The 520,898-nt window shown below is 40.7% G+C and overlaps 5 protein-coding genes, 1 long non-coding RNA gene and 1 other non-coding gene across 26 annotated transcripts; 4 read left to right on the plus strand and 3 right to left on the minus strand.

The window, feature by feature from the left end:
- Positions 1-11,026: 11,026 nt before the first annotated feature.
- Positions 11,027-58,969, minus strand: LOC129398056 (uncharacterized). Its single transcript, XR_008625790.2, has 6 exons — positions 58,830-58,969; positions 49,859-49,980; positions 42,166-42,237; positions 35,743-35,884; positions 22,556-22,742; positions 11,027-13,310 (listed from the first exon to the last, which is right to left on the minus strand). It is a non-coding gene; the product is annotated as an uncharacterized LOC129398056 (long non-coding RNA).
- A 326-nt stretch (positions 58,970-59,295) lies between these two features.
- CCDC28A (coiled-coil domain containing 28A) lies at positions 59,296-78,610 on the plus strand. 5 transcript variants are annotated; one of them, XM_003827706.5, is made up of 6 exons: positions 59,296-59,523; positions 61,690-61,889; positions 65,447-65,610; positions 70,511-70,665; positions 73,653-73,675; positions 78,043-78,610. In XM_003827706.5, exons 1-6 carry the CDS (start codon positions 59,296-59,298, stop codon positions 78,095-78,097), a joined length of 825 nt encoding a protein of 274 aa, XP_003827754.1. In that variant the 3' UTR covers positions 78,098-78,610. The 5 variants fall into 5 exon arrangements, 3 of the variants coding, with proteins under 3 accessions (XP_003827754.1, XP_034818831.1, XP_034818834.1); XR_008625788.3 differs by lacking the exons at positions 73,653-73,675; positions 78,043-78,610 and adding an exon at positions 66,381-67,903 and having other exon boundaries at positions 70,511-70,553; XR_008625789.3 differs by lacking the exons at positions 73,653-73,675; positions 78,043-78,610 and adding an exon at positions 66,381-66,455 and having other exon boundaries at positions 67,961-70,553.
- A 2,718-nt stretch (positions 78,611-81,328) lies between these two features.
- ECT2L (epithelial cell transforming 2 like) lies at positions 81,329-187,308 on the plus strand. 2 transcript variants are annotated; one of them, XM_003827709.6, is made up of 21 exons: positions 81,329-81,488; positions 98,481-98,649; positions 99,800-99,912; positions 121,749-121,911; positions 126,380-126,632; positions 127,816-127,984; positions 129,947-130,085; positions 132,647-132,812; positions 137,378-137,506; positions 145,978-146,070; positions 148,300-148,482; positions 151,407-151,510; positions 159,762-159,848; positions 164,222-164,433; positions 165,989-166,136; positions 168,766-168,839; positions 168,934-169,090; positions 170,117-170,182; positions 172,212-172,300; positions 184,235-184,407; positions 185,787-187,308. In XM_003827709.6, exons 2-21 carry the CDS (start codon positions 98,584-98,586, stop codon positions 185,912-185,914), a joined length of 2,712 nt encoding a protein of 903 aa, XP_003827757.4. In that variant the 5' UTR covers positions 81,329-81,488; positions 98,481-98,583; the 3' UTR covers positions 185,915-187,308. The 2 variants fall into 2 exon arrangements, with proteins under 2 accessions (XP_003827757.4, XP_054970134.2); XM_055114159.2 differs by lacking the exon at positions 81,329-81,488 and adding an exon at positions 93,544-95,371.
- LOC112440168 (U6 spliceosomal RNA) lies at positions 142,383-142,489 on the minus strand. Its single transcript, XR_003028356.1, has one exon. It is a non-coding gene; the product is annotated as a U6 spliceosomal RNA (small nuclear RNA).
- Positions 187,309-188,148: 840 nt separating the features above from the next.
- REPS1 (RALBP1 associated Eps domain containing 1) lies at positions 188,149-273,450 on the minus strand. Of its 13 annotated transcripts, none has more exons than XM_034962949.3 (20): positions 273,298-273,450; positions 230,713-230,836; positions 228,445-228,641; positions 228,163-228,316; positions 227,505-227,566; positions 226,797-226,959; positions 226,457-226,520; positions 224,279-224,433; positions 212,919-213,040; positions 209,339-209,419; positions 203,973-204,060; positions 203,160-203,261; positions 200,513-200,585; positions 198,824-198,942; positions 197,661-197,725; positions 195,729-195,914; positions 194,238-194,333; positions 191,631-191,779; positions 190,458-190,563; positions 188,149-188,414 (listed from the first exon to the last, which is right to left on the minus strand). In XM_034962949.3, exons 1-20 carry the CDS (start codon positions 273,448-273,450, stop codon positions 188,346-188,348), a joined length of 2,328 nt encoding a protein of 775 aa, XP_034818840.3. In that variant the 3' UTR covers positions 188,149-188,345. The 13 variants fall into 13 exon arrangements, with proteins under 13 accessions (XP_034818840.3, XP_054970135.2, XP_034818838.3 ...); XM_055114160.2 differs by having other exon boundaries at positions 200,513-200,582; positions 209,339-209,416; positions 227,442-227,566; XM_034962947.3 differs by having other exon boundaries at positions 209,339-209,416; positions 227,442-227,566.
- Positions 273,451-315,182: 41,732 nt separating this feature from the next.
- On the plus strand, positions 315,183-330,028 carry ABRACL (ABRA C-terminal like). 3 transcript variants are annotated; one of them, XM_063605476.1, is made up of 4 exons: positions 315,183-315,293; positions 315,484-315,610; positions 320,881-320,947; positions 329,452-330,028. In XM_063605476.1, exons 3-4 carry the CDS (start codon positions 320,887-320,889, stop codon positions 329,634-329,636), a joined length of 246 nt encoding a protein of 81 aa, XP_063461546.1. In that variant the 5' UTR covers positions 315,183-315,293; positions 315,484-315,610; positions 320,881-320,886; the 3' UTR covers positions 329,637-330,028. The 3 variants fall into 3 exon arrangements, with proteins under 3 accessions (XP_063461546.1, XP_003827759.1, XP_063461547.1); XM_003827711.6 differs by lacking the exon at positions 315,183-315,293 and having other exon boundaries at positions 315,408-315,610; XM_063605477.1 differs by lacking the exons at positions 315,183-315,293; positions 315,484-315,610 and adding an exon at positions 315,923-316,047.
- Positions 330,029-422,636: 92,608 nt separating this feature from the next.
- HECA (hdc homolog, cell cycle regulator) lies at positions 422,637-468,348 on the plus strand. The gene is made up of 4 exons (XM_034962955.4): positions 422,637-424,349; positions 453,839-454,879; positions 461,926-462,080; positions 464,485-468,348. The coding sequence occupies exons 1-4, from the start codon at positions 424,079-424,081 to the stop codon at positions 464,647-464,649; spliced, it is 1,632 nt and encodes a 543-aa protein (XP_034818846.1). The 5' UTR covers positions 422,637-424,078; the 3' UTR covers positions 464,650-468,348.
- The last annotated feature ends 52,550 nt before the right edge of the window (positions 468,349-520,898 follow it).

Genomic DNA, 520,898 nt, shown 5'->3' on the forward strand with positions numbered 1-520,898 from the left:
AGAGTAGAAAGCTGACCATAACAGAAAGGGCCCATATTTTTGAGTTACGACACTGATTTCCTGCCTTAAAAATGACTGACATTTTCAAGGCACCTACCATTTACTGGGGATTATGCCAAGGGCTTTTTATGCCTCATCTCATTTTATATCTACAAACAGGCGATTTTATTAGTCCTGTTATTTTGCAGGTAAGGAAACAGATTCAGAGGGGAAGCATAGCAGCAAACGGCTAGTACCTGAGGGAAAGACCCTGGATTTAAACTTAGCCTGCTGGCCTCAAGAACTTGGACTCAAGAGCTGGGAAACATCATGCCAATGTTTCCCAAAGTTTGAAACAGAATCTCTGGCAGTCTGTGACAGGATTTTATTTGGTGCACAGATGCTTCATTAAATTTTGAGAAAGTTATTTTCTTTGAAGTTCTTTCAATTTTTCTTTTAAATCTAAGTTTCCATTTCAGGTCATCTCTTTGCTCATGCGTATGAGTATATACTGTTAGAAGCAACCAGGCCACATCTTGAATGCTTTGCTACTTAGAAATTTCTTCTGCCAGATACTCTAAGTCATCTCTCTCAAGTTCAAAGTTCCAAAGATCCCTAGAGCTGCCAGTCTCTTTGCTAAAGCATAGCAAGAGCAACCTTTACTTCAGATCCCAATAAGTTCTACATCTCTGTCTGAGACCACCTCAGCCTGGACTTCACTGTTTATATTACTATCAGCATTTGTTCACAACAATTTAACAAGTCTCTAGGAAGTTCCAAACTTCCCCTCATCTTCCTGTCTTCTTCTGAGCTCTCCAAATTGTTCCAACCTCTGCCCATTACCCAGTTCCAATGATGCTTCCACATTTTCAGGTATCTTTACAGCAATGCCCCACTTCCCGGTACCAATTTTCTGTATCAGTTCATTCTCTTATTGCTATAAGGAACTACCTGAGACTGGATAATTTATGAAGAAAAGAGGTTTAATTGACTCACAATTCTGCAGGCTGTACAGGAAGCATGGCTGGGGAGGCCTCAGGAAACTTACAATCATGGTGGAAGGTGAAGGGGAAGCAGGCACATCTTCACATGACAGAGCTTGTGAAGAAAGAGGGAAGGGGGAAATGCTACATACTTTTAAACAAGCAGATCTCGTGAGAACTCACTATCATGAGAACAGCAAGGAGGAAGTCCACCCCCATGATCCAATTACCTCCCACCAGGCCCCTCCTCCAACACTAGGGATTACAACTCAATATGAGATTTAGGCGGGGACACAGACCCAAACCATATCAAGACCTGAATGGCCAAAACAACTTTGAAAAAGCAAAACAAAGTTGGAGAGCTAACTCTACCTGATTTCAATGCTTCCTATAAAGATATAGTGTTCAAGACAGTGTGAGATAGAAGTAAAGGTAGACAAATAAATCAGTGAAACAGAAAAGAGAGTGGAGAAACATGCCCACACATAAATGGAAAACTGATTTTCAACAAAGGTGCAAAGGCAATTCAGTGGAGAAGGGATCATCTTTTCAAAAAATGGTGCTGGAATAATAAAACATCCATATGCAATAATAATAACCTTTTATCCATGTCATGCACCATATACAAAAATTAGCCCCAAATTGATCATTGACCTAAATGTAAAACCTAAAGCTAAAAATCTTCTAGATGCTAACATAGGAGAAAATCTTTGTGGCCATGGGTTAGGCAATAATTTCTTAGATACAACACCAAAATGATGATCCATTTTTTAAAAACTAATATATTGGACTTAATCAAAATTTTAAAATGCTCTTTGATGGATACTGTTAAGAGAAATAGAAGACAGACCATAGATTGGGAGAAAATACTTGCAAAGCACATATCTAATAAAGGACTTGTATTAGAATACAAAGAACTCTTAAAATAAAGAAGTTGCCCTGCAGTAAAAGAGTGAAATTGAGAAGCAAAATGAGTCCTGGCAGCATTGCCTAAATGTTGCTAGACTGGGGCTAGATGTAGCTAGACTGGGGCTTTCCCACAGTTTGATTACATGAGCCCATGAATTACCCTTTCTGTCTGGTTCACGTAAGGTTTCTATTACTTGTCACCAAAAATACATCCTCATTTAGAGGAATGGAAGTATGAGAGAGAGGATCCAAAAGATGGAACATAAAAATGATTTTTCTATAAGAGTAACTGTTGAGAAACAAAAGATTTAGTGTGATCACAAGGAACTGGTGGCTAACTTGATCATACACTTGGCTATGAGTTTAGTTTGTTTTGTTTGTTTGTTTGCTTGCTTGTTTGTTTTTGAGACAGAGTCTCTATCACCCAGGCTGGAGTGCAGTGGCATGATCTTAGCTCACTGTAACCTCCACCTCCCAGGTTCAAGTGATTCTCCTGCCTCAGTCTCCTGAGTAGCTTGGATTACAGGCATGTGTCACCCACACCCGGCTAACTTTTGTTTTTTCAGTAGAGACGGGGTTTCGCCATGTTGACCAGGCTGGTCTCAAACTCCTGACCTCAAGTGATCCACCCGCCTCGGCCTCCCAGAGTGCTGGGATTACAGGCATGAGCCACTGTGCCCGGCCAGGTTCATTTTTTTACTGAGTATGTATTATATTTTTAAAAAATAATTTCAACTTTTATTTTAGATTTGGGGGTACATGTGCAGGTCTGCCACATGGAAACGCTGTATGACGCTAAGGTTTGGGGTATGGATGATCCCATTACCCAGGCAGTGAGCACAACACCCAACAGGCAGTCCCTCAGCCCTCAGCCCCCTCCCTTCCTCCTCCCTAAAATTTTTAAAGCACACATATTTCAATCCAAAAAAAATTAACTGCTGGATATTTACCCTAGATAAACCTGTGCACCAAGAGAAATGTGTAAAGATATTTGCTACAGCTTCATTGTAATAATAACACAATTACAAACAACTGAGTTGTCCATCAAAAAAAGACCAGTTATGCAATCCATTGTAGATTCACATCGTAGCTGGGCTAGGTGGCTCATGCCTGTAATCCCAGCACTTCCGGAGGCCAATGCAGGAGGATTGCTTGAGGCCAGGAGTTCAAGACCAGCCTGGACAACATAATACCCCTATCTCTACAAAAAAAAAAAAAAAAAAACTACACACACCAGTAGTCCCAGCTACTCAAGAGGCTGAGGTGGAGCTTGAGCGCAGGAGTTCGAGGCTGCAGTGAGCCATGATTGTGCCACTTGCACTCCAGCCTGGATGACAGAGCAGGACTCTGTCTCATAAATACATACATACATACATAAAGATTCATATCATGCAATGCCTGGCAATAGTTAAAAAGAATGAGATGGATCTGTTTGCACTGACATGGAAAGAACTACAAGACATTGCTATGTAAAATAAGCAAAGCAAATCAAATCATTAGCATATTTAGTGTTTAAAATAAAATACACCAAAACCCCTCTATATTTCTATATGGGAACATGCACATGTAGGTAAATGTATACAAAAGAACTGGAAGTTTCCACCTCCAACTGTTAATTGGGTTTACCTCTGCGGGGATGGGGATTGGAAGCAGTTAAAAGGAGCCCTTCACTACATCTGTTTTGTTTGAATTGTTTGCACATAAATAAATTCACTAGAACTTGTTTAACTAAAACAAATGAAAGAGTATTAATAATTTTACTGAGTGCAAATGGTGTACTAGCTATTATGTAAAATAGATAAGGTCTCTGCCGAATGGAAATGGCTACATGTACACAGTTTTAGAGTCAATATATTAGGGACTTATGCTCATAACTTCCAATAATAAAGTGATCAAGTGTACTAAAAAAAGAGACTTTTTTTAGAAGGTCAATTAGGATAGGATATAAGGAACAGACAATGTTTTATATTTATGAATAGAATATCTGACTAACGAATGGTTTTTCAGAAGCTCATCTATAGGTTCCTTGTTGGAAACTCAATGCATTTTCCCACAGAAAGGATGTTTAGGTTTCCAAGTCACAAAATCTGTTGTATCAGTATTCTGTAATAGGACACATCAGAAACACTCCAGAAATTAAGGCAAAAATTTGTTGAATGCTACAGAGGAGCTCACAGAATCTAGGGATACACGAAATTTCAGCCCTTAGGAAGAACAAGGACCAACGTAACTCTCAGATATAGGCTGCTAATGGACAGATGGGTTATCAGTCTTTTCTGAAAATCAGAATCTTCAATCAAGTGATATAAGAAAAATATTGGTAAACCCTTGTATCTGTCTACTTCAGCTTCCTAGATTCTTGAAACTGGCAGGTCCTCAAAATGTTGAAGTTTTGAAGACTTTCTAAGTTCACATCCAGCTGTGCTACTTGCCATGTGACTTTGAACAAATTACTTAATTGTAACTATCTTCATCTGTAAATATGGGGACAAAACCATACCTAGCTCCTAGACTTTTTGAGAGGATTAAGTTAAATGTTAAATTATTGGCATAGAATATATATTCAATTAATAATAACTCTGATTATTTTCTTTTCATAAACAAAAATACATCAAAATGTTAAGTATTCATAATAGAGCATGTATAAAAGGATAGTCTCTCATCATTTACAATAAGATTCTCTAATAAGAGCATTTTATTCTAATTGTAAAGAGAAATATTTTTAAAGGTCTGAGTTGCAATAATCTGATGACTAGAATTACAGTACGATCTGCTACTCAAATTAGACATTTTTATGATCAGTCAACAATGTTCAGATGTCTTTAGTAGAGTTTAAGAACTACAACTAAGGAAATTTTACCCTTTTAAGTTAATACAATTTTTGCTTCCAAAGAAAAAGATAATAGAGTTCTTTAATTGGAACTGACTTAGTTCAACAGATCCAAGTGAGTTTCAAAAATGTATATTTCATGCTGTGGTTCTTTTTTTGTATATTCATTATTCATGATGGTTCTGTCTTGGTCTTGAACAAATAAACACCAGAATATTTCAAAATACTGAACTGTCTGTCCTGGCAAGAAATAGATCCCAAATGACTAAAACCAAAAAGGTCACAAGATGTTTCCCTTCATTTTGTCATTTGATCTTAGATAGGCTGCTCTCAAAACACAAGCTACAATAAGTAGCTATTTCAAGACAAGACAGCCCAAATCTATCATTTAAAAGAGGAAATAAGTGGTGAGGACATTGCATTCCTAAACTAGAACTTCTGAACTGAAAACTTTTTGTTTGTTTAAAGTAATTCCACATGACAAGAAATCAGTAAGAGAAGAATCCCACATTAGTGATGGCATATTAAGAGCTGGCTTTCTGACCACCCACTTCACTGCCTTTCAACCAGCCTCCTCTACACATATGCAGGTTGCAAAGTGAGACACTTGCTTTCCTACACTCCATGTGATGGAGGTAGAATAGCCATATGGCCCAGTTCTGCCCAATGAAGTATAAACAGAAGTCTCTGCTTGAGGCTTCTTAGCAATGCTATTTTAAAGGCTGGGCAGGCTGGGCCCCGTGGCTCACACGTGTAATCTCAGCACTTTGAGAGGCCGAGGCAGGAGGATCACATGAACACAGGAGTTTAAGACCAGCCTAGGCAACATAGGGAGAACCCATCTCTACAAAAACATTTAAAAGTTAGCCGGGCATGCTGGTGCAAGCCTATGGTCCCAGCTACTTGAAAGGCTGAGGTGAGAGGATTGTGAGAGCCTGGGAGGTCAAGGCTGCAGTGAGCCATGACAGCACCACTGCACTCCAGCCTGAGTGACAGAACAAGACCCTGTCTTCAAAACAAAACAAAACAAAACAAAACAAAACAAAACATCAAATAAAGGTTGGGCTGGCAACTTCTACCACACTTTGCACCTGCTTCTTCCTCTTTCTTCCCACTTGGGACACTGACAAGATGCCTGAAGTGAAACTATTTTTCACACAAATGAGAGCCACATGAAGACATGGTTGAGCCACCATCTCAGGCCTGGAAACTTGTCTCTAGATATCTTTGTCACTTGAGGCAAATAAACTCCTTACTTATTTAAACCTACCTTTCTGGCCAGGCGCAGTAGCTCAAGCCTGTAATTCCAGCACTTTGGGAGGCCGAGGTGGGTGGATCACCTGAGGTCAGGAGTTTGAGACCAGCCTGGCCAACATGATGAAACCCCATCTCTACTAAAAATACAAAAATTAGCTGGGCGTGGTGGCAGGCACCCATAATCCCAGCTACTCGGGAGGCTGAGGCAGGAGAATCACTTGAACCTGGGAGGCGGAGGTTGCAGTGAGCCGAGGTTGCAGTGAGCCAAGATTGCACCATTGCACTCCAGCCTGGGTGACAAGAGCAAGACTCCATCTCAGAAAATAAAATAAAATAAAATAAAAATAAATAAACCTACCTTTCTTGGGTCTTCAGTTGCTTGCAGGCAAACACATTTATAACTGATAAAAGTAGGCTGGGCACAGTGGCTCATACCTGCAAATCCCAGAGCTTTGGAAGGCCGAGGTTGGAGGATCACTTGAAGACAGGAGACTAAGCCTGGGCAACATAATGGCAACTTGTCTCTAAAAAAAAAAAATTAGTCGGTGTGGTGGCATGAGCCTAGCTACTCAGGAGGCTGAGGCAGTGGGATCACTTGAGCCCAGGAAGTCAAGACTGCAGTAAGCTATGATTGCACCACTGCACTCCCAGCCTGGGTGACAGAGCAATAACCTGTCACTAAAAAAAGTAGCAATTTATTTTTCCAGAGACTATAAAGCACCTTAAAGAAAGATGTTTTCATCAGATTGCACTAGGAATGCCTGAGAAACTTGATTTACATGGTGTGAAATGTGAATTTTTCTTTCCTGTACTTATTACCAAAATCAACTCTCCTGAAAAAACAAAGCTAACAGTTTGGAAATTTTTTATTGACATGTAGAATGAATACAGTCATCCTTCAGTACCTGTGGAAGATTTGTCCTAGGACCCCCCCACTGATATCTAAATTCAGGGATGCTCAAGACCCTAATATAAAATGGCATAGTATTATCTGCAAATAACCTACACACATCCTCCCCATGTACTTTAAATCATCTTATAATACCATAACTTATAATACCTAATACAATGGAAATTCTATGTAAATAGTCATTATACTGAACTGTTTAGGGAATAATGACAAGGAAAAAAGTCTGTTATATGTTCAGTACAGAGGTAATTTTAAAAGTTTTTTTATCTGCAGTTGATTGAATCCACGGGTGTAGAACTCATGAATACAGAAGGCTGATGTATATAATTTTAAGAGAATATCAATGAAATTGTAATGTGGATACATAATATCTTTTCAGTTTTCTTTTCCTAAAGAAGGTAAAAAACATTCTTCACTACTAAGTTGAAATATCACAGCATAACAATTACATAATGTTTTTCTTTTTGTTTGTTTTTTTTTTTTGAGACAGTTTGACTCTGTTGCCCAGGCTGGAGTGCAATAACACGATCTTGGCTCACTGCAACCTCTGCGACCAGGGTTCAAGTGATTCTCCTGCCTCAGCCTCCCGAGTAGCTGGGATTACTGGTGTGCACCACCATGCCCAGCTAATATTTGTATTTTTTGTAGAGATGGGGTTTCACCATGTTGGCCAGGTTGGTCTTGAACTCCTAACCTCAAGTTATCCACCCGCCTCAGCCTCCCAAAGTGCTGGATTACAGGCGTGAGCCACCGTGCTTGGCCCTACAATTACACAATGTTTTTCACACTGGGGGTGCGGTAGATGAAGTAAATAAATATGTGCATCTCTTAGAACCAAATATGGGGATTTTCCAAGCTCTACCACTCCCTGCCCCACCCCTTTCCTCCTGAATTTACAACGTACATTTTGGAGACAGTTCTAGATTATTTCTAATTTTTGTAATTAAAATTACTTAATGGTATTATAAACTACAGAAAAGTTACTACTATCTTTATTCAACTGATTTCCTCAAAATAGAAGAGACTTTTGAACTACAGGCAGGGTTTACCTGCCATGAAAGGGCCCAATATCCATCTGTGGGTATTTTAAGGCCTCTGTACACCTGCCAGATCAAAGTTCTCATGCCCCTGGGATTAAGTTAGTAGTTGGTCATCACACGTAGAATTGCATAATTTAGGGCATAGGGTGGGGTCACCCAGGGGCTAACTCAGGGGAAAAAAAACCCCACAGATATGGAAGGAAAAAAGACCTCATAGAGCCATCATGCAGTTATATTTAAGGGACTTTGGAGTAAGATTTCACTGCAGCAAGTTTATACTGATTTTCTTTTAAAAATTAATAACTGGATTAAGATACATCCTACTGCCAGTTATAAATGCAAATATATGACTTGGGAGGGGCAACACATTTATTCAGCAACATCCCCATACACTTTAAAGTTTACTTGGATTAGTAAATTAGAACAGTGGAGCAAACGAACTATTCATTTGACTTTCAGGTTGCTAATTCTTTAATTGCATTAATTAAAAACTAGTACAACCATGAACTTACATTCACTTCCCCAAAAGTATTTAATCAATCAGTCACGTAATAGTTTCATAAATGTGGGCAAATTAACTCATCTAGTTTGTAAAAATAAAGTTACTACCTCACCAGGTGATTGTTCACATGAACATGTGTGAACCACGTAGCAACACAGAAAGTCTCAGATCCCAGGTATCCTGAGCACCAAGGTCTGCTAACTTATTCTAGGGCAGTAGAACAATAATCTGGTATTTTTCCAAATTCTGCTATTAGCTCTGTTGAAGGCCTCTGGGGTTCTCTCAACTCTCACGGCTATACTGACTGCAACCATCTCGGAGACATGTAACAGGTCTGTTGACTTCAAACCCCAAGCCCTTAGTCATTTACCATTGCTATACTGTCTTGGCATAGCATAAAAGTCTCTAGAGAGATATGACGCAGAGCCCTTTCCAGGGAAAGGCACATTTATTATTCCTAGGACCAAAGTTTCTGCCAGATATTCATCTACTCTGTGAGCTGGGCTAGACAAGGTAGAAACCACAAGTATGTCTTCCCTTTAGGCTCAGAGCAAAGTCAGGGCATCTTTTCTCATAAGCTTGGGGCTTAGAGAGTAAAGTCACAGTCCAAAGAAAAAACAAACCCTCTTAAAGCTCTGCAGGGAACTTTATGAGAGGGAAGATGACTCAGCACAAGAGAAAGAGTGTGTTGATGCCTTTGTTCCTCCAGAATGATGGCCTCATTGTGTTCCTGTGTTCCTGACATCTTTGATGTGTCCTTTAATGCTGGCCAGTGCAAGATGTTAGATTATGGGGACACGGTGGTGGGGAGGGTGCTGTGGTCAACATATGCTTTCAAGGCTCCATCTACTTTCAACTTCCTCAGTACATGTTCATCTTTCCCTCCTATGAAGTCTTTTTTTTTTTTTTTTTTTTTGAGACAGAGTCTTGCTTTGTTGCTCAGGCTAGAATGCAGTGGCACGATCTTGGCTTATTGCAACCTCCACCTCCCGGGTTCAAGCGATTCTCCTGTCTCAGCCTTCCGAGTAGCTGGGATTACAGGTGCCCGCCACCATGCCTGGCTAATTTTTATATTTTTAGTAGAGATGGGGTTTCACCATGTTGGCCAGGCTGCTGTGACCTCAGGTGATCCACCTGCCTCAGCCTCCCAAAGTGTTGGAATTACAGGTGTGAGCCACCGCGCCTGGCCCCTCCTGTGAAGTCTTGTAACACAACTTATTCTTATGTTCAGATCTCATTATTTTTATGGGAATAGCTTTTCTCCTTAGGTCGATTATAAATTATTTGAGGACAGGATGCACAGATTAGAAGTAGACTGTGAAGGCAACAAATACTTGCTAAATGTTTGTCATTGATAAGATAAGGGAAAAGTGTATTTGATAAAAGAGGTAACTCCTACCTGGTGTAGGAGTTTGGAAGCATTCTTACAAATCAAGAAATGTTGAAGAAAAATGTCTAGAGGTGTCACTAGACTAGGAAAGTGGGTCAGGAAGCATGAGAAAAACAAGATATTCACTAGAAGAGGAAGTGGATTTTGAGGCCAGGAATAAGGTCAGTGCTGCAGACACTGCAGGAATAACCACAAGAGAAATTCCAGCCAGGAGGGGCCGCCCATGCCTGGGGAGCATTTAGCGGGTAGATCCACATTTGAACTGCTCCTCAGGGCCTCTTCTGTGGCATTGGAGAATATCACTGTAGGACTTTGGACTATTGTGATTTGTCTATTGCAAAACATATGCATAGAGTCGTTTGTTTATCTCTAAACAAAGCTTGATTTTACTACACTGCAATTATTGAACTTGCAAGGGGAGTTCATACCAGTTTACTACACTATCCCATGGACAGTTTTCTCAGGTTTTGGCTTATGCCAAAGCACATGATTTTGGAGTAAAAAAAGACTCTGTCATTTCAACTTTCTACGCCTAGTTTTCGCTCTTCCAAAATGGGAATATTTCTCATCTCAACAAGGTGTTGCTTTTAACACCTTACCAGAGATACATAATAGACCCTTCATGAGTATTAGTTTCCTTCCTGTCTTTATGCCATAAATATATCTGGCAAGATGATTATAACTTGAAACATTAGTGCATATTTAAGCCATAATAAATGTTTCCTAGAAGAAAGCAAAGGAAATAGCCTGAAACTTCAGAATCATTGAAGGAAGCCCAAGAAGGCATTTAGTTACTTTAGTATTGCTCTTCTAAACAGATGACCTATGACACAAAGCAAACTATCTTTCAATTAAGTTATTTTTGTTTTATGATGCATTCAGTTTTCATAAAATCAACTCTAGGAATTAGTTTATTTCCTTCCATGAAGAAAACAATTTTTTGATTTCTATAAAAAAATTATATCTTTTATATCTATATCATAAATAATTTTAATTTTAAATGCTGTTTAAAAGTAATTTTAACTGGCATTTTCATTGGCTGATACTTACAATCTTGAAAATTTGATTTTGCTTATATTGACACATATTTCTAACTATCCATTTAGATATTCTCCTAAGGTCTCTTACCACATCAAAAGGATATATAAACAAGTATTGTTTTAAAACAAAACTGAGAATATAGTAATCATGTTACTATCTATGTGTATCTCATAACATGATGTTGATGTTGTAAAACTCAAATACACACAGTAAAATTTATTTTTAAAAAAACCAAAACTGAGAAAACAGCAACCAATAATTTTTTCTTGGTCCTAAAAAGAGCAAACACAAACATATCATTTTTCTATGCATGCATAATAAACACCTTTACTTTTTTCGACGTGGTTAACAGTCACTAATAAAGTCAGAGGATATTGATGATATATATATGCACATATATATAATTATATTAAAAAAGGAAATGTCTATTTCAGGCCCAAATTATTATCTGTTAATAATAATCATTAGTAAATAAGAAAAGGTACTTCAATCAACAAATACTTACTGAGCTTCTATTATATACCCAGCACATAGCGCTGGCTTCTATAAATCTGGGTGTGAATGAGACCCCTTATTTCTTACTAGTTATATTGTATATTTACAAATGATTGAATCATATATGCTTTATTTTTTACTGCATTAAAACACATGTACTTCTTAAAGCTTAATATTTAAAAACATGAATTTTATCAGAAAAATAAATCAACGAAGAAGCCAGAGGGTTGGGTCAAAATGTTTCTCAGCTGTAAGAGCTCCTAGATTGATAGCCAATAAGCTATCTGGAAGTCATTCTCTTCCTTTAAAATTCAGCCTAGTTATAGAAAGCCCTCTCGCTCCCACAGGGCATATTAGCAATAGCAGTTGAGATCAGAGGGTTGGAGGAGTAGAGATAGGGTTCATACAAATTGAAGCCATATGTACTAGACGAGATTATTGTCCAAAATTCTTCCCTCCATCCCTCAGTCATGTAAACCTAAGGCTCACTGAAGTGGGTGGGGTGTATTTCTCCCCTCTATTCATGATCCACCCATGTAGCTGGCTCTGGACATGGAATGTCACTGAACATGACACACGCAAAAGACTTAAATGTGCTTGCGTCCTTCAGCTCCGCCTCTCGCACCCCTGTGATTGCCATGAAGACAGCATGCACCAGCTAGCTGCTATCCCTTCAGTCTGGGCCCCAGAATGAGACACACAGTCTTATGTTTAACCTGAAGTCTGCCAAGCCAAGATGACCCACAGCCTGAAGCAGAGTTATCCCAGCTCACCCACAGACCTGTAAGCAAAAAAAAAAAGCTTCATGTTGTAAACTACTGAGTGTTTTTGAGATTTGGGAGATAAGGAGATAAATAGCTAACTAAAACACCACTGCTGGTTAAAATAAACAGCACATTTTTTCACTTGTTCACATTGGTACGTCCAGATTGTAACATTCTAATAGTATGAAGACTATGTATTTTACATAAAGAGACTCTAACGAGTTGCACAATTAGTTTAAGATCCCTATGAGAAGTAATAAACCATACCAATGTAGAGAATTATGAAACACAGGTGGGAGTCAGTAGAAAGTGAAGAAACACCGCCACAAATGAGTAAAGCAGGTCTAGTAGGCTTGTCTGTTGAGTTACTGAGTACTGGCATGTCCCAATGGCATTGACACAACCATCACACTTGAATTCTTTTCCTGTTAATAACACAAAGCTTCTCTTTTCCATTCATAATTGAAACATACTTTCATAGGTCAAAGACTTTGGCTTCAGAAATTTAATAAAATGAGACTTTAATTTGATATCAAATCTAATTTGAAAGGCAAGCACAGTGAGTGATGGTCTTCTTTGTTTAAGTTACTGAGGAAAGTACAGAGGCGACTATTATGTAAATTACACACTTGTACCAAGACAAGGTTGAATGCTGTCACAGTGAGCTCTGTGAATGGAGGTGAGGCAACCATGCAAGCTGAGAAAAATAATGAAGAAACGATTCATTACACAGCACACATCCTATATGTAGGACACAAAGGCAAGCAGAATCAACATGCAACATGTTGGCCAACACCATACTCACATTGGGAGGAGAAATGTAGTTTCAATAAAACATTATCCATAACTTGTTGATTTGAACTTTTCTGCTTGGTAGTTGTGTTGAAATCTAATTTTAGATGTTGTTTCTGTTTTATGGGTGTAACATGTGTAAGAGGTAGGAAGTGTTGCCTCAGTTAGTATCCAGTTGTTGTGAGTGATACAGAAGCCAGCACAAACCCACTTTAACGGGAAAGAAAAAGTACTTATTCATGTAGCGGAAAAGCCTCAGTGTCATGAACTGCTTGACCCAGGAACTCCAAAAATGTAATCAAAATTTGTTTTCTTTCAGTTCCTTGGCACTGCCTTTTGCTGTGTCAGCTTCATTTTTAACATTCATGTGGTAGCTTCTGTATCTCCAGGCTCACATCTTCCTTATCACCACAGGTTCCTGTGGAAAAAGAAAAACGAGGCAGGGTGTGTGGTGGCTCAGCCTGTCATCTCAGCACTTTGGGAGGGCAAGGCAGTTGGATCGCTTAAGCCCAGGAATTTGAGACGAGCCTGGGCAACCTAGAGAGACCTTATCTCTACCCAAAATTTTAAAAATTAGCCATGTATGGTGGCATGTGTCTGTGGTCCCAGCTGCTCGGGAGGCTGAGGTGGGAGGATTGCTTGAGCTTTGGAGGTCGAGGCTACAGTGAGCTATGATCTCACCACTGCACTCCAGCCCGGGTGACAGAGAAAGACGCTGTCTCAAAAAAGAAAAAGTAGACCCCATGCAACTGTAATATTCACTCAGATGGAACCAATCACTGTAGCCAGGGCCTCATGCTTCTGTGGCGTTACTGGAAGTGTGCATACTGATCATTTTCAATGACAGGTGGGGCTAGGAGAAAGGTTCCCAGAAGGAAATCAGGGTCCTCTCAGGAAAATAAGATTTATTTTTGGTGAACAAGCATCAGCAACTCTCTTCTACAGCAGGAGTTGGCAAACTATGGCCCACGGGCCAAACTTATCCTACTGCCTGTTCTTATACAACCCACTATTTTCAGGCTCAAATTACTATCTGTTAATCAGTAATAATAATTACTAAAGAAGAAAATAATGTATGTCAATCAATAAATATTTATTGTAATAAATTAAATTATTTATTGTAAGGAAGCCAGTTGGTTAGCAGAAAGAGATGCAATAAAGATTGGGTTTTAGGCTGGGTGCAGTGGCTCACACCTATAATCCCAGCACATTGGGAGGCCGAAGCAGGAGGACTGCTTGAGCCCAGGAGTTCAAGACCAGCCTGGGCAACATAGTGAGATTCCATCTCTACAAAAAAATACAAAAATAAGCCGGGTGTCATGGCATGTGCCTATAGTCCCAGCTACTCGGGAGGCTGAGGTGGGAGGATTGCCTGAGCCCAGAAGGTCGAGGCTGCAGTGAGCCGTGATCTCGCCATTGCATTCCAGCCTGGGTGACAGAGTGAGACTGTCTCAAAACAAACAAACAAAACAAAACAAAAAATCCCCACATTATTTCAAATAAGGTCACATTCTGAGGTTCCCAGTGGACATGAATATTGGAGGGAGAGACATTTAACCCACTAGAGCTGGGTTCAATAAAATCATACTCTCAGGAATTTGAAATGGGGTAACTAATAGTGGGAGTTGAAGTTTAAAAGATATCCTAGAAGAAGGGAAGGGGCAGGAGGAGCCTGGAGCAAACCAAACTTATGAGCAAGATAAAAGTACAAAAAATCATAAATCGTAGTTACAGCAGAAGCTTTGAGGAAGGGAAATGGTGTGGAATAAACCACAAGGAAGTCAGCTGGTAGCAGAAAGGGAAGCAAAAGGACACTAAGAGGAGCAGAGATCAAGAGTATCAGAGTCATGTTAATAATACCACAGCACTCAAATGACAAGGATAATGCACTGTCCCTTAGCTGCCGTGGAATCAATACAGATTCTGAAGATATCTGTTGGTCTTTAGTTTCTTTGAGATTCTGTGTCTCTTTTTGCCAAATATATATTTATAATAATCACCATTGCTACATCTTGCTGAAGGATGTCTCTTTTACTTACAATCTGAAGAGCTTAACAGCTTGACTATATATATGGGTGTGTGTGTGTTTGAGATGGAGTTTCACTCTCGTTGCCCAGGCTAGAGTGCAATGGTGTGATCTCAGCTCACCGCAACCTCTATGTCCTGGGTTCAAACAGTTCTCCTGCCTCAGCCTCCTGAGTAGCTGGGATGCACCACCACACCTGGCTAATTTTGTATTTTTAGTAGAGATGGGGTTTCTCCATGTTGGTCAGGCTGATCTCAAACTCCAGACCTCAGATCTGCCTGCCTCGGCCTCCCAAAGTGCTGGGATTACAGGCGTGAGCCACCGCGCCTGGCCAGCTTGACTATATTTAAGATAACTGTTGAGTAAAATTTATGTGCTGTATGCCCATTGAGGTCTCAGTTATTCTAATTAATCTTTTCTTGCCATATTTATAAAAAGTATTGAGTTAAAGAACTGTGTTGGGTTATTATAAAAGATAGCTATGTCAGCCAGATTGAGCCAAATGATAATGGCAGTCAAAATGTGACTGTCAACAGTGAGCATGCCAGGTGTCCTCATCAGCCTTTACTAGGAAGGCTGCAGTAACAACCCCCAAATCACCATGGTTTAAAACAATGAAGGATTATATCTCATTCATGTTGCTCATTAGCCATGGGTTGATGGCAATTCTTCTGCTCCATGTGTCTTCTTCAATATCTGAGATGTGAAATTCTCAGGGCACAGGGAAAAGAGGATAGAGTTGGCAAAAACACACAAGAATGATCAACACTTTTACTTCAATATAATGTAAGTCACATCCACTCATCTGCCATTGGCCAAAACAAGCCACATGTCGAAGACCAACATCAATGGAGCAGGAATGTGTACTTTTTCCATAGAAGGTTGTATTAGCCCCTTTTCACGCTGCTGATAAAGACCCCCCGACCATGATTCCAATTATCTCCCACCGGGTCCCTCCCACAACATGTGGGAATTATGGGAGTACAATTCAAGATGAGATTTGGGTGGGGACACAGCCAAACCATATCATTCCACCCCTGGCCCCTCCAAATCTCATGTTCTCACATTTCAAAACCAATCATACCTTCCCAACAGTCCGTCAAAGTCTTAACTCATTTCAGCATTAACCCAAAAGTCCACAGTCCAAAGTCTCATCAGAGACAAGGCAAGTCCCTTTCGCCTATGAGCCTGTAAAATCAAAAGCAAGCTAGTTACTTTCTAGATACAATGGGTGTACTGGTATTGGGTAAATACAGCCATTCCAAATGGGAGAAATTGGACAAAACAAAGGGGTTACAGGGCCCGTGCAAATCCGAAATCCAGTGGCAGTCAAATTTTAAAGTTCCAAAATGATCTCCTTTGACTCCAGGTCTCACATCCAAATCACGCTGATGCAAGACGTGGGTTCCCATGGTCTTGGGCAGCTCCACCCCTGTGGCTTTGCAGGGTACAGCCTCCCTTCCTCCAGTTGCTTTCACAGGCTGGTATTGAGTGTCTGTGGCTTTTCCAGGCGCACAGTGCAAGCTGATGGATCTACCATTCTGGGGTCTAGAGGACGGTGGCCCTCTTCTCAAGGCTCCACTAGGTGGTGCCCCAGTAGGGACTCTATGTGGGGGCTCTGACCCCACATTTCCCTTCTGCACTGTCCTAGCAGAGGTTCTCCATGAGGGCAACGCCCCTGCAGCAAACTTCTGCCTGGGCATCCAGGTGTTTCCATACATTTTCTGAAATCGACACGGAGGTTCCCAAACCCCAATTCTTGACTTGCAGACTCAACACCACATGGAAGCTGCCAAGGCTTGGGGCTTGCACCCTCTGAAGCCACGGCCCAAACTCTATGTTGGCCCCTTTCAGCCACAGCTGGAGCAGCTGGGACACAGGGCACCAAGTCCCTGGGCTACACACAGCACAGGGACCCGGGCCTGGTCAACAAAACCATTTTCTCCTAGGCCTCTAGGCCTGTGATAGGAGGGGATGCCGTGAAGACCTCCAACATGCCCTGGAGACATTTTCTCCATTGTCTTGGGGCTTAACATTCAGTTCCTCCTTACTTGTGCAAATTTCTGCAGCCAGCTTGAATTTCTCCTCAGAAAATGGGTTTTTCTTTTCTATCACATTGTCAGGCTGCAAATTTTCCAAACGTTTATGCTCTGCTTCCCTTATAAAACTGAATGCCTTTAACAGCACTCAAGTCACCTCTTGAATAATGCTTTGCTGCTTAGAAATTTCTTCCTCCGCCAGTGTGGTGGCTCATGCCTGTAATACCAGCACTTTGGGAGGCTGAGGCAGGAGGATCACCTGATGTCAGGGGCTCGAGACCAGCCTGGCCAACATGGTGAAACCCCATCTCTATTAAAAATACAAAAATTAGCTGGGTGTGATGGCACACACCCGTAATCCCAGCTACTCTGGAGGCTGAGGTAGGAGAATTGCTTAAACCCGGCAGGCGGAGGTTGCAGTGAGCTGAGATCGCGCCACTGCACTCCAGCCTCAGTGACAGAGCAAGACTCCATCTCGGAAAAAAAAAAAAAGAAAGAAATTTCTTCCTCCAGATACCCTAAATCATCTCTCTCAAGTTTAAAGTTCCTCAAATCTCTAAGGCAGGGGCAAAATGCCACCAGTCTCTTTGCTAAAACATAACAAGAGTCATCTTTACTCCAGTTCCCAACAAATTCCTCATCTCCATCTGAGACCACCTCAGCCTGGACCTTATTGTCCACACTGCTTCAGGCTTTCGGTCAAAGCCATTCAACAAGTCTCTAGGAAGTTCCAAACTTTCCCACATTTTCCTGTCTTCTTCTGAGCCCTCCAAACTGTTCCAACCTCTGCCTGTTACCCAGTTCCAAAGTTGCTTCCACATTTTCAGGTATCTTTTCAGCAATGCCCCACTCTACTGGTACCAATTTACTGTATTAGTCCTTTTTCATGCTGCTGATAAAGACATGCCTGAGATTGGGAAGAAAAAGAGGTTTAATTGGACTTACAGTTTGGCTGGGGAGGCCTCAGAGTCATGGCAGAAGGTGAAAGGCACTTCTTACATGGCGATGGCAAGAGAAAATGAGGAAGATGCAAAAGCATCAGAAACCCCTGATAAAACCATCAGATCTCATGAGACTTATTCACTACCACGAGAACAGCATGGGGGAAGCCACCCCCATGATTCAAATTATCTCCCACCTGGTCCCTCCCACAACACATGGGAATTATGGGAGTACAATTCAAGATGAGATTTGGGTGGGGACACAGCCAGACCATATCAAAGGCACTGTGAGTTATTATGGGCAGAGATATGTGTAATCCTCTCTCAGGAAGGGAAATTACTTAAAACAATAATAAAAGATAACTGGTTACCATGGAAACTATCATACAGAAACATGTATCAATATATTGATATAAATCTTTTCCTGATGATATGCAATTTATGAAAGCTATAAAGTAATATATATCTTAAATTTAATCATGTGTATATATTCTTATATATAAACTGTAATTGTTATCATTATCTAGTATGCATAAGAAACTGCTAGATTATATGTATGTATGTATGTGTGTGTGTGTGTGTGTGTGTGTGTGTAATCAGTTGTTCCTCTAAAGGAATTGTTTTTATTTTTTTAAGACAGGATCTTGCTTTGTCACCCAGGCTGGAGTGCAGTGGCATGATCATAGCTCACTGCAGCCTTGACTTCCCAGGCTCAAGCAAGCAGCTGGGACTACAGGTGTGCCACCACGCCCAACTAAGTTTTGTATTTTTTATAAAGACAAGGTTTCGCCATGTTGCCCAGGCTGGTCTCGAACTCCTGAGCTCAAGGGATCCTCCTGCCTCAATTTCCCAAAGTGCTGGGATTACAGGTGTGAGCCTCAGTGTCCGGCCCTCTAAAGAAATTTAAAACCAGTGGGAGTTATTTGTTTTCAAGCTAGTTATGAAGCATTACATATATATTTAAAACAGTAATGAACCAAGCAAGGAAAAGATCAGAAGCAGTACTACATACACACTGCCATGTGCATGCATGTGTGTATACGTATATATATATATATAAGAATTTGGTATATTAAAAAATTTGGGATTTTAAATCAGTGGGAAGAGAATGAATTACTAAATAATCGGTGGTGAGATAACTAATCATATTTTCAAAAGCTGGGTCCTTATTGCATAATTTGTACCTAAATAGATTCCAGGTGGATTAAATATTTAAATTTTAAAAATCATAAAAATATTAGAAGGCTGGGCACAGTGGCTCATGCCTGTAATCCCAACACTTTGGGAGGGTGATGCATGAGGATGACTTGAGACTAGCCTGGGCAACATAGCAAGACCCTGTCTCTACAAAAAACGATTTAAAAAAATAGCCTGGTGTGGTGGTGGGTGCCTGAAATCCTAGCTACTCAGGAGGCAGAAGCAGGAAGATCACTTGAGCCTAGGAGCTTGAGGTTGCAGTGAGCCATGATCATCCCACTGCACTCCAGCCTGGGCGACAGAGCAAGATGCTGTCTCAAAAAAAAAATTAATTAATTAAATAAACATATATATGAAGAAAATGTAAAAGGAATGTTTATACAATCATGGGGTAGAGTAAGACTTTCTCAGCATTACACCAAAGATAGAAATAATAAGATTTTGATGAGCTTGGTTAATGTAGTAGATACCTTAAAAGGCAAATCCCCTCCAAAACGGAGTTAGCTCAGGAGACAAAAACTCTGCCCTATACCCAATCCATAGAACTGGATTCTTAGCAACTGTGTTAGAACGACATGATTCTACTCCACTAGCCCTTGATACTGGACCCAACCTGAAGCAATCAGATTTCCTTTACAGGGTATTTGGACTTGGAACAAAGAGCTCTGGTTCAGTCCAGCTGCTCTATTCAGTAGGAAACAGGTAAACACAAAAGAGATGAAATGGTCGTTTTCCACCCATCTTGTACCTGTGAAGCAAAGAAAGCTGTATTGTCGAGAGATAAAAGTGAAGCAGATGCACAGAGAAATGCAGATGTGGAGAGAGCACATTATGGCATTTCAGGTACTTGACTTCAGTACCTGGCTGCATTGTTGTCCTTGGGTGTAAGGAGCTACATGTATCAATACATGCATTGGAAAGCTTTTGCGCGCCTCTCCTTTCTCACATCTGGTTGTGATGCAAATGATTCCACATAGACTTTTACTCTTTTTCTCTCTCGGTATCTCACCTCAGGAGTGGGCAGGCCGGGCGCGTTGGCTCACGCCTGTAATCCCAGCACTTTGGGAGACCGAGGCGGGCAGATCACCTGGGGTCAGGAGTTCCACACCAGCCTGGTCAACATGGCGAAACCCCATCTCTACTAAAAACACAAAAACTAGCCAGGCTTGGTGGTGGGTGCCTGTAGTCTCAGTTACTCAGGAGGCCGAGGCACGAGAATCGCCTGAATCCAGGAATCCAGAGGCAGAGACTGCAGTGAACCAAGATTGCGCCATTGCACTCCAAATTGGGTGACACAGCACGACTGAATCTCAAAAAAAAAAAAAAGAGAGAGAGAGTGGGTCACACTCTCTTGATTCCTGCCCATGGTCTTTAGTGGTGCCTTGGTGTAGGACAACGCAGGAGCCCACTGGGACTGACTGAGGCACCCAGAAGTGTTCACCACCAGTGGAGAGAATGCTTTCTCTTTTGTCCCTCAGATAGAGATCTGCAGGTGTCAGCAGAAATAAACACCAATCTCCTGCAACAGGGCCAACCCAATAATGCAGTCTAGCATTGCCTTTTTCTCCTTCCTGACTTCACTTTCCTTGGCCCCTCACTCCTGCTCCCTGGAATCGCATACCAAATCAAGCACCTGCATGCAGCCCTAGGCCCAGGCTCTGCTTTGGGGGAAACCCAGAAGAAGCAAGTGTGGCCACAGAAGTGGCCATAGAAAGAATGCCCTCGAGACAGGATTCTAAACCTGGATTACCCACTGGTCAGGCAGCAAAAAGAAATCCATCACTGGTAACAGGTGAGAGGGCTATACTCTCTGGTAGCTTCACAAAATGGCTTCCCTGATTGCCACTGTCTACATTTGATTGGAACGTGGTGGAGGCAGAAGGCAAAGAATACGTGGTATTCTAGCACTGGAAGAGGTTGCAACAGTCATCATAAAAATTATTTTTAAAATGAATTATAGAATGGCTTGGCTTTGGTTAGCTGCTTTTAAACTCTTGATAAAAGAAATCAACATACTCAGCCGGGTGCGGTGGCTCACGCCTATAATCCTAGCACTTTGGGAGGCCGAGGCAGGTGGATCACGAAGTCAGGAAATCAAGACTAGCCTGGCCAACATGGTGAAACCCCATCTCTACTAAAAATACAAAAATTAGCTGGAGATGGTGGTGCGCACCTGTAGTCCCAGCTACTCAGGAGGCTAAGGCAGGAGAATAGCTTGAACCCGGGAGGCAGAGGTTGCAGTGAGCCAAGATTGTGCCACTGCTGCACTCCAGCATGGGGACAGAGTGAGACTCTGTCTCAAAAAAAAAAAAAAAAAAAAAAAAAAAGAAATCAACATACTCATGTTATGTAGCTTCCCACTATAAAAATAAGAGTCCTCCATGGCAGTGGATACTCCGAGGCCTGGCATAGTGGTTCACACAGCACTTTGGGAGGCCAAGGCAGGCAGATCACCTGAGGTAAGGAGTTCGAGACCATCCTGGCCAACATGGCAAAACCCCATCTCTACTGAAAATACAAAAATTAGCCGGGCATGGTGGTGCTTGCCTGTAGTCACAGCTACTCGGGAGGTTGAGGCAGGAGAATCGCTTGAACCTGGGAGGCAGAGGTTGCAGTGAGCCGAGATCATGCCACTGTACTCCAGTCTGGGTGAAAAAACGAGACTCCATCTCAAATAATAATAATAATAATAATAATAAAAGACACTTCCAAATAAAAGACAGTCTTTTTGATAATTGGTGCTGGATAGCCATGTGAAAAAAACAAGCTTTGACCTCTACTTCACACGACACCCCCAAATTAATTCTAGATGGATCATGGACATAAATGTAGAGGGTAAAAAAATTAAGCTTCTAGGAGAAAACACAGATCCTATTTATGACCTTGGGATTAAATGGAACAGAGGGCACTAGCTGTAAGAGAAGGTTAAGTTGGACTTCATTAGGAACTTCTGTTCCTCAAAAGACACTACTGGGAGAGTTAAAAAGCAAGCCAAAAACTTGGAACATAGTTCAACACAATACTTAGATCTACAGTATAAAAAAATTCCTACAAATCACTAAGAAAAAAACCCCACATTGCCCAATTTTAAAAAACTGTACCCAAAACTCTTTTCACAATGAAGATAAACGAAGGGCAAAATGCATAGGAAAAGGCAATTAAGTCATTATTCATCAAGGAAACGCACAAACTATAATCTGATACTATTACACTCCCATGAGAATGACTTAAATTCAAAGGACTGTCAACACAAAGTAAGTACTCGATGATGTGGAGCATCTGGAACATTTTATGTTGTGGTGGGGGAGTTTAAGTCAGTACAACCAGTTTGGAAAACCGGCAGTTTTTATCTAAAATTATATGCACATGACTCAGCAAATTCTACTCCTGAAAAATTCTACTCCCAGAACAAATGAGCATTTATATACACCAGAAGTTGTATATAAGAATTTTCACCAACCTGGGCAACACGGTGAAACCCTGTCTCTACTAAAAAGTACAAAAAGTAGCCGAGTGTGGTGGCGAGCACCTGTAGTCCCGGTTACTCAGGAGGCTGAAGTGAGATAATTGCTTGAACCTGGGAGGCAGACGTTGCGATGAGCCGAGATCACGCCACTGCACTCTAGCCTGGTCGATAGAGTGAGACCCTGTCTCAGAAAAAGAAAAAAGAAGAATTTTCATAGTCGTTTTATCATAATAGCACAAACTGAAAATAGCCCAAATACCCATCGATAGGAGAAGAAATAAATAAGTCGTAATATACTGTGTAATGCTAAACAGCAACTAACGAGTACTGCTGCTTTGGGCCAGGCATAGTGGCTCATGCCTCTAATCCCAGCTCTTTGGGAGGCCGAGGTGAGTGGATCACTTGAGATCAGGAGTTCGAGACTAGCCTGGTCAACATGGTGAAACCCCGTCTCTACTAAAAATACAAAAATTAGCCGGGTATGGTGGCGCATGCCTGTCGTCCCAGCTACTCAGGAGCCTGATGCAGGAGAATCACTTGAACCCAGGAGGCGAAGGTTGCAGTGGGCCGAGATCGCACCACTGCACTCCAGCCTGAGTGACAAAGTGAGACTCTGTCTCAGAAAAAAAAAAAAGAACTACTGCTTTGCACAACATGCACGTATCTCCCAGACATCATGATCACAAGCCATGAATCCATTTAGGTAAGGTTAAATAGGGAAAATGAATTTCTGGTGAAAGAAGTAAAATAGTGATACCATTGTGGGGGAAATGCTGATTGTGGGAAGGCATGAAGAAGCCTTCTGAAATGCTAGAAATGGTCTGCAACTTGATTGAGCAGTAGTTACAAGGGTGTATAAGTATGTCATAAACATATATCAAGCTCTACGTTTAGATGTGTTTACTTTGCTGCATGTGAGTTATACTTTGGGGGAAAAACTAAATAAACAAAAAAAGCGGGGTAAATGAAAAGAAAACAATCCTCATTTCCTGTAGCTGTAGAGAAATATATGCTGAAAAATCAGGCCCAGGATTCAACGGTAAGAGCAGCAAAACTGCAAAGGAGACTGAAAGCACAGCCTCAAAAAGTCTATGCCGGGCTGGGCACGGTGGCTCATGCCTGTAATCTCAGCACTTTGGGAAGCCACGGCAGGCGGATCATGAGGTCAGGAGATCAAGACTATCCTGGCTAACACGGTGAAACCCCATCTCTAGTAAAAATACAAAAAAATTAGCCAGGTGTGGTGGCACGCACCTGTAGCCCCAGCTACTCAGGAGGCTGAGGCAGGAGAATTGCTTGAACTCGGGAGGCAGAGGTTGCAGTGAGCCAAGATCGTGCCACTGCACTCCAGCCTGGGTGAAAGAGCGAGACTCCATCTAAAAAAAAAAAAAAATTCTATGCCAAAGCTGAGGACTTGATAGGAAAAGTGATTTCCTGAAAGCTGGCATAGTGACATTTGGGTAGATAACCTCAGCATCTGGAACCCACAAATTCCCCCGAATCTTCTGCCAGAAGAAGCCGTACTCTCCTTCTTGCTAGAGAGGAAAATTCCACAATCCCTGGAAGCTTTGCAGAAACCTCACCTGAGTCAGGTGTCTTGGAGGACAATGCTTTTTTTCTGTCCAAGATCTGCCACCACATCCTTCACTGCCTTAGGAATAGCAAGGGTCTAGAGGGAAAATGCATTTCCTACTCTAGAAGGAAATGGCTTACACAATCAAAACAATTACAGGACCAAAATAAGAAGTACTAGCAAGAATGGATGAACATGTATGAGAGTGAATCTCAAGGGTATTGAACCAGGAGAGTGATGAGGGGATAAAATATAAATCTGTGCAGTGGCCAGGTGTGGTGGCTCACACCTGTAATCCAGCATTTTGGGAGGCTGAGGCAGGAGGATCATTTGATGTGAGGAGTTCGAGACTGGTCTGGTCAACATGGTGAAATTCTGTCTCTACTAAAAATACAAAAAAGAAAAAAATGAGCTGGGTGTGGTGGTGGGCACCTGTAATCCCAGCTCCTCAGGATGCTGAGGCATGAGAATCACTTGAACCTGGGAGGCAGAGGTTGTAGTGAGCTGAGATTGTGTTACTGCACTCCAGCCTAGCGACAGAGTGAGATTCCATCTCAAAAAAAAAAAAAAAAAAAAAACAGTGAAAAGCTTGTTGACACTGGAGCACTCTCCTATGACTTGGGGTTTAGCCTCCTGGAAAAAAAATATGGAGTCATACTTTTTTATTTTTCTTTTTATTTTTTTGAGACAGGGTCTCACCCTGTCACCCAGGCTGGAGTGCAGAGGCGTGATCATGGCTCACTTCAACCTCCATCTCCTGGGCTCAAGCCACCCTCCTGCCTCAGCCCCCCAAGTAGCTGGGACCACAGGAGTGTACCACCATACCCAGCTAAACATTTTCTTATTTTTTGTGGAGACGGGATCTTGCCATGTTGCACAAGCTGGTCTTGAACTCCTGGACTCAAGCAATCCTCCTGGAATTATAGGTGTGAGCCACTGCATCCCACCAGAGTTACTCTAATATGCTGCTCTTGATGCTTGGCCATGTTGATGTCCTATGTAAATGAGGTGGAGAAGCCAGAACTACTTTGGCAGAATATTGAGGAGGGAGTAATAAGGCACATGGCAGTGAAAATGTTAAAACAAAAACATATGTATTACACTTATTAAATATGATCAGAAAACCCACTATCTGATTATATTTCCCAGGAATCCCTGAAAGATATTTGCTTCACTAAAGCAGTAAGAAATGCACCAAGGAAGTTTGTACTGGGATCTTTCAGAAACTCAATGACACATTTCTTCTATACGTTGAAGAGATGCAGTCTTGAAACTGGCCTTCTAGTATCAATGGACATAATAAGATTCTGGAATGGCAGAGGCCAGGGAGTGGCACCTAACAGAGGCAATACGGACATCACTGCTATAATAGATAGCAAGGCTGGAATGGCGATCAGAGTGGCTTGACCTACAGACATCTGTGGTGATGGTTAATAGATCATGCTGTTCCTAGGAGCAAGACAGATGGATACCCAATCAATCAGGATGTTACTTATTCACCTTATAAAATAAAACACAAAACAATTGAAGAGAAGACTGACATCGGCTGCAAAGTGGAAAAATATTGTGGTCTCTCACCCAGTTTTTAGCCAGTTCATAGGTGACAGCCTGTGATCAAAGAGGAGTATATGTCTCCTTGAGGAAGGACCATCTAAAACCTGCTCAAGTATGTACGATAAACATTCCCCCAATTATTCCCCAAAAGCTCTTGCAGCCATTTACTAAAAAAACTGTACACTGGGGAAAGGCATTTTCCAGGCATTTTGAGGACTATTACATAACAGGGTCTGAACTGCCACCAAAACAAGCAAACATAAAATGCCATCATAGACCACTGGGTAGAGAAAGGACGTATGGAGGCCAGGTAATAAATGCAGTTCTGGCCCTAGTCCTCGTTACCGTGCGTATTAGTCCGTTTTCACGCTGCTGCTGAAGATGTACCCAAGACTGGGCAATTTACAAAAGAAAGAGATTTAATGACTTACAGTTCCACATGGCTGGGGAGGCCTCCCAATCATGGCGGAAGGCAAGAAGGAGCAAGTCACATTCCCCGTGGATGGCGGCAGGCAGAGAGAGAGACTGGGCAGGGAAACTCCCCCTTATAATACCGAAGAATCTCATGAGACTTATTCGCTATCACGAGAACAGCATGGGAAAGACCTGCCCCCGTGATTCAATTACCTCCCACCGAGTCCCTCCCACAACACGTGGGAATTCAAGATGAGATTTGGGTGGGGACACAGAGAAGCCATATCACTGTGAGTCCAAAAATTCTACAAAATAGAATCCTGAAGAATAGGAAATAACCTATTCTGTGGCTATATCCCCAGTTCTCATATGTGAAGTTTGAATGGACACACTTAACAGCTGGCCAAATTTTTACAGCCCCTGACCTATTGTCAAAAGTTATTGACCTATTACCAAAAGTTATTATGGTAAGAGTAGCTAGAAAATAACCCTGAAAAACGCCTCCTGCCACCAAAGTGCCAAGATAGCAAATCAGAAACACATCCCAAGAGGAATTCTGGGAATAAGCACAACTCAGATATTTAAAGGATGCAGACGTGTTGGTTTCCATCACATCCCTGTTTAATTTACCTATATGACTCCTGCAAATACCAGATAGATCATGATGGCTAATAGTGACATATTTTTTTCATTTTCATTTTAGCCACCCTCAGTCCCCCAACCAGGGTCCCCATCTTCCCTCCCCATCCCTGCTTAACCTCACTCAGAGCAGCCAAGCCCTCAGTCCCCAGCCCCAACTCTCAGCTTTCCTCCCTCATGACTTTGGGATCTGCATGGCTGTCCTTTCACACATCCCAGCAGCTTTTGATGCCAAGAACTCCATCACTGCTCCTTGATGCTTCTCCCTTTTCCACCGCTAGGACACCACCCTTACCTGGTTCACCTCCTACTTGGGCATCCAGAGTATTTGTCACTTTCTTGTGTTCTCTGCCATCTTTGAGATGTTAGGAGCCCCAGGGCTCAGTCTCAGGCCTTGTTCTCCACTGTGTTCTGGGAAGACGTCATCCTCTCTCCCAGCTTCAGTGCCTCCATCCCCCACCACACACTGATGCTTCCTGGACCATCTTTGTCTTTAGCCCATAAGATGCTTCTAGGTCCCTGCCCCCAGGGTCCAGCCCCCTCAGAGTGAACATGTCCCAAACCTCCCTTTGTACCTTCCCTGTGTATCTGCTCCTCCTAGTTGCCTAGACTTGAGCCCCATTCTCTACGGCCTGGACCATGCCCATCCTCCTTCGAGGCCTCCCCACCCTCAGTCTTCCCCTCTGGTCCAGCCCTCTCGCCAGCCCCTAAGGAATATTCCAGATACACAGATCTGTCTGACACCCTCCTTACTGGCACTTGGAGGTCTTCACAGTCCCACATTTTCCTTTCCCTAATCTCACCCATGCATGGGAGGCTTCGTGGGACACAGCACAGTTTTGCAAGGTTCAGCTCTAAGACCATCTCCTCCAAGGAGCCTTCCCTTTCTCCTCCCAGGTGAGTACCCCTCCCCACTTCCTCATTCCACCAGGTCCTGACCATACCCTCCTGGCAGTGTCTGTACCCCGCTCTGTCACTCCCACACCTCCTCTGATGCTTGGCCAGCCGTGTGGAACAGGTGGTAGGGACAGATGAATGAATGAATGAATGAATGAATGGAGTGAATGATGGAAAGTGGTCCGGAGGCAGGGGCTCAGAGCAAGGAGAGGGATAGACCAGTCTTCAGAGGAGCTCCCCTAGCCCTTGAAGTCCCTGCCGCCACCTGAAGTAATGGTGATATATTAAATTTAACCACCTGGTAGCTTCAACTGCAGTTGAGGGGCTGAATGTAGCATCTTGAATAAAAAAAATCAACACAAGCTCTAGCACATGGTGTATAGCTCTTGATCTTACAAACATGTTCTTTTCAATATCTCACTATAAAGATCAAAAAACTTTACTTTTACATGAGAAAGTCAGAAGTACATTTTACTATCTTGACCCAGGGTCAATAAACTCTTCGGCTTTCTTCATAATATGGTCCACAAAATTCTTGATGATCTCAATATTTTCTAGGAAATCAAGCGGGTCCACTATGATATCATACTACATTGACTTGGTGAATAAAAAGGGACAAGTTAGCCGGGCATGGTTGTGTGCACCTGTAATCTCAGCTACTTGGGAGGCTGAGGTGAGAGGTCACTTGAGCCTGGGAGACTGAGGCTGCAGTGAGCCACGATCGTGCTACAGCACTGCAGCCTGGGAGACAGAGCAAGACCCTGTCTCAAAAAAAAAAAAAAAAAAAAAGAAAGTGACAAGTACTCTGGATGCCCAAGTAGAACCCATGTATGCCAGAGGATGGCAGATAAATACTATAAAGGTTTTGGAGGTCCAATATTCTGAGAAGTCATGGATAGTCCTAAGGAACAGGAAAACTTGTTGCACCTTACACATCTACCACTAAGAAAGAGTCACAGAGCTTGGCAGGCCTGTTTAGATTTCGGCATATACTGAATTTGGGAATATTGTTCCAACCCATTTATTAAGTGATTCAGAAGGCTGCCAGCTTTGAGTGGGTCCAAAAGGAAGAGAAGACACATCAGCAGTTTTAGGCCACTTGGGTCATATGCTAACTGTGAATCGATGTTAGAGGCATCCTTGATATTTAATAATTTAAGCATATTGTAGGTTGCTGGCAAACTTTAATAGAAGAGTTACAATCCAGATTCTGACAGAATGTGATCCTTCCGGGGGCAGAGAAGGTGATGTTTGTCATTTGGAAAGCAACTTCAGCGTGCTACTAGGCCCTAAGAGAGACTAAGCTTCTGACATGGGACACCAAATGACTGTGTGACCAGAGCTACCCATCATGGATATAACAGCCATTAAACTATATATTCAGATGAGTGAAGCAGCAATTCCTTATAAAATGTAAATGGTGCACACAAAATAAAGTCCAGCACGTCCATGGACCACAAGCAAATTACATAAGCAGGTGACCCAAGCTCCATTGTCTCTTATTTCTTTTTCTTTTCTTTTTTTTTTTTTTTTTTAAACTGAGTTTCACTCTGTTGCCCAGGCCAGATCATGCAATGGTGCAATCTCGGCTCACTGCAACCTCTGCCTCCTGGGTTCAGGCGATTCTTCTGCCTCAGCCTCCTAAGTAGCTGGGATTATGGGAGCCCACCACCATGCCCAGCTAATTTTTGTATTTTTATTAGAGATGGGGTTTCACCATGTTGGCCAGGCTGGTCTCGAACTCCTGACCTCAGGTGATCCACCCGCCCCAGCCTCCCAAAGTGCTAGGATTACAGGCATGAGCCACCGCGCCCAGGCCCATGTCTCCTATTTCTACTGCAACAATGCCTCACTTTGCACCTATGACCAACTGATGGGGGAAGATATGACTTAGGCTTGGTTGTCAGATGGGTTCACTCAGGATATTGTTGTGAGCCACGAACGGACTGCTGGAACACACAACTCTACCCAAGAATGGTGCAAAAGGAGAGCAGTAAGGGAAAAATCCTTCCAGAGGCACAGCTATGTGTGCTAATGAAATTTAGCATTTTCTTTAATTATATAGGTAGACAATAAACCACAGTAATACTGACATTGTGATGAACAGAAATCATAAATATTTTCATTTTACATTATTACTTATGGCTATCACTATTTTGAAACTGTCATAGTGATGATATCTTGTTATTTAATTCATTAATAAGGTAAACATTTACTGTATATTAATATAAGTTGTTTCTTTTATAATTCTATATATTTTATCTTATGCCTTTAAGAATGTTATTTTGAGAGAGTTTTACTAAATAGTTATATTTAACAGAAAAGATCAATACAAGCTCTGGCACACAATGTATAACTTGATCTTCCAAACATTCTTTTTGGCCAGGCGTGGTGGCTCATGCCTGTTATCCCAGCACTTTGGGAGGCCGAGGCAGGTGGATCACCTGAGGTCGGGAGTTCAAGACCAGCCTGACCAACACGGTGAAACCCTGTCTCTACTAAAAAGAAAATACAAAGTTAGCCAGGAGTGGTGGTGTATGCCTGTAATCCCAGCTACTCAGGAGGCTAAGGCAGGAGAATCACTTGAACCTGGGAGGCGGAGGTTACAGTGAGCCAAGATCAAGCCACTGCACTCCAGCCTGAGCAACAAGAGTGAAACTGCATCTCAAAGAAACAAAAAACAAAAACAAAACCATGTTCTTTTTGATATCAATTATAAAGAGGGTTCACTAAGTGGTTAAGTTTAATATATCACCATTAGCCATCAAGATCCATCTGGTTTTTGCAGACTGCTAAAGGAGTCATAGCACAAACATAGTTGAGAACCCTGTCCCAAAGAAACTCACACAGAGGTGCCTAGGCATATGCAGGGATGTTTAGGCCAATGTTGTCTATCACTGACGGGAGTTGGTGGTAAACTATGTGTTCATCATTAGAATGAATAAGTTAAATGCTGAAGTTTATCCCACATTATGAAATACTATACATGTACATCTAAAACGTGAATTCATCTTAAAATGATACCATCGACTAAAAACAAAAAGAATACAGCAAGATCTATAGCACGGTGTACTTCATGACTATGTAAAACTTGCACATATAAAACACTATCTACATATATTTTATATGTATATATTTAAAAAATATATACATGTTCAAGGATATGTTATTAATGGCATCGCATTCTAGAGCAGGAGCCCAAGACTGGGAGTAGGTATAGGACAACAGAACTGGAAGAGGATATTGGAAAATACAAAAAAAAAAAAAAAATTATAACATATCAGCAGCGCCTTAAATGAAACAGTGATAATAGTGTGTCACAAACCAAGAAGTATGTGTAGTCCAACTCTCTGATCCAAGGCCAAACAAATAAACCAAAAAACTCTACCATGAACAGAATGCAAAGGCAATTCTTTTTTTTTTTTGAGACGGGGTCTCACTCCATTGCCCAGGCTAGAGTGCAGTGGCGAGATCACAGCTCACTGCAGCCTCAACCTTCTGGGGTTCAAGCGATCCTCCTGCCTCAGCCTCCCTCCCAAGTAGCTGGGATCACAGGTGCACACCACCACCTCCAGCTATTTTTTTTGTTTTTATTTAGTAGAGATGAGGACGCATTATGTTGCCCAGACTAATCTCAAACTCCTGGACTCAAGTGATCCTCCTGCCTCAGCCTCCCAAACTGCTTGGATTACAGGCATGAGCCACCACACCTGGCCACAAAGGCAAATTTAAAACTATGGAAAATATTTAAAAAACAAAAACAAAACAAACGGGCCAGGCCCGGTGGCTCAGACCTATAATTCCAGCACTTTGGGAAGCCGAGGCAGACAGATGGCTTGAGTTCACAAGTTTGAGACAAGCCTGGATGACGTAGGGAAACCTTGTCTCTACTAAAAATACAAAAATTAGCCAGGCGTGGTGGCACACACCTTTAGTCCCAGCTACTTGGGAGGCTGAAGCAGGAGGATCATTTGAGCCCAGGAGATTGAGGTTGCAGTAAGCTGAGATCACACCACTGCACTCCAGCCTGGATGACAGAGAGAAACCCTGTCTCAAAAAAAAAAAAAAGTGTCGGGGGGGACTATTATCTTTAATATACAAGATTTTATCAATTAATAAGAAAAATAAATATTTTAAAGTAAAAAACTCAAAGCAGGTAATTAATAAGACATGAATACCTGATAAGAAAATGTTTAGATGCACAGGTAAAAATAAAATATCAGGTATTATCAAGGGAGAGGAAAATCTAACCTCTTAAACACTGCTAGTGGGAAAAAAATGTGGTACAAACTTTCTGGAAGAGAATTTAGCATACATTAAAAATGCCATAAAAATCTGCTCTAAAAACCTACAAATCTTTGGCACAGCATTTTCAGGTCTAGAAATAGATCTTAAGGAAATTTTAAAAGTACACAGATATTTAGTTACAAGGATGTTATGGTGAAATTGTTTCTCACAACTTAAATGTGGGGCAAAAGTGATTAGATATTGGCAAAGGAAATTGTGACATATTCGTATAAAACAGGATAGTATCACTGAAGTAGTATAATAAGATGGGAATGTGTTTAAAATATAGCAAAGTGGGCCAGGCATGATGGCTCACGCCTGTAATCCTAGCACTTTGGGAGGCCAAGGTGGGCGGATCACAAGGTCAGGAGACTGAGACCATCCTGGCTAACATGGTGAAACCCTGTCTCTACTAAAAATACAAAAAAGTAGCCGGGTGTGGTGGCGGGCACCTGTAGTCCCAGCTACTCAGGAGGCTGAGGCAGAATAGTGTGAACCCAGGAGGCGGAGCTTGCAGTGAGCTGAGATAGCACCACTGCACTCCAGCCTGGGCGACAGGGTGAGACTCTGCCTCAAAAAAAAAATAAATAAATAAATAATAAAAAATAAAAATAAAAAATATAGCAAAGTGGAAAACAAAATTTACAAAGTATGACTCATTTTGTGATTTAACACTTTAATAGCATTTTTCTTTTCTTTTCTTTTTCTTTTTTGAGACTGAGCCTCGCTTTGTTGCCTAGGCTGGAGTCCAGTGACGCGACCACAGCTAACAGCAGCCTCCACCTCCCTGGTTCAAGCAATCCTACCACTTCAGCTTCCTGAGTAGCTGGGACTACAGGTGCATACCACCACACCCGGATAATTTTTGTATTTTTTGTAGAGAAGAGGTTTCCTTATGTTGCCCAGGCTGGTCTCAAATTCCTGGGCTCAAGCGATCCATCCACCTTGGTCTCCCAAAGTACTGGGATTACAGGTGTGAGCCAGTGAGCCACCATTCCCAGCCCTTTCCTAGCATTTTTAATCATAAAAGTTTCACATTCATTTAAAAAATCTGGATAAGAAAGGTCAAAGAACACAAAAGTCACCCACAATTTCACCAACCAGATAAATAATGTATTTTATATAAATGAGAATCTAATGTTAACAAATGGAATAAAACATACTCTTTGGGAACCCAAATGTCAAATTTAATTTCTAATCCAAATGTTCACAAAGGAGTAGTTTTTGAAAAGAGCAAATTATGCAGAAAAGCATAGAGATGTAAGGTGGGTAAATTTTCCAAATTCTGATCAGGAAACAAATCTGACTAGAAAGAGGTGGGAACAAGAGCCACCTATGCTGAACATTTGTTGACCTTTTACTAAACACTACAAGGCCTGAGGCATAAAATTTTGATAACATTTATGATAAACTGCTAGGAGAGCACAAGTTAAAATTCAAAGCTGGGGTTCTGAAGACAGGCTGCCTGGGGATGAATCACTGCTCCACTACTCACAAGCTCTATGTGACTGGGCAATTTAATCTGTCTCTCAGGTTCCTCAGAATGGGGATGATACAACCCTACCTTTTGGGATGTAATGCACATCAAGCACTCTGAACCATACTTGGTTCTTAATAAGCATGCAGTAAATGTTAGATATGGGCCTTGCAAACATCAGTGCAGCAATGGCACCACATCCTTAAAGAGCAATCTGAAGCCCTGCACATCAATGTGGATTGAATAAAGGACAGAATGAAGCTGCACACATGCCACATGCCTTTCCTTCAGCTTTGGTTCAGCAGTCTTGTGTAATACAAGTACAAATCCTTATGGCTACTATTAGAACCATTAGAACTGAGAATGACTGCCCTCCTGGGTAGCTTGTGTGTGCAGACATAACATTTAAAAATCAGTATACAATCAAACTCTTAAGGGGTTAACACTCACCTCTCCTTCCGGATTCTTAGAATCAGATTGCAACATTTGTTATGCTCAGTACACTGTTAGGATATTGGCCTATAAAGATATGTAAGGCTTGGTATCCATCTTCTCAGAATTTAAAATCACTTAAGAGGATAATGTCAAAATACCTAAGATAACTAGGTGATTCTAGTATATTAGTTTTCTATTGCTTCTGTTAACAAAATAACCACAAATTTAGTGACTTAAACAAAATACACTTATTATCTTATAGTTTGGGAGGTTAGGAGTCTGAAATGAAACTCACTGGGTAAAAATCAAGGAAGCAGCAGGGCTGAATATGTTCTGGAGGCTTGGAAGGTATCTGTTTCCTTGCCTCTTTTTTTTTTTTTTTTTTTTTTGAGATGGAGTTTCACTCTTGGCACCCAGGCTGGAGTGCAATGGCACGATCTCAGCTCACTGCAACCCCTGCCTCCAAGGTTCAAGTGATTCTCCTGCCTCAGCCTCCAAAGTAGCTGAGATTACAGGCACATGCCACCATGCCCAGTGAATTTTTGTATTTTTAGTAGAGATGGGGTTTCACCACATTGGCCAGGCTGGTCTTGAACTCCTGACCTCAGGCGATCCTGCCCGCCTCTGCCTCCCGAAGTGCTGGGATTACAGGCGTGAGCCACCGCGCCCAGCCTTTCCTTGCCTTTTGCAGCTTCTACAGGCCACCCACATTCCTTGGCTTGTGGCCCCCTTCAAAGCCAGCAATGTTGTGCTGAGTGCCCCCCATGCTGCATCTTTCTGATTCTGTCTTCTGCCTCCCTCTTAAGTTTTAAGAACTCTTGTGACTACATTAGGGAGCTTGGATAATTCAGGATAATCTCCCTACCTTAAGATCAGCTGATTAGCAACTCTGGCTTGATCTGCAACCTTAATTTCTCTTTACCATGTAAGCTAACATATGCACAGGTTCTGGGAAACAGGAGGTGGACATCTTTGGGGACTGCTATAGACTGAATGTTTCTATCCCCCAAAATCCATATATTTATCAAAACCTAACCCCCCAATGTGATGGTATTAGGAGGTGGAGCCTTTGGGAGGTGATTAGGTCATGAGGGCAAAGCTCTCATGAATGGGATAAAAAGGGAGCCAGAGAGCTCCCTTGTTCCTTCTGTCATATGAGGACACAGTAAGAAGATGCCTATGAAACAGAAGGTGTGCACTCATCACTGGCTGAATCTGCCAGTGCCTTGATGTTGGACTTCCCAGCTTCCAGAACCGCAAGAAAGAAATTTCTGTTTACAATCCACTCAGTCTATACTATTTTTGTTATGACAGCCCAAATAAACTATGATCAGCCATCACTCTGCATACCTCACCTAGTAAATTACAAAGACCAAGTAAGATAAATAAACGGTACACGAAGATTCCACGGAGTTTAATGTCACTGCAGCTGAGGATGGTCAGGAAAGGCTGAAAGAAAAAGGTAGATTTACTCTGGCCGTTAAAGGAGAGATTCAGTTTTAAAAGTTGAACACGGGGGGAGAAGGAGTATTCGGGTGAGAGAAGGGGTAAGGACAACGCCTGGAAAATGTAAGGCGTGCAGTGGGGACAAAGAGTAGAATATTTTGGCTGAAGAATAGGTTCACAAAAGAAGGAAGAAGTGTGAACGGGAGCCAGAATAAGAAGGGCTGGGGAGTTTGATCTCTATTCTTTTTCAAAACTAACTGACCCCAGAATGGTTTGAAACTTTATAATGTATTTATTGGAAGACCATTAGAAATTAAAAGCTTTGGCCGGGTGTGGTGGCTCACGCCTGTAATCCCAGCACTTTGAGAGGCTGAGGCGGGTGGATCACGAGGTCAGGAGATTGAGACCATCCTGGCTAACACAGTGAAACCCCATCTCTACTAAAAATACAAAAATTACCTGGGCATGGTGGTGCGCGCCTGTCGTCCCAGCTACTCAGGAGGTTGAAGCAGGAGAATCGCTTAAATCCGGGAGGCAGAGGTTGCAGTGAGCTGAGATTGCACCACTGCACTCCAGCCTGGGTGACAGAGTGAGATTCCATCTCAGAAAAAAAAAAAAAAGGAAATTAAAAGCTTTTGAATATAACATCTTGATGAAACACCATCAGAAGATCAATAGATACGGTGCCTGCCTGGATTAAAGCAAGCAGCCAAAAATGTCCCCTCAGATAAATGATCAAAATTTGTTTTTTCTCCAGTTTTAACACACCTAACCCACAGAAAAATCAAAACACTTTAGTAAGAACAAATTAAAGATAATGCTAAATCTCACCCATTTCACACTTTTATTATACAAAACAACATGCAAAAACATTTTTATATGAGGAGGGGATCTCTTTCCCCATAATGTGACCACCTGATATTAACAGTAATGTTGAGGGTCAGGTTCTTATATCAGGCACTACCTCAGGTCTACTCCTTCATTTTGCTTTCACTACTGTATAGTATAAAAATTGCATTTCACAAGGTTCATTGTAGCAAAGGGAAAAAGCAAAAAGCATATTTTGCAATATTTAAGTACTTTTGAAATAGGCTGTTCCAAAAATTACTGTAATATTTTCAATAGCTCATTTCCAGAATGTTAATTTGAGTTTATATTACTTTTTTTTAAAAAAATGTATTGTGTATAATAGTAAACAAAACAGACAAACAAAAAACCCTAAATGTCTAATTGTACAAAAAGGAAAAGCGTAAACAGCAAGTTTCCCTTTCTCCTACCCCTGAGCTATAATATCTTAGTTCACCTCCCCAGAGACCTGCTGCTCTCTGTGTCTCAGGTGTCCTTGCAGAGAGACTATCTTTACACTCAAATGGGAGCACACACCATAAACACCACTCTGGGCCTTGTTTCTGTCACTTTCTTCCCAGCTCTTTATAAACTACTGGTGCCATTGTTCAGCTTCACTTTAAAGTATTCAGAGCTCTGCATTTGGATTCAGGCACAATGTAAGAAACCCAAGAAGGATTTTCTTTGAAAATTGGCTTCTTTCAGCCACAAATTCATGGGGAATGAGTGTGGCTACAAAAGTTTAATTTATAATAGAAATAGAATAACATCATAAACGTGTGGTAGAAGGAAGAGGAAAACACTACTGCCACCAAATCAGGAAAAAAGAACTAGTGAGTTAAAACAATCTAATCAAGTTTGAAGCTTATGCCCAGATAACAGATTCCACAGAAGGAGGTGCTTAAAAGGAGGGGTACAAACAAGCCATCTTAACATTCTTCTATGAAGAACAGTGAAAGTATTCAGCAGGGACTCTCTTTCTGTAACGGCCTAAGTCTTTTTTTTTTTTTTTTTTTTTTCTGAGACGGAGTCTCACTCTGTCACCCAGGCTGGAGTGCAGTGGCGTGATCTCGGCTCATTGCAGCCTCCACCTCCCAGGTTCAAGCAATTCTCCCGCCTCAGCCTCCTGAGTAGCTGGGATTACAGGTGCCTGCCACCACACCTGGCTAATTTTTGTATTTTTAGTAGAGATGGAGTTTGACCATGTTGGCCAGGATGGTCTTGATCTCCTGACCTCATGATCTGCCCGCTTCAGCCTCCCAAAGTGCTGGGATTACAGGCGTGAGCCACTGTGCCCGGCCAACGGCCTAAGTTAATTTGCCTTCTCTTTTGACGCTCAAGAGAAAGTCTGATGTGGTGAAATTCCTTTGTGAAATTGCTCCAGCTCTTCATCAAGGAAATTTGCATAGGCCTGTACAGCCTGCTGGGCTAGTGTTGGAGAGATGGAAAACATAAGGAGGCCAGGGAAAAGAAGGACTGTCCCCCCTCATCTATTCCAAGATTCCCAAGAAGAAGGTGCTATGGTTTGACTGTCGCCTATAAAATTCTTGTTGACGTTTCACCGCCATTGTGATGGTGTCAAGAAGTGATTAGGGGATGAATGGATTCATGCTGTCAGCACCAGAGTGGGCTCCTAATAAAAAGCTAGTTCATCCCCCTCTGCTCTTGCTCTGTTGCGCACTCTTGCTCTTCTACTTCCCACCATGGGGGGAGACAGCACAAAGGCTTTCACCAGATGCTGGCACCAGGCTGCTAGATTTCCCAGCCTCCAGAACTACGAGCCAAATAAATTTCTGTACATCATAAATTACCAAGACTGTGGTAATGTGTTGTAGCAACATAAGACAGACTAAGACAGAAGGGTACCCAAACAGTGGAGAGGGCCAGTAGGTGACCCCAGGCATAGCCTGGAATGGTAGGAAAGACAAACGGCATAGGGGGAACACTCCAGAGAGAACAAATGCAAGAGGCAGCTCCCCAGTAACTAACAGATTTGCCTATAGAGTCAGTTGCATTTGAATCAGCACACCACGGTATACTGATCTGGAATGAGTTACTCTCTCTGTGACTCAGTTTCCTCATCTATGATATGAGGCTAAATACTGCCTCCCTAAGAAGACTATAAGCATTAAATGAAAAAATATGGGCCAGGTGCAGTGGCTCATGGCTGTAATCCCAGTACTTTGGGAGGCTGAGGGGAGCAGATCACCTGAGGTCACAAGTTCAAGACCAGCCTAGCCAACCTGGTGAAACCCCATCTCTACTAAAAACACAAAAATCAGCTGGGCATGGTGACACATGCCTGTAGTCCCAGCTACTCGGGAGGCTGAAGCAGGAGAATCGCTTGAATCTGGGAGGCAAAGGCTGCAGTGAAAAAAAAAAAAAAGAAAAGAAAAAATATGTATTAAGAAAAAGCTTAGAATGGTGCCTGGCATATTGTGAGTACTCAATAAATGTTTGCCCCATGGATTACAGCAGCGGTCTTCAAAATGGGCTAAGGCCTACCTGGCTCTAGGCACCTGCCCCCTTGCTTTTTCTCAACCATGCCAGGAATCCTCCTGCCTCAAATTCTTTGTATGTGCAGCTTCCTAGGTCCCAAATGCTCTTCCCGTTATCTGCATGGCTGGCTCCCTCACCACTCCAGGTCCTGCTCAGATGTCACCTTCATAGTGGGATCTTCCATTACCACCGAGAAGTACTCTCTCTTCCTCCTTCTGTTTTTTCTTTCTCCATACCACGTCACCATTTTATAAGTCATATTTTTCTTTTTTTGAGACAGGGTCTGGCTCTGTCACCCAGGCTGGAGTGCAGTGGCAAGATCTCAACTCATTGTGGCCTTAACCTCCCAGGTTCCAGTGATTCTCCTACCTCAGCCTCCCAAATAGCTGGGACTACAGGTGCATACCACCACACCTGGCTAATTTTTGTATGTTTTTGGTAGAGATGGGGTCTTGCCATATTGCCCAGGCTGGTCTCCAACTCCTGAGCTCAAGCAATCTACCTGCCTTGGCCTCCCAAAGTGCTAGGATTACAGGCATGAGCCACCGTGGCCAGCCTTAAATTGTCTACCCACCCATCACTCTCTCTTCCCTATCAATAACACATAAGCTCTGCGAGGGCAGGTATTTTATTTACTGATATATTTCTAATACTCAGAGAGCACTAGCATACTGCAGGTGCTCAATAAATATTCATTGAATCAACAAATGACTATTTCACAATATAGCCATTTTCCTGTTTAGGTACATTTAGACATGTATATTGCTTCCAATTTTGGCTGTTACAAACAATGATGTGATGGACATTTTTGTATATATGTCCTTGTGCACATGTGCGTTTATCTAGAAGTGGAACTACTGTATCATGGATTAGGCACATCTTTAATTTACTAGTTATTACCAATCCACTCTCCAAAGTGGTACTTATTTATATTCCCACCTGCAAGGTATGTGACTCCTGTTTCACCTTGACATTACTTAACATTATCAGATTTAATTTTTTGCCAGTGTAAGACATGGTATTTCATTTTAGTTTTAATTTGCATTGACCTAGTTACTAGTGAGTTTGGACATCTTTTGTGTGTTTATTGGTCATTTTGACTTCTTCCCTGTGAATTGCCTGCTCATATTTTTTTGCCAGCATTTTTAATATATTCTGGATATCAATATTTTATCAGTTTTATGTGCAGCACGTATCTTCTACAGTGTTTATCATTGTTTCTTATAACTTTTTTTTTTTGAGATGGAGTCTCACTCTGTCGCCCAGGCTGGGGTGCAGTGGCATGATCTCGGCTCACTGCAACCTCTGCCTCCCGGGCTCAAGCGATTCTCCTGCCTCAGCCTCCCGAGTAGCTGGGATTACAGGCGCGTGCCACTACGCTCAGCTAATTTTTGTATTTTTAGTAGAGACAAGGTTTCACCACGTTGGCCAGGCTGGTCTCAAACTCCTGACCTCAGGTGATCCACCTGCCTTGGCCTCCCAAAGTGCTGGGATTACAGGCGTGAGCCACCATGCCTGGCCAATTGTCTCTTATAACTTTTTAAAAGTGGTTTTTTGATGCACAGAAGTTAGTTTCATTTCTTAAAGACAAATTATCCCATGTTAATTACATCTTAAAGGTGCTTAGAATTTTTCTTACATATATAGATTTAAAAATATATTTTGGAAAAACTACACAGGCATTTATTTTTCAGCAAGATCTGTTACTATCTTATAGAATACATGTCTTCCATGCACAGATTTGGGGACTTCCTTCTCTAAAAAAGAGGGATGGACAGGAGAGTTTTTAGGGTGTTTTTTTGTTTGCTTAAAGTTTATTTTTAGAGACAAGGTCTCACTATATTACCCAGGCTGGCCTCGAACTCCTGGCTCAGGCAATTCTCCCACCTCATCCTCCCAGGTAGGTGGGAGTCCAGGCATATGGCACCACACTGTGGCTCAGGACAGGAGGTTTCTGAGCAGAGTACAGACATGATGGAAGCAGAGTATAGGAGCAGAGAATACTTCTTATTGTTCTCTTAATGTTTTATGTGGGGGATTTTGCCTCCACCATCTTGAGCTTATATAGTTGTTTAAAAAATCTTGACTGATTTACACAACAGTGGAACTTATTCCATTTGAAGGTTTCGTTTTATCCAAACATTAGAGGAGGCTGAAGTCATTCTGCATACTACTCCACCAAGAGCCTAGGAAATCCCTCTACTGAAATACATTACTTCGTATATGAAAGGCTTAATGTTGTTGTAATGTTCTGGTTATTACAAAAGATTTAAGATCTGAAATGAAGTAATGGGATCCAGGCAGATATGTTCATTTTTGTTTACCTAAATGCCTGATGATTGTCAATGGATTATTAAACGCCTAAACTTTAGCATGACATAGTAGGCCATGAGCCCACAGTTCCTTCCCTCAGATTGTCAAGGAAACACTCTAGATTCCTTATCAAGTTTGATCCTTTAAAGATAGGAAAATTAAGAGGCTGCTTCTTGAAACTCAATTCTGATCCTCTTTTTTCCTTCTCAATTACAGTCTCAGGTGGACACGTTGATAATTTAAATGATGTTTAATTTCTTCTCTGATTCCAACCTTTTATTTCTTTTGACTTCTACTTATCTCAACACAATTCTACATCCTAGATTGCTAGAGTTAATAGTAAGGTTGTCTGGGCATTGTTAGCCAAGTAACATAACTTATTCAGATCAACAAAAAATGTGCTATGAGAACATAAACTAATTTAACTTCAATAAAGAATATTACCTTTTCAAATATCATATTATTAATAATGTTTTAATGAAAGAAAGTACTGAATAATTTATAAGTAATCAAACTAAGACAATATGAGAAATTACTCTAATTACTGATATTACTCTAATTACTCTAAATTACTACAAACTAAGGCAATATGAGAGAAAACTAAAGACAATTTTAAAGCATTCTACATAAATGTCTATAATTCCACATGTGTATAAAGGAAAAATAATTTTATGATAAATTACCTGATGAACAATCAGGAACAATGGTTTGTTTCACTAAGAAATGCTTGCTTTAATTTTATCACCGTCCTATAAATGCTCTATTTTATGTAATAAGGTAGCATCAATTATTTCCGTCTGCTAATAGATTTAGCTATTAAGAGATTCATTATAGCCTGGACGCAGTAATTCCAGCACTTTGGAAGGCCAAAGCAGGAGCATTGCTTGAGGCCAGGAGTTCGAGACCAGCCTGTGCAACATAGTGAGACCCTGTCTCTACAAAGAATTAAAAAATTAGCCAGACATGGTGGCAGCACCTATGGTCCCAGCTACTCAGGAGGCTGAAGTGACAGGATCACTTGAGCCTAGGAGGTTGAAGCTGCACTGAGCCGTGATCATGCCACTGCACTCCAGCCTGAACCACTAGCGAGACCTGTCTCTTAAAATAAAAAAAAAGAAAACAAACCAAAGAGTAAGAGTGATGGCCCTAGTGAATAAATACTATGTGTCTTTTTTCACCATATCTAATAATACATCTTTCTAAAACTTGATTGAGACTACTCACCAGAAATTATAAATTGTAAACTTCACTACTGACAGTTGGCAAAGGATACATGGAAGAATTCAATTCTTTTAGCTGCAAAACAAAGAAACAAATTTATTTTTAATTTGTATAAAATAAATATAAATCGACGGTGATCTCACCACTGCACTACAGCCTGGGAGACAGAGTGTGACCCCATCTCAAAAAATATATAAATAGGCCAGGCACGGTGGCTCATGCCTGCAATCCCAGCACTTTGGGAGGCCGAGGCAGGTGGATCATGAGGTCAGGAGTTCGAGACCAGCCTGGCTAAGATGGTGAAACCCATCTCTACTAAAAAATACAAAAATTAGCTGGGCATGGTGGTGGGTGCCTGTAATCCCAGCTACTTGGGAGGCTGAGGCAGGAGAATCACTTGAACCCGGGAGGCAGAGGTTGCAGTGAGCCGAGATCACACCACTGCACTCTAGCCTGGACAACAGAGCAAGACTCTGTCTCAAAATAAATAAATAAATAAAAATAAACAAAAAATAAATAGAGAGATTCATTATAGACCATAAAAAGATGGTAAATTAATTTTAACACTGTAGAACTTCTTACTCCAAAAACATGTCTGGCTCTTCGAATTTCTCTTTATCGTGTGCTAGTGTGTAATATGCTCTCTTTTTTTAAATCATTTTGCTAATTTGTGAAAAAATGTTGTTTTATTTAGCAGGAAACAAATTCTGTCTCACAAGTTGGGGCCTAGTCTCTGTTAGGTCAGACTGGAAGAACAGTAAGGGCACTCCCACATTCCAGGGAGAGAGTAAATGATAACTGGCAGGGATGTGGAATCTCTGTAAAGCACATATGGGAATTCTTAGATAGGAAGTGTACTCTAAACAGAGTCCTCTTGAGAAAATCTCCGACGGAAAATGGAAAAATTTAACAATTACTGAATTACCATCAGCATTCCAAGAACATTTTTCTTTTTTCAGACCCTACTAAATGAATCAACCTTGCAAAACTGGAAAATAAAACTAAAATATTTAATATAAAAATACATATTCCTTTCTTTTCTTTTCTTTTCTTTTTTTTTTTTTTAAGACGGAGTTTCACTCTTGTTGCCCAGGCTGGAGTGCAATGGCGTGATCTCAGCCCACTGCAACCTCCACCCCCTGGGTTCATGCGATTCTCCTGCCTCAGCCTCCCAAGTAGCTGGAATTACAGGCACCCACCACCACACCCAGCTAATTTTTTGTATTTTTAGTAGAGATGGGGTTTCACTGTGTTGGCCAGGCTGGTCTCGAACTCCTGACCTCAGGTGATCTGCCCACCTTGGCCTCCCAAAGTGCTGGGATTACAGGTGTGAGCCACCACGCCTGGCCAAAAACACATATTCCTTTTCTATACTGTTTCAATTTATCATTCTTCCAGTGATAAATTGAAAAAGTAACATTTATCACTTTGTTGGTATAGTAAATTTATAAGTGACATCAAGATTTAGGAAGAGCTTCAAAGCATGTAGAAGAAGAGAAAGTCAAGGTTTTATAAGAAAATGTATAAATAAAATATTGGGGAAGTGTGCAGGGAGAAAACAATAAAATTTTTGGCAGCCGTGACTGAAAATACGCAAGGTGACATACATAAGATGGTACTGACAGGAAGAAGGAAAATAGGAAAAGATCTGAAAATCACAAATGTACCTAATTGTTTCAAAAAGCTGTACTAGAGAATACATGAATGACACTACAGCTTAAAGGGAATGTAGGGTGATCCTCCCTTTCAGAATTGGCCAAACAAATCCCTAGTTATTGTTCTTGCTATATGAGGAAAACACTAAGATCCTGTTTACCTTCTTTTGGTCTAGTGTAGATTTCTCTCCTACCTGGTCTGAAGCTCACACTAGTAGTGCCACCCCTTCAGATTACATAATACATATGGGCCATTGGCCCAGAAGGATACAATTGCACCCAGTGATGGTGAAAACCCTTCCTCTCCTTAGCATGAATTATCTTGTCAGATCACACAATTGCTCTTGGATTCAGGCCCTCCCTCTCTCCCTGCTCCCTCTCTCCCTTCTGCTGAGTGCCTATTTCTTTTAGGCAGTAACTTAGACTCTGTGTATCTAAAAATGAATAGAATATAGTCTTTTTCCTTTAGGAGCTCACTATCTGGAAGAAGATACCAATAGGGAAACAATTAAATACAATGCAACACAATACATTTTTCTACTACAATTGGCAAAGGTTGAAATGAAAAATAATATCCAGTATTAGCTAGAATTTGAGGAAACAGAGCACTGAATAGGTAACAATTTTTCTGGAGGAAAATTTAGTACTATGTACCAAAAGCCCTTTAAAAAATAAAGTGAATGCAGTTTGCTTCAGACACTCTACATCACTAAGAATTATCTAATAAAACAATCAGACAATTGTGACCATCATGGGCAATATAGGAAGACCCCATCTCTACGAAACATATTTTGAAAAGTAGCCAGGCATGGTGGGGTGTACCTGTAGGCCCAACTACTTGGGAGGCTGAGGAGGGAGGATTACTTGAGCCCAGCAGTTCAAGGCCACAGTGGGCTTTGATCACACTAGTGCACTCCAGCCAGGGCGACAAAGTGAGAACCAGTGTCTAAACATAATAATAATTATTGGACAAATTTGCAAAGATGTTCGCACAAATATATCTATTGTAGCATTGGTTGTAATAGTGAAAATGCCACAGTGAATCCCTGAGTGTCCAGTAATAGGTGATTATATGCTACATCCATACAACAGAATACAATTATCACCATCAAGAAGGCTACAGATTTATACGTATCAAGGAAAAAATATGCTTTTGACACATATATGAGCAAAAAAAGGTTACAAAACATAAAATAGATGCGATGAAAATGGCACTTTTCCTCTGTGGTCTTTCTCCCCAAAACCTATCACCCCAGTCTAACTATGGGAAAAACATCAGAAAAGTAAATTCCAATAAAGGGGCATCCTACAATATCCCTGACCAGTACTCTTCAAAATTTCCAAGTTCTCTGTAATTAGTCTGTTTTCACACTGCTATAAAGAAATACCTGAGACTGGGTAATTTATAAAGGAAAGAGGTTTAATGGATTCACAATTCCACACGGCTGGGGAGGCCTCAGGAAACTTACAATCACGGCCGAACGGGAAGCAAGGCACCTTCACAAGGCAGCAGGATGGAGTGAGTGTGAGAGCCCAGGAAAAGCTACCATTTATAAAACTGTCAGATCTCCTGAGAATTCACTCATTATCATGAGAACAGCATGGGGGAAACTGACCCCATAATCCAATCACTTCCCTCCCTCAACACACGGGGATTACAATTCGAGATGAGATTTGGAGGGGGACACGGAGCCAAATCATATCAGTCATCAACACAGGAAACCCTAGAAACTGTCACAACCAAGAGGTCTCTAAGGAGATATGACAACAAAAAGTAATGTGGTATCCTGGATGGGATTCTAAAACAGAAAAACAATATGAGGTAAACACTAAGGAAATCACAATAATCTACAGATTTCAGCTAACAATGCATCAATATTGGCTCATTAATCATAACAAATGTATCATACTAATGTAACATGTTAATAATGTGGTGGAATGAATATGGGACCCCCGTACTGTCTTTGCAATTTTCCTATAAGTCTAGAAGTGCTTTAAAAACTAAAGTATATTTAATGAAAAACAATATAGTGTAAACTATTTTTAGAAGATATATATTTACTGGCCGAGTGCAGCGGCTCACGCCTGTAATCCCAGCACTTTGGGAGGCCAAGATGGGCTGAGGTCAGGAGTTCAAGAACAGTCTGGCTAACATGGTAAAACCCCATCTCTACTAAAAATACAAAAATCAGCCAGGTGTGGTGGTGAGTGCCTGTAATCCCAGCTGCTCGGGAGGCTGAGGTATGAGAATCTCTTGAACCCAGGAGGCAGAGGTTGGAGTGAGCTGAGATCACACCACTGCACTCCAGTCTGGGTGACAGAGTGAGACTCCATCTCTACAAAATAAAAAGATATATATGCATAGGAAAAAGTGTGGAAGTGGAAAGATATATGGCAAGGTGTTAATGTTTTTCAGTCAGGTTTATTGAGTTATAATTTATATATAATAAAATGTACTATTTTTAGTGTACAGTGCTATTAATTTTAATAAAACATATACTCATGTAACTACCACCACAATCAACATATAGGACATTCCCATTAGCCCTGATGCTTTTTGTAGCCCAGATCCTGGCAACCACTGTTTCTTTCCCTATAGTTTTGGCCTTTTCTAGGATATCATATAAATGAAATCATACAGGATGTACCCTATTGATTAAATTGGGGTTTTCCCCTTTAGAATGTGAAATTTTGGATAATAATTTCCTTACTCTTGTTATATTGGTTATTTACATTTTCTAACTCTCTATAATAAACTTTACTTTTGCAATTTAGAAAAATAAAAGTAAAAAAATTATGATGGGTATTGTAATAAGAGAGGCAATAAAACTAACAGATTACATATGAGGACAATTTTTGTTTTTGATATTTAAGTTGCAGAATTACTTTACTAAGGAGTTAAATTTTATTTTTATTTTTATTTTTTTGAGATGGAATTTTGCTCTTGTTGCCCAGGCTGGAGTGCAATGGCACAATCTCAGCTCACCGCAACCTCTGCCTCCTGGGTTCAAATGATTCTCCTGCCTCAGTCTCCTGAGTAGCTGGGATTACAGGCATGCGCCACCACGCCCGCCTAATTTTGTATTTTTAGTAGAGATGGGGTTTTTCCATGTTGGTCAGCCTGGTCTCAAACTCCTGACCTCAGGTGATCTGCCCACCTTGGCCTCCCAAAGTGCTGGAATTACAGGTGTGAGCCACTGCGCCCGGCCTTTTTTTTAGACAGATTCTCGCCCTGTCACCCAGGCTGGAGTGCAGTGGTACAATCTCAGCTCACTGCAACCTCCACCTCCCAGGCTCAAGTGATTCTCCTGCCTCAGCCTCCTGAGTAGCAGGGACTATAGGCATGTACCGCCACGCCTGGCTAATTTTTGTATTTTCAGTAGCGACAGGGTTTTGCCATGTTGGCCAGGCTGGTCTCAAACTCCTGACCTCATGTGGTCTGCCTGCCTCAGCCTACCAAAGTGCTGGGATTACAGGCATGCACCACCATGCTCAGCCCAAGGAATTAATTTTGAGAGACAACAGAAGTTAAGAGGTGAGCTCTAGGATTAGCCACAGCTAGGTAAAAATCCTAGCTGTACTACTGGCTGGTTGTGTGACTTACAAAAGGCTAGTTAGTATATTTTACCTTCAATAATCCTCACTTTCAAATTGGGTTAAATACAGTACTTGTCTTCTAAGGTTTTGAAAAGGCTTAGATGGTAGCCGGGCATGGTGGCAGGCACCTGCAATCCCAGCTACTCAGGAGGCTGAGGCAGAAGAATCGCTTGAACCTGGGACGTGGAGGTTGTGGTGAGCTGAGATCACGCCACTGCACTCCAGCCTGGGCAACAAAGGGAAACTCCGTATCAAAAAAAAAAAAAAAGAAGAAAAACCAAAAAGGCATAGATGAGACTGTGCATGTAAATCACGGGTATTTATTAACTTTAAACTGCTGAAATTATTTGTATTGTTTATTTGGCTATTCTTGCACTCTTGATATTTTTGTTATCTCTGTTGAGCTCTGGAGGTGTTTAGATATGGAAGAGCATTCTACGTCAGGGAACAGAATGTGCAAAAACAGAGTCATGGAAGTGCCTCCAAAGACAGAGAATAGCAAGTGGCGGCAGAGTAAGGGGGTGTGGAGATCACAGAGCCCAGGCATAAAGGACCTGGTGAGCCAGTTTAGCTTCATCCTTAGGCCTGAAGACAGGAACGGTTTTGTTTGGCCAAACAGGTGTATGTGTCTATATATACATATGAACACACACACACACACACACACGTTTCATGTCTCTCATTGAACCTTTGTGCCAGGTTAGTCCCCCCTTCCTCCCCTCCCCTCCCCATGCTACCAAAGCATTTTATTCCTGTCTCCATGACTGCACTTTACCACGTGGTGCATTGTGATCGCTTGTTTACAAACCTGACTCTCCCAATAGACTGTGAACTCCTACAGACTGTCTCCTACCTCACAGCTAACCTCTGAGGAAGGTCTCATTATGACTCCAACTTCACAGGAAAGAAATGGGGTTCTGAGAGTTCAAATTATTTGCCCAAAATTACACAGCTAGAACTAGGATTTGAACCCAGGCAGCCCATCTCTGAACCCAGTTTCCTGGCTAACACTAACATTCTATAGTATACATAGTAGATGGTAAATAAATATCTAGATCCTTCCGTTGTTCAACAGTTACTGGTGGTTAAGGGAGAGAGGCCCCTATCGTGGCCACAGATGAGTATGGATCACAGGAAGGGTCACCCTTGCCCCTCCTGACCCCCCAGTCATGCTTTCTATTCAATGCTCTCACATATAGCACCTCACCTGATGCTTACAACAAAACCATGAAGTGGGTAAAATCATCCGTTTTCGCAGCTTAGGAAAGAGGGGCTCAAAGACTTTAACTCACAAAAGGAGAACTAGTTAGGTAGCAGAGTTGGAACTCTGTTCCCCCAACAATAAGTCCAGGACTCTTTCCCCTTCACTCTCATGACCTCATATCTAATGCTCTGGGAGAGGAAAGAGGGTAGAAGAGGTGTCCAAAGACAACTACTTTGAGGTCGAAATTGGACTCTTTCTTAAGGACATAAGACCATCATCTGGAGTAGGGGCCCCTGGTAAGTCCACTATTGCCATGGTTGTGGTACATGAACCACAGTGGGTTGTCATACATCTGAACAAGTTAGAACAAACCATAATACAGGGCAATATCCCTTCCATTTTCCCCTCCCTTTTCATGTAAATAATTATGTAAAGTCAAATTCTTCCCTGTTTTTTCTTTCCAGGTCTCAGCTCAGTTATTTCCACCCCAGCAATCTCTTTCTCACACCCCACAAGCATGTACTTGTTAATCCTCTTCCACCTTTTATTAACCATTATCCAGTTACTCAAGTAAATCTTTCTCTTTCTGACAGCGTTTGTTCCATTTATAAACTCCAAAACAACTCCATTACAGTTGACAAGCACAAAAGTACTATTCATCATATACCTAAATTAAGGGAAAGACCAGCCATTTACCTCGAACCGTTCTAGACTCAGAGACCACCATGTACCATCCTAGATGGTGATCAGATGTCTCCTTCACAATCTTCTCAGATGGTTCAGGTCCTTCTTTATCCTAAGCTAATGAAACTGTAGTGTACAGTGGTTAATGTGCTTGTGGTTGGTCCAAATCCCAGTTCCACTATTCAGTAGCTGTATAATTTGGAGCAGCTGTTTAACCTTTGCCCCAATTTCCTTATCTGTAAAGAGGGATCATAAAGGAATCTGCCTCTTAGGGTTACACGAACTAAAAGGGTTAATTCATATAAGCACTTAAGAATGGTCAGGAACAAGGCAAGAGCAAAATAAACATAGGTTATATTTTTTCAAACATGAGCATTCAATATTTAAAGAGCTTTTCAATGGGCAGACATGGTGGCTCACACCTGCAATCCCAGCACTTTCGGAGGCTGAGGCAGGTGGATCACTTGAGGTCAGGAGTTCGAGACCAGCCTGGCCAGCATGGTGAACCCTGTCTCTACTAAAAATACAAAAATTAGTCAGGCATGGTGGTGCGCACCTGTAGTCCCAGCTACTTGGGAGGCTGTGGCATGAGAATTGCTTGAATCCAGGAAGTGGAGGTTGCAATGAGCCCAGATGACACCACTGCACTCTAGCTTGGGCGACACAGCAAGAGTCTGTCTGAAAGGAAAAAAAAAAGCTTTTTAAATTTTTACTCTTAAAAAATACAACCATTTTTAAAAAAAAAAAACAACATACTTTTAACTGCAAATACAGTGTTTCAGTCATATAATCAATTAATTATATACCTTTACTAGGTAACCAAAAGACCTGACTGCCACTCATAATATTGTTTCTATGGAAAATTTATTTGAGTTCAGGAATTTATTTACAAATGAAATTTTGAAGCACAGTTTACCTGGAAGACAGAATGTTTATATTAAATATCCAAATGTGTATAAATCTATATCTCATTTGATTTACCAGAAAGTCCTTTACATTTTGAAAGAGAATTTACTTCCTAAGCAATTCATCTGTTTCTGTTATCATAGCTGCTATGGATCAGGTACTCCTGGAAAATATAAATTAGAGGGTGAAGGGGCCTGGGATCTTTTCCATTGTTCACAGGGTCTGGCTTTTGCAACCAGACTCACAGGTGCTGTAAAACACTGCATGTATATAAAATAATTAGGCTTTACCATCTGCACTTGCTAGAGAGCTCAGTTTCCCGAAGATAAGTTACTCAGCTGAGGGGCTTGACTCCAAACTGGTAGAGCACAAAAAGCAATCAAGTTAGACTTACAAGAAAGCTGCCCCTGCCTACTAATTCCTTTTTATCTCTCCAAATAAGGAAACACCATTTTTTGCCTTGCAGACTTGAAGTTCTGTTTTGTTTTATTTATTTGTTTATTTATTTACAGATAGAGTCTCACTCTTATCACCTAGGCTGGAGTGCAATGGCACCACCGTGGTGCACTACCACTTCAAACGCCTGGGCTCAAGCAATCCTCCTGCCTCAGCCTCCCAAATCGCTGTAACTACAGGTGCACACCACTGTGTCAGGCTAAATTTTTTATTTTTGGTAGAAGTGGGGCCTCCCTTAACGTTCTGTTATTTTGGAATTAACAGTAACAACAGAATATTTGTTGGTAAGGTTGCCAGATTTAGCTAAGGAAATTACAGATCTCTCAGTTAAATCTGAATTTCAGAAAAACAAGGAAGACTTTTTTAGTGTATGCACTACATATTGCATGAGACATATGAATAAAGCATTCCTTGTTTATCTGAAACTTAGATTTGACTGGCCATTCTACTTAATCTGGTTACCCTGTTTGTTGAAAGTTAATTACTTCTTTATGAAAAAAAATAGGGTCTCACTGTGTTGCCCAGGTTGGTCTTGAACTCCTGGGCTCAAGCGATGCTTCCATCTCAGCCTCCCAAAATGCTAGGATTACAGGAATGAGCCACCGTGCTTGGCCTGGAAGTGAATTACTTCTAAACATATTACTGCTCTCTGTCTCTTTCTGTCCCTGTGTCTCTCTCTCTCCTCTCTCTCACTCTTTCTCACTCTCTCTCTCTCACAAACACACACACACACAGATTTTCATACTTTGAAGAAATCCATACATTTTGTAAACAAAGCACACCAATTTGTATTTACCTTCAAGGTTTAGGAAACTGGTTGAATTCAGGAACTACCAATAATTCTCATTTATATTGAAATTGGGGAATAAATCTATAATCTCATGTAATCATATTCTATCACTTACTTAGTTCTGTGCAATTATAGAAATGAGCTACAGAATTGAATTTTTATTTTAAATACATTTCTGCTCTCCTTTCTCAAAAAGTAAATGGAATCTGTTGTCCCAAAACAATTTAATATGATAAAATACTGCCACCTGGAGATCAGAGGCAGGTATGACTAAGATGAACCTGATTTCCAATTCTGGAATAAGAAATGTGAGTTATGTTGACACTTGATTTAATAATGCCATTCTGCCACTTGGTATCATATGAATCTAATTTTTCCTCATTTATTCATTCATTTAATGAACATTTGTTAAGTTTCTGTTACATGCCAGACACTATGCTAAGCTTTGAGAATATAAAGATGTATACGACCTACTTCCTTCGAGCGGTTTGTCTTTTTCCCATTCAACTTGGACTTAGTCTAAGCTCCTGCTTCATCTGACACAGTTCAGTTTTTGGATTTCCTTATTGTTACACACATTTCATCTTCAATCTCCATGAAATCTCCCAAAGATGTGGAACACAACCCCTTTTCTTTGATTATCATAATGATTCATTCATGACAAGCTGTGAGCTTATAGAGGACTTATTTTGCTGTCTGGGAGCATGGGGGATGTGTGTGCATGTGTGTGTGTCAGTGTGTGCATTTACAGTAACATTAACAGTTGCAAATTGAATAACAGACTTTCTCTTTTTAAAGTCTTCCTCCTTCCTACCACTGTGACAGGCCTTTCTCCCTCTGCCTCTGACCTCTTTTTTTTTTTTTTGGCTATCTCTTAGCAACAATCCCAACCCCCAAACTCACCCCAGTGAACAATTCTTCCAACTTTATTATACAGAATAATTCAATGTTCTCAATCTCATATCCTTAAACTCAGCCTCCTGCCCACCTGTGCACATCCAACTCTCAGACAACACAATGGCTCTTCTACCTAGAGTCTCATCCCTTCTCTTGCCCCTATATTTAATATTTCCCCACTGACAGGAATTATGCCAATTTCTTAAAATTCAGAGTGGTAGCAGTTTGGGTTTTAAATAAATACTTTAAAATAGAGATATAAACGAAGTGTTATGGAAGCTTTTCCTTTGCTTCCCTTCCTCCTTCCCTCTCTTTCTTCTCCTTCTTTCCTTTCTTCTTTCTCGCCTCCCTTCCTTCCTCTTCCTCTGCTATATTGTAAGCTATCTCTACACATATTTCTTAGCAGCCTTGTGGTTCTCCATGATAATACTGCTGAATTTGGACTAAAATTCAAGAAAAAGAGAGAAAACTGAAGGAAGGGTTGTAATGCACTACTGCCAGTTTGCTTACCCATGATATCCTTTGCTGTCTGGTTAAGTCTGTAACACAAACCTTCTTCTAAAGCTGGAGTGTTCCTGTGGCAAGAACCAAGAAGAACCTGGAGACAGGATACTGGGAGAACGAATCATCTTCCTATCTTGCTGATAACCATCCCCTAATCCTGTTTACTCTTGGCCTTAAAAAGGAAGTCTGAACTTGAAGTTGGATTAAAAGTAAATTTTGTAGAATCATAACCTGAAACCATCCCAAATATTACTTTTTTTTGGTTTTGTTTTGTTTTTTAAAGAACCAATCAGTCAATGATTTCCCTAAGCTTTAGGATGGGTTCCTTCTTCAAACCACTTGGCAGAAAGGCCGGTGTAGCCAGAATTGCTCTGCTAAGAAAAAAAGAGCACTTGCCTGGGCAGTAGTGATGCCATCTGATTAGCATTATGACTGGGCCTACTTTGGTTTAAAGAGGGGTTGCTGGAATCACTTTACTTTCGGAAATAAAATCAGGAAGTTTCATTCATTCCTACCTCATTTATTGAGCACCTACTTTATGTCATGTTCTTTGCAATGTGCTTAGGATACAAAAATCAAATAAAACATATTTGCCCTCAAGGAAGTTAGAGCCTAGTGATGAAGGCAAGTTTATAAAAAACCATATATGTAGGAATGTTGTAAATGTCTATCCGTATAACTTATTTTTTTTTTTTTGAGATGGAGTCTCGCACTGTCACCAGGCTGGAGTGCAATGGCGCAATCTCGGCTCACTGCAACCTCCGCCTCCCATGTTCAAGCGATTCTCCTGCCTCAGCCTCCCGAGTAGCTGGGACTACAGGCATGTGCCACCACACCCAGCTAATTTTTGTATTTTTAGTAGAGACACGGTTTCACCATGTTGGCCAGGATGGTCTCCATCTCTTGACCTTGTGATCCGCCTGCCTCAGCCTCCCAAAGTGCTGGGATTACAGGCATGAGCCACTGCACCTGGCCCATATAACTTTTAAAGTCTGATTTTGCCCCTTGTTTTTCCAAAGCCATTAACAACAACAACAACAACAAAATACTTAAATTGGTAAGGGCCTCTGTGTTCATTTTTGGGCCTCTCACTAATACTTAAGATGTACAGCCTAGAGGCTGGGCACAGTGGCTCATGCCTGTAATCCCAGCACTTTGGGAGGCTGAGGCGGGGGGATCACAAGGTCAGGAGATGGAGACCTTCCTGGCCAACATGGTAAAATCCCATCTTTACTAAAAATACAAAAATTAGCTGGGTGTAGTGGCACCTGCCTGTAATCCCAGATATTCAGGAGGCTGAGGCACGAGAATCGCTTGAACTTGGGAGGCGGAGGTTGCAGTGAGCCAAGATTCTGCCACTGCACTCCAGCCTGGTGACAGAGTGAGACTCTGTCTCAAAAAAAAAAAGTGTACAGCCTGGAGTAGACAAGAGATGGGGTTTCCCCCAACTCCTGGTCTGGTGCACTTTCCATGACACCATACCATGCTCCTCCATAAATGGTGGCTCCCAGCTCTTCACCACGTGGTTCTTCCTTTCACTATTAACAGTTCCCAAAAGGCTTGCTCATCTACAATAGCACAGCTCTCTGAAGGCCTTCAGTGCTGGATAGTTCAGATCCAATCTCTTGGCACCCTTTTTAGAGGGTGTCTCAATGAAGGAATCTTACCAAGTTTTATAATAGTAGTCATAGTACAGCATGGCTTTTGAAATAACTTATTTTTTCAGGTCTGAGCTGTAAAGCAAGCCTATATAACACCTCACTATGGCCCATTTCTCTTAACTGGCCTTCCTGTTTCCATTCTTCTATAGAATAATCTTTTAAAAATGTAACTTAGACCATGTCATGCCTTAAAACTCTCCAATGCCTATTGCTGTGCTTAGGGGAAAAAAATACAGATTTCTTATATTGGTTTAAAAAACCCTTCCTGACCTGACCCTCTGGCAACCTTGGGGACTTCATCTCATACTACTTCTTGTCCCCCTGCACTCCAGACCACTATGCTGGCATTCTTTCAGTTCCGTGAACATGCCAAGCTCATTTCTGCTTTATGACTTCTTATCTTTTTTCTTAGCTGTTTCCTGAGCCAGACATGCAAAGAAGCATTAAGCAGTTACTATCTTGGCCAAGGCATTCTGGCATCAGGGGAAATGGAAGTGGAAGCACACTTAGAAAATGATGGATAGGCTTCTGGGTAAAAACAAACAAAAACAAGAAACAAACAAAAAACATCTCTTCCCTATAAGAACCACAAAGGACAATACAGGAATGACTGTGCTTCAGGCACTGAGAGTATCCATTTGCTTTGAGATACCTGCCTTCCCCTTTAGAGCAGCAGTCCCCAGTCTTTTTTGGCACCAGGGACCAGTTTTGTGGAAGACAATCTTTCCATGGATGGGGCGGGGTGGGGGTTGGGGATGAAACTGAAACTGTTCCACCTGAGATCATCAGGCTTTCGTTAGATTCTCATAAGGACCACCGCCCACCTAGATCCCTTGCATGCGCAGTTCACATTAGGGCTCAGGCTCCTATGAGAATCTCATGCCACTGCTGATCTGACAGTAGGTGGGAGCTCAGGTGGTAGGTAATGCTCCCTCACTGGCCGCTCACCTCCTGCTGTGTGGCCCAGTTCCTAACAGGCCACGGACTAGTTCCAGTCTACAGCTGGAGGCTGGGGACTCCTGCTTTCATAGCGCCCTAACTTTCTGAAGGGAAAGGACAATGCATGTTTGTAGCTCAACTAATGAGGCTGTACAAGAGAGGCTTCCAAACCCATTCATCACCTGAGGACCTTACAGAAAGAGAGGTTCCTGACTCAAGTAAAATGTGAAAAAAGTTATGACACTTCTGATTCGAATGGAAATTTGAATACTTACTGAATATTTAATAACATTAATCATTCATTGCTGCTTAGGAATCATAAAGGCATTGTGGTGAAGTCTTTAAAAGTTTTAATCTTTTAGCAATCTATATTAAAATATTAGGGATTAAATTATATCTGAGATTTACTTCAACATAATACTAGAGACTGAAAAATGTCAGAAGAGGGGCTTTTTTTTTTACAGGTTTCATCTGAATACATATTTATCAGATCAATATTACAGGTTATCACATTATCTACTACATACAGCTTTGCAAGACAGAAATCACAGTTTTCTGGCCAAGGTATGAAATGATTGCATTGTATATACAATGTACAAAGACAATGACAGTTTCTGGGTGATTTACTTCTAGCTGCACTTGTGGGTGCGTTTACATGTGTCCATGTGAATCACCTGAGATTATGATATCAAAAATTTATAAGTATAAATTCGGTTATAATTTTCTTCTCAAATGCCTGTTTCTTTTCTTATCCTCATAGCACCCTAAAAAATAACATAACAAAAATTCCATTCCATAAAGGATCAGGGTCAACATCACTGATAACAGCTATAATCGACATCATTGGCCAGGGGTTAATGGCTGGATGAGGGATTCATTATAGTCTTCTGTCTTCCTCAGTATATGTTTGAAATTTTCCATAAGACAAATTTTTTTTTAAATAGAGATTTCTGGGCCCCCAGCAGATTTTTCTCTCAATGGATCTCCACTGCCACTACTAGGAAATTCGCCAGCAGTATTCCTCCTTACCTACCCATGCTATACAATGTATGAGTACTGGGAGGCAGAGGAAGGGTCTTGTTAATCAAAGCTCCCATCCTCTAAATATAATCCTCAGGAAGAAAGTATATGATTGGAGTAATTTATACAAGGTCTGCATTTAACAGTTAATCCAAAGAATGGATGCTTACAGTTTAAAGGAATTAAAGGAAAATCTAGAAAATCTGAAAGATCATTTCTCTCAGGGAGGAACTCTAGATTTTAGATTAAAGAAATCACACTTGAAATTGTACCTCTACAACAACTCTACCTTGCGTCACTCTGTCCCTAGCCCAGTACAATTCACCACACTAACCCTCTGCTTCCTCAAACATGTTAAAGTTCATTTTGCCTAATGGCCTGCATTTTAGCCGTATGTTCTATTCAAGAATGCTTCTTTTCTTCTCCTTCTCCTTCTTATTTATTTTTTTATTTTTTTGAGACAGGGTCTCATTTTGTAACCCAGGCTGGAGCACAGTGACATGATCATGGCTCACTGCAGCCTTGACCTGCTGGGTTCAGGTGATCCTCCCACCTCAGCCACCCAAGCAGCTGGGACTACAGGCCTGCATCACCATGCCCAGCTAATTTTTGTATTTCTTGTAAAGACAGGGTTTTGCTATGTTGCCCAGGCTGGTCTCCAGCTCTTAGGTTCAAGCTATTTGTCTGCCTCAGCCTCCCAAAGTGCTGGATTACAGGCAAAAGCCACCGTGCCTGGCACTCAAGGACTCATTTTCTTCAGATCATTCCATGGCTGGCTCATGCACTTTATTCATATCTCTACCTCAAAGCTGCATTTTCGGGAAGGCCTTCCCTGATACTTCTCCTTCAGTACAAACTACTTTTGACCTTAAGCTGTTATTTCAGGACTCTCATCTGACTAAATGAAACTATTTTATTTGCATACTAATTTATTGTCAGTCTCTTATATCGGGAATATAAGATCTCTGACTATAAAGCTCTTGTACCTTTTGTTGATAGATGCATCCTGACCTCCTATCACAGGGTGTGGCTAAAATAGGGACTTAAAATAAGTATTCAAAACCTGAATACCTATTTCTGAATACCTGAAACATGTACATTTAGAAGGGTACTTTCCTGTGTCCCTACATCATGTTGGAGGTTGTAAACACAAATGCTACAGGGCTCAGATGGGTACTAAAGACAAAGAAAAACTAGATATTACTTGAACTGAGGTAAAGGAGGCAGATGCTTTCCAGCTTGAACCATTGTTGCCAGGCTACAATGCACATCTAACGTAGTCAGATCTTCCCGTTAATTGATGGGATGCCACATTGTTTTTATTCTTTCAATTTTAGCTGTTAGCAACCAATTTGAAAAAAAAAATTGCATGTGAATCACCAGTTGCAAGCTCTGTTCATACAAATAAGACAATTCGACATTAATTAAAAGGAGAAACTGGGAAAAGATATTGAGCAGACTGTACAGTAGTGTTTGTAATGGTGAAAAATGGGAAACAACCTAAACATCCATCACTATGGGAATTCCCAAATAATTTGTGACAAATCTATTTGATAAAGTCTAGCTATATTTATCAATGTGGATAGCTCTCAAAAACACAGAATTTGGTGAAAAAATCAAGTTGCAGATCAATACACAAAATATAATAGCATTCATGTAAAACTTCAAATGCCCCAAACCATTCTACATATTGTTTATAATACATAGTAATAGTTTAAATATAGAAACCTAGATTGGCAAGATACATATCAAATTCATGATCCTGGTTGCCTCTCTGAGGGTGGTAGTAGAATGGGACTGAGAATAGGGAACACCTTCTTTATCTGTAATGCTCCATTTCTTTCATTCATAAATCTGTTCGTTCTGGATAGTGGGTGCGTTGTTTATTCTGTGCTTTTTTTTTTTTTTAAACATTTCAATAGTTTTTTTTTTTTTTTTTTTTTTTAATGGCGGGTGGCGGAAAAACATCCTATCCTAGAAGCCAAGAGACTGGGGTTGTCTTTGCTCTGCCTTTTCTGGCATGGATACAATCTCTAGATATGGTTTCCCCATTAGCTAATGCGGGGGGTGCTATGTGGTGTTCCTCCAGAGTCCCTTCAATCTAAGGACCTGTGAATCTAAAACCTTCCCACCTCCCACTCCCACACCGGGAAGGCTACCCAGACCAGGCAATGAAACGTGCATTTCTTCCCTCATTTAAGATAGATCTCTTTCTCTCAGCCTGCAATTCCTTCTCCAGAGGCTTTAAGTATAGTGGAAGTAGAACTATCTTTGACGACAGAGAGACACCTGCATCAATTAGCCTTTCTGAGCCTCAAATTCCCCATTTGTAAAACAGAGAGTATAACACCTACCCATAAAATTGTAGAGAGGTTTAGATACACCGTTATGTGTAGGGCCCGAACAGAGTAGCTATTAATAGTGGTAACAGACTCTCAATTAGGGGCTCAACATCATTGTCGCTGAACAGAATCACGGTCGCTGAACAGAATCACACTCTTCACGCCGCCTTGGAGCCAAAGTTAGTTTAGCCGCGAGAAGTCCGGGCAGCCAATCGGAAACAACCAAGGAACAGTTGCATGGCGACACTCTGGTTCCGCCTTCGGGCATGCTCGAACAGCATTCTGGGAATTGTAGTTCGGGGGGGATCTAACACTCACCGAGGGGCGGAGTAGCTTCCGGAAAGGGTACTGCATTTCCCGTTTCTACCTCCACTGCACCCGCTTATTGCGTCTTGCTCCTGGGTCACAGAGCCTAAAACGACACACCCAACACGCCCGCCGGAGTTACAGCTAAAGGAAGGACAGGGGAAGCAATGAAATGCCGAGGGCGGAGCCAAGAGCGACACTGGGGGAGCAGGAAAAGGCGAGGCTTCCGCTTGGGGCATGGAGGCTGTGCCTCTTACGTCACTTCCGTAAACAAACGGAGCTGCGGAGGAGCGGGTCCCGGGATGTGACGGGGGCTCTACTTGTGGCTGCGGCGGTGGCTTCTGAGGCTGTCGGGTCTTTGCGGGTTGCGGAAGGGGGCCCCAATACCCTTCTTCTTCAGGTATGTAGTGGAAGCAAAGGAACCTCCGCAACCTGCCCCTTTAGGCCCTTCCCACCACTCTGGTCACTGCTGGGTACTGGGCGGTGAAGGGTCATCGCTTCGGTAGATTGGGGAAGGGGAATGAGGTGATGTCAGGAGGTATGCCCAGTGGTACTGCTTGGAGGCAAGACCTGGCACTTAAAACCACTGTGTGAATAAGTAACTATGAGCAGTTTACTTATTATGCCTTCTCTAAAACATTATTTGCTGTTTGATATACAGGAAGGGTTTCAGTGCTCTTGTGACAGATGTAATTTTCCAAAAACGAGGAAATCGCGAGTGCTGGCTCCGCAGAATATTGTGGTTTAGACCACCACTGGTTTATTTGCATTGCTTTACTTCCTAGGTTTTTTTTTCTTGTACCACCAAGTGTGTATTAGCATCGTTAAATTTCAGGCCAGCGTGTTTATGCGCATCATACATTTTTACAGATCCTTGCCTCTTCAGAGAACTAATCGTCTCTATTCAGTCATCTTTCAAACTCTCATTTAATTTGTGTTGCATGTTGAAACAACACCAGAATTATTGTTCTGTTACAAAAAATGCTTCTTAAAAGAAAAATTGTTTGCCAAGGTTTAAGTGGATTGACACCCAGTGGTATCTGGGATTAGAGACTGGGCATTGGAGCCTTTCCCAGAAAGCCTCTTCTTTGGCAGTATTGTAGCTCCAGTTGTAATTGTCTAGCGTCAGCCAATTTAAGCTCAGTGGTTTAAATTACAGTGCCAGTGGCACTAAGTCCAGGCAAAAGGAAAAAGAAAAATTTATTGAATTCATCAAATAATTATTTTAAGCGACAGCAATGGGTTTGAATCTTTTTGAATGGTCATGGCATGCCTAAATTAAACACAGCATGCCAAAAACGGCCTAATGTTTCTAGAAGGCAATTTACAACCTGATGAGGTAGATAGCCATATAAATTCATCTTATGATATATGAAATAATGAAGTTAAGAAAAATTTAACACTATGCACAAATAAAGTATGGAAGGGTTTTTTTTGTTTTGTTTTGTTTTGTTTTTGAGATGGAGTCTCGCTCTGTCGCAGTGGCACCATCTCGGCTCAGGGCAAGCTCCGCCTCCCGGGTTCACGCCATTGTCCTGCCTCAGCCTCCTGAGTAGCTGGGACTACAGGCGCCCGCCACCACTCCCGGCTAATTTTTTGTATTTTTAGTAGAGACGGGGTTTCACCGTGTTAGCCAGGATGGTCTCGATCTCCTGACCTCGTGATCCGCCCGCCTTGGCCTTCCAAAGTGCTGGGATTACAGGCGTGAGCCCGGCCGGGACGGTATTTTTTAAATAGATGGATGTTAGAAAATAGAGCGGATTAATAGATAAAGTAAGGGGATTGTGTAGGGATAACTAGGAGGCCTTACACCTATTCCCCATGGAAGGGCCGTCTGTAACTTCACATTGTTAACTTTTTTGATATGGGCAAAACTAAATATATATCATAAAATTCACGTTTGTTTGGAAATGGTTAGAGAAAGTATATTCAAAATAGGCAACGAACAAGTTTGATTTTCTAGAACTTCACTTATCACCAAGCTAGAATCATTATTAGCCCTAGCTAGAAACTGAGTTTCTGTTTAGTAGTTGAAGTAAGGCTTCTAGTTGATTTTTAAAATGCTAGTAAAATCCCTATGACAATTATACATCTGTTTGAATCTACTTGGTTCTTCTTAAGCATACATTTTGGAAGAAAGACCTAAAGGCCACCTGAAGCTTGAATCAGGCTGGGAATATTATGTGGATCATTTGTTTATTGTTTATATATTGTTCCCCTTGTAAAATGTAGGCTTCTTGCAGGCAAACACCTTGTTCAGTGCCGTCTCTCCAGTATCCACAATAGTGTCTGGCTTGTGGAAGAGAATCAGTAAATATTTGTAGGATGAAGAAATAAAGAAAATGGTAAAACAACAACAAAAAAAAAAACTGTCTACCAGACAATTTTGCTAGGGGCTTATGGGTACATAGTAGAGTACATTAAACTTAAGAGACCCATTTTCTAACTTTCTCTTATGCCCTCTGGAATTCTTGATCCTCTTTTGACCTGTGAAATGGGTCTTTGAATTTCTTTCATGTTTGCATATTATAGCATACATATATAATTGCTGTATTTCCTTATTTAGGTCTTAAGAAGCTGGCCGTGGTGCAATAAGGAACTTAAAACAATGGAAGAGCGGAAAGTGAAGAGGAGGAGTCCTAAGTCTTTTAGTGCCCACTGTACTCAGGTTGTCAATGCCAAAAAAAATGCCATTCCAGTGAGTAAAAGCACAGGGTTTTCAAATCCTGCATCACAGTCAACTTCACAGCGACCAAAGTTAAAAAGGTGAATTCTTTTATTTTACATGTTCACAGTAAAATGCCATTAAAGTAAATCCTGACTCAACTTCTTCTTAAACACTTTTTTAGTCTTGGCTTGACTTTTAAAACAGTTGAGGCACCCATTATGCGTGATTTAGAAGAAAAATTTGTGAAAGTTACAGTGTGTAGATATTAGAAAATGCAAAATGAATTATTGGTTTGAAGGCCCTTACTTTGTCTCATATTAAAATATACAAAACAAGAAAAGTTTTTGACTGTGTTGATGAGCTAGTCAGAAATGGGAAAAGTGAAAAAGTGAAAGAAAGAAAGCAGGGTTTTTTGTTCTCTTTCTTTCTTTCTCTCTTTTTTCTCTAAGCTGAGTGTTTGTGCCTTGGTAGTTTTCTTAATTTATTTTATTTTACACACATGTATATATATATTTTTAAATATGGGGTCTCGCTGTGTTGCCCAGGCCGGCCTTGAACCTCTGGGCTCAAGGGATCCTCCTGCCTCAGTCTTCTGACGGGCTGTGACTGTGTGGTATGCCACCATACCCAGCTTGCAGTTTTTATTTCTAAAAAATAATGATGTCATTGTTTTTGTATAAATAATCTGTGTTTTTTATAAAAATTCAAACACAGGAAAAATTCAAAGAAGAAATTCAAAATGCGAAAATTCTACCACCTAGAAATAATCATTATTAATATTTGGTGAACATCATTTGCATTCAGGATATTTAAAGGAAACAGAAGTGACAAGTTTAACTATATTATATGTTACTGTTACATATATGTGAGTATTTTATAGTATTAGATATTTGGAAGGGAAGATTATAGCTTTAGAGGAAAAAAAGTGTTGTATAATGTCAGTCTTCTTTCTAATTATTAAATAAATTTACTCTCACATCCAATCTCACCCTGGCAAGTTAGCTGAGGAAATGCCTGTTGCATTCTGTAGCCGCTGGGTTTACACCTAATAAAAGATGAGATTACTGCCTTGATGATGATCTCTCTTTGTCGAAACAGAAGGGACATAGCCAAAGACAAGAGAAGATTTGGAAGAAGTATTCCAATGAGTACCAAATGATAAACAGCAGTTTTGAGGATTTCCTTCGAATAAATTATCAGAATGGGGTTTTTGTCATGGAGGAGTTTAATTAGGGTCAGATTTTGAATAAGTTTATAGTTGGTGGAAAAAGAAAACCAAGAGATTTTAAAAGTAATCACTCCTTTCTCTATATTTTTAAAAGCAGTTTATTTGTATCATTGTCATTTTTATTGGTGGTTTTATTTCCATACCCTCTTGTAGATGTAGGCTTCTGAGGGCCAGGACTCTCTGCATCATCATTGTGTGCCTGACAGAACTTACAGTGGGGCTTTGCACATAGTATTATTTCACTGTGTGCTTGCTTTATTGTTGAATTATGTTAACATAAAGTGAGAGTGTGACATAACATTGAAGCAGGAATAAAGAGGTTTTTGTTTTATCTTTTGTGTTTGTTTTCTGAGAAGGTTATTAAATGATGAACTGATGTGAAAGTTTACTTGGAGAAAACTTCCAAATTTGAGAGGAAAAAAATATATTTGTCGTGCTGAAACCTTATACTCTGTAATAGTTTATCTCAGATTTTAAATGTGAATATGGATCTCTCGGGGATTTTTTTAGAATACAAATTCCGCAGCAGTGTGGGATGGGGGGCTTCAGATGAGCATTTCTAAGAAGCTCACAAGTGATATTGATTCTATGGGTCCTGGGCAGCACTTTGAGTAACAAGGTATTACATAATGTATATAATACATAAAATGCAGCCCTTGCTTTGGGAAGAACCGTTATTGACCTACTGTCAACAATGTATGTACTCTAAACTTCTTTCATATTATAGTCTCTTTCTTGTATCCCCCCTCACCTACCTTCCCTGGGCATGTATATACTCTATTTATCTTACTGTGGTGAGGACAGCTGTGTTGAAGATGTCTTCATTCAACATTATGTTAAAATTGAGTACTGAATATACTTCCGTGTCAGGATTTGTAGTGTGCATTGGGTAATAAAGATAAATTACTCTTTCTCCCATTTTGCCAATTTAGCCCCTACTTGTTCTTTAAGTCTTTGCTCACTTATCACTTTTAGGAAGCCTTCTCTGGTTGGCCCCACGCTGAACGAACTGCTTCTCTCTCTTCCTATATCGCAGTGTGCATAACATCATCACTCAATTATTTGAGAGCCTGGTATATGCCAGACATGTGTAATAAGGACTAGTTTAGGCTAGGGGTTCCAAAAAGGCCTTCCTGAGGAAATAGCATTTAAACTGAGACTTGAAGATGTGTGGGAGGTAGCATGCCAAAGATGGCAGTAAGTGGAAGGATGCTAATGTAGGCAGAGGATTAGCACGTAAGAAGATAAGATAATGGATTTCTAGGAAACGAAAGAGATTCAGTGGCTAGAGCATAGATGAGGATAGGGTTTCTTAGGGATATTAGATTATATTCAGCAGGCAATGCAAAGCTACTAAAGCTTTTTTTTTTTTTTTTTTTTTTTGACACGGAGTCTCGCTCTGTCACCCAGGCTGAAGTGCAGTGGTACAATCTCAACTCACTGCAACCTCCACCTCCTGGGTTCAAAGGATTCTCCTGCCTCAGCCTCCCGAGTAGCTGGGACTACAGGTGTGCACCACCACACCAGGCTAATTTTTGTATTTTTGGTAGAGACAGGGTTTTGCCATGTTGGCCAGGTTGGTCTTGAACTCTTGACCTCAGGTGATCCTCCTGCCTGGGCCTCCCAAAGTGTTGGAATTATAGGCACGAGCCACCGTGCCCGGCCTACTGAAGCATTTTTAATTAAGCAAATTATATGATCTGATTTTACTTTTTGGAAATGGACTTGGCTGCCTGGTGGGGAGAGAGGGGAGATCAGGGATCACACACAGAGATAGGGAGACTGGTTGGGAAGCTATTTGGTTAAGAGATGGGATGGTGGCATGGGAGAAAGAGAACTGGAGAGATTAGATATTTTGTGGGTATAATTGATAGGACTTCATGACTGCATGTAGGAGCCTTAGGAAGTTAGAGGAGTCAAGGATGATAACAAGTTTTTGTATTCCATTACATGGTGATTATGAATTTAAATATCTTCCCTTCTCTTTAGACTGGGCATTTGTGGATAATGTTGGCTACAGAGTAGGGACTCCATAACCATTTGTAGAACTACTGAGTGTTCAAGGAACAAATAAAGTTTAGAAGGGAAAGGTGTAATATGTTTTACTGAGAAATGAAATGTAAAGCATAGGATAATACAGACTTACAAGTTTTCTTTTCTGCAGTCCAAAGAATTAGCATATTATATAAATGTATTAATCAAACTTTTTATATGCCTTCATAGTTATATTTTATACATTTGAGGTTTTTCACAACCTTTTTTTTCTTTTGGTTTCTGGCTTGGAGTTTCTGGTTTTATTTAGTATTGACTCTATTTGATTTCTTGCTTTTAAGGAAATTCTATTTACTTCACTAAAAAATTAAGCAAAAGCTTAATCTAGAATAGCCTAAAAAGATAGAATTAAAGTTAATTGCATCATCTTTACAGAGCGATGAAAGAAAAGACCAAACCTCAGGGCGGAGAGGGCAAAGGCGCTCAGTCAACTCCTATCCAGCACTCCTTCCTCACTGATGTCTCAGATGTTCAGGAGATGGAGAGAGGGCTGCTCAGTCTTTTGAATGATTTCCACTCTGGAAAACTTCAAGCATTTGGTAAGCAATAGATGTTTCTGTACTATTTTTTTCTCTAAGATGTTTGCATCCTGTTTTCTGTGTGTATTTTACTCTTCTTTTCAAAGTGCCAGTTTCTTTTAAGAAAAAAAGAGCCCACAGGCATAAAGGCAATCATCCCAGATTTTGTCTTAGAATATAATTTGCCTTCTAAAACTTCTGGGAAAAAGTTTTTTTTTAAGAGGGAGGGTTAGTTGAAATGTTGAAGTAGGATTGCCATTATGGAATAAGTATCTTGCAAGTTTAACAAATAAGAGGGACAGTCTTGGTCAGTTAAAATATTTTAGACTTAGTGTCTTCATTTTGAAAGTATCAAGATCATTTTCCCCTACCCTCTTAAGCTTAAACTTGTTTCTTGCCTGGGATTCCTGATTTAAAGTTAGGAATTAAAAGAATCCAGTTTTCGTGTTTTTTCCTGAGGATATAAGAATAGTTAACTGACTGTCCCATTAAAAATTCTGAATAGGTATTTTTTCGTAGTCACAGAGTTCAGAAAAGATAGTCAGATTTTTCATGTGCAGTCTGGAACTTATTTGTAAGCTTTTTCTAATGATAAGATTATTTCCCAATTTTTTTTTTTTTTTTGAGACAGAGTCTGGCTCTGTCGCCCAGGCTAGAGTTCCATGGCACGATCTCGGCTCACTGCAACCTCCACCTCTCAGGTTCAAGTGATTCTCCTGCCTCAACCTCCCCAGTAGCTGAGACTACAGCCATGTGCCACGGCCAGCTAATTTTTTGTATTTTTACTACAGATGGAGTTTCACCGTGTTAGCCAGGATGGGTCTCCATCTCCTGACCTTGTGATCTGCCCGCCTCGGCCTCTCAAGGTGCTGGGATCGCAGGCGTGAGCCACCGCGCCTGGCCTATTTCTCAGTATTTTAAAAAGCAATTTCAATAATATGCATAATATTTTTAAAAAATTTTAACTTCCCCAGTTTTTTAGAAGATGCATAATCTTATGCAAATGCATAAATGTCCACATACATATTGATTTTTTAAAGTATTCTTTCCCTCCCCCATGTTTTTGTTACTTGACTTCCCCATTCCCTCTTATCCCTTCTGCTCCTTCCACTTCCCCTCATCCCAGCCATTTGTTAACAATCCAGGTATATATCTTTTCATATTTTTATTTTCATTATTTAATACAAATGGTATATAAGATATTCTGTATCTTGCTTTCCTGCACTAAAGAATATCTGATGGAAATCTCTCTAATGCACCTAGGATGGCTCTAGTTCATTCTTTTTTAATGGCAACATAATATTCCAAGTTGTGAATATACTCTAGTTTATTCAACCATGTCCCTATTGAGAGGCATTACTTTGTTTCTCATTTTGAGCCACCAAACACAATGGCATAGTCAACATCTTTTTACATAGATCTTTAGGCTGGTGCCTCTATTCTTTTGGGATTGATTCTCATGAATGGGATTGCTGGGTCAAAGCATATGTGTAATTTTAACTTTAATAGAAGTATGCAGATTGCTTTGCAAAAAGAACAATACTGCACTTCTAGGTTCCATAAACAATTTATGAAAAAATGCTTTTCCTTGAATTCCTGCCAAGCAGTAGGTATTATTCGTCTTTTAATTTTTGCCAGTCTCTTGGTGTAAAGTGAGATGTCTTTTATTACAATTGAGTTTGAAGATCCGTGTGTGTTTGGTAGATTGTTTGATAGGTCCTTTTCAGGACCTGTTGTCAGTTTTCTACTTGGTTATTTATCCTTTTGTTGTTGTCACTTGTAAAGAGCCCTTTGTGTTTTAGATACTAACCCTCTGACCTCTATTATGTATTTATTTTTGTTTACCAAATTTGTTGTGTCTGTGCACTTTGTTTATGGTATATTTAACCTTGTAAAAGTTTTTACTTTTTGCATTCTCAAACATGTCTGTATCTTTTCTTTCAATAGTTGTTGGGTTTCCAGTCTTGGTTATGCTAATATTTGAAAAGAAGATATTAAAAGCAGATTATTTATTTCACAAAAATACTTTATTGTACCCCTACCTCCTTGCTTTAGCCCATCCCAGTAAGGTGGTATCTTCAGAGTATTTTCACTTCCCCTCTGTTCCCTTCTTCCCTCCTACCCTTGAGATGTAATCTTTGGACCACTTCCACGTCTTTGCTTTTTCCCAGCACCTTTCCTCCCCTACTCTATGTTGCCTTTGTGTTTTTGGATTGAAGTCCTTTCTTGTCTTTGTCTGTTATCCTACTGATTACTCTTCATAATAAGTGTTGCAGATGAGAATTCCATTGCCAGTCAGAGTCTTTCTTAGCAGGTAATTTATATTTTTCTGTCTCGATGATTAAAAGATGTTTTTCTTTTATCTTTAAAGGTTAGGCATTTTCCAGGATATGCTTAGGACTGTGTCTTTTCTCATCAATCTGCCTGGGAATCAGTGAGCCCTTCATATCTGCTGACTCATCTTTCATCTCACGTAACATATTTTCTATTGTTTATTATTTTTCTTCCATCTCTTCCTTTTTAGCCTCTGAAGCTTCTATTGTTCTCATGGTAGGTCACCTAGATCTGTCCTCTGACTCTCGTCTTTTCCCATATGATTTCTACCTCTTTATATTTTTACTGTACATTTACATACATACACACAAATGTACATACATACACACAAACACATATCTTGAGATATTTCTATTTCTTCCACTTGACCTTCCAGGTTACTAATGTTGAAAAACATGACTAAAATAGAGGAAATATGACATATTTTACTGTGAAGAAAGGACAATTTTGAGAGAGCCATAACTAGCTTCAACATTAGTAGTCCTTAACATAATGTCGTATAGTCCATTTATGAAGATGTTGTAAAGCTGGCTAGAGGAAACTAGCATAATTTACATTAATTCGTATTTATTCAGGATATGTACTTCAACTTTAGCTGAGGTATATTTTACCTGTATAGTACCTTTAGGAAAAACAGAAAGGTTTTTTTTTTTTGAAAAAATTCTACTATCAAGGGATTGCAGAGTCTGTACTTAAACTGAATGAAAAGATAATACGTTATGTGTATAAATTACTTGCTCTGGGCAGATAATGTCACTTCAGAGGACTCTTGGTCAATACGTAATGTAAGACCTGTTCTTTAGCAATTAAGTTGTCTTGACAACTGTGTGTACAATTAAAAATATTACATAGTGTTGCTCATGCTTCATGCCATTTTTCATGCTTCATAAATATTTTTATTTATATTTCTTAAAGGAAGAATACATGATTGGTTGAAAAAATGATTCACATTTGAAGTCGTTATTGAACTTTTTTTTTTTTTTTTTTTTTTGAGATAGAGTCTCTGTCACCCAGGCTGGAGTGCAGTGGTATGATCACAGCTCACTGCAGCCTCGGCCTCCTTGAGCTCAAGCCATCCTCCCACCTCAGCCTCCCAAGTAGCTGGTGCTGCAGGCACACACCACCACACCCAGCTAATTTTTTTTTTTTTTTTGAGACGGAGTGTCGCTCTTTCGCCCAGGCTGGAGTGCAGTGGCGCGATCTCTGCTCACTGAAAGCTCCGCCTCCCAGATTCACGCCATTCTCCTGCCTCAGCCTCCCGAGTAGCTGGGACTACAGGCGCCCGCCACCACGCCTGGCTAATTTTTTGTATTTTTTAGTGGAGACGGGGTTTCACCATGTTAGCCAGGATGGTCTCGATCTCCTGACCTCGTGATCCACCCGCCTTGGCCTCCCAAAGTGCTGGGATTACAGGCGTGAGCCACCGTGCCTGGCCTTGTATTTTTTATAGAGATGAGGTTTCACCATGTTTCACAGATTGGTCTTGAACTCCTGGACTCAAGCAGTTCTCACACCTTGGCCTCTCAAAGTGTGTTAAGATTACAGGCGTGAGCCACCATGCCCAGCCAGAACTCTTTTTTTTCTTTTTTTTTTTTTTGAGACAGGGTCTCGCTCTGTTACTCAGGGTGGAGTGCAGTGGTGTGATCATGGTTCACTGCAGCCTCAACCTCCCCAGGCTTATATGATCCTCCCACCTCAACCTCCCAAGTAGCTGGGATTACAGGCACATGCCACCATGCCTGGCTAATTGGCTGATTTTCTGTATTTTTAGTAGAGACAAGGTTTCGCCATGTTGCCCAGGCTGATGTAGAACTCCTGGGTTCAAGGGATCCGTCAGCCTTGGCCTCCCCAAGTGCTAGGATTACAGGCATGAGCCACTTGGGCCTAGAACTCTGAATTTCACTCAAATTATTACAAAATGTTGGGTCACTCAGTTAAAATGGTAGTTGTCAAACTGGACATGATGAGATGGTGCTGTTTTGCTTCTACATATTATATTACTGTTGAAGAAAATATATTTTCTCTACTTAAGGGATGATTTTCTTTTTTCTCTTTTTTTTTTTTTTTTTTTTTGAGACAGAGTCTCGCTCTATTGCCAGGGTGGAGTGCAGTGGCACGATCTTGGCTCACTGCAACTTCTGTCTCCCGGGTTCAAGCGATTCTCCTGTCTCAGCCTCCCGAATAGCTGGGACTACAGGCACGCACCACCATGCCCAGCTAATTTTTGTATTTTTAGTAGAGACTAGGTTTCACCATGTTGGCCAGGATGGTGTTGATCTCCTGACCTCATGATCCACCAGCTTCAGCCTCCCAAAGTACTGGGATTACAGGCGTGAGCCACCACGCCTGGCCTGAAATATTTCCCATATGATTTTCTTTAGTACCCAAGGTCATTTCTTAAGTGGGTCATTGTTTTCCTGGTCAGAAATTTGATTTGTTATTAAACACATAAAATATTAATGATTATCTAATTTACAGAAGAAAGAAAACCTGTTTCTTTTAGAGCACCTAGAGTTTAAGTGTTTTTACTCAATGCTGTTAGTTTGAACTGTCCTAATCATTATTAATGTTCTGGAATGTTCCCAAGGAAATGAATGTTCCATTGAACAGATGGAACATGTTCGGGGAATGCAGGAGAAATTAGCTCGCTTGAATTTGGAGCTCTATGGGGAGTTAGAGGAACTTCCTGAGGATAAGAGAAAAACAGCCAGTGACTCCAATCTGGATAGGCTTCTGTCAGATGTAAGTGTAATTCTTTTTCTTTGTTCTTTAAAAAAAAATTTTTTGTTGCAAAAAAATGTACCTTTTGAACTATTTTAATGTGTACAATCATGTGGTTGTTAGCATATTCACAGTGTTGTGCAGATATCGCTGTTGAATTGCGGAACACGTTCACCACCCCAGAAAGAAACCCTGGACCTCTCAATTCTCTCCTCATCCCCTAGCAACCCCTAATCTACTTTCTGCCTTTATGGATTTGCCTATTGTGGACATTTCATATCACTGGAATTATACAGTATGTGGACTAAATGGATTATTTTACTTAATGTTCAAGTTTCATCCATGTTGTAAAAACTTTACTCTTTTTTTTCAAGAAATGTATTCCAACGAAGTTATCATATTTACATCTAAGCATGTATTCTCAGAATACAGATGCTGGCAAATCTGAAAGCAAAATATTTGCTTCTGTACAGATATAATAAAATCTTAAGATATAGAAGATAGTGGTCAAAAAGACCTTTCCTGATGTGATTAATACATTTTGTGTTATTTACTCAGGTGGCGGTTACTTGTTTTTAAAGGCAGAACGACATTTGCTATTTCTGCTAATTGAGTACATTGCCATATGTATTACTTTGCCAGGGCTGCCAAAACAAAGTACCACAGACTGGGTGGCTTTAACAACAGAAATTTATTTTCCCACAATTCCGGAGGCTAAAGTTGGAGCTCAGGGTGGCAGGGTTGCTTTTTTCTGAGGCCTCTCAGTTTGTAGTAGCCGTCGTGTTCACATGGCTTCTTCCTCTATGCCAAGTGTCCAACTTTGCTTTTCCTGCCAGTCACGTTGGATGAGGGCCCACCCTGATGACCTCATTGTGACTTAATTACCTCTTTAAAACCCCTGTCTTCAAATCTACTCACATTCTGAGATACTGGGGGTGAGGACTAAGACATGAATTTTGGAGGGTACACTGTTTAGCACATAACACAAAGTATGATTGTTACACTGAGAAATGTTAATGAAATTTGCCTCTTTAAATCCTTTTTGGAACAAAAATAAATAAAAATTGAATTCAACACACGTTAGTTTTAGATTCCCTATTAACTATTGACAAAAAGGGTTAATTTCTACTGTTTTTCTCTCTTTCGAATAAGTAAATGTGAGGGAACTTGTATGCCAATACTTTCACTATTTTGAGTCTATAATCTTTTTATTTCATGTCTGTCTTACTCAGTCTTGCAAGTATTTCCATTTACAGTTCATGGTTTGTTTGTTTTTTTGAGACAGGGTCTCACTTTGTCACCCAGGCTGGAGTGCAGTGGCGCCATCTGGGCTCACTGCAGCCTCAACTTCCTGAACTCGTACGATCCTCCTGCCTCAGCACCCCCAAGTAGCTGGGACTATGGGCACATGCCACCACGCCCAGCTAATTTTTGTATTTTTAGTAGAGATGGGGTTTCACCATGTTGTACAGGCTGGTCTTGAACTCCTGGACTCAAGTGATCCGCCCACCCTGGCCTCCCCAAGTGCTGGGATTACAAGTGTGAGCCACGGTGTCTGGCTTTACCAGTTCATGTTTTACATTTTTTTCCTCTTAACAGATAATAAGTATAACTTGCTATACATTTAGGAGAATAACAGTGGTATAGTGAAAAGAACACCGAATTTGAAACCAGAAAGGCTTCGTTTAGTTCAGCATTTGCATTTGGGTTATAACTGAACAACATTGAGCCATTTAGTTAACATTTTTGTAATTCAAATGTTTCCTTCTGTAAGATAAAAATGCTGTAATCTAAATGTTTATGTCCTCCCCAGAAAGCATATATTGAAATCTTAACTTAGAAGGTGATGGTAGGAGGAGGTGGGGCCTTTGGGAGGTGATTCAGGCAAGATTGTGATTAATGTCCTTATAAAAGAGGCCCAAGAGAAACCTCCTACCCCTTCTACCATGTGAGGACATGGGGAGAAAGCCCTCCTGTTCCATGAACAGGAAGTGGTTCATGCCCTCCCCAGACACCAGATCTGCTGACTCCTTAATTTTGAACTTTCCTACCTGTAGAACTATGAGAGGTAAATTTCTATTGTTTATAAGCCACCAGTTTATGGTGTTTGTTATAGCAGCCCAAACAGACTAAGACAACGGGTGATGAATTCTACCTCATATAGAAAATTGAGTGACGTGAAATCTTTTTGTAATCTATGATGGTTCTAAAGATTTTGATCATTAAAATGGCAATTTTTTTTCTTTTAAAAACTTATTAGAGATGATTGTTATTATGCCTGGTTTTAGGAATACTTATAAAACTCCAGTTTTTATAATCTGGTTTCATTCTGTCCTCATATTCTTTTGATTTTTTTGTAGAGACAGGGTCTTGTTATGTTGCTCAGGCTGGTCTTAAACTCCTGGGCTCAAGCAGTCCTCTCCCCTCAGCCTTCCAAAGTGCTGGGATTACAGGCAAGAGCATGCCTGGCCTCTCTCCTCATATTCTTGTTTCACACATGTTAATGCTACTTAATAATTATTTTTGCAAAAAGGAATTTTTTAGCCTGAAATTTTTTTGAAAGTTTTTTTCTTTAGTACTTTGCTTTTTCATTTACAGAAAGCTTTTTTTTTTTTTTTTTTTTTCCGACACAGCATCTCATTCTGTCACCCAGGCTGGAGTGCAGTGGCACTAACAGAGCTCACTGCAGCCTTAAACTCCTGGGCCCAAACAATCCTCCCACCTCAGCCTCCTAAGTAGTTGGACCTCAGGTGTGCGTCACCACGCCTGTCTAATTTTTTTATTTTTTGTAGAGAGGAGGTCTTACCATGTTGTCCAGGCTAGTCTGGAGCTCCTGGGCTCAAGCAGTTCTCCCGCCTTGGCGTCCCAAAGTGCCAGGATTATAAGCACGGGTCACTGTGACCAGCACAAGAAAGCTTAAATGAAAAATAATTTATTTAAAAAGAAATAGTTAACAACTATTTATATTGATCTTATAAAAATTAAAAATAAATTTGTTTCTTTTACAGTTAGAAGAATTGAATTCTTCCATGTATCCTTTGTCTGCTATCAACAGTGAAAAGTTTACAACTTACAATTTCTGGTGAATAATCTTGATCAAGTTTTAGAAAGATGTGTTATTTAGATATGGTGGAAAAAAGACACGTAGTATTATTCACTAGGGCCATCACTCTTCCTCTTTGGTTTTCTTTTCTTTCTCTTTTTTCTTTTCTTTTTTTTTTTTTTTTTTTTTTTTAGAGACAGGGTCTTGCTCAGTGGCCCAGGCTGGAGTGCAGTGCCACGATCATGGCTCACCACAGTCTCAACCTCCCAGGCTCAAGCGATCTTCCCACTTCAGCCTCCCAAAGTGCTGGGATTACAGGTGTGAGACACCATTCCCTGCCCCCTTTGGGTTCCAAATGGAATTTTCTTGTTATTTTCTATGCTGAAATTTTGTTTCTGGTTTGTTCTGCTTTGCTTTGTACTGTTCTTGAATTTTTAAGACAAATTATTTTTTATCATGATAACTGAGGATTAGGTTAGTTGCTATGTAAATTATTTTGAAGCTTAGATTCTGAGGCTAACTGGCAGTGAGATATTCAGAGATAATATGCTATACTTAATATCATCACATAGGATATTTTAGGTGCATAAAATTGAAAACTAGACATTATTAAAATGCAGGCTTCGAGGGACGCTTACATAGCTTGTGAAATGACATTTCACAATTAAATGTACTTAGTGTATTATAGGATTAGCTTAAAGGAGATCACCAAGACACATGTAGAATATTCAGGTTTTGACATTTCAATTTAGAGCAATTATTTTAAGAACTTTTCAAAATATATTTTTGAACATAACAGGCACAATGGTAAGGTACAAAAGAACAATGAGAAATGATCCTGCCTATAAAATAATTTAATTTGAGAGGTAAGACATCCCCTTTGAACCAGTTATTGACATAGAAAAGATGCTGGTTGTAGAGATTTGATTTTTGAAGTTTGGTTCTACATTTTGATCATGTAACCTTGGGCAAATTGTTTAACGTCTCAGAGTGTTCTCTGTAATACAGGGTAATTGCTACATGTGATGATGCGTATGTGAAAATTTCCAAACTATATATATAAAAATTACTATTATTGCTATAACATTATATTCATACTGTTATTAACTGCTGAATTGTGCAGTAACAACAATTAAGAAATTGGGGCCTGGCATGGTGGCTCATGCCTGTAATCCCAGCACTGTGGGAGGCTGAGGCGGGTGGATCACTTGAGGTCAGGAGTTCAAGACCAGCCTGGCCAACATCGTGAACCCCTCTCTTTACTAAAAATACAAAAATCAGCCAGGTGTGGTGGAGGGCGCCTGTAATCCCAGCTACTCGGGAGGCTGAGGCAGGAGAATTGCTTGAACCTGGGAGGTGGAGGTTGCAGTAAGTAGGGATCCTGCCATTTCCATCCTGGGCAAAAGAAATCGGGAAGTATATCCAAGTCCTGTAATGGCGATTAATAGCTAATCTTCATGAATACTTACTATTTTCCCAGTACTATATAAAGGGGTATGTGCATTATCTTATTTGGCCCTACTTGGAAGTGGGTGGTGTTATGCCCCCCATTTTGCAGATGAAGAAAATAAGGTGCTACATAAACTGTGGGGAGAGATTAATGTAAAATATATTATTGTCAAGAAAGAGTTAAATAAGGGGGTAAGATTTGAGTTAATCAAGGGGCTTTTCCTGCAAGAAGTTCTTTTTACTATATTCCTTCAATGCTTTATATTCTTTCTCTGCCATGACACTTAAGTATTTCCTATCCTTTTGTGTGGTTTTGTTTGTTTGTTTGTTTTGAGATGGGTCTCGCCCTGTCGCCCAGGCTGAAGCAGTAGCGTGATCTCCGCTCACTGCAACCTCCTTCTCTGGGGTTCAAGCAATTCTCCTGCCTCAGCCTCCTGAGTAGCTGGGATTACAGGTACCTGCCACCACGCCCAGCTAATTTTTGTATTTTTAGTAGAGACAGGGTTTCACCATGTTGGCCAGGCTGGTCTTGAACTCCCGACTCAGGTCGTCTGCCCGCCTTGGCCTCCCAAAGTGTTGGGATTACAGGCATTAGCCACCACGCCCGGCCCTTTTTTGTGAGTTTCTGTTAAACATTTAGAGTTTTTGTTTTGTTTTGTTTTACCACTTTCTGTGACTTAACCTGTGGTGGAATTTACCCACCACAAACATAGCAGCATAATACCCTATATAATACAAGAGTGTAGGCTTTGGAATGCTTGGTAGGCAGCCGTGTAACCTTGAACAAAATCTGGCAACCATAGTTTCCTCACCTGTAATAGGTGTTCTCTCAGTACTTAAACTTTCCCCTCCTAATTTCCCTCTTTGTCGGCTGTCTCTGTTAATTCAGTCTCCAAGAATATTTTTAAATGCCTTCAAGGACCATGGCAGACATTGCTAATCAGACATGGCATTCTCTGCCATTGAGCCTGGATCTGGATATGAAGTCTGTTTGCCATCTCTTTATTACAGTTGTCAGGCATCATCAGTATCATCAGTTCTGCTTTTATTCTTCCTTCACTCTCTACATGATAATCCAGGACCTTGTCACCTGATTCCATACCTTTTCAATTTTCTGTTCCAGATCTAGAGTTGCACTGTTCAATATAGTAGCCACTAAGCCATTTCAAAGACTTAATATCCTTAAAAGAACATAAAAGATCTCAATTTTTATAATGATTACATGTTGAAATAATTCTTAAGATATTATATATATATATATTTCTGAGACAGGGCCTTGCTCTGTCACCCAGGCTGGAGTGCAGTGACATGATCATGGCTCACTGCAGCCTCAACTTCCTGGGCTCAGTTGATCTCCCACCTCAGCCTTCTGAGTAGCTGGGACTACAGGTGTACGTTATGCCCAGCTATTTTTTTTTGTTTTTAGATACAGGGTCTTGCTATGTTGCCCAGATTGGTCTCAAACTCCTGGGCTCAAGCAGTCCTCCTGCCTCAGCCTCCCAAAGTGCTGGGATTCCAGGCGTGAGTCACCATGCCCAGCCTGCGTTGTATTTCTATTGGACAGTGTTGCTCTAAACTTTAGGTATTGCTACAAAATTAATATTCTTGAAACATCACTTTCTTCCTGCCATTTCTATTTTTTACCATTTTTTTTAAACCATGTCAACTATTTTAAAGGTTCTTAATAATTTGGTCACAACCTGTATGTACATGCTGTTGTATTTTTCATTCTTTTTCATTCCCCTCAGGCTGGTTTTCTGGATGCCCAAGAAACACATCATGTTCATTCTCATCATAATGCGTTTGTTCAGGTTGTACCTCCTACCTAGAGTTACCCTCACCTCCTTGTTCTCCTTATCACGTTACATTCAAGCTGACCACTTCCATAAAGGATTTCATTTGTACCTTAACCTAGCATTCTGCCTTATATTATTATCTGTTGATTTTTACATGTGTTAAATCTCAGCCTTCCAATTGGACAAGAATGTCTTTGATGGCAGTGCTTATGTCTGTACATTTTTGCAACCTCTGCCATACATGTACTGCAAGCATTTAGTTGCCTTCAGTGTATTCATATCACTGAATTGGGTCTTGAAAAATAAGTAACAGGTGGATAAATATAGGTCAGTGAGAAAAATGAAAGACAGTGATTATAAGAAAGGATGAGTAATTCATGCAAGATTCCCGTCCTATTTCCAGTCTTCTTGAGGAACACTTAAGAGAATTATAGAAAAGATTTTAGAGCTGTAATGATTTTATTTTTGGACTTTTAAACAGAATTGTTTTCCCAAAGATGATAAAGTGGTGTCTTCTCAAAAGATTTTTTTAATCTAGTGTCTTGTCATGTTTGTCTCTAATCAGCTCCTTACTATGAAAATGATTATTGACACATTAAAAATAACTCTGGGCCAGGTGTGGTGGCTCGCACCTGTAATCCCAGCACTTTGGGAGGCCGAGGCAGGAAGGTTGCTTGAGGCCAGGAGTTCAAGACCAGCCTGGGCAACATAGCGAGACTCCTCCCCCATCTCTAACAAAGAATAGAAAAATTAGCCAGGTATGTTGGCACATGCCTTTGGGAGGCTGAGGTGGGAGGATTGCTTGAGCCCAGGAGTTCAAGGCTACAGTGAAGTATGATCGTACTACTGCATTCCAGCCAGGGAAACAAAGTGAGTCCTTATCTCTAAAATTTAAAAAAAAAAAGTCTTCAAATTCTAGACAGAGTATAATTTACTACATTTAAAAGTTGTCTTACCACATCTGAGTGTCTCAGTAGCAACACAAGAGCTTTTCCTTTGAACATATCTCTTTTTTAAATACCGCTTTCTCTTTGCTCCTGAATGTAATTTTCAGAAATGTAAAAGAAGTACCCCTTATAGAATGAAAATCTTCTTAACTGATTAATTCAGACAAAAACTCCATTTGGCAGATGCACAAGATGTTCCAAATACTTCTGCTAGCTAAAATGAAATGTAGTTTGCTTTCTTTTGATTTGAAGAGAAGCAGCAGTCTTTACTTTTCCAGCCAAATCCAGTAGCAGAATCATCTTCCACAAGAAATTAAAGTAATTAAAGTGCAAGTGCAATGATCGTTTTCACTTACTGCTTTTAGTAAATGTGACTCGCTGTAATTTGCCATAACTGGAGGCCTAGGCCTTGTTGAAGGCTTCATCAGGAAATGTGATGCAGAGATTGTGCTGCTGTGCTTCATATTGTTGCCTTATGGGATTATACTTGAAATGCATTGTGCTAATGTTCTTGACAGGGCTGAGGGATTTCTCTTTCCTGAGCTCACCAAACTTGTTCCAGTGTTGATCGCAAGCTGTTGATGCACAGGCGTCTTGTGGCAAGCCCAGCTTCAGTTTACGTTAGACAATCAGTACACACGCTGGTGTGTTTTCCAATGGCCAGTGATAAGAAATTAAATAAGTATTTGTGAGATTTGCTATTTTTTAATAAAGTAATTGTTTTAAATTAATCTCTGTTGTCTGTTTTGAAGAAACCCATATAGTCTTCAATCTGGGAAATACAAGGGTTCAATCCTTAAAAGTAAACTGTGTTTATAAAATTTGAAGTTCTTGAACTCCTTGCAAATTCTGTACCTTGTGTACATTTAAATACTGGTGTGATGAAAGAATGTGAGCTTTAAAGTTACTTACACCTTAATTTGAATCACCGTTCTGCCCCCTTAACTTTGTGTTCATGCACGTTTACTCAGGTTGGATTTTTTTCTTTCTTTCTTTCTTTTTAAATCTAGAAAATGAGGTCAGTAACCAAGTTGGTAGTGGTTGTATGGGGAGTAAGTGAAAAAGCGCGTATAGGATGCTTAGCACAAGCCGGGCGCGGTAGCTCACGCCTATAATCCCAGCACTTTGGGAGGCTGAGGCAGGTGGATCACTTGAGGTCGGGGGTTCAATACCCAGACCGGCCAACATGGTGAAACCCCATCTCCACTAAAAACACATACACACAAATTAGCCGGATGTGGTGGCGGGCTCCTGTAATCCCAACTATCAGGGAGGCTGAGACACAAGAATTGCTTGAACCCAGGAGGCAGAGAGGTTGCAGTGAGCCGAAATTGTGCCACTGCACTCTAGCCTAGGCGACAGAGCAAGACTCTGTCTCAAAAAAAAAAAAAAGAGAGAGATGCCTAGCACAATAGCTGACACCAGTAATGCTCAGTAAACATTAATTTCATCACCCTTTAAAAACAGCTTTATTGAAACAATAATTCATGTCATAAAATGTACCCCTTTATACAATTCAGTGATTGTTAGTAGATTCATAGAGTTATATACCCATCACCGTGATCTATCTAATTCTAGAACATTTTCATCACACTAAAAAGAATCCCATTAACAGTCACTCCTTGTCCCCTAATCCCCTCAGCCTTTGGCAGCCACTAACCTCCTTTCCAGCTCTCTGGATTTTCTATTCTAGACATTTTATATAAATGGAATCATACAATACGTGGCCTTTTGTGACTGGTTTCGTTTACTTAGCATGATGTTTTCAAGGATTGAAGCTTCATCCATGTTATTGCATGTACTTCATTTCTTGTTTTGGCTGATCATATGCCATGGTATGGATAGAACACATTTTGCCTATTTATAACTCAGTTACCTTTGTGTTGCTGAAGATGCTCATGCTTCTGTCTCCTTGTTTCCAGGCCACAGAAATAAGCACCTAATTGGGGGAGGGGAGGAGAGGGACTTACTGAATATATTTCAAATCTTGATTTTAATAATTTTTGGCTTTCAGAATTCAAAGTATTTTGATCAGTAAATTGGTCTTTTTAATACCCCTTTTAAAAATTACAGCATCACGGAGGAAACTTCATTTGGGTTGTGAGAATAGGGATTTAAGGGGAAAAAGTAGTACTCTAGGGTCTGACAGGGCGAAAGGACGCTTTGTCATGTGACATGTTTTTCTTGGATTGGTCCTGAGATAGAGTAAAGCAAAAAGCTGGTTCCTGCGGGTTGTGACAGAGCAGTGGATTGACCTTGTTTATTCACTTGGTTCATTCGCCCTTTGTGTCACAGGGCCCTAAATGGGTCCCAGGTAGCGAAATATTAGCTTATCTAATTTGTATCCTTTCACACTCCTTAAACACATGTTCAAGGAAACAGGAAAAAATGCAGTGCCTGGATTAGAATAAAATTTAAGGCCTGGTTTGGTGACAGGCACCAGTACTTTTAGCTACTCTGGAGGCTGAGGCGGGAGGATTGCTTGAGCCCAGGAGTTCTAGGCTATAGTGTACGATGATGATTTTACTGGCATACAGATGAAAAAGATATTTGAAATAAAAATAAAAATATAGTGCACAATGACCAGGCCTGTGAATAGCCACTGCACTCCAGCCTAGGCAGCATAGCAAGATCACATTTCTCATAAGAAACTTTACTAGAATGAAACTTATGGTTTATTACATAGATGTTGCTTATTCATTGTAGGAAAAATTGAATTACAGATGATTTTTAAAACTACCAGAGCAAACCATTTAACCTATTTGTGTACATACTCCCAGATTTCTTAAACATGTTGCAAAAAAAAAAATAGATCGTACCATTCTGCCGGTTTTCTAAGCTGCTTTTTGTAAGTAACGTATTGTGAGCATCTTTTCGTGGCCATAACTATTACATACAAAAGAAAAAAACAGGCTTCACAATAAATACTTAAAAGACATTTTGACCTGAAACTAATGAGGAAGGGTTTTTTGGTTTTGTTTTTGCGATTTTGTTTTTGTACCTCCTGTATAATGCTGAAATTGGTAATTCTGCAGTAAATATTAACATTTTCTGAGGATCTGCTGAAGATGAATGTGACAAAAAAATAAGAAACTCCACTTTCCTCATCACACAGCCTTAATTAACATCGCTGGCTTTGTTTGAGATCAAGCAAACGTTGGCTTCAGTGTCCAAGTCTCTTCTTGGGGTCCCACGGCCTTCGGTCTGGCACTTCTGCTGGGCACCTCGCAGGGCTTCCGAGACGTGCCGCGACCCACGGGACCTCACGGAAGCTTTCTCCCACCGCAAGCTCCCTGGAGGCAGGGAAAGGAGCCAGGACCCGAGCCTAGCTGGCCTCGAGAGAAGGGCGGTGGCTCGCACGGCGCGGGCGGCTTTGCTCACTGCAGCTGGGGAGAAGCAGGTTGGCCGTCGGGGCGCGGCGGCGGGAGGGGCTGCGGGCCTGTGGGGCGGGGTGGTGGCTCCGTGTTGTTGGATCCCTATGGAGATGACCCTGTCCCTGCCCCACCCCTCTCCGGAGCTGCGGCCCGAGTTGGCGCACTCGATTTTCACTGCGCGGTTCCAAGAGGAGACAGCCGCCACTGTACCGGGCCTCATAGCCACTTCCTAGAGGTAAAGCCCGTGGCTTCTGAGCCGCTAGTCTTTTTCTTGGGGCCGCCCGGGGCACATCGCCTGCGCCGGCTTAGTTTCCCAGCGCAGCCGCCCAGGAAGACCCTAAGTAGCGCTGAGGGGCGCAGGGCCCTCCCTCCGCGACCCTGGAGTCCCTTAGCAGCTCTGGAATTAACCAAGATTCTCAAGAGGCTCTGGGGAGAAACAAAATCCACGCGTAGGGTAGGGTTTGCATCGGGCCGTGCCAAGTAAACTCTTACCTCCTCCAGAGAACTGATTTGGGATCGAAGTAAAGTTCTTGAACACTTTGGAAAACGCTGATTTTCATAGGTTCACACCAACTGCCTTCTTCCTTCTGACAGTTCTCTCCCTCTTTCCTCCTATGGGGTCCAAAAATGTAGGGAGTAGGGTGGGGGCTGGGTTGGGGGAATGAGGGAGGAATACAAAAAATCTACTGTGAATATAGGTCTTGGTTATAAGGATAGCTCTAAGAGTTAATATGCTAAGATTTGATGAACAGGACAAATAAAACAGTGGTACTTTAAAATATCCGTTTAAAAATACCGATGCTGTGCTTATTAATAAACTTTGCATATGTATCAGAACACAATATCCTGACATCATCGGTGTTAAAGTTCACTGAAACCCGTGCAATTGTATCCAAGCCTGTTAAAGTGTGTTCTGCAGGAACTGACATTTGTGCTCCACAGAAACCTCAAAAATCATGCTCTAAAAACACTGATTTCAGTGGGAGGAAGAAGGGTTAAGGACTTGGAAGTTTTATAGCAACAGTTGCATCTTGTTTGTTACAGCTTTAATTTTATAGCTTTAAACTTATAAATCAGTGAGCACATCCACCATTTGAAAATACCAGCACAAGTATGGTATTTTCTATCACCACCTGTACTATCAATAGCCCAGGATTCCTCAAAACACGCCATTATTTTCATTATCCATTGCTTAGTGTGTACTTAATAAAAATTATATACTGGCATGTAGTTTTACATACCCTAAATGTGGGACATTTAACTCAATTGGAATTGTCTTTCATTTCTGTTTTTTCACCAATCACACTTACTTTTCTTCTACTCCTGTTCTTTTGTGCAATCTTTAGAACCAGATACCTTTTTGGAGGCATATTTAAGGAAGTAAATTTTTGATAAATAAAGGAATCATTGCACAATTTGCATGTGTGAATTGCAGAAGTACGCGAATGTAGGTACATACCTCTGCCGAGGAGCAATGTTTTAATTTCTAAGCCACTCTGTCTACTGTAGTGGAGAAGGACCAGACTAACTTGCATTTCTCCAGCTGTATAGCAGATCACCTGTGGAAACACAGTTAGTTGACATCATTGCTCTTCTGTGTGATCCCAGTGAGGATTTAGCTCTCTATATGGGCTGGCAATTGTTCAGCCATTTCATCTTTTAATCTGGCTTTGGTTGTTCTAAGAGGAAAAAAAAACAAAAAACTTTTTTCTCTTTACTCTCACCCACTCAGTACAGCCCTTCACCTCTTGTCACCAAAATGTATGGGAATTTCTTCCCACCGACAACCAATTCTCCAGTGGCCACCAACTCTACATCCTATAATTTAACCCAGTTCTGACACTGTGTACCTGGAGTTAGTGTCAGATCCCATACGTTCAGGGCTCAGTCCCAAAAGACTGCCCCCCACTTCAAATGCCAATCACAAGTCCCAGGTTGTGACTATATGTTGTTTATGATTAACCAACCAGTTACAAATCTGGATTCCCACAAGCCCCTCCTCCGGTTTGATTAATTTGCTAGAGTGACTCACGGAATTCAAGGAAACACTTTACTTATGTTTGCCCATTTATTATAAAGGATATTACAAAGGACAGATGAATAGCCAGATAGAAGAGAGGCCCAGAGAAAGGTATGTGGGCAAGGGTGCGGAACTTCCATGCCTTCTCAGCCCCTCCACATGTTCAGCTATCCCAAAGATCCCTGAATCTTGTCCTTTGGGATTTTAATGGAGGATTCATTCATAGGCACAATTGATGACATCATTGGCCATTGGTGATCACTCAACTTGAGCCCTTCTCTCCTCCCCAGAGGTCAGAGGATGGAGCTGAAAGTTCCAGCTGCATAATCACATGGTTGGTTTCCCTGGTAACCAGCCCCCATCCTGAAGCTATCTAGGGGTCCACCAAGATTCACTTCATCTGAACAAAAGATGCTCCTATCACCCAGGAAATTCCAAGGGATTTCGGAGCTCTGTGTCAGGAACTGGGGTCAAAAACCAAATATTAGAACAAAAGATTCTCCTAGCATCCCTATCTACAAGAGTTTTAGGAGCTGTATGTCAGGAACCAGGGACAAAGATCAAATATATATATTTCTTATTATTCTACCATATCACAGGTTGTCACACAACAGGCCCCATCCTTCTTTTGACTAAGCATGGAAGTGCCAATGTCAATTTCCGAGTTCCTCATCAATATACCAGTTGTAAAGGATAGTCAGCCACGACATAGAAGTGTATTTCCAAATACATCCGTAGCAGTTGTTAAAGCAAACTAAATATGGCCTAAGATGGACTCTGTACTTTTATATTTGAATCCTTGTGGGTGAATTGCAACCTAATTTAATAGGTAGACAAGAATGAAAACCTAACTTAGGAGTATGTGCCTGTAATAATCGCTGAGTCTTGGCCAATCCCAGGAGCCGTACTTCAACCACTCATACACTGCTGAGTGTTCAAACTGTGTTCAAATAAGGCAAATGCTGAGCTGTAACCAATCCAGCTGTTTCTGTACCTAATTTCTGATTTCTGTACATCACTTCATTTTTTTGTGTATAAATTTGTTCTGACCACAAGGCACTCCGGGAGTCTCTCTGAATCTGCTGTGATTCTGGGAGCTGCCTGATTCACGAATCGTCCATTGCTCAATTAAACTCCTTTAAATTTAATTCGGCTGAAGTTTTTCTTTTAATATCCTTTTATATCCAATTCAAATTAAACTTACCCTTCAGGAAAAATCTAGTATAATTTTGAAACTTGATAGCCAATTACTACCTGTGTAACCTTGGATGATTTTCTGATTTTTTTTTTTTTTTTTTTTTTTTTTTTTTTTTTTTGAGATGGAGTCTCTCTCTGTCACCCAGGCTGGAATGCAGTGGCACGATCTCGGTTCACTGCAAGCTCCGCCTCCCGGGTTCACGCCATTCTCCTGCCTCAGCCTCCGGAGTAGCTGGGACTACAGGCTCCCGCCACCATGCCCGGCTAATTTTTTTTGCATTTTTAGTAGAGACGGGGTTTCACTGTGTTAGCCAGGATGGTCTCGATCTCCTGACCTCATGATCCGCCCGCCTTGGCCTCCCAAAGTGCTGGGATTGCAGGCGTGAGCCACCGCGCCCGGCCTCTTTTCTTTTTTTTTGAGTCAGGGTCTCACTGTATCGCCCAGGCTGGAGAGCAGTGGCACAATCTTGGACTTTGGTTCACTGTAACCTCCGCCTCCTGGGCTCAAGGAGTCCTCCCATTCCAGCCTCCCAACTAGCTAGGACTACAGGTGAATGCCGCCACACCTGGCTAATTTTTGTAGAGATGGGGCTTTGCCATATTGGCCAGGCTGATCTGGAACTCCTGAGCTGAAACAATCCACCCACTTTGGCCTCCCAAAATGCCTGGATTACAAGTGTGAGCCACTGCATGACGACTGGATGATTTTCTCTGCCATGTTCTTCTCTTGTATAATCTAACTCCTAGGGTGAATCTGAAGATTCAATGAGCCAGTGTATGGGGGAAGAGATTTTCTAGTGCCATGTCAGTCAGTGTAGACAAACAAAAATTAAGATGTTAAATACAACATTTATTACACGCCCCCCTCCCCATTTTGATCTTGTTACTTAGCATGTTTGTTGGATCCAGTTGCAAATGAGGAGAGACACAGATTGGGGTCTTCTATTTTATTCCTTTCTTGCAACAGACTTTAGAAGCATTTAGGCCCCTGCTTTTCAGAGCGAGATAACAAAGGGGCCTCCAGTTTGCATCACCCACGCTGGAGTTTCAATTGAAAGTAAAAAGCTGGGCTGTGAGACGGCAGCCACAATGTTTTTTCCAGTAGAGACATGCACTTTGTAGAAGAACAAGATCATTCTTAAATGATCAAGGAAAAACTTCATGGCACAGTATTTTAGCTTCTGTAGAAAAGACACACAGAAAGGATGGAAAATGGTTGAGAGTTTGGTTTTATACACTAAGGTTTTGAGCCTCTCTTGGTATATAGAAGATACTGGTGACTGCTGTATTGTAACCAGAATGCACAATAAGTATTCTTGCCCCAGAACGAATTCTTATCTCAAATGAATCCCTTAAAATGCTTCCATTTTTTCTAATTTGCTGATGTCATGAAAGAATAATCTGTCAAATCTACATTTAATTCAATTCTAAGCTTATTTTACCATATGACTCATTTAACATAATGATGGAAATTGCTAGTAAGAAGATCACAGAGTTGATAAATTGTCACAGTTGTGACACAGTTGTCAAATCCTAATAGTGAAGCAATTTGTTTTTTTCTTACTAATAACTTGCTTTTTTAGCCCCTGAATTTGGAAAATTGGCAGATGCATGTCTCTGTTTGTGCTGCTATAATAAAATACCTGAGACTGGGTAATTTATAAAGAATACAAATGTATTTCTCACAGTTCTGGAGGTTGGTAAATCCAAGGTCAAGGTGCTGACAGGTCTGGTTGGTTGGTGAGGGCTGCTCTCTGCTTCCAAGACGATGCCTTGTTGTTGCATTCTCCGCAGGGGAGGAATGCTCTGCCTTCACATGGCAGAAGGTGGAAGGGCAAGTGAGGTGAATGCTGTGTGAAGCCTTGTAAGGGTCTGAATTCCAGTTCACAAGGGAAGGAGCCCTCAATGACCTATCTCTTAAAGGCCCAACCTCTTACTATCATTACGTTGGCCATTAAGGTTCAAAACCTGATATTTGGAGGTGACACATTCAAACCATAGCAATTATGGTTTAAACTGCAATTATACAACTATTATCCATTTACTCATTCAGCAAATACTTGCCAAATACCTATCCTATGGCAGACACTATTGTGGGAGGAAGCTTCTAAAATGGCTCCCAATGACCTCAGCTTCCTGGTCTATATGCCTTATGTGAATCCACTCCCCTTAGATGTGGGTAGACGCCTATAATGCAGGAGTTGACAAACTTTTTCAGTAAAGGCCCAGATAATAAATATTTTTTGCTTTCTGAGCCATATGGTCTTCCTCCCAATTACTTAATTTTGTTGTAGCCAAAAAATCAACCACAGAGGCCAGGTGCGGTGGCCCACACCTGTAATCCCAGCACTTTGGGAGGCTGAAGTGGGCAGATTGCCTGAGGTCAGGAGTCCGAGACCAGTCTGGCCAACATGGTGAAACCCCGTCTCTACTGCAAATACAAAAAACATTAGCCAGGCATGGTGGCATGCACCTGTAATCCCAGCTACTCGGGAGGCTGAGGCAGGGGAATTGCTTGAACCAGGGAGGTGGAAGTTGCAGTGAGCCAAGATCATGCCACTGCACTCCAGTCTGGGTGACAGAGCGAGACTCTGTCTCAAAAAAGAAAAAAAAAATCCTCCAGTAAGTAGATGAAGAAAAATACTGAGTAAATATGGAAACAATAGGAAAACAGGAGACTCATAAATGAAATTTATTAAAGAAAAGCAACCACAGATAATACATAAATGAGATTGTCTGTATCCCAATTACTTTATAAAATCTGATGGTGGGCCAGATGTGGCCTGCTGACTGTGTTTGCTAAACCCCGGTTCTGATGAATCAAAAAATGATGGTGTGTCACTTGTCACTTCTGAGGTTACACCACGCAAGGGCTCCGGCTTCCATCTTGCCTGCCCACTCTTGCTCTCTTGCTCACTCACTTTGGTGGAAGTTTGAGTTGCCATTTTGTGAGCTAAACTATAGAGAGGCCCACATGGGAGGGGAGTCTGTGGCCAACAACCAGCGAAGAACTGAGTCTCTCATTCCAACAGTTTAGGAGGAACTGTATCCCTCCAACAATCAGTTATGTGAGCTTGGAAGTTAATTCTTCCCCAGTCCAGCTGTGGCATCCTCAGCTGACACTTGAATGGTGAGAGACCCTAAGCTGGGGGACCCAGCTAATCTATGTCTACACTTGTCACTCATAGAAACTGTGAGATAATAAGTGTTTGTTATTTTAAGCCACTGAGTTTTGGGACAATTTGTTACACAGCATTAAATAAACAGTATGATAACCCCATTAGATAATCAATACACACTATGATAGTCTCCATATAACAATGAACAAGGGAAAATGCCGGATATTATTTTCCCCTTTTGAAGATTCATTGTGAACATTAAGCATATTAAAACATCCAAAACATCCTACAAAAAAGAAATAAGTTTAATATCTCAATCATTTAATCACAGATCCTGTTTTCTGGGGAAATACTCAATATCTTATGGAACTACTATTTGGAGGAATGTAAAAAGCTAGAATATGAAAAGAAATTATTCCATTAAAGAAGTGGTAATTGCCAGGCTGCCATTTCTCCCTGGGTTGAATAGTCAATGAAATTAATATCTTCACATAATCAAAATAATATGAGGCAGGCAGTGCACAGTGGCTCATGCCTGTAATCCCAGCACTTTGGGAGGCCGAGGTGGGCGGATCACTTGAGGCCAGGAGTTCGAGACAGCCTGGCCAACATGGTGAAACCCCATCTCTACTGAAAATACAAAAATTAGCCAGGCATGGTGGTGTGCACCTGTAATCCCAGCTACTCAGGAAGCTGAGGCAGGAAAATCGCTTGAACTCAGAAGGCAGACATTGCAGTGAGCCGAGATTGCACCACTTGCACTCCAACCTGGGCGACACAGAGAGAGACTGTCTTAAAAAATAATAATAATAATAATGATAATAACCCTGAGCCAGGAGCAGTTGGTTATGCCTGTGGCCCCAGCTACTCGGGAGGCTGAGGCCAGAGAATCACTTGAGGCAGAAGTTTGAGGCTGCAGTAACCATGATTGTGCCAAAGCACTCCAGTCTGAACAACACAGTGAAATCCCAACTCTAAAAAAACAAAAGGAAAGAGAAAAAGAAAATAATCCTGTTCAAATATGTACATATATGCATGTACACACACACACACACACACACACACACAATATACTATATTATGCTCACATATTTAAGCCCACCAGCAGAGACAGCGACTATTCTTTCTGTAATGTTCAGCTCATTATATAACTCAGTAATCCCTTAACACAGAATATAATAACAATTTTGAGAACTTGCTAAATAAAAATCCCATATGTTGGCTCTTGGATTTCACATAACAACAGCTGGGCATCTTAAGAAACTAAGAATTTGTTTTCATTTAGTGTTGATTCAGAAGGAGGTATTTAATTTCCCACATTGCCAAGAGGTTTTCATCTGAACAACACATTATTATAATATAGTTTGCCAAGACACATTACTGTCTGGCTTTACACATGAGGAAACTGAGGCCCAAATACTAAATCACTTGTAAAGCCTCAATTTTGGGGAGTCAAAGCAGAGATCCAAATCTGGTGCTCACTATGCCATGCTGCTCATCTGTAACATTTCTAAAATTGTTCCTAATATGATACATGCCTTTCTAATATATTCATTGAAAAAATGTGCTTCTTCTCTTGAAGTGTAATAAGAGCAGAGGCACTGCAAATGTCTGTCTTATTCTAGAATTATTCTGACTCTTTAATAAAGTTTCTTCAGCTACACCAAGCCACATTGTACTCACTCTTCTTGGAATTTATAGCAACAGAGGGTTGCTTAGAAACTTAGATGTTTGTGATGCTTGAATCCCAGCTAGAAAATCACTGACAAGTGGTTGTCCACCTTGAGTTTTACCAACTCCAGTAATGGACATAATCTCTGGAGACAGCGAGAGCTGTGGAGTGATTTTTTTCCCACTTAGATTGAGCCAAAATCTTCCTCTCTGACATCATCCACTGTTCCTAATTTTGTCTTCTGGGGATTCACAGACCATGCGTAATTGATTTTATACACATGAAAAAATTTTAGATAGTTGATGTGTGTGTATATAGTGTGAGAAAGGGGTCCAATTTCTTTTCTTTTATAAAACAGATAATCCGTTTTCTATAAATGAAACAATCCACCCTTCCCTTTCTGATTTGTCATCTAACAAGTGCCCCTGTATATCTGGGTCTATTTTGGAGTTTCTCTTCTGTTCCACAGGTTTTGTTGTCTGTCCCCAAACTAATACCTTTATTATCTTATTACTACAGCTTTATAGTACGTCTTGGTATCTAGAAACACAGCTCCCTTCCTTGTTTATCAAGACTCCTGGTTTTGGCCCTTTAAAGTTCCATAAATATTTTAGAATCAGCTTTGAAGTTTTACACACACACACACACACACACACACACACACAATATTTCTTGGAATTTGTTACTGAGATTGCATTGAATCTGTAGATCAAGTGGAGGGAGTTAATCTCTTCACTCTACTGAGTCCCCTAATCCATGAATAAGACATATCTCTCCATTTATTTAGGACTTTAAAAGTATTTTTCAATAAAGTTTTATAATTTTCTTCATAAAGTTGGCACTCTTAATTTTTTCCAGGTACTTAGTAGTACTTGATGTTATTGTAAATATCATTTTATAAACTTCTTGATTGAAATACAGGACATAGAAAAACATGCAGATCATGAGTGTAACGTTCAATGAATCACAGCATGCAGGGAAGTCTAGGGCTCCCTCTCTACGTCAGCACCAGCATGCAGAATAACCACTTGTTTCCCCCTCCCAATCATTACCCTCTCTTTCCTCCCCAAAGGTAAACCTTATCTTGACGTCTAACACTACAGGGTAGAACTTTGGTAAATGAACCCGTGCCACATGTATTATTTTATTCGCAGCTTCCTCTGTGTAATGTATTGTGTGATTCATCCTTACTGTTTTGTGTAGCAGCAGGCTGTTCATTTCATTGACGTATAGTATTCTATTGCGTGAATGCATGACAGTAGATTTATCCACTGGACTATTGGTGGATGCTTGGGTTGTCTCCAGTTTGGAGCTATCCAGTGCAGCTGTGCATCTTCTTGGTGATACATTTTAGTCCACATGTATATTTTTTCCAGTTGGGTCAAGTTTGGCATTATTCTAGAAATAATGCCAAATAGTTTTTCAAAGTACATATACCAATTTCCACTTTCACCAGCTGTGTGAGAGCTCTGGATGCTCACCAACACATGGCTTTGTCAGTCTGTTCTGGATAACAAACCATTCCAAAGTTTAGTAGCTTGAAATAGGAAACGTGTTATTTTTCACAATTCTATGGGTTGGCTGGCCTCAGCTGGGCAGTTCTTCTCTTTGTGTGTGGGGGGCTGGGGTGATTCATGTGGTTGCACACGGGAGCTTAGTTGCAACTGAAATATCCAAGATGACTTCATTTGCACATCTGGTGCTTTGACGGGTGTGGCTGAAACAGCTGGGGGCTGGCTCAAGCTCTCTCCATATGGTCTCTTGTCATCCGGTATCCCAGCCCAGGCTTATTTACATGGCAGCTGGATTCCAAGAGTTCAAAAACAGAAGGTATAAGTCTTCTTAAGGTCCATGCCCAGAAGTCACACATCATCACTTCCACAACATCATTGGTTAAAACAAGACAGTGGTAGTGCAGATTGATTCAAGGAGAGGGAGAAGAATAGACTCCACCTCTTGATGGAGAACTGGTATGTGGGTACAGGGATGGGAGCAATTGTTCCTGGCCATGTGCACAGACAATATACTGTGTCCCTCCCTCTGACCACAATTCATAGTTGCAGCACACAGAATACCTTTATTTCATACCAAGACACCACCAAAGGGTCTTCCAATTATGGTATGAGGCTTGAAGCCCAGTCTCTTGTGATCTCCGTCAGGTCCAGTTGCAAATGAGGCTCCTTGTTCATAACTCCTCTCAATCTGGAGACCTGTGAGCTCAAAAGACACGTTATCTGTTTCCCCAGACACCCAGCTGAAAATGGTAGCTCAGAGACTTTTTATTTCAAAATTTCTTGGTCCTTCTTACTTCAAGCTGGCCATGCTTTCATGAGAACAAGCCTCTTGACAATTTTGTGGGCTTTGTATGTATGTAATTGTAATTTATTCTATTAGACAAAAGCTATATCCACAAGTCTCTTTGAGACAGGTCCTTCCCTGCTTTGGGCTATGGATTGGGGTGCTATGGGACAAGGACTTTAAGATTCTTTGAAACTTTTTTACAGTTGACCCTTGACCAATGTGGGAGTTAGGGGCACAGATCCCCTGTGCAGCTGAAAATTCACGCTTTTTTTTTTTTTTTTTTTTTTTTTGAGATGGAGTCACGCTCTGTCCCCCAGGCTGTAGTGCAGGGGTGAAATCTCAACTCACTGCCACCTCCACCTCCCAGGTTCAAGCAATTCTCCTGTCTCAGTCTCTCAAGTAGCTAGGATTACAGGTGCCCACCACCACGCCCAGCTAATTTTTATATTTTTAGTAGAGACGGGGTTTTGCCATGTTGGCCAAGCTGGTCTCAAACTCCTGACCTCAGGTGATCCACCCACCTCGGCCTCCCAAAGTGCTGGGATTACAGTCGTGAGCCACCACACCTGGCCACGCATAGCTTTTGACCTCCCCAAAACTTAACTACTGATAGCCTATTGTTGACTGGAAGCCTTAATGATAACACAGCCGATTAACATTTAATGTATGTTATGTGTATTATATACTGTATTCTCTGAAGAAAGTAAACTAGAGAAAAAAATGTTATTAAGAAAATCATAAGGAAGAGAAAATATATTCACTGTTCATTAAGTGGAAGTGGATCATGACAAAGGTCTTTATCCTCAACATCTTCATGTTGAGTAGGCTGAGGAGGAAGAGAAAGAGGAAGGGTTGGTTTTGCTGTCCCAGGGGTAATTTTTTTTTTTTTAACTCCACTAATGGTTGTATTTTTTTGTAGAGACAGGGTTTTGCCATGTTGCCCAAGCTTGTCTCAAACTCCTGAGCTCAAGCAATTCACCTGTCTGAGCTTCCCAAAGTGCTAGGATTACAGGCATGAGCCACTGCACCCAGCCTAGATATTCTTTATTACTAAAATTTGCCCCAAAACTAAACAGATCTTTTAGGTTAATTCATATCTCTCACCTTGTACAGCTAAAGGAGCCAATCAGCACTTTCTACATCCTACTCAGAATTTCTTTAGCCAGGTCTATAGATTCATTGACACATTTTCTATCCTCCACATTAGTGCAGGTAACAGTGTTACTAACTTTCCACTGCTACATAATGCCGGTCATCTTCTCACTAGCCTTTCTCTAGACTCCACTACACCGTCTCCTCCACACCCTTTTAATTTCCACTTGCTTCCCAGTCCCAAAGCCAGTATCATAGGTTTTCAATTAAATTATGGCAATAATCTACTTCCAGATACCAATCTTTTTTTGTTATTGCTGGATAACAAACCATCCCAAAATTTAATGGCTTTAAACAATAATCATTTATTATTTCTCATGGTTCTGAGGGTGAGCTGGGTCCAGCTGGGCAGTTGTTCTACCCCATGTGTTACTGACTGGAGCCATCCTATCCCACTGCTCTGCAGTGCCACCCTTGTCATAGGTAGAGTGTCCATATGTATGTGAGTCTGTTTCTGAATAATTGCTGTGTTCCACTGGTTTATTTGTTTATTCATGTGCCAATACCTCATGCTGTTATTTACACTAGCTTTATAATAAGTAAGTCCTGATATCAAGTAGAGTAAGTCCAACCACTTTGTTCTTTTTAAAGTTGTCTTTGCTAGTCTTGACCCTTTGCATTTTCATACACATTTTATAATCAGTTTGTCAAACACACACACAGCCATGCACACACACACACCCCCCATACTTGCTGGGTTTTCATGAGACTGTATTGAGTAATAGATTAGAAGAATCAATATCTTCACAGATGTATACTCTTCTTTAGGTCTTTAAAATTTTTATCTGGATAAAATTTTTAGTATTCTATGTGGAATACTTGTCCCACCTTGATTTATATTGGATTTTGTTTTTGTTTTGGTTTTTGTTTTGGAGACAGGATCTCATTTGGTTGCCCAGGCTGGAGTGCAGGGACAAGATAACAGCTTAGTGCAACTTCAACCTCCAGGACTCAAGTGATCCTCCTACCTCAGCCTCCAGAGTAGGTGGGACTACAGGCATGCACCACCATTCCTGGCTAATTTTCTTTAAAAAATTTTGTAGACACATGGTCTTGCTATGTTGCACGGGCTAGTCTCAAACTCTCAGACTCAAGTAATCCTCCTGCCTCTGCCCATATTGGATTTTTAAATGCTGTTATAAATGATATATTGTTGCTTATTAAATGTTATTAGTATACAGAAAAACAATTGATTTCTGTACGTAAGCCTAGTGTGCAGCAACCTTGCCAAGCTTGTGTATTAAATCTGTCAATTTATCTGTAGATTCTTTAATATTTTTCTACATACAATTATGTTAATAATACATAATGACAATTTAATTTTTTCCTTTTTCTTTTTTGAGACAGCGTCTCACCTTGTCACTCAGGCTGGAGTTCAGTGGCGCAATCTCGACTCGCTGCAACCTCCGCCTCCCCGATTCAAGCAATTCTCTTGCCTCAGCTTCCCGAGTAGCTGGGACTACAGGCATGCACCACCATGCCCAGCTACTTTTTCTATTTTTAGTACAGATGGAGTTTTGCTATGTTGGCCAGGCTGGTCTCAAACTCCTGGCCTCAAGCGATCCACCTGCCTTGGCCTCCCAAAGTGTTGGGATTACAGGCATGAGCCACCATGCCTGGCCTATTTTTTCCTTTTAAATTATTATACATTTTATTTTATTGGTTTATCACATTGGAAAGACCCTCCAGAACAATGTTAAACAAAGATAGTGGTAGTGAACAGAGAGAAAGTTTTATCATTTTACCATTAGTGTCATGTCGGCTATAGGTTACTGTATTTGCCCTTATTCAGATTAGGAAATTCCCTTCTAGTCCTGGTTTGCTGAGATCTTTTTGTCATGAAAGGGTATTGAGGTTTATCAAAAACACTTGTTGGGCCAACTGCGGGGCTCATACCTGTAATCCCAGCACTTTGGGAGGCCGAGGCACAGTGGTGCATGCCTGCGGTCCCAGCTGAGGCTGAGGTGGGAGGCTTGCATGAGTCTGGGAGGTTGAGGCTGCAATGAGCTAAGATCAAGCCACTGCACTCCAGCCTGGGCAACAGAGCAAGACCCTGTCTAAACAAACAACAAGAAAACTTTTTGTATATACTGAGATTATCATATAATTTTCTCTTTTTTTTTTTTGTTCATAATGAGAAGTACATTGATTTTGTAATGTCAAACAAAATTTACATAAATCCAACTTGCTGGTGATATATGATCTTTTTTATATATTACTGAGTTTGGTGTTCTCATATTTGGTAGGATTTATGCATCTATATTTATGGTAATATGCTTGTAATATTTCTTTCTTGTAAAGTCCTTGGGTTTTGGTGTTAAGATTATATAAAGGTTATACCAACTTTATAAAAGAACTTGGGAATCATTCTCACTTTTTCTATTCTCTGGAAGATTTTGTGTAAGTGTAGTGTTATTTCTTCCTTGAACGTTTAGTAGATACAGAAATCGGTTCCAGGAGTAGGATGTTGCCATAACAACAGCAACACATTCTATATTATGTGGCATTACCATCCAGTCTGACAGCATGAAATTGTTGTGGAAGACCTGAAAAGATGGCAATCCATGTGATGCAGTGGGAAAAGTTGTAAAACTATAGCCTGGAATAGATTAAAGGGCATATTATATACCTAATGAGCTCGTACTTTATGCAAAGAGGTAGAAAATGAATGTTATGTTATTAGAATAAGTTTATTACTACAGGCCATGTTTGCCAAAGTACTAGAAGAAATAGAGGAGCTCAGGAACTATTTGGCTGGTTTGTAAGCAGGAATATAAAATAATTCAGAGAGAGTCTCAAAACTCAGGGATTTGCACAGTTGGAAGGAATAACTGACTCACATCTTCAACTAGTAAAGAAAAAACTGAGAAAGACTTTGAGCAATAAATGATGCTGAAAACTATGCCTACTGGCAAGGACCAGTCAAAAGTATGGTTGTCACACCATTGTTAGGATCTCCGAATGGAACAAGGTGGTACCCAGCAAATACTTTGAGTTGGAAAAACATCTCAGGGAAGAAAGACGTAGGGTTTGGCTTTTTCTAAGGAAGGCTGATACGCTCAAAATATCTGCAGTTAACTTTACAGCGAGAGAAAAAAATGTCTCTAAACAATTGTGGCACATAGCACTGCTTAGAATCAAATATATAATTTGGGATATATTTTGAGAAGTTGACATTGTCAAGGGAATCCCTGGCATGGTCTAAAATAGAATGTGATTGTTGGAGACAAAATGATCACTGAGCCCCAGCCTTCTGAAACTGCATTTCAGGATCGCTATGAATCCTTTATATGTCATCGTTCTTTAAGAATGGGACTATCTATTGCAGTTATCCTTTCCTTGTTCTACCATGATATATATTATTTACAGAGGCAAGGACCAGATAACTTTTTAGTTCAAAGGTATTTGGATCAAAGGGAGCTATACCTGTATCTATAGAGAGACCCTTGTGAATCGTTCTTAGCTCATGAGCTCTGTGCTAAAAATATTGATGAGATGGAACTTTGGGGTTGTTTTCCTTAAAAATGTGTGAGTGAGTATTCTGCATACGGGAAAGGAAAGGAACTGACCCAAAGGGTAAACTATGATAGGTTGTATTACTATGCATGCTGTCATCTAATCCTCTCCCCTTGAGTGTGGCATGGACCTGGTGACTTGCTTTTAACCAGCAGTATATAGCGAAAGTGATGGGATGTCCCTTCTGAGGTTAGGCTACAAAGAGACTGTGGCTTCCCTCTGGTGTGCCCTCTCTTGCTTTCTCATTTGCTCACTGTGTTGGAAGCCTGCTGCCATGGGAACTGCCCTATGGAGAGAACCATGTAGCAAGGAAGGCAAGGGAGGCCTCCAGCCAACAGCTGGTGAGCACTGCAGTCTTCAGTCCAACAGAGCATGAGGAATGGAATCCTGCCAACAACCACATGAATGAGCTGCAGGGCCTTCAGTGAGACTGCAGTCCCTGCAAACACCTTGACTGTAGCCTTATAAGAGCCTTGACACAGAGATACTGGTTATGAACTGAAATGTATCCCCTTTCCCCATAAATTATATGTTGAAGCCTTCACCCCCATTATTATTGTATTTTCAGATAGTGCCTATAAGGAATAAAGGTTAAACAAGGTCATGGGGCTTTAATCTGAGAGGACTGGTGTCCTTATAAGAGACCAGGTGCAGCTCGCATCTGTAATCCCAGTGTTTAGGGAAGCTGAGATGGGAAGAACCCTTGAGCCCAAAAGTTTAAAGTTACAGCAAGCTATGATTTTTATTGTATTTATTTATTTTTTTGAGATGGACTCTTGCTGTCAGTGATGGATGTCAGTGATGGAGTGCAGTGGCGCGATCATGGCTCACTACAACCGCTGCCTCCCGGTTCAAGCGATTCTCCCGCCTCAGCCTCCCAAGTAGCTGGGATTAGCTGGGATTACAGGTGTGTGCCACTATGCCTGGCCAATTTTTGTATTTTTAGTAGAGACGGGGTTTCATCATGTTGGCCAGGCTGGTCTCAAACTCCTGGCCTCAAGTGATCCACCCACCTCAGCCTCCCAAAGTGCTGGGATTACAGGCGTGAACCACCGCACCCGGCTCAGTGAGCTATGATTGCACCACTGTACTCCAGGCTGAACAACAGAAGCAAGACACTGTCTCAAAAGAAGGAAAAGGAGAAGCAGAAAGAAGAAGAAGAAACACCAGAGATCTCTGTTTCTGCATGCACATGGAAGAAAGTCCACGTGAGGACACAGTGAGAAGACAGCTGCCTACAAGCCAGGAAGAGAAGCCTCCTCAAACCAATGCTACTGACATCTTAATCTTGGAATTATAGCCCCTAGAACTGTGAGAAAATAAATTTCTGTTGTGCAAGTCACCCAGTCTGTGGTAGTTTGTTATGGCAGCCCAGTTAGACTAAGACAGTACCCCCATAAACTCTGCCTGGATTCTTGAACCACAGAAGCTTTGAAATAAGTGTTTGTTGTTTTAAGTTGAAAAATGCTGGAGTAATTTGCTTTGCAGCAATAAATAATACATTAGCCTGTTTTGTTTTTCTTTATATTCTCTTTGACCTCTGTCCTGAAAAGATGGGCAGGTGGAATGTCACCTTCTAGTACTTCAAATTCTTACTGTCAGACAGATGCAGTGGCTCATGCCTGTAATCCCAGCACTTTGAGAGGCTGAGGCGGGCAGATCATTTGAGGTCTGTGAGTTCGAGACCAGCCTGGCCAACATGGTGAAACCGTGTCTCTATTAAAAATACAAAAATTAGCCAGGCATGGTGGTGTGCACCTGTAATCCCAGCTACTCCAGAGACTGAGGCAGGAGAATGGATTGAACCCGGGAGGCGGAGGTTGTAGTGAGCCAAGATCGCTCCACTGCACTCCAGCCTGGACAACAGAGCGAGACTCCATCTTAAAAAAACAAAATAACAAATTCTTATTTTCCAGGTAAAGAAAAAGTCAACCTCCTTGGCTGATGAATCATGTCAGTTTCTAAGTAGCATTTCCTGAAACCTTTTTAATCCTTCCCATTTTCCCAGCAAAGTAAAAAACAACTTTTGTTTAAATTCAGATTTGGGTGAAAGTAGGTAAGAATAGAATAATTGCAATGATTTGAAGTTAATGGGATTTTTGTGTATATTTGTATGGCTTATCATATACACAGATGAATTGTATATATACACATGTACACACATGAATTATAATTCTATCTATATGTTATATGTGAATTTCTATAATTACATAATTCCTATAAGGACATTAACATATTGGATATTTCTAGGTGATCTTAATTGCACACCTATTGAAATAAACCTGTAGTTTCTAGAAGTGGAAGAAAATTTGCTGAGACGTCAGCTGGGGAATCTTCCTGGAGAACTCCAGAAATGGAGAGCTTCCACACCAGATTTAGTGCCTGGACACCTTTTAGCAACAAGTCATTAAATAGACAGGTAAGTTACATACTTTAAAACAGAACAAGTTTAATTCGTAAGGTTAATTTTCCTGTGATATATTGGGTCTCATGTTGCCATATTTTTAAAGAAAAACTCTCTAAAGAATTTAGCTTTTCAGTTTAAACAAAAATAAACTTAGCTTTGTCCCAAAGACAGTCTCTTCTCACCCCAGTTCTCGTCTCCTACCTTAAGGGAGGCTCCAGATGGCCTCCCCTTCCACTCAGTACCTCCAGGAACAAAATAGAGACCTCTAGGACACACAGTTGCTGTAGACAGGGAAGGAGATGAGAAGGTGATTTTGGTGATGGGGGCTGGGAGTGTTCATGCTTGTGTTCCTCTGTATTTGTAATCCTCTCTTCCCTCCTGTGCCAACTGGATGGTTCCATGTGGCCTGGGGATGCCTCTCCTATTTTAAGGTGATTCAGGAAGTCGTCATTTAATGGCCTATGGTGGCTCTGGCAATAGAGAAGGCAAACTGGGTGCTCTTGTGAGTTCAGCCTCATTCACCAGAGGAGGAGACTAGACCAGGCTGGGACTAAAGCCTGACCTATGATAATAACAGTGAGTTTGTTATCTCTATCTGAGCAAAGCTGGACCGAAACCCAGGTTTGGGGGACTCTGGTCCTTAATGTATGTCTTCCCTAGAGACATGTCTCTGTTGGCTATTTAGCGATACTTACTTTCATCTTGGTGGGTGCTATAAAGATCCAGGGTTGTGAGTTAGTGAAGTTATACCTACCTCAAATGGTTCTGTTTTCACAATTAAATGAGTGTAGCCCGTATATGTTTTCAAAATGAAATGTGTGGACTCTGTTTCCCTAGGCCACATTAGCCTAGGTAGAAACAAGATCTAGGAATCATTACCTCTTTGTTTTCCAGAGGCCCTTCTTGGGCCCCTCTATAATTACATCCCTGCCAGTCTTTCCCATCAACCCACCCAACAAGCCTGGGCCTGTCAGTATCCCTGGGTAAAAAGTTTAACCTGAAAGGAGAGACCTTTCTCTATATATGTGAAAGCGCTCTGTGAACTGTAATGCACTCTGCAAATATTAGCTGTGAGGTTGCTGGTAGATTGTCTAAAGATTGCTTAGCAATTAAAAACAATGAACTGTACAGCAAATGTCACTTCCTCCCCTCCCCCTTATAGCTCTTTCAGGAAAGAGTGGCTCTTATAAGTCATTGGTTTGACCTCTGGACTAACAAGCAACGTCAAGAATTCTTATTCGCAATTTTTTTAAGATGCACTAAATCACAATTAAGGTAAATGTAGCCTAATGATGTAATTAACATTGATTCTTAAAGAAAACCGTATATAAATGTTTATATAACCTTTAAGAGATTTTTTATTCCTAGGGAGAAAAAAAAAACAAGGTAATTGATATTTTAAGGTTTATAAACAGACTTTTCCAGTGCCTGCTTTTGCCTTGAGGCTGAAGTGAAGCCGTAGGGAGGATTTAATGCTTTCATACTATGGTGGGACTGTTTCATGTTGGCAAAAACACAATGGCTTCAGTCAGTGAATTTTTAACATTCTCTTAGCATATTAAATTTTCCTTGGAACCATCAGACAGACAATATATTGCAAATGGATGTCTGGGACATAGGTAGGCATAATCATTAAATGAATGGATGGATCTATAAAATATATGACAAGTGACAGTGGTTGAAACATTTAGGAATATGGGCAAGACTTATACAACCCTAGTCAAGGATTACGAAGAGGGTTCTCTTTCTCTTTCTTCCCCTTCCCTCATGTTATGTCTGTAATTTACTTTAAAACACTCAGCACAGACGGTGTGACATCTGTGAGTTGAAGTTATGCCCAGGGTCAGCTCCTGTTCTGGTCAGGAATGAATACCCTAGGGCTCATTAGCCAGCTCTAGATTGGAAGGTCACAATACCTGAGTTATTAGATACTTTACTAATTAGCATAGCAAATATCAGACATTATTCTCAAAACAACCCGTGGCTTGTTAACCAGCCAGATGAATGTTAGAAACGGATTCTCTTTCGTGAAATTCAAGATATGTGTGGACTGACCGAAATATTCTAGAGAGCCCTCCAGCTTGCCTGGGTGTGGTTGAAGAATCCAGCCAGGCTGGTAGCAGGTATGTGGCAGGATGGTTTTCCAGCCCTCAATGCCAAATAAAAAGCCTTATGTTAATCTGGAGGATTTCTGGTAGCCCGAGGCCAACAATGAGGGTAAAAATAATAGAATACTATTTCTGAAACATTGTCCTTTTGAATGAATCTTTTACCCAGAGGAGAAAGAGCTGGGACTTCATCAGTCCTACAGAGGAGACTGTGTGAAGTTGCTTGGGCTTATTTACTAATGTTTGTTTAGAAAAACTCTAGGTATGGCATCATTTGATGTTAGGTACTTTCACTAGAACTTGGTGGTGAGGTTGCAGGAGAGGGTAACCTTCGGATGTCTTAGATACCCAGCAAAAATATCTGAGAGTGGTGCATGATCAAATTGGCATATTTTAGGTGGAGTACTTGCTTCCTGTTCTTTCTTACATGTTTTCCTGCCAGTCTCTTTTGATCAGCCATTTTTTCTCTCCTCCTCACCTGTCAGCTACTCCTGCATCTGTGGGTGCAAAGCAGATTGTTAACGGACTCTCCCCATGGAGTCACGGGAAGGAGACAGGCATCTTCCTGGCTCTGTTGAAAGAGGCTGCAAAGACAGGGCACAGATAAACAGGCCCTTCAGTCAATGTTGAAAAATCAGGGGGAAGACATTTTATGATAGTCATTGGCTATGTTTCTTTTTACTCCAACTTTGCAGCTTTCAAGATAAGAAAATAACAGACCAGACCTCACATTTATAACCACTTTGTGCATCATGTTCTAGGCTCACGTATCATAAACCAGGCAATTTTAGTTGTGACCACTGGAGGTCATTAGAGATCTTATGGTATATTTTGAAGCAGCTTAACTCAGGCCTGACTTTTTGTCACTGGAAATTGCATCCTTTGTCCGGTAACTGAATTCTTTTTTCTGTGAGACAAAAATATAAAACTAACCTGTTCAGTGAAAGTACTTTGTTTTTTTGTTTGTTTGTTTGTTTTTGGATAGCAGCAGCATTTCTTCAGAGAGCAGACTGTATTTCATAGTTCCATGAAAGTTAGTATAAATTTCCTTTAAACATTTTTTTTTTTTTTTTTTGAGATGGAGTCTTGCTGTGTCGCCCAGGCTGGAGTGCAGTGGCGCGATCTCAGCTCACTGCAAGCTCTGCCCCCGGGGTTCATGCCATTCTCCTGCCGCAGCCTCCTGAGTAGCTGGGACTACAGGCGCCCACCACCATGCCCAGCTACTTTTTTTGTATTTTAGTAGAGATGGGGTTTCACTGTGTTAGCCAGGATGGTCTCGATCTCCTGACCTCATGATCTGCCCGCCCCGGCCTCCCAAAGTGCTGGGATTACAGGCATGAGCCGCCGCGCCCGGCCTAATCATCTTTATTGAGATATAATTCACATACAATAAAAATCACCCATTTACGGGTACAATTCAGTGGTTCCGGTACATTCACAGAGTTGTGTGATCATCATCACACGTTAAGTTTAGACCATTTCATCATCCCACAAAGAACCCCCCTACCCGTTAACAGTAACTTCTCATCTCCATCCCTCTAGATCTGGGCAAACACAAATCTGCTTTCTGTCTCTAAAATTTGCCTATTCTGGACTTTTCGTATAAATGGAATTAGACAGTATGTGGTCTTTTGTGACTGGCTTCTTTCACATATTATAGCGTTCTCAAGGTTCATCCATTTTGTTACACATGTCAGTACTTCTTTCCTTTATTGCCAAATATTATCCCATTGTATGGATGTGCCATATTTTATTTATCCACTCCTCAGTTGATTATTGTAAATAATTATTATAAATAGTGCTGCTATGAACATCTGTGTCCAAGTTTTGCATAGGGATGTTTTATTTCTCTTAGCTATACATATAGGAGTGGAATTGCTGGGTCCAATGGTAGTGCAATCAATTTTTAATTATTAAGCATTTCTTTTGGATCATTTATTCCTGTAGTCTTGCTTACCCAATAACTGTAAATAAATAAATGAAAGAAATTAGTATGATTTGAATATCTGAAATGTTTATATGTAAGCTAGGCTATATTTGTGCAATACCTTTCTTTCAAGGTAGAGAGGCCATTGTTTTAGATGGTTTTATAATTTCCAAATAATTTTAATTCAGTTATAAACAGGGTATTGCAATATTGGTGGAAACTGTCAACACAATTTTCTTTTAAAAAATTATTCTTAATCTCTATGAGATATATTCAAATATCTTAGAGTTTTCTTTCCTGTCCTAATAAGTATTCCGTATTAAGTTTTAAGATGATTTCCTAAGTGGAATTTTATGATATTTAAGACATTTTTTAAAGGTTTAGCTTCTTAAACCATCCTTCTGGCAAACTAAAATGTCCCTTCTCCTGGGAAGACTTCTCTGCTTGTCTTTCATGCCTAGCAACTTTATACCTCAAGTGTGGCTTTTCTTGGTATGTTATGGCCCCGTGTTGTCCACATGACTAATGGTTTCCAGTGATGTCTTTCCCCTACCACTTGACTAGGTTGACTTTTCCTGTGACTCCTTAAAGGAAACTGGGCTGCTTGTGTCTGTTACACTCGGAGAAACCCGTGAGGAGTTTGAATCAGTCTCCTTGCCACACTGGTGGAACCGGTTTTGAATTGCCTCTGCTTAGTGCCTGGTAATTCCTCAAACAAAGGCCTTTGGTTCCAGAGCCAGAGCTGCTCAAACTTGCAGCTTTCCTGGGTGGGTGGGGCAGCGTTCATGCAACTGCATTCCCTAGAGGGGGAATGCATTGACCCAGGTGTGTATGTACGTGTGTGTGTGAGATCATAAACAGCCCATGAAGGATTCGCTCTCGTCACTTGTCTCCATCAGAGCAGACTTGAAATGGGGTTGGAGGGCAGAAAAATATCCACCAAGGTGGATTACAAGGTGTATTAAGAGAGAACAGCCCCCTCTCTCACTTCATTACCCCCTCTTCCATTCTTCCCACGCAGCCTGTGAGGGCTCACTTGAGGACGTCTGTCTCAACTGTGATCTGTGAGGCAATCTGGTGTGCAGTTTTTCAGAGACAACATACTCCTAGGTTAATTTTAAATATAGAGCAGCCACGTCACTCTCAGTTACTGAATGTCCATTTAAAAGGAGAGTATTTCTGTGTGGAGATGGTAAAGAGGTTAAAGAAGAAAACATCGAATGAAACTTGCTGAAGACAGTAAGGCGGACGTTACTGAGAACCTTGGAGATAGCTATAGGGACTGCTGCATGGGGTCAGGGGAGAGAGATTGGGCTCAACTTCAAATGCAGCATGGGCGGATAGCCAAGGAGCAGGATGGGGCTCAATGGATGGAAAATTACTCGAGGAAACATCAGGGGTAAGCGGGGATCTGAATACACTGACCCAACAGGACTCTCGCTGATGACAGGCCAGGGTGCTCAGACAACACCTGGGGGAGGATGGAGGATGAGGAACCTGATAAGATATCCGGGGGTGGGGGGTTCTTCCTAAACTGACTTAACAGGGCTCTTTGCTAAAGCAGAATTTTATAAGGAAGTGCACAGGTGGGCCAAGGGGAAGTTTCAGAAGCTTGACTAAAGTTTGGTCAAGCAGAGAATCTTTGTCAGAGAGGAGAGGGGAGTATTCAAAGTGAAAGTGTACACTTGTATCTAAAACGCCTGTTTTCTAAATATCCAAGGCAAGTCTGGAAATCTGAGTCATCTTCACTTCCTTCCCCTTTGCCCAGTATTCTGCACATGTTCCTGCCCTTCTACCTGCATGGGCTGGTTAAGGATAACTGTATGAAATATTAGCATTTGCAATTGGGATGGTTTTTAGAGGTGGATGATGCTTAAAAAAAAAGAAAAAGAAAAAGAAAATCATTGCGTTTTAAAAGGAAGGGAGAAAGCAGAAAGCCAAAGCTCTTTTTTTTGTGTGGATGGAGGGAAGGTTATTGGCCTATATTAGGCAACATCCACTGGCTTGAAGTTCTCACTCCCATTTTGTGAGTGTGTGGAGCTGCTCTCCCCTTTCTCATGTTGAGCTTCTCTGTCTACCGCTTGACACCACCTGACACTATGTGACATGCAGGACTTGTTTATTTGCTGTCTGCCTACCCCATTAGAATGATGGCTCCATGACAGCAAAGACTTTGGTGACTCTTTTCATCTCTAGCACTTAGAGCCATACCAGGCACATAGCAGCCACTCAATAAATGCTTGTTGAATGAATTCAGATATCTAAAGCACTCCTAATTCCAAAAATGACAAAAAGATAATCAGAAAAAAAATTTCATTTGGTAGCTCTCTACAAGGAAGGAGTTTTTCAAAATATTCCAAGTTTTAATTTAAAAAAATTAGCTGGGCGTGGTGGCGGGCACCTCTAATCCCAGCTACTCGGGAGGCTGAGGCAGGAGAATCGCTTGAACCCGGGAGGTGGAGGTTGCAGTGAACTGAGATCGCACCATTGCACTCCAGCCTGGGCTACAGAGCAAGACTTCATGTACCAAAAAAAAAACAAAAAAAAACCAAAAAACCAAGTGTTAGAATATAGGAGATTACTAATACTTTGCATCATTCAAGTTTTCATTACTTAATTCAAGGTGGCTGGAGAAATCTTTCCCCTTGTCTTTCTTCAATTCCTGCTTACCGGGTTAGACACTGTTGATTACTGGCCCAGCCAAGCCATTCCACATTCCTCTCCTTCTTCCTGACAGAAACCCTGATTTCCACCCCCCACAAGGCATTCTATGCTTCAGGGGTGGCTGATAAGTAACCCCCACCCTACCAAGGGTGGGTCAGGGTTGGACTACATTCATCATGATCACTGCCTCCCCTGGATGGTGTCTGCTTTAGGAAAGGGTGTGTAGATATTAATTCTGCCCAGGGAGACATAAGGGTGGAGAGTCTTCTTCTTGCTGAAAGAAACTTAAACAAGATTTGAGGATGAACATCTTCTCTTCCATCCTGCTAGCTGTGGTGACTGTTGTGTGAAGACCAATGCTCACTGCAGTTAGTCATTTGAGAACTATTTTGGGACAAGCCCGAGGACCAAAGTAAATGGTTGAGGATGGCAAAGTGAAAATATAAAAAATCCTTGGCCCTTGATAACATCATTGATTCCTTGAATTTGCTAAATCTGAAGCTGCCGTTAATTGTTTACAGTGAAAGGAAGAAAAATAGGTTGAAAATGGTCCATAACAGTCCATTTATCTAGTAGTCACTTCTCTGGTCATCTCAACTCTCCAAATTTTATCTGAGAACCAGGAAGGAAAAAACAAAAAGCATTTAGCAGTGAAACAGATTCCTTTTACACACAGGAGAAAGGCCTTCAGACTCTCATGCATAGTCTAAGTATTTAATTAGTTTGGGTCTTCAATAAAGTGATTCAGAAATGAGTTATGCATACTTCTAAGACCACGATACACACATTCAGTGCTTTGAATTTGATGTCGGCATTAGCATTAGGATCTGCTATGCTGCTTCCTTCTACCAAAGGAAAGTTCACAGTTGTTAAGGGATGGTCCCTCAGAATCACTTGGAGTTTGTGAAACAGATAATGAGCCTCACCCCTAGAGATTTTGGCTCAACACAATGGAATGGGGTGGAGGAAGCTGTTTTTACAAAGTTCCCCAGGTGATCTGGTGTACAGCCAAGGGTCAGACACAGGCATGGGTGACCTGAAAGCCCCAAGGCTTCTTCCATTTCTTGATTCTACTCCTCCTTGGAGGCAGGAACACAGACCACATGAGCTGTCTCGTCCCTTCTAGTCTCAGTGCAATGAAACAAAATTTGTCCCAGTTCTGTGGGTGCCTTTTTCATTTTGCACTTGTGATGCTACCTACTGGCTTTAGAATGTGTTTCACTCCAGGCAGCCCGAACTTGACGTGAATAATGAAGGAAATTGTTTATTCTCACATCATTGAAAACTCCAGATATGGGTCTTCCTGCAGCTGAAGCTTCTTGCAGTGCTTCCGTCGTGAAACCAATGGCTTCTTTCTTCCTGCGCTTCTGTTCTGCCTCTGTAGCCATGGCTTTCTCCTTCCATTCCCTCAGATGTGTCCAGAAGAAAAAAAAACAACATTTGTTTGGGCTTTACTCTGATTAGACTCGTTTAGGCCCATGCCCACTTCTGGCCACTTGCTGTGGCCAGGGGATTGGCCTGTACCTTGATCATGTGCTTTTCAGAGCTGTGGTGTCAGCTTCTTTAGAATTGTGTGCACCGCCAGATAGAGATTAGGGTTATTTCACCTACATAAGGGTAAGTAAACGAAGCATGACAAAAGCTAGTTTCTTCTTTTAGCATTGAACAAATATTGACTGAGTGCCTACCATGGACCAAGCACAGTTCTGAGTGCATGGGACTCAACAGTGAGCAGAGCGGAAAAGGGCCTGCCCACTGCAGTTTATATTCTAGTAGAATAAAACTAAGATAGAAAAAGGGTGAACCCTGGAAGCAGCCAGACATCAAAGCTTCTAGCTCCTTGATGGGGAGGCCGAAGAGGCTCCACTGCTGGTTTTGAAGACGGAGGAAGAGGACATGAGCCAAGGAAGGCAGGCTGCTGCCAGGAGCAGGAAAAGACACAGGGACTGACTGTAGCCCAGAGAAAATGACTTCAGACTTCTGACCTCCAGAACCGTAAGAAGATCAGTCTGTGCTGCTTTAAGCCACTACATTTGTGGTAGCTTTGTTTACAAATTTGTTAGAGCAGCAACAAGAAACTAATACAAGCAGTGATTTTCTTTTTCTATTTTTCAACATTTATTCTTTTTTCATTTATTATTTTAGTTTATACACATTTATTTAGCCCCAGCCATGCTGCAAGCACTCTGCCAGTTGCCGGGGACAGAGCAGTGAACAAAACAGTAATAGAGACAGACATTACATGGTGAAGGAGGCCGGGCGCAGTGGCTCACGCCTGTAAGCTTAACATTTTGGGAGGCTGAGGTCGGCGGATCACTTGAGCTTAGGAGTTCAAGACCAGCCTGGGCAACATGGTGAAACCCTGTGTCTACTAAAAAATACAAAAATTAGCTGGGTGCTGTGGCGTGTGCCTGTGGTCCCAGCTACTTAGGAGGCTGACGCAGGGGAATTGCTTGAGCCTGGGAGGTGGAGGTTGCAGTGAACCGAGATTATACCATTACAGTCCAGACTGGGCAACAGAGCCAGAGACCCTGTCATAAATAAATAAACAAACAAACAAACAAATAAAAATGGTGGAGTCTGAAAAAGGACTGGGTCAGCAAGAATAAAAACACAAAACAGCGCTTAGATTACACTGTAATGCACATCAAGTGTAAAGGACACAGGTTTCAGCAAAGGTTATGAGATGGCATTAAGCAGGAGTGCTCAGTGTCAGTCAGCCTCCCATAGGGACGTGTTTGGGCAGCAGGAATGGTTGTTGAGGAGATGGGGAGATTCTCGCTGTACCCCAGACATGTCACTGTAAAACTCCACTATCATCACCTGATCTGGTTGCCTGTGTTGTTGCCAAAATAGCTTTCACCAGCCACAGGACTCTAACCCACGATACTGGTTCCAGCTACTTCTGGCTCCACCCCCAGGAACCACATCAACTCATTGGCCCTAAGTTATTATGAACACACAGGAAGTCAAACTGCAATTAGGCAACAACAGTACGTGTGTGTGCATGCATTATGCGTCATTTCCCATGATCCAAGGCTGGCCTGGCCAGCCTGACATAACAAAGAAGTAGCTATGACTGTGAGAAGTGACAAAGGAAAAGTAATGGGACCTCACCTAGGCCAGACGGTCAGGGAAAGCTGCCCTCAGGATGGGATATGTACGCTGGAGTCTGAAGGATGAGTAGGAATCAGACAAGCAAAGACTTAGAGAATGACTGTTCTATCTGGACGGGACAGCCTGTGTAAGAGCCTTGGTTCTTTGCCTGCTCAATACCAATACCAGGCTTTTGTGGAAGCATTAGAAAATACATATAATGCCGAGCGTGGTGGCTCATGCCTGTAATCCCAGCGCTTTGGGAGGCTGAGGCGGGTGGATCACTTGAGGTCAGGAGTTCGAGACCAGCCTGACCAACATGGTGAAACCCTGCTTCTACTAAAAATACAAAAATATTAGCCAGGTGTGGTGGGGGGGCGCCTGTAATCCCAGCTACTGGGGAGGCCGAGGCAGGAGATTCACTTGAACACAGGAGGCGGAGGTCACAGTGAGCTGAGATCGTGCAATTGCACTCCAGCCTGGGCGACAGAGCAGGACTCCGTCTTAAAAAAAAAAGAAAGAAAGAAAAGAAAAGAAAATACAGATAAGCAAAAAGAGGGAAATACCAATCACCAATAATCCACCACCCATATACAGCCTTTTTACACTTCTGTGCATTCGTATGACTATCTATGGATCCGATTAGACCAATTAGCCAGAATTTTTTTTCTTAAAGAAACTTCAGTCACTCTCCTTATTGCTTTACCCATATCTAGTTTTGCTCTCTAGTCCTCTGAAGACTTTAGCACATGCTTCTTCATTTCCTTTATATCCCAAGCCCAGTCATTAGTCTGTGTGACACTGGCATTCATGAGGAAAACCCACTTTACACTCTGAACACCCAGTTGAACTTATCGCCCAAAATGAATTTTTTCTCCCCCTGCCTTAGTCAACGACTCCCACAATAAATGCATTACAGTCAATCCAGAGTCACTGATGGAAGCATTCCCTCTTCGCCCAGTTTGCCTGTTCAGCTATCCCCGTCTTGATCGCCGTTCCACTCACTGACCTTCCAGTCCACAGGCTCCTCTGCTCTCTATCAATCAGCCCTTTCCTTGGTACTTAACTTGCCTGATCACCCCACTTAGAGGCCATGGCCTGCCATGTTAGTAATTCATATTCCAATTCTCTCAGCTCCCTTGCTCTGGATTTTTATCACATTCAACTTCCAAAATCCTAGTCTGAATACCTGAACTTTTAAATTTCTCCCCTACATACATACCAGCCACTAAGAATTACTGGAGAAAGCCAACAGCAAGGTAGATTGTTTACTAGAAATTATTTTTTCTTTATTTTGGGAAAATTCAAGTTTAATTAAAACTATAATGATATAGACCAAGCACGATGGCTCATACCTGAAATTCCAGCGCTTTGGGAGGCTGAGGTAGGAGGTCAAGAGTTGAGACCAGCCTGGCCAACATGGTGAAACCTTGACTCTACTAAAAATACAAAACTCAGCTGGGTGTTGTGGCAGTTGTCTGTAATTTGGGAGGCTGAGGCAGGAGAACCTCTTGAACCCAGGAGGCAGAGATTGCAGTGAGCCGAGATTGCATTATAGCACTCCAGCCTAGGCAACAGACACTCCATCTCAAAAAAAAGAAAACCAAACTACACTGATTGAGTTTGGATATTAGTTCCCACCCAAATCTCATGTTGACTTGTAATCCCCAATACTGAAGGTGAGATCTGGTGGGAGGTGTTTGGGTCACGGGGGCAGATCCCTCATGGTTTGGTGCTGTCTTCGTGATAGTGAGTTCCTGAGAGATCTGGTCATTTAAAAGTGTGTGGCACCTCCACCCATCCCCCACTGTCTCACTCTCTTGCTCCTGCTTTCTTCATGTGATGTGCCTGCTTCCCCTTCACCTTCCACCATGATTGGAAGTTCCCTGAGGCCTCCTGAGAAAACCAAGCAGATGCCAGCACCGTGCTTCCTGTAAAGCCTGCAGAACCATAAGCCAATTAAACCTCTCCTCTTTATAAACTACCAAGTCTCAGCCAGGTGCGGTGGCTCATACCTGTAATCCCAGCACTTTGGGAGGCCGTGGGCGGATCACGAGGTCAGGAGTTCAAGACCAGCCTGGCCAACATGGTGAAACCCTGTCTCTACTAAAGATACAAAAAATTAGCCAGGTGTGGTGGCGCATGCCTGTAATCCCAGCTACTCTGGAGGCTGAGGCAGGAGAATCGCTTGAATCTGGGAGGTGGAGGTTGTAGTGAGCTGAGATCGTGCCATTGCACTCCAACCTGGGCAACAGGGTGAGACTCTGTCTCAAACAAAACAAAACAAAAAACAGAAAAAAAAAAACTACCCAGTCTCAGGTATATCTTTATAGCAACACAAGAAGGGCCTAACACATATACAAACAATATAAGGGACCCCGGTATATTCAGCACCCATTTTTAACAATGATCAGCTCATGGTTCACATTATTTCATCTATTTTCCCAAAGTTGTAACCACCCTTTATACCCTGGGTTATTATTTGTTTTGTTGTTTTTTGAGATGGAGTCTTACTCTGTTCCCCAGGCTGGAGTGCAGCCGCACAATCTTGGCTCACTGCAACCTCCACCTCCCAGGTTCAAGCAGTCCTCCTGCCTCTGAGCCTCCCAAGTAGCTGGGATTACAGGTGCATGCCACCACACCCAGCTAATTTTTATATTTTTAGTAGAGACGGGGTTTCACCATGTTGGCCAGACTGGTTTCAAACTCCTGACCTCAGTGATCCACCAGCCTCGGATTCCCAAAGTGCTAGGATTACAGGCATAAGACACCATGCCCAGCCCCCTGGATTATTTTAAAGCAAACTCTAGATATCATGTCATTTCTTACTTTAATATTCCAGGACATAACTTTTTTATAAAGGACTATTTTTTTTTTATACTTTAAGTTCTAGGGTACATGTGCACAACGTGCAGGTTACATATGTATACATGCGCCATGTTGGTGTGCTGCACCCATTAACTCGTCATTTACATTAGGTATATCTCCTAATGCTATCCCTCCCCCCACTGCATGACAGGCCCTGGTGCGTGATGTTCCCCTTCCTGTGTTATAAAGGACTATTTTTAAAAATATAATCACAACTGCATTATCAGCCTGAAAAAATTAATAATCTCTTATTATCAAATGTTTAGTCAGTAATCAATTTTCCTCAATGACCTCATAACTTCTTACTTTTAAAATAATTTATTTAACTCAGGACCCAATAAGGTTCATACATTGCAATTGATTCATATGACTTCTAGATTTCTTTCAATGTCTAGGTTTTCTCCCCTCACTCTTTTTCTTTTCTCCCTTGTCTTGTAGAGTTTCCCACAGTCTGCATTTTGCTGATTGTAACCTTCTGCCTCCCCTTTTCCTGAAAACTGGTAGTTTGGGGCCTGATGAAGGTCAGGTTTGATTTTTTCATAAGAATACTTCAAAGGTGGTGTTTTATTCTTCCTTCAGAAGCTGGCGAGTTCCAGTGGTTTTTGTGTGTGCTGTTAGCTGCCATTGACAATCTTCCCGTGGGTCCACTGTTTCATTAGGGGTTGCAAAATGTCGACATACTACCTCGTCATTCCTTTTCTGTTTACTAGTTAGCATACTTCTATAAAGAGAAACTTTCCCTCCTTAATGACTTGCTTTCCCGAGGTAGAGTTCATACAGGAAAGACACATGTTGATTTTATTTACCAATTTTCTAACCAATAGCTTGGATTTATGTCATCCTCCAAAATTGATCACTGAGTTCTTTGTAGTATTATAAACTCATGAACTTAAGTATCTTATGTTTCAATCCATTTCAGTTATTTTCTTGTTGGTATTCAAATTGTGTTGTTCCTGGCCAGGGAAGCCTCCTCAAGATAACTCTTGAGTTCTTTTTGACATGTTAATTTCTCTTCTATTTTTATTTTGAGACAGGGTCTCACTCTGTCACTCAGGCTAAGGCGCTGGCTAAGTTTAAAATTTTTTTTTTTTTTTTGTAGAGATGGGAGTCTCACTATGTTGCCCAGCGTGGTCTCGAACTCCTGGCCTCAAATTATCCTCCCACCTTGGCCTACCAAAGTACTGGGATTACAGGGCGTGAGCCACCACACCTGTTAGTTTCTAATAATTTCTTTTCTTTCTGGTGTGAGAAAATCTTCTGCGCTTGTCTTGTCCTTTTCCTGCCTCAGACTTGGGATACCATTTCTCCAAGGAGCCCTGTTTCCTTTTGGTGGGAAATAATATTTGGTATTAGGTATTGCTGTAATAGGGCACTCTTATAAGTATCTTATAAGGTTGTTCATAGTTTCTAGGAATTTTTAGTACACAGAACTAAAAATAACTTTAAAGAAAAGTTACAATGCATCAAGAGTTCAGATCCATACTCTCAATTCAAATTCAAGTCAACAGGATTTGTATTGAACCCTTCTGTATTGCATCCATATCTCTTTCACACAGGAAATTCACATAGGATTTCACATAGGAAATCTTAGTTCCCAATGACGTTATTACTCATTTTCTTTGTTCCATAATAATACATGCACAACATTCCCAAAACAACAAAACCATCACTACCACTCCCTATATCATTACTGAAATCAGTTAAAAATAATTTTTGCAGTTCTTGTTGTCCTTAAGGTATGCCACATTTAGGGACATAGAGTCAAATTTCTGTTTTTTTTGTTTGTTTTTGTTTTTTTTTTGAGACAGAGTCTCACTCTGTTTCCCAGGCTGGAGTGCAGTGGCACGATCTCAGCTCACTGCAACCTCCGCCTCCCGGGTTCCAGTGACTCTCCCACCTCAGCCTCCAGAGTAGCTAGGATTACAGGTGCTCGCCACCATGCCCGGCTAATTTTTTGTATTTTTAGTAGAGATGGGGTTTCACCATGTTAGCCAGGCTGGTCTCAAACTCCTGTCCTGAAGCGATCTGCCCACCTCGGCCTCCCAAAGTGCTGGGATTACAGGCGTGAGCCACCGCGCCCAGCCTAAATTTCTGTGTTTTAGAATGGAATAATCCCAATCTGTATGGCTATTCAACTAATTCAATACACAGTTTGTTTTGTTTTGCTTTTGAATTTTAGGGATTGCTTTTATCAAATCCAATTTTGTTTGATAATTTAATATTAAAAGACATATGGTTACAGAAGTCACATCTAGAAAACAAGGTATATTCAGAAAAATCTAGCTTCTACCACTGTGTTCTGTGCTCTGTTCCCTCCCTCAAAATCTCTCCACAACAGGGGTGGACAAGCTTTTTCTAAACGGCCAGATAGCAACAATCTTAGGCCTTGTGGGCCCTGTCATCCCTGCTTCAACGACTTAGCTTTACCGATGCAGTATGAAGGCCACCACAGGCAATATGTGAGTCAATGGGTGTGGCTGTGTTCCAGTAACATTTTGCAAAAAGGGATGTCAAAAACGAATGGATATAGTCCACAGGCCATATCCCTGCTCTAGAGTCATCTGCAGGGACTGTCCCCAGATCCCCAGTTTCAACTCACTACTCACCCCATCCTAAACTGGTTTTTGCCCTTTTAAGTCCATATGGCTGCCTCCAAAGGACTCTTGGATTTTTTTCGGTTATCTTGCTTGTCCTCTCTGCAGTTTTCAGTACGAACAAGTACTCACTCCTCGAAATGACAATCTTCCTGTGGATGCCATGATAGAAGATTCACCTGGCTTCCTCCTACCTCTCGGTCCTGTCCTTTCCATGTTGTTTAATGACAAATCCTCTACATGTCGTTAAATGTGGGCATTCCTCCAGCCTGTGGGAACTCTGCTTCTCTTTTCACTCTGTGCTCTCTGTGTAGAGCACTTGATCCATACCCAGGCTTTTATTTAATATTTCTCTAACAGTGATCAGGCCATTTTTATCTTTGGCCCAGACATTGCCTTTGAGTTCCTAATTATATATCCAGCTGCTTACTTGATATTTAATTTTGAATGTCTTGAAAACACCCCAAAACCAACATGTCCAAGTATATACAATCGTCGTAGGCACAATGTGACTATATTCTCTATTTTAATGGTACCACCAGCCATCCAGTTTCAAAAGTTAGAAACCCAAGACTCATCTAATCACCACTTATCAATTTACCCCCAATATCTCTCATGTGTTCAATTTTCTACATCTCTATCAATACCAGCTTAGGCCAACCTACCATTATTTCTGGCCTGGGCTATGGCTATGGCCATGGCCTTCTACTTGGTCTCCCCATCATTCTGGACTCTCTCACCCCTCCCTGTGCAGTCAGTGTTGGCTTCTCAAATGGCACTGAGACCATGTCATCATGCCCCTGTTTAAAAGTTTTAGTTTAAAAAATTGTAACCTTTAACATGGCATCGAAGGCCCTGCAGGGATATGGCTCTAACCATCCCTTCTGCTGCCCCTCTTCCCTCTTTCTCCATAGTTCCTGGTGCTTCAGCCCAACTCACCTTCATCCAGCTCCTCAGGGATGCTGCCTTTGCCCTTGACATTGCCATCTACCTAGGAGGCTCTTCTACCTCCACTGCCTTCTTCTCCCAGTTGCCTTTAACCCACTTAGCTCCTGCAGGGAAGCCTTTCCACACATGTACTTTTTCTTCAGAAGATTAACTACAGTTGTAATTTCACCTTTATTTATTAGATTTTTTTAAAAATTGGTGCTGTCCCTTAACCATACTGTAGGCTCCATAAAGGCAGAAATTGTGTCATTTTTCTTTGTCTCATTAAAACCCCAGAATATAAGAAGGGATTCAAAATAATGTTGATTTAATAGGTGAATCAGTGAACTGTACAATCACAGTAAACATACACATACCAATTTAATTAAACAATTTTAGATCATGTATTCCTTTGAGAAGAGATATTCAAATTACACCAAAAACTATAAATCTTCCCCCCAGGAAAGACACATATATGCATAGATACAAAATTTACCAGATATTTCAGGAACTTTGTATGCTGCATGAAACTCTCATATGGATAATAGTGCATGAAACTAAGTGAAATGTCTTCAATTTTTTTTATCATTTTAAATGACTTTATAATATTCAATGGTCTAGATTTTGCTTAAGATTCTCTAGTTTTCCCTCCTTTGGTTTCAAGTTTATTATCCAACTTCCTCAGTTTTCTCTTAATTTCAAAAACTATATATTTTTTACTTCAAATGTCTGGTTTTTTTTTCCAAATGAACATTTCAAACATTCACTCCTATTATTACCTTGATTTCTCTTTGAATATTTTCAGCATGTTTATGTTAAAATCTCTTGGATTATTTCATTATCTTCAGTTCTGGAGATGACGGATCCCTTGTTTGTTTCATTTGCTGGCCTTCCCTCATGGTGTTTTAGTCCGAGGTTATTTTCCAAAGGGAGGATAACTGCCCTGGGTTGTGGAGGCACATGGGATGGTTCACATGTGTATCTTCCTCTCCAGGAACCCCTTGGGTTTCTTATTTTCTCACCAGCATTTATGTTTCTATGGTAGCTCAGGGTCTCTAATGTGCCAGGAGATTTAATATGGACTTAAGCCCATGCAAGGTACAGGCCTGTTCTGATTTCCCCCAGGTCTCCCTTTCCTTTAGCAGCCCAGGAGAAGGTGTGCTTCCTTGCTTCTTCCCTGCAAGGTCTGGACTCCTGTCAGTAGGAAAGCCTAGCACTACTCATCAAGACTGGGCCCAATTCTTCTGTGAATTTCTCAATTTCAGCTCCCATTTAGTGTCCTTGTGTTTTTTGTTTTTTGGGTTTTTTTTTTATTTATAACTTGCTGATTTCTTTTTTCATTACTCTTCTGTTTGAAGAGATTATGCTTTATAATCCCAGCACTTTTAGCTGTTTGAAATTTGTTCATCGCGTGTAAGTCCATTTCACACTGCTATAAAGAACTGCCTGAGACTGGGTAATTTATAAAGATAAAAGCATTAATTGGCTCAGAGTTCTGCATGGGTTGGGGGGGCCTCAGGAAACTTACAATCACGGTGGAAGGGGAAGCAGGCACATCTTACCTGGCGGCAGGCGAGAGAGAGAGAGAAAAGGAGGAACTGTCAAATGCCAATAAGACATTGGATCTCATGAGAACTCACTAGCACAAGAACAGCGTGGGGGAAACCACCTCCATGATCCACTCACCCACCACCAGGTCCCTCCCTTGACATGTGGGGATTATGGAGATTAAAATTCGAGATGAGATATGGGTGGGGACATAAAGCCAAACCATATCACATGATTCCCCTTTCAGCTCAGTCTACTGATTTCTAGGAAGATTAGATTTTATAGATATGCCATAACTTATCTCAGACATTCAACTTGTTTCCCCCAGCTTTTGCTACTAAAAACAACACTTAGAGGAACATCCTTTAGCTAAATCCTTAGACATATCTTTAATCATTGTTTTAGGAAAAACCCCTAGAAGACGAATTGTTGGATCCAAGAGCACATTTGTACGGCCATCGGTATTTGTCACTTGCCAACTTGTCTTCCTTTTCATGCAACTCAGGAGTTGCACAGATGCCTATGGTTCCCCTTGCCCTTGTGTCATCTCCTTTTGGCCCCATTAAAACATGCACCAGAGGATCACCTGAGGTCAGGAGTTTGAGACCAGCCTGGCCAACATGACGAAACCCTGTCTCTACTAAAATACAAAAATTAGCCGGGCTTGGTGGCACGCACCTGTAATCCCAGCTGCTCATGAGGCTGAGACAGGAGAATCACTTGAATCCAGAAGGTGGAGGTTGCAGTGAGCAGAGATCACGCCACAGTACTCCAGCCTGGGTGACAGAGCAAGACTCTATCTCAAAAATAAATAAATAAATAATTTTTTTAAAAAATGCACCAGGGACTGAAACTGGGGTATGAACAGCACCCAGACCCTGACCAAGCCATAAGAGTGTTTGTAAAGAAGCCACCCGACAAGGCTTAGAGGTGCTACCTAGGCAACCAGAAAACAGGGACCTCTGCCAAATCCACTCTCCCCTCCACAGGCCTCTCTCCAAGCTGTTCTCCTAGTCATTTTCATCACAATTTTGGCAGCTTCTACTTCTTATCAGAAATTTAAGAGCAGATAATTAAATTCAAGTCCCACATTACTAAGCTTTGTTATTTTTGCAAAGTACACATTGTACATTCAGTGGCACACTGCAAAGCATTATCATGAATTATTTAAATGACACCATCCTCGTCACAATAAATGAGCAAAACACATTTTTTCACTGTCTCCTTACATGTTGTTATTTCTCTTCACAGATTTCTTACTTTGCAACATTAACTAAAATGTGATGAGCCCTGAAATGTCATTACTACAAACTACCCTACCTTAGTTCTGCTGATCATGTATTTTTTTTTTTAATGTGACGGAAGCATTTTTCTTTCTTCTTAAGATTCATTATACTCAAACATGTCCTTGTAGCAGCATAGAATAGGAACAAATATAAAACATGTATAACCAAGGTTTACTTTTGGAAGTAATTCATATTCAATTCTCCTTTGCTCTGCTGGGATGGAACAATAGATGCTGTGAGGTGGGAAGGTAGTAGACATGAAAATCTAAAGATACTGAGACCCTTCTTTGGAAAGGAGGCTGGAAACATCTCTGTTTTGCCTCTTATTTTATTACTGTATTTTCTAATTCCAAGTAAATGAGAGTAAAACTTATCTCGAAGGCTAGCAAAATGATCCTGAAGTCTAACTCAGGCAATGAGGACAGTAATTCATTAGAGATTAACTGTTCTTGGCATTGTCACAGTCTTGTTCAGCTTGAATGTTAATCTCTAAGGAAATGACAGTTATTACCTGTGCTTTATTGTTGATACTGACAAGATCCTCAAGTGACACTTCTGTCTGTGGATACTACATGCTACCAGTACAGGCCTGGCTCCATTCTTTGCCCCCGTTTACACACACACACACACACACACACACACACACACACACACACATACTCTCTCATTCTCTCTCTCTGTCTCTTTCCTCACAACGGCCTGCCAACAGGTTCATTTTACGCCACTCTGTTTTGTCTCAGGATGTGACAAGGCTACATGGACAGGGATCAAAAAAACAGCAGTGATTTAAGGCCAGGGGAGGAAGAACACAGAAAATAAATCATCAATCATTAAAACTTGGAACTGAAGCAAACTTAAAAAAAAATTTTAGCCACTTAAAAAAAACTTTTCATTTTGCAATAATTTTTAACTTACAGAAAAGTTGCAAGAATAGTACAAATAATGTCTTTATCCCTTTCACCTGGACTTCCTCATTTAGTTAACATTTTAATAGTCATGGCCAGGCGCAGTGGCTCAAGCCTGTAATCCCAGCACTTTGGGAGGCCAAGGCAGGCGGATCGCTTGAGTTTAAGAGTTCAAGACCAACCTGGGCAACATAGTGAAACCACATCTCCATTAAAAATACAAAAAAATTAGCCGGGTATGGTGGTGCATGCCTGGAGTCCCCAGCAATTTGGGAGGCTGAGGTGGGAGGATTGCTTGAGGCCGGGAGGCAGAGGTTGCAGTGAACTGAGATTGCGCCACTGCCCTCCAGCCTGGGTGACAGAGCCAGGCCCTGTCTCAAAAAAAAAAAAAAAAAAAAAAATAGTTAACAGTTTAATAGCTAACATTTTACCATTTTTGCCTTATTATTTAGAATCACTTGAGAGTAAATTACGAACATGATGCCCATTACCTTAAGTGTGTCAATGTGTGTTTCCTAAAACACAAGGACACACTGCTGAAAAATCAAAGTACATCCAGCATTACCAGGAAATCAGCACTGATACAATACTACATCCACCCTGCAGACTCCATTCCCATATTCCTGATTGCTCCAGCAATGTCCTTTATAATCACCCTTTTCCATTTGGTCCAGAATCCAGCCCAGGGTTATGTACTGTATTTAGTTTCCATGTCTCTGGATCTGCCTTCAATGTGGAGCAAATGCTCAGGTTTTCCTTGTCTCTTATGACTTGATACTTTTGAAGAGCACAGGCCTGCTGCTTTGTCGAATGACCCTCGATTTCTGGTTGGGTGATGGTTCCTCAAGATTACGCTCAGGTTATGCCTTCTTGGCAGGAATAGCGCGGAAATGATGCTGTGTTCTCAGTGGATCGCGTCTGGGGGCATAGCATATCAATTTGTCCCATAGCTGGCGATTATATCCCTTGGTTAAGATAGCTAATTAAGTATTTTGTACTTAATTTATATTTAATAAGCAATTTAAAAGTATTTGATTAATTTTAAAGTAATCAAAAACTATTCTATGTAAATATCCTGTTTCTTATCAAGCTTTCACCCACTACTTTTAGCATTCATTAATCTTTTTTTTTTTTTGAGATGGAGTTTTGCTCGTCACCCAGGCTGGAGTGCAGTGGCCCGATCTCGGCTCACTGCAACCTCCACCTCCCATGTTCAAGTGATTCTCCTGCCTCAGCCTCCTGAGTAGCTGGGATTACAAGCGTACACCACCATGCCCGGCTAACTTTTGTATTTTTAGTAGAGACAGGTTTCACCACATTGGCCAGGCTGGTTTCAAACTCCTGACCTCAGGTGATCCACCCACCTCGGCCTCCCAAAGTGCTGGGATTACAGGCGTGAGCCACTCATTGATGATTCTTATCTGAAGCAATTATTACTATGATGGCCTCCAAGTGGTGATTTCCTAATTTCTTAATTCCTTCTGCTTGTACTAATTGGTGTTCTGTTGTGAGGTAGTTTTCCTTCTCCCCTATTTATTTATTTATTCATTCATGGGTATATTTATATCAGTATGGACTCAGGAACGCCTGTTTTATTCAATAGGCTATATTACATTAATTATTTACTTTGATACTCAAATTATTCCATATTTTGCCAGTGGGAGTGATTTTATTAATAAATTAGCTTCTGTATTCTTTTGGTATGTCCATGATTCTTTAAGTACTTCCTTATTTTCTGGTGTCAAGATGTTCCAGACCCATCTTATACTTTCCTTGTCCCTGCCCTGGTATCAGTATACCATTTCTCCAGTAAGCTCTGGTTTATTTTATTAGGAAACGGAATTGAGAAACCAAGATCTGAGTTTATGGTGTGTTCATTGCTTCTGGGATGTTATTGCTTTTAGGTGCTCTAACATGAAATATATGTACACACGTGTACATATACAGCCATCTGTCTCTGTGTATCATTCATTTATATACATATTTTAAAACATGAGATTCTACAGTGATATCTCCAATTTCTCTCCAACTCCATATAGATTAGTCTAGCTTTCCTCCTTTACATATTTGTAGATCCTTTTTCCAAAAGTGAGAAACCTAGCTCCCATAATCTTCATATTTTTCCCAACCCCCTGTAAACAACCAATCTTCCAGCCATTCAGAAGCCATCGTCTCCTTCTCCCCTTCTGCACACGGCTATTGCCCCACTGAGTCTCTCCGCACTCTTCCTGTGGCCACACCAGGCTGAGCAAACCCTGTTACTGACCCGTAACAGCACACTAGTCTCTTCTATACCTGCTACCCATTCAGGAGAAATGATTGGCATTTCAGAATGTGGCCAGCTTTGTGTCAAAAGAAGGATTAAATAAATCGCATAATATAGTGTGTTAGGTCCAGTGGGGAAGAGAATTTGGTCTTATAATACAGGCAGCCACTTAAAAGGAAAAATAAGTTTCTTCTAGAAGCACTGGTCTCAAAAAAAAAAAAAAACAACAACAATTAAAAAAACCCAAAAACGTCCACACACAAGAAAATCTCAGTGAATATATCTTTGCTTTGAATTTCAACTCCATTAAAAATCTTGAGTTGTTTTAAATTGATAGTGAAAAGGTTTTATAGTCTTTTTCTCTTGAAAATCACATCAAACTAGGTTTACTCCAAGACTGTTTTATTCCTGTGAATTTTAGATATTCTTGTTCTTTGTCTTCCTTTTTAGAATGGATAATTCAAAGTGAATACTTTTTTTTTTTTTTTTGAGACAGAGTCTTACTCTGTTGCCCAGGCTGGAGTGCAGTAGCACGGTCTCGGCTCACTGCAACCTCAGTCTCCTGGGTTCAAGTGATTCTCCTGCCTTGGCCTTCCAAGTAGCTGGGATTACAGGCACGCACCACCATACTCAGCTAATTTTTTGTACTTTTAGTAGAGACAGAGTTTTGCCATGTTGGCTAGGCTGGTCTTGAACCCCTAACCTCAAGTGATCCACCCACCTTGGCCTCCCAAAGTGCCGGGATTACAGGCATGAGCCACGGCACGTGGCCTGAAAATTTTTTAAATCTAGATTTATGTTTTGTTAGGATTTATTTTTTATAGGTAGAACATTGGAGGAAGATCAATGACCAATATTTATGCTGACTTTTTAGTAAATTTTAGACATTAGTGTTCTAAACTAAATTTCTCTTTCTTTTTAGGTTTGTCCAAGACTGGTTTTCAGAAAGGATGCAAGTGGCCAAAGTGGACTTCTCTACAGTGTTACCACGCTTCATTTCTCTATATATCTTTTCCTTTTTGAGTCCGAAAGATTTGTGTGCTGCTGCCCAAGTCAGCTGGCCCTGGAAGTTTTTAACTGAACAGGTTTACTATTTGCCACTTCCTAGTAATAGGGCACAAGTACAGCTGTAATCTGTAATGAGGCTACTGGGGTAGCTCCCTTCCCTGAAGACAATAGCTGAGGGTACCTGATCCATCATTAACTTACCCTTGAGAGAAAAAATGGGGATAAGTGAAATACAATAATGTATTTCTATAAATAAGGAATATAGACTAGTCCAATAATTCCTGTTACTTAAAAAATCTTTAAATACTCAGTATAATTGTTTAGAAAACATTTTATCTTGGTTAAAGAAGTTCCTCTTTTTGAGACGGAGTCTCGCTCTGTCGCCCAGGCTGGAGTGCAGTGGCACGATCTCAGCTCACTACAACCTCCTCCGCCTCCTGGGTTCAAGTGACTCTCCCACCTCAGCCTCCTGAGTAGCTGGGATTACAGGCATGCGCCACCATGCCCAGCTAATTTTTGTATTTTTAGTAGAGACGGGGTTTTACCATGTTGGTCAGGCTTGTCTCGAACTCCTGACCTTGTGATCCGCCCACCTTGGCCTCCCAAAGTGCTGGGATTACAGGCATGAGCCACCGCACCCGGCCAAGAAGTTCACTTTTCTTCATGAAAAATGATTTATGCTTTAGATTTTGTATATTATCTCTGATAACTCAGCTCTAGAAACTGCTACACAACCACAGCCTCAACTAATCCCTTATTGTCTTAACATCTGTTAAAGAACATACATTGAGATCTGTTAACAGCAGTTGAAAGCAGTTAACAGCAGCAGCTGTTTAAAATCAACATCTTTTGCCATTAATTCTGCCTCTGGCCTCATTGTCTCTTCATTTTCTTGTAAAATATTTAATAAAATGTAACTATACACATACTTTTTTTTTTTTTTTCCCTGAGACAGGATCTCATTCTGTCACCCAGGCTGGAATACAGTGGTGTGATCTGGCTCATTGCAACCTCTGTCTCCCAGCCTCAAGCGATCCTCTCACCTCAACCTCCCAAGTACCTGGGACTACAGACATGCACTACCACGTCCAGCTAATTTTTGTATTTTTAGCAGAGATGGGGTTTCGCCATGTTGGCCAGGCTGGTCTTGAACTCCTGGGCTCAAGAGATCCACCCACCTCGGCCTCCCATAGTACTGGGATTACAGGCGTGAGCCTCTGTGCCTGGCCTAGTCTGTTTATATTTCTGTAAACACTGATATATTTGTGTTTAATCCATCATTTTACTATTTATTTTTTGTTTGTCCCATTTGTTTTATGTTTTTTTCCCTCTCCCTGTCTTCCTTTGTGCGAATTAAACTTTTTTTCAATTGTTAATTATGGATTCTTTAACAGTTCTTTCATGGTTACCATAGACTACAACATATAGCCTTGAATTAATATTATCTTACCATTTCTAAGACAATGCAGGGAGCTTAAAACACTTTAAATTCATTTACCCTCCTCTCAGTTTCCATGCTTTTTTTGTTAAAGATTTTTATTTTATATATACTAATAATGGCCTACTGTTGACCAGAAGACTTACTGATAATGCTAAGTCGATTAACACACATTTTGTATATGTACTATATACTGTATTCTTCAATATGGCAAGCAAGGGAAAAGAGATTGTTATTTAAAAATTCATGAGAAAATATATTTACTATTAAGTGGAAATGGATCATTGTAAAGATCTTCACCCTCATCATCTTCATGTTGAGTAGGCTGAGGAAGCTGAGGAAGAGGAGGGGTTGGTCTTGCTGTCTTGGGGGTGGCAGAGGTGGAAGAAAGTGCATATAAATGCACCCACGCAGTTCAAACCCAAACATAGATAACACATAAACACATATCTCACAAATCTTTATTACTATTGTTTTATGTAGTCAATATTGATTTATATGTGACCATATTTTTTTCTGTAGTTCATTTTTTTCTGTTCCTGCATCTCTGAGTTTCCATTTGGAATCATTTTCCTTTTGCGTTCTATTTAATATTACCTCTAGTACAGGCGTGCTGCTAAATTTTCTTAGTTTTTGTGCATCTAAAAATATCTATTTCATCTTCATACTTAGAGGATTATTTCAATACGAAATTTAAATTCTAGGTTGGCAGCTAATTTTTTTTATAGAACTTTGAAAATATTTCATTTTTTTTTCTTGAGAAGTCAGAAGTTTTATTGTTGATCCTTTAAAGGTAACATTTCTATCATCTCTAGCTGCTTTTTGGACTTTTTTTCTTTCGTTTTCAGTAATGTTATTGTGATATACCTAGGTGTGTGTTTGTATGTATCTTGTTTTGTAGTGATTTTTGAGTCTGAGACTTAATATCTTTTATCAGTTTTGAAATGTTCTCAGATGTTATTTCTTCATATTGATTCTGCCCCATTCTCTCCCTTTTTCTCCTAGTATTCCAATACTTATAGGTTGGAAAGATTCACCATGTCTCATAACTTTCATATTCTTTTATACACATTTTCCATTTCTGTGACCTTCAGTATTTCAGTCTGGATTTTCTTTGGACCTATCTTTCAGTTTACTAATTGTTTCTTTAGCTAGATTCTAATCTGATCTTAAACCCATCCATTGAGTTCTAAATTTCAGTTATTATATATTTTCAGTTCTAGAATATTGATTTAATTTTTTTGCCAAAATTTTCTACCTAGTCATTTATTTTAGATATATTAATTATAGAGTATTTATTTCTGCAAAGTTCATGTCTGATGATTACAATATTTGGATCACCTGAGGATCTCTCTATAGTTATTAAAAACCAAAAAGAAAAAAGAATTCTTGTCTATTGTGTGTTCTAGTTAATTTTCACTGAGTACCAGATACTGAGTATACAAAATTAATGTGATCCTTTGAGTCTCTGGGTGATGTTTTCTTCCTCCAGAGAGAATTTACTTTTGCTTCTGGCACGTCTAGTGCTAGGAACAAATCCTACAAATCCAGTCAAGGAATGAGATGTTTCAAAGCTGGCTTCGGCCTTTGTGAGAGTTTGCCTAATTAAGTATTATCCTTCCTGAAAAGAATCTTAACTGAAAGCTGGTGTGATTACCAAGGCTCTCCCCTCTTAGTGGGCCCTAAATTTCCATTTGTGTCCTCTCTTCCCTGTGAGAATGCCTAAGATTCTTTTTTAGCATCTAAGTCTTTTAGTCATAACTTTCTGTTCTGTTTCTCAGCCTAACAAGCTTTGCTTTGGAACTGACAAATGCCTTGAAGTAAAAAGTGATGCCAAATATCAGGCTTACCTCTCTGGGTTTCCCTTCTTTCTGGGGTCTTGGTTGAACAAGTCCTTATTGCATTGATAGCTCTATAATATAGCCTTCAAATAATTGTTTGTATAATATTTGGTCTAGGTATTTCATCAGTTCAAACCACATGAAATTTTCTCTTTTCATATGTCAAAATGGCTACATATTGGCAATATCGTACGCTTCAGTCAAAATTATTCTCAATGAGAGGGTTAATCTGAAAGAAACTATTCCACTATTGCTAGAAGCTGAATTCTCAGAATCTAGGGTTAACGTAACCAAATGCTATTGGAACATTGGATAAGTGTCACAAAGATGTCTAATACATACATTCACATATAACGTATATATTCATCAAATAATATTTTTCCTGTGGAACAAGATATGCTTCTTATTTCCAAGTCAAGTTCAGATAGTAAGTCAGTAGTAGCATTTAAAAACGTTGTATCTGGCCAGGTGCAGTGGCTTACACCTGTAATCCCAGCACTTTGGGAGGCTGAAACGGGAGGATCACCTGAAGTCAGGAGTTCCAGACCAGCGTGGCCAACAGGGCAAAACCCCGTCTCTAGTAAAAATACAAAAAAAACTAGGTGGGCATGGTGGCATGCGCCTGTAATCCCAGCTACTCAGGAGGCTGAGGCAAAAGAATTGCTTGAACCCAGAAGGCAGAGGTTGTAGTGAGCTGAGATCGCGCCACTGCACTCCAGCCTGGGCGACAGAGCAGGACTCCATCTCAAAAAAAAAAAAACATAGAAATAAAAATAAAAGTCCAGGTGCGGTGATTCACACCTGTAATCCCAGCACTTTGGGAGGCCAAGGTGGGCGGATCACGAGGTCAGGAGATGGAGACCATCCTGGCTAACACGGTGAAACCACACTCTACTAAAAAAACAAAAAAATTAGCCAGGCGTGGTGGCGGGGGCCTGTAGTCCCAGCTACTCTGGAGGCTGAGGCAGAAGAATGGCATGAACCCGGGAGGCGGAGCTTGCAATGAGCCGAGCTCGCGCTACTGCACTCCAGCCTGGGCAACAGAGTGAGACTCTGTCTCAAAATAAGTAAAATAAAATATAAAAAAATTAAAACCTTCAATTTTATATAAACATTGTAGAAACAAATGGATTTGCATACAAATTCTCAGAGATTTTTGTACCAGAAATCTCAGTGTAATGAAAAAGTATCTGTGTACCTGAAAATATTATTGCTAGAAAACTGTCTGAAAACAATTTGTGACTCATCTTCCTCTTGTTTCTGAAGGATTGCTTATGGATGCCCAAATGCGTTAAGTTCGGATGGTTTCTGCCCTATACTCCAACAGATAATGAGTATGGTGCTTGGAAGCACCATTACATTGCTTGTGTGTCCCACTTAGACTGGCTGACACCTAGGGAGGCTGCTGCTACTTATGGGACGCTGAATGAACCCAAAACAGAAGATGAGGAACTACTGGAGAGACAAAGAGAAAAGTGCCTGAGGAAAAGAATTTGGGAGAAAATTGCACTACGTAAGAGTAAGTAGCATTTTAAACCTTTATATCTTAGGTAAATATTGTAGACACAAATGGATTCACATACGAATTCCCACAGAGGACAGCCCTGTCTTTCGGAATACTCTGAGTGGCAGTCTTAAGTATTTTCCAGATGAGCTTTTTTCCGTATTGTATATTTCAAGTTAATTGATGAGAAAAACAAAGATTTCAGACAAAATACATAAGGTTAAATATCAGTGCTTCCATTGCTATTCTGGCTCCTCTCAGGCTTATAAGACCAAAAACAAAGAGGATAAAGATGTTTGAACATGGGAAAAAAGCAAACAAATAGGTTCAAAACAGAGGAATTGGGAGTGATGAAAAGAGGAGGAGAAATGCAAGTGAAAATGGAAGCAGGGAAAATGGCATTTAAAAAAGGAGAAAGAGGACAGCTCTTTCCGCTCTTTTTAAAGCCTCTTTCAGTTAAGCCCCCTATTTATTTATTTATTTATTTATTTTATTTTTGAGACAGGGTCTCACTGTCACCCAGGCTGTGCAGTAGTATGATCTCTGGCTCACTGCAGCCTCGATTTCTGAGGCTCAAGTGATCCTCCCACCTCAGCCTCCCGAGTAGCTGGGGCCACAGGTGCACACCACCATGCCTTGCTAATTTTTTGTATTTTTGTAGAGATGGGGTTTCTCCATGTTGGCCAGGCTGGTCCCGAATTCCTGGGCTCAAGTGACCCGCCCACCCTGGCCTCCCAAGGTGCTGGGATTACAGGCAGAGCCACGGCGCCCAGCCTCAGCTAGGCCTTATGCTTTATGCAGTGTGTAAAAGAAAACAGCAAAACTGATTAGAGTTCTCCCTTGTTTTCTTCCCACTAACCCTCTGGTGAGATCGTGACAAATAAGAAATTGCTTGAAGGCAAGAAGAAGGGCACAAATGAATGTGACACCTATCAATTGATTAACTGGTCTCCACTAGAAAAGGGTTGCTTGTTTGCTTGTTCTCTGAGCTTTGTTTCTTGACCTGAAATGACTGGTAGCTCACAGCCACAGTGCCAAGAGGATGAGAAATCCAAACCGAGTGCATGAAAATGGCTGTAATTATTGTCATTTGGAACCTTGCCCTGGTACAGCTTTATTTTTGATGCCTTTATCTGTGTGGACTTGGCTGGGAGAAGTATGAAGTAATCAGCCCCGCCTGCTGTTCTTTGTTTTTCAGAGGAGTTATTCAAAGTTCGACCCCCTTGGGTGAGTGGAACTTGCTGCTCTAGCGTGCTAAAGCCCAGATGCCAACCACGCCTCTCCCAGACTGTAAGGGAGCGAGTGGGATTACATGAAGCTTTGGAGAAACAGCTTGTTTTGACATCGTTAGAAACCTTGCCCAAGCGGTAAGCAAAATTCCATCTACTGAAGGCTCAACACCATCCCAATACCAATAATTCACTCTAGAATAAATTTAGCTATCACGCAGAAATCTTGTGTAATTCTGTGGCTCATATCCTATGAAATATCAGTAAAGATAATTAATTTTCTAGAACAGTAGTCAAACATGCCTTCTGAAGAGGTAAACATATAACATACAAAACTTACATTTTAAATGTTCTTTTTTTTTTTTTTTTGAGATGAAGTCTTGCCACATTGCGCAGGCTGGTGTCAAACTTGTGGGCTCAAGCGATCCTCCCGCCATCCTCCCAAATAGCTGCGATTACAGGCATGTGCCACTGAGCCCAGCTTTACATATTCCCAACTCTGCATTGAAGCTATATTGTGGATGTAGTATATTTTCTGTATTAAGTTATTGAACAAAAATAACATTTTTTGTTCGTGTTTTCTACGAAGTAAGAGTATCCAAATGGTATCCAAATATAACTTCCACTTATATTTGTATGTACAAATATAATTCTTTTATAATAGAGAAACATCGGCTGTATTCAGTTACCAAATCATACTATAGAGTGAAATTACCAGAAATTCAATTCTATCTGACATTCATAACCATCACCATTGTGCATCTGCTTAGAATTTCTTTTTAACTTTTAACTTTGGATTTTTTTTTTTTTTTTTTTTTGAGACGGAGTCTCACTCTGTCACCCAGGCTAGAGTGCAGCGGCACAATCTCAGCTTACTGCAAACTCCGCCTCCTGGGTTCAAGCAATTCTTCTGCCTTAGCCTCCAGAGCAGCTGGGACTATAGGTGCGCACTACCATGCCCAGCTAATTTTTGTATTTTGTAGTAGAGACGGGGTTTCACCATATTGGCCAGGCTGGTCTCAAACTCCTGACCTCAGGTGATCCACCGGCCTTGGCCTCCCAAAGTGCTGGGATTACAGACATGAGCCACCATGCCCAGCCAGCTTTGGATTCTTGAGATCATGTAATCTCACTCACCTAAGTTTCAAATGAGGAAACTGGGGCCTAGGAAGGTGACATGACTTACCCACATGTCGAAGTGTCAAACACTAGAACCTAAAATTCTAAAATTCCAGCACTCTTTCAACTTCACCCACTGATGCTACATATGGATCTCTGTGTATCTGAACATTTGTGAATGTGTGCATGTACATTTACTTGTTCAAGGCACAAAAAGAATTTTAAGAGGTCAGGCATGATGGCTCACGCTTATAATCCCAGCACTTTGGGAGGCCGAGGTGGGAGGATCACTTGAATTCAGGAGTTGGAGACCAGCCTAGGCAGCATAGCGAGACCCCATCTTTCCCCCACCCCCAAAAAAAAAAGTCTGGGTGTGATGGCACACACCTGTGGTCCCAGCTACTCAGGAGGCTGAGGTGGGAGGATTGCTTGAGCCTGGGAAGTTGAGGCTGCAGTGAACTGTGATGACACAACTGCACTCCAGCCTGAGTGAGAGAACAAGACCCTGTCACTTAAATTTTTTTTTTTTTATAAAAAGAATTTTAAGAAGCACAGAACAGCCCCTGCTCCTGGTATTGTTGGGGGTGAGGGTGGCTGTGGAGAGAATGAAGACATTATTCAGGAACAATTGAGGCCTAGAAGGAAATTCAAAATCTCTCAGCTACTTCTTTTTAAATATCTTTTTGAACTCCCAAATATGTCATTACATTCATTTAAGTGCCCAATAAGAGCTAAGTAAGTTCCAAGAGACTGTTCCAGAATCCCACATGTGGTGGAGGAGAGGCTCAGAGAACAGATTTGGCCTCACCACACCCAGGAGCTCCATTTGCTACTGTCCTCACAAAACACAGGATGAGGCTAAGGCATGGAGGCCACGTGCCTTGTAGAGTAGAGCTGATGCCCAGAGACATATGCTGTGTACTTACCAAAACTCAAGGTAAGAGAAAATGAAAACTTCTCATATTTCCTTTTACTCCATAGAAGCAATATTTCTGGAAGCCATTCCTACCCTTTATTATCAAAGAAAAATTGGCATGGAGTTCATAAAAATGATGACAGCTCTTCATATGCTCTCCGGCCACACTTCATGTTAATATCATCCCGGATTCCTGCGTATGAGGTAGAGTATGTTGTGAGGCCAGTCCTATCCTGATTGTTTTTTTGTTTTTTTTCATCTAGACTAGAGGGTGTGTGACAAGCTTTTGGCCACCATGTGTATGAAAAATGATTCAACTTCTAAAAGGAAAATCAAGCCAGGTGTGGTGGCACATAACTGTAGTCCCAGCTACTCAGAAGGCTGAGGTGGGAGGATCACTGGAGCCCAGGAGATGGAGGCTGCAGTGAGCTGTGATCACACCACTGCACTCCAGCCTGGGCAACAGAGTGAGACTCTGTTTCTATAAAAAAAATAAAAGGCCGGGTGCAGTGACTCACACCTATAATCCCAGCACTTTGGGAGGTCAAGGTAGGTGGATCACCTGAGGTCAGGAGTTCAAGACCAGCCTGGCAAACATGGCGAAACCCCATCTCTACTAAAAGTAGAAAAAAAATAGCCGGGTGTGGTGGTGTGTGCCGAGTAGTCCCAGCTACTCGGGAGAGTGAGGCATGAGAATTGCTTGAACCCAGGAGATGGACGTTGTAGTGATCTGGACACTGCACTCCAACCTGGGTGACAGAGTAAGACACTGTCTCAAAAAACAAAACAAAACAAAAGAAACAAAAACCCCAGAAGCAATAAAGGTAATCATAAATCAAAATTATTTTGAAAAAGCATTAAAGGCCCAAACTTTTTTTTTTTTTTTTGAGATGGAGTCTCGCGCTGTTGCCCAGGCTGGAGTGCAGTGGCGCAATCTCGGCTCACTGCCAGCTCTGCCTCCTGGGTTCACGCCATTCTCCTGCCTCAGCCTCCTGAGTAGCTGGGACTACAGGCACCTGCCACCACGCCCGGCTAATTTTTTTTTTTTTTTTTTTTGTAAAGATGGGGTTTAGCCGTGTTAGCCAGGATGGTCTCAATCTCCTGACCTTGTGATCCACCTGCCTTGGCCTCCCAAAGTGCTGGGATTACAGGCGTGAGCCACCGCACCCAGCCTAAAGGCCCAAACTTTTAACTGAGGCCTTTTAACTGAGAGGTGATAACTCACTCAAGTCTCAAAGTTGCAAACAATAGAACCTAAAATCCTAAAATTCCAACACTCTTTTAGCTTCACCCATTGATGCTACATGTAGACCTCTGTGTCTGAAGATTTGTGAGCGTGTGTATTAGTCCGTTCTCACACTGCTATAAAAAATACCCAAGATTGGGTAATTTATAAAGGAAAGAGGTTTAATTAACTCACAGTTTCACGTGGCAAGGAGGCCTCAGGAAACTTACAGTCATGGCAGAAGGCTAAGGGGAAGCAAGGACCTTCTTCACATGACAGCAGGAGAGAGAAGAATGAGCAGAGGAAATGCCAGACACTTATGAAGCCATCAGATCTCATGAAAACTCACTCAGTGTCATGAGAACGGCATGCGGGAAACTGCCCCCATGATCCAGTCACCTCCCACTAGGTCCCTCCCTCGACACACAGGGATTATGGGGATTACAATTCAAGATGAGATTTGGGTAGGGACACAAAGCCAAACCATATCAGTATGCATGTCCAATAAATTTTTGTTGAATTGAATTTGTTGCATTTAATCCAAAAAAGGAGCATGCTGATTAAGAATTACTTTAAAACTTCTCTGAAATTCCCAAATAGTATTATGTAACCACCATCTCAAAAAAGAAGAATGTCAGAAATCCTGTTTGGTTTTTCTATAATGAAGTTATAGATTTTAATTTTAATATGAATAATATAAAAATAAAGGAAGCACAAAGACGACCTTTGTATCTATATATGTGAGTGTATATGTATGTATATATGTGTACCTGTATGTATTAATATGCACACATAGGGATATATACTTAGAAAAGTTTCTATTTGTAACAAAATGGCTCCTTTTAAGATATGAACTCACTTCTTCCGGGCATCTAAGAGTCAGCTCTAATCACTGATAACCGGTGAGCTCAGTGGATCCACATGAAAGCAAGATCAGATCCTTGATCTCCATGTGGGCCATAGTTTCCACAGTGTTTAACAATGTATCATGCTGGCCAGGCATGGGGGCTCACACCTATAATCCCAACATTTTAGGAGGCAAAGGCAGGATAATTGCTGGGACTACAGCTACATGCCACCACACCCACCTAATTTTTGTATTTTTTGTAGAGACAGGGGTTTCCTCATGTTGCCCAGGCTGGTCTCTAACTCTTGAGCTCAAGTTATCCGTCAGCCTTGGTCTCCCAGAGTGCTGGGATTACAAGTGTAAGCCACTGTGCTTGGCCACTATTACTTTTTAAAAGTTATTTATATGTCTTTGTGCATGGCGTGCATAAAGATTAAAAGGCTGGAAGAAAGTAATCTAAATTGTTAATAGTATTTATCTCTGAGTAGAATTACATGTGTACTTAATTTTCTCCTCCTATAATTAGAAATAAACTAATTTTAATAGAAACCAAGGAGGAAGCTTATCTTCTTCCATAATCTCTGAAAATTCTTTGGAAATCACGGCATATTTTGTATCCGTTCTATTTCTTTCATTAATAAATATTCTAAAATAGTGGGTCTTGGCTCTTACAGCTTTGGTTTCATTCTCCAGATGGTGGTGGAGAGTGTGAAGGCTGGTGTTGTTTCTGTGGTATATGAACACAGCGTAACCTTGGAAAGCCTTCTGTATCTTATAGAAAAAGCTCTGGATGGGCAGAAGGCACAGAGCATCGGAATATTTAGCGATGGAGACAGCAGAGAAATCAATTTACTCCAAGGTAGGCCTGGGGATTGGCGGATGAACAACCATGGAACTTCGCGCTGTGCAGTTTGTCCACAGTGTGACTTTCGGAGGACTATTTCAGTTCCAAGTTGCTAAGACGTGTTGATTTTTTGGCTTTATGAAAAAAGCGAAGCTTTTTTTTTTTTTAAATTCAGGGTGTCTGTCACCCAGGTTGGAGTGCACTGGTGTGATCATGGCTCACTGCAGCCTGGACTTCCCAGGCTCAAGTGATCTACCCACCTCAGCCTCCTGAGCAGCTGGGACCACAGGTGTGTGCCGCCACGCCCAGCTAATTTTTGTATTTTTTGTAGAGATGGGGTTTCTCCATGTTGCCCATGCTGGTCCCAAACTCTCTCCTGCCTTAGCCTCTCAAAGGGCTGGGATTACAGGGGTGAGCCACCATACCCCAACTGTGAAGCAATTTTTTTGATGACCGTTTTTTCAAATTTCGATTAAAGAAACACGTTACTGTCTTAACCATTTTGAAGTGTGCAGTTCAGTATTGTTTGTTCACATTGTTGTGAAACAGCTCTCCAAAAATTTTCCATCTTGCAAAACTGAAACTCTGTGCCCACTGAAAAAAAACTTCTCTTTTCTCCTCTTCCCAGGCCCTGGCAACCACCATTCAACTTCATTTCTATGAATTTGAGTATTTTAGATACTCTTATAGGAGAGTCACACAGTATTTGTCATTTTGTGACTTTTTTTTTTTTCGAGACAGAGTCTTGCTCTTGTCGCCCAGGCTGGAGTGCAGCGGCACAATCTCAGCTCACTGCAACCTCTCTCTGCCTCCGGGGTTCAAGCGATTCTCCTGCCTCAGCCTCCCAAGTAGTTGTGATTACAGGCGTCCACCACCATGCCTGGCTAATTTTTGTATTTTTAGTAGAGATAGGGTTCCACTATGTTGGCCAGGATGGTCTTGCACTCATGACCTCCAGTGATCCACCTGCCTCGGCCTCCCAAAGTGCTGGGATTACAGGCATGAGCCACTTTGCCCGGCTGTGACTGGCTTATGTCACTTGGTATAATGTCCTGAAAGGTCATCCGTGTTGTATGTGTTCCTTTTAAGGGCATGTATGTATATAGTATGTTTTGTTTATCTGTTCATCCACTGATGGAAATTGGGTTGCTTCCACTTCTATCATGAATAGTGCTGCTATTGTTGAATATGAGTATGCAACCATCTCTTTGAGATCCTGCTTTCAATTTTGGATATATACCCAGAAATGAGATTGATGGATTATATGATAGTTCAATTTTTACCTTTTAAAGAAATCTCCAGCCTGGTGCAGTGGCTCACGCCTATAATCCCAACGCTTTGGGAGGCTGAGGCAGGTGGATCATCCGAGGTCAGGAGTTTGAGACCAGCCTGACCAACATAGAGAAACCCCATCTCTACTAAAAACACAGAATTAGCTGGGCGTGGTAGTACATGCCTGAAATCCCAGCTACTCGGGAGGCTGAGGCAGGAGAATCTCTTGAACCCGGGAGGCGGACGTCACGGTGAGCCGAGATTGCACCTCCAGCCTGGGCAATAAGAGCGAAACTCCATCTCAAAAAAAAAAAAAAAAAGAGAAAGAGAGAAAGAAAAATAAATCTTGAATTCTCGATGCTGTTTTCCATAGCAGTTGCATCATTTCATAATCCCACCAACAGTGCACGACGTTTACAATCTCTACACATCCCACATCTTTGCCAACACTTATTTTCTGTGTGTATCTGTGCTTTTTTTTTGTTTTGTTGGTTTTTTTCTTGGAGACAGAGCCTCGCTCTGTTTCCTAAGGTGAAATGCAGTGGCGTGATCATAGCTTATTGTAGCCTTGAACTCCTAGGCTCAAGTGATCCTTTTTCCTCAGTGTGTCCTAAGTAGCTGATGCACACCATCATATCCAGCTAATTTCTATTTTTATTTTTTAGAGATGGGGTCCCACTACATTGTCCAGGCTGGTCTGGAACCCCTAGCCTCAAGCAATCCTTCCACCTCAGCCCCTAATGTGCTAGAATTACAGGTGTGGGCCACTGTGCCTAGCCTTTTTTTTTTTTTTTAAATAGTAGCCATCCTAATGGATGTAATATCTCATTGTGGTTTTGATTTGCATTTCTCTGATTAGTGATGTCAAGCATCTTTTAATAGGCTTGTTGGCCATTTGGTTATCTTCTTCAGAGAAATGTCTATTCAAGTCCTTTGCACATTTTAAAAAATTGGGTTATTTGATTTTTTTTCACTGTTGAGTTATAGTTCATATATTCCAAATACTATTCCCTTATCAAATATATGATTTGCAAATATTTTCTCCCATTGCATAGATTTCATTTTCACTGTGTTGATTGTACACTTTGATGCACAAAAGTTTTAAATTTGATGAAAGTGCAGCAATTTTAATAGTAAATACCAAGATCTATAAATTGGTGTACACTAACAACATTTATTATATTCCTAGTTGGCTACAGATTTATTATATTCCTAGTTTCCTACAAAGGAAAGGAATGGCTGATATCATCAACTTGTTACAGGGCAGCCGTCAAAAATCTCAGTGGGGTGGAGGATGGTGGCTCATACCTGTAATCCTGGCACTTTGGGAGGCTGAGGTAGGCAGCTCTCTTGAGCCCAGGAGCCCACAGCAGCCTGGGCAACATGGCGACACCCCATCTGTACAAAAAATACAAAAAAATTAGCTGGGTGTGGTGGCACACACCTCTGTAGTCCCAGCTACTCCTTGGGAGGATCCCGGCGGGGCAGAGGTTGAAGTCAGTCATTGAGCCACTGCACTCCAGCCTGGGCTACAGAGCAAGACCCTGTCTTAAAGAAAAACAAAAACAAACCAAAAACCCCCCAGCCCTCTGCCCCTCAAAACAAACCTAAACGGTTACTTTTTTTTTTTTTTTCCGGGAGAAAGAGATGATGAATGTTTTAGAAGTAGACGTCTAGTTTCTATTTTTTTCTTATAGCTTGCATTGTTCCTTGCTTATACTTAAAGTAAAATTGTTTTAAAACTTACTCAAATGAAATCTTCCATTATTGTGGGATGAGGGGAGAGAAGGAATAAGATGATCCCAGATATGGCTGGAGTAAACCAGCAAAATGGCAAAGTGAGTCCCTGAGACACCCGTCAAATTGCCATCTCTGTGGTTGGGACTTCGTGTACTTGGAAAGTTTCAGTGAAATTTATCATTGGCAGAAACGAATTGACGTTTGTTTCACTTTACCTTACTTCTGGTTTTCCTTGTTTAGCTTACCTGTGCCTGGGGCAAGTTGTGTTCCACATCAGTTTTCTATGTCCTCCCAAAGTAAAGCACAGATACTATTTGTTTGGGGTTTAAATTTAAATGACATGGTAACTCTTCTCTAAATGGTGCAGAGATATTGGCAAGTTTATATGATGGGAGTAAGTTTATCTCGTGTGGAATGTCCTGTTAGAGTTTCTTGATCTCAGCCTTTTTGTTCTCCAGGTAAGAAAAGTTTTCAAACTCTGCCTTTTCCTCATTCTGGGTGTTTTTTGTTTGTTTTTTGTTTTTGTTTGAGATGGAGTCTCGCTCTGTCGCCCAGGCTGGAGTACAGCGGCACGATCTTGGCTCACTGCAACCTCCACCTCCTGGGTTCAAGTGATTCTTCTGCCTCAGCCTCCTGAGTACCTGGGACTACAGGTGTGCACCACCACGCCCAGCTGACTTTTGTATTTTTAGTAGAGATGGGGTTTCACCATATTGGCCAGGCTGATCTCAAACTCCTGACCTTGTGATCCACCTGCCTCGGCCTCCCAAAGTGTTGGGCTTACAGGCGTGAGCCACCGCGCCTGGCCCTTATTTTGTTTTTCTTAAGCAACAGTAACAGCAACAAAATACCTCAAAGAACTAGTTTACTGCTATATAATTGTGTTTTCCCAAAAGCTTTTGCTTTAAAAACAACATCAAAACAAAGTCTGCTACCCTGTCACATGAAGAAGTCCTTTCTAGATATTTATAAAATATCTAGACCTCCCAGTGGGAGGGAGTGAAACACCAGAATTCTTTGCCTGTTTTCATTTCATCACTGGAGCCTGGGGATGCGGAGTTTCCAGGACTCCTTTAGAAATGGGTCCAGACCCATGCAGCTTAGTGGAATCATCACACAGAATTGTTGGGAAGTGAGAGAAAAGGAGAGTTTCAGTTGCTGTTTACCATCTCTGGGAGCCTTAACTTCTGCTCTGCACTACTTATTTTTTGATTGACAATCCTGGGAAACATTTCTACTTTGGAACTTGGTTGCAAAATCCCAGGACTTGCTGACCATCCCCCTAAACCCTGCATGCGCCTGATATCTTACCCTGCTGCACAGTGGAGGCAGAAATGCAATGTCGTAAACCTGAGTGCATAGTGTCCAATTTACCCAGGATGTGAAGGAGACCAGGACCATGGAGATGGCCCCAACGTGGTGCGGGAGGAAGCAGAGATGCCTCAGGTGTCTTGGTCTTACAGACAGATGGCATTTTGATTTTGTGCTTACATTTTCACAAGCTGCTAATAATTTCTGTTCAGTATTATGTTACAAGCTAATATGACATTTTGATTTTTTTTCCTCAGGCTATAAAATTGGTGTTAAAAATTTACTGAGGCCTGAAGTGAGAGATTTCTGGGAGAAATTAGGAAGCTATGTGGCCACTGAAGAAGAAGGGGGTCACGTGGACTTCTTCGTGCCCCTTGGAGCATCAGGTTAGCTCAGAACACCTTATAGAGAGACAGTGGCCATGCCACTTCATGGGGATATGTTGTGAATTATTGAAGTGCCCCTGGGTCAAATGATTCAGTCACATTTCACGCTTCAATTTCTTTTTTCTTTATACTTCACATATCCAGGTATTTCAAGAAAGTAGCAGTGAGGGATAGTGATGAAAGTAACCTGTCTCTACAGAAATACGGTCCCTAAATGGCAAGACCCAGGAGCATTATCTATATTTATTGTGGAAAACACAATAACACCAGTATCCAGGATATAAGGGAAAGTGCCTGACCATCATAGGAGCCATAATCATTCAATCCGAGAAAACACCCCCTGCCACCTTCTGAACCTGGAGTAGGCATGAACTTTGGTGACCAAGAACCTGAACTTGAGTCCCGCCAATGTCATTGTTTAGCTTTGTGGCATTAGGCAAACTTGTGGACCTCCATTTCCTCATATGAAATGTAGAACAATGGTACCTTAGTGTATCTTGAGGACTTATGAATCTCAAGATGACATATTTAAATAATAAACACAGTGTAAATTCTTAGATAATATTAAAAACAGTGAGGTGCTTTGTAAAGATGAGTATGGCTAATGATGACTGAGGTTGCTGATATCATTTTAAGTGGCTGCCTGTCTAGAATCAGCAACTGTGATTCAAAGTTGACTTCTATGCTTGAAGAGAAACTTCAGAAGCATTAAGTCAAATTCATTCTTTGGAGATCTGTTCAATAAAAGCTCTGCATTCATGCACAGTGTTTACAAGCAGAGCAGGGGAGAGGGAATGTGAAATTAAATTTTCTCATACTGTTTTTTGTTGTTGTTGTTGTTAGCCATTCCTTGGGTAACTGTGAGTTTTAAAATTCTTTCTACTCCTCAAATTTCACAGGACTGTTCAACATATGCAAAGCAAGCCCCCTGGCAGGCTTCAGTCAGAGGACAGGAAAAAATAAAAAGAATGGGAAATAATTGTTTTAAACATGTAAATTTACAAAGTTATTCCAATTATATTTATATACATATATATATTTATTAAATCTCATTTATGTAGAAAATATGCTGGTCAGGTGTGGTGGCTCACGCCTGTAATCCCAGTACTTTGGGAGGCCAAGGTGGGCAGATCAACTGAGGTCAGGAGTTCGAGACTAGCCTGGCCAACATGGCAAAACCCCATCTCTACTAAAAATAGAAAAAAATAGCTGGGCGTGGTGGCAGACACCTGTAATCCCAGCTACTCAGGAGGCTGAGGCAGGAGAATCACTTGAACCTGGGAGGCAGAGGTTGCAGCGAGCCAAGATCGCACCACTACACTCCAGCCTGGGCGACAGAGTGAGACTCCACCTCAGAAAAAAAAAAAGAAAGAAAGAAAATATGCATAGAAAAATCTAAAAGGAAATATACCAAAATATTAACAGCACCTATTTCTAGATGTGTTTTATAATTTTTCTACTTTTCTACTTTGAAATTAGTTTTAAAAGACTAGGTTACAAAGAGTTGGATGGTGTGATCTCATTGTTTAAAACATGCATATGTGTGAGGTGGTGTATGTATAGAAAAAGATTTGGAAGGATGTATACCAAGGTATTCACACTGGTTGGATATAAGTGAGTTTTCCTTTTTTTCTCCCTTTTAAAAAATGTATTTTGTCTCAATTTCCTGTAATGAACTAATATTACTTTTATAATAGAACAAAGCAAATATTTTAAGTGAAGAAGAAAAAGAAAGGACTTGGGAAAGTATTGAAAGGCAGAGTAAGAATAAAGCGGGAAAAGTGGATTCGGTGACATAAAAATTGTCTCAAGTGAAACTTAATGACACTCAAAAAATAGGCTTTCTATCACCATTCTGGGCCCCGAAATTCTCATCAAATGTAATATCCACCTGGATGCATCAAAGATCATTGACTTCTCAGTCCAAATGTCTCTTTTCCACCACTTCAGGCATCCCTCTTAGGCTTGTCAGCCCAGTGGCTGTATATCACTCCTAAAATCTCGATTTCAAGTATTTGAGAACCATTTTCAAATCATGTACTCAAATACCCCCACCACAGCAATTCTTTTTGTCTCCCCCACCCCACCGCCCGAGATGTCTCGCTCTGTCGCCCAGACTGGAGTGCAGTGGCATGATCTCGGCTCACTGCAACCTTCCGCCTCCCGGGCTCAAGCGATTCTTCTGCCTCAGCCTCCAAGTAGCTGGGACTACAGGCATGTGCTACCACACCCGGCTAATTTTTGTAATTTTAGTAGAGACGGGGTTTCACCATATTGGCCAGGCTGGTCTAGAACTTCTGACCTCATGATCCGCCCACCTCAGCCTCCCAAAGTGCTGGGATTACAGGCATGAGCCACACCTGGCCCAGCAATTCTTTGTCTAAGACCTCCAGCCTACACACTCCAACTTTTTCACTACCACCATGTCTTCATTTTTGCTTCCTTCCTTGTTAAACTTGGATTTAATGGCCCAATTTTATCATCACTCCCTTGCAAAGCATCTGAACTTGTCTCTCTTTTTTGGCTAAATCCCAATTCATTTGGTTAAAACACAACTCTCTGCACACACTATACCTGTGGGTACTAAAGCAGCTTTAAAGACTGTCGGAATAAGTGATATAACCGTTCTGATTGGTCTAACTTTACTTTGGTGACATAACTGTCAAATGGGATTGCAACACTGATGAGCAATTTCCTTGGTAAATTCATTATCACACTCTTTGAGATGACAATTTTATCTCTTCTCTTTAGACAATCTTTCAATAACCCTGTCTCTCAGCTTTGACCTCACCTTTTACTTCGCCAAGAAAACTGAATCATATGGGAACTCCCTAATTTTCCTCCTACCGTCGAATCCACCACCAGCTCCACCTCTTACTTTTTATTCTCTGTCTTCCCTTTGCCCTGATGGAAGAAGCATCCCTCTCAAACAAGATCAGATACTGCACTTGGAATCTAGCCCGTTGCCTTTCATCTTCTCCAGACTTCCACATCCAATCCTCTCCTGTGCCCTCATTTCTCTTTATTGGATTGTTTCTATCAAATCAGAAACACCTGTAGTATCTCCTGCCTTAAAAAAATAAAAGGACAATAAGCTTTCCCTCACCACTTTTTAAATTGACAAGACCAGAGGTTCTCAGACTTGAGCGCGCATCCATATCACCTGGAGGGCTGGTTAAACTACACATTGCTGGGTCCCACCTAGAGTTTCAGACTCAGTTAAGTCTGGGGTGGGGCTGGAGAATTTTCCTTTCTATCAAGTTTCCAGGTGATGGTGATGCTGCTGCCTCTAGGCCCTCCATCCTCACCTCCCACACTCTCCTCAAGCTCCTCCAGTGGGTCTCTGTCTGTACTGGCACTACTTTTGGAGGACTGTAAGTGACTTCCATGTGCTCAAATCCAGTGGTCCCTGCTCCATTCCCACCTCACTTTGACTTTATGGAAGCATCTGATGCAGAGGAACGTCCCTTCTTGAAATACTCCTTCTCTTGGTGTCCCTAATACCACACTCTCCCTGTTCCCTCCCACCTCAGTGCCCTCTTCTCAATCTCCTTTGCAGGCTCTTCTTTCTCTGCAAGATCCTTAAATATTCCCTAGGGCTTGATCCTAGCCTCTCTCCTTTTCCACATACGCACTCTCCTCCCTAGGCAGTCTCACTATTCCTATGTGTATTATTCCATTCTCACGCTGCTATGAATAACTGCCCGAGACTGGGTAATTTATAAAGGAAAGAGGTTTACTTGACTCACAGTTCTGCAGGGCCGGGGAAGCAAACACGTCCTTCTCCACGTGGTGGCAGGAGGAGGAAAAATGAAAACTGAGGAAAAGAGGAAGCCCCTTATAAAACCATCAGATCTCGTGAGAACTCACTCGCTCTCACGAGAAGAGGATGGGGGAGATTGCCCCCTTAATTCAATTATCTCCACCTGGTCCCACCCTTCACACGTGAGGATTATTACAATTCAAGATGAGATTTTGGGTGGGGTCACAGCCAAACCATATCACTATGACTCTAAATGTAATTTATATGCTGAGGACCCCCAAATTTATGTCTCCAGCTCTGAAATCTCTGAGCTGCAGACTCATATCTAATTCCCACTTGGAATCTTCATACTGGATGTTTAATTTTCACATCTAATAGACATCTCAAAGTTAAATCAAACCCTTGATTGCCTCCCCAGCACCAAACCTACCCCTTCCCCAGATTCCTCAGTAAAAATATCATTCAACAGTTACTGCATAAGCCAAAAATCTAAGAATCTGAGACTCATTCTTTTTGGCATTAAAAACATTTTTAAACAGCATTATTGAAATATAATTAATATACAATAAACTGTACATAATAAAAGTGTGCAATTGACTAAATTCTGACATATGTAGGCCTGCCCCATGAAACCATAAGAAAAATCAAGAAAATGAACATATTCATTACCCCCAAAAGTTTCCTCATGCCATTCCATAATTTCTCTCTCCTGCTTCTCCCCACCCCCAACCTGAGGCAACCACTGGTCTTTCTTTCACATATATTAGTTTTCATCTTCTAGAATTTTCCTTTTTTTTTTTTTTTTTTTTTTTTAGACAGGGTCTGCTTTGTTGCCTAGGCTGGAGTGCAGTGGTGAAATCACGGCTCAGTGCAGCCTCAACTTCCCGGGGTCAAGCGATCCTCTCACCTCAGCCTCCTGAGTAGCTGGGACTACAGGCACACAACACCATGCTTGGCTAATTTTTTTTTTTTTTAGTAGAGACAGGGTCTCCCTATGTTTCCCAGGCTCGTCTTGAGCTCCTAGGCTCAAGCAATTCTCCTTCCTCAGCCTGCTGGGATCACAGGTGTGCACCATCCCGCCTGGCCTAGAATTTTCCTTTTCCTTTTCTCTTTTTTAATATGGAACAGCTCAAAAATTTGCAGGTCATCCTTGTGCAGAGGCCACACTAATCTTCTCTGTATTGTTCCAATTTTAGTATATGTGCTGCCAAAGCAAGCACTGGCCTAGAATCTTCTATAAATGGCATCATACAGTATGTATTCTCTGTCTGACTTTCTTCATTCAATCATTATTTTAGATTTACCCATCCGATGCATGTATCAATATCTCCTTTTTACTACTGGGAATTATTACATTGTACACGTATACCACAATTTGTTTATCCATTAATTTGTTGATAGATAAATTTGAGTTCTTCCTGGTTTCTGCTTTTACAAATAAAGCTGCTATGAACTTATGCTTTCATTTCTCTTGGATGAATACCTGGGAGTAGAGTGTCAAGGTTATATGTAGACGTATGTTTAACTTTATGAAAACACCAGCTAAACTGATTTCCAAAGTGACTTTAGCATTTTACATTTCCACAAGCAGTATCTGAGAACTCTAGTTGCCTATCATTTTACCACTTGGTATGGCCAGTCTTTTTGATTTTAGCCATTTGGGTGGGTATGTGGTGGTATCTCATTGCGGTTTTAATTTGCATTTTCCTAATGACGAATGATGCTCAAGATCTTTTCATGTGCTTATTTGCCATTCTTTTGACCATCTTAAAAACTAGGTTGTTTGTTTTCTTATTCAGCTTTAAGAGCTCTTTATACATACTGGATAAAAATATTTTCTACAGTCTGTAGAAAATATTTTTTCCTTCTCTGAACAGTTTCTTTTGAAGCACAGTTCTTTTTTTTTTTCTTCTTTTTTTTGAGACAGAGTTTCACTCTTGTTGCCCAGACTGCAGTGCAATGGCGCGATCTCGGCTCACTGCAACTTCTGCCTCCCAGGTTCAAGCAATTCTCCTGCCTCAGCCTCCTGAGTAGCTGGGATTACAAGATTACAGATGCCCGCCACCATGCCCGGATAATTTTTTAATATTTTTAGTAGAGACAGGGTTTCACCATGTTGGCCAGGCTGGTCTTGAACTCCTGACCTCAGGTGATCTGCCCACCTTGGCCTCCCAAAGTGCTGGGATTACAGGCATGAGCCACCGCGCCCAGCCTGAAGCACAGTTCTTAATTTTGATGACATCAAATATATCAAATGTTCTTGTATAGATCATGCTTTGGCATCATATCTAAAAACGATTTACCTAACCAAAGGCCACTAAGATTTTCTCCTATGTTTTTTCTAAATGATTTATAGTTTTAAGCTTGACTTTTAGGTCTGTGATCCACTTGACTGTTTTTTTAATGTAATATATGAGATATGGATAGAGGTTAATTTTTTTTTTTACATATGGCTAGTTGTTTCATCACCATTCCTTATAACTACTATCCTTTTTCCAATGAATTTCATTTGCACCTTTGTTGAAATCTATTGACTATGTATGTGTACATTGGACTCTCTATTTGATTTCATTGATGAATTTGTCAATAAAAGTGCTGTAGACATCAGTAAGTGAGAGACATCCCAAACTTTCAGCTGCTGTCATCCTGTTTCATGCAGTAATTGAAGCATTTTGGAGTATTTATTTATTCTTGGACCACAAATAGTTAAAATAAATTACCCATTTCATTCCAAGTAATTCAACCTGTATGCTGAATTAAATAATTCAATCTATATGTTGTGCCACTGAAGGGGCTATTTTTTTTTTTTTTACTTTAAGTTCTGGGATACAAGTGCAGTGTGTGTAGCTTTGTTACATGGGTATACATGTGCCATGGTGGTTTGCTGCACTTATCAACCCATCGTCTAGGTTTTAAGCCCTGCATGCATTAGGTATTTGTCCTAATGCTCTCCCTCCCCTTTCCCACCAACCCCCTGACAGGCCCCAGTGTGTGATGTTCCCCTCCCTGCATCATGTGTTCTCATTGTTCAACTTCCACTTACGAGTGAGAACATGGAGTGTTTGGTTTTCTGTTCCTGTGTTAGTTTGCTGGGGATGATGGCTTCCAGTTTCATCCATGTCCCTGCAAAGGACATGAACTCATTCTTTTTTATGGCTGCCTAGTATTCCATGATGTATATGTGCCACATTTTCTTTATCCAGTCTACCATTGATGGACATTTGGGTTGGTTCCAAGTCTTTGCTATTGTAAATAGTGCTGCAATAAACATACATGTTCATGTGTCTTTATACTAGAATGATTTATAATCCTTTGGGTATATACCCAGTAATGGGATTCCTGGGTCAAATGGCATTTCTGGTTCTAGATCCTTGAGGAATCGCCACACTGTCTTCCACAATGGTTGAACTAATTTACACTCCCACCAACAGTGGAAAAGTATTCCTATTTCTCCACAGCCTCGCCAGCATCTGTTGTTTCCTGACTTTTTAATAATCACCATTCTAACTGGCGTGAGATGGTATCTCATTGTGGTTTTGATTTGCATTTCTCTAATGACCAGTGATGATGAGCTTTTTTTCATGTGTTTGACGGCCGCATAAATGTCTTCTTTTGAGAAGTGTCTGTTCACATCCTTTGCCCACATTTTGACGGGGATTTTTTCTTCTTGTAAATTTGTTTAAGTTCCTTGTAGATTCTGGATATTAGCCCTTTGTCAGATGGATAGATTGCAAAAATTTTCTCCCATTCTGTAGGTTGCCTGTTCACCCTGATGATAGTTTCTTTTGCTGTGCAGAAGCTTTTTAGTTTAATTAGATCCCACTTGTCAATTCTGGCTTTTGTTGCAATTGCTTTTGGTGTTTTAGTCATGAAGTCTTTGCCCAGGGAAGGGGCTAAATTTTAACCATCATATTCCATCCTGTGTTTAACTTTTTAAAATCTGTCCTCTTACAATGAGACTTCTCCTTTGAGTCAGACTATTTTAGAAAAAAATATATACATTTTTCTCTTTCTTTGGGCTGGGTATTCCAAATCTGAAAATAAGCCTCAGATCAAACTCCATGCCCTCTTTCCCCATCCTGTAGTTTAGTCCTCAGACTGTTTCAGCTTCAGTATTTAGGGGTGAATGATGAAGTGTTCATGGACTGTTCAATGGAGAGGTTTGAATGGAAGATGAGAACTGCCAGTGGCCTTTTTTGGCCATCTCTTTAGTGCCCCTACGTAATATTTAACTGCTCTGGATTAGTCTGTTCTTGCATTGCTATAAAGAAATACCTGAGGATGGGTAATTTATAAAGAGAAGAGATTTAATTACTTCATGGTTCTCCAGGCTGTATAGGAAGCATGCCACTGGCATCTGCTTGGCATCTGGTGAGGGCCTCAGGGAGCTTATAATCACGGCAGAAGGTGAAGGGGCAGGTGGTGTGTCACATGGCAAGAGCAGGAACAAGAGAGAGGGAGGAGGTGCCACACACTTTTAAACAACCAGATCTTGTGTGAACTCAGAGTGAGAACTCACTCATCACTAAGGGGATGGCACTAGTCATTCATGAGGGATCCGCCCTCATGATCCCTCCTGCCAGGCCCCACCTCCAACGTTGGGGATTAGATTTCAACATGAGATTTGGAGGGAACAAATATCCAAGTTATATGATCTTCCATGGCAAAATATATGAGGAAACTAACGAAAGTGTTTTTGACTATGCAGAGGCAGGAATTGAAGTTCTTTCCCAGCTGTCTCAACTAACTGGCACGTTCTTTACGGCCCCCACTGGGATTGCAACTGGCTCTTACCAGCACAGTAAGTGTTATGGGAGCTGAGCGCCATGTCCAATAACATAAGCCAACTCCAGAATCACCAAAAGACAAAATCCAGTTAATAGTACTGGTATGGCTGATATCCATTACTCTCTTTCCTTCCTCCCTTGAAGGAATGCTATTACTTCCCAAACTAGGTAATCTCCTATCATTCAGTCATTTGCTTAGAAAAGGATTATTTATTGCACATATTTGCCCCAAACCATCATTTACAAAAACTGTTGAAAACATAATCTTTAACAATTAAGCAAAGTTGCTGATCTAGAAAAATAAGAAGTACAAAGAAAAACTTTTCTTAGTAACATATATATAGTCAATATGGTTTTATTTGGAAAAATAAATTGTAGCTACAAAGAGATGGCAAAGAGGCTGGCTTAGTTTCCATTACAGTAGCATTATCTGAGAGGAAAAACAATCAGAGAAAATACACCTGAAAACAAACTTTCATTTAGATACTAAAGCTGCAAATTTAGATTAAAATGTAACACGGGCTGACCAACAACAGAAACAAATTGCTTTGTTACACCGACACCACTCATTTTCCTCTTTAAAACACCCTTGATTCCTATCAAGTAGGGCTGAGAGTGATGCAGAAACTATATAAATCATTGCTTCTCTACTCCTAAATGCCAAGGGCCTTTTAGAACTTGGGAAAACTGGCACAACTGTGAAACTGGTAAGGGAAAAGATTCTTTGTAGATATAACAAAAGTGCATTGACCTAACATAGTTTTGAAGCAGAGGTCACTTGCTAATTTTAGTTAATATAGCAACATCACCAAATGATAGCATATTTGGCTCTGTGGAGAGAGGAACTGGCCTAGCAGAGCACAGCAGGGTATGAACACTGTTGCTGGTAATAGGGAACAGGTTTTCTTTCTTTTTTTTTTGAGACAGAGTCTCACACTGTTGCCAGGCTGGAGTGCAGTGGCACGTTCTCGATCTAGGCTCACTGCAACCTCCGCCTCCTGGGTTCAGGCGATTCTCCTGCCTCAGCCTCCTGAGTAGCTGGGACTACAGGCATGTGCCACCACGCCCGACTAATTTTTGTATTTTTAGTAGAGACGGGGTTTCACCATGTTGGCCTGGATGGTCTTGATCTCCTGACCTTGTGATCTGCCCGCCTCAGCCTCCCAGTGTTGGGATTACAGGCGTGAGCCACCGCATCTGGCCGGGAACAGGTTTTCTTCTTTTTCTCCTCCTCTGCCTTCCTTTCCTCCTGTTCATCCTCCTTTTCCCTCTCTTGTTCTCATTCTCCTTATTTAAAAAAAAAAAAAAAGCATGTTGTGGCCGGGCGCAGTGGCTCACACCTGTAATCCCAGCACTTTGGGAGGCTGAAGCAGGCAGATCACCTGAGGTCAGGAGTTCCAGACCAGCCTGCCCAACATGGTGAAACCCCGTCTCTACTAAAAATACAAAAATAAGCTGGGCAGTAGTGGCACACATCTGTAATCCCAGCTATTCAGGAGGCTGAGGCATGAGAATTGCCTGAACCCAGGAGGCGAAGGTTGCAGTGAGCTGAGGTCGTGCCACCATACTCCAGACTGGGTGACAGAGCAAGACTGTCTCAAACAAAAACAAAAACATGTTGTGAACCTTTTCACATGTCTATCAGTAACAGTAGAGGAAACAAAGCAAATACACTATGTATCCATTCAGGACAGAAAATCAAATTTAACACACCACTGCATCATCCAGTAATTGTTTTTTAAGAAGAGAAACTTTCTTTAAGCACCTGCTACAGTCCTGTAGACAGATTTGTAGAGCGAGGTAGCAGTTTGACATAATTTAAGAAAGATAAGGATTTGGCGATGACAGGGTTGACTTCCAATGGCCTGATGGGGAAGCCGTGTAGCGTGGGATTTCTTGTGTTTTCACTTTTACACTGGAAAGATAAAGCAGTGCATTCTTCCTCAGATGACAGCTCAGCTTCCCAATGCACAATCCAGCAGCTGTTTTTTTTTTTAAACTTTGAATGGAATATGTCAGCCTCAGCTATCAAAGAGTAGACATGCATTTGAAATGATTCATTGAATCCTTTTCGAGTTTCTAATTTTACCTTTGAAAAGAGAGGATGGGTCTTAGTCTTCTAATGAGAAACGATAATAAACTCAATACAAATGCAACTAAGATTCTGTTGTACTTTAAACAAGACGTAGAATTCTTTCATCTGAGCTCAAGCCTGCAATAATAACAGAAGAAAATCATGTCAGTTCTTAGTGATTGGCTGGGATCCCAATGGGGAAAGGCCCCCTCTTCCATCTACTTCTGCGAATCGAAGCTACAGACGTGGTCCAGCTTCACAGACTTCCTAGAAGAAACCTTGAAAACAGTAAGGAAGCAGCTGTATCCTTTCTTCAAGGAACTGCAGAAGAGCATCAGTGGCAGGATGATAGGTAAGCAGTCTTGCTACTTCTGTTGCAGGTTAATTATGAAGTTGCTTTCATATCCCGAGTAAATACAAGTTTAGTTATGGCGCAAGTAAAATTTTACTCTTGAACATCTCCAGTAAAATTTTATCTCCTAGGTTGCTCACACTGCCTTTCAAATACAACGAATAACCACTAAGAACAAATATATTCAGGTTCAAAATGTTGAAGCTCGTTCTTATTTTAACATTTTACCACCTTATTAATTCTTGTTTGTCACTTATTTACCTAGACACAATTTGCTGTTTGCTAAGCCAGAGAGCTGTGCACTTTTCCCACTAGAATTTGCTCTGAAAGTTAAGCACCTCTTATACCCCAGCACCTATTACATAAATTGTTCTACAATTAAAGTTCTATTTATTTTCTGTCTAAAATATATAATTCAGTGATGGGCTCCATGGGCCTTTGCTGAGCCTATTAGACATGGGTGAATGAATTTTTCCATTCACACCCCAGCCCCATGACGGAATGAATGATCACAGCAGAGCCCTTTGAAAACAATTTACTTCCTCAACTTTGCATCTTTACCTAAATTAGTCCATTCTTTAAGTATATTTCACCATCTAGGTAGAGTTTTTCTTTTTCTCATCTGCAACTATTCATATCTATTCAATTTTTCCCCTACTACTTTCCGCCTGACTAAAACACCATATGAATCAAATCACCCTCTATCTATGCCTTTCTTCTTTTCCTCTGCCCAGCTCCATATTTAAGGTCTGTTTACATAGTTACCATCTACACAAGAGCTGTAACACACAAGCGTGCAAGTAGATATCTGTCAATGTATGTCCTATATCTCTTTACATAAATGCTTCCAAAACAGGGATTTGCCTTCCTGCTTATTTGTACTACCTACTCTATCACATTTAGGAGGTGTTCAACCATTATTTTAAAATGGTTATGAAGTTGTAAACAGGGAGAAAGTATTTTTCCTAGTTTGTTTTTTTTTTTTTTTTTTTTTTTGAGACACAGTTTTGCTCTTGTCCCCAGGCTGGAGTGCAATGGTGTGATCTCGGCTCACTGCAACCTCTGCCTCCCAGTTCAAGGGATTCTCCTCCCTCAGCCTCCTGAGTAGCTGGGATTATAGGCATGCACCGCCATGCCTGGCCAATTTTTATTTTATTTTTATTTTTTAGATGGAGTCTTACTCTGTCACCCAGGCTGGGCCTCCCAAGTAGCTGGGATTACAGGTGTGCCTCACCACGCCCAGCTAATTTTTGCATTTTTAGTAGAGATGGGATTTCACCATGTTGGCCAGGCTGGTCTCAAACTCCTGACCTCAAGTGATCTGCCCATCTTGGCCTCCCAAAGTGCTGGGATTACAGGTGTGAGCCACCGTGCCCAGCCTATTTTTTGTATTTTTAGTAGAGATGGGGTTTCACCATGTTGGCCAGGTTGGTCTCGAACTCCTGACCTCAAGTGATAAGAGTATTTATTAAATAATATATGTAGGCAATGAGAAGAAAATGGAAAAACAATTTTTTAAATAACTGCATGGTGTTAAAAATATTTTTAAAATTAAAAGATGTCTGTGTATGTCTGTTTGCATGTTATTTACTTTGGACTTTAAAATATTTATATATTTGAAGCCTGGTGTAGTGGCTCATGCCTGTAATCCCAGCAGTTTGGGAAGCCGAGGCAGGTGGATTGCTTGAGCTCAGGAGTTTGAGACCAGCCTGGGCAACATGGCAAAACACCGTCTCCACAGAAAAATACAAAAGTTAGCTGGGCCTGGTGACGTGTGCCTGTAATCCCAGCTACTTAGGAGGCTGAGGCACGAGAACTGCTTGAGCCAGGGAGGCAGAGGTTTCAGTGAGCTGAGATCGCGTCACTGCACTCCAGCCTGGGCAACAGAATGAGACCCTGTCTCAAAAAACAAAAAAACAAAAAAACAAATGCCTACTTGAGCACAGAGATAAAGGAGAATATAGAGCAACTTCTGGTAGGATCGAGAGTCTTACATTTAAATTTATTGAGCTCCTTTTCACATGCTCTCTCCTTATTGTCCAATTTATACATTTCATTCAATATCAGCTTTGCCGGAGTGGGCACTTTTTATAGACTAGACATTTAAATTAGTTTGGTTCACTTTATATTTTATCATAGTAGAAATCCTCATTGCATAATAGAATTTTTACTGCTATTCTTTGCATTTTTATCCACTAAAAAAACAACTGTGGGTCCAGTACGGTGGCTCATGTCTGTAGTCCCAATTCTTTGGGAGGCTGAGGTGGGCAGATTGCTTGAGGCCAGGAGTTTGAGACCAGCCTGGGAAACATAGCAAGACCCCATCTCTACAAAAAGTTAAAAAATTGGCTGGCTGCAGTGGCTCACGCCTGTAATCCCAGCACTTTGGGAGGCCAAGGCAGGAGGATCACTTGAGGTCAGGAGTTCAAGACCAGCCTGGCCAACATGGTGAAACCCGGTCTCTCCTAAAACTACAAAAAAAAAAAAAAAAATTTAGCTGGGCGTGGTGGCAGGCACCTGTAATCCTAGCTACTCAGGAGGCTGAGGAAGGAGAATTGCTTGAACCCAGGAGGCGGAGGTTGCAGTGAGCCCAGATTGCACCACTGCATTCCAGCCTGGGTGACAAGAGCGAGACTCCATCTCAAAATAAATAAATAAATAAAAGTTAAAAAATGAAGCAGGCATGGTGGTGCATGCCTATAGTCCCAGTTACTTGAGAAGCTGAGGTGGGAGGATCACTTGAGCTCAGGGAATCAAGGCTGCAGTGAGCTATGATTTTGCCACAGCACCCCAGCCTGGGCAACGGAGTAAGATTCTGTCCCAAAAAAAAAAAAAAAGAAAGAAACTGTGAGGACTGAGTTGTTGTTTTTAAATCACATTTCTTACATAAATCAATTACAGGGCATGTGGCCTTGTATTTACAGGGCAGTTTATGTTTGACACCATGGGTATGACCAACATTCTAAACAACCAAGATACTGCGCAAGCTCTGGCAGATGGATTGATGGAGTTGTCAAAAGAAGATTCTGTAAGTGTTTCTTTGAAGAAAGTAAACTATGAAAACCAACATTTAAATAAATTCTGTTTGCAGTTATTATTAATTTTTTTGACCAGATTATCCCTTTCAGAGCACAGTTCCTCAGAGAAATTACATCAGTTTATAAAAATAGCCACTAAGAGATTCTGGGCCCAAGATGTGTTAAGTACACAAAACAGACAAGTAGGAAAATCTTCTAGGTTATTTAAAGTTTATTACATTGTGCCCTGTTTTCTGTCTTGTGCTTAATTTCAGTCAGAAGTGACTTTTTTTTTTTTAATAAAACATGTTAGTGGCTTTATATTTCACATAAACTTTACTCAACAGAGAAACCAATTCCTAGTTTCAGGAGAAATCTGAGAAAGTGTGACCCAGATGTGAAAAGATGAAGGGAAAAGGGGCTAGATGAGAGAGGAAGGGAAAGAGAACACAACGGAACGGAAAGAAGCAAATCAGTAATTCGGCTGGGGATGGGTGTAGGAGAAACCCAAAGAAACAATTTCATCAGACACAGATCCAAGGTTCTCTCTCATTAAGGTCAGTCTACACTTCAGAAAACAGTGAGAAGAAGCCAGTCCACATTTCAGAAAATAGTGAGGAGAGGCCAGTCTCCAGACAGCTCTCCCAGCCCCAAAGAGGACAGCATGGCTATAGGAAAATGCAATGTGGCCAGGCGTGGTGGCTTATGCCTGTAATCCCAGCACTTTGGGAGGCCGAGGCAGGCGGATCATTTGAGATCAGGAGTTGGAGACCAGCCTGGCCAACATGGCAAAACCCCGTCTCTACTAAAAATACAAAAACTAGCCGGGCATGGTGGCGGGCACCTGTAATCCCAGCTGCTCAGGGGGCTGAGGCCAGAGAATTGTTTGAACCTAGGAGGTGAAGGTTGCAGTGAGCTGGGATCGTGCCATTGCACTCCAGCCTGGGTGACAAAGCAAGACTCTGTCTCAAAAAAAGAAAAAAAAGAAAGAAAATGCAACGTGCAGCTCTCCATCTGAGGGGAGTCGGGAATAGAATGGAGATAGGGCTGCTGTTAACATATTCAATAATCTAAATTCTCTAGTTTCCAAGGAATTCTCAAGGAGAGTCTCAAATCTTTCTCTTCCACCATCATAATTCTACTTTTTGGGTGAATTTAACATTGTCTCTGCACACATTCTCTCTCTCCTTATTATTGAGTATCTGCTCCTGTTTCAGTGTGGCTTCCTGGGTCTGCACCAGGCATTTCTGGGCGTAGCTGTCCTGCACTGGGTGGGGGCTGCGAAGCTGCATTAGCTGTAGTTTGTCTCCTGTGAAGTCTCAGCTCTGCAGTGAGGCTCAGGCAGCCCAATGACGAAAGGCCTTTGGCGAGCCTTGCTGATAAAATGAGCAGGGATATTCACAGAGGTGCCCCCTCACTGTCTGCCAAAACACTGAAGGATTACTCAGCATGCTTGCTGTCAGTTCAGTGTACTTATTTCCACCTAATTATTTAAAAAGAACCATGTATGATATAATTTGGATGGTGCTCAAACCTATAGCCTGAGAGGAACCAAATTTGAGAGCCCCAGCATGTTTTCCCAGCAATTCTGCTACTGCAGCCTCTCTCCCAGGCCTTCTTCTTCCCCCTGAAAGACAACAAGATCCTTCCTGTCCCCTTTCCTCATTTGGCCAAGGGGTTGGTGTGGGCCACTTTGGTTCCAAAGATCTTGAGAGACCCTCCCATAAAATTTTGGTGTCTTAACTGGATTGTGACAAATTGTTGAGAACCAAGAGTACATATGGTAACTGGAATATGAGATGAACTAGAAAGTCTCATGTACTGACTCGAATTGAGCACTAGTCATTCTGTTTTCTGGACATGTCAGTTAATTAGGTAGAAAGCTGAAATCCCTGCTAAAAAGTGTGTTCTCTCTTCTGCTGCAGTATTGACATCTGTATTTCAGAAGAATGTTTTAAATGGGCATTTTTCTTGCGGGGGGGTTGGGCATTCTTTAGGACAAACCTCTGGAATTTTTGTCGTATTTTCTGCTGAAGAAATGTGGCAAAAAGATCAAAGATTTTGAAGGAAATGTTATTCCAACAAAATGTGACCCAAAGACAACATTCAGTTTATTCATGAAGGTAAAGTTGCTGCTGAATTTTTATGCCATTGCTTTTCTGTAGAGTTAGGCACATGTGATAAAGAAATTCATAAATCATTATATGAGCTCTACTGGGAAGCTTTAACTTGTCATTTCTCCAAAGAATTTTATTTTCATGAAGTATTATTAAAATAGGGTGTTTTGTAGTTTCATAATATGAGTAACATTTAAGCCGCTTAAAAGCATAAACTGCAACATGTTAACTTGAGTAACACTATTTGGTTGTGGGGAGAAAGGTAGAAATTTGCATTTTGCTTTGCCATTTATGCAATTGAGCCCTGAGAGAACTTAAGGGGAATTTTTTTTTTGAGGGGGGTGAAACTAAGAATAGTTCTTTTTTTTCTTAGTTGAGATTCAAATTCATTAAAGAAAAAAATGGGTTTAAAGCGAGTTCTGGCTGGGCGCGGTGGCTCACGCTTGCAATCCCAGCACTTTGGGAGGCCCAGGCGGGCAGATCATTTGAGGTCAGGAGTTTGAGACCAGCCTGGCCAACATGGTGAAACCCCGTTTCTACTAAAAATACAAAAATTAGCTGGGCATCGTGGCATGCCTATAATCCCAGCTACTCAGGAGGCTGAGGCAGGAGAATCACTTGAACCCAGGGGGGTTCAGTGAGCCAAGGTTTGCTTGAACCCGGGGAGGTTCAGTGAGCAGAGGTTGCAGTGAGCCAAGATCGCACCACTTTACTCCACCCTGGGTGACAGAGTGAGACTCTGTCATAAATAAATAAAACTAGTTCATCAGGCCAAAAAGAATAATTTTGCCAGTACTATATTAGGAATCCAAGCATTCTTGGTTACATGAAATAACCAGGATTCAAGAAATGCTGAGAATTACATTGTCGTTCACATAACTGATTTCTATGTAGGGGAAAATACTGTTTTAGAACCATTTTATGTCCATAGAGAAGTCACCTGTCTTTGATGTTTGAAGGCGTAGGATGGCAGTCCCTAACACAATCTCACCATGGAGGGCTGCTAGGAGTAAGAGACTTGTGAGCACCTCTAGCAGGCAAATCATTTGTTGCCCTATTAACCTGATATTCTGGAAGTATTTGTTAATGCTTCTTTAAAGGACAGTGCAGGGCAAGGCAGGAGCAGACATAGAGAACTGCTGGAGGCAGCATTCCCTCTGCCTGCTGCCCCAAATGAACTCAGCAGCACACGGCCTGCCGTCATTAAGACCCATCCTTGGCCAGGCGCAGTGGCTCACGTCTGTAATCCCAGCCCTTTGGGAGGCAGAGGTGGGTGGATCACTTGAGGCCAGGAATTTGAGACTAGCCTGGCCAACATGTTGAGACCCCCTCTCTACTAAAAATACTAAAATTAGCCAGGCATGATGGGGCACACCTGTAGTTCCAGCTACTTGGGAGGCTGAGGCAGGAGAATCGCTGAACCAGGGAGGTAGAGGTTGTAGTGAGCCAAGATCGCACCATTGCACTCCAGCCTGGGCCATAGAGTGAGACCCTATCTCAAAAAAAAAACAAAACAAAAAAAACAAAACAAACAAACAAAAAAAACCCTACCCTTCTGCTGTTACCATAGCACAACCCTTACTTTAATCCTCCCCTCCCCGACAAAGTGCCCAAGTGGCTTATTCTTCCCAAACACAAGCAACTCCCTGAGACAGGAGTCTTTATTTTATTTTTTAATTTTTTTTTTTGAGATGGGGCCTCGCTCTGTCACCCATGCTGGGGTACAGTGGCACAATTATAGCTCACCATAGCCTTGAACTCCTGGGCTGAAGCCATCCTCCTGTCTCAGCCTCCCAATGTGCTGGGATTACAGGCCTGAGCCACCAGGCCTGGCCATTCCAAGAGGAATCTAAATGCCTTTCCAGGGATCTCTAAGCCCTTTACAGATTGAAGCCCTGCTTGCTGGCTGCCCTGCCCCCAAATCGGTATTTTCAGGAAACTTCTCAGGCAGAGGGCAATTCCTCATCTTTTTAGTTCCATTCTCTAAATATTTGCAGGAGCTAACCACATGCTAGACCTTCTGCTAAATCCTGGGACTAGACAGCAAAGTAAGACAGTTCCTGCCTTTGTGGAGGATGAGGCTGATACACAAAGAGGTGGTGCAGCATGATTAGCACCTGTTAACAGAACGCACGGGCTGGGATGGGAACCCTAGGGTGGGAACGCCAGATGGGCATTTAGTCCAGACTCCTCTTTCTGCTTCTCAGAGGCTGCTGCTTTCATCTCATTATGCCAGCCACCATCTCTTTGAAATTCTTGGAGATTATTCTCCCAAAAGGGTGGACATAGTCTCCATCCATCCTTTAGCCTATGAAAACCTGAAAAACAGCACCCAGACCTCTAATACCACTCATTTTCCCTTGGTTCACTAAAGGGAATGATCAACATATAACCACATTACACAGGTTCCAAATTCTTCCAAAGTCCTTTCAACGTCTGCTGATTCCTGACTCCCTGGAATCCTTATTGGATTCTTTCACCCACCTTTATTCCTAAGGGTGAAGCTATTACCTCGAAACCCAGGCATACAGATCCCAGAAAACCCCCTCTTTGGAGCAAGAAAGCAATAAGGACCAAACTAAGGTGCTTCCTCCTCTGAAGTGCCACTCTCACATGTGAAAGACCTAACTCTTGGTGAGAACCGTTTCTGGGCTCATTGACACCTAAGGGAATGATCACTTGGAGCAGTTCCTCTGAGGCACTTTCTCCTCTAGTTCCTCTGCCAAATAAAATTCAAAATGAATGAAGTCTTTTCAACTGGCTATTGATGCGAACAGCTCATCATGTTCATAAAATAATGCATGAAATTTGGGCTGAAAGTTCCTCATTGCTGGAAATCAGGCCCTCTATTGCTACATTGTCTGCCTGTAATAAAACTGGAAAAATGCAAAACTCCTTAATGCCTGGAAATTTGATTTAAAAAAAATCGAATTAGAAAAAAATACATATTAGATTCTCATTTGATTCTCTACTATTTAACACCAAAGAGCTTGGGCACAAAGCCCACAGAACAAATGCAGAGACCTCTAGGAGGAAGAACCACAGCTAAACGTCAGTGTTGCATTAGGATAAAAATAGAAAAGCTGATTTTCCTTACATTAGGGTTTATTTTTAAAACTGGATATTCATTCAGAAGCCTCAGGAGACAAAGGAGGGGAAAATGAAAGCTTCTCTGAGATAATTGCTTTAAAGACCCTTCCAGCCGGGAGCAGCGGCTCACGCCTATAATCCCGGCACTTTGGGAGGCCGAGGTGGGTGGATCACCTGAGGTCAGGAGTTTGAGACCAGTCTGGCCAACAAGGTGAAACCCCGTCTCTACTAAAAATACAAAAATTAGCTGGGCGTGGTGGTGGGCGCCTGTAATCCCAGCTACTCGGGAGGCTGAGGCAGGAGAATCCCTTGAACCTGGGAGGCAGAGGTTGCAGTGAGCCAAGATTGCAGCACTGCACTCCAGCCTGGGCGACAAGAGCAAGACTTTGTCTCAAAAAAATAAACAAAACAAAAAAAACAAACCCTCCCAGAGAGGCTTGTGTAATACGGATTATCTGTCAAATCCAGGACTCTGTGTGTGTGTGTGTGTGTGTGTGTGTGTCCATCCATGTATCTATCTATCCATCCACCTACCTACCTACCTATCATCCTGCTGCCCAATCATTATTTGCTCCGGTTTTTGTCTGCCTATAATGTTTACACTGATACCATGCAACCATGGTGATGGCTGCCCGCCAGAATTATAGTTGTTCCTGAACTCTACCTGTCATTTTCACAACTATTTCTGGTCCCTTATCCAGGCAGCTGAGTGTTTGCTGGCAGAAGCATCAGCAATGACTAGAATGTCTCTGGAAAATAGTGTCTGCCTATGCTCCATCCTAGAGAAAAATTCCTAACATGTTCTTCATGAGCTTTTTTTTATTGGTCTTCCTTATATGTCCTGCAGAGCCAAGGCAAAGACCCACCAACCCAGAATGATAGTTGTCTTATAAATGTGCAAAGTTTCTGCCATGTTACTTCCTCTGAATTCATCCATAAAAACTAAGTAAAAGATAGCATCGGAATCTAAAATTAAGCTGTAAAAATTCTGGCAATTAAACATATAATATAAAATGAGTGAACTTGCCAATTTTAGGTTCAAACAAAATTACTATGCCAAATCAATGTCCTATCCACAAAGAAAAAATTATATTTAAAAAAGTAAGTTGCTGCTGAGCCGGAATGTGAAATAAAGCCCAGCTGTAAGCGAGCAGGTTCTAAAACAGCCAAGGTGGTCTGGGGGCGGTCCATGATGACACCTGAATTTTAATGCATAAATTTTCATGTGAGCCTGTACAGTCAGGTGATCTCCCAGAGAAAGATGGCTCCCTTATCTGTGAGATCCACAATACAATTGTGTGCTGTTTGGGTTATCTTAATCTTGGCCCAACCTGAGAGTTTTGTTTTTGTTTTTTGAGACAGTCTCACTCCATCACCCACGCTGGAGTGCAAGATACTGGCTGGGCACAGTGGCTCACACCTGTAATCCTATCACTTTGGGATCCCAAGGCAGGAGGATCACTTGAATTTGAGACCAGCCTGGGCAACATAGTGAGACCTTGTCTCTAAAAAAAAATGAACAAAATAAGCCAGGCATGGTGGCACATGCCTGTAGTCCCAGCTACTTGGGAGGTTGAGGTGGGAGATCAATTGAGCTTGGGAGGTCGAGGCTGCAGTGAGCAAATATTGCACCACTGCACTCCAGCATGGGTGAAAGAGTGAGACCCTGTCTCAAAACAAAACAAAAACAAGTAGATCTCCTCCCCGGCCCCAAGCCATAAGTATGGATACATGCCAGGCTGGTATGAGACAGCCACAAGTGCAGAGGACAAAAGAAATCATTAGAAGACTCCCTGGAGCAGACAGGAAGCACTCAGGCTCAGGTGGGACCTCCTGCCATCTGGGACTGAGCTAGCTGGCTGCAGGTTTGCAGACCAGGGTTCTTCTGCAGAGGCTCAGGCTGCCAGAGCAATGTGGCATCTCCAAAATAAAAATTCGCTTTTGCCTCAGTAGAGTAAGGTAAAAGGAGCCTTAGTTACAAATTGAAGTTATTCTTCCAGCCTCATCCCTGGACATCCAAGGGTTGCCATTGGTAGTTTTGTCTTTGATGAGGAAGGCAGCAATAACGACCATTGACCATCATCATCCCTCAACATAAACACAGGACCACTGCTCTGTTGCTAGGGTAGACCCTGGGGTGCTGCAGGCAGCAGGGGTAGGGGTGGAGGGCTTTAAAAAAATGTGCTAAGTTTGAGAGAGGCCACAGCAAGAATAGTTAACAAGGTAAAGTGAAGAAAGAATAAGCCTTATTTAAATGTGCAGGTCTAGAAAGGGTATGTGAACTGTTTATGACACATTTTCACTTGGTGGCGAAAAAAGGAGTGAGTTTTGTGAGCTTTTCCTTCTGGATCTTAAAAATAAAAATAACCTATTTGCCCTCAACTGAGAAGGAACAGAGCAGAGCTGAGGCAAAAACCTGTTACCTGGCCAGGCTTGGTGGCTCATGCCTGTAATCCCAGCACTTTGGGAGGCCGAGGCGGGCAGATTACCTGAGGTCAGGAGTTCCAGACCAGCCTGGCCAACATGGTGAAACCCCATCTCTACTAAAAATACAAAAATTAGTGGGGCGTGGTAGTGGGCCCTGTAAGCCTGCTACTCAGGAGGCTAAGGCAGGAGAATCGCTTGAACCTGGGAGGCGGAGGTTGCAGTGAGCCGAGATTGTGCCATTGCACTCCAGCCTGGGCGAGAGTGAGACTCCATCTCAAGAAAAAGAAAAAAAAAAGAAGCCTGTTACCCAGGAATGTGTGTGAGTCTTTAAGCCTGGGAGGAGCCCCAGCCCAGCATCACTCCCCTGGCTCCCAAGGAAGAGGGAGCTACACTGGATTTAGTTCTCAAGTATTATGTAGTTCAAAAGAAGCAAAGGCTATTTTTAAAAAACATAAAATTGAATGTAAGAGTGGCATCCCATTTGCAAGCACTTAACTCATTGTGTGTAGGGAACACTGTGGTTGGGGCTGAAGGCAGAGGCTTCTGAGGGCCTCCTGCAGGCACAGTACTGAGTTTTCAGAGATGTCAAGACCTGCCTCCAATAACCAAGTTTCCATTCAATCTTCAGGAAAGAAATGTTGTAGAAGACAATTCTTGGGACACAAAGTCCAGGCTCAGCAAAAATGATTTAAATTTTGAAGCACTGATTAATCTGGTAAGCTATTATATAGTGTAACTTTACCATTGGTTTTGCTCCTGATAGTGAAATTTCAGCCTTTATTCTGGTTAGTTCTTCATTTTCCTTGAAAATTTCCCTTTGGGGGATTAAAAAAAAAAAACCTCAAAAATTATTAGAGAGAATTCAGCTGGCACACTTTTTTTTCAAATAAGCCCCGGACTGAAAAGAAGTTGAGCCAGAAGGATAGCAGTGTAACATCTTGGAGCAAAACCAATCTGTATGTTACTCCCTGACTTTCCTTTATGGTACTAGGATGTCTTTTAAAGAAATGGCACATGGACAAAGGCTCACAGTTTCTAATTAATCTACCAACTTACAGTCTGACTTCAAAAGTTGAGTCTAATGAACACAATGTCTAGGGCTCCGTCTTTCTGTGTCAAGGGTAAAGTGTGGAGGAAGCTGCAGCCTCAGCAGGGGCCGGTCTCGCCCTGTGTAACCCACGGCATGGGCACACTGTTTTGTTTTCTTCAACACACAAACACACTTATTATCACCTTTCATTCTCAGAATCCTATAAAGGACACATCCCTAGCCACATTTTACAGATAAAGAACTAGAGTTAAGAAAAGTTACATGGGGGAAAAAAGTCAAATGACTTCCCTAAGGCCAGACAATTGGGCAAGAAAAATCTTAAGTCCTGCAGCCCTGAGCTCAGACCTGGGGCTCTTTCCCAGCCCCAGACACCCTGGCTGCAGACAGTGCAGGCCGTGGAGCCCCAGGACATGGATGCCCACCTGCCCCAAACCCATCCCTAGGAACACCCAGGAGGAGCATGTTCCATAGAGCAGTGGATATGAGGGTATCTCATCTGACTATTGGTAATAATACCTCATAGTGGTTTCAAGATAACAACACAAGGTTTGACAATGAAAACCTTAGTTCAAAATGATTATAAATGTTGGATAACTCCAATATGTAAAAATATATACATACAGAAATACACATATAATATTAAAAAAATAATATGGACTGTAAGCCAACTGCCAAGTAGGATGCAGATGTATTTTTTACCTTATTAGATATGTCTAAATAGGTATTCTAGACAGACCATGTGTTTGGAAAATAAACAAGAAGAGTTTGGCAGCTCATGTTTGTAATCCCAGCACTTTCGGAGGCCAAGGCAGGTGCATCGCTTAAGCAGAGGAGTTTGAGACCAGCCTGGGCAACATAGAAAAACCCTGTCTCTACAAAAAAATTACAAAAATTAGCCTGTTGTGGTGGCTACTCTGGTGGCTGAGGCAGGAGGATTGCTTGAGCCCGGGAGGTCGAGGCTGCAGTGAGCCATGATTGCACTACTGCACTTCAGCCTGGGTGACAGAGGGAGACCCTGTCTCAAAATAAAAAATTTAAAAAAAGAAGAGTGTGTTTATAATATTTCAAATAGTGAGTTCTCTCATTTTTCTCTTAAGTTTTTTTACATTATAATTCCAGTTAATGAAATTATGGTTAACTCATCTTGGTGAAGATCACATAGCATTACACATTTTTTCATTTTAAACAAGGCACTTAAACAACAAGGTGTTTGACTTGAAGGAAAAACTATCTGGTAATCATTTTTATCAACTAATGGATCCTCACTTAAAGACAGATTGCCCTACATATAAGAGGTATGTACGAAAACGTTATAAAATGTGCCCTTTGTGTTACAATGATAAATGAAAAACATGAGAATTCTCCAATTGAACAAGGTATGCAAGGATTTAGATACACACACACACACACACACACACATATACATATATTGCTGTTGTTAAAACAATGAGAGCAAGATAACAGATTGGAATATAAAGGTAACTGCTGAATGAGCATGCCACGAAGGGAGAAAGGAGGTCCTTTTGTTTTTGTTTTTGTTTTTGTTTTTTGAGATGGAGTCTCGCTCTGTTGCCCAGGCTGGAGTGCGGTGGCATGACCTCGGCTCACTGCAACCTCTGCCTCCCAGGTTCCAGTGATTCTACTGCCTCAGCCTCCTGAGTAGCTGGGATTACAGGCATGTGCTACCACACCCAGCTAATTTTTGTATTTTTAGTAGAGACAGAGTTTTGCCGTGTTGGTCAGGCTGGTCTCGAACTCCTGAGCTCAGGTGATCCACCCGCCTCAGCCTCCCAAAGTGCTGGGATTACAGGCATGAGCCACCGCACGTGGCCAAGGAGGTCTTTTCACAGAAGCATTTTTCCCCTTCTCATCTCCATTTGATGTTGATGGTATACCATTAGCCACGAATACATTAGCCATACCATTAGCCACTAATTTTTTAAAAAATACTTGTGCATATTCATCAGTTACCTTATGTACAATAAAGGAATGGGGAAGGAAATGAAAGAATAGAGCAAACTATACTGTAATAGTTAGGATGTAGTGGAACCAGATTGCAGTTTTTTAGTTGAGAATGCGGTCTTGGTCTGTAAGAATAACCTCTGGCGTAAAACAGCAAATTCTCTTTTTACTGGACCCCTCCTGCCTGCTGCTGAAACACATCAATTGTATCTTTAACCTCCATTTCCAACTCTGCAGGTGTGTCTGTTTCATTGATTGGCCATCTGACAAATTGGAATCTGATCCGCCTCATTGACAAGCCTTGCTATTCACAATAGGCTTTCATTAGTTTACTAAGTGGTGTATGCCTGTTAATCTTAAATTGCACCAAGGAACCATCCTGCCCACCACCCTAAAATTAATATGAGCAGTTCTGACCCTTCCTTGAGCTTTCTGTTCACCATGCTGAGTGCTGGAGTCACCTCAGGTCCGCAAGCAGCACAAGTGGCAGAAGCAGTATTGTCATATTTTATTGGGGGCAGTGTGGGGTATACTTAGGGCTGGAGGGAAAATAATAATTCTAGGCTAAAATTGAAGGACATTATGTTTTTGAAATTTAGATATTATAAATTTTCTGGTATAAAGATGCTCATTTTATAGCTTTTGAAATATGCAAATAAAAGAAAAAAATTATCTATTACCAGCAATAAAAATTAATTTCTCTCTCCGTATAAACATAGCACACACAACATCAGGGTATGGAATTTCTTTAGGCCAGTGTATGATTTTCACCTCTGCATTAAAAAATTAAACAAGAGGCTGGGCAAGGTGGCTCATGCCTGTAATCCCAGCACTTTGGGAGGCTGAGGTGGGTGGATCACAAGGTCAAGAGATCGAGAACATTCTGGCCAACATGGTGAAACCCCGTCTCTACCAAAAACACAAAAATTAGCTGGGCATGGTGGCATGCACCTGTAGTCCCAGCTACTCGGGAGGCTGAGGCAAGAGAATTGCTTGAACCCGGGAGGCGGAGGTTGCAGTGAGCTGAGATCACACCACTGCACTCCAGCCTGGACAAGAGAGTAAGACTCCATATCAAAAGAAAAAAATAAAATAAAATAAATAAATACATAAAACAACAGTTGGAAACATAACATAGCACATCTGGCAACCTGGCTAGCCAGGAGAGATGGGCTCATAGCTCCAAGTCTATCCTTCATACCGAAGTTAGATCCTTAATACTGAAAGAAGAGCATATGCTTCAGATTTTTCATATGTCAGCTGGGGAAGCAAATTAGCTAATAATGAAAAGGTGTCTTCACCTGTTCATACTGCTGCAGTAGAATACCTGAGACTGGGTAATTTACAAAGAACAGAAATTCTTTATGGAGGCTGGGAAGTCTAAGATCAAGATGCTAACATCTGTCAAGGGCCTTCTCTTGGAGTGCTCACATGGTGGAAGGCAAGAGAGGACCAACTCCCTCTGCCAAGCCCCTTTCTAAGGGCACCTGATCCCATTCATGAAGGAGGAGTCCTCATGACCCAGCCATGTTTTCATGACTCCACTTCTTAATACTGTCACATTGGCTACACCTGAATTTTGGAGGGGACACATTCAAACTGTAGCAGAGGGCTAGCTCATTTCAGTTCTTCTGTTTGCAAGATAATCAATAAAACACTACTTGGAAAAAGAAATAGGAAAACAAACAAGAGTAGACAAGCCAAAGTCTTCCTCACTAGACTGTAACCTCCATGAAGACAGGACTCTGTCTTGTTCTCATCATTACATGGCCAGCACCAGCATAAGACACCTAATATGGATTTGGATGGACAGATGGATAAAAATAAGTTTCAAACTGCCTTCCTTTAGATCCAAGATTAGTCCCTTCTCTACTTGGCCATCAGGCTGGCCCGATATGAGGGGCTCTTTGATGATACTGGGGACAAGTGATGGACAGCGGGGTCCTCCGTAGCCCCCGTGAAGTCCCCTTCAACCTGAACAGCACAAACCAGCAAGGGGGGTCTCCGTGTAGCTGCCTGACTGCTCAGCACTTCTACTTCTCCATCACTGACTTGAGTTCTTAACTTCTCTACAGGAGAGAATACTCCAGGACTCAGCAGAAAAGCGAGCTAGAGTTGTCAGAGAACTCTTACAGAGTGAGAGAAAATACGTGCAGATACTGGAAATTGTGAGAGATGTTTATGTCGCACCACTGAAAGCAGCATTGTCATCAAACAGAGCGATTCTGAGTGCTGCCAATATCCAGATCATTTTCTGTGACATTCTACAGATTTTAAGTCTCAACAGGTAAACCCTGAATATGTATTTTTTTTAATATTCATTGTGCACTGAGAAGAGCCCATGCTTTATTGTTTCAAAAGCAGTATGGAGGTGCAATGATGCTCTGACCCTCTTAGGGACCCTGATTATAGCAGCGAGATCCTCATCACATTACCTACCGGGCTGCAACCAGTAGTGATTCCCAAGGACACCCCTTCCCCCGTTCATAGCCATGGTGCAAGGAGTGGTGTTCAGGACCTAGGCATTTTGTAACCCAGTGGTCCCCAACCTTTTTGGCACCAGGAACCAGTTTCATGGAAGACAATATTTACACAGACCAGGGGTGGGGGGAATGGTTTCAGGATGATTCAAGTGCATTACAGTTATTGTGCACTTTATTTCTATTATTATATTATAATATATAATAAAATAATTATACAACTCACCATAATGTAAACCAGTGGGAGCCCTGAGCTTGTTTTCCTGCAACTAGATGGTCCCGTCTTGGGATGATGGGAGACAGGGACAGATCATCAGGCATTAGATTCTCATAAGGAGCATGCAACCTAGATCCTTCAAATGTGCAGTTCACCAAAGTGTTTGCACTCCTATGAGAATCTAATGCCACTGCTGATCTGGAGCTCAGGTAGTAATGCAAGCAACAGGGAGCGGTTGTAAATATCAGTGAAGCTTCACTCACTCAACCCCCACTCACCTCCTGCTATGCAGCCTGGTTCCTAATAGGCCACAGACTGGTACCTATCCATGGCCTGGGGGTTGGGAACCCTTGCTGTAACCAATAGACTGTCCATGCAAAAGCTAGCAGGAAGGAGGAGAGTCATACGCTCCTTCCTAATCAGCAATGTTCAGTTAAGCAATGGGAAAAAACCAGAAGGATTTAATGGGATTAAGCCACCAGGACACTTAGCTTAGAAAGCCCAAGGCTGAGGGTCAGTTTAATAACAACATATTTTCAAGTGCATAACATGAGAGAGAAAAGTGATCATTTCTGCCTGTGGTAAAAGGAGGCAACCTGAGTATGTCCTTCCCTGACGCTAACTCTCTAGGTAACTTGGAACAAGTTCTTTCCTGTCAGTGGGCCCCAGCTCCTACAGTGAAGAGGTTGAACTGGGCCTCTTCCACTGTTCAAAGCCTCTGATAGATGAATGAGGGATTTTCTTAGAGCTCTGGGGAACTGGGCTAAGCAGAGGCTATGGCATTCAGCTGTTGAAGACAGTGGAGCACTCTCCTCTACAAACTGTAAGAACTTTCACCCATCTGCCTATCTGGAGGCAAGAGACTAGGACATTAGGCAGCAGCTGTATTGTGGCCATTGTGTGGTTCCTTCACCTCAAGGAACTGAGGTGAAGAGGTGGGATTCCACCCCGGCCAACCTACTCCTTCACGTCCCAGTTCCCTTTCCTGTCAAATCTCCACTTCTCTGTGTTAAGAAGAAATGACTTGACCAAAACCCTACCGTAAAGGACTAGGGTGAAAATGCCCATGCTGATGACAATGGATATTTGGGTTTGTAAGTTATCACAAGTGAATATTTCATGCTTATGCTCTTCTCATACCACAGGCAGTTTCTAGATAACCTGAGAGACAGACTGCAGGAATGGGGCCCAGCTCACTGTGTGGGAGAAATAGTCACGAAGTTTGGAAGCCAGTTAAACACATATACCAATTTCTTCAACAATTACCCTGTCATTCTGAAAACTATTGAGAAGGTAAATGAGTTTCAATTCCATCATTCTATGAGACCTGAGCTAGAAAGGAAGTTACGTATGGAACCCGAAAGACCAGCGTTAATAAGAAAGGCTTCTCCGCTCTTAGCTCCCAGCTGTCTTCCCATACTGTGTGATCTCTGAGGACAGGAACCCTGACTTAGGGGCTAGCACAATATTTGACACCCAGCATTGCCAGGAACTGGTTCTTAAACTGAACTCATCCTCATGCAAATGGCCAGGCTTTCACCTGCCCCAGATACCCTCAGCTTACAGGAAAATGCTCCACAGTTGAGCTTGGAATCCACTCTGCTACTACAATCCTGTGTATCCTTGACAAGTTCACTCTCTCATGTAGAAAATAAATTAATCATCCACATCTTTCTTGGAAGAACAATCAATTTATGAAATGTCACTATCAAGTAAGGAATGTCTTGGTCTTACATTTCCTAGAGAGTAAATTATTAACAGTTTTCCCTGTTGCAATTTCTGCCATTATTTAATCTGAGCAGGAATATCCAATTCCCTCATGTACCACTTGCTGCTCTTGTGGGGATACCTTCTTATGGGAATAACATCCCTCTTTCTTCCCTCCTCAATTGGTATCGAAAGCCTAGAAAAGGCTACCTTGTCACATGGCAGCACACTTCTGCCAGAGTCCACTGTGACCACTCGTCTTCACTGAGGCCCTGCAGGAAAGGCCTGTGGGCTGGGAGGCCTCTGGAGGGCTCCGGCCCTTGGACAGCTTCCTTTGTAGTATTCCTTCTACCCCACCCAGGGAGTCTAGTCCCTGCTGGACAACTTGATGATTCAAAAGTTACATAAATAAGGTAGTTTCATAGAACTGACCTTGGAGACAAGGATTGGAGCAAAGTATCACATGGTATCAGGAACACACTGGTGCCTAAATTTTTTTAGCTATAGATAATGATGCCTAGTTCAATAGCCCAGTGTGTGCACACAAGTAAGTACTTAGCTTAAATGTTAGTTATTTGGTTGTGGGGTTTGTTTTGAGACAGGGTCTCCCTCTGTCACCTAGGCTGGAGTGCAGTGGCATGATTACAGCTCACTGCAGCCTCGACTTCCCCAGGCTCAGGTGATCCTCCCACCTCAGCCTACCAAGTATCTAGGACTACAGGCATGTGCCACCACACCTGGCTAATTTTTTTGTATTTTTTTTAGAGACGGAGTTTCACCATGTTGTCCAGGCTGGTCTTAAACTCCTGGGCTCAAGCAATCTGCCCAACTCTGTCTCCCAAAGTGCTGGGATTACAGGTGTGGGCCACCATGCCAGCCAATGTTAGCTATTAATATGATTGAAATCCATGAATATTTCACTTGGTCTTAGCCGAAAGTCCAGTAATGAAATCAGTGAATATTTGATTTCTGTAAGTTAGCATTGCTGACATCTTTCAGGCATGGAAAGGGAGGTAACTTTACGGGTGCTCTAATAGTGATAAATGAATACATTTTAAAACAGATATTAAGGCTCAGTGCGGTGGCTCACACCTGTAATCCCAGCACTTTGAGAGGCCTAGGCAGGTGGATCATCTGAGGTCAGGAGTTCGAGACCAGCCTGGCCAACATGGTGAAACCCCGTCTCTACTAAAAATACAAAAATTAGCCAGGCATGGTGGTGGGCACCTGTAATCCTAGCTACTTGGGAGGCTGAGGCAGAAGAATCGCTTGAACCTGGGAGGCAGAGGTTGCAGTGAGCCGAGATTATGCCACTCTACTCCAGCCTGGATGACAGAGCAAGACTCTGTCTCAAAAAAACAAAAAACAAAAAAAAATATTAAGTACAGTAGAATACCTGTATAATAAATATTACTATGGAAAATGTAATTAACAGAAGTATTAAAGGTGAATACCATTAATAGTCAAGATCTTACTATACTGAAATAACATTTACTGTGTGACAGCCACTTTATGGATAGGATTGTTTTTTTTCCACATCACAACATTAGAGATGATATCCATGTTACAGATGAGAAAACTGAGGCTCAGAAAAGTTAAGTAATTTGACAAGGTTATATATTCGATTTATTCTAATTCAAATCCAGGCCCACCTGGTTGCAAAGTACATTCTTATTTGTCTATACTGATTAAGTTCAATGAATAGGGTCAGGTCTATGTATAATTAACACATATTCTTTTTTTTTTTTTTTTTTTTTGAGATGGAGTCTCGCTCTGTTGCCCAGGCTGGAGTGCAGTGGCACTATCTTGGATCACTGCAAGCTCCGCCTCACAGGTTCACGCCATTCTTCTGCCTCAGCCTCCTGAGTAGTTAGGACTACAGGTGCCCGCCACCACGCCTGGCTAATTTTTTGTATTTTTAGTAGAGACAGGGTTTCACCATGTTGGCCAGGATGGTTCCATCTCCTGACCTCGTGATCCGCCTGCCTCCGCCTCCCAAAGTGCTGGAATTACAGGCATGAGCCATAGTGCCCAGCCAACACACATTCTTAACATATTAGGAAGACACCAATGGCACTACTAACAGTCTACTAATTGGTTAGACATAGATGTTGCCCTTTTGCTTCAGGCATTCCATAGATCATGCTTGCTCAGTGGAACAGTGGACTTTACAACTATCTCATAAAGTTTTGACAATATAATCCTCACCTTTTAGTGCAGAGAAATGATACCAGCATTCCGAACTTTCCTGAAGAGGCATGATAAGACCATTGTTACCAAACTGCTGAGGTACGTTCTGAGGGAGAGCACAGCAGGGGTCCCCCCAGAGAGGGCATTCCTGGGCCTTCAGAGACCAGAGCTCCCTTCTCTATGCCTCATACAGCCTGCCAGAGCTGCTGCTGTACCCATCCCGAAGATTTGAAGAATACCTTAATCTTCTCTATGCTGTCAGGCTTCATACCCCTGCAGAGCATGTTGACCGTGGGGACTTGACCACTGCAATTGACCAAATCAAAAAATATAAAGGTTATATAGATCAGGTTGGTTGCTGATAAGAATCTGTGTCCTTTAAACATGTTACAATGCCTTTGTGGTACTCCCACTCAAAGATCCTGAGACACCTTATCTTCTTGTGGGGTTCTTCGCTTTAAAGTCTTTCATCCTTTTAATGCTAAATCAATAGTGTGTTCCGTGATTTCCAACACTAAGGGCATCTATTCTAAGCCAAGCAACATGAGACAATGTTTTCAGATATTTGTACAAATATAATGAAATTTTTATGAAAGTTTGAAGAATGAAGTATTTGGACTGATTTTTTACACAACTAAAAGGCAAAAAAAAAGTAAAATCCTTTGTTTCTGAAAGTACTTTCAATGCATTAATTAGCTTTCCTGCCTCAGTGAGTACAATGGTCATCATAATTATTCTCTGAAGAAGTAATTAAGCACCTTGGAGTACAGTACTATCATTCTGAAAATATTATCATTATATTGTGCATACTGTAAACAGGCATCTGGGCTGAATGTAAACTGCTAACACATTTTTCCATGCAGATACTTTTTTGCATTCAGTTTTGTCACTTGCCTTTGTTTTAAAACATTGGGCACAGAAAATTGAAATTTTTTTTTTCTTTTTTGAGACAGGGTCTGGCTCTGTCACCAAGGCTTGAGTGTAGTGGTGTGATCTCGGCTCACTGCAACCTCTGCCTCCCTGATTCAAGCAATCCTCCCACCTCAGCCTCTTGAGTAGCTGGGACCACAGGCAGGCGCCACCATGCTTGGCTCTTTTTTTGGCTTTTTTTAATGTGTGTAGAGATGAGGTTTCACCACTTTGCCCAGGCTGGTCTTGAACTCCTGAGCTCAAGCCATCAGCCCACCTCAGCCTCCCAAATTGCTGGGATTACAGACGAAAGTCACTACACCTGGCCCAGAAATTTGAAACTTTCTATTATAACATATGAAAATACCAAGCCCTGTATCAAGTGCCATAAAATATTTTAATCTATTGCTTTTATGAATAAAAATGTCACAATTTTAGTTTGCCTAAAAGTACTTTTTTTCCCCTAGATGAAGCAAAACATCAATATGAAGGATCATCTGTCAGATATACAGAGAATCATCTGGGGATGCCCTGTATGTATTCTTAGGAACTTGCTGTATCTCATGCTCATGAATACAACCTCCAGTCTTTGGCAAAAGGAGACCTACAGATCCCAAGGCAGCTAGTATTTGTGGAATGCCTGCTACGTGCCAGGCACTGCCATGCTCTCCCATTTCACATCCTTGTTACCTGCAAGGTTGCTCTATAAGAAGGGGCACAAGTGAGCTTGCCCCTATCCCATAACTTTTTGGCAGTCTTTGCTCCTTTATTGGTATTACTGTGATCACAATGCCCTGTGAGGAAAGGGGCCATGTGTTCTACTTGTTTTCTTTTCTTTTTTTTAATTTTTTTTTTTTTTTTTTTTTTGAGACCGAGTCTCACACTGTCGCCCAGGCTGGAGTGCAGTGGCACAATCTCAGCTCACTGCAAGCTCCACCTCCCGGGTTCACACCATTCTCCTTCCCCAGCCTCCCGAGTAGCTGGGACTACAGGTGTCCACCACCACGCCCAGCTAATTTTTTGTATTTTTAGTAGAGATGGGGTTTCACCGTGTTAGCCAGGATAGTCTCATCTCCTGACCTTGTGATCCGCCCGCCTTGGCCTCCCAGTGCTGGGATTACAGGCGTGAGCCACCACGCCCAGCCATGTTCTACTTGTTTTCTATCTCCCTGCATATGATACCTGGTGCAGGATTCTGCACCCTGATGGTATCTGAAAAAGCTTTAGAAGGCCTCTGTTAGCGACCTGTTAACCTATAGAATTTCATCTGGCCCCACCCTCCCTTATCTCTTACAGTTTTCCTGACTTCCTTATAATCATACCACACAGATCCACTCACGATTCTCTAATGTTAACCTCTTTTCACACATTTGTGCTTTGTGCATACTCTTTCTTCTGAAATTGCTTTTCTTTCCTATTTCACTGGATAAACCCCTATTCATTCTATACAAATCTAGTTCAATCATCATATCCTTTGCAAAGTTTCCCCCAGCATTTCCAGCTGTCAGCGGCTTCTTTGTAGGGATTTTGCATCCTGAACATTCCTGTTACATTTTACTGCAATCCTTTATTCATGAAACTGGGAGCTCCATCATGTGTGAGCTATGATTTACTTGCCTTCTCATGTCTGGCACATAAGAGGAGCTCAGGATGTGAGTTACGTTGAATTAAAGTATCAATTGATTAGAAATGTTATTTTTATTCAGTCAAATTGGGGAAGCAAGATGAAGTTGTTTTGTCATAATTTTGGTCTGGACATTTTGTAGGGAAAGATAATTGAGGTTGATTGGTTTGCAAAGATCCAAATTCTTGAAACTCACAGAGTCTACAAAACTCTCTCTGGATCACTGTTCACACCAAGAGCTCATCCCCATGACTAGATCAATATAAAGGCTTGACTTCTTATTCTGTACCAATTCATTCACCTCTTTTTCTTTTCTTTTCTTTTTTTTTTTGAGATGGAGTCTCACTCTGTTGCCCAGGCTGGAGTGCAGTGGCGCGATCTCGGCTCACTGCAACCTCTGCCTCCAGGGTTCAAGCAATTCTCCTGCCTCCCAAGTAGCTAGGACTACCGGCATGCACCACCACACCTGGCTAATTTTTTTGTATTTTTAATAGAGACAGGGTTTCACCATGTTGGCCAGGCTGGTCTCCAACTCCTGACCTCAGGTGATCCACCCACCTCGGCCTTCCAAAGTGCTGGGATTACAGGCATGAGCCACCGCGCCCAGCCTACTTCTTTTTCTTAATAGCTACCTTCTTATCCCCTAACCCCCAACTTTGTTTTTGATATTAGGAAAGCACTTACAAATAAAACTATCATGTCAGCAGTTTTAAAACTTTGACAAAGATTACTTTTTTCCCCTTAAATACAGTTTTCTTTGTCAATACTGTGGTCTTTCTAAGAAAACCTGTTTCATGAACAGTGAAAATATTCACTTTTTCATACTTGAGCTGTGTTTTAGTTAACATTTGCATATTCTGAGATATAAAATGGTTTGCAGTAGTAATTTTATTTAAAAAAATTTATATGTACTTCTAATTTTGTTTTTGATTTTATAGACTCTATCAGAAGTAAACAGATATCTGATTAGGGTACAAGATGTAGCCCAACTTCATTGCTGTGATGAAGAAATAAGTTTCTCTTTAAGGTAAACAAGTTAACTATCCTAAGGCTGTGGACACCTTCCAAGCAGGTGACTGTCTTACTCATCCTGTAGCTCCAGCATTCAGTACAATGTCTGACACAGTAGGTTTGAAATGAATCTATGCATTGGACTGAAAAGTTACAGAGGACTCCCTCTGAGATAGTGTAGGGTATTTTATCACCATGTTCACATTCCAGCCAGCTATTGGATAGAATGGGAGAAATAAATTGTCCCTGCCAGGACCACAAACTCCACATAAGCAGGCATTCTAAAGGTTGGTCACTTTTCTTTTTTCTTTTTCTTTTTTTTTTTTTTGAGATGGAGTCTCACTCACTGCCGCCCAGGCTGGAGTGCAGTGGCGCAATCTCGGCTCACTGCAACCTCCGCCTCCAAGCTATTCTCCTGCGTCAGCCTTCCAAGTAGCTGAGATTACAGGCACCCGCCACCATGCCCAGCTAATTTTTGTATTTTTAGTAGAGGTGGGGTTTCACCATGTTGGCCAGGTTGGTCTCAAACTCTTGATCTCCAGTGGTCCACCTGCCTTGGCCTCCCAAAGTGCTGGGATTACAGGCATGAGCCACTGCACCTGGCCACTTTTCTACTTAGCTAAGCTCCAAGTGTTGTGGGATTTTCACACCAATGATCTGCTCAAATGTAAGAAAGAGAGGACCAATTTATTATCCTCAGATAGTTATTGAGGTCAGTTTTTAAAAAGACCTTACAGTATTTAGTTTGCACAATGCTCAGAGTAGTGTAAGAAAAAAAAGATGGAAGGATGCTAATTTTTATAAATTAGTATCCCCTTTACTCCTTTAGAACAAGGATGGGCAAACTTTTCTGTAAAGGTTCACATAGTAAATATTTCAGATTTTGCTGGCCAAATGATATCTGTGGCAACTACCCAACTTTGCTATTGTAAAACAAAAGCAGCTCTATCAATGACACAACACATAACAAGTAATACACTATTCATAAACAGTACAAGATATAAATGAACAAACATGACTATGTTCCAATTAAACTTCATTTACAAGAACAGGTGTGGGCCATAGTGTGGTGATATCTGCTTTAGAAAACTGTTCATCAAACTATGAATAAAATAGAAATAAAATAACAAAATAATTAATAGAATCAAATAAAATTCTATTCTCAAACATTCTTCCTTTCTTTACATAAGTTTGATTTTCAGTATTAATGACAAAGAGTGATTCAGCAAACAGCAACCAAAGGGAGGGGAATTAACTCCTTTAATTTGTTCAACTCCAATAAATGTAATAAAAATTGATTTGTTATTTCAATGAATATTTCAACAAATGTTCCTCAAAGGCACAGGGTAGCAGGGTAGGTGGAAGAAATCAGTCCCCTCACCTCCATCCTTACCTAGACTAGATCTTAAATGAAAATCAAATCACACAATATGTCACTTTTCTCATTGTCATGACATTTTTGTTTTCTTTGATCTTTTTTTTTTTTTTTTTTTGGTCAGTAGCAATAGAAAACAGCTACAATGATGGAAAGAAACTAGCTACCAAACCAGCAATTCTAAACACACTGGTTTGGTAGAAGACATTCTATGATGATTCCAGTTTTTGATTATTAGATTATTCTACATTTATGTATTCCTTCTCAAACACTCTTCCTTTCTTTACATAAGTTTGATTTTCTATATCATTTTTCTTCTCTCTGCAGAACTTCTTTTAACATTTCTTAATGTTCTACTAGGGTCAATGAATTCTCTCAAATTTTTTGTGTGTAAAAAATTTATTGTTTGAAGGCAATTTTGCTGGATACAGAATTCTAGGTTGGTGGTTTTTTCTTTTAACACTTTCCTTATTTCATTCCACACTCTTCTTACTTACATGGTTTCTGAAGAGAAGTCCAGTGTAATTTTTATCCTTTTTCCTCTATAGGTAATAGAAGCCAACAATAAAATTCTAGGCCTCCCAACCGACTGAATGGACTCCTCCTCTCGGCCAAGGGGATTCCAAAGTAAACCTGAAAAATGAGTTCAGGCCATGATAGGAAGGGGGGATTGGATATGCCTCATTATACTCTCCTCCCTTAAGAATTCAGGCACAACTGACCAAAATTAACATTGAAACAGAGATCTTAAGACTGATAAAATGAACTCCTTGTAGAAGTAAGATACCAAATTCTAACCCAACTCTAGTATAGTATCACATGGCAGATAGCAGACCCTGCAATAAATCATAGTTTACCTCAAAATATATTTATTTGACATGTTTTGAAATGGCCCTGCAAAGTCATCTCTTTTGGGGAAAATCTCCGTTTTGTAGAGAATCTCCTCTTTCCAGGTCTTTTCCTGATCCAGGAGAGATTCAGCTGAGAGTATGTTATCTTTTAAGGTCTGATAAGAGACATTTACCATCTATTCTCCCTGAAGCCTGCTACCTGGAGGCTTCATCTACATAAGAACACTGGTCTCCACAATCTCTTATCTAAAGCCAGATACTCCTTTCTGATTCCAGATCTTTAGATAAACTTAACTCTTTCAACCAATTGCCAATCAAAAAATCTTTTGAATCCCCCCATGACCTGGAAGCCCCTAATTCAAGCTGTCCCATCTTTCTGGATCAAATGAATGTATACCTTACATATATTGATTGATGTTTGCCTGTAACTTCTATCCCCGTAAAATGTATAAAATCAAGCTGTAACCCAACCATCTTGGGCACATTTTCTCAGGACTTCTTGAGACTGTGACTCAGGCCCTGGTCACCCATATTTGGCTCAGAATAAATCTCTTTATTTTACACAGTTTGACTCTTTGTTGACAGTAAGGTGGGTTTTTGTTTTTGTATTCTCTGAAATGACGAAGACTTTCTCTTTTGTTTTCTACATCTGAATGTATTATGCCTAGATGTAGACTTTTTTTTAAATCCTGTTTTGTGTTCTCTGAGCTTCCTGGACCTATGGTTTGCTGTCAATAATTTTGTAAAATCTCCAGTCATTATTACTCCAGATATTTCTTCTGTCTCTCTTCATCTGGTATTCCCATTATGCATATGATTTGCCTTTTGTAACTGTCTCTATTACTTGGATATTCTGTTCTTTCCCCTGGTGGTCCCTACCTGATACCCCTACTTTGTCCCTGGTCTTTTTTCTGCTTTTCAGCTTGGTAAGCTTCTGTTGACATATCTTCAAGCTCACTGATTCTTTCCTCAGCTGTGTCCAGTGTATTAATGACCCCACCAAAGGCATTCATTTCTGTTATATTTATTTCTGGTATTATCTTTTCTTTCTTAGAGTTTTGGTCTCTCTTCTTACATTACCTGTCTGTTCTTGCATGTTGTCTACTTTTTCCATTAAAGCCCTTAACATATTAATCATATTTAAGTTTCTGCTCTGATAATTCCAAAATCTCTACTATATCTGAGCCTAGTTTTGATGCTTGCCCTGTCTCTTCAGTCTGTGTATTTTGCCTCTTAGTACCCCTTATAATTTTTTTGAAACAGAGTGTGTCACTCTGTCACCCAGGCTGGAGTGCAGTGGTGCAATCTAGGCTCACTGCAGCCTCTGCCTCCTGGGTTCCAGCAATTCTCCTGCCTCAGGCTTCTGGGTAGCTGGGATTACAGGCACGTGCCACCACGTCTGGCTAATTTTTGTATTTTTAGTAGAGATGGGATTCACCACATTGGCTAGGCTGGTCTCGAACTCCTGACCTTAGGTGATCTGCCCACCTTGGCTTCTCAAAGTGCTAGGATGAAAGGATTGAGCCACCATGCCCAGCCAGCACCCCTTATAACTTTTTGTTGAATAGCAGACATGATGTGTCAGGTAAAAGGAACTAAACAGGCCTTCAGTGTGAAGTTTTATGTTTATCTGGCTGGGAGTTAGGTCATATTAACTGTTTGTTGCAGCTTGGCATCAGAGGCTACAGTTTTCTCCAGTGTCCTTTTCTCTCCCTATCATCTTTGGGTTTCCTTAGAGACCCCTTCTTAAATAGGGTCTGAGCCTTACAGTTATTTTAGCTGTAATCCCATTATTATACCAGAGCCCTACTGCTGTGGTAGTTAAGATGTCAGAGGAGGAGAAACATTCTATAGTTCTATGATCAATTTTGAGTCTGTTACTTCTGGACTGTGACCTTCGCAAGTGCTTCTCAGTTTTTGGTTTTTCTTTTTTTTTTCCCCCACCTCTAACATGAGACGTAAGGTTAGAGGTGGCTGGAGTTGGGTATTTCCCTTCTCCCAGGTTGATTAGGCACTGGTAAAGTCCCAGTTGGTTAGGTTCTAGTACAAGTTTCCCTTGAGGTCAGGCCTTTGTTAAGAACAAAATATTCTGGGCATATTTCAAAATGGTACTTTTCTCCTCTCCACCATGTAAGAATATATATTTTTTTTTTTATTTTTATTTTTTGTGAGACAAGGTCTCACTCTTTCACCCAGACTGGAATGCAGTGGCCTGAGCTTGGCTCACCACAACCTCTGCCTCTCAGGCTCAAGGGATTCTCCCGCCTCAGCCTCCTGAGTAGCTGGGATTACAGGTGCACGCCGTTACTGCTCGGCTAATTTTTGTATTTTTAGTAGAGACGGGGTTTTACCATGTTGGCCAGGCTGGTCTTGAACTCCTGACCTCAAATGATCCATCTGCCTTGGCCTCCCAAAGTGCTGTGATTACAGGCGTGAGCCACCGCACCCAGCCAGAATAAGGAAATTTTTATTAGCTCTTCATTGCAAGAATCTGGCAGGCTCCTAGAGGCAAAACTCACACCATTGTGCGAGCCCAGAGTTATTAAATGCTAAAGCTAGTCCACACTTTATCTCTAGTAATTAAGCCAATACCCTTCAAGCATCCCTACTCCATACAGGCAATTTCTGTTTCTGATAAGCTTTGATTCTCTGTAGCACCCTATCATTCCAGCTTTTGGGGTGATAACTTCAATTCTATAAAGGATCGGAAAAAAGCTGTTGATTCTGAGTTCTTCAGCTTTTTGTTGTTGTTGTGAGGACTGAATTACCAACTTCCAAGCTCTTTCTTTTTAATTATTATTTTTTTGAGACGGAGTCTCACTCTGTTGCCAGGCTGGAGTGCAGTGGCGCAATCTCAGCTCACTGCAACCTCCGCCTCCCAGGTTCAAGCGATTCTCCTGCCTCAGCCTCCCAAGTAGCTGGGATTACAGGCACACGCCACCACACCCAGCTAAGTTTTGTATTTTTAGTAGAGATGGGGTTTCACCATGTTGGCCAGGATGGTCTCAGTCTCTTGACCTTGTGACCCACCCGCCTCAGCCTCCCAAAGTGCTGGGATTACAGGAGTGAGCCACCACACCCGGCCTACAACTTCCAAGCTCTTTACATGTGGACTGGAAGCTGGAGGTCTAATTATCAGAAATTAGACTTTGGTCTACAGTACTTGGACAAATGAAAATACTTTGAAGATTTAGGATAATCCAAAATCATTTTATGCTCTAATTGTGAGGTACATTTATATTTAAATAGGCACTACTCTGAGCTATGAGGTATGAGGTATGAAAAATTTACCAGGCCCAGAGACATGAGTATGGGACTTCAGTCACACCTCCCCATCCATGCTTGCCTAGGGCAATTGTTCCTGGGCTGCCTCACCCATTATCTTCACATTACTGGAAATTGTAGACAAAGAACAATTATGGTCAATCAATAGCTTGTGCTATTTTAGTATAAAATCTTGGTAACTCTGGAACTGCCTCTTCTTTTTCTTTAAAAATCCACTTGTAAATGCTACTAATTGGGGTGTATATTCCTGGTAACTGAATCTATGCTCCAGGGTTGCAGTCCCCAAGCTTAGCCCAAATAAACTCTACTTATATTGATTTTGCCTCAGCTTCTTCCTTTTAGGTCAACGACACTGTCTCAGTGATTACATTTATATTATTTGCTAATAAATTTAAATGTAATTTCAAATTAATATTTGAAATTGACTGGGTGTGGTGGCTCATTCCTGTAATCCCAGCACTTTGGGAGGCTGAGGTGGGAGGATCACTTGAGGCCAGGAGTTCTAGACCAGCCTAGGCAACATAGTTGGACCCCGTCTCTACAGGGGAAAAAAAAAAACGTTTTGAAATTAGGTAAATGCAAACAGGCTCATATTCCAAAAGATATCACACAATACTTAGCCTGCAACCTTGTTTTCTGTCATTTTAGAAAATCACATAAAACCCAAGGAATGCCATCCCCATAATTTCTACCAGGAATTTTTACTTGGAGGAAACATACTCTGCTTGTATTTATACATACAGTACCAACTCATATAAGGCTTTACTCTTTACCATATATGTTAGCTTCTCTCATTTGATAGATTTAATTACAATTACCTGATGAGGCAGGTAGGACAGGAACCACGTTATGGGTGGGCAATCTGGCTTAAGTTGCCTAAAGACATAGAATAAGTGCTGGTCTGGAATTTAGAACCAGGTCTCCCGGTGCACAGGCAGTGCCGTTTCCAGTGATTGGACCAGAAGGTAGAAAGGTGAACCAAGCCTTCCTCATAATAATCTCACTAACATAGTAACAATTACTAAACATATATATATATTTTTCTTTTTCTGAGACAGAGTCTCGTTCTGTTGCCCAGGCTGGAGTGCAGTGGTGTGATCTCGGCTCACTGCAACCTCTGCCTCCCGGGTTCAAGCGATTCTCGTGCCTCAGCCTCCCAAAACAGCTTGAAGTACAGGGGCGTGCCACCACTCCCAGCTAATTTTTTTGTATTTTTAGTAGAGATGGGTTTCACCATGTTGGCCAGGCTCATCTTGAACTCCTGGCCTCAAGTGATCCACCCATCTTGGCCATGTGTGAGCCACTGCACCTGGCCACAAATAACAAACAATAACTATGACACAAAAAGAACGAGTAAGTGTTTGCATTCTAAATGAAATTTAAAATAGAGATGAAGTCACACAGTTATTTTAAGAGCTGGGAAATTCAGAGGGCAATTTGTTCCTCTGAGGACATGGACCATTATTTTGGGTATGTTAAGCTTTTAGAATATATTTTGTACCTTGGAACTTCTGTATTATCGTTTTTTTCATAAACACTGATTTTCATGTCTGTGATTTTAAACTTGCTGAATTTTTTTTTTTTTTTTTTTTCCTTAATGAGATGGGGTCTTCCCATGCTGGCCAGGCTGGTCTTGAATTCCTTGGCTCAGATGATCCTCCCAACTCAGCCTCCCAAAGTACTGGGATTACAGGTGTGAGCCACTGCACGTGGCCAAAGCTTGCTGATTTTTAAGCATGCTTTTTTTCTTCCAATGGAGTCTTGCCAAAGGTCTATTCACCAGTGCAGGACTGGTGAATAGAGGCCTGGCCTTGTTCATCAAATAGAGCCATCCACTTCCCAGGCCAATTTTCCTTGGGGAAATATCCTATTATACTGCCAAAAAGATATACTGTAAACTTTCCTCTTAGCTTTCCCCAAAGGGATCTACAGTCACTTAGCAGGGTAACTATGCATCAGAGAAAATGTACCCAGGCTTCTCAAGGATACTAGACTTTGGTCCAGAATTGACTCATTTTGGGACCCCAAACGCCACTGTGATCCACCAGGCTAGGTGATAATCAGTTTTGACTCAGGTCAGCTCACAGTGGTGCTGATGACCTGCTGTTGTCCATGTACTGAAACTCTCTTTTTGAGAGTTTCATTCTTGTTGCCCAGGCTGGAGTGCAATGGCGTGATCTCGGCTCACTGCAACCTCCGCCTCCTGGGTTCAAGCGATTCTCCTGCCTCAGCCTCCCAAGTAGCTGGGACTATAGGTGTGCACCACCACACCTGGCTCATTTTTGTATTTTTAGTAGAGACGGGGTTTCGCCATGTTGGCCAGGCTAGTCTCAAACTCCTGACTCTGTGATCTGCCCACCTCGGCCTCCCAAAGTGCTGGGATTACAGGTGTGAGCCACCGCACCTGGCCTAAAACTTTCTTTTGAAGTTTTATGTATTTATATAAGTTGGGTACTTCCTGCCTTTCTCTGTGTCTCTTGTGCTGGCTAATACAGTAGTTTAACAACAATAACAAAACACTTCTAGAATGGAGTTAAGAATGGACATTATAGTAGCTGTGCTCCATTTTGCTGAATCACTGAATCTATCTGTAAATAAGCAAAGAAACTCTATTCAAGTTCAGAACAAAACCCACCATTGGAGTTGGTTCTGAGTGTGAGCAGAGGCAGATTTCTGAAACACTAGGAGCCACTGCAGCTGCTCCATTATGTCAACACTAAAGGTGAAATTACAGCCATATCTGCAGGCCCCACACCCATGGGTTCAACTGAGGATGGAAAACATTAAAAAATAAATAAATACAATTAAAAAAAAATAAAAACCTCATACAGTGTAAGTATTCACATAGTGTTTACATTGTATTAGATATCATAAGTAACCTAGAGAGAATATGCAGATTATATGCAAATACCAAGCATCCTCAGATTTTGGTTTTCGCAGGTGGTCCTGGAACACATTCCCCATGGATATCAAGGGATGACTGTATCTGCTTTTGCGTATTTAGTTTAACCGTATTTACGGTTAAACTTTTAGAGTTTTTGGTGTTTGGTCTGTGGATAAACATTGTTGGAGATCTTGAGGGGCTTAATTTAGTAAATGGCTTTTGAAAAGTTTTTCTAGATAAAAATTATATATAAAATAGCCCTCTCAGAATCAGATTGAAATAATAACCTCATTGTGTGTTTCTTTCCCTCACTCCTGTCCTTGGATTACAAAAGGCTCAATTCTAAGCTCAAGTTAGTGTGGCTGCTCCATCCCTTCCCTGGGCCAACCATCCACCTGGTCCAAGTGGGTCACAAAACTGGAATTCTCTTTCATTCACCTCTAATATCGGCATTGTCCTTTCCAAAGGAAAAAACTGAACATCAATTTACCAAAGCAAGTACCTCTTTGAATGCTGCTTCTTCAAAGCACTCTGTTGGCATATTTCCTGATAATTCGGATACAGCAGTTTTATTACAGATTTAAACAGTTTCTAAACTTCTATGATAGGAGAAATAATTGTTCTTATCATGGATATGGTAAAAAAAAAATATTGCTCCCCTTCTCCCCCAAAAAAGCAAGACCATGGTAGAATTCTTTTGCCTATTCAAAATGGCTACTCACCACAGACTGCCCATCACAGACTTAAAATGCACCTCCTGCCTTTCTTGCTTCCTCTCTCCCTCATCCTTAGTTCTATTCATTCCTTTATTCTCAGAATAACCGATTGACTTGATCTAGAAATATTTTTTGCAAGGTATCAGTAAATGTGAAGCATCCCACTCCTTCCAACCTAAATCATAACCAAAGACAAGAAGAAAATGTTTGAAAGAAAGAGCTAGCTCTAGTGGCTGGGTGACCACTATGTTTCCATTGACCCACACACCTAAAACAACTCCTACTTCCTAACGCTGTCCAAGTAGCTGAACCTGAAACATGGTACTCTTGGACATTTTTAAACTACCTGGTCCAGTCCTTTGCCCAGTTCTTAGGCATAGCTGTAACTAATAAATGACTGAAGTGCCTTGCTCCTTGAAGTGTGGCCTGCAGATCTGTGGACTCAGCATCACCAGGGAGCTTGCCAGAAATGCAGAATTCTCAGGCCACCCTAGCTCTACTCAATCAGAATTTGCATTTTAACAAAATCACCAGGTAAATCAGAAGCAAATTAAAGCCATTACCATATAAAGTGAGTTATAAATATGAATTATAGCAGCTTTTATGAAGAACAACCTGGAGGTCTTTGATAAAAATATACACAGCAGTCCCCCCTTATCCATGAGAATACCTTTCAAGACCCCCAGTAGATGGCTGAAACCTCAGAGTACTGAGCCCTATAACATCACGTTTTTTGATATACATACATACTTATGATAAAGTTTAGTTTAAAAATTAGGTACCATAAGAGATTAACAATATTTAATAAAATAGAACAATTATAATGACATAAAGTGGTAACAGTTATGTAAAGGTTTATCTGAAGAAAGGGAAACCATAAATAAGGGGGGACTATTGTGTAGCCTTTGACCAATCCGTCCTACTCTCAGGAATTGTATCTGACAGAAGAACAAATATTAGGACTTTGTTTCTATGTAAGAAATTGTTCGTTGCAACATTCACAGTGGCAATACAGAAAAAAAAAAATGAAGTAAGAGAGAGAGGGAGGGAAAAAAAGGAGGGGACCCAAGCCTCTAAACAAAGCAAATGTCCATCAAAGGAGAACACCCATCAATAGCAGAAGAGTTGAATAAATGATGGTGCACCCACACCATGAAGTACTAGTCATTAAAAAGAAGGAATAAAAGTCCTATCCATTAACTTGAAGTGATTTCCACTGCTGATTGAGAAAAGCAAGAAAAGAGTAGGGAAAATCTTAGCATTTTTGTAAGATAATGGCAATAACCTTTCCTGTACATAGATTGTGTGTGTGTGTGTGTGTGTGTGTGTGTGTGTGTGTGTGTGTGTGTGTACCTGAGCAAGTACAAAACAGTGGAAGGATACGTACTAGGTTGACAACTTGGGTGACCTGAGTGAAGACAGGGGTGAGGCTGTGCTATGTGGAAAAGTAGAGGGGAAAGAGGTACGCTAAATAAAAGCCAATAGCAGGAATTGATGTCACTTAAGCGTTTTGTAACACTTTATGTTCCGACAATTTAAAAATTAAACAAAAATGGTGAAGAAAAATAAGAGACCTGAACAAGCATAAATATATGGACTCTTCATTGGAGTAACTTCCTGAGGGTTGCTTGATGCTTCTGGAAGGAAAACAATTATGCTCTATTAAAACATTTAGTTTGCTTCACTTAGCCACCCCTGATGGGGAGGGGGAATTGGGGAGTGGGAGGGTGGGGTGGGGTTCCCCAAGCTCCTCCCAGGCTATCACCACTCACTGCTCGGCTAGAACACTCCCACAGGACAGATAACCCACACTAGAGCACAGTGAGGCCTGCCCAACACAGCAATCTCGCTCCAATGACAGAAAAGCAAAGAGGATAACAGATGGGAGGTTGAGGACACCAAATTTTGCCCCTTGATAAATATGCCTACAGTTGACCATGGTAGCAACCTCAGCAAAAACAAAGAACTATTTAATTTTTACCTTTCAAACTGATGAACTATATTAGGTTATCTACTGCTTTCCAATCAAAAGTAAAAATGTTTATATTTACTTCTACATAGTTAAATGCTTTTTTTCTCCTATTAATACACCTCATGCCACATCAGTTCTTGTTCTTGTGTTTCTCTCTACCCCAACTTATTATCTTTTTTTTTTTGAGACGGAGTCTTGCCCTGTCACCCAGGCTGGAGTGCAGTGGTGCAATCTCAACTCATTCCAATCTCTGACTCCCAGGTTCAAGTGATTCTCCTGCCTCAGCCTCCCAAGTAGGTGGGACTACAGGCATGTGCCACCATGCATGGCTAATTTTTGTATTTTTAGTAGAGACGGGGTTTCACTATGTTGGCCAGGCTGGTTTTGGAACTCCTGACCTCATAATCAGCCTGCCTTGGCCTCCGAAGTGCTAGGATTACAGGCGTGAGCCACCGCGCCCAGCCTTGTTATCCTTAAAGGTGAAACAAAACAAAGACTTATTTTCTTCAGATTGCCCAAATACATCAAAATACCTAACAACACAGATACAAAGTAATTCATTTCATAAAGAAGGGAAAGTCAGTGTTCATTTTTCCCACAAGGATTATCAAATACTTGTCCCATGGACAAACTCAAAGCACTCCACCAGGAGCCCTGATGGCCCACAGTACTGACCTGACCTCAGAGACACAGGAGGGGCGAATCACATCAGGAGGAATATTATACTGAGAACTTCAACCAGCCATTCAAAATGTCAGTAGTGGGGTAAAAGCCTTGACTAGTGACTTATCAATTTCAAGATGCTTAACTATGTAACAAAGCATGTATGTTATGTATTAAAACTGTACCTTCTCCATTTTAACACAGGCTCTATGAACACATCCATGATCTCAGCCTTTTCCTCTTCAATGATGCCCTGCTCATTTCTAGTCGGGGCACATCTCATACTCCATTTGAGAGGACTTCAAAAACAACCTACCAGTTCATTGCATCAGTGGCCCTTCATCGGTTACTCATAGAAAATATTCCAGATTCCAAGTGTATGTATTCTTTTCCTTCCAAGAGACAGATACCTTCAAAAAGCTATATAATGTAAAGCTCTTTAATAGAACAGTAGAAAAAGGACTGGAATTATAATTTACCAGGTTGCAAACAATTCCCCCAATATTAGAATTTCATTAAACAATGTAAACTTTCATCTACTTTTGAAATGGTTAAAGACAGGGCTTCTGGCATTCAGACATGAACCTTAGACATTAGGAAAACAGCTTTCAAAAATCACAAAGGGAGGCAAGGCCCCTATTTCCGTTCTTTGAAGCAGTGACTTGAGAGCTGGAGCTCTCAACCACTATTCTATACTGTCTGAAGATGCCACAGTCTTAAAGCATATTTTAAATTTTTATCTATTACTTTCCCATTCTACTAGGACTAAGTGATTATTACATATTTGACACTACCTTTTCTTCCTTAAGTTTTCATCTAAGCTAGGAGTTGTTAAATAAAGGAATCAACAGATATGCAAAGGATGCTTGGTAAATTATTTACACACAGTAATTCCAATAGAAATATCATTTTGTCACGAAAACGAAATCCTACTTAAACCCACTATACATATTTTGTTATTATCCTATACTTTACTTCCCAAGCTTAAAAGGATCTGTATCTTATTCCTATATCTGTTAGGCCAGGCAATCTGAATGTAACATCTCTCATTCCAATGTTTTTCACTGCATGTAAAGACAGGACTTTGGTTAAAGTTGGAACCCAAGACCTTACAGAAGTACCAAACTAAATAAAAGGGCTATTTCCCAGTGGCTTCAGCCCCATTCTAAATCTGAGCCTGAGAAAAGAATGAGTATTTCCACCTAGAATACAAACTCAGGTTAAAAAGGCTTAATTAACTATCATCACTGGGTATGGTTAGTGTATGAAACATGTCTCCTTCAGTTCCCCTCCCACCATGACAATCAGCTGTGACCTATGTCAAAACATTGTTAAGTAACCTAATAGACAGTGGGCATTCAGCTAAGTAGCTGGCTTGATTCTGTCATTGGCTCTCATACTGAGGTCGTCTAGGTCTAGCTCTTAGCATCTTTATTTATAATAACTATCAGTAAAGACTGTTACTGATTCCAGTTCCTTCTGGAGTGATTGAGACAAGGAATTAAAAAACATCACATCATCTATCCGTTAGTCTTTAAAATAATTGCTAATTACAATAACTGTAATATAAAGACATCATTTTACACTGCATTTGAATTATTCAGTAATTTTAGGAAGTTATATTCTACACTGAATATGTATTTCTTTTTAGGTTTTAAAAAATTCTTAAAGATGATGATTTTTGAGTATTAACATTTTTTCTCATTTTGATTGTTATCTGCAAAGATTAATTAGTATACCTCAAATGCTTTTACAGATGTCAAGAATGCATTTATTCTTCAAGGTCCAAAATATAAATGGATTTGTGCTACAGAAATAGAGGATGATAAGTTCCTATGGCTGTCAGTACTTCGAAATGCAATCAAAAGCAGTATGGAGAAGTGAGACCGAACTTGAAAACTTCAGGGGTGCCAATTCTCCCCAGCAAAGACAGACAACATGTATTTTCTGTTCCAAAATATCCAGTAAGAAACAGAATAACTGTCATGGATGATGAGATAAACTAAGATGACCCATAGGATCTTTCCAACTTTTAAACTTTATCACTTGTGCTCACTTATGTAGAATGTATAAGTACATTTTGAGTCCAAAATTTTGAACTACTTCTTTTGGTAGCTGTATTTCATGGATAATATTATTTAGAGTAATTTGATGTGATGAAACCTAAGACAGAGCAAGCACATTGTGTAAAGCTTTGTTTTATGATCTAATGAAAAAAGCAGAATGAAAGTGTTTCTTAAGTGATCAGTCTAGAAAGATATTTTAATTTGTTGGTGATTTACCATTTTTAACATTTTCATGAAACAATTATTGATTTAAAATATGGATAAGAGGGCTGGGCATGATGACTCACGCCTGTAATCCCAGCACTTTGGGAGGCTGAGGTGGCAGATTACCTGAGGTCAGGAGTTTGAGACCAGCCTCACCAACATGGAGAAACCCCCTCTCTACTAAAAATACAAAATTAGCCAGGCATGGTGGCACACGCCTGTAGTCCCTGCTACTTGCGAGGCTGAGGCAGGAGAAGAATCACTTGTACCCGGGAGTCGGAGGTTGTAGTAAGCTGAGATGGCTCCACTGCACTTCAGCCTGGGTGACAAGCTCTGTCTCAAAAAAAAAAGAAAAAAAAAAAAGGACAAGAAATACAAATGGCAATTTACTCAAAAACTTGTCACACTTATCCTTAGTATGAATGTACTCCTCTAGAGAGCATTAAAGATATACCACTACAAAGTACTAAAAAGTTTTCTATAATTTTTAAGTGTTATTTATTGGAAGGCTAAATTCTAAGAAGCTTTAAAAAATATTTTTGACATTGTTAAATTAGAAGGCTATTTTTAAAAAGCAAATTTTAAAAAACAAAACTAAATGGAAACAGCAAAACTTGCTTGTAATGAAATACAGCTGAGTAAAAATGTTTCTTTTAAAACAAAGACACTCAGAAAAATAGGTGTTGAGTAGTTTCCTGGGCCTTTAATGCTTTAAATTTATTATTTAACAACTAAAGCCATGCTGAAAGCCACTTGGAAACTTCAGCTGATGTATATTTTTACCTAGATATTGTCAGGTAAAAATTGTATTAATCTTGGAAGCTTGAGGTTGTCGGTTTCCCTTGTTCTTCAAATTCTTGTTTATAGTAACAAAGTCTATCGGTGCAGTTTAGGACTGTGAATCTATAGTATTTAAACATTTTTTCTTTCAGAAATGAAAATACAAAATCTTCTATTTCTTAAAACTTTAAATCTTGTTAAAAAGATGAACAAAAGTTAAAATATTATGCTGTTTTATTGGTGTAAAACCACACTTCTGATTCTGCCAAGATATATCCATGCAGTTTAACATCTATGATCCTATAGACAGAATAAATCTTAAAGGGAATATCTGCTGTTAGCAATGGATCGAAATGTATATATCATTTAATATTAAACAAAATCTAAAACAGCATATTGTCCTGAATAAGGCATACTCCAGAAACTCATTAATAGGAAAAACTTGTCTGTATAGCAAAAGAATGAGTGACAAGATGGCTAAAGGTAAACTAGAAATCCTAAGGAATTTCCCTTTATTCTGGGAATAACTGATATCCTCAGAAGTTTTAAAACAATACTTAAAAAAATTAAGAAAGGCCATTACTCATACCTATTTCATAAGTTTACATGACTGCTGAATTATTGAATCTCATAAAATAGTTCGAAGTCGCTGATGAAGTTGATCACATTTCCACAAGGAAAATATAAAATCTCACATGTTTGTATTTGTCACAAGTTGACATGTAAAAGAGGCTTCCATGTACCACATGATTTGTGAAGAATGTAGATGGCTGCAGAGAGTAAATTAGCTTATGGTGAAAACCACCTTATCCAATATAATTCTTTAAAATCAAAATTAAATGGGAAACTCTTTCTAAAGATTTTTATAGAATAGATGCTTTATGTAAAATATTAAACATAAAAGGACAAACTGACAATTTATTTCTGAGTCTGTGACTGAGATGTAAATGAGGAGCCCATTCTATAAATTAAATTGGTGTGTGGTATTAGCCATAGAAGCATTGCATATCCCAGATGCTAGGGAACAGAAAAGGTGGGTGTGCCAACAAACACAATCTACCCTCCAGAAAACGTCATCCTGACCTTTTTATTGTCGAAATTAAAAAATAAAAGATACTTAAATACAACGGTGAACATATAGGGCAAAACAGAATCATAAAATTTAATGTTGAGTTAAGCAGTGAGCTGAATGTCTGGGTCTCCAAATTGGCTTTGAACCCAAAACCACTTAAAAACAAGTATGTTCACAGTTAACGGCAATTGGCTTATAGGTGAGAGAATGGTCGAAGTTGTTCCAGTTGAACTTCCAGGGAAATTCTCTCCTCAAGAACATCCTGAAAAAGATGCAAAGGCCAAGTTATGTTTCAAAGTATATAAAAATGAAGAAATATCTAACAACAGCTCTGCTTCAAGAAAACAATTTAAATTTGTCAAGACAACTAAGGGAGAGCTTATTCACATTTTAAAAGTATACTTCACTTTAGAAATGTAGTTTCTTTATATGTTTAATATTAAAATAAGATCCTAGTAATTTCAAACATTTTCTTATTACACAAATCAGGGAAATAGAATGTCTAGTTTTTAGAAAAGTCACTGTTTGCAACAATGGGTATTAACACCTGAATTTTGCAATAAACCCGCCCCCTGGTAGATGAATTTGTTAATGTAGCTTCTTTTCCCTAGTGATGACATCTGGCTATATCAACTCCTAGATCTCATTTTGAGCTTTAGTTTCCCAAAGAATAACTTTGCATTCAGAATTTTTAATCAATGTTGATTTTAGGCAGTCTTTTCAGTTAGCCACCATATTCTAACTTACTTACTTTCCTATTTTTCTCTTTCAAATTGACAGTATTGTGTTTTAACCAGAACTACCTCTATTTTGTACCTTACTTCCCATTTTCTGTTCTCAGAAGTAAGGAAAAAAGTAATTTTTCAAAATAGCTTCTATATACTTGTTTCAATGGTCTTCCCTGGTTCAGAAAAACATGCATTAACAAAATTTTCATCTTCATGGTATTATACTACTAAGCTTGTCTTTAAGTTCATTCTTCCTGTACGATGGACTAAATTAATAATCATATAACTACAAATGTCTTCTCCTCTGATCATAGAGTTATACAACAATATCATTCATTCAATAGATGTTTATCAAATGCCTAAAATATGATCTAGGTTTTGGGGATAGACACAAAGTGGCCATAAGTTTATATCATTCATTCAACAGACATTAACAAATGCCTAACATACTAGGTTTCGAGGAGAGGGACAAGACAGTCATAAGTTTATCTAGGACAATCCCAGTTTATACCCAGTGTCTTGGCCTAAATAATAGTAATACCACCCTCTTTTTTTCCTCTCAAAAGTGTCTCGATTTGGATGGTATATTACGTGGTCTTCCTAAACAGAAATGATTATGATTTACCCTCAATGAGTTCACTGTAGTAGGACAGAGAGACAAATGTGTCACAGATAATAATTCCAGGACAGTGTAATAAATGCTAAATGAGGAGCATGAACAGAATGTTAGGAGAATGAACTAACTGCATTCATTTTTCATTTCCATGGACTCTCATCTCATCTTTGTTCTATTCCAAGTGGGGCCAACAGTGCTCCAGCATCTCCACTGCCTGGAAGCTTAGGAGAAATGCAGAATTCCCAGGTCCCACCTTAGCTCTACAAAAACCAGAATCTTCATTTTAACATGACCCAAGATTACCTGTATATGCCTTAAGGTTTGAGAACCACTGGTTTGTAAGACATGAGTACCTAATAATGTTGGGGAACCATAAGCAATTCTGGGAGTAATTTTTTTTTTGACTCAATAAAGAAGGAGTAAGTAAGAGTAATTTTTATTTCTAGGGATGCAAAGAAATTATAGTTACTAGAAAACAAACACATTCCTCTCAGGTATTAGGTGACAGTATACACACTGCATAAGCAGCATTTCTATTTAAGGCTTGCCTTTTCTCTTTCCACATGCAAGATGACTGAAATTGCTGCCACTTCTCTTCTTCTTTAGACCTGTTTAAGTCCCTTTAATGGAATCTGAGTTGTCTTTGATAAAAGGACAAACTAGGACCTGGGTGCAGTGGCTCACGCCTGTAATCCCAGCTACTCAGGAGGCTGAAGTGGGAGGATAGCTTGAGCCCAGGTTGCCAGGGTGATAGAGCGAGATCGTGTCTCTTTAAAAAAAAAAAAAAAAAGTGTGTGTGTGTGTGTGGCGGGGAGGGGTTAACTAACCACAGTCAAAGCATCTAGAAAATTAGAGAAGAGAACCATATATGTGATCTTGGAGGTATTTGAGGTCACACTCCTTCTCTTTAGGTTTCTTTACTAAGATAAGGAACATTATAAAGATTCAGAAACTATGTTACCTTTAATTGTTGCTGCAATTCGCTATTCAATCTGGCCAAAACGGTGTTGGTTTCCTTATTACGTCTAATTGATGCCTGAATAGCTTTCTTATCTTTCCCAACAGATCTGAGAAGATAAAGAAGGCAAAAAAACCCATAACCTTCATTTCTTATCTTAAATCCTCTCTATTCCTTCCTGATCTATTTCTAAACATGAGAAGCAAAAAGAGCATCTTTTTCCTTACTAGCACAGCTCAACCTCACTTGCTCAGTTGCAGTAGTATATAAGCTTCAGCACTATAGGAAAGGTTAAAAAAAAAAAAGAAATTATTTAAAAAATTCTTCTTCTGTAGAATCACCTGAATTTAAGTAAAAGAGTCTAAAGTAGGTACTGGCAAACCTTTTCTGTAAAAAACCAGATAGTAAATAATTTCAGGCTTTGTGGGCCAAAGAGTTTCTGTCTCATATTCTAGTTTTTTGTTTTCTTTTCTCTTCTATTTTTTCTTCTCTCTTCTACAAAAAAGAAAAAGTCATTCTTAGCTCATGGGCTATAGAAAAACAGGCCATAGGCTGAATTTGGCCCATTAAGACTTAATCTGCTGATTCCTGGTCTAGAACACCATAATTAAAATACCAGTTTTACTATAAACTATCAAGTTTAAAAAATGTACTGCTACGGGGTTTGAAAACGGTGTTAAAATGGCATTGAATTCAACTTAATAATAAAGGGGGAAACATGGGAAGAATACCTACCCGTACATGAGGAGGCTCTGCTCAATTAAAGAACTAGTCTGACCATAATTTACTTCAGTCTGATTATTGTTATTATTATTATTTGTGAGATGGAGTCTTGCTCTGTTGCCCAGGCTGGAGTGCAGCGGTGCCATCTCGGCTCACTTCAACCTCCGCCTCCTGGGTTCAAGCAATTCTCCTACCTCAGCTTCCCAAGTAGCTGGGACTACAGGTGTGTACCACCACACCCGGCTAATTTTTTTGTATTTTTAGCAGAGATGGGGTTTCACCATGTTGGTCAGGCTGGTCTAACTCCTGACCACAAATGATCTGCCCAGCTCAGCCTCCCAAAGTGCTGGGATTACAGGTGTGAGCCACCATGCCTGGGCCAGTTTGATTATTTTTAATTGTCGTGCTTTTTCTTCCTAGTAATTAAATGTGTCTAGGAATAGCTTTGATTACCTGGGAATAGAAGGTTGTGATGCAAGAACAGCAGCTAAGACACCCGTCTTTTGTGTATGTTCATCAACTTCTGGCCTTAATTCATCTTCTGATTTTAATCTTCTTCGAACAGGTTTAGGTGGTGGAGCAAGTGGTGTTGTGCCTTTGCTCTTTAAGACAAGAATTCCATTAATAATAAGCATTTTTGAAGACATTCATAGTTAGCACTTTGCAACACCATTTGCTTTCTTTAAGCCATTTGCTCTTGGAAAATTGAAAGTTACTTGTCCTACTTTAAATCTATATATTTGTGGCAAGAGCTAACTTAAATTACAGTGAGAAAAGATGTTTCTAGTTGACACCACAATCATGAATGTACCTGCAATATAAGTATTTTTAGAGCAACATACTGATGCAAGACTGTAATATTCACAGTTTTAACATAAATATGATACAGAATCAATATATACCTGTTCAACAATAAACAAAGGCAGTCTCCAGAAATATCTATGCATTATCACCACAGGATTTCTTACTCAAAAATACTAACATTCATCTTAATGAATAAAATAACATTATAAAGTAATGGAAAGCTAGGCAACTCTTTAAAAAACCAAAAACATCATTATTAATATGCACAGTAATTATAACTTCTGAAAATGAGTTGACAGTTTGTCGGTGATTATGAATCTGCCCTTGGCAGAATAAAAAACAGCATTTTGGCATTTACCGTAACTTGATTTACCTGTAAATAAATAAAAACAATAGTCAACTGCTATCTCTTTAGTTAAGTGATATTTTTAATTTGTTACTGTGAGTTGACAAAAATAAAGTTCATTACTTAAAAACTCACAGGACTACTAATGTAATAAAACATAGTGATATGGTTTGGCTCGGTGTCCCCAGATCTCACTTCAAATTGTAATCCCCATGTGTCAAGCGAGGGGCCTGGTGGGAGGTGACTGGGTCATGGGGGTGGTCCCCCATGCTGTTCTTATGAGAGTGAGGGAGTTCTCACAAGACCTAATGGTTTTACAGTGAGGCACTTCCTCACTCTTTTTCTATCCTGCCACCTGCTTCCCCTTTGCCTTCCGCCATAAATGTAAATTTCCTGAGGCCTCCCCAGCCATGCAGAGCCGTGAGTCAATTAAATCTCTTTTGTTTATAAATTACCGTCTCAGGTGGTATCTTTATAGCAGTGTGAAAACAGACTAATACACACACAGTGTCCAAAAAGTAGAATTTAAGCACTTCAGAAACACATGCTGTTTTTATAACTATTGGGAATGTCTAGATAACAGAAAAAAAAAGTTACCAAAATTATTCCCTCAAAGGGAAAGTGTGCTGATACTTGTAATCTAAAGTACACTGATATAGTTTAGATATTTGTCCCCTCCAAATCTCATGGTGAAATGTGACCTCTAATGTTGGAGGTGGGCCTAGTGGGAGGTGTTTGGGTCATGTAGATAGATCCCTTGTGAATGGCTTGGTGCCCTTCTCACAGTAATGAATGAGTTCTTACTCTGAGTTCACATGAGAGCTGGCTGTTTAAAGAGCCTGGCATCTCTCCTTGCTCCCTCACTCGCCATGTGACATACCTGCTCCCACTTTGCCTTCTGCCATGATTCTAAGTTTCCTGAGGCTTCACAAGAAGCAGATGCTGGTACCATGCTTCCTGTACAGCATGCAGAACCATGAGGCAAAATAAACCTCTTTTCTTTTTTTGAGACAGGGTCTCACTCTGTCACCCAGGGTGGAGTGTAGGGCACTATCTCAGCTCACAGTAACCTCCACCTCCCAGGCTCAAGCGATCCCCTCACTTCAGCCTGCCAAGTAGCTGGGACTATAGGCGCATACCACCACACACGGCTAATTTTTGTACTTTTTGTAGAGACGGGGTTTCGCCACATTGCCCAGGCTGGTCTCAAACTCCTGAGTTCAAGTGATCCATCTGCCTTGGACTCTCAAAGTGCTGGGATTACTGGTGTGAGCCACTGTGTCCGGCATAACCTCTTTTCTTTACAGATTACCCAGTCTCACATATTCCTTTATAGCAATGCAGACGGACTAACACATACATAAAACATATAAGGATTGACAGATGAACAGATGGCATGGAGAGATATGTAGTAAAGCAAGTATCCTAAAATAATAATGGTATAAAGTAGTGAATTTACTGATGTACAATGAAAAATTGTTTCAATTTTTCTGTATGCTTAAACGTTTTCATAATAAAATGTTGGGGGAAAAAATTATACCTAAAACAGTTAAAGAACAAGTTAAGAGAACAGGGAATAATAACAACCTTAGAGGGCTGATAATTTTTCTTTATTATATTGAAGACTACAATAAAAGAAACTGAATTTCACCTATAAAGAAGTTCTACCTTATATAGTGGGAAGAATGCAATAACCACTTAAATTTTGAGAACCTGTGACACATACTTAACATAGATTACAGAATATCATCTCCATTAAATAGGCAGACTTTGTTCTGAGCTAGACTGACTATACTACAGTTAAAGGCAGAGAAATGGGTTAGATGATTTCTGGCTGACCTTATTTCTAAAAATTATTTCACATTACTTATGATGTACAAAATTATTATTATAAAAGACATTTTGCATACCACATTGGCAGGAGCACTAGCAGCTGTCTTTTCTTCAGTTTTACTATCTGTTTTGGCAACTCGAAGAGAACTTGCAGGATCAGAAGCTTTTTCAGCCTAAAAATGAATATGTTTATCACTATTAATTCTACATAACATGTAATTATGCATAAATATAGAATATGTAACAAACCAGAGTAAAATGTTAAATATTCTGACAAGAAAACTGAGATGATGATAAGAAACTTCAAGGAACTTTATTAAATGAGCCTTCTCTGCTACTGAAAGGCAGATGGGAGAGCAGGTAATAGATGTGTGAGGGAGAGGGGGACAGCGCAAGGATGCAGCTATGTAATCGATGTGTGAGGGAGAGGAGGACAGAGCGAGGATGCAGGTAACAGATGTGTGAGGGAGAGGAGGATGGGGCGAGGATGCAGGTAATAGATGTGTGAGGGAGAGGAGGACGGGGCAAAGATGCAGGTAGTAGATGTGTGAGGGAGAGGAGGATGGGGTGAGGATGCAGGTAGTAGATGTGTGAGGGAGAGGAGGAGGGGACGAGGATGCAGCTATGTAATAGATGTGTGAGGGAGAGGAGGACAGGCGAGGATGCAGGTCATAAATGTGTGAGGGAGAGGAGGACGGGGTGAGGATGCAGCCACTGCACCGAACCTCTAAGTGGTTAGTCTGGGAAGTCTTCGTGGTTGGGAGAAGGGAGGCATCCACCCAGGGGAGTGAGTACGGTACCCTGTGCACACCTCTACATGCCCACTCTGACCCTCCTAGATGCAGCTCAGTCCCCTAATGGGCACGGCAGAAAGTTGTAGGTTTTAAAAGGGAGCTAGTAGGAAATTTTCCATGGCTATGACCTATATGAAAGAGATTGCAGAATTCCTCTGGTCTCTCCAACTCCACATTTATGCTCAGCAATTTAGGTCAGAGATTCCTAGAGAGGTTCTTGCCATTGGAACTACAATAGAATATCCTAGAACACTGTGAATATTAAATTTTGGTATCCTATAGTCTTTGCTTAAAACTAAGGCAACTTACTCTCATACAAATTTTAAATGCTTTAATTAGAAGTTTGGCTGAAATTTGTTTTTAGTTAAAGTTGTAATTAGATCTAAAAGTTACATATAGTGAAATTCCCCTTGGGGAAAAGTTGCAATGAGTGGAGCTATGGTAACCATGGCCTCTTATGACAGGGAAATCTTCACCAAATCACACAGACAGATGCTTAGCATTAAGATGGAAACCCCCAAAGCAGCGTTTTAGCCACGGCCAGGCGGTGGTGTCTTTGCATGTGATATCAATTCCCCACCCCCACCAGACTCTGATACTTAGTAAGCATTACACTGCAACCAGCAGATATTGGAGGCCAATAAAAAAGTTGAGAAGCACTGACCCAGGGAATATTTTACTCACTGATGTCCCCTCTAATATCTGCTCTGTTGATACAACATGGTATGGGAAGTGACTGCCTGCAGAAAATTAGCCAAGCCCTCGAAAACTGACCGGCAGGACTTCTGGATGTTTCTCGGCTTCATCATCTTGTTCGTCGTTTACATTTGATGCAGCAAATACTTCAAACTGGCTGAAATCTGCAAAATTTGGTTGCTCTGGTATCTGCTGAGGTGAGGTACTAGTGTGAGTTATGAGGCCATCGGCATCCACTGGGCGATGCACAGCAGGACCAGGAGCCTGTGCAATGGTTCAGAACAGAGGAACACACATTCTATCAGCCTATCAGTGTCACAGAGTCATATTCTTCTTCTTTGAAAACTTAGTATATAAAGATGACCTGTTTTATTATCTGTAAGTTCAGAGAGGTGTATTATAGTAACATTTAGCTCTAAAGAAATGATTAAACCATAAGTGAAAAGCTAAGACACTAAAAAAAAAATTAAGATGATAAACCTCCAATAAAAAGATATTTTTTTTCAAAAACTGTATTGCAAAGAAAGTACACTGAAGGAGAGGGTAGGTCTGGCCCTACCCCCATTCTCCACTTGCATGTGTTTTTTTCTTAATTGGACTAATGCACAATAGTTTCTTCCTTAAATAAGTTATTTTTTTTAATGTTTCACTGTTTCTTAAAAAGGTTGCTCTTTTTAAAGTGTGAAAACCACTGCTCTATCCTCCCAACATGTCAGGAACACTTCCCTTCAATTCATCTTCCACTCCTTTGCCAGCCAGACCAATGCTGCTCCATCTTCAGTCTAAAAATATGTTTACTGAATATCTACTTGTGAACAAAACAAATGAGGCCCACTTATACCCTAATAAAGCTGACAGTCCGGAGCAGGAGAAGAGAATAAGTAAATAAGAAATTGAGTGTGAGATGTTTTATGACAAAGGAAGTAAAGGATACTAAAGAAAGAAATCTGAAGTCTCTTCCCTTTAAAAATTCTTCATCTCCTCTAAGAAAAAGTCTATCCTTCTTACTACGATATGGACAGCTTCATTTCTCATCACTCCACACATCTACTCCTGTTGTGCTGAACTAACTTGTTTTCCCCTGAGGAATGTGCCAGGCTTAACACAAACCTCCATGGCTTTGTGGATGTCATACCTTCGGTTTGGAATACCTTTTCCCCAATAAATTCCACTTTATCTTTCAAGTCCCTGCTAAGTCTCATTCCTTCATTTCATGTATAATGTGATCCTTAACTTTAGCCACTAAGGCTGTCCCAAAGCATTTTATAAATGTCTACTACAGCACTCTAATTTTGATGTGGAAGGGATGCAGAGGTCATTATACTTCCTTAACTCATGTAGTAAACACATCCAGAGAGATGCAGTGAGGTTATTTAGGGGTATTTTGTTTTGTTTTGAGACAGGGTCTCACTCTGTCATCCAGGCTGGAGTGCAGTGGTGCAATTACAGCTCACTGCAGCCTTGATCTCCCAGGCTCAAGAGATCCTCCCACCACAGCCTCCCAAGTAGCTGGGACTACAGGTGCACACCAGCACGCCCAGCTAATTTTTTTGTTTTGTTTTGTTTTTAGAGATGGGGGTCTCACTATGTTGTCCAGGCTGGTCTGGAACTCCTGGGCTTGAGAAATCCTACTGCCTTAGCCTCCCAAAGTGCTGCAATTACAGGTGTGAACCACTGCACCCAGCCTGGTGAAGTGATTTTGTGAGTCACTGCTAGACCCAGGACATTAATGGATATTTCCTATCTCCCAATCCATTGTTGTTTCCACTAAACTCTTCTCTGTCAAGACATTATCATTTGTTTCACTTTTAAGGCTCTTTCAAAAAATAACTCAGATCATTCTTGAAATGTGCATCTTTCAAAATGAGATTTAGCCTCACTGAATTAAATGCTCATTAAAGATTACCAACAGATCATTCCTGACCTTCCAAATAATTTGAGAATAGAATTAAATACCTAGCAGGCAAAGTGATCATGGAACATTTAGTAATAAATACCTTGGAGAATTACCTGTGAGGGCTGTGGTCTTGGAGGCACTGCAGGAGGATGGGCAACAACTCCAGCCTGTTGTTGTCCTGCATGAATACAAAAGTTCTTCTTTTTAGTAACTGTATAATCACTTTGTTAATAGAAGAAATAGGCTGAATGAATGTGACTACATGATAAAGATTTCTAAGAATGTTTGTTAAGTATTAGAAGGCAAGTACTAACTTGTTACATGGTCTGTATGTAACCTAAAGACCAAATCTCACAGCCTTTCATCAGATCTCACTTTGCTTCTTACCTCTATTAGATGAAGCCCTCCTGGCATACTCCTGCCTGTTCCCATAATAGCAAACAATCTTGATTTTCTTCGTGTATCTCTGACTGCTGTTTAGGTATCAAATGAAAACTTCCAAATTTTCCCTTTCACTTAACACTTCACTTTTCCTCACCATTCTAAACTCATAGTGACTAAAACATAACTTCATCATCCTCTGCCCTAACTTTTCTATTTTAACCAAGGTAACAACAATACTGCCAGTTCTTCAAAAATTAAAAACCTGGGTAAGTTATGACTCTTCTTCTTCATCAGCCAAATTGAGACCTATCAGTTCCCACCCCCCCCCCAACCCCTTAATATCACAACACCGTTCTTTTAAAATTTCCTGTGACATCTCTCAGGTTCCCATCTTCATTATTTGCACTCAAACACACTTTAAGTAGTCATTAAGAAAAAAAATTGCCTCTCATCTGCTGTCTTTTAATCCAAAATTTTCCTTCAGATAATTTTTTTTTTTTTTGGAGACAGGGTCTCACTCTGTCACCCAGGCTGGAGTGCAGTGATGCAATCTTGGCTCACTGCAACCTCTGCTTCCCAGGTTCAAGGGACTCTCCCACCTCAGCCTCCCGAGTAGCTGGGACCACAGACATGCATCACTACATCCGGCTAATTTTTGTATTTTTAGTAGAGATGGGGTTTCACCATGTTGGCCAGGCTGGTCTCGAACTCGTAACCTCAAGTGATCTGCCTGCCCCTCAAAGTGCTGGGATTACAGGCATGAGCAACCACACTCGACCAGATAAATATTTTTAAATGACATATATAATAGAAACAAAAGTAAAATGTGTATGTGTGTTGGATTAACTTTAAAATTAAATGATAATGTATATTATGGTTCTCTAGCCCCTACCTGTGGTGACTGTAAAGGTCCGATTCATATCTAAAGATGATGATCTAGAATGAGAGGGCTGTGGCCTTGGAGGGGGAGGTGGTGGTGCAGTGTTATCAGGCGACGTTCCTGAATGAGACCTGCAAAATGCACCCCATCATAATTGGTCATACTACTGATATCAGAGCTTTTTTCTTTTTAAACATTTACACTTGGCTAAGCAGCAAAGGATCTTATTAGCATGACATTTTCTCAACACTCAAGTATGTAAGTGTTACAATAAATTAAGATAGCACTGTTTATGATGTACCCTAAACAACTGATTATTTTATGTGGCTAACAATTTTTTTAATAAAGTTATTAAGCAAAATTTCTTTTTTTTCTTTTTTTTTTTTTGAGACAGTCTCACTCTGTTGCCCAGGCTGGAGTGCAGTGACACCATTTTGGCTCACTGCAACCTCCGCCTCCTGGGTTCAAGCGATTCTCCTGCTTCAGCCTCCCAAGTAACTGGGATTACAGGCGCATGCTACCACACCCGGCTAATTTTTGTATTTTTAGTAGAGACGGAGTTTCACCATGTTGGCCAGGCTGGTCTCGAACTCCTGACTTCAGGTGATCCGCCCACCTTAGCCTCCCAAAGTGCTACGATTACAGAAGTGCTCGGCCTCAAAAATTTTGAAAAGAAACTTAGTTGTCAACATGATTTCATAATAGACTGCATACTTAGTGTTACACTTTCCCATTCAATTAAAAGTAATAATAGTCTGAAAAAAAATAATTGTATAAAGGAAAGTCTACTTTCAGATATGGTTAGCTTTCAACCTATTAAGTTCTGGATTTTGGTAAGCTGAAGTACCCTTTCATGTGTCCGCAGAGGCCATCTCATTTTAGAGGTGACTATGCTCAAACTCAACTCGCCCTAGAGATTCACTTCTTTGTTACCAAAGTCTTTCATATTCTGAAAAGAGTCTCCAAGGACTCTGGTAATCTGATCTGCATATATGGGAATAAACAGCAGAGCAAAATCCAAGATGACTGAGAATGCTAAGAAACACAGGAAGAACTACATGAAGAATCAGAAAGGAAGACAAGCAGCCTTCTGACTCTAAGCTGCTTGGAGATTCTGCATCCTCACTACATCCACTGGGCACACAGCAAAATGATACTCAACACGTGCAAAAAGTGAGGAGAGAAAGATGCTTCTGTCCTGCACACAGCTTTTAGTGGATGGTAAAGCCCTTGCAGACAAATCTCTAGCCTCCTCCACCCTATCCCACACCTTTCTTGTTTGTGCCTGAAAGGTTATATGTAACGCAGAACTTCAGGGTGGGGAGGTGGCCCACCACTGGGCTGTGCTTTTGGGTGGTGTTTTAAAACACAGAATTCTTTTGGTACTTACCATAAGGCTATACATGTATTACTTGACAGATTCTCGTTGTTTAGGTACAAAAAGGACTTATAAAACTTCTATCGTCAAGAAGTTATCACCTCTTTTTAGAGCTTCCAAAAAATACCATTTAGAAAGTCAGGGTTCTTTTTGTTTTTCTATTCAAGTTGGAAAGGATCAAAATTACTTGTCTTTTACATAAATCAAAAAGTAACCTAACAGCTTTCAGAGAACAAAATCATTTGTGCTTGGTTCTAAATAGTTTTAAACATTAAAACGCAGCAAGATAGTTTAACATGCTTTTCATTGACAGAAATACTGACCTTTGACGAGTTACATTGCTCCCGATCTGTTCTGGGTCAGAAGTAAAAGAGTCTGAACTACTGTAACCATCTGCTGATAAATGGGATATGTCCTATTTAATAATAATCATTTCTTTACTTTTTGCTCTATCTACTCCAAACAAATATAAGTGATATGCTGTTTCAAGCCAGAGATAGTCAAAGATTGGCTAACAGGCTAACAGTTCATCCTAGTGTTATTAACTGTAAAAAATTAACTACAAATAAATCATGGCATATTTACACAGTAGACAAAGCAAGTTATAGTCTAGAAAAAATAATGAATACTTAATGATGCAGAAATATTCAAAATAAGTCACAAAATAGTACATATACAATGTGGCCCTCCAAATCTGTGGTTCTGTATCTGTAGGTTCCACAGCTGAGGATTCAACCAACCGCAAACAGAAAATATTAGAAAATAAAGTAACATTACAACAATAAAAATAACACAAATAAAAAACCATGCAGCATGACCGTTTTTTTAATATAGTTTGCATGCGTGTGTGTGTGTGTGTGTTTGTGTGTGTGCGTGTGTATAATTTTTTGGGGGGTAGAAATGAGGTCTCGCTATATTGTCCAGTCTGGTCTCTAACTCCTGGGTTTAAGCAATCCTCCTGCCTTGATTTCCCAAAGTGCTGGGATTACAGGTGTGAGCCACCGTGCCTGGCCCAATAAAACAACTATTTACATTGTATTAAGTATTATAAGAAATCTAGAGATTATTTAAAGTATACAGGAGGATGTGCATAGGTTACATGCAAATACTACACCATTCTACATATCAGAGAGCTGAGCATTCACAGATTTTGGTACCCATGGGGGTCCTGGAACCAATTCCCTAAACATATTGAGGGATGACTGTATTACAATTTCACATTAGATACAAACATAACTTACATATGTGCAGAATGAGAACTAAAGTTGACAATGAATCTGTTAATCACAGACATTTGTGGAATAGTGAGAATATGAATAATGATTTCATTTTTATCTATTACATTTCTACAATAAATACGTTACTTCTGTAATGGACAAAAAGGTCGCTTTTAAAGAACAAATTAGAAATATTTTAAATAAAAGTAATTTTAAAATTGTTAATGTGAAAATTAAAAATTTGACATGGGAATAAAATGTGCTTATACAATAATAACAATTATGAAATTAGCCAAGGATCCCAGCTTTTTCTGCAGAGGAAACATTTATTTTCAATTTCCTCAAAGTCTCATGAAGCAGAAGAGAATCCCAGAAATAGACTAAGAGTTGTGACAGAAAAAAGAAATTTTAAGATAGAAACTCTAGAGACAATCTGAAGGAATATTACTACATATGTTCAAGAGTCATAAGCTGAAGGGACTGGTTATTTTAGTTGTATTTCAAAATGTATCTCTTTCCTTTTTCTTGTAAATCACAGAATCATCTAGTTGGTACAAGAATGACATTAAAATGAACATATTTCCATCTGGATATTTTAACAGGCACCTCAAGTTTAAAGCATATGAAACTGAACTTGATTCTTTCTCTACAAACCTACAGCTATCAGTTTTCCTCATTTTCCTGTTCTCCAGGCCAAAAACCATGGAACCACCCTTGACTCCTTTCTCTCTTACATCCTATAGCACACAGATAAAAGCAACTCCTGAGGTCTTTTCCTCCACAATGTACACAATATAGCCAGAGTCCAGCCACTTCTCATCACTTCCACTGCTTGCACCCTAGACACCAAGCTCTCACCATCTTCCCTTGCCTGATTACCGCTATCTCCTAAATTGTGTCCTGTTTTGTCTCGCCTTCTTTTGGCCTATTACCATTAGGAGAGCCAGAGTGACCCAGTTAAAAAGCAGGCTCAAATCATGTCACTCCTCCATTCAAACCTTCGATTGGCTTTTCATCTAAGTCAAAGAAAGTCTGACACTGCCTCCTGTTACTATCCTACCACTGCTACCTTTCCCTGCCAAATTTGCTAACTAATTCTATTCCAGGTATTTGCCTGCTATTCTAGTAGAAGCAGGTCCTGCCTTAGGGCTCTACATTTGCTGTTTGCTGTGCCTTAATTTTCCTTCTGGATTTGTACAGCTGAATTCATCTCCTTCAAGTTTTCACTCAAATGACATTTTTTTGGTAAGGCCTTCCTTGACCATCCTATTTAAAATGGCACTCTCTCCACCCTTTCCCAGCTTTATTTTTATTCAAAGTATTAGTTACTTTCTAATATGAGTTATTTTTTATCTCCCTTTTATCTCCCTTACAGAATGTAAACTCTATAGCAGCAAAGACTTTTTTACTGTTCAATCTCCAGTGCCTAGAACAGATCCTGGCATACTGTATCCAATTAACACTGGCTGAATGAAAGTATACACAATTTCTTGTGTGATAGAAAAGGAAGGAACCACTGAGGAAGAGCCATAAGATCAAACCTGGCTACACAGAGAGGGATGGCAAACAGGAAGCCTGCATTGAAGCAGGAGTCAATGGGCAACCTTCACTGATAGGGCAAAGTGTTCGAAAGGGTTCACTCTCCTCTACTTTATCTAGTGAAGACGGTATTAAATGCATACACATCTGAAATAGTCAGACTCTAAATCCAGACTTAGTAAACTTCAAATGGAAGATGTAATACTTCACTTACCTACAGTATTACCAGAAGCGAATTTCACCGATGAATTTATCTTATTTTCTTCTGAAAGGTCAGATGGTTTCACAAGTAATGGGCTAGTGGGATTTGTATGATCTAATAGAGAATTAATAGGTAAAAATAGGTATTTGAACTGATAAACTCATAAAGCTCAGAGTATAAGACTTCATTTAAATATCCAAAGAAGTGGCAGGTAAATCCATAAAATGTAAGACAAAATAATATTTTTAATAAAAACAAATGTAAAACTGTTTATTTATAATTTTATTTTGTGCCATAATAGAAGATAGTTTATAATGAAAAAGTTTATTTGCATGTTCACACTTAATTTTATTCCTGCAGCACACTTAAACACTACATATGTAAACTGTAAAGTAAGTTAATTTATAACGCTGACTTACACAAAAAAAATCTACCTTTGAGAAACCCTGAAACATTTAGTCTAAAATGAGACATTCCAAGAGTTCAAGCAAAATATATAATTTCAAAGCCAAAATTTATTTTAACATACATCTCTTCAGTTAAAGTTTTAACATATTTTAAACGTAAATTTACAAGGGTGAACATAAAAACCCACAGGGTATTAGAAATGTCACATTTTCAAATGTCCTTATTTTAAAACTCCGTAATTTAAAATAAATTCCTTTTAAAAACAGCAACATAAATAAATATGCATGAACATATACATAATTGTAGAAAGTACTAGCTTAAAAAATAAGCGATGAAAGAAATTTGAACCTTGACAGAATAATTACATATTTCAGTTTGATGTAAAACTAAAATACAAACCAGCAACAGCTTCCTTACCGCTGCAAGTTCTTTTAAGTTCCATTTCCTGCATGTGGATTTTGCTTGGAGTCATACGAATGGGAACTGGATGAACAATAGCAGTATCCTAGAGACAAATGGGAGGAAATAAAGAATTTGTATTAAAATGTCAAGCTAATGCCATGCAATAATCAAAACAAACAAAACTAAAAACCAGTGGACAGGCTTTCCCATTTACACTAAGGCAGGCATGAAAATAAGCTTTGTAAGTTAAAAGCTCTAGAATTCTATTTAAAAATCAAGCTCACTATATATGCCTAATATCTGCTTAATTAAAAAAAACATTTTAAGTGGAGTGATTAAAGATTTACATGAAGGCTGGGCACTGAGGCTCACACCTGTAATGCCAGCTCTTTGGGAGGCCAAGGCAGGAGAATCACTTGAGCCCAGAGAATAGCCTAAGCAACATAGTGAAACCCTGTCTCTTCAAAAAATATAAAAACGATCTGGGCATAGCCCATGACTTATAGTCCCAGCTACTCGGGATGCTTAGGTAGGAGGATCCTTTTTTTTTTTTTTTTTGAGATGGAGTCTCACTCTGTTGCCCAGGCTGGAGTACAGTGGCGTGATCTTGGCTCACTGCAACCTTCCGCCTCCCAGGTACAAGTGATTCTCCTGCCTCAGCCTCCCAAGTAGCTGGGATTATAGGCACCTGCCACCATGCCCGGCTAATTTTTATATTTTTAGACAGGGTTTCGCTATGCTGGCCAGGCTGCTCTCGAACTCCTGACCTTGTGATCCGCCCGCCTCGGCCTACAAAAGTGTTGGGATGACAGGCGTAAGCCACTGCGCCCGGCCAGGTAGGAGGATCCTTGAGCCTGGGGAGTGGAACCTGCAGTGAGCTGTGATCATGCCACATCATTTCAGCTTAGGTGACAGAGCTAGACCACATCTCAAAAAGTGTGTGTGTGTGTCTGTGTGTGTGTGTGTATGTGTGAGATTTACATTTAAAAAATGCTCTTATAAAAACACAGTTCAAGACAATATTAAAAAGTGAGGAATGATCTGATAAAATTATGCAAATGTGAGCCTTGAGGTTAAAATAAACTATTTCATGAGAATCCAAAAACTAAGTAACAGACTGAAAACTCATTTTCAGTAAACTGCTCAAGAAAATTTGACACTTTCTTTAACCTATAAAACAAAGTTAATGAGATGCCTATGACATTGCAATAGTAGGCACAATACAAACTTCCTACGGATTAATTCAAAGTGTTTAAATTTGATTGTCTCAAAATTTAGCATGAAACTGCCACAAAGGAATCCATTTTTTTAAGAGGAACAAGACTCCCATTCTAACAAGCTAATACTTTTCTTAAACATTTTTCATTACTGTAATACAGTTGATATTTCTAAACTTCATGAGAGTCTAGTCTAGTTAGAGGACTAAAGGAATTGATAATAAAGACTTCTGACTAGAATGAAAGCACAAAAGAAAGGATGAGAGAATGAAGACAATGGTAGCCTCTCAGAAAAAGAAGAAAAAGAGAGGTGTACCTGGGACACAGTAGGCCTGATCTTAGGGACTGAGACTCCCAGGGCAGAAACCAGAACCAGATCAAGCACCTGGCTTAACAGCAATAGACCAGCTGAGAAACATCACCAAGGGGGCCCAGCTCCTTCTATGAGGGGTCAGTTCACACTCTGTATATGCGGCTGCTAAAGACTGAATTTGAGATCCTAAATTTTGAATATCTAGTAATGAATTAAGTTTATAATTTAGTGTGGAGGATAATGGCCTTTCAGTTTAAGTTGGAAACTGTTTCGGTGAGACAGTACTGTGCTAACACCAAGCCCCTGCTAGAGAAAGCGAAGTTCCAGCATACCCTCTCTTATCTGACATATCTCCTTGCCTTATGTTTATCTCTGAATTCAAACAACTTGTAACAAATTCTTTACATCTATTATACTAACAAATTCATTCAAAGTAATTTCTTGCCCCTACACCACAGAGAATCTGGACAGGGTTCATGTACTTAACCAATCAACCTAACATTTGCCCTACAACTCAAAAATTATAGTTACAAATAATATTAACATTATAGATGGATGAAAGTTTAGATTTGTCTTATAATAATAAGTCATTCTCAGGAAAGTATTTATAAGAATACCTTTAAGATATTAAGTTATATGTTGGTTATAAAAACATGGTTTTAGGAGCAACTCTACTATTTTCTTAATTTACATTTAATACCAGAAATAACTGTTAAGAAAATCAGAATTTACCTTTATAAGGCAAGATCAAAGGAGAAAAAAATGATAGTTCATGAGAAAATAAGTCTTATTTCAAATACAAAGCAAATTAGGAATTTTAAAAAAGAAAAACTTCTTAGATGCTTTAATTCATAACATTCATCTAATCTATATTCGATGTATGTGTATGTGTATATAAAATCAGATTTATAAAGCTTGGAACAGCTGGGAATGTTAACTAGCATTTTCATGTATTTGCAGTGCAATCAATCACAGCAAAGACTAACGCATTACACTTCTCATCCACCTACAATTTTCCTGTGTTTTCATTCATGTATATCCTAGCAGAAGCAGATTCTACCAAAGGCTACTAACTGACAAGCAGTTCAAGAAAAGAGATCAAGTTTCTGGAAACAAGACCATCAGAATCTCAATTTCATCAGAACTATGAAAGCTTAATAACTAACCATCTGGTTTGCAAATGGGGTCACTGCACTGTGTAGTGGTTGTCTCTAAATGCTACAGACCAGTTTGGAACTTTGCACAGACTTTTACTGAGCAAATGGCTAATTATTACAATTTAGTTTCTTTTTAATAGTCTGTTAAATATTTCCAATACTGTAAGAAATGTTAAATTCATAATAGAAGAGTAGAGTTTTTCCCCCCTAGGTGATTCCCTTGTAATCTGAATGTGCCTTATTTACTTACTTATAATCCTTATTTATATAAAGCCTTGCAAAGGATCATGTGGGATTGTGGCTACAGGCTGTAGTGGGTCTGTAGATGGGTAATACTTCAGGTAAGTATCAAATGAAGGTTAAGAAACTTAGACACTGTAGGACACAACTAAGAGAAAGCAGGCTACTCTTCTAACCGAAAATTTAAAGAAAGAATACTGGTTGGGAAACAAAGTTCAGATTTAAGTTTGCCAACATAAAATAAATATTTCTAGGCATTAGATTATAAACATAAATATTTAAGAATGACAATTTTTTAAAATCCAATTCAGAGGTCTAATCTCAAGTTTAAAATGCAAATTAATCACTCTATTTTCCTAGAGCCTCCTGACACACTAGAGATAACAAAGGAAAGTAATGAGCCACATAATTTTAGACACTAGAGCTGCAAATCTGAATATTATTTCCAAGAAATGTCAATAATATCACTGCTACTCAACCAACTATTTCTCTACATTTCCTGTCAGTCGTAGGTCAATTTATTTCGCTTCTGAGTTCTAGATTTTTATACATAATGTTCTTGCCTGGCCTGACAAAGAATCATAATACTATGAGTGATTATTGTCACTATTTTTTAAGGGTTAGAGAATATAATAGTTTCTTTATTGCTACATCTAACCTTCCTTCCCATATAGAGTACTTTCATTAAGTACTTTCATATTAGCTTAACTGTACAATAATGAGACAGGAATAATATAGAGAATCAAAACTTAAAGCTTAAAGGCAAAACTTTAAACTTAAAAAGAAAACAAAGATAAAACTTCTAATTTACAGAACTTGTCAATTCCTAAGAGATCTTAATTATAGCTGCCAATAAGCAGCAAAGTTTTCAATCATTGCCTTGTATTTCTCCTACATTTTTCAGAGACTAAAATAAAAAATAAATGCCTTAAATGTAGCAAGAAATGAGAAGCAAAAGGCAGAGATAATCTACATATCAACTGGTCCTTGAATACTTAATAGACAATAAAATAAACATTTTAAAAATGTACATTATCTGTTTGAATTCAATAAATATAACAGCAGCCTCTAGATTTCATATAAATTCTTTAAAATGATAAAACACATCAGGCCAGGTGTGGTGGCTCACGCCTGTAATCCCAGCACTTTGGGAGGCCGAGGTGGGTGGATCACTGGAGGTCAGGAGTTCAAGATCAGCCTGGCCAACATGGTGAAACCCCGCCTCTACTAAAATACACACACACACACACACACACACACACACACACACACACACAAATTAGCCAGGCGGACACCTGTAGTCCCAGCTACTCCGGAGGCTAAGGTAGGAGAATCGGTTGAACCCAGGAGGCAGAGGTTGCAGTGAGCTGAGATCGCACCACTGCACTCCAGCCTGGGCGAAAGAGCGAGGCTCCAACTCAAAAAACAAAAACAAAAAACAAACCACATCAAAGGCCCATTAACTGCTAACGGTATACTTTATCTTTAAATGCCACTTCTTCAAAATCTCTTTAGATGACAAGACCATTTTTACATTTAATTAATAAATGCTGGCTGTCTTTGATCAGATCATCTAGAAAGAACGACTTATGTCATTTTCTCCATATCTTTCTACTCAGCTCATTTTAAAAATTCTGCCTTTACACATTTCTTCACTTTCTGCTTACTCCCTCTTTTCTTTTTGGAAAGTGCTTATTAGCACATCCTTGTCTTAAAAAAAAAAAAAAAGACAGAGAGAGAAAGAAAAAGAAAAAGCAGAGAAGTGAACAGGGAGAAGAACAATTAACAGCTAAGGTTTTCAAAAAACCCAAGGGACAGGTGTAGCATATATTAAATTAACTCTATGGGGACAGAATTTATTTTTTAAATCAGGATGTGAACTTTGTAGCATTTTCAAAGCAACACAGTAAGCCACAAGAAGACAAGACAGAGGCTCCTTTGCATAAGCAGAATATTTGACCAACATCTTGTATTGCTGAACTTGATTCTCTCTAACAGGACTCAACATACTAATTAAATAAAAGCCATGTCATTTGGCATGTCAAAATAAAAGATGACATTGCATAAATAGTTACATATGTAGGACATATTACATGATGTGTAAGCATACAGATAATACATAAAGAGTCACTACACTGAAATAAACAGTATGTATATAAAATATACACTTAATTAGCAAATGATAAGGTTAACCAAATAGATTGTCACAAAAAATGCTTCTCTAGACACATGTACCAGATTTTAAAAACGTAGTTTTCTCTCAACAAAATAACTAGAAAAAAGGAATGGCAAAAAATGTCTTTCCCACCATTAAGCACACAAAAACCAAAAAGCCTGCCGCCACTTCCCTCTAAGCACTCCACTGAATCATGCATATCAGCTAAAAACGATAATGAATGGAAATTTGGGTTAATAAAATTAATCTCAAACAAGCAAGCTAAGTGATTGACTTACAGGATCAGCTGGTGCAATGTTAGAATCAAATTGGGTCAGAGTTTGTGAGCTTGAAGAGCGTTCACTAAATGTCTCCCACTGCTGAACAGACAGAGGAGAGACAAGTCAGCATGATGAGAAAGATGGAGTAAAAGATCACTGGAGAAGATTTAGCAAAGTAATTCAGAGGTTGCACTGCAAGTTGTGTTTCATAGGTTTAACAAAATTCAGTAATTTCTATTTTTCCATCAACATTTTATATTTATTCTGGGTCATCTTGTAATGTAAGGTGAGGAGCTTCACAATCAAAAGTATAGTAATGATTTATTGCAATCTCTATGGAAGAGATTTAAAGCCTTACAGAGTTAAAATAAAACACAATACAGGAACAAAGTCTAAGTGATATAAATGTCCACCAAGTAAAAATGCTAAAGAGGCATGCCTTGACTAAAGAAAGAAAGAATAACATCGAATCCTTCTTTGAACATTCAAATGTTAATGTACTGATTTTGTGATCCTAATGAATCAAAGTTTTGTTCAAAACAAAGCAAGTCAGTGCGACTTGCCAGTGCGACCCCTGAAAGATGATTCTATTATGTACGTGCACATATTTTACACATATGTATAGATATTTAATAAAATATAATTGAGATAAAATGCAAAGAATTCTGGAATTAATATATGTAGAGCTTATGTCAATCTGTAGCAAGTCAACCCCTGCAATCAGCACTACAAACAGGGCCATGCCAGACCACAAGACAGAACTGCCAATCAGACACCCCCGCTTCCCCACTCCCTACCCCATGCTAGAAAAATCAGAATGCGGCCACAATGAGAGCAAATCAAGCATCTGAGCATGAGTTATATACAGATGTATTTTGATATGAAATACTACTCTTCTAAAAGAGGTACACAAAAAAAATCATACCTCTTAAAACAGGTGGAGTGATAAGTCAATATTAATTACAGTAAATTCCATTTGTTTTGGAGATCTTAGTAATAAAATGGTATAGAATTTTTACATTAAAATTGCATTAAAATTATCATTTAAATCTGATTCTTAAGAATTATCAGTTATCCGCTAAAGAGGAAAAAACATCTACACACATACAATGTATACACACGAATATTTACACAAAGACAAAACTACCCCATAAACCAAAATCCTCTTTGGGAAAGTATATATTTTTATGCTTCAAAGTTCAACTTACTATTTAAAATAGTGACATTTAAGTTGAGAAGATATGTAAAAATTAAATATTAGCAAATGAGCACACTGGTGAAAATTACCTACAAAAGCGGCTAATACAATAATTCAACGACTTTTCCTACAGATTAGTTTTCATATGAAAATTAAGATATTCTGAGAAATACTGATCCAAAGTATTTCATGAATTAAGAATCCCACAATAATTACTTTTATCATGCGGCATCACTTCAGGAAAGTTACTTATCAATATCTGTTAATATAATTAGTTTTTTCCTCAATAATTATTGTTACAGGGACACAGAAGGAAGTTTTAAAATCCGAATTATCTAACTGTGGAGAAAAGTTTACAGAAGATTTTTGCCAAAAAGAAGGTATTTACTTGTGTACCTCATTTGGGTGGCATGAAGTTTAACTTAGTTTCACAAGACTGCATGTAAGTTACCTGGAGGACAAAGGGACTCTCTTATCATCTTCATACTTAATTTTTAAGGGCTCACAGCTGTGGAACCAGACTACTGGAATCCCAGTTACGCTGTGCAAACTTGGGCAAGTTGTATAACTTCTCTGTGCTTCAGTTTCTCCATCTGTAACATATTATCTACCTCATAAGATTGTTCAGAGGACTAAAGGAGTTAATACATATAAAGAGTTTGTTTTTGTATTGTTTTTTAAACAGAACTGACATATCAAAAGTGCTCCATAAAGGTTAGAGATTATTAGGGTCATCTCCTATACTGTCTTATCCGTAACCACAGGTGCTAAATAAATCTATGTTGAAAGATTACTAGTGCTTTCTGGAAGACAATTAAAATGTAATCTGAATTCCATATCCTAACTAGATATTTTTAGAAATATCATTAGATGTCTCAAAATCAATGATTTATTAACATTTTGATTTTTCACATATCAAAAAAAAATTATGACATTCATGACCTCATTACCAAATACTATAAATAAAACTTTATGGGAATATTTAAGTAGGGAAAATGCAAGTACTACTACCTGAATTTAGAAGGGACTTCCATTTCTGTCTCTAATGATCACATACGATTTTATTTAGAATGAACATGGGCTTTAGATTTGAGATGCTTTAGAAAGAATGTTTTTATTTACAAACTGATATCAATGGAATACAAATATTCTTTTAATGTAATACTGGTTTTTAAAAAAGACACAAGATGAATAGATGCAGCAAAAATAGTAGTGTCTCAACAACAATTACCTTACTTTCCATAAACCCTCTCTATTAGCAAATTCTTTCAAGGTGTAATCCCTTCATCTAGAAAAACACTTGTATTAATGGTTTTGCATCCAATAGTAGGATGGATGGTGTGATGTTATAATGTCTCAGACACAAGTATCTTGGCTGCAATTATGTCATAAAGCAGGAAATAGTACAAAACCACCAGTTAGTTCTGTTTTCCAACTGTCCAAAATTATTAATATCTAGCATGCTCTTTAATCCAGCATTTTTCTGGCTTTAAAAGGCATGGAAAGGACAGAAGCTTAAAACTTCTTCCTGAAAGTGAACAAACTTTTGTATTTTTAGCATTTCCTACATGCTACAAAAAGAAAAAAAATAAGAAAAAAACGTAACTTGTTCACAAAGAAAACTGCTCTAATAGGCTACAGCAATGGTTTCCAAATGGAGCTCTCCAGGGCATAAAATTTAACAGAGGGGCCTAAGCAGGTGTTTTAGGGGAGGCAGGGCCTCAGGTCCTCTTCCCTTATTCTGATCAGTGGCCCTTTTGATGCTTTACATAATGGAATTTCAAATAAATTGGGGAACAGTGCATTTGTCCCAAATTCCATTTTGCATACTGTGCTTGGTCATATATGACACATCTTAATGCAGTTAATATGGCTAAACATTCTATATTGAAGAAAACTAATTATACAGAGTTTTCAGGTTGTAAAACATACTTTCTTCATATGGAAACTGAATCAGTCACTTATTTTATCATTTCCAATGCTAAGATCCCAAATGTACTATTACATACCTTGTTTACAGGACTGAGAAGGCAGTGTGACACAGTGGATGTGGCAGTTGACTAGATATCAAAGGACTTACGTTCAAATCCTAGCTCTCGTCCCTCACTGGATATGAGATCTTGGCCAAGTCATTTACCTTTTGATGGTTAAACTTTCTGAATCTGCCTCTCTAAACTCACAAGGTTTTAATGGGGATAAGTGGTGGAAATCAAATGACAGAATATATACTTTGAAAACCTCGAAAAAGTCACATAATTACAAACATTTATCATAGTATATCTGATATGTTCTCTCAATTATGCATGCATGCTGGAAGAGACAGACTGAAATTACCCTCTTTGGAACATCTTACCTTAAAAGAGTTAACTTTTAATGAAAGAAAAGGAAAGGTTTGCTAACCTCACTGCTCTGATTCAGCTCAGGCCATGTCTGGTTTAGTGATGGCATCGATGGTGACTTGCTTGGAGGAGCTTCAGCAGGAGAGCCTGAATAACCTACCTCACCTGGCTGATCCCCAACATCTGCAATTAAAAAATAGAGAAATTCTCTATAAAGACTACATTGTAGTTTATTTTAGGCATATTTACTTATTAAAAAAAAAGCTAACCGATGATTTTCATAAGTAGTAATATACAATCTAAATCTCCTTTCCTCATGTTCTCAGAGTAAGCATTTTAACAGACATTACTTATTCCTGCTACTTATGGTCTACTCAAAACCACAGCTTTTCATGAAAATAAAATCTAGTTAGGAATAAAAAGAAGGTTATACATAATAATATTGCAATAGGTCACATGCTTTAAAATAATTTTCTGATAACAGAAATAAGATTTATACCAGTTTCCCAAAGTGTATTCTATTCCATGGAATACTCATCAGTAAGGTGGCTTTGAAAAATTAGGTTTTCTGCTCAAGTAAGTTTGGGGAAACAATAATTCTCTGTTGGAGCATCCGTATGCACATTTGTATATCAAGACTTGTGATGTCTCAAAGTTTAAAATAAGCTTTGTTTAAATCACTTTTTTTTTTTCCAGACACACATCCTTTTCATCAAATAAAATCCTTCAGTATTCCCTTGGAATATACTTTGGAAACTGCCAATTTATACTAATTCACTCATATATCCTCTACAAATCTCCCCTGTTAACAAAAAAACAGAACATACTTGCAAGGCACACAGCAGAAGGAGAGAGTCCCCAGCCACAGGAAAAAAGCAAAGTCAATAAGCCCTGTCTGAAACTTAACTTTTATTATTAAGCTCACTGGCACTTACAGACTTAACTGAGATAGTTACAAATCCATTATACTATTTCAAAATGGTTTTTAAAGTATTTTGAGGTATCATATTCTACTTTTAAGCATAGTTAAGCTTAATTTAAAATAACTCTAAATTATATTTAAAAACAGAAGGAAATTTCAAAGGTCACTAAACTCTCATTCCGATTCTTCCAAGCTGGCTTTGAATATAACCCCAGTCAACAGGGAGTACCTAATCGGTTTAGAACTCATATCAAAAATATCATTACAATATCATTGTGTCTGACCATGGGCAAGTTGAATGAAACAGCACCTGAGTTTCTCCAGCAGAAAGACAGCTGCCATTAAATGTTAGCACTATACTTCAGATTTCTAAATAGACATCCATATAATATAAGCTAGCAATGTATAGCTTTTAACTTCTCAATCTATTCATTAGTAAATCCTTTAAGTTTTAGTGCCTAACATAGGGCCTAATACATACGGGCACTCAGGTATTTACTGAATCAGTTGCCTTGTGTATTCTTTTTTATTTAACTTCATTCACCTTTACTGCCATTTTCCTAAGACCACAATTAAGTACTGACAGTTGAAAAAGTTCTCCAAATGTCCTTTCTGCTATTGTTACATGCCTCCTCAAAATATGTCCTTTTTACTTACCCAGACGTTATACCTTTATAATTATACCACATTGCAAGTTCTAATCTGCAGTCCAGAATTGTATTCTGATTGATTTTTGTTTTCTAAGATCAGAAATTATTTCTTTCTTAAGTCCTATATCTTCTCAATAGAAGTGTCTGGGTAGTACAGAAGTAGGAAGACTTCACATATTATTCTATGAAGACCTCAACTCAAAGTTCTTAGAGAAGAACTTATGAAAAAATTATTTAGGATAAACAATAGTAGCAAATTCCTCATTGGATAGTTTTCATTGGGAAAAAAAAATTATGAAACTTTATCCCCAGTGATAACAAAGGGAAAGGGAAACGGTAGCTATAAATTTGACAATATACTGAAAGTGAAAGTCTACCAGGAGAATAATAAAGAAGTATCTTCAAGGGATTCCCCAAAGCAGGTGAGTACTGAAGAAAATAAACAGAATTAAAACAGTATTAACTACAAGATGACTAATTTTCGAAAGAATTTATTTAAAGCAAGACTCTATTACTTTATTTTTAAACATCAATCTTAGGGCAATCTGCAAGTCCTGGTTGGGCTTTCAAGACCACAGTTCTCATGATTTCTTCTACTGACAAATTTAGGGCCAAGCTGTACCACACCCCCACCTCAGGGCAGTTATGATTTGGGACAGATTCTGGGAATATTTCTGGTTCACTGGTACAAAGCTGAAGTGGGTCTAGCTACTTGAGGCTGCAAAGTGAAATGCTAGTCACCCAAATAATTATACTTTACCGCTATTTCAATAGAGTTATTTTCCTAGAGTTGTAGACCTCAAACTGTGGACCACAGACCCCTTTCTAAGAGTCCCCAAGACTCTTTTAGAGACCTGAAAGGTGAAAACTATTCTTGTAATAATGCTTTTCCCATGTTGACATTTGCACTGAATCAAGGCAGTGGCGACAAAATATAGTTATTGTATTCTTCACTTACAGTTATTGTATTCCTTACCCCCCCCACATACATAAGCATTAAATATAAATAAATATGCATGCTGATCTCACTTATGAATGTTCATGAAGCAGTACAAATTAATTTTATTAAATCTCAGCCCTAAAAACACATCTTCCTCTATGTGTCAAAATGGGAAATACATACACACAGCATTTCTGCTGCATATGAAAGTACAATGGTTGTCTCAGAGAAAAGTACTTGTGTGATTCAGTTGTAAGCTGAACAAGCCACTTTTTTCGTGGAACACCATTTTTCCTGAAAGAACAGCTGATAATCTATAATAATTCGGACTTGGGTATCGCGCAGGCATTTTTTCAAAAATGAACAAAGTGAGCTTGTCATTTCAAGGAAAGCAATGTTTTCAGTATTTGTTTCCAATGGTTACTAATGACAATGCTGAAGGTTTCAAGGGAAAACTCAAATTTTGGAAAATGTATATCCACGTCCATAATCTCAAGAGCTTCCAGCACTTAAAGGCTTGATATGTTGTGAAATCAGCAAGTGCACTTTTTAAATATTTTATAATGAAAGATGTCAACATCTGAAAGATGTGTGTAACTCAATGAACTGATATTTTACAAATATCCAATGCATTACGGTATAAAATCAAGTTAAAGTACAAAAAAATGCATTAAAGTGGCTTCAGCTTCCACACTGCAAGTAACCTTTAAGAAATACCATTTGTGCTTTGATGTAGTACCAAAGAATAATTACGTTATCTGAAAAAGCCATGAAATAGTCCTTCCTTTTATTGTGTGAGGCTAGATTTAATTTGGAAACTTTTTCTATATTAGGCCAGATAGTAACTATTTTAGGTTTTGTGGCTATAAGGTATCTGTTGCAGCAATTCAGCTCCACCATTATGGTGCAAAGGCAGTCCTAGACAATTCATAAATAAGTGATGAGCACTGCTGTGTTCTAATACAATTTTTATGGACACTGAAATTTGAATTTCATACAATTTTTAACGTGTAATAAAATATTATTCTTTTGATTTCAACAGTTAAAAAGAAAAAATATTCTCAGCTTGTGGGCTAGTCAAAAATGAGCAGTAGGCTGGATCTATCTCACAGGGCTTAGTTTTTAGACCCCTGGTACACCTCAAACAAAACAACATATCCAACAGACAATGTGGAAGCAAATATGACAATTTCGTTGTCTTCTATTAAGACAGATGTAAAAGAAATTTGCAAAAATGTAAAATAATGCCACCCCTTTTACAATTTTTTCTTTAATTTTGGAGAATATGGTTATTTTCCTAAAAATATTTATGCCAATAGGTAATGGATTTGTTATTGCTTTTTTACATAAAGTAAAAACAAAAATTAATCAGTTTTAATTTCTAATAATGTAAGTATTGATAGATTTAACCCATGTAAACAAAGACTCTTGGGGTCCACAAATTTTAAGAATGCCTAAAGGGGTCTTAAGATTTAAAAGTTTGTTCCACATTGAAATAAACAACGACGACAACAACAACAAAAACCAACCAAAGAAAAAAAGATTTAAAAGTTTGAAAAATTGCTGTCCTAGAAAATCCAAAAATTGTTTCTGGGATAAATTAGCAAATTACGCATTGCTTCTTTCCTATGTTCTAGAAACCAAGAGTCTATGGACAACCATTCAGTCTAGAAATAAACTGTACCTCCTTCAACTTTGCTCCAAATAAGTACTCCAACAAAGAGCTTCCTGCCCACCCACAAATGTTAGTCTTTAAGACTGTATTTTTCCGGAGGCAGGGGTGTAGTTTTACTCTTACCTGATGCAGTGTTCCAACCTAGCCTCCTGCTGGAACACTGTGTCAACCCTGCCTCCCTCCTGTGGGTTCTGCTCTGCCCCTGACATCATCAGAGCATCAGGGCTGAAAAAGAAGAGCATGAGCCTAAATTATTCGTTAAAGTTAACCCCAAAAGGGCTGTTATGCAAAAAGTATTTCCACGTACAAAAGTGTGTCTGAAAGAGACAACCCAGTATGATCACACTGACCTACGGCTTATTCTACATTTGTTTTAAGTTTGCAAACACTGGAAGAAGTTTCACCTATCTATCCTTTCAAAGAATCTGGAAAGTTCCCCGATTCAATTCAGTACAGTGTACCTGCTAAACAACCTCTTTCTCAGAGCTTTGTTTTTATTCTAGCTTTGTAACCTACACATCCTAAATTTCTCTTATTTTCTTAGTATTATACTTGATATACTAAAAAATTGTCTCGAAAGTGACTGCTGGCTGTTATTAATCTTACAGAAATATATACACTCCCTTAAAGTCTTACAGTTTAAAACTTATTTTGCTTTCAAGCAGCAAACAAATCTAGAAAGTTATTCAATAATGAAGGTTCAATGTTCCAACCGCATTAATAACTTTATCAAGGCAAAAATAACTTTTATTTGAAGAGTATTATTCTTGTAAGAAAAAAATACGGAAAATGAAAAACAATCGAGTGTTCATGACTTTTACGTCTTCAAGGAAAACTACAAATGTTAACTTTTTCAATCATATTTAAAAGACAGGCATAAGCAACGCATATGTAGAAAGATAAAATTTAAGATGTGCTTTGTTTTTTCTTGAATGATATTATATGCATCAAAAAACTAGTAAGTTCTATTTCCAAAATGAACTCCACTTTTCCCCAACACTTCACAAAATGGAAACTTAGTAAGCAGACCTTATGAGGGTCTATGAAACTTATTCGGTAAGACTACCTTAAAAGGGGGTCTATGTAGAAAACTAATTGTTTTCAATTAAAACCAAAGGTTTAAAAAAATCAAAGTAAAAATGTGTCCAACAAGATTTGAAAAGAAACAAAATATTCACCCAAAATTCTTATTAAACTGAACTTGCTGAGTTTTTACAGTATTTATCAACATTTGACAGTACTGCTCAACATCTGACTCAATTATTATAGTTCAAAGAATATTACCTACAATATATAGGAGGTTCCTATTACCCAAAGATAGCTAAACATGGGAAAAAATCCATTTAAAGTTAATCCATTCAAAATAAATACTAAAATTCCATAAAGAGGAAAACAGTTAATTGGAGCTTTGTCTTAAAAATCTACAGAGGAAATAGTGGAAATGGAGTATAAAGAACAAAGAATGAAAGAAAAAGTGGTGGCTCATGCCTGTAATCCCAACACTTTGGGAATGGAAGACCGAGGCGGGCGCTTCACGAGATCAGAAGCTCGAGACCAGCCTGGCCAACATGGTGAAACCCCGTCTCTACTAAAAATACAAAAATTAGCCAGACATGGTGGCGCATGCCTGTAATCCCAGCTACTCGGGAGGCTGAGGCAGGAGAATTGCTTGAACCTGGGAAGGGGAGGTTGCAGTGAGCCAAGATCACACCACAGCACTCCAGCCTGGGCAACAGAGCAAGACTCCATCTTGGCGGGGGGGGAGGGGGGGTTGGGGGCGGGGGAGTGGTGGCCAGGGAGAAAGATAATGTTACTTTTTTGGGGGGTATAATTTGGTGGCAAAATTAAAAAGCACTAATTGAGTCAGTGAACATTTACTGAGGGCCTATAGGGTTCCAGGCTCTCAAGATCCAGTACTGAACAAGACAAGGGTACCATTCCCATGGAGTTCTCTAACAGAGGAAGACAGAGATGTTCATCTTTCATTCACTTTTGACTTTCATAGCACAATTGCAAAGGAAAAAGGTCACTTCTACAAAAAATAATTATGAGTATCATTAATTACTCCCAAGGACACTTACTAATCCGCTGAATTTGAAATCATAATCTTTTTTTTTAGAGACAGGGTCTCGCTTTGTCACCCAGGCTAAAGTGCAGTGGTGAGATCATAGCTTACTGTAACCTCGAACTCCTAGCCTCAAGTGATCCTCCCACCTTGGCCTACCAAAGCGCTTCTGGGAGCTACTGTGCCTGGCCAAAACCATAATCTTTTAAAGCCCCTGCTATTGCTATCACCCTCATAGAGTTTTTGCCCTTCAAGTATTATCTACCCTTGCTTGTCAATGTCTTTGTCAGGATTTGAGTTCTATTTACTTTGACCAATTTCATTAAATGGTGTATCTTTACTAATATCTGTAATTCAACTGTACTGATTTATCAGCTACAATAACCAAATATCTGGAAAGAAATGACACACGACAGAGAGAGACGGCAGGGTGGGGGGAGACAGACAGGGACAGAGTATGTTTGAGGGGGGTAGGAGTGGGAGGTAATTTCTTAATTAGAAAGCTAATGACAAGCATTAGTGCGTATTTTCATTATTTTTTCCTTTGCAACTAAGGGTACCTGAATAATGAATTTTCAGAAACAAAGATTCTAGGTTATTTGTACAAAACAAAGATATACATATAAGCATGTTCACTGCAGCAGTGTTTTAAAGATAAAGCCAGAAAACAACCCCAAAATCCATCAATAAGAAACTGGTTAAATTAAGGTACATCATATTATGGAATACCTTGAATCATAAATGTGATAGCTCTATATATTATTCTATTAGTCCATTTTCACATTGCTGACAAAGACATACCAAGACTGGGCAATTTACAAAAGAAAGAGGTTTAATGGACTTACAGTTCCACATGGCTGGGGAGGCTTCACAATCATGGTGGAAGGCAAGGAGGAGCAAGTCACATCTTACATGGATGGCAGGAGGCAAAGAGAGAGCTTGTGCAGGGAAACTCCCCTTATAATACCATCAGATCTCATGAGACTATTTACTATCATGAGAAAGCATGGGAAAGACCTGCCCCCATGATTCAATTACTTCCCACTGGGTCCCTCCCACAAACATAAGAATTCAAGATGAGATTTGGGTGGGGACACAGCCAAACCATATCAATTATAAAGTATAAAGATGTCCAAAATTATAAGAAAAAAAAATGAAGGATGTATAGTATGATTGCGTCTGTATAAACACCAATACCTGTGTGTAGGTTTTTATATATATGTTAAAAATTTCTGGATGAATATAAGAGAAACTCTTAACAGTGATTTACTTGCACCAAGGTAGTCTCAAATCTGAATTTATGTGGATTTCTAGTAAACTCTTCATGGAAAGTCTTCATGTGCCTTCTCTTCTCTGGCTTAAAAAAAAAAATTCGTGTTGGAAGTACTTCTCAGAGTTTGTAGATCCATGCAACGCACCCTAACAATGAAACATGTGCCCAAATCTACTGTGTAAAGTAGGGATCATGCAGAAGGAGATGGAGACAGGGAAGCACACATCCCTTTCCTTCTTTCAGCATCTCAGAGACTGCTGAGTTGCACATGTGAGCAGCGTGGTGTAAAGGTAGAAAACAGTTAAAAATCATTGGCTCAGTCATTTAATCATTTCAACAATGTGAATGTCTGTCTATTCCTGTACTCAATTTGCACCTTGCTAGGCACTGAGATATAATGAACAAAAGTGATCCAGTTCCTACCTTCCTAGAAGGCTCTAGTCTAGTTTGAGAGAAAGATATGTATCAATCACAGAAGTACATGTAAAATTGCAACTGTGCTTTGCAAAGGAGAAGATTCTTTAGATATTAAAATGTAGAGTACCTCAACGTGTTTGTAGCAGGTCATCTTAATCTTTTTTTTTTTAAAGAAGACAAACATTCTTAAAAAGCTAAATATTCTTTAATTCAGCTTCAGAAAGCTCTTTCTGCAGATGAATTTGTGTATGCTTTCTTTTGTAAGACAACAAAAATCAAGTCTCCCTTTCTATTTTAGCTGTTAAATTCAGTGCTGATGTTATTAAATATTCTAATTCAGGTCGACAGAAGTACTTCTGCCTATAAACCTTAGTAGTTCTATTTTATCTATGCATACCTGTTCAAGCAATTTTGGAAAAAATGCACATTTACCCCAACCATGTTTGCATGCCTATAGAAAGCCTAGCATGTTACTCCAAGGAGCTGTAACTCAAATGACCACTGCTCACCATCTATTTGCTTCTTAAGAGTTAAACTTTAAGTATAGAATATTTGTGGAACTAATGTTTCAGTATGTTCCAACATCATAAACCTAGGGTAACAAATCGCTGTATTTTCAAAGGTAGAAAAACACCAAGAAAAATATCTTCCTTTGAAAATGGCACACATGTAGAATTCATCCATCCAATATTAGTGCAGTGCCTGGCAAAGTTGTATGTTTTGAGCATACTACAATAAATAGGATACATTTCCCTTGTTTCAAGGAATTCAGAGTACAGTGATAGGGGAAAAAAAAACAAAACAGGATTTAGTGTGGTATGTTTCAGTAATTAGCATGTAGAAAATGCTATGAGAGATCAGAAATGAGAGAAACCACCTCTGCCTATAGTCAGAAAGGCTCCACAGAGGAATATTTACAATAAATTCTAATGTCAGCCGAAAGAAACTATTTGAGTATTACCCTCTTAACCGTGACCTTTTTAAAACACAGCTATTTTTATAATTTTTTTTTTTTTTAGATGGAGCCTCACTCTGTCACCCAGGCTGGAATGCAGTGGCGTGATCTCGGCTCACTGCAACCTCCGCCTCCTGGGTTCAAGCAATTCTCCTGCCTCAGCTTCCTGAGTAGCTGGGACAACAAGTGCACACCACCACACCCTGCTAATTTTTTTTAGAATGATTTTTATGGATACTGACGGACCCACAGTGTCACAAGACAATTTCTGTACTCAAAGGACCTTTTGTCATGTGAATCTCAGGTTTATGATAGGTGGAAGAAAAATGATAAGTTATATTACATCACCCCAGAATCAACAGAATACCAAAATATATCATTTGTAAATATGAAAAGCAGATTTGAATGTAATATAATACAGTGTGATCCAAATGTTTACAACAAATTTGGTCAGAAAACCATATGCTGTGAGGGGGGGAAAAACAATCTGGGTCTGTGATACTTTTAAAATTATATTTAGAGCAACAGTGCACAGATATACACAGGCAATAAAATCAGTCTGTCTTTGTTAAACAGATCTAACAGGTGTAAAATTAGACAAAAAGATAAATGCCCAGAAAAAAATTTCTTCCTGAACCATCAACCTTATAGATCCAATTTACAAAGAACTTTTTTATTTAAATTAAAGGAAAAATTAAATATATGCAAAAGCCAGATTCACTGACAAATATAACAGATGACAGAATCAGACAAGCCTCTACAAAATCACCTACAAGAGATTAAACTTCATTTAAATTAGTTTCTTGTATTATTGTGCTGTCGGTTTTCAAAGGCTTGAAGTCATATAAAAGCTCTAGGTCCAAGTCCAATTTCTAAATCAGTGACACTGAAAGTGTGAAGTTACCACATGTTCTTCTCTTTTGGTTACTATCATAGGTGTTTAACAAAGAAGTTGTTTTTATTTCTTAAGTAGGTAAATTAAAGTACTTTGAATCAAAATTACCTAATAAAGATACTAAGCTTTCAGCTCAAGTCAGAGGCTGACGCTTCACAACTAACTGAAATGATCCCAAAATCCTAGGATTATCATAGAAAAATGTGCTTAAGAAATTAAAATCAATGCCATATTTTTAGAATCAACCTATTCATTGATAAAAGGTCAGTGTACAATTCAGGTCCTGAAATGTGAATGGCATCAAATCCACATTTCAGGTGGAGAAACAGAAGGGAAAAATACAGTAAATGATTAGAACTTGCCCAGGGTCACAGATTAAATTAGCAAAACTAGAAGCACATTCAGATTACTGACTCCAAGGAGACTGTTCTCTTTGTGACAGTAATTTCATGCATCTGATTCCTTCCGCGTAATTTAGACAACTAAGTCAGACCATGTATATTTTTAGGTTAAAGAGATGCTGCCTGATAGATAAATGCCCATTTGAGAGCCAAATTCTATTTGAACTTCCCTTTTAAAAGTATAAAATTCTTTCCATCATCATATCCAAATGAGAGTATAGATGGAAACACTGAAGACAATAATTTATTTTAATTAGGCTCATTAAGAATTAAACATTAGGTTTCCTTTTATTCATTCAGAATTTAAGAAAAATTTACTAATTTTTAGCCCTTGATACTCTTTTTCTTTTTAAAGAAAGGTCCAGGCTGGGCATGGTGGCTCACGCCTGTAATCCCAGCACTTTGGGAGGCCGAGGCGGGCAGATCATGAGGTCAAGAGATAGAGACCATCCTGGCCAACATGGTGAAACCCCATCTCTACTAAAAATACAAAAATTAGCGGGGCATGGTGGTGCGTGCCTGTAGTCCCAACTACTTAGGAGGCTGAGGCAGGAGAATCGCTTGAACCCGGGAGGTGGAGACTGCAGTGAGCCGAGATCGTGCCACTGCACTCCAGCCTGGTGACAGAACGAGACTCCATCTCAAAAAAAAGAAAAAAGAAAAAAAAAAGAAAAGGAAGAAAGAAAGGTCCCAATAAATATGAACATTTAGCATTCTTGTTAACAACACAGCATTCTCTAAAATCATACACAAAAAGTCCAGATTTCTTTAGAGTCTGCAGGAGAGAGCTTGGTATTTTAAAGAAAAATACTTACAACTGTAAAGGTCTAATGATGAACCAAGTAATTTCCCTTCAACAAATTAAGATGTATTAAAGAGAAAAATGTTTATAATGAAGATGGGTTACTCTACCCACTCGAGACAATATATATCACAATTAAAGGATAGCAAAATAACAAGACACTGAAATGCTCTTCAAATCTCGCCAAGTCACAAATACAAAGGTAAAATAGTGGTATATATTACTCATCTTTATTTTTAAAAATAGACTGAATAAGACAAATTCAAGCTTGGCCCATACATCCTATTCTGATGACAAATCTATGTACACTTGATGAAATAGCTAAGCTATTAAGCTAACGTTAACCTCTATCTTGATTTTTCTTTCAGAATCAAGCATTATGTTTATCAAGGCATGCAAACAGCTCTCTTCAGCTCCCAATCTTACCTGCTGAATCTTCCAAATCAATCAGTTTGGGCATTAAGCTTTCAGGAAGTTTTTCTGGTAAATCATAGCCATTCTTCCTAGCAACCACCAGATGAAAAGCAGCACAAAACTCATCCAGTGTCAATGCACCATCTTTATCAAAGTCTGAGAGTTCCCTAGAAGATAAGTTTATTGTGAATATAATCACATTCTGCTTTGGATCCTTTTATTTCTCAAAAAGAAGCAAGAGAAATATTTTCCATGAGAAAGTGCAAGAACTCAGTAATTATAAAAATCCCATACACAGAAAGATGTGTAATATAGCACATGTAGCAAAATGTTACCTCCAGAATCTAGGTGGTAGTATATGAATGCTTATGGTACTCTTCTTTAAGCTTTCCTGTGTGTTTGAAATTCTCTAAAAAGCCGCCCCAATAATTAAGGTCACCAAAAAGAATGACCTATAATTCACATGCATTTTTAGAAGGCATACGTAATAAGTTAGTGACATTTTTCAAAAGTCTGTTTTTATGTTATCAAAATTCACCATGTATGTACTTTATTTTTTGTTTTTATTTTTTTTGAGATGGAATCTCGCTCTGTCACCCAGGCTGGAGTGCAGTGGCACGATCTCGGCCCACTGCAACCTCCACCTCCCGGGTTCAAGCGATTCCCTTGCCTCAGCTTCCTGAGTAGCTGGGATTACAGGTACGCGCCACCATGCCTGGCTAATTTTGGCCAGGCTGGTCTCGAACTCCTGACCTCATGTGATCCACCTGCCTTGGGCTCCCAAAGTGCTGGGATTACAAGCGTGAGCCACCGCACCCAGCTGACATGTACGTACTTTAAATCACTAAGTAGAACTGCAAGGCTTAAAACAGAAATACAGCCACTCCACCTTGCTGTCTATGCCCTTTCCTAGATACAGACAACCACTTTTGTCTTTATTGCCTTAAACTATAAATAGCATGCCTATATTACTCGTTTTTGAGTTTTCAGTTTTAGGTGTTATCTACCTACCTTGTACTACAGCACTCTATGCTACCAAAAACCTATTAAAAATGATTTAGAATATAGAGAAATAACATTGATACACACTGGAATTAACATTTATGTTTATCTGATAATCGTTTTTTATTTATTTTTGAGACAGAGTCTCACTCTGTTGCCCAGGCTACAGTGCTGTGGTATGACCTCAGCTCACTGCAAACTCTGCTTCCTGGACTCAAGCAATCCTCCCATGTAAGCCTCCCAAGCAGCCAGGACTACAGGCTTGCACCACCACACCTTGCTAATTTTTTTCTTTTTAATAGAGATGGGGTTTCACCATGTTGCTCAGGCTGGTCTTGAACTCCTGGGCTCAAGCAATCTGCCTGCCTTGGCTTCCCAAAGTGCTGGAATTACAGGCGTGAACCACCACACCCAGCTTGTGTTTTCTTTTTGCTTGTTTTGTTTTTTTGAGACAGAATCTCGTTCTGTCACCCTGGCTGGAGTGAAATGGCACAATCTTGGCTCACTGCAACCTCCACCTCCCAGGTTCAAGCGAATCTCGTGCCTCAGCCTCCCCAGTAGTTGGGATTACAGGCATGTGCCACCATGCCCAGCTAATTTTTCTGTAGAGACAGGGTTTCACCATGTTGCCCAGGCTGGTCTCAAACTCCTGAGCTCAGGTAATCCACCTGCCTCGGCCTCCCAAAGTGCTAAGATTACAGGTATGAGCCACCGCACCTGGCCCTGGCCTGTTTTTATAAAGTAATTTGTGATTACACTTTGTGTTCTAATAGCCAATTCGAACCATATTCCAACACAGCTATTCTTAAGTCTCTGGTTAAATGGAAGCTAACACCATTCCTAAACTTATGGCATGGTATAGGACTTACTAAACTTGATAAAAAACCAATGGGATAAATATAACCATGTATGTGCAAACTAACTTTTATCTCATGCATTATGCTAGCAACAAAAAAAAAGCTGATACAGCTTAAAGAATTTTAGCTCTTTACAAAGAACTACTGTATCAGTATCACTTATTTCTTTTCTGCAGAATAAGAGAGAAGCTGGCTATTGTAAGGCAATACTGAGTTCTTTGACAGCATTCTTGAAGGGGTTAGTTGTTTATTTTTTAAGGCTCTAAAATCTATCTGCTAGAAACTCCTTGGAAGCAACCCAGTTACCCAACTAATGATATACCACACTTACCAAATATGAGAAAGTTCAAGAATAGGAAGTTTTGATTTTGTAAAAAACTCTTTAGCTGCAGATCCTGAAATATTAAAACAGTGTTGTTTAATGTTATTCTGAACTTACGGATCCATGAACAGAATGTAAGAGTCTTAGACTTTTTTAACTGGGAAAAGATATTTTTAATATGTGAATATGTCATGTTTTTGGCCCCCAGTGATTATAAATTCTTTTTAGACAAATAATCTGATAATTATGTTATAATTAAAATCTATGACCAATAAAACAATGTCTTTGAGATTATGAAATTGAGATTCTCCTGTCCCATCTAGAAGAACTTCTGTTTTCAACAACTCACCTGGAATAAATCCGTTTAGATCAGGCTGAATGGTTTTAAACTGATTTACATAATACTGTCTTTGTTCATCTGTTATTTTCCAGGGATCATCATAACTACTGGATTGCCTACGAATTTCAATGGCAGTTGTAGCTGATGCTACAGTTCGTACTGTTGTCTGGTCCTGTAATGAAACATTTTTTCCTCAGTACAATATCTACCTACATGATTGTATGGACCAAGATTGCTAGGTTATTTATCTTTGAAAGTAAAACTTGCTTTTTGTGTATATTTAAAATGTAAAACCACATATCTGTTACAGTCAGATTATTGGATATGTTTTTGCACAATGATTATAGAAACGAGTAGAATGACAGCAATTATGTAAGCAACAGAAAGTTATGAAAATGTGCTAAGAAAGCCAAGCAAATATATTTCCAGATGCAGAAACCTTTCAAAACTTCACTAGGGAATCAGAAACAGAAATAAAATCAGCTGAAACATTCCAATGATAACAGATTTGAAATGCACAGAGCAGAATTTTGCTTTTAAATAAATGAGTGGATTTGCATTTATAAAATCTGCAACAGCAAAATATAAAAACAATGACTGGAGCAATACTCTGAATGAAGCAAATAAAAATGCAATACCAATAAAATGTCACACCTGGACAGAAGCAGGATGCATGGTTAAAAGAGTACTGGTTGGTGGAGTATCTGCAAAACTGACCCAGTTTTCTTGAGGTGGAGGTGGGGAATGCCCTGACCACACTGCATCACCAGCAGAAGAACCTATAAGGAGAATGGGTAAACATGCTGACTCATGTTTGAGGAAAAAAGTTACTAGGAAGTTTTCTTTCCAACTCTTACTCTGAAGAAATCTAACAATTTCCAAAATGGAATCTTTTCTGTTCAATTAGAAATTATATCTCATTTAAATATCTTCAATTATTTTGTGCTCTCCTTGTCAATAAAATTTATGTAATATATACATAATATTCTGGGAAATAATTATTCATTTTACCTTTAGAGAATCTGGTATCCATAAACTTGTCTAAACATCATAGATACACATAAATGCAATTACCACTTTTCAAAGCAATGTATCCACTTACAAATTTCCATAGTTGGTTTTTGCTTCTATTTAACTTAAACTTACAATTAAAAACTATCTGGGAGGCAACTCCTGAAGGAATATTATCAAGTTTCCTTCAATTTACAACCCTAAATAATTGTTACTTTCAAAAAATCTCTAAGCCAGGTTCTGTGGCACAAGCCTATAATCCCCACCTACTCAGGAGGCTGAGGCAGGAGGATCATTTGAACCCAGGAGTGCAAGACCAGCCTGGGCAACACAATGACACTCTAATCAATCAATCTCTAAATACCTGATTGTGCTTCACCAAAGGGAGACCAAAATGGCCCAGGTCCCGCAAGAGGCCTCTCACTATTCCCACCGCTGGGATGACGGCTGTGCTTCCTCCATGTGTGTGGAGAAGTTGGTGGGGATTGCTGTGGTGAAACTACTGGGGATGCAGGTTCCTAGAAAAGAATATTATTTTAAAATTTTAACTTTAAGGAGACATTTTAATTATTAAGCTACCAATAAGAACCTTAGTGAAGCATTTGCACAGGGCATCAACTGCTAATATTTACATGCATGTGATTACCTGTGCATCTGCAGATGTACGAGGCTGAACCGTATCATGGCTTACGGATCCCTTTTTCACTTGCCCCCTGCCAGGTGGTGGGGGAATTACACCAGAATACGACCCTTGATTTTCAGAATCTGAAGAATATGAGGCTGCATGGCGAGATTCCTGTTCATTCTTTGAAGCAACAAATCTTGGCAGAGGAAGGTCCTTTACTGTTAACCACAAAATAATCATTACTTCAAAATAAAAAAGGACATATATATTGAAAACTAAAATAAGACATGAATTAGATATTAGAATTTTTGTAAAAATGGATACAGAAACAAGAGGCACAAAATGTCTATCACCACAAAATTTGGACCATCATCTCCCTTACATTATTTAGGGAGACTCTTACCTAGAAAGAAGTAATAAAACCAAACTGTCCTTCTAATGAGTGATAACAATGGCTACATCAAATGTCTACGTATGTTTGGCCCTATACTTGCCACTGAATATTTATTTCACCTCGTAACCACAGTACCCCTGCAAAGCTCCTATTTACAGATAAGAAAACTGAGGCTCCATGATGCCAAGGTCATGCTTGTAGTAACTGACAGTTAGGATATAAACCTAGATCAGTCAGACCCCAAAGCCTAGGCTGCTTCTACTCACACCGGGTCTTTAAAGTAAGATTTTAGACCTCTAAGTAAAACACAGAATATGTCACTAAGTCTGAGACTAGATTTAGAAATTTTCATGGCAGAAATTCCTAAAAATACCTTATTGTTCACCCACCAAAAACATGGTACAGAGTATTCCATCTATCCACTGTAGTCTGGCTTATGGCTCTCCTACAGCCAGATATTCTACATTCAATTTTAAATAGAGGAGAAAGATGAAGGACTGAGAAACTGTTTGCAGGTAAATAAGTGATACTTTTAGACCAGAAAAAATACAGCTACAAAATCATTTCAGAGGAAAGCGTACTTACCTCCATTACATGATTACTTTCGTCTCTCTTTAGGACCTCCACATGAAGGAAGGAAACTATTAAGCTTATTCAATATACATGTAAAAGAATTCAAAATTACCTGAAAAGAATGTAAACTCCCAACACTAGAAGAATGATGTGTGGCAAACTAGAGGTCCACAATGAAAACCTCTACTGACCAATAAACTAAACTGGTACTTAAAACTATTTCTACAAATTCTGATATTTACAGAATTTTACAGAAATTTTTCTGTACAGATTATTTTTAAAATCTTAATTTTTTTCTTTCCCCTTTACTCTATGAAAATGAAAGAACCCTCTGCATTTAAGTGCCTTTCTTTATAGAATTTCTATCTTCTTTCACATCAACAAGCCTCTAAATACTTGAAAAACAAATTATCTGATGTAACACTTTGATATGGTTTGACTCTGTGTTCCCACCCAAATCTCATCTTGAATTGTAATTCCCACATGGGAGGTGATTAGATCATGGGGGCGGTTCCCCCATGCTGCTCTTGTGATAGTGAGCAAGTTCTCATGAGATCTGATGGTTTAAATGTCTGTGGCTATTCCCCCTTGCTCTCTCTCTCTCTCTCTCCTGTGGCCACATAAGATGTGTCTTGCTTTCCATTTACATTCTGCCACGATTGTAGGTTTCCTGTGGCCTCCCGAGCTATGCAGAAGTGAGTCAATTAAACCTCTCTTGTTTATACATTACCCAGTCTCAGGGATTTCTTTATAGCAGTGTTAAAATGGACTAATACAAACTTGTAATGTGGTCAGATGTCTATAACTAGATTTTAGTCTGCCAATATTTTAATATTGTCTCTTATCGATCAAAAAGTTTAGGTTAACTGTTACTTCTTAATTTCAACTGAAGCCTCCACAGCCTTCCCAAACAAACAAACAAACAAAAATACAAAGTATAATGTTGTTTTATTGGAAATGAAGAACACAGGGACGCTATACATGAAGATGGTCGCTGTAATTTATCATTTACCTTAATAAAACTATTCGCCTAAAATATTTCTAAACAACTTTTGGTAAATTAATTCTTAAAAATTGCCATTTGAACAGTACATATAGTCAAATACAGATGAAGTACATACACTATGCCGTAATACAGGTCAGACATATTTTTCTAGTATTTTCAAGTGAGAAATGCAAGGTAGTGGGAATAAAGTCACGACACTTCACTCAAGGTCACAAATGCCACTATGAGATCAGAAAGACACAAGAGTTCTATTGACTTGACTTCATTTATAATAGAAGCCTATTTTCTTTCAGTTACTAGTGTACTCTATATTTACCTGTATTTATACTTTCCACTCTTAAAGGGAAACCAGACTGGGCAACAGCTACAAGTTTCAAAGCAATGTAGAACTGACTTCTTCCAAAATAACCAAGTCTTGTTGCACCACAAAGCTCCATGATCTATAAAATAACATAATGTTAACATTAAGATTCACAACAAAAATCTCCCTTCAAAAATAAGCAGCTACCCAACTTGTTTGTAACATCTCAAAATATCTATCTAATAGATGGTATAATACTCACAACTGACAACCAACTTCCTCAAGTTTCAGGTTCATATGTTTACAAACAAAAAGTCACTGCTTTGCAATAAGGTCATCATTCTCCTATTTATCAAAATCCATATGATTAGCAATTTTCTTAGAATAAATTTTTTGTTACGAGTCACATTTTTAAAGAAACAACGTACCACCCACTCTTATTCATAACCACTGCACATACAATAGGACCATGTGACTAAGAGACTATTATGCAGCCATTTAAAGTGACGGTCTTTAAATGATATAACAACATGGAAAAATACTAAGGATTTATCAAGTGGGGAAGAAAGGCAAGATACCTAATTTTAACCACATAAATACAAATTTGGAAACTATTTTTAAAAAGTCTATCACGATTTTTTCAGATGAGATTGAGTCGGGTTTTCCCTCTTATTTTCCAAATAATATGGCTACACTACTCTTCTTTAAAACAAACAAAATTTGTCTTTTTTAGAGCATGAAAGTGTTCAAGGATCTACATTAATCATTCCAGTCTTTCAACAAGTATTTCTAGACTTGCTAGCACAAGTAAATATTAGACTCAAAAAATAGGATTTCAGATTACAAAATCATAACTCTAAAAGCTGGAGGTTTCTACTATGCAGATATTATAATCTTATCTTAAAATAAACACTAGGCATGCCTGTTGTATCTTTTCAAATAACACAAACTTTTGTACAGAGAGAGCAGTTTTAGTCTATTTTTCCATAACACTCAAAGGAAGATAAGGTATCTGAGATGCTGTGGTATTAAGTCTGAACAAAACTATTCACAGGACTTCAAAAAAAGGACCTATTAACGATTAAGCAATTGTATCACAACAATAACAGCCATTTATTTACATACACAAAAAAGAGTCATTTTTGCTGGCTGACCAGCACTGGAAGAAGTTCCTGTTCCTGCCACTAAGGAGCATGTCCTTCTGAAGAAATGTAAAAGGGCAAAGAGAATAACAGGCAGGTTAACACCATCAAGGGAACTATGAGGAAAAGGGGAGTTTAAAAAGGCAAGGTCATGCAGCCCCAATCCTCTACTCTTCTGCCCACTTGATGCCTCTTAGAGGATCATTACATATCTTAAATACTTTTGTTTATATAACCATGCAACTAACATATGCCAGGTATATGCTAGACAGAGGGAAGACCTAAAAGGAGATCACAGTATGGTTTGTTGACATTTTGGGAAGATACCAGGGAAATGGTTAGAAATGAGGAGGTAGGGTTCAAGAAGGGAAACAGAATCTCAATGCTGTTTTAATTGGTATTTATTAAAAGTTTTATATTTGTTAGCCATTTGCATTTCTTTTCCTGACTTGCCCAACTTGTTCTCTGGCAACTTTAAATGGACTGTTAATCTTCTTTACTCATTTTAAGAAGTTTTATTGTGGCCAGGGGTGGTGGCTCATGCCTGTAATCACAGCACTTTGGGAGGCCAAGGAGGGCAGATTACTTGGGATCAAGAGTTCAAGACCAGTCTGGCCAACACGGTGAAACCCATCTCTACTAAAAATACAAAAGTTAGCCAGGTGTGGTGGTGCGCACTGGTAATTCTAAGTACTCGGGGGGCTGAGGTGAGAGGATCATTTGAACTCGGGAGATGAAGGTTGCAGTGAGCTGAGATCATGCCACTGCCCTCCAGACTGGGTGACAGACTGAAACTCCATCTCATAAAAAAAAAGGTTTTATTATATTATACATATTGACCTGCAAACTGTCATGGAATTAATTCATTTATTCAATGACTATTTACTGAGCACCCTCAGGAAGGAAAGACCAGAGTGTAGCTGTAAGTGTGTGTAGAATTGATGGGGAGGAGGGAAGGCAGCAGATGGAGCTGATGACTTAGGCAGAAACCAGATCATATTGCACATGTTGTTTTCTAGTTTATCTGTTTTTTCCAAAAAAGCTGTTTTGGTGATACAGAATTTTCCGATTTTTATACAAGCTTGTCATTTCCCCTTTAGGACTTTTGGGTTTGCTAGACTTAGAAAAAAGGTCTTTATACATGTTTTCTTCTAGAATGTTTATGATTAATATTGAAAATATACAAGTCTGACCAAACTGGAATTTATTTTGGAATGAGAAACAAATCAGATATCCTTTTGATCCTCCTCAATAGTTAACTATTGAGGCCAGGAGCAGTGGTTCATGCCTGTAATTGCAACACTCTGGGAGGCCAAGGTAGGAGGACTGCTTGAGGCCAGGAGTTCAAGACCAGCCCTAGCAACATGGTGAGATCTCATCTATACGAAAAAAAAATTTAGTTAAAAATTAACTGGATGTGGTGGCACATGCCTATAGTCCCAACTACTCAGGAGGCTGAAGTGGGAGGATCACTTTTGCCTAGGAGTTCAAGGCTGCAGTAAGCTATGATGGTTTTACTTCACTTAAGCCTGGGCAACAGAGCAAGACTCTGTCTCCCCCCGCAAAAAAAAGAATAAGTTAACCATTTATTTAAAAACTCATCTTTTCTCCATTAACTTGAAAAGCAACTGCTATATTTATATGTGCTTATTTCTGGGCTCCTTATGTTACAGTTTTGTATGCTAGTCCTGGAGCTGTAACCCAGTGTTTTAATTACTTTAGCTTTATAATATTTAAACATCTGATAGGATTAGTCCACCCCTCAATTTTTTTGCTATTTAGAAATTTTTGAATTATCCTCATATACTTATTTTTCTAAATAATCCTTAGAATCATTTGTCAGAATAAACTGAGATTTTACTTGGGGCAGCAACTGATTTATGGTCTTGTTCCAAACTTTAACAAGATCATTTCTAGTGTTTTATCATTAAGCATGATACTGGCTAACACTCTGCCAATATCTCTGATTAAAGAAACTCTTAAGGCCGGGCACGGCGGCTCACGCCTGTAATCGCAGCACTTTGGGAGCCAAGGTGGGCGAATCACGAAGTCAGGAGTTCGAGGCCAGCCTGACCAACATGAAGAAACCCCGTCTCTACTAAAAATACAAAATTACCCAGGCGTGGTGGCACATGCCTGTAATCCCAGCTACTCAGGAGGCTGAGGCAGAAGAATCACTTGAACCCGGGGGGCAGAGATTGCAGTGAGCCGAGATCATGCCATAGCACTCCAGCCTGGGCAACAAGAGGGAAACTCCATCTCAAAAAAAAAAGAAAAGAAAAGAAAAAGAAAAGCTAGTTCTAGTTCTGTTGTTCTTCTAATAATCTTGTTTTGGGTTTTATATTTTCAAAAACCACATAAAGATGTTAATTTTATCATATGCAGATTTTGCATAGAAAACTAAAAGATCATAATTTTTCTCTTTGGTCCATTAATAAGTATATCAATAAGATATAAGAGATTAAGTATATTAAGATATAAGTAAGTATATTAACAGATTTCCTAACATAGAACCTTCCTTTGATTCCTGGAATGAATTTCATTTAGACGTGGTGTATTACTTTTTCAAATAATATTTATAAAATATTTTAACCACAATCTTAGAACAATTAAGTTTTAAAGCATACATAATCTTTGCCGTGCTTTGGAGTTGGTGTTATATTGGCTTTTTCAGCAGAGCTCGCAAACTACTTTTTTCTCTCTACTCTGTAATACTTTCAATAGATTAGGAATTAGGTGTTTCATGAAGATTTGAAATAATTCACCTGTGATACAGGTGAGGCAATAGCTCTCATATGTTTTTCAGTTTCTTCCATTCTATCTGAAATAAGCTAGGTTTACCATCTCTAAGATTTGATAATTTCCTAGAAAATCATTTATCATCTCCAAATTTTATAATTTCTTAGTTGAACATCATTCAAAGCAGCCTCATTCTTTTAATCTCCTTTCTATAGTGATTTCCTCTTAATCTTAATTATGCATATTTGTATGCAGTTCACTTTTTCTCTAGCACAGTTATCTGACCATGGGAACCACTTGAAATACCTGTTAGGATACAGATTCCCGAACTGCTCCCATTAGATTTCTAACTCACCAAGGAAATCTAAATCACCAAGGGCCAGTTAGTGATTGTTGCTATAATACTGAAAACTACCATGCTTTGTTTTTTTAATGTTATAAAATGTACATGCTCATGGTAAAATAAAATAGTAGTTAAGGATATAGAATTTAAAGTTCCTACATCCCCATCAGACGTAACAATTCCTCCTAGCCAGGGCAATTAGGGAAGAGAAAGAAAGAAAGAAAGGGCATCTGAACTGGAAAGGAAGAAGTCAAATTGTCCCTGTTTGCAGGTAATATGATCTTATATAAATGGAAAAATCTAAAGACTCTACCAAAAAACTCTCAGATCTGATAAACTCAGCAAAGCTGCAAAATAACAAAACCAATATACAAAAATCAGTAGCATTTTTTTTTCTTTTTTTTTTTCCTCTGAGATGGAGTCCTGCTCTGTCACCCAGAGCTGGAGAGCAATGGCACGATCTCAGCTGACTGCAACCTCCACCTCCTGGGTACAAGCGATTCTCCTGCCTCAGCCTCCTGAGTAGCTGGGATTACAGGTGTCCACCAATACCCCTGGCTAATTTTTGTATTTTTAGTAGAGATGGAGTTTCACCATGTTGGCCAGGCTGGTCTTGATCTCCTGACCTCAAGTGATCCGCCTGCCTCAGTCTCTCAAAGTGCTAGGATTACAGGCATGAGCCACCACACCCAGCCTACAGCCAAATGATTTTTGACAAAGGTGCCAAGAACACTCATTGGGGAAAGGACAGTCTCTTCAATAAACAGTGCTGGGAAAACTGGATATCCATATGAAATACGGAGATACAGATAGACAGTTTTTGTTTTGTTTTTTTTTTTTGAGACAGAGTTTCTCAAAAAACTCTTGTCACCCAGGCTGGAGTGCAATGGCACAATCTCGGCTCATCACAACCTCCACCTCCTGCGTTCAAGCGATTCTCCTGTCTCAGCATCCCAAGTAGCTGGGATTACAGGCACGTGCCACCACACACAGCTAATTTTGTATTTTTAGTAGAAATGGGGTTTCTCCATGTTGGTCAGGCTGGTCTCGAACTCCTGACCTCAAGTGATCTGCCCACCTCAGCCTCCCAAAGTGCTGGGATTACAGGTGTGAGCCATTGCACCAAATTATATATTTTATGAATGAAATTAGATGCCTACCTCTCACCCTATATAAAAATCAACTCAAAATGCATCTAATACCTAAATATAGCACCCAAAATAATAAAACTACTAGAAGAAAACAGACAGGAAATGCTTTGGTACATCAGTGTGGGCAAATATTTTATAAATAAGATCTCAAAAGCACAGGCAACAAAAGCAAAAATAAACAAATGGGATTGTATCAAACTAAAAACTTCTGCACAGCAAAGAAAGCAATCAACAGAGTAAAAGACAACTTACAGAATGGGAGAAAATATCTGGAAACTAACCATCCAACAGAAGATTAATATCTAAAATATACAAGGAGCTGAAATATCTCAACAGCAAAAAACAAAACAAAACAAAACTGATTTTTAAATGGGCAAATGATCCCAAAACACATTTCTCAAAGGAAGTCATATGCATGGTCAACAAATACATGAAAACTGCTCATCACTATTAATCATCAAGGAAATACAAATAAAAACCACAATGAGGTATCATCTCACCCCAGGGAGGCTGGCTATTATCAAAAAAAAAAAAAAAAATGCTGGCAAGGATGCAGAAAAAAGGAAACTCATATACTTTTGGTGGGAATGCAAACTAGTTATAACCACTATGGAGAACAGTATGAGGTCCCTCAAAAAGCTACAAATAGAACTACCATATGATCCAGCAATCCTACTACTGAGAATTTATCCAAGGAAAGGAAATTATTATATCAGAGAGACACTGCACCCCCATGTTTACTGTGGTACTATTCACAATAGCCAAGATATGAAATTAACCCAGGTGTCCAACAACAGATGGGTGGATAAAGAAAATGTGCTATATAATATATACCATGGAATACTATTCAGCCATAAAAAATGAAATCCTGTCATTCATGGCAACATGGATGGAACCAGAGGACATTATGTTAGGTGAAATAAAATCCAGGTACAGAAAATTAAACTCATATGTGGGAAAAAAAAAAAAAGTTGATCTCATAGAAGTAAAAAGGAGAACAGAGTATACCAAGGCTACGAAGGGTAGACAAAGGGAGGAATAAGGAGAGATTTGTTAAGGGACACAAAATGACAACTAGATAGGAGGAATAAGTTCCACCACTCTAGGATGGCTATAGTTAACAATAATATATAGTTTCACATAGCTAGGGGAAGGATACTGAATGCTCCTAACACAAAGAAACGATAAAATGTTTGAGATGATGGATATGCTACTTACCCTGATTTCATCACTATACATTGTATTAGGGGTATCCAATCTTTTGGCTTCCCTGGGCCACACTGGAAGAAGAACTGTTTTGGGCCACATATAAAATACACTAAAACTAACAATAGCTGATGAGCTTAAAAAAAAAAAAAAAGAATCCCCCAAAAAATTTCATGATGTTTTAAGAAAGTTTACAAATTTGTGTTGGGCTGCATTCAAAGCTATCCTGGGCCACATGCAGCCAATGGGCTGCAGGCTGGACAAGCTCACATTATATATTTGAAACATCACTCTGTATCCCAGGAATATGTACAATTATTAATTCTTTTAAATAAAATGAAAATAAAAGGTGATTACATAAGACAGGTAACCTTTTAATCCCAAGGTATCCTATTAGCTATGCAATATAAATCTGAAAGCAACTTGTAATAAAGCTACCACATTGGTAAACTTAAAGTAACACTTCCTTTCATATACTCTAATTTTTTTCTACATGTACACAAACACACAAGCACACATAATACATACATCTTACACAGGTAGGGTCACTGTACATTATTTTTTCATATATTACTCAAAGATTTTTCTCTATCCGCATACATCTCTTTTTTTATAAAGCATTTCATTGTGTGGATGGATGCGCCTATCACAAATTAACCAATCCTCTACTGATGGATATTTAGGTTTTCCCAGTGTTCTATTACAAATAATATTGTAAACATTTTTGTGCGTGTCTTTGTGCACTTGTACAACTATAGAACAAATCTTTAGAAATGGAATATGCTTTAAATATATAACATAGTCCATCAGGTATGATGGCTCACACCTGTAATCCCAATATTTTGGGAGGCTGAGGCAGGAGGATTGCTTGAGGCCAGCATTTCAAGATCAGCCTGGGCAACATGGTGAGACCTTGTCTCTACAAGAAATATATATATAAGCAGGGTGTGATGGCACACCTGTAGTGCTAGCTACTAGGGAAGCTGAGGTAGGAAGATCATTTGAGCCCAGGAGCTCCAGACTGCAGTGAGCTAGGAATTGTGCAGCTTGGGCAACAGAATTAAACCCTGTCTCTTTAAAAAAAAAAAAAAAAAAAGTGTGTGTGTGTGTGTGTGTGTGTGTAAATAACAGTCAAGTACTAAAAACTATGAGTGATTATTACATCTAACTGACCAGCACAAAATCCTGGCTCTGTGGTCTGAGACAAGAGAGGGAAGTTAATGTTTTCCTTAACTTTACTGGCTTTACCAAGGAATATCAGCCCAGAGAAGTCAGTACTGACTTCTTTTCTAAATGTTTCATTCCATAATATTTACCAAAAAGCCACTAACTTCTAGGAAAAAAGATAAACTAGACTGTAGTTCACTTAACACCTGTACAGATCAACATGGCTAGGAAATCATGGTTTATGTCATTCATACAGTATTTGAGCAAGAACCTAACTTTACTGTGCCTCAGTTTCTTCATATATTAACTGAGGAAAATAATACACTACCTCCTTCAGTTGCTGTGAGCATTCAATGAGACTGTATTCAATAAAGCACTTCAAAAAGTATCTGGCCCAGAAATATCATTATTACTTTCCATTTACTACCCTGATCATAGTGGACTTTATATAGTTAGAGACTTCAGAGACTAAGTTATTTTTGAAAACCACATTTTCTTGAGAGCCAAGAGTTAACGCCTTTATGCATTAATATGAGTGTTATAATTTCTGATGGAAAGCCTTCTAAAATATAGGACGCTCTCATGTCTTCCTAAGTATTTGCAACTTCTGAACCCAGGATTTTACCTGCTCTGCCTTCAGGACTCTCATTATAATGACAGTAAGGGAATAAACCCACAATAATAAAGAGGAAGTTAGCTGACAGAAAATTTCAATAAATTTTTGCAATTAGAAAACAGAATAGTGACTAATGAAATAAGGTAGAAGAAATGAGTGCCAAGAATACCCATGGAGAAGAAACAATTTGCCCAACAAAATCCAGAGACTCACCCAGAAATGCTAGGTATGACTAGGGATGGGACTGGGACAGAGAACGAAGATCCCCATCTCCACTGCTGCTCACAGATACTAGCAACCAGACCCTACCCTCCAAACAAAAGCAAACAAACAAGCACTGGATGGCATACCTAAAAGAATGAAACGTTAGAGAAAAACTAGGACAGCTGGTATAGACTTTGCTGTTGCCCCTGGTAAGTCTTTCTAGAACTTACCGATCCCAATTAAGAATCAGCACCTGACCCACTCCACCTAAAAGAAAGACAGCCTTTTAAGAAGCTATTCCCCGCCCCCTCAAAAAAAGATAAGCTATACCCAAGTACACAGAACTCAGTCAGTTTTTCTACTGCCTCATCCTTAAATATGAACAGCTTACCAAAGATCAGTAAGCACCTGGGGAAAGCCTATAAAGTTGAAGAGGACTGCCAAATTTACAAACAGAAAAAAAAAAACCACACAGAGGGAAAGAATCTTAAAAATACTCTAGTGCCTGTTCTGACAGATTTTAGAAAATACTCCATTTGTAAAACAAGAACAAGATATTATGTTAAAAGAACCATCAGAGAACAAGATATCTTGAAATTTACAAAGCTCAATAGAAACACTAGAAGATAAAATAGAGAAAAATGTCTCCAGAAGTAGGAATATTAAAGATAAATTAGAAAAATACAAAAAAAAAGAATTCATCTAGAAGGACCAAATTTTTATTAAAATAAGGTCTACAAATACAGAGAAAATAGAAGAGTAAATCATTAAAGTAAGAGATTTTGCCCAAAGCTAAAGGACACAAGTTTTAAAGATTGTGAAGATCCAGAGTGCTCAAAATGAACCAAAAAAATTCCTAAACACATTACTGTGAACTTCAGAACAGCAAGGAGAAAACAAAGATCCTAAAACATTTAGAGATGGGGGAGAACATTAGAAATGGCGGAGAAGTGTTAATCATGTAAGAAATATCGAGTAGACTAGAATGAGACTTAGCAGTAACACTGAATATCAGAAAACAATAAAGCAATATCCAGAGAGTTCTAAGAAAAAAAATTTTCAACCTAGAATTCTATCCAAACTATCAAGATCATGGAAAGAATGGACATTTTCAACCAGGCAGAAACTTTTAAATGTTTATCTCCTGTGAACCCATTCTTGGAAAAATATTGAAGGATGTCATTCAGCAAAGTGTGAAGACACAGCTTCCAGGAAAAAGTAGATACATGCCAAGAAAACAGAGAAAAAAAGTTGCAGGATGTCAGCTATGCAACCGGCCTACAGAGCAACCACTCCAGATCAAAGTACAATGACAGAAGTCTCCAGGAGGAAGCTTTCACGAAAAATAAAGAGGAAGAAGAACTCAACGGCTATGAAGGCAAACTGTGAGAAAAAAGGAAAGACAGTTAAGAAACCCCAGGGGAAAAGCTGTAATCATAGTACAATACTGAATACTTGGCTCTGCCATGAAAATATTTATATAGTCATCACATGAATATTTTTGGTTCATTTTCAACTTTTAGATTCAACCTAAAGTCAAAACATATTAAACAATTAATTATGGTTACAGAACAATATAAATGTTATTAATATCACATATGTGAAAGTAGCACTAAGAAACCGAGTGGGAGAAGTATAAGAAAGGTCAAAGGAAAAGGCATTGGCTCACATTCTCAACTTAGAAAAGTGTTAACAGGACAAGAAGAAAGAAAAGTTTCAAAGGTAACAGAGAACCTGACATAAAATTTGAGGGAATACAGAGAAGTAACTTGAGTGAAATCTTCATTTACTTTCTATATTTGAATAATGTCTATAACTGATAAACCTAGATGAGTTTTAAGAGATATGGAAGTAATCACTGAAGAAAGAGTTTAATAAGTTTGAAGTGGTTTTTGCAGGAAACAACACTAAGTAGTACAGGAAAGGGGAAAGTAGAGGAAATGGTTGCTTTTTATTGTTAAGTTCTTGTGAACTATCTGACTTTTTAAAACCATGAGCAGAAATTATTTTTATGGAAACCATTTTTACTTTAAGTTCCAGGATACATGGCAGAACATGCAGGTTTGTCACATAGGTATATGTGTGCCATGGTGGTTTGCTGCACCTATTGACCTGTCCTCTAAGTTACCTCCCCTCGCCCCCCACTCCCCAACAGGCCCTGGTGTGTGTTGCTCCCCTCGCTGTGTCTATGTGTTCTCACGGTTCAACTCCCACTTATGAGTGAGAACAAAAGCATATAGATTTTTGACAATGCAAATTTTGTAAACATATTAGTACATTGTAGTATACTGCAATTATGTATTCAGGGCCTTAAAAAAAGTAGAATGTTTTTCTTTCACATAATGGAATAACACTATTAACAGTTTTTGTTTTGTTCTTTGTAATAATCTGTGACTTTTTTCTTGTTGCCAAACTATCGTTTTTTGCTCTATCAGCAGTCTCTAGTTGTTGCCCTTTTGCCTTGTATGCCATAGGCTTAAAAACAGAAATGAGTTTTTAAAACTATAAAACAAGAATAGTTCTTTAATAAGGACCCAAAGAACTCTCCAAGGAGAAAATTACATGAGCATCTATTTTTACTTCCAGATATAATGGAGTAGAATTGGTACTATCATTTTACAGAGGAAAAAAGAGAAAAGCAACTTGCCTAAGGCCAGAGGGCCCAATAAACGGCAGAGTTATAATAAAAATGTATGCCTTTCTTCTTCCACCATGACATGCTATACCTGGTCTTTTTGCCAGGATAATGTCAGCTTCCTCAGGGCAAGTACCCCCAAGAAGTCCTGAAGCATGTTTTGATTTTCCACAGTGCTTAGCACATAGTGACAGCAAAGAGTGGTTAAGTGCATAGTGAGGTTCTCTGTTCCTATGCCCAGAATGAGACTGCAGGGAACGCTAAGAACAATAAAGGTACACGGAAGCTACTTCTTATTCCTGGTGAGAACAAACCGAAGTCAAGTAGATGCTCAATTACATGTAAGAGCCTGAATCCATGAGCTGAATCACAAAACAAAAAAACTCAAAAGACACAATGACGAATGCATTGGAACTATACACAACACTGAGATAAGCTGCCAATATCCTTTCCAAAATGAAATTTTATGAATGAGTTTAATATAATAAAATGGAATCAAAATTAGGATCTTCCCTTTTCAGTCATTAATAGGTTAAAAATGAGAAGTCTATTCTACCGCTTTCATTTTTGTAAAAATTATTCAGTTTAAATGGAACTGGGTCAGTGGGCATGCTATGTTTTTTGGTGACTTAAAAGCCTAGTCTGATCGACTTATAAATGTACAACACTGGCTAGCCAGTCACTATAACTTCTATTGTTCTACTAACTTGTTAGACTAGGCCCCACAATTCTGACTCACTAACTTAAGTAACATGGGAATCCTTGTAATGAAGATTCACATCTACAATAAAGGAGGGAACAATTATAGCAAATACCTATTATTAGGAATGTTTACTTGTTATTCTACTTAATGTTCAGAACAATCCTCTAATGTTGGCTACCATTATCCCCAGTTCACAGGAAAGAAAACTGAGGCTAGTAAGTGGCAGAGTAAGGATTCAACGCCAGGGTAGTCTGAAGACTCCCTGTTCCCACATGCCTCCAAGACATAGCTAGACAGAACTTCAACCGTGCTTGCTTATGGAGTAGTAGTTTCAAAATGTATTCCAAACAACACCAGTCCAGTTAAAGGTTCTGTAGTCGAGTAAGTTGAGGTGTATAACAGCCTCTCTGGTGACTTCAGAATGCATTTTTAGCCCACAAGAAGTAATTTTTAAAAATCTTACCATCTAGAAACAAACCCCCTTTTGGTTTAATACCTACAAAAATGCTTTAGAGCCAATGGTCTATGTATCAGAGGCTCTATATAAAACACTTTGGGGTTCAATGTTGTAGACTCTAGAGCAGTGATTCTTAGTAATTTTGGTCTTAGGATCCCTTATACATGCTTTAAAAAACTATTGAGGACCCCTTTCCCTAAGTTTTTGTTTTTGTGGGTTATATTTATTGATATTACCATATGAGAATTTAAAACGGGAAATAAAAAAGTATCAATAAATTCATGTAAAACAACAATCCTATCACATATAACACAGTTTTATACAAATAACTATTTTCCAAAACTGAAAAAAAAAAAAATCAAGTGAGAAGAGTGTATTATTTTACAAATGTGCAAATTTCCTTAATGTCTAGCTTAGGAAAAGGTTCTCTTATCTGCCTTTGTATTCAATTTATTGTGATATGCTGCTTCGTTTAAAGTGTAGAGGAAATTCACACTTTGCACAGATACATGCTGGAAAAGGAGTATTTAGATAGCTTTTTAGGTAATTTTGATGATTATTCTTCGATACTACATCAAAATTCAACAAGTGGTAGTTGCTTAAAGGTTAATTTCAATATAAATCCGAAACCACATCAAGAAACTTTTCTAAATGTGACGTATTTTGCTTGTAAAATATTTTACAAATCACATTTCTTAATATCACTACTGATCTCACCAGAAAAGTCATTAAGTATTGGGAAGTATCGCACATGGTAGCAGATAAAAGTTCTTTAAAACTATAATTTTCATTGGAAAGCGTGAATTTTATCATTAGCAACAAACAACATCACCTGTTTTCCTTAAATGGCAGGCCCACTTCCTTCATTTTCAAGAAACTGTCTGCCCAATACCTAAGTCAGCTATTCTTTCAAGAAAAATGATGTTCATGAAAAAAGTAGTTACTTTAGCTCTCAACACACACAATAATTTAAGTACTTCTCAAGATAGGCATTATGGAACCAAAGTGTTTTATTCACATTTAGCATTTTATCACATAAAATATTAAAAAGATGTATGCTTAGGGTCAAATTTTAATAAAATTAGTATTTTTTATTGCTACTCAAAGGGCATTATTTTTTTGTCGCCCAGGCTGGAGTGCAGTGGCGCGATCTCGGCTCACTGCAAGCTCCACCTCCCGGGTTCACGTCATTCTCCCGCCTCAGCCTCCCTAGTAGCTGGGATTACAGACGCCCGCCACCACGCCCGGCTAATTTTTTTGTATTTTTAGTAGAGACGGCGATCCAGGATGGTCTCGATCTCTTGACCTCGTGATCCACCTGCCTCGGCCTCCCAAAGTACTAGGCATGAGCCACCATGCCCGGCTCAAAGGGCATTCTTAAGTGAAACTGCTTGGCAGTCCAGCATACAATATTAGCACAGTCTGGTGCTACTGCCTTATTTGTGCTAAGAAACCGAAAGTTTTATCTGCCATGACTTTTACACCATCAATGCAAGTGTCAGCGCAGTAAAAAAGGTAATTAATAATAGTATTGTTATGAAAATAACTTTGACCCCACAGACCAGGGTCTGGAGACCATACTTTGAGAAATGTTATTACAGAGTAAAAATAGAGGACAGTGATAGAAGGAATTCTTGGTTTTGATCCCATCACTGTGTACTACACCTCCCTTAAAGCAGCCACTGAAAACCATGCCTTATGGGAGCAAGCAATTAATATGAATTAGCAAAACTGGCAAGGTGAGTAAAGTAGTGAACTAAGGAGTGCAGGTGTAAAGGAAGCAGCTGCTATTCAACTCTAGCTGACTGCTGCTATTGAAGAATACTTGCCTAATGACACCATGAAGAGATTTTTCTAAAGTTGGATACACGGAATTTTCTATAATATATTCCCATTTTCAAGTGCTAGTGTGGAGTCAAAATAATTTTTTAAAATATGCAGACCAAACACAACACTTGGACCACCTACTTGCATCATCTGTCCCAAAGGTATTCACAATACTGGAAAAATGGCAATAAAATAAATGGCAAGACTGCAATAATGTCCCTTTGTGTCCTTTAGCAAGTAGGTTAAGGGCAGGGTGGGAAAGAAGGGTAAAACCAAGTTTCATGAAAGATAATCTTACATACAGGCATTATTATATATTAACCTCCCTTCCCAATTATACAATGGTCCTAGAGAGTTTCAGCTGCCTAAGACACTGGATGACCAGAAAAAAAAATTATTCTAAGGCCATCAATGAATTATTACATATTTTTTATATATATAAAATATAATAGCTTTATATAAGATCTTGTTATCTGGCAAAATGACTCAAGGTATTAAGACAACTGAGTAGTAACCAAGGGAAATTAATTACTAAAAAATACATTATCTCATCCTTCACCAGTATGTCAGTACAGCCCTTAAATACATATTCCAATAGAATAAATAATACAAGAATTCTAAAATACCTCTTCCCTTCTTTCTTCAGTAAGTCAAGACTGCTTCACACTTGCTGTATCTTCAGTATGTTTTCCCCTCAGACCTCTCCTGTCATTCAGGTTTCACCTTAAATGTCATGCTTTCAGAGGCCTTCCTTGAGCACTCTACTGTTATTTATTGTATGCCTCCCAAAAGAATGAGAGTCCAGAGAATAAGGAAGGCCTCTTATATTCCCAGCACCTAGACCAACTCCTGACGCACAGTGTCAATATATATTTGTTGGTTGGATGAATGAAATGTTATTTATGATTAATTTTTCTGCGGTCCCTCTCCACTCCTACACACAGGCTACAAGATTAACAGTCCTAAAGTATAGCTCCATATAACTTTATTGTATTTTTAAAGAACAAACTTCTAAGTTCAGCATTCAAGATTCTCCATTATGTATAACCCCAATCTTCCTCCCCAAACTTACTTTGACCAACCTAGATTGGGCTATCCTACCTCTGGGTGACACAGCAAGACTCTATCTCGAAATAACTAACTAACTAACTAACTAACTAAATAAATAAATAATAAAATTACACCCTTCCTTCATTCATGATACATCTTAAGACCTACTTCCTTCCTGTAACATTTTCTATCCATCCCACTCCATAACCAAATGATCTTTTCTTTCTCTGTGCTAGTACCCGAACTTTTACCATTTGAGTTACTAGTATTATCCATGTTAACCACACCACACATTCCGTACCCACATTCCCTTCCACTAAGCTCCTTGGGGGCAGGACTATGGCTTAGGTACACTGAAATCCACTGCAAGGTCTGGCAATGTTCTTTGCACATGGTAGGCACTTAATACCTATTGAAGGGAATTGCTCCCTGTCATGCCCATACCCTCCTGATTTACCGAATTCACTGTTAGCCTTCATTTGAATCAACCCCTTCTTACTTGGAAAGATCATGTTCACCATTTCTTTAAAACTTAAACATTTTCTAATAATAAACAATGTTTGCTTTGTCCAAGTGGTTTTGATTACACACAATCCATGCACACCTTTACATCATCTTCAGCATTGAAGTACACTGTTAGAAAAGTTCAAGGAAAAACAATCAGTGGCAAAGAGGATGGACACATGCCAAAGCCCAGTCATTCCAAAATGGCTGTTTCCTTTCTGCTATCAAAACAGAGTATGTTTAGCTTCGGGTACGTACTAATCTCTAATATTTTCTTTCCTTACAAAAACAACTTCATTTCAATACTTAGCACAATCCAACAAACAAGAGGGTAATTCATATCTATTACTGTATTCATAAGCCATGTATATATTCCTCAATGACTCTTGCTATGCCTTACTGACCAACCCCACTGCCAATTCCCTCCTAAACTCCTTTCTAAAGTGAAATGCAATCATTTCAACCCTTTTGAGATACTTATCAGTTATATTAGAGCAAATAGCTCATCTCACTTTCACTACATTTCTCATCTAAAACTTTTAACTGCTCATTGCTTTGCTTACACAACTCAAACGCTCTTTGATTTCAAGCCTGCACACCAAGACCACATTGCTTCTTTCCTTTCTCCTGCCATGATTTTATCTTAACACTTACATAAACAGACATTCTTTTGTTTTTTTTTTTCTACCTTTCACCCAAACTCCATTTTACTTATCTATAACTTCCATTTTACATTTCAACCACTTTCCTACCTCAGTGAGGGAAAATTCTCCAGGTCTTTCCCCCAACACTATGTCCTTAGGTAAAATTAACTGTCTATATGTTATGATGTTGACGTAATGATGTCCATTATTTTATAGAACTTGAAAAACAAGAAATGTATAAAATTCATCATAGAAGAATTACTACAGCTAAATAGTAACATTAGACTTTTCTGGAGCCCTTACTGTATATTAGGTACTTAAACACAGAAATATTAGAACCACATGCACACACAAAATAAGTATGTTAATTAACTCAATTTAGCCATTTCACAATGTATACATATTTCAAAATTTGTATAATATATACAATTTTTGTCAGTTAAGGAAAAATTTTAAAAATAGACAAGAAAAATTACATAAGTACGAGATAAGAATTTCCTTTCTATACAAGTATTAGTATATAAATATAAAAACGGTATATTTCTCAATACAAAAAAAAACCCTAGAAATGTCTTCTGTAACTTTTCAGCACAGAAAGTTCAAATATATATACATATTCTTCTTCCTCTACTAATATTTTCATAGACATTCATCAAGAGAACTCACCATCACAATATAGATTACTGCTATACGACCTAGAAGCTTCTTAATATTTGGAGGGTAGAATTCACTCTATCTGCTATAGAAGGGAATCATAAAGAATGGGTTCAGTCAAACAACCAATGTAAGGGGACTGAAGCAGCTTAAGAAGTTTATAGTTCTTGACTTCAATTTCTGCATAGTATATGTGGTTAAAGAGATTCTCCTTAGCAATATGTGATTCCTGGTTCTTTAGCTATAAATTCTTGCTTTAGGAAATATAAACTCCCACTGTCAGTCTACTCTGATAAAAGTAGTACATACAGGCCAATAAATATTTTACTGCTCATAATCAGTCTCACTGTCATTGTTATCTAAACAAATAAAACACTTCTGATAGCCTCAAACATAAGAACTCCAATGTGAAAAATAGTATGACTACTTTTAAAGTTTGATAGTTTGATCCAGGTCTCAAATTCCCAATTAAAATAATTATTTGTATTATCTACATTAACAATGACAACAACAACAACGACAAAAAGGCTTTAAAAAAAAAACAAATAAGACTAAAGGTAAGAAAGGAGAAAAACCACAAATACGCAAAAGTAGTTTGAAAAATACTACAACCACCTAAAACTGAAGCTTGAAATAGTACTAGTTGCCTTTAGAAAATACGATGGGGTATGGAGATAGTCCAATAAAATTAATTTGATCACTATCTTATACTTAGGGTGATCATAAAATTTACATCCAAACTGAGACATGTGTAGAGTGAAAGAGGCACTGTTTATAATTATGCCTAAACAAGAGGCATAAACCAGGACTGTCTTAAGCAAACCCAGACATAATTGCTTGTAAAACTCATTGAAGATAAATAATCCCATTCAACCAATAAAGTGTGTAAGGTGACATGGAAAGACAACACCTGCAACCTGTTGCCTTACAACATGCCACATAAAATATTAATGTTTTGATTAAGGAGTAGTATTTTTCAAGAACCAGTTACTAATAATCAAACCTCTCTTTTCTTACATTGAAACTTGATTATTCCAGAACCACAATGACTCCTAATCAGAAATTTTAAAAAATAATAAAAGTTTACAATAAAACATTTAAACACAGTGGGCCAGGCATCATTTTAAGCACTTTATAGCTCATTTAATCATCTTAGCCCAGAAGGACAGAGATTTCTATCCTATTTTACAGATGAGAAAACTGAAGTACAGAGAGGCTCAGTAATTCGCCCTGGTCACAGTAAGTGATGAAGTTGAAGATTCCAGAGTGTGTTCTTACCAACTGTACTATGTTGCCACTATTGCTCCTCTAGTGGGAGAGGCAGGAGCCCACAATTATTCCTAAGTGCACAGAATACAGTGGAGCTCTCAAGTATCTCAAGTGAGTAGAATCGTGGTTAAATAGAGTTAAGCATGATATAATTTCTGGTATATATTTGTTACCACTGGTCAAGCAGGAGCAAATGGGACAGGGAAATTTCTTTACTTATAATATGATAAAGAGAAACCCATTCCACTGTTAGGATAATGTACTACACCCGTGCTATGGGTTATCACAGGGTGAGAATGACAAAAAGATGATTATTATAATAATGACAAGCATTAACTGTGCACACACAATGTGTCAGGTACTGTCCCACACTCGTAACGTGTTAACTAACCTAATCATCCTAACAACCCTATGAGGTAGGTACTGTTTTATAGCTGAGAGAACTGACCATACTTGCTCAAGGACACAAAGCAAGTGACAGAACTTAGATTGAAACCCATGCTCTTTGTCACTTCATTATTTTATAAGGGATCATATTTGCCCAGTAGTACATTCATCTAATAAGCTGCATTATAACAGTTTTAGTATGTTACATCATAAAACAAGAGTTGTTAAGTTTTTGGTTGGAAGGCCGCAGAACCAAGTTTTGATAGGTGTCATATTTCTCAAGCTTCTGCCTAAAAAAAAGAAAACGTTGAATTTTATCTCTAAGGTCCCTTCTAATACAAATATCATTTCTCTGAATGCAAATTTCCTAACATTTCATATAACTACAATACAAACTACCTGCTGAAAACATCTGCTATGGTTTGAAGGTATGCTTTAAAACCACAGGCTATGGTTTGAAGTTCGTGCTTTGGAAATTTAATCTCCAATACAACAACAGTGTTGAGAGGCAGGACCTTTAAGAGGTGATTAGGTCACAAGGGCCCTGCCTTCGTGAATAGATTAATGTAATTTATCACAGAAGTTGATTCATTATGAAAGGCAATTGGGCCCGCTCCTGAGCATGCAATTGTGCTCTCTTGCCCTTCTGCTTTCCATCATGGGATAATACAACAAGAAGGCCCTAGCCAGATATGAGCTCCTCGATCATGGACTTCCCAGCCCCCAGAACTGTAAGAAATAAACTTTTTTTTCATTACCAATTACCCAGTCTACGGTATTCTGTTTAAAATAGCAACATAAAATGGATAAGGCAACATCTAATCTTTAAAAATCTATTTCTGCCAAAGTGCCAGACATAGATTAGATATGTGACTCCTTTGAAAAATAACACAGGTGGTTATTTAAATATGATTATGAGATCAAATATACAAGAAGTTATATTCACATTTTACTCAATTAAAAAGTACCATATCACACACAAAAGTTGAGGTTGACTCAACCTTAGGCCCCTCGATCTGCTGGGATTTATTAGTGTCTTCCTTTTGAGTTTCTATAGCTGTAGGCAGCAATAATTTTAGGGTAAAGGTAGTTCAGAGTAGTTTTCCTGAAGACTTTCTTATTCTCCCTTGCCTATTTACCATAATCCCAGTGCAGCAACACTTTATACTCAGTAGGTACTTAATGAACATATACAAACATCACTAAACACACTCCATCCCCAACACATGATAAGAACAAAGAAAAAGAGCCTCAGGATCTCCAAAAAGCTGCTTCCTACAAGAATAACAACAGTAGTAGCTAACAGCTATATAAAGCACTATTCCAAGTACCAGGCGCTGTTCCTGGTACTTTATGAATGAATTCATTTAGTCCTCAAAACAATCCTATGAGGTAGGGGTTACCTTTATTCCCCAAACACAGGAAGAAAAAAACTAATTAATGCCCAGAGAAACTAAGGCTCAGAGCAGTTAAGTACAGATGCTCCTTAACTTACGATGGGGTCACATCCCGATAAACCCAACCTAAGCTGAAAATATCCCAAGTCAAAAGTATGTTTTCGACTTACAATATTTTCACCTTATGATGGGTTTACTGGAATGTGATTCCATCACAAGTTGAGGAGTGTACTGAATGTGTATCGCTTTCACACCACTGTAAATGTGAAAAATCCTAAATCAAATCATTGTAAGTCAGGGACCATCTGTACTTGCTTGATGGTGGTAACTCCTAAGAATTAAACTTCAACTTAAAAACTCCATCAAGGATTTTAAGCTGACTAAATGAAAATAAACAAAATAAAAGTGACAATGATGAAAAAGCTATCATTTATTGAGTGGTGTGTCAGTACTTCTTTAATACAATCCTCAAAAATGACCCTAAAAATTACGCATTGTTATTTTCATTTTACAAATCAAAGTAATGGGCAAAGAGAAAGTGCTTGCCCAAGGATATTGACTAGAAATCAGCAGAGCCAAGATATGAACGCAGTTTTGTAGAACTCCAAAGCCTGGTTTTTTTCACTACGCCAGTATCTCCCAAATTTCAGACCCTTGCATACCACCTTCACAAATTCTGACATGTTCATGGACCACTTGCACTATTATGTACTTAGTATTTTTTCTTTAAATGAGACACTTTTTCAAAGTTAAACTTATTTTAAAAGAAACTTTGTATCGTGTATAAATGGAAAATTCTACTTCACTTGAAATAGAGATAAAAAATATATATTCAATGAAAACAAAACTGTAATTTCAGCCAAATACCACTGTCTGCTAAATGTGCTTACAGCCACATCAAGGCCTATCTGTCCTTTATTAAAAGAAGAGAGCAAATAATATGAGAACGGTGTTAAAAAAAAATTTTTACTAGCCCCAAGCTGCAACTTTCTCCATGAATAATCAGATGTGAAAAACAACAAAAAAGAGAACAGCTTCTTCACTATGTGCAAGAATTGGGTACACATCTCACTCTTTGGGGAACAAAACATAAGGCTGCTCTACTGCCTCTCCTTGATTCAAGTACACACCCATATCTGCAGTCTTTCATGTATTCTCAATATTGTATAGAATGTGCTAACACTGAATTGCAGACTGGTTATTATACCTAGTAGCATTATAGAAACATCTCATCAAAATCTTCTTTTAAGTACTTACATACAATGTTGAAAATATACACTTGGCCCTGGGAGGAAAACAAAATTTTAACACAGAACCCTTTTTCTTAAAAACTTTCTGCCCTAGTTGCAAACAACACACAATCTATGATATAAAGCTGTAATTTTTTTTTTTTTTTTTTTTTTTTTTTTTTTTTTTTTTTGAGATAGCTCTCGCTCTGTCTCCCAGGTCTGTCTTCCAGGCTGGAGTGCAGTGGTGCAATCTCGGCTCACTGCATCCTCAACCTCCTTAGTTCAAACCCCTTCTGCCTTAGCCTCCTGAGCAGCTAACAGGCACACACCACTGCACCTGGCCAATTTTTTTTTTTTTTTTTGGTAGAGATGGGGTCTCACTATGTTGCCAAGGCTGGTCTCAAACTCCTGGGCTCAAGTGATCCATCTGCCTCGGCCTCCCAAAGTGCTGGGATTACAGCCATGAGCCACCGTACCCAGCAAGGCTGTAATTTTAAGCATCAAAATGGTTGGCAACCTGAGCACAAGCTTTGCCATCGCATGAAACTGACTTTGAATCCCAGTTCATGTTGCACATGCAGCCTCTCTGTAGCTCAAGGTATCTCAGTTGACAAACTGAAATAATACATATCTCTAAATGTAAAGTTAAATATATGTCAAATAGCTTCATGTCTGGTCCATTATAGGTGCTATATAATTAGTACTTGGCCCCTGTAAGAATTAAATAAAGAAAGAGGTTACTGTGAATTGGGATTTTTTTTTTTTTTTTTTTTTTTTTAGTAAGTACCTCATCTCTAGACCTTAAAGAATGGGCAGTTTTTTGGTCAGTCAAAACAAGACAGGCGAGAGAAGGACTGTGTGGTAGATAGAGCTCCCTCTCCCCTCTCCCCTCCCCCCTCCCCCCTCTCCCCTCTTTCCACGGTCTCCCTCTGATGCCGAGCCGAAGCTGGACGGTACTGCTGCCATCTCAGCTCACTGCAACCTCCCTGCCCGATTCTCCTGCCTCAGCCTGCCGAGTGCCTGCGATTGCAGGCGTGCGCCGCCACGCCTGACTGGTTTTCGTATTTTTTTGGTGGAGACGGGGTTTCGATGTGTCAGCTGGGCTGGTCTCCAGCTCCTAACCGCGAGTGATCCGCCAGCCTCGGCCTCCCGAGGTGCCGGGATTGCAGACGGAGTCTCGTTAACTCAGTGCTCAATGGCGCCCAGGCTGGAGTGCAGTGGCGTGATCTCGGCTCGCTACAACCACCTCCCAGCCGCCTGCCTTGGCCTCCCTAAGTGCCGAGATTGCAGCCTCTGCCTGGCAGCCACCCCGTCTGGGAAGTGAGGAGCGTCTCCGCCTGACTGCCCATCGTCTGGGATGTGAGGAGCCCCTCTGCCTGGCTGCCCAGTCTGGAAAGTGAGGAGCGTCTCTGCCCGGCCGCCATCCCATCTAGGAAGTGAGGAGCGCCTCTTCCCGGCCACCATCACATCTGGGAAGTGAGGAGCGTCTCTGCCCGGCCGCCCATCGTCTGAGATGTGGGGAGCACCTCTGCCCTGCCGCCCCGTCCGGGATGTGAGGAGTGTCTCTGCCCGGCCGCCCTGTCTGAGAAGTGAGGAGACCCTCTGCCTGGCAACCGCCCCGTCTGAGAAGTGAGGAGCCCCTCCGCCCGGCAGCCACCCCGTCTGAGAAGTGAGGAGCGTCCTCCCTCCTCGTCTGGGAGGGAGGTGGGGGGGTCAGCCCCCCGCCCGGCCAGCCGCCCCGTCCGGGAGGTGAGGGGCACCTCTGCCCGGCCGCCCCTACCGGGAAGTGAGGAGCCCCTCTGCCCGGCCAGCCGCCTCGTCTGGGAGGGAGGTGGGGGGGTCAGGCCCCCGCCTGGCCAGCCGCCCCGTCCGGGAGGCGAGGGGTGCCTCTGCCCGGCCGCCCCTACTGGGAAGTGAGGAGCCCCTCTGCCTGGCCAGCCGCCCCGTCCGGGAGGGAGGTGGGGGGGGTCAGCCCCCCTCCTGGCCAGCCGCCCCATCCGGGAGGGAGGTGGGGAGGTCAGCCCCCCGCCCGGCCAGCCGCCCCATCCGGGAGGGAGGTGGGGGGATCAGTCCCCCGCCTGGCCAGCCGCCCCGTCCGGGAGGGAGGTGGGGGGATCAGCCCCCTGCCCGGCCAGCCGCCCTGTCCAGGAGGTGGGGGGGGCGCCTCTGCCCGGCCGCCCCTACTGGGAAGTGAGGAGCCCCTCTGCCCGGCCAGCCGCTCTGTCTGGGAGGGAGGTGGGGGGGTCAGCCCCCGGCCCGGCCAGCCGCCCCGTCCGGGAGGGAGGTGGGGGGGGTTAGCCCCCCGCCTGGCCAGCCGCCCCATCCGGGAGGTGAGGGGCGCCTTTGCCCGGCCGCCCCTTCTGGGAAGTGAGGAGCCCCTCTGCCCGGCCAGCCGCCCCGTCCGGGAGGGAGGTGGGGGGGTCAGCCCCCCGTCCGGCCAGCCGCCCCATCCGGGAGGGAGGTGGGGGGTCAGCCCCCCGCCCGGCCAGCCGCCCCGTCCGGGAGGGAGGTGGGGGGGTCAGCCCCCCGCCCGGCCAGCCGCCCTGTCCGGGAGGTGAGGGGCGCCTTTGCCCGGCCGCCCCTTCTGGGAAGTGAGGAGCCCCTCTGCCCGGCCAGCCGCCCCGTCCGGGAGGGAGGTGGGGGGGTCAGCCCCCCGTCCGGCCAGCCGCCCCATCCGGGAGGGAGGTGGGGGGTCAGCCCCCCGCCCGGCCAGCCGCCCCGTCCGGGAGGGAGGTGGGGGGGTCAGCCCCCCGCCCGGCCAGCCGCCCCGTCCGGGAGGGAGGTGGGGGGATCAGCCCCCCGCCCGGCCAGCCGCCCTGTCCGGGAGGTGAGGGGCGCCTCTGCCTGGCCGCCCCTACCGGGAAGTGAGGAGCCCCTCTGCCCGGCCAGCCGCCCCCTCCGGGAGGGAGGTGGGGGGGTCAGCCCCCCGCCGGGCCAGCCGCCCCGTCGGGGAAGTGAGGGGCGCCTCTGCCCGGCCGCCCCTACTGGGAAGTGAGGAGCCCCTCTGCCTGGCCAGCCGCCCTGTCCGGGAGGGAGGTGGGGGGTCAGCCCCCCGCCCGGCCAGCCGCCCCGTCCGGGAGGTGAGGGGTGCTTCTGCCCGGCCGCCCCTACTGGGAAGTGAGGAGCTCCTCTGCCCGGCCACCACCCCATCTGGGAGGTGTACTCAACAGCTCATTGAGAACGGGCCATGAAGACAATGGCGGTTTTGTGGAATAGAAAGGGGGGAAAGGTGGGGAAAAGATTGAGAAATCGGATGGTTGCTGTGTCTGTGTAGAAAGAGGTAGACATGGGAGACTTTTCATTTTGTTCTGTACTAAGAAAAATTCTTCTGCCTTGGGATCCTGTTGATCTGTGACCTTATCCCCAACCCTGTGCTCTCTGAAACATGTGCTGTATCCACTCAGGGTTGAATGGATTAAGGGCGGTGCAAGATGTGCTTTGTTAAACAGATGCTTGAAGGCAGCATGTTCGTTAAGAGTCATCACCACTCCTTAATCTCAAGTACCCAGGGACACAAACACTGCAGAAGGCCGCAGGGTCCTCTGCCTAGGAAAACCAGAGAACTTTGTTCACTTGTTTATCTGCTGACCTTCCCTCCACTATTGTCCTGTGACCCTGCCAAATCCCCTCTGCGAGAAACACCCAAGAATGATCAATAAAAAAGAAAAAAAAAAAAAAAAAAAAAGAAAAAAAAAAAAAAAAAAAACAAGACAGGCAATCCTATTCGGGGTGCCAGTAGGTCAATGCAAGGACTGTAGTGGTGGCTAGGTGGTACACTGAAGCTAGATGATGAAGGCTCTAAATGCCACACTAATTTTCACTGAACATTTCTGAAGAGTAGCATATAATTTATAATTCACTAATCTATTCTTCAGCAATCACAGAAAAGCTTAAGATTTAGGAGGCTACTATAGTAGTTTATCAATGAGGTGTTCAGAGCTTGGATTAGAGTAACACTAAGAACAGAAAAGAACGATTGGCTAAGTCCTTTCAAAGAGAATCTGAAGGACTTTGTAAGTTGGATAAATGGAAAAGAGGAGTCAAAGCTGACTCCAAAGAAGACAGTAGGAAGACAATCAGGACGTTAAAGACAGAGTATTTCAGCTCCATGATGAACAAGAAGAGACAATATCCACCAAGAAGTGATTCACTGCCAATTGCAAGGGAAGTGAAAGGTCACTGGATTTGGTGATCAGGATAACAATGAACTTTAAGAATATCTTAAAAAAAAAAAAAAAAGGAGGGGGAATATAAAAGTTAAATTACACCAAGCACAGTGGCTCACACCTAAAATCCCAGCACTTTGGGAGGCCAAGGCAGGCAGATTGCTTTTAAGCTGAGGAGTCCGAGACCAGCCTGGCCAACATGGCGAAACCCTATGTCTAATAAAAATACCCAAAAAAAGGCCGGGCATGGTGGTGCACACCTGTAGTCCCAGCTACTCGGGAGGCTGAGGTGGGAGGATCGCTTAAGCTCAGGTAACAGAGGTGCAGTGAACCAAGATCGTGCCATTGCACTCCAGCTTGGGTGACAGAGCAAGACCCTGTCTCAGAAGATAAATCAGCAAATAAAAATAAAAGTTAGATTACTAGTGCTTAAGAACAGGCCAGGGTACAGGCAGTAGAGAAGAAATCAGGTCATTTGTTATTTGGCAGTAAAAGGAAGAAGAAAAATAGGAAGGCAGCTAGATGGGTGTGCAGGGTCAAATGAGTAACACCAGAAGCAAAAAGGAACATTATGTAGAAAATAACCATGAAACAATACAATTAGTAACTATGACAATTCCCTTTTTGCCATTTGTTAAGTGCTAGTGAGAAACAGTAAGTTTGGATTCACTCCAGAATCAAATCTTAGAGGGAAATGTACTTAGGGAAGTAAAAGATTTCTCTCAGGGTTCAAAACTGTGGGTGGTAAACAGAAAAAAATCTAACCATAAGCTCCCTTCCACCAGCCATTAATTCTTTAGTGTTCTGAATGAAGGCACAGAATACAGTGGGTCATTAGCTTTCAAAGTTTTAAGATCTGCAGTTTCTACTATTCCTATGAGATAATGACAAGTAGTACAATCTGTAATTCTGACGTGGCACATGTCTCAGTGGACTGTGCTAGGGAATGTGTGAAATCCTGTGAGTGTACCATGACTCAACCCAGCACCCTCATCTCTAAATTGACTTGTGGGCCTCCACTTGCAGCCAGGCACACTGGAACTCTGTAGAAGTTTTGCCTCATTATATTTTATGAAAAAAAAAGTATACGCTATAGTGCCAAGGTGTCCAGATTCTACCATAATTTATTTCTTTAGTTGCCAATAAATTACCAGTTTTTAAAAAATGTCTTACAATTACTCTGCTATAGATAAAAAAAAGTGGGGGTAGGTAAGGGAAAAAGATCCTGAAAGGGAGGGAGGGGAAAGCAGCAATGTCTTGTCAGCAAAGCAGCGAAGTCAGAGCTCAGAGAATTCTGTGCTATTGTTCTGTTCTTACTGCCTCCTTCTCTTCTCATGCCCAGAATGTTGATTGGGGTGGGGAGAGAGTACCCATAGTGCTAGGCAGTGGAACATCCAAGGCTTCAAGCTTCACCACCCCCACTTTTCACTTCCCTGGGTGAGGAGCCCAGAATTGCCTTAAGTCATCATCCCAATCACGTCTATGAATGCACAGCCAAGCAGGGCTAAGCAAATGGCTTGCCCTAAAAAGCTGCCGATGTTTTCTAAACATCTATTATGTGTTTTTGCTGTTCTGCACATCAAGAAAGAAAAGAAATCTGAGTTTTATTCACAACTTGCTCACAATATTGCTGGGATATAGAGATACTGGAGAAGCAGCCAAGCAATGGCATATACACACCAAGCAACAGCATAAATGAACAAAAATCAATACAGTACAAAACATATACAAAAGGATAGGCAGGAGGGAAACTGGTCTCAGTGAGAGTGAAGTTGTTCAAATTAATTTCCAAAACCTACAAAAGTCAATTAAGCCATGTTTTGAAAAGGGGGGCGGAATAAGCACGAAAGTGAGGAGAGAGTCCTGTAGCTGAGGGAAGTTACATGATAAAAAAGAATAAAGAACAAGTAAAAGCTGTGTGAGAAACAGAAAAACAGATCTGCTGGGAAGGAACACAAAGTCCCTATTAGGAGAATAATCAGAAACAAGCCTGTGAGATGTAGCAGTGAGTTGGTAGAAGCTTTTAAGGCTGATTACGCATGACTAATCAGATTTGAAATGCTCTCTGTTATCACCATTCATTTTATGGGAATGCTATACCTTCCCTCCAAAAGAGTTAACTAAATTAAATGAGAAACTCCACTGACCTGTTTTCTTATTTAGACTACATGCTTGTCTACCACTGCTTACTCACTGTCAAGTTCAACAATTGAAAATTATGCCTCTGCAGGGCAGAGAAATACATGTGAGTTTACTACTAAAGTGAGCCACAATACCACTAAAAAAAAAAAAAAAAAAAATTTAAGAGAACAGCCTTGACGTAACGATTCCTTAAAGTTATTAGCAAGCATGCTCAGTGTTTGACTAGCATCACCTGATCAACTTTAAAAATATTAACGAGAATATTCACAGTCTAATTGAAAGCACTATGCAGTCTGGTCTCAGAGTTCCATACTGCTGAAAAAAACTCATTAATTATAATTTGGAATTTTTTAAGTGGTATGATAAAATGAAGAGGCTAGGCTAGCACCCATCAATGTACTGACGAGGAATGAAGTTCTAAAGCACCAACTAAGCAGTCTAATAGGTTTTGAGTGAGTGCCTAACAGGAACAAAGTGATAATAAAGGAAACAAACAAGGCTAAAACTTACCCTCAAATTGTTTGCCACCTATCAAGGGAAACAGATACACAGGAAGAATAACCTAAAGTACAAATTGTATACAAGTGCAAACATACAGAATAGAGTTGGGAGACTACAGAAGGAGGGGTTATCTGGTTGGGATGATTAGGAAAAAGTTCAAGTAGGATGTCAAACTAAAAAACAAAAAACACATGGTATTTTAAGTGAAAGTTCAAAAATTATTTCAAAGACCTTTCTAATTCATGAAAGATGATACAACATTCTAGAGATATAACTTGATGATTCAGATTTAGGTAAGGAAGCCTGTGATAAAAATTATGAAGGAAACCAAATAATGAGTTAGTCTGTAAATATCTCAATGTAGAAAAGAATTCATCATAGGAAGAATTTGCTCTGGATCCCAAGAAAAAATACAGTAAAGTTTAATAAAACCTCAGCAATATATAAAGACTGTAAAAAATTCTACTGGGAATCAGTCAAAGTCTGAATAAGAAAACATTTTTGAAGGAGTAATACACAAGCTTGTCAGAAAGTAATCTGACTTTCACTCTTAAGCCCCCATGAAACATACAGAGTGTAGTAGTTTAAAGCAGAACTACTTAAATCCCAGCTCAACGACTTACTAGCTGTGTAATCGTAGAGAAGTTACTTATCCTCTGTGTCATTTTAAAAATAGAGATAATAAACTGTATCCACTTCAGATCATTGAAAGTAAAATGAATTATCATATATAAAGGGCCACAAACAATGCTGATATAGTAGGCACTACATCAGCATTAATTATTACTATCATTTGAATTGGCTGGCAATGTATATTAAGGTTAGAGATAAGCAAACATATTTTTGGGGAAAAAAGATAAATCATGTTCACTCATTCAACAAATATTCACTACTGACAATGTGCCAGGAATACAGTCAGGAAGCAGACAGGCACAGTGACCCCTTGGAGCTTAGAAGATTCAGTTTTCCAGGACAGGAACCATGTCTCCTTCACTCACCTCTGCAAACCCAGTGCCCTAGGTACATACCCTGGAGCACAGCAGCTGTTGAATGGTGTTTGCTGAATTAATGAAAGGTGTAATTATAGGGTATTAAATTGAAAAAAAATTCTGAATATATGGAGAATAGGAATTCAATAGATCCATCCCCTGAACGAATGGTACGGCAATGCCACAGGATAACTAAACCTCAAGAAATCTGTCTACAAACCTTCAAGAATCTATCAATTCTTGAATATCGTAAGAGCATACTTTCCTATTAATAAAAAATAATGAAATGGCACGCTTATTACAAGGATTAAATGAGATCCTGTGTTACATGAGAATCACAAAGCTGCAATGAGATGCTGATGTGAAGAGGTAGGCTAGATTCTTCAGCTCCAAGCCTCACTCCTCAGCTAAATACAATGACTATGTGTCCAGGTGTTTAGGGGTTGTTTATACAAATAGCTAAAACCTCTTATATTAAATGTCCAAATGTGTTTTGGGTTTAAAATGTAAGGTGCCTTTGGGTTTAACATCTAAGATTCAAGTCTTTGGAGGCTGACCTAATTTCAGATGAAGAGACATTATACTTCCACACCCATATGGCCTTCCTAACAGTTTCAAGAAAGTTTCAGAAAACTCCTGAGGTCTTAAGTGAAAACAGAAACTGAAATCTCTGGGACAATATCAGAGTTAATTAACTCTGAAAGGATATTTCAAATATACAGACTTTAAGGCCAGACATGGTGGTTCACGCCTGTAATCCTCGCTTGAGTCCAGGAGTTTAACAACAGCTAAAAAATACAAAAATTAGCTGGGCATGGTGGCATGTGCCTGTAGTCCTAGCTACTTGGGAAGCTGAGATGGGAGGATCTCTTGAGCCTGGGAGGTTGAGGCTGCAGTGAGCCGTGATAATGCCATGCCACCACACTCCAGCCTGGGTGACAGAGTGAGACCCTGTCTCAAAAAAAAAAAAGTTAGGCTTGCATTCCTCATTTTTAGTGAATGGCCTCATTCAGGAACCACCACCAAGTCTGCACACGCTTCTAAAGCCACCTAGCTACTACTCTCAAGCTTTCAAATGCCCTCCTAACTCTGCTGCCCAGAAGGAATGAACATGGCATCACACTCAGCACATACAAAATTCACCACGTTATCTTCTCCCCAAACCCCCTACTTTGCCCTCTGCTTCTTTATTTCCATGTTAATGGCATCACCATTCTGTAGGCTCAAAACCTCAGAATCATTCTTTGAGTCCTCTAGTGGTAAACTTCACTTCAAGAGAGCAAACCCTCAAATTAATTATCCAGTGAAAGGGCAAAACAAAAGGCTTACTGACAGAATAGAAGGGTTGGGAAAGCATTATTAAGTTCACACAACAAAATCAACGAAAGGTATAAAGCTAGGTTTGAAGAACAACAGACAATTTTCTGTAGTATTAAAGCCAAGATTCCACAAATTCTGTGTTGTCTTCTATAGAGCAGAGCTTGAGTGAGTGAAACTTACTTGATAACCTTCTAAGAACCAGGCACTATCAGTTTGGTAGTATTAAAACTTCAGAAATGGCCAAGGCGGAGGATCACCTGAGGTTAGGAGTTCGAGACCAGCCTGGCCAACATGATGAAACCCCATCTCTACTAAAAAATACAAAAATTAGCTGGGCGCAGTGGCAGGCACCTGTAATCCCAGCTACTCGAGAGGCTGAGGCAGGAGAATCACTTGAACCTGGGAGGCAGAGGGTGCAGTGAGTCGAGATTGTGCCATTGCGCTCCAGCCTGGGAGACAGAGCCAGACTCCGTCTCAAAAAAAATAAAAAAACCTTCAGAAATGGTATTAGCTTCAGTTTACAGACGAGGAAATGAAATCTCAAGAGAGGTTAAGTACTTACAAAAGATGAGAAGTTAATAAGCACTAACTGGAGATTCAAAATCTAGAACTGTCGTATTCCAAAGTCTATGCTATTTTGACTACACTCAATACTTGCTGACACAGAAAATTACTACGGTGTTGTAATTACTTTTCTATGGAATATAATGAAGTGCTTCAGAAAAAATATGCATTCTTCTAAATCAGCTATTAATATACAGTATCAATAAACACTTTGAAGTCAAACCTATGATCCTTCCAGTCACAAATGAGACACCAAAAAAAACTAGTATACTCTTAGTTTCCAGACAATGATTTCTTGTTTCAAGGATATAGATATTTCTATTTCCACGTACAACATTTTGCATAACCCATGGACAAAAAGAAGCAATAATCACTTCATGCAATTTTTTTTTCTCCAAAGGAACATGCTATTATAATTGTGAGGATTGGGACCAAGATCTAGCTTCTTATGCACACTCAGATTGAATACAGCTATTTCAAAATACAAAGACACCAAATCAGTCCCTTTAAGTAACATTAGAATGGCCCACAAAAAGATTCATGATAGTGACAGTGATTATTCCAGTGGACAAAGCAACCCAAAATAGTCCTGTAGACTGAAACTACTATTTCATTAAAATTATTACTTGTCAGTCATGACTACTTCAAACTCGCATTATTCTTTGAGGTATTATATTTCTATAATTTCCCATAATATTAAGATATCTGAGTTAAGTGTACAAAAATTCATCATACCACCAAAGGTCAATAGATGGAAACTGGTCTTCATTCTAAATCATATTATTTTTAGCCCCTTCTAAGGTCAATAAATAATGTACTTGTAAAATAACACATATAAAGCACGCAGAGCGGTCCCTGTCACACAGAACAGTGAATAAATGTTAGCTTGATGCTAATGTAATGTAATGTAAATATACTCAGTTCTAATGAATCTTAGAAGATGAGATATGGCAATCTCCCCTACACATAAAAATCTATCAGTACATCATCTTTCAAAATTTAAATCCTTTATCAAAATGCCAGATTACATTATGCTGAAGTTTTGTAATTAAACTATGTAAGCAGTACACAGTCCTTCATTCTCCACCACATTCAACATTTACATTCCCCAAGATGACTATTTTGTAATTTTTAATTCATAGCTTTGAGGTATAATTTATACACCATAAAATTCAACCATCATATGTGTACAATTCATTGAGTTTTAAGAAAATTATACAGTGTATAGAGCACTATCACTACAATCTAATTTTAGAATTTTTCTATCACCCAAGTATTTTCCTCCATACCATTTCTCTTGCTCTGGCCTGATGCAACCACTAATCTGCTATATCTCTATAGATTTGCTTTTTGTAGACAGTCCATATAAATGTAACCACACAATATGTACTCTTTTGTATTTGGTTTGACAGTTAGCATGCTGTTATTACAGATGAGGTCTTGCTCTGTCACCCAGGCTGGAGTGTACTGGCGTGAACACAGCTCACTGCAGCCTCAAACACCTGGGCTTAAGCTATGCTCTTTCTCAGCCTTCCAAGAATAGCTTCAATGATATGCGGGTGCCATCATATTTAGCTAATTTTATTTATTAATTTTTTGGGACAGGGTCTTGCTATATTGCCCAGAGACATGTTTTTGACATTCATGTTTGTTATAACATATATCACTAATTTGTTTCTTTTTTATTGCAGAATAGTTTTCCACATTTTATGTATTCAAACACCATGTGATGGATATTTGAATTGCTTTCCAGTTTTTGACTATTGTGAATAATGCTAACAGACATGTACATACCTTTCTTTATTTGTACATGTATTTTCATTTCTCTTGGGCAGATTCCTAAGAGTGGAACTGCTGGTTGCTATGGCAAATTTATGCTTAACTTTTTAAGAAAAAGCCAAACTGTTTCCCAATGTGGCTGTGTCATTTACAGTCCCAAGAAGTGCCTAAGGGTTCCAGTTTCTCAACAATACAAATACTAGGTATTGTCAGTCTTTTTAATTACAGCCACTCTGGTCAGTGTGTGATAGTATATCACTGCGATTTAATTTGCATTTCCCTAATGACTAATGGGGTTAACATCTTTTCATATGCTTATTGGCCATTCTTGTTGTCTTTGGTGAAATACCTATTCAATGGGCTTAAGCCTAAGAATGGGCTTTCGCTCAGTTTTGTTTTTTTTTTTCCTAATAAGTGAGTTGTAAGATTTTTCAAATATATTCTAGATTAAAGACCTTTACCATGTTTATAATATGCAAATATTTCTCCCCAATCTGTGGCTTATCTTTTTATACTTTCTTAAGTATCTTCTCAAGTGTAAAAGTTTTAAAAATATTTAATAAAGCCCAATTATTTGTTTCTTTTCCTTTTCTTTTTTTTTTTTTTGAGACAGGGTCTGGCTCTGTTGCCCAGGCTGGAGTCCATTGGCACAATCTCGGGTCTCTCTGACCTCTGCCTCCCTGACCTCTGCCTCCCAGGCTTAAACCATCCTCCTGCCTCAGCCTCCCAAGTAGCTGGGACCACAGGTGCACACCACTATACCCAGCTAATTTATTTTATCTTTTTTTTTTTTTTACAGGCAGGGGTCTCCCTATGTTGCCCAGACTGGTCTCAAACTCCCGGGCTCAAGTGATCTGCCCACCTCGACCTCACAAAGTGCTAGGATTATAGGCATAAGTCACTGTGCCCAGCCCTGTTTTGTAGTTTTAAATACAAAAATCTTGGTGACTCTTTTCTTAAGTTTATTCCCAAGTGTGTTAGGCCTCTTTGAAGCTAATGTGAATGTATTTTTTTCTTACTTTCATAGTAAGATTTTATGTTACTACTACACTGTTAATCCTGCCTCAGTTTGTAGAAAACAAGTAAAAGCCATTAGGCCAGAACATCCTCCCACTAAATCTATATTCCACCCACTAAATCTATATTCCTACTTGCGTCTGTAACAATGTTGTTCTTTCTTCCCCACTTTCAAAACTGAGGAAGTGGCCAGGCACGGTGGCTCATGCCTGTAATCCCAGCACTTTGGGAGGCCAAGGCAGGCAGATCACGAGATCAGCAGTTCGAGACCAGCCCGGCCAACATGGTGAAACCCTGTCTCTACTAAGAAGACAAAAATCAGCCAGGTGTGGTGGTAGGCACCTGTAATCCCAGCAACTCTGAAGGCTGAGGCAGGAGAATCGCTTCAACCCGGGAGGCGGAGGTTGCAGTGAGCCAAGACCAGGCCATTGCACTCCAGCCTGGGCGACAGAGCGAGAATCCATCACAAAAAAAAAAAAAACTGAGGAAGTATCCCCTTCCTATCAAAGGACTCTGTGCAGTCAGGATCCTGACCACTCCTGCTTTCTCAAGGACTTCTCATCTCCCTTATCTTAGCAATCCTAACAACTAAAATCATTCTGCAGAATTTCTCACACTCAAAAAGAAACAAACAAAAAGATTTCCTTTATATCCTCATACATCTCTAGCTTCTACCCTGTATCTATTCCCTTTCATAGGCAAACTTCTTTAAAAGCTATCTATACACCCTGTCTCTAGTTCCTCAGCCATCATTTATCCCTCAAATCACTCAAATCTGGCATCCATCTACACTAGTCCATGAAACTGGCTCACTGAAGTTACTAATAACTTCCAGGTTGCCAAATCCAATGGCCACATTCCTGCCCACATGTTCTCAGCCTCTCAGTGAAATTCAATACAGCTGACTACCCACCCCCTTGAAATACCTGCATTATTTGGCATCCACGACATGATAATACTATATATTACACATTCCCAATTTGTACCACTCTGATTGTGTGCTTCCTAGCCTCCTTCCAAGAAGCCTTCCAGTTTACCCAACTTAGAAATGTTCAGCATTCCTCAGGATTCCAGTTCTAGTCAATCTTTCTCTCTTCTTTATAATCTTTTCTTCAATTATTTCATTACCTTAAGTATCACTAACATAGTGACAATCTTCAAACTGACATCTCTGAGCCAAGTATCTCTGAATTCTTCAAGATGTATAGATCTCTCTAACAAGCCTACTTGACAATCTTACAGGCTTCTGAGAACTAAGATAGACAAAAGGGGAACTGCTGAATTCACCCTTACCTCTCCCACGAAACAACCCCCCCCCAAAATCCACTCCTCTTCCAACCATCCAATAGTGGCAACATCCTTGAGTTCTTTCCCCTCCCTTATGTTCCATATCCAACCCTATTTATGCCTTCGTATTTCTACCACCTAAAAAATTCTCACATATGTCCACTGCTCTCTATCCTACTGCCACCTCGCTAATCTAAGCCATTGCTGTCTGCTGCCTGGACTGTTGCATATCCACTAGCATATCTGCTTCCACTTGCCCCCAGTATTCTTTTTGCTCATACAGCAGTCAGCATGATCTTTTAAAATATAATTCAGATGATGCTACACCCCCGAATAAAAACTTTTAGTATATTTCCACTAAAATCCAAATTCCTTATCACTGAGTACAAGGGCCTGCCTTATGCAGTCCCCGCCATTCTCCCCTCTTGTCCATAGTTTCAGTTCCTTAAACACACTGTGCTCTTCACACTGCGTTCTTCACAGCCTCAGGCCCTTCCCAGTTCTCTCTATATGAAACACCTTATTCTCCCTCCCCTGACCCCCCATCCAGGCATCCTCTAAGGGGCCTTCCCTTACACCTAAGTAGGTCCCCACTACCTCCTCTGATTCTACCACCCAATGATTCTCTATTATTGTACACAGTTCTTTTTTCCTTTTTTTTTGTGGGGGGGGGCAGTGGGGGGGGGGAACGGAGACTTGCTCTGTCACCCAGGCTGGAGTGCAATGACACTACTATGTCTACTATGTCTCATTGCAGCCTCAACTTCCCAGGCTCAAGTGATCCTCCTGCCTCTGCCTCTCAAGTAGCTGGGACTACAGGTGCAGGCCACCATGCCTGGCCAGTTCTTTTTCTTTTCGACATTGGCACAAGTCAGAGAAGATGTCTTGATCCTTCACCACTGCATGTATACCCCCAATACAAATAACAGCCACAAAGAAGTCTTTGTTGAAAGTATTTAAAACTGATTTAAGACAGAAGTGTTTAGCATTTCATAGGTCAGCCTGCTCTTCCTTAAAACTGAATTAATGTAGAAGTCCATAAGATGAGCTTGACTCAATTAGGGGAAGGCTGGAAATCACAAATTAAGTGCAAAATTCTGTGGAACTATGTTTTCTAAGCAGATGTCCAGTGCGTGCAGCAGAATCTCAACGGAATCAACAGCCCAAAAGAGACAGACTAATAAATTCTGTCTTCATTATTTAATGAGACAGACCCCAAATTCAACACCTGGCTAATTCTTGAAACAAAATGCAGAAGAGATGTAGTATTCTTAATTTTAAAAAGCCTAAGTCTTAGAATTTATCAAATCTCAATGAAATCTGGTATACAGTTTAACTTCCATTAGACAAATTTCTTACACAGAGGGAAAAGATGAGTGAAGATGCATCTATAATAGGAAAGGCTACAGAAAATAAAACCTATATAAGGGAAAACATCAGAAATGACAAGTCTTATCACCCATTTCAAATTCTCACGACCTTGAAGAACTAAGCACCCATGGATTTATGACCCTTTCATCAGTTTCCTCTTGTATATATCTCCTCTTTGTATTCCTCAAAGAATGTCAAATAATCCTGTTCCAGTGTCAAGATAGTGGAGCAATTAACCACAAGACTTTGTGCTACTTTTAAAGGGGTGTGGCTGGAATAGATTAGCCGCTCCTACACAAAGATACTCTCATTTGAGTCAGAAATCATGAAAACCCAATCCCATAGCTATATCAGACATTCTGTGATTTGTTCAGGGTTACAAAGTTAGCTGATGCCAGAACTGGAACTTGCCTCCCACAGTTAGTGCTCTTTTTACCAGCTTCTCATGCTCTTGTGTCGCTCCATCAAATGTTTGGCACGAATTCCCAATATACTAAAACTCTAACTCTGGGCTATTGATTAAAACAAACAAACAAACAAAATGACTGAAACTAGCACAAGAAACTCAAGAAGACAGAAATTTTAAAAGTAAATAAATAGGACACTACAGAAACACATTGACTGTGACTTATTTCACAAACAGTATCTTTTTCAACTGTGTATAGGTAAGTGATTATGGCAAGATTATTTCTGTAGTTTATTACAATTATTTTAGTGATTCAGAACTAAAAACCACTACTCCAGAATAACAAACCTGAGACTTATTAAGTTTATAACTTTCAACACAGAAATGAGCTCTGCTTTCCTATTTTTAAACTTATCACTAATGCCAGATCTTGTAATTGATTTAAACAAGTTTCAAGACAAAAACAAAATGGTTTGTTTCACTGTTATTGCTTTTCCCCATTAAATTTATGTGTTATGCAAATATTCTAACAAGATATTGCTCTACACAAATGATCTAAAGATTTTCAGCTTCATTAACAGGGTACATTGCTTACAAACCTCAATGAAAGAACAGTTAGTACTAGAACCCTTTATCAATCTATTATGCATTCAAAGTCTGTATGAAGTTTTAAGACATTTCCCAAAACAGAAGCTTTTGGTAAAAGCTAAGAAAACATTCTGATTAGTGTGGTAAATAGTATATCTTTCCTAATCTTTAAAAAACAAAATAAACTACTTTGGGAAAAGCTGACTTTTAAGCCACAACACTGAATATTTTCTTGCTCGGCAGACAGCAAAATTCCTCATGATTAAATCCTATGAGCCAGATTTTTCTCCCCCTCATCTTGCTATTATGTGGCATGGAGCATAATTTTACAAAGCATCCACTCCTTCACATTGTCTATTGACATTCTGTCTTCAAAAACAAACTCTTAAACTCAGAATAGATTTTCCTCTGCTATTCAAAAGCAACTGTAATGAACACACCTTAACATCTGACAGTGGTAATAAAGAAAAATTGTATTTGTGTGTGCCCTGAACACCAACTACAAGAATCTCCCTCTTTCTCTGAAGTGGCTGTGTTTCAAGACATCATCATACATTAAACTACTTACTACGCAAAGGAGGAAGTTGATACGTAACACAAAATCAGATATTCTAAAATCCCTACTGTTCATAAGAACTATGGGGAAGTCAAAATCAGACCAACTGAATTTTATTCCTCACCCTGCTCCCAAACCACATGACCAGAGAAGGTAAGAGCTGGGACGTGAATAATAGTAAGGGAGAGATACGAATATTCACAAATAAATTATTTAACTTATCTGCTATCAAGTTCTTAGTGAACAAGAATAAGCCTGTAATCCCAGCACTCTGGGAGGCTGAAGTGGGCAGATCACAAGGTCAGGAGTTCAAGACCAGCCTGGCCAATATGGTGAAACCCCGACTCTACTAAAAATACAAAAATTAGCCGAGTGTGGTGGTGGCGCATGCCTGTAGTCCCAGCTACCCAGGAGGCTGAGGCAGAAGAATCGCTTGAGCCTGGGAGATGGAGGTTGCAGTGAGCCGAGATTGCACCACTGCACTCCAGCCTGGGCAACAGAGCGAGAGACTGTCTCAAAAAATAAAAATAAAAATAAAAATAAACAAGAATAACACCCACTTCACAAGGTTGTTCCAAGAATCAAATGAGTTCTTCCATGAAAATGATTTGCCTGGTTAAAGGAACATAATAGGCACTCGATAAATGCCAGCTCCTTCCTCGTTTGGTTCTGGACTCGGTGTTATTTGTTCTCTACACTCATGCCCCCAGATGACTCAGTCTCCTCTTAACTTTTACTAACAAACACCGAAAACTACTGTACCAACCAAGGTCCTGATATGTATGTGCATGCCCAGTCTATGTGACACTGTCTCCCGTCCCTAAACACTTAGGTGAGCAAAACAGAGGAAGAAATCCCGAACCTCTGAACCTGAACTGCTGTAAGAACCAGCAGTTGGGGTGGACAAATCTCCACCCACTTCCCACTGTCTCCAAGAGATCTGAATTGCCATTTAAGAATGTCTGAAACCAAACTCATCATTGTCTCTTTTAAAAAGTAAGCCCTCTTCCTGCCCCTTTTCTAACTGTGAGTGGTGTCCAAAGAATAATCCTTGCCCCACTGTATTCTCACCAAAACACTGCCAAATAACCCAGGCCTATCACGTTTACCTTCATAATCTCTACCATCTCTCTCTCTCTCTTTTTTTTTTTTTTTTTTTTGAGACAGCGTCTTGCTCTGTCACCTAGGCTGGAGTGCAGTGGCGCGATCTTGGCTCACTGCAACCTCCTCCTCCTCCCAGGTTCTAAGTGATTCTCCTGCCTCAGCCTCTGGAGTAGCTGGGATTACAGGCATGCGCCACCACATGCGGCTAATTTTGTATTTTTAGTACAGAAAGGGTTTCACCATGTTGGCCAGGTTGGTCTCCAACTCCTGACCTCAGGTGATCCACCTGCCTCAGCCTCCCAAAGTGCTGGGATTACAGGCATGAGCCACTGTGCCCGGCCCGTATCTGATTTTTTGTCCCACTCCCACCACTATAGTCCAGGTTAGGGTTTCTCAGTCTCAGCACTATTGACATCTTGGGCACATAATGCTTGTGGAGGCTGTCCTGTGCACTGCAGGATGTTTAGCAACATTTCTGGCCTCTACCCACTAGATGCCAGTAGAACTGCTCTCTCCCCTCTAGTTATGACAATCAAAAATGTCTCTAGACACTGCCAAATGCCTCTTCCCCATTGTCACCTTCATTCCCATGTTTGAGTACCACTGGCCCAGTTTCTCACTTCGTATCTGCCATACAAAATCAGCCCCCAAGTTAAGTCTACAGTTTTATTCCTCTAATTCCTGTGGCCCTGACAAACGACTCCTAAAGCACTGCTTTATGAGTCATTTCTCTTAAATCTACCACTCCCTGTTACCTACACAATTAGTTCAAAGCTCTCCATCCAACCTTGATAATCTGGCCTCAATTAAACATTATTCCACAAAGCACCTCATATAGTGGCTACCCAGCAGTCCTTCAATAACATATCCAGTCTCTCCCTTTCTATTCTACTGCTGTCACCCTGGTTGGATGTCCATGACCTAGCACCCAATCCAGACCACTGAAAGAGTGTCATTCCTTACCCTTTCTGTCACTCAAAGTCAAAAACTTTTCAATGGGTCTCCACTGCTTGCTGAAATATCGTTATCTGCTGCCCTTCTTCAGAGTCTTTCCTAATATGGCCTCTTTCTAATTTTATGTTCTGTTATCCCGAAAACACTAGTCCTTGAAAAGGCTCCTACACTTACCACTTTTGATCACTTTTCTCTGCCTGGAAGCCCTCATAATTCCATTCCCCTCACTCCACCCTAATTTAAAGTCCATCTGAATTAAGTCAAAAAGCCTTTCTTGGTCATACCTCCTTAGCATTTCATAACACTTGGCACCTCTCCTATGGCATACATTATACCTTATGTTATACATGAGCACTCCTATAATTGACAAGATCCTTAAGAGCTTCTTACTCCTCTTCTGATGCCTGCAATGCCTAGCCCAGTGTTAAGTAGAGAACTAAGCATTAGATACGAGCTGCCCCAAATGTTTCCCACTTAGAAAGCAATGGAGGACTGTGTTTTCAGACAATCCCAAACTCCCTTAAGGGAATTAAGCACATATTCTCCTTTTGTCTCATATTTCTATGTCTTAGACCAATTTTTAAGTAAATTGCCTTCAAGATATCTAGATTGCTATTTAGTATACATAACTGTAAGAGTTCTGCTCCAGGGAGTTCCAACTTGCAACTGAACCCTGAATATTTAAGCTCTCTCTTTATGCCAAAAGACAATGGAAATTTATTTTTTGAATGTTAATAAAATTGAGCAAAACATAAAAATAACTTGCACTGAATTAAACATGTTTGAAGTAAAGATTCATTAATGCTAATGTGTCTGTCCTAAAAATTACATTTCAAGTTCTAAAGTTTTTGTGTACCCATTAAAAAGATTGAAAGTTTTATTTCAACTCTTTCTCACCTCAAAGACAAACCAAAATAGAACAGAGAAGGCTTTTCCTTAATTTTATTTAGATCCTAACTTGAAGGTATACTTTGTTATTTCTTCAAAAGGAGCAAAAAGAGTATGATTAATGAGCATGTTCTGACCAGATCTTTAAGTCCTACTCCAAAGCTGTAACAGGAGAGTACCATAGACCACACTACCAGCACCCTTCGTTAGCAGACCACAGGCTTTGTTTTGTATCTCCCTGAGCTAAGAATGGTTTTACATTTTTGTGTTTTGTAAACACAAAAAGAAGAATATGCAACAGAGAGCATACGTGGCCAGCAAAGCCCAAAATATTTACTATTTGTCCCTTTTCAACAGGATGAATTTGGGACTCCTCGTTGCCCTTCACTGGCACGTAAGACACCCCACCTTTAAAAAAGCAATGTAAAACACAAGACCATTTAAAAGATCGAACTCGTTCAACTTAGTCATAGTTAATGCAGACTTAACTTCTAAAACAGAGGCCTGTGTGTGGACATTTTTATTCCTCACAGAATTTTTGTTGGAAGAAACTTGCCTTCATTCTGTGGATGAACATACTTATGCTTGAAAAGGGAAAGTGCCTGACCCAAAGTCACACTGCTGGTTAACAGCAGACTAGGGTCAAGGACCCAGCCTTCAAAACCCTGGTCCAATGCTTTGCAGTCCACTACATACACCTATACATGTGGCTTTAAATTTTGGAGATGTGGATAACTAGCTTGGATCAATATAAAAGATGAAAGCTTAAAACCTGTTCCTAATATACTGTTTAGACAGACTCCTACTAGCAGCTATGAATCATTAAACAGAGTAGCATTAATGCTCACCACATACATTAGATAAGAACTTCTAGGAAGTTCTCTGTTTCAAAAGCAGATATGATAAAAAAGGCTTTAAACCTACAGGGCTTGCTCCTCCAGGGCTTCAGATTAGGGCAAATACGCACTTCTGCCTACCAGCTGTTCAATACTCATCTCCCAACCCAAATCCACAAGTTCCACAAATGCTTTCGAATGCCTGTTGAAAAACATTGTTCAGTCTCATCACATACACACGTTCTACAGATAATTACAACTTCTTGTATGCCTACTTGTAAAACTACTAACTAGTTCACATTTTTAAAAATTTCCCTGAGAATTTTGCTTCCTTCAAAAAAACTGCTTCTTCGATTCCTAAATCTATAAAACTCACTTTATCACGTCTTCTCGGTTAATTCAAGAATTAAAAAAACCATTTTGCCCATACTGATAACTTTACTACTCTGCAGGATCCGAAAAGCTCTGTATATGCCAGGTTCTAGGATTCACACACATTAACAACCTAAGATCCTTCAAGTGAGATAGCTCTTGCAGTATAGAGCACAGATTCTCAGGGTCGTGGGGGATACCGGCTGAGGCTCTTCAGACCCCCACCACAGGAGTTCCGTCCTCTAAGGGCAACCCCCTCCCCCTTGGCCGCGGCGCGAGTCCAGGCCTCCCGGGCACCTGCGGCCCCTGCCCGCTGCGGGGACCCCCCGAGGAACCAGCCCCACGCCGGGCCCCAAGGAATCGGCGCCCACTCCCACTCCTGGAGGCCAGTGACTGCAGGCCTGAGCCGCCCGCCGGCCCCGGGACGCGACGTTACCTGTAGGACCACGTCGTTCGGCAGCTGCGCGGCCCGGAACAGCTCCAGCACCCGCCCGTTGACCACCACCTTCTTGGTGCTCTCAATGTCGCAGTAGGAGAAGAGGTCTGAATAGTATTTCTGCTCCGCATCGCTCAGCGTTAAGCCTTCCATCTTCGCCTCCGGCTCACGGCCGCCCCGCCCCGCATGCACTACTCGGGGCCCGGCCCCAGGAACCTGGGCCGGCAGGGGCTGCGCGTGGCCCGGCCTCCTGCTAGCTTCCCGAAGACGCCGGCCCCGGCCTCACACGCGCCAGGTGCGCCCGAGCAACAGGGCCCGGAGGTCGCGAGGAGGGGGCCCGGCTGCGCTCGCCGCGCCGCTGCCTGCGAGGCCCGGCGCAGTCCCGGACTCGGCGCAGCGCGCGGCTGCGGCTGCGGCTGCGACTACGGCTCCGGCTCCGGCCCCGGCCGCGGCCGCGGCCGCGGGGAGGGTGCAGAGAAAGAGGCGGGGGCCGCGGAGGCGCGAGGCACTGGCGGACTCCGCCCCCGCCGCGGGTTCGAGTCTCCCCGGCTCCCTGCCGATTCCCCCAGACTTCCCGCCTCGGCTTCCCCTTCCGTCCACGCCTCCGGAGCGGCAGCGCTTCCCGGAAAGTTGTGGGGCTTCGAACCTAAAGTTTCGGGGGATCTGGGCTGAGCGTGGCCGCCGCTCCGCCTCCCTCCGCCGCCATTTACAGTGCCCCGGCCCGGCCCCGACGCGCCCGCACCAACAGTGACAGCGGCGGCCGCGCTCCAGACCCGGATGTGAGGCCGGGAGGAGAGAGCGCGAGAGGGAGAGAGAAACACCCACCGGGCTGGCTTGGCCGCTCCCGGGAGAGGGAGGAGGCCGCAGCGCCCCCTGGTGGCCGGCGCCCGGCGGCGGGATGACCGAGCCGCCCTCTGCGCGGAGATCTCAGCAGCAAGACCCCCGGAAAGGGGGGTGCAGTGGGAAACAGCCGGCAGCTCATTAAGACCGAGATAACTAAGATCCGGGTTGCAGTTTTTATGTTTCGCAGTTTCTGGTCCTAAGCGTCTGAATAATTGCATTGAAAGGGGAGCCTTGTTCAGGTTATTATCATTCTATCTGTACCTTTTCGGTACAGATGAAGATAAATGCAGTATTTCCCTCTGTTCTGAAGGGCTATGAACATCCGGGCTATGAACATCCTGGCTATCCGGGAAGCCTCCACGTAGACACCAACATTGAGGCTTCATCTCACTCGTGCTTCAAGCCATGTTTACCTGAGAAACAAAATGTGCTGAATAGAGGGGAAAACTGGCAAAGTTGTCCTCTTTGTTCACCAGGTCATTCCGGTCACTGGGAACTTAATACTCTACATTTATACCTTCAACTCTATCAACTCATGTAGGCCCGGGGCTGCCCACAGGGGCTGCCTTCCGTATTTTCTCCTTTATGAAAATCATGGAGTGGCGCTCTTTTAATCTGCACCTGTCCCAGAGAGGGGATTCTTCAGCTATTTCAAGTAGAATATCTTAAGAATTTATACTTAGCAAATATAAAATACTTCAAAGACGGGAGCTAAGGCAGAATTACCCAGAGTTTTGGTTTTTATTTTGTCTTCTACAAGTTGTTTCCCAGAGTGCGGATCCTATAAATGACACATATGAGGAAATTATTACAGGTTCCCAGTCATTTATCTGTAATTGCAAAATTCAAAGCGCACTGAAAACCCAAAGACTTTTTTTGTAACCCTTTGGAAGTAAAACCTGCCCTACCTCATTTGGAGGCAAAATCTAAACTAAGCTTGCATGAAGCTATTTCTGGCCTTTATGGATCCCACTTAGTGTCAATATTTACTCATTTCACTCCAGGTCTTTGTAGAATGTTAATATGTACACAGTCACAGGCATTCTATTATCTTTCTATTTTTTAAGAAAGATAAGGGATTGCAGACCTGTCAATATCTTCTGACTTGACTAGTAGTATTTGATAAAGGTAAGTATATACTATCCATTAAGCTTATTTCCCGTCTCTAAGACTTTCAGTTTGCTACAGCAGCCCCTCATGTGTCCTTTCAGGGCACCTGCAGCAAGTGATCAGAACCCCCCCCAGACAGCTGCCTTCCAAAGGTGTAAACGGAAAGAGCACAATGGGGTAGGGATTGGCTCACAATTGTCTGTGCATCTTTTTCTCTGCCACCTCTCCTAGGCCTTGCAGCTCTTGTCGGCCCCAGGGCCTTTGTTCCTGCCATCTAAAATAGTCCTTCCACAAACCATGGCATGGCGTATTCTCTCATATGGTTTCAGGTCCCTGCTCATATGTCACCTCCTCAGAGCAGCCTTCCTGCAACAGCTGCTGTAAAATAATCCCATCATGCACTATCCCCTTATCTGAATTCTTTTTTTTTCTCTTTTGAGACAGAGTCTCCTACTGTCGCCCAGGCTGGAGTGCAGTGGCATAATCTTGGCTCACTGTAGCTTCAACCTCCCAGGCTCAGGTGATTCTCCCACCTCAGCCTCCCAGGTAGCTGGGACCACAGGCCCAGGCCACCATGCCCACCTAAATTTTGTGTATGTGGCTTTTGTAGAGACAGAGTTTTGCCATGTTACCCAGGCTGGTCTCAAACTCTTGGGCTCACCCACCTCAGCCTCCCAAAGTGCTGGGATTACAGGCATCAGCCACTGCACCCAACCTGAATTCTTTTTCTTTATAACACTTTTCACTATCTGACATTACATATATAGCTGTTACATTTTTAATGGCTAATTATTGAATAATTACTAAGTTTCAGGCATTGTTCTAAAGCTTTACACTAATAACCGCATTATTCACAACAACCCTATTAAGTGGTACTACTAGGTTTTTTTTTTTTTGACAGATTAGGAAACTGAGGCAAAATGGGTTAAGTATTGTGTAAGTCATGTTGCTGTTAAATACCCAGATCTGGGATTCACACTCCAGGCTGTCTCAACTCTGAAAATCACTACCCTATCTTGCCTGTCTAATTTCTTTGTTAAGTTTGTTATTAAGAAAATATTTCTTCACCAGGCATGGTGGCTTATGCCTGTAATCCCAGCACTTTGGGAGGCTGAGGTGGGTGGATTGCTTGAGCTGAGCTAAGGAGTTCAAGACCAGGCTGGGTAACACGGTGAAACACCATCTCCACCAAAAATACAAAAATAGCCAGGCATGATGGTGTGCACCTGTGGTCCCAACTACTCGGGAGGCTGAGGTGGGAGGATCACTGGAGCCCAGGAGATAGAGGCTGCAGCGAGCAGTGATTGTGCCACTGCACTCCAACCTGGGAGACAGGACGAGACTCTGTATCAGAAAAAAAAAAAAGAAGAAGAAGAAGAAGAAGAAGAGGAAAGAGAGAGAGAGAAAGAAAGCAAGCAAGCAAGAAAAGAAGGAAAATATTTCTTCATTGCCACAGTGCCAAAGCCCAGTATGTGACACATAATGTGTATCAATAATAATTTGTTGAATGAATGAAAGCATCAATTTCGACATTGATGTGATAAGCCATTCAATACAGTAAGTCCTCAATTAATGTTATTGTGGATAGGTCCGTGGAAACTAATTTTAAGCAAAACAAGGTATTCTAACCAAGTAGTTTAGCTTCAAAAGAAAACTTTTTTCTTTTCTCCTTTCTTGCCAGTCTCAAGCTGTAATCTTGAAACAAACTGTAGAAACCTTTTCTCTTTAGTCTTAAAATATAGCCTTGAAACATACTTTGAAACTCCACTCCCTTCTATTTCCCACAATGTACTCCCTTACCCAATGCACATTTATCTAACTGTATGCTTCTTAAAAATTCCAGGGGCTAATTTAAAATGAACTAGGCACAAAGGCCCAGCTGCAGAATTGTCCCCCACTTAAAGATTGCCTCAAGATAGATAATCTGCAGCCTGGCCACAGGCGAGATGACGCCAGCCTGCATTTTAGATGGACCATAACTCAAGATAGGCCTTGAAGCAAGACACACAGCCCGGGCTCCCGGCACAACTCTTGCATGTTTCCCATATCAAGCTTCCCTTTTTGAAACCTCTGCCTTCAGCCCAGACTTTTGAAGCAGTTTCCAGAGGTGTAAGCTGGCTGTTTCCCCACTGCTAGCTTTGAAAAATAAAGTCACTTTCCTTTCATCCCTTGTTATTGGGTTTGCAAAGGGCAAACAGCCAAGGCTGCACTTGGTTACGGTATCTCGGAACCAATTTTATCATAGGCTAATTGATAATTTGCTACAAACAAGAGTTAAGTTGCTGTGACATATTTCTGGTCATAGAATCACCAAATTTCTAAATCGAGACCAAAACACTTCTAATATTAAACATTTAAGTAAAGGTAAGCTACACATGCAACTAAAATGATTAACTAAAAAAAAAAACTACTTACCCTATTTTTGGTATATTGGTGAGTTACCACGGTTGTCCTGGTGTTGGGTTAAATCAAGGAATAAATGTCTGCAAAGTGAAGTTCAAAATCATCACAAACATGGTGGCTTGCTGAGCTCTCTGGCACCACCTTGTTTACTGTTTTGCATCTGTATGATCATCATATGCTTTACACATTTTTATTTTTCAGTCACTTATATTCATTCATTTTCCTACCTACTTATTCCATTTCGGGGTTGTGGGTAGCAAGAGCCTATCCCAGTGGCTCATGGGACAGGTAGACCCCAGCCCCTGTCTAGGATGTGATTGCATCACAGGGTACACACACACACACACACACACACACATCTGTAGGGGTGGGTTGCCCCTCCACACCTGTGGGTTTTTCTCGTAAGGTGGAACGAGAGACTTAGGAAAGAAAAAGACACAGAGACAAAGTATAGAGAAAGAAATAAGGGGACCTGGGGAACCAGCGTTCAGCATATGGAGGATCCCGCCAGCCTCTGAGTATTTATTGATCATTTGTGGGTGTTTCTCGAAGAGGGGGATGTGTCAGGGTCACAAGACAATTGTGGGGAGAGGGTCAGCAGACAAACACGTGAACAAAGGTCTTTGCATCATAGACAATGTAAAGGATTAAGTGCTGTGCTTTTAGATGTGCATCCACATAAACATCTCAATGCTTTACAAAGCAGTATTGCTGCCCGCGTGTCCCACCTCCAGCCCTAAGGCGGTTTTTCCCTATCTCAGTAGATGGAACGTACAATCGGGTTTTATACCGAGACATTCCATTGCCCAGGGACAGGCAGGAGACAGATGCCTTCCTCTTGTCTCAACTGCAAGAGGCATTCCTTCCTCTTTTACTAATCCTCCTCAGCACAGACCCTTTACGGGTGTCGGGCTGGGGGACGGTCAGGTCTTTCCCTTCCCACGAGGCCATATTTCAGACTATCACATGGGGTGAAACCTTGGACAATACCTGGCTTTCCTAGGCAGAGGTCCCTGCCGCCTTCCGCAGTGTTTGTGTCCCTGGGTACTTGAGATTAGGGAGTGGTGATGACTCTTAAGGAGCATGCTGCCTTCAAGCATCTGTTTAACAAAGCACATCTTGCACCGCCCTTAATCCATTCAACTCTGAGATGACACAGCACATGTTTCAGAGAGCATGGGGTTGGGGGTAAGGTCACAGAATCTCAAGGCAGAAGAATTTTTCTTAGTACAGAACAAAATGGAGTCTCCTATGTCTACTTCTTTCTACACAGACACAGTAACAATCTGATCTCTCTTGCTTTTCCCCACACACATCCACGCTCACTCAGACTGGGACCATTTAGACACCCTGACTTATCTAATGTGCACATCTTTGGGATGTGGAGGGACACCTGAGGATTCAGAGAAAACTCACACAGACATAGGGAGAGCATGCAGACTTCACACAGACAGTGGTGCCTAAGGGGAATGCATTTATTTTTTCTCATCAATGTTATAATGAAACAATGTTGCTATTGAAGGACCTGTTACTTTCTAATCTCCTCCTAGTTTTGCACCCTTAACCTTAGAAACCTCCAGCACCACTCCTCTTTAGCAACCCAAAGTAATTATAGGATTGCTTCACTTCCAAGTTCTGGAACTCTGAAACTTCTTTCTCAGTCCATAACATGCTGTCCTTTCACTCTCACGTTCCAGTCCTCAAATAAGCATGCACCCTAGGCTGGGCGCGATGGCTCACACCTGTAGTCTCAACGTTTCGGGAGGCTGAGGCAGGTGGGTCACCTGAGGTCAAAAGTTCGAGACCAGCCTGGCCAACATGGCGAAACCCTACCTCTACTAAAATTACAAAAAAAAATTTAGCTGGGCATGGTGGTGTGCGCCTGTAATCCCCACTATTCAGGAGGCTGAGGCAGGAGATTCGCTTGAACCCGGGAGGCAGAGGTTGCAGTAAGCTAAGATCACACCATTGTGCTCCAGCCTGGGTGACAAGGCGAGACTCCGTCTCAAAAAAAAAAAAAAGAACAAACAAACAAAAAATACTTGCTCCTTGATATGGTTTGGCTGTGTTCCCACCCAAAATCTCATCTTGAATTGTAATTTCCATAATTCCCATGTGTCGTGGGAGGAACCCATTGGGAGGTAACAGAATCATGGGGGCGGTTACCCCCATGCTGTCCTCCTGTTAATGAATGAGTTCTCAGCAGATCTGTTGGTTTTAAAGGGGATTTTCCCCTTTTGCTCAGCACTTCTCCTTACTGCCACCATGTGAAGAAGGATGTGTTTGCTTCCCCTTCCGCAAAATTTTCTGAGGCCTCCCAGCCATGCTGAACTGAGTCAATTAAACCTCTTTCCTTTATAAACTACCCAGTCTTGGGTATGTCTTTATTAGCAGCATGAGAACAGACTAATGCGATATTGGTACTGCAAAGAGTGCGGTGCTGCTGTAAAGTTACCTGAAAATGTGGAAGTGACTGTGGAACTGGGTAACAGGCAGAGGTTGGAAAAGTGTGGAGGGTTCAGAAGAAAATAGAAAAATGTGGGAAAGTTTAGAACCTCCTAGAGATTTGGAGGGCTCAGGAGACAGGAAGATGTGGGAAAGTTTCGAACTTCCTAGAGACTTGTTGAATGGCTTTGACCAAAATGCTGATAATAATCTGGACAATAAATTCCAGGCTGAGGTGGTGTCAGATGGAGATGAAGAAATGTTTGGGAACTGGAGTAAAAGTCACTGTTCCTATGCAAAGAGACTGGTGGCATTTTGCCCCTGCCCTAGAGATCTGTGGAACTTTGAACTTGAGAGAGATGATTTAGGGCACCTGGCAGAAGAAATTTACAAGTGGCAAAGTGTTCAAGAAGAACCAGAGCATAAAAGTTTGGAAAATTGGCAGCCTGATGATGCAGTAGAAAAGAAAACCCCATCTTCTGGGGAGAAATTCAAGCCCACTGCAGAAATTTGCATATGTTACAAGGAGCTGAATGTTAATCACCAAGACAATGGGGAAAATGTTTCCAGGGCATGTCAGAGACCTTTGCAGCAGCCCCTGCCACCACAGGCCCAGAAACCTAGGAGGGAAAAATGGTTTCATGGGCTGGGCCCACGGCCCCCCTGCTGTGTGCAGCGTAAGGACTTGGTGCCTTGCGTCCCAGCCACTCTAGCTGTGGCTAAAAGGGGCCAAGGTACAGCTCAGGTGGTGGCTTCAGAGGGCATAAGAACCAAGCCTTTGCATCTTCCACATGGTGTTGAGCCTGTGAGTGCACAGTAGTCAAGAACTGAGGTTTGGAAACCTCCGCCTAGATTTCAGAGGATGTATGGAAATGCCTGGATGCCCAGGCAAAATTTTGCTGCAGGGGCGATGCTCTGATGGAGAACCTCTGCTAGGGCAGTGCAGAAGGGAAATGTGTGGTGGGAGCCCCCACACAGAGACCCCACTGGGGCACTGCCTAGTGGAACTGTGAGAACAGGGCCACCATCCTCCAGACCGCAGAATGGTAGATCCACTGACAGCTTGCACCATGTGCCTGGAAAAGCCACAGACACTCAATGCCAACGCGTGAAAGCAGCCAGGAGGGGGGCTGTACCTTGCAAAGCCACAGGGGTGGAGCTGCCCAAGACCATGGGAACCCACCTCTTGCATCAGCGTGACGTGGATGTGAGACATGGGGTCAAAGGAGATCATTTTGGAGCTTTAAGATTTGACTGTTCTGCTGGATTTCAGATTTGCATGGGGCTTGTAGCCCCTTTGTTTTGGCCAATTTCTCCCATTTGGAACTGGTGTGTTTACCTGTACCACCATTGTATCTAGCAAGTAACTAACTTGCTTTTGATTTTACAGGCTCATAGGCAGAAGGGATTTCCCTTGTCTCCAGTGAGACTTTGGACTATGGACTTTTGGGTTAATGTTGGAATGAGTTAAGACTGGGAGACTGTTGGATAGGCATGATTGTGTTTTGAAATGTGAAGACATGAGATCTGGGAAGGACCAGCAGCAGAATGATATGATTTGGCTGTGTCCCCACCCAAATCCCATCTGGAATTGTAGTTTCCATAATCCCCACATGTTGCTGGAGGGACCAGGTGGGAGGTAATTGAATCACGCGGGCATTTACCTCCATGCTGTTCTCGTGATAGTGAGTGAGTGCTCACAAGATCTAATGATTTTATGAGGGGCTTTTCCCCTTTTGCTTGGCACTTCTCCTTGCCACCATGTGAAGAAGGATATGTTTGCTTCCCCTTCCGCCATGATTGTAAGTTCCCTGAGGTGTCCTTGGCCATGCTAAACTGTGAGTCAATTAAACCTCTTTCCTTTATAAATTACCCAGTCTCAGGCATGTCTTTATTAGCAGCGTGAGAATGGACTAATATGCTCCTTATAACCTTCAGGTTCTCCTCAATACCAGCACATAGTTAATGTATTCAAAAATATACTTTGAGCATCTTGTGCCATTGTAAAACAAACTTCATGGTCTTGTCTTTTCCTCAGGGATCATACAGTTCAGGGACCTTGTTGTCATTATGTCCAGGGTACTCTGCTAGCACCCTTGATTCCTTCATGCACTCCTTCCCTCTACCCCTGGCCAAATAACTGAATTGGTCACAACATGTGTGTTATCAGATTTTGAGAGGGACTCTTCCAGTGGTTCTATTACTCTATGAGGCTTTCCTAATGTAACAGGACATGGAGTAGTTTTCTCATTGACAACCAAGGCCAAGCTGAAGACCAAAAGTCACGAGTACCACACATTCTAAAGAAAAATAATAGGCCAGTCATGGTGGCTCACGCCTGTAATCCCAGCACTTTGGGAGGCCGAGGCGGGCTGATCACCAGGTCAGGAGATCGAGACCATCCTGGCTAACATGGTGAAACCCCGTCTCTACTAAAAATACAAAAAAAATTAGCCAGGCATGGTGGGGGGCGCCTGTAGTCCCAGCTACTCAGGAGGTTGAGGCAGGAGAATCGCTTGAACCTGGGAGGTGGAGTTTGCAGTGAGCCGAGATTGCGCCACTGCACTCCAGCCTGGGCGACAGAGTGAGACTCCATCTCAAAATAAAAGAAAAAGGAAAATAATAAAGTCAGACCCCTTTCATTATGGGCTTACTAGTAGGCAACTGAATGGACCTTACTGCCAGCAACCACTGCCTCAACCTGCAGGCACACATCCCCGGATGGAGGCAGAGTCCTAGATGTCATCAGTCTATGAGAAGCGGTGTGTCTGTGTGAGAGCCCCTCCAAACAAATACATACTCCTCCATGGAAGCAGGAGCTCAAAAAGACAGGGAAGCCTGCAAGAGGAGGAGCCTGCCTCCTTGGTTCCCAGATGGATACTGGGTGGGCTGAGTGGTAGAAGGCTAACAGTTTCACAATGAATTAAATTTTTCTCTAGATCTGTCACTTAAATTCATATTTCCAATTATAAAGGAAAAGAAATACGATGTAACACATTGGCCCTTTGGGTTCAAGTCTAATCTTTCCTATACATTTTTAGTAATATCAGTTTTAAAAATGACATCATGAGAAAGCTATTTTAATACAGGTGGTCTATATTATATAGCTACAGATTTTAAAATGCTGATTTTCAGGTAAAACCAACTAGTTGGTTATTGCCGGCAAATGCATCAGCTGTTTTTTAACTGAAAATCTCTAATATCGTTTTTAAAATAAATAAATTACGTACAGTGAAGTTTGACAAATGCAAACAGTCATGTAGCCACCACCAAAATCGAGATATAGAATTCCACAATCCAAAAAAATTCCTTTGTGCTGCCCTTTTGTACTCAGCTCCACCCTCTACCCTCAGCCCCCCGCAACCACTGATTTGTTTGTTGTTCCTATTCTTCTGCCAAAAATGTCATCTACATGGAATCATGTAGTATGTAGCCTCTTAAGTCTGGATTTTTTTCACATAGATTAATGCATTTGAGATTCTTCCATGTTCTTGCTTGCATCAGTGGTTTAAACAGTATTCTGTTGTATAGATGATTACAGTTTATCCATTCACTAGTTGAAGGACATTGGGGTTACTCCCAATTTAGGGTGATTATTAATAAAATACCTAGGAGTGGGATTGTTTGGTGAATGCTTAACGTGTTTAACTTTATTTTTTTAAAAAGTCATTTTTTCAAAATGGCTGAACTATTTTGCATTCCCACCAGAAATGCATCCGAATTTTAGTTTTGTTCTACAACCTCATAAATCATTCTAATGTCATTCTAATAGGTGTGTAGTGGCATCTCACTGTGATTTAAATTTGCATTTCCCTAAAACAAATGATCACCATTTCATGTACTTACTTGCCATCTGAATATCTTCTTTGGTGAAGTGTCTCCTCAAAATTTTTTCCCATTTTATATTGCGGGTTTTTTGGGTTTTGTTTTTGTTTGTTTGTTTTGAGACAGTGTTTCGCTCTGTTGCCCAGGCCAGAGTGCAGTGGTGCAATCTCAGCTCACTGCAACCCCCCACTCCTGGGTTCAAGTAATTCTCTTACCTCAACCTCCCAAGTAGCTGGATTACAGGCGTGTACTAGCAAGCCTGGCCAATTTGTTTTATTTTTAGTAGAGACTGGTTTCACCATGTTGGCCTAGCTGGTCTTGAACTCCTGACCTCAAGTGATCCACCGGCCTCAGTCTCCCAAAGTGCTGGGATTACAGGCATGAGCCACTGTGCCTGGCCTGTATTGAGTTCTTTGTTTTCTTATTGTTGAGTTTTGAATATCCTTTATACATTGTTTATACAAGTTTTTTTGGTTAGACGTGATTTGCAAGTATTTTCTAAAGTCTGTGGCTTGCCTTTTTATTCACTTAAGAGTGTCTTCTACAGAACAGAATAGTTAAAAATTGGGTTAGCCCAACTTGTGTGGGGGCCTAAAGAACATTAGTGAGGGGAAATTTACTGGAGAGGGTTTCAGTTAAGGCATTTAGTCATTCACTTTGTGTATGAGAAGCGGCCCAGGATAAGCATATGCATTAAACCCAGGGACAGTAACAAAGGGTTTGGCTGGTTGGTCAGGGGCTTGGAAGGAGACAGTTTGGAAGATCAGAGTGGAGGATATCTGGGGGAAAAGCATGTGGTTGAGCCTATGGAAGGGACATGAAGTGGGAATATCTTTGCACTACATGTTCACACCCAAGACAACCAAGTAGAGAGCAGGCACAAGACAACCAAGTTGACAAAATGACCTGGCCAGTTTCTGACAGGCAGCCCCTGCAATCAGCCACCCCCATGCTGGTACACTGGGTTTGGGAACTGAATGGCTTCTGCAGCAGCAGTGGAAGCTACGCATGGGCCCTACACCATAGATTCCCACTTACCAAGACCATATGTCCAACCTGCCAGCAACGAGACCCAAGTTCGGTTCCCGACACAGGATCATTCCTCAAGTATGATTCCTGTCACCAATCGGATACTTGGTGACAAGTTGATTTATCTTTACCATAATCAAATATATTCTAGGCATATGTTTGCTTTTCTGCCCTCAGGGCCTCAGCCGGCACCACTGTCGGAGGGTGTTTTAGCAGAATATTTATATCACCAACCTGGAATCTGTGTAATATTGCTTCAGAACAAGAGACCCCATTCACATCGATGAGAGGTGGACCAAGATGAGAATATACTTTAAACCCAGGGACAGTAACAAAGAGTTGGCTGGTTGGTCAGGGGCTTGGAAGGAGACAGTTTGGAAGATCATGGCAAGGCCACAACTGATCCACGTTGTCTCCTTTCTACTCCTCATTCTAGATCCCCTCGCCCTCAGCCAACACCTCTGCTGCTCTAGGTGGCTTACATGTACATCACTGGACACATGACCACGGGACCTCTCACATACTATACCCCATGGAAGCTGCTGACCAGGAGAGTGATAGAATGGTCTTTTGAAGGTGTAGCTGTGTGTCAGCTTGGAGATGATACTCTGCCAAGAGAGGACCCTAAATTAATGACTGTATATGCTACAGTGTCTCCGATCAGTGGGCTCTCTATGAGACAGAGAACCAACTGGTGAAAGTTAGACTGACCCCACTTGCCTTTGTTAGGAGTGACCCACTTGGAGACCTCTTCCTGTCCCCTCAGTCCTAGGCTTTGGGCGTCTGGAGGTCCTAGTTGTCAAAGAGGAGTGCTTCCACTATAAGGCTTATTACTAGTCCCATTAAAATTTCAGCCACAAATGCAGTCCGGTTACTAAGGGCTCCTTAATAGGGAACAAAATAATTAACACACCTGAGGGTAATTGAATTTACTCATCAGAAGGAAATAACACTTAATTTACACAATTAAGGCAGGAAAGAATAAGTTAAACACCTAAGAGATCTATTGGGATTGGTATCTCTTGTTACCCCCAATAAAAATTTTTGGCTTGGCCAAACTTTAGTCAGGCTCCTAAAACTTCTCCTAGGCCCATCTGTGCACTTCCTTGTAAAATCCAGTTTTAGCAAAGAACATGCTAAGTCAGTTTAGCAAGAACCCCCCACCCTCAATATGTGATCAACCTGGAAAATCTGACCAACCTGGAAAGCTGATTCTGATCAATCTGATCAACCTGGAAAGCTGATCCTGTTCCTCATCTTCCACTTTCTCCCCACGTGATGTCCGATCATCCTGCTCTGTCTTTAGCAAGAATCCTGTTCAGTAAATTCAGCCAGAGAATCCCCCTTACCCCTGATGTTTCTTTTATGTAATTTCCATCCACTGAACCCCACTCTGCTCCTTGGCTATAATTTCCCACTTTGCCCAGGCTGCATTTGTAGTTGAGCCCAGTCTTTTTGCCTTACTGCAAAATCTGATTGCAGTGGTTCCTATGCCTCTCTGAATGGTCCTGAATAAAGTCTGCTTTACCATGGTTTAACAAATGTCATTGAATAATTTTTTAACACTGCCCTGTTCAGTGTTGATGGTAAATGGATAAGTGTAACTGCCATAGTCAGAGAAGGGTGTGGTGACAAGGGACTCAGACCACCAGGAGGATGAGAGTCTGGGTCACCCTGCAAGAAGAGCCACCTAGAGCAGCAGAGGTGTTGGCTAAGGGTGAGGGGGATGTAGAATGAGAAGCAGAAAGGAGACAATGAGGATCAGATGTGGCCTTGCCATGAGCTGCAGGGGTGGCAAATGTAGCTCATTCCACTAACCTCCCTCTTCTAACAGTTTCCAGGAAATGAGACCAATCAGAATGCTAGAAGAGTTATTCCCATATGGAGTAAATATATAAAGCATGTGGATCTGTGTGGTGCAAGCACGGGCTGTGGTGGCTGCAGGCTGTGGTATGCAACCCAGATTACCACACCCACCCGGACTGAGGCGCTCATATTTTTAGCTACTGAAAGTATTGAGATGTCAAGGACCCACAGCTGAATCCCTCTCCAGGAAATGCCCTTGGGAGAAGGAAGTTGTCTTACTCAAGTTATACCTCTGCCACAGGGGCAGTCCACATCCAATGACTAGTCAGTGGATTTAGGAGCCTAAAGGTCCTTGTTGTTTTGGGACAACTTTGAAGCGTCATTTCTGCTTCAGAGATCTTCCAGGGATTGGTGGGGGCCTCCATTGCTACCACATTACAGTTTTCCCTCTGCCCAATTTTGGGATTTCTTCTCTTCCTTATGAGTGTTGTTCCTGACAATTACCAGTGAACCTCTTATCTCCAAATCTCCATCAGGTTTCCTGGGAAACCTGATCTAAGCCAGCCACCTACACACTTCTGCTCCCATTAGTTGAGTTAGCTGGTGCTTACCATCCTCTTATACTTATTATTGTAATTATTATAATTGGATTAAATGTTACATAAACACATTAAGTATGCAAACAAAAAGATGATTTTTGTTTCTGTAAAAATCAAGAATGATGCTTTGGGAAGACACCATGATGGTAAATTGCTAAGAATAGTTGTTGTTGAATTATCTGTGGCATTTTCTCATAAAGAAAGACTTGGAGTTGGGGCCAGGCAAGGTGGCTCACACCTGTAATCCCAACACTTTGGGAGGTCAAGGTGAGTGGATCACTTGAGGTCAGGAGTTCAAGACCAGCCTGGCCAACATGGTGAGACCCAGTCTCTATTAAAAATACAAAAATTGGCCAGGCATGGTGGCACATGTCTGCAATCCCAGCTACTTGAGGCTGAGGCATGAGAATCACTTGAACCCAGGAGGCAGTGAGCCGAGATCGCACCACTGCACTCCAGCCCGGGTGACAGAGCAAGACTCTGTCTCAGAACAACATGGTATCCAGGTGTTTAATGTATGCTTCTTGTTTGATGTAGAATTTAGGATGGAGTGTAATTTATTCCCTGTAATTATAATTTCTGTTTTTTATTTTTGAGAAATCTATTATTTTTGTAAAAATAAACATGTTTATTGTAAAAACTCAAAATAACTTAGAAAATAAAAAATAAAAATTACCTGTAATCCCACCAACTACAGGCAACCTCATTTCAGTGAATATCCTTCTTAACATCATTTGTTTAAAATACACAAAAAAGCATGTACAATGTCAAATAAATGGATGTGTTACACATATAAATAGATACACATTACATCCTATATACATGTATGTATTACTATATGTCATATAATCAAATATATCAAATAAATGCATTGTATAATTACTATATATAGTATAAATATACTATACATAGTATATATATATACATGTTATATAAATACATTTATATATAAAATGCATCCATTTATTTGACATTGTATGCTTATTTCTTTGTTTTTTGTGTTTTTTTTTTTTTTTTTTTTGAGACAGAGTCTCGCTCTGTCGCCCAGGCTGGAGTGCAGTGGCGCGATCTCGGCTCACTGCCAGCTCCGCCTCCCGGGTTCACACCATTCTCCTGCCTCAGCCTCCCGAGTAGCTGGGACTACAGGTGCCCGCCACCTCGCCCGGCTAATTTTTTTTGTATTTTTAGTAGAGACGGGATTTCACCATGTTAGTGAGGATAGTCTCAATCTCCTGACCTCGTGATCCGCCCACCTCAGCCTCCCAAAGTGCTGGGATTACAGGTGTGAGCCACCGTGCCCAGCCTCCCTTATTTCTTTGTTATATCTTTTGTAACAAGTCTTGTGTGCTCAACTATGAATCTTACTTATTTTCTTCTTCTGAAGTCATTAATATAAATGATACAATAAGATTAACTTAAGAAAAACAACTGTTATTCTCTAGAAACCACATGAGGCAATGTTACTAATGGGATATATTTCCATTACCTAACTAGGAGAGAATCATAAACTTATTATTTTTTGGATGTTGCACTTATAAGTCAGTAGTTTAATCATGAAATAGAAATGCCAGATAAATTTAAGATCTCATATTAGCATTAGATTCATCAGGAGCAAAGGCATGGAAACGTTTATGAAACTGTTGGTAGAGGAAAAATAAATCAACTTTTTGTATAAATAAAATTATCAGGAGAGATTAACCAAAAATTAAAAAAGCATTTTCCTTCCAATAAAAGTCAAACCAACAAATGGTTATGACTTATCTACCCTATGCAAGGCAATTTTCCTTTAAGTTTCCTTTGTAAATATTCTCAATTGCATGTGCTTTCAGGATTTTGAATTTTTAACCTGAAAAAAGTCAAAGTGGTTTCCTCTTTGTCTTTATAATATTAGGACTGAAATATGGAGAAGTAGTTGTAGGAAAAGCTAAATGCATGTTGCTTACCATTAGTAGTTTTTCAAAAGCCAAACCTTTGCACTTGGATAGGATCATCTCCAAAAACTTGATCTTTTCAAACTATTAACAACAACAACAAAAAGTAAACTGACCTTTGTGCTACTTCTATAACCTTCACTATTTTCTTTAATTCCCCATGGTCCTGCCACGAAAATATTTTATATGGTTATATGTTTCATAACCCTTTGTGGTGCTTAGAGCTATAGGTTATTTGCTTTGTAAAGTCTATTTCCTTTTTTTTTTTTTTTTGAGACAGAGTTTCCCCAGGCCGGGGTGCGATGGCGCGATCTTGGCTCACCGCACGCAACCTCTGCCTCCCGGATTCAAGCAATTCTCCTGCCTCAGCCTCCTGAGTAGCTGAGATTACAGGCATGTGCCACCACACCAGGCTGATTTTGTATTTTTAGTAGAGACGGGGTTTCTCCATGTTGGTCAGGCTGGTCTCGAACTCCTGACGTCAGGTGATCCACCCGCCTTCGTCTCCCAAAGTGCTGGGATTACAGGCGTGAGCCACTGCGCCTATTTCCGTTTTAAACTATGGCATGCTTTGCTGTTGTCCATGTTTCAATTTCCAAGGACTCTTGGTGGTTGTCTCTGAGCAATCTTAAAAACTAAAACTGTGGAAAGTAAAAACAAATATAAATCTTGATTGGCTGTAACAATAAGAAGGCAACAAGTTGAAAGAGAAACAGAATGGTCCTAGTTTGAAGTAAAATACACCTGGGTTTGAAGCCAAATTCTGGAAATGATTAGCTGAATAATCTGGGGCAAGTTTAATGTCTCTTAGCCTCATTTTCTTCTTCTGTAACAAGGGATGCCTTATTTGGTCAGAGTAACCACAAGAGATAATGTATGTCAAAATTGTTATCTAAGTGGTGTTTAACAACTGGCAACATTATCAAAGACAAACATAATTAATTAAAATCTGGATTATTTATATTTGTTCTTGCTTATTGTTCAAATAATTTAAACAACCAGGAGGAGATCCTTTATTAAGACATAAACAATTATTTACAACATGTCATTATCATCTATAATATCCATTTCCTCCTAGTCTTCAAGTTGTTACTGTTCTGTAAATCCACTGCACAAAGAAAGCCTGACCATGTCTAGTAATTTGGGCACTATCAACAAGCATTATAGCCTGTAAGCATTTAGTGCCTAAAATCTACTTGTCTTTTTTTAAAAATTATTTTGATGCAGGTACATAAGTGTGTTGGGACCAAACATTCTAAACACTATATGTAGCTTTAAAAATCTTCTCCAGGGAATATAATCTTCCTCAGTAGCAGCAACTGGGTTGGACTTAATTTTGTCACTAATCATATCTCAGGATCTTTCTGTTAAATTGTAATCATTTAAGTAATACAGTATCTTTCACTTATAGCTCAGCCTCCAGCACTTCCTCTTTTCCTTGCTCTTCTCCCAGATGTCATGGGGGTCAATGGAGGTTAGGGGTTGAGATCAGCTTACATGATTTCTTGGTTGGAAGAGAGAAGGGGACATATAATAAAGACATTCAATGTGTCAATCCAATAAGAAGCCAATAAGAATACTTAGTCCCAGTGGCCCCAGGATTCACAAAACCCATGTTTCCTGGAACAATACTTTGATTTAAAGACAGAAAGTTATTTATTTTACCAAAGTAGTTTTTTTGGGAAAATCTCCTCTTCTAATTCAATAAACTGATTTATTTAAAATGAATCATTTTCTTTCTTTCTTTTTTTGAGACTGAGTCTCACTCTGTCACCCAGGCTGGAGTGCAATGCTGCCATCTCTGCTCACTGCAACCTCCGCCTCCCAGGCTCAAGCGATTCTCCTCCCTCAGCCTCCCGAGTAGCTGCGACTACAGGTGCATGCCACCACACCCAGCTTACTGTATTTTTAGTAGAGACGGAGTTTTGCCATGTTGGCCAGGGTGGTCTCAAACTCCTGATCTCAGGTGATCCACTCGCCTCAGCCTCCCAAAGTGCTAGGATTACAGGTGTGAGCTACCGCACCCGGCCTAAAGTGGATCACTTTCAAAGGCATTTGTGAGGAAGGCAGTCATTAAGATAATCATTATATGTACAAAGAGAAATAAGAGAACTAGAGAAATGCAGCTACCAAGTCAAAAATAAAACTTCCCTTAAGTTGCCTGAAAAACAAAATGAAGTTTGTTATTTGGTTAGTTCGGCTTAGTGTTTGTTGTTGATGGTTGTATTTGTAGAATTAAGGACCCTTGAAAAAACAAAAATAAATAATTGCTTACATTTCCTACCTTACTCTGCAGGCTGCAACATATTGTGATCTTATGATGTTAGTCTCTCTGACCTAACTCAAGATATGCTCCCTAATTAGCCAGTTCACTTCAAGTGACCAGGCTGAAGAGCAGTTACAGTGATTTTGTTTGCCTATGAATAATTGCTTTCCACAAATCATCTAGTGTCAAATTTTACTCTCTTTTTTGAATAGAATTTCCCAACTAATTAACTTTTTTCCTCCTCCTTTGTTCCTTCCTTTTTTCCTTTGCTCCCTCCTTCTCTCTTCCCTTCATCCCTTTCACTCATTTATTAAATACTTACTGTATGTCAGACGCTGTTCTAAATTTGAAGATTTAAAGAAATCATTTCTTGCTTTAAATAGCAAAGAAGCAAATGATGGTGACATTCACTATGAGTAAACAAGTAATTACGATACAGCATGGTGTGTGGTCTAATAGAGAGAAAGAGTACTTTTAGAATATACAGCGAAGTTATCCTGCACGGGCCTGGAGTGGCCAGAAGTAGGTCAGTTTCATCTTTTGACCCCTCCTTCCGGAAGGAACTGCAGGATGACTATCTATACTTTGACAGATTGAACAGGACATGTGAGAGTTAACAAGATTAACGTGATGACATTTCATATTGGGTCATTGAAGATGGGGAAGTGGAGAATAGAACTAGAGGTGGCCTTGAAAGCAAAGGGAAATGGAAGAGCGTGAGAAAAATGGACAGAAGGATGAAATAAAGAGAAAAGCAAAACAATATTCCCACAACACAAATCCTTATGCTGACCAGACTGAGCCTTAGCAAAGTGATTGATTCTCCACACCAGTCAGACCCCAGAATCTATGTGACATTTTCCTTTTTGTAGTTCCTGCCCTATTGCCTGCATCATTTTGATAAAAAATGCTTTTTGGAGATAAGCATTATTTATTCCACATTTCTAGCTGTGCTCTAGTTAGATCAAGTAGAGTGGAATTAAAAGGCAACAGCCTTTGGAACAAAAGAGTCATCACTTACTTTATTTTTCTATACCAAGGTACTTATCTGCCTATTTCCTTTTGTCTTTCTCCTAGTTCTCAGGACCTTCACTGATATACATTCATTTAATGTTTCAATATATTTTGAATCCCCAAAAGGTTGTGGAATCTCAATTAATGTTTCAAGATGTATTGAAACATTAAATGAATGTATGTTAGGTGGCTCACGCCTGTAATCCCAGCACTTTGGGAGGCCGAGGCAGGTGGATCACTTGAGGTCAGGAATTCAAGACCAGACTGGTCAATATGGTGAAACCCCATCTCTACTAAAAATACAAAAATTAGCCAGGCACGGTGGTTTGTGCCTGTAATCCCAGCTACTCGGGAGGCTGAGGCATGAGAATCGCCTGAACCCAGAAGGCGGAGGTTGCAGTGAGATGAGATCGCACTGCTGCACTTCAGTCTGGGCGACAGAGCAAGACTCCATCTCCAAAAATAAATAAATAAAAATAAAAAAATAAAAAATAAAAAAAAGAATGTATATCAATGAACTCAAAAGTTTTCTGAGATGCTAGGAATTTTAAGGCAGCCTGGGGCTTTGAACATATGTATAAATTCCTACCATGAAAACAGTTTGGTCAGTTTAATTCATTTCATAAATATTTATTGAGCATTTATTATGTGTTTTGTTTGTTTGTCTGATTGTTTTTGCCTAATACCAATGCTCACAATACTGTGTGTTAATAACTACTAGATGCTGAGAACAGAAAGTCAAATAACATGATCCCTGCCATTGAGGAATTTATAATTCAGTGGAGAAGACAAATATATGCTATTTAACTTTTCTCCCCTCTGTGGCGCTTCCTATCTATGCAGCTCCCCACCCCTGCTTCTAGCTCTAAGTCCAAACTTGGTTTTGTTCCTGGTTTGAGGATGTCTGGTTCTCCTCTAAAGGCCTTTGATCCCCTTTCATGTGAACATTTTGCGGTAGCTTACAAACTTTCAGACTGCTCCCTGTGGAAACCTGTCTTCCCTTGCTTGTCTGCAGTAGAAAGATGGAATACGAATGTTCCACCTCACTGCCAGGGAGGATGTGGAGTTAAGCTCTCCCTTCCCTCAAGGAATGTGAGGTTTTCCGTTTTTAATTAGTAAACAAATTTCTAAATTCTCAAAATATATTGTGAAAGTGTCACAGGAAGAAAAGGCAATGTAAAGGAAGACAAGCAATGCCTCAGAGAGTAAAAAGAAGTAGAAGGCTTGTCCCATGAGAGGGGTTTCCCATGGGAGGGGCTTACCAGAGGACCCTTTGGGAATCAGGAGTTGATCCTGGAGAAGAGGCCTAAGAAGGCTTTGCATCATTGCTCAAGAGGAGCAAGGTGAGCAGATCTCAGAAAGGACCACCAAGGCGGGCATGGTCGCTTACCCTAGTAATCCCTGTATTTTGGCAGGCCAAAGTGGGTGATTACTTGAGCCCAGGAGTGGGAGACCAGCCTGGGCAATATAGTGAGACATCACCTCTACAAAAATAAACAAAATCTGCCAAGTGTGGTGGTGCACGCCTGTAGTCCCACCTACTTGGGAGGCTGAAGTGGGAAGATTGCTTGAGCCTGGAGGTGGTCAAGGCTGCAGTAAGCTGAGATTGTGCCACTGCACTCCAGCTTGGGTGGTAGAGTGAGACCCTGTCTCAAAAAAAAAAAAAAAAAAAAAAAAAGAAAGAAAACAAACAAACAAAAAAACATAAAAAGGGGGCACTGTTTAAGGGCCCATGAATAAGAGGCTAAATCTCAGAGACACAGACTTACTAAAGAACCCCTTTGTCTACACACAGGGACCAAACCAGTCATCCTTCCTGTCCACACCAATGCAGACTTGACTCCACCCATGGTCTGCTCAGCAGAGTGAAGTTCCTTCAGGCTTACTCCCCATGTGATTACCATGGTTGACTCCTCACCAAAATTGCCATGACAAGAATATCCACACAAGGGCTTTACTTTTGGTGGGGAAGGGGAAGAGGTGGGAAGTTCCCCATTCTGGATTAAGAGCTGAACCACAGAAGTTTAAAACCAGCCTCGGCTGAGATAATAACTGACCTCCCTCTTACCTGCCTCCTTTATCCCAGACCCTTTAATCTGTGCTCACCCACACGCAGCATTTGCCATCAACACCTCTTCAGTCCCTGCAACAAGTCATTAAATGATATTCTAGAAAATGTTTCAGAAACGCCATTCCTTTCTCTCCCTTTTTGTACCCCTCTACCACATTTCATTCTGCCTTGCTTATATTCTGCCTTTTCTTATATTAGCTGCCTTTTTTCTGAACTAAACCCCTAGATTTGGTGCTCTTTACACTTCTGGCCCTTTGGATCTTGGCCATCGTATTAGTCCATTTTCATGCTGCTGATAAAGACATATGTGAAACTGGGAACAAAAAGAGGTTTAATTGAACTTACAGTTTCACATGGCTGGGGAGGCCTCAGAATCATGGTGGGAGGTGAAAGGCATGTCTTACTTGGCGGCAGCAAGAGAAAAATGAGGAAGAGGCAAAAGCAGAAATGCCTGATAAAACCTTCAGATCTCGTGAGACTTATTCACTATTACGAGAATAGGACGGGAAAGACTGGCCCCCATGATTCAACTACCTCCCACTGGCTCCCTCCCACAACACGTGGGAATTCTGGGACATACAATTCAAGTTGAGATTTAGATGGGGACACTCCCATACCATATCAGCTGTCCTGCATAATTTTGACTTTTTCTGCTCCTATAGCTTCTGTGTTTCCCGTCCAGTGAAGCCCCAGCTTACCTTGTGCTCCTTGGCCAGTGTCCTAATCAGGCTAAGTTCTCCTCTCCTCTGCCCAAAGGGAAGGGAGAGATTCAGGCTCTATCCCTGAGCTTTAGGACAAAGTCAAGATTGTCTGTACCACTACCCTGTTTCCAGTTTAGCTTACCTGTAGGGTCCACCTGTCAAGTTCCTTTGAGTAATTATGCTCATTAATTTCCTGAACCATACTAGCTTTCTAGCAATTTCTGAGGAACAGCTTTCTGTATTCTGCTGTACAGGTAGAAAACCAGGCTGTTGAGTAAGCTGCTCTGGCACACAATGAGAGCTCAAACTCATGGGCTTAAGACACACTCTTAATTATCCCCTTGAGCACCTGATATTATTTGAAAGGGCCTCTTTGCAAGTCCTGGAATGTCTCATCCAGTTGATGAGAAGAAGGCCAAGGGGGTTTCTATATAATCCATATTAACCCCTCTATAGCTAAATAGAAAATTGGGTTACCATGTCTGTGCAAGATCAGAAGTTCCTGCTGTGACAGCATGGCAATTTACTTCAGCTTCCTGGATCCCTAAAACATGCAAGTCAGTACAAGGAGCATGGCACCAACTTTCTTGTGCTGGACCTAGGCTACAACACAAAAATCCCACCTACCAATTCCATAACAGTCTGCCTGGCCTCACCCTAGACTAGGTGTCTTCCAAGGCCTGGGCAGGCAAGGTTCATCTTTTTAATTTTTATTTTTGAGACAGGGTCTTGCTCTGTCATCTAGGCTGGAGTATAGTGGCACAATCATGACTCACTGCAGCCTCAACCTCCCAGGCTCAAGCAATCCTCCTACCTCAGCCTCCCAAGTAGATGGGACTACAGTCACATGCCACTACACCTGGCTAATTTTACTTTTTTTTTTAGGGACAGGGGTCTCACTCACTATGTTGTCCAGGTTGATCTCAAACTCTTAGTCTCAAGCAATCCACCCACCTTGGCCTCCCAAAGTGCTGGGGTTAGAGGTGTGAGGTTAGGTTCATCATTTAATCACAAAGTACACAATAATAATGGCTACCATTCATTGAATAATTGCTTTGAAGGTCTAGGTACGCTTAAGCCTCACGAGTACTCTACACAGAAGGTGTTATTATTCCCATTTTATATATGAGGGATATGAGACGTCGAGCCCAAGGACACACATTAAGTGGTAGAGCTGGAATTTTATTAATGGCCTGTTGGGCACCAAAATGTGTGCTTTAACATTTCACAAGTGTTGGATGAAGGCACCAGCTTCTCTGGACCTACTTTTTCTTGTTGGAGAAAACAAAAAACAAAAAACTTTTTGATAATAAAAACCTAAAGAGAATAAAAAAGCTACAGTAAACTTCTAGCTTGAAACATTTAGCTTACTTACAGGAATAAGGGCCTCTACACATTTTATATATCTTAAAACAATATCTATAAATGGCAAAACAGCACAATAAGTTATTATACTTCACTTAAGTATGATAAGTGAGTAAGTATGTAAGTATGATGAAAGTTAATTCCATAGTATAGACCCATTGGGAGCATATAATGAATTGAATGTTACCATACAGCAAATTTGAGGTGTTTTTCAATACATGTCATTTGGCAGTGGCTTATTGGAAAATTATGGGCCACAAATAAAACTGATGCAAATATACAATGATATACAGTCAATTAATAATGATGTGCTTAAAGTCACTTATAATTCATTATAAACATGGTTAAATAGACATTTGATCATTAAAAAGTAGAATCTTCCAAACCTCAGCCTCCCAAGTAGCTAGGACTTCAGGTGCACTCCAACACTCCAGGCTAATTTTTTTTCTTAATTCTTTTTTTTTTTTTTTTGAGACAGAGTCTCATTCTGTCACCCAGGCTGGAGTGCAGTGGCCCAATCTTGGCTCACTGCAACCTCTGCCTCCCAGATTCAAGTGATTCTCCTGCCTTAGCCTCCTGAGTAGCTGGGACTACAGGCGCATGCCACCATGCCTGGCTAATTTTTTGTACTTTTAGTAGAGAGGAGTTTCATCGTGTTAGCCAGTGTAGTCTCGATCTTCTGACCTCGTGATCTGCCCGCCTCGGTCTCCCAAAGTGCTGGGATTACAGGCATGAGCCACCGTGCCCGGCCTTTTTCTTAATTTTTTGTAGAGATGAAATCTTGTTATGATGTGTAGGCTGGTCTCAAACTCCTGGGCTCAAGCAATCCTGCTGCCTTGGCCTCCTAGAGGGCTAGGATTGTAGGCATAAGCCACTGCAGCCAGCAACTGGTATTCTTAGTAGAAGATCTTTCTTATCTCAAATCTTTCCACACAAATGGCTCCCTCACCCCATGTATATTCAAGGCATCTTTAGCCTTAATTGGTTTGCAAATCAGCTTGGATTTAGCTACCTATCAGAGGTTCTCTGCCCTTGAGGGGGACAGAACAATTGTTTAACAACCTGACAAAAGCTTCTGAAGATCATCGTGAAGTATTGAGAAGAGAGAGTTTAATAAGGGACTTAGAGAATTTTAGGTCAAGCATTATCTAGTAGATACCAGAGAGTGAATGGTCCTAGATAGCAGACCAAAAACTCCTTACTAGGGAGAAAAAGTGACTTATTAAGTTCACAGCAGGTACTCAATAAATATTTGTTTAATAAATGTTTGTTTAATGGTTATAATTACCATTGACAACTATAACTGAACTGCCAAAATACTAGTATTAAATTTTTGCATTACTATTCATACCTACTCATTGTCCTTCTTTTCTCTCATAAGCTTTAAATCTTATTAATGTCTTGGGAATTAGATTAACCACTAGGAAATCCAAGTTATTCTGTTTTTAATTCTATGAATATTAAAACCACTTTTGTGAAAACAATCTGATTTTGAATGTACAGCAATACTGTTTGTAGATCATAGATGACCCTAGATGGATAACATAATTTTTCATACAGTTGAAGTTCTTACTGTATACTAATATTGATGTTTCAAAGACAATCTTCTGGCTGGGTGCAGTGGCTCACACCTGGAATCCCAGCACTTTGGGAGGCCAAGGTAGGCGAATCACTTGAGCCCGGGAGTTTGAGATCAGCCTGGCCAACATGGCGAAACCCTGTCTCTACCAAAAAACAAAAAACAAAACAAAAAAACAAAAATTAGCTGGGCGTGGTGGCATGCACCTGTAGTCCCAGCTACTCAGGAGGCTGAAGTGGGAGGATTACTTGAGCCCAGGAAGCAGAGGTTGCAGTGAACTGAAATGGCACCACTGCACTCTAGCCTGGGCAATGGAGCGAGACCTTGTCTCAAAAAACAAACAAAAAAACAAACAAACAAAATCTTCTATACACTTGGTTAACATTAATCAGTCTTCTTGATATGTGTCATACGTGAAGGAGCACCCCAAAGCCACCTAAATACTTAGAAAAGAAACCCATCTGGAAACATCTAGATGTTTGAATTTTTAAACTGAAATCTAAATATTTGAGTGATAACCTGTCAAACTCAATTGGACTTCATAAGCCCAAGGAAGGCAATTAGCTATTTTAAGGAAGTTTGTGGCAATGAAAACCATGTTGTGAGCGTTTAAGAAATCAGTGAAGAGATTGGAATTTGTTCTAGAAAAAAAAATCTCTATCAAAGAATTCCAAGGGCTTATATTTAGAACACCCTAAACAGCTTTAATCAACACTGCTAAGACCAAGAAGAAAAGAATGCGGTCTATGTTCCTCCCTCACATGTTTTTGCTGTTTTATCCCTCAATTAAATATATAGAAAAGACTGCCAAAAGACTTAAGAAATTTACTGTTGTAGATCTTTTAAATTTATGTTCACAAAATATCAACCCATAATTCTGTTGTCTCTGTAATTTCTCTCAGGAAGAGTTAATAAATGTGTATTATGACCACTTACTAATAACTGATAGCTAAAAGGCAGCTGTTATGAAGAATTTTACATGCAATTAATGATATTTAAAATTCACATCGTATTGGAAATTAGAATATCAATGAAACTTTTATTGTGGTGATTACTTGCCACTTTAGCCCATCAAAAATGTATGCAACTAGTTTTTACAAATTTTAGTGGCTTCTTTCAATTGAATATGATCCAGAGACAGCAAGGGTAGAGATACTAGACATTGATCTCACTAAAAAGACAGTGGAAATGGAATACAAATGCAGATAATTATATGTATTTAATACATAGTAAATTTTAAAACATTACTTCTTCCCTAGAAATTTGTTTAAATTTTGGTGAAAATTTAAAAAGATATTTAGTCTATAATGGCTAAGATAATTGATGCATACATCTAATCTTTCATTTCAAATAGCCCTGAGGAGGGTCAAGAGGTTAGATAGTCCACCCTCAAGTCCATTCAACTAAACAGTTATTGAGCGCCCACTCCCTGTCAGGCATGGGGCCAAGCATTGCAAAGACACAAAATGAATAAGACATTGTCCACCCTCAATAACTGTAGTCTGCTAAGGGGAAACGACTATGGTACAAGTTCCAATACAAGCTTAAATAAATATGTTATTTAAAACATCACATTTAGCACCTTTGTCTTCTAAGAGGGTTGCCATAATTCACATCACTGAGAAAACAAGTTGCTATAAAGCTTACTTTCACTGACAGAGATTTAGTGCTGGAGATGGGCAAGAAAAAAGAAGAAAGAAAAATGAAATAAAGGGGAAAAAGATAAATTGTGAAGCCTCTGCTAGGTCTTCCAAGCTGCCCAAGGGTCAGAGGCAAAGGTGCTTTGTTTTTGTTTGTTTTTGTGTTCCCAGCAGAGCACATTAATGAGGCTTTGGATTTTGGACTAGAAAACTAAACTGCTCTGTGTAACAAAGGAGAGAACTGGAAGTTCTGGTGCCTGAGGAGTAGGAACTTGGAAACAGACAGGGATTGGTGAGGACAGGGCTTGGCAGCAGGTAGGAGGCTGGAGCTGGGAGGAGCAGGGGCCCTGAGCAAGTCCACAGGTGGGGTGGGGGGCACCTGAAGGGACTTTGAAATAGGTAGGACATCTCTTCTTTTCTTTCTTTTCTTTTTTCTTTCCTTCCTTTCCTTTCTTTCCCTTCCTTCCTTTCCTTCCCTTCCCTCCCCTTCCCTTTCCCCTTTTCCTTCCTTCGTTCCTTCCTTCCTTCCTTCCTTCCTTCCTTCCTTCCTTCCTTCCTTCCTTCTTGACAGGGTCTCACTCTGTGGCCCAGGCTGGAGTGCAGTGGTGCGATCTCAGCTCACTGCAACCTCCGCCTCCCGGGTTCAAGCGATTCTCCTGCCTCAGCAACTGGGATTACAGGCACACACCACCATGCCTGGCTAATTTTTGTATATTTAGTAGAGATGGGGTTTCACCACGTTGGCCGGGCTGGTCTCGAACTCCTGACCTCAGGTGACCTGCCCGCCTCGGCCTCCCAAAGTGCTAGGATTACAGGGTTGAGCCACCATGCCCAGCCCCAGATGCTAGTTTTTTTCTTGGGTGGGTGGGGGGAGGTTGATATGGGGAATAAATTAAGAAATGGAGCTCTTCCATGCCTGTTTTTTGGGGGAAATGGTTGAACATCCATGAAATGTGAGAAGTAACTGGAATTAGAGAACTCGGAACCAGCAGAAAGCATGAGAACGTACATCCCAAGAATTTCCAAAAATATAAGGAAGAGCATTGAACTTCCTAGAGGATATGGAATCATGAACTTGAGTACAGTCAAAGTGAGGGTGATATTTGCATTACATAAAAGTGGTATGAGATGGGAGGCTGAGGCAGAAGAATAACTTGAGCCTGGGAGGTGGAGGTTGCAGTGATCCAAGATTGTGCGACTGCACTCCAGCTTGGGTAAGAGAGGGAGACTCCATCTCAAAAAAAAAAAAAAAAAAAAGTGACATGAGATAACTGTTCCAGAAGAAGTTCAAAGTGCTGTAAGACTCCCAAGAGGGGGATATGACACCAAGCGGAGTGGACAGGAGGAAGAGGAGCAGGGCTGGGTATGCTTTCTATATTAGTTCATTTCTCCTCAAATCCTTTTGCAATGAGGAAGGATACTTTAAATAAGAAACACAATTTTGGCCAGGCATGGTGGCTCACGCCTGTAATCCCAGCACTTTGGGAGGCCGAGGCAGGAGGATCACGAGGTCAGGAGTTCAAGACCAGCCTGGCCAAAACAGTGAAACCCCGTCTCTACTAAAAATACAAAAATTAGCTGGGCATGGTGGCATGTGCCTATAGTCTTAGCTACTTGGGAGGCTGAGGCAGGAGAATCGCTTGAACCCAGGAGGTGGAGGTTGCAGTGAGCCAAGATCTCGCCGCTGCACTCCAGCTTGGGCAACAGAGTGAGACTTCGTGTCAAACAAACAAACAAACAAAAACCACACACACACACAATTTTATTTCTCCATTACAACTCTGCAAGCAGATTTCATTATCACTAAGTTTTAGAATAGAAAACTGAGGCTCATAGAGGTTTGTAATTTTTCCAAGAACACATGCAAACAGAACTACAGCCAGCCCGCGTGACTGGGTCACCCCTGCTTTGTACATGCACATGGAGCTTCAGTGCCAGAGCTGGCACTGAAGTTTGGCCTTGGATTTCAGTAGGCAAAGGTAAGGTGGGAGGGGAGGACTCAGCAGGCAGAGGGAACAATCAGAGCAAAGGCAGGAAGGCAAGAACATACTAAATAAACATTTACAGAACAAAACTGATCTCCACCCCATGCCCTCACTATAGTCTGGACCAGATGCAGGAATAGGATATAGTGCAGTTTGATAGATCCGTGGTGTATCACAGATGGCAATGGAGGGTCAGGACTCTGGAAGGTAATAGTGGTCAAGTTGTGGAAGGTTTTAAAAGATGGTGAAAAGCTTATATTTGATTTAATAGACCATGTGGAAATTTTGAAGCTGTACTTTCAGAAAATTAACCTGACATTAGACTGAAGGGTAGCCCAGAACAGAGCATCTTAAACTTCATGTAATGCAGACTTCTGTATTTCTAAGTCTAACATTCTGCATTTCTAAGAAGCTCTCTAGAGATTCTGACACAAGGAAGCTGGAGTGGGCTCTTCCCGATCTCCAGCAGCCCAGATTCCAAGCCAGCAGTATGCCTGAACCACTTAGTCTCCATGTTGAGGGATGACCGTGACTGAGGGGACTGGTGACAATGTCCAGTGCTATGGAGAGCTGCAGAATATTGAGAAATGGGAACAAGCTGTTGTGTTTGCCAGTTGGGAGTCATTAGTGACCTTAGGCTAGAGAGAACAGCTTTAGTAAGAAGGTGAAGGTAGGCCAGGTGCGGTGACTCACACCTGTAATCCCAACAGTTTGGGAGGCTGAGGTGGGCGGATCACCTGAGGTCAGGAGTTCGAAACCAGTCTGGCCAACATGGGAAACCCCGTCTCTACTAAAAATTAAAAAATAAAAAATTAGCTGGTCATGATGGCAGGCGCCTGTCCCAGCTACTCGGGAAGCTGAGGCCGGATAATCACTTGAAATGGAGAGGGAGGTTGCAGTGAACCAAGATCACGCCATTGCACTCCAGCCTGGGTAACAAGAGCAAGACTCCGTCTTAAAAAAAAAAAAAAAAAAAAAAAAAAAGAAGGAAGAAAGAAGGTGAAGGTAGAAGCCAGATTACAAATAGTGAAATAAATGGTAGGTGGTGAGGGATAGAAGCAGCAAACTTCAAGTACTTTCTGAAAATCTCAAGACAAAGAGAAAACGGAATCTTGAGCCCTCAGCAGGACTGAGGGAGGGATTCATGAATAAACTGAAGGAAATATTTGCTTTGTAGAAAAAGAAAAATTTCCCAACAGAGAGAGAAGAGAAAGGAAATCTTCCATTGCTACTCACAAAGACATTTCTATTTTTGAAGGGACTTTTTCCAGCCTGCAGTAAGATTTCACTGGGCCTGGACATTGTTTTTAAAACATTTTAATGAGTTGCCGCATCTGTTTCTAAAGGGAAAGTTTTGGTTTTTCAAAAAATCTAGATTTCTATCTTTTCTTGAAAAATGGTACAGTCTAGTAACACTGGGTATACACTCCCACATGCAGCTGAATAGGAGCTCCCCCTTCAAAAGAGGAAGTCAGCCAGGCTTATTTCAATCACTGTTATTTGCCTGTCTCTACAGACACTTGATTTTGCAAACTGCGTGCTTATTTGACGTGTTTGTGTGTGTGTATATACATATACAGACAGCAATCTGTATGTGTAAATACTGGAATTCCAGGTGAAAATTCATGGTGTAGAGATATTTTATGGTGAAAGAGACACTCCTGAGCACCCCTTACATTTTGCAATGTGGCTGGGCCTCTGCATTGCCGAGGTATAAGTCTGTCCTCTCTTCATCCTGAGAGAGTGCCCCTCCTAGGGATACCATGAATGATGGAGCCCAGGAAGAGAGCAGCAGAGACACTTTACATTCTGTGGGATACATTAGAAAGACATCAGTGAGCCCTTCTAGCTGAAAAGCAGCAGAAGATTTTCTGAATTCCTTGGAGCAGCTGCTGCTGTGAGCTTTCACCGGCTGCTGGCTTCACAAGCTTGTCTAGACCAAGTAGTTCTCGATCTTAACTGCGCATTAGAATTACTTGGGAACCTTAAAACGTGGGTGTCCCAGAGATTCTGAATTAATTGGTTTGAGTGAGTCCTAGGTACTGCTTTTTAAGCTTGGCAGGTGATCCTAATATGTAGTCAGATTAATTGCCACTGCAATGCTTTGTGGCATTAACCCCTTCCACTCTAGGTAGACTCCCGAGACAGCACCTTAGATATTTGGTTAGAAATTGTGCTTCTTGGTGCCCTCCTTGACCCCTGACTCCACTGTGATCACCACAGCTGCCTGCCTGGCTGCTCTTTGCACCTAGCACTTAAGCCCTCATGACTGAATTTAATGATCTGGAAATTTTATTCTCAGTTGGCAGCAGTGACCATTTGGCCTAGGCTCAATAAAGGATAATGTAGCCTCTCTCTTACTGGAGCTACAACAAAGACTCAGAAAAAACGAAGTAGAAGGACTGTATACTGAATGAAAGAAATTTACAAAAAAGAAGTGAAACATGGGTGGGGTGACTAGTTGTCCCAAACTGACTAGGGCTGTCTTAGATTTTGCCTTTTCGATGGATTATTTTGGGGTAATAGTTTAGATTTCTTATCAGAAGATTAGGAGGCTTAGAAAAAAAGGTTATTTGTAAATGTGTTAGTTGGTGGGTTGAAAGTGGGGGATGAATTGGAAAATAAATAGTAGTTATCATCTTAGAATTCTTAGCAATGTTCCTGTGGGGTTTTTTTTGTTGTTGTTGTTGTTGTTTTTACGATCGGTAACAACTCTGTCCAGTAGAACTTTCTCAGACTGTAGAAAATTTCTGTGCTATCCAATACAGTTGTCATTAATCCCCTGTGGCAATTGAGCAGTTGAAATGTGGCTACTGTGACTGAGGATCTGAATTTTTAATATTATTTCATTTTAACTAATTTAAGTGTAAATGAAAATTAGAGCCAGGTGCCATGTATCTCAGCTTCTCAGGAGGCTAAGTCGGGAGGCTCGCTTGAGGCTAGAGTTTGAGACCTACCCTGGCAACATAACAAGACCCTGTCTCTAAAAAATGTTTTAAAAAAGGAATAAAAAAGAAAATATCCATGTGGGTCTAGTAGCTACTTACTGAACAATAAGAGTTGCTGTTTTCTGTGTTAGACATATGTAGGGGTGACTCCTCTCCCACAGGTCCTTCACAGAGAAACGATCTCATGCATCTCTTTTGGAAGGAGCAGCCCTAGTAGTGGGCATAGCAGATTTGACAGGGCGTGGGGGGAGCGTGACTAACAATCCATCCAAACTAGGTCAGTTAGGTTCTCTCTTTAAAGAATCTGGAGGCCAAGCATAGTGGCTCATGCTGTAATCTCAGCATTTTGGGACGCCATGGTGAGAGCATCGCTTGAGCCCAGGAGTTCAAGACCAGCCTGGACAGTGTAGTAAGTCCTCATTTCTACAAAAAATAAAAAATTAGCCGGGCATGGTGGTGCGCCTGTAGTCTTAGCTACTCAGGAGGCTGAGGTAGGAGGACTGGTTGAGCCCAGGCGTTCAAGGCTGCACTGAACTATGATTGTGCCATTGCACTCCAACCTGGGTGACAGAGTGAGACCCTGTCTCCAAAAAAAAAAAAAAAAGTCTGGAATTAAGATACTAAAAGACTGTATTCATTTGGTAATGGTGAGTTGAACCATTACCAGTAGGGTTGTCAGTACAGGCTGTGCCATAGGAAACCAAGGCCATTTGCAACATCAGTTATGGGGGAGCTGGTAGGGATTAGAAATCATGTAGTAAAAGAAGGACAGGAGGGAGGGAGGGAGAGAGAGTTGTCTCATGGGAAACAATAATGCTTTGGTCCTAACGTTTCCATTCTAAGGCCAAGTTCGCTTGAATGTTTTTGTTTCTTATTCTTGGATGTCCATGAGAATTTCTGTTGTAACCTTTCAATAACTCAATTACTGGAGCTAGTTTAATATGTTTCCATGTCTTACAATTAAAGAGCTTTGTTGAAGACATTGTTTCCAATTTGGGAGTTAGAGAAGAGAAAAAAACAATAAAGCAAGATACGGAGGAAGGATAAAAGAAAAACCGGAAAATTCCATGAAAATTCTAGAAATAATGGTGATATATAGTATAATAAGCCAGTTTAGAAGAGTCCTCATCTTCATTTGACAAAGAATGATCCTCCTTCATATGAGAAGTTTGTTGTCTTTGACCAAGTTTTGGGAGGGAGACACATGAGACTTGCCATGTGATGGTTTTCAATAAATATTTGATGAATGAGTAAATAAATGAATGAGTGAATAAAGTAGCAATGGGGACATGCAACACCTTCCTAGAACAGTCTAATCAATCCTTTCTTTCAAGATTTTTTTCAGGCTGGGCGTGGTGGCTCACGCCTGTAATCCCAGCACTTTGGGAGGCCAAGGCGGGTGGATCACGAGGTCAGGAGATTGAGACCATCCTGGCTAACACGGTGAAAACCCTACTCTACTAAAAATACAAAAAATCAGGCAGGCGTGGTGGCAGGTGCCTCTAGTCCCAGCTACTTGGGAGGCTGAGGCAGAAGAATGGCGTGAACCTGGGAGGCAGAGTTTGCAGTGAGCTGAGATCATGCTACTGCACTCCAGCCTGGGCGACAGAGCGAGACTCCGTCTCAAAAAAAAAAAAAATTCAGCTAAATTATCTTTATTTGCTCTCTGATTTAGCTTTTAATTATTAATCATCTATTAGTCTTGTCTTCCCATTGTTTCTTTTTTTAAAAAACATGAAATTGAGATATAATTCACATATCATAAAATTCACCATTTTAAACTGTGCAATTCAGCGGTTTTTAGTGTATTCACGAGATTGTGCAATCTTCACCACTATCTAATTCCAGAACATTTTAAATCACCTCCCTGCAACACACACACCAACTCTGCACCCAGTAACTGCTTACCTCCTGTTTGCCTCTGAAAACCACAAATCCACCTGCTTTTCCTGTGGATTTGCTTGATCTGAATTTATCTGCTATCATATAAATAAAGGTACACAATATGTGGCCTTTTTGTTCTGGCTTTTTTCATTTAGAATGATGTTTTCAGGATTTATTTGTGTTATAACATGTATCAGCATTTATTCCTTTTTATGGCTGAGTAATAAACTATTGTGTAGATGTACCACATTTTATTTCTTCACAAGCTAGGTTGTTTCTACCTTTTGACCATTATGAATAATGCTGTTATGAACATTTATGTACAAGTTTTTGTGTGTGCATATGCTTTCATTCTATTTATTTATTTATTTAGAGACAGGGTCTCACTCTGTTGCCTTGGCTGGAGCACAGCAGTGTGATCACGGCTCAATGTAGTCTCAGCCTCTCCAGGCTCAGGTGATCCTCCCACCTCAGCCTCCCGAGAAGCTGAGACTAGAGACACGTGCCACCATGCCTGGCTAATTTTTGTATTTTTTGTAGAGACAGGGTTTCACCATGTTGCCCAGGCTTGTCTTGAGTGCCTAGGCTTAAGTGATCCACCGGCCTTGGCCTCCCAAAGTGCTGGGATTACAGGCATGAGCCACTGTGCACAGCCCATATGCCTTTAGTACTCTTGGGTATATAACCAAAAATGGAAATGCTGGATCAAAGAATGAAAAATCTAGGCTGGGCACAGTGGCTCATGTGTGTAATCTCAGGGCTTTGGGAGGCCAAGGTGAGAGGGTTGCTTGAGGCCAGGAGTTCAAGACCAGCCTGGACAAGAAAATGAGACCCTGTTTCTACAAAAAAATGTAAACAATTAGCTGGGTGTGGTGGAGTGTGCCTGTCGTCCTAGTTACTTAAGGGTTGGGGGGTGGCGCTAAGGCAGGAGGATCGCTTGAGTCCAAGGGTTGGAGTCTGTAGTGAGCTATGATCATACCACTGCACTCCAGCCTGGGCCACAGAGTGAGATCCTGTCTCTAATATATATATATATATATTATGTATCCTATATATAATATATGTATGTAACACTTAAAAAAGAATGTAAAATATATATTTAACTTGAGGAACTGCCAAACTGTTTTCCACAGAAGCTGTACCATTTTAATGCTCGCCAGTAATGTATGAGGGCTTAAGTTTTTCCACATCCTCATCAAGACTCATTATTGTTCATTTTTTTGATTATACCCATCCTAGCGGGTGTGAAGTAGTATCTTATTGTGGTTTTGATTTGCCTTTCTCTGATCACTAATGAGGTCAAGCATCTTTTCATGTGCTTATTGGCCATTTGTGTATCTCCTTTGGAAAAATGTCTATTTAAATTCTTCGCCCATTTTAAAATTGGATTTTTAAAAATTGTTGAGTTTTAAGAGTTCTTCACACATTCTGGATATGTGATCTTTATCAGTTGTATGATTTACAAATATTTTCTTTCATTCTGTAAGTTGTCTTTTCACTTTATTGTCCTTTGAGGCACAGATGTTTTAATTTTGATGAAATCTAATTTATCTGTTTTTTCTTTGGTTGCTTGTGCTTTTGGTGTCATAGCTGAGAAAATATTGCCTAAACTACAGTCATGAAGCTTACACCTGTGTCTCCTAACAGTTTTATCATTTTTGCTCTTACATTTAGGTTTTAATCTATCTTGAGTTTTAATATAATGGTATGAGATAGGGGTCAAATGCATTCTTTTCCATGTGAATATCCAGTGACCCAGCACCATTTGTTGAAAATACCATCTTGGCCAGGCACGGTGGCTCAGGCCTGTAATCCCAGCACTTTGGGAGGTCGTCGAGGCAGGTGGATCACAAGGTCAGGAGTTCGAGACCAGCCTGGCCAATATGGTGAAACCCTGTCTCTGCTAAAAATACAAAAAAATTAGCCGGGCATGGTGGCACATGCCTGTAATCCCAGCTACTCAGGAGGCTGAGGCAGGAGAATTGCTTGAATCCGGGAGGCGGAGGTTGTAGTGAGCCGAGATCGCGTTACTGCACTCCAGCCTGGGTGACAGAGCGAGACTCCGTCTCCCTAAAAAAAAAAAAGAAAAGAAAAGAAAAAGAAAAAGAAAATACCATCTTTCCCCATTAAATGGTCTTGGCACTCTTGTGAAAAATCAGTTCACCACCAATGAATGGGTTTATTACTGGACTCTCAATTCTATCCCATGATCTATATGTTTATCCTTATGCCAGTACCACTGATTGTAGCTTTGTAGCAAATTGAAATCAGGGAGTGTGAGTCCTTTAACTTAGTTTTTTTTTTTTTTCAAGATTGTTTTGGCTTTTTGGGTCGCTTTCATCTCTATATAAATTTTAGGATCAGCTTGTCAATTTCTGTGAAAAGTAAGTTAGAATTTTGATAGGGATAACATCAAACCTGTAGATCATTTGAGGGAGTGTTGTCATCACCACAATATTAAGTGTTTCAATCTATGAACATGGGATGTCATTCTATTTGATTAGATTTTCTAAATAAAGTTTTCTTTCAACAATATTTTGTAGTCTTCAGTGTACAAATTTTGCATTCCTTTAATTAAACTTATTACTAAGCATTTTATTCTCTTTTTCTGAGTATTAAAATTTGTATTAAGGTATAATTGACAAAAAATATATTTAGGTGAACAATGTGATGTTTTGAATATGTTTACATTGTAAAATGATTATATCAAGCTCATTAACATATCATCACCTTACATACTTATCATTTCTTTGTTGTAAGAAACTTTAAGATCTAATCTTTTAGGCCAGGTGCGGTGGTTCACGCCTGTAATCCCAGCACTTTGGGAGGCTGAGGTGGGCGGATCACTTGAGGTCAGGAGTTCAAGACCAGCCTGACCAACATGGAGAAACCCCGTCTCTACTAAAAATACAAAAATTAGTCAGGCGTGGTGGTGCATGCCTGTAATCCCAGCTACTCAGGAGGCTGAGGCAGGAGAATCACTTGAACCCAGGAGGTGGAAGTTGCAGTGAGCCAAGATTGCGCCATTGCACTCCAGCCTGGGCAACAAGAGCGTAACTCCGTCTCAAAAAAAAAGAGTTCTAATCTTTCACCCTCTTCGGCCTTCCAAAGTGCTAGGATTACAGGCGTGAGCCACTGTGCCTGGCCTGATATTTCTTCAAGATACTGATTTCCTTTGGATATATACCCAGAAGTGACATTGCTGGATCACATGATAGCTCTATTTTTAATTTTTTGAGGAATCTCCATACTCTTGTTCATAATGCCTGTACCAATTTACATTCCTACCAACCGTGTATGAGGGTTCCCTTTTCTCCACATCCTCGGAACACGTTGTTATCTTTTGCCTTTCTGAAAATTACCATTCTAACAGGTGTGAGGTGATATCTCATTGTGATTTTAATTTGCTTTTCCTTGATGATGAGTGATGTTGACCATTTTTTTCATAGGCCTGTTGGTCATTTGTATGGCTTCTTTTGAGAAATGTCTACTCAGGTTCTTTGCCTTTTTTTTTTTTTTTGAGACAGGATCTCCCTTTTTCACCCAGGCTGGAGTGTGCTGGCATGATCTTGGCTCACTGCAACCTCTGCCTCCCGAGCTCAATCAATTCTCCCACCTCAGCCTCCTGAGTAACTGGGACTACAGGCATGCACCATGCACCCAGCTAATTTTTGCCTTTTTTTGTGGAGAAGAGGTTTCACAGTGTTGCCCAGGCTGCTCCTGAATTCCTGGGCTCAAGCTATCAGCCCTCCTCGGCCTCCCAAAGTGCTGGGATTACAGACATGCGATTAAAGGTGCGCCCAGTGCCTTTGCCCATTTTAAAATCAGGTTGTTTTCTCGCTATTGAGTTGTTTGAATTCCTTACATATTTTGGATCTTAACCCCTGATCAGATGTATGGTCTGCAAATATTTTCTCCCATTCTACAGGTTGTCTCTTCACTCTGCAGGTTGTTTCCTTTGCTGTGCAGAAGCTTTTTAGTTTGATGTCATTTCTTTTGTCTATTTTTGCTTTTGTTGCCTGTGCAAAAATTCTTTTTGATGTTATTGGAGTAGAATTTTTAAAAAATTTTCATTTCAGATTTTTCATTGCTAGTATATAGAAATACATCTGATTTTTGTATATTGATATTATATCCTGCAATCTTTTTGAATTATTTGTTCTATTAGCTTATTAGTAGATTCTTTTGCAGACATCCATGTCTTGTTCTTCATCTTAGGGGAAAAGCTTTCAGTCTTTTACCATTAAGTATAATGTTACTGTGTTTTTTTTGTAGCAGCCCTTCATTAGGTTGGGGAAATTCCCTTCCATTTCTAGTTCCCTTGTATTCCCAGTTAATCATGAAAGGATAATGAATTTTGTCAAATGCTCTTTCTGCATCTAATAAAATGATTATGTGGATTTTTCTATTTATTTAATTTATATATATTAATATAATTAATTATTTAACATTAATTTTTATAAGTTGAAGCAACTGTGCATTCTTGGGAGAAATCCCACTTGCTTATGGCATATAATTCTTTTTACATTATTTCTTAAGGGCACAGAGTTTACTTTTACTTCTGCATATCATCTAAGGCACTCAAGCCATACTACAATTGGATCAAGAACTAGTGCCCAAGACATGTAACCATCATTATTATTGCTATCATCATAAATGAGAGCACAAGGTGATGACATTCTGAGCTAGAATGACAAGCCCAAATGAGAAACCTCATTTTAAGGAATGAGATAAAATTTGGAGACAAGGCCATATGGGATTATTACATTTCTCAATGTTGTTGAATAATCCCTACATTCCTGGAATATGCCTTGCTTGATCATGATACTCTATTCTTCATTTTTATTTTTTATATTTCTTAAGCATAGCCTGACAACTACACTTTATTTTTAAAAATGTTTTATTTTTTAAAACAGGAAAAAATATATACATATATATACACACACATATATATGTATACATATATTTATCTAAAGTATCTGGCTTAATGAATTCTTAAAAATAAAACACTAATGTAACCAGTACACAGGTCAAGAAGCAGAACATTATCAGCCCCTCATAAGGCCACTATCGTGCCCCCTCTCAGTCACTACCCTTCACTATCCAACAGGAATAACCACTATCCTAACTCCCAACACTGCTGATTAGTTTAACCTGCTTTTAAAACTTTGTGTAAAGGAATAATAGTCACGCTCATTTCACTCAATACTGTATTTGTGAGATTCATCATGTTGCATGCAGCTGTTGGTTGTTTTTCTCCTTGGTGGATAATAGCCCATTATATGAATGTACCACATTTATCAATTTATTCTGATGTTATTGGGGGATTGAGTCGCTGTATTTTAGAAATATTATGCATTTTAGAAATACAGCCGGACACGGTGGCTCATGCCTGTAATCCCAGCACTTTGGGAGGTTGAGGTGGGTGGATCACCTGAGGTCAGGAGTTCGAGACCAGCCTGCCCAACATGGCAAAACCCATCTCTATTAAAAATACAAAGATTAGCTGGACATGGTGGTGCATGTCTGTAATCCTACTCAGGAGGCTGAGGCAGGAGAATCACTTGAACCTGGGAGGCCGAGGTTGCAGTGAGTGAAGATTGCACCACTGCACTTCACCCTGGGTGACAAGAGCGAAACTTCATCTCAAAGAAAAAAAAAAAAAAAGGAAGAAGAAAGAAATATGCACAGTCAGTACTCCTGTGACTATTTTGTACATGTCTCTTGGTGAATATATCTCCCTTTTCTGTTGGGTATGTACCCAGGATGGAATTGCCATCCTAGAGATCCTTTAAGATACAGGAGAAAATAGAAAAGTTTTTTCTATTCATTACAGTGGAGACAACTGCATTTTTAAAATAATGACTTCGATTTTCCATGAGGGTTTAAATATCATAGTGTTATTTTTCTCATTCCAGGAACATGTAATAAGTTTTTAAGTAAAGTATTAGCATATAATATAATGCTTTATTCTGGAATTGTCTATAGCTACACTGTCTAATACAGTAGCCACTAGCCATAGAAGGCTATTGAGCACCTGAAATGTTGGGTAAATGTAAAATACAAAATAGACTTACAAGATTTAGTACGAAATAAAGAATGTACAATATCTTATTAATAATTTCAAAATATCCATTACAGGTTGAAATGATAGTACTTTGGATATACTGGGTGAAATAAAACATATTATTAAAATAAATCTCACCTTTTTTTAAAAAATGTGGCAACTAGAAATTTTAAATTGGACGTGTTGTTCACAATTTTATTTCCTTCGGACAGTGCTGGTCTGAATTAAATACATGCAATTAAATTACAATGCATGCAATTAAATACGTGGATAAGGATTGTTTTAATACTTCAAATGTACATTACTTTCAGTTCTGTTTGACAAAGGACAGGTCATGGGCTGCTTTGGACCATTTAGTATTGGCACTTTGTGGCTGGCACATTTATTTAAAAGATATTAAATACTCTTTAATTTGATGAATTGTATTATTTTCTTTTTAGGTTAAACTTCCACATTGCTTACATTGTACATGATGATATTCCTGAGGGAATAAGAATAGATAACAAAAGTCTATTTGGAAATTGAAGGAGTAGGATTGGATATGAAAAATATTAGTTAAGATTTTTTAATATTTCTTTTATCAAAACAGCTTTCTTTTTTCTTTTCTTTTCTTTTTTTTTCTTTTTTTTTTTTGAGATGCAGCCTCACTCTGTTGCCCAGGCTGGAGTGCAGTGGCATGCTCTCGGGTCACCGCAACCTTCGCCTCCTGGATTCTGGTGATTCTTCTGCCTCAGCCTCCAGAGTAGCTGGGATTACAAGCATGTGCCACCACGCCTGGCTAATTTTTGTATTTTTAGTAGAGACGGGGTTTTGCCATGTTGGGCAGGCTGGTCTCGAACTCCTGACCTCAGGTGATCCGTCCACCTTGGCCTCCCAAAGTGTTGGGATTACAGGCATGAGACACTGCGCCCAGCCGACAAAACAATTTTCTTAAATTGTAATTCCTTATAGATTAACATAAAGCTTGTGTTATACTTAGTTTAGCACATGTGTAAACAAAGTATCTTTTGGGTGAGTTTATTTTTATATTAACAAGGATGTTTACTTCTTTAGGTAAAGTAACCTATTTCTTTTTCTTTGGTTGGCAATTAGGGCAATACTAATTACCTAATCATAACAGAAGCGGTGCACTCCAGACTCATTATTCCTATCATTGGATATTGTCTGACTGATGAATTGTGATCCCTGTTACAGGCCAAAATAGCGAGGTCCTGCTTCGATAATTGCTAAATATATTTTTCTTGAATTATATATTTTTTGCCTTATGTCGACTGTGAAAAATATAAACTATAACTTCTCACCTTTCTTTTGGTGAGAAAAAAATAGGCCTCAATCATTTTGGTAACAATATAAAACAAGTAAAAGAAAAAAATAGGTCTGAAAAGATCTTGGAGTCACCTTAAACTTTATCTGCCATGAGACACTTAGAAGAATCAGACCTTTGTTGAAGATTACAGAACAGAGACTCCTTCAGTCACACCCAGGAGACAGGTATTCACCGTAAAGACTAGAATGAAGCGTGGGAAGTGGATGGATCCAGTGCAGCCCCAGGGAACTGGACACTCACATGCCCCTGGGAAGCAGGTCTTTGTTGCTCTCCTTCCATCACTTGGTCTCAGCTTGTCTTTGACTGGCTTCTACCACTTGTGCCTCCACCCAACCTGCTGCTACATTCTCCTGGTTTCTGCTTACTCAGATGTTTTGCATCCGAAGCCCATTTTGGCCCCTTCTGCCTTACCCTCTCTTAGCTCCAACCTTTCTCTTACATCAGACAGCTCCGTCTCTGCATTCTCCACTTTCCATTTCCAAGGGAGTGTCTGATTGGCTTACTAATTATCAGAGTCCGTGTTTGATGAGAACTGTTTGCTCCAGGTCACCTCACAGGATGATGACTACATCACGGATTGTGCGCTCCTGGGTCACGCGATCACTCTTAATTTCAATTAGCTGGGCTGGGGGTGGGGAGGGGGTAAGGAACGTTTTTTGTAGTTATTTGTGCAACCCCTGCTCTAGAAATAGTTTGGGTAACTGTTTCCTTTCCAAAAGGACTCTCTGGGTACGGTAAGCATCTCTCTCTCATACACACATATATTAAAATAACAGTGACTAAAACAAAGGGAGCATGAATAAATTGAATTATGAAGTTAAATGTATGAAATAATGAATGAACAAGGGAAGAAACCGATACTGACCCAGGGTCAACAACTACCTATGTCCAAGTAAAATTTCTTTGCAGTCTGACAAATTGGCTTTCAAGATTGCATTTTGTTTTGCGAATTAAGCCATTTTTAAGTCATGAGTCGTAGTTTTCTGGAGGCCCCCGGCATCCGGAACCCATGAATGCCACGTTCTTTCTAGCAGCCTTCAGCAATTTGAGGGCGCTTTGTTTCTTACGTTGGGAGAGAAATCCATCAGGAAATCGACGCCCAGGATCAGATGCAGATCCTGGGATCCTTGGCTCTGAGTAGCACGGTGGAAAAGTGAGGTAATCCAGGCTCTGGGCCCGTTTTCCTAGGAGCCCAGGGCGCTTCACCTGTCTGCAGTCAGCCCCTTTCTTGGACGTCTCCTCCCCTGAGTTTCCTCCTCATAGGCTTGTCCCTGGGAGTGTGGGCGGCCCCTTTCTTGAGCGCAGAAACACTTACTTTTCCCCCTACCCTGCTCCTCCTCCTCCACAGCCGTCTTTCTCTTTGCCTCAGCCACTTCCTTCCTTGGCCTCACCCTCCCCAGTGCACTGAAGAAGGTAACCGGGTCCAGACCCACGCGGCGCCAGTTCTCCGGCGGGAAGGAAAACCGTGCAGAGAGGTGCGTGAGCGCCCGGGCAGATGTGGCTTAGGTAGCAGGGATGGACTGGGTGTCCGTGGTGCGCCGCCGGGCACCGCGGGCTGCGGTGAGAGTCGGGTCAGGAGGGGGCCGGGAGGGGGCTCAGGGCGCGCGGAAGCTGCGACCGGCTGGGCTGAGACCTCGCGGGTTGGGGTCCCGTGGGGCGCGCGCCGCCCACGCCCCCACCTCTCGGGTCGACTTCCGCACTCGGCTCACGTGACGTTTCGCCGGCCGGGGGCGGACTGGGAAGCCGGCAGAAATGGAACGATTTTTACCGCGGTGCGACGTGTCGGCTTTGCACTTGGCGGTGGTTCAGGAGCCAGTTCTGCAAAGCTGGGTGGGGAAGGGCTCGGGGCGAGGGGAGAGGCTGCCCCGAGGAACGTGGTGGCCTCAGGGCAGTGGACTCTGCAGCGCCGGAGGTGGGTGCGGCTCTGTGCGCTCCAGGTCAGGGGGTGCAGAGTCGTGAGGGGACACCAGGGGCTCGTGGAGCCCGGGGCAGGGTCCGTTTTCGTCGCCCGGTTTGGGTGCTCGCTCTCGCGGCGCTTCGGGGCGCTCGGGCCACGGGGGAGGCAGACCCGCGGCGCCGGGCCGGGAGCTGCGGAGACAAAGGCTTCCGGGACGCGGCCCTTCCCGGGCGCCAGCGGTGCCGCCCCGCCACTGGGGGCCCAGCCCCGCGCTCCCCAGCCCTGCACTGGTGCCGGCGGTGACCGTGTGATGATGGGCTGCAGGGCACGGGGTTAGGAGACTTCTACCAGGCAGAACCCCAAACTGGTAGCAGGATGGCCAAATATGGAGTGAGCGCGCCCCAGACCGGAGGGAGTAAGGAGCCCAGTCATCCTTTGACCCGCACCAGCTGCTTGCCCGCGATTGCGAAGGAGGGCTGGGAAAACGTGCCCAGCCCGAGTGTGTAAAGTTGGTTCCTGATTCCGGACATACCTATTCCAGTAGGCTTTATTTCCTTGGATATTAGAAAATCTCCATGCATTGCCTCCAAACTTTTGAAAAATAACAATGCCCTGAGGGTCCTTAAATACATTCTAAAGTGTGTATTGGTGGTGAGTTTCGGGTTCTGCCCAGTCCTCCGACTTTCCGCTTCCTTTGTGTTTCCCACGCACAAAGCCGACATCGATTCTGCGACAATTAGAGTGCCTGGCCGTCATCTGCCTCGCCTTCCCTGGAGCCTTTTCCTGTCTTCTGGTCCAGCCGCTCACCATTAAGCTCTTCCCTTTAGACTTGCTCTGCTTCTCACCTCTCCTCATTGTTCTTTTCTTTTTTTTTTTCTTAGACATAGTTTCGCGGTACTCGTGAGAATGTGTTACATTCGTATAACCAAATCAGGGTAATTGGTATATCCATCACCCTAAATATTTATCTCTTCTTTATGCTAGGAACATTCAACTTACTTGCTTTTAGCCATTTGGAAGTGTACAATCCATTAATGTGAACTATAGTCACCCCACTGATCAATGCAGCACCAGGTCTTATTTCTTCTAACTGTGTTTATACCCATCAACCTCCCTTCACCCTCCGCCCCCTTCATTGTTCTTCATCTTGCTCTCTGCAGTCCTGGGATTCTGTCCTTATTATAAAAGGCCATGGGTCTTTCAAGGATTGTGTCACAATAGGTATTTTTCCCCCTTTGTCCCTCTCCTTCCTAAATAATAAATAAATAAAACGTCAAATTATGTATGCTAGCAATTGTTTTTAAACCTGTTATTTTCCTATTTATGGTGGTCTGGGCAGGGAGCCTTTCTTGCTTTGTAAGTGTTCTGCCTTGGTAAGAGCTCAGCATGTCACGTTTCATACAAATACCACTCACTATTATATTTAGTGTATTTGCATAATGGCAAAAGAGGAAGAGGAAGCGGGGAAACAGCCACCACGATGTGGTAGAAACAGCATTTAATTGTGGGGCATTAACCCCTGTTTCGTTATCCTTAAAATAAAGGTAAATAAATGCCTTGCAAGGTTCTTAGAACTACATGAATTAACGTAGATAAGGAGCCTGATGTGTAATTAAGTATAAAGAAACGCTGGTTGCCTTTCATGCTTAAAATTGGATGAACGTACATCTGCTTACTATAATGCAGGTATGCGTACTATATATAATAGATGAATTTCCCCTTTGATGCTCATTATTCAATGAGAGCTAAGTCTGAAGTATGTTGCTGGAGGTGGGAGGAAGGAGTGAAGAAGGGTGTTAAAGAGATAACATCTTTCTGGGGTCGGGAATCAGAGAATCAGAGAATTGGAAAGTTCCTTAATTTCTTTGGACATTTTCATTCTCCCTCTGTCCAGTACAGGCTAATTTCCTCATCATGCCTCACAGATCCTTACTATGTCTGCATTAATATTTCTAGGAACAGGGTGCAAACTTTATTCATTGTTGGGCAATTTTAATTGCTAGATAACTTTTTTATATGGCTCTCAAATCTGCCTTTCTATTACACTTACCCATCCTACCCAGTAGAGGAACACAAAGACTATTCATAGAAGTATATAAAAAAGAGCTTTAGTTTTTTTTTTGTTTTGTTTTTAAAGCAGCAGTTCTTCTCTAAGCTAACTTTATGGGTCAGGATTCTTTAGAGTGCAAGTAATAGAAACTCAATCAAACCAACGCAAGCAAAAAGGAAAGATACCGGTTCATGTAGTTGGAAAGTCCAGGGTCATATATAGGCTCAGTCATTGTTATATGGCTGGACATTTCTTTGTGTTAGCTTTACTCCTGGCAAGCTGTTCTCACGTGGTGGCCATTGACATCAGGGACTATAAACTAATATCATACAACCCAGTGAAAGGAGAGTGTCATTTTACTAATAGTTCTAGCAAAATCACAGGGCTGAACGTCATTGTTCTGGATGGGCTCAGCTACCTCATGCCTCAAACCAATCATTCTGGCCCTGAACTGCTTCTGGAGCCCAGAGTAAGACTCTACCCAGGATACATGGGTTTAGCATAAGGAGGGAAAGGCTTTATCCAAACAAAACATAGACTGCTGGTGCCAGAATGGGAAATGGGTGCTGGGCAGACAAAACAACAGTTGCCCACCACACTGCTATTAATAGTTTTTTCCCACTTTTTTTTTTTTTTTTGAGACGGAGTCTCGCTCTGTCGCCCAGGTTGGAGTGCAGTGGCGTGATCTCGGCTCACTGCAAGCTCCGCCTCCCGGGTTCACGCCATACTCCTGCCTCAGCCTCCCGAGTAGCTGGGACTACAGGCGCCCGCCACCATGCCCAGCTAAATTTTTTTTGTATTTTTAGTAGAGACGGGGTTTCACCGTGTTGGCCAGGATGGTCTCGATCTCCTGACCTCGTGATCCACCTGCCTCGGCCTCCCAAAGTGCTGGGATTACAGGCGTGAGCCACCGCGCCCGGGCTTTCCTACTTTTATTCTCATGGCATGGTGTTCAGGCCTAGTGGCTGTGTACTCTGTGTATATTTTCGCTTTTTAGTATCTCTCTTAAACTATGTCTTGAATTGCATATAATGTTACAGATATGACTTCACCAACACAAAGTCCTCAATATTTGAACACTATAAATTTTCATATTAAGTTTTATGAAGATGCATTTAATTGAATATTTTGCGTTTTATTGCAATCTAAGCTTCTTAAATTATAATATTCGCACAAGCAACAGAGCAGATGGTAGTGGCACTTTTAATAATTAGCAGATAGAAAATCTAGTGTCCCAATCAATATCATGTAAGCAGGTGGTATATAGTCATAGGTGTCACTCTTGTTTTTAACAGCTAGCAAGAATTAGTTACAATCCATCTGGATAAAGTTGTTTCTTCCAAAGTATCACCCCAAAGGAAACCATACACACAACTCCACCTTTTTGGTCTCTTATATGATTTGAAAAAATTATGATTTGAAAACAGACTGAACTGATGCATCTTCTACCCAGTTGCTCATACTTCCCGACATCCTGCAGGTGTACTTCCAATCCCTCTCATGCCTTTGCGTGTTCTTTTCAGTTCATGAGGTCAATATTTCTTTACCCTCTACTCTTAGTGCCAGACATGATAGAGCAGTGAGCATTATAGTCAGATCCCTGCAGAGGGGAGCTTACCCTGTAGAAGTGAAAGTCCAGAAATGTAATTCCAATTAAGTGAAATGAAGAGGGGCACCCGGTGCTATGGGAACACACAGTGAGGGAGGTGCTCCTCCTCCACGGTTTCAGGGAAGGCTTTTATTTAAGCTGGAGCAGGATGTGTGTGAATTAGCTCCTGGAAGGAGGAATAGCTATAGTCTGGGTTGAAGCCACAGTATGTGTGAAGGCTGGAGGTGAGAGAGCAAGGGGGCATTTGAGAGATTAAAAAGTCCCACATGGCTACAGCCTAGAGTTCAAGGGGGTGGAAGAGGCTGGAACAGTGTGCGGGACCCAGCTCGTGGAGGACTTAGTGAACCAAGGTAAGGCTCAGCTTTTGTTTTATTCTGAACTCCTCCTTATCTGCAGATGAATGATCTTCACCATGAGCTATTTATTGCAATCGGATTTACTGGGCACTGCCCAGAGAAGGCCATGATGTCCCTGTACGTCACTGGATTGACCGGATGGTATTAAAATTGCTGTTGTATTGATCTGCCTCCCCAACTAGACTACAGGCTCCTGAAGGGCAGGGAGTGTTTGTCAGTTTATTCTGGGGTGCCCAGCCCCCAGCTTAGGCCTACCTCAAGTGTGCTATGTGTTTTCTCCTTTGTTGCCTTGCTTTGTGTATGCACTTCCTCCTGTATAGAGTGCCCTACCCCACCAGTCTGGCTGGACCACTCCTCCCCAGTGACCTCCAGGAAGCCTCCTGCTGCTTCTTCCTTTGTGCTTCCATATGCCTTGGACCCACCACTCAAAGAGTATTCGTCTCATTGCTTTTCATTGCAGGCCCTCATCTGTCTTTAGAATGTGAGATCCCCGAGGGCAGATCCTGTGCTACACACCTTTTGTATTTTTGGTGCCTGGCAGGGTACCATGAAGAGGACCTACTCAGAGTGATTCGTGGGTGCAAGGAGAATGGCTGTATTCTCCCCCACAGACGTGGAGAATAGGAGTGCAGGGAGCTGAGGGGGCGGTTACAAAGGTAGAGGGAAAATGGGGACACTTCAGTGCCACATGCATCACACAAATATTTTTAGGAAAAGGAACATGGTAAATTAATAGTGACAAATGTGACCTGAACAAGACAAAGGGCTCTTGGATTTGGATGTGCTTAATGGAATGTAATGGTGATAATTTAGACTTCCTTTTTCTCTCCCAGGCAGCAATGAATGTGGATCATGAGGTTAACCTCTTAGTGGAGGAAATTCATCGTTTGGGTTCAAAAAGTAAGTATCTAACAGAGATAGAGTATTTCTCCTGGCTTTACCTTGGAACAGGTGAGACTGGCATGCTGGAGAAGCCTATGAAGGGGTCACCCAGGGCTTCAGGACACAAGTGTGGCAGCTCTGCCCACAGCCCCAGGTTATAACTGCCCTTAGCCAGGAATTGACATCTGGAGACACGGGGCTTTTGGGGTATTGTGATTCTGATGCAGGGAATAGTTGAGATATTTCATTATTTTTCAATAGAAAGCAAATTACCAAGCTTCTTTTATTTGACTGCATTGAAATTTGGTAATTGAATCATGTTCAAATTTTTACTTGTCATACTATTAAAATTCATGTTTTCTGCCTTGTTCTGCCATCATTTTACAAACTTCTTTTTTTTCAAATCATCTTATCTAAAATATCATCATTTTACAAACTTCTAAATGACTAGGGATTTACATTGAAATTATACTAAATTATACTAAATTGTCTTTATTTTCTCCAAATCTTGAGTTTTGTATAATCAGATATTAAGTAACTAAAATAAATCATCCTTTAGGTAGTGTTTAAGAAAAATTATCTTTTTCTTCAGCAATAACTAGGCAGCTTCCTTGAAGATAGTGACATGCAAAATTGGTAGTGTTAGTGTCTTCTTCCTAAGTCGTAATGACAATTACTATTATACTTGCAGCTTTAGGTATTTGGTACATCTCAGATGAGATATGCAAGAATTTGGGGGGCATTTTGAAAATAATAAGAATAATAGACATATTCAGCAACAACTAGGATAATAGAACTCGAAGTTTTAAAATTACATCATGTAAGTGAAAAACAGTTCTAGAAAGTACCTCACAAGCTCTCAAGATTTGTGTCATTATAGTTTGATTCTTCTTAAAGCACTATCTGTTCCTGAATCACAAATCCTTTGAAGTAACAGGACACACTTGGAAAATTCCATTAAGCCATTAATATCAAATGTCCCCTGCAGTGGTTTTCTGTTCCTGCTGTAACAGATTGCCACAAATTTAGTGATGTAAAACAACACATTTAATATCTTAAGAGTTCTGTAGGTCAGGAGTTTGACAATGGTCCTGCTGGAGTAAGATTAAGGTGTTGGCAGGGGACTCCTTTCTATAGGTTCCAGGAGGGAATCAGTTTCCTTGCCTTTTCCAGCTTCTAGAAGTTGCCTTGGCTCATGACTCCCTTTCTCTGTCTTCAAAGCGAGCAAGAGCTGATTGAGTCCACACATTGCATCATACTGACATCCTCCACTTTTAATTCTTTTTTGTTTTCCAGAGAGAATCTTACTCTGTCACTCAGGCTAGAGTGCAGTGGTGCAATCTCAGCTCACTGCAACCGCCGCCTCCCGGGTTCAAGCGATTCTCCTGCCTCAGCTTCCCAAGTAGCTGGGATTATAGGCACCTGCCACCACGCTCAGATAATTTTTGTATTTTTAGTAGAGATGGGGTTTCACCATGTTAGCCAGGCTGGTCTTGAACTCCTGACCTCAGGTGATCCACCTGCCTCGGCCTCCCAAAATGCTAGGTTTACAGGTGTGAGCCACCACACCCGGCCTAGTTTCTTGTATTTTTATTAGAGATGGGGTTTTACCAGCCAGGTGCAGTGGCTCACGCCTGTAATCCCAGCACTTTGGGAGGCTGAGGCGGTTGGATCATGAGGTGAGGAGTTCGAGACCAGCCTGGCCAACATGGTGAAACCCTGTCTCTACTAAAGATACAGAAAAAAATTAGCCAGGCGTGCTGGCATGTGCCTGTAATCCCAGCTACTAGGGAGGCTGAGGCAGGAGAATCGCTTGAACTCGGGAGGTGGAGGTTGCAGTGAACCAAGATTGTGCCACTGCACTCCAGCCTGGGCAATGGGGCAAGACTTCGTCTCAACAACCAAACAAACATAAAAGAGATGGGGTTTCACCATGTTGGCCAGGCTGGTCATGAACTCCTGGCCTCAAGTGATCCACCTGCCTCGGCCTCCCAAAGTGCTGGGATTACAGGTGTGAGCCACCGTGCCTGGCCTGCCTCCCTCTTCTGTTTTAAGGACTTTTTGGATTACACTGGGCTCACCCAGATAATCTAGGATACCTTCCTGTCGTAGGGTCCTTAATTGAATTGCATCTGAAAAGTCCCTTTTGCCATGTAAGGTAACATACAGATTCTAGGGATTGGGACATGGATATCTTCAGAGGCCTTTATTCTTCCTACTATTCCCTCTTTTTTGTCTTAGTCACTCTATTTCTATATCAAACCTGAGTCATCATTACTGAAATGTACCAAGAAAAGATAAATGAGGCATATTAAAGCTGGTATGGACTCTAAGTCCTAAGTTAGTCAACAACTGAGTTGAATCATATGATCAGTTAATACTTATTGAGTATCTATATATGCTAATAACTGTGTAGTACAAGTGGTATAAAGTGTGTTCCTTTTCCTCAGGGATTTTACTACTTAGTTGATGAAAACAGATAAAATCTCATAGTCCAGGTGCCATGGCTCAGGCCTGTAATCCTAGCACATCAGGAGGCCAAGGTGGGAGGATCGCGTAAGCCCAGGAATTCAAGACCAGCCTGGGCAACAAGGTGGGATCCCATCTCTACAAAAAAATAAAAAAATTAGCCAGGCATGGTGGCATGCAACTGTGGTCCCAGCTATACTGGAGGCTGAGGCAGGAGGATTGCATGAGCTCAGGACGTCGAGGCTGCAGTGAGCCGTGTTCAAGCCATTGCACTCCACCCTGGGGGACAGAGTGAGACCCTGTCTCAAAACAAAAACAAAAACAATAAAAAACTCATGAGGCAATTATCCGAAAAAAAAAAATGGTATGCTGAACTATGAAGTGCTGACATGCAGTATGGTCCCTTCAAAATAGATTATTGGAAGTTGTAGTAGTTGGGGGTACTCAATGAAGTCTTGCATCTCAGGTAGGACTTTGAAGTGTAGAGCAGGTCAGTTTAGGGGGAAATCCATGAGTTGGTTTTTGGAATGGGAATGAATGTATTGTTTGAAGAGAACACCGAGAAGACATTGGAAAATATAATTTATTTAGTTTCTTTTTTGAGATGGAGTCTCACTCTGTTTCCTGGGCTGGAGTGCAGTGGCACCATCTTGGCTCACTGCAACCTCTTGTCTTCTGAGTGCAGGCAATTCTTGTGCCTCAGCCTCCCTGGTAGCTAGTATTACAGGTGTCCACCACCACGCCTGGTTAAGTTTTGTATTTTTAGTAGAGATGGGGTTTTGCCATGTTGGCCAGGCTGGTCTCGAACTTCTGGCCTCAAGTCATCCGCCTGCCTCAGCCTCCCAAAGTGTTGGGATTACAGGCGTGAGCCACTTCATCCGGCCATAATGTATTTAGTTTCCTAATCAAAGAAATCAACAGTCTTCCCTAACTCAATTTTTCTCCCACGCATTTCACCACACCCACTTGATGGAGGCCTGATGAGTCTTATTTTCCATAGTGATGTCCCTCCTGTTCCTCCTCCCACACTCCTGATTTTTCCTGAGCTCAGTGAGGTCATCTTACTCTTGGCAGCATTATTATTGTTTTTTTCTTTTTCTCTTTTTTTTTTTTTTTTTTTTTTCTGGGATAGAGTCTTGCTCTGTCACCCAGGCTGGAGTACAGTGGTGCGATCTTGGCTCACTGCAACCTCTGCCTCCTGGGTTCAAACAATTCTCCTGCCTCAGCCTCCTGAGTAGCTGGGATTACAGGCATCTGCCACCACCCCCAGCTAATTTTTGTATTTTTACTAGAGACAGTTTTTCGCCATGTTGGCCAGGCTGGTCTCGAACTCCTGGCCTCATGTGATCCACCCGCCTCAGCCTTCCAAAGTGCTGGGATTGTAGACGTGAGCTGCTGGGCCCGGCCGTGCATTACTATTGTTTGGATAGTTATAGGTGTTACAGGCATATTTCCAAAGATTTGTAGGATTTTCTTTTCTTTATCCATATCAGCCTAGTGTTTATTGGTCATATTCAATTAGTTTTTAAATTCTAACCTTTACATTACTAGAAGAGTGTCATTATTCTGGTAAGGCAAACTGAAATTCCACTTCAAAATTAGCAGCTTTCACATTAGGAGACTTAAGATAATTATCGTAACTTCTATAAGCATGGAAATACTTTTAATTTTGCAGCTTCATCAGGATACCTTGACTTTCTCATTCCTGGCAAAAGATGACTTATTGAGTTTGAAAGCATATATAGATATGTGTTATCTTTGAACGTGTTATGGTTAATTATTTAAGTTGTATCTGGAGTAATTTTGCTTTAGTCTACACATGATGTATGAGCTCAAGATGAAAACTGATGAATTTAGTTTTATCTTTTCATTGAAAGTCAAATTCCTTAAAGTCCCATTTTTCATATAGCGAAAAAAGATTAAATGGGGGAGAGAGCACTTGGAAATTTAAATTCCTTCATTCAACAAATTTTTTTTAGTGTCCCCTTTGTGCTCAAGTGCTGGAGATGTAAAAATGAACAAAATTCCATCTCCATCTTTGAGGTCCTCTTTAGGTAGCTGAAAGACAGACAAACTGGAAGTACCTAGAGGGAAGTGATTAACATGGGCTGTAAAGTTGGACTCTCTGGAAATGAATCCCAGCTCCTCTACATACTTGCTGCGTGACCTTGGCTACCTTACTAAACTTTTCTGTGCCTTGTTTTCCTTATTTGTAAAACAACAATACTCTATTTCAAGGACACATTTCTTCACATTAAAAAAAATCTCTAAAATAGGCCAGGTGTGGTGGCTCACGCCTATAATCCCAGCATTTTGGGAGGCCAAGGCAGGCAGATTGCCTGAGGTCAGGAGTTCGAGACCAGCTTGGCCAACATGGTGAAACCCCGTCTCTACTAAAAATACAAAAATTAGCTGGGCCTGGTGGCGGGTGCCTGTAATCCCAGCTACTTGGGAAGCTGAGACAGGAGAATCACTTGAACCTGGGAGGCGGAGGTTGCAGTGAGCCGAGACCACACCATAACACTCCAGCCTGGGCAACAAGAAGGAAACTCCATCTCAAAAGAAAAAAAAAAATCTCTAAAATAAAAATACATCTTATAGTACATGGCATGCTATGGTTAAATTGGCAGTTTAATTATAATATAAAATAATGATGCTTCTTGTAATCAATTGTGTCTTATCTTCCATGAAATACAGATTAAGTGAATTTTAATGACTGTAAAATGCATCGAACAGTTCTGGATCATAGCAAGTACTCAATAAATGTTAGCTATTAATACTATAAATGATGGTGAGTGCTTTGATAGATATATACTCAGTTTTATAAGAAGAGCTATTCACTCAACTGAGTGGATCATGAAGGACTTCTAGAAAAGGTGGCATTTGAATTCATTCCTGAAGAAAAAGAATTTAGCTAGGAAGAAGTTTCTGGGTTTCTGGGCAGACGGCTGAACACGGGCACTGTTACAAAGGCAGAATCTGTCATATCATCTTAGGCACAGCAAGCAGTTCATTGTGACTGGATCAGGAGGTACATGCAGTGATATGGCAGAAGACCAGGCAAGTGATAGATGCAAGGCCAGAGGATGAAGAGCCTCTTCTGTGAGGCCATGGACTTCCCTTTATTTAGAAGGTCATAGGGAGCCATTGAAATATTAAAGTAGGCTTGATGAGGTGGCTCACACCTGTAATCCCAGCACTTTGGGAGGCCAAGGCTGGAGGATTGTTTGAGCCCAGGAGTTTGAGACCTCGTCTTTATTAAAAATAAAAATAAATTAGGTTTGGTGGTGCACGCCTGTAGTCCCAGCTACGTGGGAGGCTTGGAAGGCTCAAGAGGATCTCTTGAGTCCAGGAGTTCGAGGTTGCAGTGAGCTATGATCACACCACTGCACTCCAGCCTGAGCAACAGATCGACACCCTGTCTCAAAAAAAGAAAAAAGAACGAAAGAGGGATTAAAGTAGAAGAGTAACAATGAGCTTTGCATCTCATAAAGTTTCTTCCACATTTTTTCTTCCACACCCATGTGGAGGATGTATTGAGGGGCAAAAATGCAGAAAAGGAGGCTGGTACAGAGTTCTCAGTCAGCAGCTTGCAGTGATGCAGGTGAGAAACACTCAGGGCCTGAACCAAGGAATTAACTGTGATTGGAGAGGAGAGGCAGTAGCCACAGAAGGCACAAAGAAGGTGGAATCACCCAAACATTTGTCAGATTGAGGGGTGAGGGGGCATGAGAACTCCAAGATTACACTCAGGTTTCTGTCTTTGGTGCCTTTAAAAATTTTAACCAAAGTTGAGAATTTACTGTATGCTGGGCACTCTATAAGAGGCTTTATCTTTATTATGTCTGTTAATCCTTGCAACAGCCCTGTGAGAGGTATTTTTGCCCTCATTTGATGGATACCTGAAGTTCAGAGAGCTTGGAGGACTTGCCTGAGGTTACCAGCAGCTCCACTTCTACCTGTAATCAGTGACAGGTTCCTGTTGCACACAGAGTGTCATGTAGGTAGAAACTGAAAAATCAAAGAGGTGCATCTTTGCTTTCCAGGCCAAACGTGGTCAGATTCCCTGTTTTCCCTTTAGAACATCTTTTGTCCTCCTCATCTTAGATTATCTACTTCAGGTGAGTAAACTTCACGCTGGTCACTGTTCCCCCAGCCACCTTACTCGTTTTCAGCCTTGCCTGTGGCTTGGCACACTCTCTCCATTTGTCTCAGTCACAACAGAGCCCCTGGTTGCTGATACTCAGTGTGTGCTAGGCACTGTGCTGGGTGCTTTCGAACTGTGTCTCCTGGCAGCACTGAGAAAAAGATGTTCAGGTCCCCATTTTACACAGGAGGAAGCCAAGGCTTAGCGAGCTTTAAACAAGTTGCCCAAGGCCAAATGACTAGTAGATGGCAGAGATTTCAACTGAGGACTATTAGGTTTTTAAAAAGCTCATGTATATCATCACAATGAAGATGAGGAAAAAGAAAAAAGCTCCAAGTTATTGTCTCCTTTAAAGTCCAGAATAAGTACTGTCTCCTCCATGAAGTCTTCCTTACCATTCTTGCCCAAAGACATCTTGCCCTCCTCTAAACTGTAAAATATATTTTCTTTTTTTCTTCTTTTTTTTATGAGACAGGGTCTCACTCTGTTGCCCAGGCTAGAGTGCACTAGCACGATCATGGCTCACTGCAGCCTCAAACTCCTGGGCTCAAACAGCCCTCTGCTTCAGCTTCCTGAGTAGCTGGGATCACAGGTGCATTCCACCAGACCCAGCTCTCTCTCTCTCTCTCTCTCTCTATATATATATATATGTATGTATATATGTATATATATACATGTATATATATATGTGTATATATATATGTGTATATATATATATAATTTTTTTTTAGGAGAGACATGGTCTGACTATGTTGCTAAGGTTGGTGTCAAACTTCTGGGCTCAAGGTATCCTCCTACCTTGGCCTCCCAAAGTGCTGGGATTACAGGCATGAGCCATTGCACTCAGCCGGGATGTATTTTCTTTGCTTCTCATTTGGCATCCAATCACATACTGCTTTGTACTGTTGCTTTACTTGTTATGTGTATAGTTCTTATTTCCTCATGGGAATTGAAGTCATTGCTTTGAAAGCTAGAAAGTTATTCTCTCTAGAAAGTGATTCTCCACTTCCTTATGTCTGCCTCTAGTGTCTAACACAGTGCTGCGCTCACAGTAGGAGTTTGCCAAGCATCCAGTCGGAAGTTCTAGCCAGGGAGCATGGGAACTCAAGAACCTTTGGTCAAGGAATGGTCCTCCCCTCACTGTGATGGCCATCGTCTTGACAGTGGGTGTAACCTTGGAAGGGAAGAACCTGCAGTAGAGGGGTAGGAAGAGGTCAGGGATTCAGTCAAGTGGTCAAAGGAATCGCCCAAGGATAGGGAGGTGTCTCCCAGATTACCCTTGCCTCCAGGTTTTCAGGTTATTGATGTTTAACAACAGATCTACTTTTGGTCTATCTTAACTTTCAATGTATATGTTAAAAACTGGCCTCCAAATAAGATAATCTAGGGCTCATATGAAATACAGATTTCTGAGTCTACTACTGGGAATTCAGATTCAGTGGTCCTGATGAATGGCTGATGATTATACATTTTTAAGGAGCCCCCCACTCCCACCCTGGGGATTCCGAGTGTTCAGAACACACTTAGAGAAACACTGCTCTTGATCCTGGTTTTCTCTTTTATTTGTAGTGTTTATTGATTCAAAAACTCACATAACAATTAACAAATAAAATAGAGGGAGAGAAATTCATCTGCAGTATTAGCACTGTAGCACATTCAACTTTTGTAAATGTTGGTTCTCAGTCTTTGTCTGGATAATCCTAAGGCTAAGAGGCATATAGCATGTATTTATTCCATTACTTTTTGGATCAAGGAAGAGAATATGTTGAATTTATGACTGTTAAGTGTTAAATTGCAACCTTGAATAGCCCATAGTTATAAATTTATTAAAGATTTTGTAAGTCTTCCATACTTGAGGGTATGAAACAGACTTTGCATTTGCTAACAATGTATTTTCTCAAACTAGATGCTGATGGAAAGTTAAGCGTGAAATTTGGGGTCCTCTTCCGTGATGATAAATGTGCCAACCTCTTTGAAGCATTGGTAGGAACTCTCAAAGCTGCAAAACGAAGGAAGATTGTAACATATCCAGGAGAGCTGCTTCTGCAAGGTGTTCATGATGATGTTGACATTATATTACTGCAAGATTAATGTGGTTTACATATCTTTATGTACTGCCATTTTTTGTTTCTGGTAAACTGGAATATAAAGTGAAAGAACAAACATTTGAACATACTTAATGTATTTTTATAGAACTTTGTAAACGAAAGGAGATTCATGTTTTAGAAGTCTGTCCTTTTTTATATCTTGAAAGAAAATTTATGTATGATGCTATAAAATAAATCCTATTATTTTTCTCAGGAATCTGGTTAGGAATTGTAGGCAATGAGATTTTTTGCGGGGCAGGGACGGGAATGTTTGTTCATAAATAGACATTTTCTATAGATATTTGACATTCTGCGAAAGCAACAAGCAAACTGAAGACCAACTCCTATGAGAAATATTATGATGTTTATGTAATAAAGACATGTAACTGTCTTAAATTTGCCTTATTTTGTCATTTAAGTATTTGTGTGCTTCTCAGAATTGAGTTTTTGCATCAAGATTAGGCAACTGCAGTAAAAGTTGTGTTACTCTGAAACAAATTCTCTCAAAACTACCAAATTTAAGTAATAGGAAGGGCTGGGCACAGTGGCTCACACCTGTAATTCCAGCACTTTGGGAGGCTGAGACGGGCAGATCACCTGAGGTTGCGAGTTCGAGACAGCCTGGCCAACATGGTGAAACCCCATCTCTACTAAAAATACAAAAATTAGCTGTGCGTGATGGCACACATCTGTAATACCCACTACTCTGGAGGCTGAGGCACAAGGATCACCTGAACCCAGGAGGTGGAGGTTGCAGTGAGCTGAGATCGCCCCACGGCACTCCAGCCTGGGCGACAGAGCGAGACTTGATCTCACAAAAAAAAAAAAAAAAAAAGAGGAATGGTTAGTGTTATGGTTAGACCCTATACAAAATATTTATTTTGAGGCTGATTGTGTGCTTACTGCTGAGTTTGGGGACATGTCAAAAAATCTAACCTAAAAACTTCACATTCTAGTTGGATTACACCCATCTGAAACAATATGGGATAATCTCTGATTGCATGTTACAGAATTTAACATGACTTGGAATACCAAGGAGAATAAAAGCAGTGAAAGCCACAATGGCCAGGGGAGATATCCTGGAGGGGGCAGAACTTGCATGGAGGAATAATTGCAGCTGATTATCTCGAGGGAAAAAAAGATGGGATGATGAGGGTGATTACTGAAGGAAAGGCAGAAGGACACAAATTGGCAAGGCATGATCTCGTGAAAGGCAGGATATGAGGCCGACCAGAATGCTGGGGAGAGAGGTCATTCATTGGACAATGAAAGTGGGACCTGGGAAACCAGGAAGAGGAATGTGAACAGAAACTGGAGCCAGGACATTCCATGATGACAGTGATGTTTAGTGCAGATGGCCCTCACACTAGTGATTCAGGTGGGTTGTAGAGAGTGAAGAAGTGGTCAGACAAGCCAGCTGAAATGTTGCTCAGGAATCTCATGGGGGTGACCATAACGCAAAGGCGGGGGAAGAATGAACTCCAAGCATGTTTTTAAAATCAAAGCCCTCTCATCTGTACTCTTTCTGCTGTGACAGGACCCCAATTCAAAGATCAAACATTAGAATTCACTGGCACTTGATGGTTATTGCTAACATTTATTGAGCATTTACAATGCCAATTCTCATATAACCCTGTGAGGTAGGTACTAATAGTACCTTCCATTTTATAGATGAGGTAAGTGAGGCACTGAAAGGTTAAGTAGCTTGTCCAAGTTCACCTAGGTAGAAAGTTGTAGAGTCTGAATTTTGAAATTGGACTTATCTAACTGGCAATTCCAGGGATGGCGTAGACTTTGAGCGTGGTTGGCTCCAGGGACTAAACAATGTCAAAACTCTCTGCCTTTCCATATTGGCTCTCATGCATTCTCTGGTTTGATCTCTTTCTACTGTAAATAGACTCCCTGCAGATAGCTGGGAAGATGCTGCTAGTAGTTGCGAATTCACTTATTTCTAGATTAGCAATTCTAGTAGAGGGAGCATTTATTATAATATCTAATTATGAATTCCAAGAAGGAAATTCTGATTGTTTCCACTGCAATATAAACCTACCCCTTTGACCAATGGCATTTACCAAGGAGATGAGACACCATGAACTGACAGGCCACAGGTAACATGCTGGTTTCTCAGTGGGGATGGGGTGAGTTATTGTGCTTCACAACCTCATTTCAAATAAGAAAAGGGTAGTTTTCCAAAGGAAACGATGTTGGCTACATGGGAACGACATGGGTTCACTGTAGAAATAAGAGACCTTTTGAAGAATGAATCTTTACAATTATGTGGCAAAAAATGAAAAGGTAAATGAGAAGCGATGGTCAAAAGCTACCATCATATATGCCCTCAGTGACTGAGAGAATGATGAACTTATTAACAGAGGTGGGAAAATTGGATGGAGAAGGAGGGCTAGTTTCAGGGAGTTTGATCTGGGCATGGTAAACTTGAGGTAGTTAAAGTAGAAATGTGTAGTAAGTAGGTGAGGATTTTCTTCTAGAACCCAGGCTAAGTAAAGGCATAGGAGTGTAGACAGAGACTTGGGAATTACGGTTCATGGTTGATTTTCACCTTAATTTTGATTTGTATAGATAATTCTACTTCTGACTCTCATTAGCATTAAATTGAAATTTTAATTATCAGGCACTTAGAAAATACAAAAGACAAACAATCTACAGGCTTTGTAAAAGTCTAGGCTGAGAAATTGAAGCAACCTTTAGATGGAAGCAATGTAGGAAGCCCAAAGACATCTAACAGAATTTTATGAGGCAGCTGACCTTGTGTAATCAAAAAGAATCTTAAAAAATCTATAGAAGTTGAAATTGTTAATCTGTCATGATTTGTTTAATGTCTTCTTGGCGAGCATCAAATGAAGTTTAGTTTTAACCCTTGATGATTTAACATTTAATGAACATCTTCCAGAAAAGGTATATTCATGTGATTGTTCAGTTGTTGTAAGAAAACTGACAGAATATCATTTCTATCTACCATTGATATCCACGATACAGTTTTATGTATTTTCCTTTAGATTCAAGATGGTTAGTTCTTTGTATCAACTTCACATATACATAGTTGTTTTATCTGGATCATGGTCTTAAAATTTTAAATCACAGATTTGATTTTTTTGAGCTATATTCACAGTGAAAATACTCTTTTTTGGCCATAAGCTGCATTGCAGTTAATTATCTCAGTAATAAGTGCCATTGGCTACAGTTGGCTGGGAATTAGAGATTATCAACAGTTGTATACCAACATTCCTTTATTCACGCAATGAAAATATGGAACATCAACTTTGTTCAAGTCACTGTTCTAGGCATTAGGAAGGACTAAAGCAAAGCAAAATAAGAATAAACAAAATTATATTCTAGTCCTCAAAAAACCCCAATTAGTACTATATATTATTAATAAACAGTATAAAAGAAGCTTTGGGTAAATGATATAGAGATATGGGTGCAAAGATAAAGAATCATTCCTGAGGGGACCTGGAGGGCTTTCATGGATAAAGTGACATTTCCTGGGGCTTTAAAGCAATAGAATAATAGGGTAGGACTTTAGGGGTAGAGTCGCTACTGCATACAAAGTCAGAGAAAGGCAAGTAATTTGAGGTAGAGAAGGAAAGTAGTGTAACAACAGTTGAGGCTAGAAAGGAAGGTTGGGACATTATTTTGAACCTTTAGGACAGAACAAACAATTCTAAGTGTATGTCTTAATAATGGTGAATTACAAAGAACTAAAAAAACTTACATAAAATAATTTGATAAGTACCACTAATTATAAAGAAACTTTAATTTTTAAGTTCTGCAACATTGCTATTTTGTGTATTGAGATTAAATAAGACAATCTATAATTATAGCTTATCATCTTCATAGTGAGTGACTGTTCATTGAAAACTGATTAAAGTTACCACGTTTGCAGCCTTGAATTTTCTTAAGTTTCTGTCATAGAAAGTCCAAGCATACCCTAGTGTCCTGCAGTTACAATTTAAAAATAAGTTACTGGCTGAGTACAGTGGTTCACACTTATCCCAGCACTTTGGGAGGCCAAGGCAGGAGGATCATTTGAGTGCTGGATTTCCAGACCATAACAAGACCCCATCTCTACAAAAAAATTTTAAAAATTAACTGGTCGTGGTGGCGTGACCCACTACAGTCTCCACTACTTGGGAGGCTTTCATGGATACCTAGGAATTCAAGGCTGCTGTGAGCCATGACAGTGCCACTACACGCCAGCCTGGGTGTCAGAGTGAAATTCTGCCTCTAAAGAAATAAATAATTAATGGCCAGGTGCGGTGGCTCATGCCTGTAATCCCAGCACTTTAGGAGGCCGAGGTGGGTGGATCACGATGTAAGAGATCGAGACCATCCTGGCAACATGGTGAAACCCTGATGCTAAAAATACAAAAATTATCTGGGCATGGTGGCACACACCTGTAGTCCCAGCTACTGGGGAGGCTGAGGCAGGAGAATCACTTGAACTCGGGAGGTGGAGGTTGCAGTGAGCCACGATCGTGCAGCTGCACTCTAGCCTGGCGACAGAGGGAGACTCCGTCTCAAAAAAGAAAAAAAATTAATTAATTAATTAAATAAATTACAGACCAGGTAACTTAATATATTGACGCAATTGTCTTTTCATTCCATCAGCTGATAGTTGTCCATATACCATTACAATAGCCAAAATTAGAAAAGAGGAGTGGGGCAAGTGATTGAGCAGGGTTGAAAAGGTGGAATAGATTAGATAATTTCCAAACTGGATAAACTGAGGCTCCAACAAATGCCTATTTAACATAATTTAAAGATGTCTGGCTCTCCCTCTCCCGTCTCCCTCTCCCTCTCCCGTCTCCCTCTCCCTCTCCCGTCTCCCTCTCCCTCTCCCGTCTCCCTCTCCCTCTCCCTCTCCCTCTCTCTCTCCTGTCTCCCTCTCCCGTCTCCCTCTCCCGTCTCCTTCTCCCTCTCCTTTCCACAGTCTCCCTCTCATGCTGGGCCGAAGGTGGACTGTACTGCTGCCATCTCGGCTCGCTGCAGCCTCCCTGCCTGATTCTCCTGCCTCAGCCTGCCGAGTGCCTGCGATTGCAGGCGCGCGCCGCCACGCCTGACTGGTTTTCGTGTTTTTTTGGTGGGGACGGGGTTTCGCTGTGTTAGCCGGACTGGTCTCCAGCTCCTAGCCGCGAGTGATCCGCCAGCCTCGGCCTCCCGAGGTGCCGGGATTGCAGACGGAGTCTCATTCACTCAGTGCTCAATGGTGCCCAGGCTGGAGTGCAGTGGCGTGATCTCGGCTCGCTACGGCCTCCACCTCCCAGCCACCTGCCTTGGCCCCCCAAAGTGCCGAGATTGCAGCCTCTGCCCGGCCGCCACCCCGTCTGGGAAGTGAGGAGCGTCTCTGCCTGGCTGCCCATCGTCTGGGATGTGAGGAGCCCCTCTGCCTGGCTGCCCAGTCTGGAAAGTGAGGAGCGTCTCTGCCCGGCAGCCCATCGTCTGAGATGTGGGGAGCGCCTCGGCCCGGCCGCGACCCCGTCTGGGAGGTGAGGAGCGTCTCTGCCCGGCCGCCCCGTCTGAGAAGTAAGGAGACCCTCCGCCTGGCAACCGCCCCGTCTGAGAAGTGAGGAGCCCCTCCGCCTGGCTGCCACCCCGTCTGGGAAGTGAGGAGCGTCTCCGCCCAGCAGCCACCCCGTCCGGGAGGGAGGTGGGGGTCAGCCCCCCGCCCGGCCAGCCGCCCCGTCCAGGAGGGAGGTGGGGGGCTCAGCCCCCCGCCCGGCCAGCCGCCCCGTCCAGGAGGGAGGTGGGGGGCTCAGCCCCCCGCCCGGCCAGCCGCCCCGTCCGGGAGGTGAGGGGCGCCTCTGCCCGGCCGCCCCTACTGGGAAGTGAGGAGCCCCTCTGCCCGGCCAGCTGCCCCGTCCGGGAGGGAGGTGGGGGGGTCAGCCCCCCCCCGGCCAGCCGCCCCGTCCGGGAGGGAGGTGGGGGGGTCAGCCCCCCACCTGGCCAGCCACCCAGTCCGGGAGCTGAGGGGCGCCTCTGCCCGGCTGCCCCTACTGGGAAGTGAGGAGCCCCTCTGCCCGGCCACCACCCCGTCTGGGAGGTGTACCCAACAGCTCATTGAGAATGGGCCATGATGACAATGGCGGTTTTCTGGAGTAGAAAGGGGGGCAAGGTGGGGAAAAGATTGAGAAATCGGATGGTTGCCGTGTCTGTGTAGAAAGAAGTAGACATGGGAGACTTTTCATTTTGTTCTGTACTAAGAAAAATTCTTCTGCCTTGGGATCCTGTTGATCTATGACCTTACCCCCAACCCTGTGCTCTCTGAAACATGTGCTGTGTCCACTCAGGGTTAAATGGATTAAGGGCGGTGCAAGATGTGCTTTGTTAAACAGATGCTTGAAGGCAGGATGCTCGTTAAGAGTCATCACCACTCCCTAATCTCAAGTACCCAGGGACACAAACACTCTGCCTAGGAAAACCAGAGACCTTTGTTCACTTGTTTGTCTGCTGACCTTCCCTCCACTAGTGTCCTATGACCCTGCCAAATCCCCCTCTGTGAGAAACACCCAAGAATGATCAATAAAAATAAAATAATATTTAAAAAATAATAATAAAGATGTCTGACGTTGTTATCTCATTTTCAGTACAATGGCTGAGTCACTGAAGCTACCATGGCAAAATGTAAAATTAACTTTTGAAAAGAAATTATTTCAGAATCTAGGATTCTACCATCAACAGCAGTTATAACATTTACGAGTCAGAAAAAAAAAAAAAAAGTTACAGAAATGTGGATTTGAGGAATTTGTCGTAAGGAAACACTGACATCCCAGAGTTCCCTAGTGTCTGAGCACAATTTCTACAATTCCAGACAATAAGGAGGAACAGTTCAATGAACTGACAGACAAAATACAAACATGTCATGGCAAAGGAACAAGCTGGCTTCTCTGCGGCATGAGGCATTGGACTCATTATAGCCTCAGAAATCTAGAAAAAGTCAAGAGAAATGAGTGTACCTTTAATTTATTTATAGGCAAATAATCTCTGGGTTTCCACTTTCTTAAAAAAGGTTATAAATAACTCTTCAAAGAAAACCAGCTCCTCAGAAGCCTTTTATGATGAGAAATCTGAAACAACCACACTTTTCTGGAAGGCTGATCTATCTGAAAATTCCTCTACTGTTGTTTTTATCTCTAGCAGCCTCAACAAAAGGTTCCTTAAAGAATAATTTTTTTTTTGTAGTCCTCCTTTTATTGAACGTTTTAGTTAGACAATTTGGGCTAGAAGGAATGGAGATTCACTTAGCCAGGTAAAAGGGTTTAACCGTCAGGATGTATACAGGGCAACTAGGAAGATATGGGACTCCATTGAAAGCCAACAGAGGGCCCTTTACCATGATGGGACCTCTACAGACTGAGGGCTCTTAACCAGAACGGGTCCAAATGGCTTTTGTAGCTCTTTCAACACCTAAATACTCTGGCGGCTGGGTGTGTTCACTTACGCCTGTAATCCCAGCACTTTGGGAGGCCGAGGTGGGAGGATTGCCTGAGGTCAGAAGGTCCAGACCAGTCTGGCTAACATGGTGAAACCCCATCTCTACTAAAAATACAAAAATTAGCCGGGCATAGTGGCACATGCCTGTAATCCCAGCTACTCAGGAGGCTGAGGCAGGAGAATCACTTCATCTTGGGAGGTGGAAGTTGCAGTGAGCTGAGATCACGCCACTGCACTCCAGCCTGGGTGACAGAGCCAGACTCCATCTCAAAAAAATAATAAAAAAAAAAATAAATATAAACGAATGAATGAATGAATGAATGAATACTCTGGAGATTCTAATTTAGTAGATCTGGATGGGGCCCAAGCATTTCCATGAAGAGTTTCCCAGGCTGATTCTGATGGGCAGCTCTGGTGAAGAACCAGCCTTTACTGCACTGGGGCCTCCTGGTTAACACCACTCTGTTGTTTTCACAGATCAAGTTTGATATGGTTTGGCTGTGTTCCCACCCAAATCTCATCTTGAATTGTAGCTGCCATGATTCCCACGTGTTGTGGGAGGGACCCAGTGGGAGATAATTGAATCATGGGGGCGGTTTTCCCCCATACTGTTCTTGTGATAGTGAGTAAGATTCATGAGATCTGATGGTTTTATAAGGGGAAACTCCTTTTGCTTGGTTCTCATTCTCTTTTTTGCCTGCTGCCATGTAAGACGTGCCTTTCACCTTCTACCATGATTGTGAGGCCTCCCCTGCCACGTGGAACTGTGAGTCCATTAAACCTCTTTTTCTTTATAAATTACCCAGTCTCAGGCATGTCTTTATCAGCAGTGTAAAAATGGACTAAAACACAGTTCTTTCTGTTTGCTTCTCTTTATGCTTCTAATTAGCTTCTTCAACCTCTATCTTTTCTCTAATTCATAGCTTCTATTTAATCTTTGGTTTGTTCCCTCATTATTTTGATTTATTGGTGCTGGTTCTTGCTGCTAGTGGTCTTATACTGTACAAGGTCTGAATTCAAATAGATAGAAAAATCCTGAGTAGCTCAGTTTGTCCCTAGTTGATAACTTTATGCTCCAAGCCACCTCATAGGTCATTGATCAGCCCGGGATTGGCTGGGTCGGCTGCCTATCCCTGGTCCAATCAGTTATGGCTGTGGTTAGGGGAGAGAAGAGCTGGGCAAATGGCTTTCTAGAGTTCCTGCAACAGGATCAGGGAGCTGAGCTGCCTCCGCAGTGCCTGTGGATCCGGCAGGCATTGTGATTGCATTCTAACAAGCCTCTTCTCAGAGGTTCTCTGGGATTTATGGTAGAATATGAAGACACTAACTTTCAACTTGGAAGATATGATCACCCTTTTTAAACATAAAAAATGTCACCCCCACCTGTTTGTTGTACTTGCAGTATCTATGATGAATAAAATACATAATATAATAATACATAGTACAAAAATACAAAAAGCTGTTTTACCTTTAGCAAAGGTTTTGTTTGTTTGTTGTTTTTTTGTTCTTTTCTTTTTGTGAGACAGAGTTTTGCTCTTGTTGCCCAGGCTGGAGTGCAGTGGCACGATCTCGGCTCACTGCAACCTCCACCTCCTAGGTTCAAGTGATTCTCCTGCCTCAGCCTCCTGAGTAACTGGGATTACAGGTGCACACCACCACGCCCAGCTAATTTTTTGTGTTTTTAGTAGAGATGGGGTTTCATCATGTTGGCCAGGCTGGTCTTGAACTCCTGACCTCAGGTGATTCACCCGCCTCGGGCTCCCAAAGTGCAGGGATTACAGGCATGAGCCACCGCACCTGGCCTAGCAAAGGTTTTACATGAGTTACTAATCATAAAGTTAATACTTATACTTTAAAGATAATAATACATTTATTTATGCATAAAAGGTACATTATTTATTCAATCTACAGAAAATGTATAAACCAAAAATAAAATCCTAAACCCCCTACTGACCTGATGAATTCCCTTTTGGGAAGACCTCAGAAAAAACTTAAAAAGTGAGTTCCCAGTGTGTCAGGACAGGAGGTCAGACACACCCCATTATGCCTCCCTATTATGTTGTATCTAAACTCCTAAAGAGTTTGGACACAACAACTTGCCAGCATTAATGTTATAGTAGAGATCATAAGTCTGACAGAACACTCTTTGTGGCAATAAGATACCAAATTATAAACAAGAGGCCATGCTAGGCAAGGGTTAAGTCATGCACTCTTGCATTTAAAGAATAACTATGTTCTAACATCCAGGAGGCTTTTCTTCTTCTCTGGCAGCTAAAGGAGCACTGGCCTTGAGAGAAACATTATTATAACAATTTGCAGCTCCACCAGATGCTGACTAACTGACCCCCAACCTTTTTCCCACAAGCCATAACTACATCTTTGATTGGACAAGAGACCAATTTCAGTAACTTTCTCCTGATAAGACCACCGACCGTGGACTGATTCTGGCCAGTTTACAGAGGCTGCACACTTGCGTCTTTGTGTCTTGAAGAGAGCAAAATTATGTCCTGAAAAGACACAATTTGGACTAATTGTAATGCATTTAAATGTTTTGTCTCCACCCGCAGGTGAACCTGGGTCGTGTGTAACATGCATGTTTGTTCCCTAGCCTGCATCAGGACCACCTTCATGAATATCCATAGCTCCTGTTGAATATGTATGTTTAGCTAACTCATTCATCATATATCTTCTACCTCAATCCCTTCTCCTTCAAAGTGCCTGTCTTTGGTGTAGCCCTCCCAGCTTGCCAGATGGCCACCTTGCAGGTTGTAACCCTTTATAAGAAATAAAGTCTCCTTTTCCAAATTTACAGATCTTGTGATTTTTTTTTTAAGTTAACAATGCTTGGTACACATAGGGTTTCCTGGATTCCTTGAAATAACTCTGGTTCCTTAGGGTGCTTTGTCCGCGGGTTATGAATGCTTTTGTGGTACAATAAACACACTGCCTAGATCATGAACGCCTGCATTTGAGCCTAAGGGTCTACTACTCATTTCAGTTCTCAGAACCCGTGGTTGTTCTACATTTCCTCCCCTTGAATCTGGGCAGACTTATGACTGATTCAACAAATAGAATACAGTGGAATGATCCTAATGATTTCTGAGGCTGAGCCATAAATCGCTATAGAGTAACTATCTGGCACACGTAACATAATGTTGAGAGAGAGGGAGGACCTTGGGGATGATTTGATCAAGCAAGTCAATGATGTTGCCCCTAAATCCTGATTTCCTTCTTTCTCCATTCTGCCATCTGTAATATGTTTTGTTTATTTCTTTCTAAGTCTGGCTTTCTTCCTAAGTCTGGCTTCCTTCCTGGTCAAAAAATAGCTGCCAACAACTTCTGGGGTAGCATGACTCCTTGGAAAAAGAGGGAGAGAGGGAAAGAGATTTGAGAAAGAAAGGAAAGCTCTAGGAGGAAAAAGTAGCCATCATAGATTAATCCATTGTCAACTACCTTCCAGTGCTGATGCTGGTAAGTCAGGTAGCATTCTGATCCCTAATCATTTTTATGTGACTTTTTAAAATTGTGGGAATTTTTGGAATCTTTTAATCCCTAGGTTCTAATGTTCTGCCATATTAAACCTGGGCATTCATCGTTTTTTATCTTTTATTTATACGGAAACTTATGTTCTTTAGTTTAGGGGTGTTTTCTTATGTTATTTCCTTGATAATTTATTTCTCTCCATTTTCTTCTTCTTTTTTCTTCTCCCTGGAACTCTTAATAGTTGGATGTTGGCACTTCTGAATTGGTACTTTAATATTCTAAGTTTTCCCTCTTGTCTTTTGTGGGGTTTTTTTGTTCTTTTTTTCTGAGAAATTTACTTTGCTTTCTTGTTAAAAATTAAGAGTTAATTCCATTTTTGGATTTTAATTTCCATCACTTTTATTAAAGGATAGCATTCTGTTCCTGTTTCATGAATATGACACTTTGTTTCATCTCCCTGAGGATGTTAATCATGACTTCATTGATGTTTTCTACTGCCTCCTGTCTGTTCAAATGAAGTCCTTTTTTGTCAATTTATTTGTTTGTATCTCTATTTTTGTGTGTTTATACTGAATATTTCCTCACATATCTAGAGATCTTTGGCTATCTCTTCATATATAACAGTGAGTCACTGGGAAACTGATCAGAGGCTCTGTATTGATGGCCAGATTTTGCCAATAGATACTAGTGAGCTTTGTTATATGATAGTCAGTTGGTAAGCAAGCTTTTCATTGTGAAAATTCCAAACATCAAAATTGTAGGGTTTTGGGGTTGTTTCCGAAGAGCTCTGCTAATTTCTGCTTGGGTATATCTCGTGGGTGCAGGCATTCTGGAAGCAGGGGAAGAAACTAGAGCCCTACCGTTCAATCAACAAAATGTATTCACTTCTCTCTTTACAGCTTTGCTTCCCACCCTTGCTGTCTACTATGCCTGGGATCCTCTGGTATGGAAATACTTTCTCTCCATTTTTTTGGAGACCTTGATCTCTGTGTGTAGTCAGGAGGAGGAGGAGTTACTAGAATTCAAGGGAAGGGTAATGGGACCGGGGGCAGGTCTAACAGTGTAGTGTATAGATGAGCAACCAACCCCCTAATTCCAATCACATATCTTTTTCCTGCCTTAAGAGTTCCCTGAAAATACCAGGTATACAAGAGTTCTGAGCCTCGCTAGGTGTCAGTGAGGGCAGATTGGCTCAATTCCTACTGGTATCCCTACCCATAGGTGCTTAGGTGGCAGCTTTCTTAAGTCTATTCCTACTCTACTGTCTGCTTTCCTAACTTCAAAAGATTATTGATGTTGCTCATCAGCTATTGTCGCCTCTCATATTTTCTTTGTCCTTGTGAATTGGTGACTTTCTTCATGTATTTGCTGCATTTAAAAATGGTTCAGGAGAAACAGAATATTAAAGTGCTAATTGATTTGCCATACTTATCTGGAAAACCTCTCTCCTTTTTGCAGTCCAAAATGTTTTCTCTAATTTTTTTGCGCTTAGATTCCCAGATCACAAATGCAGGCAATCCAGAGTTCATTTTTAGCTCACTTTGTCATTATCAGTGGTGGAGATCACTGTCATGTGACTCTCCAGCATACTAAACATCTATAGCCCTCTCAAGGCAAGCTCTGCCTGACTTCTGCTGTCTCTCAATCCTTCAGCATCTAGGGCATCCTGGCAGAGATGAGGATCAAGAAAGAAGGTATAGTGTGCCAGGAGAGACCCAGGAAGATCTTGTCACTGGGAAATGTGGGATTTAGGCCACTGGAAAATATAACCTAGGCTCCTTATATTTTATTTCACATGAGTGTGTTCTGAAGAAACAGAAGAGGACATGTAGGAAGAAAAGGTGAAGAAACTGCACATCATAGCAGAAAATGATAGATCTTGGAAAGTTTTTTTAAAATGGGAATAAAAACACAAGACAGTTATTTGGGGGAGGATCACAGAATTTATTGGAACAGTTTATCTAATTGCCATACAATTCAATACCAATTATGTGTCTCCTAAAATAGGTACCAAATTAACTTTGAGGAATGCACTATTTGATTAGAATAGTAAACAGTCTACACGTATATTCAATATTTATTGTCTGTTGATGTTGTAATCTGCAGAAAAGGAGCTTATTGACAGCTGGCTGCAGAGAGAAGCAACGAGTATTATTACAAAGGGCCCTGATAACGATGAAATATTTTTGGAGCTGGAGTCAACTACAGAGCTTAGGACTCTCCATACCAGCCAGGAAGCATTGAGCAGATCAAGAAAATAGATCTTTTGCTTGGAATGGTGGATAAATCTAATAACCTCTAAGTCTTGGTCTCTTCTTATCTGTAATGTGGAGAAAATAATTACTCCTAACTCTTAGGATTATTGTGGGGATTAAACGTCTGAAATATAGTAATTGCTCAATAAATGTTAGTTGTTATTATTATTTCTTTTGGTAGGAAAATTGTTGCTGGAGTTGTAATTGTTACCATTATTTGTTTCATGAAGTTCTGAAGATAACCTGGGCCTTGAGAGCGACTTACAATAAATGGAAGAGGTAGTCACTGGCCAAGGTGTAACTACATCTGCCTTCAAGGGGAGGAAACGAAGGTTACTGAAAGTTATGGAACTAAATTCAGAGACACATTTACAATTGTTAGCTTCTCCTCTGGTGGATTTTTGTTTGAAGGCCAAATCTCTGTCTCTCATAACTCACTGTACTTTTGTCTATCCTACAAAGACTGTTTACTGATGACCCTCCAATGACTACAGCAGCACTAGAAATACTAGGTGCTTAATAAATAGTTGTTGAATGAATGGATGAATGAACGGATGGATGGATGAATGAATGAGGCAGAAGAGTTTGTTTGCTGTGGTTGCTGTTTTGCTCATCAGAAATTCATGTGCCATGGTTACTTACAGCTTGAAATAACAAGAGAGAATATGGGTTGGCAATTATTTTTCTTTGATTGGGGGTGTTCTGTAGTTTTTTAAAAATTGTTAGTGTTTTGGCAGCTTTTATCATACAATGTTTGGATAATAAATGACTACTTTGTTGCAGAAAGGTAACACATGTCTCCTATATTTTATGAAATAACAAACCTTTCATCTCATTGCTGAATTTTTAGAGCAATGTTTTATAATTAGAAAAATAAAAATAAACCTTTGCCAAAAGTGAAAAGTTTGGGGATGAATAAAGAACAATCTAGTCTTAGGTATGTGCGAATCAGGGAACAAGAGCCATACACACACAGGAGTTTGCTGCAGGGGGAGAAAGGGTGGTAGCTGTTCTCCCAGAGAGCTGTAGCTGATAGGGGTTCCACCACGGACAGGTCTGGCTGATGAAGCTGTTGTTGAATAGAACATTCCCCAGGTAATTAAAGAATAAGAGTAAGAAATGGAAGATTTTGATAAAGGTGGAAGTTTAGAGAGGCCTCAAACTGTGGGTTGAGAGAGACTAGATAACAAAGAGAAAATCAGACAGTGAATTAAGAAAGGGGAGTTTATGTAGTAGGTTTGGAGCAGAGATATCAATAAAGGAGGAATGCGGCAGCAAGTGGCCTCAAGGAAGCGTTAGTTTGCATATTCTAGGTTAGTGCCATGGTTTTCAAAATGGGGTCCACTGTAGGGTCCTCTTGAGGAGCTCAAAACTGATCGAAACATGCCAGGTATTTTTTTGGTGCTTAGGGACAAGTGACTTTCATTTTACTTAGGGGTAAGAGGCGCTCACTAGTAACCTACTAAGAAAGCTAAAGGTTGCTAAACATAGCTATTTATAAACTAAAAGTAATGTACTATTAGAGTTGATGAAAAATTGAATTCAGTAGTCTACTGACAAGTCTGGTTGACTCCCAATACCACATGTGTATACGTTGTGGAGCTTGTATTGCATATGCACATGATGATGGCTGGAATTCTTACAGTTTTTTGAAAGGATTCTTTGTTAACGGTGTATCATCATCATTTTCTTGAATTGGTCATGATTTTCAGCTGCTACCATTCTGGCTATTTAGTGACTAACTGAATTTAGCTTTGTTACTTAAATTTGTTGGTTGGTTGATTAGACATTTGCAAGTAGTGACATATATTTGTAGCAGTGCTATTTGGGGCTTAATTTTTCCCAAAACTAGAACTCGAGATGTAGATAATTCATACTCTATTGCTAGAGTAGATGTACAGAGAAAACCCACTGTGTTTGCTTATAGAGTGATGGCTTACTTTTATCACTCAGTACTTTCTCTTACTGAAAATCAGACTTGGGAGAGCATGGGGTCATTTTCCTTACTTGGATGAACTATAGTCCAAATAGTTTGAGATACAATGTTTAGGCTGGGTGTGGTGGCTGATGCCTGTAATCCCAGCACTTTGGGAGGTCGAGGTGGGAGGATTTCTTGAGACCAGGAGTTCGAGACCAGCGTATACAACATAGTGAGACCTTGTCACTACAAAATAAATAAATAAATAAATAGCCGTGTGCAGTGGCTCAGGCCTGTAATCCCAGCACTTTGGGAGGCCGAGGTGGGTGGATCACGAGGTCAGGAGATCGAGACCATCCTGCCTAACACGGTGAAAGCCCATCTCTACTAAAAATACAAAAAAATTATCCGGGCATGGTGGCACGTGCCTGTAGTCCCAGCTACTAGGGAGGCTGAGCCAGGAGAATCTCTTGAACCGGGGAGGCAGAGATTGCAGTGAGCTGAGATTGCGCCACTGCACTCCAGCCTGGGCAACAGAGTGAGACTCCATCTCAAAAAAAAAAAAAAAAGGCCAGGTGTGGTGGCACCCACCAGTAGTCCCGGCTACTCAGGAGGCTGAGGCAGGAGGATCACTTAAGTCCAAGAGTTCAAGCCTGTAGTGACCTAGGGCAGTGCCATTGCACTGTAGTGTGGGCGACAGAGTGAGACCCTGTCACTAAAAATAAATAAATAAATAAAAACAATGTTCAAGCAAATAGCTTGGTAAAACTTTTAACAAAGGGTGTCTACTTGTATGTTGGCGATATTTAGGGAAATGTCCTAAAGAGCCAAAATTCCATTGAAAGTTATTAGGTTACTGTAAAAGTCTTAACTTCACTTTTATTATCAAATACTTGGAAGTGTAGGTGTCATGATTCAGGAAGACTTGACTGCAAAGCATGCAGATAGACCAGTGTGAAGCAGGAGGAAAAAGGAGAAAGCAAGGATCTGGTAATTCTGGGGCTAAGGAAGCAAACAACCCTATAGCTTGGGTTTCTAAGAACGTGATATCTGGGGAGGTGGGAAATTCCAAATTGAGTGAATTAGGATATCAATTTCTGCAATCCAGATAGTCTGACATTGGAGGTTACTTGAATCCAGAATTTGAGTCCAGATTCCTAGATTGTTAACTGAGCAAAAACATAGATGGCCCTAGACTATTTATATTCTAGGTCTAATTATTCCCTGCTGTTAGCATTTCTACAGGGCTCAACCCAACCCAAATTGAAATGTGACAACATGAGAAGAGAGGGACAAGAATGCTGGGAATGAAGGTCTGAGCCCAGGAATGATTTTCTGGACAGGTTTAGGTGTTCTCAGAGGCTTTTTATGCAGTGGCCCATGTAATGGGAGATGGGGGTGAGGAGCAGGGAGAAAAGACTAGAAAAAGGCCCTCCAAAGCAACTTACTAGCCTCTCTTTTAGGATCTGCCAGAATCCAAGATGACTCTTCATTTTGGGCTAGACTACAGGTTTCTTTCAAATACAATAGGGCAAAAATGGAAGAATACCAAGAGACCGAGAAGTGTGAAAGAGTTCCTTCTCCTTTTGTTCCCCATCAAATCAAATGCTAAATAGTCAAGTATTATCTGCATTGCTTTCAGCCCTCTTCCAGACGTGGATAGCTGTGGTAGGCCTGCATCCCAGAGCAGGTGTGGTTCATTTAGACAGGGGGTGAACACAAGGTAGTTCTGCCCACCTGGGCAACTGTTCCAGTTGTGTGGGGAGGATTATGACCTTGTTATCACCTCCTTGGGGCAGAAGTCATGGGCCCATATGATGTTCTGTCATTATTTTTCTTTATTTGAGATACAAAATGGAGACATTTCTTCCGAATTTATTTATAGAGACACAAACATCAAAAGAACAAGAAAGATGTCTTTAAAAAGAATTTTTAAGCCAGAGATTTGCAGGTGCTACATTTTCTTTCATTGCAGCCTGTCTCTAGGGAAGGTGTGAAAAGATCTTGGCACACTTCTTTTACTAACGGTGGTCACAGCCCATCTGGGAGGAAAAATCAGTACACAGTGATGCCAGATATCTCAAGGCTCAATTAGGAGATTTTCCTGAGAGCCTCCTGTATTTCTCTTTGGAGGGTCTCATCTGCTGCACACCACCATCCTTCACACCAGAACAGGAGCCCCAACAATGCAGGGATTTTTTTGGTGTGTTTCATTCAGAGTTGTGTCTTCAGTGACTAAAACAATACCAGGCACATAATAGATGCTAAATAAAAATTGTTGAACAAATGAACAAATGTCCTTCACCTCATTCATCATGAATGGAGGTGATAATAATAGCTAACGTTTATTAATATTTTACTACGTACTTGGCAATGTACTAGCTACTTTACAAACTTTTTTTTTTTTTTTGAGACCATCTGTCTCTCCAGGCTGGAGTGCAGTGGCATGATCTCGGCTCACTGCAACCTCTGCCTCCCAGGTTCAAGCGATTCTCCTGCCTCAGCCTCCCGAGTAGATGGTACTACTGGTGTGTGCCACCATGCCCAGCTAATTTTTGTATTTTTAGTAGAGACGGGGTTTCACCATGTTGACCAAGATGGTCTCAGTCTCTCGACCTCGTGATCTGCCCGCCTCGGCCTCCTGAAGTACTGGGATTATAGGCATGAGCCACCACGCCTGGCCACAAATGTTATTATTATTATTATTTTTATTTTTAGAAAAAAGAGTTTTATTATTAAGAGAATTTAAAGGAAGACATTAATAGAAAATGAAAAGAAATTATGAACCCTTTCAAAACCTTTCAATTCAATGTTCTAGTTCTTCATTTCCTAGATACAACTCTGTACCATGCTCATAATTTTTCCGTCTCATGAATAGGAGGACAAATGATAGGAGTGGAGACTATCCTGAGGAATACTTTTGAGATGAGTGGATAGGAATTCAATGAATAAGTCAAGTATACCTAAAGAAACATTGAACGTACAAGTATATCACAGTCAATATCTCATATCATGAACAGTTAGTCAAAATAGCTTTCTCTTTCCTAACCATTTTGCCATACTACAATGATCTACTTAAAATACAAATTTCACAACTTCAATGATTCTTCACTGCCCACAATTAACACACTGTTTCGTAGACTATGTTCTACCAATTATACATTGCCTATATATGTTTAATCGTCACTATAAAGAAATAGCGGACAGGCGTGGTGGCTCATGCCTATAATCCCAGCACTCTGGGAGACGGAGGCAGGGGTACCACTTGAGCCCAGGAGTTTTGAGAGCAGCCTGGGAAACAGAGTGAGACCTCTGGCTACAAAAAAAAATTAAAAACTTAGAATGACCATTCTTTTGTCATATAAAATGCCAGGTGTATTCTGGGTAGAATGAACATGCCTTAAAATCTTATAAGAGTGCAAGCCCTTGTAGCATCTCTATAGATATTTGGAAATAAACAAATTTTCTAAAAAAAATAAAAATAAAAATAAAAATAAATTAGCAGGGTGTAGTGGCACGTGCCTGAAGTCCCAGCTATTTAAGAGGATGAGGTGGGAGGACTGAGTTGAGCCCGGGAGCTCGAGGCTGCAGTGAGCCAAGATCATGCCACTGCATTCCAGGGCAAGCCCTTGTCTTCAAAAAACAAAAAAATTAAGAAAAGTAATGTGTTGAACAAACACCAAGTACAAAGTATACTAATACAGTGGATAAATGCTACTCCAACTCTGATCCACTGACTGCCAGGATCAGCATGACGTTGCAGATGGAACTCAAGAATCTGTCATAACAGGCTATCCGGCTGATTGTTCTGAATGTGAAAGTTTTAGAAACACTGTTCCAGAGGGTAAAAATGAGGGGACCTAATTTTTTCTCTCTTAGGAATCTTACCCATCAAAAGGTATTGCAAGCATCTGTTGTGGGGCTGGAATTCTTAAAACCTCTCCAAGCATGCTGTGTGAATAAAAGGACAGTGTTCAGATTCCTGACTCTAACAGACCATCTAGCCATGGAAGCCTACAGCTCTTTTAAAACATGTACTTTCAATGCACAAACATTATCTTATTTAATCTTTACATCATCCAATGAAGTATGTATTAATAATGATACTGTTTTTATTATTCCCACTTTATATTCTGAGACTAAGGGAATCTAGTAAACGCCAAAGTTATTCTGCTAGGAAGAAGCATAAGTGGGAATCTGAGTGCTCCGATCCTATTCAGTGCTGTCTTCAAGAAGGTTACAATCCAGTTAGGAGGATGAAATTGATGCTAGTGAAACAATTAGTCTTCCTACTTTCTCTATCAGTGCTTTTGTTTTCCATTCAGGGCAGATGAATCATCTGAGGATCTTGTTAAAGTGCAAGTTCTGTTTCAATATGTGTGAAGTGAGCCACAAAATACTGCAAGTCTAAAAAGCTCCCAGGTGATGCCAACACTGCTGGCCCCCAGACTATGCATTGAGAAACAAGTTTACATCCCCCTTCCCTTTCTCAGGCATTGCTGTTGCTAGAGGCTGCTGTGGTCTAGGGCAACGTGCCCCAAATACCTCTTACAAAGTGACTCACATCTTCCTAGTTCCCACAGTACTTATAGAACACTGGAAATGTTCTTCATTTAGGGTTTTTGATTAAGTAGATTCACTTTTTAAGTATGCAAATCAACTCAAGATGCATTAAAGACTTAAATGTACAAAAATAAAACTCTAAAAACCCTGGAAGAAAACCTAGGAAATACCATTCTGGACATAGGAATTGGCAAAGATTTCATGACAAAGACACCAAAAGCAATAGCAACAAAAGCAAAAATTGACAAATGGGATCTAATTAAATGAAAGAGCTTCTCCACAGCAAAAGAAACAATCAACAGAGTAAACAGATAATCTACAGAATGGGAGAAAATATTTGCAAAGTATGCATCTGATACAGGTCTAATATCCAGAATCAATAAGGGACTTAAACAAATTTACAAGCAAAAAACAACCCCATTAATAAGTGGGCAAAGGACATGAACAGACGCTTTTCAAAAGAAGACATACATGCAGCCAACAAGCATATGAAAAAATGCTCAATATTACTAATCGTTAAAGAAAGTAAATCAAAATCACAATGAGATAACCATCTCACACCAGTCAGAATGGCTATTACTAAAAAGTAAAAAAAAAACAGACACTGGCGAGGTTGAGGAGAAAGGAAAACACACTGCTGGTAGGAGTGTACATCAGTTCAACCATCGTGGAAAGCAGTGTGGTGATTCCTCAAAGAACTAAAAACAGAACTATCATTCGACCCAGCAGTCCTATTATATATCCTGGGTATATATCCAAAGGAATAGAAATCATTTTACTAGAGAGAGAAATGCACATGAACGTTCATGGAAGCACTATTCACAGTAGCAAAGTCATGGAATCAACCTAAAATGCCCATCACTGGTAGACTGGATAAAGAAAATGTGGTACATATACACGATGAGATATTATGCAGCCATAAAAAAAACAAGATTATGTCTTTTGCAGGATGGAACTGGAAGCCGTCATCCTTAGCAAACTAACTCAGGAACAGAAAACCAAATACCGCATGTTCTCACCTATAAGAGGGAGCTAAATATTGAGAACACATGGACACAAAGAGGGGAACAACAGACACTGTGGCCTATTTGAGGGTGGAGGGTAGGTTGAGGGAGAGGATCAGAAAAAATAACTATCTGGGCTGGGCTCGGTGGCTCACGCCTGTAATCCCAGTGCTTTGGGAGGCCGAGGCGGGCGGATCACCTGAGGTCAGGAGGTCGAGACAAGCCTGGCCAACGTGGTGAAACCCCATCTCTACTAAAAATACAAAAATTAGCCCAGTGTAGTGGCTAATCTCAGACCTGTAATCCCAGCTACCTGGGAGGTTGAAGCAGGAGAATCGCTTGAGCCCGGGAGGCGGAGGTTGCGGTGAACCGAGATCGCGCTATTGCACTCCAGCCTGGGCGACAAGAGGGAGACTCCGTCTCAAAAAAGAAATAAAGAAAGAAAAAAGAAAGAAAGAAAGAGAGAGAGAGAGGGAGGGAGGAAGGGAGAAAGGAAGCAAGGAAGGAAGGAAGGAAGGAAGGAAGGAATGAAGGAAGGAAGGAAGGAAGGAAGGAAACTATCTGTTGCTATGCTTAGTACCTGGGTGACAAAACAATCTGTACACCAAACCCCCATGTCACTCCCATAGTTTACCTATGTAACAAACATGCACATGTACCCCTGAACCTAAAATAAAAGTCAAAAAATAAATTAAAACAAATTTAAAAGAAAAGTGGAAATGCATTTATTTGTTTTGAATTATATTGATTTTTCTAGAATATGTGATAAAGTGCACAAGTCTTATGTATATAGCCCCATGAATTTTTATACCCCCTCCACACATAGAGAGAGATAACTACCACCCCATCAAGATAGAAAACATTTCTTAGCCCCAGAATGCTCCCTCATGCCCCTTCCCAGTGAATATCACTCTCTCACGTGATCATTGTTCCACCATCTGTTACGCACATTAGTTTTGCCTCTTCTTGAACTTCATAAAAATGGAATTGTAAGGCTGGGCCCGGTGGCTCACACCTGTAATCCCAGCATTGTGGGAGGATGAGGTGGGTGGATCACTTGAGAACAGGAGTTTGAGACCGGCCTGGCCAACGTGGTGAAACCGCATCTCTACTAAAAATACAAAAATTAGCTGGGTATGGTAGCAGGCACCTGTAATCCCAGCTACTCTGGAGGCTAAGGCAGGAGAATCGCTTGAACATGGGAGGTAGAGGTTGCAGTGAGCTGAGATTGCTCCACTGCACTCCAGCCTGGGCAACAAAGTAAGACTCTGTCTCAAAAAAAAAAAAAAAAAAGAAAGAAAAGAAAAGAAAAAGAGAGAAAAGAAAAGCATAACTATTAATCTTCACCCATGCACCTCCTAAAATTATTTCCCATATGCTATTTTGGGAAACATTGGTAGAGCAGAAGAAAGCCATGGACTTTGGCTTAAGACACTCTTGGGTTGGAATCTTGGCTCTGTTGCTTACTACAGCTATGTGATCTTGGTCAAATAACTTTCTTATATGATTTAAGTGATGGTTTGCGATCTCTGAGTCTGAGCTTAATGAACTGCAATTTTATGTTAACAACGTAAATGAATCCTACAATAAGCCTGAGGGAAAGAAGCTGGAGCCAAAAAGGGTACACCCACTGTATGATTCTGTTTATAAATAGCATAAAAACAAGCAAAACTAATCTTTGCTACTGGAAGTGAGGATCATGATTACCTTTGAGAGGAGGTAGTGACTAGGAGAGATTCAAGTGGAGCCTATTTGGAGGGCTGGAAATAATAATAATAATTATTATTATTTTGAGACAGAGCATTACTCCATCACTCAGGATCGAGTGCAGTGGTGCAATCAGGGCTCGCTGTAGCTTCAATCTCCCTGGCTCAAGCAATCCTCCCACCTCAGCCTTCTAAGTAACTGGAATTAAAGGTGCCTACCACCATGACTGGCTATTTTAAAATTTTTTTTTGTGGAGTTGGAGTCTCACTCTATTGCCTGGGCTGGTCCCGAACTCCTGAGCTGAAACAATCCTCCCACCTCAGCCTCCCAAAGTTTTGGGATGACAAGTGTAAGCCGTCGTGCTCGGCCTGGAAAGATTTTCTGTCTTGATCTGGGTAGCAGTTACATCACCTGAGGATCTTGTTAAAATGCAGGTTTTATGTGGATATCTGTATGTGTACATGCATATATATACATTCATATACATACACACATACATTTTTATATGCACACATGCACATACACAATGTAGTACTTGAGGACGCTTTTGGGGTACTGGTCTCGTTCTGTTCCTTGATCTAGCTGCTTGCTACACATGTGCTCAGACTGAAAATTCAGCAAGCTGTAAATAGATATGTGCACTAGAAATGGATTTCTTCTCTGTAAAAATGGAGATAATAATAAAAATAATGTCGACTTCAGAAGTTTGGTTGACTAAAGTATAAAAAGCATCTGCTGGGCTGGGCGCAGTGGCTCACGCCTGTAATCCCAGCACTTTGGGAGGCTAAGGTGGGTGGATCACGAAGTCAGGAGTTCGAGACCAGCCTGGCCAATATGGTGAAACTCCATCTCTACTAAAAATACAAAAATTAGCCAGACGTGGTGGTGTGTGCCTGTAGTTTCAGCTATTTAGGAGGCTGAGGCAGAAGAATCAGTTGAACTCAGGAGGCGGAGGTTGCAGTGAGCCAAGATTGCGCCACTGCACTCCAGCCTGGGCAACGGAATGAGACTCCATCTCAAAAAAAAAAAAAAAAAAGTATCTGCTGAATACAGATTAGGTCCTTTGCTCTTATTTCACCATAGAGTAAGAGATACCATTAGAACTTATAATGCAGGTAGAATTAGAACTTATAATGCAGCATGAAAAAAGCCACATTATAAAGTATTAACTTCATCATGTTCACATTTTGTCCGAGATATAAACCTTACATTAGAAAAATAATGCTTTAGAGTAGAACTGATGAATAGGTGGGAGAGATTAACTGGAGGAAGGGTAGTTTCCAGACCTCACTGATGGGCATTTTGCCAGTAAAGATGCTTGAGAGAAACAGAGCCAATAAGTTTTTTTGTGTGTGTATGTGTGTGTGTTTATATGTATGTGCGTGTGTGTTTATATGTATGTGTCTATGTGTGTATATATGTGTAGACACACACATGCATATAAACACATATATAGACACAAGTATGTACACACATACATATACACACACATATATATACACACACATACATATATATGAGATATGATCTAACAAGATTTTGGAGAATTCTTGAAATGTAACTAGCTATCTGATGTTCTTGATATAACATAAATATCTAGTCTCCTTTATAGCTAAGATACGTTATATATATACCTAAGATATGATATATATATGTGTGTGTGTGTGTATATATGTATGTATGTGTGTGTATATATATAGAGAGAGAGAGAGACCATATATATGTATGGAGAGAGACGAAGAGAGAAAGAGAGATTTTAATGAATTGGCTCATGTGATTGTCAAGGCTGGTGAGTCTGAAATTTCTAGGACAGGCATGCAGGCTGGAAATTCTGGCAGGAATTCTAACAATCTTGAGGCAGAATTCCTTCTTCTCTGGGAAACCTCATTTTTTTGCCCTTAAGGCCTTCAACTGATTGGATGAGGCCCGTACACATTACGGAGGGTAATCTTCTTTACTTCATCCAAATGATTATAAAAATTAATCACATCAAAAAATACCTTCATAGCAACATCTATTTGGGTACCATAGCCCAGCCATGTTGACACATAAAATTAACCATCACAGCATCTATAAATCCTGCTTAGAGTTAAAATAGCTTTGTACTCAGCTTAAATGGCCCTCGCTATATATTTAGGCAGAACACATCAATCTTCTGGAAGATATTTATATCCTGTTCCAAATGATATATGATCTTATGGTTTAGTGTTGCATGGGCCACAGGCAATGATACTAATCTTGGCTGAAGTAGCTTAGTTATAGCGGAGAATAGATATTTATGTTATATCAAGAACATCAGATAGCAAGCTAAGTCTTCAGGAATTCTCCAAAATGTCTTTAGATCATAACGCATAGCAAACCCTCCTAGATCAAACTACTGTATATAAAAGTATCCTTCAATCAATGAAGGGGTCGAATTCCAAAAGTTTGTTTCTTTTTGTTGTTGTTATTGGAAGTTGGAAAATGGTTTTTTTTCCCCTCCAAAATAACATTATATTCCCAGGTGCACAGAAAGACCTAGATGGTATCCCTATTTACGTAATTTTAACCATTTCCTTAGGTAATTGTTTTCACAATTAATTTCCTGATTGCCTATTTCCCTTTCCTAGACCTCTTGAAAATATCAAAAATGGGTGATCAGGTCTTTTGCCACAAAGTTATATGAACAGAAAAAAATGTTTAGTTGACCTTGAACCTATTGATTACATATGGCCCATAGAAGTATTTCCTTTTGATGAATATGTTTAAAAACAATAAGAATTAGTTGTTGACATGTAAAAATCAGGAGATTTCTCAAAAAACATGGATTCCTGGATTCTCTTAGAAAAATAAAACAGATCTGGCAGGAGGAAAGTAAAGACAGCTGTGGCTTGGGCTCCCCGGGTCCCCAGAGCCACCCCTTGGCTGGCTTTACTGTCATGTTATCAGTCTGGCACTGTAGGCATTTGAATTGTGACCTCTGTCGTAGACAGCCTGTAGCTGTCACCTTGCTAGGGCTACTGTCACAGATCCAGTGTCTGCTATTGGGCTTTAAGGTCTTTATTTCCCCCCTCCTGCCAGCCAAGATGAAACAGTCTACATAGTGTTGTAGCTACTGCCCTAAGGGACACATGCCCAGCACATGAGTTGCCAAATCCCTTTCCACAAGGTCTGGAGGAAGAAGGCCTTATTCCTTAAACCCCCTTCCCCATGGAGGAAGAAGGTCTCATTCCTTTTTTTTTTTTTTTTTGAAATGGAGTCTCACTTTGTTGTCCAGGTTGGAGTGCAATGGCTCGATCTCAGCTCCTGCAACCTCCGCCTCCTGGGTTCAAGCGATTCTCCTGTCTCAGCCTCCTGAGTAGCTGAGATTACAGGGGTGTGCCACCAGGCCCGACTAATTTTTGTATTTTTAGTAGAGATAGGGTTTCGCCATGTTGGTCAGGCCGTTCTTGAACTCCTGACCTCGTGATCCGCCCGCCTCAGCCTCCCAAAGTGCTGGGATTACAGGCGTGAGTCACCGCGCCCAGCAGAAGGCCTCATTCCTTAAACCTCCTGGGATCCCTGTCTTTCCTTCCTTTCCTTGCCCACCTGCCTACCTGTCTTCCTTTCTCCCTTCCTCCTTCTCTCCATTTTCCTTTCCTCCTTTTTCCTTTTTCTTTTCCTTTTCCTTTTCTTCTCCTCCCCTCTACATTTCCCTCTCTTTATCTCTGTTGCTGTCGCCTTCCTGCCATCCTGGCTGCAAGTTTTTTTCAGCAGCAAGGCAGTGAGAGCAGGTCTTCCCTGCCTCCATCTCCTGGTGAGAGTTTACACTTACACTTAGGTGGCAAGAGGCTGGGGCTAGGGCTCTGGGACAGTGTTTAGAGTAGTGGCCCTGGGACGCAGCCCTGAAAGATGGGGTGAGGGAGGAGCCAGGAGCAGTTTCCCCTCATCTTTCTCTCTCTTTAAGAGTCTCCGTAATGAAGGTGCATGGGGAGAAGGACTCTCTCTTTTTCTGTCTTCTTGGTCCTTTTAATTTTCTGGTCCATTTTGTTCTACTCCTTTCTCCCATTTCCTCCCTCTTTCAAACAGTCTTGCTGATCTTGTTCCCAGACAGGCACTTGATGGGAATAAAAGCTGGAGACTGTGCCTAGTGGGCAGAATGAGAAGTGGCAAAGGGGACACTGAGCGGTGGCCCTCATGGGAAGGAAGAAGGAGTAGAAGAAAGTTCTGTATTGGATTGGAAGAAAAAGCTCTTTCTGAAGCAACTTGACTGGGCTCAGTTTTATACTATGCGTGCTGAGGAGCAAGGGCAGATGCCTCTATTCTCTTTATATGTTTGCCACCCTATGCCTGGAGGATTGTGCCCTGTTTTTGCAAGTGTGTTTCAATTAAGTGAATTATATGATAATTAAAAATAAATGCCCAACAAGCTAAGAAAATAGGTTCTCAAGTCTCCTCCTCCCCCTCCCCTTCCCCTTCCTCTCCCCCTCTCCTCCTCCTTCTCCTCCTCCTCTTCCTCCTCCTTCTTCTTCTTCTTCAGACAGGGTCTTGCTCTGTCACCTGGGGAGTGTAGTGGTACAATCTCACCTCATTGCAAACTCCTAGACTCAAACAATCCTCCCACCTCTGCCTCCCGAGTAGCTGGGAGCACAGGTGTGCACCACCACGTCTGGCTAATTTTTGTATTTTTTCTAGAGATGGGGGTCTCACCATGTTGTCCAGGTTGGTCTCCAACTCCTGGGCTCAAGTAATCTGCCTGCCTTGGCCTCCAAAAGTGCTGGAATTACTGGCATGAGCCACTGTGTCTGACCCCATTTTTTTTTTTTTTTTTTTGAGGTGGACTCTCACCTGTCATCCAGGCTGGAGTGTAGTGGCACGATCTCGGCTCAGTGCAACCTCCGCCTCCCAGGTTCAAGCAATTCTCCCGTCTCAGCCTCCCAAGTACCTGGGACTACAGGTGTGCACCACCACACCCAGCTAATTTTTGTAATTTTAGTAGAGATGGGGTTTCACTATATTGGTCAGGCTGGTCTCAAACTCCTGACCTTAGATGATCCATACACCTTGGCCTCCCAAAGTGCTGAGAATACAGGTGTGAGCCACTGCGCCTGGCCTTTTTTTTTTTTTTTAATTGGTACATTATACCAGGGTTTTTGGACATTATAGAAAGGGCTTTTAAAAATAGTTAATAATCAATGGATATTATAGAAAAACAAAGACTGGCCAGATGTTTCAAACTCAGTGTTTATTTTAACACAATCAAACAAAAATCTGGGTATCATTATCCCTTCTCAACTCTGAGTACATAATCAACACATAAAGCATGATGGTATCTGTATTGTGGTGGCTAAATGAATGACATTGTTAGTATACAATTATCATCCCCAAATGTTCATTAAATGCTGATATATTGGTGGAGCTGTGATCAGAGCCTACACAAAGCAAATTAATAAGCAGGTAACCACCCAGGCATCATTCACTACCCAACATTAACATCAATGTTAATAAGATATACAAAATAATGATGTTAGTCTAAGAGGCAATTTTTAGAAATTACTTGGCTGATTCTGTCATACCATTAGCATCTATGAAAATGATAATTTTGACATTAAAAGGGATAAAAAATGGAGGCCACAGTTTAGATATACCTCAAGGCCATCTATCCATACTCATGTAGCCAACACTTAAGTCATCCTGATTTTCCCAAATGCTAGCTCTATTTATAAATGAAACACAAAATATAAGCTTTACATCCTTGTCAACATGATTCAGTGAAATTAAACCAATTAGCTGTAGACAAATAAGCTTAAACAGCTCTGCTTGCCTTAAAAAGAATGTTAATGTCTAAAGGCGAGTCATGAAAAAAGTCAAAATATTTGCTCCTTTAATGCTCTATAAACTGTTCCATAACTGCCGTGAACAGGACGTTTTACCATATTTTATTTGAGGTCTCCTTGTTCTCTGTTCCTTTGTGCACGATGAATTTCTACAGTTAGTTTCTTTTATTTTTTTTTTTTCATCTGTTACGTTTATTATTCAACAAAGCAAATAAAGTCATGGCTTAAGGGGGAAAATATTTGAAGTAAACAGGACAATATTATTTGTGCAAGTTGCCTTATACGAGAAATTCCAAAAAAACAAACATCCAAAGTGAATGTGCACACTACACATGATTTCCAGTGAAATTGTGCCAGTGACAGAAAATGTTCTGACGATAAACTATTGTTGATATGGGGGATAGTTGAATAGATATTTTCCCTAGGAACAATTTTAAAATTTGATCTGATTTTATTTTTAACACAGCAAAACAATTAAATCCATAACCAATTATGTCAGCTATAATGGGATGAATTCAAAGGGCATAGTTTGAATTTAAATTGGTATACATTAAGTGATATATTCATAAATTCATAAATTGATAAAATTTCATATATTTTAAGTGATATATATTAATAATTAAGTAACGTAATATAAAATTCTGGCTGGGTGGAGGTCCATTTTTCTCCTGAAAATAGGAGAATGACTTTTGGGAAGGTGGATGACAATGAAGAACCTTCCTAAACATGGCGGCCCGTTCTCAGGCAGATCAATTTCAAGTAAAACTATCTTTGCTCACATGACCCTTGGAAAGTCTTCAGGTATCCCCAGGAGTACTCAAGTTTGGAGACCACTGCTATTAAGAACCAAATAAACGGCTGGGCGCGGTGGCTCATGCCTGTAATCCCAGCACTTTGGAAGACCGAGGCGGGCGGATCAGGAGATTGAGACCATCCTGGCTAACACGGTGAAACCCTGTCTCTACTAAAAATACAAAAAATTAGCCGGATGTGGTGGCGGTCGCCTGTAGTCCCAGCTACTCAGGAGGCTGAGGCAGGAGAATGGTGTGAACCCGGGAGGCGGAGCTTGCAGTGAGCCGAGATCGGGCCACTGCACTCCAGCCTGGGCGACTGAGCGAGACTCTGTCTCAAAAAAAAAAAAACAAAAAACAAAAAACCAAACAACCAAACTTCCTTGACATCTAAAAACACCAGGCACATACTCAGTAACAATCATTATTATGCTGAGAAAGGCCCACTGTCATTTATAGGCAGAGATAGATAGAGATAGAATATATAGAGATATAGAAATACTTAACACCAATTTTTCTACACCCATATAGTAGATTGTGGCATTTAAAATTCCCATGCCTCAGAAGGAATGCAATAATTAAGTCATTTTACTAATCCCATAATTATCTTTATGTTTTTCAACAAGGAGGGAGTGGGTCTGGGAAAGGCTTCAAGAGTGATATAACTTGAGTGGCACACACCTGTAATCCCAATACTTTGGGAGGCCAAGGTGGGAGGACTGTTTGAGACCAGCCTGGGCAAAATAGGGAGACCATGTCTCTACAGAAATTTTTTTAAAAAAATTATTGGAGCATGGTTGCAGGTGCCTGCAATCCCAGCTACTTGGGAGGCTGAGGTGGAAGGATCACTTGAGCCTGGCAGGTCAAGGCTGCAGTGAGCTCTGATCATGCCACTTCACTATAGCCTGGGCAACAGAGTGAGACCCTGTCTCTAAAAAGAAGAGAAGAGTAGATGTTTGCCATGATTAAGTGAGGGATTAAGGTTATTTCAGGGCACAGAGGAGAGAGAGAAAGGGTCCAAAGACAAAGGACAACTTAGTGTAGCAGTTTGTCTGAAGTGAAGGATGGGAGAAATATTGTCAAAAATCAGTCTAGCAAGGCAAGGAAGAGTCAGAGCATATGCTAAGATCTAGTGTTTCTCTTGAAGAAGTTGGTGCTTCATGACACAGGCAACAAAAGCCGTTTAAAGCTTTGGCACAAGCTGAGACTCTAATAAGAAAACCTTGCCATCAGAAAAACGGGAAAACCAAAAAGCAAGGTCTCAAACTGAGGCAGTTAGTTACAGGGTTAGAGAAAGCAGGAATGACAGTAGGGATGTTAGGGATATAAAAGAATCAAGGTTTGGCTACTAGGTGGATGTGGGGAGTGAGAGAGAAGGAGCCATGGGGAATGGTCCAGGTTTCTGGGTTGGTTATGATGTCAGGATTGTGCTTGACTATCACAGTTGGCAACACAATCTACTGCTATTCTGCAGATTTGTGATGCCTCTCCTAGCTTTCTGCGCAACCTTCTTTAGAATGGTTTTTCATCCTCGTGCTTGTCATCTTGTTAATGTAAGAAGCATGTGCTACTTTCAGCATCACATTAGTCCAAGCTGGATGAAGGGAAGGGTTGAAGGGCAAAAGGCAGAGACAGCCCTTTAAAAAAGAGCCTTCCTGGGCCAGGCACAGTGGCTCATGCCTGTAATCCCAGCATTTTGGGAGACTGAGGTGGGTGGGTCATCTGAGGTCAGGAGTTCGAGACCAGCCTGGCCAACATGGTGAAACCCCCATCTCTACTAAAAATACAAAAATTAGCTGGGGATGGTGGTGCATGCCTGTGATTCCAGCTACTTGGGAGGCTGAGGCAGAAAAGTTGCTTGAACCCAGGAGGCGGAGGTTTCAGTGAGCTGAGATCACACCACTACACTTCAGCCTGGGCAACAGAGTGAGACTCCATCTCAAAAAAAAAAAAATAGAGCCTTCCTGGATGTCCCACCCATGTCATTATGATATGCAGTAGCCTGAGCAGTTTGTATAGCTACCCCTAGTTGCAAGGGAGGTTCTTTATTTTTTGGTTGTTGAATTATTTTATTTTTTATATGTGTCTTTGTTTACCTTATTTTTAAAATAAAAAATTGCATATATTTCCAAGAAAGTTTTTAAGCTGAATAGATTGCTTCTCTGAACTAAAAGTGATTCTGTTAGTGAAGAATGGATACTGAGTGGCCAACAACAGCATTTCCCACAGATCATTGTGGAGATGCTAGTTTCATGCTCTGAGACAGGAAATATAGGATGAGTAGCAGGCCTCAGTGGAAAGACAATAAATTCAGTTATGAATGTGTTGTGTTTGAGGTTACTATGAGTTATCCAGCTGAGATATTCAGTTGAACAAGCACGACTAATGATAATCTGGGGGGGTTCTTGACCTATAGATGACAGTTGGCCCTTCTCAATAATAATTGTTACTGATTATGTGTTTGATTATTTTTAGGTATCAAAGCAGGTTGGTTATTTGGTTCTTAATAGCAGTGGCCTTCAAACTAGAATATTCCCGGAGTACCTGAAGACTTCCCAAGGGTCATGTGAGCACACACAGTTCTAAGGGAATCAATTTCTAGGTTCTCAAATACCATACATACTCTTACTTGAAACTGATCTGCCTGAGAACCGGCTGCCATATTTAGGAAGGGTCTTCATTGTCACCCACTTCCACAGAACTCCTTCTCCCACTTTAGGGACCTCTACCAAGCCAGAATTTTATATTACATCACTTAACTATAGATTTGTTGTAAGAAATCGCATTATTTTCTTGTTTATAATTTATTATAAAAATGAAAAAATCCTATTACCTCTACATAATGACTTTATGACTTTTAGCAATCTACTTTATGAAATGTTCTTCATAATTTAATACATTTAATTTATTAAATTTAAATTTAATGGTTTTTGTAATGTTCCTTAAAATCCATATCAACATATTTATTTGAATTGGAAACTGAAGTCCTTCTGAAGAATGTAAGCCTAACGTTGCCTTTGCCAATCAGGTTGGATGGCAAACATTTTCCACAGATTCAGCGAGCTAAATCTGTTGTCTCAGGTCATCAAAGTTTTGACATAAAATATATTGAAAACATGTGAGAAGATAAAAATAGTTTTATTAAAAATTCTGAATTGGCTAAGGTACATTAAAAGAAAGAAATTTTATTTTCCCAACCCCTTTGAATATCTCTTACTTTAGAAAATGCCTTTGAGCCAAAAATAACATATATATTTAATAACCATTTGATAAGTCTTGGCAAGCCTTTCTTGGAGAAAACCCTGATACCTGGATAAAAACCTCTTTGCAAGCCAGGTGGTTTCCAACTCTTTTCATCTAACAAAATTGAAGACAAGCTTAATCAAGCTGTCATTTGCTAGAACATGAAAAATAATGTTATGATAGATCGCTAGGTGATTTTTGACATAAAATTTAGAACGAGTTGAAAGGATTGACTGATTTTTGTTTCAGCAAACTTTTCTGTCCCCATTTATTCACATAAGCAAGATTTCTTAGCCCTTACATTTATAAAATGAAAACAAAAATGATGTCAAATCATTTTCATATTATTAATAAATACTATTCATGGATAGACATATGAACTAATTTTAAAAACAAAGCACATTCATCTCATAAAGAGATGCACTCCCAACAAAAATTTTCTTTTATGTTTAATAATTTTCTATCAAAAGTGTCAGCATGTTGATCTGTTTTGATCAACTGTGTATTAGCAATTGTAATGGCAGAAAATGTTAATTAGAGCATTATGCGCACATAAAGTAAAAAGTGTTCAATGTATATACACAATTGTGCAGATCATATGATGTGGTGATCTATAAAAGATTTTTAAGCATAGAATGATACTACATTTGGATAAATTTATGTGGAGTAGGTAGAATAGAATTAGCAGGGGACAAAGTGAAATTTTTGACTGCTAAAAGCAACTTCTTGTTCAGATCTTTTAAAACCATATACTTATGAGTATCACACTTCTAGGGCAGCAGTCCTCAACCTTTTTGACACCAGGGACCAGTTTGGTGGAAGACAATTTTTCTGTGAATCGGGGGAGGGGATAGTTTCTGGATGATTCAAGTGCATTACATTTATTGTGCACTTTATTTCTATTATTATTACATTGTAATATATAATGAAATAATTATACAACTCACCATAATGTAGAATCAGTGGGAGCCCTCAGCTTGTTTTCCTGCAACTAGACAGTTCCATCTGGGGTGATGGGAGACAGTGACAGATCATCAGGCATTAGATTCTCATAAGGAACTTGCAACCTACATCCCTCCCATGCACAGTTCACAATAGGGGTAGCACTCCTATGAGAATCTAATGCCTGATTCTGTACTTCTGGAATCAGAAATAAAATGTGTCAAGCAGTACATAATTTTACAAAATCTTTTTTTTTTTTTTTTTTTTTTTTTTTGTGACAGAGTCTTGCTCTGTCGCCCAGGCTGGAGTGCAGTGGTGCGATCTCAGCTCACTGCAACCTCTGCCTCCCCAGTTCAAGCCACTCTCCTGCCTCAGCCTTCTGAGTGGCTGGGACTACAGGTGCACGCCACCACGCCTAGCTAACTTCTTCTTTTTTTTTTTTTTTTTGAGACAGAGTCTTGCTCTGTCACCCAGGCTGGAGTGCAGTGGCATGACCTTGGCTCCCTGCAAGCTCCGCCTCCCAGGTTCACGCCATTCTCCTGCCTCAGGCTCCCTAGTAGCTGGGACTACAGGTGCCTGCCACCACACCTAGCTAATTTTTTGTATTTTTTTTTTAGTAGAGACGGGGTTTCACCATGTTGGCCAGGATGGTCTCGATCTCCTGACCTCGTGATCCGCCCGCCTCGGCCTCCCAACTTCTTTTGTATTTTAGTAGAGATGGGGTTTCACGGTGTTGCTCAGGCTGGTATCGAACTCCTGAGCTCAGGCAATCTGCCCTCCTCGGCCTCCCAAAGTGCTAGGATTACAGGCGGGAGCCACCGCCCTCGGCCAATTTTACAAACTCTTAAGGCAGCAGAGCAAAATGTAGTTTGAATACCACTACCATATCCCATTGTCATTCATGGAAGCTGGCCCTTCGTTTTTTTTTTTTTTTTTTTTTTTAAGACGGGGTCTAGTTCTGTCACCCAGGCTGAAGTTCAGTGGCATGATCATAGCACTGAAACCCTGAACTCCTGGACTCAACTGATCCTCCTGCTCCAGCTCACCTGCAATCACCACCCTGGGCTGGGACTACAGGTGTGCGCCAGGCTAATTAAAAAAAAATTTTTTTTTGGCCAGGCACCGTGGCTCATGCCTGTAATCCCAGCACTTTGGGAGGCCGAGGCAGGCGGATCATGAGGTCAAGAGGTCGAGACAATCCTGGCCAACATGGTGAAACCCTGTCTCTACTAAAAATACAAAAATTAGCTGGGCATGGTGGCGCGTGCCTGTAGTCCCAGCTACTTGGGAGGCTGAGGCAGAAGAATTGCTTGAACCCGGGAGGCAGAAGTTGCAGTGAGCCAAGATCACACCACTGCACTTCAGCATGGTGACAGAGCGAGACTGCGTCTCAAATAAAAAAAAAATTTTTTTTTGTGGAGACTGGCCTTAGTGATCTTGCCTTAGCCACACAAATTGCTGGGATTATAGGCGTGAGCCATGGGGCCCTGTTGAAGCTGGACCTTTAGATGCCCCTGGACACGAGTCCCCATGTCAGTTTGCCATGCTCAACACACACATCACCCTTGTGTGCCTGGTTCCTCTTCTAGAGCTGGGGTCAGTGCCCAGGCTCCATGCTTTCCCTAGGAGGGGATGTTATTACGGCAAGCCCTTTTGGGGCTCCCCAAGAGCTGATACTGAAGGCATTCTGAGACTATGAGGACTAACCAGATAGCTGGAGAGAACCCTGGATGACACTCCACGATGGGGACTTAAGGCTTAAGTCTTCTGGTGAAATTGAAGACTATGTGACATCAAAGGCCAGAGAAGAGGTTGGGAGGATTCAGGGGCTTTGAAAACGGAACCCAGCAGCCACTGAGTTGAGGCTTTGAGGTCTGAATAAGCAAAATGATACTGTTTGTCACAACTCATTTCTTTAAAAAAGAAAGACAAAAATGTTTTTAGCATACAGAAAAATATGGAGAATATTATGGGAAGTATCCATGTTCTACTCACCATAATTGGATGTCATCATTTTGCTAAATTTGCTTCAGCACTTCCCAATGAACTTCTAACTGTATCAGCAATATATCAGGAATGTTTTAGTTTAGGAAAACATGATATTATGGTGTGAAAGAAATTTTTAAAAATAAACACAGGCGCTGCTCATCGTATCCTTGAAATTTACCAGTTTCTGGTCCTTGGTCGTGTGGGTTTCATAATAATATACAGTTGAGACTTCCTATGTTTACGTTGTGACTACCTTGAAGTTTGAAATCCTTGAAGTATCATCAGTATCCTCAAGAAACTCCTTTCTAGGCTACCAGTTCAAATTTGGCTTGAAATCACTGGAGTGTCTGAAAAATAATTACAATTCCTCATGTTCACTGACATCATAAAGACTATCATTAGAGTAATTTAGACATCATCTGTTTCCAAAATTTTATCATGAGTTCCACTCACTGATCCAGACAACCACACATCTATTATCAAATAAATGTGAAAGTGGGTGTTAAGTTGAGCCTACACATGGCTCAGTTCATTTGTCTACTTGGCATCCTCTTAGGACTTATGTGTTCAGTATGTGTGGTTGTAGTTGGCTGATATTGTGATAAGCAGATGCCATGTCCCTTTCAACAAGCGTCAAAGGATTTCATACTTGTGATCAGGACCAACAGGAAGAATTACATTTTTTATTGGCTCAGTAGATATACATACATATTATATTTAAAAAGCATATATATATATATATATATATGTTTTTCTTTTGGTTTCACCTGGTTGAATAGTGTCCCCCCAAAATGCGTATTCACCTGGAATCTCAGAATGTGGCCTTATTTGGAAATAGGGTTATTGCAGATATAATTAGTTAAGATGAGGCCATACTGAAGTGGAGTGGGCCCTGAATCTAATATGACTGTTGTCCTTATAAGAAGAGGAGAAGAGACACAGAGACAGACACACACAGGGAAGAAGGCCATGTGGAGAAAAGGACAGAGATTGCAGTTACACAGCTGCAAGCCAAAGAAGACCAAGGATTGCCAGCAACCACCAGAGGCCAGGAAGAGGCAAGGAAGGGTTCTCCCCTAGAGGCTTCAGGGAGAACATGTCCCTGCCAGCATCATCCAGTTTGTAGTATTTTGTTATGGCAGCCCTAGGACACTATATATGTGTATATATATATATTTATATATATATATATATTTTTTCTATCTATCTGTCTTTCTTGTGTGTGCATACATTAGAATGTTTCCCCAAAATAACACTTATGTATATTGTTCACAATACATTTTGATATTTTATTTCTGGGTAGAGTCCATTCTATTTTGTTCAATTTTTTAAAGATTGGGCTATGAAAAAATCAATTTCATTAGGATGCTATGTTCTTTTCAATAAATCTGCAGCATGGAAAACACTAGATGCTCCTAAAGGAAAGAGAGTACATTATATATTGAAAAATACCTAAAGAGCTTAATAATTAATGCAAAAAAGGCATCAATGTCACATGTCTTATATTGGCATCATTACTACATTAAATAAAAGTCCCCCAGGCCGGGCGCGGCGGCTCACGCCTGTAATACCAGCACTTTGGAAGGCCGAGGTGGGTGGATCATGAGGTCAGGAGATCGAGACCATCCTGGCCAACACAGTGAAACCCTGTCTCCACTCAAAATACAAAAAATTAGCCAGGCATGGTGGCGGGTGCCTGTAGTCCCAGCTACTTGGGAGGCTGAGTCAGGAGAATGGCGTGAACCCAGGAGACAGAGCTTGCAGTGAGCCGAGATCATGCCACTGCACTCCAGTCTGGGTGACAGAGCGAGATTCTGTCTAAAAAAAAACAAAAAAAAAAGTCCCCAAAGAGCTGAAGTGTTAATGTACTTTCCAAAAATATGTGAATATTTATGTGTCATGATACAGGGACTTTACAGATAACACAGATAGGAAACCCACTTTCTATTCAACTCAGTGACACCTGAAATCGCATTAATAGAGCTGTGTATAATAACTGTGTATCTCTAAGTTTTCAAGTCAGAAAAACTGACTTTTAGCTAGGTGCCACTAGTCACTTAGACAAATGACTTTCGGTGAAATTAATAAGTATCTCTGAGCTGCGCTTTTCTCATGTGAGAAATAGTGATAATAATACTGTATACCTCACATCATATAAAGTGCTTAGCAAAGTGCCAGGCATGGAGAAAGTGCCCAATACTTAGGAGTTGTCCTCTATTCTCCATATATACTGATGGGTTCAGAGAAAGGGACAATGGAAAGATCATGAGGATACCAGCTTCTGAAAAGAGAAAGGAGGAGATGGAAATGAAGATGCCTTGGAGATCACAACAGACCGGCCAGGAGTGGTGGCTCATGCCTGTAATCCCAGGACTTTGGGAGGCCAAGGCGGGTGGATCACCTGAGGCCAGGAGTTTGAGACCAGCCTGGCCAACATAGTGAAACCCCGTCTCTACTAAAAATACAAAAATTAGCCGGGCGTGTTAGCACACTCCTGTAATCCCATCTACTTGGGAGGCTAAGGCAGGAGAATCACTGGAACCCAGGAAGTGGAGGTTGCAGTGAGCTGAGATCACACCATTGCACTCCAGCCTGGGCAAGAGAGTAAGACTATGTCTCCAAAAAAAAAAAAAAAAAAAAAAACAGATTACAACAGATACCACAGAAATACAAAGTCCCAGGAGTTGTAATGGTAAGAACTGGTAATATTATATGTGTTTCTAATTTCTATTTCTAGTTTGCCAGATTTTGTCCTAGGTTCAGCTAGTCATCAGCTTTTCTATTTGTTTCTGCATTAGTATAAAATACAAATATTAAGGTACAAAATAAGCTTTTATAGTGAAGCAATCCAAGTATACAATGGCTTGAATAAGACAGCAATATAAATCTGTCACCTAACAGTCCAGAATTAATCAGGCCAGTACCAGTGGGGTGCTCTGCCATTCTCAATAAGTGTCTTCTCTTTCCCAAAGCTCATTTCCCAGGCAGCGGGAAAGGGGAAAGGGTGGGGAGCACACACCCCTTCCTTTTGCGGGGCACTACAAAGAGACAGAAGTCACTTCTATTCACATTCCATCAGCCAGAATTTACTAACATGACAATACTAAACTGTAAGGGATGCTGAGAGATAGATTTGATACTGTGGCAGTCATTGTCCCTTAATGGATTTTAGTGGACAATTAGTCTCTACCACAGTCCCTCCCTCTTGCTTTCCAAATATGCATACTCCTCACATATTGAACACATTCACTCCTTCCCTGAAGGAGACAATCCAAACACCCTTCCAGTGACTAAAACCAACTCAGAGTCCAAGATCTCTGGGTGGTGTGCCATCCTCTCCAGCAGGGCTGGAAGTGGATCATTTGGTTTGCTGGCCCATAAATGAATAGAAAAGTGTTCTGTCCTCCACCCCACACCCAAAATACATGGAGAAGTAGGAATGGGGTAATTTCCATAAGTATCTCATTTAGAAAAGCAAAGAATGGGAAGCACATAGCAGTCATTAGTTAATGGGAATTATGAATTCCTGCTAGGTGGGAATAGGGAAAACTTGAGTCCTGGCAATGAAGTGAGGTCCTTGATTAGGCCCTAGATCTGCTTCCTGGAAGGAGCATTCCTGTCCACTTTCCTCCACAGCTCATGTCTTTGCTCTCTTGGTCCACTAGCCTCACTGGGTGGCGGGGGGGTGCTGGAGAGTGTGCCCTTCCTGTGGCAGACAATCCTGTTAGTGCAACATTAAAGGCTTGGGTTGCTTTAAAGGTCCAAGAACGTAAGGATCTGACACCCTGGGGAGGTACTCTTCCTGAGACTGCTACTAGAGCCGTGAGTTCAAGAGTGAAGCTTTGCAGCTGTGTTCCAGCGGTCAGGAAGCTGGAATCAAGGCATGACCATTGCTGCTCAACTGCCCTCCACACCTAGGAAGCTGAGAACAGGAACTGGGACATTGCTGCAGAAAAAAATGACCAAAACATTGGCAGCAATATGGCCTCCATCTCATTTCTCCCTTCTACTTCTCCCAAGATTCATGTACTGGGCAGAGTACAATGCATATCCAGAACCCGAGCTGTAAGGGGGTTTGGAAAGATCATTTTTTAGATGTCCAATCTTTCTAATCAGAAGGAGGAGGGGTTGCATGTTGAGGTAGCCAACTCACAGTCTCCATCACAAGGTTTATAAAGGAATGTCTATTTTGATAAGTAATTTCACTGTGAGTTTCAGTGATGTTGATTTAGGAGATCTTGGTGTCCAGTTAGAAGGACTTATGTCCTATAGCTTGGGGGAAAAGTGGTTTTGTTTTGTTTTGCTTTTTGGAAAATCCCAGAGCCCCTTTGTGAATATCAGCATGCAATAGTTGATGCCCCCAAGGCCTCCAGCAAGGGCAGGCAATATAGATTGTGCCAACACAACTCTCAAGGGCCAGCATTGACTGAAATGGCAAAATAGGGAAGGGATTAAAGAGACCCTGGCACTTTCTCGTCAATCTAGGGACAAATGAGAACTTCTTGGACCTACTCTGGGGCTGAACTGGAGTCATTTGCTTTTTTCCAGATTAATGGCAAGATGACAAATGGCATGTCTGGTTTTGTAGCCTTAATAACACCATCTCCCTGTAATAAATATAGTATCATGACTGTGGTGGCTGGTGCTATTGGCACAATGACTCACTGTGAATGCTATTATTAACACCACAACCCTTTACAGTGAAATCTGGGTAAAGAGGTTGCCTATTTGTCACTGTAAAGTGGCAGTATACCAAATGGTAATTTTGTAGGCTGAAAGGGGGAAAAACTTAATTCAACTTCCTGTGCACCTTACCATTAACCATGGTTTGGACTTAAGGAATTATTGGACTCATTTGCTGTTTGTTTCTCATGAGCCACACTTAAACAATGAAAACAAATCTGATTGTTAGTACTATGCCTTAAGAAATTTTCTGCAACACCGTAAAACTGTATAAATGATAGGTTATGTATAATAAAAATACCGTCATATTTTTTGGCTTGCTATATGTAAGTGTTTTGAATCTAGAATGAGGATTTCTTCCCAGTAAACTATTTGGTGAGACCCTACAGTTTGTTATGCTCTGAGTATCTGATTCTCTCACTCTCTCTCTTTAACACACACACACACACACACACAGATGCACAAACACACCTTTTATCTTTATCTAGTTTTGGGAGGCCAATATCCCTTGATAGTTAAGGTTTGGACTTTCGAGTTAAGCTCCATTGTGGCCTGGTTCTGAGACTTGAAAGTTATTTAACTCCTCTGAGCTTCAGCTGTCTCACTGACAATTATTGTTATAGGACCAGCCTCTTGTTGTTGAGGAATTACATGAGATAATGTCTGCAAAGTGCTTAGCTCAGAGCATGGCATACAGTAAATGCTCATCAAATGTGATTCCTTTTATTTTTAGCCATGTTGTGAAATGTTATTGTACTAGACTTGTGTTTAAATTTTTAAAGAGTTCATTTTGGAGGAAATGGCATGAGTAATAAGCATATGTTATTTATCAGAGCACTCGTAACTATATCATGACAAAATAACAGAAAAATGGTATTTACTATCAGCACCAAAGTTCAAGTCTGTATTTTATAGCTTAACTTCGATGCTTAAAAGAGCAGCATCAGCTCTTTTAGTATATTGTACTTATATTAACTATATTAAAAAGTACATTACATAATTTATAACATGGCGATAAAAATGTGTAACCTATATGCAAGGGGGCAGAACATGAAATAGTAAAATAATTTTTAGGTACTATAAGGGTTTTCTGCAGGAAAAGGAGTTGCAAGCCTGGTTGCAAAGCCTGCATATTAAATGCAGATCTTTTTGTCCCTTACCCTGAAGCTGTGGAAGAGATCTTTTCAAAGGGGATCCAGGAAGCAACTATAGAGAAAAGAGCCATCTATTCCTAAGGAACTTAATCCTCTCCACCAAAAACCACAGGGGTGGCAGAAATGGCTCTTCTAAGCATGATGTGAGCACAGATCCAAGATTCAGGAAGACAGTAGGAGCATGAGAGCTGACAATTAGAGTGAACAACAGACACCCAGGAAGAGACCAGGTGTCTACTGAGCCTGGTAGTAAGGATGGACTAGAGGGTGCGGAGAGCCAGAAAGGGGTTACTGACCTTGTGGTACTGGAGCCAAGGTGCATTTCCTTGGAAGATCGTCTTCTGGTGTTGGTGGGCACAGAGAAATCACTGGTTTGAGAAGGCAGAGCAAAGAACAAAAAATTACAGAACAAATCAGGAGTCCAAAAATCTTCAGGACCTGACAGCGAAGGATCCTGCACTCAGTGACGGGTTTAATACTGTATATGAATGAACACAAATGCCAAGAGTGATAGGAAATGGGATATAATAGCCCTGCAGTTACTGTGGTCACCTGATGGAAGGCAAAAAGCCTAAGGAAATTGCAGGGAGAATCTTGCGAAGTCAGAACTACTTCAAAAGAGTAATCTGGCAAGGTCAGGCCTAGAAGTGGGGAAAGGGTGAGGCTACGGACTGTGACAGAGACAAGCCTCTGGCCCTGCTCACGGGGCTAGAAACATTTACCAGTTCTTTAATGAGAAAGCATGTACGGACTGCAGGGAAACCACCCCTGCGTGTTACTCCTTATAAATAGCAGGACACGAATATTTATCCAGGCTAAGAGCAGAGCAAATCCGTAGCGTAGCCTGGATTCTTCCCAGTTAATCTCTTTATACTCGCAATCTCCAACATAAAGAATTCTATTCAGTTGTTATTAAAGAGGAAATTGAATGAAAATAAATAACTGAATCTCAATAGACCAAGAGGACCATTTGCTTGAAAAAATAGCCTGGTTAAATTGCAGTTTTAATAAGAGTGCATGTTTTGGAGTCAGCCAGATTCAGGTCTGAGACCTATCTCTAGCACTAAGTGGAGGACTGTGAGCTCATTAATTAAACTCTACTGGCATGAATTCCTCCTGTGAAAATTGGGAGCAATGATGTCAACCTTGCAGGTTTAAAAAATTTTAAGATTAGGCTGGGTGCAGTGGCTCACGCCTGTAATCCCAGCACTTTTGGGAGGCCAAGGCAGGCAAATTACCTGAGGTTAGGAGTTCAAGACCAGCCTGGCTAACATGGAGAAACCTCGTCTCTACTAAAAATACAAAAATTAGTCTCGGCGCGGTGGCTCATGCCTGTAATCCCAGCACTTTGAGAGGCCGAGGCAGGCAGATCACGAGGTCAAGAGATGGAGACCCTCCTGGCCAACATGGTGAAACCCCGTCTCTACTAAAAAATACCAAAAAAAAAAAAAAATTAGCTGGGTTTGGTAGAGTGCACCTGTAGTCACAGCTACTTGGGAGGCTGAGGCAGAAGAACCATTTGAACCCGGGAGGCGGAGGTTGCAGTGAGCTGAGATGGTGCCACTGCACTCCAGCCTGGCGACAGAACAAGACTCCATCTCAAAAATACATACATACATACATACATACGTACATACAAATTAGCCGGGCGTGGTGGCATATACCTGTAATCCCAGCTACTTGGGAGGCTGAGGCAGGAGAACTGCTTGAGTTCAGGAGATGGAGGTTGCAGTGAACCGAGATGGCACCACTGCACTGCAGTCTGGCCAACAGAGTGAGACTCTGTCTCAAAAAAAAAAAATTAAGATTAAATGAACTTACACAAAAAAATCATTTGGAATGAGGTAGGTGGCCAATACATGTTAGTCTCTTTTCTCTTGATTTTAACATTGCCAGAAACACAGACTCAGGTATAAGTCTGATGGGCACCCCGACAGGTGTGACCATGGGCCAAGTATCGCTAAGTTGTGCAGGCTTCCAAAGGGACCGCGAAGGTCTCTGGAGTCAAACTGCCTGGGCTCAGAACCACTCCATCATTTTCTGACCTGGGAGGAGTTACTTACTCTCTCTGTGGCTCGGATTTCTTACCTATCAAAGAAGATAGCAATGTCCACTCACAGGGGTTTTTGAGTGCTAAGTGAAATAATCCACATAAGGCATTTGGGATGATCTGAGACAGGCAGGACTGAGGTGAAGTCCATGGAGACAAAGTTCCAGGGATGTTGAGATAGACATCTCTGGAGTTGCCTAGCTAGGTGTTGGTCAAAGGTAGCAACAGAGGGCAGCATGGTGATTGCAAGGCTCCTCCCAGACTCTGGGTGATTTTAAATTAGTCATAGTAGCCTTCCAAAGAGCCTTTCTGACATAAGTACAGAACCTGGGAATGGTCCATTCTGCTCAAATATAATAATGCCATCCAACTTGGTAGAGCCAGCCTCTGTGGCAGCCCACTCCCCTAAGGCTAGCTTTGGATGGGTAGCCTTTACTTAAAATTGTACTCTTTAATTTTTTTTTTCTGTCTGCTTTTTAAAAATATTATTATTATACTTCAAGTTCTAGGGTACATGTGCACAACGTGCAGGTTTGTTACATATGTATATATGTGCCATGTTGGTTTGCCGCACCCATCAACTCATCATTTACATTAGGTATTTCTCCTAATGCTATCCCTCCCCCAGCCCCCTAGCCCCCAACACACCCTGGTGTGTGATGTTCCCCACCCTGTGTCCAAGTGTTCTCATTGTTCAATTCCCACCTATAAGTGAGAACATGTGGTGTTTGGTTTTCTGTCCTTGCGATAGTTTGCTCAGAATGATGGTTTCCAGCTTCATCCATGTTCCCGCAAAGGACATGAACTCATCCTTTTTATGGCTGCATAGTATTCCATGGTGTATATGTGCCACATTTTCTTAATCCAGTCCATCACTGATGGACATTTGGGTTGGTTCCAAGTCTTTGCTATTGTGAATAGTGTCGCAATAAACATATGTGTGCATGTCTCTTTATAGTAGCATGATTTATAATCCTTTGGATATATACCTAGTAATGGGATGGCTGGGTCAAATGGTATTTCTAGTTCTAGATCCTTGAGGAATTGCCACACTGCCTTCCACAATGGCTGAACTGATTTACACTCCCACCAACAGTGTAAAAGTGTTCCTATTTCTCCACATCCTCTCCAGCATCTGTTGTTTCCTGACTTTTTAATGATCTCCATTCTAACTGGTGTGAGATGATATCTCATTGTGGTTTTGATTTGCATTTCTCTGATGGCCAGTGATGATGAGCATTTTTTCATGTGTCTGTTGGCTGCATAAATGTCTTCTTTTGAGAAGTGTCTGTCCATATCCTTTGCCCACTTTTCGTTGGGGTTGTTTTTCTCTTGTAAATTTGTTTAAGTTCTTTGTAGATTCTGGATATTAGCCCTTAGTCAGATGAGTAGATTGCAAAAATTTTCTCCCATTCTGTAGGTTGCCTGTTCATTCTGATGGTAGTTTCCTTTGCCATGCAGAAGCTCTTTAGTTTAATTAGATCCCATTTGTCTATTTTGGCTTTTGTTGCCATTGCTTTTGGTGTTTTAGTCATGAAGTCTTTGCCCATGCCTATGTCCTGAAAGGTATTGCCTAGGTTTTATTCTAGGGTTTTTATGGTTTTAGGTCTAACATTTAAGTCTTTAATCCATCTTGAATTAATTTTTGTGTAAGGTGTAAGGAAGGGATCCAGTTTAAGCTTTCTACATATGACTAGCCAGTTTTCCCAGCACCATTTATTAAATAGGGACTCCTTTCCCCATTTCTCGTTTTTGTCAGGTTTGTCAAAGATCAGATGGTTGTAGATGTGTGGTGTTATTTCTGAGGCCTCTGTTCTGTTCCATTGGCCTCTGTATCTATTTTGGTAACAGTGCCATGCTGTTTTGGTTACTCTATCCTTGTTGTATGGTTTGAAGTCATGTAGCGTGATGCCTTCAGCTTTGTTCTTTTGGCTTAGGATTGTCTTGGCTATACAGGCTCTTTTTTGGTTCCATATGAACTTTAAAGTAGTTTTTTCCAATTCTGTGAAGAAAGTCATTGGTAGCTTGATGGGGATGGCATTGAATCTATAAATTACCTTGGGCATTATGGCCATTTTCACGGTATTGATTCTTCCTATCCATGAGCATGGAATGTTCTTCCATTTGTTTGTATCCTCTTTTATTTTGGTTTGTATTTCTCCTTGAAGAGGTCCTTCACATCCCTTGTAAGTTGGATTCCTAGTTATTTTATTCTCTTTGTAGCAATTGTGAATGGGAGTTCACTCATGATTTGGCTCTCTGTTTGTCTGTTAATGGTGTATAGGAATGCTTGTGATTTTTGCACATTGTTTTTGTATCCTGAGATTTTGCTGAAGTTGCTTATCAGCTTAAGGAGATTTTGGGCTGAGATGATGGGGTTTGCTAAATATACAATCATGTCATCTGCAAACAGGGACAATTTGACTTCCTCTTTTCTTAATTGAATACCCTTTATTTCTTTCTCTTGCCTGATTGCCCTGGCCAGAACTTCCAACCCTAGGTTGAATAGGAGTGGTGAGAGAGGGCATCCCTGTCTTGTGCCATTTTTCAAAGGGAATGGTTCCAGTTTTTGCCCATTCAGTACGATACTGGCTGTGGGTTTGTCTTAAATAGCTCTTATTATTTTGAGATATGTTCCATCAATACCTAGTTTATTGAGAGTTTTTAGCATGAAGCATTGTTGAATTTTGTCAAAGGCGTTTTCTGCATCTATTGAGATAATCATGTGGTTTTTGTCTTTTGTTCTGTTATATGATGGATTACATTTATTGATTTGCTTATGTTGAACCAGGCTTGCATCCCAGGGATGAAGCCAACTTGATCTTGGTGGATAAGCTTTTTGATGTGCTGCTGGATTCGGTTTGCCAGTATTTTATTGAGGATTTTTGCATCGATGTTTATCAGGGATATTGGTCTAAAATTCTCTTATTTTGTTGTGTCTCTGCCAGGCTTTGGTATCAGGATGATGCTGGCCTCATAAAATGAATTAGGGAGGATTCCCTCTTTTTCCATTGACTGGAATAGTTTCAGAAGGAATGGTACCAGCTCCTCTTTGTACTGCTGGTAGAATTCGGCTGTGAATCCATCTGGTCCTGGACTTTTTTTGGTTGGTAGGCTCTTAATTATTGCCTCAATTTCAGAGCCTGTTATTGGTCTATTCAGGGATTCAACTTCTTCCTGATTTAGTCTTGGAAGGGTGTATGTGTCCAGGAATTTATCCATTTCTTCTAGATTTTCTAGTTTATTTGTGTAGTGGTGTTTATAGTATTCTCTGATGGTAGTTTGTATTTCTGTGGGATCAGTGGTGATATCCCCTTTATCATTTTTTATTGTGTCTATTTGATTCTTCTCTTTTCTTCTTTAATAGTCTTGCTAGTGGTCTATCACTTTTGTTGATCTTTTCAAAAAACCAGCTCCTGGATTCATTGATTTTTTGAAGGGTTTTTTGTGTCTCTATCTCCTTCAGTTCTGCTCTGATCTTAGTTATTTCTTGCCTTCTGCTAGCTTTTGAATGTGTTTGCTCTTGCTTCTCTAGTTCTTTTAATTGTGATGTTAGGGTGTTGATTTTAGATCTTTCCTGCTTTCTTTTGTGGGCATTTAGCGCTATAAATTTCCCTCTACACACTGCTTTCAATGTGTTCCAGAGATTCTGGTACATTGTCTCTTTGTTCTTATTGGTTTCAAAGAACATCTTTATTTCTGCCTTCATTTCGTTATGTACCCAGTAGTCCTTCAGGAGCAGGTTGTTGAGTTTCCATGTAGTTGTGCTGTTTTGAGTGAGTATCTTAATCCTGAGTTCTATTGATTGCACTGTGGTCTGAGCGACAGTTTGTTGTGATTTCCATTCTTTATTTGCTGAGGAGTGCTTTACTTCCAATTATGTGGTCAATTTTAGAATAAGTGCGACATGGTGCTGAGAAGAATGTATATTCTATTGATTTGGGGTGGAGAGTTCTGTAGATGTCTATTAGGTCCTCTTGGTGCAGAGCTGAGTTTAAGTCCTGGATATCCTTGTTAACCTTCTGTCTCATTGATCTGTCTAATACTGACAGTAGGATGTTAAAGTCTCCCATTTTTCTTGTGTGGGAGTCTAAGTCTCTTTCTAGGTCTCCAAGGACTTGCTTTATGAATCTTTGTGCTCCTGTATTGGGTGCATATATATTTAGGATAATTAGCTCTTCTTGTTGCATTGATCCCTTTACCATTATGTAATGGCTTTCTTTGTCTCTTTTGATCTTTGTTGATTTAAAGTCTGCTTTATCAGAGACTAGGATTGCAACCCCTGCTTTTTTTTTGCTTTCCATTTGCTTGTTAGATCTTCCTCTATCCCTTTATTTTGAGCCTATGTGTCTCTCTGTACGTGAGATGGGTCTCCTGAATACAGCACACTGATGGGTCTTGACTCTTTATCCAATTTGCCAGTCTGTGCCTTTTAATTGGGGCATTTAGCCTATTTACATTTAAGGTTAATATTGTTATGTGTGAATTTGATCCTGTCATTATGATATTAGCTGGTTATTTTGCTCGTTAGTTGATGCAGTTTCTTCATAGCATTGATGGTCTTTACAATTTGGCATGTTTTTGCAGTGGCTGGTACCCATTGTTCCTTTCCATGTTTAGTGCTTCCTTCAGGAGCTCTTATAAGGCAGGCCTGGTGGTGACAAAATCTCTCAGCATTTGCTTGTCTGTAAAGGTTTGATTTCTCCTTCACTTATGAAGCTTAGTTTGGCTGGATATGAAATTCTGGGTTGAAAATTCCTTTCTTTAAGAATGTTGAATATTGGCCCCCATTCTCTTCTGGCTTGTAGGGTTTCTGCAGAGAAATCTGCTGTTAGTCTGATGGGCTTCCTTTTGTGGGTAACCCAACCTTTCTCTCTGGCTGCCCTTAACATTTTTTCCTCCATTTCAACCTTGGTGAATCTGACAATTATGTGTTTGGGGGTTGCTTTTCTTGAGGAGTATCTTTGTGGCGTTCTCTGTATTTCCTGAATTTGAATGTTGGCCTGCCTTTCTAGGTTGGGGAAGTTCTCCTGGATAATATCCTGCAGAGTGTTTTCCAACTTGGTTCCATTCTCCCCATCACTTTCAGATACACCAATCAAATGTAGATTTGGTCTTTTCACATAGTCCCATATTTCTTGGAGGCTTTGTTTCTTTTTACTCTTTTTTTCTCTAAACTTGTCTTCTCACTTTATTTCATTCATTTGATCTTCAATCACTGATCCCCTTTCTTTCACTTGATCGAATTGGCTATTGAAGCTTGTGCATGCGTCACGAAGTTCTCATGCCATGGTTTTCAGCTCCATCAGGTCATTTAATGTCTTCTCTACACTGTTTATTCTAGTTAGCCATTCATCTAATCTTTTTTAAGGTTTTTAGCTTCCTTGTTATGAGTTTGAACATGCTCCTTTAGCTCGGAGAAGTTTGTTATTACCGACCTTCTGAAGCCTACTTATGTCAACTTGTCAAAGTCATTCTCTGTCCAGCTTTGTTCCTTTACTGGTGAGGAGCTGCAATCCTTTGGAGGAGAAGAGGCACTCTGGTTTTTAGAATTTTCAGCTTTTCTGCTCTGGTTTCTCCCCATCTTTGTGGTTTTATCTACCTTTGGCCTTTGATGTTGGTGACCTACAGATGGAGTTTTGGTGTAGATGTCCTTTTTGTGGGTGTTAATGTTATTCCTTTCTGTTTGTTAGTCTTCCTTCTAGCAGTCAGGTCCCTCAGCTGCAGGTCTGTTGGAGATTGCTGGAGGTCTACTCCAGACCCTGTTTGCCTGGGTATCATCAGCAGAGGCTGCAGAACAGCAAATATTGCTACCTGATCCTTCCTCTGGAAGCTTTGTCCCAGAGGGGCACCCGCCTGTGGAGGTGTCTCTCGGCCCCTACTGGGAGGTGTCTCCCAGTTAGGCTACGTGGGGGTTGGGGACCCACTTGAGGAGTCAGTCTGTCCGTTCTCAGAGCTCAGATGTCATGCTGGGAGAACCACTGCTCTCTTCAGAGCTGTCTGACAGAGGCATTTAAGTCTGCAGAAGTTTCTGCTGCCTTTGGTTCAGCTATGCCCTTCCTACAGAGGTGGAGTCTATAGAGGTAGTAGGCCTTGCTGAGCTGCAGTGGGCTTTGCTCAGTTTGAGCTTCCCAGCCACTTTGTTTACCTACTCAAGCCTCAGCAATGGTGGATGACCCTCCCCCAGCCATGCTGCAGCCTTGCAGGTTGATCTCAGACTGCTGCACTAGCAGTGAGCAAGGCTCCGTGGGTGTGGGACCCACTGAACCAGGCACAGGAGAAAATTTCCTGGTCTTCCGGTTCCTTAGACCGTGGGAAAAGCACAGCATTTGGGCAAGAGTGTCCCATTTTTCCAGGTACAGTTTGTTGTCACAGCTTCCCTTGGCTAGGAAAGGGAAATCCCCTCACCCCTTGCACTTCCTGGGTGAGGCAACGCCCCACCCTGTTTCGGCTCACCCTCCGTGGGCTGCACCCACTGTCCAACCAGTCCCAATGAGATGAACCAGGTACCTCAGTTGGAAACGTAGAAATCACCATCTTCTGCGTCGATCACACTGGGAACTGCAGACTGGAGCTGTTCCTATTCAGCCATCTTGGAAATGAAGACCTACTTTTTAATTTCTTGCTTGCTTATTTTCCTTTTCTGTCATTAAAATGTAGCCTAGCTGGTGGCAGTGGCTCATGCTTGTAATCCCAGCACTTTGAGAGGGGATGGTAGGTAGATCTCTTGAACACAGGAGTTCAAGACTAGCCTGAACAACAAGGAGAAACCCCATCTCTACAAAAAATGCAAAAATTAGCTGGGCATGGTGGTACGTGCCCGTAGTCCCAGTTACTCTGGAGGCTGAGGTGGGAGGATGGCTTAAGCCTGGAGGCAGAGGTTGCAGTGAGCCAAGATGGTGTTACTGCACTCTAGCCTGGGTGACAGAACAAGATCCTGCCGCAAAATAAATAAATAAAGAAAATATAATAAGTAAAATAAAAAACAAAAAAGGAAATTTATTGGCTCATATAGCCAACAGGTGCAAGAGTTGAATCCATAGTCTGATACAAGTAATCAGGATCTCACAATGCCACTTTCCTCTGTGCTGGTGTCACAGGTTTGAGATGAAGATTTGTTGAATGCAGGCAGTTTGCTGGGAAGTGCTCTCAATAGAAACATGGCTAAGGGGAGTAAAGAAAGCAAGATTGGGCATGGGAGGCAGCTGATTCTGTGATGAGCTCTGGTACTGAATAAACCTATCTAGGATTGTTAGGTCTTGAGGAAAGGGGACTGGGCCTTTATAAGCTCTCAGCCCCACATCCATCAGTCCTTGGGCGAGGTGGCTTTTCTTGCTGAGGGCAATTCATGGAGAACAACTTAGCTGAGAGCCATCAGCTGCCAATATTCCAAGAAGCTGGAAACATCAATGCCCCAGTCCAGAGGGAGTGATTTGGGCAGTGTGCCATGCATCCAGTACAGTTGACTTTATTTTCAGGCAGCATCTATCCATGTGCCACCCAAGATGGTGACCTGCAGTTAGGCTTACATGGTGGTCCTCGGCCCCTGCAATCTTTCCTGATAGTAATAGTGAAAGTCCCAGCAAGGGTTTTGATTGGCTTGATTTGAGTCATGTGGCCATCCCTAAATCAATCATAATGCCAGGGCAATAGGCTTCTCTGATTGTTCAAGTCTGCATTGTATGTCTACTCCTGGAAGCAGTGGTGATTTTTGAAAAAGATTACTGAAAAGAGGATTTCAGTTCAAAACTAACAGTTGCCTATACAGCCTATGTTATGGGTTAAATAGCCAGAATGCCACCTGACAAATTCATCTCTTGAAGTCCCACCCCCACTCCCATAGAATGTGATCTTATTTGGAAACAGGGTCTTTATAGAGTTAGTCAAGTTAAAATGAGGTCATTGAGGTGGGCTCTAATCCAACTCCTCATAGAAAGGCGAAATTTGGGCACAGCCAGCCATACAGGGAGAATGCCATGGGAACATGAAGATGGCTGTCTACAAGGCAGGGAGAGAAGCCTGAAATAGCTCTTCTCTTCACAGCCCTCAGAAGGAACCAACCCTGCCAAAACCTTGATTTCAGACTTTCTAGTCTGCAGAACTGTGACACAATACATTTGTTTCAGACACCATCTTTGTGGTACTTTGTTACAGCAATCCCAGCAAACTAATAAAAACCTGATGGAGATTAAACTTTTTAGGCCACAAGATTTCCTGAGGCCATAACACAGATGCTAAAATAGGTTATTTGTCTTATAATTTTGCCTGTCTAGTACTTAGTGGATTTGTCAGAGGCGTTTGAACCAAAGCAACTCCATCTTGAATAGGGGCTGGGTAAAATAAGGCTGAGACCTACTGGGCATTCTACGTTACAGGATGAGATAGAAGGTTGGCACAAGACACAGGTCACAAATACCTTGCTGATAAAACAGCTTGCTGTAAAGAAGCCAGCCCAAACCCACCAAAACCAAGATGACAACAAGAGTGACCGCCGGTCGTCCTCACTGCTACACTCCCACCAGTGCCATGACAGTTTGCAAATGCCGTGGCAACGTCAGGAAGTTACCTTATATGGTCTAAAAAGGGGAGGCACAAGTAAGCCACTCCTTATTTAGCATATCATCAAGAAATAACCATAAAAATGGGCAGCCATCAGCCCTCGGGGTTGCTCTGTCTGGAGTAGCCATTCTTTTATTCCTTTACTTTCTTAATAAACTGGCTTTTGCTTTACTGTATGGATTCGCCTTGAATTCTTTCTTGTGTGAGATCCAAGAAGCCTCTGTTGGGGTCCGGATCGGGACCGCTTTCTGCTAACATCTTTCTGGCAACCACGGAAGGGACAATACTGAGGAAACCCCCAAGCTAAAGGCTAACTTTAGGTAAGTGGTGGGGTCCTGTAACAGATTGAAACATAAAATTACTCAAAAAAAGTGGTCCATTTTGCTCTGTGCAAGTGTAATCTATGTTAACTCTTCTCAAGTAAGATTTCATGAGAGGATTAAGCTTGGAAGTATTCAACGTACACAAGGAGAATTAACTCCTTTCCTCCTTTCTTTTCTTTCTTTTCTTTCTTTCTTTCTTTCTTTCTTTCTTTCTTTCTTTCTTTCTTTCTTTCTTTCTTTCCTTCTTTCTTTCTTTCTTTCTTTCTTTTTTGACAGTCTTGCTGTGTTGCCCAGGCTGGAGTGCAGTGGTGCAATCTCAGCTCACTGTAACCTCCACTTCCCAGGTTCAAGCAATTCTCCTGCCTCAGCCTCCCAAGTAGGTAGGATTACAGGCACCTGCCACCACACCTGGCTAATTTCTGTATTTTTAGTAGAGACGGAGTTTCACCATGTTGGCCAGGCTGGTCTTGAACTCCTGGCCTCAGGTGATCCACCTGCCTTGTCCTCCCAAAGTGTTGGGATTATAGGCGTGAGCCACTGTGCGTGGCCAAATTAACTTCTTTCTTATGTGTCTGTAATGGCACTAGCAATGTGTCATCTTGGTGTGGGGGGGTGTGCAATTGAGAGATAATCAAAATCATTTTCTCTTAACTTTCTCACGGAACCCCAGTTGAGAAAGGTCAGTAGTGGTACCAAACGCATGCTCTAGTGGTACCAAACGCATCTAACTCATACATCTCTACTTTGATTTGTACCAGTTATCATTTATGCACATGGCAGTTATCTTGGCCTGACAAGCCAACATCATTGAGTAGAAGCAACTGGAAAGGGTAGCCACTGCCTCTGTCTTTTTATGGCACTGTGGCTATAAAAATAACAACTTTAATGTCATCTTGAGTTCATGAGGAAGAAGAGGAAATTCCTAAATGGCAGAGATTGAGAGCAGTAAATGCACAAGCTAAAACTATGATAGTCCCAAGTTGAAGTATTATCCGATTCAGTATTGGCTTAATAACTTGAATTTTAATGTTAATGTAATTTTAATTTTAATAGCCCAGAGACATTCTGGGCTATCTGGCTATTCTTGTCTATCTTTTTGTACATTGCTCTCTCATGATCTGTTTATTCTTATGTCAGCCTAAATATAATGGGATATATAATAGGTCCTCAATGTCATAAATAAGTTCTTGGAAACTAATTTTAAGCCCAACAATGTAGAACAGATCCTTGAATAATATCATTTCTTTCTATGTCATTAGTAATAAAGTTGATGAGAATTTTTTTTTTTTTTTTTTTTTTGAAACAGTCTCACTGTGTCGCCCAGACTGGAGTGTAATGGCATGATCTTGGCTCACTGCAACCTCTGCCTCCGCCTCCCAGGTTTAAGTGATTCTCCTGCCTCAGCCTCCCGAGTAGCTAGGATTACAGGCATGCTCCACCACACCTGGCTAATTTTTGTATTTTTAGTAGAAACAGGGTTTCACCATGTTGGCCAGGTGGGTCTTGAACTCCTGACCTCAAGTGATCCACCCACTTTGGCCTCCCAAAGTGCTGGGATTACAGGCGTGAGCCACCGTGCTCAGCCAAAATTGGTTTTGTTATACATTGTTTCACTTAAAGTCACAGCTTCCAAGAACCTATCCAAGTCCTTAAGTGAGGACTGACTTTGACAGCTGGAATATCTAATTTATTCATACTACCCTTGATTTTCATTTTAAAAGTTAATCTCACTCATTTCTCTGGCTAAAAATAAAATCTTTTTAGATCCTCTTCCAAATTCCATTGCAACAGTGATTGGGATCACACTAAATCCATAAATTAATTTGAAAATATTTACGTCTTCATAATAGCTGGGCTTTCATCTAGTCATATGATGTGTTATTCCAGTTATTTATTTATTTATTTTTTTGAAACTTAGATTCAGAGAGTTAAGCGTTCTCCTCATCATCTTTGGTTTGTACAAAGCTATTCTCTTATTTTATTTATTTTAAATCACTTTTCATGTCTGAGGAATTCCATCTGTAGCTATAGAGAATCAAGTTGACCTTGATTGAGGAGACCTGACATTGAGAGAGGAGCAAAAAGAAAAATGAAAAACAAGGGTGCCTGTGCTCTTCCTGGGTCTCAGTCACTGGATTTACTCTATTGCAGAGGCCTGACTCCATCCTGGACTCTGATTCAGATACCTCTAAAGCACACTTCAGGCCTGGGGCAGTGGCTCACGCCCGTAATTCCAGCACTTTGGGAGGCTGAGGCAGGTGGATTACCTGAGATCAAGAGTTTGAGACCAGCCTGGCCAACATGGTGAAACCCCATCTCTACTAAACACAAAAAATTAGCTGGGCATGGTGGAGGGCACCTGTAATCTTAGCTACTTGGGAGGCTGAGGCAGGACAATCTCTTGAACCCGGGAGGTGGAGGTTGCAGTGAGCTGAGATTGTGCCATCGCACTCCAGCCTGAGCGACAGAGTGAGATTCCATCTCAAAAAAAACCCAAAACCAAACAAAATAAATAAATAAATAAAATGCACTTCAGATCCTTTCACCTCTGCCTGTTTTGAGAATCTTTGGCTAATTCTTGTTGCGATCAACAAGTAAGTAGCTCTAGGTGGGCTCTGATTTCTCATATGCACAATCAGACAGGGCCCTGCTGCCAACACCGGTTGCCTCTCCCCTTCCACAGGTCACCTCCTTTCTGGGGCTTCCCCTTTGATTCTAAAGCATTGAGAAATTTCAGGATCTGTGTGGTGCCCATTTATGATGGTGCAACTTAAAAGTACAAAGAAGTCAACTCATTGTGGGGCAATTCACTGTCCAGTGGAGTCGGGAGCTGTTGAACAGACTGTCCTGATATTCAGTCATTTATAAAGCTCCCTGGAAAATACAGACTCCCATCAGATCTGGTAGTTTATCTCTTTGGATACCAAAGGATGACACGCTTGGTTACACACTCGTGTTGTTGCTCTTCCTCCTTCCCTTCTTGGCTTTGTCCCCTCTCTCCTTCCTAGGCTTGTATGCTCTAATAAAATAGTAGCACATGAGATTTTGCTTCAGCCTTTGGTTTCTAGGGGACCCAATGTAAGACAGATTTTGTAAAATAGCTTTTTTTTTTTTTTTTTTTGAGATGCCAAGGCTGGAATGCAGTGGTGCAATCTTGGCTCACTGCAACCTCTGCCTCCCGAGTTCAAGCGATTCTCCTGCCTCAGCCTCCTGAGTAGCTGGGATTACAGGCGTGCACCACCATGCATGACTAATTTTTGTATTTTTTGTAGAGGCAGGGTTTCACCATGTTGGCCAGGCTGGTCTCGAACTCCTGACCTCAAGTGATCCACCCACCTCAGCCTCCCAAAGTGCTGGGATTATAGGCATGAGCCACCGTGCCGGGCCACATAATTTTGTTTCCTTATAAAAACTCACCTTTTTGCCTAGCTGGTTCACATAGACTCCTGTTATTTGCAAACAAACAAAAAGTATTTAATTAATATGTCTTATCTGATTATTTTCAATTTTTCTGGAGAAAATATTTAAGAATTTTTTCCCCAAAAGTTCATGTGGCAGGATAGCTTTTTGATTCCATGTATGTGTATCATTTTTCCCTTTAAACCATACAGTTTGAGTATAGAACTATGGTATAGCCACAAAATCTGTTATCCTTAAATTTTGCGGAAATAGGCCTATTATTTTCAACACCCTGTCTAGCAGCTGAGGAGTCTGATGCCACTATGATTCTTATTCTTCTCTTTTCCAGTATGTTTTTGGAATTAAAAGAAATAATTTGAGATCAGAAATTTTGTGATCATATGTATAGCTGTGTCATCGTGTTTTCTGGGAAGCAGATGCTGAAAAGCTATTTTAACTGTAGGAGGTTTATTAGGGTATATACCTTGGGAAAAATAAAATGAAGGGGAAAAAGGATTGGTTAGGGAAAGCATAGACCCTGATACAGATCTGACACTTCTCAATCTAGTTTGTCAATTTGGTTTTATCTGTTCTCTCTTTTCCACGAAGTTTTAAAAATTTGTGGTCAGCCAATGGTACGCATCCATATTTTCTTTTTCATTTACCTTTTTTTAGAATTCAATGGACTAGGTGGTAGAAGGATGACAAATGTGTACTCAGTCTGCCATCTTAAAGTATTCAAGAACTTTCCAAGTGTGTGTGTGTGTGTGTGTGTGTAAAACAAACTTGCTTTCCATGAAAGCTTTACAAAGATACATTTCCACAATCTGAATATCAGTGAGAGTATTTCAATGTAACATATCCATAGTTGGGTTTTATTAAACAAATAAAACTTATTTAATTTTATAGACAACAACATCTATGCTTAAAATGTGCAATCATCTTTAGTAAGGTGAAAGTTTTGTCTTTCTAATATGGAAAAATTTCAAGCATATACGAAAGTAGGGAGAATTGTCTAAAGAATCCCATGTGCTCATTACCCAGTTTCACCAATTTTCAATTATTCCAGGAACCAAGGTAAAATGTTTTGCTAAATATATATTAGCTATTGTATTCCTTTCTTTGTAAATTTTTTTAATGCTTCTAACTAGCTGTCTTCTTGGATTTTGGTGTTTTTCTTGTCAAAAAAGTTATACACTTCTTAGAAATTAATGTTATTTTCTCTGTCATAATCATTGCAAATATTTTTATCACAAATTTTTCTTTTGATTTTCTGTTGTGTTACACTGAATTTTAAATTTTTATTTGCTAAATGGAACGATGCGGGAGTTGCTATGATTTTTAAAAATTGTTATTTAATTTTCCAGCACCACATATTTAAAAAAATTAACAGTCCATATTTCAGAATAATAATATTACAGGTTGGAAAAAAATTCTACTTATTTTCTAGATTTTGAGATTTTCCATTAGTGTTTTTTCACAAAAGGAAGTTTATTGCAACATTATCTTTTTTTAAAAAAAAAAAAGCCTATATTTTTAGAACAAACCTAGATTTACAGAAAAATTGGAAAGACTATGCAGAGTTCCCATGAACTCCATACCCAGTTTCTCCTACCTCTATCATCTTACATTAGTATTCATCACAGCTAATAAGCCAATCCTGACATATTAATGAAAGTCCATACTTTACTCACATTTCACTTAATGTCCTTTTTCTGTCTCAGGATCCCATCCAGGAGACCATGTTACATTTAGTCATCATCTCCTTAGCTCTATTTGGCTATGATCATTTCTCAGAATTTGTTTTTGTTGATCTTGACAGGTTTGAGAAGTGGTCAGGTATTTTGTACAATGTCTTTCTACTGGGATTTGTCTGATGCTTTCCTCATAATTAAACTGGGGTTTTGGGTTTTGGGGAGGAAAACCATAAAGGTCAAGTTCTATTTCATCACATCATGTCAAGGACACATATTATCAGCATGACTTATCCTTGTTGATCATGACTTGATCACCTGGCTGAAGTAGTGTTTGTCAGGTTTCTCTACTACAAAGTTGCTTTTGTTTCCCTTTCTGTAATGTACTCTCTGGGACAGAGTCACTTTATGCAGCCCACACTTAAAGACTGGGGAGTTATGCTCCCACAGGAGTGCAGCTTCTACATAAATTATTTGGAATTGTTGTGCCTAGAATTATTTGTCTTTTCTCCCCTAATGTATTTATTTAATCATTTATTTATGTAGTATTGATAGTGACAGGAGGCAGCGAAATGCCTAGGCAGACAGTGGCGAGTTCTCAGTGAAATCCCACCTCCAAGCGGAAGAGAGTTTAAAGCCTGAAAGCCAAACTACAAGTTAAATCCCCAGACTGGATTGAGAACTTGTCCTCCTGTTTGGCGTGCTTTCCTCTGATTAATCCCCATCACCTATTTTACATATATCTACCCTTTTCTAACTTGTTTTCTATACTGTCATGCCCACTTTTGAGTGGTATCTTCACCTTAACCTTTTTTGCATACTCACAAGCCAATCAGCATGCACTCCCCATCCTGTGCCTATAAAGACCCCAGACTCAGTCAGTAGAGGAGGAGACGGCCTGACTTTGGTGAAGATGTCCTGCCCTTCCTGGTCCCTCTTCAGCTCCCCTGTCCACTGAGAGCTGTTTTCATCACTCAGTAAAATTCTCTGTCTTCACCATCCTTCAGCCGTCCACATGACCTCATTCTTCTTGGATGCTGGACAAGAGCTTGGGACCCACTGAGCGCGGGTACCCTGAAAAGGTTGTCACACTGGCCCTTTGCCCTCTCTGGCAGAGGGCAGTCACCCCACACAATGAGGCAAGGGGCCAGCTGAGCTGCTAACACACTGCCGTCCATCAGACTGCAGATGGTGGAATTAAACAGCACTGTGACACCTGCTCTGGGCCTTCAGGGTCATAGGCACCCTCACCTGGGTGCCACCACGTTCCCTTTGAGGCAACACACCTGGTCTGACTGCAGGCCCCACATGGAGCTTGCTTCTGTGTTGGCACCCAGAGCAGCCATCTGGATCCCGCACTCGCCCACTCACAAGCTCCCTCCACATGGGGCTGAGCACAGTGGGCCAAGTAGACATGGTGCCCCTGCCGCATGTCCAGTGAAGGGGTGAAAAAAACTCATGCATCAGTATAGACTCATAAATATTTATTTTATATTTTGAGTGATAGTCCAATGTTATTTCTTTTAGTTGTTGTCGTTGCACAAATTGTTCCAGCTTGGCCATTGAAAGCTCTTTCCTTTGACTCCTGGGTCCTTTTGACTACCCTCATTGTTTGTGTGTGTCTGGGGGCAGGGGGTTTGCATGATTTAGCACTTCCTTACTTTCTGGCACTATGAGATGTTCCAGGCCCATCTTGTATATTTTCTGTTTCAATCTTAGAATCAGCCATTTCACCAAGATGCTCTGGTTACTTTTATTGGAATGTGGGTGCTAAGTGTGCTTGTTACTCCAGTGTTGTTGTTTCTAGGCCCTCTTAGCAGACAGTGCAAGGAAATCTATGTGTGTATACTAACATGTATATATATATACACACACACACACACATACAAATTTCTATATGTAACCATCTGTATCTATATTAAGCTAAATATGAATTCATATTGATGCCTCCAACTTTATTCCTTTACCACTAAGATTGCTCTAGACTCTCCCCTTGCTTATCTGTAACCTCCAACTTCAACAGTGAGAAACCTGGCTCCTACCACCTGCCATGTGTTTACTTCATTGTTCAAACAGAGTATACATGTAGAATAGTAGCAGAATTGTTAAACTCTGTGGGAAACAACTTTCTCAGCTAGAAGTATAGTGCCTATGTAGTTTCTTTTGCCTTTAGTTTCTCAGACTTTGCTCATTTCCAAAGTTTGAGGTCAGCACCTGAAACATTTGTAAGGCTGTTTCATGCATTTGTAATAGAGTTAGATTGTTTTGTCACATTCTGCCTTTCGTCCTGGGATTCCCCTGACCTCCTAGTTTTGTTTTAATTTTCATACATAACTATATTCTTTGTGTTAGCAGCACTACTTTAAAAAATATTTTTTTTCTTCAACATCTAATTTGTAAGTCTTTATCACACATTAAAATCTTATGTCCAGTAATGTCTGTATTTCTTTGCTTACTATGTGTGTGGTATGTAAACCTCCTATCTAGCAATTAAATAAAAATTTATTTCAAGTTAGAGCAGAGAAAAATACAAAACTTCCTTGGAGGCACTATCCTACAACCCAGGCTAATAGGATTCCCACAGAATAAAACAAGTTTATTGGCATACACAGAAAGTTACAAAACATATCATTAACCATGGGTGACAGCAGATACAACAAAGATTCATACCCCCAGGAATTTGAAATATAAAGTGAACAATGAAATAAATTATTAAAAAATAAGTAAAAAACAAATATTGACGATTATTTGGGGGAGTTAACAACAAATAGTTACATGGAAAATGAATTACTTGAGAGATGAGAGGGTGTTTGTGAATATAGGTAGTTCAGGTTCTCCTATTGCCAAGTATCAGGTCCAAGGTACTAATGAATTTAGATTTTGTTAAGTGTCTGGGCAAAGTAGTTCCACCGAGGGCTGATTCCAGGTCTTAATGAAAACGAGCACTTTGACTAATAAATCGTGTACTGTCGCATTTTACTGTGATAAGCTCTAAGCATAATGGAAAACATCAGGCAGGCAGACGTGCAGTGAGCATGGTTTTCAAGTCCCCCCAAAGTTTCACAGACATGCCTGAATGGGCAGTAGTTTTCCACCTGTTTAAGGTAAGGCAATGTTTATCATGCCTTTTGTATACCAGTTTCTAAAACTCCAACATAATTACCTTTTATGTTTGCAAAAGTGGTCTTTAGGTAGCTGTATCATTGAACCTCTGTTTCTGGGTACACAAGTTATACATAACATCTAGGCTGTGGTTGTATGCAACTAGTTATCTCCTGGGTTGCAAAGCTGAAGAGTGGTTAGGTAAGACAAGCTTGGCCAGAACCTATTGTAGCTTGTTAAAAATCTAAGAACAAAATGAAACTAATTGGAATACTAAAAAGTAAGACTTCCAAACCAGTTGAAAAATAAAAGGAAATGTAGAAAACCAAATTCACCAAAAAGAAGTCAGGAAAGAAGAAAGAGAAAAAGGAGGAAGAAGAAGAAATGAAAAAGGCATATTAAAAGCACAAAATGAGATACTAAAATTAAATCTAAATATATAATGTATTAATATAAATGAATTAATGCAGTATTTAAACACCAGAGATTGTCAGATTGAATTTTTAAAATCCAGTTAAATGGAGCAGTGGTTCACGCCTGTAATCCCAGCACTTTGGGAAGCTGAGGCAGGTGGATCACTTGAGGTCAGGAGTTTGAGACCAGCCTGGACAACATGGTGAAATTCTGTCTCTACTAAAAATACAAAACAAAAATTAACCGGGAGTGGTGGTGGGCACCTGTAATCCCAGCTACTCAGGAGGTTGACGTATGAGAATCATTTAACCCAGGAGGCGGAGGTTGCAGTGAGCCGAGATCACACCACTGCACTATAGCCTGGGTGACAGAGCGTCTCAAAAAAAAAAAAAAATGTGTTACACGTTTATAACACCTAACACAGGATAGCATGGGGACATTGTAAACAAATAAATAAATAATTCATACCAGAAAAATCTCAATCGAAAGAAAACTGGTATAACTATAGTAATTCCACACAAAATAGACTAAAGAAAAAAAGAGTGTTATTAGTTACAAAGAGGATCATTACATAATAATAAAATGAACAATTCATTGGGAAGCTGTACCAACTCTGAATCTATACCTTGTACAATACAGCCTTGAAATAAATATCCAAAATCTGACAGAATTACAAGAAGAAATGGATAAATTCATATAATTCCCTCAGTAATAAATGAAGCAGTCTAAAAGAAATAAGTAAAGTTATAGAAGGTTGATACCACACAATTTAAAAACTTGATCGAATTGATATAAATAAAATTCTGCACACATTTAGAAAATATACATGCTTTTCGGCCGGGATATAAATGGAATTCTGCACATAATTAGAAAACATACATGCTTTTCAGCCAGGTGCAGTGGCTCACACCTGTAATCCTACCACTTTGGGAGGCTGAGGTTGGTGGATCACCTGAGGTCAGGAGTTCAAGACCAGCCTGGCCAACATGGTGAAAACCCATTTCTACTAAAAATACAAAAATTAGCTGGGTGTGGTGGCACATGCCTGTAACACCAGCTACTCAGGAGGCTGAGGCAGGAGAATTGCTGGAACGTGGGAGGCGGAGGTTGCAGTGAGCCTAGATTGCACCACTGCACTCCAGCCTGGGCGACAGAGTGAGACTCCATCTGGAAAAAAAAAAGAAAATATACATGCTTTTCAAATTCTCATGGCACTTGTACAAAAATTGGATGACTACTAACCACAAAACAGATTTCAACAAAAACCAAAGAATAAATGCCATGCAGATTACATTATCTGATATCAGTGTAATAAAATTAGAAATTAACAAGGTCATCAAATCTCCATTCAATTAAAAATAAAATAATGTGCATGTGTATGATTAAATCATAATGAAATTATATATATATATGTACATTTTTTTTTTTTTTTTTTTTTGAGACAGAGTTTCACTCTTGTCACCCAGGCTGGAGTGCAGTGGCGCAATCTTGGCTCACTGCAACCTTCACCTCCTGGGTTCAAGCGATTCTCCTGCCTCAGCCTCCCCAGTAGCTGGGATTACAGGTGCCCACCACCACACCAGGCTAATTTTTGTATTTTCAGTAGAGACAGGTTTTCGTCATGTTGGCCAGGCTTGTCTCGAACGCCTGACCTCAGGTGATCCACCCACCTCGGCCTCCCAAAGTGCTGGGATTACAGGTGTGAGCCACCGTGCCTGGCCCAAATGAAGTATTTTTTAAAGAACAATAATGGCACTAATTAAACTAGAGCGTGCAATTACTTGGGAAAGGAAATAGCCTTGAATGCACACATTAAGAAAAGACAAATGTTTCAAAATGAACATCCCAAGTATCAACCTTAAAAAGTTAGAAAGGAACAATATAGTAAACCAGAAAAAAAAAAGTGGAAGGAGCCAAATAATAAAAATGAAGACTAAAATTAAGAAGTTAAAAAATGTGTAATAGAGAGGATTAACAAAAATTAGATACTGGTTCTTTGAAAAGATTAACAAAATAGATAAACTCTTGGTGAGAAAGACAAGTGAAGTCACACCAGAAAGTTAAATGCAAAAGAGGGCATAACCAACATATAGTAGGTATTTTTAAATTATAATAGAATATCAAGAAAAAGTGTATGCATAATTATGAGAACATAGGTGAAATGTCCATTTTCTAGAAAAACATAATGTAAAAAAAATAGCTCAAAAAAGAAACACAACCTCCAAATCAACCTTAGACCATTAAAGAGATTGAAACAGCAGTTTTTAAAAGTTTGGAGCTAGAGAAATTGATCACGTGGAGGTACAGAGGCTCTGTCTAAGGAGATAGATACCAGAGACTGGGAAGGGTAAATGGTGGGGTGTGGAGAGGAAGGGTGGATACAGAGGGGCTGGTTAATGAGTACAAACATGCGGTTAGACAGAAGGAATAAGTTATAATGTTTGATAGCAAAGTAGGGTGTCTGTAGTTAACCACGATGTATTCTTTTTTTCTTTTTTACTTTTAGTTTTAGTTTTTTGAGACGGAATCTCACTCTCTCGCCAGGCTGGAGTGCAGTGGTGCGATCTCGGCTTACTGCAACCTCCCCCACCTGGGTTCAAGCGATTCTCCTGCCTCATCCTCCCGAGTAGCTGGGACTATAGGCACACACCACCACGCCCAGCTCATTTTTTTTTTTTTTTGGTATTTTTAGTAGAGACGGGGTTTCACCATGTTGGCCAGCATGGTCTCAATCTCTTAACCTCGTGATCTGCCCACCTCGGCCTCCCAAAGTGCTGGGACTACAGGCATGAGCCACCACGCCCGGCCAATGTATTATATTTTTCTAAATAGCTAGAAGAGTGGACATAAAATGTACCCAATACATAGAAATGATAAATATTTGGGTGATGAACCCCCCAATTACCCTGACTTGATCATTACACATTCTATGCATGTAACAAAATTTCACATGTACAAATGTAATATATCAGAAAAAAAGTTTGCCTACAAACAAAACATCCTAAGGCCAAGATGGTTTTCTAAGCAAGTTCTACTTTATCTTCAAGCAACAGAACAGATAATCCTCATCTTATATATATAATTCCAGAGAATAGTTAAGTAGGGACAGTGCCTCCCCACCCTCCTTGGGTATGCCAAGGTATGCCAATAAGGTAACCTTGATTCCATGGTCCAAACAAGGAAGGAAAATTATTGGCTAATTTTAGCTAGGGATGTAGGTACAAATGCAGCTGGATGAGAGTGGTTTCACTCCATCATTGACTTTTACAGCAGGGGGAGCATATGCATAGCCTCAGTCCTCCTGGCAGCTTTTGAATGGTTGAGTAGCTGGGCCTCCAGGATCAGGTTCCTTTTTTGAGAGAGGGTCTCACTCTGTCGCCCAGGATGAAGTGCAGTGGCGCAATCTTGGTTCACTGCAACCTCTGCCTCCCAGGTTCAACTGATTCTCCTGCTTCAGCTTCCCGAATAGCTGGGATTACAGACGTGCACCACCATACCTGGCTAATTTTTTTTTTTTTTTGTATTTTTTTAAAAGTAGAGACGGGGTTTCACCATGTTGGCCAGGCTGGTCTTGAACTCCTCACCTCAGGTGATCCACTCACCTCGGCCTCCAAAAGTGCTGGGATTACAGGTGTGAGCCACTGTGCCCAGCCTTCAGGATCAGGTTCTGATCCAAAAACCTCACTGATGTTCCTTAGATTCTCGCAGTATAGACAGTCAAGTTGGTACATGTTACAGGTTGAATTCTGAACTCCCAGACTCCACAGCACACATGTTGAAGTTCTAACCTCTAGTATGTGTGAATGTGACCTTATTTGAAAATAGGGTCTTTGCAAGTGATCAAGTTAAGATGAAGTCATTAGGATGGGCCCTGATACAATATGACTTGTGTCCTTATTAAAAAGGGAAATTTGGCCAAGTGTGGTGGCTCATGCCTGTAATCCCAGCAGTTTGGGAGATAGAGGCAGGCAGATTCCTTGAGGCCAGGTGTTCGAGACCAGGCTGGGTAAAATGACAAAACCCCATCTCTATCAAAAATTAACCTAACCCAGCATGGTGGCATGTGCCTGTAGTCCCAGCTACCCCAGAGGCTGAGGTGGGAGGATCACCTGAACCCAGGAGGTTGAGGCTGCAATGAGCCATGCTTGTGCCACGGCACTCCAACCTGGGCAACAAAGTGAGATTCTGTCTCAAAAAAAAAAAAAAAAAAAGGTAGGATTGTGATGGGAAATTTGCTCACAGTTACAGTCACACAGGGAGAATACCATATGAAGAGGGAGGATTGGACAGTTACAGTCACACAGGGAGAACACCATATGAAGAAGGAGGATTGGAGTGACGTATCTTCAAGCCAAGGGGTATCTCAGCTGCCAGGAACTGGATGAAAGGCATGGAGCCGATTTTCCCTCAGAGACCTCAGAAGGAACCAACTTTCCCAACACATTGATTTTGAAATTCTAGCCTCCAGAATTCTGAGACAATACATTTTTGTTGGTTTAGCTACCTGGTTTTTGGTACTTCGTTATGGTGGCCCTATGAAACTAATACAGTACTCACAACCTTAGTTCAAAGCAAGACAACATTCCCCTATCCATGACAAGCTAGAACTGGGGTCAAGATAGTATAAAGATGAGGCCTTCCTGGTTTCCACTTCTCTGTTAAGTTGGATGGTTTTCTAGATGCCTATGCCTAAGGATGGACATAATTGTCCAGCCTGCTGTTATATTGTTTGATGGGCATAATCAGGTGGTGTCTTTGGTAGGGCATTGCATAGGATTTCACTACCTCTCCCCCATATCATACCTTGGTGGAGGTTTCCTCTGAGGCTGAAAGAAGGTTTGGCTGGTGCCCAAGCCTTCCCTCCCTACTGCAGTATAAACCAGAGAAGCTAAAGCAGTGACTCTCAACTGTACAGCGTGAAGGAGTGATATCCTTTCACAGGGAATGTCAGCATCTCCAGAAATGGGTGGGCTGCAATATATATTTCTTAAAAGCATTTTCAATATTTTAATAAATTTAGTCATGTTTCTCCATTTTGTAGCTTTTTATTTTTAAATGTAGAAGCAGGTCGGGCGTGGTAGCTCACACTTGTAATCCCAGAACTTTGGGAAGCTGTGCAGGTGGATCACCTGAGGTCAGGAGTTCGAGACCAGCCTGGCCAACATGGCGAAACCCTGTGTCTACTAAAAATACAAAAATTAGCTGGGCGAGGTGGCGCGTACCTGTAATCCCAGCTACTCAGGAGGCTGAGGCAGTAGAATCACTTGAACCCGAGAGGCAGGGTTTGCAATGAGCCGAGATCATGCCACTGCACTCCAGTCTGGGTGATGAGCGAGACTCCGTCTAAAAAAAAAAAAAAAAAAAAAAAAAGGTAGAAACAAGAAGTTTCTTTTCCATTTGTTTTGAAATTTCAAATAGGATGGTTGGGGTATGTATTAGTTTGCGCTGGCTGCATAACAAACTAGCATGAACGTGATACTACTTTGGATGGCTTAAAACAACAGAAGCGTATTGTCTTATAGTTCTGGAGGCTAGAAGTCCAAGATCAAGGTATTAGCAGCGTTCGTTCTGCCTGAGGGAGAATCTGTTCCATGCCTCTTGCTGAGCTTCTTTGGTTTGCTGGCAGCCTTTGGCTTTCCTTGACTTGTCGATGCATCACCTTGCCTTCAACTTTACATGGCATTCTCCCTGTGTGTCCGATTTCCCCTTTTGATAAGGATGCAGTCATACTGAATTAGGGCCCATCCGAATGACCTTGTCTTAGCTTGATCATATGAAAGATTCTATTTCCAAATGAGGTCACATTCACAAATACTGGGGGCTAGAGCTTCAACATGTTTTCGGTAGGACACAATTCAACCGATAACAGAGTGTATGAGTTTCTTATGTGTATCAAAAGGGGTGCTGGTTTTAAAAAGTTAAGGACTTCAAAGCTAAATAGTGCAGCCACAGCTGATGGCTTGTCACATAGGTCCCCCTGAGATGTTCCCTAACTTGCTGACATGAATCACAGACTTCAAAGCTCTTGTTGTAGAATTCCTATTCCCTATCCCCTACTTACCTCAAAAAGTTAGTGGGTCAGAGGGTCCATAGGCCTCTCTGAAGTGGCTTTCACACTGTCAGTATGTTTGGGCTTTCTGGCAAGCAATGAATGTGAAGAATAATCATCATTTAGTTTTCTTTAAAAAATTAAGTTTGTAGCTACAGGAGAAAAAAATAATTAACTTAATTTTTATTTATTTTATTTATTTATTTTTCTCAATGGCCTCATTTTAAAGTAAATTTTGGTTAAATAATTAAAATTACAAGATATTCACATGGCATCATAGAAATACATAATACAGCTCTTTATTATTATTATTATTATACTTTAAATTTTAGGGTACCTGGGCACAACGTGCAGGTTTGTTACATTTGTATACATGTGCCATATTAGTGTGCTGCACCCATTAACTCGTCATTTAGCATTAGGTATGTCTCCTAATGCTATCCCTCCCCCCTCCCCCCACCCTACAACAGTCCCCGGTGTGTGATGTTCACCTTCCTGTGTCCACGTATTTTTAAAAACGCTGATGCTGGGTGCAGTGGCTCATGTCTGTAATCCCAGTCAGCACTCTGGGAAGCCCAGGTGGGAGGATCACTTGAGTCCAGGAGTTCAAGACCAGCCTGGGCAACATAGCGAGATCCTGTCTCTATGAAAAAAAATGTTTTTTAATTAGCTGGGTGTGGTGGCACACACCTGTGGTCCCAGCCACTTGGGAGGCTGAGGCAGGAGAATCACTTGAACCTGGCAGGTCGAGGCTGCAGTGAGCCATGATTGCAACGCTGCATTCTAGCCTGGGAGACAGAGTAAAACTCTGTCTCAAAAAATAAATAAATAAATAAATAAATTAAATAAATTAAAACCTGTGAATTATGCTAGCAATATGCACCCCCACCAACACACAGAGACACATGGAGAAACAAGCCCACCACCCCGCCCCTGCTCCACCAACACCCCTGATGGGAGCGTGCATGCGTACATAATGCAACGCTGAGTCTGCTGCGAGAGAGTTTTCACCAAGGAGACAGGAAGGCTCCAGCTCAGTCTGGGCTCTGCAGAAGGTGTCCTTGGCTAGTCTCAGCTCCTGGCGCTGGGCAGCAGATAGGATCCAAGCTGAATAGAAAAGAGGTCTGTAAAACCTGGCTGTGACCACCTTACTCTTCAGCTTCATCTAGAGCCTTCTTCTCTCCATGTGCAGGGTTGGTTCCTTCTTACACATGCCTCACATAACCCACTGTTACCTTTATACCATTTATGTTTCAATTTTTAACTGTAATTTTTATTTAACCGTTAATTGCTAGTTTTCCTCACTAAACTCTATGAAAGCAGAGAATAGCCTGTCTTGCTTTTAGTCTCCTGAGAACTCACTCACTATCACAAGAACAGCATGGAGATAACCGCCTCCTGAGCCCAGGAGTTCAAGACCAGCCTGGGCAACATAGCGAGACTCGGTCTCTGTGAAAAAAACATCTTGTGCCACCATGTGAAGAGGGATGTGTTTGCTTCCCCTTCCACCATGATCATAAGTTTCCTGAGGCCTCCCTAGCCTTGCTGAACTGTGAGTCAATTAAACCTCTTTCCTTTATAAATTACCCAGTCTCGGGCAGTTCTTTATAGCAGCGTGAGAACGGATTAATACACAGGACAAACGTGTCTGGCACACAGTGCAGCCTCAGGAAGTGTTTGTTGAATGAATGATTTTGTGAATGAATGAATTTATGATTGAGAGATGGTGGCACTAAAGACAAACCGTGACTGTTTCTGTGTTTTTCAAGGTCAGATATTACAGTATTTTCACAAATCATATTAAGGAGTCCAGCATACCTTATGACATGTCCACGTAAAGACAATTAGGATCTTTTCTTCTGCCATGCCTTGCTACTTATGAATAGTGACTGCTGGTAAAAGCTTGTTGCGTTGATTGGATGCTGGGGCTACAGTTTGCTGATCTTTAAGCGTTGATGGCACAGTCCCCAAGGGAAGACAGGATGATATGGTTTGGCTGTGTCCCCACCCAAATTGGGAATTGCAGTTCCCATAATCCCTATGTGTTGGGAGAGGGAACCGGTGGGAGGTAATTGAATCATGGGGGCAGTTACCTCCATGCAGTTCTTGTGATAGTGAGTGAGTTCTCAGGAGATCTGATGCTTTTATAAGAGGCTTTTCCCCCTTTGCTCAGCACCTCTCTCTTGTGCCACCATGTGGAGACGGACGTGTTTGCTTCCCCTTCCACCATGACTGTAAGTTTCCTGAGGCCTCCCCGGTCATGCTGAACTGTGAGTCAGTTAAACCTCTTTCCTTTATAAATTACCCAGTCTCGGGCAGTTCTTTATAGCAGCGTGAGAACAGATTAATACACAGGACAAACATGACAGGAAGGTCATGTTTGATTTTCAGGTAAGTATTAAAATTTCACTCTAAATTCATTAGCTAGTGAATAGGTCCTTTATGTATTTAATAAACTATCCATATTTGACTTACCTCTCTATTGAACAAAAAAAGTAATATTTAAAACAGGATGGGAAATGTTTTATAATTTTTTTCAAGGAACTAGATGTAATTCTTAAGGTATGATTAGATTATAAAATTCAGTGGAAATGTTTTGTAAAAATGTGATCTTTCTGTCCTGTAGTCATGGGACCATCATCATAAGGACCCTTAAGAGCAGTGATGCACTATGTTTGTGGATATTGGGACATTTTAAAGATCTCATTATCTTTCATTGAATGGGGTTAGAGAGATATTTGATCTGCTCAAGATAGGAAGTGGAAGTTGCTAATAGTATCTATTTCCATTCATTGTGCCGCTGCAAAGATGACATGCAATGGGAAGAGACAATGAACAGAGTAATTCCTGGGTTTTAGAATTTCTAAATCCGAGAGAGCAGATCCAGGATTAAATGGATACAGTGGTAAATACAAAAATTTAATCTGAGCCACTTGACGGTTTTCCACTAAGATTATTTCAGTTCAACTACAGTGAAATTTAATTACTACTTACTGAGTGCCTAAAGGAAACAAAGTTTGGATCATGGGTTTCTTGGTATTCTTTAACTGTTCTCAGCTTAAAGCTTTGTTCCAACTCTGAACATGATTAACTCTTACACATCTAAGTTTCTGACCTAATCTTGCCTCCTTTTTCCTTGTAATAAAATTATACTCTGTTCTCTTTCAAAACTCTGCTCAAGCTTCATCTCCTTTAATTAGCCTTCGCAGACAATGCAGATGAATGCCTGTTGTGGTATTTATTCCCACAATCTCTTTATCACGAGCAGAAACGTAGACTCTTAAGAGGGCCATCCTCTGTCCAGGTCCCATTCCCCAACACCTCCCACCACAGGCCCTCCCTATACACCCCAAATCAGTGGCTCTCAATTTTGGCTGCACAGTAAAATTCCCTGGGGAGCTTTAAAAAGGTTGCTTTTAAGAAGCCAAAGAAGAATTTTTAATTTGGTATCCCTGGTAGCTGTAAAACAAAAACAAACAAACAAACAAAATGAAATAAAAGAACAAAATTGGGAATCATAATCTCTGAAGGCAAGCCTCCCACAATTTGCTTTTTAAAGTTTTTAGGTCACTTAAAGGTTTGTTCACAGGTGAGACTTGTCTTAAACAAAGCAGGACTCTCACTTACCTTAATATGTCTATACTTAAGTATATGTTTCTTTATTTGTCTTTTCTTTTTTGTTACATGTAATCTCACAAAATCACATGTTTTAAAGTTGTATTTGGGTTCTCCAAATAAACAGAACAACAGGTGATACACACACACACATACACACACATATACATAAAGATTTATTATGGGAGTTGGCTTATGCCCCACAATCTGCTGTCTACAGGCTAGAGAACCAGGCAAGCTAGTGCTGTGATTCAGTCAGATTCTGAAAGCCTGAGAATCAGGTGGATGGTGTAAATCCTGGTCTAAGCCTGGAAGCCCAAGAACCAGGAATGTGGATGTCCAAGGGTAAGAGAGAAATAGAAGTCCTAGCTCAAGCAGAAAGAGCAAATTCACTTTTCCTCTACCTTTTTGTTCTATTTGAGCCCTCCATGGATTAGGTGATACCTGCACACATTGGTGAGGATGATCTTCCTTGCTTGGTGTACAGATTCAAATGCTAATCTCTTCAGGAGGTACCCTCATAAACACACCAGAAATAGTGTTTTACCATCTATCCGGGCACTCCTTAGCCCAGTAAAGTTGACAGAAAACTAACCATCATAAGAGTTGAAACATGTCTTAGATGTCATTTCTTCCAATTTACCTGTGGAAATCTCTAGCAAAGGACATGTCTTACCCAGCCCATAGATTGAGAACCAAAACATCAAAATTTACTGGGCAAAAGATGTTTGGAATATTATTGTTATTATCATGAGGATTATTACTTTAGACAGGGTCTTGCTCTGTTGCCCAGGCTGGAGTGCAGTGGTAAGATCACAGTTCACTGCAGCCTCGACCTCCCAGGCTCAAGAGATCTTCCCACCTCAGCCTCTCGGGTAGCTGGGACTACCGGTGTGTGCCACCGGCCAATTTTGTATTTTTTGTAGAGACAAAGTCTCACTATGTTACCCAGGCTGGTCTTGAACTCCTGCGCTCAAGCAATCTCCCACCTCGGCCTCCCAAAGTGATGGAATTACAGGCATGAGCCACGGTGACTGGCATGAAGATAATTATTTAGAAAGCAAATTCAAGGGTCTCTTTTATTTGTAATAGCAGACCAAAGTGAGCCTGCAGGTCACTGGAATAGTCATGATAGAGTGAACATCCCTGGGCTCTGAAGTCATGAGACTCCCTCAACTTCAACTCCTGGGATTGTCAGGCATGTCTCAACTCTTCCTCTTTAAGCCAGTTTCCTTATTTTCAAAAATGCAGAGTAATACCTCGAGGCTTGTTTTAAGGATTAAATTGGGTAAATATTTATGAAAGTGGGTGACATATAGTTAAATTTTTTAACAGCTGTAAAATGGTGAGAACCTTCTTTCACTGACTTTAAAAGGTAAAGAGAAAAAGAACTATTTTGCATTTGAATAGGTGTTTATTATTCTGTCAGCTCTAATGATTTTTAAATATCTCAAAATTTCTCAGTATAACCCGGCTTGACCCGGCCATTTGGATTCAAAAGTGTTTCTGGCATGCTTCCTAGAGCTTACATTCTATATTCTTTGAAGCATCTGAAAGAAATATAAGCTCCATTGTTGTCCAGAAGGAATTTAGCATATTAGTCACCTATAAAAGTACGAATCTATAATGTTTACAATATAACCCTTTCAAAAATTTGTTTAGAGGAAGAAGAAAAACCCCAAAGCAGATAGAAGACATGGTGATTTATCCATCACCAATGAAGAAGGAGAGTTAGAAATGCGGTGAGAGACCGGGCACGGTGGCTCATGCCTATAATCTCAGCACTTTGGGAGGCCGAGGTGAGTGGATCACCTGAGGTCAGGAGTTCGAGACGAGCCTGACCAACATGGTGAAACTCCGTTTCTACTAAGAATATATAATTAGCCAGGTGTGGTGGTGCATACCTATCATCCCAGCTACTTGGGAGGCTGAGGCAGGAGAATTGCTTGAACCTGGGAGGCAGAGGTTGTGGTGAGCCGAGATCGTGCCACTGCAACTCCAGCCTGGGCAACAAGAGTGAAACGCCATTTCAAAAAAAAAAAAAAAAGAAAGAAATGCAGTGACAGTAGAGGCCTCAAGGCCCCAGGGAGCTTAATGCTTGTGTGTGTGTGTGTGTGTGTGTGTGTGTGTGTGTTGTACATGTTCCTGATGATCTTTCTGTTTGAGCCACGAAGAAATCAACCACTTTTCTGTTTTGCCCCCAGGATAAATACCAGAACAGCCTATCAGAGGTAGAAAAACAAGAGAAGATAAGATCTTAACTATCATAATGAGGACAGGCACTTGCTTTTAACCTCAGAAGCAGGGGAAGTGGTAGAGTTTGAGTGTTACTTGCAGAATCCAAAGCTCTACCAAGGCTGGAACAATGCAGATGTCTACTGAGACCTCTGATTATAAGTGACAATTTCAACATCAAGTTTTTTGGACTGGAAAGTAAATTCTATCCAATAATATATTTTGGGGAAAAATTATTCCCCAAAAAGTCTCCTACACATCTCCTACTCCCAAAACTTTTAACCTGCTTGAGCTTAGGCTGGGGAGATTCCAGAAATTAGATGAACATACAAAATTAAATGATGAGAAAGTATTGCATTGTACTTAAGTGTTACAGGTCTTTAAATCTTAACTATATACGCTTAACTCTGAATATACCTTAAATATAAGTTATAATAATGACCTATGCTATTTACTTAGACCCAAAAAGAATTGTTGGATTTAAAAGTATGTACTTATTTCACCTCTCTTAATTCCCTACTCTTTGGACCTAGGATATCTTAAACCATCACCCTATCTAACCTAGGCAACCTAAGCCTGCCCCAAAAATTAGAATACAGCATCTTCCAAATAGCAAAGCCATGATCAATGGACAGAAATTATAGAAATGCAAGATTCATCTCAACCTAAAAAGGAACTTTCTGGGAACCAAAAACGTCCAATAATATAGTAGGCTGCCTTACAGAGTGCTTAGCTCACTGTTGTAGGAGGAGCTCAAGCTATGTCTAAATGATCAGGTTAAGTCAGGAGTCAAGCTAAGACTAAATGTCCATCTGCTTGGGATATTGTGGAAGGAATTCCAGTGCTTGATGAAAGGTTGAATTGCAAGGTCTCTTCCCAATATAAAATTATATGACTTTGAATAAAATAAATCTGACACTGAATACTTTGGTTGGTGCCACATTTCTGACTTTAGATACTTCAGCTCATCAAGAATAAAGAGTATGGCTTATTTTTACACTGGAGCCCATCACATTTTACTGGGGGTCCCTTAGACAGACTGTTAGTAACTTTCAAAAACTGAAATATTAACTAGTTTATGGTTTTGGATTCCATTTACATATGTTTCCCTGGCCCCCCCTTACCTCTTACCTGCCAATGTGTTCTTCTGTTTCATGTTTTACCTATTCATTATGTCAATTATACCTGATTACAGGGTACTTTCATGGAAGATTGATTTCCATTGCAGACCTGAGTGAAATCACATATATCATTTCCACCCATAACCTTTGCGGCTGGAAGTCCTGTGCTCTGTATATGCCTCAAACATAAGGATGGTCCTAAAAGGGTCTGTCATTAGTCCTTTGAATGAAAAATACATTGCATAAAACATAATTTATTTCTTTTAACTCATTAGGAGCCATTTAAAAGTTGACAGCAAAGTTTATTCCTTACCAAAAAAGGGGAGGCTGCAGATAAAATGGTGTTCTCCCCCTCAGCACCCGGATGTTGCACATGTAGGGATAACAGCTGGCACAGGGATATTAATAGGCAGCCATTGTTTTTGCACCTGGCTGGGGATGACAGTCTGAGACTATAACCAGTGCAGCTGTAGAGGTTCTTGTCAGATTTTTCTGAGCCACAGAAATGAGGAAACAATCATTTTAGATCTATGACATACTAGCCTTCATGAAATACCTCAGATATTAAAGAAGGATAAATGAAGTAAAGAGTAAAATATGATTATTTTGAACAGTCTCCAAACTATTTAGTGCACTTTTCTATTATCTTAAGAATAAAGAACATTGATTCTAAAGGAAAACAAAATAGAAGAGGTATTTGAGTAAGAGAAAAATATGGCACTAAACATTGGTATTTGGATATGTGTAAACATTGTGTGACTTAAGTTCTTAGAAGGTACAACTGAGACACTCATTCCAAAGAAAATAAGGATCTGTTTTTGGAAAAATAAAGGGTATAAAAAAGTTTATTTTGAAAAGGAATAAAATTAGACTTGTTCTGAAGGTCTATTATATACCCCACATAAAAAGACACTACCGAATTTCTTCCACTCCCTTCCCTTCCCTCCCCTTCCATTCTGTTCCTTTCTGTGTCCTTCTGGTTCCCTTTTCCTTCCCTTTATCCTTTTTTTCTCCTTTGCTTTCACAAAGATTTCCTAAAACACTTAAAATCTTTGTATAAGGTCATCTCAAATCTATAAAGGTGAAAAAAAGGCAGCTCTTACACAGCACTTGCTGCACTAAGGGATATGGCATCTTCATAAATTATTCAAATATAAGCTGGAATGGGCACAACAGGGTAAGTGAAGTAGAGAATAGTGTCATGGGTAATGAGAGGTAGAGACAGCATTCTGCCAGAAGCCAGGGAAGGTCCCATCAGGGAACTGGCAGTGGAAACGGAACAGAGGGCAGTCTACTTGTGAGGGACTGTGGACGCAGAATCCACAGGGCCTGGGCATTCGATGGCTAAAGTTGGCAAGAGTGAGGTGAAGCCAAAGAGGCCAGCCACTTTTCCATTATTTTTACTAGTTTGCCAGAGTTAAGAAAACATAAAGGAAGAATGTGTCTCTCCTCACATGTAGTGTAGGATTGAACATGACTATTGATTCCCAAAAGAAAATCTACTTCATAACCCAGTGTTGAGAAGTTGGTATCTGACTTGTGATTTTATATATGTACATGGGAGTAGGTGGAGACTGGGTGGGTAGAAAGTAGTTACAGGGCAAGATGTTTCACCACTGAGACAGGTCTCCTCCTCCAAATCCATTTCCTCCCCCAGATCTCTCTGTCCCCACCTGCAGTTGATGGGACTCTTATTCTCTTTCATCCTCCCTCCCCCTCATACGATCTCCAGCTTCTTTCTTTTCCTGGTTTTCTCCCCACCTACCTTTCCATTCTCATATGCATAGAAATGTATCTCACCCCGTCTCCTCCTCACCCATCTCTTAATATTGTCTTCAAGTGTCTGCAGTCCTGAGGATGACTTCATGTGTGCTCAGCAAACAAAAGATCCTTTCGCTAAATGATCCACCCCCTTTACAGAGTGACAGATGAATTTTAAACACTCAGTTTTTATTTCTGGGACACCCCCAAATGTTGTCAACCTTGGCATCTAAAGCACTGCTGGGTAAAGATATTAAATAACAGTTTTGTCATCTCAGCAAATAATTACAAGTACTTCAAGACAGAGGAGTCTATGCAAATGTTTCCACAGGTCCTCAGGTGGTCAGCAAGGGAGGTCTCAGATTTCTCAACTGTGCCACTCATTCTCATTTTGTGCATTTTTATCTGTGGGAACCTAACATTATCCTTAGTTATCTGGTGTTAGTGCCAATCACATTGCTGTGGAGGTCCCGTCTGCCACAAACCTGGACTGAGCACAGAGGCTCCTCTGTATCTGTTGATGAGGAAGCTAGTCACGCTATGAAAAGGTTGGAACGTGCTACTTTTCTTTCATACCTGGCTGAATCCTGAAGAAAAACACTACCTTCATAAAACCAATCATAGAAGCATATTACCTTCCCTCTATTTTTCTTTTGCTTCAAGGCAAATCTTGTTACTCTTTTTTATTGAATGGGTTAGAAACCTAAGACTTTTTCTTTGACACCAGATGTGCAGGGTATTTTATGTTTAAAATTCCCTTTTCTGTTTTACTCTTCTCTTTCTATTATTAGGTAGAGATATAACTCTTGACCAAATCATTTTTTAAAAGTGCAATTCAACATGGAACCAGAACCATTCTCCAAAGAACACCTATTGTTTTGTGGTCTTGGATTTCTGAGAAAATCTGCTTTCACTTGATATAACTCTAAAACCTTACTGATTCTTTAGACACTCACATCTCAGACAGGTAGACTCTACTTTCTTAATTTATTATTTCTTATACTTAATATTAAGGAAAAGACAAGATATACAAAGTAAAAAGAAAGTGAGACTCTTTCAATTAAAACCTGCTTTGATTTTTTCATATGAAGCTTGTTTGTTGTGATGGGATAGCCTTTTAAACACAATATTCCATCCATAATAAATATTTGCAGCAAATTAGGTGTTTGCAACAAAATGTGTATATTTCCTTTAGAAATTGAATAGAATTTTCCAGAATCTCTTCTCAATGATATTTCTGCTCCAACCCTGAAAAATAAAACCAGAGCTGTGTCCTCTCTGTTATCTCATAGCACCTTAAGCATATCTTTGTCATTGTACTTACCACTTCAAAATGAAATTGTCTGCTTAAGTAAACTCTGTAGACTTGCTTTTGCTGAACTGGGGTTTGGTTTTCAAGCCATCGGCCCATACTGAGATATAATATAATAAAATGTAAGAGCTGAAACTATAAAAATACTAGAGGAAAACTTAGTGAAAACTCTTCTGGATATTGCTCTAGGCAAAGAATTCATGAGTAAGACAAGAGCACAAGCAACAAAAACAAAGCAGGCAAATGGGGCTTAATTAAACAAAAGCTTCTGCACAGCAAAAGAAATAATCAACACAGCGAACAGCCTCCAGAACAGGAGAAAATATTTGCAAACAATGTATCCAGCAGGGGGCAAATATCCAGAATATATAAGGAACTCAAATAACTCAACAACAGCAAAACAAATAACCTCATTAAAAAGTGGGCAAAGGACATGAATAGACATTTTTCAAAAGAACACATACAAATGGCCAACAAACATATGAAAAAATGCTCAACATCACTAATCATCAGAGAAATGCAAATTAAAACCACAATTAGAATCTATCGTACATTAGTCAGAATAGCTATTATTAAAACGTCAAGGCAGGGTGTGATGGCTCATGCCTGTAATCCCAGCATTTTGGGAGGCCAAGGCAGATGGATCACTTAGTGCCAGGAGTTCAAGACCAGCCTAGCCAACATGGTGAAACCCCATCTCTACCAAAAATACAAAAAATTAGTTGGGTGTGTTGGCACATGTCTGTAATCCTAGCTACTCAGGAGGCTGAAGCATGAGAATTGCTTGAACCCAGGAGGCAGAGGTGGCAGTGAGCTGACCCAGTACCATTGCACTCCAGTCTGGGAGATAAAGTGAGACTCTGTCTTTAAAAAAAAGTAAAAAAAAAAAAAAAAACAGATGTTGGCAAGGATGTGGAGAAAAAGGAATACTTATACACTGTTGGTGGGAATGTAAATTAGTACAACCTCTATAGAAAACAGTATGAAGATTTCTCAAGGAACTAAAAATAGAATTACCATTAGATCCAGCAATCCCACTGGGTGTCTACCCAATGAAAAGGAAATCATCATATCATAAAGATACCACACTCATTTGTTTATCACAACACTGTTTACAATAGCAAAGATATGGAATCAACCCAAAGTCCATCAATGGATGAATAGATAAAGAAAAAATTATATATATATAAAATCTACTCAGCCATAACAAAGAATGAAACATGTCTTTTGCAGCCACATGCCTGGAACTAGAGGACATTATCTTAAATAACTCAGAAACAGAAAACCAAATACTGCATATCATCACTTATAAGCGAGAACTAAATAATGTGTCCACATGGGCAAAGTGTGGAATGATAGACATTGGAAACTCAGAAGGGTGGGAAGGTGGGAAAGGCATAGGTGATGAGAAATTACTTAATGGGTAAAATGTACATTAGTTAGGTGATGGAATAATAAACAATAAAAACCCAGACTTCACCATTACTCAATATATTCATATAATACAATTGCATTTCTATCCCTTACATTTACACCAAAAAAAGAGGTCAAAGGAAAAAAAATAGCCCCACAACATTTACCATAAGGATAGTGTTGAAAATGTCCTTCAGTATATCACATAGTATTTGCATTTGGGCCAGATGCCATGGCTTACGCCTGTAATCCCAGCATTTTGGGAGGCCGAGGTGGGCAGATCACGAGGTCAAGAGATCAAGACCATCCTGGCCAACTTGGTGAAACCCCGTCACTACTAAAAATACAAAAATTAGCTGGGCATGGTGGCATGCCTGTAATCCCAGCTACTCGGGAGGTTGAGACAGGAGAATCACTTGAACCCAGGAGGCAGAGGTTGCAGTGAGCCCAGAATGTGCCACTGCACTCCAGCCTGGGCAACAGAGTAAGACTCTGTCTCAAAAAAAAAAAAAAAAAAAAAAAGAGAGAGTATTTGCCTTTGGATGATCCTTGAGGGTTTTGTTTGTTTGTTTGGCCTTACGTCAGGAATAGGTATGCTTTTCCTGAGCATTTGGTCTGTTTTTATCTGGTGGAACCGAAACCACCCCAGTTGTCCCATGGAACAGATGTTTATGGTTTCTTTGAATAAACATAAAAATTAATCTCCCTTAAAACTTGAGAAAGTTAACATTTGTCTTATCTGAGTTCCTTTCTCGGGAAACCAACCATGAGGACTGCCAGATAGTATCAAGGAACTGAAACTTACCAGATCACCACGTCTGGACAATGAGACACAGGACCCTTCACCCATCATCATTGGCCTAACTGACCACTTGCTTCCTGTGAACCAGCTCCTTTTTCTCATCCCTCCCTAATTCCTGTTTTCCCACACATGGTTAAAATTCTTTCCTGCTGTATAAACCCCTAATTTTAGTCAGTCAGAGAGATGGATTTGAGACTGATCTCCCATCTTCTTGACCACAGCACCTAATTAAAGCCTTCTTCCCTGGCAGTACTCACTGTCTCAGTGATTCAGTTTCTGTGTCACGAGCAGCAAGATCTAGACTGAAACCCCGGTGTTTTGGTAACAGAACTTGTGGATTGTCTCTCCCTTGACAGAGATTACCAAAAAGCTTAGATCCAAATTCCTGGTGGATCCTTAGCAAATACATGCAGGTCTTCATTGCATTTATTTTGTGTATTACCCTGCCTCTAGTCTATGATCCCATCATTGCTTTCCCTTTGCCTTTCTCACTTGTTTCTAATGGACTTGTTTCTATTCTAATATTGTACCTCTTTTTGTTCCCCTCTGTAAATCCTTTTGAAGAAAGGCATGAGAATAAAGATGTATCTGTATCTTTCTCTCACCAGGCTATGAGCTCCTTGAGAATGTCCTGGGGTTGTTTCTCTATCATTTTGCACTTGGATGTGGCACAGACTTCACCGTATGTTCAGTAAATATTTTTGAAAGTAAACTAAATGAAGTTGCCATTGAAAAATAAGAAGAAATCATCTGGTAATTTGAGCAATGCCAGTTTTCTATTTCATGGTAAGACAAAAGGAAAAGACTGAGAATCCAATTGTCACCTACAAACAAGAAGGCAGAAGATATTCCTTATCTAAGTCAAGGATAAATAGATGACCTTAAAAAAGTTCCTTGTTTTTTTAACCTGTTGATGGTGTGACCATGACAATGTTGTGGCTTATAAACCAAGAAAAATGAAAGATGCTTGTAATCCATCTATCACAGAGCTTTGCACATAGTTGATACTGGATAAATACATGTTGAACCCAGTTTCTCTGAATACTAGTTTGAGAAATAGAGTCATTTAGAACGCTTGGCAGGAAATGTCTGGTACTTATTTTTCCTCAGATTGAAATCTAAAAACATCTCAGGAAACCGTTGAACTCAGGATTGTTAACTTGAACCAGAGTCATACAAAAGACATCTAGCTCACTGGGCAATGCTTTTTAATGACAGAATGCCCTATTTCACCTAGAACTTTCTTTTTTTTTTCTTTTTTTTAAATTATACTTTAAGTTCTAGGGTACATGTGCACAACATGCAGGTTTGTTACATATGTATATATGTGCCATGTTGGTGTGCTAAACCCATTAACTCGTCATTTACATTAGGTATATCTCCTAATGCTATCCCTCCCCGCTCCCCCCACCCTACGACAGGCCCCGGTATGTGATGTTCCCCATCCTGTGTTCAAGTGTTCTCATTGTTCAATTCCCACATATGAGTGAGAATATGTGGTGTTTGGTTTTCTGTCCTTGCAACAGTTTGCTCAGAATGATGGTTTCCAGCTTCATCTATGTCCCTACAAAGGACATGAACTCATCATTTTTTATGGCTGCATAGTATTCCATGGTGTATATATGCCACATTTTCTTAATCCAGTCTATCACTGATGGACATTTGTGTTGGTTCCAAGTCTTTGCTATTGTGAATAGTGTCGCAATAAACATACGTGTGCATGTGTCTTTATAGCAGCATGATTTATAATCCTTTGGGTATATACCCAGTAATGGGATGGCTGGGTCAAATGGTATTTCTACTTCTAGATCCTTGAGGAAGCACCACACTGACTTCCACAATGGTTGAACTAGTTTACAGTCCCACCAACAGTGTAAAAGTGTTCCTATTTCTCCACATCCTCTCCAGCAGCTGTTGTTTCCTGACTTTTTAATGATTGCCATTCTAACTGGTGTGAGATGGTGTCTCATTGTGGTTTTGATTTGCATTTCTCTGGCATCCAGTGATGACGAGCATTTTTTCATGTGTCTGTTGGCTGCATAAATGTCTTCTTTTGAGAAGTTTCTGTTCATATCCTTTGCCCACTTTTTGATGGGGTTGTTTGATTTTTTCTTGTAAATTTGTTTAAGTTCTTTGTAGATTCTGAATATTAGCCCTTTGTCAGATGGGTAGATTGCAAAAATTTTCTCCCATTCTGCAGGTTGCCTGTTCACTCTGGTGGTAGTTTCTTTTGCTGTGCAGAAGCTCTTTGGTTTAATTAGATCCCATTTGTCAATGTTGGCTTTTGTTGCCATTGCTTTTGGTGTTTTAGACATGAAGTCCTTGCCCATGCCTGTGGCCTGAATGGTATTGCCTAGGTTTTCTTCTAGGGTTTTTATGGTTTTAGGTCTGACATTTAAGTCTTTAATCTATCTTGAATTAATTTTTGTATAAGGTGTAAGGAAGGGATCCAGTTTCAGCTTTCTACATATGGCTAGCCAGTTTTCCCAGCATCATTTATTAAATAGGGAATCCTTTCCCCATTGCTTGTTTTTGTCAGGTTTGTCAAAGATCAGATGGTTGTAGATATGTGGTATTACTTCTGAGGCCTCTGTTCTGTTCCATTGGTCTATATCCCTGTTTTGGTACCAGTACCATGCTGTTTTGGTTACTGTAGCCTTGTACTATAGTTTGAAGTCAGGTAGCATGATGCCTCCGGCTTTGTTCTTTTGGCTTAGGATTGTCTTGGCAATGCAGGCTCTTTTTTGGTTCCATATGAACTTTAAAGTAGTTTTTTCCAATTCTGTGAAGAAAGTCATTGGTAGCTTGATGGGGATGGCATTGAATCTATAAATTACCTTGGGCATTATGGCCATTTTCACGATATTGATTCTTCCTATCCATGAGCATGGAATGTTCTTCCATTTGTTTGTATCCTCTTTTATTTCATTGAGCAGTGGTTTGTAATTCTCCTTGAAGAGGTCCTTCACATCCCTTGTAAGTTGGATTCCTAGGTATATTATTCTCTTTGAAGCAATTGTGAATGGGAGTTCACTCATGATTTGGCTCTCTGTTTGTCTGTTATTGGCGTATAAGAATGCTTGTGATTTTTGCACATTGATTTTGTATCCTGAGACTTTGCTGAAGTTGCTTATCAGCTTAAGGAGATTTTGGGCTGAGACGATGGGGTTTTCTAAATATACAATCATGTCATTTGCAAACAGGGGAAATTTGACTTCCTCTTTTCATAATTGAGTACCCTTTATTTTTTTCTCCTGTCTGATTGCCCTGGCCAGAACTTCCAACACTATGTTGAATAGGAGTGGTGAGAGAGGGTATCCCTGTCTTGTGCCATTTTCAAAGGGAATGGTTCCAGTTTTTGCCCGTTCAGTATGATATTGGCTGTGGATTTGTCATAAATAGCTGTTATTATTTTGAGATACATCCCATCAATACCTAATTTATTGAGAGTTTTTAGCATGAAGCGTTGTTGAATTTTGTCGAAGGCCTTTTCTGCATCTATTGAGATAATCATGTGGTTTTTGTCTTTGGTTCTGTTACATGATGGATTACGTTTATTGATTTGCATATGTTGAACCAGCCTTGCATCCCAGGGATGAAGCCAACTTGATCATAGTGGATAAGCTTTTTGATGTGCTGCTGGATTCAGTTTGCCAGTATTTTATTGAGGATTTTTGCATCGATGTTCATCAGGGATATTGCTCTAAAATTCTCTTTTTTTGTTGTGTCTCTGCCAGGCTTTGGTATCAGGATGATGCTGGCCTCATAAAATGAGTTAGGGAGGATTCCCTCTTTTTCTATTGACTGGAATAGTTTCAGAAGGAATGGTACCAGCTCCTCTTTGTACCTCTGGTAGAATTCGGCTGTGAGTCCATCTGGTCCTGGGGTTTTTTTTGGTTGGTAGGCTCTTAATTATTGCCTCAATTTCAGAGCCTGTTATTGGTCTATTCAGGGATTCAATTTCTTCCTTGTTTTGGAGTGTGTATGTGTCCAGGAATTTATCCATTTCTCCTAGATTTTCTAGTTTATTTGCATAGAGGTGTTTATAGTATTCTCTGATGGTAGTTTGTATTTCTGTGGGATCGGTGGTGATATCCCCTTTATCATTTTTTAATGCATCTATTTGATTCTTCTCTCTTTTCTTCTTTATTAGTCTTCTTAGCAGTCTATCAATTTTGTTGATCTTTTCAAAAAACCAGCTGCTGGATTCATTGATTTTTTGAAGGGTTTTTTGTGTCTCTATCTCCTTCAATTCTGTTCTGATCTTAGTTATTTCTCGCCTTCTGCTAGCTTTTGAATGTGTTTGCTCTTGCTTCTCTAGTTCTTTTAATTGTGTTGTTAGGGTGTCCATTTTAGATCTTCCTGCTTTCTCTTGTGGGCATTTAGTGCTACAGATTTCCCTCTACACACTGCTTTAAATGTGTCCCAGAGATTCTGGTATGTTGTGTCTTTGTTCTTATTGGTTTCAAAGAACATCTTTATTTCTGCCTTCATTTCGTTATGTACCCAGTAGTCCTTCAGGAGCAGGTTGTTCAGTTTCCATGCAGTTGAGCAGTTCTGAGTGAGTTTCTTAATCCTGAGTTCTAGTTTGATTGCACTGTGGTCTGAGAGACCGTTTGTTACAATTCTGTTCCTTTACATTTGCTAAGGAGTGCTTTACTTCCAACTATGTGGTCAATTTTGGAATAAGTGCTATGTTCACCTAGAACTTTCAAGTCTTGATTCATAGTAGATTAATTTTGTCCTTTAAAAGAGAACAAACCAACATAGCAAATATTGGGTTATTTTTTCCACTTACAGGCTTTACTAGAATAGAAAATGCTAGCAATTTATTTGTGGGTACTGAAACTTATGGTATGATCTTAACAGAATAAGATGTTGGTGGGATGGCTTTTCTTTAAGATCAAATTTTTGTCTTTAAGTCCTATGATTTTTTTTCCCTTTAAAATGTCTCCTATAGTCATCCTTTTCCTCGGTTCTCCTTTTAACTCCCTAACTGCAAATTCTCATCGTCTCATCCCAACGATGATACAATATATTTTCAGCTGGCTTCCTTGTTACCGCTTTTCCTATCAAATGTATCCTGAATGTTACTATCAGAGTATTCTTCCAAAACGATGTTTTCATCACATCATTCTTATCTAGTAACTTACAATAACTTCTTAGAGCTGGACAAATCAACTTCAAACTTGGGCAAAGCGTTGCTTCTCATAATCTCCTCCCCCCCGGCTCCCAGCTTTGTACACCAGAGTGCGCTCTGTTGCAATCTTAGCATCCTGCATGGGTCCCTGGTACAAACTGTCCCTTTAAGGTATCTGTATCTGCATGCAACAGGAAGTGGGGTGTGGTTTGTTCTGGGATGAGACTACAGTTGTATGCTGAAAAGAGTTTATCCTTGACCTAGAACTAGTACTGCTTTTAGAAAAAAAAATCTTGTTTACCGTTAAAAAGGAGAAAGTTAAATAGCACTTACAGTTAAAAAGAAAAAAAGGCAAATAGCAACAGACAAAGAATATAAAATGTAAATGCTCCTGGTAATAACAACCACTATTTATTGAGAGCTTACTATGCGCTAGGCCCTACACATACATTATGAGTCTTAACTCTGAAATAGGTACCATTATCCCCATTTCACAAATATCTTGTCCAAGATCACACAGCTAGCAAGCCAAAACTGCAACTCGGAAAGTCTGGCTCCGTACACACGCCCCTAACCACAAAACTATAATAACTCTTCATTGGATCTAAAGCTGGCATCTACCCTGAAACCTGAGAAGTGCCTGCTCTACGAAATAACAAATGTTTTCTGCTTATATGCTAGAAGGAATTTCCTCTATCTTGAAGGGAAAGGTTTGTTTTTTTGTTTTGTTTTGTTTTGTTTTTTTAACAAAAGCACACTGTAGTGTGGGTCCAAACAATACACAGTGGTACTCTTATCACCCTTGCTTCCACTTTTGAGCAGCTCCTTTAGGTATTGATCAGGTGTTTCCTTTTACAAAGAAACCCCACAGATTACCAAGGGCAATGTTTTAACCCAAACCAGACCATGGGCCACAATATTACAAATTGGAGAGTGTGGTAGGATTGGTTTGGAGTAGAGTCTATGCTGTGATCCTCTGTGGGAGACTGTTGACTAAACCCAACTTGGCAACTGTAATGGTGCAAAAAAATGGCCCAAACCAGGAAGGCTGCAGAATCAATATCTCAGCACTTAAAATAGAATTTTCTAGTAGAAATGTTAACACAATATAGAAGTAGAGAACTATGACTAGGTGATCAACAGCATATAGGAAGTGGCCATACCTAGAATTTCAGGCATAAGAAGATCTTGTACATGGGATGTTGCCTCCGTTGCCTACTATAATATAACAATTTAATCATTTCCCATTGGCTCATAAGAGCTGGTTGTGCACATCTCTTCCCAACCTTGAGTTCAGTGTCTTGTGCTGATAACCTAAAACTGGCCACAGTAGGAGTATTTATACCATGGGCAACTAGAAATGCTACAAATCAGAGTTCCCTCCCACATCCCTTCCCAGCCAGTTTAGCAACAGCACAGCACTAAAACTACCCCAAGAGTTGCTTAAAACAGCAACTATTTATTATTTCTCACAATTCTGTGGGTTGACTAGGCTCATCCGGGCAATCTGTTCCATGTGGTAAAGCTGTGGTGACTCATACAGCTATATTCAGCTAAGATAGGATTTCTCAAGCTTGGCACTAGATTCGGGGCTGGATAATTGTTTGTTGTTGTGTCCTGTGCATTGCAGGCTGTTGAGCAGCATCTCTGGCCTCAACCTACTAGATGCTAGAAGTGACAACCAAAAATATCCCTGGACATTGCTAAATGTCCCTGAAGGCAAAATTGCCAGGGGTTGAGAACCACGAAGCTAAGAGCTTGGCTGGGGCTGGAACACAAGTATCCTTTCTCATCTTCCACATGTCCATGATCTTTTATTAAAGAAAAATGTTATTCATGACATTTGTTACAGATGGTAATGCAAACTTTTCAGGGGAAGTACTACCATGGAGTTTTGTATTAGGAGAGAGAGATTGGGTTCAACTCCAAATACAACAAGGAAAAGTGGGGATTTGTAGCCAAGGAGCAGGGGTGGGAGTCAGTGGATAGACAGTTACTAAGAGGAAACATCAAGGTTAGGGGGATTGTGGCCAAACTGACTTGAGAGGATTCTTGCTGAAGGCAGGCCAGGCTGATCTCATACGGAAAGTTGGGGATTTTTATGAAATTGACCCAGCAAGATTCTTGCTAAAACAGAACTAAGCAGGCCAAGGACGAGGCAAGGTTGGGGCCTAGTCAAAAAGAGGAATCAGAGGGGCCTGACTCAAGTTTGGTCAAGGATAGAGTCTTTGTCACCCTCTCCATGTGGCCTCTCATCATTCCATAGTCTGGCTCAAGTTTCTTTGCAGCATGGTGGCTGGCTTTTGGGAGAGCAAAAGCAAATTTAGGGTCCAGACTAGAGCAATTGCACTTTTGCTGCATTTCTAATTGGTCAAAGCAAGTCACAAGGCCAGGTTAGATTTAAGGGGAAGGCAAACAGACTCCACCTTTTGAAGAGAGGAGTAGCACATTTGTGTTCATCTTTAATCCATGCAGTGCCATGTTTGCATTTAAGGACTTAGAACAAATATTCTGCAGGAAGAAAGGAAATCTTAAGACAAAATTCTATTCAAGATTGATTGAAATGAACTCCAGAACCATACATAGCAGTACTTATTACTGGACTAAATGTGAAACTGATTGTTCATGTGATGGTAAATTTTTGTTACCTATAACAATTACAGCATATTTGAAGTTTCTTAAAATGGAAGCAATACCATGAATGTTCAACTGTTTACATCATTTAGAATTAGAACTTAATGTATTATATCTTCTGACAGTTTCAGTTTTATAGTTTTGAAGATATTTCCCAAGAAGTTTTCTAAAGAACTGGTTGTTTACAAGAGGGATCCAGTATCTGTCTTTTCACCATTGTATCAATACTCACCTGATTGCTAGTGCCAGAAGTAGATTGTTTTCTTTTCTTTTTCCTCTTCCTTCTTTTTTTTTTGAGATGGAGTCTCACTCTGTCGCCCAGGCTGGAGTGCAGTGGCACCATCTGGGCTCACCACAACCTCCGCCTCTCAGGTTCAAGAGATTCTCCTGCCTCAGCCTCCCGAGTAGCTGGGATTATAGGAGTGCACTACCACACCCAGCTAATTGTTATATTTTTGGTAGAGATGGCGGGGGCGGGGTTCACCATGTTGGCCAGGCTGGTCTCAAACTCCTGACCTCAAGTGATCTGCCTGTCTCAGCCTCCCAAAGTGCTGGGATTACAGGTGTGAGCCACTGTGCCCAGCTAGAAGTAGATTTTTGTTGTTGTTGTTCCAAGGCATTATTTCCCCTAAAAATATTCAGCAGGACTCTACTTCCGCAGAATGTTTATAAGCATTACATGTAAAAGGATTTATAGGTTATATACATTTGGGAAATTCTAAGTTGAGAGTAAACAGGTTTCTTTACTGCTGGACTTTTAGGATCTTTACTATGCTAATATATATTGTGACTCATACAATATACAGTGTTTCCTAGACTTATTTTACCACAGAAATAGAGGCACATCTTATATAACTAGTGTTCCTCAGAATATTCTTGGTAGAAATCATTCCAAGTAGAAATAAAGGAGGAAGCTGAATCTTGAGAGAAAATTCTAGCCAAGATCAATCAAAATTAACTCCAGAAACAAGCAGAGCAGTAGCCTTAGCACTTAGAAAAAAAATAGGTGTCCTTGAAATAGATCCTCAGATCCAACAATGAACTAACTACACTGATTGTGTTTGTTCTAAAAGTCAATAGTTCTTTAACTACAGAGGCCTGAAACACTTAAGCCAAAGATCTTTTGCAAAAGTTATTGTAAATTCATGAAATTTTATCATCCAAGATCATCAAAGATTCATTAGTTGAAACAGCAGTGTGGAAAGGAAGAACTGGAATAAGGTCTTAATTTTTCCATGCTTTTTATCTTATAAACTAAACTTGAAGCCCTTGAAAATGAGAACTTAGAGTGCAAGCAGTATATGAAGATATTTGTGGTAGGTAGCTTCTAAGACGGTTTGTTGTTGTTGTTGTTGAAACAGAGTCTCACTCTGTCACCCAGACTGGAGCGCAGTGGCATGATCTTGGCTCACTGCAACCTCCGCCTCCCGGGTTCAAGTGATTCTCCTGCCTCAGCCTCCCAATTAGCTGGGATTACAGGTGCGTGCCACCACGCCCAGCTAATTTCTGTATTTTTAGTAGAGACAGGGTTTCACCATCTTGGCCAGGCTCGTCTCAAACTCCTGACCTCGTGATCCACCCGCCTTGGCTTCCCAAAGTGCTGGGATTACAGGCGTGAGCCACTGTGCCCGGCCCTAAGATGGGTTTTAATGATCCCCATCCCTTGGTGTTCATGCCCTTGTGTAATCTCCTCCACCCAAGCTTTGGCTAAATCTGATGACTTGCTTCCAAGAAACAGAGTACAGCAAAATGATGGATGTTACTTCTGATATTAGATTACAAAAAAGATTGGCATCTGTCTTGTTTACTCTCTCATGCTCCCTGTCTTTCTCCCTTGGATGAAACCAGCTGCCCTGTTGTGAGCTGCCCCAGGCTGAGGTTTCTGTGGTAAAGAACTGAGGGGAGGTCTGGGGCCAGCAGCCCACAAGGAATGTTGAATCCTTCTCACAACCCTAGGACTGAGTTTGGAAATGGATCCTCCCCCAGTTGGCTGACTATAGCCTTCTGAGGACTCAGCTAAGCCATCCCAAGATTACTGATTCACAGAAACTGTGAGATAATAAATGTTTGTTGTTTTAAGCTGTTAAATTGTGGGGTCATTTGTTAGGCAGCAATAGATAACTAGCGCCATATTAAAAGAGGCATTTAGAGAGGGCCAATGCTGTATTATCTAAGTCAAATCTTGCAGACAGCCTTCAGAAGCACTGTGGTTAAGTCAAGCTTTAGAATGGCAGAATAGAAAAGTGCTGATTTTAATTGGGCATAAACATAGGGGATATTGATAAAAACTAGATGACAAAAATCTTTGAGATTTCAGTGACACTCCAGAGGAGATATCAGAAATACAAGGTGTAGAAATGGATAATTCCATGGCCACTGCAATTGCTGATGAAGGTATTGCTATTATAGGGGTTCTTGTTATACAAATCTAGACCAAACTGAGCCATCCCTTTTTGGTTTAAATATTATGCTAGCTGAACATAAAAATGTGGTTTTAGAAGAATTCTTTTTTTTCTTCATGAGATCTGGCTCAAATTATTCTTTTAGGTGCTCCTCTCCATTCTCTTTTATTGAATGAATATGTATTAAACACTTAACTATATGCCAGGCCCTGTTTTAGGTACAGAAGATTAACAGAGAAATCCTCACCCTCTTGAAACTTGCATTCTAGTGTGGAAGGACAGACAGTAAACAAAGTTAATAAACATAAAAATAAATCTCTTAGGCCAGGCGCGGCCTCTTAGGTGGCTCACACCTGTAATCTCAGCACTTTGGAAGGCCGAGGTGGGTGGATCATAAGGTCAGGAGTTTGAGACCAGCCTGGCCAATATGGTGAAATCCCGTCTCTACTAAAAATACAAAAATTAGCTGGGCATGGTGTCGCAAACCTGTAATCCCAGCTATTCAGGAGGCTGCGGCAGGAGAATCACTTGAACCCGGGAGGTGGAGGTTGCAGTGAGCCGAGATTGTGCTACTGCGCTCCAGCCTTGGCGACAGAGCGAGACTCCGTCTCAAAAAAAAAAAAAAAAAAGTAAATAAATCTCTTGAAGGAAACGTTCTTTCCGGTTTACTGGGGCCTAAGATAGTATTGATGCTGAACTGGGACAATAGTATGAGCAAGGAAGGCACAGAGGTTCGAGTAAGCAGCAAGTTCAGGGATCACTGAAAAAAATTCTGACCCTTTTTTATGACTGCTTTTATAGATTATGAAAATAATGTAAAAGTCACAACTAAAGGATGGAAAAGAGATTTTAAGGGCAAATATTTGAGAAAAATATTAATATTGGTAATCGGGAACAGCCTAAAGGGAGAGTAGATCTATGGAATTTATTAATCAATATTATTATTTGCTTTAATATTCCATTTTTTCAAAGTTTTTATAATCACAATTGTCATTATTCCTCAAAGAAAACCTGTGGCCATAGGAAAGGCTATTTGCAGAAGAAAAAACTGATGCATAAAGACAATGCATTGCTCCAGGTGTATTTATTTGAAGTGACTTTTTAGCAGATCAGGCTTTAGTACCTTTTAGCTTATGTTTCAATTGTGGACATATTCTTGTGTGCATTACTGTGTTATCTGCAGAATTCCTTCTGAGTTCCAATATGATTTTTTGGATCAAGGTGTATTTGGATATTTGGCTTCTTACCTATGTTCTAAGTTTTCAATTATCCTTAACACATATATTTTGTACTTTAAACCTAACGAAACTTAGCTGACCCCAAGAGCTCAGAAGACAGGCACAAAATGTCAAATGAACAAAACTAGGGCACTGAAACAATGACTGCTTATTCCAGTTCAGCCTGAAGATTAGCCCACCCCTTTCTTAAGGGTGTAAACTGTTTGCTTTTGATGCCCTTGATTTGTTGCTGTGCTTTATTTTGTTTTCGCAGAGAAGTGAGCAATAGGGTGGGTGAGGTTTGGGGGAAGGAAACCTAGGATAGAGGTATAATTTTTTTGAAGTTTATATCAGAGCATGAGTTGATCAGGGAAATTGAAGAATGAGAAGGCAAGTGTAGATGTACAGAACAGAGTGGCTTCCTCAGTTCCTTGGAGTTCTTTATACTTCTGGAAGTTTCTAAGGGGAATGTTCCATTGTACCATCTGCCACCTTTTGTCTTTTGGTATGCTGTCTCTCTCTCTCACCTTCAGAAATGGTGGGAAAACGGCTAGGACAGCAGGATAGAACATAGGAAATGGAGTCCTGTAACTTCACCTACATTTTGTTCCTACATCTTGATTTTAGTATATTGTCTTTGTAGCAATAAAATCGGAACTATTGCCTCTGCACCAAATTTGACTAAGGCTAAAAATAGATTAGCGAGGTTGAGCATGGAAGAAGTGGCAAGCTTCTCCTTCCTCCTTTTCATTTTGTTTCAGTTTGAATAGAAGGAGGTAGCTCACACAATTAACCAGAACAGCAACTGGCTGGATGTCTGGGTGCTTTGAGCCAATTAGGATATTTTTGTGGAAAGTTTCCAATTCTTAATTCTCAGTTATGTAGAGGTGGGAGGCAGCTGGTGTGAATGTCTGTCTGCAGGGTACATGCATACTAACTCTGATCCAATATGGCATGACAGCAATGTGCTTATTCAAGAAAATAATTATCTCAATTTTCTTGTACTCTAACCTAAAATGTCTTCACCTTCACGACTTAAAAAAACAAAACAAAAAACCAGAAAAAAAAAAAAAAAGAAACGCCAAAGCTAACATCACCCACATATTTTGAGACCTCTAGTGGTATCAATAATGAAATTAAGCTAAGTCTGAATGGGCAACAGTAATTCATTATCTTCCTCCATGGACCCACTGTCCTCCCCGGGAAGTCTCCCTTTAATTAACTACCGTCATCATTTCTTCTGATTTTCAGAATTTCTTGACTTCACTCTCTCTTTCATCCCTCATTTTTGGTGTCCAAGTGGCCACCAAAGCAATATCCCAGTGTGTAAGCTGCTATGGTGAGGAAGGTGCAGGGAGTATCTGGGGACAAGTCTAGTTTTGGGTTGTCACAGATTTCCTAGAGAATTGATGATTTAGCTGAGACTTTAAGGTTCAGAATAATGTAGCCAGAAGAAGAGTGCTTTAGGTATCTTCCATGCAACAAATTTTTATTGAATACTTACTGTGGGTCAAGGTTTATGCCAGACTCTGTAGCGTTAGAAAGCTAGACACAATCCCTGCTCTCTTAGCACCTAGGGGATTTCAAGGTTGGGGAGAAATAGACATGAAAATATAAGCACAAAATATCTATCTATCAATAGGGCCTTCTAAAGGGTCACTATCCTCTAATACATATTAGGGAATTAAAAATTTCAACTTTTTTTTCTACTAAAGAGTCCAACCAGCAATTTCCCCTGAGTATCCAGTGCTTGCTCCTCCTTGCCGTTCCAGGCTCTGTTATGCATTCTGCTATGGTTGCCCAGAGCTCGCAATCAGAATCTCCTCTCCATTACCTGAATGTTGGGGAGAGTATTGTTTCTTGTACTTTCCTGTCTATCTGTATAGTTCACAATGAGGCAGAGAACAGAGTCTGGAGGCAGGGAACCTAAGGGCGTTTCACCCCACTTCCTAAACTAAATTGAAAGGAAAACCCTAACTTTCCACACCTGAGTAACAAAAGGACCAGAAGCTGCTCCCTTTGCAAACCCTCACCTTTTCTGCGTGGCAGATGGGAAACTGGCTGTCAGCAACCAATGAGACTGATTGCGGGTGGAGTCTTTGCACAGAAGTGCAACTTTGTAACTTCACCTTAGCCTCTGATTGGTTGCTTTTTAAACAGAAGTGTGCAAAAAGTGTGATTGCCCAGAAGTGTGACCTTTGTTAACTCCACTTCAGCCTCTGATTGGTTGACGAAAGCAACCAATCAGACTAATTGTGCGTCACCACTTCATTTACATGAGGTGAGGATGAAGTGGCCAGTGGGAAACCTCCAGGGGGTATTTGGACTTCAGAAGATTCTGCATCCGGAACCTTGAGCCACCGCTGGGGCCGCTTCCATACTGTGGAGTGTACTTTCATTCTCAATAAATCCCTGCTTTCTTCTTTCCTTGCTTTGCTGGGCGTTTGGTCCAATTGTTTGTTCAAAATGCCAAGAACATGGACGACTTGCAGTCAAGACCCTCTAATGGTAACAACAACACCGTGACAGAGCTTTTACTAAAGGGCTGAATTAAAGATTACACTATAAAAGGGGAACACTGTAAAGCTGTCAGCTAAACTAGTCTTTCCTCCACAGTTCGTGAGGAAGGAACCTAATTTATACATTCAACAAATTTATGCCAGCTGTTCTCTGATGTGCCCAAGGCAGATAAAATCTATCCATGGAGGTTTCATTTCAGTGAGAGGGAGATATACAAGAAATAAGTAAACACGTACATTGCCAACATAATTAGAGATGGAGGAGGAAAATAACAGGGTGGAACTTCTGACAGCTCTCCTGGGAAGGTCTCTGTGGAAGTGATGTATTTGAGCTGAGACCTGAAGGAAGGGAAGGAGTTGGCCGAAAAGGTAGAATAGAAATGCAGAAAGAGATCAAGGAGAGCTCTTCCCAGGGGTCCCCTGCCCTCATATTGCCTGTCTTCACTGGTGTCACCTAATCTCCTACTGCTCATAACCTGGCTACCTATCTTTCACTATCTTTCAGGACAACTCAGCCCTATGCATAGGGATGGGTTCCCCCCCAAGCAGGGACTGCTTCAGAGTCCAGGCAACATCTAGTTATATCCCTGGATGATGGGTCTTGTTTGAGTGAATTGTTTTCACCCCCAGACTGTGGAGGCTTCCCATTCAGGACCCTGGTGTTCATCCCCATTGTCTGGGAACTCTACCCTGTTTCTTTCTTTCTTTCTTTCTTTCTTTTTTTTTTTTGAGACAGAGTCTCGCTCTGTTGCTCAAGCTGGAGTGCAGTGGCGCGATCTCGGATCTCAGGTTCAAGTGATTCTCCTGCCTCAGCTTCCCGAGTTTCTGGGACTACAGGCGCACGCCACCACGCCCAGCTAATTTTTTTTTGTATTTTTAGTAGAGACAGGGTTTCACCACGTTGGCCAGGGTGGTCTCGATCTCTTGACCTCGTGATACACCCGCCTCGGCCTCCCAAAGTGCTGGGATTACAGGCATAAGCCACCGCGCCCGGTCCCCTGTTTCTTTAATTACTGTTACTGAAAGGCATAGCCTTTGAATGAGTTATTAATCCAAAATCCTTTGTTTTCCATTCTTGCTCTAGTCACAGCTTATTTTTCCAGACCATACTGTTCTAAGCCTCAATTACATTAAGGCCAGGAGGCCACCGAAGAACTCCACATGCCACTGCACTGGCGGGTGGAGCAAGTCAAGCAGGGCAGCTCATGAACGCCCGGGAGTCCAGGAGGCCCGGGTGGGGACGCCTGGATGACGTCACTCGAGTTGGGCAGGCCCCGCGCGGGGCGTGACGTCACGCGGGCGGTCCCGTCAGCCGTGAGGTCACCTGGTGGGCGCGGCCAGGCCGAATCCCCAGTGTCGTCACGGGAGGGGGCGGGCCCAGAGCGTGTCAGTGCAGCCGAATCAAAACAAGCCGGAGACCCGCCTTTTCCCTCCGGCTCGGGAGCGTCTCGCTTGCGCCCCGGGCCCGCGGCGCCCGCGCGGCTGCGAGCCTCGGGTGGCCGCGTGCCGGCTCCAGGAAGCCGGAGAGGGCGCGGCGGCCAGGATGGCGCGGCACGGGCCGTGCGGCTAGACGGGAGCCGAGGGAACCGCCGGCTCGCGCCCTCCGTTCTTTCCCGGAGCCGGCTTCACGCAGGGCCGGGAACGGCCGTGCCTCTGGGATCCGCCTTCGCTGACGCCGGGCACCTACCTGGACGCGAGCGAGCGAGATGCCCAACCCCAAAAACAGCAAAGGCGGCCGCAAAAACAAGCGCGCCAACAGCAGCGGCGACGAGCAGGAAAATGGAGCCGGGGCCCTGGCAGCGGCGGGCGCGGCGGGAGCGGCGGCCGGGGGGGCCCTGGCGGCGGCGGCCGGTTGCGGGGCGGCGGCGGCGGGCGCGCCGGGCACCGGAGGCGCGGCGGGCGCCGGAGGCGCGGGGACTGGCGCCGCGAACGCCGCGGCCGCCGCGGGGGCTGCGGCCGCGGGCGATGCCAAAAACGGTAAGACGGGGCTGGCGGGGCGAGCGCCAACTTCCTCCCCGACGGGGACGGCGCGGTGGCGGGGCCCTGGGTGGCGCGGGCGGTGCGTGGACAATGCGAGAGTCAGGAAGTGCTCACCCCGCCCCTCCGCCCCGCCGCGGCTGCCCCTTGGCGGTCCCCACGCCTGGCGGCGGGGACGGATCTGCGGCCCCTGCCCGGTGTCCGCGCGGGGGGCAGCCCGCGCCCCACACTCTGAGGGGCTCCCGGCTGCGGCAGCGCTGCCCTCGGGCCCAGCCTGCTGCCCGCGCTGGCACTGCCCCGCCGTGTGTGCCGGGCCGAAGGGAGGAAGGAAGGGAGGAAAGAGCCGCCCAAGTTGAGAAGAATGATCCGATTGAAAACTTAGGCACCGGTTAATTCTTCCCGGTGCTCCAAGGCCACCCGTAACCCCCGGAGTGAAGGAGAGAGAGCCTCAATTCTTAGCACACCCAGGCTTGCTGCGTCGATCGCCACAGGTGAAGAGGCCTCGAGACATTTAGGGCCTCTGTGTTTGCTCTTTAATTTTTTGGCTTGCTTGAGGAAGGAAGAGAATCTGAACTTGACTTCCGTTCTCAGCCCGGAGTTAAAAAAAAAAAAAAAAGAAAGAAAGAAAAGAAAAATCATTCTCCATGTCATTGTGCTTAACATTTTCAGAAGGAAGCCTCATAATCTTAGGTAGTGCCTGAATGCTCCTTTTGAGTGGACACTTAGGAACTGGCCCAGATGTGGCAGGATTTCTGTTCTCATTACAGAGCCATGGTTTTCGTTATAAGGTGCTGGGCAAACACTTTTACTTATTTGGACAGTTCTTTGAATTCCTCTAGTCAGGCACTTTTTCCAGGAAGACAACGTAGGTATTTTAATGAAGGGAGATTTGAATTGTTATATCTGGCTTTTAATTTATAGCGTCAGCTTTTGAAGCCATTCTTTATGTAGATCAGGCACTTTTTTGTTTTGTTTTGTTTTGTTTTTAGACGGAGTTTGCAATTTCGCCCAGGCTGGAACGTAGTGGCGCAATCTCGGCTCACTGCAACCACCGTCTTCCGGTCTGAAGCGATTCTCCTTGCCTCAGCCTCCCGAGTAGCTGAGATTACAGGCGCCCACCACCACGCTCGGCTAATTTTTGTTATTTTTAGTAGAGACAGGGTTTCACCATATTGGTCAGGCTGGTCTCGAACTCCTGACCTCGTGATCCCGCCCGTCTCGGCCTCCCAAAGTGCTGAGATTACAGGCGTGAGTCACCACGCCCAGCCAGATCAGGCACTTTTTAAACAGGGCACCTGCTCTTACAAGCAGCGTACAGTGCTCTGAACATAGGCGGCTGAATGTCGCCTGTTAGAACTGTAGGCCCCGTTGGCTGTGTCTCTGCAATATTGAAATAGGAAGATTTATTTATTTATTTTCAGAAACAAACTTACCCCGTTTGTGAATGTTTCAGAATACTAGTTTTGGGTAGCCTGTGTTCTTCATGTTCTTTTGTTTTTCTCCTGGCTTTAACCTTCATTTTGGTATTGATGTGGCAGAGAGAAAGGTGCCCAGACTCTGGGTAGGACAGACTCCTAGCTCAGCCATTTAGAGCTTCATCATCTTGGAAAGGTCAGTCTTCCAGAGCCTCAATTTCCTCATGTGTAAACTTGAAAAAAAATTACCCTGGCTCCCTCCTAGTGTTATTGAGAGGCTCAGAGTGCCCCTTCCCTATTATGCTCCCAGTTCTTGTTATTTTAAAGGTTACGTATATAATGAGCTTAAAGTTTCTCACAAAGAGTGCATGAACAATGATGACAGCTTTCGTTTATTCATTTAAAAAAGATTACCCGCAGTGTTGCAAGTACCGTGTTCAATACTAAGGGATCCAGCGGTAATCAAGACGAGACATCCCGGTCCTCAGGGAGCTTGCATTCCTGTTCTGGTGGTGGTTTTGGTTTGCTCTGCCCACCCCCCTACCAGCTCCTTTTTTTTTTTTTTTTTTTTTTTTTTTTTTTTTTTGGCCTATGTGGAAGCTTCAAGTTCACAGTTTCCTTTTTTTTCTTGCTCCAAAAGATTAGTCCACTTTAAGGTGGCATGAGGAAATTTTTTTCTTAGGCTACTTGTACCTCCTAGTTTGTACATAACAAACTGGTTAAGGAGCCCCTATTATTATTCTCTGAAGTGGCAAACTCAAGTATATTTAGCAGCACAGTGAATGTGAAGAGCTGTTTCTGATTAGGAGCTTATTTTATTAAGTGAAAGGCGGGGAGAAAAAGGAATGGGCCAACATTCCCATAGTCAGGGTCAGAGGATGTAACTTATATTAGAGGAGTGAGCCAAATTTTATGATGCCTGATTCTTGTTTCTGAAGTGATGTGAAGTCTTCGTGAATGATTCACCTTAATGTGAGGAACCCCCCCTCAGTTCTGCAGTTGATGATAACTGAACTTGGATGCCGAGGACTCCTGAGTGCAAAATCAAATGCCTTTTTCTTTTCTTTTCTTTCTTTCTTTCTTTCTTTGTTTTTTTCTTTGCTATTTAAAGCTATAGTTTATAAGGTAGGGGTTTGGGAGAGGCATTACTGGTGAATTTTTAAAGAGGAAGGGGCAAGAGATGTGTAAATTCTCAAAATCAACTAAGGACCAATATTTGGATTTTTAATGTTAAAATTATTATCGGTAGTAGTTTTAAGTGTATTTCAATTTTTTACTTAACTGTGACATTAGATTTTGTAATTACAGAAATTACAAATCAAGTAATTATTACAAGAAAGGAGGTACTTGATATTCTTTGAAACTTGTAAATAGTTTTTCACTGTTCAAGTCAGCTATCTACATCTGCAAACATGCAAACTTAATGACTTCGCTTAAAATTAATAGTGTTTATTTGTAGTTGTTTGGAGTTTATAGAATGGTTTTGTGTCTTGTAGCTCTTGGGCAGTGTGGCCACCAGAGCAGGGCAATATTAGCTTTTAGTTGTTCAGTTTGTCAAGTGGGCACAAATAAATACTTATTCTGTAAAGGAAGATTACTAGCTAGGGAGAGCTTGGGGAAGCCGCGGTATAGTTGTGGTTGGAGAAGTTGAACTGGCTGCAGTTGTGCATCTTGAGTAAGTTTAATATTAATTCTTAGGATATCATACCACTAATTAGACATTTATTAGATACTAATTTTAAGATACTAGTTTATGAGGCTTATTTTTCAGGGATTGGTGTAAAAGACCACCCCATCTTTTTCCTACATAGTAATCTGTCTGCACATACCATTTGCATTTTCATTGCAGGTATACAAGATTACCAATGGTTATATTTAGAATCTAGTTATCAAAAGGTAGATACGTAGTTTCATTCTGGTTCCATTAGGCCTCTACATTTCTACATCAGGCCTAAAAATATTTGAAACCTTGATCATAGTATATCTAGTTTTCATTGGGCCTGGATCTTAAGTACTTTTATAAATTCCTGTTATTGGATGACCATGGTTCATCACTCCACTCATTCCTTACTGCCTCTAGAACCCGTGGGCAGCAGAGTCTGCCTTAATTCATGGAACTGTTTCTAGCAGATGGAGTTCGTTTGCATAGAGATTGGCTTTCCATTTGGTGGACCTAGATTCAAATCCTGGCTTCTCAAATTACTTGTCAAATGACCTTGGGCAAGTCATTTAACTTCTCTGAGCCTTGGTTTCTGCTTTGTAAAATGGGATTATAGTACCTACCCATACAGATGTAGTAAAATATCTGTATCTATCTATTAAATATATTTAAAATAAATAGATTACATACATTAGATAGATTAGAACAGTGTCTGACTTATAGTACCAGCTTACGAAGTATTAGCTGTTTGTCTTAGATCCTGGAAATAGCCTGAGCAGAGATACACGTGCTGGAGGTTACTGGAGAGTGCTCTTGGCATCATTCCTAGTGGAGGAGGGAAGGAAGCAGGATTGGGCAGAAGCAGGAGTTGAACTGTGATGCATCTGTAACAGAGACCCCAGTTGATCCTCTCTTGGGGAGCTCTGGAGGTGGGATGGCCTTTCTGAGTTATCTCACCTTAAATAATAGGGGCAGGGCCTTCTACACACTCCCCCAACTCCCAGTTGACTGGTCATTTGGACTTGGGCTCCCCCCAGGAAGAGAGTATGACCTTGAGGGTGGCATCTCTTTACCTGGAAACCCTTTATGGAGAGGGACTCTGCTGAGAAGCTTCAGCTCTGAGTGAAAGGAGAGCCATTCTTCTTCCCCTAGCATTATGGATGTCTCCATTTAGACCGCCAGTACCATTCACATAAAACACAGGTGTGGGATAAATATTTCTCACTAACAACTAAATAGGCTTTGTGGAGGAGACTGGGAATTAACCACCATTATAACAGTGTTTCCATGGGAAAATGCGTTCTGAATTCCATATATCTGTTTACAAGTAGATTTTTTTGGAGTACCACCTGTTCCCTATGCACAGGATTTGTATTTTGCTGCATATTTAGGCCACTAAAGACACTTTTTATAACCGAGGTTTGTAGTATATTTTAAATAGTTTCTTTTTAGATGTTTACTTTAATTCCTACTACATTTAAATTACCTATATCCATCAGTAGGAAAATGAAAAATGTTTGCTTGCTGTTTATTTTCAAATCAAGGAATATCTGTTGAGGATCTAAGGTATACAGGTTACCATTATAATCTTAGAAAACATTTTCTTGCCTTATCTAGAAGTCAGTTTTTTGGGTCTCAAGAACTATTTGCCTTTGGATGTTGTCTTTTGAAATCCACCTTTTTAGTGGAGATTGGCAGAAAATATTGCCTCATGCATCAAAGATTCTTCCTGTACACTTCGTGTATTAAAGTGAAGAGCTCTTCTGTGCGCCGTTCATGGTGCTCTATGCGCAGTCTCGTCTTTCTCTCATTCTTTACTTGTTAGAGGATCTGTGATCTGTCCTTAAGTTCTAGAAACTAAACCTTCAATGTCAATTTTCCTGTAAGTCCAAGAATATATTTCATTCCATGGAGAATTGAAAACAGGAGATAAAACGGGAAAATCTCTTGCAGCTTAATCCTCCTATGAGTTTACTTCAGGCTTTTAGCTATGAATAATTTAAAGAACTTGAAGGTACCAGAAGAGATTCTTTACAGAAAAAAATCTGTCCTAACTGATTTTGATCAGCAACTCTTTGGCATTTTTGTTTTTTGAGATGGAGTCTCGCTCTGTCACCCAGGCTGGAGTGCAGTGGCACTATCTCAGCTCACTGCAAGCTCCACCTCCCAGGTTCACACTATTCTCCTGCCTCAGCCTCCCGAGTAGCTGGGACTACAGGCACCCGCCACCACGCCCGGCTAATTTTTTGTATTTTTAGTAGAGACAGGGTTTCACCACGTTAGTCAGGATGGTCTCGATCTCTTGACCTTGTGATCCACTCGCCTTGACCTCCCAAAGTGCTGGGATTACAGGTGTGAGCCACTGCACCTGACCATGGCCTAAACACCTTCTAAAGGCTCCACCTCATAATACTGTTGCACTGGGGATTAAGTTTCAGCATGAATCTTGGAGGGACACAAACATTCAAACCACAGCATGTACTTAGGAAAAATTCTTCCTGTGGACTTGCTATATCCAAGGATATGCATATTCTCGTGACTTTTAATACATGCTGACAGATTGCCCTATTGAAAGGTTGTACCAGTTTGACATTGCTGTGGTCAGAGTGCTTTTCCCCATGGTCTCATCATTCCCTGGTGGTTTTAAAGGCATGCTGGAGAATTGCTCAGCAAATTCTCCAAAATGTCTCAGCAACTGGAGGGCCCCATTCGCATCCGGAATTTGGAGCAGATGCTGTCGTACATAGAGGGACTTTCCAAGGCTGGATGTATTTCTGTTTTTAAAACAGATTTTAAAAAGTAGTAATGGTGGCCAGGCAATGGTGGCTCACGACTGTAATCCCAGCACTTTTGGAGGCCGAGGTGGGCGGATCATGAGGTCAGGAGTTCAAGACCAGCCTGACCAACATGCTGAAACCCTGTTTCTCTACTAAAAATACAAAAATTAGCTGGGCATGGTGGCAGGCTCCTGTAATCTCAGCTACTCGGGAGGCTGAGGCAGGAGAATCACTTGAACCCAGGAGGCGGAGGTTGCAGTGAGCTGAGATCGCGCCATTGCACTCCAGCCTGGCGACAGAATGAGACTCCGTCTCAAAAACAAAAGTAATAATGGTAGATGATATTTTAGTAACTGGTGATAGAGTTAGTGAAGATGAAAGCATGGACCTTTGAAATTCTGTCTGCATCATGATTCTAATCTTACAAAGTAAGATCTGGAGTTTTTAAAGCTTTAGTGAAAAAAGACTGGGTACTTCAGGCTTGGGTGTAAAGCTAGGTGCCATAACTTACGCTATAGCAGAGTGACTTTGGGGCAGGTTATTTAACCTTTCTCAGCCTCTGTTTTCTAAATGCAATCCTTTAGGGTGTTTTTTTGAAGGAAAACAGTATATGTGAAAGACGTTGGCACAGGGCCTGGCAGATATGAGCCCTGTCAACAACAGCTTTGTAAATTTTGTGGTTTGTTCAACCTTATCCAACTAAAAAACTTGTTAAGCCATTGTGATGTTAAGAACAGACACTGAGAGACATTAATGTGGAAAAAGACTATAGTACCATGCAAGTTTTTATTCAAGCACTGCTTTGACTCAAAATGATTATCTACTCTTCCCCCATCTTCTCTTTCTTATCATAGTTTACTGGGAAAAAATCAGATGATTTAGCTAAAAATAAGCAAACAAAAAGCAACATGTAAAAATGGGTACATCTTCCTTATATAGAAATAAATGCTGCCAGGCGTGGTGGCTCACGCCTGTAATCCCAGCACTTTGGGAGGCCGAGGCAGGCAGATCACAAGGTCAGGAGATCGAGACCACCCTGGCCAACATGGTGAAACCCCATCTCTACTAAGAATAGAATAATTAGCTGGATGTGGTGGCACGTGCCTGTAATCCCAGCTACTCGGGAGGCTGAGGCAGGAGAATCGCTTGAACCCAGGAGATGGAGATTGCAGTGAGCCGAGATTGCGCCACTGCATTGCAGTCTGGTGACAGAGCGAGACTCTGTCTCAAAAAAAAAAAAAAAAAGAAAGAAATGCAAGTAAGTTATTCCATGTATTAAACGAGGGCAGCTGTGAAAGAGCAGGAGCATATGTGGCAAAATATTGGGTTAAATATAAGTATTGGATTTGAAGATGGAGAAGTCAAATGAGTATGTGGAGTTGTGTAGCTGAAAGGAGGTGAGGAGCCCAGGATGTACTTTGGGGGATCAGCCAGGGCTTAGTGTTACTGAGAATTAAACACAGGATCCTTCCCTCTCTCCAGGCAACTACTGGATTCATTAGATCCTCATTCATTCATTAGATCCTCATTCATTGTTTATATACTCATCCATTTACTACATATTTATTATGCACCTACTATCTCCTATGACTGAGAAGTACAATGTTAAATTATACTTGGGGGGATCAGAATCCATACCATCAAGGGCTCACTGTGAAGCTGGCAGAGAGACATGGAAACAACAGGAGCCATGATAATGTACTGTGGATACCCAGTGGGGAAAATGATGTTTCCTGGAGGAGGGGACATTTGAGCTGAGTCTTGCAGGAAGAGAGACAGTGAATTCTAAAGGTAGAGGAAGGATGTTCCAAACAGAGGGAAGTGAAAAAGGGCCTTGAGTTCTGGTTGCTCCAGGAGTTTGATGTAGCCGGTGTCAGGCGCCGTGGTAGGACTGGAGGCTGGAAAGGGGGCTGGGTCAGACAGTCAAAGCTGGATGTTTGTAGCCAGTGGAGAACCGCCCACCTAGGTTTATAAACAAGGACATGGTCAGCTGAATTTGAAAAGGGGGTAATCACAGGTTGTTGACAAGTTTGTAAAATTATATATTTTAACAGAATGAGTATCTTTTAATACAGCTAATAAAGGATTGGAGGTGGAGCCTGCCATGGACCCTCAATTGTGGTTTTTCAATGAAGCAGACGGTACATGGCACATGCTGCTTTTCTGCCCAGGATGACAGTGTTGCAGGATCCAAGACTGCTGTATGGAAAGCCTATCTTAATTGTGGGCAGCAGCAGCCCAGTGCTTTCTGAGCCATGTGAGGTTACTAACTGAGGTTAACATCAGAGAACTAGATGCCAGTGGGAGGGATTGGGACCATTTGAGCAAGTAAGATTTTCTCTAGAGGCAGGGGCTTGTCCCTATGGTTTATTTTTCGTACCTAGGTAGAAAGTGTATATCTCTGTGCCAAGTTGTACTAATTATCTTGGTTTGTCATTTTATTTTTGTCAACATCTTACCAGTTTTTAAAACAATAAACTCTGGTGAGGGGAAATGCTATTTTGTACAGAGTGACTGTGTGTTTTAATTTTGTATATTTCAGAAAGCTTCCGGTTTTCAGTGGTTAGCGAAATAGCAACTTGCTTTATTTAATCAACAGGATGTTTTAGCTTAATTGTACTTGAGAGCTTTTTATAAACTAGCAAAAAGTCAGTAGCATTTCTAATACTTTAAAATGTTACGATTTTTCAGACAAATTACTTTTGCTAAATTGTACAGATAAGGATAATTCTTGAAAAGTCTAAGAGTGAGAAACAAGAAAGATATTAAGAGGAAGCTTAAAGAAAAGTGAGGAAAAAGGAAGATGAAGTGTTCAATGTAGTCATATAATTGCTTAGATAGCATTTAATGAGAAAGTTAGCATTGTTCTCATATATACACGTAATATAGTGTATTTCATAGATTTAAATAGTCAAGGAGGAAAAACTTTCTCTACTCTCTTAGGCTTAGTGATTGAGGGTCTGCAAATTAAATTGACAAGAGACAGATTGCAAGATAAAAGACATTTAATCATAGAAAAATGTGAGCCAAAGGAATGGTTAGAAGTAGGGGCTTGTATGTTATTTTAATAGGGGAAGGGGAGGGGAGAAAAGGGAACTTATGGGAAAACAAAGGACTTTTTGGAAAGATAAGTGGGCCTTTAGGAGAATAGATGAAAGATGCGATAGTTTTGTGGTAATATCAGCTTGGTGTGGTGTGAAGACTTTTCATCTCTGGTGATGAGTCGCTCTTCCTTGGTTGCTCTTGGGGAGGGGATTTATGTTAATTGAATTCTTTTTGAGAGCCTCTGCTTTTAGGCCAGTAAGAGATTTCAGGAACTTAATCACTTTCAGCTCTTTAATTTTTATGCCACAGTGGCATATTCTGGACCCCCTCACAATATATTGCCACTCAAATCATATTACCTCCCCTCCCCTACCAAGAACAATTACAGATAGTCGGATAGGAAAAGATGGTCCAGGTGTCACAATTCACATTTCTTTTTATTTCATTTTATTGGAAATTCATTAAAAATAGAATGCCTTAAGATTTATTCCTTCATAACACGTGATCAAGAGGATGAATTCAGACAAAAGTTAGTAAGGTATCAAATTGCTCAGGTAAGTTAAGCAGCTACTTGCCACATTGAAAATGTATATTTTTCTCTAGGGGTAAGCATAGGTTTGATTATACTTTAGATCATGTCCCTTGAAGTTATAAAGTCATCTCAGTAGAGTCTTTGGACACTAATGTTGAAACTGAGTCACAGGGTTTGTTTTCGCTTTATAAATGAGCACTCCTGAGTGTGATGCTTATTTCAGTGTAATATTTAGTATAACACAACTTCTTATTAAGGTAACACACTAGTTGTTATGCCTAACACAGCTCAGTAGGCAGAAGTCGAAACAGAAATGTACAGAATCAAGTTCTGGCTATTTTTGATTGGCAGCGGGTACAATCTGTAATCTGAGAGCGGGAGCCTGAGATGGCTGGTGATAGGTGTCAGTGAACAGACACGGAGAGCCCAGAACAGTGCTGCCAGAAGCCATGAAGAGGGCCTGGCATTGAAAAATAAGTGTCTGCTGTGGTGGAGGCAGAAGTGTACATGCCTGAAAGCATAGGGAAGCTCAAAGAATTCTTCCAAATGGTTTCCAGCTCCTTGGATCCGTTCTTACTGGGCAGTGCCTACACGTCACAGTGACTTTCTTTACCTCGGTAATGATACAGTTCCACTGTGTTAGGCATATAGTTTTAGTAGTGAAGGTGATGTGCTGTAGTGCAGAAGCAAATTAGGCAAGACTCCTGGGTGATTGGTGTGTTGGGTCTGTAGAACTTACGGAAAGGAGAAGCAGCCATTCCTAGTGACAGGAACAGTGAAGTTGCCACAGCTCCCCTTTTTGAGTGGTTAGTAGGAGTCAGGTGTGACACCTGCAGTCTGCAGTCTACATTTGAGTATGAGGACACTAAGCTTTAGAGATGGCCTTCCCTTCTTGCAGAAAAGGCTTGGCTGTAGGGAAGTGTGCCTGACCCCCATGCTTTATAGTTGGAATCTTGTTGATGTTGGGTCCATCTTGACTCACACACATACATACATAAATAATGAAAAACTGTATGCAGATTTTTAAAGGAGAGGACTGAAATTCAGTGTAAAAACACCAATATGGTTTTTATACTGAATAAGGACATTTACGTTGCTTTTAAAAGGTCTTATGGGTCGGGCGTAGTGGCTCATGCCTGTAATCCCAGCACTTTAGGAGGCTGAGGTGGGTGAAACACTTGAGTCCAGGAGTTCGAAACCAGCCTGGGCAACATGACAAAACCCCACTTCTGCAAAAATACAAAAATTAGCCGGATGTGGTGGTGTGTGCCTGTAGTCCCAGCTACTCGGGAGGCTGAGGTGGGAGGATCGCTTGAGCCCAGGAGGAAAGGGTTGCAGTGAGCTGCATCTAGCGTGGGTGACAGAACGAGATGCTGTCTAAAAAAAGAAAAAAACCTTATGCTTGTCATTCTGGTACTTGAACTGAAATTACATTTGTAAAACAAGAAAATACGTGACCCAAGGAAGCACTTTACTCACACATTGTACACGTATGTTGATCTGATCCTTCTATCACAGAAGGACTTCCTGGTCTTGGCTTGGGAGATTGTGAACATTTGAACTGGCACTTCCTGTTCTTAATGGACCAGAGTTCATAACTAGCATGTGATTATCTTTAGGGTAAAGTCCTAGCAGTAGGATCACTGGTTTGATACATATTGCCAAACTGCTCCTACAGACGAGGTTTGCCAGTTTACACCATCAGTGGTGGTACAGTTCCTTCGCACTCTGTAATGTAAATTTCGATTACCATTTTCATCTTTGCCAATCAGATAGATGAACAATCACATCTCATTGTCATAATATTTGCATTTTTTGGATCATCAGTGAATATCTTTTTATATTTATATTGATCATTTGTATTTTTTTCTTGTTTGTGATTTTTGTCCATTTTACTAATAGGGTATTTGTGTTCTTACTGATTTTCACAAAGTGTTTGCGTATTCAGGGTACTTTTTGACATACGCTTTCCCTAATTTATTGTTTGCCTTTCAGCCTTATTTATGGTTGTCTTTGCTGGTTAGAAATTTTACAGTTTTGTATGATTACATTAACATCCACATAGAAATAAAGGTAAAGGTAAGGGAGTGTGAGGAAAGTTGTGAAATTACTTGTAGGCAAAGCAGTTTGGGCATGGCATAAAGTTAGCAACTTTGAGTTCATTTGTATACCAGTGCACAGTAATGCTATTACATTTATGAGGTTGTGTTTACTTTTTAATTTGGAAGGCTCTGTTTCTCAGAATTGGTTGCAACCCGCTAGGTGTGGTGGCTTACGCCTGTAATCTCAGCACTTTGGGAGGCCGAGGCAGGCAGATCACTTGAGGTCAAGAGTTTGAGACCAACTTGGCCAACATGGTGAAACCCCATGTCACTACTAAAAATGCTAACATTAGCTGGGCATGGTGGCGCATGCCTCTTATCCCAGCTACTCGTGAGGCTGAGGCAGGAGAATCGCTTCAACCTGGGAGGCAGAGGTTGCAGTGAGCTGAGATCATGCCTCTAAACTCCAGCCTGGGCATTAGAGGGAGACTCTGTCTCCAAAAAAAAAAAAATTGGTTGCAACTCCTGCTGCCCTCCCTTACCTCCTCTCCGAGTCTCTGGCCACTCAACTGCTGTCGAGTCACTAGCTGAGCTCCAGTGCTCAACACCCGTCTCTTCTTGCACATTTCTAAAATCCCTTGTAGTTTTTTTCCAGCTATGTAGGACTTTGACACTTGTAGATAAAGACTCATTATTTACTTGTAATTGCCTCTTCTCAAGAACCAGGCTGCAAACTGAGGCCTCTTAAGGCTAAATTGCCCATAGTTGCTTATGATAACAGACTTAAATGCTGAATCATAAGAAAGTTCTCATTTTTCTCCTTCTGGCACTTGAACTGAAATTACATGTGTATATTAATAAAATGAGAACATAGCACTCGATTGAACCAAGAGTTTACTCACACACCATGCATCATGCTGATCCAGGGAGCCTTTGTGCCTTCTCAGATGTCTGTGATTTGGAAGAGGTTTCCAAACTCATTTCTGTTCTAAAGAGTGTGAGATTTGGGAGGCACAGGTTATAGGTGATCTGGCTCTGCCATTTTGCAAGCCTGCCAAACCTTGCCAAGCCCAAGTTTTATCTGCAGAAAGTGAGCATGACATGATACTGTTTGTGACGAGCTCTTTTTCAAACCATAGAACTGTTTGGAAAAGCAAATCGTTGTGCCATGATTTGGGGATTTTAGTTTTTTCTAGGTGAGTTTTTGGTTCTCTGTTTGTAATGTGGTGTAGTGTGGCTGCTTCCCAACCAGTGATGAATGCACACACTGATTTGTTGGAAGAACCAGTGCAGATGTTGGCTTTCCCCCAGGGAGTTTGCAGTGAATGCCGGTCTTCCAAATCTGTATTCTGCTGCTTGGGGGGGAGCCTTTCGTTTCTCTGCAAGTTTGGGTCTGGGAGCTCTTGCTGTGCAAATTTTGCCCAGAGAATCTGTAGTATTCATTCTCCTGCCGGTCTCAGGGCAAGCCCAGTTTTTTGAATGAGACCTTCTGGAGCTACTGCAAACAGCCTTTCTGACCCCACAGTGAGGAGAAACTGAGGTAACCGAAGCCTTGAGGAGGGTTCTTTCACCAGTGTGAGCATAGCTGACTTTGGGATTCTTTTGTTGTGATCTGTGGATCAATCCTGTCCCTGAGCTCTCCTGATTTTGTTATAACAGTAGAGTCCACTTAGATTTTAACCATTTGATCAGCAGAGCCTTGTTTTTGGCCTGTTGTGCTGCATGATTTACAGTGTGCATCTGGATTTGTAATTATGCCTCACATAGTTTATATTTTGATTCACTTCAGGCTTTTCTGCTTTCTCCTCTTTACCTGCCTCTAGGGCCATATGGAGTGGAAGTTTGCATGTTGTTGTAAAAGCATTTTGAAATGTTCATCAGACTTTCATGGTTTCCTTACTTCCCTTTTAGGTTTTGCATTTTAAATTAGGTTATAGAATTGTGAATTTACCAAACTATATTGTGGATTTTATTCAAACAGTTTCTGTGGGTATGAAATACTGGTCATGTGTATGTATCAATATTTTATATGGAATCATTATATTTCTTGGGGTTAGGCTGACAAAAAACAATCTGTTAGCTTCATTCATGAGAGGTATTCAGATTTGAAATTTTTGACTTTGGAATAAATCAGTTTTCCTCAACTTATATTTTAATGTTCTGTGATATATGTGATCTAAAGATGACTTTGGGGGTGAGAGTGGGGCTAAAAAAAAAAGAAATAGATGATAAAAAAGATGACTTTGAGTAATTTTAAAATAATTAATTTTAAATATTTTTTCTTGATCAATTTTGGACATATGAGTTAGAATTCATTTAGAATATATATATATATGTTGAATATAATCATAGGTAATATAACAAATTCTATAATAGTAGAAAGTAAGTTTTAGATTTTTTTGGTAACTCTTTTCACAAATGTTATATTATTTTTCCCCTCTGGTTTTGAAATGAATAGTTTTGAGTCTTTGAGAATGGTCATACCATAAAATTATATCTGTGTTCCACAAAAGTTAGTAATTGGAAAAGGAATGAACATTTAATTAAAATATCACTAGCTTAAACTATCAATGGGAGTCTGTAACTCTAAGTTTACTTAATTTTCCTTAGAAAATTTTATGAAATACTCCCTTGAAATCAAATCATATTATAGCAAGTTGCTTCAAGTTAGTATATGTGAACTGTTAGTTCACAACAATCATGACTGATTGTTGAGTCTACTTTTTCATTTTTACTGAGGTATGGATAAGACTTAGACATGCCCGCTTCTTTGACAAGTTTTTCCTTGTTGCAACAGATTCTATAACTTGCCTGTTGGTTGCTGATGCAGCTTTTCAGAAATAGGCCGTGCAGTGTGGCCCCAGGCAAAAGCTTTGTCTTTTCTCCCCAGAACCTAGCGGAATGACTGCCAGAGTGATCACTATAAAGCATTTTACCAGGTTATTTTGAAGGGACGCAGGGAGCAGAAAGAGTGTATTTCAGAAAGTTCAGCAGGGCAGAAAAGGCCTGTGGAAAACAAAAGAGTGTAAAGATTTCATTTATTTTAGGGTATGGATAGGGTAAAGAAGTGAATTTAGCTACATCGTGCTGAGATTTTATTGATTTAAATACAGTAGTCTTAAAATCATCTTGGGAGTTGGTGTGTTAACTCAATCCGTTTAACTAAACAGAATGCAGGCAAGGCAGGCTGAACTTCTGTTTCTCTCGGCCGTGCTTTTTCTGCTACTTAATTTGATATTCTCCATACTGAGAGAATGGTGTTTCTTTACATTCTTTCAACGGAAAATCCTCCTCTTTTGAGTTTAGCAATTCTATTAACTAGAGCAGATTGACTTTCTTGTCATTATTTTTAAGGAGTGCAAAGATTGGGGTCAGGAAACCTTTATACTGTAATTGAGTTTAAGTAATTTTTTAACATGGTCACTTAGGTTGGTGCAAAAGTAATTTGCGATTTTTGCCATTACTTTCTTACCTACTTTTTAAGTACTCTAAGGATTAATATGAGGATTGAACATTTTGAATAAGACACTATTCTCAATTGTAGAACTACATACTACAATCTGGTTACACAAAGCTGTGGGGTCACCGCCTCTCCATATAAGCTGGCTCTGTGCTCTCAATTGTCCTGTGTGCAGTATGGGTGGAAATACAAGAGAGAAGGCCACTTACTAGCTGAATGGCCTTGGGCACATCACCAAAGGAGCCTTCCTGTGCTCAGAAAGAGTATGTGGAATCTGGACTAAAGTGATTGTCCTATTTCTATTCTGTGAAACTTTGATACTTTTAAGAAACATTTAGGATAAACTATGACACTATTATCTTCATCCTGATGTTCAGCCTAAACCAGGCATATTCTGGGTCCGTATTCTTTTGGGTCTTGATGTGTCTTCTATTAGACAAGGAAAATATGAATCTTCTACTTTATAGTCATTATTGATGTGATTTCTTACTGAGATCAGAGTGTCAGAGCCAGAATGGAAATAACAGGTAAAATAGAAACCTGGAGTTTTTTATTTAGTTTGAATTTGAGGCTGGGTAGACTTGTGGGTTTTAATTTCAAAGTAAGAAAAGGGTGGGTCTAGGAGAACAGACTAAATATATTAAGAGAATGTTAAAAACCCAAGTTGTAAACTGTATTGAAGCATTGGGTGTGTGTGTGTGTGTGTGTGTGTGTGTGTGTGTGTGTGTGTGTGTAGCTTCCATGTTTATTTTGACAGAGTGGTTTGCCTGAGTAAAAGCTTTTCGTTTAAATCCTACTGTAAGCAAAGAAAAACATGTTTAACTGAATGTAATTGCCTTGTGCTCAATTTGCTACTCACTTTGGAGCAGGTTCACACACTAAAATAACATAAGGGGAGGTTAAATTACATCAAAGGTTAAGACAGATAAGCTTAAGTGATCTCATTGTAGCTCCTATACTAATTAAAACAAGTTGACAAAATATTTTTGTAAGTACTAGCCTTCCTTTATGTGTAGTGCTTAGTGTCTTTATTTTTAGTAGAAAAAAGGTCTTAAAAATATTTGAGGAAATTTATATTAAAACCTTTTGAGTTTTCATTTAAATAATACTTGCCAGTTAATCAGGAAATGATTCTTTAAATTTCTTTTTATTTTTAATTTTTGTGGGTACATAGTAGTATATAGGAAATGATTCCTAAACACCCTGTGAATTTGAGGCACAGTGTGGAGCATCAGTGGGCTGCAGTTAGTTAGCTTCTTTGTCCACTCCTGTGTCTTACCTAATTTCCATGTTATAGCCACAGGAATGGGCCAAGGCTGAAGCAGAGACTTTACCCTAGCTGGTGATCAGATGGAAAAGCAAGGCTGGGGCCTAATTACAGGAGCTCCTTGAACATGACCCAGGAACTTGGAGCATTAGTCTGAGTTTCTGAGGTTTCTGAATGTGTGTATGATGTGATCATAGTCAAGTTTTCAGAATGCCGATCTGAAGGTATTAATCAATCAAACTTTTTTTTGCTGTGTATCTCCTAAGAGAATTAGAAAAAAAACAGCGTTCTTGTAAATTTTTAAGTTGTCACACCCAGTTTTTTAAAGACTTAAATAGATGCTGAGGATACAGTTTCCAGTTCATTGTAAACATTGTAATTTATGCAAACAGAATCCTAATTATCATAGTAACTTGGTAACCATTATCATCCATTTAAAAAATAATGTAATTTTTTTTTTTTTTTTTTTTTGAGACGGAGTTTTGCTCTCGTCGCCCAGGCTGGAGTGCAGTGGCACGATCTCGGCTCACTGCGGTCTCCGCCTTCCAGGTTCAAGTGATTTTTCTGCCTCAGCCTCACGAGTAGCTGGGATTACAGGCACGTGCCACCATGCCCATCTAATTTTTGTATTTTTAGTAGAGACGAGGTTTCGCCATGTTGGTCAGGCTGGTCACTCCTGACCTCAGGTGATCCTCCCGCCTCAGCCTCCCAAAGTGCTGGGATTACAGGCGGGAGCCACCGCACCCGGCCTAAAAAAAAATAGAAATTTTACATTCTTTTCTTTATTTCCATTCAGTTTGTACTCAGAATTTGATCCTAAGACAGGGTATTGTCCTGCTTAGAAGTATTTTATTGATCATCCTATCATATTTTCCTATAACAAAATATACATATAAACTTTTAAATTTTTATTAAGATGGACTTCTGAGATGGCAGAGTAAGGGCCTCCAGAAATTTGCTCCTCCATGAAAGCAATAAGAACACTGCCAAGAATTACCAAAATTAACTTTTTCAGAACTCTGGAAATTAACCAAAGGCTTACAGTAATTCTAAGAGTGTTCTTTCAAGAGAAATGACTGAATCATAATAAAAACAGTGAGCTGTGGTGTTTTAACTTGGTTAGTACCTCCCCCTTTCCCTAGCTCTGTGGTATCAGAGCAATGTAATTGCTATGTAAATAGTTGTTATACTGTATTTAGGGAATAGTGACAAGAAAAATAAGCCTGTGTATGTTCAATACAGACACAACCATCCGTTTTTTTTCCATGAATATTTTCCATTGACAATTGGTCAAATCCATGGATGTGGAACCCACAGATATAGAGGACAGACTGCATATGAATGGGGTGGAGAGGGAGTCTTAGCTACCTGGAGAATGTGTGCTGCACCAAAACAGCATTCTGATTCACATTCCAAAAAAAAACTCTGGACTGGTTTACTAAGACACAATGCAGGCCAAACTGCCCCATTGGAACTCTGATCTAGGGGATATATAGACATCATATCACCTATTATCAGTTGAGCTTTTAGAATATTTTGAACAGCAGGGAGTTGTGAGTTGTATTTTCTAACCGGTAACTGGTCTACAGATGACCCGTGTTGCCAGTTAATCATACAGTCTTATGCTTTACCTGTTGGGCAGACAAGGGAAGGGGCAAAGTCATTAGTCTTTTCAGCAGAGGTCATTGGGATTTCAGAGGTAAGGGGAAGGGGCCAAATCGGCCATGGCCTTTGGCCTCCAAATACCATTTTGGGGCTCATCAAGAGAGAAGAAGCAGGTCCAGCATTTACACTGCGTTGTAATTTACATGGTAAATGAAAATCACATAGATAAACTATGAGTAAAGAGGTTTGAGTATTGCCACATTTTGAATATTTGTGCTGACAAAGGAGGACATTAATATGGATAATCAAAATCAAGCTTATTTTCCTAAGCAAGGATAATATTGGAATACAGTACTAAAGACTGACATGAAGTCTTTAAAAATAGGATTGTTTAACAACTGGTTGGACAGTTTCTCCGCAGTTGTATATATACAGTCATGCATTGCTTAATGACAGGGATACATTCTAAGAAGTGTGTCATTTGGCGATTTCATCATCAGGCGTACATCATAGAGTGTACTTACACAAAGTATAGCCTACTACATACGTAGGCCAGATGGTATACCCTGTTGCTCCTATGCTACAAACCTGTACAGCAGGTTCGTTGAATACTGTAGGCAATTGGAACACAATGGTATTTATGCATCTAAACATACAGAAACATAGAAAAGGCACAGTAAAAATACAGTACAAAAGATAAACTGGTACACACATGTAGGCCACTTACACATGAAAGGAGGTTTCAGGACTGGAAGTTACTCTGGGTGAGTCAGTGAGTGAATCTGAAGGCCTGGGACATTACATTACTGTAGACTTTGATAAACACTGTACACTTAGGCTACCCTAAATGTAGGAGAAAAATGAGGTAGGTATACTAGGACGTCACTAGGCAATAGGAATTTGTCAGTTCAGTTACAATCTTATGGGACCACTGTTGTGTACGGAGTTCATTGTTGAATCAAACGTCGTTATATAGCATATGACTGTATATGCACACGTACATATACACACACATACACTTACACATATGCTTAGTCTGGAGTCCTCTTCCCATTTTATGATAGTGTGATTTGGTTCCAAGAGCTCCTGAATCTACATTTCCTTCAGAGCACATTATGTAGTGCATTTTCGTGCCAGGATGCTGCGTAGTTTTCAATGATTTAGTACCCCCAAGATCTAAATCTCCAAACAAGAGAAAAGGCAGCCTGCTAATTTGTTTTCTAGTACAGTGTGATCCCATTATATGCAAATTGAATTATGCAAATTTCAACTACTCACATATAAATAATATTAATAAAAGCTTCACATTGTGTGCAAAATTTCAACAAGCATGTTTTCCCAAATTATGTGTGAAGCCATTTCATATTTTCAAAGCTGTCAGGTCAACTGAATTATAAAAGTGCTTTCTTACCCAGTGGCACCATTTATATTTTTTATATTTTATATGTTTCTATTTTATAAATATGTTTATATTTTATATGTTTATATTTTCTTATAAACAGAAATACTAACTTGTGGCAGTATTATGTGAACTCTTCTTGTTGCTAGAACTTCTGTAAGGATTTTGGTGATGTTTGTATTATTATTATTTTTTACATTCACTGTTACAATTTAAAATCTTTATTATAGCTTTTTCTTTTTTTTTTCTTTGACAGGGTCTGGCTCTGTCATACAGGCTGTGGTGTAGTAGCATGATCTTGGCTCACTGCAGCTTCCGCCTCCCAGGCTCAAGCCAATGCTTCCACCTCGGCCTCCTGAGTAGCTGGGACTACAGGCACGTGCCACAACACCAGGCTAATTTTTGTATTTTCTTTTTTTGGTAGAGATGAGATCTCACCATGTTGCCCAGGCTGGTTTTGAACTCCTGGGCTGAAGTGACCTTCCTGCCTTGGCCTCTTAAAATGCTGGAATTATAAGCGTGTGCCATTGTGTCCAGCCTGTAGCTTTCAAAATATCACCTAAGTGTGCTAATACTGGTGCTGAAAAACATCCTGGAAATCAGTAACTTTGAAAAAGAAATTAGATGTGATAAAACATACCAGGACATGACATGCTGTTAATTTATGAAATAAACTCAGAAGTATGAGAGTTAATGCTGATAGAATTAAAAAGTATGAGTAAAGCAGAAATACAGCACAATGACGGCACGTGTCTGTGTTCTGAGTGTGCATTCCGCATACTCTATCCTTAGACTATGGAATAATCTGTTCTGAATCATGTAAGTTCTTCAGGACCATGTCCCATGAGTAAAATGCAGTCATGCTTCATGAATCTCTGTTACCCATGCTAGGGAAAGATGGATTAGGTTTAAAAATACATATTCTTACAGGACAGGGGTCCTGATCCAGACCCCAAGAGAGGGTTCTTGGATCTCGCACAAGAAAGAATTCAGGGCGAGTCCGCAGTGCAAAGTGAAAGCAAGTTCATTAAGAAAGTAAAGGAATAAAAGAATGGCTACTCCATAGACAGAGCAGCCCCAAGGGCTGCTGGTTGCCCACTTTATGGTTATTTCTTGATGATATGCTAAACAAGTGGTGGATTATTCATGCCTCCCCTTTTTAGACCATATAGGGTAACTTCCTGACATTGCCATGCCATTTGTAAACTGTCATGGCACTGGTGGGAGTGGAGCAGTGAGAATGACCAGAGGTCACTCTCGTCACCATTTTGGGTTTGGTCGGTTTTGACCGGCTCCTTTACTGCAATCTGTTTTTATCAGCAAGGTCTTTATGATATGTGTTTTGTGCCGACCTCCTGTCTCATCATGTGACTTAACTATCTGGGAATGCAGCCCAGTAGGTTTCAGCCTCATTTTACCCAGCTGCTATTTAAGATAGAGTTGCTCTGGTTCACACGCCTCTTGACAATATAACAGAGTACTTATTTGTCTGACACTGAGAAGAACATCTTCATGGGGTTAGAAGAAGATAATTTTGAAGGTCTCCTTTTCCTTCTACTTCTTTGACACTAGTCAATAAATATTGAGTGAATTATTTTATGCATGCCATACTGCTTTGTTGTGAAGAAGAAATCTACTTCTTGCCCCTCATAAGCCTAAAGCACACATAGAAAGTCATGACTGACAAAAGTGTAAGTTGGGAGAGCATGCAAGTGGCAACATTTGGCCCAAGAGTAATATAGAGGGCTGTAGAGAGTGGGATGGTACTTTCCCAGCTAAGAAGGCTGGCACCTCCCTGGGCTTGGGAAGATGTGGAAGGGATTGGGCTTGGGACAGGATTGAGGCGAGGCACAGGTGGAGGAGGGTGTGTGCCTGCATGTAGCAAAAGGGGGCAAATGAGAGGGGGTGAATATAATAACACTGAAGTGCTCAACTCCTGGTGGGCTCGGCCAGCCTTGCACTTAATGTGGAGAAAGGAGGATGGATGGCCACTTCCTGGTTGTGGCTTTGCTCTAAACTTGTTCAAAATCTCTTGATTTTTATGACAAGTAATATAAAGTGATATGGCATTTATTAACAATTGCTTATAGTTAAACAGTGCTTGGCCAGGTGCAGTGGCTCACACCTATGATCCCAGCACTTTGGGAGGCTAAGGCAGGAGGATCACTTAAGCCCAGGAGTTCAAGACCAGCCTGGGTAACAGAGTGAGACCCCACCTCTACAAAATTTTTTTATAAAAAGTCAGCTGGGGCTGGGCTCGGTGGCTCATGCCTGTAATCCCAGCACTTTGGGAGGCCGAGGCGGGCAGATCACGAGGTCAGGAGATGGAGACCATCCTGGAAAACACAGTGAAACTCCGTCTCTACTAAAAAATACAAAAAATTAGCTGGGTGTGGTGGCGGGTGCCTGTAGTCCCAGCTACTTGGGAGGCTGAGGCAGGAGAATGGTGTGAACCTGGGAGGCGGAGCTTGCAGTGAGCAGACATCGTGCCACTGCACTCCAGCCTGGATGACAGAGCGAGACTCCATCTCAAAAAAAAAAAAAATCAGCTGGGAGTGGTGGCGTGCACCTGTAGTCCCATGCTGAGGTGGGAGGATGGCTTGAGCCTGGCAGGTTGAAGCTGCAGTAAGCCATGACCATGCCACTGTACTTCGGTGTGAGCAACAGAGCGAGACCCTGTCTCAAAAAAAAAGAAAAAAGAAAAATTGGTGTTTAGGTGCCAAGCACTGTTCTAACTACTTTAATAACTTCTTCATTCCTCATGGCAACCCTTTTGGGGTAGGTATTAATATTATTATTTCTGGGCCAGGCACAGTGGCCCATGCCTATAATCCCAGCATTTTGGGAGGCCAAGGTAGGCAGATCACTTGAGGTCAGGAGTTCAAGACCAGCCTGACCAACATGGAGAAACCCTATCTCTACTAAAAATACAGAATTAGCCAGGCATGGTGGCGCATGCCTGTAATCCCAGCTACTTAGGAAGCTGAGGCAGGAGAATCGCTTGAACCTGGGAGGCGGAGGTTGCGGTGAGCCGAGATAGCACCATTGCACTCCAGCCTGGGCAACAAGAGCGAAACTCCGTCTCAAAAAAAAATTTTGAAAAAAAAAATCATTATTTCTGCCATTTTACAGGATTTTACAGGTAAGGAAACAGAGGCCCAGGGAAGTTAGGTGATTTGCCAAAGGTCTTTAATAAGTTGCAGAGCTGAGTCACATCCAGGCAGGCTGACTCTGTGTCATCTCCCACAGTCTGGAGTCGGGAAGCTGGAGATGGAGGACACTGGTCAGAAATTCATACCCTAAGAGGACCATGCTCTCTGCAAACAAGGGGATTTGTTCCCACATAAGAGGAATAATCAGCGATCTAATAAAACAGTTTTGAAACCTTACGTTTGTAATAACCAGTTCACTTTTACACAGCTAGTATCCCATGGAACCGGGACTTACACATAAATGTCTTTTTTTCCTCCTTTAAAAAAAAAATGGTACCTGGGTGCCACAAGGAGGGTAGCAGGAATGATGTTAGTTTGAGGAAGTGAGGGTGAGGGCCAGGCTCTGTCCCGACAGAGAAGGCCTGGACTGAATCTAGGAGACCTGGCTGGAGCTCTGCAGCTGCCTCCCCAGCAGCTGGGCTGGTTCTCCCCATGGGTTCACCCTCTCTCTATTACTGTGGTCACAACCAGAGGACTGAGTCTGGTTGGGTCATTCTTTCCTTCATCAGAAGATTTATTAAACACTTATTTACGCAGTAGTGGGTTTACAAGGATGAATGTGACTAAGTCATCCCTATTTTAGATTTTGCCTGGAAAGCCGCATATGACTTAAGAAGACCCTCCTTACCTTCATTCCACCCAACTGCCCACCTGCTTATGGTGCAGCTATTTTAAGGGGGATAAAAATATTTAACTCATAGTTTAAAAGCTGAAAGTAGCAATGTCCGGTTTATGGGGCTCCTCAGTGAATGAGGTTGTCAGGAGATTTGGGCTCATTGGGCATTCAGTGTGATCCTCCTCTTTCAATAGGTAAGGAGCACAGAGTTCTGAAGTGAGGGCAGGATGCAGGGTAAGAAAGCTGGGGAGACAAGATAGGCTTGGCCCAGGTGACTGCAGCCTAGCTACCCTGTTATCCAGACTTGAAACTGAGATTTTTGCCCAGAATCACATGAACCCTGTTTATTTTAACTTGAGCAGAAGAAATAGAGCTGGGTACTGACTACTTGATGATGAACCTAAAATACAGGCCTTGGAAGGTTTATATACTTTTTAAAACAATGCCAACTCTGTGTAAAGGAGCATTTTTCTGTTTTGCTTGTTAGATTATCACAGTTTAGATTAATGCGCCAAGGGAAGTTGGTGGCACAAGTGTATGATACCCTTCTCCCATCTCTCCTGTTGAAGATTTAGTTGTGTCAGATCAATCTATATTCCATTTATGCCTTTGTGGGACTGCTGTTCTGTTTTTAGTTTGGAGACAAGGTTTCACTCATTGCCGAGGCTCACTGCAGCCTCAATTTCCTCGACTCACTTGATCCTTCCACCTCAGCCTCCTGAGTAGCTGGGACTATAGGCACATGCCACTGAGCCCAACTAATTTTTTAAAATTTTCATGGAGACGGAGTCTCACTATGTTGTCCAGGCTGTTCTCTAACTCCTGGCCGCAAGTGATTCTCTGGCCTCAGCCTCCCAAGTGCTGGAATTACAGGCGTGAGCCACTGTGCCTGGCCATACTTACTTATTTTCTAAACACCTGTATGGCATGTTCAAAACATTGGAAAAAGTAGAAAACATTGGAGCAGTTTGCATTTATCTGGGGAGTGAAATACAGCAGTATAAAATTATGGTAGCATATAAGCAAACATTTTTATGAAACTTTACTATTTATAAAGTGTTTCCATGTACATGAGCTGAATAGGGCAAGCATTTTATCCCCACTTTACAGATGAGGAAACAAAACTGCTCAATGTCAAACAACTAATCAGGAGCAGACCTGGCACCAAACACCTCTCTTCTGTTATTCCCTGCTGCTTTTCCAGTTTGGACAATGTGTGTGTGTGGTGTGTGTGTGTCGGGGGCAGGGGTGGTGCTAATGAGGGAGGAAAGTATGTTTGAACCGAGCCTTGAAGGAAATAATGTCCGAGTTTAGAGGCCAACACACTTCAGCAAAAGCATTGTCAGACATCCTCTGACTATTCCCGAGGTCCACCCTGTTACCCCATTTTGCCTGTCTCCCTGGGAGCCTCACCCTGCTGGTGTGTCATCGGGTGAGGTGTCTGTTGTGTGTATTACTGGGTGTATTTCACATGCTCTTGGCTTTGTATTTGTTTTTGAAGCCTACCCACAAGGCCACATCAAAGTGGCTGACTATAAACAAGCAGGGCTGGCAAGTTGGAGTGGGGGCTCTCCATACAAGGAAGAGGCTTTCTGGTTAGGAAACAGTGGAGCATGGCTGTGAACATGACAAACACTGTTAAAGGGACAGGGATGGGGCACAGCTGTGGTACCTTGTCTGTGTTCCATGTGTGCACTTCTGTTAGACCATTAGAGCTCTTAGCTCAAGACCTGGCATGTAGGAAGTGCTCAGTATTGGTTAAATGAAATATTTGCTGCTTTTTGAAAAGACACAGAATTTTTCCTCTCTTAAGCCACCTTTCTTTAGTGTGAAAATACTTTTCAAAGAAATATCAAGTCAGTCTCAACATTTACAGTTGGAATATTGTGAATGCAAATGTTAGTTAGATCTTCCTTTGACCTAATTTGATTTTATTGGTCTTGGGTTAGTAAAATTTGGTTATTGTGGTTACATTTCAGGGACGTTCACTTCAAGGCTCTTCATCTGAAGGATCAAGATAAAAACAACTACACTTAATAATTGACCAATTAACATTTTAAAGGCCTCTAAAGGTCACAGCCCAGGTGACTGGTGAATTTACTCAGTTTCAAACCACTCTTCTACTTCTTTTTGTTGTGCTTCAGTACATCCAGGTCTGACTGTCTAGGATTACAGCTCTCTTTTTCACTTCTGCTCTTCTTGTCATGTGTGGGTTTGGTGAGCCAGTATCTTTAATGCGACTTTATTCAGCACTGGAGTTTTACAAAGCCTGGGCCCAGTGGTGCCGGAAACACTAAGATGAGTAAGAGGCTTCCTCTCCTGAGTCGTCAGCTGGTGGGGATTATGAAGAGTCCCCATGATGAGGGACTCAAGTAAGATTGGGGCCAGACCATCAGGGAGGGGAGGAGAAGGGTTAGAGTCAGGATAGGGGGGCAATCCTGGTAAAATTAGTGTGTAGAGAGGTGGGCCTTGAAGCAGTAGGAGTGGGGAGGAAGTTTACTAGATGCCAGGTGCTTTCTCAGCATTTCATGTGTATAGTTTTTTTCATTTCATTCTTCTGAACCATTTAAGGTACATTCTGTTGTTTTCTGCATTTTATACAGAGGAAACTGACACAAAGAGAAGTTAAGTAAGTTGTCCAAGAGCATGCAGCTCATAAATGGTCCTGCCTGGATTCCAACTCAGGCAGTCTGGTTGCAGAGTCTGAACTGTGAATTGCTGTCAGTGGCTGAATGGGATTTGGACAAATGAAGATTAAGGGGAAACCACGGTGATCAAATATTAATACATAGAGGTAGACAAATTGGTTTAGGGCCATTTTGCCAAGGCCCTGGAATCCCACACCTGAAGGGGATAATTGTAACATATGACAGAACTAATATTTGTACAGGCTTTATGGGTCCACATTGCCACCACCCTCTGGTGATTGATTTGGTGGAATGTTGTGTCTGTGGTTCAGTGTGCAGGGATAAGGTTGGGAAGGTTGTTGAGTAGAGGAGTCACATGGTTTGTTCCCTCTCGTATGTCTTTAAGCTGTCGTGAGGTTTTGGCCTGTATTCCCTGAGCTCATGAACATGGTGTTAAGGCTCAGCCTCTGCTGTCTTCTGTCCCCTGCCCATGCTCTTTCCCTGCCCTACAGTTACCCTCTGGAAAGAGTTTCCTGGAGTCTCCCTGTTTCTGCCTTTTCACCTCACTGTCTACCTCTGACCTGCCCTCCATCATTCCCGCTGGAGCTGTTCTCCGTGAGGAGACAGTGCCTGGCTCACTGCTCATTTTGGCTGGGACTTTTCAGGTTTATTGCATCCAGTGAATTCTTAACTCGGGGTGATTTTACCCCCTAGGGGATACCTGGCAGTGCCTGGAGACATTGAGTGGGGCTGGCCTCTACGGGATGGACAGTGAGGTTGCTGCTAGACATCTTACAGGATGGCTCCCACAACAGAGATCCAGCCCAAATGTCTGTAGTGCAGAGGTGGAGAAGCACCGATGTTACCTGGTGCTCTGGGACATTTTGCAGTTCTCCATTCTTTTTTTTTTTTAAAGGGAGTCTCACTGTGCCACTCAGGCTGGTGTGCAGTGGCGCAATCTCTACTCACTACAACCTTCGTCTTCCAATTCAAGTGATACTCCCACCTCAGCCTCCCGAGTAGCTGGGATTACAGGTGTGCGCCACTACACCCAGCTAATTTTTGTATTTTTAGTAGAGATGGGGTTTCATCATGTTGGCCAGTCTAGTATCGAACTCCTGACCTCAGGTGATCCACCCGCCACGGCCTTCGAAAGTGCTGGGATTACAGGCGTGAGCCACTGCGCTGTCCCCTGACTGCCTGGACATAATTCTCTCCTGACTTGTTTTTCAGTAAATTCTGAGTTCATTTCTTACCAATCTCTGCAGGGGAATCTTCTCCTCCAGCCTTGGTTCCAGTCCTTGCATCCCAGGATTCTTTTCCTGGCCTCTGGTCTCTGCCCACTCCTCCCGTTTTTCTTGGGCATCTCATTAGTCCTAGGGATTTGACCTTCATCTGTGGGTGAGTGACTCCACATCTGTATTCACAGCTCTAGCTCTCTTGAGCTTCAGTCAAATTCATGTCTCCTCCACCTCAGTGGTACACAGGCACTTCTAAATCAGTGGGTCCTAAATAGGGCAGCCCTAAGTCTTTTTCCATCTTCCCCGTCCTGCTGCTCCCACATTGCTGTCCGTCAGCATGGACTCTCTCTCTCACACACACACACACACACACACACACACTCTCTCACACTCTCACACACACACTCTCTCTCTCTCCGAGCATCTTCTCACACTGCTCCTGAAGCACAGGCACTCCTTATTTCTCAACCCGCAGCACCCTCCCTCTGGCCCCCTTACTTCCAGTCCCGTGCCCCACGCTGCCACCAGGGGAGCTTTCTAGAGCAGAACTCTGAGCCTGGGAGTCTGCCTTTAGCTTCTGTCATCTATACACATAATCTAAACTGCTTCATGACCAAGCCCAGTGGTTCCCAATTGGGAGAGTAGTACTGCCCTCCAAAGGGGCCCTTTGAAAGTGTTATGAACATTGGGGGTATCATGATGGGGAAGGTGGGGTGGGTGGGCTACAGATACTGAGTGCTCAGGCCCAGTGATGTTTGCTTCCTGTAGTGTGCTGGACTGGGCTGTCCAGTGCATTACAGGAAGAGAATTGTCCAGATGCCAGTAGTGCCCTCATTAAGAATTGGCGATGTAGTTTTTAGCTTCTGCCTAGAGGATGAGGAGAGAAATGCTGAGCACTGGTCCTGGAGAGTACTTATTTTGGGGATTGGGAGGCAAAAGAACTGCATGGTATAAAACCCTACGGAAATGCAAGCAAGAATGTAAGGGAGTGATGAATTGTATTGAAAATTGTAGAAATGCCAAGACACAAGTGGGGAAGGCTGTTAGTTGTGTGACTCCCTGAAGCACCCTTGTCATCCCAGCCTGTGAGCCACACTAACCTCCCCCCGCCCCCCACCGCTCATACAGCCGGCAGCCACTCTTTTGGGCCTGTGGCAACAGGTTTCCTTCCTTGGTCCTGCACTATGAGACTCTCAGTCTCCCAGTTTGGCCCCACATTTGGTCAGTTTTGCCATCTCTACATTAGCCCCTTCCACCTCTGGCCACCTTATTACACAGCTTCTTTTGTAAATAAAAATATCCCAAGCTGTGTCACAGTCAGCTAACGACAAGAACAGCAGCAACAACATTAATGATCCTTTATGTGCCAGGTACTGTGCTAAACTCTTTATAAGCATTTCTTATTTAATCTTCAAAAAATCTCTATAAGGTAGCTACTACAATTATGCCCATTTATGGTTGAGGAAATGGAAGATTAAACAGATGAAATAACCAGTTCACTTTTACACGGCTAGTATCCCATGGAACCAGGACTTATACATACATGTCCTTTTATTTCTCATTTTAAAAAACAGATTTTATTTTTTAGAGCAGATTTAAGTTCACAGAAAAACTAGAGGTATAGAGTGTTCCCATATACCTCCTGCCCTCCTCCAGCCTCCCCCACTATGAACACAGAATGGTACATATGTTACAATTGATGAACCTACATTTACACATCATTGTCACTTAATTTCATAGTTGACATTAGGGTTCCCTTTTGGTATTGTACATCCTGTGGATTTTGACAAATGTATAATGACGTGTATCTGCCATTATAGTATCACAGGAATAGATTCACTGCCCTAAAAATCCTCTGTGCTTCACCTGCTCATCCCCCACCCCCTGTGGCAACCCCTTTTTTTTTTTTTTTTTTTACTGACTCTATCATGTCTTTTTGACATTTTAGAAATAAATTCTAAGCTCAGATGTTCAGTTATCATTGAATAGCTGTAAGGAATCAGTGGAGTTCCCATATCCATGAATCATGTTTATTTCTTAAGAATTGGGTTAGCGGATTCTACTTTCTGTCACCATGTTTTCTGTCCTTTCTGGGAACCGGCTTAGCTGTTTGCACAGTGTGTGTGGGACATGTACTTAAGATAGAGTACAACTATGTTGTTCCCACTTCCTGTCCTGGTAGCTTTGGAAGAATTCTGGTTTTTTCCTTCACAGCCTGGCTTTGTAATTTTGTGTAGACCAACAATTAGTTTGATTCAATATCCCTGCCATTGGGTGTCAGACCACCTTAGACGAGAAATGGGTATGAGACCGTCTGTGTTCCAGCGGCTTTCTGGTATTCAGGACAACCTAAAGCTCGGGATGAAGGGCTTTGAAGGTCCTTTTTAGAGATTCCACCAGACTGGTTGGTTAAGTAGCTTCATCATATTATTCCCTGGTTCACTGGAGTGATTCATCTTTAAAGGAACCCTGGAACTGCCTTTCATTATATTCATGTCTTAGAAAAACCTTATACCATACTGTTGCAAGTACAGGTTGAGTACCCCTAATCCAAAAATCTGAAATCTGTTCTCTCTTTATTCCTCCCCCAGAAGCCCCATGTGCCACTCCCCTGATCTGCAGCTTCGGTAGGCCGGTGGACCTGGAGAAGGACGACTACCAGAAGGTGGTGTGCAACAACGAGCACTGCCCCTGCAGCACCTGGATGCACCTGCAGTGCTTCTACGAGTGGGAGAGCAGCATCCTCGTCCAGTTCAACTGCATCGGCCGCGCGCGCAGCTGGAACGAGAAGCAATGCCGCCAGAACATGTGGACAAAGAAGGGCTACGACCTGGCCTTCCGCTTCTGCTCCTGCCGCTGTGGCCAGGGCCACTTGAAGAAGGACACAGACTGGTATCAGGTGAAGCGGATGCAGGACGAGAAAAAGAAGAAGTCTGGCTCTGAGAAGAACACAGGGAGGCCTCCTGGTGAGGCGGCGGAGGAGGCAAAAAAGTGCAGGCCCCCAAATAAGCCCCAGAAAGGCCCAAGCCACGACCTCCCCCGCCGGCATTCCATGGACCGGCAGAACTCCCAGGAGAAGGCAGTGGGTGCCGCAGCCTACGGTGCCCGTTCCCCCGGTGGCTCCCCGGGCCAGTCCCCACCCACGGGCTACTCCATCCTCTCTCCTGCCCACTTCAGCGGCCCCCGCTCCTCCAGATACCTCGGGGAGTTCTTAAAGAACGCCATCCATCTGGAGCCTCACAAGAAGGCCATGGCTGGGGGCCATGTGTTCAGAAATGCCCACTTTGATTACAGCCCTGCGGGGTTGTCAGTTCACAGGGGGGGACACTTCGACACCCCCGTGCAGTTCCTTCGGCGGCTGGACCTCTCCGAGCTCCTCACTCACATCCCCAGGCATAAGCTGAACACTTTCCACGTGCGCATGGAAGACGATGCCCAAGTGGGCCAGGGGGAAGACTTGCGGAAGTTCATTCTGGCCGCGCTCAGTGCCAGCCACAGAAACGTGGTAAACTGTGCCCTGTGCCACCGGGCGCTCCCGGTGTTCGAACAGTTCCCACTGGTGGATGGAACTTTGTTCCTAAGCCCGTCGAGACATGATGAGATCGAATATGATGTTCCTTGTCACCTTCAAGGTATAGGTGTTAATTCACCTTGCCTGCTTTCTGTTTGTTAAAAACCAAACAACAAACAAGACAGATTGCTCTATTTTGGTGTAGTTTTCACCAGTGTTTTTTTTTTGTTCTAGTCAGGTGCTAGGTAACATTTGAATATTTCAGCTTCGCCCAGTGACGCGGTGATTTTTTACTCTGATGTCACAGTACCAAGTACAGTTGTCCTAGCGGATAATTTTGTGTGTTCTGTAATTTGAAGAGAGGATTGCCGGTGTATGGTTTTGCATAATGGGGAAGGAAATTAGTGGAGTTGTTGCATATTTGTCACTTACTGTAAACCTGTTTAATGGGCCCATCTAGCTGTGTATCCTCTTAGATCCTTATAAACATAACAGTGAGGAAAAGCAGTGGTCAGAAAAGGGCCAAGGTATTTTTAGATTAGTTGAATTAATTTTGAAGTTTATGAAAGATGAGAGTGTGTTGATAGCAGCAAAAGGTAAACAGGATTATTGAAAGCTCAGACATTAGCCCGGTGGTGGTGGTGGAAGGAGGGGCGATGGGGAAGCTTATTATTCCTGTGGATGACATATAAGGATTTGGTACATTTCAGCCATAAATTGAATGACACGAGGTTGGTTAGTATAAGAAATCTGTCAGTTCATGTACAACTAAGGAACTTCCATAAAGATGAGACACATCACATATAACATGTTTACACTTTAAATGTGTGCTAAAAAGCTTGTTGTAAAAATGATATATCCCCACCTGTCTCCTTCCCACCAACCCTGCTGTGTCAGTACCCAGACAAACATTTTCAAATCTTAGCTGATGCTTCAAGTTTTTGACATCGTGATTGTAAATACTGCTGTCTTCATTCTCCAGCTTTACATATTATCTGTTTATTGAATGGCTTTGAAGGTGGATGACTGTGCATCCCCCTCCTCCTTCCTCTCAGGATAAGATACCACAATTATTAGTTAAATCCTTAATGTTTACTAATATGAATATATATATTTAACATTGAGCCAAGAAGTATAGGGTTTTATCTTATTATATAGTACCATATAGTCTAGGACTCCTTTTGTTTTTATTAGGGTTAATTGATTATTTTGATTTGCATAGTTTTGTTTTTTTTTTTTTTTTTAACTTTGGCTAGTTCTCACTCTCCAGCAGCTTTACAAACCATCTTTCAAAGACATTTCCACATACCTGTCAGATTTTTTTTGGAAAAAAAATTTTTGTCCCTGAAAATGCCCCTCGTGGAGACTCTTACCCTCCTGCTTCTACCTGTCCTGGTGCACTCAGGACCTGGTGTACCACACAGCTGTCCTTCTAGGAATGCCTTCATTTCTGTCCTATTTTTTAAAATCTTGTTTCCTAGATCTCAATATTTTATTTTTTTCTCGGTTTATTCTCTCAGCTTTTAGGAAACATCCCCCAGGAGCTTTTTGAGAAAGGGAGCATGGGAATAGATGATTTGAGACTTTGAACGTCTGAGAATATCCTGATTTTATCTTCACTCTTCATTGCTATTTAGCTGGCTGTAGTCTTCTAAGTTATACATATTTTCCCCTTGGAATTTTGAAGACATTTCTTTACTGTCTCCCATCTTACAATGTCGCTATTTTGAGGGGTCTGATGTTACTCTTATTCCTGTCTTTGCCTCCATCTCCACCCCTCCATGAAGGTTTTAAGATTTTCTTCATATATCCCTAATGTTCTGAAATTTCACCATATGTGGGTCTTTTACACAGTTTCCTCTATTTGTCGTGCTTTCTGTACTCTCTTGGCCCTTTGGCTCTATAAACTTACCATCTTCCATTTGGAGAAATTTGTTTTTGTATTATTTCTTTGACAATTTCCGCTACCCTATTTTCACTTTTAAAAAATTCTGTGAAACTCTGATTAATCAGATATTAGACCCCTTAGATTATTTTTTTTGTTGGAGTGGAGAACTCCTTTATTTTATATATAATAAAGGATATATAATAAATATATACATGGCCCTATTCATCTCTTTATTCTGCTTTATGGAAAATTTCCTTGACTTTTTATTTTGGTGTTTTTACGGAGTTTAAAATTTTCTGTTCTTACATTTTTAATTTCCAGGAGCTCTTTTTAATAGCATTCTCTTCTTGTTTCATGTATGTAATTTCTTGTGCTACCTTTGTGAGCAAGGAAAGGGAGCTGAAATTGCAGAGAGTAGTCTCTTTCATTTTGAGAATTGTACCTAACTCCCTTTATCTTGTAGCATTTGTTATAAAGCAGAGCATTCCAAAACTTAGTGGTTTAAAAGGATAATTTAATGACTTCTCACAATTCTGTGGGTGGATTGTTAGGTTGGCTTAGGGGGCCTCAGCCGGAATGGCTTGTCTGTGTTCCATGTAGTCTTTCATCTTCCAGTAGGCTAGCTTGGACTTTTTCACATGTTGCTCTCAGGATAGCATTCAAGAGATGTAAGTGGAAGCTGCAGAGTCTGTCTCTAGAGGCTTAAGCTTGGAACTGAGTAACATCACTCCTGTCACATTTTGTTCATCAGTATAAGTCCTAAGTCTAGCCCAGGTTCAGATGATGCTGAAATACTCTGCTTTTTGATGGAAAGTGCTGCATAGAATTTATGGTTGTTTGTAACTTATTGCTCCCTACGAACTCCCCGGTGCTTGTCCAGTTTCTGAGCTTAACCATTTACTATCCCTCAGTCTACTTTCTGACTTCATATAGTTTAATTCAGGGTTGAAATAACCTCATTGTTTCATGGAAGATGGAGTTTGTGCTTTTGTTTTTTTATCCTGTTTGGGGGTAATTTTAGAGGGAAGTGGATGGAAACACCTTTATTTCTCCATTGTAAAACTTGAAACATTTTTTATGAAGATGAATATGGGTACAGCAGATATGAGAATAGTAGTGTTCTTTTTCTATCCATGATGGACAGATTATTGTCATGTAATCCATTCATCAGTTGATCAAACTTACGGATTTCACACATGCTGGGTACTATCAGTTCTTGCTTGTCATCAATTTATAATCTTAGGATAAGATGCTTTTATAAAATGTAACTAACTTACGAGGCTTAAAGTTCTAGTATCATACCTGGATATGATGTACACTAAGTATCCTATAATTTCCAGAGGAAGGGACCACTTTGGCTTGGTTCGTAAAAAGAGGCAGCATGAATGCTGATGTCAAAAGGTGGACTGGATCTTGGTAAGCAGAGGGTCTACCCAGGTCAGGTGTTTGTTGATGAGGAGGGAGTGCCTGCAAGCAAAGGAAGGGTGGTTAAAAAGAAGAAGGGCAGCTTGCGATCAGGAGATAGGCAGAGAACTGTTTGGTTGGAGCCAAGGGTGTTCTAGAGTGGGAAAGGAGTAGGATAGGGAGAGAAGGGAGAGAACAGATTGCAGAAGTACTTTCAAGCCATAATAAAGAACTTTGCTATATATTCTTTATGAATGTGAATGGAAAGATTTTCAGTGTTTTTTTAAAGCAGGCAGTCACATGGAGGAAAGGTGCGGGAAAGGGGTTTGAAAGGGGTGGGATCTAGAGACAGAGTTGAGACTTTGTAGTCTAGATGCAAGGAGATAAAAGGTGTGGACAGAATGGAAGGGAGGGGTATTGTCAAGAGGTTATTTTAAAGAAAAATTACAGCTTGTGAATTTAGAAACAAAATTCACTTTGTTTCTAGACCAGATAAATGGTGCAAGAATAGAGAAAGGAGATGGGTAGATAAAGGTGGGGTAAGGGCCTGGTTTTGCGGGCAGAAGATGAGGTTTCTGTGTGTTGGGTTTGAAGGGATGTTGGGACTTTTGTGTGGAGATGTCTAGCAAACATGGTTAAAAATAAGCATTTGGGTTGAACACTGGGAGTTTATAACAGTGGTGGTTAAAATCCTAAGGGTGGAAGAGCTCTTGGATAGGAAGAAAAGAGAAAAAAAAGGAAGGAGGATATGATAAACCCACGACCAAATCTTGAGAGTACCTTTCAGGGAGCAGATGAAGAAAAGAGGTGAAAATTAGGCCTGAGTACTTGTGTGTGCGTATATATACACATCAAAACATAGACATACATAAATAGATAATGCGCATATTAGATGTGCCCACAAAGATACTGAGAAATTGAACGTTTGATGTAAAACCTGAAGATCAGGGTGTTTAATCATTACCAGAGAAGTTATCATTGCCACAAGTGAGGCCTTGACCACATATCAGCATTTTTATTGCCACATCTTTGAGAAATCCATGCCGTCTTATTTGTAGTAAGAAAATTAAATCATGTCTTTACTGACCACACATTCTTCTATTTTTCTTTTTTTTTTTTCTTTCTTTTTTTTTGAGTATCTCAGTCTGTCACCCTGGCTGGCTGGAAAGCAGCAGAGTGATCATAGCTACTGCAGCCTTGGACTGCTGAGCTCAAGCAGTCCTCCTGCCCCAGCTTCTCCAGTAGCTAGGACTGTAGGCTCAAGCCACCACACTCGGCTTATTTAATTTGTTTAAACTTGTTGTTGTTGTTGTTGTTGTTTGTTGTTGTTGTTTTTTTGTGTGTGACGGGGTTTCACTTTTGTTGCCCAGGCTGGAGTGCAGTGGTGCTATCTCAGCTCACTGCAGCCTTTGCTTCTGGGTTCAAGCGATTCTCCTGCCTCAGCCTCATGAGTAGCTGGGACTACAGGCGCCGCCACCACGCCCTGCTAATTTTTTTATATTTTAGTAGAGATGGGGTTTCACCATGTTGGCCAGGCTGGTCTCAAACTCCTGACCTCTGGTGATCCACCCGCCTTGGCCTCCCAAAGTGCTGGGATTATAGTCGTGAGCCACTGTGCCCAGCCCTAAACTTTTTTAAGAGATGGGGTCTCACTGTATTATTGCCCAGGCTGGTCTTGAACTCCTGGCCTCAAATGATCATCCCATTTCAGCCTCCCAAAATGCTGAGATTACAGGCATGAGCCACTGTGCCTAGCCTGACCATGTGTTTTTTAAAGCATTTTCAACTCCAATAGAAGGGCCACACTGCAGGCCACAGGATTGCACAGCATGCGGGGCTGACATGCTGCTGCAGTACTTGCTGTGTTCAGTGGCCCTCTCTGGATTACTACTCCCTTGCCCTGCCCTTTACCCCTCACTGCCCTCCCCGGACCCTGTCTCTGGACTTCGTTTGCTCTCTTTCCCTCTGAAAATAGGTTTTGTTTAGCATTAATTTATTAAGATTGATCTAATTAAGAAGTTCTTATTGGGCTTCTTTACCACTTTGAACCACATGTGATTGTTCTCTGAAGAATCGGCTTTTTGTTTAAATTCACAAAGGGTTTAGAAATTCAAAATTCTCTGTGGTCAGGACAATGTGTAGCAGAACTGAAACAAATCTAGACTCAGTCCAGACCAGGTGTTCCAGTGAGTTTGCCTGTAGGTTACGGATCCGAGAGTCATGAATCAGTCTGGACTTGCTACTTAAATCTTATGAACTTGGGCAAGCTGCTCAGCTCTGTAAGCCTCACTTCCTACTCTCAGAAGTGGGAGCAACAGTAATGTCTATTTTGTAATGCTGCTGTTAGAGTTAAATGAAATGATTCACATGGAGCTGGTAGCATAGTGCCATACCCTCGGTTAACTCTTAGTAAAAGTTACTCTGTCTTCATCATTATGGTCATCGTTAGCAACACCTGACTTCTGTGTCTAAGGCTGCCCTTACCCTTCTCAGCTGTGGCCTCTGTACCTGGGAATGTTTGGGAATTGCATTGAGTATGCAGGACAGAGAGTGCAAATGTTTTTTCCAGTGGCTCCTGGATCCTTGAACGGACTTCCTAACATGCCCCGAGGCCAGAGTAGATGTGGCATGTGAGACCCTTTTATTTTCAATGCCGTAGAGCAGAGGTGGGCAGTATTTCAAGAAGTTCTTGTCATCCTTCCCCCTTTTGGCATAAAGGCCCCCAAGGTTATCTGTCTTTGGCTGTTAACATGCCCCATCCATTTACCCAACATACACCTATAAAGTGCTTTCCACATCCCAGACACCGTGCTAGTCACTGAGTCTACAAGGATGACTAAGACATGGTTCTTGCCCTCAAGGAGGAAGGGGGTCATGCAAGTAAATGCAAACGAAGAGCTCCCCCTAAGTACTGTAGATGGAACATACATACCTTTCCATCAGGTAAGGAGCAGGTTGATCCTTACTACTGAGTGCTGAAGACCCATAGTCTGACTGATGGCAGTGAGCAGCACATTCTGAATATGAGGCCACTTAGGATTATGTGTTCTCCTGATGGTAGTTTTTAACATGGGGAAGCGCCCTGGGTTCCACACAGAGCAGAAATGTTGCTGTTATACGTTGCCTGGGCAGATTCTGGGCATTCTGACTCTTTCCTAATTATTTAAACTGTGATGTTTCCATATACACTAGGATGACATCTTTCCTTTATTAACATTAAGATGTTATCAAATAATGGAGGGGGATCATGTTGTAACTTTTAAGAGCTCGGTGAATAATAAGACATTGAACTTCTTTTAAAAAATTACGAGTAAGATATAATTCTGGTTCCTAAATTAGATGTGGTGATGGCTGAGCATTTTGAGGACAAGGATAGTTAACAGTAATTTTGGTCGTGGTGTAATTCTGGGCTATCAGTCCCCAAGACAGACTTTTGATTTTTATGATGGGACTTGTCACAAGAGAGCTTGTGACAAGATCAGTGTTGTTGGTTAAGTCTCTATATGCTAAACATAAACTTTTGAGCAGGAAGTCCTGCGTGAATACAGTACAGGCTGGTTTTGAGTGTATGTGGCTTTGTTACTTGAATTTGGATGGACCCATTATGTAAGCCCAGCAGCCCTTTTTGGAAAAGTGAATTGAAGCCAAGTTTTTAATATGCTTGAACTTAAAATACATGTTTTATTGACAACAGCTAGTAATTCATCATTATCCTGAAAGGACAGCTTGTGTACTAAATATTGATTTTTCTTTTTATATTTATCCAAATGATAAAATCTTTGCTTATAATTGGTAGATGAAACATTTTTATCTCCTTGGAGATGAAATGTGATTTCCATGATGGCCACTCAGAGCCTTGTGTCTTCTGTGCACAGGGAGACTCATGCACCTGTATGCCGTGTGTGTGGACTGCCTGGAAGGGGTTCACAAGATCATCTGCATCAAGTGTAAGTCACGGTGGGATGGCAGCTGGCACCAGCTGGGCACTATGTACACCTACGACATCCTGGCTGCCTCTCCATGTTGTCAGGTAGGTACTGAACACACTGAGGGAGCAGTGGGTGATATTAGGCTTCTGTCCCCAAGTGAATGTAGGGAAGATGCGTCTGGCAATAAAGAAGAAATTCAGTCCAGCAATGATGGCTGAGTTACTACTTGTAATGTAGTCATTTAGTGGAATACTATTCAGTCATTAAAAGGATTACTGTAGAATAATATATAATTATGTGGGAAGCATTTCCAGTATATTAGGTCAAAAGAACAGGTTATAAAATGGTATAATAATATGCTTGCATTTGTAAGTAAGTGAGCATGAAAAGGGAATTGCTAACCTGTTACCAGATGGTCTCAGTGGTGGGAGGCTGAATGGTTCCTTTAGTTTTCTTTTTGCTTGAGTATATTTTCTAAGATTCTGTATGATTAGCTTATACAAATTTCTAATAGAAAAAATGTTATTCAAAAGGAAGAAAGTCACTTTCTTAAATAGACAGGATTTTCTTGTTTCCTTTCTGTGGGATAGTACAGTTATCCAGGAATTGCATGCCTTGTAAGGTGTTTGAGGTTGTAATCCTTAAAGCACTACTAAAAGGAGGCATTGTCTCATGCTATGAGGACATCTGAAATTTAGCTGTCATCAGAAAAAGAGGGAAGTATTCACATATGAAAACACAAATAACCTATAGAATCACAGGAGACAAAATGCTTGGAAATATCTTGCTTTATTTCCAAGTGCTTGGGGAAGAAAACAGCTTGTTATGTAATTCCTTGATACTCTCATGGGCAGGAGAGAAATTTTTCTTTGCTCTAAAGTGTTCCAGCCTGGTTTTTTAGTACAAATAGCTGATACATACTTCATTAGTTACTGCATAGTTTTATGTCTTTAGCATTATGGCTTGATTTTTGTAAAGAGAGTATCTTTACTATTATCAGTAGTTATTCACTGTGGCATTTTATGATAGTTATTGTGCCTTGATGCCAGCTCTTGAGAGAAACCAGAGGAAGTGGCTCCCCTCTGCACACACACACCGTGGAGGATTATCTTTTAAATTAAAGAAATAAGGAAGTGAAAGAACTTTTGAGCCTGTTAACTCAGAAGATTAGCACTGGAAAGGACCTGGGATCTAGACCGACTTCCTTATTTCCTCATACAATGGAGGCCTACAAACTTGGGATGTTTTACCCAGGTCTACATACATTGTGTCACAGCCATGACTGCACCGTGTGACTCCTGTTCTGGTGTTCTTTCTGGTACACCATTGAAAGGCAATGAGATTATTTCCATGTCTTTAGGAGGAAAAACAGAACAGCATCCTGCCACACCCAGCCTCTTGGTATTCACCATGCACTGTATTTCTTCCTTAAAACAATTGAAGCCCAGACCTTTCTTTTCTGGCCCCCTACTGAAATGGAAAATATGTTCGATTATTGTTAATTTAAAAAAATCAGTGAGGATACAAGTGTTAGACGCTACTAAATGAATCAAGGGAAGTCTTCAATAAGATGTAGCCAAAAATAAGCAATAATTGATTCTTAGAAAGGTATAACAGTGTGAAGACGGGTTTGCTCAGAATCACACTTTTAATGTTGTTCAGAGAGATTACGTAGTTAAAAGAGTGTTTATCTCAGGTTACAGAAAAGTAGTTCCTGCAGTGGCTGAGGATCAGCAGGCTGCTTTGGTTCACTCCAGCCTTGCTGCTTTCTAACCATGGTCTTTGGCATGGTGCTTTATCACATGTGCCTCAGTTGCATTATCTAAAAGTCAGCTAATACTACCTACCTCCCAGGAGTATTTTGAGAACAAGTTGAGATTATACTTTTAAGTACATTTTTAAAATGAGTCTAAATTGAGTCTGTTTTATTTATAATTTGTGGTTATTCACTTAAGTCCTGGACCCATTGCTGAAAGGTTCCAGGACTGTGCTGTTACGGAGAGGCTAGGCGTGAGTGAAGATGCAGGGTGCTGGGAACTCCAGAAGCCTCAGACCAGCACCGCACTTCCTGGATTGCTAATTTTACTTGAGTATCTTGGGAAATTTTATTTTTACATCAAAGAAAATGCAACTTTTCTATAGAGTAGAATGAAAAATGAAATTTCAAAGAAGTTTCGTGGAGGTTTGGGTGAGGGAAGTCAGCTTCAGCCGCTGTCTTAAAATCCAGGGGGAGGGGTTTCTTATTGTTAGGGAACTTCAGTGGAGAGCATTTAGGCAGTAGTAGTTTAGAATTTTCTTCTCATAAGTAGGTGAAACAGCTAGCAGTGCTGCATATCAGGAGAGAAGTTGGGAGTCTTTCAGGTATACCCCGTTTCCATGTTTTTGGTAGTAAAAGGGATGCTTTGCAAAGCCCTTGATCAGTTTCCCAGCATTTTGGTTTGGATGACTTTGACAAGTGTTGGGAAGCGGAGGGGTGTTGTGGCTGATGGTGTCTGTTTCCCCCAGGCCCGCCTGAACTGTAAGCACTGTGGGAAGCCGGTGATCGACGTGAGGATTGGGATGCAGTACTTCTCCGAATATAGCAACGTCCAGCAGTGTCCACACTGTGGGAACCTGGACTACCACTTCGTGAAGCCATTTTCCTCCTTCAAAGTTCTCGAAGCTTATTGATGAAAGCTTTGCTTTAGTAATAGCTATTTTATTGATATTATTACTTTATTACATATCTTTTATAGGGAAACATTCTGTGACATTAATTTCTTTTCTAATTTAAAGGAGAGTTACTTTGTTGTATGTGTGCCACTAAAATAGGGGCTGCCCTTGCCGTGTCTTGATTCCCGAGTGTTAGTCTGTGGTTTTGACCAGAGCCCAGATGGGTAATCCTGTGCATTTGGGTTGGGGTTCACTCTTACCAAGAATCTTTGATGCAGCTTTAAGATGGTGGGGAGGATGGGGTGAATTTAGGAAAGGAATTTGTGGTTATAAACTAAGAGCTTGATAGGAGTTGGAAGGAAACTCTTACTAAAATGTTAACTTTCTAAAAACCTTCTTTTAGATCTTCCTTGGGCCTTTGGAAAAATATGTGACAAGTGAATGTAAGTCTGTGCCTGGAGAGCTAATAGTGCATTAGTCTATCTCAGCCTAGTGTTCTGCAGCACACATGGGCAGGCAGTTTACTCACACTGACAGGTGACCTGAAAGTGGCACAAGTGCTGTTTCTATCACTATTGTAATTTGCCAGTTCATTTTTCATGCTGAAAATAATATCCAAATTGTAAGACATATGAAAGATATTAGTGTTGCAAATATGTTTAGGTAAACTGACCTATAACAGAATATGTGAAATGAATTTGGAAATAATGCAAGAAGGCAGAACTCAATCATTTAAATTGTGTCTTTGAAGTTGGTAATATAGCTCTGAAGGAGAACCCATGAATAACCTGATTTGGGCAGTGATGATTTATTACAGGTTGCACTGTTGAAGTGTCATTTGGTGTCAGGTTCTTCTCACAGGTAAATCTTTCAGCCACAGAATCTAACTGGTGAGCTTCAGAACCAATAATTGCCACACTTATTGTCCTCAAAATTGCTTATGGCCATGTTTAACCAATTAATTCTGAGTTTCCAAAATCAAAGATTTGACCTTAAGAGGGAAGGGAAAAAAGTGTGAAAGGATGATGAAGAAAATAATTTTACTATTTCTTTTAAAAGTATGTTTTGGAAAATCAATGATTTTAATGCATAGCAGTATGTTTGAAAAATAGACCATTCTAAAAAGCCCATGATACCTTACTGTTGATGAAAAAAGATGATCATATATATAGAACTTGATTAGTCAGAGCATTGGGCATTCCAAAATACAGCCTTTGGTTCAGTAGATTTTAATGCTTTAAATAGACTGACGTTGCATACCCTTATAGAATTGGAATATGATTTCTCAAAAATTAATTTGATAATTTCATGTATGATGTGCATATATGCTAAAAGAATGCAGAAAATCATTTTATGAATAGCCAAATTTGGGGTTGATGTGAACATTTTATGTTACTCATTTGGTTTATACTTTTTTTTTTTTTTTTTACTGTGTGGTTTTTCTTTTCAGAAGTATTTAGGCAATATTGCACGTGAGTTTCAGTTCTTTTTTTCTTTTTTTTGAGATGGAGTCTCACTCTGTCACCCAGGCTGGAGTGCAGTAGTGCGATCTCAGCTCACTGCAACCTCTGCCTCCTGGATTCAAGCGATTCTCCTGTCCCAGCCTCCCAGGTAGCTGGGACTATAGGCACGTGCCACCACACCCGGCTAATTTTTTGTATTTTTAGTAGAGACAGCATTTCACCATGTTAGCTAGGATGGTCTAGATCTCCTGACCTTGTGATCTGCCTGCCTCGGCCTACCGAAGTGCTGGGATTACAGGCGTGAGTCACTGCGCCTGGCCAAGTTTCAGTTCTATATGAAGTATTTGATGTTTTGTTTGAAACAATGCAGCATTAAAGAACCAATGTTATTCACTAATATCATTCATCTTTCAGTTTGGATGATTTGGTTTGCTGCATCTAGGTTGGTGTTTGATCATCTGAAAAAACATTTCAGTGGGAAGAAATGCATAAAATGCCTATAAGAAGTAGAAAGTCATTGAACTGACAGTGTTTGATGCAACTAAAAGAGGATTGTAAGACATAGCTTTCTGCAAACTCGTCTTTAATGCACAAAGCTGTAGTGGTGAATTAACTCTCTCCTTATTGATTCTCTCCTGTACCCAGATGCAAAAAGTGCTAAGTTTCTCTTGTCCTCGTAATACCATTTGGATTTTATTTCTGAATTTAAATAGTAAAATATTTATGATGCTGATCTTTAACCCACCTAAAATTTTATAGTGAAACCTGCTTTATATTGTTGTTCTGAAGCTTACAATTGACCTATACATTGCATTCAGCAAGCTCCTGAATTTAGAACTGCCGTCAGTGTAGTGTATGCTGTTTTCCATGTTGCCTTTTTAGATGGCTTTCTACCCCCTGAACAATAAATAGGATGAGGTTTTACTGTAATTGGGTAAAGTTTACTCTTGGACATTATTTCGATGCTAAAGTAAGGATTCTGTGGATGTTACTTAAAGAGAAAAGCATAAGAGCATGAAGCATATCTGGGAATATCTTTTGCCTTTAAGACGATTCATTCTTGTCTAGAGGGAAAATCTGGCTGATTTGGGAATAAAATATAATTGAGTATTCAACACCATGAAGATAAATCTTATTTTGGAAATCTACTGACTCAGTACCCCAAGCTTGCCCTGAATACTTTGATTGGAATTGGAATATATCAAAAAAGGTTAGTATTTTTGTTGTAGTTAGGATACTAAAAGGATATTAGTTACCCAAGAGATCCAATTTGTTTTTCTGATGAATAGTGTTCAGTAAAATGAAGCAGTCTTAAGAGTGACTAATAATTTCAAAGTGATTTTTCATCTATTCTTAATATTTTTAAATTATTTATTTTTAAGAGTTTTATACCTTGAGCAGATACAATGATCTGCTTTAGTTTAGTGAGAGGACAATTTCTGATTGATTGTTTTCTCTTCAGGCCATCTCACCTCTTCATTCTCTTGTTACATTTGAAGCAGTTGATATAATGGGTTTATACTTTAAAAGATAGACATGGTGCCATGAAGTTGGGGAGTTGGGTGAATTATCCCATTCTAGTTACAGAGGAGCTTTCCTTAAATGCCCTTTAACTTCTAGGTTTTGTTCAAGAAGTTCATTTTCTGAGTAAAAGTTATTTTCATATATGTTGGGGGAAAATTAACTCATCAAAAAAGAATCTTATTAGGTATTTGAACTCTAAAACTAACAGATAAGACGGATATGTACCTTATTAGAGCACCAAAACTAATTTGCTAAGTCTTTTGTTTAGTCCTGCAAGACTGATGCTTAATACACAGTCTGTTCTCCTGTGTCTAGGTCAAGAACTCCAGTTTGCTTTTCTGTTTTGTGTCCTGGTAGCAGCTGTTGAGTAACTTTCACTGGAGGTTGGGAAGGAAGTGGGGAGAAAGTGTTCTTGTTTAGTGTTTTATTTCCTATAATAGGATGCTGCCTAACCCAGTTCAGCTCTTATGTCCTGTTCACTGAATATTCCGGGTAATTGAAAGAAAATATAATGGATGGGCTCCATTAAAACCAGCTCAAAAATAAATTCTTGTCAGTAAAGATTTCTTGTCAAGATGTCTTGGATTGCACTTTTGTTGAGGAAAGACAGTGTAAATAGTTAAAGAATGTTGATAAAATTGAAACATTTGGTTGTGGAATTGTGTGTGGTTTTAGAGGGTTTCTGTTTGTGAAATGTATGTATTAAAAATAATAAAATTCCAGAAACTAACATTGTACTCTGTCTTTAGTTTGTCACTTTATTTTTCATTGAGATTTTTGAGCAGTGGAATTGTCTGGTCAGAAAAGATGAAGAGAAAGCTTTCTGAGGTTTTGATCACTATTCAGGTAACCATTTCAAAGTCACTCCTGCAGCTAATAAAAAAAACTGCCAACTTTTTTGCTGCTTGCGTCATGTATCACATGTAAACTCACTTTGCAATAAAAGCTTTCAGTATGACAAAGTTGATTCTATATGAATAGTCCAAAATTATCGTTCTGGTTTTAGGGAATTCTATTTGATAGATAGTATAGTGTTAAAGATTAGATAGACCCCAAGGTCAACCACCCATAGCCACATAGCCAAAACTTAAGTCGTCCTGATTTCCCTGAAATGCTAGTTCTAATCAAAACAAAATGCAAGGACTTGTCGGCATGATTTGGTGAAATCAAACTTACTAGCCATACAGTAGTCCCCCCTTATCTGCTGTTTTGCGCTCTGCAGTTTCAGTAACCCATGGTCAACCTAAATGGAAAATTCCAGAAACAATTCACATAGTTTAAATTGTGCACCATTCTGAGTAGCATCATGAAATCTCAAGTCCTGTGCCATCCTGTTGAGCAGGCGAATCATCCCTTTGTCCAGTGGATCCATGCTGTAGATGTCCCACGCCTATTAGTCACTTAGGAGGCTGCTAGATGAGTCCCGGTATTGCGGTGCTTGTATTCAGGTCACCTTTATTTTACCCAAAAATGACCCCAAAGTGCAAGAGTAATGCTGGTGTACTCATACACTTGTTCTATATTATTACTAGTCGTTGTTAATCTCTTACTGTGCTTAATTTATCAACTTTATCATAGGTATGAATGTATAGGAAAGGTCTTGGAAAGGATCCCCTAAGGATAAGGGAGTGCCTACTGTGCAGACAAATCAACAACTGGTCTGCTTTCCTTATAAAGAATGTTAACATGTAATAGCCAGTTATAAAAGAGGGCGAAAATACTTTCTCCCTTATGCTTTATAAATGGTACTATAACTGCTGTGTGCAGACTTCTAACCATTTTGGTTTGAGGTCTCCAGGTTTGCCAACTGTTCTTTTGTGTGCACAATAAACATACAATTTTAAAATTTGATCTGATTTTATTTTTGACAATAGATTATTCCACAGATGCTTTTGTTTCCTAGGCCTGTAACAATTTTCATCATGAAAAGACTTGATCGTATGCTTCTTCATTATAAGCAAAGAAGTCTAATTGAACATCTTGCTGACTTCATATACTGTGATCAAGAATAGTTTATCCTTAAATCTCCTTGTCCTCTTCAATTCAAATATCATTCTTGGCCAATAGATTGAAATCCACAAACATTAGAACACAAGATAAGTTGGGGAAACCTGGGTAAAGAAAGTCTTGAGTCTGCCAGTGGATTCAAAGCCTGTGTTGCTACTTACTAATGCAGATGTCTGAGGCATAAATTTGACTTTATTTAAAGCCTTATAAAGGACTTGGGATATGATTTCTACCGATGTAATTTATGGTCAGCAAAATTCCTTTGAAATTTTAAGGAAGGTACAGTTCATACTGTAGAAGGAAAAAAGTTGCAGAAAAAAGAAGTTAAATGGTGATTGGTAAGCAATTAGTTTAATGGAAGAAAATTGTTATTTCTTATTGGTGGTTTCCATTACTTTACTTTAGATCTTGCTTGTATTGTTTTGACTTAAATTTGGCAAATTCAGCAGCAATTAGATTGCTAATTATCTAGGCTGTTTAGTAAAGGGTTAAATTTTCAAAGGGGGAAGAAATTCTTGTCTTGAGCTTTTCTTCTTTTTCTGTTCTCTCAACTCTGCAGTGAGGTAAACCTTACCTGCTGAATGTGAACTACCTTTGAGGACAATAAAGTGCTGTACAGATGTAATATTTGAAATAGTAATGTATTTTTACGGCATATTTTTTCTTTAGTAGAAACTTTTAGCATTGTGGTAATTATATTAGCTCTACCTGGCATTGCTAAGCCTCAGAAACAGCAAAAGTAAAAATAAAGCAGTTTGTCTCATGAAGTTCAGTAAAACAACACTGGTTACATTCATCAGTGTTCAAATGGAATTGGCTACCGTAGCACCATTTCTTGGTGATGAACACCATCTCAAGCAGTTCTGTTACACTTGATTAAAAATTTAGATATCTAAATCAAGCATAGAACTAATTGTAATTCCTAATAAACCCAGTTATTCTAAGAGTGAGAAAGTCATAGCCAAAACAGTCATAGAATTTAGACGTGTCAGAATTTGGAGCAAGGGCTATGCTTTTTGTTTTACCCACATGGTAAATGTTTGTGAATTTCATTGACAATTGTACTCATTTTAGAGGTAAACTGAGGCCCAAAGAAGTTAAATCTAAGTAAGTTCACATAGTTAATGACTAACTAGGAATTAAATCTGGATTCCCACTCCTAGTCCTCAAAGTGAGATTCGGTAACATACTCAGCTAGCTAACTCTTGCTCAGAGGTAGAGAATTCATGAACTTTCTTCGGTTTTCCCTTCTGTTTTCTGTTACCACTTGCATACTGGCCACCTTTAGCATATTAATTGTCAGATCTGGACATTAGTAGTCTGAAGAGATCGTTGCCAGTTGTGCATGTTACTTTTGAAGCTGTTTTAAATGTGAACTTTAGATCCTGAAGTTAATTTTTTTGTTGTTGCTTTCATTTGGTGTTTACTGATTTCATTTTCTGATGCTAAGGGTAACAAATTGGGGGGCCTATATGAATGGCACTTAGACTCTCTGTAAAGGAAAGAAAATGTCAATTACAGCCATGTACACTTTTACCAGATATGTTAATAAGATATCTAACTTGATGTTGACTAAAGAAAAAATAGCAACCTTTTAAATAATTAAAGGTGGTTTTATTCAGAAGTCTTACTGAAGACTGTAGGCTGAGGCCTGTAGCCCAGGAGCAGCCTTTGAGAGAAGGTTCTGCCTGGCTGCTCCAGCACAGATACTTCAACCCACTGCTTATATACAGATGCTGGAGGTTCGGTACGTGCAAAATCACATCAGAGTTTGGGTGTAAGAGTACATCTGGTTATAGATTACAGAAGCATAATCACTAAGCCTGTCAGACATTATATGTTAGAAAAGGGAAGGACTAGGGTCATTTATCTTTTAAAGAATATAGTGACCAGGCAAGAGACTTGGAGGACCGTCTGCTAATACTGCACTGTCCTCAAAGCATGCTTTCGGAGAGCTGCACATTGTTGTGGAGTCAGCGCTTCGTGAAATTATGTTAGCAAGCAGAAATGAGCAGACATGGCTGCTTATTATGTTTGCTACTTTGTCTCCTACGAGGTTGGGTGTAATACACAAACATGGAAGGAGAAGTGTCTGGACATTGTACAGAGCAGGGAGTCCCCAGAAGTAAGTGAGAGGAGCCTTGTGGGTGTGGAAATTACAGATTTGCTCAATATATGTATCAGTGGATGGGCACCTTGCTTTCAGTTGAGAAATAATTTGGGCTTCTGACAAGGGAGTAGATTTAAAAGCTATAGTAGCCCTTGCTTCAGCAACACAGGTGCCAACATAGAAGTAATTCTGTGAGGCCTAGCTGGGCCCTCTGCATAGGAGTGATGAGCACATTGGAAGCATCCCCTATTTTAGAAAAAGAACACTTTCTAAAAGGGAAAAAATTTGAAATCAATAGTTGTGTCTTCACCTCATCTTTTAATGCATTAATTTGTTGACATCTGTTCTCTTTTGTTAAGATAGATGATTGCTTAAGGAGAACTCTGGGTATAAGGTGACGTTTTCACAGTCTACACCACGAATTCATCATTTTATTCACTTGGGGATCTAGCTTTGAGTTATTTTTGGATTCAAACATGTCAAGCTGTCGGATTTGATAGCATTGATCTATCCAGTTTGGGCAGGGTTTTCCTTTTTGACTAACTTTTCTAACAGTTCCTCTGGGTGTGTTTAATTTTCAATTTCTCACAATCTTGTTAGAAGCTCTGGTATCCCAGACTGTTGAGGGTTGCTTGACTTGATCAGGGTTTATTGGAGTTCCATATAGTCTTGGAAAAAGTGCTGGTTACATGTTTCTCTTAAGGAATGACAATTTTTTTATGGTTTAGGGGCTGTCCCTTGCTAATTAGCAGTATTCTAAGTTACTGCCAAACCATTGGTTGAATAAGCGCTTTATGCCTTTTTGTTATTTTCATCACATTAACAAATTGCATATTTTTCTGAAGCTCTGATGACACTGCAGGTGATTGATGAGGGAAGTAAAGCCGGGTGAAGCCTATAGGCTTGCGTTCCTCTGAGGCTCCAGAACCCCATGGTTCTGAAAAGAGAATGATTTGGGCAGGGAGTGGGATAGTGGGAGTCCTGGGGGCTACTGTGCATATTTCAGAAAACTTAATGGAGATCACAAAGTTACCCACCACAAGGTTGCACAGGATACCTAAAAGGTCAGTTTACTTTTGGCAGGAGTTACTGCAATCTTGGTTATCAAGCTGCTCAGAAACACTGGCAGTAGCATATGCCTTTGATGAATAATATATGAAAACAAATGAATTACCTAATAAATACAGTTTACTTTAAAGACATAAGTTTTCAAAACACAGGATAGAGTTGCGGCCGGGTGCGGTGACTCAGGCCTGTAATCCCAGCGCTTTGGGAGGCCGAGGTGGGCGGATCATGAGGTCATGAGATCGAGACCATCCTGGCTAACACGGTGAAACCCCGTCTCTACTAAAAATGTGAAAAATTAGCCGGACGTGGTGGCGGGCACCTGTAGTCCCAGCTGCCCGGGAGGCTGAGGCAGGAGAATGGCGTGAACCCGGGAGGCGGAGCTTGCAGTGAGCCGAGATTGCACCACTGCACTCCAGCCTGGGGGACAGAGCGAGACTCTGTCTCAAACAAAACACACAAAAACATAGGATAGAGTCATACTGGGTTAAGGGTGGTCTTTGGTGATGGGAAAATGCCATTTAAAAAAATGTCCTTCACTTTTTTTCTAGTCCTTTTTCTTCTACCTGTTGTGATAGTTTTGCCTATCTTACTTATCCTTACCTGCCTATCTCTCTCTTTCCTACTTTGTCCTTTCTGTTGCCCTTCCTGTTGCAACAAGTTTCTTAACCATCAGGATATAGTAGAAGCTCCTTGACAAACCCAGACATTAGTTAGTCAGCAAATCAAAAAAGAAGTTAGTTGAGAAAATAATTACCTACAATCAGCAAGAAGATCAACAAGTTGACCCTATAATCAGTTGATTTTCGGCAAAGGTACAAAGAGAATTCATTGAATAAAGGATAATGTAACAAATGGAGTTGGAACAATTTGATATCCATATGCAAAAATATATAAATAACCCAATCTGGATCCATATTTGCACCATATTTTTAAAACTAACTCAAAATGGATCACATATAAATGTAAAATCCAAAAATGGATAGATTAGATGTTATTAAAATTAAGAATTTCTCAAAAGATACTGTTAGGAGAATAAAAAGACAAGCGCCACAGACTGGAAGAAAAGGATTTGTATCCAGAATACATAAAAAGTTCCCCCAAAAAACATTTGAACAAACACGTTAACAGAAAAAGGAATGATGACACATAAGGTACTCAATATTGTTAGTCATTATGGAAATGCAAATTAAAACCACAATGAGGTACCACTTCACACCCATTTTAATGGCTGAAATTAAAAAGAATATCAAGTGCTGGCAAAGATATGAAGTAATTGGGACTGTATTACACTGCTGGTGGGACAGTTTCACAGTTTTCTTAAAAAGTTAAACATGTGCCTAACCTATGTCCCATCCATTCCACTCCTGTGCATTTATTCAAGAAATGAAAGTATATGTCTACCCAAGGACTCATTCATGAATGTTTATAGCAGCTTTGTTTGTAATAGCCCCAAAAAGAAACAATCCAAATACCCATCAACAGAAGAATGAACAAAATTGCAATATGCAATTGCAGAGTACTACCCAGCAATAAAAAGGAACAGATTCTTCATACATGCAACACCATGGACGGACCTCAAAATAATTAAAGTGAAAGAAGCCAGAGAAAAAGACTACACCCTGTATGATTCCATTTATGTAAAGCTCTAGAAGATGCAAATGAATCTGGTGACAGATTGGTGGTTGCCTGGAGATGGGTGGAGGAATATTAATGAGAAGGGAAAGAAAATGATTGCAAAGGGCATGAGAGAATTTGGGGGTGACTGATGTGTTCACTGTCTTGATTGTAGTGATGGTTTCCCAGATGTAGACATCTGTCAAACTTATTAAATTGTATACTTTAAATATGTTTAGTTTATTCTGTGTCAATTATACCTCCATCAGCCAGAAAAAAATACCCTCTTCTCCCCCCTGCACCTCCCTACCCAGGATAACTTGTATATCATAAACATTTTATTTATATTTAAATCAGTAATACACTTTGATTTGACAGATTTGGTTCTTTAGAGCCTCTAGTTGTAGGACTACACTTTCTTGCAAAACCTTCATTTATGATGCACTGTAAGAATGCTTCCTATTTGGTTCTCTTTAAAGTGGAATTGGAACTTAATGACACATGAGAAATACTATAAATATAGAACCTCTCTAGACTTGTAGGATTTCCATTTTTTAAAATCTTTTGCTGTTTTTTTCCCCGTGTTTAATTCAGTATTTTGTGTATATGATTTGCCTCATCTGCTCAAAGCATCCTACTGAGTTATCAAAACAGTATTTTTTTTATAATTATATTTCATTGGTTTATGCACTGTTTTATTAAATTACATCATTGCAATGGCAAACGTAACTGTGGCATAAGCAAGTCTGGGAATAAACCTGAGTAACTTTTGGTAAGTACACAACTCTGCTGGGGGAAACCATATGCAGATGGTGGCTGATAGCGAGGAGGCTCCCAGCTGCCAGCATTCATCTGGCCAGGTCATTCATCATAGTGTGGCTTTACAAAGCAATTTAGAGGCAGTTAATTGCTGGATTGGTTAAGGAAAGGTTGATTGAGAGAAGATTCTACTGCTCAAGCTCGTTTAAATCCTTACTTCCCTCACCTGTAAATATTGAGTCCCTACCTGGGGGTGTTAAATGAAATCATTAAATTAAGTGTTTATTGCAGTCACTGGCATGGAGTAAGTGCCAAAGATGTTCCGTATTAGGATCATTTATGTTATTTCTGGAAGCATTCTTATGTTAGGGCAAGATTGTCTGACTCAACACTTATTTTACCGATGAGGAAAATGGCTCAATGTTTGATGGCCTTTTCCATCACCAACCAGTTAGGTGGTAACCCCTAAGAAAGCTTCCCAGGGGCCTTCTTACTAAGAGGCTCCTGAAGAGTTCTCTAATAGCAGTGGAGGAATTGCAGACCCTGTGTCATGGATACAGGAGCTTCTGAGAGTGGCTTTACTTTATGTCTCTCAAATCGATGGGTGCGTTGATGGAAAGGGAGATAAAACCAGGCCTCAGTGAGGCAGTGAGATGAGAAGAGGGTTGAGAAGGTTGTGCACCTGGTAGGCAGATAAAATCTGTCTTAATAAGGATGGATAGAAATTTTGTGACAGCCATATTTGTTTTTTCCCTAGTTGGGTCAGCTTCAAACTGAGACCTGTGCTCAAAAACCTGTTTCTTCTTTGGTTGGAAAAATGATCCATTTGTTTCTCTTATCTAAAACAGGATCTGTGATCTACCCTAACATGAAATTTTAAGTGTAGATTATTTTTAAAAAATCTAATCGAAATTCTGACAAAGCATTTGACTTATAAGGTTTACATTTTTATATTAAGAATTTTATTGAACTGAAAAATTTCTGAAAGAGAAATTTCACTCCCAACGTCTCTCATTTACATTTTTGTTAGATTTATTAATGCATATGTAGCACTTTGTATGTATGCCGGGAAGCAAGAGCTTTTTGAAAAATTGTGTTGGAATCTCAATTGTTTTCCAGATTTCTTTTTCTTTCTTTCTTTCTTTTTTGAGACGAAGTCTTGCTCTGTCGCCCAGGCTGGAATACAATGGCACGATCTCGGCTCACTGCAACCTCCACCTCCAGGGTTCAAGCAATTCTCCTGTCTCAGCCTCCTGAGTAGCTGGAATTACAGGCATGTGCCACCATGCCTGGCTAACTTTTTGTATTTTTAGTAGAGACGGGGTTTCACCACGTTGGCCAGGCTGGCCTCAAACTCGTGACCTCAGGTGATCCAGCCACCTCAGCCTCTCAGAGTGCTGGGATTACAGGCGTGAGCCACCATGCCCGGCCCAGATTTCTTTAACCTGGTATTCTATGTAGGTGGGATATAACCTGTGGTTCTTTGGAATTGGGGTTTTAACAGTAAGCAATCATATGATGTGTAGTGTAAGAAGCACTAATGTTTTATTACAGCTTTCGGGGTAAAAGCATTGCAAAGGAGGTGACAGGAGTATTCTGTTGCCCAAAAGTTTATGATTTCTCTTTTGATGTTTTTCATGTTGCATGTTTGGATTTGCATTAGTTGAAAGTTCTAAGAAAATATCTAGCAAATTAAGCTACATGTGAAAGCTTTATTCAAAACTGCTAAGCATTAAAATTCAAAAGGATGATTTTATCTAAGAAGAATATTTAAAATAGTCAAATTAGTGTTTTTTATTATTAGAACTGCCTCTATATTGAGGTTAGAGCAAGTACTTTGGCATTTAGTTTTCTTGGTTTATGTGTAATTTTAATTAACAAGATATTAATTATGAGTCTGAGGATTTCAGAATTTAGAAAGGAAATAAGAAAGGTCTGAAATAAATGGAGTTCTCAACTTGTAGAGATGTGCTCTTTTTGAAAATACAAACTTCCAGGTCAGATTTCCAGTTTGGGCCAAGGAAGTAAGCTTTCACCTCTTCAAAGACAATATTGTCTTTGCAGCTGTGGAGGTTTGCGGGGAGAGAGGTCAGAGCCAGATGAAAACAGAGTTTTATAGGATCTATGTCAGCATTTAGCAAGGTTGATCTTGTCGGGTATGAAGTCACTCAGATGGGGGATACAGAGATATTGCTAGCTGTTGTACTATGGAAGTCACGTGATGGGATTCCATGTAAATGTCACTCCAAGTAGGCTCTCCTCTAGGGCAGGGACTGTCTTTGACAACTTCTATCCATAATGCCTACTATAGGGCTGTGCCCATTAGCTGTCTGTCAAACAAATGTGCTGGCAGCTGTGGGGAATTCAGACAATTTTCTTTCCTAGTTTTGTGTTTTGGGTGCCTACTTCCTTGGGGATTCCTTTCAGAAAACCAAATGTCAAAATATTAACAGTAAAGAAAATACCTGGATCATAAGAACTGCCTTCATATCTTACACATTTAGAATAAAAGTGATTCTTAGTCTGTTCAGGCTGCTATAACAATACCTTAGACTGCGTAACTTATAAACAACAGAAATGTATTATTTACAGTTGTAGAGGTTGGGGAGTCTAAGATCAAGGTGCCAACAGATTTGGTGTCTGGTTGAGGGCCTGTTTCTTTCTTTCTTTCTTTTTTTTTTGAGACAGAGTCTCGCTTTATTGCCCAGGCTGGAGTGCAGTGGCACGATCTCAGCTCACTGTAACCTCCACCTTCTAGGTTCAAGCGATTCTCCTGCCTCAGCCTCCCAAGTAGCTGAGACTACAGGTGCCCACCGCCATGCCCAGCTAATTTTTGGTATTTTTAGTAGAGACGGGGTTTCACCACATTGGCTAGGCTGGTCTGGAACTCCTGACCTTGTGATCTGCTCACCTCGGCCTCCCAAAGTGCTGGGATTACAGGAGTGAGCCACCACGCCTGGCCAAGGGCCTGTTTCTTATAGATGATGTCTTCTAGCTGTGTCCTCACATGGCAAAGGTGTGAACAAAGCATACTTGGACTTCTAAGGGCACCAAACTCATTCTGATTAGATCAGAATCCTGATAATCTAATGACCTCCCAAAAGGCCCCACCCCTTCTGTTGTTTTTTGCTTTTGTTTTTCTCTTCTTTTCACAGGTGTTGAAGGTCCCACCTCTAAAAGCCATCAACTTGGGGCTTAGAGTTTCAACATATGAATTTGCAGGAGGAGGCACAAGCGTTCAGACCATAGCAGTGCTCCTGTGTGGGATTATTTAAGTAGTTAAGATTAAAAAGTTAGAAAACATCAGAAAAAGAAGGCACCTTAAAAATCCTGTTTCCCAATCCCTGTACTGTATAGAAACGGGGACAGATACAAGAATTGCTTAGAATCAAGACCTCTAGAGCTGTGCCATTCAGTACAGCAGCCTAGCCACATACTGCTGTTCAAATGAAGTTTAATTTTTTTTTTAAATTAAAAATCCAGTTTATCTGGCCGGGCGCGGTGGCTTACGTCTGTAATCCCAGCACTTTGGGAGGCCCAGGTGGGCGGATCACCGAGGTCAGGAGTTCGAGACCAGCCTGACCCACATGGAGAAACCCCATCTCTACTGAAAATACAAACTTAGCCGGGCTTGGTGGCACATGCCTGTAATCCCGGCTATTTGGGAAGGCTGAGGCAGAAGAATCGCTTGAACCTGGGAGATGGAGGTTGCGGTGAGCCGAGATCGCACCATTGCACTCCAGCCTGGGCAACAAGAGCAAAACTCTGTCTCAAAAAAAATAAAAATAAAAAATCCAGTTTATCAATTGCACTAACGATATTTCAAGTTCTCCGTAGTCACATGTGGCTAGTGGCTACCATATTGGACAGCACCCATTATACAACGTTTCAATTACTAGAGAAAGTTCTATTGGACAGTGCTGGGCTAGATTTTTTTCACCAAAATCTTTCCTGTCCTCTGTGAAAACCTTAATGAGTGGGTTCCTAATTATTAGCCCTTAACACTGTTTCACATATTTCAATAAATGATTTAAAATTAGAAACAATGTGTGGAATACTTCTGTTACTTATTCATTTTTGGTTATCCTGGGTGTGGGGCGGTGTACCTGGGAGACTCAGGGAGTTGTGTTGAGTTCATTCAGACATCAACAGCCTTAAATAAGCAACCACAGGGATGCAAGACAGAATGGAAAAGGGCGCACTTGGCCTCCTAAGAAACACAAGGCTAATTTCAAGTCTGTGTCAAGCGAAAGTAACTTCCCAAAGCTGGAGTTGCTAACATCCCTGCTCAATTTATCCTCTTCTGTGAGCAGCTAAGCATACAGTTAATTCATTTTTTAATAACCTAATATTAATGGCATTTTTTTGAGTTGATAATCCCTTAGGAAACTTCAATGGACTTAATCCAAGATGATTTTTCTTTGTTGAGTGGTTCTCATAGATCACAGTACTAATTGGATTATTCTAAGTATAACAGTGAAATCAGTGGAGGCTGAATCTTGGGGTTTTACTTCTGATTTATTTATTCAACCAATTAACAATTTGGGAACCCTCTGGAGTCACAAGTCTTGCAGACATACTTGATGGCTTAATGCCAGCTGAGGACTGTAAACTGAGTGTATCGAGGAAAATAAAATCCTTGAATACAGTCTTGGATCAAGAAGTCAGCTCTTTAAAGCTATTAATCAAATGTCACCTTCTTATGAAGCCTACCCTGACCACACTATTTAAATTGCAACCCTTTGGGCTCCTTTTCAATAACACTTATCACCTTCTGTCGCATTTAGCATGCTTATTGTTTATTGTGTGTCTCTTCCCACTGAAATCTAAGCCTGTTAAGGACATGGGTATTTGTTTGATTTGGGGGAGTCTATTTCACTGATATATACCAAGTGTCTAGAACAGTGCTTGTCACATAGGAGATACTCAAGAAATAGTCATTGAATGTATGAATAAGTGACTATGATCACAAAGAGGAGGATTGTTTTCACTTGATCACTCCACTAAAACTACTGTTGTGGGTTGGGCATGATGGCTCACGTCTGTAATCCCAGCACTTTCGGAGGCCGAGGCAGGCGGATCATGAGGTCAGGAGATCAAGACCATTCTGGCTAACACAGTAAAACCCCGTCTCTACTAAAAAAAAAAAAAAAAGAAATACAAAAAATTAGCTGGGCATGGTGGCACACGCCTGTATTCCCAGCTACTTGGGAGGCTGAGGCAGGAGAATCACTTGAACCTGTTAGGCGGAGGTTGCAGTGAGCCGAGATTGCGCCACTGCACTCCAGCCTGGGCAACAGAGCAAGACTCCGTCTCAAAAAAAAAAAAAAACCCTACTGTTGTGAAGATCACTGGTGACCTCCATGTGTTAAAACCTAAAACCTGTGGTCATTTCTCAGTCCTCATCATACTTAAATTCTTCAAAGCTTTTAATACAATAACCTCCTCTTCTAGGACTCCATGTGTTGCAGGTTTTCCTCCTAACTTACTGGCTAGCTCCTTCTCAATTCCTCCTTAAGTGGTCCTTCTTCCTCTCCCAGTCTCAACAATGGAATACCCCAGTGCCCAGTCTTTGACCCTCTTTTTTTTTTTTTTTTTTTTTTTTATCATTGTCTTGGTGATCTCAGTCTGTTTCATGGCTTAAATCACAACCATATAGTGAAGACTCCTAAATTGATATATCTAGCCTAGAGTTCTCCTCTAAACTCTAGACTGTATTAGTTTGAAAACAACCTCCAAATGTCAGTGGCTGAAACAAACATCTATTTCTTGCTCACGGGTTTTCAGCTCAGCTGCGTCTCAGCTCCAGGCTGTGGATTGGATTTACATTTTCTCCCTGTTTCATAAGTGGATCTTTTTGCTGATCTTCTTATTCTAGGACCCCAGGCCAAAGGCACTATCTGTATCTGGTCTGTGATATTCTATTGCACCAGAGAGCAGAAACAAGAGGGCAGGTGGAAGTCTTTGATGCCTCTAAACATGGCATATGTCACATCTTCTCAGTTTTCTTTTTTTGAAGACGGAGTTTTGCTCTGTCACCAGGCTGGAGTGCAGTGGTGTGATCTCGGCTCACTGCAACCTCCACCTCCCGGGTACAAGCGATTCTCCTGCCTCAGCCTCCTGAGTAGCTGGGATTACAGGTGCACACCACCATGCCTGGATAATTTTTATATTTTTAGTAGAGATGGGGTTTCACCATGTTGGCCAGGATGGTCTTGATCTCTTGTCCTCCTGATCCACCCGCCTCAGCCTTCCAAAGTGCCGGGATTACAGGCATAAGCCACCGCACCTAGCCCATCTTCTCACATTCTATTGGTCAAAGCATGTCACATGGCCAAGACCAAAGTCAATGAGACAGGAGTATACTCCATCAACTGGAAAGGGAGTAAATGATTTTGAATAACAATACAGTCTCACAGAATATCTATCAGACATTTCAGACTTAGCATGTCCAACATTGAGTTCTTGATCTTTCTCTCCAAACTTGTTCCTTCTACATTCTCCCCCATTTCAGTTACTGACAAATCCAATTGCTTAGACCAGAATTCTTGGAATCATCCTAAATTCTTCTTTTTTATATTCCATACCCAAAGTTTTAGAAAATCCTATCAATTCAGTCACCAAAATATGTTTAGAATTCAACCACCTCACACAACTCAGCACTACTACTTGATACGAGTCATTGTCTCTTGCTTACCATATTGCAATAGACTTCCAGTTGATCCAACTGCTTCTGCCTTGGCCTCTCAATGTATTTCCATCAAAACAGCCCTGTCTGCAAAACTGTATAATGTTTTCCCTTCAGAGTAAAAGTCAAAATCCTTGAAATGGCCAGCAAGAATCTACGTGATCCAGCCCCCAATTACTTCTGTAAACTCTTAGGGAAGTGTTACTACTCTTTCCCTTGCTCACTCTGTCTCAGTGAGGTCTCCCTGCTATTCTTCTAAAATACCAGGCGTGTTGCCACTTGTATTTGTTTTCTCTCTCTGCTGTAACAAATTACCACAAACACAGTGGCTTAAAACAACACAAATTTATTATCTTACAGTTCTGTAGTCAGAAGTCTGACACAGGCCAGGTCTTGCTGTGCTAAAATCACAGTGTTAGCTGGGCTTCATTCCTTTCTCAAGGGCCTTCAGGGAGAATTTGTTTCCTTGCCCTTTCCAATGCCTGGAGGCCATCTATGTTTCTTAGTTCATGGCCCCTTCCCCCATCTTGAATGCCAGCAAGGATGGATTGAGTCCTTCTCACATTGCATCACTCTAACCTCATTTTATGCCTCCCATGTCCACTTTTTAAACAATTTTAAAACATTTTATTTTGTAAGTTTTGTAGAAACAACGTTTATTATCATTCCTTTCACTTGGTAGTTTTATGATAGCTATATAATGTAAAGAAAATACAATGATTATTTTCACCTAGGCCCATGTAAGATGTCCCTAAAATTCCTCAAATTTACCCTGGTGTGCCACATATTTTTATTTTCTATGTGTGACATTGATGTGAAGTCTGAGAAGCCTGTGCATAGCTAGAGTGTCTAACATGGAATTATCCAGAATATGTGTAGTACATTTGAATAGGTTCAAGAGATACCTTCATCCAACTATGGTGAAAAATTTCAAAAGAACCAGAAAAACTGTGACAGATTTACATGAGGTCCATCTTTACAAAATTGCATTGAAAAATAATTCTATCACATTAAAAAGTTAAACCACAAAACTGAAGACAACCTAATGTAAACAAAGTGATCAGAAATGATAAACTTCAAGTTGATGCCATAATTGTAGTTGCATGGTTAAGTTGAGGAAATACTGGATATTAAAAGCCCAGTGATGACTTTGTATGCTAACTTGAGTTATTTCCTTGAATAATGGTTATATTGAGGAATTGGTCAATTTTCCCTTTGTTCTTCTGCTTGTTTTGCTGTTTTCTCCAAATATGTCTGCTGAGGTGAACTAAAGAGGACATTTTTCCCATCATGTTCTCTAAAAATCCACTAGATGGGATCTTCTAAAGAATCCAACAGAAATCATACTCTTCTAGGAAATTGCTGATGGTCCCTAACCACTCTACTGTGAATGACACCGGACCTCAAAAATAACATTGAAAATGCACAGGTAAGACATAATAGTTGTCAGCAGCAAATATTTTCTTTGGGGAGGAAAGGGTGAGATAAGAAAAAAAAGGAAAGGAATCTACCATATAGGTTGCAGTAATCTTAAATGCTCCAATTAAGCCATATAATAAGTCTTCCATGGATACATTAAAACACATTTGAAGCAAAATTTCCAGCAACTAAGAGTGTTTGGAACATGAGAGTTTAGAAAATAGTAGTAGCAATAATGATTATTGCTATTGTTGTTAATCCTTATCATACTATTTTTATAATAATAAAGGAAGTCATAGCTACTGTATCTCCAGATCTGTTTTTTTTTTTTTTTTTTTTTTTTTTTTTTTTGAGATGGAGTTTCGCTCTTGTTGCCCAGGCTGGAGTGCAATGGTGTGATCTTGGCTCACTGCAACCTCTGCGTCCTGGGTTCAAGCTATTCTCCTGCCTCAGCCTCCCTAGTAGCTGGGATTACAGGTGCCCACCACCATACCCAGCTAAGTTTTTGTATTTTTAGTAGAGATGGGATTTCACTATGTTGGCCAGGCTGGTCTCGAACTCCTGACCTCAGGCGATCCACCTGCCTCGGCTTCCCAAAGTGCTGGGATTACAGGCATGAGCCACTACACCCGGCCCAGATCTCTTTAAACCTTAATAAATATATAGAACTTATAGGAAATATTACTGCAATGTCCCTTATAGTCAATTAAAAGGTAAATTAAAACCTCAGCCAAGATAGCAGTTTCTAAGACATCAAAAACACTTATTGAGTTCTATACTATCTTTGGTTATTTTCTTTTTTTTTTTTTTTTTTTTTTTTTTGAGACGGAGTCTCGCTCTGTCGCCCAGGCTGGAGTGCAGTGGCGCGATCTCGGCTCACTGCAAGCTCCGCCTCCCGGGTTCACGCCATTCTCCTGCCTCAGCCTCCCGAGTAGCTGGGACTACAGGCGCCCGCTACCACGCCCAGCTAATTTTTTGTATTTTTAGTAGAGATGGGGTTTCACCGTGTTAGCCAGGATGGTCTCGATCTCCTGACCTCGTGATCCACCCGCCTCGGCCTCCCAAAGTGCTGGGATTACAGGCGTGAGCCACCGCGCCCGGCCTGGTTATTTTCTTAATTCCAATTCTGAAAAAAAATAAATGAATTCAAGCCTTGTTCACTTTTAAGGACCTTTGTGAGTATATTGGGCCCACCCAATAATCCAGAATAATTCCCTTATTTTAAGGTCAGCTGACTAGCAACCTTGATTCTGTCTGCAATTTTCATTAATCTTTGCCCTATAACCTAACATGTTCACAGGTTCTAGGGATTAGGGGATGGACAGCTTTGGGGGTGGGGGGTTATTATTCCACCTATTATATCCCTTCAGGGAACTACCCTTACTATTCTCTTTTACTGTTCTACTCTCCCTTCAGTTATCTCTAGATCACGTACTCTTATAGAGTTTTACTGAGATGTGTTTTTCTCAATTAGGTCTTTTCTGACTGTTGAAAATGCAGCTGCTGCCTAACCTCCTATTTCCCCTACTGGTTTTATTTTTGTCCAAGGCACTTATGACCAACTAACATCCTGTATATTATATTTATGTATCCTATTTGTTGTCTGTTTTCCTCACTATAATGCAAGCTCCATGCAGACAGTGATTTTGTTTATTTGTTCACTGCTGTATTCCCAGCATCTGGAGTAGTACGTGGCACCTAGTAAGCACTCAATAAATATTTATTGAGTGTGTCAATGAAGACTTTTCATCTTTCACTAGTTGGAGGTATGATACATTACAATCAGTTACAGAAATCAATCAATCATTGATTGACAAATATTCCTTGACAATTATGTGACTAAGACGACGTAAATGTAAATAAAAAGGTCTCTGTAATCTAGGAAAGTTATACAGAGGAATCAGGAATCTGAGGAACCCAAACAGATGTTAGGTTATTAAGTCAGTGTCTTAGTCCATTTGTGCTGCTATCACAGAATACCTGAGACTGGATAATTCATAATGAACAGAAATTTATTGACTCATATTTCTGGAGGCTGAGAAGTCTAAGGTTAAGGCTCCAGCAAGTTCGGTGTCTGCTGAAGCCATTCTCTTTTTCCAAGATGGCGCCCTGCATGCTGCATCCTCTGGAGGGGAGGAAGGCTGGATTCTCACTTGGCAGAAGGCAGAAGGACCAAGATGTAAAAGTGGGCTGAACTCTCCTTTTATATGGCATTAATCCCACCCATGAGGTCATAACTCTTATGGCCTAATCATCTCTTAAGTTCTCACCCATGAATACTGTTACACTGACCAAGTAAATTTCAACATGAGTTTTGGAGGGGACAAACATTCAAACCATATCAGTTGGTATAAGAGGCAGCATAAACAAACAAACAAAAAATCCCTGAGAAAACTCCTACCGTCTTTCAGTAAAACTATTTCTGGCAATGTTTCCTCAAGCATTGTTTTAGGAGGGCCTACTCAATATCCATTGTACTTTTTTTTTTTTTTTAACTAATAAACCCGGATTTTGTTCTGGGAAGCAACATGCCCAGACAAAATACTAAATCTATGTGGAAGTCTTGGGTAGGGCTGCTGGGGAACTTCTTAAAGAGGCCCTACTCAACTGGAAGGTACCCCTTCTCTCCTTTCTACTTCTTGCTTCCTGGAAAAAGAGTGAGAGGTCAGGAGCTCCAGAAGTCATCTTGGAATGGGAGGCGACTATAAGGAAGGAAGCCTGGGCTCCTGAGGACCCTGGAGCCAGCATCTCAGGCCGGGGTGCCTACCTCCAGATTGTTACAATGTGAGACAGATAAGCTGTTGTGTTGGTTATTTTCCTTTTGCAGCCCTCTCCCCAAGATCCCTCCTCTACTCTGTCTTCCATAATCTGTGCCCTAGGAAGGTCCATTGCTCTCTGGCTTCCAATTGGTTTTGGCCAATTGAGGTGCATGGCAGGAGACCAATGCAGGAGAAGGGAAGGATTATTTTCCCCACTCCCTGCTTGCATTGTCTTGGGTCTAGCAGAGGCTCTGTTCCTCTATGGCCATAGCACCTGCTCAGCAGCCCTTCCTCCCAGGCTGCAGCTCTTGATGGGCTCCATTCACACCATCCCCTCAGCGTAGGGGTGGTAATGGCCTCCCACTGCTGCTAACCCCAGGGAGCGTCATCATTCCTCTTTGTTTCCTGAACCCTGTCCATACCTCTATAAATACTGACTTCTTTAAACTTTGTTTCAGCTAAACCCTTTCGAATATGCCATCTGTTTCTTTCTTCCTTTTTTTTTTTTTTTAAATCATCCAGCCCAAAATGTCAATGTGCCATCTCTTTCATGCTGGGATCCCCAACCGATAAAGGTTCATATTTAGGTTTCCTGCTGTATGCAGCTAAATTTAATCCTGACTGGTGTAGCCTACAGGGCCCATGTTGTTAGAAAAATATTTATATTTAGATCCTAGATTCACACTCAGTTCAGCAAAATGATCATATTGTTAGTAAGATCTTTGCCTTAATTTTTTTTGCAAACTAAATTATTTTTTAAATTTTTCCTTTCTAATCTTCCTGTTCTAGGTTTTTCACTAAGTTCTTTCTCCTAAGCTTCAAGCTTATCTAGCATTCTAAACCTGCGACTCTACCAATTTCTTGCTAACAGCTGCTGTCTACCTGATGTCCTTTTACCAGTCAGTCAAATGTGTTATTGAACATTTCTTGAGCATCACCCTGGGTTTGGCCCTGGGGTCCAGTGGTGAATGAGCAGACAGGCTCTGCTGCTGTGGAGCCACCTCATCTGGCAGGAAATTCAGATGCCAGACAGACCATTGCTCAAATGACTCCTCTAAAAAGGAGAAGAACTCACTGCTACACATAATAGTGCATTGAACCCAAGCTGGGGGAGATAGGCAGAGGAGTTGGGGAGATGGCATCTAAGCAAAGATATGAGCAAAGCCTCAGTAAAAATATAGCCAGGCATAGGTGGTGATGGGATCAGAGTGAGCTTTGCTGGTAAGGGATGCTGAGTTAATAAAGGCCTTGATTGGTGCCTTTCTAGAGCATGGTGCATTTCTAGAATTGAGAGAAGCCTGGTATGACCGGAGCAGTAAAAAAGTGGGGTGGGGTAAGGCTGGAGTGGTGGGTGGAGACTAAAATTTATAGGGTTCATGATGCTTTTTTAAGGATTTAAGACTCAATTTTAAGACTTTAATGGGAAGCGATTTCTCGTATCTCTAAGAATGGGCCTCACAGACCTCCAATGACAGGAAGCAAAATCATACCGGGGCCCAGCAACAGTGCTCTGAAATCTATCAATGTCTTTGCTCTGAGGCTTTCATAGGTAGCTCCAGCCAGTAGCTGAGCACAGCCAGGTGATCAAGGCGGGCCCATTCCTAGAAGATATGGGACTCCTTTGAAGGCCATTCTTAGCTGAGGACTCCCCTGCAGCCTTGCCAGCTTTTCCTCAGGCTCCCTGGTAATCCAGGGCTCTCCCACCTTCCTTCCCTCTCTTCTACACTTGCGGCCAGATCTGCATTGTGTACCGACAGCTCTTCCAGTGTCTTCTGTTTCTCTATTTTCTCTCACGGGCATCTCCCCTAATAATACCATTGCATGTTTAATCCTGTCTTGGTGTCTACGATCTAGGCTATATATTTTAAGAGGGACATTTGCTACCTGGAGCATGGCAGATAAGAGTACCCGTAGGGTGAGAGAAATAAAAGACCATGCCTTATGTAGCGTGGTCAAAGGACCTCCATGTTTAGCGAGGACCCTGTCTAGCACACCATGGAAGGATATTGAGCAGGGAAAAACAATGAAGATTTAGGTATTTAATAAGTAATTTTGGGATGCCATGATCAATGGTGGATGTCGGGAGATGAGTCAGGAGGTAAGAGATGCTGGTGACCATGTAGTGAGAGTGGAAGTGGAGAGAGGTGGAGAGAATGGACAGAGATTTGGGATGTAAAATCAATAGGGCTCAGTGATTATGTTGGTGGGATGTCTCCATTAGGTTTCTATTTTCTTTCACTTCCCTGTTAACAAAGATTTATTGAGGGACTGATACCCCAGTCCAGCCTAAATTTCATGACCTAGTGTTTCAATTCCCATCTTGTCAATATTTTTCTTGTTACCCCTTGTAACTGCAGTGACAAAACACCAACTTTGGGCTGCCTTCTCTGAGCCTAGTCATAGCCTGGGCAGCTGCTGGAGAACACCCCATACCATGCATCTGGGTCATTTTACCTTCCTGGTCTCTATCCAGTCTCAATAGATCTACAGTCTCATGCTCTTTTAATCATTTTTCCTCCCCTATTCTTCCTGGCAGCTTTTATATTTAAATCTCTTCTCGATTCTCTTTAAACCCAACCCACCAACCCCTCCTCCTCATTCACAGGAGATAACCTTGCCTTTTACTTTACATTGAAATAAATTTAAAAATCCTTCAACTTCTTGCCACCAAATTACCAAACTTCACAATATCTGGAACTTTATTCCATCTTTCTTATCTTTAAAGAGTTGTCCAATTTCCTGTGAAGTGAAATTGATGGAGGCCAGTGTTTTGGACTGAGCTCCTGCATCAGGTCCCAATAGAACAGACAGAATCAAAATGGAGTCACTCACGCTGAAGCTCCACATCACCAAACTGAAACTAAATTGGTAATCTGACCTTCCAAAAAATCAGGAGAGATGATAGACAAATCCCCCAAATAGGCCAGTGTTAGCTGGCACGATAAGGAATTCCCTCCTGCTTTAACCCTTATAACCTGATGTTAACCAATCCACTCTTTGTATTATGTTGTTTTTTTTTTGTTCCTGCTCAAGCTACCTTACAAAAATTGACTGCTCCAACATGCCTCCAGCATAGTGCCTATTTTTAGGTGAGATGCTGCCCAATTCATGAATTGCAAGTAAATGCCAATTAAATCATTTAACTAAATTTGTTGAGATTTTTGTCTTTTGACACTTCTCTAATGCTAGTACATTTTACCTATTTCCGCTGCTGTATCAGAGATTCTCTCAGCCCTGATTCCCCCACAGTTCCCTCTTTACTGGCTCGTCAGTGCTTGGTTGGTTGGTTTGTCTGTGTTTTTATTTGGCTGTGTGAAAAAAGAAATGGAAGACAGAAAGCATTACCCTGCTCACACTGGCTGACTCAAACACCTTGCTATAAACATGCTGGAGAAAAGCCTTAGACTGGCCTCAAAGCTGAAAGCACCAGGGAAAATTAACTGCTTCCTACTCGTTACAACATTACCTTCCTAGCATGCTACGGCCAGTCACTTACTGCAGTACCCACACCATAACCACTGCTTTCTCCTCTAATAGTGATACATATTTTTAGTTTTATTATTTCTTTTGATTGAAATGATGCCATACGAAATTTCCATTTGAAAGTTTCTCAGTTGTATCTAGTTACATAGTACAGTTCAGAAACCTGTCCCAGACTGACTTTATCAGGAATCTAACTGGCATAGATCATATCCATGTATACGTGGTTGTACATTCTTTTCTACTGGACTAACCAAGAACCATTTCAGTGATGCAAATCATGTGACCTCTGGTTTAGCTGAAAAAGCCCTGGACTTCTCAGAAACCTTGATCAAATTTTCCACTATTGTACAAATTGGCCATTTTAGGAATTTCAAACTTCAATCATTTGGTTTCTTTTATATTTTATTTTTATTTTGGTTGTGTAATGGGACCTAAACAAATAAACTTTGATCTTTGTTTTAAAGATTATTAAAAAGTTACGTGTATGTACATATAGCTCTTCAAGACCCACAGCTTTCACTATGCTGTAGGATATTGTCTCTGTGTAGTACATATGACATTGCAGGTTAATTTTCCTTGAGTGCTTTATACTCTTATTTTTCTAGTAAATCTTTTAAAATTGACATGTAATAATTGTACATATTTCTAAAGTACAGTGTGATATTTTGATACATGTATACAATGTATAATCATCAAATCAGGATAATTAGCATATCCATCACCTCCAATATTTATCATTTTTTGTGTTAGAAACATTCAAAATCATCTCTTCTAGTTGTTTGAAAATATACAAGAAATTATTGTTAACTAGTCACCTTATAGCAGTATAGAACACTAGAACTTATTCCTTCTATCTAGCTGTAATTTTGTATCTGTAAACCGCCTCTCCCTATCCTCCCTCCCTGCCTTCCCAGCTTCTAGTAACTATCATTCTATTCTCTACTTCTATGAGCAGAACTTTTTAAGCTCCCACATATGAGTGAGAACACACAGTATTTATCTTTCTGTGCCTGGCTCATTTCACTTAATATCCTCTAATCTCATTCACGTTGCTGTGAAAGACTGGATTTCATTCTTTATTATGACTGAATAGTATTCCATTATTTGTATATAAATACCACATTTTCTTTATCCAGTCATCTGCTGATGGACACTTAGGTTGATTCCATGTATTGTCTATTATGACAATATGTCTATTATGAACAATGCTGCAATAAACATGGGGGTGCAGATATCTCTTTGCTACACATATTTTCTTTCCTTTGGATAAATATACTCTTATTTTTAAATCTTAAAAGTTCTTCCCTGGAATTTACATGTACCTTCAGTTACTAGCCTTTCTCTCTCCTTTCACAGCCTAATTCAAAGAATTGTCTGGATTTTCTCTCATTAGCGCTTCACCTGCTGCAATCTCACTTCCACCCTTACCACTCTGGGGAAAATTGCTCTAATCAAGGAAGCCAGTGTCCCATAATTGCTAAATACAATAAGTGCTTTTCATTTCTTAGCTTAACCTCTCAGCAGCACCTGATAAAGCTGCCTACTCCCTTTTTCTTGAAACACTTTCTTCCCTTGGTTTCCATGACAATGTACTCTTCTGGCTTTTTTTCCCCCTACCTCTCTGGATGCTTTTTAGTTTTTCTCTACCCATCTCTTAAGTCTTCTCATACTATGCACCCTGTCAAAGGAAGAAGAGAGAAATTGCTCAGCAGTCTAACAATTCTCCTCAAAGTCATCCACACCCATCAGTGTTTCCCCTCTTCATCATTCATGTTTTCTCAAATATAAGCTAAATGTGGTTGACAGACTACTGATGGTGATTTGAGGCCACTTCCTAAAATTTCTGCAAAGACAGTCCAGTTCCACTCTAGAATGTGAGGTACCTTAGCATTTATACTTAGTCTTGGGACTTGAGTTGAAATTGGGACAAGAGGAAAAAAAATTCATCGGTGTTCTGGTATATGTATGAATTTTTTAAAAAAACATTCCTATTTAAAGCCTTGGTTTAGAGCAAACTGTGCTTCTCCAAACTTCAAGTGCATCTCTCTATTCTCTGACATGTTAGACAGCTTGCTGAAATGAAGTTTCCATTAATGTCCTAATTTTTTTTTTTTTTTGAGAAGGAGTCTTGCTCTGTCACCCAGGCTGGAGTGCAGTGGCACGATCTCAGCTCACTGCAACCTCCACCTCCCAGGTTCAAGCAATTCTCCTGCCTCTGCCTCCCAAGTAGCTGGGATTACAGGTGCCCACTAGGGCTACCATGCCCGGCTAATTTTTGCATTTTTTAGTAGAGATGGGGTTTCACCATGTTGGCCAGGCTGGTGTTGAACTCCTGACCTTGTGATCCACCCACCTCGCCCTCCCAAAGTACTGGGATTACAGGCATGAGCCACTGCTCCCAGCCTAATGTCCTAATTGTTATATTCTTCTTGATGGAGGCACTCTGCAGCACTCCCACTCTGCAGCACTCCCATTCTCCAGCTCGAGCCCAGGGAAGCCATCCCTAACTATATCTCATAGAGGCCTTTGGGGAAGGCAGCCAGTGGACCCAGGGAGGGGTCACAGGGTGAAAGAAGCTCCCAACTGAATTTTGTGACACGATTTTGAGTGGGCATGAACTCCCTTGATCAGAATCTGGGGGGCAAGTGGGAAGTGTGCTACAGACACAAGCACAGGAGCTAGGCACCTGGCATTGTGGGCAGATGGGAGGGGTGAAGCCTAAAAGCCCTGCTTGCTTTCTCAGTGCAGAAGCTTATAGCCTGGGGCAGGTCTGAGTTCTATGTGCAGGCTGCCTGGATCTAAACCCAGCACTGTTAGCAGGGCATTGCAGGATTGAGACCAGCCTCGCCAACTGCATGGGAGCTGGGTGAGGCCTATCATTCACCCAGCTATTCTCCACTCCCCTTGTAAACTCTACTGTATACCAGAGTCAATTGTACTCCCCTATGGAACATTATCCCAATGGCCTGAGAACCACCCCCCATCCCCACAGTGGCTGTGGCAAGCCCTGCCCAAGGAGAGTCTGAGCTCAGACCTGCCTAACCCTGCCCTCACCTGATGGTATTTCTCTACCTGCCCTGAGAGCTTAACACAAAGGACATAAACTCTTGGGAGCCCATTGCCTGAGAAACCAGAATACTTCCCCTGGCCAACTTAGGGCAAGCTCACATCCCACTGTTACTGCCACAGCTGGTGCTCTCTTGCAAGCGCCACCTCCTGGCTGGAGGCCAACCAAGTCAGGGCATTACAGCAACTCTTGGCAGCCCTCTGGGTTCAAGCAATTCTCTTGCCTCAGACTCCTGAGTAACTGGGATTACAGGCATGCACCACCACACCTGGCAAATTTTTTATTTTTAGTAGAGATGGGGTTACACCATGTTGGCCAGGCTGGTCTCAAACTCCTGACCTCAAGTAATCCACCCGCCTCAGCCTCCCAAAGTGCTGGAATTACGGGCTACTTAAAGAAATTTAAAAAATAGTCCAGGATATGGATGAAAAATTTTCCAGAGAAATAGATATCATAGAGAAAAAAACATTCAGAACATCTGGAAATGAAAGACACACTTAGCAAAATACAAAATGGAGTGGAAAGTTTCTACAATAGACTAGAACAAGTAGAAGAAAGAATTTCAGAGCTGGAAGAAAAGGCTTTTGAATTAACCCAATCAGACAAAGACAAAGAAAAAAGAAAAGAAAAAAAAAAGAACAAAGTCTCCAAGAAATATGGGATTAAGTAAAATGTCCAAACCTAAGAATATTTGGTGTTCCAGAGGAAGAAGAGAAACCTATAAGTTTGGAAAACCTATTTGAGGGAATAACTGAGAAAAACTTCCCTGGCTTTGCTAGGAATCTAGACATCCAGCTATAAGAAGCTGTCCTGGAAAAGTCATCGCCAGAAGATCATCACCAAGGAACATAGTCATCAGGTTATCTAAAGTCAAGATGAAGGAAAGAATCTAAAGAGCTATGAGACAAAAGCATCAGGTAACCTATAAAGGAAAACTTATCAGATTAACAGCAGATTCCTCAGCAGAAACCTTACAAGTTAGAAGGGATTGGGATCCTATCTTTAACTTCCTGAAACAAAATAATTGTCATCCAAGAATTTTGTATCCAGCAAAACTAAGCTTCATAAATGAAGGAGAGATAAAGTCTTTTGCAAACAAACAAATGCTTAGAGAATTTGCCACTACCAAACCGGCACTACAAGAAACGCTAAAAGGGCTTCTAAGTCTTGAAACAAAACCTGAAAATACAGTAAAATCAAGCATTCTGAAAGCATGAGTCTCACAGGGCCTATAAAATAATAACACAATGATAAAAAACAAGGTATTTAGGCAACAACTAACATGATGAATAGAACAGTACCTCACATCTCAATACTAACATTGAATGTAAATGGCCTAAATGCTCCACCTAAAAGATACAGAATGGGTCAGGGGCATGGTGGCTCAAGCCTGTAATCCCAGCACTTTGGGAGGCCAAGGTGGGCGGATCACGAAGTCAGGAGATTGAGACCATCCTAGCTAACATGGTGAAACCCCATCTCTACTAAAAACACAAAAAATTAGCCAGGCGTGGTGACATGTGCCTGTATTCCCAGCTACTTGGGAGGCTGAGGCAGGAGAATCGCTTCAACCCAGGAGGCAGAGGCGGAGGTTGTAGTTAGCTGAGATCACGCCACTGCACCCCAGCCTGGGCAACAGAGTGAGACTCCATCTCAAAAAAAAAAAAAAAAGATACAGAATGGCAGAATGGATTTAAAAAAACCTACCAACCAAGTGTCTGCTGTCTTCATGAGACTTACCTAACACATAAGACCTCACATAGACTTAAGGTAAAGGGGTGGAAAAAGATATTCCACACAAATGGAAACCAAAAGCGAGCAGCAGTAGTTATTCTTAGATAAAGCAGACTTTAAATCAACAACTGTAAAAACAGAAAAAGAAGGACATTATATAGTGATAGAAGGATTAGTCCAACAGGAAGATATTACATATGCACCTAACACTGGAGCTCCCAAATTTATAAAATAATTACTACGAGACCTAAGAAATGAGATGGATAGGAACAAAATAATAGTGCGGGACTTCAGTACTCCACTGACAGCATTAGGCAGATCATCAAGACAGAAAGTCAACAGAGAAAAAATAGACTTAAACTACACCCTAGAACAAATGGACCTAACAGATATTTATAGAAAATTCTACCCAATAACTGCAGAATATTCATTATTCTCATCAGCATGTGGAATATTCTCCAAGACAGACCATATGATAGGCCACAAAACAAGTCTTAATACATTTAAGAAAGTCAAAATCATATCAAGGACCTTCTCAGACCACAATGGAATAAAATTGGAAGTTAATTCCAAAAGGAATCCTCAGAACTATACAAATACATGGAAAGTAAATAATCTGCCCTTGAATGATCTTTGGATGAATAATGAAATCAAGATGGAAATTAAAACAATTCTTTGAAATGAATGATAATAGTGACACAACTTATCAAAACCTCTGGGATACAGCAAAAGCAGTGCTAAGAGGAAAGTTCATAGCATTAAACATCTACATCAAAAAGTCTGAAAGAGCACAAATAGACGACCCAATGTCACATCTCAAAGAACTAGAGAAACAAGAACAAACTAAATACAAGCCCAGCAGAAGAAAAGAAATAACAAAGATCATAGCAGACTGAAATAAAATTGAAACAAAAAGAACTACGAACAATAAATGAAACAAAAAGTTGGTTCTTTGAAAAGAGCAACAAAATTGATGGCCCGTTAGTGAGACTAACTGAGAAAAGAAGAGAGAACATCCAATCTAGTTCAATTAGAAATGAAATAGGGCCAGGCGCAGTGGCTCACGCTTGTAATCCCAGCACTTTGGGAGGCCGAGGTGGGCAGATTGCTTGAGGCCAGGAAGTTGAGACCAGCCTGGCTAACATGGCAAAATGCTGTTTCTACTAAAAGTACAAAAATTAGCTGGGCATGGTGGTGCGCACCTATAATCCCAGCTAGTCAGGAGGCTGACGTATGAGAATTGCTTGGGCCTGGGAGGTGGAGGTTGCAGTAAGCCAAGATCGCACCACTGCACTCCAGCCTGGATGACAGAGTGAGACTCAGTCTCAAACAAAAAAAAAAAAAAAAAGAGAGAGAGAGAGAGAAACTGGAAATATTACAGCCAATACCACAGAAATACAAAAGATCATTCAAGACTACTATGAACACCTTTATGCACACAAACTAGGAAATCTAGAGGAGATGGATACATTCCTGAAAATATACAACCCTTCTAGATTAAATCAGGAAAAAAATGGAAACTCTAAACAGACCAATAGCAAGCAATGAGATTGAATCAGTAATTTAAAAAATTACCAACAAAAAAAGTACAGTACCAGATGGATTCACTGCTGAATTCTACCAGACATCTAAAAAAGAATTCGTGACAATCCTGAAACTATTCCAAAAGATAGAGAAAGAGGGAATCCTTCCTAAATCATTCTATGAAGCCAATATCATCCTAATACCAAAGCCAGAAAAGGACATAACAAAAAAAGAAAACTACAGACCAATATCTGTGATGAACATAGATGCAAAAATCCTCAACAAAATACTAGCTAACCAAATTCAAAAGCCCTTCAAAAACATAATCCACCATGATCAAGTGGGTTTCATATGGGTTTACAGGGATGGTTTAACATATGCAAGTCAATAAATGTGATATATCACATAAACACAATTAAAAACAAAAATAATGTGATCATCTCAATAGACACAGGAAAGCATTTGACAAAATCTGGCATCCCTTTTTTATAAAAACCTTCAGCAAAATTGCCATAGAAGGGACATAGCTGAAGGTAATAAAAGCCATATGTGACAACCCATGGCCAATATTGTACTGAATGGGGAAAAGTTGAAAGCATTCCCCTTGAGAACTGGAACAAGACAAGGATGCCCACTTTCACCACTTCCATTCAACATAGTACTGGAAGTCCTAGCCATAGCAGTTAGATAAGAGAAGGAAATAAAGGACATCCAAATCAGTAAAGAGGAAGTCAAAAATGTAGGTGTTTGCTGATGACATGATCGTATAGCTAGAAAACCCTAAAGACTCATTCAAAAAGCTCCTAGAACTGGTAAATGAATTCAGCGATATTTCAGGATACAAAATTAATGTACACAAATCACTAATCCTACTATACACCAACAATGACCAAGCTGAGAATCAAATCAAGAACTCAACCTCTTTTACAATAGCTGTAAAAGACAAACAAACAAACAAAAACTTAGGAATATACCTAATCAAGGAGGTGAAAGATCTCTACAAGGAAAACTACAAAACACTGCAGAAAGAAATCATAGATGGCACAAACAAATGGAAACACATCCCATGTTCATGGATGGGTAGAATTAATACTGTGAAAATGACCATACTGCCAAAAGCAATCTACAGATTTAATGCAATTCCCATCAAAATACTATCATCCTACTTCACAGAACTAGAAGAAACACACCTAAAATTCATATGGAACCAAAAAAGAGCCCACCTAGCCAAAGGAAGGCTAAGCTAAAAGAACAAATCATGTACGTAGACCAATGGAACAGAATAGAGAACCCAGAAATAAAGCCAAATACTAATAGCCAACTGATCTTTGACAAAGCTTACAAAAAGATAAAGTGGGGAAAGGATACCCTATTCAATAAAAGGTGCTAGGAAAACTGGCAAGCCACATGTAGAAGAAAGAAACTGGATCCTCATCTCTCACCTTATACAAAAATCAACTCAGGGTGGATCAAAGACTTAAATGTAAGACCTGAAACCATAAAAATTCTAGAAGATAACATTGGAAAAACTCTTTTAGACATTGGCATAGACAAAGAATTCATGACTAAGAACTCAAAAGCAAATGCAACAAAAACAAAAATAAATGGGACCTAATTAAACCGAAAAGATTCTGCATAGCAAAAGAAGTATTCAGTGTTGTAAACAGACAACCCACAGAATGAGAGAAAATATTTGTAAACTATGCATCTGACAAAGGATTAATATCCAGAATCTACAAGGAACTCAAACAAATCAACAAGAAAAAATACTCCCATCAAAAAGTGGGCAAAGAATATGAATAGACAATTGTCAAAAGAAGATATACAAACAGCCAACAAACATATGAAAAAATGCTCAACATCACTAATTATGAGGAAAATGCAAGTTAAAACCACAATGAGCTACCACCTTATTCCTGCAAGAATGGCCATAAATAAAAAATTTAAAAAAAAACAGATGTTGGAGGGGGTTGTGGTGAGAGGGAACACTTTTATGCTGCTGGTGGGAATGTAAACTAGTTCAACCACTATGAAAAACAGTATGGAGATCCCTTAAAGAACAAAAAGTAGAACTACCATCCAATCTAGCAATCCCACTACTGGGTATCTACCCAAAGGAAAAGAATTCATTTTATTAAAAAGACACATGCACACACATGTTTACAGCAGCACAATTCACAATTGCAAAAATATGGAACCAACCTAAATGCCCATCAACCAACAAGTAGATAAAGAAAATGTGGGTGGAGCCAAGATGGCCGAATAGGAACAGCTCCAGTCTACAGCTCCTAGCGTGAGCGACGCAGAAGATGGGTGATTTCTGCATTTCCAACTGAGGTACTGGGTTCATCTCACTGGGGAATGCTGGACAGTGGGTGAAGGACAGTGGGTGCAGTGCACCGTGTGTGAGCCAAAGCAGGGCGAGGCATCGCCTCACCCGGGAAGTGCAAGGGGTCAGGGAATTCCCTTTCCTAGTCAAAGAAAGGGGTGACAGATGGCACCTGGAAAATCGGGTCACTCCCACCCTAATACTGCGCTCTTCCAATGGTCTTAGCAAATGGCACACCAGGAGATTATATCCCGCGCATGGCTCGGAGGGTCCTATGCCCACGGAGCCTCACTCATTACTAGCGCAGCAGTCTGAGATCAAACTGCAAGGTGGCAGTGAGGCTGGAGGAGGGGCACCTGCCATTGCTCAGGCTTGAGTAGGTAAACAAAGCGGCAGGAAGCTCGAACTGGGTGGAGCCCACCACAGCTCAAGGAGGCCTGCCTGCCTCTGTAGGCTCCACCTCTGGGGGCAGGGCACAGACAAACAAGAGACAGCAATAACCTCTGTAGTCTTAAATGTCCCTGTCTGACAGCTTTGAAGAGAGTAGTGGTTCTCCCAGCATGCAGCTTGAGATCTGAGAATGGGCAGACTGCCTCCTCAAGTGGGTCCCTGACCCCTGAGTAGCCTAACTGGGAGGCACCCCCCAGTAGGGGCGGACTGACACCTCCCACGGCTGGGTACTCCTCTGAGACAAAACTTCCAGAGGAACGAACAGGCAGCAGCATTTGCGGTTCACCAATATCTGCTGTTCTGTAGCCCCCGCTGCTGATACCCAGGCAAACAGGGTCTGGAGTGGACTTCCAGTAAACTCCAACAGACCTGCAGCTGAGGATCCTGACTGTTAGAAGGAAAACTAACAAACAGAAAGGACATCTACACCAAAAACCCATCTGTACGTCACCATCATCGAAGACCAAAGGTAGATAAAACCACAAAGATGGGGAAAAAACAGAGCAGAAAAACTGGAAACTCTAAAAATCAGAGCGCCTCTCCTCCTCCAAAGGAACGCAGCTCCTCACCAGCAACGGAACAAAGCTGGATGGAGAATGACTTTGACGAGTTGAGAGAGGAAGGCTTCAGAAGATCAAACTACTCCGAGCTAAAGGAGGAAGTTTGAACCAATGGCAAAGAAGTTAAAAACTTTGAAAAAAATTAGACGAATGGATAACTAGAATAACCAATGCAGAGAAGTCCTTAAAGGACCTAATGGAGCTGAAAACCACGGCACGAGAACTACGTGACAAATGCACAAGCCTCAGTAACCGATGCGATCAACTGGAAGAAAGGGTATCAGCGATGGAAGACGAAATGAATAAAATGAACTGTGAAGAGAAGTTTAGAGAAAAAAGAATAAAAAGAAATGAACAAAGCCTCCAAGAAATATGGGACTAGTGAAAAGACCAAATCTGCATCTAATTGGTGTACCTGAAAGTGACAGGGAGAATGGAACCAAGTTGGAAAACACTCTGCAGGATATTATCCAGGAGAACTTCCCCAATCTAGCAAGGCAGGCCAACATTCAAATTCAGGAAATACAGAGAACGCCACAAAGATACTCCTCGAGAAGAGCAACTCCAAGACACATAACTGTCAGATTCACCAAAGTCGAAATGAAGGAAAAAATGTTAAGGGCAGCCAGAGAGAAAGGTCGGGTTACCCACAAAAGGAAGCCCATCAGACTAACAGCTGATCTCTCAGCAGAAACTCTACAAGCCAGAAGAGAGTGGGGGCCAATATTCAACATTCTTAAAGAAAAGAATTTTCAACCCAGAATTTCATATCCAGCCAAACTAAGCTTCATAAGTGAAGGAGAAATAAAATACTTCACAGACAAGCAAACGCTGAGAGATTTTGTCACCACCAGGCCTGCCCTAAAAGAGTTCCTGAAGGAAGCACTAAACATGGAAAGGAACAACCGGTACCAGCCACTGCAAAAACATGCCAAATTGTAAAGACCATTGAGGCTAGGAAGAAACTGCATCAACTAACGAGCAAAATAACCAGCTAACATCATAATGACAGGATCAAATTCACACATAACAATACTAACCTTAAATGTAAATGGGCTAAATGCTCCAATTAAAAGGCACAGACTGGCAAATTGGATAAAGAGTCAAGACCCATCAGTGTGCTGTATTCAGGAGACCCATCTCACATGCAGAGACACATATAGGCTCAAAATAAAGGGATGGAGGAAGATCTACCAAGCAAATGGAAAACAAAAAAAGGCAGGGGTTGCAATCCTAGTCTCTGATAAAACAGACTCTAAACCAACAAAGATCAAAAGAGACAAAGAAGGCCATTACATAATGGTAAAGGGATCGATTCAACAAGAAGAACTAACTATCCTAAATATATATGCACCCAATACAGGAGCACCCAGATTCATAAAGCAAGTCCTTAGTGACCTACAAAGAGACTTAGACTCCCACACAATAATAATGGGAGACTTTAACACCCCACTGTCAATATTAGACAGATCAATGAGACAGAAAGTTAACAACGATATCCAGGAATTGAACTCAGCTCTGCATCAAGCAGACCTAATAGACATCTACAGAACTCTCCACCCCAAATCAACAGAATATACATTCTTTTCAGCACCACACCACATCTATTCCAAAATTGACCACATAGTTGGAAGTAAAACACTCCTCAGCAAATGTAAAAGAACAGAAATTATAACAAACGGTCTCTCAGACCACAGTGCAATCAAACTAGAACTCAGGATTAAGAAACTCACTCAAAACCGCTCAACTACATGGAAACTGAACAACCTGCTCCTAAATGACTACTGGGTACATAACGAAATGAAGGCAGAAATAAAGATGTTCTTTGAAACCAATGAGAAAAAAGACACAACATATCAAAATCTCTGAGACACATTCAAAGCAGTGTGTAGAGGGAAATTTATAGCACTAAATGCCCACAAGAGAAAGCAGGAAAGATCTAAAATTGACACCCTAACGTCACAATTAAAAGAACTAGAGAAGCAAGAGCAAACACATTCAAAAGCTAGCAGAAGGCAAGAAATAACTAAGATTAGAGCAGAGCTGAAGGAAATAGAGACACAAAAAACCCTTCAAAAAATCAATGAATCCAGGAGCTGGTTTTTTGAAAAGATCAACAAAATTGATAGACCACTAGCAAGACTAATAAAGAAGGAAAGAGAGAAGAATCAAATAAACGCAATAAAAAATGACAAAGGGGATATCACCACCGATCCCACAGAAATACAAACTACCATCAGAGAATACTATAAACACCTCTACGCAAATAAACTAGAAAATCTAGAAGAAATGGATAAATTCCTCGACACATACACTCTCCCAAGACTAAGCCAGGAAGAAGTTGAATCTCTGAATAGACCAATAACAGGCTCTGAAATTGAGGCAATAATTAATAGCTTACCAACCAAAAAAAGTCCAGGATCAGATGGATTCACAGCCGAATTCTACCAGAGGTACAAGGAGGAGCTGGTACCATTCCTTCTGAAACTATTCCAATCAATAGAAAAAGAGGGAATCCTCCCTAACTCATTTTATGAGGCCAGCATCATCCTGATACCAAAGCCTGGCAGAGACACAACAAAAAAAGAGAATTTTAGACCAATATCCTTGATGAACATTGATGCAAAAATCCTCAATAAAATACTGGCAAACTGAATCCAGCAACACATCAAAAAGCTTATCCACCATGATCAAGTGGGCTTCATCCCTGGGATGCAAGGCTGGTTCAACATATGCAAATCAATAAACGTAATCCAGCATACAAACAGAACCAAAGACAAAAACCACATGATTATCTCAACAGATGCAGAAAAGGCCTTTGACAAAATTCAACAGCCCTTCATGCTAAAAACTCTCAATAAATTAGGTATTGATGGGACATATCTCAAAATAATAAGAGCTATCTATGACAAACCCACAGCCAATATCATACTGAATGGACAAAAACTGGAAGCATTCCCTTTGAAAACTGGCACAAGACAGGGATGCCCTCTCTCGCCACTCCTATTCAACATAGTGTTGGAAGTTCTGGCCAGGGCAATCAGGCAGGAGAAGGAAATAAAGGGCATTCAATTAGGAAAAGAGGAAGTCAAATTGTCCCTCTTTGCAGACGACATGATTGTATATCTAGAACCCCATCATCTCAGCCCAAAATCTCCTTAAGCTGATAAGCAACTTCAGCAAAGTCTCAGGATACAAAATCAATGTGCAAAAATCACAGGCATTCTTATACACCAATAACAGACAAATAGAGAGCCAAATCATGAGTGAACTCCCATTCACAATTGCTTCAAAGAGAATAAAATACCTAGGAATCCAACTTACAAGGGATGTGAAGGACCTCTTCAAGGAGAAATACAAACCACTGCTCAATGAAATAAAAGAGGATACAAACAAATGGAAGAACATTCCATGCTCATGGGTAGGAAGAATCAATATCGTGAAAATGGCCATACTGCCCAAGGTAATTTATAGATTCAATGCCATCCCCATCAAGCTACCAATGACTTTCTTCACAGAATTGGAAAAAACTACTTTAAAGTTCATATGGAACCAAAAAAAAAGCCCGCATTGCCAAGTCAATCCTAAGCCAAAAGAACAAAGCTGGAGGCATCACGCTACCTGACTTCAAACTATACGACAAGGCTACAGTAACCAAAACAGCATGATACTGGTACCAAAACAGAGATACAGACCAATGGAACAGAACAGAGCCCTCAGAAATAATGCCACATATCTACAACTATCTGATCTTTGACAAACCTGACAAAAAACAAGCAATGGGGAAAGGATTCCCTATTTAATAAATGGTGCTGGGAAAACTGGCTAGCCATATGTAGAAAGCTGAAACTGGATCCCTTCCTTATACCTTATACAAAAATTAATTCAAGATGGATTAAAGACTTACATGTTAGACCTAAAACCATAAAAACCCTAGAAGAAAACCTAGGCAATACCATTCAGGACACAGGCATGGGCAAGGACTTCATATCTAAAACACCAAAAGCAATGGCAACAAAAGCCAAAATTGACAAATGGGATCTAATTAAACTAAAGAGCTTCTGCACAGCAAAAGAAACTACCATCAGAGTGAACAGGCAACCTACAGAATGGGAGAAAATTTTTGCAACCTACTCATTGGACAGAGGGCTAATATCCAGAATCTACAATGAACTCAAACAAATTTACAAGAAAACAAACAAACCCATCAAAAAGTGGGCGAAGGATATGAACAGACACTTCTCAAAAGAAGACGTTTATGCAGCCTAAAAACACATGAAAAAATGCTCACCATCACTGGCCATCAGAGAAATGCAAATCAAAACCACAATGAGATACCATCTCACACCAGTTAGAATGGCAATCATTAAAAAGTCAGGAAACAACAGGTGCTGAAGAGGATGTGGAGAAATAGGAACACTTTTACACTGTTGGTGAGACTGTAAACTAGTTCAACCATTGTGGAAGACAGTGTGGCGATTCCTCAGGGATCTAGAACTAGAAATATCATTTGACCCAGCCATCTCATTACTGGGTATATACCCAAAGGATTATAAATCATGCTGCTATAAAGACACATGCACACGTATGTTTATTGCAGCACTATTCACAATAGCAAAGACTTGGAACCAACCGAAATGTCCAACAATGATAGACTGGATTAAGAAAATGTGGCACATATACACCATGGAATACTATGCAGCCATAAAAATGATGAGTTCATGTCCTTTGTAGGGACATGGATGAAGCTGGAAACGATCATTCTCAGCAAACTATCGCAAGGACAAAAAAACCAAACACCGCATGTTCTCACTCATAGGTGGGAATTGAACAATGAGAACACATGGACACAGGAAGGGGAACATCACACACTGGGGCCTGTTGTGGGGTGGGGGGAGGGGGGAGGCATAGCATTAGGAGATATACCTAATGCTAAAGGACGAATTAATGGGTGCAGCACACCAACATGGCACATGTATACATATGTAACAAACTTGCACATTGTGCACATGTATCCTAAAACTTAAAGTATAATAATAATAATTTTTAAAAAAGAAAATGTGGTATATAGACAATATGGAATACTACTGAGCCATAAAATGGAATGGAATAATGGCCTTTGCAGCAACTTGGATGGAGCTGGAGGACATTATTCTCAGTGAAGTAACTCAGGAATGAAAAACCAATCATCATATGTTCTCATTTATAAGTGGGAGCTAAGCTACGAGGATGCAAAGGCATAAGTATGATATAATGGACTTTGGGGACTTGCAGGGAAGAGTTGGAGGGGGTAAGGGATGAAAGACTACATATTGGGTACAGTGTACACTGCTCAGGTGTACCTGATGCACCAAAATCTCAGAAATCACCACTAAAGAACTTATCCACGTAACAAAAAACCACGTGTACCCCAAAAACTATTGAAATAAAATAAAAATTCAAACAAAGGGACCTAGATAAGCTACAATGCCTATCCTTAGAACAGTGCAGGTATTTTGGCGAGAATGAGGCCTGGAGTGGTCTCAGAATTTTGTGGAAGGTTCTGAGAGATGTCCAGGGTGGTGTGTGCCTGTTCTCCTAGCAGCACACCTAATGGCTAAATGTGGACTTGTAGCAGCTGACAGCAGCCTTGCGCTTACACATTTAGTATTTGAAAACCTCCCTTTTGACTGCATCATGGGAATCAAAGAATAAGTCATATAAGAAAAGTCTATGAAGTCAGCAGCTGAAAGATTGAGTGGAAACATGTTTGCAAAGCCACTTTGCACAGAAGCTTGCAAAAAGAAGGGAGTCAGGATGTGTAGGAAACATGACAACTGAATATTTATGAGTGAAAATAAGAGCTAATGTAAATATTTAATGCATAATATTTAAATTATTGCCCACTTCAAAACTAAAATCATAGTAAAATACCAGACACTTTAGCAGGATTAACGTCTGCTTCATCCTGCTTCACATATAATTTTCACAGTAGTAGTTTAAGAAATTTTAGCTTAGGCTGGGCGTGGTGGCTCACACCTGTAATCCTGGCACTTTGGGAGGCCAAGGAGGGCAGATCACGAGCTCAGAAGATCGAGACCATCCTGGCTAACACGGTGAAACCCTGTTTCTACTAAAAAATACAAAAAATTAGCCGGGCACGGTGGCAGGTGCCTGTGATCCCAGCTACTCGGGTGGCTGAGGCAGGAGAATCGCTTGCACCTGGGAGGCAGAGGTGGCAGTAAGCCAAGATGATGCCACTGCACTCCAGCCTGGGCGACAGAGCAAGAGTCTCAAAAAAAAAAAAAAAAAAAAAGAAAAAGAAAAAGAAATTTTAGCTTAGTTTGTGAATATTGCAATCAGTCTTAAAGCTATGAACATTGTGTCCAACATGACACTGATTTGCCCATTTCCAATAATTTGTATTTACCTGGTCTCTCCTTTTAGAGGAGGAGTCACACCTGCATAACTCATTAGACTATGATTGGATGGCAGCTGTACACGGTGGCTGAAGCATTTGTGTCTTTCAGTATGGTAGGGTCCCCTTTAGGGTGTTCAGCTTCTGCTGCTCAGCAGCAAATGTGCGACCAATTCAGTATGTGTTGGGTTCTCGACTTAATAGGGTGCTTAATTACTAACTTACATAAGCAAGTACAAGTACGTTTGTATGTATGCACATATTTAAGTAAGGTTTTCTGATGTTATTAGACACCAAAAACATATAAAATATACTTTATTAATAATTGTCAGAAATGTGCTATTAACACACATAGATGAGTTTGTGAATACTGCAAAAAGATTTAGCACTTTGAGAGTTGTCCAGGTAAGATTTTCCAAGAGGAAGGCCAAGCAGATACTTAGGGCATCTGCAAAGCAGCAATTTTGTGAAGAAGATTCCAAATATAGGCCAGGCGCGGTGGCTCACACTTGTAATCCCAGCACTTTGGGAGGCCAAGGTGGGTGGATCATCTGAGGTCAGGAGTTCGAGACCAGCCTGACCAACAAGGTGAAACCCTGTCTCTACTAAATACAAAAAATTAGCCAGGCATGGTGGAGCATGCCTGTAATCCCAGCTACTTGGGAGGCCGAGGGAGGAGAATCGCTTGAACCTGGGAGGTGGAGGTTGCAGTAAGCTGAGATTGCACCATTGCACTTTAGCCTGGGTGGCAGAGCAAAACTCTGTCTAAAAAAAAAAAGATTCCATAATATTATTTGTTAATTGATGATTTATAAAAACCCAAAAAACCATTGAAGAATTCATCATGGCTTCTGGATCTCAGCTTGGCAACAGCAGCAATGGAACCCATGGGAAAATAGAAAGCTGGTTCCCCCAAATTCCATCCCTGGAGATATACTCTCTGTGGTGTAAATTGTGGCTGAGTTCTTTGAGTGTATTTTGTCAATTGTGGAATACTGGTATAGGTTCGTTATCTTTCTATTGCTTGTCTAGTGTAGTTCATTCATACTTCTATCCCGGTGCCTCACCCACTGTCTAGCACAGGGTAAGTACTCACTAATTGTATTCAATGTTCAACTCCACAATTGCTGGCTTGCCCATTTCTCACTGAAGTGGGATACAGCCTGGATCCCAACTGCAATTTGGTTTCATTTGTTCAGAGAAAAATAAACTTCTTGAGACTTTTTCAGCCTAACAGTGGTAAACAATCACTCAAGTTGGCAGAAGAGGAGGCCTACTTAATCACCGTACAAAGGTGGTTTTCAGTCCAGTTGCTGGGTATACAGTCCTGCCAGATTTAGTGACAAGCAGGCCTGAGCTGACCAAGTCACTGGCTACATCTCCAGCGGTTCAGTAGGTGGCACTGCTGTTCTCTCTGTGCAGAAGCTGGCAGCCGCACGGAGGCTGTATGTTTGGGCAAACAGGAATGCAAATCATCAGCTCAAAGCACCCTTTCTGGGCAAGCAGCAACACAAACCCATTATCAGTGCGGTGGCAGCTGCTGCTGTTTGTCCCTGCTTGCAGGCAGTTTCAGAGTGAGGGCCTTTGGAATGTGACCATGAGACTGGAGACGTCAAGAAGCGAAGCCACTGGGCTAAAATAAGCAGGTTAGGAGTCAGTTATCTGGTTCCCCACAGATGTGTCTGGGAGCAGCTGGGAGGCTGAGACGGCAGGCAGGCCTTTCCTTCTTATAACTCTGGGCTGGAAAATCTCATCAATATGGAAAACTCTCTAAAGCCCCATCTTGAAACCAAGTCAGCAAAAATCTAGAGTATCTTGAACTGGTGGCAGAATTATATTTGTTATACCTATGAGCTGGCTTTTCCTGGTCAGTCTTGATTTCTAATGTTCTGTTTTCTTGCTGATATAAGAGTATTAGGCTTTGTCCAACTGCATTTTCACTTGCGGTTTAGAAAATATGGTCACCATAATTACCCTTCATTTCCTGACAGCTGAATCTCAACTGATATTATGGACTGACTGTGTCCCCCTCAAATTCATATGTTGAAATCCTTACTCTCAAACTGATGGTATTAGGAAGTGGGGCCTTTGGGTGATAATTAGATCATGGGGGTGGACCCCTCATGAATGGGATTAGTGCCCTTATAGAAGAGACCTCAGAGAGATCTTTTGCCCCTTCTGCCATGTGAAGTCACCGTGAGAAGATGGCTGTCTATGAAGAAGCAGATCTCCCACACACTGAATCTGCTGGTACCTTGATACTGGACTTCTCAGCCTCTAGTACTGCAAGAAATAAATTTCTGTTGTTTGTAAGCCACCCCGTCTATGGTATTTTGTTATAGAAGCCTGAATAGACTATTTAATTTCTATTTAATTCAAACTTCTCACACAAAGTGATGGGAAACCACAAGTCACTGGGATTTGTTTTTTGCTAGTACTTTAGTTTATGGGGTGAATATCTGCCATTTTAGTGAATCCTTGTATACCATCCAAAGGGAGGCAGGAGTGAGGTAGCCATGAGTCTCTCAAATTTAAGTGGATACAAAGTAGCTCCTCGGAGAGCTGGATCCATATGTGTGTCATCATATCTGCGTCTGACAAATGCCTGGCATATGTGCTGCCCCTTCCCCTCCTTCTAGGGTTGGCGTTATTAACTTATTGTGGCACACTTTCCTTCCAGACCAGTTTTGGTCTCAGACAGATTCTTTGGCACATAGGATAAAACTTACTTGCCCAGTTTCAACCGTGGTTGACCTTTAATATTTGCATTATATCAGATAATGATAAAGGTCAAAATCTTAGCTAAAATAACAAACCTGGTCCTCCATAGCTGGCTCTTAAATAAAACAGAAACTCAGAGGAGCCGAAATCATAGAGCCCAAATACTAGAGCTCAAAGGAAATACGATGCATCTTCAGAATCTCAAGATAATGAAATTGATGCTCAAGAGACAAGCTGGATGGGAATTCTGCTTCTTGTAAGGGTAGAATCAGTTGTTGCAGGGTAACCCTGCATCCAAGAACTAGGAGAACTTGATAAAACAGGTAGAATGTCTGTTGGAAGGCACTGGAGAGCTAGCTAGGCAACAAAAACTTGAAAGGGTCAAGAAAAGCAAAAAGAGAAATGAAGTAACATTGGGACTGGTTTTCCCCTTGAACGCTCTTGCAAATATGCAACCTGTGACTGAGAGGATGAGACGCTAAGCAAAGCATCCCACAGTTTCATGGTGCATCAGAAACAAAAATTGGATTTTAGAGCTAGTTAATGGTTTAGGGCCCTGGCAAACACTCCATGCTTTTAGTTGGGACCCTCAAACAATTACACTGCAGAAAATAAAGTTCCCTAAAAAGTCTGAAGCCCAACTTCAAATCACCTCAGTTTATGATTGGGTAAGATAATTGGTTCCATCTTAACTGCCTGCTGGAAGCTAAAATAAGTACTCTCTTCAGGAAGATAACACTTTCCAGAGATTTAAATCATCTCCATTTTTCTTTCTTTCTTTTTTTTTTCTCCAGAAACTGCCCTGCATTCAAACAAAAAATATCTGGTATATCTCTAGGCAAAATTGCTGAAAACCAAGGTAAAAAACACTTAAGATATCCAGATATTGCAATGATCGGACGTGGAGTTTAAGATAATGATGATTTGTACATTCAATAAATTAAACGATGAGATAGAGAATTGTACAAGAAAACTGGAAACTATAAAAAAATAAGATACAATGTCTAAAACTGGAAAATATTATAGCTGAAATTAAGAACTCAATGGATTGGTATAACAGTGGCTTAGATATAATTGAAGAGAGAATGATCATAAACTGGATGATGAATCAGAAGATAGGAGTAAAGGACTAGATGGCGTTAAAATGTTCTAAGGCCTTGCTTTGGCCAGGAAGTGGCAAAATAATATTTTTCATTAGACTTTAATAAGTCAGAGATGAATGTTGAAATGCCTATGGTATCCACTAAAAGCTTAAGGAAAGATTGAATAACTAAAAATAGCGAACAGAGAGGGGAATATAATAAAAATATATAATCCAAAGTCCAAAAAAATTTAAAAAGAAAGGAATAAAAATAAACATAAAACAGATGGCACAAGTATAAAATAAATAGCAAGGTGGTGAGTTTAATTTTATACATATGAATCAAAATCTCTAAATAGAAGACAAAAATTGTCAGACTAGATAAAGCAAACAACATAAAACAAGACTCTATATTGTACAGAAGTACATATTGCAAATTAAAATAATTTGGGAAAATTGAAAATAAAAGTGTGGAGAAAGATACAGCATGAAAATATTAACCACAAGAAAGCTCATGTTTATATCAGCTTATATCATGTTTATATAAGCTCATACTTATATCACACAAAGTGGATTTTAAGGCAATAAGCAATACTACAGATAAAAATAGATATTTCATAATAAAGTGGTCAATCCAACATAAAGATATCGCTAGTATAAATTTTTATACACCTAATAATAAGACAATACCTGATAGAACAAAATGGAGACACATAAAAATCTACAATGGGCTGGGTGCAGTGGCTCACTTCTGTAATCCTAGCACTTTGGGAAGCCGAGGCAGGTGGATCACCTGAAGTCAGGAGTTTGAGGCCAGCCTGGCCAACATGGAAAAACCCTGTGTCTACTAAAAATACAAAATTAGCCGGGCCTGGTGGCACACACCTGTAATCCCAGCTACTCCAGAGGCTTAGGCAGGAGAATCGCTTAGAACCCGGGAGGTGGAGATCGCAGTGAGCCGAGATTGCGCCACTGCACTCCAGCCTGGGTGACAAAGCAAGACTCTATCTCAAAACACAACAACAATAACAACAAAAACAAAAACTACACTGATAGAGCTTTAACTGATAGGACCGAATTTATTGGTCAATGGACCAAAAACTGGTCAATATTTTGGTCAATGGACCAAAAATAAATAAACAAATGAATAATCAACAGGGTTAAAGAAGATTTGAACAACGGGATTAATAAAATGACCTAACTGATACATATAGAACACTGCCTGCACTCAACAACTGCAGGCGGAACATTTACCAAGATTGACTGTATGCAAAACTATGTAGTTTCAACATGTTTCAAATGATTTAAATCATATAGTATAGTCCATGACTGTAACACAATTAAACTATTAATTAAAAGATAAAAGTAGAAAATGTCTAATGTTTAGAAATGAATCAATACACTTTTAAACATATGTGAAAGACGAAATCACAGAGAAAATTTAAAAATATTTTGAATGGAGTGATAAGAAACATAGCAGATCAAAACTTGTGTGATGCAGTTAAAGCCATTCTTAGGTGGTCTTAAATGCATTTATTGGGATGGGGAAGGAAGAAAATTAATGATCTAAGACCCTAGCTCAAGAAATGAGAAAAAGAACAACAAATTAAGTATGAAGAAATTAACACAATGAATGAAATAGAAAACAAATGTACAATAGAGAAAATAAAATAGAGAAAAACAAAGGTCAATATTTGGTCTGTGAGGCAACCTACAAAATGGGAGAAAATTTTCGCAACCTACTCATCTGACAAAGGGCTAATATCCAGAATCTACAATGAACCCAAACAAATTTACAAGAAAAAAACAAACAACCCCATCAAAAAGTGGGCAAAGGACATGAACAGACACTTCTCAAAAGAAGACATTTATGCAGCCAAAAAACACATGAAAAAATGCTCACCATCACTGGCCATCAGAGAAATGCAAATCAAAACCACAATGAGATACCATTTCACACCAGTTAGAATGGCAATCATTAAAAAATCAGGAAACAACAGGTGCTGAAGAGGATGTGGAGAAATAGGAACACTTTTACACTGTTGGTGGGACTGTAAACTAGTTCAACCATTGTGGAAGTCAGTGTGGCGATTCCTCAGGGATCTAGAACTAGAAATACCATTTGACCCAGCCATCCCATTACTGGGTATCTACCCAAAGGACTATAAATCATGCTGCTATAAAGACACATGCACACGTATGTTTATTGCAGCACTATTCACAATAGCAAAGACTTGGAACCAACCCAAATGTCCAACAATGGCAGGCTGGATTAAGAAAATGTGGCACATGTATACCATGGAATACTATGCAGCCATAAAAAATGATGAGTTCATGTCCTTTGTAGGGACATGGATGAAATTGGAAATCATCATTCTCAGTAAACTATCGCAAGAACAAAAAACCAAATACTGCATATTCTCACTCATAGGTGGGAATTGAACAATGAGAACACACAGACACAGGAAGGGGAACATCACACTCTGGGGACTGTTGTGGGGTGGGGGGAGGGGGGAAGGGATAGCATTGGGAGATATACCTAATGCTAGATGACGAGTTAGTGGGTGCAGTGCACCAGCATGGCACATGTATACGTATGTAACTAACCTGCACATTGTGCACATGTACCCTAAAACTTAAAGTATAATAATAATAAATAAATAAATATTTAAAACTTCAAAAAAAAATATTTGGTCTGTGAACATTGTAATTGATAGCTTTCTGATAAGACATAGGGAGAAGACAATTACTATCAGGAGTGGAAAATACCACAGATATTACAAGATTTTTTAAATTAAGAGAATAAACAATTTGTGCCAATAAATATGAAAATTTAGATGCAATAGATTAATATCTTGAAAAATATAGCATACCACAACTGACACAGAAAATGGAAAATATATTAAAGAAAATTAAATCCACAATTTAAATCCTTTCCACAAGAAACTCCAGATCTAGATAACTTAACCAAAGAATTCTTCTAAATATTTAAGAAAAAAAAGAACACTCATCATACACAAACTTTTCCCCCAAGATAGAAAAGTAAGGCATACTTCCCAACTTATAATGACAAGAACGTTGTAAAAAAAGAAAATTACAAAGAATCTCTCCCATGAACATAGATGCAAGAATCCTAAACAAAATACTAGCAAACCAAATCCAGTAATGTAAAAAGAATATTACTTCTTTACCAACCTGAATTTGTTCTAAAAATGTAAAGTTAGCTTGACATTTGAAAATCAATCACTGTAACCCACCTTGTTAACAGAAGAGAAAAATCATGATTATCTAAATAGACACAGAAAATGCATTTGACAAAATTCACACCTATTTATGACAAACACTCATAGCAAACTAGGAATAAAAGTGAATATCCTTAATCTGATAGAAAATGTCTACAGATGCCATAGAGTAAACATTCTATTTAATAGCAAAATATGTAAGCTTTTCCTTGAGATCAGGAATAAGCTAAGAAGCCCACTATCACCATAAACATTCAAATTCTACAAGAAGTTCTTCCAAGTACAATAATGCAAGAAAAATTAATAAAAGAGATAATGAGTGGAAAGGGAGAAAAAAAATGCCATTATTTCTAGATGACATGATTGTGTGTTTAGAATATCCAAAAACATCTGCAAATAGCCTATTGTAATTAACTAGTGGATCTGATGAGGTTGCTAGCTACAAAGCCAATACATAAAAAAATTATATTTTTGTATATCGGCAGCAAACAATAATAGGAAGTGAAATTTAAATAACTATGTCATTTTCAATTGTATCATAAAACATCAAACATCTAGAATTAAACCTAATGAAAAATAAACAAAGACACCAAGAAAATATACAATGTTACTGAAAATAGTCAAAGAAGAACTAAATAAATTGAGATATTTACCACATTCCTGGATTGGAAAACTCAATATTGTGAAAACCTCAATTCTCTTCAAATTGATTTACACATTAAATTATAAATTAAATTTATACATTAAATCCCCATGAAAACCCCAGTGTGTGTGTGTTTGTGTGTGTAGATTGACAAGCTGATTCTAAATTATATATGAAAGTAAAAGGGCTAAGAAGTTAAGAATACTTTGAAGAACACCAAAGCAGGAAGACTTACATTATCAGCTATAAAGATTTATTATGAAGCTACAGTAATTAAAATTATGTGGTATTGGTGCAAGGATAAACAAATCAACTGAACAGAATAGAGTTTAGCAAAAAGACACACATAGGTCAGGTGCGGTGACTCACACCTGTAATCCCAGCACTTTGGGAGGCTGAGGCACGTGGATCGCTGGAGCACAATAGTTCAAGACCGACCTGGAGAACATGGAGAAACCCTGTCTCTACTAAGAATACCAAAATTAGCCAGGCTGGTGATGCGCGCCTGTAGTCCCAGCTACTCGGGAGGCTGAGGTGGTAGGATCACTTGAGCCCAGGATGCAGAGGTTGCAGTGAGCTGAGATTGCTCCACGCCACTGCACTCCAGACTGGGCCACAGAGTGAGATCCTGTCTCAAAAAAAAAAAAGAGAGAGAGAGAAAGACACACATACACCTGAACATTCAATTTATGACTAAAGTAGCACAAAGATGACAAAGACAAAATACAAATGTATTTGTCAAAAAAGGTAAAAGATTGATAAATTGAACACTATTAAAATTGATAAATTCTTTTTATCAAAGTATATTAAGAGAATAAAAAGGTAAACCACAGAATAGCAGAACTGATTTGTAATTGTTAAGTAATAAAGTACTACTTTCCAGAAATATAAAGCATTACTACACATGAACAAGAAAAAACAGATAAACCATAGGAAATGAGGGAAAAAAACATCATGAATATGCATGTCACGAAAGAGGCTATACGCCTGACCAATAACTACAGAAAAAGGTGCTCAACCTCATTAGTCATCAGGAAAGGCCAATTAAAACTACAATGAGGGTCAGGTGCGTGGCTCATGCCTGTAATCCCAGCACTTTGGGAGGCTGAGGCAGGCAGATCACTTAAGTCAGGAGTTCAAGACCAGCCTGAGCAACATGGCAAAACCCCGTCTCTACAAAAGATACAAAAATTAGCTAGGCATGGTGGTGCACGCCCATAGTCCCAGCTACGCGGGAGGCTTAGGCATGAGCATTGCTGGAGCCCAGGAGGTGGAGGTTGCCATGAGCTGAGATTGCACCACTGAACTCCAGCTGGGGAGACAGAGCAAGACTCTGTTTCAAAACAAAACAAAACAAAAAAAACTACAGTGAGATCCCAGGTGCGGTGGCTCATGCCTGTAATCCCAGTACTTTGGGAGGCCGAGGTGGGCGGATCATGAGGTCAGGAGTTTTGCCAGCCTGACCAACATGGCAAAACCCCGTCTCTACTAAAAATACAAAAATTAGCCAGGTGTGGTGGTGTGTGCCTGTAATCCCAGTTACTCAGGAGGCTGAGGCATGAGAATCGCTAGAACCCGAGAGGTGGAGGTTGAAGTGAGCCAAAATCACACCACTGCACTCCAGCCTGGAGAAAGAGTGAGACTCTGTCTCAAAAACAAAACAAAACAAACAAACAAAAAAACGACAGTGAGATATTACTATACGCTTCCAAATGGCTAAAATGAAAACAAGTGATACATGATGTGTGGGGAGGACATAGATCAATGGGAACACTCATACACTGGTAGTTGAAATTATTGTTACAATCTATTTGGAAAACTGATTGGTAGTATCTCCTATATCTGAAATAGACACATGTCATATAACCCACCAATTTATCTCCTACATATACACATAGGAAATATCACAGCAACATTATCTGTAGTGGACACTAATTGGAAACAATTCCAATGTCAGTCAACATTGGAATAGATAAGTTGTGGTATATTCATACTATAGATCACTATATGACAATGAAAATCAATGAACTACTCCTACAAGCCAAAACGTGGATGAATTGCACATAGATAGTTTTGAGCAAAAGAAGCCAGACATAAAAGGATAACTTCACAAAGTAAAAACAAAAACAAAAACAGCCCCCTTACACACACAAATGCACACACGCACAGGCACTCATATACACACATAGGCAAAACAAATGTGCTTTTCTCTAAGAAGGAGGGAGGGGTAACCTGTAGGATGCTTGACTGTGCTCTATTTCTTGACCCAGGTGGTGGGTTACATGTGAGAATTCACTTTGTAATAAATCATCATTTTTGCAATAAAGAGTTTTTAAAGATATGTTGAGAAATTAAAATGAGAAATGAGATTTTGGAACTATTTCCATAGAAGTTAATTATTAGAATTTAGACCTCTTTTCTTTTGGTGTGCCACCATGGTGTAGCCATTCATGCTTCTTCTCATCTCAGCTACTCATTGCTGTTTGGATGCAGATGACAGCAACCCATCCAGCAACGCAACCATACCCTCTTAAAAAGGGAAACTAGGCTGGGCGCAGTGGCTCACACCTGTAATCCCAGCACTTTGGGAGGCCGAGGCGGGTGGATCACCTGAGTTCAGGCATTTGAGACCAGCCTGGCCAGCCTGGCCAACATAGTGAAACCCCATCTCTACTAAAAATACAAAAAATTAGCTGGGCATGGTGGTGGGCATCTGTAATCCCAGGTACTTGGGAGGCTGAGGCAGGAGAATCACTTGAACCCGGGAGGCAGAAGTTGCAGTGAGCTGAGATCATGCCACTGCACCCCAGCCTGGACAACAAGAGTGAAACTCCATCTCAAAAAAAAAAAAAAAAAAAAAAAAAAAAGGGAAGTTAATGGATATAAAAAGACCAACATGTTCCAGGGGCTGAAATATGGTTACCAGGATTAAGTTTCTCTTCTTGCAACTCCACTCACCTCCTCTTGGCTTGATTCTACCTGCAGGTGATTCCTCTTGGTAGGCAGAATTACAGCAGAAAAAAACCCAATAGCTAGGTTAGACTGGACCCCACTTGGTACATGTGGGCACACTGGATCGGAGTGGCTTCAGTTCACACAAACCCCCAGATAACGTATGAATAAAATTAGTGTGAAAGTGCAACTTCATGACAAGCCAAATAGTCTCCTGCCCCACTTTCAACCCAATTGCAGTCCATAAGCCCTCTTCTATGGCAGTTCTGGAGCTGCCACTGTCTTCGAACTAATTACTCCATCAAGTGTTACACTGTTTTAGGCCCGTCCCCTGAGGCCAGGACTGGGTGAGTGGGTAGGGCTCTGTGCTTGATTGCCCCATCCAGACTGCATGTATCCAGGACAAAGTATTTTTTCCAAGGAAGGGACATGGGCAGGAAAAAGCGATATGTCTGCTCTTTGCTAAATAATTTTTATTTTTGCACATTAGGGAAAGATAATCAATACTTCCAAATTGCCCTTTGAAAGAACTCCTACAAATGTACGAGAAAAGGACAGATGACCCAATACCATATTGACAGTTTCTGAGTATACCCATTTGCCCTCATCCTTTCTAATACTGGGTATTATCAGTATGAAAGTTCTGTCAGGCTAATGAGCAAAAGTGATTGTGTGTCATTTTAAAATTTTATTTATTTATTTATTTATTTATTTATTTATTTATTTATTTATTTTTGAGATGGAGTTTCTCTCTTGTTGCCCAGGCTGGAGACCAATGGCGTGGTCTTGGCTTACTGCAAACTCCACCTCCCAGGTTCAAGTGATCTTCCTGCTTCAGCCTCCCAAGTAGCTAGAATTACACGTGCCTGCCACCACGCCCGGCTAATTTTTGTATTTTTAGTAGAGATGGGGCTTTACCATGTTGGCCAGGCTGGTCTCGAACTCCTGACCTTAGGTGATCTGCCCGCCTTGGCCTCCCAAAGTGCTGGGATTACATGTGTGAGCCACCATGCCTGGCCTGTTTATTTTTATTTACCTGATGTGTTTTAGTTATTTGTATTTCTTCTTCTACAAACTGCCCATTCACATCCCATGCCAGGAGCTTAGAAATGAGGGTGGGACACACAGCGGGTGTGATCATCTATGGCGGGGAGGAAAACTACCACTCACATTATTTGGGACTGCTGTGCATGATGACAATAAAAAGCAGACTGGCTTGTGGTTGGTCTTATTACCATTAAATATTCTCTGATAGACAATGCACCTCCCACCCCATCTTCCATTGCCCTTGCCCACTTTCTTCTGAGTTCTTTGTCTTTTCTTATTACTTTGTACTATTTCTTTTTTTCCTGGACGTTAATGCTTCGTTGTATTTACTGTGACTATATTCTCCCAATCTATCCTTGGCTTTTATTTATGTTTACCTATTTTTCTCCCTTTAACTTTTGAAGATTATTAATTAACATGTGTGGCAGACAATTAGTTTGTTATAAAAAGGTCTCCTTCTCCTTCCTCTTGGTATTGCTTTAAATTACTCCCAGACTGAATTGAAGGACTTCAATATCGGTTTTCTAATAATGGGCAAGGGAGAAGCCAGATGGTCCACCTACAACTATATAGCTAGTCAGTGCTAAATATTTTGGGGAGATGAATTGTATCACAGCAAAACATCTCTTGGCACAAAGAATGAGTTATGGGCATGGCTGATGGGCCAGTAGGATCTGCAATCAGTCCTGGTTTGCTACCTTCTGACTCACCGATTAAAACATAAATGGATTGGACACTACTTCTCTTTGGCTTTTGGTTCAGGGAAACTATTCAGGGGCTTGATTTCAGCTGGATAATAGCAGAGAAAAAGGAGACTGGGACTCCGCCTCCAAGGACGTCACCCTAGTTAAAGATAGTAACCATCTGAAGAGCTCCTCTCCGCTTAGGCAGGCCAGAATCAATTTAGCCTGTTTGCTACCACTTCTTGTGCTCCATGCTCTGCAGCTGGTCTCTGTGAGGAATGGCATGGAGAATTTCTCAAGACATACTCCTTTTCTTGCCTGGGGATGGAGCTGTGAGTCCATGATGACTGTCACATTGGGCTGGTGGTGCATGCAATTATTTCATGAATAGCTGACACTATACTTGCAGCCTCACACACCTGCCTGTTTGTTCAGAAGCCAAAAAAAGTGAGCCTTGTGACATTGTAAGCAAAAGAGGATTAGTTGAGCAAACAAAAGTCTGCAGCAAGATGGGATCCTATGAAAAAGTAGCTAGCCACATGACTCAAATTACATCTGCAGTGTTTCAGCTTTTCAGTTCCCAGCCCCAACACATACACATTGTAAACTTGCATATAACCATCACCCTTACATAGGCTCCATTACTTTATTATGCATAAATACAGTCACATGCAACTACAAGCATTCATATAGAACTACATACATACAATGCACTCCCAGAAAACTACACATACCGGCACGTTTTACACACAAATATTCATACGTACCCTCACACACAAGTACACACTGACACATAAATACATGAACACACAAATACCCACACACACATTTCATAAAACCCCCATTCTCTAGCAAGAACCTACACTCTCTACTTGGAGATCTGGGTATCATTTCTAATAAACATGCTGTCAGAGTTTTCTGTCTTGTTTTTTAGTTGCTGAACATTTTGGGGTGAATGACACAGCCCAGAGTCTCTTCCAGGCCCTTCCCATGGTGCTGAGTTCCTAGCGCTGGAAGTGGAAGGAGTCATCAGGCCTGAGTCACACAACAAGGTGCTCTGATCTGGAGCAGACAGGGTCAAGGTGTGGGTGGTCGTGAAACCCTTTGCTTAGCCTTGTAACCACTGTCATTCCAAGGGCTAGCACAGAACCTCATGCAGAGAAGGCCCTCAATGTATGTTGAATAAATCCTTCATCTTTCCCTATTTAATTTTTAAACTTAAAAGAAATTATATGAGTAATTTCTTGTCTCCTTTTTCTTGCCTGACTTAACAGAAGTGACCCAAATGACGTGCAGGTCTCATAGAATAAAACTCTCCCTGGAGGTGGGGAAACTTCATAATCTCTTGAGATTTTAATTGGAGACACCAAAATCCGTATCTAGTAAGGAATCTCTAATCTGAGGTTCTCATTTTATAGGTGAGTGAACCGAGACCCACAGATGTTAAGCAATTTCTCCAAAGTCACCCAGCTAGTTGGCAGCAGAGCAGGGACTAAGCATTCAATAGGTTGATTCCTGGATGAGTACTATCTTTGATTAAACTTGGATACTTTTATTCCAGGAATAACTTGTTGATAAGAATGTTAAGAAGACAAATGAACGTGAATTTCTTTACTCAGAGCATTACAATAGTCTGACTGTGAGGAATTATACTGGTTTGGGTAGAGCATTTACTATATTCTAATAAATCTGGCCTGTGGTATCACACTGTGTATTAATCTGTTCTCACACTGCTATAAAGAACTGCCCAAGACTAGGTAATTTATAAAGGAAAGAGGTTTAATGGACTCACAGTTCCACATGGCTGGGACTGGACATGGGGAAGCTTCAGGAAACTTACAATCATGGCAGAAGGGGAAGCAGGCACATCTTACATGGTGGCAGGCCAGAGAGAGCTTGTATGAAGGAGGAGCTGTCAAACACTTATAAACATCTCATAAGAACTCACTCACTATCATGAGAACAGCATGGGAAAAACTGCCCCCATGATTTAATCACATTCCACCGGGTCCCTCCCTCAACACTGGGGATTATGGGGATTACAATTCAAGATGAGATTTGGGTGGGGACACAGAGCCGAACCATATTATACTTGTAGTACTCTCATCTAATATATATTTAATCTCATGACTTCAGATATGATTAAAGTAGTCCTGTCGCACTAGTTCTATAAACTTGAACTCTGACTTTGAAATTTTCTTTGTATATGGGATTTCTGAATACTTTATGGCTTGTTACATCTTCCTAGTACATATATTAGAGCAATCTCAGGCTCATGACAGTTTTTATCCGTGCTCTACTTAATAGGTATGAAACAGCTAATGCTGGTTATCATTTCCCTAGAGCAACAAAACCACTAACTGTCTCATCAATTTTGAAATGCTCGAATTTGTTTTAGAACCTTGACCTTTAGCCAATGCTATGATTTATGGTATTATCATCTTTCCTGTCACTTCATAAACAGTTTGACTTTTTCTCTTGTTTTGTTATTTACCACATTCGTATTTTTCCTGAGTTGGTCTCTTATTTATTTTTTGAGCTGTGTTGAGTTTAAATATCTTGCTCTACCCCATGTCCAGGAGGTTTATGTGGAAACCTGTATGTGTGTGTTGAAATCTTTAAGTACAATGTGTGGAAAAGCTTTGTAACAACATGTATGAATGCTGGGTATTTGTATTTACATAGTCATGTTTATTCTATAAATAATATAAATATGCTTCCATGTTTTTATGATAAAGTGAAATATATAAAATTTTACTACACAATGTAAACACTCAAATCTGGTACCTATTAATAGCTGTCATTCTCACCTGTACTACTGTGTCCTCCCTAAAAGCCAAACTAACATAATGTTAAACTTAAAAACACACTCAAATAATTTAAAATGCACTATTTTATATACTGGATGCTGACAGTGGTTAAATTAGAGTGATATAATTATGA

This window comes from Pan paniscus, chromosome 5 (genome assembly GCF_029289425.2).
Source record: "Pan paniscus chromosome 5, NHGRI_mPanPan1-v2.0_pri, whole genome shotgun sequence".
Classification (NCBI taxonomy): Eukaryota; Metazoa; Chordata; class Mammalia; order Primates; family Hominidae; genus Pan; species Pan paniscus.

What these genes read in the sequence shown, in the direction of transcription:
- CCDC28A (XM_034962940.4), top strand. Translation starts at nt 59,296, where the DNA reads ATGCCGAGGGCGGAGCCAAGAGCGACACTGGGGGAGCAGGAAAAGGCG. An exon ending in TGGAAAACTTCAAGCATTTG is followed by an intron (nt 65,611 to 70,510) that starts GTAAGCAATAGA and finishes AATGTTCCCAAG; the next exon opens with GAAATGAATGTTCCATTGAA. An exon ending in TGGATAGGCTTCTGTCAGAT is followed by an intron (nt 70,666 to 70,767) that starts GTAAGTGTAATT and finishes TGTGGTTGTTAG; the next exon opens with CATATTCACAGTGTTGTGCA.
- ECT2L (XM_003827709.6), top strand. Translation starts at nt 98,584, where the DNA reads ATGGAGAGCTTCCACACCAGATTTAGTGCCTGGACACCTTTTAGCAAC. An exon ending in ACAAGTCATTAAATAGACAG is followed by an intron (nt 98,650 to 99,799) that starts GTAAGTTACATA and finishes TCCCCCTTATAG; the next exon opens with CTCTTTCAGGAAAGAGTGGC. An exon ending in AACTGGCTCTTACCAGCACA is followed by an intron (nt 146,071 to 148,299) that starts GTAAGTGTTATG and finishes AAATCATGTCAG; the next exon opens with TTCTTAGTGATTGGCTGGGA.
- REPS1 (XM_034962945.3), bottom strand. Translation starts at nt 273,450, where the DNA reads ATGGAAGGCTTAACGCTGAGCGATGCGGAGCAGAAATACTATTCAGAC. An exon ending in AGCTGAATCAGAGCAGTGAG is followed by an intron (nt 209,420 to 212,918) that starts GTTAGCAAACCT and finishes CTGTCTGTTCAG; the next exon opens with CAGTGGGAGACATTTAGTGA. An exon ending in CTAGTGCTCCTGCCAATGTG is followed by an intron (nt 191,780 to 194,237) that starts GTATGCAAAATG and finishes CTTGTCTTAAAG; the next exon opens with AGCAAAGGCACAACACCACT.
- ABRACL (XM_063605476.1), top strand. Translation starts at nt 320,887, where the DNA reads ATGAATGTGGATCATGAGGTTAACCTCTTAGTGGAGGAAATTCATCGT. An exon ending in TCATCGTTTGGGTTCAAAAA is followed by an intron (nt 320,948 to 329,451) that starts GTAAGTATCTAA and finishes TTCTCAAACTAG; the next exon opens with ATGCTGATGGAAAGTTAAGC.
- HECA (XM_034962955.4), top strand. Translation starts at nt 424,079, where the DNA reads ATGCCCAACCCCAAAAACAGCAAAGGCGGCCGCAAAAACAAGCGCGCC. An exon ending in CGCGGGCGATGCCAAAAACG is followed by an intron (nt 424,350 to 453,838) that starts GTAAGACGGGGC and finishes TTCCTCCCCCAG; the next exon opens with AAGCCCCATGTGCCACTCCC. An exon ending in TGTTCCTTGTCACCTTCAAG is followed by an intron (nt 454,880 to 461,925) that starts GTATAGGTGTTA and finishes TTCTGTGCACAG; the next exon opens with GGAGACTCATGCACCTGTAT.